The sequence below is a fragment of the Tiliqua scincoides genome, chromosome 1 (assembly GCF_035046505.1).
Source record: "Tiliqua scincoides isolate rTilSci1 chromosome 1, rTilSci1.hap2, whole genome shotgun sequence".
In the NCBI taxonomy this organism is placed as follows: domain Eukaryota; kingdom Metazoa; phylum Chordata; class Lepidosauria; order Squamata; family Scincidae; genus Tiliqua; species Tiliqua scincoides.
In genome coordinates, this window is record NC_089821.1 from 287,948,926 (window position 1) to 288,418,522 (window position 469,597).

The 469,597-nt window shown below is 43.9% G+C and overlaps 3 protein-coding genes and 2 pseudogenes across 6 annotated transcripts; 3 read left to right on the forward strand and 2 right to left on the reverse strand.

Moving 5' to 3' along the window:
* Positions 1–44,130: 44,130 nt before the first annotated feature.
* On the forward strand, positions 44,131–44,250 carry LOC136637854 (5S ribosomal RNA; annotated as a pseudogene).
* Positions 44,251–94,398: 50,148 nt separating this feature from the next.
* On the forward strand, positions 94,399–94,518 carry LOC136637032 (5S ribosomal RNA; annotated as a pseudogene).
* A 27,642-nt stretch (positions 94,519–122,160) lies between these two features.
* Positions 122,161–349,121, reverse strand: CEP128 (centrosomal protein 128). 4 transcript variants are annotated; one of them, XM_066612120.1, is made up of 24 exons: positions 349,001–349,121; positions 339,103–339,252; positions 336,480–336,566; positions 332,888–333,011; positions 330,633–330,751; positions 328,573–328,664; positions 326,691–326,763; positions 315,755–315,871; positions 303,894–303,980; positions 302,898–302,972; positions 301,477–301,609; positions 298,348–298,508; positions 274,360–274,710; positions 268,488–269,138; positions 266,177–266,341; positions 261,566–261,742; positions 259,341–259,400; positions 248,195–248,387; positions 180,891–180,940; positions 166,381–166,404; positions 148,884–148,961; positions 146,635–146,748; positions 140,740–140,842; positions 122,161–123,426 (listed from the first exon to the last, which is right to left on the reverse strand). In XM_066612120.1, exons 2-24 carry the CDS (start codon positions 339,244–339,246, stop codon positions 123,329–123,331), a joined length of 3,276 nt encoding a protein of 1,091 aa, XP_066468217.1. In that variant the 5' UTR covers positions 339,247–339,252; positions 349,001–349,121; the 3' UTR covers positions 122,161–123,328. The 4 variants fall into 4 exon arrangements, with proteins under 4 accessions (XP_066468217.1, XP_066468218.1, XP_066468219.1 ...); XM_066612121.1 differs by having other exon boundaries at positions 349,084–349,115; XM_066612122.1 differs by lacking the exon at positions 274,360–274,710.
* A 6,749-nt stretch (positions 349,122–355,870) lies between these two features.
* TSHR (thyroid stimulating hormone receptor) lies at positions 355,871–430,106 on the forward strand. The gene is made up of 10 exons (XM_066612125.1): positions 355,871–356,046; positions 383,449–383,520; positions 384,956–385,030; positions 390,966–391,040; positions 391,985–392,059; positions 392,787–392,864; positions 393,809–393,877; positions 403,018–403,095; positions 426,511–426,699; positions 428,672–430,106. Exons 1-10 carry the CDS (start codon positions 355,871–355,873, stop codon positions 430,104–430,106), a joined length of 2,322 nt encoding a protein of 773 aa, XP_066468222.1.
* Positions 430,107–435,304: 5,198 nt separating this feature from the next.
* Positions 435,305–456,757, reverse strand: GTF2A1 (general transcription factor IIA subunit 1). Its single transcript, XM_066627989.1, has 9 exons — positions 456,649–456,757; positions 453,833–453,934; positions 446,770–446,962; positions 445,497–445,561; positions 444,659–444,734; positions 442,093–442,226; positions 440,812–441,132; positions 440,338–440,427; positions 435,305–439,367 (listed from the first exon to the last, which is right to left on the reverse strand). Exons 1-9 carry the CDS (start codon positions 456,676–456,678, stop codon positions 439,260–439,262), a joined length of 1,119 nt encoding a protein of 372 aa, XP_066484086.1. The 5' UTR covers positions 456,679–456,757; the 3' UTR covers positions 435,305–439,259.
* Between the last annotated feature and the right edge of the window lie 12,840 nt (positions 456,758–469,597).

A 469,597-nucleotide genomic window follows, 5' to 3' on the forward strand; every position in this document is an offset into this window, starting at 1 on the left:
GCTAAATTGCTGGCGCAATCCAAGCAGCTCCATGTAAAGCTGCCAGGCCCAGGAAGGGGGTTGGGTTACAGTGGAAGCCTCCTCCACCAATGCTGCCCCCTCCCAGGCCCCTCCAACCTCCCCACCTCCATTCTGCCCTCCTGCCACCCTCCCCCCTTCCTTGAGCCACTCATTGGAATACTCACCTCCACCAGTGGCCTTTCCTTTGAATACTGCACTGGCGCGATGGCACAGGCCTTCCTGCTGGCACTGCTTGCTCTAGAGTAGTCACAAATATGCTTTACTGTGTGTTTATGACACCCTAGCCCAGTGCGGCAGCTGCTGTGCTGGTGGAAGAGGAGATTAGGATGGTGCTATGAGAATGAGAAAAAAACTACAGGTGGTGCCTATTTATGCACGTGAGTTCTGTTCCGTGACCCGCCGCGATTAAGAAAAAACGTGTTATGCTAAATTGCATAAAGTTACGCAAATACACTGCAATAGATTATTGACCCTTGGGGATGGAAGGAAACTAAGGCAGCTGTTCTCCTTCACCTCCCCCTCCTCCACTCTGTACTCAGCCCTCCCCCTTTGCCAGCTGTCCCTGCTTCTTTCACAGGTGGGATGCTGAGCTTTTAAGAGTCCAGTCCTATGCATTTCTACACAGAAGTAAGCCCCATTGTAGTCAATGGGGCTTACTCCCTGGAAAGTGTGGATCTGATTGTAGTCTAAATCACATGTTTTGGCTTGCTGGGAAGACTTGCTTGCTGGGCTGTTTTGTTTGTGTAGGCTGGAGCACGGAGAGCCTGCACTATCTCAGTCTGAAAGGGGGGGGGGAATTCAGCAAACTCTCCCTGGGTTTTTTTAAAGCAATCCCCTCTGTTACAACCGCACCTGCCCTGTGTGTGTGTGTGTGTGTGTGTGTGAGAGAGAGAGAGAGAGAGAGAGAGAGAGAGAGAGCTCCACCTTGCTGCACGTGCTCTGGCTACAGAGGTTTTCCACCCCCCTTTCCCCTCTTTAGCCTCTTTGCTGCCTCAGGGGCTCCAGGAGTCTTACTGTTCCTTCGAGAGGAGAACCTCTTCCATGGCTCCAAGGTTATTTTCCTGCCTGGGCGAGGCGGAGCCTTTTTGCAGTGTTTTGGGCTCACTTGAAACTGAGCCAGATGACAGCACAGAGCAAAAGAGGCAAAGGTGTGTTCGACTTTCAGTTCCCCCACTCCATTCGCTTTGAGACAAATCCGCAGATTTAAAAAATCCGTGGTTACATCTGTACAGCTGGTTCCGATGTCATTTTTTTCAGCTGGATTCATGCTTACTAGAGCTACTTTTTTGCACAACAAACAGAACATTTTGTAACTTGACAAACTCAATTACATCATCTTCTGGAAATGCTGAAAGGTGATGGCCTTGTGAGCTTCTAACACATCACACTGCTCACACAGTCAGATAATTTTTCCCCTTACTTCTCCCAAGCCTCTCAATTGCCCCAACCACGCCATAGCTTGCAGTGCAGACTGATTTGGCACGGCTGCATGCTACGGCAGGGAAAACCACAGGATCCGGCTGTTGGTATTATAAAAAGTTGGTTAAACAATTGGAATACGATCAATAATGTTAGATTGTATGACGTGACTTACCATTTCAACCAGTTTGTGAAATTTTCTGTGCAAACTGTGCAAAGAAGCCAAAGAAATAGTTGATGATATACTTACAGCCCAATCCTGAGCTGCCCAGGGTGTCCAGGCTTGGCGGCACTGAGAAGGGCTGTCGCTGGATCCTGCACCTCCCGGGCTACCACCCTGAGGCACCCTTTCGTCCCCTTCTCCCAGGTAAGGTAAGCAGCCCCGCAATGGGGCTACTCACTTTACCGCTGACCAAAAGGTAAAGTAAAGGCACTCATGTAGGGCACAGAGCCCTACATGAGCGCCTTGGATCCTGCGGAACAGAGTTCCGCAGACCCGCTTCCCTCCCCGGCACGCCTCCAGCCCACCTCCCTGCATGCCTCCCCTCACCCTCTCTCCGCCCCCTGCTGGCCTCCCCCATCCCAGAACACCTCCTCCCTGCCCCCGTTCCTGCCTACCATGCCGCGGCTTGGTGGTCCGGGAGACCGCCAAGCTACGGAAGCTGGGCAACCGCCCCATGCTAGCCCAGCACCAGCTGGCACTGGGCTAGCACGGGCGGGAGGCTTGCGGTGAGGCTTGCAAATGTGCTTTACGGCATGTTTGCAATAGTGCTCAGCAGCACAGAGCCGTGCCGCCAAGCACAGGATTGGGCTCTTAGTTCCTGCAAGAGCATTGCACAGACTGATTATAAATCTAGACATAATACTGAGGCTCAAATGATCCATCGAAATTTATGCAAGAATTACAACATTGATAATAATTAATGGTTATTAATCATTGTACTAATAGTTAATATTATTGTTAATAGCTAATAATTGATGAGAACATAAACTAGAAAAAGTGACAGAAAATGGGAAAGTCAAGATCTTTCTTGTGGGATTTTCAAATACAAACTGATAAAGTTTTGCGCATAATACACCAGATACTACAGTAATAGAAAAAAAGCAAAGGAACCATTATTGGCATAGCATTACTTGGCAGTAGTAGAAATGATGAAAAAGAGCATGAAAAAATTAGTGAATATCAGGATTTTTTCTTCTTTAGCATTTGTCCCATATAGCGACGGAGTCCGCTGTTTTGGATCTCTTGGTCACAGGCTTGGTCTGGGTGTAGGCGGGTGATTTTCATGTCACCGTGCAGCATGTCAAGCCAGCACTGCTTTGGTTGGCCCTTCGGATTTAAAAATTTAATTTTAAAAATTGAAATCCTAGGGTTATGGTGCAAATCAGCAGTGGTTATCCCAGTTGTGTTTGGTACACTGGGTGCAGTCCCAAAAATGCTTGAACTGCATTTAAAATATCTGAACATTGCCAAAATTACTATCGATCAAATTCAAAAAGCTACCCTTCTTGGTTCAGCACACATTATCCCGAAATGCATTACAATGTCCTAGGCCCCTGGGTGGGACTTGACTAGTAATTAACGCCAAGTCCAGCTAAAGAACAGGCAGCTGTGGTATGCAAGATACTAACAATAATTTATTAGATATTTGTTTTAATTCAAAGTGTGCTTGCAGTTAACAAAATAAAATAAGATAGAGACAGGTTATAATGCCAGAATGAAAACAAGAATCTTTCTCCTAAAATCTGTGTGAATGGTCAGGAGAAAGTAAGAATGTCACCCAATACTTGTGAACCCAGTCTAGACCTGATATAGCTCAGGATAAAAGAAAAGGTGAAAAAAGATTGAAATTTGGCATGACTGAAAGGGAAATATTTTTCTTGGGTCTAAGAGTTGCACACTGTGCACTGAGCTTCTCTTGTCACATAGCTCTGGGAAGTGATTGAGTTCATCATCTTTAACATCCTTGTTCTAACTGAAGGGGGAAGCTTGCATTTGAGCTGTACCAGCTCTGACTGCAGGTGTGGGCTCAGGTGCCTGCATCTTCCACCTTATGGAAACAAATTTCCTCTATGTAGAAAATTATGCACTGGGGAGAGTGCTAGGATAGAGCCTTGCTCCCTGATGTGCTCCTTCTCTACATGACATGATTTCTTTTTTTGTTAAAGGGATATATTATAGAGAGCAACATCCAAAGAAATCACTGAGCCTGTAGCAGCAGCCTGCTAATAGACCACTGCAGCAATGGTACCTTTGACACATCATTTCGGTAAAAGATCACATCATGATCTTACAAATTCTCATAACAGCTGATAGCCGTGATGGACAGGGAAGGCAAGATATGCAAGTGAGCTCCAATGTTACTGAGATACAATGCAGACAGGTGTAATGCATTGCCCCGTCGCCCAGGGCAGTGATGTAGTGACGTTATTGACATCATGTCACGTGACATCACTTTCCTTCTCCTCTGGAGGCTCCCCTTGAGGAGGCATCTGGTGGGCTGCTGTGAGATACAGGAAGTTGAACTAAATGGGACCTGGCCTGATCCAGCAGGGCTCTTCTTTTGTTCTTAGGAGAAGGAACAGGAGTATGAAGCTGACAGCGTCTTCTCCATAAGAGAAGGTGCGGTGGAGACTGGGAGGCTGTCATATGCATAGCGTCTTGGAGTAGCACCTGGGGCAGGTGCCCCTCAGACTCCTTCCTAGTTACACCTCTGAATACAGAACTCTTATTTTTCAGGTGAGGCCTTACTTTAAACTGATGCTTGGGCAGCAGGTGAATGGTACTCTTTTGACAGAACTAAACTGAGAAAGCCTGCAAGATGTTTTACAGTTGGAAAAGAAATCGGAAAGCACCAAACTCCTCCCCTTCTTTTTAAAAATGTTTTCCATTTCTGTAACTGGATAATCTCAGTGGCTTGAAAATGTTTGGTGAACTTTCCAGCTTTCCAAGTATTTTTTAATTTCCAGGCCGCCTCTCCACTTCTGGATTCCAGATGGGTCTGTAAGAAGAAGTGACAAAATACCAGGAAAAAAAATATGTCTTGTATTTTGGCAGGAAGTCTTGGAAACCTCACCAAATAGCTAGTTCTTACAGGTTTTCAAAACTCCCAAGAAGTTATACTGATAAAACAGAGCTATCTTAAAGGGGCTTTAGATAGTTACAAGCAGATATATGTAATTTCAAAGACACTTGGAAAGTTTCGGATAAGGGGATAAATGAGCCAGCTAAAAGTTGAAAGAAGAACTATTGGAATTCATTGTAATGAACCTCTATTACAAGAGGAAAAGTCTCCCTGGGAGAGGTTCCCTGCTGTCCTTAGGTTAAACTCAGGAAGTATAACATATCATTCTACACTCTTGTGGTTTGCTATAATCTCCCCAAGGAAGAGATGTCAGAGAAACAAGAACCTTCTATAGAAGTTATTCTCCCACATTCAGTGAACACAGGGAGAGGGAAACAGGATTTCAGCAAGCCACACACCCCACATAGACACTCTTGCTGGACACACAACCTGGGGGTCTCCATGTACACTGCTGCCTACAAATGGTAGTGGCAAGATTTCAAATTGCAGTGAGGAAGCTTCCCTGCATTCAGTGCTAACAAAATAGTGAACATGGGAGGCAGCTGGGGATGTAGTCAGTGAGCATGCTAGCATGGGAGTGGGGCTAGACAGCACACACTCACTTCCTTCACTGTGTTCAGTCAACGTTGGGAGAATAACTTCTAAAGAGAGCCAAAGAGGCCATGAAAACAGAGCAGCATGTTGGTTATGTACAGTTAACCAACACAATGAACGTTACCAAGTCAAGGCATACAGCAACTACCTTGTGATTCCATCCCAGATGCCAGCCAGACATGCACAAATACTGAGCTGCAGCATCCTCCAAGAGTTTGTATCTTGTTAAGGATTCACAGCCTACTTCTGTACACGTCCCATTGTGTTCAATGCATAAGCATGCATAGGACTGCAGCTTTAGAGTCCCATATTTGGTGATCCATGGACAGATATCCTTCACTAAGAAGACACAATAGAGAAAAACAAAGTGCTGGTGCAACGAAGATACAGTTGGAGGCAGTAGTAAGAGAGCACTTGTGGAAGTCCATTCACCTTAAGATGACAATCGTTGTGCCTGATCTGTCTAATGAAAAACAAAGGGAAATGAACTTCACCACAACTTTTTGATTCCATCTGACTCACATTCCAATTCTATTCCCCACCATTGTCCATGATGCAGCTACATCCAATGGTGGAAGACAACCAGAAATCTAAAAAAAAAAAAAATGTGTGTATGTTTATATACCTTTGGGTAGGCCATCTGGCCACCTATGGGTCTCCTTGGACTCACGCCAGCTAATAATAATAATAATATATAATACAGGTATTTATATACCGCCTTTCTTGGTCTTTATTCAAGACTTTATTCAAGGCGGTTTACATAGGCAGGCAGATTAAATCCCCGTAGGGATTTTTACAATTGAAAGAAGGTTCTATCTTTTAAGAACCACAACATTCAGATGTTTCTTTCTGATCTGGTTTCACATTCTGGCCTCCATCCTCCCACGCTCAGAGCAGATGGAATAACTCGGCTCAGCTTGTCAGCTGCTTCAAGGTCGCACGGTGTCGGTGTCCTCGAACTGGCGACCTTGTGGATGTTATCTTCAGGCAAATGGAGGCTCTACCCTCTAGACCAGACCTCCTGTCCTCCAGACCTCCTTGTGCCAACTATGTAACTGGCACAAGCCTGAGAAGAAAAAAGGGGGCGGAGCAGTCTGGGAAAGATAGGATACGATCCTGGTACATGTTGTTGCTCTTGGGATCCACTCCCTCCATCTCCCAAATGCTCTCCTCCAAATCCTTCGCACCCTCAAACTCCCCTGAACCTCCCCCTCCCCAACCATAACACGCCCCCACCACTGACTTACCACTGTCTGCACAGCCCAGGCACTGCAGTGGCAGGCAGATGGAGCTATCAATGCTTGGCATCTCTGAATGGCCCAGCAGCGGTGCGATGTTCGTGCCATTGCAAGGCCTTTCACAACAGTGGAACAGAAGTTCCACTATGCACAAGGCCCACAGTTCAGTTGCACTAGGTGAGCCAAGGATCTTTAAAGAATTCTAATGCATGGGTTTACCCAAGACCTCCCCTGTGTCAAAAAACCATTAAAGTAGTTCTTTGCCTTAATCAAATTAGGCATGTTAACAGAGAGTCTTCTCCCTGCCACCCATCAACCCTCATTAAAACCAGCATCACTGCACTCAGAACTTCCATCAGTGCCGAAAATAACCACTTTCCCATCTTATGACCACTTTTGCAATACGAGTGTCGTATTTGTCACTTTCCACCCCTAGAATGTTGGCATTCCATCAAAGAAATTCCCCCAAATATATACATATATATATATTTTTTTTAATCCAGGCCTTCATTTAACATTATATGGTTAATTAAAGGAGAGTTTGATCAACTCCAGATGCATATATGGTTTGGCTCAGTGTGATTATAAGCAATTTTATAAAACTCCTTGAAGTTTTAAAGGGGCTGATCAAAGAAGCAATCTGTCCCAGAAAGTAAGTGCCTCGACCTCAGGAGAGTACATAAATTGTGGTACAAGGACCACCAATTATCGACTTTTCCTTTTCAATGCTGCTCAGTTATTTTAAAAGTGGAGTTAATGACGTTAGGTCCAACCAGACATGGGGTTAAAATGCATTGTATTTCTGTGTGTGTGCATGTGTTTCAGCTAAGAGGATGGTGCAAATCTGGACCATAATACCAGGGGAAAGGGGTTAACTCTTTGCCACTATGCAGGGCCAGCTCAATCATGAAGCCAACTGAAATATATATATTATCTTTCACACTTGACAGGTTCCCCACACTTGACACTTCCCCAGTGGAACCTATCAAATAAGTAAATGACTTACAGCACAATTCTATATACCTTTACTCAAAAGTAAGCCCCATTGTGTTCAAAGGAGCTTACTCTGGTGCACACATGAATAGGATTAGCATAATCCACTTGTAAGATCTACGCTACACAATTCGGCAGGAGGCAATGAGAACAGCCCTTTGCACAGAGCCCTAACCCGGGTTTCATTTTGTGGCTATGCTAGGAATGTGTCACAGAAATGGAACATAGAAATTTGCTGGAAAAATATCGATGATGATGATGATGATGACAACCACCAAGTGTCTTTTCCCCCAGCAGAACACTTTCCATGGAACACAGTAGATATGGCAATATTTGCACAACTTACCCAAAGGGGCTTGTGTAAGCAGCATCACCTTCCTCTGTTGGAATAATAATAACCTGAATCTCACCACTTCGGACTTCACAACCTAAAGGACTATCAGCCCAGTCCTATGCATGTCTACTCAGAAGTAAGTCCCATTAGAGTCAATGAGGCTTACTCCCAAGAAAGTGTGGATAGGATTGGGCTGTGTGTCACTTTTTCCAATATAGCAGTAGTTCTCAAATGTTTTCAGAGGCTGCTGCCTGGTTTATAAAAGTCAAGGGGTGTGGCTATAATGGTGAGTGCACAGCAGTGCTCCCCATGCCCAGTAGCAGCTTGTTTAACCCTTGATGTACTTAGCCTATCTGCCCTGTTAATTTTGCGACCCAACAAAAAATTGGGTCATGACCCACTGGTGGATCCTGGTTCCGTAGTTTGAGAACCATTGCTATATAGGGTTATTCCAGATATTGGAATTTGACTCTTCTAATGAGGGCCGGCAGGCAACACAGTTTTCCATCCTGAAGCTTTGTCTCTATTCTAATTTGCTAAAGGATGAGACAAGATTTGTGAAAAAGCACATTGTGCACAAAAGGTACTATAAAATCATGGGTAAAATAAAGAGTGTATGTTTGTCTATTGACTCCATCTTTTGCCCATCAGTCCCCACTTCTGAGTCACCACAGACCAGCAATCTCTTCCTCCTGCGTTACCATGTACTACCTGTCAAAGACTCCACTCCCTGCTCTACCATACTCTATACGTTAGTGAGTCTAACAGGCACAACTGACACCCAGCCTCTGCTCTCATCTTAGGAACAGCATCTACACATGGCATCCTTGCTGGGGTCCAAGCCCACTAGTAGTGGCCTCCAGTGATGCCTGCCCTGCTCCCCAAATGGGAAAGATTTGGGCTGAACCAGCAAGGGATGAGACACTAGCTGGATGGGTCCCCTCCCATTATCCTGATGACAGGAGGGGTCTCAGCCTCTCCCTCTGTACTGTCTTTAACTACTAAAAAAAGTGGCCCTTTCTCCCAAGTCTGTTGTCTGGAGTGTTCACTGGAGGGTGCACAAACAAAAAGGGTTATCTGTGCCCAATCACACTTCCACAATGGTAAGCTCAGGTGGACCCAACAAAGTAGGAGAGAGTCCATTGGATAAAACCTTTCTGTGGCCCCCCTCCAATATGGAACCATCCCTGGTCCAAACCTCAGGAGAATTGGCAAACCTGTCTCTATAACTATGTTAAGTGACATGTACTCACAGCTTTTAGGAATGTAGTCAAGCCTTGTAACCACTGTCATGTTCCAAATCTGTTGTGCTGTGACTCCTTTTGTGCAACTCAGTTCTAGGAACAGTATATGTATTCAGAAGTAAATTCCGCCGTGTTCAGTGGGTCATACTCCTAAACACATGGGCATAGGATTACAGCCCTAACTGACTAGACAGACAGTTCTGACAGACAGTTCTGTTTGTTTTTATCATGTTTCCTCCACTGAAAAGTTTGAAAAAAGTAACCTTAGAAGGGGCTATTCAGTTCAAGGAATGATTCCCAGAGCATGAGAAAATGTGGTTTTCCTATATATTGTTATATTATTACACACCTGTATAGTGCATAGTAACTGAACTTTTGATCAAACGTTTCCAGCTTGGCTAACGACACATTAGAAGCAATACAAAGACATATCAAAGCCAGGTTTCTGGGGGCCCTGGGAAATAGTCCTGCCCTTGGCCACCCTTGGAACCCCCCACCTACTTCTGGTGACCCACTTGGTGCTACCACTGCCACCGGTACAGATGGTTCAAGGGTTAGCCTTGTCAGGGGGTGCTTTGAAGTGTGAAGGCCCTTGGCTCATGCTTTATCTGGCCATCTCCTAAATACTAATTAGCCACCACATTAATCATAGTAGCAGAGAGGAAGGTAATCAGGGCAAACCAAAGCCATGCCAAAGAGGGGCTGCCTTGGCCATGCATCTAAAAGTCAATGAAGAAAGAGCAACATAAACTTCCCTAGGGAAGAATGTGCCTTGCTCTGGTGTTATTGGAAAGAAGTCCCTGCCCCACATCATCGCCCGCCATATCATCACCCGGCCATAGCACGCCCCACATCATCACCCGGTGGTCAGCAAATGAAGCCAGACCCCTGTGGAAAGTCGTAACACACCAATGGTTTTGAATGGGAGTAGACGCTGAGAAAGAATGATTAGAAACTGAGAAGCACCTCAGGAATTGTATAACAAGCCTGCTTGTCTCCCTAGGGGGGAAAGCGGTCTCTTCTTCTTCTTCTTCTTCTTCTTCTACTACTACTACTACTACTACTACTACTACTACTACTACTACTACTAGGTGGCATTTATCCTGATTCTTTAGGAATCAGATACAAGGGTCAGAACTATTTGAGGAGCCTTATCACAGAAAAATAAGTCTTGTTTCTCCCCCAGGAACTCTAACCCTGGAGCTAGTTAGGGGAATTAGTGGGAAATGGATCCTGGTTGAATATGTGTAATGGATTATTTGCCTGTTTTCTTGCAGGTGCTGGGTTAGAGGTCTATGGTCTAATCCTAATTCCCCGCTGCACCAGTAGATCACACACTCCACCTGTGCAGGCTGTAACACTCATGCCTTAAAGCACATTGTGACAGAACAGAAGTTGGTGGCGCTAGCAGGAAGGCCTGCACCATGCTGCTGGCACCAGATCTGGAAGGAGCAGGTGCCAAAGCAGGTAAGGCTGCTCTGAGCAGTGTAGGAAGCAGAACAGTGGAGAGGGAGGGCATGGAGGGGGTGCAATGAGGCGGGGGAGGGTGGCAATGGGGTGGGGATGGGCAGATCAGACCTGCATAGAGCAGAATCAGTGGTGCTGGCACACACCATATTCTATCCCCCCTCCCAGGTCTGATTCGCTGACACAAAGCAATGTGGATTTTCACCAGCTATTTAGTAAGTGCAGATCAGAGTTTCCCCATTGCGCTGGCTGGGGCTTACCCCAGGGCAAGGGGACAAAGCATTGCTAAAGCCCCCAAAGGATGCAGCACGGGTCGTGCAGACCTCGCTGCATCAGTATGGAAGGAGGGTGGACAGGATTGGGCTGCTAGTGGTGATCCTGGATTGTACATGATAGCAGCCAAGATATAAGAGAGTTTATATGCCAATAAAGGTATTGTATTTATATATATATATATATATATATATATATATAGAGAGAGAGAGAGAGAGAGAGAGAGAGAGAGAGAGAGAGAGAGAGAGAGAGAGAGAGATTCCTTCCATCAATTAAGCAATGCCAAAGATTGAGCAATGCCAAAGATTGAGCAGTGGGATAAGGACTAGTGCCCAGATACACTTAACTGCAGACCTCCTCAAGACAGAACTGCTGCTCAATGAGCTATGTTGAGCAGGTGTCTACCCTTATGAAGCGTTCCAACTGCAATGCAGCAATGCTGGAGTCTACCTCTTTAGCCCTTTTAGATGGGCATGATGGTATATACCTATACAGTGGGGTCTCAATATCCAAGGATTCTGTATTTGCAGATCTGGCCCAGCGTGGATCCCCTGGACCTGTGCTGAGCCAAACTTGGCCCAACCTGAGCCCTCCTGAGCAAATCTCCAATCACCTTTGAATGGCTTTCTGAAGGCTTCCGGGAGGGCTTCCCCAGGCCTCAGAATGTCTTATATGGGCAAAAAAAGTCACTTCCGCTTTCCCTCCGGAAACCAGAAGTTGTGGTTTTTTGGCCGAAACAGCCATTTCAAAGCCCGCAGAGGCCACAGGCAGATGCACACAGCCTTTCTGAGCTTCTGAAGGCCCTCAGAAGCAACCAGAGCATGGCTCCTGTCACCTTTAGAGGGTTTAAAGGGGCAGAAACTGCGGGTTTCATTATCCATGGTTTTCAGAATAGGTGGGCGGGGGGTTCAATAATGGATCCCCGTGGATTCCGAGGCCCCACCTGTAATCTCAGTTTCTTGGTAAACTGAGGCAGGTGTATCTCTTGAACTCAGGAGTTTTATGCTATGGCAATCTGTGGTGAGTAAGCTCCATGCTAAGTTCAGTAGCAGTGTTGTGGCCTTTTAAATTGATGCAGATAGCCTAGAGGGAATCAGGCTAAAGCTTATTGGTAGGGGGATTAAAACTTTCAGAGTCAATTATACATTTTTGAATCTCCAACACCGGTTTTGCCTGTTCTTGTCAAAGGGGTCTTTTAGGGTGCAATCCTGAGGTGTTCTTGGGCTGGCACAAGTCCCTTGCACCGGCCCAGGAGGGTCATTAACGTGCCATAAGGCACGTTTGTGCCTCCTCGTGAGTTGGTTAGCCCAGCGCACAGAGGTGAGCCAGCCTGCAGAGGCTCAATTTAGCCTCTACACTGATGGAAGGATGAAGCCTTTCGTCGGCCGAATTCAGCCGACGCAAGGCTCTGGGGTGAGGGGGAGGAGGCAGGGAGGAGGCGAGAGGGAGGCATTCTGGGATGGGGAGAGGGTGGGCGGTGGGCAGCCCCAGGGGCAGGCGAGTGGGGAGCGGGAGGCAAGGCTGGGACCCGGCGGTTATGCCAGATCCCAACCCCGTTCCCCGAGCAGCACAGAGCGGCTTTGAGCCACTCTGCTCTCCTCGAACTTGTGCCAACTCAGGAGGTGGCGTAAGTCCAAGGAGACCCATAGGGGCTGCAATAGTTTCCTGGAGGTAAGGGGAAGAGTTTCCCCTTACCTTCGGCTGAGCCATTGTGGTGTCCTATCTCACTCTGGATACAGCATAAACCACCTGGCTTGCCTGTTCGAGCACAAGATAGGATTGCACCCTTAATTTATTTCAGTGATCACTGTCAGGGTCAGTGGCATCGCTAGGGGGTGCAGGTGGTGCGGGTCGCACCGGGTGACTTGCATGGGGAGGTGACGTGCACTGGGGGGTGACATGCTAAAATTGTGGTGGTTAGGAGTAATACAAACATGTAATATACTGTAGGATACAGAATTTCCAGAAGAATGCAATGCAAAAAACCAGAGTGAAATATCTCCTTTCTATCAAAAGTTATGGTCAAAAAGCGGGAGAACAAAAAATGCATGGAGCCCTATGGAAAGTGAAACTGAGCTGTATCACACACTTACTCATGAGTAGGTGACCTTACCTTAATCTGTTGGAAAGGGCAGGTTGAGAGGAATTCAACAACACCAGAATGGTCCTGATCCAATGAACACAGCCCCCAAAAACACCTGTGAAGGAAATCCCTCCCTCCAAGCAGATGAATGCATTGAGCCCTATGGAAAGCAAAACTAAGCCTCACAGTTGCATTTACTCGCGAGTAAGCAACCGTGCCTTGGCTGGTGGTCAGGCCAGGCAAAGGGGCATGTGAAGCCACCAGAATGGTCCTGATTTGATGGGACTGGAGCTCATCAAATGCTCCAGAAGGCAGCCTCTCCCCCCCCCCCCCCCGCAACTAAAAAGGATCAAAACAGAGGCTTCAGCTGATAAGGTGAACTTTTTTGAGACTTGCAAAGCCAGGTGGATCCTGACAGTGATCTGGCTAAATTGAACTGGGCACTGGGTAGGGCTGATTTTACTGATTTTGGAGGGAGGGGGTGTTATTACAGGCAGGCTACAGAGGAAATTCACTTGGTGGAACAGGGCTGGCTTCTGCTTATTTATTTGTTTTACTTTAATTATTTATACTTATCTATTTTAATTTGCCTGATGATGTCACTTCCACCATGACATCACTTCTGGTGGGTCTTGAACAGATTGTCATTCTAAAAAGTGGGTCCCAGTGCTAAGATAAGAACATAAGAACATCCCCACTGGATCAGGCCATAGGCCCATCTAGTCCAGCTTCCTGTATCTCACAGCGGCCCACCAAATGCCCCAGGGAGCACACCAGATAACAAGAGACCTCATCCTGGTGCCCTCCCTTGCATCTGGAATTCTGACATAACCCATTTCTAAAATCAGGAGGTTGCGCATACACATCATGGCTTGTACCCCATAATGGATTTTTCCTCCAGAAACTTGTCCAATCCCCTTTTAAAGGCATCTAGGCTAGACGCCAGCACCACATCCTGTGGCAAGGAGTTCCACAGACCAACCACACGCTGAGTAAAGAAATATTTTCTTTTGGCTGTCCCAACTCTTCCAACACTCAATTTTAGTGGATGTCCCCTGGTTCTGGTATTATGTGAGAGTGTAAAGAGCATCTCCCTATCCACTCTGTCCATCCCCTGCATAATTTTGTATGTCTCAAGATGATTAGTGACCTGATCCTAAATGCATTTCCTTGGGGAAAGCCTGGCTGATTTTAATACAACCTAGTCTCACCTGTGCGTGCTCACGATCATAGAGGAATATTTCACTGCTGACAATGTAGGCCAATTGCAGTGCCCCTTTTGGAACAAAGTGCAGCTTGAGGAGCAGTTTTGCTGGGGCTGTCATGAAGGAAAGGTTGAAAACCCACCCACCCCACACACTGTAGTCTCAATACTAACTGCTTCCTGCAGCTACTATTTATTTTAAAAGATCTCAAGGGCAAACTGTGCATTTTAATGCAAAACCTCTTCTACACACTCTTAATGGGAAACCCACAGGGCTGCCACTAGCCCATATGGTGCCTTTATGAACATTAGAAAAAGGCACTCCTTCTTCCCCGCAGGAAGTGATGTTTCACTGGGCATTCCTCCTCCTTCCTATGTGAATGATGCCCCCTTAGATATGGCGACTTTGTGCAGTGCACAACCTACACAATCTTACACAGCAGCCCTGAATAGCCATACTCTCCTGACTTGGGCATTCAGTTTTGCACCTGTGAATGGAGATCAGAATACAATTGCTGGGATTCTGAAAATATAACCTATTTGCTCTGAAAGGTAGAACACTCAACCTACATATTACGAAACTGGGAGGCAAGAGGTCTCATTTTTAAAGCTCAATGAGAGAGAAAGGCTTTTCTCCAGAGAAAGATCTCACTGGAGATCAAGAATTTCACATGACCTGAGGGCAAGGTCTATATCTGGATTTGTAATAATGCGACAATTGTCATGCTGGGTACGAACGATGGCCCATCTTTCTAACTTCAATAGTTATGTGTGAAAGGAATGTGGCTCCAAATCTGTTTCATGGTCCTAAGCAAAAGATTTTCTTACAAAAATCTGTTCCCAGCTTGAATTTCTACCGATTGTGTTCAGTAGAAAACTGGATTAATGTTCTGAACGTACGATTTCTCTCAGAGGTGCAATGTCCCACGCGATTTTTAGTCTTAAAGTCACATAAGCATCTTTGTACATATTATGGTTTGCAGTTGCACTGTATTATGGTTTCCTATAACCTACAGAATGCCTACAGAACATCTAGAAAGTATATCAGGTGTGAAGTACGGTAGTAATTTATTGTGATTGTAATGTACAAGCAGTACATTTCAGGCAATGTGTGATCCGGATTCTGAATTTTGAAAGAATGAATTTCATTCTTTGTTCCATTCTATCCTATTCCCCCAACACCCTTTTTTTCCTATGTGAAAAGAATCGAGTTGGTATTTTTTACACAGGGAAAATGATTTAGCCCTATCTGTTTCAAGTTGCAGGCAGCACAAACGCTCTAATGGCACAATCCTGCCACAGCAGCTTCCATTGCACTGGCCTCGGGTGTTACAAAAGTGCCGTAAAGTGCTCCATGACAGCCAGCATGTAAGCAGCACTGACAGGAAGGCCTGCCCCATCCTGCTAGCACTAGAACCAGCCTGCAAGACTGACAGAACAGGAAAGCATCCAATGGGCAGTGCAGTGACTGGGGGAGGAAGGAGAGGGTGGAGACAGGGCAGATTAGGCTCAAGAGGGGGGTGGGATTGGCGGCACTGGTACATGCTGAATCCTAATCCCTCTCCTAGGCTTGAAAGCTCCTTGAACTTGTGTTGGCCATTTGGCAGGTGCAGATCTGAGTAGCCCCCATTGAGCAGGCTGGGGCTTTACATGGGGTACCTCAAGGAGACCTCCAGTCTGCTGCTTGCCGGTGCTGGATACAGCATGGGCCATGTGGCCCGCTGCACTAGCGCTGGTTAGGATTGATTGGTCTGTTTCTTGAATGAGAAACTCAAGTTTAGCACTAAGAATTAGCACTGGGAGAATGTCCATGGCACAGACCAAGTAGGATCTCAGTCGTGAGATACAGCTGATGTACTAATAGAAAGTTCCAATAGCTTACAAGGGAGACAGAACATATAAGCTCTCACTTCAAGTCCAATTCAGCCACACACACACACACAAAAAGAGGCTTGGATGTCGTTTCAAGCAGAGAGGTGCAAAGCCAACTAAAAGTTTCAGTACCTGCTCAGAAATGCAAGATGTCTAGTTTTTACCATTACACTGAAAAGAGGGGCTGTTTAAAGGACCCTCATCTAGTTCTGCAGCAATCGACTCAGGCAGTGAGGAGTGTGGGGAGGAAGCAAATGTGGTTCCCTTTCACGCTCCACTAGCAAGTGTTCAGATTTGGAAGGGGAGCGCTATAGAGGGAGTGCTGAATCCAGCCACAAGGGTACTCCTTGCCTAAGAACTTCCGAGGTCTGCCTTGGAAAAATTCCCTCCCTCAAATCAGTCTCCTCGGATTTTTGTCTTGCGATGACATCACCTTCAGGCCACTAAGCAATCATGCATGCAACAATAATGTGCAAGGAAATCGGTCTTCATGCACTGAGATTCCAATGTTTATCAAAAGAATTAAGATGGATAGCAACCTTCCCCTGTTGAATGTACAAAGCTACCTAGACGCTGTGCCAGAACCACCATCCAGAGCACGATACCATAGACTTCCGAGACTGAAGGTTGCCAACACACACCTTAAACAACATAAACTTGTACCTTATACACACAGTATAAGGCTTATAGTGGATCAGACCATTGGTCCATCTAATTCCATAGTGTTCACATTGCTGTTGTTTATTGTTGACACTAACTACCAATGGCTCTCCGGGGTCTTTGTCAGGCTTCCCTTGAGAAGTCAAGGACCAAATCTGGGACAGTCTACATGCAAGCAAATGCTCTACCATTGAGTCATCACCTTTTGCCAAAGCCACCCAACTGACTTGGCCTTTATCCTAAAGATTGTGCCTTTCATAGAAAGCCTGTTGACTTCATGGAAACAGCATGGGTGGCACAGAACAGGACCAACAGAACTTTGAGGATTGTCCAGATTAAAGATTGTGATTTCATTTTATTTCTTGTCTCCTGTATTAAAATTATAGCTTAATTCACAGCTAGCCCAAGATCTCCTGATGCTTGAGGTGGCATGCCATATGCAGTTCCCTCCTACCCAATGATGTGCCAACCACAGGTCCTCTCACTCTCCAATGCTGCAGCTCAGTACTTTCCTCCACATTTCCTCTTCCCCTTTCTTCCTTTTCTAATCCAGGTAGTGGAAGGAGAAGGAGGCACAGTGGAGGCAAGTTGGCAGAAAAAGATGGAGGCATTTCCCAGGCTTCTGCTGCCTGAAGCAACTTAACAGATCCTTTTGTAGTACTTAATAATATGAAAACACAAAATATGGAGGAGGCAGAATCAGCCAGCAAGAAGGTACTGGGCTCACTTACCTGGGAACCTGGCCCACAGTCATCTGCCACATCCTTTACTTTGAACCTTCTATAGCAAAAGGTCAAGAAGATAAAGATGGCTTCTCTTCCCAACCCATTCAACCTGACCTAATTCTTGGAACCAGACATGACGTAGTCCAGTGGTTCCCAAACTGTGAGCCATGCCTTTCTGGGGAACTGTGGAAACCAGCCAAGTGAGCTGCATAATCCTTACAAAAAACCTGCTGCCCTATAAAATATATAGAATTGTAGCCCTACTGGGGAGCCATTGTCAATAGCCCAGTAGGTTAAGGGAGCCACCAGTCAACAAGCTTAGGGACCACTGATGTAGACTCTGATCTCAATCTGATAATAAAAATGAGTAGGAGGTAAAATTTTATTTTATTTTTTAGATAACTGAATTAATTTCTTCATCCTAGAGTATTCCTGTCTATGCGATGTATGGAAATTTCTCTATGTTAGGGCTAGATGAGCTCAGCCAAACTGTATTTAGCCGACTGAAGATTGGATGCTTTGTGATTTCTGTTGGGTGTGAAATCTGCAGCATGATTAAAATCTCCCACTGCTAGAGAAAAAGCACACAGATTCTGAGAAAAGCTTCCTCAAGCAGTTTTTGTAAATACAATATGGTCCCAGCCAATAGTTGGTGTACAGATGTTAATAAAAAAATACATCTAAGATTACCAAGACCACCACCGCTACATTAAGCAGTTTTTCTTTTGCAATCTCTTTAATAGCAAGACTCGGCATTTCTGGGCTTTTGGAGAGAAGAGAACTGCAACGCCAGCATTCTCAGGCACACTGAGACTTCGCAATCTCCCTTCGTTCCAGTTTCTTGACCACACGTGCTTACGCTACAGCTTGTCACATGCGTCTCCTAAAGAAACTCTGGCAAATATGAGAAATACAAAAGAAAGCAGCCACTTACTTTAGTGCCTGTTTGAAGCTCTCACCGGTTCTAAAGGTTCATTTGCATGGCTGCATTTTCAAACTTCCAAGTCAAACTCTTTGTACGCTCCCCCTGCAGCGAATATGAACATATGAAGCTACTTTATACTCATAAGAACATAAGAACAGTCCTACTGGATCAGGCCATAGGCCCATCTAGTTCAGCTTCCTGTATCTCACAGCAGCCCACCAAATGCCCCAGGGAGCACACCAGATAACAAGAGACCTCATCCTGGTGCCCTCCCTTGCATCTGGTCTTCTGACATAGCCCATTTCTAAAATCAGGAGGTTGTACATACACATCATGGCTTGTAACCCGTAATGGATTTTTCCTCCAGAAACGTGTCCAATCCCCTTTTAAAGGCATCTAGGCCAGATGCTGTCACCACATCCTGCGGCAAGAACATAAGAACAGCCCCACTGGATCAGGCCACAGGCCCATCTAGTCCAGCTTCCTGTATCTCACAGCGGCCCACCAAATGCCCCAGGGAGCACACCAGATAACAAGAGACCTCATCCTGGTGCCCTCCCCTGCATCTGGCATTCTGACATAACCCATTTCTCAAATCAGGAGGTTCCGCATACACATCATGGCTTGTAACCCATAATGGATTTTTCCTCCAGAAATTTGTCCATTCCCCTTTTAAAGGCGTCTAGGCTAGACGCCAGCACCACATCCTGTGGCAAGGAGTTCCACAGATTGACCACACGCTGAGTAAAGAAATATTTTCTTCTGTCTGTCCTAACCCGCCCAACACTCAATTTTAGTGGATGTCCCCTGGTTCTGGTATTATGTGAGAGTGTAAAGAGCATCTCCCTATCCACTCTGTCCATTCCCTGCATAATTTTGTATGTCTCAATCATGTCCCCCCTCAAGCGTCTCTTTTCTAGGCTGAAGAGGCCCAAACACCGTAGCCTTTCCTCATAAGGAAGGTGCCCCAGCCCCGTAATCATCTTAGTCACTCTCTTTTGCACCTTTTCCATTTCCACTATGTCTTTTTTGAGATGCGGCAACCAGAACTGGACACAATACTCCAGATGTGGCCTTACCATAGATTTGTACAACGGCATTATAATATTAGCCGTTTTGTTCTCAATACCCTTCCTAATGATCCCAAGCATAGAATTGGCCTTCTTCACTGCCGCCGCACATTGGGTCAACACTTTCATTGAGCTGTCCACCACCACCCCAAGATCTCTCTCCTGATCTGTCACAGACAGCTCAGAACCCATCAGCCTATATCTAAAGTTTTGATTTTTTGCCCCAATGTGCATGACTTTACACTTACTGACATTGAAGCGCATCTGCCATTTTGCTGCCCATTCTGCCAGTCTGGAGAGATCCTTCTGGAGCTCCTCACAATCACTTCTGGTCTTTACCACTCGGAAAAGTTTGGTGTCGTCTGCAAACTTAGCCACTTCACTGCTCAACCCTGTCTCCAGGTCATTTATGAAGAGGTTGAAAAGCACCGGTCCCAGGATAGATCCTTGGGGCACACCACTTTTCACCTCTCTCCATTGTGAAAATTGCCCATTGACACCCACTCTCTGCTTCCTGGCCTCCAACCAGGAAGTTCCACAGACCAACCACACACTGAGTAAAGAAGTCATGCTACTCAGTCATGCTACTAATCCATGTGGCCCAAGGCATTGGCCCTTCTAGCCAATGTCTTTTTCCCCAGCCTTGCTACTTGAAATTAGGAATGCCAATTAGGAATGACAGTGCCGAACTTCTCCCAAGCCAGGCTCAGAAGGGACAAATGTTGGTTGGTTAAACCTTGCTTCAAAGGAGAGGCAAACGTTCACCACCACCACCACCACCGCCTCCAATTCATCTCCGACTTGGATTAAAATCCAAGCTGGTGAAGACTTGCTAGCTTCCCTTGACCTTGTTTAATGTAATGGAACTCCATGGTTTCATTACATTCAATAGGGGCTGAATTCAGGTGCTGCAGGAGCAAAAGCCAAGGGAAGTCATGCTACAAAATGGCTGGCACCATGCAGACAGGAAACGGATGGCAGAGGACCCTTTTTGGAAAAGGAAGTAGACAGCAAGAACACTAGACTCTTTGCTTCCACTAGCGTTCCTCTAGCAGCAAGAACGCAAACAGGAAGCCGAGTTTATCCTCCTCACTGTCTGTCTGCTCCCTCTGCTGTCCACTTCCTGTTAGCATTACTTAGCAAACAAAAAAACACTTGCAAACAAAGAGAGGTGTGTCATGAGCATGACGGGGGGGGGATTGGAGAACTGCGGGTAACTGAAGCCGCAGAAACCAAGTCCATGGATGGGGGGGGGGTTTCTACTTTGCTAAAATGACCCCATAAAGATGTCCATATTTTTGTGATGAATGTATGGGATCCAGTGCAGCTGCCCCAGTTGCCCTACCCAAGGGTCCGCTCTGCAGATGACCCAAGTATTCAAGAGGTAAAGCTTGGGTAATGTGCAGAGATTAGAAAAAGCAGGGTCATGAAATCCCTTCTGTGCATTTGCCCAGGTCTCTCATCTGGACCAGTAGATGCATCAGCAAGGTTCACCCAAGGTTCACCCCAACTTGCTGATCCAGTATCCCCAACTAGAACTGAGTATATCTAGGGTAGGGAAGGGCCCAGAAGTATACATTAACCTTATGATTCCTAAAAGTGTCTTGAACTTGTCTTATTCATTTTAATGAAAACTTTTTCTTTTAAGCTGCCTGCTAGCAGTTCACTCAGAAGGAAGCTGGTTGCCCCATCTCCCATACCACCTATCTTGGCCACTGTCAGACTTTTAAGGGGTCTTCCTGAGATTCAGGAACTCTCTGTCATACTGGGAGGGCAACTTCACAAGGCAGCCTCCTTTGGTCTGACTCTTCCCTAATCTTGGGTGGTGGCAGTGACAACTACTGTCCCAAATTGGACCCAGGTTGAAAAGTAAAACAGGGGTTGCAGATTGGTGCTGACTGCTAGGTACTGAGCCCTGCTTTCCTTTACAGGAGAGACTGTAATGAAAGTGTGTGTGAATATATGCACGTGGATGCAAAATGCCACTGGATTGGGTTTTTTTCTTCCTTCCAGTCCTTTCTTCCAGTCCATAACTGTATATCTAGATGGATTCCGTTCTTCAGAAGCCATTTAAGCACTGCTTATTGCAGATTAAAAGACCAGCAATCAGCAAAAAAGCTAGGATCAATACTGGATAATGTGTGTGCATGTTTATTTCCTTTATCAGGGGCAACCTCAGAAGGCATCAGGATGAAATGGGACATGTGAAAGAACTGGGGAAATTGTTTCAGCTTTGCAACAGAAGTCTAGGTGAATCGTTGAGCCCACACAGTCTTACCAGGAATCTGATCAGTCCTAGGCCCAGATAGACTAGGGACTGGAGACAGCCCTACAATAAGCTGTGCTTGATTCTTCCACCCTTGCTACCAATCTAAGATTTGTCCAAGGGGCTGTTCCAGTGAGTTTTAAGCAACTGGGGCAGTAAGAGTGATGTGTGAATAGGGCTGTTGCCAGTATATAAGAGTGTCCCTAGTTTTTCTTTTGTGAAATGTTGGAGGGTGTGTGTGATTGCTTAGATAATTTAAACAGTCATCATATCCTGCATGGTATTCATTCATCCACAAGCACATGTTTACGGTCCACTTCATATTCATGGCTTCTTGGGGAGCTGAACTCTTTCATTAAGGCAGTTGATGTTGGCATAGATGAAGAGAGAAGAGAATAGAGGTATCTCTTCTATAAGCTTTGCCATTGCATTTGGTTTGCTAATTTTCCCTTACTATAGCTATATTCATGTGCAATGCAAACTTAATGTTTTCATAGACAGCATTTAGATTGCATCTAAACAGCCCTCCCCTGCTACATTCCTCACAGGCCTCCACTGACAGCCATGCTTTCACCATTCAAACTCATTGACTTTGGAGACCGTTTATAACTTCTCATATCTTAACAAAATTGACACAAACGGCATAATCTTCTCTGCAGACATTACTATATTAAGGGGGGGGCAGGGGAACTGGAATGAAGGAACTGGAGAGAAGGTTGATGTTTTCAAGTCCCCCGTGTAAAGAAAAAGAGAGACAGAATGTTTCAGACCCATAGTAGGGGAATGAGAAGGATGAGATGGGAGGAGCAAGATAAGGAGCAAAGATATGAAATAGAGTGAAAAAAACCATACTAGAATAAACTCCCACACAGCCAAAATAAATATGCTGGGAGGAGGCGTGTGAAGCTCCTCCCCAGGAGAAGCTAGGGCAGTGACTTCACAACATGGCATGACCTCTTGACGCTGCCCCAGGCGCTAGAACGAGGTGTTACGTCTCTGCTTCCACTGCTACAGCCCTGCTTGTGAGAGATGTCTGGAAGGAGCAGAGAACACTTTGGGACAATTATCCTTCTCTCACCTCCGAGGTCTCAGGATGCCATTCTGGACAAGGCGCCTGGATCCCTCATGCAGACACTCTTCACATATAGATCTGAATCTTTAGTCAAGTTACATCTGTTCACACAGCAGTAGTGCTTTGACCTTGATGCACCGATATGCACACATGCTCAGATAAGTATCCTGCCCTTGCAAGACTGCCAACTTTTTTGGCCCCTGGTCCTATGCCTTTCAAACCTACTTGATCTACAATACTTTTGACCTGCCAGGTGATGCCGAGTATGCATCGGAGGCAGCGCATGTGGAAAGCGCTCAGTTTCCTCTCCTGTTGTGAGCGAAGAGTCCATGACTCGCTGCAGTACAGAAGTGTACTCAGGACGCAAGCTCTGTAGACCTGGATCTTGGTATGTTCCGTCAGCTTCTTGTTGGACCAGACTCTCTTTGTGAGTCTGAAAAACGTGGTAGCTGCTTTACCGATGCGCTTGTTTAGCTCGGTATCGAGAGAAAGAGTGTCGGAGATCGTTGAGCCAAGGTACACAAAGTCATTGACAACCTCCAATTCATGCTCAGAGATTGTAATGCAGGGAGGTGAGTCCACATCCTGAACCATGACCTGTGTTTTCTTCAGGCTGATTGTCAGTCCAAAATCTTGGCAGGCCTTGCTAAAACGATCCATGAGCTGCTGGAGATCTTTGGCAGAGTGGGTAGTGATAGCTGCATCGTCAGCAAAGAGGAAGTCACGCAGACATTTCAGCTGGACTTTGGATTTTGCTCTCAGTCTGGAGAGGTTGAAGAGCTTTCCGTCTGATCTGGTCCGGAGATAGATGCCTTCTGTTGCAGTTCCAAAGGCTTGCTTCAGCAGGACAGCGAAGAAAATCCCAAACAAGGTTGGTGCAAGAACACAGCCCTGCTTCACTCCGCTTCGGATGTCAAAGGGGTCTGATGTGGAGCCATTGAAGACAACAGTGCCCTTCATGTCCTTGTGGAAAGATCTGAGGAGCCTGGGTGGACATCCAATCTTGGGGAGAATCTTGAAGAGGCCGTCTCTGCTGACCAGGTCGAAAGCCTTCGTGAGATCTATGAAGGCTATAAAGAGAAACTGCTGAAACAGAGACGCCTGCGTTGGCTTGGTCGTGTTGTGAGAATGGATGATGGCCGGATCCCAAAGGATCTCCTCTATGGTGAACTCGTGCAAGGAAAGTGCCCTACAGGTAGACCACAGCTGCGATACAAGGACATCTGCAAGAGGGATCTGAAGGCCTTAGGAGTGGACCTCAACAAGTGGGAAACCCTGGCCTCTGAGCGGCCCGCTTGGAGGCAGGCTGTGCAGCATGGCCTTTCCCAGTTTGAAGAGACACTTGGCCAACAGACTGAGGCAAAGAGGCAAAGAAGGAAGGCCCATAGCCAGGGAGACAGACCAGGGACAGACTGCACTTGCTCCCGGTGTGGAAGGGACTGTCACTCCCGAATCGGCCTTTTCAGCCACATTAGACGCTGTTCCAGAACCACCTTTCAGAGCGCGATACCATAGTCTTTCGAGACTGAAGGTTGCCAACATGAATGATCTACAATATTATTAATCAATAATAATTAGTAAATGGACCACCTTCAACTAAAGAGGACCTTCTTGGTGGTGGTGCCGCCAAGATTGTAGAATGCCCACTAGATGGAATCCACCTGGCCCCTCCTCTTCTTGCTTTTTTGTTTGTTTGTGTTCTCCAGTGTCTATGTAATACTTTTATTTGTTCTTAATTTTGTAAGCCACTTGTGTGTCCTTAAGCAGGAAAGCAGCGTGATGATAATTAACCTGATCTGATAGTATTCAATTATTATATTTTCAAATACTTTTGGAGTGCTGATGAAAAGTTATTGTTCCCATTTTCACCTTTGCAAAAGCGGCAGTGAAAATTGCGGGGGGGGGGGGAGAAGATTCTTACTAGCACTAATCAGCATCATAATCTTTATGTTGTGAAATGCTTCACTTGCTGATTTCTGCAGCTCAAACTGCTGCTAAAGAAACAGGAATAAGCCAAGGCATGCTTCTAAGGGTGCAATCCTAACCCCTTATGTCAGTGCTTTTTGGCACTGGCATAGCGGTGCCAATGGGACGTGTGCTGCATCCTGCAATTGGGTGTCACTCACAGAGGCCTCCTCAAAGTAAGGGAATGTTTGTTCCCTTTCCTCAGAGCTGCATTGCCCTTATGTCAGTGCTGGAAAGCACTGACATAAGGGGTTAGGATTGCGCCCTTAGTCACTTGGCAACTCTAGTCCTACCTCAGCTCTGTGTGGTTTGTATATTGAGCATCACTCTTGTGCAGCCTGTACCAGGTTAAAAAGCTGTAACCTGTTTCTTTTTCTTAACAACTTAAAGGAGTGGTGTTAAATAGCACCTGCATATTCCACGAGCTGAAGCTTATGTTCCAACAAAGTGCTGGCTGACATGGTACAGACTTTGTCCTAAACAGCAGCACTCACCTTAATCTGAACCAATACCTCCTTCAAAAAGAACATGGTATCCCCACAAAAATTCAGAATTTGTTTTGCCAGCACATTAAAGAGAGTTTATCTAAGTACATCAGTCAACAAAACGTACATTGCGTACGTACAAACACTGTGATCTCAGAAAATTTCCAGTTACCAGGAAACAGAATGAAATATGTTAAAATAACTTTCAGAGAGGAAAGTGAGGTTGAAACAGTAACTGCAGTAGGAATCTACTACTAAATGAAGAATGGCTAAAGATGTCATCAGATGCATTTTTTCCATGAGAGACAACAAGCACCAAAATGAAGACTGTACTTAAAAAGAAAATCCCAGTAGGTGTTCTTTCTTAGGACAATGGCTATTTATGGAGCAGGATTTCTTGTTACTCACAATGTAGTAAATCCCAAAGAAACATGACAACCCATTTACAGACGCTCGTCACTTAACAACCTTCTGCTTAACAATGGACCACATAAACAATGGTGGTCAAAGTACAACAAAGAGGCTCTTAATGCAAAGAAGAGGCAATCAGCATCCAGCAGCCTGCTCAGCCAGAGAGTGTCTGGTGCAAAGTGTCTTTTTATACAACAAAGACACTAGATTGGGCAGCATGTTCACTTAATGACCTAATCGCATAACAACAGGGAATCAGAGAACTTATCCCTGTCATTAAGTGGCGTACACCTGTATTATGTGCAGTTAGTGCCTTGCTTCAGGTTCAGAAGTGTCTGGAACCAAGAAATCTTGCTATGTTACAAAAGATTCATCTTCCTCCTTAAAAATTCATGTTGAATTGATTCATTTAACCATGTTTGGGGTAGACCATGGACAGGAGTGCAGCATGATATGAGGGGAGAGGCCTTGGAGGACTCTGAAGGTGCACTATGCACTTATTCAAAAAAAAGAATATCGTCTTTTCTGTGGTTCTTTTGAGCCCTGCCACTGAAAATAGAGCCAGGAGGCAAACTCTGGCTCAGAATAAGCTGTGTATAGCTCTCCCTGCTCACATAAAGGGCTGCACAGTATGAGAAAATTCATCTAGTAAACAAGAGTGAAAAATGCATGGAATGCAAATCATAATGGTGAAATTATAGCGTTGGAGGCCATACTACACATTTTACTATGGGCTAATAGTTAACCCCAAATAGGAGATGGAATGGAAATTGCAAGTAAATAGACTCAGTAGGAAAAGCCAAATGGAAAATGAGATGTTTGCTTCTTTTAAACTCTTACATTTTCCTTGCACACACCAAAACACACACACACACACACAAAACCACCATTTTCTTTCCACCTTTCCAAAGGGCTTTTGGTTTAGTTCAACAGTAAGAACAAATTAGCTGTAGTTACATAAATTCTGAGAACAACATGGATGATGTTTCAGTACTGGGGAAGGAAGGGAATTATTTAATAAGTGGGAAGGCACTGTAATTGCTTGGGTGGCAGGAGAGTTGCCTTTGGCATGCAGATGGCAGCAACTCAAGCTGCATGCTATGGTCAGCATAAACTGTGTGTGTTAAGAGTGTGCCTCATTTATCTCCCAACTGTTCATACCTGGGACAAGGCAAAGGGCCAGACTGGATGACACACCAATTGCATGACTGAGGGCCCAATCCAATTTTCCAGTGCTGGTGCAAGCATGCCAATGGGGCATGCATTTCATCCTGCAGTGGGCAGTCAGTCACAGAGGCTTCCTCAAGATATGGGAGCATTTGTTCCCTCACCTCAGGGTTGCATTGCAGTTGCACCAGTGCTGGAAAGTTGGCTAGGATTAGGCCCTAAAACATGGGTGCCTGATTTTTCTAAAGTAAATAGCATGCGCAGGAATGCTCAATCCAGATTGGGGACAATGGCTGGTGAGGAGTTTAACCCTCTACCCTGATCTACACTGGGTCCCCTCTGGCTGCTACTTGCCGGAGAAGCAAAAGTCCCTGTGAAGGTCATGCAGAGAGAGATCATACTCTGCAATCTTTCCAGCCTTTTATGCACAGTACCCACACAGTCCCTTGCCTGCGATTCCTCGAAGTATGGAGGCGGTTGTAATGTGTGAGTACCTTGGCAGCAAAGTCATGGTTTGCATTTATGTTGCAGCAGCACATCACGGCCAAACTTCACATTGCATGGCTGAAAGATGTAACCATCTCCTAGAAAGGTGTTTAAGAAAGAAATGAAATACAAAGTAGCAGGGGTGAGTTTGGGGTGGCAGCCTTTTTCGTCCCTGACTGATTTTCTCCTGAAAAATTCCCCTGCATCAGCTTTTCTATCCATGAAGAAAAAGATACAGTGTCAGGGGGCTTCGGTTTGGGTAAATGATGAGTAGAGGGGAAAGGATTAAGTAGGTCCACTTCTTTTACAGTTCCAATTGCAACCTCCCACATCTGCTTTTCGTTTGGACAGCTTCAAATGGGTTAAATTGAACCAGCAAGAGAATAAGGCCAAACCCAGTAACACTGGGCAAGCAGAAAATAAAGTACATACTAAGTCACACTAATTGCCTTTCTTATACTGGATACTGTTTCCTTTCATCCCTGCAGCGACACTTGCTGTTGTTGCGCATGTTGATTTGGTTCTGTAAAACAAAGCTCTCATTTAGGTAAGATTAGGGTTGCCTATAAACAGTTTAAAACAAGCTTGACTGATTTTGCCTTCCCCCCCCCACCACTTAAAACAGATTTTTTTTTTCCCCTCTAGCGCAGACAGCGTCTGGTTTTAGCAATGCATATATTTAAATGAATCAACATATACAAATGAGCAATGGCTGATGTTTCTCCTGTTTTGGAACAGTAGCAACATTTGGAAGGAATTGTGAATTGGCAGGACTTAAGTTGTTCCAGAACTCATCAGGACTCAACCAATGGCACCTAATCCTGACATATCAGAGTCTGGGGGGAAGAAATTCCAGATGAGAAGGTGGTTTTCCTGGACAGATCTGAGACCGGATGTCTTCCCCTCCCCCCTCCCATTATACTCACTCTCTAATGAGAAACATGCTGCAATACTGTCCATTAAAAACTAGAAGGCCAGTGCAATGAGGTGATCCAGAGACGATGATGGCCTGATTACCAACTCCCACGTCTTTTCTTTTTATTCTTAAGGCAACCACATCACAAACTACTTTATGATTTTGAACAGAAGCTTCCAATTCGGTTCAGCTGGTGGATCTGCACTATGTAGACTACACAAGAGCCTCGCTGCACAAAGGAGGGACACCTCATCACGATCGCTGTACTAGGCTACTCTCTGGGAGACCGTGATTCAACATAAGAGACAGTCTGCAAGATCAGATGGCTCAGATCCGTCTATCATAGTGGTTCTGGAAGTGATGACTAACCTGGAAGTGATGTCATGTCAGAAGTAACATCACCAATTTAGGCTTCAAACTTAAGCCACAATCAGCCAAAGGTCCAATTACACAGCACACTCATGCTGTTATTTTGCATAGCTCAGAATTCAAACATTTCAGCTTAGAAGTCAAAGCAGAAGGCAGACTTGGATCCTTCTCCAACCACACAGCCCTCCCCCCCTTTCCAGCATCCTATCTTCCCACCTATTGAGGGCAAAACACCATGCCTGTCTCCAGTTGGGAGCCTGCCCTGCCCAGCAGCTCAGTATCCAGTATTTTCAGCTCTGATTTTTCAATGGTGGTTGAGCTAGGTGCTACACGACCCCACCTGAAATTGGCTCACAACCCACCTAATGGGTCCCAACCCACTGTTTGAGAAATGTAACCTGTTTCCATAGTGGCCAACCAGGCACTTTTGGGAAGGCCACAAGACAGGCATGAAATTAACAATCATCACTTGTTGTTGTCTCCCCTGCTCAGAACTGTTATTCAATGGAACACTGCCTCTATATTTAGTGGCAGCTGCCATTCCCTCAAAAGGGAGATCACACATCTCTCTCATGTAGACACTTGGGAGTTCTCATTCCAGACAAGATGATGTGTAGCAGAAAGCAGAAGCATGGCTGGGTTGGTTTGGTCAATACTGTCTGCCAGCCCCACTCACCGTGCAAATAAAACTGAGGTTGCATTAAACTAATTGGAGAACCAACATCAAAATGGGCTGACCCACACTGTTTCCATTAACTGTAAGTTTTCTATGGATTAGAGATGAAAACTATTAAAAAAATAATAGTGCATCATACCTTTAAATGTACAGTGCATGTATTTTTGCACATTTCATATCTCTCTCTCTCTCTCTCTCTCCCCCCCCCCCCATAGCCACTTCTGATACTGACCCTGGACTGACATGGTATTAATGGTATCCAATATTCATTCTGAAATGCAAAGTAAAAAAATAATAATAATAACCTCTCCTTTTATTCCAGCCTTCACCATTGCATCACTTCCCAAACATTTTACAAAAATAATAATTTTTAAAACAAGGAACTGAAGGTGTGAACCCTTTTACTGGCCTAACCACACATTTGAAAATTGCAAGTTTTGGACAATCACCCTCTTCATCAGGCCATGGAAAATTGAGCAAGGTCAAGCCACAGATATCATGGCTGGATGTGCATTCAGACATCCTGGGAAAACATTCAGTGAGTGATTAAATGTTTGAAGCCTTTGGCAGCTTCCTTGCTCTGGATGGAGACATCAACCAGACCTTCATGTGGACAGGAAGAAGTCCATGGCTCCAACCTTCCCTAATCTTGTCCTCACTGAAATAGCTTTTCCACCTCCCCCCACCCGGTATATTTCATACCTCATTAGCACATTTCACTCAAGGGCCTTGATGTTCTTTGCAAAATATTAGGCCACACAAAACCCTGATGGTAAGCTTCATTATTTCACGCACCAAAAATGGAAACTGAACTATACAAAATAGTCAATAAGCAATGCCAGGTCAGTGGAGGAACTCAAAGCAGAGACACTGGCACCAAAATCTCAACTCAAAAAACACATATCCTCAGCGTACACACACAAACAGCTGGTTGAGTTCATAGACATTTATTTTTTTAGAGCAAGAGAGTCACAGTTCTGTGCTCCAAAGTGAAAGATGTTTTAGGTACTTGCTCTTCAAATTAATGAAGATCTGAATTCAGTACCATCTGCATTATTTCACTGGCGATCTTGGACCCTGTGCCGCCCAAGGCCAGGAACACAGGATGCTGCTTTCCTGATGAGTGCCACTCCTCCCCCGTTGTCCGGGGGCCTTCAGTTTTTGGCTTGCAATTTTTGGCTGAAAAAACTTGCAGTTTTGGGCCAAAAACCAGTAGCGAGTTTTTAAGGCCTTCCAAAGACCCCGAGACGGGGGGTGGGGGCAAGGGGCAGGGAAGGTGGCATTTTTCCCTTAAAAAATTCTCCGTTTTCTCCTTGGGAGGAAGTCTGAAATTTGCTTCCGCTTTTTCCTTTTACAAAATTTTGGTACTATTCAACCTCACATCCTTCGCTGTCTGTAAAATGTATTGACTTTTCCATCACTGACAGGTCACTGTGTTTGTCTGTGTAACTTCGAACTATACACAACAGATATAACAATCCTGATATTGTTTCCATGAGCACTTCTACAAGGAGAAGAGAGGTGAGCCAAGAGCCAGGGTTAATCTTGCCAGGGGTTGTAGACTTGTTGCAGCTCACTTCATCCTCTGATTTACCCCTGAAATATGTAAATAAATCAGGGGCTTCACTGAGTTTAGAGATAGAGTTATTTCATGGTAAGCACACTCACCAAAACCTTGCAGATAAAAATAGGACAACTTGGAATTTGTAACACTTTTTCTTACACCAAGTCCCACAAACAAGCGGAGTGTATTATGTATGTGCATGTGCTAGGGCATATGTACTCAAAGGTTCCCATCAAGCTGGCTCTACACCCCTGCTGAAGACTCTACTCTGCCTGTTTTACATTGTAGTAATTTACTCAGCCTGCTGTGAAATAATATACTTTAGAGGGCAATCCTAAGATTGCACTGGGCCAGCGTAAGTCCCTTACACCAGCCCAGGAGTGTTGCAAACATCCCATTGGGCACATTTGCATCTCTTTGGAAGTCAGCCAGGCCAGCCCACAGACGTGCGCCAGCCCACAGAGGCCCAATCTGGCCTCTGCGCCAACAGGCAGTTTGCACTGGCCATGTCAGGCTGGTGTGGGGGTCTGGTGGGGCCATGGAGAGGGTGGGAAGGAGGCCTTTCGGGGTGGGGGAGCGAGGGAAGGTGGCAGTCGGGCCCATGGGTGGGCCTTGGCCAAGTGGGGGTGGGGCCTAACCACAGTCCCAGGCAACCCAAAGCAGCTCTGGGCTGCTCAGATCTGTACCACCTCCTGAGATGGTGCATGTCTGAGTAGCCCCATTGGGGCTACTGTGACATTACCTGGAGTAAGGGGAATGCATTCTCCTTGTCCCAGGCTGAGATGCAACCAGTCTCAACTCCACATTGGATTCAGGGCAGGCCAACTGTTCTCCCAGCATGGGTTAGGATTGGGCTGTCTGTAAAATAACACCTACATTTTCCAGAGAATATTCTGTGGTTTAATATCACTCGTACTTATGAAACAGTTTGTTGTAGTATAACGATCTAGTTGTACTAATGGAATAGCTATGGTTCAAATGCATTCTGCAACATTTACTATCTGGATAGATCATTATGGAAGTAGTTAGAAGACAAGCACGATGCATTTTAAGTCCATGTGTGCGAAAGTACTGTATGTGTGTACATCCCCCCCCCCCCATATTTAACTTCTGGAGACTGGGAGTGGAAACCAGGAGAACTCTCATGCATATTTTGAAAAAGGCACCACTAACATCTCCCCCAGTGCAAACCAGGGAGAGCATTTAATCAGGTCTGGGTACCAGTAAATAGAGACTGTTTCTGTTGGAGTGCAGGCTAACAATCTCAGCAATTCCTCTTCTTCCCGAGGAATTATCAGTGTATGTTGCTGCAGCTCCTACACGAGTGAACCCCTTTGCCACTCTGACTCCATTTTAGCACCACCTAAGAACATAAGAACAGCCCCACTGGATCAGGCCATAGGCCCATCTAGACCAGCTTCCTGTATCTCACAGCAGCCCACCAAATGCCACAGGGAGCACACCAGATACCTCATCCAGGTGCCCTCCCTTGCATCTGGCATTCTGACGTAACCCATTTCTAAAATCAGGAGGTTGCGCATACACATCATGGCTTGTATCCCGTAACGGATTTTTCCTCCAGAAACTTGTCCAATCCCCTTTTAAAGGCGTCCAGGCCAGATGCTGTCACCACATCCTGTGGCAAGGAGTTCCACAGAGCAACCATACGCTGAGTAAAGAAATATTTTCTCTTGTCTGTTCTAACCCTCCCAACACTCAATTTTAGTGGATGTCCCCTGGTTCTGGTTTTATGTGAGAGTGTAAAGAGCATCTCCCTATCCACTCTGTCCATCCCCTGCATAATTTTGTATGTCTCAATCATGTCCCCCCTCAGGCGTCTCTTTTCTAGGCTGAAGAGGCCCAAAGGCCATAGCCTTTCCTCATAAGGAAGGTGCCCCAGCCCTGTAATCATCTTAGTCGCTCTCTTTTGCACCTAACTCACTGCATCGTCATAGCCAGTGACAGCAGGGTCCTGACCAATGCACAGATCTCCCTTTATGACGGACTGGTCTTGAGAGCTTGATGTGTCTCTCCCTGTATTCCTCCCCCACCTCCAACAGCATCTATGCCCGAGATGGTGTTGCTACAGCGTGCGAAGATTGCTCTCTGCAAATCCTAAATGCTGTGTGGATTTGCGGGCTTGCTCCACTGAACATGCAACAATGGCTTTACTGTAACTAGGTTAACTAGAATTTGGCAGGAGGCTGGTGGAGGGAGGCTGCTTACTTTCCAAGGTGACGCTGGCGTGATCATTTATTTGTAGAGCTGGAGCACCCGCTAGCCGCAATCCCAAAACCATGCTTTAAATAAATTAAATAAATTGTGTGTTTTTTCTAATAGGGCTAAAACCGCTGCTCAAACACATGGGTTTTCTTTACGCATTACTTTTAATTGTGAAATGTTTTCTAATGGGTGTTATAAAGGACCCTTCACAAAGTGAGCACCTACATATATATATATATATATATATATATATATGGCTTTGCATGGGATTTTGGAAATTCATTTTCTGTGGGACTTTGTCTCATTAGCTCTCACAGGGCAAAGGGCATGTATCAAATTACTGAAGAAGATTATTGTATTAAGTTTAGGTAATGCCAGTGAAACTTGGCAGATATGCACAGTTCCAGCCTGAGCCCCATTTCTTGTGGCACAAAGAGAGAATGAAATCCGCCAGAGCCCTCCAGAGGCAGGCAGGCAGGTAGCACCACCTGTTTTCAAACTGACCCTTTCTAAGTGCCAAAAGAAAGGAAACATAATAGACGTGGAATCTTGGTATCCTTGGAGGATCTGTTCCCAGACCCACCCACCTTGGTGGATACCGAAACCCGCACATAATGAAACTTGCGAGTTCTGCTCCACAGACCCCCATTCTGGTCATGTTCATAGCCTTTCTCAGGCCTGTAGAGGCTGCATGCAGTTTAAAGGGTACTTCTGGTTTTCTGCAAAAACTGGAAGTACCCTTTAAACAGCTCCAGGGAGGGTTTCTGAAGCCCATAAAGGCCACACGCAGCCTCTATAAGCCTCAGAAAGGCTCTTGGTGCCATTGAAGAGCATCTCCAGTGGCATCCAGGAGGTCAGGTCCAGCTGCCACTGCAGGTTATAAGAACATAAGAACAGCCCTGCTGGATCAGGCCAAAGGCCCATCTAGTCCAGCTTCCTGTATCTCACAGTGGCCCACCAAATGCTTCAGGGAGCACACAAGACAACAGGCACAACCTGCGTCCTGGTGCCCTCCCCTGCACCTGGCAATCAGAGGCAACCTGCCTCTAAAACCAAGAGCTTGCACTATGACTTGCAACCCATAATGAACTTTTCCTCCAGAAGGTTAGTTAAAACCTCAGATTCCAAATCTGCAGTTAGGGAGCTTAGACCTGTACAATACAGAGAAAGCAGACAGCATCAAGAGTGGCAAACATTAAGAGAGAGACAGCAGGGCCCACTATACCTATCCTGCTGAAAGTGCCCAGTCCTCCCTGCCCATCATCCACCATTCCACTTAGCTGCTCTATGGAATCATAGAAATCAGAGTTGGAAGCTATCTTCATTGAGTTTAACCCCCTGCCAATATAGGCTGCCAACTTCCTGATAGATGACTATCCAGACCTCCAACTATGGAAAGACTATGACCTTCCAAGGCAAACTGATTCACTGCCAGATCGGTGAATGATCTGACAGTATGAACAGATCATACTGTCAGGAAATTTAATCAGTATCTCCCTTAGTGTGCTATAAAACCCATTTGTCCTGGTCTCAGGGATCAGTCCATCGCAGTTTGACTCGAGTTAAGTCACGAATCTCCGACCCCTGCAACTTGACTTGAAAACAAGTCATAATGGTGCAGTTTCCCGGTCACCCAGAGCATTTTGGGGACTCTAAATGACTTGAGTCCCAAGTCTTTTCCTTTAAAAAGCCAGCTGCGGCTCTGCGAAAAAAAATGGAGCTGCTGCCAGGGTGTGCGTGTCAGAGTTCTCTTTAAACACTCCCCTGATGTTTCCATCCCGTCCTTAAACAAGGCAGAAAAGGATGGGACGAGCTACATGAGAGCAAGAAGCAGCAGGAGGGAGGAGGGTCACATGCAGCAGCTGCGAGGCTTACCACTATGACCCAATCCTTTGCAGCTCTACTCAGAAGTAGTCCCACTGTGGCAGGTCATTCAATGAGCCTACTGGAGCCATGACATTTCTCCTGGATGGCTAGGAACCCCCTCCCTCGCCTTCTCCCCTCACTCATAATAATAATAATAATACAGGTATTTATATACCGCCTTTCTTGGTTGTCAGATTTCTCCTCAGACTTTAATTCAAGGCAGTTTACATAGGAGGCAATACTAAATCCCAATAGGGATTTTTACAGTTGAAGAAGGTTCTGTCTTTCAAGAACCACAACATTTCAGATGGATCTTTAATGATCTGGTATCACATTCTGGCCTCCATTTTCCTCCCACACAGGCTGACAGCGGCCAAAGAGCAGGTGGAATAACTCATCATAACTCAGCTCAGCTTGTCAGCTGCTTCAAGGTCTCGCTGTTCACGGTGCCAGTGGCCTCGAACTGGTGACCTTCGGATGTTATCTTCAGGCAAACAGAGGCTCTACCCTCTAGACCAGACCTCCTGCCCACTCATACAGGGGGAAAAAACCTTTGTCCAATGATCATCAGTTCCTTCAGAGATGGACAGGACAGACCGCTCATGCCTTCCCTCTCCTGCTTGATGCAAAACCAAAACATTACCCCTTCCCTGCCTCCTGGCTGGAACTTCCCTGCTGCTCACCTGGTCTGAATGATGGCCCCATGATCTTTTACCAGCAAAAAAGGTAAGCAAGCACACCCAGACACAGAGAGACTCGAGTCTGCATATGTGGGGGCTCATTTCTGAGTCAGTGGCCTCGGACTCGAGTCAGTGCCAGAACCATTAACACACCTGACTCAAGTGTTAACTGTACAAACCAGCAAAAAACACTTGCTTTTGCAAGTGACTTGAGTCACCTGACCCAAGTTCCCATACCTGGAAATCTTACTAAACACAATGGGCTTACTTCTGAGCAAAATAAATAAGGCCATTTTCAAACACCTCCAGTTACAGGTTTTTGAGCACGGCCCAAGAAAACACTATGCTAATTAAAACACACATTTGCCACACATTGGGTTACTTTTTCCACAAGCCCCCAACTAACTCAAAATGCTTTGCTTAACTTCAGTAATAACCCATTGTGTTTTCTTGCAGTCACCTCATAGAACAAATACTATTATTTAATTAAATTGTGGATGGGACAGGTCATTGCAGGATACTTAAAAATATGTTTTTGAGTGCATGTCATGAAGAAAGTTTGAATATTGTGGTTCAATGAAGATAAATAGTGCTGTTCTAAGCTGTTTTGTCAGAGTGGGGCATAGTACCTTAATTTTTTTTTCTTATAAAAGCAAATTTTGTAATTTGTTAGGATTCATGAGGAGGTAATGCAGAAAGCTTTAAAAGGTATGGGGGAGGGGCAGGTAAACTTTTTTTTTTTTCTTTCTTTCTCTTTTAATTTCCAGATATTTTCTGACAGGAAAAAGACATTTTGGTTAAAATGTTGCTCCTACAGTTTGCCCACATAAACAAAACAAAAATACTCCATAGTGCCAAAACTATCACAGCTGCCATCAAGTGGGTCTTTGTATTTCATGGCTAACACGCAGGCTCAGGATAGAGTTTGCCTCCAGAATTTTCTCTGCACTATTTAGTGGCATTTTCAGAGAACTTGACTTTAAACTACCTCATGCGCACACAAACAAGCACGCATGACATTGTTTCCTTAAGACTCACATACTACATGCATCTGTCTCTGCTATAGACATCAGCAAAAGTAAAATGTGGCTATGCTAAAACAATTATCTAGGGTGTATCTACTTATCCATTTTAAACTGGTTTAATAAGCATTCTCTCTCCCCAGAGAACTGTGGGAACTGAGATTCAGCTGGGCGGGGGGGGGGGGGTTTAGGGCTTTCTGAAAGAGACCCTCCACATGCTCACCAAACTATTATTCCCAGAATTCTTTGACTATGAGAATGAAACTGTTATAAAAACAACAACAACAACAACTGATATAACATTTTATTGCCTCAAAAGTGCTGGAGTGGTTAAGAGACAGAGCTGCAAACTAGGAGGTCCCAAGTTTGAATCTCACCCTTGCTATGAACTCTATAACTGCTAAATATGATTAGCGTAGATAAGCCCTGCCAAGTGAGGACAAATCACCTAGCTACACTTTCCTGTGTAGGAAAAATGTGTACGAACTATAAGACCACCAATGACACGTTGCAGTTGGCATGTGTTGGCACTGCCTGTTGTATCTTGTTAGCCATCCTTCTTTGCCTTCCCTCACTCCTCTAGTTCAAAAGGTGAAATATGTGGCAGGTTCTTATTCATGCTTTAAATACAATGCCACAATCCTAAGAATTCAGAAGGCAGGAGGACATTGCATAGCAAAAGCAAAATGTGCTTCTCCTTAAGTACTTACAAGAGTACTAAAAAGTGTGGGGCTGAGGGGAGGGTGCCAGATCAAGGCAAAACACTTGTGTCTCCAAAATGAGTGCAGGATCTACCTCTAATGGTGGAGCCCTAGAAGAAGTAAGTATGATGACCAAGTATAAAAGTAGAAGAAAAAGTTTAAACTCAAACCATTCCAAATATAGTGAGGTACTGTAATTGACAGGTTTAGAAAGCTTGAAACTATTCCTATGAACATACTGTTGAAAATAACTCCTGAAAAATTCAAACCATGATATTTGTGTGGTGTATAGAGTTTGTAGGGCTGGTTTAGACTCAGAGGGATGGACGGAGCTCTCTAATTCCATTCCAACCAAACGTCACAGCTTCCTTTGATTTCTGTTCTGCTCTCTTCAGCTAAACTTTGCTGAATTTTGTTTCCATCACCCCTAAAAATCCATGTTGAATACATCCTTTTTCAAATATCTTTATGTGTTTCCTTTCCAAACAGCTGGTTCAATAAAAAGTTGCAAAGTCTGTATTTGCATATGTATGTTTACGTAAACACATTGAATGTATAAAACCCTCAGGCATGTCCATAAACCCTTCAGGCGTGTCTTATAAAATCCAATCCGCTCGGGAGCAGAAGCAGTCCAGAACCCTCCATTCCATTAGGAATTTTCCAAGAGAGGAGTTCAGTAACATCTGTAACTGGAAACAGCATTTGGCATGGTCAGAACACCGCAAAGGGAAGCAGAAAGTCTTAACGTACCAACCTGCTGGGCTTCTCTTAACAGCTTGCCAATTTCCTTTTAACCTCTGTAGTACTACTCCCAGGTGATGTTTTAGGCAAACCATCTCCACAGAGACATTGTCATCAAGGATGGTGATAGCAAATGTGCCCTTTCACAGTACAGATCATGTCGGAGGGGGGCAGGTGGGACACAAAACAGGGAGGGAAGAGGCTGACACAGATCCGAGAAGACCCATTGGTGAAGCAGAGGCTTAGCCCAAGGTAAGGGAACAAAAGCTCCCTTACCTCAAGTAGGCCTCCAGGAATGCCCCTCCTAGTGGATGCAACACACACTCTGCATCAACTGAGGAAGGAGTTTAGTTATGATTGGGCTGTAAGAATATGTTTTTTGAATTGAAAAAAAACCTCCGTATTTTAAAAACTGGAGGCAGCTGGTGCTTCTCAGGACAAATGGGTAGCCATATGGTGGATGAGTCCTAAGGTGGTAGAATCCACTGTCATTTCACACTGGGTGTGTACGGGGAGGGGTCATATTTGAATGATCCCAAATGCAACACTCTGCCCTGAAAAAATGAACATGGCAGAGAGTAGACTGGGAAAGAACTACTGATGTGATAGACTTTTTACTTTACTTTTACTTTACTTTACTTTTTACATCAGTCAATGTATGGGAGAGCAATCAAAAATGGCATCCTCTAACTGCTATCTGAAATGTCCATCCTTCCACCACATTCTGGGATCTTTGTTCAAAGGCCAGGATACTGAGTCTCTCTCTCTCTCTCTCTCTCTCTCTCTCTCTCTCTCTCTCTCTCTCTCTCTCTCAATTCTTTTCCTTGTGGACGCTGATGGATAATCTAGCAGTGCCTTAGTACTGGATATTATTTGGCTATTGTAGCTGATGAGGCAGAGGGAGGGACTATGCATTCCCAATTTCTGTTCAAGTCCTTAGAGCCAAACTTCTCACTTTCACCCTAACAAGGCTTATCTTGAGCAGCCCATTTGGGAAAGTTCTATAGACCAATCCCCTCCTGCTTTTTGAATAACATTCCATCTAATTAATGTAACTATAGTAGAGTGGAGGGCTTACTACAATTTCCTCTTTTACGAATCTCCCCATTGGAAAAGGCAGCCATGTTTCCTTGCCCTGGTTTTGCACTTGCTTTCAGCCTATTGCCAACTCATTAGAAGACCCGCCCTCCTATCCTGTGTCTGCTGGTTTTTTTTTTCTCACATACCTTTATTGCATCTTCAGTCTGTTGGCTTGTCTGTTCACATGCAGCCTGAAAGATTTTAATGGCACAGTCTTAGTGAGACTGTAAATTCCTTGGACAGGGACCACATCCCATTTGTTATGTGGTTACTCAGTGCCTAGGATAATGGCCAAGGTTCATGGCTCAGAATGCAAATCATTAATAATGATAACAAGTGAGGAAGGCTTGTGGGTTTCCTTCCAGGCTTCGTTTTTGGACAAGCATACAGACAGCTAAATGGCAAAGTGAGGTTCAGAAGCTAAAGTTGACCCTATTATCTCTTGGGATGGGCTTTGCTGGGCATAGGAGATGGAGGAATTGATCCGGGCCAGGAAACTGTCATCACCACCAGAGAAGCATCTTGTGGCCATCCCAGCTGGAACTCAGACTTTCCTTCCCAGGATGGCAGTATAAGGTTGTGAACTCCATCAGTCATTTGATGGCCATCTAGAGGACTTTTTAAGGTTTCTAGGTTGGCTTTCTTTTTTACTTTCTTATTTGTTGTCCCCCCTCCCCCCTATCTATCCTTTTGTATGTAACTGGAGGATAGAACAGCCCTAGAGGAGAGAAAGAAGTGTAAATGGAACTTCTAAAATTAAAAAAGCTGAGGGGACACAACACAGGGATGAGAGAACATGTATGGGGGGGCAGGGAGTATTGCCTGAATTAAAGGGAGGCTGGAGTAGACCCTGCTACTAGACAAAAGTAGACCTTTTGTGAAAACCCACTTGACTTATTTTTTCAAAGAAAGCCCTTGGTTAAAATTGGGAGAATCAGACCTAGGAGGTACTGGACTATGGTTGCCAGCTCTGACAGAAGCTATTCTTGAATATTTCCTTTTCCAACATAACATAATGTCATTAATGCCCCAATCCAATTGAACTACAGGAATCACCAATCCTATTGGGGCCTTGTGCTGCTGGAACTAGTATTCTGAACTTTTACAGTAGTGTGAAAGCCGGGCCACCATCACATGCTTCCAGGTTGCTGCTGCAAATGGCCAGTGGCATGGCATGTAAAGCAGCAGCTCCCAAGGCGTCCATTGGCACCAGTAAGTTGGTGGTGGAGGGATGGCATGGACGGGGTAGATCTTGTGTGCCAGAAACTACCCCCTTTCTCAAGCTACCCTGCCACTTTTCTCTCTTTGGATGTATGACAGCAAAATGTTCTAGCTAGTGTAGATCCAAGGAAACCCAAAGGTTTCCCACTCCACCAGGGTGGCTGCATCAGTGTAATGGTGTGAGACAGGATAGCAGTAAGCCAAGGAGGCTCTGTTAACATCCCAGAATCACTTCCAGTAGTCATTTGGGGATCACTGCTGTTTCCTGCAAGACCAGTCCTGCAGAACTGGTGATCCTATACCAGTGCAGGGTGGGGGTTGGGGTTAACGACGACAAGGAGGCAAACACCCTCAGTCAAATGGTTCACCTCTTAGTGCTGAATAAGAACATAAAAAGAGCCGTGCTGGATCAGGCCAAAGGCCCATCTAGTCCAGCTTCCTGTATCTCACAGTGGCCCACCAATTCCCCAGGGAGCACACAAGACAACAGACACAGTCTGCATCCCGGTGCCCTCCCCTGCATCTGGCAATCGGAGGCAGCCTGCCTCTAAAACCAAGAGCTTGCACATACCTACTATGACTTGTAACCCGTCACACAGGCCCAAAAAATTGAGGGTCAGAAAAGTTTTTCCCAAGCTGTATGGTGGTTTGATATGAATTTGGGGTGCCGATTCCAAAAATGGCATCCATTTTGCCCCATCACCTCTAGTTTTGGAGATATAGTATAGACTCATTAGTGAATGGTTCAAGCAGCTTCCTCATGAGGAAGCCATGGTGTCGGCTTCCTCATGAGGAAGCTGCTTGAACCATTCACTAAACAGGCTATGCCGTGTCTCCAAAACTAGACGTGATAGGGCAAAACGGATGCCATTTTTGGAATCGGCACCCCAAATATAGCCAGGAATTGGTATAATGTTTAAGGAAGCAAAATGTGTGTTGGCCTGTGTAATGAACTTTTCCTCCAGAAATCTGTCCAATCCCCTCTTAAAGGCATCCAGGCAAGATGCCATCTCTACTTCCTGTGGCAAAGAGTTCCACAAACTAATGACACGCTGGGTAAAGAAATATTTTCTTCTGTCTGTCCTAAATCTCCCAACACTCAACTTTCATGGATGTCCCCTGGTTCTGGTGTTATGTGAGAGGGAAAAGAGCGTCTCTCTATCTACTCTGTCCATCCCCTGCATGATTTTGTATGTCTCAGTCGTGTCCCTCCTCAGGCACCTCTTTTCTAGACTGAAGAGGCTCAAACACTGTAGCCTTTCCTCATAGGGAAGGTGCCCCAGCCCAGTAATAATTTTGGTTGCTCTCTTTTGCACCTTTTCCATCTCAACTATATCCATTTTGAGATGTGGCGACCAGAACTGGACACAATACTCCAGGTGTGGCCTTACCATTGAAGGCTTTCCATCTCTTTCAGAAATCAAGCATGTTTCCTTGCCCCTGCCCCAAGAGGTCCTTTTGCTCCTTTGTGCACCTCTCACCAGTATATTTCTCTATTGCTGCCAGCTACAGTCAGGAAGGAGGCCTTCAAGCACTAGAACATAGTTGTTTCATTAACAGAGGGGTTTACATCAGTTAGGATGATGAAAAAGCACTTTATTATGTACAGATATTTGCTTCATAAACTGGTTCTCCAGCCTTTTTCATTTCATGGCACACTGACGAGGCACTAAAACTGCCAAAGCACACTATCGGTTTTATGACAATTGACAAGGCGCACTGCACTGCCAGTGGGGAGTGCTCACATCCCCCAATGGCCCTACTAATAAATGACCCTTCCTCCCAAACTCCCACAGCACACCTGCAGGCCATTCACAGCACACTGGTTGAAAACTGCTGACATAAAAAATTAAGCCAGCATTGTTTCTGACCCACCGAGATGAAAACACATCCCTGGGTATGTATTATCAGGTTTTTATCAATATCTCCTCCCACCCCATTATTGCAACTCCTGTCAGGCAGAAAATGAATTGAACCCCTGGTGAACCAACATACATGGTTCAACCCCTGGTGAACCAACATACATACATGCAGCTGGAAGATAGTCTGTTGGGTCACAAGCCATGCAGGCTGTAGTATTCATTTATTAAAAATTGATCCTCCATTCTACTATAAACAGTCCTCAAGGCAGTCTAAAATGAAGATTAAAATCGTACTCATCAAAGTATAAAAAAAAAAACCTGTAATAACCTTAGTAAATGAGATTAAACAGCACTGCAATTTTACAGAACTGGAAAGTTAAATCCAATGACTCTATCAACGTTAATTAAAAGCTTGAGTGAGCTTGACAGACATAGCCTGACATCAAAATTATAATGATGATGATAGCAGGCAATCCTCTATAGCAAATACATTCTAACGTTTTGGTGACACCGCAAAGAAGGCTGTCTCCCTGTTAGACACATGCCTCATTCCTGAAGCCAGGAGAATCTGGAGAAGAATCTTTGGAGATTATCTTTAACTACCAGGCAGATTCATGCTAGAAGACAGACCTTCAGGTAGAGTATATGTTTTGTTGAGTTTAAGATCTCAGGTTCCATTAAAAGAGCCTCATATGCAGCAATTTGTTGTATACAAGGCTCTCCACATTCACACCACTTGTGAATTCACACCACTGACACCACACCGATATTTGACTCAATGCTGTCAGATTTGAGACTGATAGGAATTTAGATAACCAAAGCTGGTGGGGGAAGAACTCTGGATCCCCACCCCAGCTGGGAAACTGAAGCTTTTCTAAGTCCTCCAAGGAAAGCTACACAGACACAGACCCATTTCAGAAAAGTTGTGAAACACGTACATGCCAGGAGAGCAAGGTTGACCGATTAGAGGCTGCCGGATAAATATCCAGTACTATCCTGGGGAGACAACCAATATAAGAAGCTTCTATTTCAAAACCTGCTCCAAGTCCATCCTCAGCTCATAGCCAGCTCTTTCAGCCAAATGGTATTTCAATTGGCTCTCTGTGTAGTCAGAGTTGTCAAGAAATTCACTGCCAGAAGGGGAAGGCTATTGTGGAAATTTGTTCCCATGTCAAAACACTGCACCGCAAGCACAAAATGATCATCTTGTTACCCTTCACTTCAAGGCATTTGCATTGGAACATTTCCGGGGGGTGGGGGTCGGGGCAGAGCCCGCTACGTTAACCTTAGGATGCATTGTCTTTGTTTGCTGCCGTTCCATCCGTGTGACCCAGGCTTCGTGGATTCCGCTCGCACATTGTATTCACGCTGTGTTACTTCCAAAGGTATAATAGTGGTTTTTGAATTCTTTCTGCTGGAGTCCGAGCCAGACAGTTCAGAGGCAGAGCAGCTCAGAAGTAGATTTCATTCCAGTATTCAGCTGAGGGCTGGAGGACAACAAAGGGACAGAAGTGAAAGGACAGCCAAAATTCACCCACACAACCTTCCAATCTGCATAGGCATTGCACGATGACTTCTCTCCAAATTTAACAGCCCAACCCTGCATCGGCTGAAATGCTTATGTCAACTCAGGAGGCTTAAGGTGTCAGAAGAAGGGCAGTGAAACAGCTTGCCCTGTGCCACACTCTCTGTCACACCCCCCCCCCCCCAAAGAATATAAATCAATGCAAGTAAGTTGGTGGTGACAGGAGGGTAAATTAACCACTGGGTGGGGTGGGGACACCCAACTAAAAGGAACAGACCTCCTGTAGCTATTGAGGTTTCATATGTCAGTGCCTGGATAGTGTAGTGGGTTAGGAATTAGACCTGGAAGAGCCAGGTTCAAATCCCTGATAAACCATAAAGCTTCTAGGGTGACTTTGGGCCAATCACTATCTCTCAGCCTCACCTACCTGACAGGGTTGTTCTGAGGACAAAAGGAGGGAAGGAACCGTGTGCACTGCCCTGAGCTTAGAGGAAGGGCAGCATAAAAAAGTGAATAGATAGATAGATAGATAGATAGATAGATAGATAGATAGATAGATAGATAGATAGATAGATAGATAGATAGATAGATAGATAGATAGATATGAATAATCTTCTTCCTGTTATTGACAGCAACTGTTACCCTGCACATGCCCAATCTCATCTGATCTTGGAAGCTAAGCAGGGTCAGACCTGGTTAGTACTTGGATGGGAGACCACCTGGGAATACTGCGTGCTGTAGGCTTATACCATAGTCTTTCGAGACTGAAGGTTGCCAACCATCTTCCTGTTATCATTTTGTCAGTCTGCTTATGGTGGCTGTAACCAGGCCTCACCCATTGTGGTTCAAAATGAAGACTTCTGCATGTAAATGTCTTTTATCATTTGAAAGGTTGAAATGTTTCATTATTTGTCCTTTTCCTGTTTAATTGTGTTTTAATCTGTTTATAATTTTATTTTATTCCCGCATTATTTTCAGTTTCAAAGTTCTCCATGACATGAGGAAATGACACCAATAGCAGCTAAAAAAAAGTCTTAAAACCAAAACACGCATAGCTGGTACCTTACTATGATCCCAATTTGTTCCATGACCTCTCAACCAGAACGTACCTAAACTATATGATAAGCTACACCTTTCTTCCCAGTACAAATATTTATGGTTAGTTGTTACTGATGGAAGGTCCAGGCATCTAGCAATATGTGATTGTGATCATCTGAACCTTTAGCTTCCTCATGATTAATTGTTTCTTGGTAACATCCCCATCAAGCAAGCATGTTTGGCATGATCTGTTCCATGTTTGGCATGGAAGCATGGCTCTCGATGACTGGGAGAACATGTATACAGAAGCCAAAACTTCAGCATAAGCTAATGTTCTGAGGGCACAATCCTAACCCCTTACGTCAGTGCTTTCCAGCACTGACATAAGGGCAATGCAGCTCTGAGGTAAGAGAACAAACATTCCCTTACTTTGAAGAGGCCTCAGGGAGTGACACCCAACTGCAGGATGTAGCACACATCCCATTGGCACCGCTAAGCCAGTGATGGAAAGAACTGACATAAAGGGTTAGGATTGCGCCCTGAGCTACATAATGACTATCAAAATTATAATTCCTGTGTCCTATAACCGTTGCATCCACTCAAATAATCTAAAAATGACATCTTTCAAAACATGAAATTAAATTATCAGTCTTCTGGCTCATGGTATATCTCCAGCACAATCCGGAACCAGTTGCTTGCATCTGATGCCAAGTGTATTTTTGTGACCAAGGGGAATTATTTCATAAAGATTTCTCCAGGATGGCTAGTCCTGCCTCTTCCAAGCTGGACAATAGCAAAGGCAGACAGCGAGAACACACCCTTTTATAAGAGAGACTGGGAGAGACAGAGAGTTTCCAATCAAAAAGATTAGAGATTTATTGTGAAAGACAAGGCATCAAAAATAATGTGCACCAAAGATACCCTTTCACCAATGGTTCAGTAAAAATGCGGTAAGAAATATCAATCAATCCCAACAAATATATGCGTGTGCCTGGCTTGTGGTGGATGAATGTTTGCAATGTGTACTTTGTACACTGAGAGAGTAAGACAAAAAGGATAATGTTCTGGGAGGGAATCCAAGGGAGCCTTACTCTTTTTATCCCAGTTCCTAGTCTTAGGAGGAAAGGGGAGAGAAAAACGTGGGGGGGAGGGGTGTCGAAGGGGAAAAAGAAAGAGTTTAAAGTGCCATTCTAAGTACCTTCCTGAAGACAGCTTGCCAGGCCTCGGTGCTAGGTTCCGTGCAGCATTTTGGAGACCCATGAATGGTGCAAGGACACAGGTGGTCTCTGCCTCATGCCTGGATCACAAAATCACTTGGGCAGGCTCCCAATATTTATGGAAGTCTTCTGGGAATGTGCACCTGGTGGTTGAGGCATGGCAGGCAGAAGCACACAACCAAACTATCTATTGCAGTGGTTCCCAAACTGTGGGACACCAGTGGGTCACAGCCTGATTTTTTCACGGTTCGCCAAAAAATCCACTGCCCTCATTGCAATGATAACACTGAAAAGCTGATAGCTGACAAGGACAATGTATTGAGTATTATGGAAACTGAAACAGAGCAGCACGTGCACTTTTGTTTGTGAGTAGGCAAACATGCCTCACTGCACTTTGAAGAGCAGGCCGAGGGCAAAGCAACACCACTGAAATGGTCCCAATCTGATGAATACAGGCCCCAACAATCTCTCAAGAAGGAAGTCCCCTCCAGGCTGACAAGGAAAATGTATTGAGCCCTATGGAAAAGTGAAACTGAGCCACACGTGTGTGTTTGCCAAAGAGTAGGCAAACGTGCCTCAACTCTTATCAAAGGCTAGGCAAAGGGGAATGCAAGGCCTCCACAATAGTCCCAATCCAATGAACATGGAACTCAATAATTGCTCTAGAAGGCACTCCCCCCCCCCCACCATAGTAAAAAGAATAAAAACAGAGGCTTGAGCACCTGGTAAAGTGAAACTTTTTTAATCTTGTAAAACTAGGTGGGTCCCAATAGAGTGTCCATTTTTAAAAGTGCAAAAAGGTTTGGGAAACACTGATCTATCATGTTCCTGGAATTGTAGTAGATCGATTACAGGTAGACCACAGCTGCGATACAAGGATATCTGCAAGAGGGATCTGAAAGCCTTAGGATTGGACCTCAACAAGTGAGAAACCCTGACCTTTGAGCGGCCTGCTTGGAGGCAGGCTGTGCAGCATGGCCTTTCCCAGTTTGAAGAGGCACTTGCCCAACAGACTGAGGCAAAGAGGCAAAGAAGGAAGGCCCATAGCCAGGGAGACAGACCAGGGACAGACTGCACTTGCTCCCAGTGTGGAAGGGATTGTCACTCCCAAATTGGCCTTTTCAGCCACACTAGACGCTGTTCCAGAACCACCATTCAGCGCACGATACCATAGTCTTTCAAGACTGAAGGTTGCCAAAAGTAGTAGATCGGTCAGTTATTTGAAATGAGGTCCTTTGTGTGGAGGATCTTCCTTATCTGCTTACTTTTCCGGACCCTCAGACTGATCAATGTGGGTCCCATGTACCCAATGTGCATTATGTGTCCCCAGTAAAACTAGTCAGGTAAACAGGATGGCACCACATTAGTTAAAGCACAGATGTTCAACTGGAAGAGTAGTTTGAAGTTTGCAGTCTTAGCTCCTTCTTCAGAGTATAAGTTGGCATCACAGTAGCAGAGCTCAAGAATTTTGACCTCCTGACCCACATTTCAGAAAGGCCAATATCTACAGTTACATATAGAGACAAATAGCCTAATCCTATCCCTCACCATGTTATAACATGCAGCCTGTCAATGGAGTGCACATAGCATTCTACTGGTGCTGGTCAGACGGCCTATAGGAGGCAAGTAAAAATATTTAATTACCCTCTATCAGGTAGGCTGCCTAATTGTCTATGATCTTCTCAGACCCACAGCAGCCATCTAGCTCGCACAGGTCCAAGGACAGCCAGGGGACATGTCAGGTTGGAAAATGGGGAATAGGATTTGGTGAAAGTAGCTGCTGCTGGATGCCCCCAATTTCTACTGCTCCCTGCCCAGTTTGTTTATTTAAAAAATTTTCACCACCTTTCTACCACACTTTGGGGCACCCAAGGCGGCTTACAACAATAAGAACAATACAAAAGATTAAGGCCCCTGCAGTGGTGGGTCACTGCCCTCTCTGTCCACAAATCAGCCCCCATGCCAGCCTACCTGCCCTGGCACCATCCAGGGCCCACAGAGGCAGGGATCCACCACTGCAGCCAGCTTGCGGCAGTGGCCTCAAATGACCCAGCAGCTGCGCAATCTTTGTACCAATGCAGGGCTTTTTACATCAGCAGGATGCTAGAACTGCTGTTGTTAAATGCTACGTGATTGGGCGATTAGGAAACTAGCCCAGAAATGCTTATCCCACAAGCTACTTGAACATGAGAGCATAACAAAAATTAATGTAAAACACACCACTGCCAACACTTTGACCTCTTGTTAATCAGGCCCACAAAATTGGCATGTTGAAAGCTCTACCGCCATGGTATTTTTAGCTTTTCAGCCTTTTCACTTCAACAGTTATCTTACATGTATTAATGCCGGTTTCCCCTTTACTAGAAGATAAGGATCCGTCTTTCTGAATGCCATAAGGTTTGAATTAATTGGATCCCACTTCCCACTCCAAAATGATCTAAACCATATGCAGACCTAAGTCATGTGCAAATAACTTTTGTTTATGTTTAAACGAGTGTCCTCTTTCAGTGGAAGAGAATGAAACGACAAATAGAAAGGGTCGGTGCTATGCCTCTCTGGGAATGGATGCATTCGTGGGTGGCTGAATGAGCTAGAATTAAGTCTTGAGAAGGCAGTTTACAAGTACTTCTCATACAATTTAGGAAGAAGTAATGTGCGGTGCCAGGGATAGCAGGATCACCCCCACTAGCCCCACCCCCAGTGTTTCTCCTCATCCAAATCTGTAACAAGAGCCAGTGCCCAAGCTGAGATGAACACTCTCGAGACCAGTGTGCCACTGATCCCGATCACCAGCAGTAACCATCTGCCTCCACATGTTGATTCACCAGGGATTATAATCTGGAAAGGACTACATGCAAAGTGTCAGTTAGGGTGATCTAGCAAACAAGGCCATGGATAATGTGTATTTAACAGATGTGTAGAAGAAGAAGAAGAAGAAGAAGAAGAAGCAGCAGCAGCAGCAGCAGCAGCAAAATAGCCAGCACAGACTTGAGAAGCCCCATTAAGGGGTTTGGGGCTTTCCCTGGGAGAAAGCAACAGAGAGAAGGCTATCATCTTGTATTTACAATTGAGAGATAAAACACAAAGTAAATAGAAAGGGAGCCTTGAGAAAAGTCCTGGAGTCCATTAAATCTTAGGGTTTATCTTCAATTGAAGGATATAACAAACTGGGAGCCCTAGGAGATCATCAAAATGAAGTCACAGTCACTGTCACCCCACTCTTCCACTTATAGCTGTGAATTCAAATACAAAAGGCAGTCAGCCTCCTAGCAGCCACAGTGAGATAGGTCATTTGTCCTCATCATTGGTCACAGACAAAAAGTTTTACATTTGGGATCAAACAACCATTTATGGGAGCAGCAATTAAGAGAGAGAATGAAGGAAGCAACCTTATTTTGAGTCAGGCAACTGGTCCATCAAGTTCAGTGCTGAGTAGTGACTCTCCAAGATTTCAGACAGGGGGCTTTCCTAACCCTACTTGGAGATGTCAGGGATTGAAACTGGGGTCTTCTACATACAAAGTAGGTGCTTTTCCAATGAGCCACAGATCTGCCCTGATGTCATAGTTCCTTAAGAGAGATGTCTCCACCACCTACCTCTATGATCCAATTTAGATGTAATGCAATGGGAGGTGTGGGCTCACATGTGCTCTCCTTCTCCCTTGCACACAAGAAGAAGCAAGTGAATGCTTTTGCGTTCACTTTCAAACAGCAATTCTGCACTACTTATGAACTCAGGGAATTGGGATCCACTGATAGAACAAAGTAGGATATCAGAGAATGGTTTGGTTGTAGTTTGTTCTAGTCAACTGTAGTTTGTTCTAGTCAGCCTGATGGAAATGATCGCTCATTCTTGCTCAGCACAACACTGAAAATGTTTCTCAGAGTTTTTAGAAAAAGTCACTGCAGATGAAAGCTAGGCTCCCAAAGGGAATGCAAAAACCCTGAACTGATGCATCCCAGGCCCAAAGTGCACTGCACAGCAATGGTCTTATCAGAGGTGCTACTAGGATTTTTGTACCCGACGCGAGAGCTCATTGCCACCCCCATGATGGACCTCCTCCCATACTAAACCATACAGAATTAATTACAATATCAAACAAACAAATGCAGTGGCATCACTAAGGTTGATGTAACCCCTGTTATTTATTTATTTATTTATTTATTTATTTATTTATTTATTTATTTAAATATATAACAGTACAGGTCACTGAACAAATCAGAAACCAACAAAAAACCAGTGGCCAACTTGATGGTGCTCACACCACTGAGTAATAGTTCTAGTATTAGCTCTGATGCATGGAAATAAGAGCTGACTCATACCAACACCTTATGGGTTCCCTGCTATGTCATAATAACACCTCATTGACTCTCAGAACAATAATCTCATTGGTTAATTTTGAGTCAAAGAAATCCAGTTTTTGTTACATAAGGCAGTTGTGTTTTCCTTTTCTGGTTATTTGTTCATAACATTTGCTAGAATACAGATATTTCAACGCAGTTTGTTTCAATGCATTCTGCATGAAATTCTGCATGGAGTGATATATAACATGATGCTACTATTCGAAAAACCAAGCTTTCACAATTGTGGCTAGTAGTAGTGTCACGCACCCACACACACTTGAGTGTGTCACCTGGTGTAGTACACTCCCCTTGCATCCCCTAGCAACACCACCAGGTCTTATACACTGAATGCAGCCTTCATCTCACAAGGCATGAACCACTACACACAAGAACCTTACATACAATACAGTGAGCACTCTGAGTGCTTACAAATAACTAGCAGCAAAATACCAGAGGCCAGAATTCCTCCGGGTTACTGCTGTAAATGATACCATTGTGATGTGATTCGCCCACAAACATAAATGAAGAGAGGCAAGGATCTGTTCAGCTGCTGTCACTTGATCTGAATTTTTGAGATAATCATCTGAGCTGGCTCTCCTCTTCCAAAAGCACGGGACTGTGCACTGGGGGAAGGAAAGAGCATTCCTGTACTTCACATGACACAGTTCTAGTGCAATTCATTTCCTCACTGCCAAGAGACTACAGCAAGAGGGTTGCCCCTGCAGTAATAAATGCTGTTTTCAGATGCAATTTCCGTCATGCTTGGAGAGAGGTTACTGCTAAGTAAAGCACCTTGTGAAGGCTTCCAGGTCATAACTTTAATGCTGGAGGGTGGGATGATCTTTCCAAAGCCACATCTCTGAGTATCTAGGAAGCATGAAGGAAAAAGAAGGCAGGGCGGAGACTAATTCCAGCAAGATTTTTCCAAGGTCTGTTTAATAAATTTTCATCCAGCAGTCTAAAACGGCACATCATGGGAAGCGATTGGTACTGGGACTGGCTTGCATTACATTGAGCCCTGCTGAAAGCTGTCAGCCCACCAGCACCCCTCCAGGAACTGAGTCTTTCATTTGATCCACAGAACAGGTATATGAACAGGAAATTGCTGTGCAAATTTTCTTTGCCAAAACATTTCAACCCTGCCCTAAAATGAACATTTCAAGAGTTTAAACATAAGAAGAACCCCATACCCAGTGGAGAGAGAATGGAAATGCACAAGGGATATAAATAAATCCTGGAGATGAAAGGCATGACCTGACCACCAAACCACAGAAAACTTGGAAGAAACATCAGCAAGTTGCTTCCATACAGTCTATTTATATTGTGTTCTTCCAAAGTTTTCAAAGATAGGACATCCCCATGGACAAGTATATTGGTAGCAAGTCCAGCAAAACCTGTTTGAAAGTATTTCATTATAAGATCTTGTCTTGCTGGTATTTCACACCTAGTAAGCCGAGAAAGATTAATTGGGCTGGGAGTACATTTGTTGGATATGCAAACTCACAAACTCAGCTTTCATCCACATCTGATGCAATTTTCCACTCTACAACTATTAGGGTGGGGCAAGTTGGCCTCTGGTGCCTAAGGTTTAATTTTGGTGGGTGCAAAGGAGTCTCAAAAAAATATGCATTATCACTTATTATTGGCAGTGCTTTCTAAACACTTGTTCATGCACACACCAGGGAAAATCACTTTGCATGCAGGGATCCACTGTAGCAGGTAACACTATGACACCCTCCGGGTCATTGCATCACCTCCCCCCCCCCCCCGCAACTGCACAGTCACCCCCTTCACACATGCATGGCCCTGGAAATGGCTCCATTTGAAGCAGTTCAGGGGCAAGAGCTGGTAGGAAGGCCCGTTTCACAGCATTGGTTGTCCATCTATGTTGAGTGCTGCCATTCACACACCTGTTGAGATGGCAGAAAACTGCCATTCTGCCACAGCGGCAGGGGTAACGTACCCCCTTATCCCAGCTTAGCATAGGGAGATTAGGTGGATTTCCCAGAAAGATCTGTGGTTAAGGAGATGAGGGTGTAGGTACAAAAGGAAGGAGGACAAACCTGGGGAGATTGGTAGGGAAGAGAGAAGGGTTCCTGAGCTTGAGATCCCAAAAGGCCATGGTCGGAGAGTGGGTCGCTGTAGCCTGAACCGAGGGCTACAGGCAAGGAGTGAGCCTTCAGGCAGGCAGTGAAATCATCCACTTGCAGTGTAAGAGCTATGGTCCAATCCTATCATAAGAGGTCTGCTGCCAGTATGCTTGTTCTGCCAGTGTTAACACCCAACATGATTGGGCTGTGAGGCTGCAATCCTATACCTAACTAGGAGTAAGTCCCACTGAACTCAGCTTGACATATCTCTGCCAAGAGATGTCGAGGACAGTGCTGTAAAACAACTATTGAATATGTGGGAGCCATAGCTCACAGTAGACATCTGCCAATAAACTCAGTCGTGAATTGCTTACAACTTACTGCAAAGACTCTGGGCAGAAAAACAGACTAGAAAGAAAGCAAATACAGCTGAATTGAGAACTGATGTGGATAAATTAGTAATTTCTAATCTTTTTTTTCCTTTCCCTAGATCAGTGATTTTCAATTTTTTCCATCTCATGGCACACTGACAAGGCGCTAAAATTGACAATGCACACCATCAGTTTTTTGACCACTGACAAGGCATACTATGCTGCTGGTAGGGGGCTCAAATCCCTCAATTGCCCTACTAATAAATGACCCTCCCCAAAGTCCTGCGGCACACCTGAGGACCATCCACGGCACAGTGGTTGAAAATTGCTGCCCTAGATAGTGAGGCAGAACCACCAGAGAGAGAGAGAGAGAGAGAGAGAGAGAGAGAGAGAGAGAGAGAGCCCTGACTTCTGCCACTGGAACTGTCTGGTGTTGGCAAAACTAAACCACATAATGATAGCCTTTTTTATATCATGCCACTTTTCTCTTTGCCTTCTGTTCCACATCACAGACTCTCATGGGGCTTCTTTCAAATAATATAGCTTTGAAAGACTTTGGGGACTCTTTCCCATCTTTAAGGATTCTCAACCCCCGCCCCCCATGTCCAGCACCTAGCAGACAGTATACAATAACTATATAAAAGGCTGTTTCTTCATTTTGGATGGTTGAATGTCATTGTCACAGAGCAAGCACAGCCAGAGGTATAATTTCAGAGCTCTTGGCTCTCATTTTGTTGCTTTATCACACAATGCAGAATATAGTTGGGTTTTTTAAGTGGCTTCTCTCTTTTCATGCTGTCGGAAAACACTTTACAAAATGAATTACGAAGGACCAACAAGCTCTAAACAGTATCACACAAGGTCTTGGATAGTGAAAGGTGTTTTACAGAGACAAGGAAAAATATGAGCCAGGGGATATGAGTAGTTATCCTCTGTGCTTTTTTGGACAGTGCCCTGGGGGTCCATAAAGTCTACACTTTGCTCTGTACCAGAGATGTTTGCCTGTCATTCTGTCAAAGTCCTTTTGTTTGCCTGGTATCGGAATGCCAGATGAACCCATAATAGTGCCACTTGAGACTGGCATAATATTAGGAAGAGCCCCTCCCAGAGCAACTTGAGTCTCAGGACTGCCATCATTTATCAAGCACTAATGAATTCAGACTCTAAGCCTTATTGCGAGGCACGACCGTAGGAACAGGAAGGTGAATTAACAACCTGAAGGTCACCCTGCTTGCAGCATTAGGTGCACCAACTGAGTATCCTGTTTCCAAAAAAGTAGTTTTGTGACATTGTGACACCACAATGCCAATTTGGTAGTTTGGGAGGATTGATTTCCAAAGGCATATGCTTGAGATTACCACTTTCAGGGCCTCTGAGACAAATTTTATCAGGGGGTACAAAGTTTCTTTTGGGCCCCTTCTCAAAGAGGGAGGGGATGAAACAGAGTGGGGGGGCGATGGGGTGGGCAGAATGGGGGCAAAACAGGCAGGAGGAAAGTGGCAACAGCCAGAATAGTCTTTGGAGCCCAGGTCTACTAGTCTTCCCAACTCAGAGCTCAGTGTTGGCAGCTAGATACAGTAATACGGAAAACTAAACACACTCCCAAGTTTCTCTAATATCTTTCAAATATAGAAAATCAATGCAGGAGATTTGTATTATTGTACTCAGGCTCACACTAGAATGGAAAGTGTCCTGCGTACACCAAAACTGACTTCCGCAGCAGCTGCAGTCCTACAGCTGTGTCACTGAATTCCTATGGTTGGCAGATCCACAAGCCAAAGAGCTACTGCAGCAGGTCATTTTTCTCCCAGATGTGACTTTTTAATCAATATATGCATTCCTGGGCCTGGCTTATAGCAGTAATCACCACCACATGCCCATGGAAATACCCATGTGGACAGTGAGTCTGGGTGAAATTGTAAAATGTCAGATCCCAGGAAATTTGTGGGTCCCTTCCTTTGGCTCCTGGGCCCCCTTTCTGACCCTGGGCCCAGGCACAAATTAGCCCCTTTACCCCCCTCTCCTAGGCCCTTACCACTTTACTCTCCACCCTACTTTGTATTTTTTTTAAATAAAATAAAATCATCACCTTGAGGGACTTCAGAATCCAGACAGATAAAAAATTGGAACACAACAAGTCTGAAATAACTATAGTTGAAAAGAAACAAGTGATGCGTATTGATGTGGCCCAAGAGGCATCCACTGTGCCTTCCAATGAATCAATGCGCTCTAGTCGACAGGGAACCATTTGCACCTGAAGTCAGCACAGCCAATGAATTCACTGGGCAACCTTGGGAATTCATTTCCTCTTGCTCTCTTTTCCCCATGTGCAGTACTGGCCAGATGATGAAGTGAACCAAAACATGCTTGTAGAGCAGCCATTTTCAACCACTGTGCCGTGGCAGACTGGTGTGCCGCAAATGGTCTGCAGGTGTACCACCAGAGTTTTGGGGAGGGTCATGTGTTAATAGGGCCAATGGGGATGCAAGTGCCCCACCAACAGCATGGTGCGCCTTGTCAATTGTCAAAAAACTGATGGTGTGCCTTGACCATTTTTGTGCTTTGTCAGTGTGCCATGAGACGAAAAAGGTTGAAAATCACTGGTGTAGAGTGACAGATAGCAGGGTGGCAAAATCCACCACTGTGTGGCACTGCTGAGTCCTCATTGCTGTTCCTGGCCCTAGTCATGCCAGCAGGATCCAGCCCCTACTGCAGCTAGAACCTTTCATGTATATTGCCTCCGAACGCTGTACAACTCCCTCTTCCAAATATCTGATTCAAATCAGGTTTAGATAACCAAAATATAGGATATCGAGTTCAGCTTTGAACTTTTTCCTTATAACTGAGATCAATGGCTGGACTCTCCCACAGTTCAAGAGTCTTTAACCATGAAGCTTACTGGGTAACAGTAGGCTTGTCACAAACTCTAAAACAACCCATCTCAATAGTTTTGGAAGGATAAAAGTGGGACAGTATCCTGTACACTGCCCTGAACTAGAGAAATGGTGGAAGAGAAATGTCACACTAATAAAAGTTAAACACCTATAAGTCCTAGTGAGTTCAGTATTTATATACCACCTTTCTCTGTTGTTTAAACAGCATTCAAGGCAGTTTACATGGGCAGGTTATCTAAACCAGGGGTGCCCAAACCCTGGCCCAGGGACCACTTGCAGCCCTCAGGGGCTCCCAATCCGGCCTGCGGGGAGCCCCCAGTCTCCAATAAGCCTCTGGCCTTCCGGAGACTTGCTGGAGCCCATGCTGGCCCAACGCAACTGCTCTCAGCGTGAGGACGACCTCTCACATGACCTGTGGGACAAGGGCTCCCTCCACTACTTGCTGTTTCATGCCTGTGATGCAGCAGTGGTAGCAAAGGAAAGGCTGTCCTTGCTTTGTGCAAGGCCTTTTATAGGCCTTGAGCTACTGCAAGATCTTCATTCATTAATATAAGTTCCATCTCTAATATATTCATTTATGTAAATTTATTCAAATTTTAAATGTAAATTAATTCTTTTTTTTTTTTCAACCCCTGACACAGTGTCAGCGAGATGATGTGGCCCTCCTGCCAAAATGTTTGGACACCCCTGATCTAAACCACCATTTTTCAATGGGGTTTTTACAACTATATTCTGTGAATCACAGACTCCTTAGTCACCAGTTGTTGCCTTCAGTAGACAATCATAAATCAAGCCTGGTCAGGTCCTCAAGATCTTTCTCTGTTCTCTGCTGGCTGGCCTTCTCACACACACCCACGCCTCTCTCACTGTGTGTCTAATCAGCTCAACAGTGACTCCCTCCTGCCACAATGGGTACTGCAGATTGTCACAGCGTGGCATTCCGTCTCCCAACCAAAAACACAACCACAGATTCTCCTGCTTAGTTCTTCAGGCAGTACTGGCAGCTCAACCATCCATCCATACCTATCAAAATTACTAGCATGGAAATGTCTTAGCTTTGGCAGGTTTGTGACCATTTTTTGGTGTTGAATGGGTGCAAAAGTGCAAGAATACACAAGAGAATGCATAATGGTAAGGGTGAAATATAAAAGCCAAACATGCATTATGAGAAACTCATGATTTGGTTGGTTCTCGTTTTAGAAGTTTTATTTAAAATAGTGCACAGGGTGCAGCAAAGGGGGCTGTAGTATTTCCCCCATGTTGTGGTTTTAATCAGAATTCTGCCCCTCCCTTGTGTGCTATTTCTGAATGGGGAAAAAAATCTTCCATTGACTTCCATTGAAAGCATACCAGATTTCAAAAGGGCTGGCACTATATTTTTCAATCCAGTTTCCCCCCCCCCCCTTGTTTAGAAAGTCATTCTTGCCTCTTTTTCCTATCAAGAACACATAAGGTATTTAACGTAGAACATAGAAGGTCTGCTGTCAGTAGAGCAGGCCTGCCTCTCTCTGTCTTTCCCATCTCATGATCCAGCCATGATCTCTTCTGAACTGAAAAGAAATCAGCTGCAGAATGCTACTGGGATAAACCAAATAATTATGTGAGACACTGATTCCAGCTTTTGCTTTTAGAAGTCTGCACCATCTCTAGCCTTCCGGCTCCTGGCCTACTGTCTACTCTGCCATGGAATGCAGGCTCTGTAACCTTTGCCCAGAAGCCTAGCCAACTCACAGTCATTATATAGGGCAGAGGGAGCCTTATTTAGTGCTTGCCCTGGAGGGCATGTCCCCCTAGAACTCACCACACCGTTAATCTTATTTTAACTCTTGGACAGGAATCAGTTCTGAGGGCAAAGGCTTTTTTAAGCCTCTGGAATCAGCAAGCAGGTGATGTAACGCATTTTCTTGACAAACATCCATAGTCATGATTAAATATTAGCTCTTTTTCTGGGGGAAGCGCCTGCAGAAAATAAGTTTGCAAATTTCCCATTTCAACTCACAATGGTTTTGTCTGATATTTTACCAGAGATCCATTCTCAGGCTTAGCCTGCGCCAGGACTCACAGGACCTATCCAACCCTGGAACCTGTTTGGAATGCCACCAGCACTCGGCCTTTGAACATCTGCAGTACAGAATAATAGAGAAGACCATGCCCTGAGCACCTCCTTTGAGCATGTGCCCAGGTTCTTTCCATCACTGCTAGGTGACCAGAGAGCCCATCCTCTTCCTTTGGGACAGGCCTTCACTCAGGAATTAGTCGCATTTTAAAATTGAACAACTGCAGGCATTTTTCTCAGGAATGATATTTAGCAATTATACTTCACTATTCCCCCTGGGGGCTGGGGATAAGAATAGGCCCTCAGTTTGGCTGTACTTGTCGTAAGAGGCGACTAAACAGCCACCGGGTAGGTGGGACTCATTAGCCTGGGAAGGCAGCTAATCTGAGAGAAGGAAAACTCTGATCCCAAACCTCCACTGCCTTGTGGCTACATCCAGTTATGGAAAAGGCTTCAGGAGTCAACCTCGAGGCAAAATCCGGAGCCAGAGTCCCTGAGGCAGTTCATGGCTGAACACAGTCACGTTCTGGCAACTCCTGCGACGCCGCTGGAACCAACCGTATTGGCCTCTGCCTTTCCATTGGACCATTTCAGCGATGTGGAGAGGGGGGATTTGCTGCGTGACACCGTGGTCTTCCGAGACTGAAGGATGCCAACATTCACTATACTGAGTTTTCAAAGTATTTCACCTACATTACAGTCTCTCTACTCTTTACAACCCTAATATATTATGCCCATAATTAGACTGGGGGTAGACAAGGCACTCTTCTCACGCTTGCCTCACACGTGTTTTACTAAGTGTGGTGGGAAAGTCTGCCCGTGCTGCCCAATGTCCATGCATTGAGTGGAATGCTGACAGCTGCGTGCACGCATGAGAACTGTGAGAAAGGGATGAGAATGGGAAGCATTGTCCCTGTTTATGTTAGTATGGTCCCCAGAGTCTAACATGAAGGCTGTGACTACAGCTTAAGGCCTCTTCATCGGTTCATGACTGAGGTGAGATATGCACCAGTGATCTTCCAGCTCATACTCCTAGCCAATATGCTCTGCTACCTCTTGTAATTACGGTTACCAAATCCTGTCGGGATAGGTCTCTTGAGCCTAGAACAAATGGCACTTGTGAAACTTTTCCCTGACTAGAATAATGAGAGACAAAGCAGGATGAGAAGGCTCCTGTCACTAGTTACATAGATGAGAGGAATGCAGGAGGGGCAGCTAGTCTCATCCATATATGACAAGCTGCACCTGCTAAGTTTCTCTTTTCTACACAACATTGAACAGGAGTCTTGTTCTGCTTTGAACTTGTCAACTTAGCTCTGCATCAGAGTTTCTAAAGGAACAAAAGCCGTATCCAGGACAGGGCCCAGCAAGACTACCCATCCAGAGTTTGGGTTGTGGAGCATCTTCGTCATCTAGGTAACATCTAGAAGGTGACTAGTGCAAGGAATTGCTGACCTAAATCTGATGGGCTTTGTTGACAAAGCAGCTTCCACCAATGAGTGAAGACAATTCCTTTACCCCTGCTAATTGGGTAAGAGGCACTTTTTCAAGTGGGTGCTCCTCTTTTTAGCAGGGGGAGAGTAACTGGCCCACCTCACCCCAGCAGTGTCTTTTCTAGTGGCTGTCTGCTGGTGTTCTTTTTGCATTTTTTTAGATTGTGAGCCCTTTTGGGACAGGGAGCCATTAGTTATTTGATTTTTCTCTGTAAACCTCTTTGTGAACTTTTAGTTGAAAAGCGGTATATAAATACAGTTAATAATAATAATAATAATAATAATAATAATAATAATAATAATAATAATAATAATACTGTGAATTTCAACATGAAAAAATGTCATTGGAGCAGGTCTGAACTGTTGGCCCGGTGTTGCTGACATAGACTGCAATCTTATCAAACATCCTTTGAATTTAATCTTACTGAACACAAGGAAACGTAAGCCTGGCCTACACATGCAGCGGGATGATGCCATTTTGGAAAACTGCTTTGCATTTTTTTAAAAACCACTTCCTGCAAGTAGAAAGCTGTCACATCATGGATAAATGTAAATGGAGATGGGGAAGTGGTTCAGTTCACGCAAACAGCCCCAGGTTCAGCCTCCAGACTGGGCTGAGAAAGACTTCTGACTGGAAGCCTGGCAAACCACTGACAGTATTGAAAAAGCTGGACCAATGACCTGACTTATTACAAGGCATCTTTGATGGCATCTTGCCTAGATGCCTTTAAGAAGGGATTGGGCAAATTTCTGGTGGAAAAGTTCATCACAGGTTACGTCATGGTAGGTATGTGCAAGCTGCTGGTTTTAAAGATAGGCTACCTCAGATTTCCAGATGCAGGGAAGGGCAAGAGGACGTAGGTTGTGTCTTGTTGTCTTGTGTGTTCCCTGAAGCATTTGGTGGGCCACTGTGAGATACAGGAAGCTGGACTAGATGGGCCTTTGGCCTGATCCAGCAGGGCTTTTCTTATGTTCTTAAGGCAGAGCCTCTCATGGCTGGCTCAATCTTTGTTGTGTTTGCTTTTTTCCTTGTAAACAACAGAGTATTCTAACAGAGCTTTTTTTCAGAGGGAAGATTAAAAACAAACAGCACCCTCCAGCTTTCGCCTGAGGGGTGCAGTCTATACAACTCCAGGATTTGACACCTCATTGTGCTGGATGTGTAGAACAGACTTTTGTTACAAACAAACAGGAACCAGTGCAACTGGAGAAGGAGGGATCTTGGATGCAGTAGAAGAAAAAGTTTGTGGGACTTTCCCAGTTGGAAAGAAGAGGGAATTTTGGGAGGTGCACCTTGTAATCTCAGAGGGTTGGGAAGAAGTTGATAATGGTTCAGAATGTAACTTCATTTTGCTTTTTGCCTACTAATCTTTGAGTGCTTCTGTGAACACAGAACCCCTTTCTTCACATGAGAAACTCAAGATTCTGAGCAGCAGAGTCCATTAGGCTACTGCATGAAAAGGGAATGGAGAACAGAAAGGCACACCTGACCATAACACTGGTCACAGTTACCTCTTCCAGTGGCCACTCATTGTATAAGCAGAGGTGAAAGGGCTTCACGCAGAGGGAACTTATCTTATCTCTGCTGCTCTTCCAAACCTTTGCACTGGTTTCTAGGTAATAAAGATTTTTTTTCCCCTTTTTGGTTAACATTAACTGGATGTGATTCAGGGCAACAATTCAGCTTTAGGACATTCAAGAAATTGTTGAAGTTTTGCCATTTTATCTGATGAAAGGCCTGGCCCTCTGAAACTTCATTCACCTATCACTTCCACAAAGCATGACTAGGTACCAGGAGAGGGGGAGGGAAGTAGGAGGCACATTTCAGCTTCATGTCCTTTGAACTATAACAAAGAGCCAGAAGGCTCTGTTCACATACCATTAGTTCACAGAATGAGTGATAGTGCTGTACTGCTGTTTTCTGCGGCTTGCTTGGGGTGGAAGAAATTTCTTTAGGGAAAACAGTTCGCATATTTTTAAAGTAACAGGTTCATGTATTCGAGTCGGGGGGGGGCAGGTATAATATCCCCAATAGCAGAGCCAGAAAATTTTTCACCAAAAACAGGTGCCTCGGAATTCTCTTTAAAAAACCCACCGCCCTATGCAGTGTAAAGGATTTTAGCCCTAATGGGGTGCTGCGGCCAATAGCCCAGTAGGCCAAGGGAGCCACGAGTCAAAAAAGTTTGGGAACCACTGCCCTAGACTTTTATTACTATATGTTAAAGCAATTTATTTGCATTTTTCATGCATGAGGTCATCTTCTGTCTTACCCATGCCCCACCCAAATACTGGACGTTTGAAAAAACAATTGCATCACTACTCCACAGTTCTGGGGAGCAAAAGTGTGTTTATGAAGTCACAGGTGCCAGCTAGTTGGCGTACACCATAGCTGGCTTCTTCATGACGTTCTGGAAATTTCCACAACCATTTCTTTTTCCTGCCAAGGCTTACTCCAGAATGTTAAATGTGCTTGCTTGCTTGCTGGGCAACTTTCAAACCAGGCACAATTAAAAAGTTATAGGGCATAATGCTAACCCACTTTCCAGCACTGATGTAAGGGCAATGCAGCTCCGAGGTAAAGGAACAAACATTCCCGTACTTTGAGGAGGTCTCCATGAGTGCCACCCAACTGCAAGATGCAGCACACGTCCCATTGGCACTGCTATGCCAGTGCTGGAAAGTTGGTTAGGATTTGGGCCATAGATGTCTGCAGTCTCTGCCTCTTTGTTTTTCATTCTCTATTTTCAACTGATCTCAAGATTCCCCTTTTTCTCACCTGTTCAGTGTTGCTGTGCCCTTGTCAGTTTATTACACCATTTCATTAGACATGGCTACATTTCAGAGAAGAAATGCTGTCAGGGTGTGGCTGTATTTAGATGATACTCTTTTCTAAGAATGCTGTAGAGATGGCAGTTAAATTATAAATGTCAGTCATTATTACTTCTTAAACTGGTGTAGATAGCCCATGATCAGCTCTGAACTTTGACATTACCTGCTCATGAATGTTGAAAGCAAGAAAACCAATATAGATTTCTCCAGCACCAAGTCAGCTAGTCATTACCAAATCCCTTTCAAACCAATGGAAGAAGTTAGTTCTCAACTAACTGAAGTACCACTGTTTTTTGTGGGGTGTATCATGATGACTACACCTGGTCTTGGCTTGTGGTGAATTAATAATTCACATAGCTGCATTATCACAAGCTGTTTCTGTAGCAATTCACCTCAAGGTTATTTTGAGGAAATTTTTAAAATATGTAGCATTTAAAGGTATACCAGTCTACTGTCGTTGTCCACAGAAAAGTGCTGCAACAGCCCCATCCACTTACACCCAAGGAGGCCCTCCTTACACTTGCTTTCTTGGCTGTTAGCGGGTGCTTTCTCAGGTGTAAAGAGAGCCTCCTTGGGTAAGTGGGTAAGGCGGCTGTGGCACTTTACCATGAGGCAGTTCTGCCTCACCTGCTGCCCCCGCACCGCATGTTCCCAGTGATTCAGCATATCCAAAAGCCAAAGATTCTCTATCCTGATCACTGTTAGTTCAAACAGAAGACCAGGGCCTAGCATGATCAGTGCAGCCACCACCTCAGTACACTCACTGTTATGTAATATACTTACGTCACCTTTTCTTCCTTTTATCTTCACCCCACTTCCTGTTTAAAAAGTTGCCTGCTTAGAGAGCAGAGGTCCTGCTATCCCTTTAACAAACCTGTCACTGTGAAGGTAGTTGTGACTTCTCCCAACTTGCTCTTCTGCTGTTCCCATCACCTTTATTCAGATGGGTCCGATCACCCGACTACATGTTGGAGTGGGCAGAACTCTCATTTGACCCCAAAAATAGGCACAGAAAGGGGTTGGGTGATGAAACCAAGAAAGGAGCAGTGTAGAAGAGTGCACCTGTTTTTTTTCTAAATTTTATTTTATTGCTTGTTATATTGATGTTTTTCTAAAACTTTGGGGAAGGCTATAAATGTTTTCAAGTTTATAAAATTTATTCATTTATTTAGTAGATTTGTATTCCACCTTTCTCCCCAAAGGGCACCCAAGGCGGCTAACAATCACGTCAAAATACAAACAAACAAAGATAAAAATAAACATTAACAATACAAAACACTTAAAAACAATTAAAACAAGATAAAATATATAGCAGCAAATTAAAAGTACACAGTAAAAGACATAATTTATAAATTTATAAAAACAGCCCTTATAGCGCCTCAAAGGCTTTCCTGAATAAAAAAGTCTTCAGGCCCTGCCGGAACATTAATAATGAGGAAGCTGTCCTCAATTCAAAGGGGAGGGAATTCCATAGTGCAGGTGCCACCACCGAAAAGGCCCTGTTTCTGGCCGCCATTCCCTTCACCACTCTCAATGATGGCACAACCAAGGGACCAGACTATACGGAAGAAGGTCGTCTCTCAAATACGCTGGTCCTGTTTAGGGCTTTAAAGGTAATAACCAGCACCTTGAATTCATCCCAGAAACGAATGGGCAGCCAGTGCAGTCGCCGGAGTAGTGGCGTGACAGAGTCAAACAGCTGACCCCCCAGCAAGTACCCGAGCCACCACATTCTGCACTAGCTGTAGCTTCCGGACCGTCTTCAGGGGCAGCCCCACGTAGAGCACATTACAATAATCTAATCTTGATGTGGTGGTCTATGGCATGGACCACCATGGCCAGATCCACCTGAGACAGGTATGGCCGCAGCTGGCACACCAGCCGAAGCTGGGCAAAGGCACTCCTGGCCATAGCCAACACCTGGACATCCAAGGAGGAGCTGCGAGTCCAGGAGAACCCCCAAGCTGCGAACCTGCTCTTTCAGGGGGAGTGCAACCCCATTCAAAGCAGGGCGATAGTCCAGCACTCACATCGTGGATTTCTGCACCAGAAGAACCTCTGTCTTGTTCGGATTTAATTTCAGCTTGTTCGCCCTCATCCAGTTCCCAACTGCCTCCAGGCAACACTCCAGGACAGAGACAGCCACCCTGGAGTCAGGTGGAAAGGAGAGATAGAGCTGGGTGTCATCAGTATACTGATGGCACCCAACTCCAAATCCCCAGATGAACGCTTCCAGCGGTTTCATGTAGATGTTAAACAACATGGGGGACAATATAAAACCCTGCGGCACCCCACACCTCAAGGGCCAGGGTGCCGAACAGGAGTCCCCCAGTACAACCATCTGGGATCTGTCGGCCAAGAAGGATCGGAACCACTGCAAAACAGTGACCTCAATCCCCACCTTGGCCAACCGTCCCAGAAGGACACCATGGTCGATGGTGTCGAAAGCCACTGAGAGGTCCAAAAGGACTAGCAAGGATGCACTCCCTCCATCCAGCCCTCGGCGTAGGTCATCCACCAAGGCGACTAAGGCCATCTCCGCCCGGAAGCCAGGCCTGAAGCCAGATTGAAAAGGATCCAGATAATCCACTTCATCCAGGATCCTCTGGAGCTGAGACGCCACCACCCGCTCGATCACTTTGCCCAGAAACGGGAGGTTCGAGACTGGCGGATAATTATCCAAAATAGAGGGGTCCAGAGAGGGCTTTTTCAGGAGGGGGCGAACCACTGCTTGCTTTAATGCCAGAGGCATCACCCCCTCCCTCAAAGATGAATTTACTACTCTCTCTGTCCACTCAGCCAGTCCCTCCCGGGCAGATCTAACCAACCATGCTGGGCACAGATCCAGCAGGCAGGCGGATGGCCTCACACTCCAAAGGATCCTGTCCACATGCTCAAGTTCTACAAGCTGAAAAGAATCCCACAAAACAGGATTGACAGGTGCCACAGGGACATCACTAGACATTGTCAACATGGAGTCCAAGTCGTGGTGAATCCGAGTGATTTTATCCACAAAGTGCCTGGCGAACGTGTCACAGCAGACTTCTGTGTATTCCTCCTGATTAGTTGGTGGGGTCTGATGGAGAAGACCCTGTACAACACGGAACAATTCCACTGGCCGGCTCTGTGTGGATGCAATGGTGGCAGAGAAGAAGGAATGCTTCGCTGTCATCATCGCCACCGAATAGGCCCTATAATGGGCCCTAGCCTGTGTTCGGTCGGACTTGTCATGAGTCTTTCATGAGGCAAAATAAAGGAACAGAAGGGTCTGTTGCAATCATCTGGCAGCCTATCTATTTAGCACCACTGTTGTGAAGGAAAACCAGTGCATTTTACCAGTCATGTTGGGACCACTAGGAGCTTTTCCTGGGAGAATTTCACTCAGCACTCAGCAATTTCACTCATGAGAACAAGAGTACAGCTGGTTGCATAAGCATCTTTCTTTCCTTTTCTGTGGGCTGCTCAAATGGGTCAATGCCACCTTGTGGTCAGCAACACTGAAAGCATCTGAAAAAAGCTACAATATTCAACATTTCAGAAGACTGACCATGAAAGTCAGCAAAAGCAAGAAAGAGTGTCAAAGTGCCTTAAAAAATAAGGTCTGGATTCCACCAACAGCTGGTTGAAGCGGTCCAGACCACAGCATCCAGACTGCACCACTACAGCTGTTCCTTCAGAGGGGAAATATATCCGCATCTCTTTGTTTTAGGCATTTATATACCACCCCTTCAAAATTGCTACACTCAGGGTGGCTAATCATAAAACAATGTAAGCAATCAATAACTGAGGGCCCAATCCTGTCCAACTTTCCAGTTCTGGTGTAGCCATAATGCAGCTCCATGAGATGGGAACAAATGTTCCCATACCTTAAGAAGGCACCAGTGACTACCCTTCCACCACAGGATGCAGCGCACACCCCACTGGCACAACTGCACCAGCACTGGAAAATTGGATAGGATTGGGCCTTAAGGTTACAATCCTATCCACAGTTACCTGGAAGTCAGCCCTTTTAACTATAATGGGACTTTTGAGTAGACATGTATGGGATTGGGCTCTAAGAAGACAAAAGCAGCAGGACAGTAGAATGCAGAAAAGCCATAGGGACAGACTAAAATGCAGTTTAACAGGCATGGGAAACTAAAATAGAGATAAGAGCAGGCTCCAATCTTGTCTTCCTGAGCAGGGCATTTCAAAAGTGAGTTGCCACAGCTGAAATGGCCCTCTTACAATACCTAATTGTAAGGCAGGAATACCTGGACATGAGCCTAGTCTTAGTTCACAGGCAGGTTCATGGAGGAGGACATGCTTCTTCTCAAGCTGTATAGATGTTACAGAGAAAGGATACAAGCTATAGCCCAGCATAGCTTTCTATGTGTGTGGCTCTTGTCTCATGGATTCTTACCTGCAGTCAGAAAAGGAACAGTAGAGGCAGTGGTTTACCACCTCATCACAGGGCAGTTGACTGTGGGCACATGATCTATTGAAGCTAAGTTGGTTTGGAACTGATCAGTGGCTAGATGGCAAACTGTTTGGAAACACCACATATGCTGTCTTCAGCTCTACAAAGAAAGCGAGTTGGAATATAAACATAGAAAAATAATATCAGCTGTATCATTCAGGTCTAACCCTGCAATCAGACCTTCTCAAGGATGGGCTGTATTGTATTATTGTAGCATGAGTTTTTGCTGGCAAGATTTACTTCTTCAGGTGCATTATTCATCTTCATAAAACTCATGCTACAAAAGTTGTATGGACTTGAAGGTGTCACAAAGAAGGGTTTTGTTTTGCTATTATTGTTTTAACATGATGACACTTTGGAACGATGCTCACCATTGTAACCTCTGCAACAATCTTGGTCCAAAACCTGATGAGGTATTTCAAGTCCTGTTTAAGGCAAATCATTTCATTAGTTTTACATCAACTTCCTGATTAATTAAAGGACACTGAAAAGCTTCATTCTAAATGTTGCACTCTCTCCAACATGGTTTCTTGGAGTTTGAGTCTCCTGGAGGTTGTCTCCAAACTTGTTGGAGTTTCTATATGCCTTCTGAATATACCCTTTACTGCTCCAGTGATAAGTTCCAGAGATTGTGCTTTCTGCAATTTTCCTGTTTGAACTACTGAGCACATTCAGGGCCCAATCCTATGGCCAATCTCTCATGTACTGCCCAGGCAACAGCTGTAGCAAAAGAGACATAAGGCACTCCATGGTGGCTGGGAGATGAGGAGCACTGGCAGAAAGGGATCCACCGGCAGCAGTGGCGTAGCTAGGTCATTTGACACCCATGGCCCATAAATTTTTGTCACCCCGTATGACATAATTAATTAATTAATTCACATTTTTATACCACCCTTCCTCTAAGCAGCTCCAGGTGGTGTACATAGTTCCTCCCCTTATTTTGTCCTCACAACAACCCTGTGAGGTAGGTGAGACTGAGAGATAGTAATAGTTATGACATGAAATGACTAATACAGGTTGAGCCTCATTATTCATGTGGGTTCCGTTCCCAGAACTCATATGGATGGCAAAAAAAATGCACTAAAACAAATCATAAGAACATAAGAACATAAGAACAGCCCCACTGGATCAGGCCATAGGCCCATCTAGTCCAGCTTCCTGTATCTCACAGCGGCCCACCAAATGCCCCAGGGAGCACACCAGATAACAAGAGACCTCATCCTGGTGCTCTCCCCTACATCTGGCATTCTGACTTAACCCATTCCTAAAATCAGGAGGTTGCGCATACACATCATGGCTTGTACCCCATAATGGATTTTTCCTCCAGAAACTCGTCCAATCCCCTTTTAAAGGCGTCTAGGCTAGACGCCAGCACCACATCCTGTGGCAAGGAGTTCCACAGACCGACCACGCGCTGAGTAAAGAAATATTTTCTTTTGTCTGTCCTAATCCGCCCAACACTCAATTTTAGTGGATGTCCCCTGGTTCTGGTATTATGTGAGAGTGTAAAGAGCATCTCCCTATCCACTCTGTCCATCCCCTGCATAATTTTGTATGTCTCAATCATGTCCCCCCTCAAGCGTCTCTTTTCTAGGCTGAAGAGGCCCAAACGCCGTAGCCTTTCCTCATAAGGAAGGTGCCCCAGCCCCGTAATCATCTTAGTCGCTCTCTTTTGCACCTTTTCCATTTCCACTATGTCTTTTTTGAGATGCGGCGACCAGAACTGGACACAATACTCCAGGTGTGGCCTTACCATCGATTTGTACAACGGCATTATAATACTAACCGTTTTGTTCTCAATACCCTTCCTAATGATCCCAAGCATAGAATTGGCCTTCTTCACTGCCGCCGCACATTGTGTCGACACTTTCATCGACCTGTCCACCACCACCCCAAGATCTCTCTCCTGATCTGTCACAGACAGCTCAGAACCCATCAGCCTATATCTAAAGTTTTGATTTTTTGCCCCAATGTGCATGATTTTTGCCCCAATGTGCATGAATCCATTTACAAAAGAAAGTTCCCTTGCTCCGGTGATTTAAAAACAGCCTTGCTGACCTTTGTGATGTAAGATAAGACTCCTTAAGAAGACAATCCATCAATCGGTCCTCCTCCAAGTGCTTAGAAAGGCACTTCACTCAGCCCCTCCTTTCACCAATGCAAATATTCCATGTGCTCAGGGGGAAGGGAGGGGTCGCCTGGAGAGAATTGATGGTCAGCCAGTTGCCCCCCCCCTCTCTCTCTCATTAAGGAGGCTATTGTTAAAGGACTGTGCAGTTTTTTAAACAGATTTTAAAGGGATGCATTTTTCCCCTTCTCCAGGGATCAGCACATTTCTTCTCATTTGCAGTGGCCATTCATGTTGAGTCAAATCCATGTATAAAAAAATCCGTGTATAACAAGGCTGGACCTGTAATAATAACGGCCAGAAAATAAATGCAGTGAATATTTCCAAGCAATGGATGAAATTCTGCTTCACATGGTATATAACATGATGGTATTATTCCTAAAAGTCATGATTTCCAGAATTTTGGTCACTAGGGTGTCATTCCCCTCCCCCCCCCCCACCCAAGGATGTCTCATTGGCCTGTTTTGCATTAAGGCAATGGTTCTCAAACTTTTAGCACAGGGAACCACTTTTTAGAATGACAATCTGTCCAGGACCCACCAGAAGTGATGTAATGGCTAGAAGTGACATCATCAAGCAAAATAAAGTAAATAATTAAAGATAATTAAATTAAAGAAAAACAAATAATTAAATAAGGGGAAGCCAGCCCTATTTCACCAAGTGAATTTTCTCTGTAGTCTGCCTACAAGAACATCCCCCCCCCCCCACAAAACTATCAGTGAGATTTTCAGCCCTCCCCAGTGCCCAGTTCAGTGTAAATTCTTATATTTCAAGCATAGCACTATCAGGACCCACCTGGCTTTGCAAGTCTAAAAACAAATAAAAATTGTCCTCACCAGCTGAAGCCTCTGTTTTATTCTTTGGGGGGTGCTGCCTTCTGGAGCATTTGTTGAGCTCCACTTTCATCAGATTGGGACCATGCAGCTAGCCTTGCATTCCCCTTTGCCTGACTTGACCAGGACCCAAGGCACGTTTGTTTATTCATGAGTAAACGCAACAGTGTGGCTTACTTTCGCTTTCCATAGGGTTCAATACATTTGTAAACTTGGAGGGAGAGACTTTCTTCTTGGGTATTTTTGGGGGGCTGTGTTCATCAGATTGGGACCATTCTGGTGTCATTGGATTTCTCTCAGCCTGCCCTTTCTGATGGACTAAGGCAAGTTTACCTACTCACGAGTAAACACACAATATGACTGTTTCACTTTCCATAGGGCTCTGTACATTTTTTTTGTTTACGGTTTTTTGGCCTTAATTTTTGATGGAAAGGAGATATTTTATTCTGGGTTTTTGCATTGCATTCTGCTGTTAATTCCGCATCCAACAGTATATAGCATGATGGGGTTATTCGTAACTTCCGCAATTTTAGTGAAGTTGGGTCATTTGTGGTGTCACCCCCCCCCAAGGCTGGTACCTGGGATGGACCGCCCCTCCACCCCTACCTAGCTATGCCACTGACCAACAGTATGTTTCCTGCCTGGTGGCAAGGAGGTGTTCCGGGGTGGGGGAATGTGGGAAGGGGACAAATCTGGGTGGGGGCAAAACTGGGTGAGGAGGGCGGCCCAGGGCGGTTCAGGCCAGGGAGGGATGGGAACAATAGCAGAGGCTGCCACTGAATCCTATTCCCCCTCCCATGCCAGTAAGCCCTACATGGGTTAATCAAATCTGTGCCAGCTATGGAGCTGGTGTACATCCGAATAGCCCCATAGGGGGCTGCCTGGTTCCATAATGGGGTAAGGGAACTAATGTTCCCTTACCTGAAGGAGATCTCCAGCTCCTGCCCTGGCTCCACAGGATATAGAGGTGGTTGTTTCGGTGAACTGCACCATGGAACAGGCTGCCCAGATAGGATTGGGTGACCCATATGGTTCAAGGGAAGCTGAGTGCAATATAACATTTTGGGCACTCCACAGTCATTGCAGAACAGGATTCTGGTTGCTGGCTGTTTGTCAGAACACATGTTAACATGTGCATAAGGGACAACTCTATTTTTGTGTTCTGAGATCCTGTGCAGTGGCCAGTGGTACAGCTCAGTGGTTCAGCAGTGAAGGAAGAGGGAGGTGAGGCTAAAGGTGCAACAGCAAACTTTTATTGTGGGAATAACTTTAAATGTGCAGGGAAAGTGAATCCACTCACACAGTAGGAAAATGACAGAGGCACTGAGTCTGTCATCAAGTGCCAGGGTCTCAGTGCAAAACATTGCCCCAGGCCCTCATCAACCTGGCTCCAGCATTGATTGCTGGAGATGGCTGGATACTTGCACACATGGTCCAATGGAGAAAATGAGGCTTACAAGTGTGAATTGGGTGTTAGTAAGAACCTCTGCTAGAAATAACAGAAGAGCGGGTTGCCTGGCTATGGGTGAATCAGAATGAAATGGATGAAAAGAGGAATCAAATATGGATCCAGCTGCTGTGATTAATCCACCTCCTGGTAGGGTCAGTGGGTAAATTTATACTCTGTAGCACTTGGACCATAAGGAGCCTCCTTCGTATTCAAGTAAAATACGTTCTCGTGTGCATTTCACTTCACAATGGTTAGCAACAGGCCTTTTGGATGTATGCTAAAAATCCCAACCCGGGCTTGGATTCTCTTCCAAACCAGCAGAATTGATGAGGTTGCCAGGAGATTTGTCATCCTGCCTAATTCTGGAGAGGTCAGGAAAACCTTCCCTCTCGGAATCTTGGCATTTCCTGTTCCAGTACTGGCTGGACCAAAGAAGCATGGAGGCATATGAAAGTGAAACTTTATTATTGTAAAGAGATTATTTATTGCTAGCTAAATGTCTCTCAATTCACAAGTAGAGTGAGTCACATTAGGAGTGAGGAATGGCTCAGCTTGTATTCATTTTCCCATCCCACTTTGAGCTCAGCTCTGAGCGCAGGGAATGAAGAGCCTAGCTCATTCAGACAGTCATATGCAGAGTAGACAATTCGCCATAGGCTGGCTCTAACTCAGTCTTTCTTTTCTTTTTCACACCTTAGCTCTTTGGGCCCAGTGTTTAGGTTAGCACATCATCAGGCAAGGGCAGCAGCAATTGGCATGCTACCTCAGGCATCAGGAGGTCTTGGGCCAGCCCTGCTTAGGTTAATCTCTCTTTTTAAGCCAGCTGCCAGGATTGCTGTAAGAATAAATTGGGGGGTAACCTTCCATGTAAGCAACTTCATCTACAAAGCATGGGGGGGAAAAGAACTCAAAGAATGTGCCAAAAACCCCTAAGAAATTGTCTTGAACTTGTTTAGCTTCCCATTAAAATTCTCAGTTGTTGTTTTTTTCTTGAAAAGATCCCTGAACTTTGTTTCAAAATTCACTTTGTGTGAAATGTCTGTGCCAACTCAGGGATCATGTGCAGATTATTCCCCCCCCCCTTTTGAAAATGTTCCCTTGTTTTATAGAAGCTCATTTAGCTTCTTTTGAAAATTCATAGATAAGAACATAAGAACAGCCCCACTGGATCAGGCCATAGGCCCATCTAGTCCAGCTTCCTGTATCTCACAGCGGCCCACCAAATGCCCCAGGGAGCACCAGATAACAAGAGACCTCGTCCTGGTGCCCTCCCTTGCATCTAGCATTCTGACATAGCCCATTTCTAAAATTAGGAGGTTGCACATGCACATCTTTTTTTTTTGTTTGTTTCTCCTTGGAAAGAACCCAATTTGAGATTGAATTTCTATCTCTTTAAAGAAAAAAAAAGTTTTTGAGATTTCTGGGCTAGTTTCTGGAAGTGTTGATTTAAACCGGAGCAGCATCATTTTATCCAGTGCATGCACACTGGATAGTTGAACTCAACCCCAGCATACTATTTCTCAACTGCTGCATATGCATTTAAGACTGCAAGATGCTTACATGTGGTTCTGTCATAGCCACCTCCATAGGCTTGCTGAGACCCAAGAGGAGAAAGAGCGGATGTTGACCGGGCAACAGGAGAAACATTCTCATATTTGCTTCTCTATGTATTCACCACTTGATCTGCTCCAAGCCTGTAAACCAATTGACAAACATTGACTGTGGGGCCTCACATTCTCCCAGACTTGACCCCACTTGCCCCTCTAGGTCCAAATGCAACAGAAAAAAACAATAAAGGTACCACAAAGGAATTAATCTGGTTTATAGAATTCTTAACGATTAATGCTTAATTTGAAACACTGTCAGTGATATATGATGTTCCCAAAGCACAATTATTATCAGAACTTGGTCACCTGTTCCAGGTAAAGTATCTAGGCCTCCATATCTCTACAAAAATGAGCTCTGTGTAGACATGAATGTACCGCAGAACCAGGAGGTTGTACTTGTTTGGGAGTTAGTCCTGGAAGATCCAGGTTCAAATCCCTGCTCAGTCATGAAGCTTCCTGGTTGACCATGGGCTATCTCTCACCTACCTCACAGCATTGTTGTGAGGACAAAAGGAGGGGAGGAACTATATACACCACTGTCAGGCATGGGACACGGGGGAATCCCCCAGTTGCAGGAGGCAGTGGCGGGGCACCTTGGGGTCTGGCCTCAGCAATGTCACCTTGGCTCAAGTAGCCTCAATAGGGTTGTGGGGGGAGGGGGTTGCATCACCCAGGTCCTTCTCCCCACAGCCCCAAACTGCGTTGGCTCATGGGCTAACCAGCATCTGCTCCACCCAGTAGCCTAGCCAATTCTCCTTCATCCCTGGTCAGGCTTGGCTTTATCCTGGTGACCAGCCCCCTTAGGCTCCGCCCCATCCTCCCTGTGAGAGTTATAATGCTGGCCACCTGAACCTTCCCTCCCTCTTCTCATCTATGTCTCTCCCTCCTGCTCTCCCTGCCAGCCAGATTGCAGGGACTGCTGCCCGCCGCTGGCATGGACTGGGCTTGCAGGCTGTGTTGCCCCCACAAACTGGTGGGCAAGGAGGTAATGGTGATCCCTGGGGCTCTGTGCCATCAACCGGAAGCCTGCCCAGCCAGTCAGGGGCTGGCTTGGTTTCCCCATGGCTCCAGCACCGGGCTCAGGAACAGGCCAGGTGCACCACTGAGTGCCCAGTTATGGCTCGTTGTAGCTTGCTCCCAGGAGTCTGCAGGCCCGTCCCCTCTGGCCTCACTGCTGCCCCGTCGGTGGGTATGAGGGTCCGCTTGTGGCAGCCCCGTGGTTCCATTTCCCCTGCGAGCTGCGGGGGCTAAGGCAGGCTTCCTCCTGCTGCTGCTGCTGCTCAGCCTAGGGGCTGGCTCCTGGGCAGCTCTACTCTCAGGTAAGTCAGGGGAACCCTGACAACCATCCTCAGCTTCTTGGAGGAAGGGCAGTATAAAAATGTGAAAAATAAATATTTGATAATTGTAATAATGAAAACCATTCCTGGTGTGAAAGGAAATAACATCTAGAGAAGCTTACTCCAGAGATGGGTAATGCAATGGACCAAAAAGACACATGACTTTCCTAACGAACACATTTTCATGTTAAGTTGCAGCAGCCCCCACCTCAGATCATCCACCTCTACTACTGTTAGTAAGGATGCAGTTGTGATGTGGCATGTCACATGGCATGTTCAGCAAGGGCCCAAGGTCTGGTAGTGGTCATGTTTGTAGTGTGGGACTCTTTGCACTGGGATGCGATCAGTGGGGTAGAAAAGAATCTTGGCAGGAAATGTCAGTGAAGTAAGAGGACTCATTTATGAGGCTGCAAGGAAACATGTGAAGTTGCCTTTTACTTGTGCCATGGGCCATGAAACAAGCCAGTTCAGTGTGGCCTACACTGATGTATCAGAAGCTCTCTAGGTTTTCAGGCAGGGATCTTTCCTAGCCCTACCTGGAGATGTCAGGGATTGACTAGGCCTACTACAAACAAGCAAGGGGTATGAATGCCAGATGTAGGGGAGAGCACCAGGACGAGGTCTCTTGTTATCTGGTGTGCTCCCTGGGGCATTTGGTGGGCCGCTGTGAGATACAGGAAGCTGGACTAGATGGGCCTATGGCCTGATCCAGTGGGGCTGTTCTTATGTTCTTATGTTCTTATGTAAGGGCTCTACTAGCAAGGGCAGGAGGTCTGGTCTACTCTAGAGGGTAGAGCCTCCGTCTGCCTGAAGATAACATCCACAAGGTCGCCAGTTCGAGGCCACCGGCACCGTGCGACCTTGGAGCAGCTGATCAGCTGAAGCCGAGCAATTCCATCTGCTCTGAGCGTGGGAGGATGGAGGCCAAAATGTGAAGCCAGATCGGAATGAAACACCTTGAATGTAGTCGTTCTTGAAAGAAAGAACCTTCTTTGAAATTGTAAAAATCCCTATTTAATAAGGGATTTAATAAAGCCTGCCTATGTAAACCGCCTTGAATAAAGTCTTGAATAAAGACCAAGAAAGGCGGTATATAAATACCTGTTATTATTATTATTATATTATTACTACAGAGTTACCACCAGGCTCTCTCCTAAGGTAGGGGAGTTCAGGGGAGTTGCTCAACTGCTGGCAGCAACTGTTACCCTGTACATGCCCAATCTCTTCTGATCCCGGAAGCTAAGCAGGGTCAGGCCTGGTTAGTACTTGGATAGGAGACCGCCTGGGAATACTGGGTGCTGTAGGCTTATACCATAGTCTTTCCAGACTGAAGGTTGCCAACCATTGGCACCAGTCCTGTGGTTTTGCACGGGAGAGAACACATGTTGACATTCTCTGAACAATTCTTGTTGAGATACTCACTGACTTTTTCTTATATGTTTCCTGGCTTGACTACTTCCAGCTATGTTGTAGCACCCTTCTTCAGGTGCTCATGTGGATGGTTTGATCTGTTGTGACCTGACCACTTCTGCTTTTCTACTCCGCTCAACCCCGTACAGAATCTCAGAACTTGCTTCTGACTGAATGGCATTTTATTATTATTATTAAGCATATTTATATACTGCTTTTCAATAAGAATAGTTCACAAAGCGGTTTACATAGTAAAATATATCAAATGGTGCCCTGACCCCAAAGGGCTCTAAAAAAGAAAAATACAGAAGATACAACAGCAACAGCCACTGGAAAAGGTGTGTTGCTGGGGTAAAGAGGAACAGCTGCTCTCCTCCTACTAAACATAAGAGGGCACTACTTTAAAAGGTGCCTCTTTGCCCAGTTAGCAGGGGGCATTTTAATGACCATTTGCATCAAATACTTCCAACACTCTTGTACAATGCAAACTTATGGTGCCACTTTAGGGACTGATGGTTGGTTGAAGCCCACATTTTGCAGTCCTAGCTGTAGCACCTGCCAGATCCACTCTACTGTTCAGGCATTTGAGTGTGAATTGCACCCTCACAACTCGGCAAAAACCCTTCCACAAGGTCCACTCGGTCCACTAGCAAGATAGTATTGGTGATTCTACTGACCCTTCCCCTCCCTCAAGTCATCCTCATACAGAGAATCTGGCGGGTCTTTTCCTTCACTTTGCACCTGTTTTCGGAGAAGGAATGGACATGGATTCCTCCCACTGCTTCTCCAAAGACTAATAGGAGACCATGGAGCTCCATGGAGCTCCAATAGGAGACTAATAGGAGACCATGGATCCCTCCCACTGCTTCTCCAAAGACTAATAGGAGACCAACTCTTCTTCACATGCCAACATTCCAGAGAATTCTGGGAAGGGGAGGAATCTATATGCTGTATTTCATGGCACGGATAGTTTTCTAGGAGGAGGGGCAGTCACCACTGGCAACTGCAGTTTTGGATTTTCGCCTCACCTGCAATAAGGAGATAATATCCGAAGGTCACTTAGTGCACTCGGTGCCAGAGTTGAGAATGGGAATCCATTTTACTCTTTTAATTGCTTTTCAGAGTGCCGGCTTTAAATTGTACGGTTATTCTGTTCCAAGGACAGCTGCCTCGGTTTTGATCAATGCTCGAGGCTGCAGATATGGCTGAGTGAAAAGGAACATCAAGCTTGTCTTTCATAATAAATAGTTTGACTTGTGCAATATCTGAAACAAAAGGGAACAAGGTCTGTTTGACAAGGTGACAATGGCTCTGTTGGATTCCTGTTTCCTGTATTTTCAGCTGAATGTTTCAAACATATCAGGCTGTGCACCTCGAAATTAAGTACACTGTTCCAACTCTTTACCAGGTCAGTGGGCCTTTGGACTATGCATCCATTAGTGAGCAAAGGTGATAAAGCAAAGCTAGGTGCATAACTGTCTTTCATGGCTTTCATGGTTTAGGTTACTCTGTCCTTGAACGGCTGCATGAACTGGACATTGACATTTGATCTAGTCTAACTGATACATGTCCATGTGTTATACGCCATATGCTAAATAAATAAATGGCTTATAATTTTCACCTTTTTCCATCCACCCCTCTTCATCGAAAGTGGGATCACTAAGGCTAAGTTAGTAGTAGCAGCAGCAGTGGCAGTGGTAAAAACATGTCTGGACTGGATCACTTCTGACCATACATGGGGGTTCACATGACAGAATGCTCTCCCATGGATAACAAAGATTCCAACACATAGAAGGTGTATCTGGAGGTTGGGTAGGAGGTGTGGTCTGGAGGAGTGGCTGTCACCCTGCCTGAAAAAGCTAAGCAGGATCAGCTTTGGTCTCACCATGAATGGGTGCCAGAAATCCACTGATGGATCTTTGTGGAGGAGTATGGAATGTGGAGGAGTCAGCTGGCAAGAAATGGGTAACATCTTGAGAACCAGTCTGAGGTGTGATTTGCAGCGGCTTGTGGAAGCATAGACAGTGCGTGTGCTGTGCAGCCAGAATGACAACCTGCACTATGAAAGGGAAACACCTGAAGAAATGGAAGATTGTTTGAGCTCTCAAAGAATAATACTTGTAAAACCCCCATTTAAAATTGGGTTTATGGTTTATGGTTTATGGTCAGCCTGCCTATGTAAACCACCTTGAATATATAGATGGTATATAAATACTGTAAGAAATAAATAGAAAACTTGGATGTCGAGGAGGAGACTAGGCTAGAACCATGCATTACTTTCCCTTCTGGCAAGCAGAAGAAGTTACAAGGCATTGTGTTAAACCACTTTTTTTTTTTTTTTAGGAGGAGGGGTTTAGTGGTTGGAATCACAAGCCTGGTTTTACATGGAATCAAGATCACATCTGGAAGCAGCTTCAAAAACGAATTTCAACCATTTGGTGTTATTTTCTTCAGCTAAATAGATCTTACAGTTGCTTTTGCCAGCACATATGGCTATGGAAATTTTGATAAACAATTTTTTTTTTCTCTTTTACGTTTTAGAATGGCCTTTGGGAATGTTATTAAAACTGGTTACCTCCTAAGTTAGCAACGCTGTTCTGGGGCTGAGCAGGGTGATTATTTTTTTTTTTTAAAGTCCTAATTAGAATGTCAGCCTGTGTCACAGAATTAAATTTTAGAACCAATGTGTAATTTGATTATCTTGGCCTATTAGATAAATGGTGTTGGAAAGACAAATAATCTGGCCACTTAAAAGGGCCAGGAGAGGCAGGCTCCCTTCCAGAGCTACAAGCCACAGTGCAAGTAATGACCTTTCATAACTAACAATTTCCCCTGTAGTAACCATCCAAGTGTCACAGGCTGTTTCATAAGATGATGGACGGGCACAACTGCATTGTATAAGTACATGAAGCACCATCACTAAGTGAGTGCTGTGTTCTGGACATTTTGGTAGTTAAAAATTAGAGAAAATCCTGGTTCAAAACAGCATTGTCTAAATGTGAAGTGGTATCTTTTATCCATTGGAGAGATGGGGAGGAAGCGAGACTTCACTCGCCTCTTTGCTGTTGTATCTTGGCTACTGACTTTAGACCCCATACAGGTGTTAGTAATTTAGTAATTTTTAAGGTTATATGCAGCTTCCTGGCTGGGCTCCTAACTAAGGCCTGCAGCAGGGTTGTTTGGTTTTTTCTCTGATCTAAGAGATAAGAGGAAGGGGGGAGTCTGAAGGCTGGGTGGTACCTGAGGGAGCAATGAACAGTTCATTCATTCATTCATTCATTGTACCTGAATGCCACACACATACTGATGAATACTGTACATATGCATTTTCAGTGGGGCTTAATAACAAAGGGTAGGGCATAGTTTATTACGGTATTCTGGGAGCTGGTGGCAAGAAGCAGGGCCTGAGCCAAGAACCTTTTCAATCAGACGTCAATCATGGAGAAGTTCAGAGTGGATAATGAAAAAGAGTCAGTGGTTGAAAGCAAGCTGAAAAAAAAGGATCAAGTGATCAGCCCTAACTAGCCAGTACCCGTAATTAAAAGTTGACAGTCATGTTTTCCTCACATTGGATGCCCATTTCAAGTATTGGAGGTGGGTGGGTGGGAATTATGAATGGAGAAAAGGGTTGTTTTTTCTTGCAGCAGGTCTTGTTATTAACTTGACCAACTTTTTGAAAGGATCGGGCTTGTTTGTTCCTACCCTCTGTTTGTGGCATACAAATCATCTAAATTAGTACATGGAGAATAATTCTATTTATATTCTTATATTTCCTACTCTGCTCCAGATTCAAGGGGGTTTATAATATATCTGCCTCTCATTTGAGCCCCATAAGAACCCTGAGAGGGTAGGTTGAATAAACAGTATCTTCTTCAAAGCCTCTCTGGGAGTTCCATCTTCTTGGCCATGCAGACTCTTCTAAATTCAAATCTCATGGACAGGGACACTTGGTGGTAAGTTGTTTCTCCTTTTGACACCAGACAGACCTCTTTATTTACCCAGACTTTTAAAGTTCTCATCTGCCTGTAGTGGAAAATTACTGCTGATGACTCCTTTTTAGTCTGTCTGCCTTTTCTCACTCTTTAATTTTATACTGCAATTTGATCTCTTTTTTTCATTTTTGTGTCAATACATTTTATAATTCTGAGCCACACAGAGTGCTAATCAAATAGGGCTACTAAATTTTAACAGGATGTTCAGGACTATAAGTGAGGGCGCAATCCTATCTTGCTAGGAAGCTTGTGCTGTATCCAGTGCAGGATAGGTGCCCAAAGTGGCTCAGCCAGAGATAAGGGGAAACTCTGCAACCCCTGTGGGTCTCCTCAGACTTGCACCACCTCCTGAGGTAGCACAAGTCAGAAGAGAGCAGAGCAGCTTGAAGCAGCTCCACGCTGCTCGGGGACAGGGGTTGGGATCCGGCAAAACAGCCAGATTCCAGCCCCGCCTCCCACTCTGCCACCCACCCCCGAGACCACCCTCCCCCTGCCCCAGAACACCTCCCTCCCACCTCCTCCCCGCCCCCCCAAACCCCTGCATCGGCTGAGCTCAGCTGACACAACTTACCTGGGTGAAGCTGCTGTGGAGGCTAGATGCAGCCTCCATGCTCCAGTGCCCCTCTGAGTGCTGGTGCAGCTTCTTCCTGAGGAGGCGCAAATGTGCTTTATGACACATATGGGAGGGCACCAGGATGCAGGTCTCTTGTGGTCTTGTGTGCTCCTTGAGGCATCTGGTGGGCCACTGTGAGATACAGGAAGCTGGACTAGATGGGCTTTTGGCCTGATCCAGCAGGGCTGTTCTTAAGTTCTTATGACACACTTGGGACTTGGTACAAGGGACTTGAACCAGCCTAACGTGCAGTTAAGATTGTGCTGCATGTGTATGATGAATAAATGAAGGTAGACTATATCAGAGTTGGCCAACTGGTGGGCTCCAGGCTATATACAGGCATATTTTGTATGCCCCATGAAAGTCCCTGTTGTGGGGCAGCCGATCCCAATGAAGAAGCTTTTCATATCAAAAGTTTCCCTCTTTTCCCATAGATGGGCAATACGCTCTGGTTGGGAATTATCTGGAGAGGTTTCTGGATTCCCTCCATTGAAGCCCGCTACAGCGAACCGGTGCAAGATAACCTCTTCTTGATGATTCAGGGCCAAATCCTATCCAATTTGCCAGCGCAGGTGCAGCCATGCCAATGGAGCATGCGCTGCATTCTGCAGTAGGGGGATGGTCATGGAATCGGTCTCCAGGTAAGGGAACATTTCTTCCCTTACCTCTAAGGGTTGCATTGCGGTTGCACCGGCACTGGAAAGTTGGACAGGATTGGCCCCTCTCTCCTCAATTTTATTCAACTGCTTTGCTTTCCATCTCTTTTGGGTTCCTGCTTTGTTCCTTTGGTGTGGCCACTTCCTCCTTTTTCAGCAACAACCTGTTTTCTGAGCCCAAATGGGAGCTTATGGGATTCCTCCCACCTCCAAGTCCTAGGAACTTAATGGGAACAACCACAAGGCCTCTAGGGTGCTACAACAGTTCTCCAGAAACACATAAACATATGACCTGCATGTGTAATAGAATGAGAGATCCTTCTGTCTTGGGGGTTCCATGATACTTGTAAAGAGCTGTGTTCATCTTATCTGGACTGTTGGAGAAACTAAGAGATGTGTCTGACAATAATATACAGACTAGCACCAACCAGACTAGCTCATCATTTATTATTGTTACCATTAAAAAAAATTCTACCTTGCCTTCCTCCCTTTGGGAAACTCAAGGAAGCATACCAACAGAAAATATAGTCAATTGAAAAATACCATTAAAACAGGCAGTAGCAAACTAAATAAACTCATGAGAAGAGTCAAGAGAGCTTGTTTAAAGAACAACCTTTCTCTGAGCTCTGGCTAGGAGCAAAACTGTCACATACTAGAGCTATGGTTCCCAAAATTTTTTGACTGGCAGCTTCCTTGACCTACTGGGCCATTGGCCATGGCTCCCCTTTAGGGCTCCAATCCTATAGAGTTGTAGAGGGTGGTGGGTTTTTTACAAGTTTATGTGGCTCACCTGGCTGGTTTCTACATCTCCCTGGGTAGCCGTGGCTCACAGTTTGGGAACCACTGTACTAGAGAATAAGGAATTCCACATTTTGGGCTACTTTTGGTCTTGCCCAGATCGAATTTCAATTGGTTTGCCCACATCCAGCCCTTCATTGTCCGCTTGGTACATCCGCTTGGTACTTTCTCAGCTTCCCCAATTGGGGAAGGCAAAGAGATATATAACTAGATGTCATCAGCATACTGATGACTCTTCACACCCTGAATGATTTCTTCCAATGTTAACCATTTAGATGGTTAACATTGTGGGGGGCAGACAGGCCCCTGTCGGAACACCAGAATCCAGAAACCACAGCGCTGAGCAGGAGCTCCCCAGCAATACAGTCTGCAAGTTACCCATCAGGAAAGATTGCAACGCAGCCCCTTCCTTCACAAGAATACCATGGTCAATAATATCAAAAACTGCTGAAAAGTTCAGAAGAACTAACAGGGACTCGCTCCCCCATCATGTTTTTAGTATAAATCAACCACTAAGGGCACAATCCTAACCAACTTTCCAGCACTTGCATAGTTGTGCCAGTGGGGCATGTACTGCATCCTGCAGTTGAGGAGCAGTCACGGAGGCGTCCTCAAGGTAGGGTAATGTTTGTTCCCTTACCTCAGAGTTGCATTGCTCTTACCTCGGTGCTGGAAAGTGGGTGCCCTTACCTCGGTGCTCTCAGTGTCCTGTCTTACCATTGAGGCCAGGGAGCTGTCTAGCAGGTCAGAGATCAAGGCTCCCAGTAGCTCTCTAGCTACACCATAGCTACTTCAGCTAAAGGATCACTGGAAGCTGTGCATGGCAATATTTGCATCAGCTACTGATAGGCACCAACTAAAGAGCTCCATGCTGTCCTACCTCTTTCTGGAGCATCGGTGGAGAGCTAATCCAGGACTTGTTTCCTGGATTTCAGGACTTGTTTCCAGGTTTCTGAATTTCCCTACTTGGACAGAACTTCTGAATGGGAGGCCTTAAGCTGTCATCTTGACTTCTGGACTGCTGCTCGGATTTGCCCAGTAGAAGGATTTTTTTTTCCTATTTACAGCATCAATTTGACCTGTGAGAATTAATGCTGCAGGGCTGAAATGTCAGCAGCTATAAGAACATAAGAAGAGCCCCGCTGGCTCAGGCCAAAGGCCCATCTAGTCCAACTTCCTGTATCTCACACTGGTCCACCAAATGCATAAGGGAACACACTAGACAACAGTCACTACCTGTGTCCTGGTGCCTTCCCCTGCAACTGGCAATCAGAGGCAGCCTGCCTCTAAAACCAAGAGCTTGCACATACCTACCATAACTTGTAACCCATAATGAACGTTTCCTCCAGAAATTTGTCCAATCCCCTCTTAAAAGGGATCCAGGCAAGATGCCATCACTACATCCTGTGGCAAGGAGTTCCACAGACTAATTACAGGTTGGGTAAATAAATATTTTCTTTTGTCTGTCCTAACTTTCCCAATGCTCAGCTTTAGTGGATGTCCCCTGGTTCTGGCGTTATGTGAGAGGAAAAAGAGCGTCTCTCTATCTGCTCTGTCGAGCCCTCTATCTGCTCTATCCAGCTTTAGGTTCAAGGTATGCAACCCCTGATTACTATTGCCCTTGATGCACAGTAAGCTGAAAATGAGGAACAAATCACACACACAAAATGCAGGATGCCATACGTTTGTCCCTTTTGAGCATTGAGAGTGGGGCTTCTGATGGAGATGGGATATTAGGCTAAATGTTTACAGTCTTAATTAATGATCTCAGCCCAATTCTTTCATCCAAAGTTCTTTCTGATGTGCTGCAACCCCATTGCAGAGGAGTTTGCCAGCTGCGTCAAAAGATGTCGCTTGCCAATTTATTCATCCTGACTTACCGAGCAAATGACTCCTGGCCCGTTTGTGCATGGCTGGGCTTGCCTAAATGACCTAGATGTGAAGAGCTCCATGCCCACAGTACAGAGAAGGCCATTCAGCCCTCTCGGCAAAGACAAAGATATTATGAGTGGCAAGTGCTGCAGACTCTTTTGTTGTATTGTATATAAACCATAAGCCAGTGTCTGCCTACATTCAGCCCTATTCACGATATTTCTCTCCTCTTTCATTTGCCAGCTGAATGGTTGACGTCCTATTCAAACATTCTTCATGAAACTTGTGTGGGGTAACAGCTGCAGGAACACGATGGTGGGCAGGGAACATTATGCATTGTCTCAGTACAATAACTCAGAGGTTTCCTGTTCCATTGGCTTGGCATTCAGAGGATACAGGTGAACAACAACTTTCAAAACTACAGCCAGATTTTGGAAGTCATTTGTGTTTTCAGCATTTTATTTATTTATACTTTTTGTTTGCTTGGCTAAAAGAGGTCCACTTATTTGCCTGGCCTCACAGAAAAGAACACCCTCACAGTTAACACCTCTGTCATGCTGCCTATTGGTATAAAACATTCAATTATAACAAAAACAGTATTATAGATGGTTGGTCATGTAAAATAATATACAGCTTGTACATTCGTCCTTCTGGAGACAGAAAAGGGGATGAATTTGTCTCATATGTACAAGAAGGAGTCCAAGAGGTTGGATCAAATTTTGGATTTCTTCACCTGGTAGGACAGAGGTCCAGAAAGCCCTTTTCTTGGGTGTGCTCCTCAGCAATTGTGATCCTGGCCCCTGCACCATCTGGGGCCAGGACCACAAAATGCTGCTCCCTATACTGTCCCACTGCCACTGGGTGTGTCAGCAGATCTTCTGAGGGCTGGAGAGACCACCTGCCACCTTCCCAGCCCCCAGGCCTATAAAGGCCTGTTAAAAAAGAACAGGTGGCAGAGGGGAGAGGGACACGACAGCATCTCCCCTGGGAGGCACCCCAGGGCATTTGCCCCCCTAGCCCCTTCAGGTACTCCAGTGCTCCTGGGGGCTTTAGGGGGAAGGGCTCTTCAGGACCCTCAAAGGAATGAGCAAGACTGGGGAAGAGGCACCCTCCTTCAAGTGAGATTCAGTGCCTGATGGGTAGGGTGCCCCCACACTTTTAGGACATGTGAATAACATGCTCCCTTTTTGTGCTGTGTTTCCATAAATTACTGTGAATATGGGTCCTGAAGAAGAAGAAGAAGGTGATGGTGATGGTGATGATGAAGCATCATTGGAAAAGCATAAAAACAAGTGAAACATCAGAGAGTTTCTCAGTGTTTGCAACTAAAGTTTGAGGTGCTAAACCTCATTATGTGATGCTAGAACTTCTGAAACATTGTCATTGTCAATTTTAACTCTTTATTGATGCTGCATAATTTTGTTATTAAATGTTATTTATTCTATTCTACTGTTTCATGCAATTTTTCCTTGTGCATTTCTCCCCTGGGGGCTGGCGATTAGAATAGGCCCTCAGTTTGGCTGTACTTGTCGTAAGAGGCAACTAAACAGCCACCGGGTAGATGGGACTCGTCAGTCTGGGAAGGCAGCTCATCTGAGAGAAGGAAAACTCTGATCCCAAACCTCCACTGCCTTGTGGCTACATCCAGTTATGGAAAAGGCTTCAGGAGTCAACCTCGAGGCAAAATCAGGAGCCGGAGTCCCTGAGGCAGTTCGTGGCTGAACACAATCACATTCTGGCAACTCCTGCAATGCCGCTGGAACCAACCATATTGGCCTCTGCCTTTCCATTGGACCATTTCAATGACGTGGAGAGGGGGGATTTGCTGCATGGGTAACAGCCTATCCTCCATACCTACTTTACCCAGGCTTCACGCACTGGAGAGGACACTCTGTTCTAGAACCACCATTCAGAGCGTGACACCATAGTCTTCCGAGACTGAAGGATGCCAACAACATATTAGGCATTTAGGGTGAATTTGGGTAACTTGGAATGGTTTTGCAACACACCTGAATTTTTCCCATTGAAATTAATGCAATAATTATACCCAGATTTTCACTCTAAGGGCTGTTTTCAGGAATAGATTAGGCACGTATAAAGTGGGAGAGGTGTACTGAGAACATGAAACCAGTTTTAGCAGTGGTTCTAAACAGCAGTGGTTTTTGTTTTATTGTACCGATCAGCTACAAGTATATATGCCAGCTGGAGAAGGGTAACAGGCTGTGGACTCTGTGAAGGCAGCAGTCTGTGTTCAGTTTGCTACTGAACTAGCAGTTATCAGGGTTGGCCAATTAGGTTCTCTCATGAAATCTAGTCTTTCATATGGAATTTATTTGCAATTCTCAGAATCCAAGCTTTCATACGTAGTTAATGCTTCTACAGTGCAATCCTATGCCTATCTACTCAGAAGCAAGTCCCATTGTGGACAATGGGGCTTACTCCCAGGAAAATATGTATAGGTATGCAGCCCTAGGGCCCAATCCTATCCAGTTTTCCAGTGCCAGTGCAGCTATGCAGATGGGGTGTGTACTGTATCCTGTGGTGGAGAGGCATTCACAGAGGCCTCCTCAAGGTATGGGAACATTTGTTCCCTTATCTCGGGGCTGCATTGTGGTTGCACCAGTGGTGGAAAGTTGGATCGGATTGGGCCCCTAATCTCTTATGTTCTGCATAAAAAGTACTGGAAATAATGTAAACACAAAAGCCAAGATAGAGGTGGAATGCTGGGCAGGTGTTGGATGGTCAGGAGGATCAGAGCTTCAGTTCCAGAATAGTTATAATCCTTTCACCATACCTAATATACCTAGGTTTCAATTTTTCTAGTGCACCTATCCCCAGGTTGTTATTCGCCCTTCTGTTCACCCCAGCCTTGTCCAGACACTTTGAAAGAATATGGTAATCATTTATGCAAAATACCTACATGTTTCATATGAACTTTCAGCAGCAGAATTTGAATTACCATGAATCAGAACCTGGATTTTTCTCCGGGGGGGGGGGGGTGTCAGTGCACAGGCTGTTCTTTAAAATAAATCCTGTCCAGAACTTCTTGTCTTGACCATTATCCTTAATTAGGCACAAGATACCATCAGGCATGAGGCTTTTTCCTTCTCGACCTGAACCAATGCTGTGTGTTCTTGGACGTTACTCTACTTGGTTTCCTATGCATGGTTTGAAACAAAGGTGCCAAAGTGGCAGAGTTGAGAATGGTGGAAGAAATCTCTCCTGGACAAGACACTTCACAGCATTCTGTGACTGGATTTTGAAAGAAGAGCTACAGGTTGGCAACCTTCAGTCTCGAAAGACTATGGCATAAGCCTACAGCACCCGGTATTCCCAGGCGGTCTCCCATTCAAATACTAACCAGGCCTGACCCTGCTTAGCTTCTGAGATCAGACAAGATCTGATACAGCTATGTATAGCCAGCCCAGGGCTACTGAATGCTCCATTACTCCCAGGCCACTAAATTGTTCAGAGGAAAGAAGCCTACTGTGTGGTGAAAGAAGCCATGGAAGTCAGTTACATGCACATTTAAGACAATACCTATTTGTCCATCTTACCATGTATGGCATGTAGGGTTCTGGAAATAAAATATAGATGCTGCAACTGAGATTCTGGGCTTGTTGAAATACTTTGGAGTGGATGCTCGCATGTTTCTCTGTGCACTTTCCCTACAGAGGGATTGCATAGAGACAATCAGCAACTAACTCCCCATGGTGTGAACCAGATCTAATACATAGGAATTTTTTCCTCTGAGAAAATACTGGAGTGTAGAGCAGGGATTTTGGTGTGCCACAAAAGGTGTGCTATGGGAGTCTGGAGCACAGCAGCTGAAAAGCTCTTCCAGGTTCTATGGCTCAGTTTCTGGGGCAACTGTCTGTAGTAATTAATCTTCCTCTGCCAGCATAGGAAAAGGGACAGACAATTTGCTGCTACAGACAGTTACATAAGAACATAAGAAGAGCCCCGCTAGATCAGACCAGCTTCCAGTCCAGTCCAGCTTCCTGTATCTCACTGTGGCCCACCAAATGCCTCAGGGAGTACACAAGACAAGAGACCTACATCCCAGTGAGATGTGAGATGCCCTCCCTCACATCTGGCATTCAGAGACAGCCTACTTCTAAAATCAGGAGGTCACACATACACATCATTTCTTGAAACCTGTAATGGACTTTTCCTCCCATCCAGGCAAGATGCCATCACCACATCCTGTGGCAAGGAGTTCCACAGACTAACACGCTGGGTAAAGAAATATTTTATTTTGTCTGTCCTAACTCTCTTAACCCTTAATTTTAGTGCATGTCCCCTGGTTCTGGTGAGGTATGAGAGGGAAAAGAACATCCCCCTATCCACTTTATCCATCCCCTGCATAATGTTGTATGTCTTAATCATGTCCCCCCTCAGGCGCCTTCTGAAACAGTTGCTCTAGAAACAGAGCCGGAGAACTCAGAAGAGTCCCCCAGAAGCTGAAAGTGACATTACAAGAGGTAAAGACCATAGAGAAGACTATAGAGGTCAGTGCACCATGGAAATCACTGGATAAGACAGTGTTAAAACAGTGTTCTTTGCCCTCCTGGTACCTAAAAGTGGATGACCCTAACATACCACAAAAAAATTGCTAAAAAATATGCTCATATCTCCACTTTACACAGAAAAACTTCTGAAGACTTGGTAGGGATAGTCTGTTTTTTTTTAACTCCCTTCTCTTGCAAACATCGCTCAAACGCAATTGCAGTACAAAATGGGTACTAACTTACAACTGCAAGGTCACAGACCAACTAACTGAAACTCCAAGTAAGGGATTCACTATCTCATACAAACAGGTTCTGAATTTTTTGTTCTTCCTCTGTCTGAAAATAAAGAAGAGGGGCCTGGAGGGAGACCGTCCCTGTAGTTGGAAAAGAGCAAGAAGCTCACCCCAAAATCAGCTTGATTCACCCCAACCTGCCACTGTTTATACCTTGATATTACCTTGAGTTGTCAGTGGGGAAGATGCTTACCTACCTCCATTCCCTCCTTCCACCCTCTCTGCAAATTCTTGTCACATATACTTATTTTGTTCACATGTGCGCACCTGGCTTCAAGAGGTCAGGTGGACGCAACATGTCATCCAGGAATTTTCGCTTAACCCTTCTCATTGCTCCACCTGTGGAAAGAAGACAGCATAATTTTTTGCCCAGCTATTATGCTAATTAATTTCCAGCTGACACCTGAGGTGCTGCTCAGCAAGCCAACTTCTGATTCGCTAATCAGGTTTAAAGCAATAGGAAGAGTGAGTTATGGCTCTAAAGACAAATTATCCCAAAGCCTTGGAGGACTGCCTCTCACACGACAGTGTGGAAGGGAACTCCCTACCAGTCCAGCAGGCAAATTATGTGAGACATTAGATATGGGGCAGGCCCTGGCATGCTCCACTTCCCTGGTGTGTTATTTTATATAATTAACATGCAATTATTCAGATTTCTTTTCTTTCCTGATATTTCCTGACAGTTGTGACCAATCGCTGGACTTGTGGCTTTTGAAATATTTTTCCTTTTCCTCCTGGATTTGCACTCGTGCACGATGTGATTAACTGTGAACTACTGCCATATGTACATCCCAGCCTCCTCTTCGCTCCATCTTATATTATTTATTGAAAAGTTTTATATCCCACCTTTCCATCCCAAGGTCTGGAAGACAACTGGTAGTCTAGAATAAAATCAGCATTATCCAGGCATTCGTCTGAACGTGCATTGAAAGAATTGCAACCACTCATCATCACCTATGTGAATTCAGGACTATGTCTAAAAGATCCTATTTATGTATAGATTGTTTGCAGGTGGAGCCTATTCCACATGATCATGAAACCTTTGATAAGGAAGGTTCCTAGTTCCACATAATTTATACACATGTAGACTCTTGGAATGGAATTTGGAATTTGGCAACCTTCAGTCTCGAAAGACTATGGTATTGCGCTCTGAATGGTGGTTCTGGAACAGCGTCTAGTGTGGCTGAAAAGGCCAATTCGGGAGTGACAATCCCTTCCACACTGGGAGCGAGTGCAGTCTGTCCCTGGTCTGTCTCCCTGGCTGTGGGCCTTCCTTCTTTGCCTCAGTCTGTTGGGCAAGTGCCTCTTCAAACTGGGAGAGGCCATGCTGCACAGCCTGCCTCCAAGCGGGCCGCTCAGAGGCCAGGGTTTCCCACTTGTTGAGGTCCACTCCTAAGGCCTTCAGATCCCTCTTGCAGATGTCCTCGTATCGCAGCTGTGGTCTACCTGTAGGGCGCTTTCCTTGCACGAGTTCTCCATAGAGGAGATCCTTTGGGATCCGGCCATCATCCATTTAGACTCTTAATAAGAGCATATGAGTAGCCTTGCTGGATAAGGCCAAGGGCCTGTCTAGTCCAGCTTCCTGCATGTCACAATAGCCCACTAGATGCCTCTGGGAGCTCACAACAAGATACCTAAATCCTGCTGCTACTCCCTTGTATCAGGCATTCAAAGAGAGGTTACCTCTAAAACCTGGAGGTTGCATATACCCTTCATGGCTTGTAACCTCCTGTGATGAACTTTAGTTCCATAAAACTTGCAGTCCCCTTTTAAAGGCATCTAGGCCAGGTGCCATCACCACATCCCATGGTAAGGAGTTTCACAGATTAATTATACTCTGGGACAAGAAATATTTCCTTTTGTCTGTTCCAGCTCTCCTGCCAGTGAATTTTAGGGTCTGATCCTATCGAGCATACTGCTGGCACAGCAACTTCACAACTGGCTCTGAGCACTGTAAAAGTGTCATAAGGTGCTCCAGCACCAGCGGTGAGCCCACTGCACCAGGGGAGAGGCCACAGAGTCAGGAAGACACACTGTTGGAGTGGCTGGTGGTATGTGTTCCTGCCAGCTGGTGGTAAGGCTTTTTGGAGCAGGGGGAGGGCAAAGAGAAGGCAGGTGAGGGTGGAACTGGGTGGATGGAGGAAGAGAGGACGCGGCAGAGTCTGCTGCTGAATCTTATGCCCCCTCCCATGCCTGAAAGCCCAACATGGACCTCTTTGGTTCTGCGTCTGCTAAATAGCGGGCATGATCCAAGGAGCCGTTGCCGCCAGCAGAGCTCGACACAGGGTAAGGAAACATTTATTCTCTAATTCCAAGGATTCTCTGGCGGTTGCCCTCGCACTGTAGAAGACAGTGGCAATCATTTCAGCTCCACTGTTCTGCCTGGCCCTGGAGCAGTTTAGGATTGGGCTGCCCGCAGATGTCCCCTGGTTCTAGTGTTGTGCAAGAGGGGAAAATAAACCATCCATCTATCCATCCCATGCATAATTTTTTATATCTCAAGCATGTCCCGTCCCATCCCGTCCCCCCCAGCATAGATCTTGTCTCTGAGTAAGAGTCTTCAGGATTGGTTTTGGAACATAGTTGTGGGATTGGGTTTGCATAATCACCGTGCTCAATCCCACAACCATAAGAGGAAGATGTTGTTTAGGCATTCATTTGAACTCATATAGAGGGGAAAGTGGGAATTGTTGCCAACATTGCTCATTCTCGCAATTGTCAATTCCTACATGTGTCATGCAGACATACACAATAACTCAAATTGGGGGGAATTAGTAATACATGTAGCACAACAGGTCAAATTTAGCAGTGTCTCACAGGTTTAGGATTATTGGTGGCAGCTCACGCTCCCCCCCCCTTGAAAGATATCCCATATGGCAGTGTTTCTCAAACTGTGGGCCGGGACCCACTAGGTGAGTCACGGGCCAATTTCAAGTGGGTCCCCATTCATGTCAATATTTTATTTTTAATATGTTAGACTTGATGCTACCATGGTATGTGACTGCATTTGGGGACTGATCTGTACTTTTAACAGGCTACTATAAAAGAGACGAGCTGGAATCCCTAGCATGTATGCACTGCTGAAACAGAAACGCCTGCGTTGGCTCGATCATGTCGTGAGAATGGGCGATGGCCGGATCCCAAAGGATCTCCTCTATGGAGAACTCGTGCAAGGAAAGCGCCCTACAGGTAGACCACAGTTGCGATACAAGGACATCTGCAAGAGGGATCTGAAGGCCTTAGGAGTGGACCTCAATAGATGGGAAACCTTGGCTTCTGAGCATCCCGCTTGGAGGCAGGTTGTGCAGCATGGCCTCTCTCAGTTTGAAGAGACACTTGCCCAACAGACTGAGGCAAAGAGGCAAAGAAGGAAGGCCCGTAGCCAGGGAGACACACCAGGGACAGACTACATTTCCTTCCAGTGTGGAAGGGATTGTCACTCCCGAATTAGCCTCTTCAGCCACACCAAATGCTGCTCCAGAACCACTTTTCAGAGCACGATACCATAGTCTCCCAAGACTGAAGGATGCCAATAAAAGATCTATACTTTTAACAAGCTACTATATATATATATGCTTTTAACAATGATAGTCAATGGAACTTACTCCTGGGTAAGTGTGGATAGGATTACAGCCTAGGATTGTTAAAAAATTTTCCTGCTTGATGATGTCACTTCTAGTCATGACATCATTTCTGGTGGGTCCCAACAGATTCTCATTCTAAAAAGTGGGTCTTGGTGCTAAACGTGTGAGAACCACTGCCATATGGTATAGCGTACACCTTCCAGAATGCTTGAATTGACAGTCTGTAGGTTTGGAAAACACAAAAGTTGCATTCAAATTGGCAGCCAGTCGAATCATGGCATATCGGAGAACAGGTTGGAATCTAAGATTAACAGAGCACTGAATTGTGACTTATCTGTGATAATGATTAAAGCGACCACATTTTTAAAGAGCTTCTACAACTGCATGTTCCTAATAACTCGGATGATGCTTTTCAGTTACCTTGCATAACATATTCTCCTGGCTATTTTCCCTCTGCTCCTCAAAAATTACCTCTATCTCTCAGTGTTGTCATTAGATTTTCTAAAGCGTCTCTGAATTTAGAGTCAAATGAAGAGCATAGCAGAAGGTATGTGTTATTTTTCTCCCCTTCCAATTCAATTAAAAAAAATTACAGTGTTTACTGGAAATTGTAGTGGGAAATGAGAAAATATTTTAGTTGATGACACAGTTTTAAGAACGAGTTGAACATAAAGAGCATTTATGGGACAGTAAATATGCAGAGCCCTTAACTGCATATATACATCTCAGGCATCAGTAGAAGACTTTGACATTTTTTTTCCCGTCTCCTTAAAAATCTGGCAAAGGAAGATAATATCTTTGAGCTCAGACTTTTCACTGCTACACTGCAATTTTAAAATGCCAGCCAACATAAATTATATAAAACAAAAAAAAAATGGATTTGTACTTGAAATCTGACCTTCAGAGGCAGTGGGAAGATTTGGAAAATGATAGCCTGCTTAAATGTTTCATTTCTTTTTCCTTTTTCTTTCTTAGAAGAAAAAAAAATTCTTCAAAAACATGTTCCTGCTCACATCGAGTACTTACCTCAGGGAAAAATCGTTACAGCAGACCTATGATCATGGAAGGGTTCTTATCTTAGGGAAAACAAGTCACACAAATGAGTTCACTATGTACCGTTGCACGTAATTATCTGTTCACATCACACAAATAGGGCATAATGTGTGGACTTGCATTTAATATAATTATAATTTTCAAATCTTAAAGTATTTGGAGATTGAAGGTTGTGGGCAAATTTATGTACACCTTAATGGGAGCCCTACCCAACAACGATGCCTAACCTGCCCATCACTCACGAGACACCGTTCCCAGTTGTCATGATTGGAACCCCTAATTAATACAGTACAGTATATCGTTTTCTGCTTTCCTCTCCTTCCACATCCACTCCTGCTTTTTCTCCCTGACACAATTGCCACATCTTTTTTATCTTCTGAATTTGCTTACTTACATTTTTGTGCCCTAAATGTTTTCATGACTATATATTTATTTAATCTATTCGCAGTAGTGGAGGTGGAGTATGTACCGCAGGTGCCACAATGCACCGTGTAAGTGGCCTCTCCCACTCATTGTCAGAGCCATTCTGGGCAGTGACGGCAGCGCCGAACCATGCACCATCTCCTCTGTTTGTTTCTGCACTGTCCAATGAACACTCGAGACAACAGATATGGGAGAAAGGGCCACTTTATTTCACATTAGCAAGAGAAGAGGAGACTGAGACCTGCAGCATCCGAGGCAGCGAAAGCCCCTGAGGTGCGGGACGGGACCTCTGGGCGGTACCAGAAACCTCTACCCCCAGGCGGGCATGCACCTGACTCCAAGTCATGCCCCGCTGCTGGGCACCGCGTCTCATCCATGTCTGTCCCTTAAGGGGAAGGCAGCCGGACTGCAGACTGCGCCACCTCGAGCCGCTGAGCCTCTGAGGTGTGCCCCACGGTTCCGGCCAGGGCCCCGTCTACGTCCTCGTGCCGCCGAGCCCCTGAGGATTGAAATCCTCCGTTGCAGCCTGGAATGGCTCTGACAGTGAATGGGAGGGGCTGCTTACATGGCATGTTGCAGTGCCTCCAGCACTTACCATTTTGCACCCCCTCTAGCTATGCTACTGGTTGTTTGAGTACTGATTTTCAGGCAAACCTCACAAAGCCATGTACATAAAATCATTACAACAGTAACCATTGTTTAAACATTTCACAATGAAACACAAACGACAAGTGGCAGGAAAAACTTGGGGGTGTCAGAAATGTTCAAGTTGCGTGCATTCATAAAAATTAGACTCTCTCTCTCTCTCTCTGAAGTAGCAGCTGGGAGAGGAAGGGCAAACCCAGTTGGAATGAGAGAGACATTTGTTCATGTCTCTCCATTGATAAAATTGCCCCTGGCCCGCACTAAAGTCCTGAACAAATGCAATTATTCATTGTCAGTATTGCTTTGTATTTCTGGAGTACTGGTTTGTCTTGAGGCCTGTTCCGGCAACATAAAAGACCTGGGCCATGTTTGAAATAGTGCAGTTGGCTTCTCCTCTCTTCCCATGTTATGTTGTTCAGGGACTCACTGAACTGGCTGTTTGTAGACCATAAGCACCCATGAGAATGTCTGGAACAGCCTAGAGAGGAAGACAAGCAATTTTCCCATGCAGTGACTCATATGATTCAACTGCTCCTATTTATCTGGGATGGTTTTCTGGCACCTGCCTCTGCTGATTCACTTTCTCTGACTGGTCCCTCGTTGCCTTTTAGTAACATCTTATTAAAATGTTTAGAGTTGCCGTTCTTCAGGGTTGAGAGGCTCCAGAAGTTCATTCTGACAGTGGAGAGGAGGTTCATCTTGACCATGACTCACATACAAGTAAACACATATGTTTACTTGTATGTGCATCGTGGTCAAGATGAACCTCCTCTCCATTGTGAATAGATAGATAGATAGATAGATAGATAGATAGATAGATAGATAGATAGATAGATAGATAGATAGATAGATAGATAGATAGATAGATAGATAGATATGAACAATCTTCTTCCTGTTATTGACAGCAACTGTTACCCTGCACATGCCCAATCTCATCTGATCTTGGAAGCTAAGCAGGATCAGGCCTGGTTAGTACTTGGATGGGAGACTGCCTGGGAATACCAGGTGCTGTAGGCTTATACCATAGTCTTTTGAGACTGAAGGTTGCCAACCATGTGCTAAACATAAAATGAGTGTACAGAGTTCATTTTGTGGCATTGTTGAAGAATCAGAGAGCTGTAGATTTCTCCATTCATCACCAGCTTGGTTCCGGTCAAGAGCCAGGTGAGCAACTTTCTCAATCCTCACAGTTGACATGGCATTGCTGCTTAGCAAACACATAGCCCTCCTTCCTGATCGCATGGACAAAACCTAGGTCACAGTTGAATTTTTTAAAAAGGCACAATTGCAGCATATAGGCAATGCCTATTCTGAGAAATGAGCTGCGTCTTGGGAGATAACTGACTTGGGATGTTGGAACTGGGAAGCAGTGCCAGAAGAGAACAGAGAAATAAGCTTCAAAGAGTGTTTTTTTTTCCAGTTGTCTCTAATGATGAGGAGCTTTCCCCATCCCCTTTACCGTCATGCCTGACGTCTCCTTCCCAGATAAATTGGCTTCTCCTTCCCAGCGCAGAAGCTGCTTAACAATGTGGAGACACTCTGCTGGAGCTTGGGGCAGGAAATGGAGAGAAACCCTCTATCTGCGGGAATTGCTGAAAGGAGGCAGGATGTGTGCAATAATGTGAACTGGAGGATGGCCAGGACCTCCAGGCTAAACCCCACACTTTGCTAAAAGAGAGCCAGAAGATCTGATGACTACAAGTGGCCAGGACCACCCTTCATTATAGCTTGTCTCAAAGACGGTTCACACACCCAGTAAAAGATGAGTAAAATCTTGCATCTCCTGGAAGCTTTTGAAAGGGTTAGAAAAGAACTCATGTGGCTAGGGTCAGACTGGAAACAGATGATGACACTATACAGCAGGTTTTATTATCCCATCTTTTTATTGCATTGGCCTTTCTAGTATTTCAAAACATGTCAAAGAAACCTTGTCTCTCCCCCAACACAAACACAACACACATGCACACACACCCCTTCAGAACTATCATGTGAGCATAGCCCAAGAAGCCAAATACACTCCTTCACTCCTACAACTACTACCTTCCCATGTTGAATCTGTGACATCATCAGTTGTCAATTGCAACTGGTCGCAAAGAGACTTCAGTTACATATATGGAGAGGCCATACACAATGTATTACTTCCAGTAATTTCATGAGAACTGCCTGCCTTGATCCGACTGAAGCATTCTGTCTCTCACAGGCCCAAATCCTAACCAGCTTTCCAGCACTGGCATAGATGTGTCAGCGGGGCATGTGCTAAATCCTGCAGTTGGGCGGCACTCATGGAGGCCTCCTCAAAGTAAGGAAATGCTTGTTCCTGTACCTTGAAGCTGCATTGCCCTTATGTCGGTGCTGGAAAGTGGGTTTGGATTACGCCCACAGTGACCGGCCAGATGCTTTTGGAAAGCTCACAAGAAGGCAACAGACTTCAGTTCTTGTCTGTCACTGCCATCTTGTATCAGCAACACTGCCTCTGAGGGTAGAGGCTGCATTGAAATATTGTGTTCGTTTTGAGGGCAGAGAGCTAAATTTGCCATTCGTTTACACAGCCAGGATTTTTCTGCCTCCATATGTCAAGGATGTGAAACCTGAAGTGTTTTTGACAAAGTCAGCCAAAGGATCACCATGACATTAATGACCCACACAGCTAAATGAATATTTTGAACTGTTATTTATTCTAAACAAGCTTACAGACAACCATAAAAATACATTTATAAGATTATTTTGAGCAGTGAGCTTCTTTTCTTCAGAGAAACATGAAGCCTTATTACCCCCCAAACATAGTATTAAAGCTAGAATTTTAGCCGTTTGATTTAAACACACTCTAAGGCCAATTGTACCTAACTCCACTGGCACCGATGCAGTCATGCCAATGTGGCGCGCACTGCGTTTGACAAGGAAATTTAAGCCATGAAGGCCTCCTTGAGGTAAGGGAACATGTGTTCCCTTGCCCTGGTGTAAGCCTTTGCTCCCCAGCTGGGTCTTCTTGGACCTGCACCAGCTATTTTGTTCAGGCAAGTCCAACTGGGAAGGTTAATCAAGGCCCGGAAGGGGAACAGGATATTGGTGGCACTACTATCACCAATGCTGCACCTTTCCAGGCTCAATCCACCCTCCTTCCCACTCTGGTGTCTGCTGTGTTCTGCCAGTCCCCTCCTGGTGCCTTGCATGTAATGCATACTCCCTGCACTGACTTACTGATGCCAGAGCTCCTGCAGTGCCTGCCATCACATGGGAGCTGCTGTCCACCTCTTGCGGTGGCAATCAGGATGCACTCTATGGCACATCTCTGCTTGCACATAAAGCATGCTTCTGGAGATGCAGAGGTCCAGTAGTATTGGGCCATCTATTATATTGTTGGGGCTGCCAGGGAAGGGATGGCTGCCCCTGGGGTGACCAATATTAGAGGTGTTACAAGAGGTTGGCACTGGAGCTGGAGAAGAATGTGTCCAGGCTCCCTCCAGTCGCCCAGTCTGTTAAGGGAACAGTAGCTCAGAGGTAGGCATGGGGAGAGGGTTCCATCACCCACTAGTCCTCCTCACTGCCAGCAGCTTTGTTCTGGATCACTGACTGGCCAGCATTCTACCTGCTAGCCAGTGTTCTCCAGACTGCTCTCATCACCAGCTAGCTTGGGGTTTTATGGAGCATTTTCACCCCCTTTCTTCACCCCAGGCTTATACCCTCCCTCTGCTTCTCAGGAGCCTGCTGATGGCGGCTCTACTCTCCTTGCCCCAGACATCAGTTGCCTAACCAGGATTCTTCCTCAATCGCAGCAGGACCAGCCTGACTGCAATCGAGGAGGAAGGTTCAGGACTCCCACACCTCTTGCCTCCTTAGGGTTAGCACCACTGGCAATACGGGGAGGCCCCAAGTAGCTGCTACTGCCTCCATAGAAAAGCCCACTGGCCAGGAGCTCGGCCATATCAGGCAATTTGGGTGCGTGGGGTCATGGGCCGAATCCTGGATCTATATCATCTGTTATAATATTTTAAAACTTTTTTTAAGGCAACAGCAAACTGGAAGTAGAAGAAACATAAGTTAAAAAGCAGATTCAGCATCATTGTTTACCATGCTATGTAGCCTTCATGACCACCAGAAAGAAGGAAAGATCGATACAGGTACTTAGAGGGCAGAATAGGGCAAGTACTGTCATTCTGGGAAATGATCTGCAGAGAAACACCTACTTAGCACACTGTAGCTGCATGTGGGGATCAATTGCTGACACCTCTAGGTAGAAAGACCCCAGCCTGATGCCCTGCAGAGCTGCCACCACCAAATGTAGGTAATACTGAGCTAGATGACGGCTTGTAATCATACTTACCTTAATGCAGCTTGCAGTGTTCCCTCTGAAAAGTTTTGATAATCATGACACCATCATAGTGTTGCTGACTATGACCGTGTTGCTGACTATGACCACTGGCGTCGCTAAGGGGGTGCAGGGGGTGTGGGCTGCACCAGGTGACGCGCTGGGGGGGGATGACGCGCCCTGGGCGGAGGATGTGCTAACATCGCGGGGTTAGGAGCTACTGCATCATGCCATACACCATTGGATGCAGAATGGCCAGCAGTGTTCAGTGCACAAAACAGAATTGAAATCTCTCCTTTCCTTCAAAAGTCATGGCCAAAAAACCAGAAGGAAAAAATGCATGGAGCCCTATGGAAAATGAAAGTGAAAGTGAGCCATATCGCGCGTTTACTCGTGAGTAGGCATACTTGCCATAGGCCTTCGGAAAGGGCAGGCTGAGAGGAATCCAACGACACCTGAATGGTCCCGATCCAATGAATGCAGCCCCCCAAAAACACCCAAGAAGAAAGTCACTCCCTCCAAGTTTACAAATGTATTGAACCCCTCCCTACTAAAAAGGACAAAAAAGAGGCTTGAACTGGTAAGGGGCATGTTTTCTATTTTGCACTTGCAAATCCAGGAGGGCCTTTATCTTGATGTACCTGAAATAGAAGAACTTTAAACTGGGCACTGGGAGGGCTGAAGAGCTCACTGATTCTTTTTGGAGGGTTGTTATTGCAGGCAGACTACAGAGTAAGCCCCATTGACCACTATGGGACTTACTTCAGAGTAGACATGCATAGGCTTGGGCTCACAGGCTGCAATCCTACCCACACTTTCCTGAGAGTAAGCCCCATTGACCACTATGGAACTTACTTCAGAGTAGACATGCATAGGATTGGGCTCACAGGCTGCAATCCTACCCACACTTTCCTGAGAGTAAGCCCCATTGACCACTATGGGACTTACTTCAGAGTAGATTCACTTGGTGGAACAGGACTGGCTCCCCCTTATTTAAGTATTTTATTTTAATTTAATTATTTATAATATTTTATTTAAATTTGCGTGATGATGTCACTTCTGTCCATGACATCACTTCCAATGGGTCCTGGACAGATTGTCATTCTAAAAAGTGGGTCTCAGTGCTAAAAGTTTGAGAACTGCTGCAATAAGGTGTTAGTAAGTTGACACGGGGTGTGTGTGTGATACTCTACAAGTTTTCAAAATCACTAAAATCAGAGTTTGGAGGAATAAGGCCATCATGTTATATATCAATCAATGCGTAATTTCATGCAGAATGCAATGAAACAAACCATGTTGAAATATCTGTGTTCCAACAAAAGGTGTAGCCAAAAAACCAGTGGGGGTGGGGCGATGGTACATCACCATGCCCACCTGGAGTGTTGCCCCGCCCACTACATGGGGTGACGCACAGGCCTCCCACACCGGGTGATGCGAATCCTAGTGATGCCATTGCTATGACTAGTATACAAGCATGGGAGTGTTCTATAATGTTTTACCATTAAAAACCCTGAACATTCTATTGGTCATAAGACCCCTAATTCATCCATCTAACCTGCCTCAAATTCCAAGGAGTGATTAGGTCCCAGTTCTCATCAGCCATCCAAATTTGCTGCAAATCTGATGAGAAACAAAGAGCAGTCTGAAAATTTAAACAGAAGGGTGATCACAGAGCAATTGTGGATTTTAAAAGGCACCATGGTCCAGTTATTTCCATGTCCCTTCAAGGGCAGGTCCTCCCCTCCTTGAGAATTTGGGTTGTCAAATGTGCTGTGAGCCTGTATGCTCCAGTTGCTTCCCAGCATGTCGGGACTTTTGGCTTAATTAAGTTCAGAGGCAGCAGATCAAGTGCTGGAGACAATCAGAGCATAGCTATCACCTTTAGTGAGCTTGTGGGAGACTTCTGGCTGACCATAATGAGAAAGACAATGTATGCTGATCTAGATGAACCTTTGGTTGGATCCAGCAGGCAGAGCTGGTCCAGGCATGAGACAAAATGAGGGCAACTGCCTCAGGCACCAGGTGGGCACTGGCAACACCTTGTGCCCACCTCTATGGAAACCTCACCTAGCCCTCATACCTGCTGCTCCATATTTTGAAACCTGAGCAGAGTGGCAGGGTGGTAGAGCAGGGCTGAAACAAGAAAGCTGGGAGAATCCCCACCCCACTTCTGATTCTCTTGGCTTTCACAAGAACGTAAGGAAAGCCCTGCTGGATCAGGCCAAAGCTCCATCTAGCCCAGCACTCTGTTTCCCACAGTGGTTCACCAGCTGCCTCTGAGAAGGCAAATTCACAAACAGGAGAGAAAGGCATGCTTCTCTTCCACCATCGCTTCCCTTCCACTTGTATTCAAAGGCATATTGCTGCGGGATCGGGTAGTAGCACATAGCCATCATTACTAGTAGCCACTGATGAAACTGTCCTCCATGAATTTGTCCCAACCCCTTTAAAGCCATCCTAGCTAGTGGTCATCACCACACCTTATGGCTGTGGCTTTCAAAATCTCAGGGAGTTTGAAGACCGCAGTAAGTCCTTGCAGGGGACAGGAGAGAGGCAGCGGGGGCGGGAGGAAGGCAGACATGTGATCCCCAGGATTGCATCATTCAGAGGGGCTACAGGGACTGGGAGGTATTCACCAGTCCCTACAGCGGCTTGTCGGCGGTGCAGGGAGCCCTGCGCAACCCTCTGCAGGGCTCCCCAACCTTCTAAAAGTGAAAGTAGAGTGATTGTGCTCCACTTCCAGTTTTGCGGAAGTGGAGCGCAATCACTCCACTTTCACTTTTTCAGTTGCGGGGAGCCCTGCAGAGGGTCGCGCAGGACTCCCGCACCCCCAACAGGCTACTGCAGGGACTGGTGAGTGCATCCCAGTCCCTGCAGCCCCCTTAGTGACGTGTTCCTGGGGATCGTGTCGCTGCCTTCCTCAGAAGTCTTTGGTGAGGAACTTCGTCAAAAACTTTTTGAAAATCCAAGTATATAGTGTCAACAAGATCACTTCTGTCCACATGCCTATTGAAACCCAGAAATACGTATAAGGTTAGTGAGGCAAAACGTAATGCTATAGAAACCATACTGATTCTCTTTCAGCATGGCTCATTCTTCTAGCTCAGGTGTGTCAAAGTTGTTTCATTACAGCGGGCCAAATAGCATTCATGGTGGCTGCTGAGGGCCAGAAGTCATATCATTAAGCAGGAATGGCATCATTAAGCTGATGAAGGACAGAAATCAGCACTTTGTTCTCATGTAGGAACTCATAAGCTGCAAATGACAGAAGAGAAAACGTGCAAATCTTGATCATGTTTTCCAGTTATGGAAGAGTACAATTATCACACGGGTCACCCTTTCAGTAGTATGGGTTCAGCCGAAGTATCACTTCAAGGCTTGGCAGCTGAGAGATTGTTTGCGAAGTAACGCCTTGGCAGAAATGGCGTGGCTGAAAGTCTAGCCCAGGTGATATTTGGGCTCTCCCAGCATCTTCCTCTCTCATCCCTCTTGGTTCACCCCTTCTCGCAGAGTTCCCTGCCTTCAGAAGCCTCCTTTCATTGCTGGAAAGTATAATTAAAGATGAAATTATGAAGCATCTAGAACAGGGGTGTCAAACTTAAAAGAAGCTCTTTATCCAGCACATATGGTAATTGGGCTCTCCCAGAGCTGCCCTCTCAGCAGTGCTGCTTTGGTCAAGTCTCTGGAAGGCAGAAGATTGCTGCTGAAGATTGCAGTGGCACTGGGACAGAGGAGTGGTAGTGGTGATGGTGACCCTGTGTCCTGATTCAGAAGATGTTCATTGCTACCATCTCCTCTGCTGTTTCCTCAGTACTAAAGCAGAGGAGGCACATAGGTGGAGGCGGGGTAGTAGAAAGCACCAGTGGGTGGAGTGGCAAGGCATATGTGTGTGCGTTGCACACGCGTGTGGCAGTGGATGCAGCAATGAAGTGGGACAGCCAAATTTTGTCAGCGCTTCACACACCATTTACCTTTGGGCCAGGCCCTAAGGAGTGCCCCACTGAACTCCGTGAAACTTCTGATTAAGCATCCATTGGATCATGCCCTATTACTTTTCCATGGGAGATATAAGCATCTGTTTAACTCTCTTCCATTTAACTCAGTGGGATTTAAACATGCTTAAAATGAGCCGAGTCTTACCCAACCCTTGTCAAGTTTACAACATCCATTACATTTTATTTCTCAACTGTCGGAAACATTAGCAAGGGGAAGGTTAATCTGTCTGGAGCAGCAATTTAATTAACAAGTTTTCATATTTGCATCACAGCCCAGAAGAATTTTATCTTAAGGCAGTATCTAGTGGGAAAATATCCCAAGACAGACCTACCTTGTTCCAGAAAAGACCATTGATTGACAAACAAGACAAGATTTGCCTCACAGAGGCTAGATGGTATTTCATGAGAGAATCTCATTACAAAGTGGTTTTAATTAGCAAATACCCCCTTCAAAAAGTTATCCCATCAAGTAACGTGTGTTATGGTTTGGATCTGAAGTGTAATTAGAATCTCTGAATACAACAATAGGCTTTTTGTTTTTGTGGTGGTGGTTACATGCCAAGGACCCAATCCTATCCAATTTTCCAGTGCTGGTGCCGCTGTGCCAATGGGGTATGCACTGCTTCCTGTGTTGGGGAGGCAGTCACAGAGGCCTCCTCCAGGTCAGGGAACACTTGTTCCCTTACCTTGGGGCTGCATTGCTGCTGCACCGGTGCTGGAAAGTTGGATAGGATTGGGCCCTAACACAGGCTGAATCTGAAGAACACTCACTTTTAAAGACTGCAACTTCATGCCTATGTGCAGGCAACTGTTTGTCAGAGCAATGCCAGGAAACACAGGATGGAGCGGGTTAACATTGTCCTGTTAACCCATAGAAGAGAGAGGTGTGACATCCCCTGTAAATAATACCAGGTTGCTTCACAATTCCTTAACGGAACCTCCAAAGATAGATTATTTCAGGAACACATAATAGCGGCATGACTTAAGGCAGAATTTCCCAACCTTGCCTGACTTTTGTTTGCTTTTTGTTTAAATATACAGTGCGCTTTATTTGAAGCTACTATTTTTAAGCTCATGAAAATGTAGATGGAGGGAACAAGATGCCCCAAAGCAAAAAAAAAAAAAGGAAAGACTTAAAAAAAAGGATTGTAGACACATCTAGCGCCAGTCTACAGGCAGTGTACCAACAGTAGATACAATAGATTGCACCACCAGATTGAGACAGAGGATTACATTTTTGAATGTTCCTATACACCAGCAGTTTTCAAACTCTTAGGGAGTTTGAAAACCACTGTAAGTCCTTGTGGGGGCGGGGGGAAGGTAGCAGTGCAATCCCTAGGATTGCGCCACTCAGGGGGTGTACTTACCAGATTCTCCTGCACCCTCCCGGAGGTGTGGGGAGACCTGCACGGCTGTCTGCAGGGCTCCCCGAAAGTGAAAGTGGAGCAACCGCGCTCCACTTCTGGTTTAGCAGAAGCGGAGTGCGATCGCTCCACTTTCACTTCTAAAGCATCACATCTTTAGCATCTAAAGCTCCCCGTACCCCCAGGAGGCTGCAGGAGGCTCTGGTAAGTGCACCCATTCCCCTGCAGACCCCCGAGTGGCGTGATCCTGGGGATCGCACCACTGCCTCCTCCCTGCCTCCGCCCCTTAAGGGGACAGAGGCCAGGATCCATAGGCTGGGGTGTCGTGATACCCCGGTTTGAAAAGCCCGGCTATATACCAAAAAATTCCTGGTAATTAGAAAACCAGCACAGCAAGCAAAAGGGTTGGGCGATAACCTTTATCCCTAATGTGCTTGTTTTCTATCTGGATGGAGCTTTTTTGTTTGTTTTTAAACATAAGGGAGAATTCAAAATGGTTTGCTCCATCTGCGGTTTGAAGTGGCATAGTCCAGTCTACCACATCATATATAAAAATTGTTTACATTCCTCCCACCATCCTTGTAGGATGGACCTGGCAGTGGCAAATGTAGCATTCTCAGGCAGTCTGCCCCCTAGACCCCTGACTTTAAACCTGCTTCATGGCAGCAAGGTGGCTGCAATGTGTGTTTGCACATCTGCTGTATAGATCCACCCATGGCAGCTCTGGTTCATAGCAGCTATTCTCTTTACATGGAAACTCTAAATAACTACATATTGATCTTTGATGTTTGGCATACATAATTGCTACAATAATCTGTCGTTTTAATAATTTTCAGATAATTCAGATCTTATGAAAAAAAACGGTTGTTATTTAAAGCTAGGAAAAGATCTCTGTAAAATCTAATGACTGTCTCTTTAGAATAAAAAACTTTATGGCCACTTTCTAGGTTACTTCAAGAATTGAAGTTTTTAACATAGGCTCATGGTGGGGAGGGGGGAGAACACACAAATTCATCCAGGAGGCTTAGAGTGGTCATTTCGGACTCACAAATACATACTTAAATTCTAACTATAGAATGATGTGCCCCAACTTTTTAGCTAATGAACCCAGATGAGTCGGCCCCGAAAGCAAATAGGAGTGGATAGGATAAGCTGGGTAACATAAAAAGCAAAGGCATTAAGGTGATTAGGCTCTAACCAATTAAAATCACAGGCCTGAAGTTAGATGCTATTCGGTTTCATTCGTGGAAAGGCAATGTTTGTTACAGTAGCATGGGAAGTGTTAGTGTTGCTAAGACACAAATTGACCCATAAGGGCACCTATTCAAGTTAGAGATTAACTTCTCATTTGTCTGTTACATGTTTTAAGCGACTACTTACTTAAACCCACCTTCCTACCCCCGCTTTTTTCATGTGAAACTCACTTGCATAGGCCTGTCTAGGTAGATGTGTGCTGGTATTTTCTGAAACTGGTAGAAACAACTAGGCCTGTAGCCAAGGCTGGCCCATCCTTGAAGATGGGAGCAAATTGGTAGGGGCCACCCATCTCTGTCTAGTTCCTTGCCTACACTGCACCTCTTTCTCCTTCCATTCCCTGGATGGGAAAAGAAAGAGGGGCAGAGAGGAAGACAACATGTAAAGGGAAAGAGACTGCTGAGCTATTGGATCGTGGGAGTAGCAGAGGTTGACGCATTATCAAGTAAGGGGGCCAGAATTTGGCTTACTGCCTAAGGCAGGGCTTTTCAGACTGGGGCTTTTCAGATTCACTCCAATTTCACTTTTGAAGCTGCAGGGAGCCCTGCAGAAGGTCACACAGGGCTCCCCGCACCCTAGGAGGCTGTAGGAGGCTCAGGTAAGTGCACCCAAGTCCCTGCAGCCCCCTGAGCAGCGCAATCCTGGGGCTCACGCCTCTGCCTTTCCCCTGCCCCCACTACCTCCCCCCACCCCCGCAAGAACTTAGAGTGGTTTTCAAACTCCCGGAGAGTTTGAAAACCACTTGCCTAAGGTGGATAAATTGCTTCTAGAAGAGGGGACGTATTCGGCCCACAGGTCTTTTATTTGACACCCCATCTAGGGAGTATTTGAGGAACCTGTCTTTATGGGTGTTATATTGCTACTGAATAATGTTACTGGCAGTCGTTTTTAAAACATATGTAGCAGGCACACGTAGAGGAAAAACAATTGTGTGCAGAGATTCTTTGTAGTGGCCAGAGACACCGCTGTATAGCAGAGGTGATGGTGCAAGATGCAGTAGAAGGACTCTCTTTAATAACAGTGCAATTCTTCTATTCTTCAGTAGCTCCAGCATGGCAGTTGCCACACTAGTGCTAGCTGTTGCAAAGCTGCCATAAAATGCTCTATGACAGCATAGCGCAGTGGTTCTCAAACTTTTTAGAGGCCCTAGAGGCTGCAGACTGATTTATAAATGCCAAAGGGTGTGGCTAGAATGGTAACTGGGTAGCAGCGATCCCCCCACAAGTAGCAGCTTATTTAACCCGGAGAGTCCCCCACAAGTAGCAGCTTATTTAACCCGGAGAGTCCCCCACAAGTAGCAGCTTATTTAACCCGGAGAGTCCCCCACAAGTAGAAGCTTATTTAACCCGGAGAGTCCCCCACAAGTAGCAGCTTATTTAACCCGGAGAGTCCCCCACAAGTAGCAGCTTGTTTAACCATTGATGCATATAGCCTAATTTATTTATTTATCACATTTTTATACTGCCATTCCTCCAAAGTGCTCAGGGCAGTGTACATGGCTGCTCCCCTCCTTTTTCCCTCACAACAACCTTGTGAGGTAGGTGAGACTGAGAGAAAGTGACTGGCCCAAGGTCACCCAGGACGCTACGTGGCTGAGGGGGGGATTTGAACCTGCATCTTCCAGGTCTGAGTCCACCTCCCAAACCACTACACCACCCTGGCTCTAATCTGGCCTGTCAGTTTCGCAAACCACCAAAAAGTGGGTCATGACCCACTGGTAGGTCCCAGACCCATAGTTTGAGACCCAACAGTGTAGTATTTAGAAGTGCCAGTGGGAAGGTCTGTGCTGTCTTGGCAAAGCCATATCCCCAAGGAATGCCCAACATAGCAGGTAAGCCCCACTAGGTAGTACAGAGGCAGGGAGAGGGTGGGGACGGGGTGTAACACAGTGGAAGGAGGAGATGGGGGTAGATCGGGTCCAGGATGGGTGCGGGGTTGCTGGTGCTGGCATATGCCAAAATCCTATTTCCCTTCCTAGGCCTGACAGCCTGACATGGGGCATCTCAGACTTACACCCCACTATTTAGCAGGTGCAGATCCGAGTTGTCCCATTGAGCAGACTGGAGCTTTACATGGGGTAATGGGACTAATAATGATGAGACCTCTAGCCTGCTTCTTGCCAGTACTGGATACAGTGTGGGCTGCCCAGTCCCACTGCACTAGTGCTGGTTAGGACTGGACTGTGAGTTCAACAAAAAGAAAAAGATTCAAAATTGGGGCCTAACTGAACTTACTCACATTTTAATCTTGACAGGGGAATGCTAGGGCTACTATTCATTCCATATGGAGCCCTGCATAGAAGCTGTCAGAAGGAGGGGAGGCAACAAGAGGAGAGAGGAACTTCTTAGAAGGGGAAGGGGAGATGAGAGGGGAGGGGGGATTTAGAGAGATTAGATGGGTTTCCCAAATGAAGGAAGGAAATGAAGGTTTTGGGGTGTAGCCAAGGAAGAACGGGAGGGCAAAGTTGGGGAGATTAATAGGGAAGGAGAAGGATCCTGCACTTTGCTAAAGTAGAGTGCTGTAAGGGGCTTTAATCCATTTATCCTGGGTAAGGAAACAAGAGTCATTTGATAACTAGTTAAAAATAAGGAGTTTGGGCCAACCGGCCTACAACCAAGCAATTCACCTAATGGCAAGTCAGCTAATTGCTTTCAGACCAGCTTAAAACCCTCCTCAAGACAAGGCATGTGACATATTCATCTTGCAGCTGGCAAGTACAAATGCCATCTCATGGTACAGCATCCACTTGTCCTCATATGAATCCTGAAGCCACAGCCAGTCTGATCACTTTCATGAAGGTTTTTCCACTTGAAAAAGCATTTGATTTGTTTGCTAGGCTGCACCATCAGTCTGCGCACTAATGGGGCTGGCTTGGCTTGGAAGCACTGATGGGTGCAGTGCATACAATATATGAGAAGGCCAATGCCAAACTATGAACCAGCTGCCGGGTGTTTCTCTATTACCAATTGTTTAAAAATCAAGAGAATTCTGCAAATCCAGATGGGAAAAGCAGGCAGATCCTGGCTGCAAATAATGGCCAGGATCCAAACCGTCATCTAACACACCCAAGGGAACTTGGTGCTTTCCGAAAACAGTCACCTGTGCCACATGGCAAAGTACTTTTGAAGCTCAGGGGAGTTTCATATGCAGTTGGAGCAAGGTCAAAGAAAGGCGGCCAAAAAGTCCACCTGCTGCACACAAGTCCTTGGGTGTGCCTAGAGTGGATCCTGGCTGTTTTTGCCATTTATAATGTAAAACAGGTTTTCAATCTATCCTGCAATATGGGAAGGGCCATAGCTCATTGGCAGAGTGCATGCTTTGCATTCCATGTCCAGCCTTTATTTGAACCAGATCAGCGGGCTATCCAGCTGAGTACTGTCTACACCAGTGGTTCCCAGACTTTTAGCACTGGGACCCACTTTGGAAAAGGACACTCGGGACTCACTGAGCTTTACAAGACTTTAAAAAAAATCTAGAAAGAAATCATGTTTATTTATGCATAATAATACCCTGAAAAAAGATGCTGCAACATATATCTCCCTATATTTACAAATGCTTGTGAGGAGCTGTTCGCAGAATAGTTAACAGCTATCTGATTTTTGAAAAGCCCCTGGACTTGAGGCAATTAGTTATGTGATCCTTCCATCACCTGTGTTTTCATTGGAGGCTTTGCTTGGCTGCTATGGAACCCACCAAAAATCATGTCACAACCCAGTAGGTCCTGACCCAAATTGGGAACCACTGGTCTACACTGATTGCCAGTGACTAGAGGTGTTTGAAAATGGTGTTATTTATTTTACTCAGAAGGAAGCTCATTGTGTTCAGTAAGACTTAGACTGTAATTCTATCTGACTCACCAGAAACAAACCTACCAGTGACTCCAGGTTTCCAAACAGGGGTCTTTCCCAGCTCTACCTGGTGATGCCAGGGATTGGACCTTCTGTATATGAGGCTCTACCACTGAGCTACAGATTCAATTCAAGTCAGATAGCATGTGTTGGGAAAGGCCTCAGTATTGGGCTAGAAGATGGACAAATGGTCCAACTTAGGACAAGGCAGCTTCGTACGTTCTCACAACAAGCCCATCATTCCCATTCATCAGTCATGGAACTAAGGCTGAGAGTCAGTGACTTCAGACAAGGCCTATTTACTCCATGGCTGAAATCTCTGACTTCTCAGTTCAGCACTCTGTGATTCTTATGAGATAATCATGCAGCATATGACATGACCACAGTATGGTTCTGTCAAATCATGCTGAAGTTCCTACTCCAGGAACGGCTCACCACTGTTTATAACAGCATATCTTGTAATTTCCCCTCCCTGAGGGGGGAACATGATTGAGATGCACAATATCATGCAGGGGATGGACAGAGTGGATAGAGAGACGCTCTTTTCCCTCTCACATAATACCAGAATCAGGGGACATCCACGAAAGTTGAGTGTTGGGAGAGTTAGGACAGACAGAAGAAAATATTTCTTTACCCAGCGTGTAATTAGTCTGTGGAACTCCTTGCCACAGGATGTAGTGATGGCATCTTGCCTGGATCCCTTTTAAGAGGGGATTGGACAAATTTCTGGAGGAAACGTTCATTATGGGTTACAAGTTATGGTAGGTATGTGCAAGCTCTTGGTTTTAGAGGCAGGCTGCCTCTGATTGCCAGTTGCAGGGGAAGGCACCAGGACACAGGTAGTGACTGTTGTCTAGTGTGTTCCCAGAAGCATCTGGTGGGCCACTGTGAGATACCAGAAGCTGGACTAGATGGGCCTTTGGCCTGATCAAGCGGGGCTCTTCTTATGTTCTTAAGCAAATGAACACTGTATTCAAGTACAGGTAGATTACCCCTTACCCAGACATCCAAAATCCAGACTACTCCAAAATCTGGACATTTTGGGGGCCAAGACTGGGGTAATGCTGGAAACAGTATTAACCCACAGACGAAGCCTGCAGGGTGTTTCTTTTGTTTACAGGCTTTGGTCGCTCAGTGACACATGGACAAAGCCTGCAGAACATTTCTTACCCTGTTCGTCCTGGTCATACGCTCAGTAATCAGCCCTGCACTGGAAAAGCCTTTTCATTGTGCCCTGCCATTGCACAAAGCAATATGGGGCACAGGTCTTCTTGGCTTGTAAAACTTGAATTTTGAGTGCGCTCAGCGCTAAGCATGTTTTTTTTCCCTATTCTCCCTCTGGTTGATCACTAAAGTGATGATGGTGATAGCAGCAGCCTTCCGCCTCTCCCTTAGTGCAGAGCAGGCTGGAGGAGGAGCGGAAGCCCAAGCAGCATCTGTCTCTCCAGGATTTTGCTGGAGGAGTCTAAGCGGCTGCCTCACAGGCATGGTGCTGTTTTAGCACACAGCCCTACCACTCCATTGCACTGAGCCAACAGTGGAATCCTTTGGAATCCTTTGGAATCCTTGTTTATGCAAATATTCTAAAATCCAGAAAAATCCAATAGCTGGATTTCCAAATCCAAAATTCCAGTCCCAAGTGGTCCGGATAAGGCAGTGGTTCTCAAATTTTTAGAACCAGGACCCACTTTTTAGACTGAGAATGTCGGGACCCACCAGAAGTGACATCATCAAGCAGGAAAATTTTTGAACAATCCTAGGCTGCAATCCTACCCATATATACCCCAGAATAAGTCCCATTGACTATTATTGTTAAAAGTATATACATAGTAGCCATCCACCTGGTGGATCCTGACCCACATAAGAACATAAGAACAGCCCCACTGGATCAGGCCATAGGCCCATCTAGTCCAGCTTCCTGTATCTCACAGCGGCCCACCAAATGCCCCAGGGAGCACACCAGATAACAAGAGACCTGCATCCTGGTGCCCTCTCTTGCATCTGACATAGCCCATTTCTAAAATCGGGAGGTTGCACATACACATCATGGCTTGTAACCCATAATGGATTTTTCCTCCAGAAAGTTGTCCAATCCCTTTTAAAGGTGTCCAGGCCAGACGCCATCACCACATCCACTGGCAAGGAGTTCCACAGACCAACCACACTCTAATATTTTCTTTTGTCTGTTCTAACTCTCACAACACTCAATTTTAGTGGATGTCCCTGGTTCTGGTGTTATGTGAGCGTGTAAAGAGCATCTCTCTATCCACTCTGTCCAGCCCCTGCATAATTTTGTATGTCTAATCATGTCCCCCCTCAGGCGCCTCTTTTCTAGGCTGAAGAGACCCAAACGCCGTAGCCTTTCCTCATAAGGAAGGTGCCCCAGCCCAGTAATCGTCTTAGTCGCTCTCTTTTGCACCTTTTCCATTTGAGAAACACTCAACAGTTTGAGAAACACTAGGATAAGGGATATCCAACCTGTACATACATTCATTTGGGGTGTCACTGAAATGGTGTGGTGGAAGGGTGTGAACTGGGTCTCCTATGTGAATGGCCAGTCACAAAGCCTTAGTTTGCCAGATCTTCTCCCTAAAAAAAGTGCAGGAAGTTCATGTCTCAGGCCTATTTCACACTAGAGGCTCTCTGTAAAGTAGGAGGAATGGGCTCATGCAGCTCTTCCACCGCACAATTGCCCTGGGCAACTTCTCTGGCTTTTGCCTTTTAATAAAATGAAGTTTTCTATATTGTATTATGGATTCCACAAGTCTCCCTTAGAGAGCAGTGCTGGAACCAAAAGACAATATATGTTTTGATGGTTTCACAGATCTTTGCCCAAAACTAACATAGCTCAAATCATCACCAATATCTGAGCAGCCAGACTAAGGGAGGGATCGATCTCTTTGTGGGAGGAGGTCATGCCGTGTTCCTGAAAATGCATCCTGAGAGGAAGGAGAGGAAGGAGGGGGAAACAAAGACTTCAAAAATGCTTTGATTTCACATCCTGAGAATAGCCGTGTTTGAGAAATACTGGGCCAAAGCTGTTCTCACTGCAGAACCTTGACAAATGACATCAGCTCATGAATCAAGATGCACTTTGGTTTTGAATTTTGTGACAGGAACCTACAATATTTTAAATAAAATATTGGTCAGATTTAATGCAGCCATTTTCAAATATGGTGCTTAATCTGGAGGACATGTGAAATATGTCTGTATGACACATGGCACACTTATCATTTCTTCCACAAATGTTTCATTTCCAAACAAGCTATGCCCCTTTCAGACGCATAACTGGCATTACTACCCTTGTATATAGCAGCCTTAAACTGAAGAATGCTTTATGGCTTTGACTGCACTCACTCTCTCAACAGGCCTATGAGGTAGTTCGCTAAACTCATTTTACCGGTGACAAACAGAAGCTTCAGAAACATAATGTGGTACAGCCTTTCCTGGAGTATACAATTTCAGAGAAGTTGATTTCCTCATATAGGAAACTAGGATGTCAGGGATCACTGCTAGCCTGTCCATATACAAGGAACCCTTGGTGTAGGAAAATATGGCTGTATCCACATAGTATTTCGAGTTTGACTCTTTGAGACGACAGAGGCCACTCAGGGCATAAATGGCAGAGAGAGTTCTTTAAAGCAATCAGGTCTCTCTGATGCACATCCCTTCCATTAGACCAGGGGTGGGGAATCTGCACCCTCAAGGCCACATGCGGCCTTTGGGGTACCAGTTGTGGCCTCTTACATATTTGTCTGCAAATACAAAATCTGTCTTTTATTTCATGATATAATGCCAAACTCAGAGTATTTTTTCAGTAACTTTTAGTTATTTTTTCCTGGCAGTAGCAACTTGGTAATTGGCAAACTGGCAGTCATCCAGTGACTCACATCATTGGCCTAAGAGCTTCTTATGGAAAAGTAAAATAAATAAATAAATAAATAAATAAATAAATAAATAAAATGTGGCCTTTTAATGTCAAAAGGTTCCCCATTCCTGCATAAGACTATAGTGTAAAGCTCAAACTGTGTTCTTTGATCTTTAAAAGAAGCTGAATGTGATTCAATATTTTTTTAAAAAATCAGGTTAACTTGGTTTTGTCAATTATGATGGTGGCTAGAGCCTCTTTCCTTCAATTACTACAAGATTCTTTTTCAGTGTGCAGTACTCTAAAAGCTGCCCCCATTCCCCTTCACTCTATTCTGCTTAGGGCTAAGGAACACTCAGCAGATCAGAACAAACAACATACTTACTTCCATCCGTGGGATGGTCTTTGAAAATCAAACAACGTGATCCAATGCTGCTCTTTTGACAAAGTAGCTTTTTATTTTAGCCTGCAGCATGAGTTTCAAAATCCACTTCCAAAGGAATTATTAGAGACAAAGCTGTGTTTTTTTTAAATGTTACCCAGCCAGGAAAACTGATCTCATTGCTTAAATGCCCAACAATGGAAGGGTTATAATTCTTTTGGATTTTCACAAGTATAGTAGAAATGATCAGAAGGTCTGAAACCAGAATTTTGATGAGAAAGCAAGAGTGCAGTGAAAACATACTAAAGAACTACAGTGAGCTGGGAGAAAGGTAATAGTTTAGGGCATTATTACAAGGAAGATGCATTTGTGATGGCTAGCACTATGTAGCAAACACCTCCAAGGATTGTGCAAATACTACCGCAAATGAGAGGAAAAAATTGGACATGATTGTTTTGGGGTATATACAGCAGTATATACACACAGTATATACAGCAATACAGTGTGTATATGGGTCACCCAGAAAGTAATGCACCACATTTTTTTTCTCAGCCTACAGTAATGGTACGAATGCGAAACTTTAGACATACATTATTTGAATTTTCAGGAGTGCGCACACAAATTTTTGGTTTCTTCAGACAGATAGCGTAGCTGCAGCAGTGTTTCGAAATGGCGTCTGTAAGTGATGTACGTTACAAGCAGCGTGTCATCATTGAATTTCTCACTGCGGAGAAAGAAACTGTTGGGAACATTCACAAACGTTTGTGTACAGTTTATGGAGAATCTGCAGTCGACAGAAGTACGGTTAGTCGCTGGGCACAGAGGGTGAGGCCATTAGAAGGCGGTTCGGCAGAGCTCCAAGATTTGCAGCGTTCGGGGTGGCCATCCACGGCTGTCACACCTGACAAGACGCAGCTTGCTGATGTGCTCATTCACGATGACCGACGCATAACGACTAGGCAGTTGGCGCTGAAGCTGTCAATCAGCAAAGGAAGTGTGGATGCAAACATCCTTGCTCTTGATTACTCAAAAGTGTGTGCACGATGGGTTCCGTGCTGTCTTACGGTGGACCACAAATCTCTCAGAAAAAACATTTCTTCTGAGTTGCTGAAACGTTTTGAAGATGAGGGGGAAGCGTTCTTATCCAGGATTGTGACAGGTGATGAAACCTGGGTTCACCATTTTGAGCCCGAAACAAAACGACAGTCGATGGAATGGCGTCATCCTCAATCTCCACAGAAGAAAAAATTCAAAGCAACTGCTTATGCCGGTAAGGTCATGATCACTGTGTTTTGGGACTGTGAGGGCATCATACTCATTGATGTGATGCCAAGAGGCAGCACCATTAATTCTGAAGCTTATGTGAAGACATTAACCAAACTCAAGAAGTGCTTCCAGCGACTTCGGCGCCATAACAACCCAGGTGAATGTTTGATTCAACATGATAACGCTCGGCCTCACACAAGTTTGAGGACTTTGGAACACATCACTAAACAGGGTTGGACTGTGTTACCCCATCCACCCTACAGCCCTGACCTAGCTCCCTCAGACTTCCACTTGTTTGGGCCATTAGAGGATGCCATTCGTGGAAGATTTTGAGGATGATGAAGAGGTGATTCGCACAATGCAGAAATGGCTTCATGACCAGAACAAGGAGTGGTACCAACAGGGCATACATGCCCTTGTGTCTTGCTGGAGGAAGGCCATAGAACTGGACGGAGATTACGTGGAAAAATATGGAGTGTAGAAGAAACATCATTCTTTCTTGTGTGTAAGTTTCATTGTGTTCAATAAATAATTGTTGAAGAAAAAAAATGTGGTGCATTACTTTCTGGGCGACCCTCGTGTGTGTGTGTGTGTGTGTGTGTGTGTGTGTGTGTGTGTGTGTGTGTGTGTGTGTATGAGAGAGAGAGAGAGAGAGAGAGAGAGAGAGAGAGAGAGAGAGAGAGAGAGTCTGGTCCAACAAGAAGCTGACAGAACATACCAAGATCCAGGTCTACAGAGCTTGCGTCCTGAGTACACTTCTGTACTGCAGCGAGTCATGGACTCTTCGCTCACAACAGAAGAGGAAACTGATCCCATTCCACATGCGCTGCCTCCGACGCATCCTCGGCATCACCTGGCAGGACAAAGTTCCAAACAACACAGTCCTGGAACGAGCTGGAATCCCTAGCATGTATGCACTGCTGAAACAGAGACGCCTGCGTTGGCTCGGTCATGTTGTGAGAATGGATGATGGCCAGATCCCAAAGGATCTCCTCTATGGAGAACTCATGCAAGGAAAGCGCCCTACAGGTAGACCACAGCTGCGATACAAGGACATCTGCAAGAGGGATCTGAAGGCCTTAGGAGTGGACTTCAACAAGTGGGAAACCCTGGCCTCTGAGTGGCCCGCTTGGAGGCAGGCTGTGCAACATGGCCTTTCCCAGTTTGAAGAGACACTTGGCCAACAGTCTGAGGCAAAGAGGCAAAGAAGGAAGGCCCACAGCCAGGGAGACAGATCAGGGACAGACTGCACTTGCTCCCAGTGTGGAAGGGATTGTCACTCCCGAATTGGCCTTTTCAGCCACACTAGACGCTGTTCCAGAACCACCTTTCAGAGCGCGATACCATAGTCTTCCGAGACTGAAGGTTGCCAACAATCCATATATATATGCACACATAAATGTACACACACATACAAAAGTTGTTGGCAACCTTCATATTATTCAGAAAACAGCCAATTACACTTTGCCAGGATATGATCTACTCAATGGTTACTTGGGACCAATAGCTTGGCTTGGTTCAAGTTACTCAGGTTTAGAAACTGTGCAACTGAAAGGGTTATATGCTCGCCGTCACCCCCCAGAAGGTATTGAATTATAGCATTCTCTGAAAGCCCTGTTTTAGCACTGAGCAAGGGAGAGAGAAATTGATGTCTTAGCGCTTGATATTTAGGACAGTGCAGCATAATGTGTAGAGATGATTCTACTTTGCCTAAGAAGCAGTTACACAAACGTTCTCCCCTGGAGGCATTTCTAAATCTGCCGAATAGGTTATTAGAGGGAGTCACATTGCAACGTGCCAGGGTGAAAGCCCTCCTCTCCGGGGGGCGTATTAGGAGGGACAGATATTTTGGTTGTTGACCAAATGTAATTTTAAGTTGGAAATTCAGCAGGGAACATTTTTTTTGTGTTGCGCCTAAAATCTCTTGCCTCTCTATGTCATGTAGTCTGGTTGTCATAAGCCTGATAATAACCTCAGGAGAGGGAGCCCCTTGTATATCAACCTCAAGTCCCATCTGTTGGGTTTTTTTATAGAATAGGGGTAGGCAAGGAGTTATCATTGGATCGGCCAACAGCCCCTTTAGCAGCAAATCACGATCAGCCCTGAAAAAGACTTTGGCACAGTATTTTGAAAAACTGGACCATGCATGTAGCTCCAATCTATGTTGACCTGACTCCAGGCAGAGTGCTGCATATGGAACACAATGCAGTAAGCCAAAAATTTTGTAAAGGAATTTAGACTGGACCCTTTCAATTGTATCATTTAATGCCGGCATCCATACAGGGATGCCATATAAAATTTGAGGTATGACTTTGGCATTAAAAGTTTGCAAAGCAGCTGGTGTAAATGAGTTGCCCCAAGAAAAGAAAAAACAAGTTATGACTTGGATAGCTGGTTTGGATGAATTAATTGCAATTGAATGATGGGAGGACCAGGAATGCTTATAATGAAACCAAAGGCCAAGGTACTGGAATTCCTTGACCTGCTGTATTAGTTTTCCATTGAAAAGTCAAGACTGTGGTTTCCATGAGTTCCCAAAAACCACTATTTTGGACTTTTCATAATTTATCTGCAGAGAGTTAGTTGCGAGATATTCAATTCAGGCTTTAACCAGTCTTTGCAGGCCTATTTTTGTATGGGAGATTAAAGCCGTGTCGTCAGCATATAAAAGTAAAGGAACGTCCACCAATCCCAATTTGGGACAATGCGTGTCAAACTTTGTTAGGGAGGGGGCCAAGTTGTTGATGAAAATAATAAACAAAATGGGTGCCAGCACACAACCCTGCTTGACCCCCTTGTTGATTGGGGTTGGAGCTGAAAGGTGACCCTGCAGAGATAATTTCACTTGGCAAGAGGTATTTAGGTGGAGGACACGAATTAATTCTAATAATCTTTTATCGAGTCCCATCTTCTCAAGTTTTTTCCCAGAGTTTGTCTCTATCAATAGAATCGAAAGCTGACTTTAGGTCCAGAAATGCCACATAAAGTCGAGATTTATTTTGAGTCACCTGTTTGAAAATTAAGTGGGACAATATTACACAGTGGTCGATTGTGGACTTGTTTGGCCTGAAGCCTGCTTGTTCTGGGCCTATGATATTGTGATCAGATATCCAGGAAGAGAGTTTCCTCAGTAAATGGGATGCGTACATTTTTTCTGCAACATCCAGAAGGCTTATCGGCCTCTAACTGGAAGGAAAGTTCTTATTTCCTTTTTTGAAAATAGGGACCAAAATTGATCTAGTCCAGGATTCTGGAATTACTCCAAATTTATCAATTCTTGTACATAATTTTGCAATGATTGGGGCCCACCAATCCAGTGCTGCTTTATAGATATCTGATGGAATTGTGTCTGGGTCAGCTGCTTTACTCTGTTTCAGCTGGTTAATAATTGAAATAACCTCATCCACCGAGACTGTGGGCCAGTCTGGGAGGTCTGGCAGGATATGTACCTTAACAACAGAGATAGATTTAGATTCATTAAAAAAAATTGATTTAAAATGTATTTCCCACAGATTAGCAGAAATTGTGGTAATACCGATTGGCTCTTTATGAAAACAGCCTGATATTATTTGCCAAAAATTCTTGACATTTTTAGATCTAACAGTGTTAATTAAGAGTGACCATCTTGCTTCTGCAATGCGATGGATTGAAACTCTAACAGCATCCTTCAGGCAGGCAGTCAGCTTCAAATATTGGTGTAAAAGTGGTTTACTTATTAGTATCTCTGAATTTTTTATAAGTACTGCGAATGGCAGTTTTCAGAGATAAGCAGATCTGATCAATCTTGGTAGAATCATCTCTCCAACCCTCAGCTCTGGTGAAGGGATCTGACCTAATATATTCAAGAGATTTATTTATTTATTACTAAATTCCTACCCCACTTTATCTCTCCAAAGGGCATTCAAAGCAGCTTACAATATAAAATCACAGTAAAAACTACAGGTGGCATCTTGGTATCCATGAGGAATCCGTTCTTGGACCCCTTCCAGATACTGAAAACCACAGATACAGAAATCCTTTTAACTGTCTGTGCATCGGTTGCCTCTGGAGGGCTTTCTGAAGCCCACAAAGGCTACATGTATCCCCGAGAAAGGTGGCTTCCAGTGTTCCTTGGGAAACTGGAAGTGATGTTTTAATGCCTTTTAAGGAGTTCTGAGGCCCAGTTGCAGCTCTGGTTGCCTTTGGAAGGTTTAGGTTGGGCCAAGTCCAGGTGACCCGCGTTAAGCCAGATCTATAGATGAAAAATCCATGAATAGGCTCAACCTGTATCAACAATAAATCTACTCAACAAGGCACCATTAAAAGTAGCACATTAGACCAAAGACAAAACTCATAAGCTAGCAGCAACAGTAAACAAAGGGGAAGACACATAACATCATCTACCCCACATAAAAATCCCACAATGTCCAAAATTTAAAAAGACCTGGACTCAGAAGGTTAATCAAAATTACCATATCTTTAGGGCCCGCTGGAAAGACTCTAAGGAGGGAGCAGTCTGTAAGCTAAGTAGGCTGTATCTCAGATACCCTGGCCCCAAACCATTTAGGGCTTTAAAGGTCAAGATCAGCACCTTGAATTAGGCCCAGAAATGAATGGGCAGCCAGTGCCGCCACCAGAGTAGCGGCCCAAAAGAATCAGTCTATCTCCATCAAGCACACAGGCCACTGCATTCTGCACTAATAGCAGTTTCCGAACTGTTTTCAAGGGCAAATAGTCTAAACTTGGTGTCACTTTAGCATGGATCACCGTGGCCAGGGCTGCACATTCCAAGTGAGGCCACAGCTGGTGCACCAGCAGAAGCTGGGCAAATGCCCCTCTGGCCACAGCCACCAGCTGCGAATCCAGGAGCAGCTGTGACTCCAGACCTCCAAGCTGCGGACCTGGTCCTTAAGAGGGAGTGTGAACCTGTTCAGCACCTGCATCATGGATTTCTGAACCAGGAGAACCTCTGTCTTGTAGGTATTTAATTTCAACTTGTTGGCCCTCATCCAGGTCCCAACTGCCTCCAGGCAGTGTTCCAGGGCCTCAATAGCCACCTTGGAATCTGATGGAAAGAAGAGATAGATCTGGGTGTCATCAGCATACTGATGGCAGCCCACTACAAATCCCTGGATGACCTCTCCCACTTGTTTCATGTATAGGTGGTACCTCTGTATCTGCATTCGTTCCCTGTGGATACTGAAAACTGCAGATTTCAAAATCTGCAGTTTTCGGAGCCCACCTGAGCTCTGAACTCAACCAGAGCCTTCCTGAAGCCTGCTCTGGTTGCATCTGGAGCCGTTCTGAAGCCTGTAGAGGCCACACGCATCCACCCAGGGCCTCTACAGACTTCAGAATGCCTCCTAGAGGCAAAAAAAAGTTACTTCTGCTTTTGACAAAAAACTGCAAGCGACTTTTTTTCCTCTAGGAGGCATTCTGAAGCCTGCAGAGGCTGCGGACGGACATGCATGGCCTGTATGGGCTTCAGAAAGCCTTTGGGTTGGGCCAAGTCTTGCTCCACATGGGTCCAGGGAGCCCACATTGAGCTACAACTGTGAATGGAAAATCCGTGGATAAATAGGCTAAACATGTAGATGATAAATATATACATTTTCTCTAATCCTTTACACTTTTTCAATAAGTTGTTTTTAAATACGGTAGGCTCTCATAAATTATGTTGCTATTTTTCCCCCCATAAAAATGCTGAGTACAGTCTATGCACTGGAGAAAAAGCCAGATGTATCAGAAACTGGCCAATAACGTAGATAGTCACTCCACTGTGCTTATGGGTGTGCTCCTATTAAGGCTAATAAGGTAGTTTTGGTGCATGATTTGCTTCCGCACCAGGCTTTTGAGGTTTTCTTACTTGTTGCTTACAAGTGACTCAGAGTAAACTTAACTACATGTGTTCAGCATTCAAAGCACTTCCGCCATCTGCCCTCTTGACAAAGGTTGAAATCATCATCCAAATTTCAGAAGGCTTCTGGGACTGAGGTTTGGCAGGCAAGTAGTGAACTTATCTTGCAATGTCGTGGGTGGTTTCATCCTAATACGGCAAACTCTTTCCGCCGTCTGCAAGCAGCGCAAGACGGAGCTGTTAACATTCAGTAGGTTCTATGGCAAGAAGACGCTCCATAATACCAGGAGCTTGACAACACACTGAAAATGGGCAATCTGTTTTGCCCCTTAGGAATCAGTTTCATTTGCCAGTATGGAAAAATTTCCTTTAAAAAAAAAAAAATTCACAGAGAACATTATCAAACCATGTCACCAATTGGATTGTGAGGGAAAATCATTTCTCTTGTTGCATTGCACTCAGGCTTTGCAGCTGACATGCTTTGTTTTGCTGCTCTGTTTAAATCCCATCCTTTCCCCTGAAGGAATTCAGAATGAAATTTAGCCACATAACAACCCTATAAGGCAGGGAAGATTGAAAGATGGAACATAAGCAAATAAACCAGACTCCAGTTTCCAGAATTGCAGCATTTCATATTGCAGGTGGGAGACGGCATTTTTGGATGCTCCTTCACACACTCGTACAAAAACAAAATAATTTCTTGTTTGTAGAAAAGAAGCATGTCAAGGAAAGGGCAAGGCTACAAGCCCCTCCATGGTTGGCTATGGGCGTGCCAAGTCCCATGGACATGGCAATTTCAATGTTGGCAGATACGCTGAAACAGAATCTTCCTATTTTACTATACCTGGTATAGTTCATTACTTGTCCCCACAGTGTGCATGACAGGGAGTGGGGCCCAGTGGCCTCAACAATGTGAGCACATTTTTTCCTCCACTTCCCCTCACACAATGAATATTTCACCCTGTTCTCATGCTCACCTATCACCACAAAAGGGCTTTATGGGTGCGAAAGGCTTCATGAGTGCCCCCCCCATAGTGCTCTATTCAGAAGCACTCTTGTGGCCTTAATGCAACTTAAATTAAGTAAATGTAGTGAATTGGTTGGATCTATACGAAACTGAAGACAGTTTTAATTTATTGGCCGAATTTTAGAAATCAGTAAATGCTTGTTTTCTTATATCATACTTGCAAGTCAGGGACAGACTGCAGCTATGAGCCAAAAGTAATCATCATCCATCTTCGAGATGCGGTTTCTAGAGAACCAGAGGTTTTCATTTGTATTATTTATTTATTTTTGCGCCAAAACTGAGGTTTCAGGCTAGCCCACTTATGAAAACATTGAGCAAAGATGTGGCCACAAGGTTAATCAAAAGACTGAGATAAATAGGTATACAGTAGCTGGAGCTGGAACTACATAGGTGTCCCCCCCTTTTTTTTAAAGGTTTTGGTATGTGTTCAATAAGGCAATACTTTTACTTTTTCAGTAAAAAAAAGGTTCTTCAACCATTTCTTTCAGTCGTTATTTCTCTGTACCATAAATAACAGAAGATGCTGACATCTCATCCAATACTTGTTTTTCCAACATTAGGTCAAGCAGGTATTTTAACAATCTAATTCTCAACTTCTGTTGCATATAATTGAAAAAAACAAAAAAAGGAAACGTTTACTGTACTGAATGAGTTATTTCGAGGTGGTTTAAATGAGATGAATCTCAGAACTAATTTCCCGCTCACTTTCATGATTTCCCACCACAAAAAGAGGTATTCATAAACCGTGTTTCGGTGATGCTGAGAGGCGGGGCACGTGTATGCACATGAACGGATATATGTACGTGCACAGTGCAATTTGTCCTGCTGTTTACATCTAACTGGAAACACTTGAGGGATTAGGGGCTTAGGGGTATGGCACATTCACTAGTAAGGTACATAACTAGAAGACCCAATTGTCATAGGGCAATAGGCTAGGCACATTGTTTATGAGAAATATGGTCCTCCAAAAGAATCTCCTATACTGGTAAGTCATTATACATGAGCGTAAAGGTAGTGCTCAACCACACTCTCTCTTCTTGCATTCCTCTGCTCTCCTATGCAAGAGATATGGGTAAGCGCAAGACCTTTTTCCCAGGGCATATTACTCTACCTAAGAACTCAGGAAAAGCCTTGCTGAATCACATCATAGGCCCACCTAGTCCAGTAACCTGCTTTACATGATGGCCAACAAGATGTCTATGGGAAGCTGACAAGCAGGAGAGATAAGGGCATAGGCCTCTCTCACAGTTGCTCACCTACAACGTGGATTCAGTAATCCTCAGGTTAGAAGTAATACTTATTTCTTGTTTGGCACACAACCACCTGGAAATTCCTGCTAATTAAAATGCCATCATGATTGACAACATTGACATAGGTAAGCCATTGTAATGCAGTTCATATCACTGACACAATCTCCTGTTTGGCCTACTGGTTTGGTTCACAAGACACTTTAATGAGGGCTTTGAACATTAAAGCAAAGTGCAGTTCTCAGACCACAGCTAAGGTAGGCGTGATAAACTAACCATAATTAAGACAGGTAAAAGTGACAAAGAGGCTTTATAGAAGGGTTTATTAGAAACTTCAAGAAAGGAAGGATCTGATTTCATCAGTACAAATCACAATATATGGCTAAAATATCATACATTGCCATTAACACTTCAACAGACTTAATAAAGCAAGGGTAGGAAAGTCCTGCTCATTAGAAATTGCTTTTTAAAGAGTTCGGTGCTCCTATAAACCAACTTCTCTCACCAAAGGGTCTCGACCTGTTAATTAAATTGCAGGTGTCTGTAAGTTTGTAGCAGGAAATTTTTATATTTTGATTCCAGTTCCTTTCTATCACACATGTAGTAAAATATTTCATTACATTATTAGAATACTTTAAAGTTAAAAGTAAAATTATTCTAGTGCTATCAAACAGAAGTGGTTTATTACTGAATTCCTTCTAGTTTGGGGGAAAATCTGGATTAGGCTGTATTCTTCACTGAGCTTGGATCAACAAACAGAGAAGTCACAAACACAGTGAAGTACGAGATGTAATCAGAACATTCCCCAAAGTAGAGGAAATTCAGGTCATTGTTTTAGATATAAACCATTTCTATTAATAAGCACAAGAATGTAATCATTGCATCATGCATCGTTTGAGCCACTTCTGTTGTAAAAAATGCTCGTTGTATATCCATCACTGTAACGTGTTGCAAAACCTTTTACTTACACACAAAGCAATTTCTATTAGCCATTCCCTGATTATTAAAAAGTGCACTGACTTATAGTTCATCTGTATTGTTCAACCAACATTTTATCAAGTTTTTGAAATTAAAGCACATGAAGGTATGCATTGAATGGTTTGTTTTTCTTGTTTTAGATTCAATAAAATAAATTCCTCAGCAGTATGAGGGTTTGATCGGGGATTGATGGAAGCAGACCAAAAGGGTCAATGTTTCATACCAAGAGATGCTTTGGCATCTTAGAGTCTGCGGTGCATCTTCAGGTTTAACTCGCCTCATTTTAGATACACAATCGTGATGCTGTTTCCAGACAGTATTTGGCATCTGTCAAACCAAAGAATCTGCATAGCTTTTGTAAATACAGCTGTACTTAACTGTAGCCAGAACCAAACAGTGGTGCAAAGCTGGATTTTCTACAGTGAAATTGCACATTCCTTAGCTGATTTACTACTTCTATTTTTCTGTTCGATGCTTCATCCCATTGACAGTCACACTGATGGCATCTTTTTTAGCTGCATTTAAATCCAAAGGAAGTGTACTTTTGGTAAACGCTGCAGAGGAAAGAAAGAGAAAAGCAATCATCCATTTGCTGACAACTCAAAATGAGGAGTTCAGAGCATAGATTGGAGCCATATAAATGCACTTGTATTCTGTTGTAAAGAACATAAGAACAGCCCCACTGGATCAGGCCATAGGCCCATCTAGTCCAGCTTCCTGTATCTCACAGCGGCCCATCAAATGCCCCAGGGAGCACACCAGATAACAAGAGACCTCATCCTGGTGCCCTCCCTTGCATCTGGCATTCTGACATAGCCCATTTCAAAAATCAGGAGGTTGCGCATACACATCATGGCTTGTACCTCATAATGGATTTTTGAATTTTTGAAGAAAAATGAGAAAAAATAAGAAATTAACATTCAGAGGCAAATTGTTTTTACAGTTATGTTTTCTAACTATGTTTTCCATCTACCGGGTAGATGGGACTCAGCCTGGGAAGGCAGCTCATCTGAGAGAAGGAAAACTCTGTTCCCAAACCTCCACTGCCTTGTGGCTACATCCAGTTATGGAAAATGCTTCAAGAGTCAACCTGGAGGCAAAATCCGGAGCCGGAGTCCCTGAGGCAGTTCATGGCTGAACACAGTCACGTTCTGGCAACTCCTGCAACACCGCTGGAACCAACTGTACTGGCTTCTGCCTTTCCATTGGACCATTTCAGCGATGTGGAGAGGGGGGATTTGCTGCATAGGTAACAGTCTATCCTCCATATCTACCTTACCCAGGCTTTGCGCACTGGAGAGGACACTGTTCCAGATCACTATTCAGAGTGCGATACCATAGTCTTCCAAGACTGAAGGATGCCAAACTAAATGTTTTCTATTGAGTTTACAGGGTTGGATGGGGTTAGGAAATCTGGGTTTGGAAGCAGTGTCTTTGTAAAAGGTTCTATAGCATAACATGTTGTAACATATGACATGGTGTAATATTAAACTACCGATGCAGCTGAGATGTGTGCACATTTATTAGTCATTTATATGCTTCGGATAACATGAACTGATCTAAACCATGGTTTAGGTTTGTTAGGAACCGCCAACCAAGTGAGGATGTTCTGATGATCCCAGTGCCCTCCGGGATGGGGAGCAGGGAAAAATGGTGGAAGCAGCTGACCACTACCAAGAATCCTGAGCCATGCAAGATTTCCTATGTAAACTTGGAACTAGGGTAATGGGGACACCAGATCCAGGTGTTTCCCAGGGAATGGGAAATAGTTACAGGGCCTGTGAAGCTTGCTGAGCTGGATTTAAAATCTTCAGAAAGCACACTGATGAGGAGAGGATGTGCAGCTGAGGGCCCTTCTGATCAACAGAGACACAAAGGAAGTTGCAAGCAGACAAGGAGGAAGATGATAAGGGTGTATATTCCAACCATTCCCTCTTCCACCAACATATCTGAGGTGCTGGGGAGGAGAAGACCTGAGGCTAGGTTGGTGGAACCTCTGGGAGGAAAGGCATTCCTCTGGGAGGAAAGGCAACAAGCATGGGGAGAGAATTCAGGATTATTGTAAACATGACACAGAAAGTATTGGCGGTTCAGCTTTCCTTCCTCTCTTCTCTTTCACACATGAGGGGAGTAGAGTGAAAGCTTCTGATTTCATTTCTTACTAAATCAGAGTTTCCTGGTAGGCCAATTTACAACTCTCAGAAAATGATGTGTGAGACTCACTTATGTGTGACTTGGGCCTTTCAAGTGGATGAGTGCTCTGAAATTTAAGGGCAGTTGTTGCCTGGTTTGTTGGTGTTTTGCATTAGCTAATAACATCAGGATTTCTCAAATAACTTATGTTGCTGTATCTGAGGATAACACAACTGCCTTGTGGTTCTCCAGGTCAGACCACCTTCACTGTTCGTAGGGGTTGCTGGGAATCTGTTTGAGAGTCATGCCAAGGGAACCTTTGGTAAAGTGGCCTTACAGAGTATTAGGCTGCATTTTGTGGGGCTCATCCTCAGTTTTGCAGGCCCTAGTAGTTTAGGAGGTGGACTTAGACCTGGAAGATCCAGGTTCAAATCCCCCCTTAGCCACAAAGCTTCCTGGGTGACCTTGGGCCAGTCACTTTCTCTCAGCCTCACCTACCTCACAGGGTTGTTGTGAGGACAAAAGGAGGGGAGCTGTGTACACCGCCCTGAGCTCTTTGGAGAAAGGGCGGTATAAAAAAGTGATAAATAAATAAATAAATAAATAAATAAATAAATAAATAATAGGGTCTGGTGTTCCTCAAAGGTTTTCATCCTGCTTCCACAGATACATGGAATTATTCATAGACATTTCACAGAGCACCAGACAAGCTGACAGTTTACCAGTGATTTTCAACCGGTGTGCCACGGCACAGTGGATGCTGTGAAAGGTCCGTAGATGTGCTGCTGAAGTTTGGAGCACAGTTTGAAAATAACTGAAAAACTCCTCCAGGTTTTGTAAATCTGTTTCTAGAGCAGCTGTCTATAGCAGTGAGCACCAAATCCCAGCCTGTGGGTTAGATCTGGCACCTACTGCAATTCTTCCCCAGTGTGAACGGAGTTCACTGTTCCACAAGGGAACCTCTTCTCTGCGCTTCCAATAGCCCCCAAACATTGCGCTGGCCAGCAGCTTTTGAGTTCCATCGCCCAGAAGGCTTTGCACCTGGATTTTCAGGCAGACGCAGCTGGCCGGCATGAAAGTTGGGGGCAATCAGTGGTGCAAAGTGCCTTCCCGGCAAAATGGTAAGCTCAATTTGTGGCAGGGAAGGATTTTCTGGGAAAAGTCTCAGAAAAAAAAAAAGTCTCCACTTTGGAGACTGCTGGTGTAGTTACAAATTGTCCCACTTCCTTTGCAGGACTCAGAAAGTCTTCCGGAAGCGACGCTGCAAGAGCTGAAGACCATATAGTTAGGTCAATGTGCTGAGAAAAGAAAACTGTTCATGCTTGACTGGAGTGGGTCAAAACCAGCAATTCTCAACATTTAAGGGTGTGGGCACTGCTACCTCCATGGAATTTAGGTAAGCCAGCATGTAGAATGGTTTAATTTGGGCCATATTAATGATGTGTAAATTGATACAGATGGAAGGATAATTAACCATGAAGAACTAGAATCCCACTTCAGATGTGGCTGGGTATTAACCTCCTGCATCTTGCTTCAAAGAAGAAACTGCTATAGAAATGTAATGTCCCACAGCAAAATAGGAGAATGGGGGCCGATTCACTTTTTATGGTGGAAACAATAAATGACATGTCTCCCAGAGACCTCTCACAATGCTCAAAGGGGTGGTATTTATCCGTAAAGATACTGCAGACAGGACTGAGGGAGAGCCTGCCAATCCCAGCCTCTCAGGGCTTAAAGCCTCCCATTCTTAAAGATGCATGCAGCCTCAGCCATGCCACAAGGGCTGTCTCAAATGTTTAGGATGCTCCCTCCTAAGCGCCCTTTCAAAATCCAGTTTGAAAAAGTAGAAAAATACTATGCCAGGTTCCTAGTAAAACTTCCACCAATTCCCATGATATCATTTGCTGTGGCTACTAAAGAAACATTAACACGCATGCCTGGGAACATTGACTATGCAATTAAATAAGATGTAGCGCACTGGGGTTGTCTGCTTCATAATAGCTTGGGCAAGCTGTAATAAGGATGGGAGCAATAAGACACGGATTGAAAAAGCTCACAGGCTTGGTCATGAGCTTATATAATGCTATCATTTTTTCCAAGAAACAATGAAGAATATAAAAGCCCAGATGACCTTGCAACCACTTTTGCCTCCGATGAACAGTTGGTTACCTTTTTGAGTCTTGTGTCTAAGTACAAAAGAAGGAATCTTGGGAGGAACAAGGTTTATACTGAAGAAAACAATCTCCTATAAAACAGACTGGTGTGCATGCATGCGTGAGAGTGTCCCATCTTATAATGTATTCTTATTGTTTAGATTAGCTTGTACAATACTGAAAGACAATCTCCCTTGTACTGCAGAAATGCAGAAACAACCCCTCTTGCCAAATGAAAAAACAAAAACAAGCACAAAGGGATCAAAGACGTTTTGTCCTAAGTCTTACTCTTTCGAACCAAACACATTCAGAAGTGACAAGAGGGTATGACTTGTAAGTAAAGCTGTTGAAAGGACTCCAGAAAATTTTCCTATCAGCCTTAGGACTGAAGCGCTGTTAATGTAGGAATTGGGCAAGAAATGGTTAACTGCTTTTGGAAGGGGAGTGGAAGCCTGCTCTGTACTTCTTACTCAGTTGTGCAGAAATATCAGGGTGAAATATCTGAATAAGCTAGTGATTGGCTTACAAAGCCCCCTTTCTTCTCCTGCTGAATGGCAAGAGCATAGCTGACAAGGGAATGCTTTGCCAGCAACAGGGAAGAAATGAGGTGCTTGGGATTGCTTGGGGTTTCAGCCGGAACTTTACAGGAAAAGAAGCAGCATGGGCAGAGTCAAAAACAAGCTGGAATTTGGTGCTGTTCTGTGGTGTCAATCATGGCTTATTAAATAAACCAACGTAACAATAAAATATGGCTCTGAACAAACACTTGATGTCCAAAGATGCAAGTTAACTAGGTATGGGAAAGCAGGCTGTGTTTGTCACTGCTTATTTGTCCAATTCATTCTAAAAGCTGTTTATGTTACTATGCATGTCACTAACATGCATAGTGGCAATGACTCTGGTGGCCATGAATTCCAAAGGTTAATCCTGAATTATGCGAAATACTTTCATTGTGACATAAATTTCTATGAATTTGAGCCTACTTAATCAGACATACAAATTGTTAACCAGTTTGATCCTGGTTTTCAATCCTGATTTGCACTGGAAGCACAACCTATGGTCCAATGCTATCCATGATTGGGTGGGCACATGGAGGAGTTCACAGGCCCAATGCTATCCAGGACTGGACCAGTACACAGAGGTTTAAAGTCCCAAAATGGTTTTTGGTGGCCATCACAGTGTGCCAGTGACAGCCATTTTGCATTTTTGACTGGGGGATAAGTACAAGGTAAGGGAGATAAGGTAAGTCCAATGGTGCTTTTCACAGTTATGGTTCCAAACCCACAGTGCACTATCCAAGCTTGTCCTCCCCTGCTCATCACCCAATGCACCGAGCAAGACAGGGATGTACTTTCCTATCCACAGGTAAGCTACCACCACTCTGGTTACCTATCAAGACCTCAGCTCCAAAGCAAGCTAAACCCTGCCTTCCCGATTATGTTCTAACTCTGGAGCTCCTCTTTTACTTCAAGGATCGAAGTCTCAGAATATTATATCTGAATAACCAGGTTGGATTTAAGTGAACACCCAGTTCCTCCACAGTTTACAATCCAACTAAGATCTATGAATATAAGTAGGTTCATTAAAAGACTAAGCCAAGACTAAATATCACTAAAAAAGTTATTAGGCATTTATCAGAGAATATGCTAGGGACATAATTTTTTTTTTTTAATGTAAGAAAAAAGGACTTATAATTCTAAGCTTACTCACTTAGGACCCAATCCTATCCAACTTTCCAGTGCCAGTGCAGCTGCAATGTAGCCCTGAGGAAATGGAACAAATGATCCCTTACCTGGAGCAGGCCTCCATGACTATTTGCCTACTGCAGGATGCAGTGCATGCCTCATTGGCACAGTTGTACCAGGAGTGGAAAATTGGATAGAATTGGGCCCTCATTCAAATACCTATAAGGAAGTGAAAAGAAGGAACTACTCCTTCCAACTCCAGAACTCCTCTATACCTCACAAGGGACTAACAAACACTTCCCAAAACCAGATCAGCTGAACCTTCTCTTCTTTCCAGCTGAGTCACAAAACCACAAGAGTAGAGTCAAACTAAACCCCAAATCTATCAGTACTTCACACAGTGCTAGAGGCTGAACGGGGTAGAGAGGGGGTGGAATGGGGGAGTTCTCAGGCAGGATGGAGGTTAGGCAGACCAGGAGCAGGATTGCCACACCCACATGCACAGATACCCTAGCCCAGGGGTGTCAAACATAAGGCCCGGGGACCAGATGCGGCCCGCGGAAGCTTTTTATACAGCCCTCAAGTTTTCAGTTGCTAAGTAGTGCTGAGGTGTTACTGCTGAAAGGGCAGCCCACATGAAAATTGGGCTCTCCTATATCTTGAAATATGATCAAGATTAAAATATTTTCTCTTTTGTTATTTGCAGCTAATGAGTTTCTAAGTGAGAAAAAAGTGTTTATTTTTGGTTATGACCTGTTTAATGACATCACTTCTTGCCCAATGACATCACTTCAGGATGTCAGCAGGCATCATGAATGCTATGTGGCCCTCCATATGAAATGAGTTTGACACCCCTGCCCTAGCCCCTTCTGCCTCCCTTTCTGCAGCCATTACATATCTCACTCCTGTGCCTGAAAAATAGCAGGCATAGATCCAAGGAGTCCTATGATGGCAACAGAGGCTGTAGAGGAGACATTTCCAATTGCCAGCCCCTGCAGATGTAGCACAGTCAGGGGGCGGGGCTAAGGTAGGATCGAGGTGTCAGTGTTTCAGACAAAATTCCCCTATTAGTTGTCCTTTGTTCCCTTTTGTCACTGTGGTCTCTCAGTTAAAATAATTGGAGATTTAACTATTATCAGAGGGGAAAGTTGCGATTCAAAAGCACTCTGAAAAAAAGTTGCCAACATTAAGAACAGCTTTCATTACCGGTAGACAGCAAATAGGATGGAGAACTATAAACAATAAAGCGAATGCCCAGATGGAATAGCAAATCCTGTTTACTTTTCAGTAATACAAGAACCAGAAGGTGCGTGATAAAAATCAAAAAGCAATACACTTAAAACATGCTAAAGGAAATCCTTTTAATGCAGAGCAATATTAGCCTTTGGAATCTGTTGCGTTAATCATATAGGATGGTGTGTTAAATAACCCACTAAAATTTAAGGAAATGATTGAATACCTGTGACTGTGTTGGGCTGTATGCAGAGTGTTGAATTATAATTAAAGACCTGGGTTCAAATTCCTGCTCAGCTATGAAGCTCTCTGGTTGATCTTAAGGTTAAATTGTAAGTTTTTTAGCTGTGGGGTGGAGAACATACCAAGAAGCTTCCCCATGGTAAAAATGTGAACTCAACTGCCACCTGTTATGACTGGGCTGGTTTAGCATTGTGCATCTTTCTTTTTCCATCATTGCCCATTTCCACAATATAAAGAGTCAATGTGCATACCTGGGAGAACATGATTTCCAGCTGTTACAATGGAATACATGCTGCTTTATATAGTGGGTAGAAGTTTTTTTTCTTTTTCTTTCTTTTCTTTTTTTAAGGACATTCAAGGAATGTGGGAGACCATTTCCCCTGGCATTTGTCTCTAGGGATGGTATAATAAAAGCAATATACTTACAATGTCAGGGGAACAGTGTTTTTGGAATAGGGCCACTTGCTGTGTATTTCAGCAGCTGTTAAAGCAGGAGACTTGACAGACTGAAACATTCAACAAGTTCTATGGCACAACCTCTTGTCCTCCACCATACCACCACATGCTGCTCCACCATACCACGATATTGTCCTCCAAACAGCCACCGTATGCTGCTGCTAGAGATGCAGAACACAACAGTGAGGGGACCACATTTACAGAGCTGGAACAATCCTGTGCACCAACTGGACTCTTAAGGAGTTACAAATATATTCAGAGAAATAATGAGAAAACTGAGAAGATCTACCACTCTTATTGTTTTCAACCTCTTCATAAACGACCTGGAGAAAGGGGTGAGCAGTGAGGTGGCTAAGTTTGCAGACGACACCAAACTTTTCTGAGTGGTGAAGACCAGAGACGATTGTGAGGAGCTCCAGAAGGATCTCTCCAAACTGGCAGAATGGGCAGCAAAATGGCAGATGAGTTTCAATATAAGTAAGTGTAACGTCATGCACATTGGGGCAAAAAATCAAAACTTCACATATAGGCTAATGGGTTCTGAGCTGTCTGTGACAGATCAGGAGAGAGATCTTGGGGTGATGGTGAACAGGTCGATGAAAGTGTCGGCTCAATGTGCGGCGGCAGTAAAGAAGGCCAATTCTATGCTTGGGATCATTAGAAAAGGTATTGAGAACAAAACGGCTAATATTATAATGCCGTTGTACAAATCGATGGTAAGGCCACAACTGGAGTATTGTGTCCAGTTCTGGTCGCCACATCTCAAAAACGATATAGTGGAAATGGAAAAGGTGCAAAAGAGAGTGACTAAGACGATTACTGGGCTGGGGCACCTTCCTTATGAGGAAAGGCTAAAGCGTTTGGGCCTCTTCAGCCTAGAAAAGAGACGCCTGAGGGGGGACATGATTGAGACATACAAAATAATGCAGGGGAAGGATAAAGTGGATAGAGAGATGCTCTTTACACTCTCACATAACACCAGAACCAGACAATATCCACTAAAATTGTTGAGAGAGTTAGGATAGACAAAAGAAAATATTTCTTTACTCAGAGTGTGGTCAGTCTGGGGAACTCCTTCCTGCAGCATCTGGCCTGGATGCCTTTAAAAGGGGATTGGACAAGTTTCTGGAGGAAAAATTCATTATGGGTTACAAGCTATGATGTGTATGTTCAATCTCCTGATTTTAGAAATGGGCTATGTCAGAATGCCAATGCAAGGGAGGACACCAGGATGCAGGTCTCTTGTTATCTGGTGTGCTCCCTGGGGCATTTGGTGGGCCTCTGTGAGATACAGGAAGCTGGACTAGGTGGGCCTATGGCCTGATCCAGTCGGGCTGTTCTTATGTTCTTAATGACAAAGCACAAGTTTGTAAAAACATACTGGATTTTAAAAATCTAATTATTCTCCATTGCGCAGTTGCTCCACAAGAGAGGCTTTCAAACTAAGTTTTGGGAGACTTTCACCAAAAGTCCCAAGGCAGCTGTTGTTATGAGCTGAACATTGGCAGCGCCAAGGTTAACTGACGGCTGTGAACCTAGTAACATGACATTGAGAAGCCTAGCTGCTCTTAGCCTTCTTTCAAGTGTTACAGATTCAGAAGGTCTTAGATTAAGACTCCCCACAGTTTAACAAGCCTTATAAATAAAATGGTTTCTAGGAAAAGATTTGTCAGTACAGTGAAAGGATAAAAACTGTACAAGCAGGTAAAGGATAAATTTGCAACAGCGAAGCAGAGCATCTGCCGTTGCTAATCAGTTTGTAATCTAAAACTAGAGAAAAGCACAGCAGCCATTAACAATAGTTTCTTGGGATCAATGTCTAGATAACAGCCTGTGGCTGATGAGACTCTGTTGAGCAGCAGCTGAAAATAATGCTGGTTATGTGAACTATGTCTCTAATGAGCGCCTTCTTGACAAAATTATGCTGTCAGATAAACCTCTTCCTTTCTACAAAACAGTTTAGTCAGACTAGCTCCCACAATATCATTTTAAATAGACAGTTGTGAAAATAAAAAGATATACTACAGTAACTATAGAGATTAAAATCTGGCATACAAAGGCAGACAAAGAAGCCCTTACAAAAACCAAGGGATCTAATTGGTTTCCATTTCTTTGCCAGTGGCAACTTCATGTCAAACAGAACTATGAATTGTAGGAAAGATTCTCCACTTTAAACTTCTTCGCACTTCTTTCCCTTCTGTCGTTTCAAGAAACACTGATTCTTCAAGCTGATCTTACATGTCTGCAAAACTATTTCCCACCAGGGCGTGTCTTGTGGGGCTGCCTGTCAGCATTACTTTGATAGAAAGCCTGACTTTTTAAAGGCTTTTACAAAAATGTACTGGAAATCTTCACACAGCATGGAGAGTAAAGATGATGAAGGTTTCGCTGAGCCACAGAATGGATAGTTTTCTGACTCTGAGTAAACTGGGAGGTAAAACCACCATCAGCTACAGGTGACTTAAGCAAGAAATGCAGAAAATAAAACTGTTTGGGAAATGTTGCAGGGAAAGTTTTCAGAACATATTTCAGAATAAAAGCCTCAAGTAGATGTGTGAAGGAATGCCTTTGCTTAAAATAGTAGAAGGGGGGGGAATACACTGAACTGGCTTATGCATTTTTAAAATCAAAAAGCCAACAAAGGAAAGAGAAACCAAGTGGGGAAAAAGAACAAAACTGAAGAAAGGGTGAGCTAAAAACCATTTCTGGAGAAGTGGACAGAATTAGGCTGCAATCCTATTCTCACTTACCTAGGAGTAAGTCCCACTGATTGCAATGGACTTACTTCTGAGTAGACATGCATAGGATTGGGCTCTCAGCTAACCAGCAGATTGGTTCACAGCTGGGAGGGAAGCTCAACTTCCCGTGATATAAACTGTAGCTGGGACAGGGAATTACTGTGCATACTAAGGGCGCAATCCTAACCACTTATATCAGTGCTTTCCAGTGCTTAACTGGAAACATTCCCTTACTTTGAGGAGGCCTCTGTGAGTGACACCCAACTGCAGGCTGCAGCACATGTCCCATTGGCACCGCTATGCCAGTGCTGGAAAGCACTAAGGGGTTAGGATTGTGCCCTAAGAGGATCTTGAAAGCTGGAGAATGGGAAAAAAACTGATATTGCTTGGTGAGATATCTGGCCTCAAAGCTGAATGCACATTGCTTTTATTTGAATCATGTCTAGTCTGGAAACAACTCTAGTTAGGGCCAGCTAGGAGGAAAGTCAGGTTCAGGAGGACTCCCAAACTGCCAACCTGCTCCTTCAAGTCAACTCAGCACGCCCTGATAGTAGTTAGTAGAGGGTAAAAATCTTTTTTTTTTTGTTTTTTTTTAAGTTCTGGATAAAAGGCTTGGAGCAATATTCTGGACCCAGAGATTCAAAACAGGTTTTTATAGCTGAAACTAATGATAACGCTGAATCAATGAAAAGCTGATATGTGTAACTGTATCTCCTTTTATTCTGTATTTGGAGAAGGGAATCATAATTAATCAAAAGAGGTAAAATCGTGTGCCAACACAGCCTGCTCCATCCTGTCTCTCCTGTCATCCCTAGAGCAATATTTCCCCCCTTGGATCAGAAAACAATTATCCACTTGTGCAAGACAACTGACACTTGGCTTCTTGCAACTGGCACAATCCTTTATCTCTGACAGAGGGTGCAACCCAAACCCCTTATATCAGTGCTTTCCAGCACTGGCATAGCAGTTGGGCGTCACTCATGGAGGCCTCCTCAAAGTAAGGGAATGTTTGTTCCCTTACCTCAGAGCTACATTGCCCTTATGTCAGTGCTGGAAAGCACTGACATAAGGGGTTAGGATTGTGCCCAGAGTTGATAAGAGTTGATACAGTTTGAAAACCTGAAGCCAGAATTGATCTGCAGCCTCTGTACACATTGAGACTGTGATTTTTCTAAAATAATGATTCAGCTACAGAACTTAATGAGTCACTATAGAAGCTCTTGTCATGAGTAATGCCCTTAGCTAATTGGAAATTATTGCATTCTTGGTCTTAGGTGTCCTGCTGACTTGCTATGTTGAAATCTATATATAAAGAAAACATTTATCAAGAAAATGTTTGATGATGACAGGATAGCAGATGTCATGGTCTTACTGTCCTCTTCAATTACATTCTAGTCAGAAGGTGGGCAGCCCAGTCCTAAGCTGACTTGGCGCAGGCTGGCCAGAGGGGCCTGCCCCACATCCAGAGCAGGGTTCGGGCAGAAGCGGCTCAGCCCAGGACAAGGGTAATTACTTCCCCTCCCTGGGTAAAGCTGCAGCAGTCCCAATGGGGCTGACCCGGAGCCACCCCAGGCTGCCCAGGACAGGGAATAGGACCTGGCATAAGTGCCGGATCCTGGCCTAACTCCCCACTCACCTGCTGCCCAACAACGGGCCCGCCCGAAAACACCTCCCTCTGGCCTTACTCACACCCTGACCCCCATGCCAACCTAGCTTGGCCGACACGGGCTTACCATTGTTCCAGCCCAGGGCTAATATTATAATGCCATTGTACAAATCGATGGTAAGGCCACACCTGGAGTATTGTGTCCAGTTCTGGTCGCCACATCTCCAAAAGGACATAGTGGAAATGGAAAAGGTGCAAAAGAGAGCGACTAAGACGATTACTGGGCTGGGGCACCTTCCTTATGAGGAAAGGCTACGGCGTTTGGGCCTCTTCAGCCTAGAAAAAAGGTGCCTGAGGGGAGTCATGATTGAGACATGCAAAATTATGCATGGGAAGGATAAAGTGGATAGAGAGATGCTCTTTACAATCTCACATAACACCAGAACCAGGGGACACCCACTAAAATTGAGTGTTGGGAGAGTTAGAACAGACAAAAGAAAATATTTCTTTACTCGGCGTGTGGTTGGTCTGTGGAACTCCTTGCCACAGGATGTGGTGATGGCATCTGGCCTAGATGCCTTTAAAAGGGGATTGGCCTAGATGCCTTTAAAATTTCTGGAGGAAAAAGCATCACGGTTTACAAGTCATGATGTGTATGTGCAACCTCCTGATTTTCGAAATGGGTTATGTCAGAATGCCAGATGCAAGGGAGGACACCAGGATGCAGGTCTCTTGTTATCTGGTGTGCTCCCTGGGGCATTTGGTGGGCTGCTGTGAGATACAGGAAGCTGGACTAGATGGGCCTATGGGCTGATCCAGTGGGGCTGTTCTTATGCTTTCTGGATTGCACCCTTAGAACAGCTATTTAAAGCTCCAATAGATAAAAGAGACATTGGCCACCTCAGTCTGATTCCAGGTGGTATAATTTTATCCGCCCACCTCCTCATTCTTCTGTTTGCATACAGACATTATACAGACACGCTATATCGGTATAGACTTGGAAACAGGATGCTAAAGTGGTTGAATTGCCTCAGAACAAAGGAAATACTTTGGTTGAATTGGAACCTGTCAGCCATGTCCAGTCCATCCCCCAGCAAGTTCTACAAAAACTGTTCACAAGACAAAAACTTGTATCATCAGTTTTTCCCCCCATTGGATCCCATGTTATAATTTCAAATTATGCAACCCTTGCAACTCTTTACCTAAGATAAGGGAAGGAAGGGAGATAAGAAAAATGTTGCTGTTGCTTGGCAAAGAGCTGAGCAAATGCCCTGTTCCTGCTAGCCAGTGAGGGCCAGTGAGGGCCAGTAGAGGGGAGCCCCTCCCCTTGGGACTAACTCTGTATGTGACTCTCCCTTGAACCCACAGCACAAGGCATCCCTTCTAAATGTGCTAGACTAGCCATCTTTCCTACTGCAAACTGATGCAAGGGAGGGCACCAGGATGCAGGTCTCTTGCTTTGTGTGCTGCCGGAGGCATTTGGTGGGCCACTGTGAGATACAGGAAGCTGAACTGGATGGGCCTATAACCTGATCCAGTGGGGCTGTTCTTATGCTCTTAAACTGGAAACCAGCGCGTAACCCTCTCCATTCTGCTTCATGCATGAACACCCCCCCCCCCCCGAAAAAGCTTCTATACACACCCCTCTCCTTACACTGCCTCACTTAAAAAACTGCTCATAAGGCAAGGCAAAGCAATCCCACAAAGCAAAGTGATCAGTGATCCCTGTAGGGTTCTCACCCTGGAAAACTCCTAGCCTTCCAATATGTCAAAGGTATTTATGACCCTCTCCAGCTACTGTCCCATAAAGCCCAGGAAGGCCTACCCTTAGACAAACAAGTCAAGTTACATTGCTGAAGTTCAGGCAAAGACATTTAGAGTAAACAGAAACATGGGGTAGCTGAGCTGCTTGATCAGAAGGCTGTCTGAACAGCAAATGGAAGAAATCAGTTTGTAAAAGAAAAGCCATTAAAGTTGTTATTGCAATGTTAGTCTTACTGAACAAGGCTCTGGGAGGGACCAGAAGTTTGGAGGCAAAACCTTTGGTCACCATCAAACAGCTGCAGAGAGGCAGAGTGAGGGCAGATACACATCAAGACACAAGCCTTTGCCATGTCACAAGAAAACTGCCTTAGGACTGTGGTCTCAGGGGAAAAGCACATACTTGAACACCAAGCCCTCTGGGAATCAGTCTTTTTGAGGGGTCTCCAACGTCTCACTATAAGCAAATAAAACTGCCGAAATTCTTGACTATGGAGAACCTAGCAGAACATGTGGTTGGTTGGAATGGCTTGGTGACAAAGCTTCCTAGAGTGTGATTAATCTAGCTCTAAGGTGGCAACATCTTTCTTCCACAGCCTTGGGAGCATCACTAGACTTGCAAACTGAAGCCTTAAAAACCTCCCCTTGGTGGAGATTTCCTTAGCTTTGTTTGAGGTGAAATTAGTGTTTAGGCGTTGAACAAAAAGCAGATGATATGTGAAGCCAATTTAATATAGCATAGTGAGCTTCATGATTCAATTTAGAACTTCTGAGGAAGAAGAAAAAGCATATGCATTTTTCCCCCTGAGAATTCTCTAAAATAACATATAATTAGAAATCCATTTCTAGACCAAGCTGAGAGGAAAGTTGAGAGGAAAGTTGACCAATTTGAGCATCACTATTGGTAATCTTTTCAGAGACTCACTGGTCAAAGAATTCAAAAGTTGGATGCCTGAGAATGCAGAGGCTTAGAACATTTTTCTTTTAATATTAAGAATTTTTTTAAAAAAAAATTTTTTCCTGTGTTTTGAACCAGAAGGTTCATTGTGATTAGGTGAAACTATTACCAGATTATTAATCCAACCCATGAAAAATGACAACTATGTAATGTGTTTCAACAAATGATAAATGGATGAAGGCATGTTTATCAAGCACATAAATGTATTTCATAACTTACCTGAAAAGGAAGTGAACAGTATGAGTCAAGAAACTAATTAAATGATTCATCAGCATATTTTGGAACATAAAAACCTTAGGCAGGTATGTTGACATACAATGTAGATAGGCAATTTTATATATGAATTATAGTTCTATAGGGATTAGTATAAAATACAGGGCATGAATGGATGCCTTTTATCAGTCTCTTCAAGTAGGAAGAATTTTGAATGCAGAAAAAAGAGTATTATGATATTCTTACAGTGCAAGCCTATACACGTCTACTCAGCCTTATAGATTTTAATGGAACTTATTCTCACATATGTATGTGCACTTGCATGAGTACAGGATTGTACTGTACAATATAACTTCTGAGTAGACATGCATAGGTTTATGCTATCAGTCATTCTACTATGCAAACTGGAAAAAATGTCAGTTGGTTAGAATAAAAAATGGGAACCTTAAACTCAAGCCTATATTTTTAGTGCCTCTTGTCAACTCACATGCCACTTAAGCATGACCATAAATGACTTTTACATACTGCATCATTATGTTGTGAGTCTATACTGATTTATGCATAGTACAAAGACACACAAGAATGGAGGTAAGGAGGTCTTTGAGGTCTCATTAGTCATGTTTTTGAATGGCTGATAATTATCTTAGGACAAAGTGATCTAAAATATTAAAGGCTACTATCAGACAATGCAGCCGCTGATTTATGTAAGAGATTAATTTCTGTATTTTGAAATTTATTGTGAAAATTATCCCCAACTGAAACTAGGTTTTAGCTTAACTGATACAATGGATTCATTAGATGTGCAAGCTCTTGGTTTTATGTGCAAACTCTTGGTTTTAGAGGCAGGCTGCCTCTGATTGCCAGATGCAGGGGAGGGCACCAGGTCACAGGTTATGTCTGTTGTCTTGTGCTCCCTGGGGCATTTGGTGGACCACTGTGAAATACAGGAAGCTGGACTAGATGGACCTTTGGCCTGATCCAGCAGGGCTCTTCTTATGTTCTTAGATATTTGGGACTTTACAAAATGGGAGGTGGGTTTAGCTCATTGAATGGCATGCTGGGGACTAGTGGCACAAATGAATGATGAATTCATCACTGAAAACAATGATGAATCCAGAATGCTAAGCGATTCCCCCTTGAATCCTTGCACTGTATAGACATGGCAGCTGAGATGGGATGCAAAGAAATTCATACATTGTCTCATGAAATTAAAAAAAAAGCTATGCTTTGTGCAATATAATCTATATGGTTTATGATTCTGCAAAAGACAAAATCATTGTGCTCAGTGCTATTATTTACCCGAAGTAGATCATAGTTTTGGAAGACCCTTTAATCCGTCAGTTCAATGTTCTTCCCACAAAATTTGGCATGTCCTGGATTCTTGCTAGATTTTTGTTGCTGGCAGTCTCAAAGGTCTTGGTCAAGTCAGGCAAGCTACTGCCATTGTCTTGAATTAGATTGTGTACATATAGTGGCTAATTTGTTTACATGAAAATAAGTGCAAAGTGGTGGACAGCCAGATGGCTCATTTCCTGGATGGAAGCCTCAAAGAGTACACCCCTAGGGAAGAAACTGATTGTACTAAGATGACCAGCAAAAAGAAAACATTTGGCTCATCTGCCCCTTCCTTTCTCATTGTCAGGCATCATCCTACTTGGCAACCTTCACAGTGAAATCTGGGCAACCTTTTGGGACTTTTATGATATTTCAGTACCAAATACAGATCAATCAAAAGTAATAAATCCAGTATGCATTTAAAAAAACACACAGCAGGAATGCTCTGATTAGTCTAATAACAAAAATGGAAAAAAATGCCTCATATTTTCATTCACTAATCGAGGTTCACCAGAATGACCTTATGGAAATCCCCTATTGACAGAAATGGGTTTTATTTTTTTAAGGATTTTGGTGTTTTCCAAAGTTAGAAGTTTTATATGTTTTTATTCCAAAGGTGCATTTTTATAAATTATAATCGCTTTAAAAATATACTAGGTAGGTGATACAGGTGGTATGGTGTCAGCAGATGAAGGGCCCAATCTTAAACTTTGCACACTGGCTCACTGCCAGTGTGCACTTTCGCAAACATGCCACAAGGCATGTTTGTGGGCCCTAATGCTGGTGAAGCACCAGAGCTCTGCCTTTCGGCGGTTGCGCGAATTGATGAGTAGCAGAGAGGTAGGTGGGGGCTTGGGGAGGCGGGGAAGAGGTACTCAGGTGGAGAGAGGTGGAGGGAAGGCAGGGAGGAGGCTTTCCAGGGGGAAGGAACAGGGCGGGAGGAAGGCAGGACCGGTGGAGCTTTGCTGGCCGCCTGACACAGAGGTTCTTGATTCTACGGCGACCTTCAGATCTATATAGAATCGAGTGGCCCCATTGCGGGGTTACGTGCTTTACCCAGGGGAAAGGGAAGAAAGGCCCCTTCTCCCGAGGAGGAGGTGGCGGCTGCCTGGAGTATGTTGGATGCGGCAGCGGCCATTTTTGGCACTGCTGTAGCCCTGTATGCCAGGCAGCTCAAGAGTGGCCTGGAAGTCACATGCATGTAAAGAATGGTTTCACTTTTTTTGCATATTTCAGAGATTTTGGTTTTTGTTTTCAACTTACAAAATGAGAAATGCAGAAAGCGGTGTTATGTGTTTTTATTTCGTCATCACCAGAAAAACCCACCTCTACCTATTGAAGATTAATACTTACATCCTGAATTGGATAGCAAAGAGCTGGACATAAAACTAGGATTGCTTCTCCAGTTGGAAGATGCACTGCATATGGGAGAAATATTGGCACCGGTTTTCTTATCCTGTGAAAGGGAATGAAAATGCATCGTAAGAAAGAGCTATTTTGATATATGTTTTTACTTTTAGAGATTAAAAGCAGCCGAAAGCCAGGGTTTTATAATGTGGCAGAAGTCTTTTGAACTGATACAATTTGGTTTCAGTGTTTAGAATGTAAATCTCAGTTAGCCTTAAATTAGACTTCCTTCCAGATTCTGTGTCCTTTTCAACACTTAGGATTCTGGGAGAGGGTACGTTCAGTACTTGCTACTGCAAATTTTGCAACTACTTGCTTCAGTATGTGGAAGAAATGGAAATCTCTCTTTTATTTGTTTTGTGTTCACAGATAGATTCTTAAATGTGAGAGACAGCATTTGGTGAATGATGTTTATTTGATTTGCTGCAGCATGAAATTGATTTGATACATTCATCTGAGACTAAATAATCCCAGAGCATTTAAAAGTTTAAAAGCTGAGACCCAAACCTGGTGAAATGCCTCCCTGGCCACTTCACTGCTTTTGGATCCCCTCAGAAAGGAGAAGAAAACACTGATTCTGCCACTTAATTCTGGGAACCAATGGCACTGTCCAGTCTCCCATAAAATCCTTCAGTCTCACCAGAGCCTATGTTTCAGGAGCTCCTTCAGAACCAACCCTCAAACAAGTGGCAGACCTGGGGGGGGAAGGGGATGCAAATATCCCGGGAGCCCAGAATTTAGGCACCTGGGAGGCGGCACTGCCACCCGCCCGCCCCCCCCCCCCGCCACCACTGCTGCCATCAGTTTTTGCAGTGGTCTGAGAATCTTGCAGACTGTGGCTGGAGGAGCGCGGCCAATGTCGGCACAGTTCTGTGCCGATATGTGGGCCACCCCCTCTCCTCCCCTTTCTTTAAAGGGGAGGAGAGTCCCCCCTCCTCCCCTTTCTTTAAAGGGCAGGAGAGGGGGCGGCCCTCCGATCAGCAAAGAACTGCACCTAGAGTGGCTGAGTTCCAGGCACAGTTCCTGATCGTATCTGAGGGCTGCCCCCTCCTCCCCTTTAAAGAAAGGGGAGGAGAGGGGGGGCAGCCCTCAGAACAGCTGAGGAGCCACTCAGGAGAAAGCAGTATGCGTCCCCTCTGAGTTCATAGGAGGCACGCACTGCTTCAAGTCCTGCCACTTCTAGCAGTGTAGATGGCTCCTTCAGAGTTTTTTAGCACCACTGGAAGGCGCCCAGGAGGTGAGCAGCACTTGCCTTCTGGGTACCTTGCAGCCACGCGAATTAAAGCTCTGCTGGAGCCTTCAGCACCACTAAAAGCTGCGCAGGAGACTCCATTGCAGCCTGGGCTGCTTCCTGCCTCCCTCCTTTCTTTCAAAGGGGGAATGGAGGAGGAAGCATGCTGGAGGTAACTGCAGATGACGTCACCACAGTTACTTCTGGATCGGGGGCAGTGGGCGGGATAGTGGCCCCTGGTGCGAAAACTGCCAGGATCACCACTGCCTCAAACCTCAGTACTTGTTTTTGTGCGATCTCAGTTTTCTGCTTTCTATTCCTACATCTCACCCTAGTACAGGGGTATCCAAACCCCGGCCCTGGGGCCATTTGCGGCCCTTGAGGACTCCCAATGTGGCCCTCAGGGAGACCCCAGTCTCCAATGAGCCTCTGGCCCTCTGGAGACTTGCTGGAGACCACGCTGGCCAGACGCAACTGCTCTCAGCGTGACAGCCAACTGTTGTTGTTGTTGTTAACAGTATTTATATACTGCTTTTCAACAAAAAGTTCACAAAGCGGTTTACAGAGAAAAATCAAATAACTAATGGCTCCCTGTCCCAATAGGGCTCACAATCTAAAAAGATGCAAAAGTACACCAGCAGGTAGCCACTAGAAAAGACACTGCTGGGGTGAGGAGGGCCAGTTAACTCTTCCCCTGCTAAAAAAAGAGGAGCACCCACTTGAAAAAGTGCCTCTTACTCAGTTAGCAGAGGTTTTTCGACTGTTCGACTGCTCATGTGAGCTGTGGGATGAGGGCTCCCTCCACTGCTTGCTGTTTCACATCTGTGATGCAGCAGTAGCAGCAGTAGCAAAGGAAAGGCCAGCCTTGCTTTGTTCAAGGCCTTTTATAGGCCTTGAGCTATTGCAAGACTTTCATTCACTCATATAAGTTCCACCTCTGGTATATTAATTTATGTAAATTTATTAAAATTTTAAATGTAAATTAATTCTTTTTTCCCAGGCACCCCGACACAGTGTCAGTGAGATGATGTGGCCCTCCTGCCAAAAACTTTGGACACCCCTGCCCTAGTATATGGCACCTGGTCTGATCTGCCTTTCTGTTTTGTTACTCTTGCAGCCACCTCTGCCCTAGCACACTAGCCAGTGCTCAGAGGTTGACACCTGGCCACACAACAAGTGCATGCCTACTGACCAATCAGTTTGGCCGAGGGAGGAGCAGGTCAGATCTCCTCCCTTTCAGATCCATAACTCAGCCACAGATGATCTCAGCAGAGATGCTGGCAAGTTTTCTTTCTGCCATGTCTGTAAGCAGTGCAGTAAAATAATCTGAAAGGACACAGTGCCACATGACTAGTTAAACATAAAAACACTACAGATAGTAAGAGTCCCTGGTGCTGCGATTTTTCACCTTATCTCATGGCACACTAACAAGACATTACATTTGTTAAGGCACACCATCAATTTTTTTGACAATTGACAAGGCTCACTGCACTGACAGCAGGGGCTCGCATTCCCCAGTGACCCTACTAACAAATGATCCCCCCCAAACTCCTGTGGCACACCTGCAGACTATCCGTGGCACACCGGTGTGCCACAGCACAGTGGTTGAAAATGGTTGCCCTAATGGCAATGGAGGCACTCAGGGATTCATTGTGTCACCAGGAATTTAAGGACAGATCTTATGCCACTCCTAGGTTTCTTTTCTGCTCATTTCCCTCCAACCCACCATGAAATGCAAGCTGAGTGAGTGAATAACTGTATTGGATCACCTCAGAACTGAGGTGGGTTTTCTGAACTGACCCACTCCCCCAATTCTGAAATTTTCTGCTTGGGTTAATTAAAAACAATCAATAGCTGCCTTGAACACTTCACTACTGAGAGGGTAAAGGCAAGATAAATATATCTAACTAAATAAGTATGTATCCTAGGTGCTGAGTAATGGAACCAACTGAAGTTTCTGAACAATCTTCAACAGTAGCACCCCTTTCCAATACACAGCAGTAATTTAACCTGGATTTACCAAAGTCACAGTTATCAATACTCTAGTAACATCATATGCCACAATGTATGTGAGACTGTCTTTGAAGACTGTCTGGAAACTTCTGTTGGTTTAGAACAGGGGTGTCCAAACTTTTTGGCAGGAGGGCCATGTCATCTCTCTGATAGTGTCCAGGGCCGGGGGGGGGGGAAAGAATTAATTTACATTTCAAATTTGAATAAATTTACATAAATGAATATATTGGAGATGGAACTTGAATGAATGAATGACGGTCTTGCAATAGCTTAAGGCCTATAAAAGGCCTTGCACAAAGCAAACCCAGCCTTTCCTTTGCTGCAGCTGTTGCATCACAGATGTGAAACAGCAAGCAGTGGAGGGAGCCCTCGTCCCACAGCTCATGTGCGAGATTGAACAGTTGGTTGAGAAATGGAAAAGGTGCAAAAGAGAGCGACTAAGATGATTACGGGGCTGGGGCACCTTCCTTATGAGGAAAGGCTACGGCGTTTGGGCCTCTTCAGCCTAGAAAAGAGACGCTTGAGGGGGGACATGATTGAGACATACAAAATTATGCAGGGGATGGACAGAGTGGATAGGGAGATGCTCTTTACACTCTCACATAATACCAGAACCAGGGGACATCCACTAAAATTGAGTGTTGGGCGGGTTAGGACAGACAAAAGAAAATATTTCTTTACTCAGCGCGTGGTCGGTCTGTGGAACTCCTTGCCACAGGATGTGGTGCTGGCGTCTAGCCTAGACGCCTTTAAAAGGGGATTGGACGAGTTTCTGGAGGAAAAATCCATTATGGGGTACAAGCCATGATGTGTATGCGCAACCTCTTGATTTTAGGAATGGGTTAAGTCAGAATGCCAGATGTAGGGGAGAGCACCAGGATGAGGTCTCTTGTTATCTGGTGTGCTCCCTGGGGCATTTGGTGGGCCGCTGTGAGATACAGGAAGCTGGACTAGATGGGCCTATGGCCTGATCCAGTGGGGCTGTTCTTATGTTCTTATGAGAGCTGAGAGCAGTTGCATCAGGCCAGCGCGGACTCAAGCAAGTCTCCGGAGGGCCAGAGGCTCATTGGAGACTGGGGGTTCCCTGAGGGCCGGATTGGGAGTCCTCGAGGGCCGCAAGTGGCCCCAGGGCCAGGATTTGGGCACCCCTAGTTTAGAAGACAACAGAGAGACTAGTAACTAGAGACTGGGAACTCTGAACTTCCCAGACATAATTATTTTGCCAAAACAGTATTAAAAGATTTCCAGTGTCTTCCAATTAACTCACAGGGCAGTGAGTTCATTATTAGTATACATGATACCAAAGATGAAGAACTTGTTGACAATCCTAAAAGAGAAAGTGAAACTGGACTGTTTCTGTTCTAGCCTCAGGCAGCTATGAGTTCCTGCAGTTCAAGAAAGGTTGGCAATAAAAAGGGATTTTCTGAGCTATTTCAGGAAGATCAATGAAATGAACTCAGCACTCTTCTCTGCAGAAGTCTGGATCATCTTATTCTATTTGTAAATAGCCAAGATAGCAAAGGAGTCTATATGGGTCAAAGGGAAGCTCCTGTTACACTCCTTATTGCCTAAAACAAAAATGGAATACTGCGGTGGAATCAGTTTTGTATTGGATTCTTAATAGCACGTTCAGATCAAGCCACCAGAGTGAACCCAGACACAGAAAAGGTATCAAATTTGATGGAAGTCAATATTTGAAAGAATTGACCATCTGGCTGTACAGATCACAGCAGTAGCATATTTAGCCCTGAGCTGGAGGCAATGGTTTGCATAAATGTTGGCTCTGCAGAGGCATAGTCCAGCAATAGTCCAGCATGCTCCCGAGAACATGGGCCATTGCCAAGAGTGTGGGGATAATCAAGGGCTGGCTCTTTTTAATTTGATTGTTAGCCGCCTTGGGTACCCTTCGAGGAGAAAGACGGAATACAAATCCAATAAATAAATAAATAAATAAATAAATAAATAAATAAATAAATATGTTAGCAGACAGGGATCCCTTCTTCCCACCCTAGTTGTTACTTACCTCAAGGTTGGATTCTGCAGGGGGAGGGACCCTTCTGCTCTCAGGGTCTGCAGCAACCTCATTTCATGACTCCTTGGCTCAGGGGAACTCCTCTGTGATCATAAGCTTCCTATTCTCTGCTGCCATTATGTACGACAGACAGTGGCAGGAGGACAGAAAAGTCAGCATACCGACAGCCACACCGAGAGGTGCCAGCGATGAAATAAAGAGCATGGGGCATTTGTGGATGCAGCTATCTAGGTGAACCACTGCAGTAGGTGCCCTGTATCACATGGAGCTTCTATACTGAAAGAAGGATATGGCTGAGTCATGGATACTGGGGACAAGCAATAGGGGGTGGCTATTGTCATTATGCCTATTTATAAGCATTAGGACCCTCTATAAAGTCCTTATTGGAGGAAGTGCTGAACTAACACCTCTGACCTGACCTAACAGCAACTTGCCTTCAACGAGCAGAACTGGTACTCGGCTCTATCCGATCATGAACATTCCAATTTGCATTTTAGCCAGTTACAGTTCCTTTCTCCAGATGTTTCACATGCAAAGGAATTAGAGTAAGCAGTGGTAAACCTACCCTGAAGTCTTCCAGTCTGCGCTTTGATTCTTCCAGATCCTGGTGTAAAGAGCCCATTATTTCCTTGTATTTGCTGTATCTCTCTTCAAGAATATCCATCTGGCTGCGAAAATTCTGAAATGACCAAAAAATGTTCAGTCTGGACAAAATAAAAGATAAACGGATGCTGTTGGTCAGTGAAATGGACTATTAAATGCTTGATATAGGTCAGGGGTGGCCAAAGCACAACACATGAGCCACATGCAGCTCTTCCGACGTCTAGAGTGCAGCTTTTGGAAATATGTTCGATGAGCTCCTTTTCACATCACAGTTAATATAAAAGGTAAATAAGAAATTTTAAGGCTTTATTGTTATTATTTAAAGGGTATAAATTGAGAGTCAACTGGATTAAAATCTAAGTTTACTGTTCCTGATGAGTTAGGGCTGGCTTTGAGGTAACTGGGGAAATTTCACCCAACTGGACCTTGTGCACAGTGGAAACCTCGCGCTACCCTTCCACCCACTGCTGCTTCCAATTGGCCTGAAATTGGGTCGCTTTCAAAGCAGGTCCTGCCCACCACTCTTCCAACTGACCAGTAATTGGGTCACTTTGGAAGTAAGTCCCGCCCACCGCTGCTTTCAATTGGTCCAAAATTGGTGCCATGCAGGCAGTAGCATGCGCATCTTGCTCTTTCCCTGCCCTCACAGCTCCCTGTGCCATCTTCTCCCCTGTGTTGCTTCCCCAACTTGGATCCTCTAATAGTAGAAGTAGAAGGTAGTAACTCTCCCCATTCCTTGCTTGTTTTGTCAAATTTTGAACATAGTGATAGACAACACAGAAGATTTCCAAGTCTACTTTTTATGGGGATGGAGGAAATTGCATTGAATTTCAGTGGACTGCTTAGTAATTTATATTTAATATAAATAATAATAATTTTTAGTAATTTAATTTAAAGCCCAACCCCAACTTTCCAGAGCTGATGCAGACAAGCCAACGGGGCATGCGCTGAATTTTGTGGTGTAGGGGGGAGCCATAAAGACTTCCTCAAACATTCCCTTATCTCTTAGATGCACTGCGGCTGTAATGGCACAGGAAAGATGGTTAGGATTGGCCTGTTATTAAGCACCTGTCTAAAATGGCCTTTTTTAAGGAAACATGCAAACTACTTACTGAACCAATTTACCCTGGTGGGACTTCAAACTGCTTTGAACTGTACTTGGATTGTGTAGAGTTTTGAGCCCCATGTCACATGTGAGAAACAGTGCTCATTAACAAAAAAAATATGGAAGAGCACTAGACACAGCTTTTGCATGCTAAACATTTGCCATGTCTTTTGTCCCCAGTACCAGGTGACATATTGTCCCAACATAATGAATAATCTTGATAGTCAAATAGTTATCCTATTGAATTTGTAGTCTTCACAAGCTTATCAGTGAGTAACCTCAGCCATGAGACCACAAGCATGATGTCTACCCTCACTCTGAAAGCAGTGTTTGGGGACTGAATGGTGTCGTGACTCAATAAACCAAACAGAACTTACCTCTATTCAAATATTAACACAACTGAGAGCTTCTGCCACACTAAGAAAAACCAGCTTATCAAAATATTCTAAACCGAAAAACTCTGGCGAAGAGATACTCAGCTATTTTATTAAGTTTTACATTAATGGTGATCAGGTGACATTACGAGCTGATATTTGCGCCACCGTGTTTGACTAGGGAGAGGGAGAGATCTCTTTGATTGGAACAAAAAGATGGGAATAGAAAGATAATTGATTATACAGTGAGTACATTCAGGGTCACTAATACATCTTTATAATGTATACAGTCAAGCTGCATCATATGGGCATTTGCACAAATTCAAGTATAGGTGCTCAGTAACACACACAGACAAATCTATAAACCACATCAATTTACATGCTGCTGGCAATTCCATTCAATGCACTGGAGTGAGCATTAGACCAGACAGTGAATCTGTTGTTCCTTCAGTTGGTCTCAGTTCCCACATGCATCTAGTGGCTTCTAAAGAGATAGATTTTTTTTCAAAGGAATTTTCAAGGTAATTTTTATTGTATTCATGATTTTCACTTTATGTACGGACTGCAGAACCTAACCCCTGTGTAAGAGACGATCTGACTATAATGAAATCCAAATAAAAGAAATGGTAAACCTGTGAGAGTTTGGGCTTTATGACCCCAGCACAGATTTCCCATTGTCCAGGAGGATGCTAAATACTTTCTAATGAAGTAGAAAAGGCAAAGTATTCTCACTCCCAAATCTCTGAAATCTTCTAAAAGGTTCAGTTTCTCAGGAACAGACTCCAGATGATTCAAGGCCACTTGAGTACTCTGTAAGACAAAAGAAAAAAAATAATTTAAAAAGTTATACCTGGTATCAGTTATTCTCTGCATTCAGAATTACAGTATTAAAAAGCTCTTCATTTGTGAAGAGACTATGCATGTGTACATATTAGCATTAGAATTCACAGTGCAGTGAAAGGGTAAGTAGTGCTGTAAGTAACAGGGTAGAGTTCAACAAAGGAAACACATAAATAGGATAGAGCCAAGTTGAAAGTGGGTAACCTGGTTAGCAAGAATCTTCCTCAGTGATGAAAGGATTCCTGCACTATTGCTGATTTGGGGGGGGGGGGAATCACTGTGGACACTTTCCATTGTCTTATATATTTTACATGTTAAATGTTTGGCATGTATTTTGTCTCCAACATAGAAAATACAATAGTCAGATATTACATGATCACTCAGGTAGTAAAAATCACTGTTACCTACTTGGGGGAGGATCGCTCACATGATTAATATCACTTCAGATTGGTTTTACCTGCCTTTCGTGAAATCAGACTATAGCCAAATCTGACTGCTCACCTTGTGAAATATATGCATTGCTTTTATTCTGTCTATGGCCATTTTGTTTCACAAGCTGCTGTGTCTTTGTAGCACCTCCTTCCTCTTCACTCTCACTGTTTTGTTTAATGCAATTGCCTACTTGCATACTAACCTTTTTGAGACCCATGCTCTCCACAGTCAATTCTGCTGTCTCACAGCCCAATCCTGAGCCACCTGGAGCATGGGGCTGCCGTGGCACCAAAAATAGCTGCCGCAGCATCCTGAGCACAACTGGGCAGCCACCAGCAGCCTCCTCAGGGAAAGGGAACGTCTGTCCCCTTCCCCTGAGTAGAGAAACTAGCCCTGCAATGGGGTTTACTCAATTCTGATACAGTTCAAGAGCTGCCGCAAAATCAAAGAGTTCTGTATCAGGCCATTTGGAGCTCAGAATTCAGTGGAGCTGAGCTCCACCAGTCCCGCCCTCCTCTCACCCCACTCCTTCCCCCAGCATGCCTCCTCTTTGCCCTCTACCTGCCCTTCCCCTGCCTTCCCCCACCCTGGAATGCCTCATCCCCACCTTCCCCCAAGCCCCCAACACTTCTCCACTGTCCAGCAGTTTGCGCAACCTCCGAGCAGTGGAGCACCGGCTTTCCACTGGCGCTAAGCCCTGCAAACATGCCTTACGGCACATTTGCAACAGTGCGCATCGGCAGTAAGCTGGCATGCAGAGCTCAGGATTGGGCTCTCCGTCAGTAACTTAGCCGCTCTGTTCTGAACCCAGTGCGATTTCCAAACATTCCTCATAGGCAGCCTCATTTACAACAAGTTGTAATAATTTAACCTAGTCATGGGGTTACTCATTATAGTCAGGGCATGAGTAACTGTGAAAAGGTCATTATTTCCAAGAATGGCAACAGCCAGTGCACCAATGCGGGTGAAGGTGTTTTGAGACACATCTGAGACTGGGAAATCCACTTGCAAGGTGGGATCTAACTGCACTCCAAGTTGTGTACCTGGTCCTTTATGCCTTCCCATCTAGAACTGACTGAAAAACAACTTTTTGGTAAGCTACATTGCCACCCAACAGTAGTGCCAACTTGTCTGGACTGAGTTTCAGTTTATTGACCCCCCCCCCACTCAGTTCATTAGTTCAAGTACCTTTTCAGAATGTCCACAGTTCTGCTCAAATCCACCTCTTATCCATTCTGAACTCTTTTAGTAAAGCAAGCTAGAAAGAAACCCATCAGTAAACGAAACATTCTGAAATTCTGCTAACTCAGAATCACAAAGTACCCCATGACTATGGATCTTAAATGGTAAAATCATTTTCAGAAAGTATCTATATTCTGCTGAGTGCTACGAGTGCTCGGGAGGGGAACCGTGTTTCACAATTGCTTGAAAGCGGAGCCAGATGAGATCACTAAAATCTCTGCAGCAACACAATCACAGAAATAGTAAAGTATTTCAATTAAATTACACATCGGATTTGTTGAAATTGATCCACAAATATGCAAAATTTAAAAAATGCTGTAAGAAAAAGAACATCTTGTTCCTTGTGACTTGCATGTCCACATTACAGAATTAAGCTACAGGATGGAACATGCACAGTTGATGATGGATAACAACATGTTTCAGCAGGAAGAAATAAAATAAAACAAAAAAGCATTAGCTGCAAAAATGAATCAGATCATCGAAATATAATTATGAAGACAACTGACAAATTCCTTTGGATCCAACATTATTTAAAAAAAATCACCCATTGTCTACTGTTCTGCATGATCAACAGAATCCAAGCAAAAAGCAAAGTTCAAGAAGGGCACATTCATAGAAACCTTTGTGCTAGTATAGGTTGTACACATAATTGTCTTTTCTAGCAAAATATAAACATATTCAGGTTCCACACTTGTATCTTTGTAATAAACAATCGGGGTACATAATTAGAACAAAAAAGCAGCACAGAATTTGATTTTTAATTACACTTTCATTTTGAAAATATTAAATGTGTCATTAAGGAGCTTATCACAAATTACAATATAAAATCTGTTTTATAGGTTAAATTGTTAAACTAAGAGCTCGCTTGGCAGGTCCTTCCATACCTTTTCTTCTACATATAAAAAAAATGCTCAAAGGTGTCTCTCTATCCCTCATTAAATTGCACACCACTGTGCCTCTCCCACAAAGAAGCTGCACTCATTCATATTGCATGCTTCATTTCTAGTGGCCTTATGTTCATCAAAGCCTTGATTTTCCACTCCATTAATTTATGATGAGTTGCATTGTTTGTTACTTCTTCCCAGAGTCATTTGTGGCCCTGGTCTTCATAAGGGCTTGAAAGGTTGAGGGATATCTGAACAAGACAGCAGATTCTCAGCAGGCCACTCTCGGCAGCTTTCAGCGATGAAAAAGTTAACTGTGTGAGACAGAATGACTGACCCAAATGCTCAGCAGTCACCTTAGAGGATCTATACGTTTCAGGGACATTCTGCCACATGAAAAGAACTTGAGAGCTGCTGACTTTGAATATGACCACTTCCTCTTTAATTAAATTGTATTTCTACTTCTTTCATTACAGGCATTATTAATGGCCCAATCCTATGAGCTGTTTGAGAGTGTGGGAAGGCATACTACCCTGGGCCAGTCTGTCAGGTGGCTGCAGACTCCAGGCTGTGTCAGCCTCAGTAAATCAGCAGTGACATGTGTGTTATGGGTAGGGAGGAGGAAAACAGAAAGAGTTTCAGGAAAGGCAGGTAGCATTTTGGGGGAGGCAGGGGGTGGATCCTCGTGGTAGCGTCTTGTAGCATCAGGGTCCTATCCCTGAAACCCTGCCTTGGAATGCCCACTGGCTCTCCTTGGACAAGTCAGCAAAATGGCTGGCATAAGTCCAAAGAGACCCATAAGCAGCCTGTAGGCATGTGCGGAGGTATGTAAAATATTTTTTATTTACCTGAGGTTTGCCTTCAGATCACCCCCCTCTCCCACCATAGCATGCAACATCAGCATTGGATCCAGGGCCTGTGGTATCTGAGGCAGCAATGTTGTGATGTCATGACATCACATGATCTCTCTTCCAGGTTCCTGTCCAGTTGGGAAGCGATTCGAACACATGGGCCCTCTCGGGGTGACTGGGGCGAAATAGCCCAAGTCACCATGAGAGTGCACCTGAAATCCAAACACTTCCTGGGTCAGAAGTGACTGGAGCGCACACTCTGGCGGAGCTCCCTCCAAGTGGCACACAGGGCACTTGCCCTGTCATGCCGCATGCTAGATATACGCCTGTGCAACATGCACCTTTTTGTTGCAGCTGCATGTTATAGTATAGCGAGAAATAAAATTGGGATATAAAAGTTTAATGGACAGGCTTAGTCGCCATTGAAAGGAGAGGTTGGAGATATTCCTCTACTCAAGGTGGCACAATACCACTCTGTCTTTGAGGTAACCACTAGTGTCCTAGTTACAGCAAATGGGTAAATTCAGCCTTGATACTTGGTCTGCACAGTTCATAGTTTTCAGCTTTTCAGAAAGTTATTATACTCATTTGGAGGTCTCCGTTGTGTTGCTTAAAAGTGACAGTAGAGGTCTGCTACCATACAATTGCAGCAGCTGAGATCTACACCAGAGCCTGGCTTAAACACTAGCATTCTCCGCTCCACGGTGAACAACAGGTGCGGGAACACCACCTTCGGTTTAGAAGGGAGCCAAAAGATCTTATGTTTATTTTGGAACAGAGGTGAGGGAGGAGATTTCTATCACATTTTGAGAGCCAAGAACACATGCTTGTTCTGGAAAAAAAATGTACAAAGGGTTGTATCCCCAGAAATGAACATGAAAATAAGGTGGTATTTTGTGCTGTTCTGTAAGCAGTTGCACAAAAGCACGCAGAAGAAATTGAGCAACTGCGACATACTTACAATCTTGCATGCAACGTCTTGTGCAAGCACAAAGCCCAGCCAGGATTCCATTTAGATTTCTGCATAGAACAACCTGGCGCCATCACTTCGGCACGTGCAACCTCCCATACTTGAGCAGGAGGATAACATTGGATATATCCCAAGGAGCTTGGTTTGCAGTGAAGATGAAAAGAAAAATCACTGCACAAAAGTGCAACTCCAAGGAAGGAAAAACTTCGTGTTGTTAGCTAACCCACACAAAGTGGTGCAACAATAATTTAGTGACACATGCAACAACCTCCTTAATATGGATCGAGTGCATATTTGTATCATTAATGACTGCACTCTTCTCTATTAAAAGAGATAGGTTTAGCCATGCAGAACAAAATGCTTAAAAGGATGGTGGGAACACCTGACACAGAGGGCAATTAAGTCCTGCTAATTATTTCCCAGAAACTGCAAACGAGGTGCCATAATGCAGACAACTAATCCTGAAGAGAGCAATCATGTCTGTCTGCTCATTATTTAACAGGGAACAAAGGGCACTGATACAGTGCACTGATGAAGCTGATAAATAGCAAAGAACACCAGTTGTACCAATAGAAGTAGCATTGGGGTAATTTACTTAAAAGCACCCTCTTCCATCACGGAGCGACGCTATTAATCTTTCCTCGTTTTCTTAGCATAAAAAGATTATTTACTTTCTAAGAGGTGTTCTATGTTCTCCGACTGAATGATAAAACAAATTACTCATTTTCCATGACTTCATATAAACACTTTGATGTTTAAAGAGCCTGCGAACAGTTAATCCTCCTTATATTGATGCATTTGGAGTGATAGGCAGTTCTGGGCTGTCCCAAGGGACAGATCTAAATCAAAGTCAGATGCTGCCTTTATTTTTAGTCTTGAAAACTCAGTGATAAACACAAAAGCATAACAAGTTAAACTCGGCTATGTTATTCTTAAGGTTTGGTTTTATATTTAAGACATCAGAATTGCATACACAAGCGGAAAAAAAAATACCAGTATTACAAACAAAGATCTTTTCACCCTTTCCTGCAAGGTAACACCAAGTGGCCATCTGTCAACTGTGGGCGTTCTTAAAAATTAGAGAAGGCTTAGGGACCAGCTAAGAAATCCCCAGAGTATAATCCATAAGAAGATGAAATGTACCCATAATTTAAAGTGACAGTAATGCATTGAGCAGGCAGTTACTTACAACTTGACTAAGATACGTAATGTTAAAGGTGACCCAAGAAGGATATTCTTCCAATGAACTCACTGTTAGGTTATACATCAAACATAAGACTGTGTGACACTTAATATACTAAGGCCCAAATGAATTCTCAACAAGTTCCACATTCTATTTAGCCAGAATCTGCTAAACAAAGAAGAGTGAGAAGAAATAGGGGCATTCTTCAGAAAACTGTTATCACAACCAAATGCTAACAAGTTGGGCGGAGTTCATCAAAGAGTATCACAGGTTTAGGATCCAATCCTATCCCCACCTGCTGTCCTGCGGTCCAGCAGTGCTGAAATGACTGCTACTGTATCCTGCGGGGTTGGGGAAGCAGCCAGAGGCCTCCTCAGGGTAAGAGAATCAGTTCCCTTACCTTGTGTAGAGTCCCAAAAGTCCCAATGAGTCTACTTGGAGCTGCGCTAGTTATTTAGCTGGAGCAGAATCAAAAAGACCCATGTTGGGCCTGAGGCCCAGGAGGGGGGACAGGATTCAGCGGTAGGGTAGCCTCTGCTGCTGTCCCTGCCCCCTCCAGAGCCTGAACCACCTCTGGGACTGCCCTCCCCCACCCAGTTTCGCCCCCTCCCTGCCTCCCCCCCTGCCGTGCCAGGAAGGGGAATGTGCCAACCAGTGGGGAAAGTACCACGGGTGGTTTCTGCTGGATGTCCTGCCTTTCTGAGGTCCAGCACCCAATGCTGCTGGCCACTCTACAGTGCAGTTTGTCTCAAGGTAGCCACAAACTGCCTTTGCCAATGGCCATTGGCAGGACAGCACGTGAGCTGCCGGCGCTGCCCTGGCATAGGATCAGGCTGTAATTCATTAATTTTGTATGATTATTTTATTTGTTACTTTTATACCCCATTTTTCTTCCATGATGGAAATCAAGGTGGTCCAGAGAGGGTTCTCAGGCAATTTCTTGTCCAGGCACTGACCAGGCTGAAGACTTCGTGAGTTTCAATAGGGTGGCTTTATTATATGCTCTCAACATTATGCCCTTGGAAAGCCCAGAAAGTTTCTTAGCTCCATCCTACTACTAGCCTACTTCCTGCACAAGAATACAAAAGCCCTGTATTGGTCCATCTAACCCTGAATCTTGTCTGGTGGTGGCCAACAAAATGCTTTTGAGACGAGCACAAGTAGAACAGGAAGGCAACAGTCCTCCCTCACTTTAGATTGTGGCCCCTGGTAAAGATATAATGTCCTGGTTCACCATGAGATTTGAGCCCTTGACCATAGTAACACATTACCAGAGTGGAGAAACTCTAGTGGGGTGCTCAAATGAACACTACTTCCCACTGCTAGTGGAGACGTTAACAAAATACCATATTCTGAAGGAAATGCATTCTACTATATTCATTATATTATGTTTTCATTTCACTGCAAATTTACAAGGAATTAGGATTTGAACAATCCTTGTAACAACTGGTAAGAAACAGCTGGCATTTTGGGGAGGGGTTATGGTTTATTTCACAATGATCATGGAGTGGAATTCAGTCTGAAACTGAATTAGAAAACTCAGAATGAACTCTGGTTCAGGAATAATTAAGAACTGACCAAAAAGAAAAGAAAAGAAAAAAGAAAGATAAATTTTATGAAGGTGGATGAACTATGCCTGGGGATTACAGTGTTCAGACATAGTACAGTATCTAGAAGAGGCCATATTAACAGGGATAAGATATTGCTAAATTTTCAGAAAATGAATGCAAGATGGAACTTGGTAGATAAACAAGTTGACACTCCAAGTATTATAACTTTCATACTTATTTAAATATAACCTTAATTTAGTTGTTTCACCTTGCAGTTCCTACAAGAACTTAGGGATGCATACATGGCTCTTTCATGCCTTCCCATTTTTTCCTCCCAACCTTCTTGTAAGGTAGACTAGGCTGAGAGACAATGGCTGGCCCAAAATCACCCAGTGAGTTTCTTGACTGAGCGGGGATCTCAACAAGGATCTCCACAGACCTAGTCCAACATCCACTACATCGCACTGGATCCCTTTGTATTTCCAGGGACCCTCCAGGAGGAGTAGCAACTCCACCTGAATGAACTAGAATAACTAGAAAGGCCAGGTACCATTGGGGAAGGGCTAATTAAAAGGTGAAGCAGTCTTTGTGTTTTGTCTCCAGGATGGGACTCTGGTTATATTAAAGAGGTACAGACTGCACCCCAAGTCAGCTGCCTGTATCAGGGAAAAACATCCTTCCCACAACTTGAGGAAGAGTACTTGCCCCCCCCCCCCCGGATAAGGGGGTGAACATACCACAAGGTTATTAGTGACAGGAAGAAAACTGAATCTGACCAATTTGCTTCAAGCAGAGAAGTTGTTAACTCTTCTGTGGCAAAATATATTGAGAAAGTGTCCACACTGCTTGCAAATCAACTAGCTAATAAGCAAAAGTATGCTTATTAGTATATGCTAATATATATGCTAAAAATAATATGCTTCCATTGCAAACAACAGAATATTAAAATTGCAACTAAAAATAGAAACAGCTTTGCATTTTTTAAAATCTTAAATAACTCAAAATCCAACTGTGATCAAATGTCACGGGTTTTTAGCCAACCTTTCTATTCCTACATTGAATCAGCAAGGTAAAGATGAATTGAATATTCCTACATGAATGCAGGAGATATTGAAAAATGGATTCTTCTAGACCCATATCCTTTCTAAACACTCATCACTAAATATTAATGAAGATTTTACCTTGGTGACTCAATGAGACATACCCCATCAGACCAAGATGGATTTCTAAAATACAGGAATTATGTGCACTTCTAACTTTATCACATTAGCATCTGCAAGTTGTAAATTCAAAAAGTAGTTATAATAACTTCTCCTTTGTGGGAATAACATGAGCTGATCACATAATATAAACATTTGATGGTAATTAACTCATTATTTTTGCTCAAATAAGAAAGAAAACTGAAGTCTTTTTCAAAATGTTCATGTGATGAGAATTCTTAAGTACTTGCAAAAAAAATTAATGGAGATGGAAAGAAGAATCCAGGATTTGCTTTTGATGCTCTCAGCTATTTAGATGGCTCTTCATCAGATAAGTATGTGTGTCTATAGGATAAAGATCAAGGTCACAATCTCGTCTGAAAGACAGGTAACTTGTACCAAGTGGAGGCTGGATAATAACAATAACATGTGCTTCATAGCTCCATCTCTTAGCCACTACATCATCACACCAGCTCTATGATAGGGCTATGGAAAGTATGCACAGATGTCTATTCCCCCTAACAGACCAAGTAGATAGAAATTGGGGGGTGGGGGGTGGAGAGAACAGTGATGTTTTGAGCCTGTGAGAATAATTTGTACACAGGTGCTGCAACCACAGTAAATTGGATCATGCCCATAAAGTTTGAAATTACTGAAGAAATAGGTGTCTGTGTACCTTTGAATGTCACTGTGTTTAAAAGTGAAAGTAGCTCAACAGAAGGCAGTGTACACAAGGATTTTGACACTTGCAAAACCTAATTAGATTAGATTTTTGATAGCATATTAACTCTTGCTTCACAGAAAATGTTGGTATATATAACAGATAATCCATTTAGGCTGCCATTCTGAACACATGTACTGGTAAGTAAGCCCTACTGTACACAGTGGGACTTATTTGCGAATAAATACACATATAATTGATTTGCAGTCTAAAATAGCTTGGGATCAAATACTGTAAGACAAACATGGTGCCAGCTCTCTGTGAGTGACTGGGAAAAATGGTTAATATGGCAGATATGAGAAAAAATAGACTGAATTAATATGCAGATGCACTAGAGAGTATGTGCCACAGGAGTTTAGGAGAAAAAAGGAATGTGTTTGTTCACTGTGGAAAATGCCTATCGTAAGCAATAGCTTCTGGAAAGACATATGTTTATGATTTAATATCTGTTATACATGTATTTATAACTTCTGGAATTGATTATCAACATAGTCACTGAAAAGATGTATTTTTATAACTTAACCTCTGTCATATAAAATTGTACTTTATATGCTTTCCTTTTCCTTGAAAATAACAATTGTTACAACAAAAAGGAAACGAAGAATCCCACTCATTGAAATGTAGGCCAGTTTCCAGGAGAACTTGAAATGCCCATGATTTTTACCACCATCATTTTGGCCAGTGGTATTGGCTGGCCAGAGCTATTCAATCTTCTTCTACGCCAGGGATGTCCAAAGATTTTGGCAGGAGGGCCACATCAGCTCTCTGACACTGTGTCGGGGCCGGGGGGGGGGGAAGAATTAATTTACATTTAAAATTTGAATAAATTTACATAAGTTTACATAAATGAATATATTAAAGATGAACTTATATGAATGAATGAATGGTCTTGCAATAGCTCAAGGCCTATAAAAGGCCTGGCACAAAGCAAGGCTGGCCTTTCCTTTGCTTCCGCTGCTGCATCACAGACGTGAAACAGCAAGCAGTGGAGGAAGCCCTCATCCCACAGCTCACGTGAGAGGTCAAACAGTCGCCCTCATGCTGAGAGCAGTTGCATCAGGCCAGTGTGGGCGCCAACAAATCTCTGGAGGGCCAGAGGCTCATTGGAGAATGGGGGGCTCCCTGAGGGCTGCATTGAGAGGCCTTGAGGGCCGCAAGTGGCCCCCGGGCCGGTGTTTGGGCACCCCTGTTCTACGCTAATGGACAATTAATGCTTAACCCCCAGCCAATGGAAGACTCATGACAGTTTTTCTTTTTTTCAAAGATCTTTGTATGGCTCCAGCTGTTGGACTGTAGAGGGAAACCAACCATATCAGGTTGAAACAGGGTAGCAATACTGTATACAGCCAGTTGCAGCCAGTCATAGCAGCTGTAGTAAGTGTGCTGCAACAGAATCTAGAAGGGGAGTTCTGTCCATTAATATTAGGGGAGAAGTTTGGCTGGAGAAAGGCCAGAAGGGGAAATTTCTTTCGAAAGCAGATTTCAACATAAAAATGGAAAGACAACTGCAATAAGGATGAAAAACAAACGTTATGGCAAGGTACACTAACAGGTAAGACAGTCAGGCAAATGAGAGCAAGGCCAGAAAGAACTTACAATGATAAAAGGACCTGTGAACCCCAAAATATCAGCGGATCCAAGAACTAAGATAGGTAGCTGTATGTGGGGGGGGGGGGGGATTATAGGGACTGATTTAGCCTTCAGAAGGTTGTTTGCATTGGTCTTCAGCATGTCAAGTAAAAAATAAATAAACAGCACCTTTAGGAAAAAGCCTTTTTATTGAAGATTAAGCCACTAGGAATTTTGAAACAAACACTTGTTGGCATTGGAATCCAAGAAAGAAATTACATGACAAAAAATGCTGAACTTTTAGTCTAGACTCCAGATGTCTTTAGATGGGATAAAAAAACACATAATATTACTAAAAATATAAGCCTCCTTCTACATGTGTGGATGTATAGTTTACCTCACTTCACCCTCGCAATCACAGTTTCCTGGGGAAAGTATCATAATTGCTTGGGTGGCAAACCCAGGTTCTCTAATAAAAATGGAGGGGTGGAAGCAAAGTTAACATGATAGGCTGTAAGCCCACTGTGGTTTATCAACAGACCTTCAGTAAACAATTAGTCGTACTTCACAGACTGCAGATTGGAACATCTGTTTTAACAAATCTTACTGTTCTTTAGTCCAGCGCATTATCTGCCGCAGTCAATGGAAGCATGGCTGGATAACCATCTTTGATTCTGTAAGTGATGTCTCACCAGAACTACGGGCCTTTCTGTCACTCTGGCAAGGCTTTAGAGAAGTTATTGTACTAATATTCCAAAGAAGGATTATTTATGTAATAAGCATAAGAAGTATGAAAGTTCCTTGATGATATATAGGACATAGAATGAGGACTGATAAGGATTTCTGAGTATTCCAGAACAATTTTTTCATGAATTTCCTCAAGAATTACAAAACTTCTGTGTTGAATCCCTGTATTCTTGCGTTTTCCCTGGGTTTTGGCACACTTTTGCCCATTTTTTTAGTATTTTGGGCAGTTTTAGCTCACCAACAGTAGTCTGTGCCATGCAGCTGCTGGGATAAGCTTATAGACCAGTGTTTCTCAAACTGTGGGTCAGGACCCACTTGGTGAGTCACAAGCCAATTTCAGGTGGGTTCCCATTCATTTCAATATTTTATTTTTTAATATATTAGACTTTATGCTACCATTGTATGTGTCTGCAATTGGGGAAATGTTACAGACCTGTACTTTTAACAAGCTACTATGTATATTCTTTTAACAATGATAGTCAATGGGACTTACTCCTGGGTGTGTGGGTAGGATTGCAGCCTAGGATTGTTCAAAATGGCCCTGACTGATGATGTTACTTCTGGTTATGACATCACTTCTGGTGGGTCCTGCCAGATTCTCATTCTAAAAAGTGGGTCCCGGTGCTAAATGTGTGAGAACCACTGTTATAGACAGCTTCTGGCCCTTTGTTGCAGATACCATTAGCCATGAGGGGAAATTCAGCTTTTTTTCAGTCCGCATAGTAAGTTCAAAAACTGGAATGTGCCTGCTACTAACAGGCGCATTTTGTTCTACATCTCCATTCAGGGTGTGCCATGACATCATTCCAGTGACTGTATAATTACCAGCACACAGGAAGTTGTGGTAGTTCCCTTCCTGAGGCTTGAGAACCCACTTTGTGGAGCTCAGAGAGGACAGCCCACTTGCTGAACAGCAAGTGAAAAGGGCTGGAGAGTCATTCAGGCAAGGTGACCTATCTAAGGAAAATGCCTAGCTAGAATACCCCAGGTTTTCTGCTTCATTTCAGTCCATTTTGCATAGTCTTCCCAGCTCCCTCTGTCTGATCTTATGGCCTGCACTGGAGGCAGAGAGTACATTCTTCCAAGGCATTTCCCCATTTGGCTGCTTGTCCAATACGAAAAGTGGGGAGCATGCTAAATACTAGGCACTATTTCCTTGGGTCATCTTGCATTCTCTTGAGAATCCCATCTTGTCTTATACACATGAAAGCATAAAGAAAGAAGTAGTACATTTGTCCAAAGGTCGAGTTATGTTGCATTTATTTTTAAAATACTTATCACAGCAGGATATAAAAATGTCATAGAAAATAAAACACAAATTCATCCAATTTGATATATTTTGAAAAGGTATCATAAAATAGGTATCAAGGTCCCAAAAGGGGATAACAATAAATCAAGGGGTACAGAAAAATTTAACTTGAAGGACCACTAAAAAAAAGACAGTCTTCAGTAATCTGCAGAAAGCCGAAAGAGAGTGGGTCAGACGTGTTTCTCATGGGAGGAAGTTCCAAAGTCTGGGCACTGCACCTGAAGAAGACATATCCCACATAACTACCCTTTAAATGAAAGACAAACATGGAGCAGAGCTCCCTGCTGCCTGCAGAGCTTAATTGGTCAGATTTGTATTTCTTATTTCCTCTCTCTTGGAGAGAGCCATGATGGTTCTGGAGTTGAACTTAGATCTAGAAGATCCAGGTTCAGATCCATGCTCAGGCATTAGGTTTCCTGGGTGACCTTGGGCCACTCACTGCCTCTACCTTACAAGGTTGCTGTGAAGAAAGACTGTGGGAGGGAACTGTGTACACCACCCTGAGCTCCTTGGAGGAAGGGCAGTATGTGAAAAATAAACAAACTGGGAACTTTTGTGCACATAAATAGCCCAATACACCATGCTGTATCGTGCAGGGGAGTTTTGGTATGTTGAGGCCTCCTCAGGATAAGGGAACAGTTGTTCCTTTGACTTGAAGAAAGCCCTTGTGGGGCTGGCGGGTCAACTCGGACCTGGATATGGGGACATGCCTGTATTCACAAAAACATCCGTCTGTGTTTCTCCAGCAGTGATCTTAAGTGCTACACTGAATATCCAAACTTAACCTTAACAGAAGAACATAAGAAGAGCCCCGCTGGATCAGGCCAAGGGCCATCTAGTCCAGCTTCCTGTATCTCAGTGGCCCACCAAATGCCTGAGGGAGCACACAAGACAACAGACACAACCTGCGTCCCGGTGTCCTCCCCTTTATCTGGCAATCAGAGGCAGCTTGCCTCTAAAACCAAGAGTTTACACATACCTACTATGACTTGTAACCCATAATGAACTTTTCCTCCAGAAATTTGTCCAATTTCCTCTTAAAGGCATCCAGGAAAGATGCCATCACTACATCCTGTGGCAAGGAGTTCCACAAACTAATTACATGCTGGGTAAAGAAATATTTTCTTCTGTCTGTCCTAACTCTCCCAACACTCAACTTTTGTGGATGTCCCCTGGTTCTGGTGGTATGTGAGTCTCTCTCTATCCGCTCTGTGGATAGATAGCAGTCTGGTTCCATTCTAGTTCAAGTGAAGTCCATCCCTCTTGTACAGGCCCCGCTTGTGCCAAAACGTTCCCCAGTGCCTAATGAATCTAAACCCTTCCGCCCTACACCACTGTCTCATCCACACATTGAGACCCCTGATCTCCGCCTCCCTACCTGCTCCTGCGCGTGGAACAGGTAGCATTTCAGAGAATGCTACCTTTGAGGTCCTGGCTTTCAACTTCCTATGGAGTTTCGTCATGGGGTCCTCACATCCGTCGCAAATCCCTCTCTCTATGTTTCTGATAATCAAATCCCCCACTACAAGAAGCCCCCGACCCCCCTCCTGCCCAGAAGTATCCTGAGTGCATACGGGCCCATCCCCTGAAGAAGGGGTCCCCCCTAGGGGACTGTTTCCCTCCTCTCCAGGATGACATCCTCCAGCCCTGAGACTTCCCACCCGGGCAACTGAGGAGCTGCATGCCTGAGGGTGGGACGAAGCCTGATCGTCCCCGGAAGACTTCCCATGGTCCTTCTCTGCCTGCCTCTGCTTCTCCAGGTCAGCCACCAAGACTTCAAGGGAGCGGACATTTTACCTGAGTCCCTGGAGCTCCTTGCACTGAGGACACACCCATGACTTATGCCCCAGAGGCATACAGTCATACATGTTGCTCTCAATGCAAGACATTAGATAGCCCCCACCCTGCTGCTGGCTGTCTCACTGCATAGTTTTGTTTGTTTGTTTGTTTAGGGGTGCTTAAAAACCTTGCACTGGTTTGCTGCCCTCTTCTCAAGGAAAGAGAAGGGTGGTAACTGGGGCCCTGGCTTCCTTGCCCTGCTGCTGAACTCGTACAGATGCTAAACTCGCTGTGCCTTACCTGGCACTTTGTTACCGAGGCACTGGGTTCCCACACACGCTTCTGCAGAGAGGCTCATGCAGTGGCAGGTGCTAGCTTTATACTCCTAGCTAGCTCCTCCTCCCTCCCTCCTTGTTGATGGAAAAGGGGCTGGTCTTCCCAGGTGAGATTTCCAAAGATCAGGAAAACAACAGGCTGCAGAGTCTGCTGATGGGCTTAATCTACTCTGCAGGCTCCTGAATGGGGTGCTTGGATTTGCCTAATGGGGCTCTGATCAACTCCTAAAGGTCAATGACTATGATCTAAAGGACAATGACTATGTTAAAGTGCCTTGGCTGGTTGGGAACTGGCCCTTCCTAGGTTCTTACCCTCCTAATTCAGTTCTCTTACGCTGGACTGTTTTTTAACCTCAAGTTGGTTTTTATCTGAGTTTAAACTGCACTGGTTTAAGAGTTTTTTGGGCTTGGCAGAACTTACACACTAAGGTTTAAATCCTGTTTTAGGATTTAAAAAAATCCTGTTTTATAAAAAAATAGAGACACTAAGTGTGCTTTCTCCCTCTATTACCCTCTTCTTTGTTTAGTTTGGGCTCCTGCTCACAGGTAAACTCTGGTCAACTCAGAGTGGACCTTTTAGACTTGTTCTCTAGCTCCCTGTCTAAATTAGGCCTCCTGCTATTATTAAGTGTGCACCTTTAATTTATTTATTTATTGCTCTCACCTAGATCCTGCGTCCCAATTTACTGAACCTTTAGATTATGTTCTAACTTAGATTAAGTTTAACTTAATTTTAAGTTAAGTTTAACTTAATTTATGTATACAACCACAACTTCAAATGTACTTGTAGGCCTGTAAATATATAGACTGACATTTATTCATGCATCTCTGGTGTTTGGGTAACATAATAAAACTAAACTTCAAAACTAAAAATCAGTTATGGCTGTATTTTTCATATAGTTTCACTATATTAACCTTAAATTACTATTTAGAAGCTCCACTGCTTCAGCTGCACAGGAAATTGCAAGCTCTCATTTATACTAATGTAGAATTTCTTATCGCCCAATCCACTGCAACTCCCCACGTGGTGATTCAATGGTGCCAGTGCAGCACCTGCTGAATCCCAAGGGGAAGTTTTGACCTCCAGAGACCTCCTTGGGGTAAAGGAACATTTGTACTCTTGCCCCAGGGTAAGCCTCTGTGGGCTCAGTGGGTCACTCAGACCCGTGCCAGTGATATAGCTAGTGTGAGTCTGTGAGGGCAGATCAGGCCTGGGAAGGGGGACAGAATTTGGGTGGACACCATTGCTGCTGAACCTGCCCCCTTCCTGGGCCCAATCTGCCCTTTGTGGCTTTACTGGAGGTGTCTGGAGTCCACTGCTACGCTCTCTGGTGGAGTCATGTTTGTGACAGCTGAAAAGCACGCTATGCCGTTGAAATGCACATTCCATCGGCTTAGCATGCCCTTAGGTTTGGGCCCATAGGGTCAGCAGTGAAATGTTATAAAAAGCAAAGTTTGAAGCAAATTTCAGGGTTCTCTCAACAAACTCCATTCAAGAATTTTCAAGGGAAGCCAAACAAGTTTCTAGAATGCGGATGAAATTTCTCTCAGGTTTCTGCACATTTCTGTTAACCTCAATACATGAAAGAGCATTTTGCTGTGAAATAGATAAACAGAGGCCCTATCACACTATTTGTCTTGGTTCTGGTCTTCAATGTAAGATTCTCTGGCAATTCATTTTGTTGAAACTAAGGAAACAAGTGATCATAGCCCTGCACCTGGCACTGAGTGTGCAATTAATTGCATGGAAAATATTCATTTTGTAGAGAAAGAAACCTGGTTAAAAGGGTAACGGAGAAACTTACAGGATTCATAGTTGTGAGAATTAGATTCAGATTCAAAGCATATTCCCCAAGATTACTGTGAGGTGTGGTGAATATTCATTTTTTCTACATGCAGTAATATGTGAAAATGCCAAAGTAGATGTGAAGTTGAGCAACACAAAGACCAACCTGCTGACATATTTATGTCCAATTGTAATGCAACATCATAGGCACATATACAAACATGTACACACTCCCATTCATCACCCCATTCACTTTGCAATCCATAAAGTCCTACAGGATTATTAGAGCAATAAGCCCAAATACATCTCCTGGATAGAACTCCACAGCAAGGAATAGCACATTTGTTGATGCACTCAGATAGTCTTGAAAAGCAAAAAGCACGTTATGGGGTAAAACCCTGAAGTCCAAATTTTATTTATTTTGATTTGCAGCCTTTCCCTACAACTGTAATTAGCTCAATGACTTCAGCTTCCCTATGGCTATGTGATTTAATTTCTGGTAAAATGAGAATGAAGGCACACTTGTCATTTTAAAAGCACAAACGAATTTGAAGGATTGCCTAATTCATACTTCCAGCTGACCTTTAAAATATAGTCGCCTTTACCAATACATTTCCATATTAAGTGACCTCATATGGCTGTACTGTGCTTTTTACATATTATTTGGTTTATTACAGCCAACTGGCAACAAAAATCTCTTAGAATTTGGTTTATAGTTTGGAAATGCTTTTAAATATACGAGACCTCTTTTCTCTATTTTTTGTTTTTGGAGACTGTGTAAAAACTTTGCTAAAGAATTGTGATAGATTTGAAATAAAAAGACAAGACTTACCATTTCCAATGCCGTTAATCGCTCCTGCAAATAACAACAAAAATTATGAGACAGCATGAAGAGATAGTATCCATAAATATGGTATATACATACTTGTGGTATACACATATCTTACTGCAAAAGTTGACCATATAGGATTGTCCTTTGTGCAGCATACACATTAGTAATTGTTGCTATTATGATTACAGTTGATGAAAATATTCCATTCTCTCTCATTCAGCTTCACTCTTCACCTCAGCTATAGTTCTGTGGCCACTGAACTATTATTTTATTATGCACTGTCTCAAACACCATTTAGAAGAGCTATCCCCCCATGTTTCAGACCATTATTATTATTATTAACAGTATTTATATACCGTTTTTCAACTCAAAGTTCACAAAGCGGTTTACAGAGAAAAATCAAATAACTAAATGGCTCCCTGTCCCAAAAGGACTCACAATCTAAAAAGATGCAAATGAATACCAGCAGACAGCCACTAGAACAGACGGTGCTGGGTTGAGGTGGGCCAGTTACTCTCCGCCTGCTAAAAAAAGGAGCACCCACTTGAAAAAGTGCCTCTTACCCAATTAGCAGGGGTTAACCTGTGTGTGACCATGTGTGATGATGTTATCAGCAGCACCTCACTGGTTCTACTTACTGGCCAAGTGGAGATACAATGCTTAATCAAGATTAGTGCTAACCATGGTTTGTTGCTGTAATACCAGTTGAGACCTCAAGAGTACAGGGAATCCATGACCACACTCACTCATACCCCTGGAGGATGGTTATCACTAATGGCTGATGTTTATCACCATGTCAGCAGAGAGACTAGCTAATTGGGGGTGCAATCCTAACTTGTGCTGAAAACAGACAGGACAGCGGGACTGCGCTGCAACCAGTGCAAGTTTGGGGCTGACTGCAGGCCAGTCTGGGACAAGGGGAAACGTTTCCCCTTATCCCATGTCACACTGCAGCAGCCTCAATGGGTCTACTGTGATCTGTGCCACCTGACAAGGTGGTATAAATCCAAGCAGCCAGGGACTGCCCTGGACTGCCAGGAAATGGGGTCAGTATCCGGCATAACTGCCAGTTCCTGGCCTTGCCTCCTGCTCCCCCACCTGCCCATGGTCCCGCCTGCCACCCTCCCTCCTCCTGCCCATTTTAGGCCCTTATAAGACCTTCTGAAGTCTGGGGAGGATTCCTAGAAAGGAACCCTCGTAGATAATCTGCATTATCTGTAATAAATGTATCCTTGTAATAAATCTCCTTGTAAAAATTTTTTAAAGAACGTGAAGTGCAGGACTTCCAGGTTCATTTACAGGGATGTTGAAAACCCTGTAAATAAAACTGGCAATGCACAAAGAGCATGCTAAGGGTTTGGGATTTTTTCCATAGTGCAGAGGCAGCAGACCGAAGATGGCATCAGGTGATGTTCCAGGCCACGCTGCCTCTTTTTGAAGATGTTTCATGTTACTAAGCAGACAGGTGGTACATTTACACTCTTTTCTTTGGTCATGGATGCCCTTCCTACAGACAAGGCAACTATGGAATGTGCCAAGTGGGTGGTACCTGTTTATATGCAACTCAATATAGTAATTCAGCCACTGAGGTGCAGATCTTTAAAAGAATGTTTTTGGTTCTTTGCATTCAAGACAGGGGGATGAAGTTAAATAGGTTAGTTTCCTCATCATGCACAAACATATATTTGAGCTGGTTTAAATTTACATAGGTTAACCAAGCATTTCCTTTGTGGGACGAAAGGTTTGTATAAGGGGAAGTAAAATTATCAATGGAACTATTCTCAATGTTTCTCAATGGAGGAGTAAATTCATGGGCTAGTCTTTGTAGAAGATTAGTTAAACCTTCCAGGTCCAAAGTAAAAGCAACTGAGTCTTGAGGCACCATAAAATGTAACTAAAAAAGTAATGCAAAACTCTGTTACTTTTGTTGCAACAGACTACCATGGTACTTTCCAAAATTTATTATTATTTCATATATATTTGAGATGTACAGATGTAGACCTGCCTCATTCATTTAACGAAATTTTGGACCCACTTGTGTTTATACAGGTGGGGCCTCAGTATCCGCAGGGATCTGTTCTCGGACCCCTGCAGATACCGAAAATTGTGAATAAGCAAATCTGCTATTTTTGGCCTCTTAAGCCCTCTGAAGGCAACTGGAGCTCTGCTCCAGTCCCCTCTGGAGGTCTTTTTGAAGCCCATAGAGGCTGTGAGCATCCACCTGCGGCCTCTGCAGGTTTCAGAATGGCTGGCAGGGTCAAAAAATGCCTTTTATGACATTCTGAGGCCTGGGGAAGCCCTCCAGGGAACCAGTCTAAGAGACCCGCTTTGAGCCAGATCTGCGAATGTAAAATCCGTGGATAAACAAGCTCCACCTATATATATATATATATATATATATATATATATATATATATATATATATATATATATATATTTTCCTTTACACTCATGTATTAATTTTTGGGCTGGTTCACACAATCACTATTTCACTGCTAGCCCATTTCGCAATGAGATGCAAGTGTGAAGAGATACGAACCTCCAGCGTTCTGTTCAGTGTTCTGCAATGGGGGTGAGAGATCATGCACTTTCTTGCCATATCATCACAATCAGTCAGTGTTAATCAAATTCATATAGCATCTTTCACCAAAAGGGATTTTAAGGTGCTTTAAACAATAATTAAAAACTAGCCAGATAAAAGGAAGACAGGGTAATGACAACAGATTTTATCTCTTTCTGTTCTTCCTTTGTGCCAAGGTTTCCCCATATCTTTGTCCTGTAATGTTCAATATCTGGCTTTCCCTGGGTTTTCTCTGCCTCCATTCCTGTCTCTTTCTCCTCCTCATATCTCTGTCTCTTTCTCCTCCTCCTGTTTCCACGATCACTCCCCCCACCTGCTGCTGCAGGGAGCCTTTAAGGGGCTGGAACCCACCCCAGCTGTTCTGAGCCAGGTGTAGGTTGCCAGTCCTCCTGTCTAGCAGCTGAGAGCAAGTGATGACCGATGACATCATCAGCTATTAGCCACTCAGCTGACCAGCAGGTCCTTGCACTGGCCTGCAAAGCCTTTTTGGGGCTTACACCATCCCACTATATTTCCCCCAATGAGCTACATGGAAAAAACTGCAGTGGCAGATATTTGTAGCATGTTTACCATATTTCATTTTATGTACTTTAAAAGTGATCATTCAGTCTGCATGTAGCTTTATGTGGTTTTTTTAAAAATCCGATTTTAATTAAATTCAAGGTTTCACACTAAGGTTTGATCTGGTTTGACTTTTGTGATCTAATTATTGTGCACTGCAGCAGCCAATCGGTTGTGCAATAACCATAAACTTGATACAGCCCATATGACATGGAGGGATGAGGGCTCTTTCATAGGAGAATTGGAGAACAAGCACTGGTAAAGCAGTTTAGAACACTTTTAAAAAGGAAGTTTGGAAACTTTATGCTTCCATCTGTGAAAGCACAATAGTATTGTTTGGTGATGATCTGGAGGCCAGACTGGGACCCTCTCTGAATTCAAATTAAAGCCCAATTGCCTGTTATAAGGATAATGAACTCAGAAAGAATCATGTCGAGCATGTTCTCTTTTTAATTGGTGCAGCCCGGGTGTAATGAACAAATTTGGCTGAATCTTCCCCCTTTGTGGATAAGAGAGAGAGTTTTCTGGTGTTATACCTGCATTGATCAGTTTGTTTCACCAAGTGAGATGGAAAACTCAGGAGGTTGTCCTTGCAGGAAAGCAAAGACAGCAAATATTCACTACTTGCTCCATGACTGAAGAAGACGAAAACAGCTAGGTAAGGCAAAGGCAGGGATGGTTATACACCTGCCTATGTCTCTGAGTAGTACGAAGTCCGAAGGCATCCAACAGTGTGTCCCTTGGATGAGATTATGCACTGGAGGTTTATGAACTGCTAGTACAAGCACATCATAATACCTGCTCAGGCAAGCAGAGTATATGGGAAGCAAGCAGAGTCATAAAGAAAGCAGTACGACTGTTAATCAGCAATCTTTAAGATTGTGAGCCTTCTGGACAAGGACCTAGTTTTCTCACTCTGTGTAAAACACCCCACACAGTACTGAATAAATCCAGCATCAAATCGTCCCAAAACAGCTGCATTCCAAGGGAAGTGCAACTCCAGCTTACTATTAAAAATCACAGTTCCCTGTCTACCACACACAGGCGGCCCCAGACTCAACGTCCCAGGTAGATGTCACATTCAGAAAAATCTCCTCATTGTTAGTTCCCACTGAAACATTAGCCCTTGTCCCTTAGCAAGCAATTAGCATAACAAAGTATGGTAACCCTTACTTGACATGCCAGCATAGCATTCTTGTTACAATATCATCACAACCCTCACTGTTGGTAACTGAAGGGCTATATCACCATTCTATGAGGCAAGAAACTTGGCACATGACAAAATTCCTATGCAAAAATAACTTTTGCGTAGCAGTCCAAATGAACCCCAGACATATATCATCATGTGAGATGACTCCCCATGTCTGCAGTTCTTTTCGTACAAATGTTGTGAAAACTGTCACCTCCTGGCATGTGCACATGCAGTGCAATGTCTGATCACCAGTGCCTATATGGAAATCACCTGCAGGTAGTATAAGCCTGCACAAATTGTGGCCCACCAAGCAGAATGAAATCCATTAGTCAAGTGTCTTAGCCTGCTACTGACCTGACTACCCCCCTGATTCTGCAGTCCCAACCGGGTAGAAGAAATGGGAGGCTGATTGACTCTCTGATGGGCCACCATATAAGACTTATATACTGCATTCAGTTGGATGGGCTGCAAGTTGTGCAGGTCGGATTCAGTGGAAGTGAAATTGAAGCCAAATTGCAAAGGCTTATGGACAAATTGTGTCTCAGTTGTGCCTCATATTTGAGGAAGTGCTGCCCAGATTCTTTGTACAGGAAGAAAGATAAAGACAGTAAGAATAAGGCTTTCTAATAAGGTATCTTTTCATGCAAGAATGCCACTGAATTGAAGGCAGAGTTCTCAAATTCCCAATTACTGAATAACAAAACCTAATAAGAATGATTGTTTTTATCAACCGAAAAATAGAACCAATTAGTAGATTAGGACGGCTAGAATGTCCATGGCCACCAGTGCTCTGTGATATTTGTTAACATGAATTCATTTAATCTCCAATGGGCTCATAGTACAATGTCAAACAAAGTACTTAAAACCTATTCAAGTCTTAAATTTGACATGAAATGCAATCCCAGAAATGCAGTTGAGAAGGAAATTGAGTTGACTTATATCCATCGTAGTGTAGATCGTTTGCAAACTTACTATAAGACTATACTTTCAAAACAGGTTGTCTTCAAACTATTTCACATGTTCTTCTTCAATAGGAAAGGAAAAAGAGTAAGAAAAGGTTGCAGAAAGAGGTTTGTCTCAAACAGGGACTGGCTACGTAAATACCTTGTTTTTAAACTGAACAAATAGAATTGCTTTAGGAAAACTGTATGGGCTGGGTGTGAATAGGCCCATACTACAAGCTAGTGAACAAACTGGAGACAGATTAGAAATTGTCTATATACAGTTGGAGCCTCTTTATCCGTAGATTATATATCTGCGGATCTGGTTCAGTGCGGTCCCCTGGACCTGCATTGAGCCAAACTCACCTCCACCTGAGCCCTCTGAAGGGGATGGGAGCTGTGATCCAATTCCCTCCGGAGGGCTTTCTGAAGCCCAGAGAGGTAGCATGCATCTGCCTGCTGCCTCTCTGGGCTTCAGAATAGTGACTTTTTCACCTTTTAAGGCATTCTAAGGCCTGGGGAAGCCTCTGAGGTCCATTTTTTTTGCCTCTCTGGGCTATTCTGAAGCCTGGAGAGGCAGCTGGTGGATGTGTGCTGCCTCTCTGGATTTCAGAAAGCCCTCAGGAGCTGTGCTCCACACCCCTTTGAAGGGGTTAATGGGGTGAAGATTGTGAATTTGAGTATCCGTGAAATTTGGCATCAGCGGAGGGAGGATCTGAGAACAGATCCCCCATGGATATTGAAGCCCCACCTGTACACATACTTGTAGCAACAACAGCCCATTTCTTAGCAAAACAGGGGCTCATAAATCTGATGACCCACATAAATCTTCCAATATTTTATTCACAAGTGCAATTTCATGGGACCAATCCAGTCAAGCACAGAAACAGCATCTATACATGGAATATTACACGTGCATCATCTTGGTGGCTCCATTTTGAAAGTTTACATACAAATGAATGGGCAAAGAAAGTCTCCATTTTGCTCGGAGTCCCTGTAGCTGAAGGCAGGAAACTGCAGTAGAACAGAGTGACCTGGCCAAAGACCCATCCAAATGGACTAAAGACGTCTTAAGATGAAGGAGTGCCCAAGAAACAAAGAAGCCTCCTGCCCGGTGTGTTAGCAAACAGGTTATCGGCTGAGATCATTGAATTTACAGAGTTTTTGTGAAGCCTCTGTGCAACTATTTCCACCACAGATGTTCCACAGTTTTGTCAATAGGATAGGTTAATGAGCCCATTTCTTGTATCATTTACTTTGTTCACAGGAAAACAGGTTTGTATATATTATCTCCTTTAAAAAAAAACCCATAAGAATTACACCTTGCCACGCACTAGAACGTGAAACCAAAAATGCGCCTTTAAAATAACTACTTGGTCAAACCAAGTATAAAAAGCACTGTCGTTTTACAGGAAAGGTAAGCAGAGTAAGCAAGGAGGGAGCTGACACTCCCTCTGCTGGACTTCTTCAGTTCCTGCTTCAGAAACCTTCAACAGAGACTATTTAAGAGGGAACACACTGCTCTTCTAAAAGCCTTTTTTTAAAAAAAAAAAATGAGCACAAAAGGAATACATCCAGATTTCTTTGCTTCGATAAACACCAACAGCTTCATTATACAACATGTTCGCATGCCACATTTCAATATAAACATTCTAGACTAGACATAACACAACCATTCTTCCTTTTCCAAAGCTGGCATCGAATGGAACTTTCTGGAGCAAAATGTTATTATCACTAATATCCCGCCAATATTTTTTTGCGTTGTTTGTAGACCTGAATGCTTCATACGTAGTATTTCCGAGAACAGCACAAAGACGTTCTTTTTAGACACAGTCGAAAGCTGTATACACACACTTTACAGCGTGGTAATCGCTTGAGAACACAAGTGCCAGTGGCTCCGCATGGCAAGCAAAAGCAGCTTTCCCATATGGCTGCAGCCATTTCAATCCCTCCATCACAGGCCCCTGAAACAGAGAAAGTGAAGGTGCTGGCATAGTTAAAGCCACTGCAACTGCATGGAGAGGTGCTGCATGTAAAGTATGCCATGCAAGTAGGCCTCCAAGTGGTTGTTTTCAGGGGCTATTGCGCTGCAAGATGAATTTGGGAATTATACCCTAAAGTCTGCCAAATTATACCTAATTTAGGATATTCTATCCCAAATTAGAATAAAGTAGGCATCTTGGGTGAAAGATTTCCTACTCTCCTACTAAAAAAGATAACCATTTTGCTGGTTAGTTCAGATCTGATACCCCAACCACAGCTCAAATTAGACTTCCCAAACAAACCTAAAATACTGGGATGTCATATGAAGTGAACCACTTATCTCTAAACTTCAGGCATTGGGGTGGACAGACCCACTGGTAAACAGAAAATACCTAGTGGGTTTCTCAGGCCATCTGGCATATATGAGAAGATCAATGTGTCACTGCCTTGATCAGGAGAAGATCAGGAGAGGGATCTTAGGGTGGTGGTGGACAGCTTGATGAGTTGACCCAATGAGCAGCAGCAGTGAAGAAGGCCAATTCTATGCTTGAGATCATTAGAAAAGGTATTGTGAATAAAAAAAGCTAATATTTTAATGCCGTTGTACAAATTGATGGTAAGGCCACACCTGGAGTATTGCATCCAGTTCTGGTCACCACATATCGAAAAGGATATAGTGGAAATGGAATACGTGCAGAAGAGACAGACCAAAATGATTTCTAGGCTGGGGCACCTCCATTACAAGGAAAGGTTAGAGTTTGGGGCTCTTCAGTCTAGAAAAAGGTGCCTGAGACATACAAAATTATGCTAGGGATGGATAGAGATGCTCTTTTCCTTCTCACACAATACCAGAACTAGGGGACATCCACAAAAATTGAGTGTTGAGTTAGGTCAGATAAAAGAAACTATTTCTTTACCTAGCATGTAGTTAGTCTGTGGAAATTCTTGCCACAGGATGTGGTGATGACATCTGGCCTAGATGCCTTTAAAAGGGGATTGGACAATTTCTGGATGAAAAATCTGTCATGGGTTACAAGCTATGATGGGTATGTGCAACCTCCTAATTTTAGAAGCAGACTACCTCAGAATGGGAGGCCAACAGGATGCAGGTCTCTTGTTGTCTTATGTGCTCCCTGAGGCATCTGGTGGGCTACTGTGAGATACAGAAAGCTGGACGAGATAGGCCTATGGCCTGAACCAGTGGGGCTCTTCTTATGTTTTTATACCTCAAAAAAATCACAATAATTATGCAATACAGGGTTTGGGGGGGGGGGTCTCTCTCTTTGCTCTACTAGTACCACCAGTCACTAGTGCAAGGTCTAGGGTCAGCCTGTTTCTTGAGCTTTACTATCAATGTGTGAATCCTTCATATGTTTTGGGGTATAAGCAGTCAGCTTCCAAGAATGGGTATGATCCATTCAAATTACCTCCATAGAATAAACTGTAACAATAAGTACCAGAATAAAGATTTGTCCTCCTTATGAGGCAGAAGATAATTGGAGAAACTGCAGATGGGGAAGGAGGCATGACTTATAATGGCCTGTCTCCAGGAAACTGAGGCTGCAATCCTAACCACACTGTCCTGAGAGTAAGTACCATTGAACAAAACAGGACTTACTTCTGAGCAGACCTGGTTAGGATTGTATCCTTAGTTGCTTATCTGCCTCCTAACTTGACCTGGGGAGTATTATCCAATTGTTTTGAAGAAGCATTAGAGACAACCAGAAGAACCTCAGCTTAAATTCATTTATATGAAAGAATATCCCACTTTTCTTTATGGAAACCTTGCACCTCTTTATTATCTTGATGAATAAAGGATACACCAACAAGATTTGCTTTTGTTTTATGTAGTGAGCACAAATCTAGTTAGTTGCCAAAGTTTGGTTTTTTTACAGGCTGATAAATTACTCTTGGAACACCCTATTTGCAGCTTTTATTTTGCTATAAATTTGAGTTTAAAATTAAGTTACACATTTCAGGTAAAACAAAGTGATAAAACTTAATGATCACTGAAACTTAAGTGAAACTGTGTTTTACTAGGTCTGGTACTCTGTTCTCCTGAGATCCGACAGTGCAGTAAATTGAGAAGTGTTAGCCTAATTGGCCGAAGACCTAGCTTACCCTTTGGCAGCATGGCAAGCCCTAAAGATTACAGTACAAAGCTAATTTTATCCTGACTACAATCAGTGAAAGCAGAGATTAAAGACCCATTAGGGTATTCAGTCAACCTTCTAGACAACACAAGATTGTTCTTTTATGGGGAAAGTATTTTCTTAACTTCTGTCCAGCTCTGGTTTCAAGTGATAAGTAATGAACATTTATCTTTCAGGACAGACCTAAATGTGTTTTCTCCTTGGCACGTAATTCAAATTTACTTTTTCTTGGATCCACATACCCCATGGAAGCTAAGGCAGTGGGGCAAAATGTGGGGGACACAGTTGCTGAGTACCAAGAGAGAAAAGGTTGGAAGGCTCAGAATGCCAGATGCAGGGGAGGGCACCAGGATGCAGGTTGTATCTTGTCTTGTGTGTTCCCTGAAGTATTTGGTGGGAATGTAAAAAAAAAAAAAAAATTTAAATTTAAAATTTGAACAAAGTTACATAAATTTACATAATATATTAGAGGTGAAACTTATATGAATGAATGAAGGTCTTGTAATAGCTCAAGGCTGATAAAAGACCATGCGCAAAGCAAGACCGACTTTTCCTTTGCTGCCGCTGCTGCTTCACGTATGTGAAGCAGCAAGCAGTGGAGAGAGCCATCGGCCCGCAGCTTGCGCAAGAGGTCAAACAGTCAGCCCTTGTACTGAGAATAGTTGCATCAGGCCAGCACAGGCTCCAGCAAGTCTTCCAGAGGGCCAGAGGCTCATTGGAGACTGGGGCTCCCTGCAGGCTGGATTGGGGGTCCCCAAAGGTCACAAATGGCGCCTGAGCCGGGGTTTAGGCACCCCTGAGTTAAGGAAATTGTGCCCATCCATCTTTGTCTTCGCTTACTATTAGTAATCAATACTATGTTCCACCATATCGCAATGGATGCCACTGTATTCAATCAGCCAAGTAAAGTTGATACAACTGACAAACAGCAAAGAAAGTGGTTCCAAAACTTGTATTTATTATACACAGAGGGGGGGGGGGTTTGGATGCAATTCTAGGCATGCTTTCCTGGGAGTAAGCCCCACTGAACACAATGGGACTTACTTCTGAGTAGACATGCATAGGATTGCGCATTCTCACATAAACTTATATTGTGTGGGAGAAGCATGCATGTACATATGAAATGTCCCACAGTATCTGGTAAGTTTCAACTAAATGGAGATTGAAAAAAGTATTTTCCCCCTTCAAAACCAATATCCTAGCCTCTGTCCTACACTGGTGAGTGATCCTGTTTCTCATTGTATCCATTGGCTGACTAAGAAACATGATGTAAATATGTTGTTTCTGAGCATATATGTAACAATGCACCTGTGGTAATGGGTGAATGCACGTGACACACTCTGATGATCACAGGAAACGAGCCAGTTTACATGACAAATGTATTCGTATTACACATGTGTGAACATACATGCAGAATGCAAAGAAAGGAGAAGTCACCAAATACACCACCAGTTTAGATGTGTATGAGACAGTAAGATAGGATAGTAGGATAGGATAGTAGAGTCAAAAGCCAAGATTACCAACCCATATCAGTCAGATATGGCAGATCCTTTGGACCGCTGAAGTCCTGTTGCTGCGAGCAGCTAAGCTAGAGGGCCCAACAAGTTTGCAGAGATGCATGTGAAAGCACAAACAGGGTGCAAAGGTGGGTGGATTTCTAAGTGGGAAAGCGTGTTTAGCAAGCAACAGTAGTGAAATCTGAAACAATGCTGTGGTGCTTGAGTCTTGGCGTAGCCAGGTGTAGGTTGTCTGGGCTGTAAGAGAGAAGGCAACAAGGAGAGAATGCATGTAGAGACAATACCTAGTGGGCACTGGACTAGAGCCCAATCTCTCTTCTTTGTGTGCCCGCCCCTTGACTGAAGCAAGGAGAGAAACAGTGAGAGAAGATCCTTATTGGTGGCCCCCCAAATTTAGAACCCTCCTGTGCAGATTACAATCAGCCCCCTCCCTGGACACTTTCTGATGAGGCTTGAATATTTTTTATCCTAGAAATTGCCCCCAAAATAAACAAAATGCTAGTCTAGGAATTCCTAGAACCATCTACTCTAAGGGTCCACATGCATTTTTACAAACTACACTATAGACTCATTATTTCATTTGTAAAGGGTGCCATAGTCTAGATCAAGGCATCACAACCCGTTTCATACAGCAGGCCAAATATTGCGGTATCATCAAGTAGGGCTGGGAAAATCTCCTCTTTGAAAATCTGGAAAGCGACTGCTGGCGAGTATAGACAAAACTCGATGGACCAATGACGTGGCTCAAGATAAGGAAGTATCATATGTTTACCCAGTGCCTGGATACACTTTGCAAGATTTGTCATTGTGAGGGCCATATCATCCACTTATAAAATCAGATTTATGGTTATGAGCTGCTCTGGGAACCGTTATAACTGAGAAGCAGTACACAATTATTTTAAAATACATCCATAAATAATGTTTCTGAAGCCCAGTAACTTTAAATCCAATATTTCTGACCCATACTACATTAAGAACCTGCATATTAACTGCATAGACCCAGCTAACTGAATTGCTACTTTGTTTCGGTCTTTAGGAAGAAGAAAACTGTGTTCAGATATTTAGTAACAAAAATATGGAAAAGGATTGTCAGAATCTATCAAATAAGAAGAAGACACTGTACGAATGTACATCAGCAAGCGCTGATTAATTCAGTCCCAAAACACTGAAGGCATTGCCTTGACAAGTCTCATGAATGCTTGTTCTCCTGTTTGGGGACTCTTGGAAAATTGATGCAATCTCAAGAGATTGACAGAAATGCAAATACTGGAACTTTAAAAATAGGAAACAAGACAGACCTTTGGAAGGTACAGATCTAGAGAACAACTGGATAATTAGAAGTAAACATGGTTTTACAAAGACAAATTCTGCCAGATCTAGACTGGTTTAGTACACGATAAGACTAAATATAGCCAGATTTCAGCAAGAATTTCTGAAAATGACATAGTAAAATTACTATTTTAAGAAACTTGAGTTTGCATTTTAGCCCCAACACATGCAGAAGGAAGTTTCCATAAGGGATTTTTCCCACATCATAGCAGTAACCCCAAAATTCATACCTCAGGGCTGGGGGACCCTCAGGACCAAGATGGGATGTGGCACAGAAGGCTGCCAAGGAAAGAAATCAGCAAAAATTTTTCTCCTTGCATGACCAAAAGTGCCTCCTGTGTCCACAAAAGCAGGATAGAATATATCCCCAAGACTAGAAGCAACTGTCAATTGATGGTACATTATTGGTTAAGACATTGCATTCAGAGACTATTAAATGCATGGAACAGAGGTCAGATTAGAAAGAGTAATGTTCTGCAGGGTTATCTGATGTTGCCCGAAATCTTTTTGAATGATTTACATGGAGGGAGGGGGGGAGTAAACTTATATTTGTAGATGATACAAAAATGAAGAAACTGCTAGCACCTTAGAGAAGTGACTCATGGTTCAGAACTATGATGAACAATATTCATTGTTTTGCTGAGCAAAAGGTACCCACCCGATTAAATAGATTGAAGATGAATATATCCCCTATGCTGGCCTGACTCCAGAAGGCAGGCCTACGTGTGCACTTGCTGATGTTCCATGGTTTCCATAAGCCTCTGTCTGCCCCGACCCTGCACCCTCAATGGCTGCTGCCAGAGCACCGACAGGCTGAAAATTAACTTAGGAAAATATAGAGTTGTGTGTGTGTGTGTTTTTTTTAAATATTGTTAGCCCTTTAGCCTTTTTTCCCCCTTTTCCTCCTGGAGAAGAGTGTTACTCTATTTAGTTCTTAGTACCTTCCACATATGAATCAGTATCAACACAAAGAAACCAATATGAAAATATCAACTTCCAAAATAGGCCCACTAAGTACAGCTTTGGTTGTATGGAGGAAGACCTCTTTTTGCTGATGGGTTGGATCTGCTATCCACAAGCCATGGGAAGAAATGGCTTGAGTTTTGACTGTGGCTACAGAACGTGTAGATCAGACAAATAGCAAAGTCTAAAAACACATGGGAAATGCTACAATGCTGGTTAGCTTGGCAACATTATCTAATTATTGGCTGGCAATCAGCAACCAACACCCACCAATCTAACTGCTGAGCCATCATTGTCAAACCACATTTGGTTCATGGAATGAACTTAGACAAATCTGGATAGACAGAGGAAGCGGAGGAAAAAAAAAACACATGCATTTAATGTATAAAGTTAAAAGGTAGAATATGGGGATCCTGACACCTTACAATGAAATTATCTAATCCAGCAGTTCTCAAATTCCTATTTGGACTTTGAGACAGCAGTAATTGTGGGGGAAGGCCTCAGTGGTGCCGCAGTAACTGCAGCACCACCATGACCAAGGGGCTTTTACACGTACCTGGGGGGTTTCAGTAGCCTCTGGGAGGGTCTGGGAGGCTTGCAGCCTTCTCTGCAGGCCTCCCTACTGCTGAAAATAGCTCTGATTGCAAATCAGAGTCCACTTCTGGTTTTCAATCAAAAACCGGAAATGAGCTCCAACCACCAATTGAAAGCTATTTGCAGTGGCAGGGAGATCCGAACACTGTGAGTCTCCCAGATCCTCTTGGAGCCCAGCATGACCCTCCCGGTATATGTAAAAGCCCCTCGGTTCTAGTGGCGCCACAATCGCTACAGTGCTGTCACTCATTTCTGGGCCACTCCCCTTAAGGGGGAATGACCTTTTTTCAGTTCACTGTTCAGTTCTCTCTGTCCTGAAAGGCATCAGTTGCCCAGAATCTCATGCAGGGAGGGTCTTTCCTCCCTGCTCTTCAAGACTCTTTCTGGAGATAGCAGGGTTTGAACCTGGTACCTTCTACATGTATGGTGTATGAAAACTATTGAGCTACGCCTCTTTCCGCCTTATTATTATATTACAATCTTATCACTGCTCCGACTAATACTTTGTCTTGCCATTTTCTTTCAAGGACCTTAGGGCAGAACACATGGTTTTTATTCTCCTACTTCATCTGCACAACAGCCCTGTGAGGCCCTACTGGTCCAAGATCACCACTGAGTTCCATGTATGATTGTGGATTAGCACTTTGGTTTTTTTTTCTCAGTCATAGCTGGACATTCAAATGACTACACACATACCTGCAGAGAAACTATTTCTTCCTCCTTCCTGAGGGTCTTCTGCATTAAATCTGTATAAAGAAAATACATGATATTTCAGGACAAGACAAATGACATTAGCACTGGGTCCTGGTACAGAAATTCTATGATAAGGCTGCTGCGTTTTTCATATGAAAGAGTAGAAAAATTTGCCTTATGAACTGATGAAAATGGTCAGTGACAAAAAAATCAGGATTACCCCAAAATATAAAAGAGATTGAAAAATCAGCCTCATGGTCTCACAAGAAAGCAGTTAATGGGCCGCTGTGAGATACAGGAAGCTGGACTAGATGGGCCTATGGCCTGATCCAGTGGGGCTGTTTCACTCAGACAACAGACAGAGTCCAGTAAAACGCTAACATCTATTCAATTTTGGTTTAACACTTTTAATCCAGACAACATTTATTATTGTATTCATTACGTTTTCATCCTGCACTGCTCTCAAAGTGTCATACATGATTCTATCCCATTCATTTTATTCTCACAACTATGTGTTAGGTGAGGCTGAATTCAAGTGATTGGCCCAGTGAGTTGCAGCCAAGTAGGGATTTGAACCCAGCCTGACCCTCGAACCACTACACCACACTGGCTGACCAAAATAGCTACATTTATATATAAGCCAGATGTACGATTGGGCACTTTGGACCACTTCAAAAGTACCACTTTTTGCCATTCTGGGGATGTTGCTCAGCAACAAATTGCACCTGCCCCTTACTTGCTCCCAGCACAATATCCCAGGGAGCCGAGACAGGCTAGGACCATATTTCTAGGTGGGGGTGTATGTCTCCATTTATGTCAGCTATGCCAACACTTGGATGGCGCATTCCAGTTGGAGATTGCAGAATGTAGCTCTATGGCTACTCTGAGCACTCTTTTCCCTGACCTTAAATGTTCTAGGAAGGTCAGCCCAGCAAATATTTCAAAGCAAGAACCTCTTGTTGCTCTCTTCTGCAGAGATAATGGCAGAACCAGGGTATCCTGGTTGCTGGGTTATTGTGGTGGAGGCAGCAAGAGTGGGTGCTGTTGAAACACTGAGCAGCAATAGAAGGGAGGAAGAGGGAGCAGGTAAGCGAACAAAGAGGGAGGGTCACAGACACTTCAAAAATATTTGCACAGCTGATGTGAATAACTCATTCTGGGATAAAAACAAGAATCACAAGAGAGTTATAATTTTCTTCAAAATTACGTGAATTATAGGTAGAAGCCTAAATACGGGCTGCTGAAACTATCTCCCCCTAACCAGGAGGGAGAAAAGCATATTTTTCATTTATTTGTTTAGATTATTTTAATCCACAAGTCCCAGAGGCAATGTATAAGCACACATTTAATAACATAAAATATTCAAATTTAAGTTACAAAACCTCTACTAAATATGAAAATCCATGCCATTTGCCAAGTGAGAAGAGGAAATGAAAAGAGATTACGTTTGAGCACACTTTAGTGGCTGGATACGAAATGCTCATCTTTGAGATTTGTAGCTGGAGATTTCATCAGATCATTGCCCATCTCCTCAGATGGGCTGAGCTGCCCCAGAGGAAACCAAGTTAGCAGGATGCATGCTCCAGGTTGCAGAAGCATTAAACCCACGAAAATAGTATCATACCCAAACAGAATATAGTGGTTTTGTTTTACTGTAACAAAGCATGTTAACTATAATTTGTTTTGGTTTTGTAGAAAATCCTCTGCAAACCTTGGTTGCACACATCTGTTGTGTGAAGGATACACATGGATCCCAAGTTGTTCACTTGGTTTTGCAGTGAGTTGGTGCTATGCCTACATTGGTATAATGTGACGACTCTATGTTTTGTGGTTCAATCTCACTGAGCCAGTGTGCTGGTGGAACATGTGTTCCACTTGAGCATGCAGTTGCAAAAGTGTTGTAAAGCGCTTTGCAACAGTGCTTCTAGCCAGTGCACCAGTGGGAAGGTCAGAGCCTCCCCATGTGAGCTGGTACTTGCAGGGGTACCTGCTGGACCAGGTAAGTGTGGTGCAGGCAGTGGCATCACTAGGGGGTGCAGGCGGTGCGGGCTGCACCGGGTGACAAACAAGGAGGGGGTGACATGCACTGGGGGTGACGCGCTAAAATCACAGTGGTTAGGAGTAACCCCATCATGTTATAAACTGTTGGATGTGGAATTTCCAGCAGAATGCAAAGCAAAAAACCAGAGTGAAATATATCCTTCCTATCAAAAGTTATTGGAAAATCCGGAAAACAAAAAATGCATGGAGCCCAATGGAAAGTGAAACTGAGCCATATTGCGTGTTTACTCATGAGTAGGCAAACTTGCCTTAGTCCTTTGGAAAGAGCAGGCAGAGAGGAATCCAACAACACCAGAATGGTCCTGATCCAATGAATGCAGCCCCAAAAAAACACCCAAGAAGGAGGTCCCACTCCAAACTGGCGAATGTATTGAGCCCTATGGAAAAGAAAACTAAGCCACATGGTCGCGTTTACTCATGAGTAAGCAGACATGCCTTGGCTCTTGGGCAGGTCAGACAAAGGGAAATGTGAGGCCACCAGAATGGTCCTGATTTGATGCAACTGGAGCTCAACAACTGCTCTAGAAGGCAGCCCCCACCCCTAAAAAGAATGAAACAGAGGCTTGGCAGGATAAGGTGAATTTTTTTCTGTTTTAGGCTGCAATCCTAGCCACACTTTCCTGGGAGTAAGCCCCACTACTATAACAGGACTTACTTCTGAGTAGACAGGCATAGGATTGGGCTCTCAGACTTGTAAAGCCAGGTGGGTCCTGATAGTGATACGCTTGAAATATAAAAACTTAAATTGAACTGGGTACTGGGTAGGGGTGAAAATCTTACTCTTTTTTTTTTAGGGGGTGTTATTGCAGGCAGTTATTGCCTGCAATAGATGGGACTCATTAGCCCGGGAAGGCAGCTTATCTGAGAGAAGGAAAACTCTGATCCCAAACCTCCACTGCCTTGTGGCTACATCCAGTTATGGAAAAGGCTTCAGGAGTCAACCTCGAGGCAAAATTCGGAGCCGGAGTCCCTAAAGTAGTTCATGGCTGAACGCAGTCACGTTCTGGCAACTCCTGCGATGCCGCTGGAACCAACCGTACTGGCTTCTGCCTTTCCATTGGACCATTTCAGCGATGTGGAGGGGGGGATTTGCTGCATGGGTAACAGTCTATCCTCCATATCTACCTTACCCAGGCTTTGCACACTGGAGAGGATACTGTTCCGGAACCACTATTTAGAGCGCGATACCATAATCTTCCGAGACTGAAGGATGCCAACTGTTCTATTGCAGGCAGGCTACAGAGGAAATTCACTTCGTGGAACAGGGCTGGCTTCCCCTTATTTAACTACTTGTTTTACTTTAATTATAAATAATTATTTATTTTAATTTGCTTTATGATGGGTCCTGGACAGTTTGTCATTCTAAAAAGTGGGTCGCAGTGCTAAAGGTTTGAGAACTGCTCCAATAAGGTGTTAGTAAATTGATACCCTGGGGGGAGGTGACACCACTAGTGACCAAAATCACCAAAATCACAGTTTGTAAAAATACCATCATGTTATATATCAATCAATGTGTAATTTCATGCAGAATGCAATGAAACAAACTGTTGAAATATCTTTATTCTATCAAAAGGCACGGCCAAAAAACCAGTGGGGGCGGGGCAATAGATCACCACGCCCACCACCTGGAGTGTTGTCCCGCCCACTGCATGGGGGTGACGCGCTGGCCTTCCGCACTGGGTGACGCGAACCCTAGTGACGCCACTGGGTGCAGGGGTGGGGGAGGGCTGGGAGGGGCTGGAACAGTGCTGGGGAGAGCAGTGACAGGGCAGGCAGAGCCTTGGAGCACGTGGGATTGGCAGTGCTGGCACACAGCCATATCCTATCCCCTCTTTCGGAGCCTGATCCACTGGCATGGATCAACCTGGAATTGCACCAGCGATATCACTGGCACAGGTCTGAGTTGACCCATTGTGGCTGCTGGGCTTACCCCAAGGAGGCCTCCTGCAGTCAAAATTCCCCCACAGGATGCAGTGAAGCCCATGCTGCATCGCCACATAGGAATTTAGCTAGGATTGGGCTGCTGGTCTCTTAAATAACCGTAATGATACCAGCAAGCACAATTTAGAATTTTCTGAACATGGTTCTGTGGCAGAATCAATAAATGCAGGTCACATGTGCAAACTGGCTCCATACAGTGTTTTTACTCTACTCCACAATTTCACCCACAGTAACATGCAATTTGGCAGCATGCACAAATGAGCCACACTGGTTGCTACAGCTAAGGAAGGGTATAGAAAAGCGGAACAGTCACATGGAACCTGGGAACTATGTGGTCCCCCAACTTTTTCAGGTCACCACTTCCTTGGTTCTATAAACTCATCACTAGTGGCCCTTACCCTATAGAAAGTATTATTCAGAGAAGCGGTTTGCACCACGCCCTAAGGAAGAGAATAACATTCAAAATACAGGTATAACCTAATCACAGATTTTTCACCTGTGGTTTCATCTCAACAGGATGAGAAGGGTCCTTTAAATTAAGGGGGGAAGTCATTAAATAGCCTCGTTTATGCGAGAGAGGGCAGCTGGCAGACAATCCAACAATCATCCTCTCTCCAGGCACTTAGAACAGCTTCAGTCTGAGGCAAGTGACCCCTCCCTTTCCCCTGAGCATGTGCAAGAATGCAAAGGGAAGTGATTATCATCTCCTCTGTATTCCTGTTAAAGGGAGGGTTCGCTGCCTCAGAGTGAAGTCTTTCTAAGCATCTGGAGAGAGAATTATTGCCTGATGCCTCTGTCCTGCATTACAAAGGTCAGCAAGGCTGTTTTTAAATCTCTGAGCAAAGGAACACTGTTTTTTAAATGGGTTTCCTTTAACATGATTTTTGGCATCCACATGGGTTCTAGGAACAGAACCCTCGTGGATATCAAGACAAACTGCAGTAATAATTGCACATCTATTCAAAATCCAGTTAAAATTTTTTAGTTTAATTTAGGCCACAATATTGATTAACCTGATCTAGCAAAACCAGTTATTCAAAGTCCAATAGTCACTTAGCAAAAAGATATCACATTCAGTAAGGACTTAACTGATGGGCTTGACGAAGTGATACCAGTTCACAACATCTAGTTTCAAGCTACTTAGCAGGAGTCTTAGATCACCACGTTGTAATTGGGAGAACCTGTAGATTTGTTTGCTTGGAGGAAAGTTAGAGGACCACACTAAAACCATGTTCCACCAAATATGATGCTGGAAATACAAGGAACTTTTTAAACACTGTCCATAGTGCAGGGCAGCAATCTCAGGAAAGAGGAGCCCAAAAGGGAAAGCCACAAAAAGCCATATTGGTGCACAGCTAGGTTAAAACATGAGTCTGGGGTTTTCCCCAAACAACAATTCCAGCCCCCATCACTGTAGAATAACTTTGCATAGTACATTATAATTATGAGACACCAGCCATAAGAGGTAAAATATAAAAGGGAGATATCTAAAATGCAGGGGAAATATTTAAGAGCAAGTCCCAAGAGGAACAGCCTCTAAGCAACAAAACCTGATCACCACAGCTAACATGGACAGCATGACAGCTGTTAAATAGAGCTCTCAATACAATGAGAAAAAACCCAGGTGGTACAGGAAAATGATGGAGGGCACACAGGACAGGATTAAACCCTTCCCTCAAAATGGAACTGAAGCCCAATCGCCTGGATTATTGGGTCCACCAATATTGACCCACAGTTTAACAAGAACTGGTGTAAGAAAAGAAAACGCCTACTTAGCTCAAATGCTAATAAGCAAGCTACTGCTGTGATAAGGATAACACTAACTCTGACCCAAAGCTGCTGCTGCTGGCTGGTTGCTGGCTGAAGTGAAGTAATGTAGCAAGGGTCACCTTGCAGCATTGATGCCTGAGCTCTGAATAGTGAGCTTGAAGATGGGGAGCTACCCAAAAACGCTGAGGTCAGTTGCCAAAACACACCACACCAATCAGGTATTGTTTCATTGCTCGCTTGTGTGAAGGACTTGCTTGTGTGAGGGAGGAGCTAAGCAAAGGAGACTGCCCCCTCAATGCCTGTGTGGCCACACAGCTATGCAACGTTCCCACTTGGATAAAAATCTTATGCCTTTTTCATGTGAATTATATGTTTGACACCCTGATATAAGTAGATAGAGGCATCACTTCTAAAAGTGATCTGCACAGCATGTATGGCTTCCAATCATCACTTTTATCAGCTATCACACAAGCTTGGCTTCCCCATGTGCTGTGACTGAGCAGGCTCCAAAGCATTGTTCTAGTCCAGTGTTTCTCGACCAGTGGTCTGGGTATCACCAGTGGTACTTGAGGTGGTGTCTGGTGGTACTTGTGGGACTCCTGGACACCTGCCGCCCGGCTGCAAGACCAAGAATGCGACACAACAAACAACGGTAGGAGGTTCAGCAGGCAGAGCTCCAAAGCATGCTTTTCAGAGCTTGAAAAAGCCCTCCCATCCACCCTGAGCCTCTTACTGGTGTTTGTCACATCACATCTGGCCTCTCAACCCAGAAGTAACAGATGATGATGTCATCACCCATTAACTTCCAGTGGTACTTCAAATAGGTGAACCACGTGAAGTGGTATGGTAGAGGACAAACGTTGAGAAACACTGCTCTAGCTTACAAGGCCATCGTTCCACCATCTGCAGCACCCCCAGCTACCCCCTTGCCTCTTAGTGCTTCCCAGGCCACTTACGAGCACCTCCCAGGCAATCCCACTGCCCTCTGGGAGCGGTACTACCCACTTTGGAACCACGGGTCTACGTTCTGTGCAAGCTCCTTAGGATCTACCCATTCCAGCTTTCCCCTTATGTGGAGACACTATCATGGCTCCTGACAAAGACTAACAAGATGCTCTGCAAAGAAGAGGAAATACTGGGTTACAGGAGGCAGCTTTCTCTGCTTTAAACTGTTGCTTTTAACTCCTTAACATAAGGATCCGGAATATCACAGCTTCCAGAGCACAAGATGAACAGACTGGCACTTCCTTCTGGGGCATTAAATAATCTCTAAGTTAAAGCTTTTTCTGTATTCTTATGAACATCAATTCATCTTACAATTAGCTATTATTGGCAGTATTTCTGTGCATCCACTGCTGATAGAGGCAAACCAGTTTAAGATTTAGAAAGGCACAACAAAATTGGTAGGAGTTGAAAAGAGCAGCCATTGAATGGAATCTTAAAACATCTGTCAGCACATTCTCCTATTTTATTATACCAATAAAAGCAAGTGCTATTATAACAACTCCTGCTTGAGCTGAAGCGATTCAGACCAATCACAGCTGTTCTTTAAAAAAAAAACTTTAACGTGATGCAAAACCAACAGCAAATATGGAAGTGTATGTGGAAAATACAGGATCATATTTTAAATAGTCTTGCAACACACACAGAATGGACCACTGTCTGCCAGGCTGCTTTCAAGCAGCTCCTCTGAATAATTAAGACACCTAAGTTTTTTTGTCCTGGTCTGCTACCACCCACCGGTGCATAACAGGATAACTTAGATCTTAGCCCACAGTAGCTTCAATCTCCTCTTGATCAGAAATTACTGCAAGAAAAGTGGGGTAGAATTAAAACTAACATTCCAAAACAACAGATACTTTTTATGGTTTGTTTTAGACACAGAAACAACATGATAGTCTGCAGACACATTCCCAAATCCTAAATCAATGAGGCTGTCTTGATTATGAGGCCAGCTACTGTACAGGTCACTGTGAGCCTCAATTTTTCCCCCCAAGTTTTGGTTTTCTATGCATTTACTATTCATGAACCCAGTCCGATTAACAAACTTAGAGAATGGATTCCTTTATCCTTTATGTGCCAGGCATGGGAGACACAGATAGAAGCAGCCTGTGCTTTCAGAAAATGGGTGGTTCATTAATATGCTATAACTTTGATCTGAACTGATGAAGAAGCAATTCAATTTGGTATCCATAAACTTCTCTGCTGAGGCTGCTAAAAGGGTGCCAATTGCGAACAGCAGATTTTGTGATGCAGAACAGCTGCTCGCTGGGACCTGAATGGAAAATACCTATTCATTTCAGGAGGGACGCTGAGCAAGCATTCGTTTGGTAACAGACCTGGAATGTATTTGAAACTCTCAAATTCGGCAGATAAGTTCCTCTGTTCCTTCAGCAGTTCATTGAGTGCCTGAATTTTGAACAGACTTCTTTGTACTCCATGAATCAGACATTCTTTTCATTATGCTCCACAACCAAGTTCTACTTGTGCTGCCAATATGGAAAATTAGCCATTGGATGCTACTTTTAAAGACTGTATATCATGTCCCTATCAATCAAGATGCAGAAGTCTTTTAGAAATTAAATTCCTTTATTAAAAACCACCCAGTTCTGTCCATATAACGTTTCCAACATTACGACCAGCATGCGGCATCTCACCAGCAGCTTTTGAAATTCCATGAACATCAAAAAGTGTGACTGGGCACGAGACCGGGTGAATATTTTAGACAGCTCCAAACAAAAATCAGTGTTGCCCAGCTGAGAGCCATAGGACCCCCTCTGCACCTTGAGAACAGCAGTGATGGGAACCTTCTATGAGATATGGATTCTTCAGGCTCTACAGGGTTGTGATGGGAAAAGCTAACTAGGTGAAATTTTCTTTCTGTGCTACTCTTAGGGCCCAATCCTACGGTACCCAGTGATGGGTGTCACAAAAGTGCTGTAACCCAGTGCTGGCAGAGAGGTTCAAGCTAGTTGGTGCTAGGTCTCTGCACCAGGAGGAAGCCAATGAGGAGTGCTGGCCACTGAGTTACTCTGCCGGGTGGTAGGAAAGCCTTTCAAGGCAGGGAGAAGGCAAAACTGGATGGGGGGAGGGCCCAAGGGCAATTTGGCTCCCCGCCACTTGTAAACAGTGAAAAACATTATCGCGACCCACTTCTGGGTTGCGAACACACACACTTCAATACCTTTATTGGCATATTTAAAATTGGAGAGAATAAATAACATAATAAATAGAACAGCTTTAAAGATGTTAACTTCGAACTTTGGCCTTAGAGACTACCGCTAAAAATTCCGCCACCAAGTTGGTAATAGGAGGGGAATAATCACTAAGAAGAATTGGGAAAGGATCAACAAGGAAAACAGGAAGAGAAGAAAGAAAAGAATCAAGTAAGTGAACCCTGAGATTGTGATGAGCAGTGCACCAAAGAAGGATATGATCCAGAGTGTCTGGTTCAACTGAGCAAAATAAACATAATCTGTTTGAACGAGGAGTTTTAGAAAATCTCCCTCGGTGTAAAGCCGATGGAAAAATGTTCAGTCTCGCCAACATAAAAGCCGTCTTTTATTAGGGTTAGTAAGTTGGGTAAAATAGTTGGGTTGCGAACACAAAACCAGAATTGGGTCACAATTGTGTTTTTTCACTATTTCCAAGCTGGGGGAGCCCTACAGAGCCCCCTGCAGGGATCCCTGGACCCTGGCAGCAGGTAAGGCTTGCTAGGGAAAGCCCCCTGCACCTGCAGCAGTGCAATCCTGGGGATCACGTCTCTGCCTTCCCCCCACCCCCACCAAGACTTACAGTGGCTCAAACTCTCCCTGACAGTTTGAGAACCGCTGTCATAGTCCAAACTTTCAATCTTAATTGAATATACGAATATGGATAAAAACTGGTTATTATTCAAATTTACACAAAAGTATGGAGAAGATCAATAAAACTGATCACATTAAGAGGGAATTTGGTACACTGCTAGAACAATAGGCACTTGGTAGTTTATCGCATTGACAAGACAACATACAAAATCAAGACGTAATACTCAGATACTTCAACACCATTTGGAGATAACTGTATATTGTGGACAGTGCATTCTCTCTTCATGTTGTAAATTTTTATTGGTAGTGTTTATAAACATTCTCCTGTTAACTGATAGTAACCTCAACATCTACATGCATCTGTGACTCTAAAAATCCTAACGACAGGAGGATTTCTGAAAATAAGAGAGCAAGATTTAGAGTCCATAACAAAAAGAGACACATCAGACTGTGTTACACCCAAGAAAAGAAGCCAAATGTTTTAGATGTTTTAGATGCTTATTGTTTTTACATAAACAATAATCTGTAATCTGTACTGCTACTACTACTACTACTACTACTACTAATAATAATAATAATATAAATAAAAATATAAATAATAATCTAATATTATTTACATTACAGATCATTATTAATAATATTATAATCTGTAATTATAATCTGTAATAATAATAATAATAATAATAATAATAATAATAATAATAATAATAATAATCTGTAATCTGTAATCTGTAATAATAAACAATATTAAACAAATATAAAATATTATAGATTAAGTATCCTGTATCTAAAATGCTTGAGACAGGAAGCATTCTAGATTTCAGATTTTTCTGGATTTCGGAATACCATATCAAATGCAAAGACTGAATTTACCATTGGCACAGTTTATGCTGTATGGTGTGAGTAAGACCCTTGGTTCACCCCATCCTGCCACCTTATCACCCCCTGCAAGGTCCCCTGAGACGCCCACTCAGCTCAGGGGTGCCACCATGTGCCTTGCTGGTGCACAAAACAATTTTTTTGTGCAGGTGCACAAAACAATTTTTTACAATGGCCACATGCCACAGCATGCATTGTGCTATGCCAGACAGCTCCCACCGGCACACAAAAATGTCAAAAGTTAAAAACATGTTGGCACTTGGAAAAAAAAAATGTGGTTTTCAGAATATTTTGCATTTCAAAATTCTGGATGAGGGGTGCCCAACCTGTAATGTTTATTCTTGTTTTTATGTACGATGTGTTGGCATCCACATTAGTGGAAGAAAGGAGGGATAAAAATATATTAAATAAAAGTTAGCTTTCAGCAAATATAACAAGAACACATGTATACTGTACCACTTTTCAATTAAAAAAAAGTCCACAAAGCGATTGAAGAGAAAATCAAAACAGTTCCCTATTCTGGAAGGGCTCACAACCTAAAAATATGCAGAAGAAACACCAGCAAACAGCCACTAGAAAAGATACTGCACTGGGGTGTATAAGGCCAGTTACTCTCCCTTTGCTAAATATCAGAGAAGAACTACTTAACAAAGTGTCTGTTTGCCTAGTTAGTAAGAGTCCTTTGGCAGTGCAGTCCTTTGGCAAACAACAAATGCCTTGTACAAGGTGTCACAATGGACACTAGGGCTGGGGCATGCCTCCCTGGCGCGCTAGCAGTGATTGCCAGGCTTTCCCCGCCTGTCAGCCGGCAGCAGGGCTTTGCTGCCAGCTGATTGGCTGGCTGGCCAAAGGGGGCAGGACAGATGAGCTTTTCCAGCGCACGTGCGCTGGGGTTAGCTCAGTCCATTCCTGGGGGCGGTAGAAGTGCAGGGTGGGTAGGCAGAAGACCTTCTCGGTGTCCAATCTAAGTCAGCAAGGACAGAGTGAACCAGAACCGCTCTCAAGATGCTTGACCGGCTCAGGGAGGCAGGCTGGCTAGCCCCTTGTCTGAACCTGGGGGCCTTGCAGGGGTGACCTGAAGGCATAGCAGTTCGGCTGACTTACCCTCTTTGGGCGACGGTGAAAGACAGGCTTAATAACAATTGAGCTACGCCTGGAGTCGGGTGGACGCCCTATGAGATTGGGGGACGTAGACGGCTAGGGCTGTTTTCCCCACTTAGAACCCCGCACTTGGGATGGGTATTGTTTACCCTGTTGTTGCCTTGTTGCTATCTTGTTGTAATTCAATAAAGTGGCCCATTTTAATTCCATACCTGTTGTCAGCTGTATTTATTTGTGGAGTGCATGGTAATGGAAACTATGCAACAGTAAAATAGTGTAGTACCTATATTACATCTCTTTCAGCAGCTTGTAGGTGTTCCAATGTAATTACTCCTATTCAAAATGGACTTTGGTTTATATTTTATAATTAGTTTATTCTTGGAGGCATTTGACACTTTTGGCAGAAGATATGTCTTGAACGTAATCCATTTCAACATATTCATAGTCTGTAACCTATAAATTATTTGAAAGGCAATTATTGAGCATTTGTAGATGCACAGTTCTATCTGTCAAATAAAAAGGGGAATTCATTCCCAGCAGTGGAATTTCTGTGCAGTTGAAAAAATTAGTCTCTCGGTTTTCATTCTGCATTTGGGGCTTCTGTCTACCCAAATGTTCTTCTGCAAGGCTATTGGGCAATATAGTCCAAGCTAGTGCATTCTAAGAAGTTCTGAAAAGCTCTTGTCCACTGAAGGACAGAAATACATGCCTGGCCTGCACAATTTGTGTTATGTCATCTACAATGCAACCAAACTGGTTCTGAATGAAACAGTGCTTGGGTTTGCTTCAAGCCCGAACAGTACTTGGCCTACACATTTAAACCATTTAGAAAATGTGTGGTCAAAGAATTTTAAAAAGAATTCTGGAATAACAAATGATCCTGTATGCTTCCATGGTATACAACAGATCATAGACTTCCAAGAGGAAGGAAGCAGATTTAGAATGTCCAAAATATTTTACTAGTCATACGTTAGGGTACAAAACTATAGGGCGGTTTTAAAATGCTTAAATTGAAACAAACGTAGTAGTTTTTTTTTTTTTACCTTTTGCTATTTTGGGCCCTTGGGATGAACATGAGTGTATTCTCAAGCTTTTCTATGAAAGAATGAATCAGTAATGTTGCTGGGGGGGGGGCAAAATGGTAAGTACTGCAGGCTCCGCAACACACCATGTAAGCATCCCCTTTCGGGCTCCTTGCAGGCAGCGACTGCAACAAGCAGGAGACACCACTTGGTTCAATGAGCATCTGGGTGCTGCCATCACTGCCTGGAATGGTGAGCAGGAGAGGCCGTTTACAAAGCATATTGCAGTGCTTGCGGTACTTTCCATTTTGCCTCCCCCCCAACTATAAAACTGGTGTGAATGTTTGAATTAATTAACCCACACTACTTAATTCAGTAATCAGACATCTTTCATTCACAGATAGAACCGTGACAATGTTCCAGAGACAACATTCTTCTGGATAGCAAAGCAGAGCATTCAAACATGCTGAAGAAACCAAACATCAATATATATGCTTACAGGTGGTGCTCTCTTTTTGGACAGGTTTTGTAACCAATGATGTCAAACTGGCCCAGAGAAGAAGAGTGAGATGGAATGCTGCTCTACAGGAGGTGTGCTGATACAAGATGAACACAGACAAGCATCATTTTGAACAAAAGCTGAGGTGATAAACTAGTCAGAGGACCCAAGGGAAAAGTGACTGAAAAAAACAAATGTAGGGAGGCAATCAAATAATAATCCAAACGACCAACCACACTACTGAGCTTTCTATTGTCATGATATTAACAAATGGCTTCCTGAAGCATCACTTCAGAAAGAACGTGTTTGGGGAAATGTTTCATTTCACACTTACTGAAGAAAGTAATATCAAAGAGCATGGGATGAAAACAGGAAGCAGGAATAAATTGAACTTCCTTTTCCCATGCTTCTTCTGTAAGGTTCAGACTGATAAATCATGCCTCTTTTGCATGATCAGTGTGCTGTCTCAACATTGGACATACATGTTTCCCTGATGGAAAAGATGCACAAGTTTCCTTTCTGGACAAATACTTATAGCTCCAGTACTTTCTAGAATGTTTGGAGGAATATTCAACCCATCAACCACAAGGTAGCCAATTCATATACCAAACAATTGGGTGGGGTTAGTTTCTAAACTCCCTACCAGACAAGTGACTTAAAAATAGCTGTCAGAATGTTATAAAGCTTCTGAATAAATGGAAGGATTATTATTTCTTTGGTGTTAATCCTTTGTTATTAATGAGAATTAAAAATTCACTTTTCATTTCAACATTAAGATTTAGAACCAAGCAACTATAACTGGGGGGGGGGGGAATACGTAACTAATAAAGCGAAATAATTTTCAGTATGTGACTGGAAGATACAGCTGGGAGAAACCTCCAAAGTTAATGTTTTCTTTGGAGTTATATTCAGATGGCTAATGGTTTTCATGGCCAATCTCACAGGTCGTTGCTCTCTTTAATTAGTAGGTTTTGCTAGACATAAAAAGCCTCAAGTAATTTTTAATACTGATTGCAGCTGCCTGCTCCATTAACAAATTGTTGTATTAACACTGCCCACCTTGTACAGTCTATCTTTAAAGGTTTCTTTGGCTCTTTCATAGATTTTAATTAACTTCTCCCACCCTCCCCCGCTCATCACTGTAAGCACTGACAGTGCTGAGGAATGAAACAGTTCATTTTTATTATCTCCTGTACCAGTCACACTCCCACCAAAGCACAGAAATATCAAGTACATTCACAGACAGCTGGGGCTGTATCTACAAAGGCAGAGTTCCCTCTTCTACCACTACCTGAAAATCCCCAAAGTTCCCTAGCCTAAAAAATTAAATCAGTGTATTACATTTCTGCCCTGTGCATTGGGTTTGCACATTCAAGTCTCAGACAGAAGTACCGTAGCTTGTTTGGATACCATCACTATCTCTAGTTGTCATGGTACTGCAGGCAGAGTTTTTCAACTGAACTTCTCAAACATTTGTTCCTGTGCTTGCATTAGCCTGAAGAAGCAGCACATACAATCATTACAAGCCGGGGGGGGGGGGGGAGAGAAACAAAACCTGAATTCAGACTTGCAAGCTTTCAATAAAAGGAATTGCATTCACTGTTTGATTCCCTAAAGGAACAACTTATCTACGCTCTGGGAACAGAACATACTGTATTTTGCTCTTTAATCTCCAGGTCTAGCAAGGTTTGAAAGTTTATATCATGTACCAGAAAGTTCCTACTACAAATGTAGGTCTCTCTTTTTTTTAAAAAGGTCTGTGTATTTCTAAGATAGTATAGAGATACATATGCGGACTTTTAAAAATGTAATACACATCCAATACACAATCTTTGGCAGTCTTTCTGAGGTCTAAAATGTCAGCAGGCTTTCTGAGGCTCAGGGTTGTCCTGGAGGTTATGTGAGGCCTTCCAGCACGGTTTAGCACCTGCATTGGGTCAAATCCACAGGAGGGTCCACTATGCTTTCATTTATGACGTTTTTGTCCTCTTTTCACAGACAGCACAGATATCCCTGGGGGCTGGGGGATAAGAATAGGCCCTCAGTTTGGCTGTACTTGTCGTTAAGAGGCGACTAAACAGCCACCAGGTGGATGGGACTCATTAGCCTGGGAAGGCAGCTCATCTAAGAGAAGGAAACTCTGATTCCAAACCTCCACTGCATTGTGGCTACATCCAGTTATGGAAAAGGCTTCAGGAGTCAACCTCGAGGCAAAATCCGGAGCCGGAGTCCCTTAGGCAGTTCATGGCTGAACACAGTCACGTTGTGGCAACTCCTGCGACGCCGCTGGAACCAACCGTATTGGCTTCTGCCTTTCCAATGGACCATTTCAGTGACGTGGAGAGGGGGGATTTGCTGCATGGGTAAGAGCCTATCCTCCATAACTACTTTACCCAGGCTTCGTGCACTGGAGAGGACACTCTGTTCCAGAACCTCCATTCAGAGCGCGATACCATAGTCTTCCGAGACTGAAGGATGCCAACAACCAACAACACAGATAGCCCAAGGTAGCACTTCCAATTTAAAAAAAATAATTTGTGCTATCTTTCGTCTTCATCAGTACATTTCTTTCAGGAACAAACCCTTAGGCCTTGATGGATTAAGTGAGCGTTACCTGTTTTTGTTTATACAAGGGTAGAGATGAGACTTGTGGGATCAGCAGGTTTCAAGACCTACAGAGTAATCCTAATGTGTTCAAAGGCACCAATTCCCATGTAAGCGTGCAAAGGCAGAACTATTCTGACAGAGATGTCAGCAAAATCGCCAGTAATGGAAGAGATTTAACAAAATGAAATACACTACGAGCCGTTCCTCTGATCATGGGCATAATAAAATGGCATGATATGAATGTTGCAAGGCCAGAAGTCAACTCTACAAGCTTAAAGGACAGCAGAAGCAGGACTACCCAGAATGGGCCGGGCAGCCAAATCCGAGCATATGGGACTTTTTTTGCTTCTGTATATTGAATGGAAGATGAGGGAACAATAGGTTCTAAGAAGACAACTTCTACTCAGACCATTTGTCCATCTAGCTCATTATTCCAAACAGCATCCTATCAGGGTTTCAGGCAGAGATGTCTCCAAGTCCAGCCTGCAGATGCCAAGGACTGAACCTTGGATTTTCTGCATGCAAAATGTGGGCTGTTCCCACATTTTGAGCTCCTGTCCCACCCCCATATATGAAGTCATACAGAAGGACTTTCAAGCTCACTGCACACAGACAAAGTCTGGAATAATAAAATATATACAGCACTGAATAGTACAAGGCTGGCAACATACAAGGATTTGCACAAAGGGGTGACTGAAGAGGAGTGCAGTGCATGTAGAAGAACTGTCGCCAAGACATGAATAAGCATATGATTTAGAAGCAGAATTGGATGGGATCTATAAGGTCAGCTAGTCAACCCCCCCGCCTATAACAGGGAACCGCCTATCTCCAGCAGGTGCCTGTCAAGCCACCGCTTGAAGAGGGAGGAGAATTCACAACCTCTCTTGGCAATCTATTCCACTGCCGCATCACCCTTACTATCAAGAATTTCTTCCTGATGTCCAGCCGGAATCTCCTCTCTTGCAGTTTGTAACCATTTGATCTAGTTGCATATGACAGCCCTTCAGGAATTTGAAGAGCACTACCATATTCTCTCTCAGCCTTCTCTTTTTCAGGCTCAGCATACCAAGTTCCTTCAACCTTTTCTCATACGTCATTTTCCAGTCCTCTGATGATCCTTGTTCCTCTTCTTGGAACCCCATTCAGTTTAGCTGCATGTTTACTAAAGTGAGATGCCCAGAACTGGACACAGTACTCCATGTAAGGTCTGACCAACACCATGCAAAGCAGAACTACTTCTGGCGATTTGGAAGCTATAGTTCTAATGCAGATTAAAATTGAATTAGCCTTCTTTGCAGCTGCATTGCTGCTGACTCACATTCATCTTGTGATCCATTGCAACTCCAAGATCCCCCTGTCATGCTGTGCTGCCGAGCCAGGTGTCTCCTATTCTATACCCGCATCTGATTATATTTGCCTAAGTGCAGAACCTTGCATTTGGTCTCCCAGCTTGGTGTCATCTGCAAGTTGATGGGGCCTTCTTGTATCCCTCCATTCAAGTCATTGATGAAGACATTAAAGAGAACAGGGCTCAAGACAGAATTCTGGGGCACTCAACTCAAAACTGTCCTCCAGTTGATGCAAAGCAATTGATGAGCACCCTTTGTTGCAAATCCACCTAATGAGGGTGGCAGACTCATGCACAGTAACCCCAGGTAGTCTTAAGATATTCAAAGCAGAGAGCAGTTTCCAGAAAGCACTCTTAAACCAATTGCTCTGAAGTTTTTCAGGCTGATCATATGCCTCTTTACTCAATAACTAGTAAGTCAAGCCCACTAAGTGTATGAAGTTTATTCAAATGTGACTATGTACAGTATGGCAGTTCAGGGTTCCAAAGTAGGTTCAGAAAGTTGCTTAAAGAGGTGTACAATTGGCCTCAGTCAACAGGCTTGCAAGTTTGTACCCCAGGGTCTGAAACTGTGTTCGCATGGCAGAGAAGAGCCCTCCTTGACTGCTGTAGAAAACAGTAGCTACAGCTCCCTTCAACGTAAATGTGCACAGCACAACCCAAACACGAAAGGAGTGATGGCAGCATGGGAAACTTCACACTAACATACAGATTCCCTTTTAGGAATTGCCTTCATCACTTCCAGTTTATAGTGATGAAGCATCAAATGGAGAAATGACGAACGTTTCAGGGCAAATGATTCTTTAGAACAGGTTTCTTAACCAGGGTATGGGAACCAAAAGATGAGCGTATGGGACTTGATCTCTGAACAATTTAAAAGAAATTGTTGTTATATAAACTCAATGCGCATTGAGGTGTTCTGTTCCTAGCCATCCATATGTAAAGTAAAACCAAGTTATTGACATCTTTGAAGTCATATTTGTACCTAATAGGACTTACAATGATGATTTCGACAGATTGCCAAAGGGGGTACAGATATTGGGCAATCCATTGCAGGTCTGTAATCATAAAAAGGTTAAGAAACCCTGTTTTAGAAAGTCAAAACCACTTACCTATTGTTGGACGTACGTTGCTGATTTTTTTTAAAATACATGCTCCATTAACATTTATGAAAAATCATTATGTGGTTGCATGGGAACAAATGAACGGACAGAACAAAGTTTGCGTGTGGAGTTTTGCTTAATTAGAGGTTTTGGGCAATACTTCTCCCGTCACTCTTCTACTTCTGTTCATTCTGCACCACTGGGCTTTCTCATAGCAGAAAAGGTCCTCATGCAACGAAGGACTGCAGACTAAACAAGAGTAATGTGGGCAACCAGCCAAAAGGCAAAGACTGCGTCCAATTTGAATAAACCAGATTGTATTTGTATGAAGCACCGTGACTCAGTAAATCAGCAAAGTAGGTCAATAGGAACACCTCTAAGGAATGCTTTCAAGACAGGCCCCAAAGTAGCCTGTGTTCTAAACAGAATGTCATCATTGCTGGAATCTGTCTGCTGTGCAAGTTTTGAACGAGTTCCCTCTCAAAATGGAGCAACAATACCATTTCAGAAAATGATTTAAATCTTCCACCAGCAAAACCAGAGAGAAATAAAAAGTTAATTTGTTTTAATTCACCTAGTACAAGATTTAAAGGTAATTTGTCATCTCTGGTTTCAGAAAATGAAACTGATACTGCTTTCGGGCATGGATGCTATATAAGACTAATGGTATGGTTGATACAAAATGACATGACAGGAAATTGAATGTCACATTCTTTAGCAAGTTTTGTGTCTTAACATCCTAGTTTTGTTTTGTCTGCATGTTTTATTGCCTATCTATATTTATGCATGTCAGAAACTTTCCTCTCGGCTACATCAGTGATTCAGTTTCTCTTTCTCTCCCTCCCCCCCAAAAAAATAACGTACAGGAGTTGATCATTTTCTCAGGAGCAAGAGTTGTTTTCAGAGCGACTAGCGATTGGCTAGAAAGGCTTGAAAGGTGTTGCCAAGTTAGAAACCAGTGACCAGAAACATTTTAATGACAAATACAACCTAAGAAAGATGCTTGGGCAGGCAGGTAAACTGGAGGAAACAGGGATGGAAGAAGAAATAAGAAACATTTAAGTTCTTTTTTTTTTTTTAAGGTTTCTTACTGGAATTAGTACCCAGGAGAGGTCTCGGTAGTATAACTTCCCAATTGCTGAGTGCTCCAAATAAGAGAGTTTACACCTTTCCAAACCAAGATAATTAGTTCTTGGAAAATCTAACTTAAAGGTCTTCTTTCTTTTACAAAAATGTAACCTTTAGCTTTGACACATACTCTAAAAATGGGAAGGGTCTGGGCAGCTCAAGGAATGAATCGAGAAATAGGTAGAGATGTCTCCTGAGAGCAAGTGAGAACAGCATGTTACCGCCATTACATTAGCTCTGCTGCCACCCATGTTCTGCTTGTTCTGTATAGTTCTTTAAGGTCAAGAAAGACTATTTAAATTTCAGGGTTGGGAACCTGGCACCTTTTGACAAAATTAAATATAGTTCAAAGGAAAACGGGTCAGTCATTAACAATGAACATCACAACACTCAGAAATTGTTCAGGCTGATCAGACTGATACTAGCAAAACATCTATCTTCACTCATCACCCTCATCAGTTCCCAAAACTACTGTTCTGCCAGTATGCACGTGGTTATTCATTTATTATGAGTAAGTACAAGCCGGGGTACAAGCCATGAGGTGTATGCGCAACCTCCTGATTTTAGAAATGGGCTATGTCAGAAGGCCGGATGCAAGGGAGGGCACCAGGATGAGATCTCTTGTTATCTGGTGTGCTCCCTGGAGCATTTGGTGGGCCGCTGTGAGATACAGGAAGCTGGACTACATGGGCCTATGGCCTGATCCAGTGGGGCTGTTCTTATGTTCTTAAGTTTAATATCATTTTACCACAACTGTCAATCCTATTTTGTTAGGAATAATACAGTATTTGGTTCAGCTGGCTCCTGATATTAGCAAAAAAAAGGCCAATAGATATTTAGAAATTAAATTTAAAAAGTTAATTATTACAGGTGCCATATCTCTCTTTATTCATCATTGTAAACATATGAGGTTACAGAGATATTTCTGTTTTGCTATGAAGCACTTGTAGACAGGCACATGTTGGTTGTTCAAATCCTCCATAGCCCTTGACTCTACTTTTTGAGTATCATTTTGAGAACCAACAAAATATGGCACACAATGGCTATGTTATCAAGAACTTTGCTTTATCATGAGACTGTCAGATATAGCTGTATTCAACCAATGTACAACATATCAGGATACATTTTTGCACCAGGCTAAGGTGTTCTGTCCTGCCTTATTACGTATATATTTGCTGAGAGTGCTTAGATTTGATAAGCTAAGCAAAAATATTGGGGAAGTTTCGGAAGTAATTGAATGCTTGTTATATTTTCAGGTATAGTTTTCCCAAGTCTACCAGACAAAAAGGAAGTCAGTGCAGTATAGTGGTGAAGTGGGCACTATCAGGTCACCGAATTTGAAATGCAATCATTTTACCACTGGAGAGTCTTTTTTTCCACTTTGTTCTGACATAGTTTCTCAGCAATAAGATTTGCTAAATTTTGCAGCAATAAATAGAAAAATATGGTGTGCATAAGATTATACTTCTGATAAATGTACTTTTAATTTGTGAATCATTTCCTTGTACTTTGTAATACAGGTGCAGCCTATTTATCCACGGATTTTTTTATCTGTGGATTTCTCTCAACACAAATGGGGTGGGGGAACCGAAAGTCACACACACCTTCGCCTCCTTTGCCCTCGCTCCATTTCCAGGCAGCCCAGAACACTGCAAAAAGGCTCTGCCTCACCCAGGCAGGGAAATAGCCCTGGAGCTCTGGCAGAGGTTCCCCTTGCAAAGGAACAGTAACACTCCTGGAGTCCCTGAGCCAGCAAAGAGGCTGAAGAGGGGAAGGGGGGGGCGAAAATCTCTGTAGCCAGAACATGTGCAGCAAGGTGGAGCTCTCTCTCTCTCTCTCACTCACTCACACAGGGGCAGGTGTGGTAGCAACAGAGGGCATTGCTTTAAAAAACCCAAGGAGTATTTGCCAAATTTCCCCCCCCCTTGAGATGGTGCAGGCAAACACCAACACAAGCAACCCCGCCCCCATGGTGCAGGCAATCACCGACACAAGCAAGCCTTCCCACCAAGCAAAGCAGGAGATTTAGCCTACACTCCTCTCTACACTTTCCTGGGAGTAAGCCCCATTGACTATAATGGGGTTTACTTCTGAGTAGAAACACATAGGGCTGGACTCTTAAAAGATCAGCATCCCATGTGAAAGAAGCCGGGCAGCTGGCAACAGCGAGGGCTGAGTACGGAGGGGAGGGGGTTGATAACAGCTGCCTTAGTTTCCTTCCATCCAGAAGTGTCAGGCTGCCATGTATTTGTGTAACTCTATGGAATTTAGCAGGTTTTTTGTTAATCGCGCCGAGTCATGGAACAGAACTAACGCGGATAAATAGGCTCCACCTGTACTGATCAAAAATGAAACATTAATCAATTTCACGGGCTACCAATAAGTACATCCCTTTTTCATGACTGGACAGAAAGATTGTATGGCATCAGACTCTAGCTGCCTGCGATACAGCTAGACTTCAGTAATGTTCAAATGGACATTCAGCTAGAGCTGAATTCCTTCAGCTTCACACCTGGGCTAAGTTCCAGGGGTCCTTGAAGGCTTCAGTCCATGAAACATGGTTGAGTGGCTTGAGAGACAAACTGTTCCCCATGACTTTAATTAGAATGAAAACAATACAGCAGGCAGGATTATGGGAAAGACACCTTTTATTACACATACTCCAACGCTGGTGCTAAACAAGGGACCATTTAGTGTCAGCAACCTAGAACCTTAACTCCACTTTCCTCTTCAAGCCAAGATTGGTGTCATGTAGTTCTAGACAACAAACTGAAGCGAAGGCACCTGAAATTGTGAATTAGACATTTATTTTTAATAGCAATATTTTCTACTTTGAAAATGGGGGGGGGGGGATTTTGTATCAATTTTGTATTTAGCACGGCAAGTTTTCAGGCATTTACCAAATGGGTTTAGCATTGTGGTATCTCATATATATATATATATATATATATATATATATATATATATATATATATATATATATATATATATATATATATATATATATATAAATACTTATTTATATAAAATTTTCTTCTGTATTAATGCTTTCTCTAGCAAGTGCTACAACCATGAAGGCTAATATGGAATTTCAAATTTCACTTTTCTCGTACACCTCCCAGAGGGCATTCATATTGTTTTACATTTTGGGAAATACCAGAGTGGCACAACTCCAGAGATGGCTTCAGAGAATCGCCAGCTAAGACTATAAAACATGTTGCAAAACCCTGCCCCCAAAGTCTGCGTCAGCAAATAAAAAAGTATATTGTACAATGCTTAATATAATATAAAAAGTATATTTCATAATGCTTAGTGAAAGTGTGAAGGGGAGTGTCAAGGGAAGAGCTGGCTCTAAAGTCACCATCCTTTAACAGAATAAGCTGTTATCCCCTCTGGGGCTTGTTTACCGAGTGTTTGATATGCAAGTGCAATGCAGGTCCACAACTCTAAGATATGGTAGCCTCAGAAGCCCTCTGCACTAATGTCTTGACCTGAAAGGAAATAAACATAACCTAAGACTTATGGATTGGTGCCAGCCCAGAACTATAGGGCCCTAAGAACATTCAGCCTGTGCCATCTCTTTTTCTGTGGATGCATAGGCTTCAAACAAAAGTCAGGAGGATGAAAGAAATATTTTGACTAAAGACTGAATTAACCTTAGGCAACAAGGCAGGGTCTGGGCAAAGCATGATTTTGTCCTCGTGAAAAACGGACAATTGAAGATTACTGCATCTGACAGGTTTTCCCAGTTCAAAAGTCAAATGAGCTGAATAGCTGCCAGGAACTTTCAGAGCGAGTAGTTTGAGGGACAAGGTAGCCATTGATCTGAAAGGTGGTCCAATAAGTGCCAGAAGCACTGGATTTAAACTCCAGGTCAGAAAACTATGGAACAGAGGAAGATGAAGGAGAGAACCATCCTCTTTGCAAATCTACAGATGTCTGGATGATCAGAAACAGATGCATTTCCCACACATCCAAAAACACCGTTTAAAAGGAAACTTGCTTTCTTGAAGGCACTAATACTCAAACACTTAGCAAGACCTATAATGGTGGGCCTCAACTTTATCAAATCTTTTCACAATGATCGACCAGTCAGGTCTGATTCCCAAAAGTTGGACTCAAGCAATTGTTGTACCAATATATAAAAAGGGAGATCATAGGACACCTGGAAATTTTCAGCCTATAAACCTTGTGTATGTGATAGGGAAACTGTAAGCAAAACACCTATTAATAAAACTTCATCAATGGATAACAGATAAGGATCTATTAGGTGTGGAACAAATAGGCTTTAGAGCAGGTCAAACAACTCTAGATCACTGTCTGGTTTTGTCCCACTTAATCCATAAGTATACATCGAAGTTAGGAACCAAATTATATGTAGCTTTCCTAGACCTGAGGGATGCTTTTGATGAGGTGGACAGATCAAGGCTTTGGGACAAACTGCTTGATCAAGGCATAGAGAAGAGACTACTGTTTCTTATTAGGAAGCTTTATTCTAATGCATTTTGCCGAGTTGGAGGTGATCTAACTGAGGAAATTTTGACTAACAAAGGTGTGAAACAAGGCTGCCTCTTAGCACCTATGTTGTTCAATTTGTTTTTAAATAATTTATCTACCAATTTAGAAGGAGTACAGGGTCATCCGCCTAAACTTGGAGCTCGGCATGTTCCATTGCTACTGTATGCCAACAACGCTACCATTCTTTCATGGCCACGTATTGGTCTAACAGGCTGATGAGCAAATGTGTGAGCTATCTGACAGACAATAAATTTCATCTAAATTATGAAAAATCAAAAATTTTGGTATTTGCTAAAACTTGGAAACCTTTTAAGTGGAAATTCAATGGCCATATTGAACAAGTCAAACATTTTAAATATCTGGGTTTACACTTCTCATACAACCTTTCTTGGGTCAGCCATCGAAATATGATTTTAAGCACTGCAAAAATAACACTTCAGGTCATTAACCGCTTTTTTAATAATAAAGGCAATTCTTATATACCTGCAGCACTCTGAGTGTTCAAAGCTAAAATCATTTCCCAAGTTCTATATGGAGTTCCCATATGGATAAGTGTCTGGTATCACCCACTTGAACAGCTGCAAGCAACGTTCTTGAGAAACATTTTAGGCCTCCCAAGGTGTGTACCATATGCTGCTCTGTGCCTTGAGACACGCCAACTCCAGATTGAGACCTGGGCATGGCTGAGAACCTTTAAGTTCTGGCTTAGAGTCTACTATAATGGGGAACAGAATAGTTTACTTCACTGTCTCTTGGAAGACAGGTCTCTTATAGTAGGCTCTTCTAACCTTGAAAAAAAAAAATCAGAATGATGGGTATTGAACTTGATTCCCTGGGATCCTTACCCCAGATGGAAGCCTACTGGGTTATCAAGAGAAGGCTCTTAGATATTCAATGGCAGAGTATGCTAAGTGCAGCGAACAAGACTTGTTCGCCATTGAATAGCCAGATCTCATTTATGACCAGTCAGCCTGCAAGATACTTATATCTTCTTGAATCTCCATAGAAATGAAGGGCTTTCTCTTTGGCAAGATGCAATGTTATGCCTTCGGCTGTAATGACTGAAAGATATAAGGGAATCCCTTACAATGACAGGCATTGTGTGTGTGAGCTGAGAGAAGTCGAATCGCTAGCTCACATAATTTTGTTCTGCCCACTGTACTCTGAAGCGCGTTTGAAATTTTTAGACCCGTTGTTGCATTTAAAGAAAAAGTATGGTGGCCATGAGGACAAGATCCTAAAGTATATCTTGTCAGTTAATGCTCCAGACTCAGTAGCTACTGAAGCTAATGCTCCAGAAAAGGTAGCTACTTTCTTAGAGTCAGTGCTGAAGAACAGCAGGTTCAGACCTGGAACACAGGGGTTAGCCAATTACTATCATTATGATTTGCATTTGTACTTGGGGCTGATACTGTAATTGTTGTTTGTTCTTTTTATTTGTTCTTTGTTCTGTTTATTTTTAATATGTATATATGCCAATAAAGGTTTCTAAGTCTAAAAAAATAGAAGCTCTTCATCTATCTGTCTCTAGATCAGCAATTTTCAACCAGTGTGCCACAGCACACTGGTGTGCTGTGGGTGGTCCACAGGTGTGCCATGGGAGTTTGATGAATTTATTTATTTATTTATTAAACAAATATCATTTATTAATAGGGCCACTGAGAGATGTGAACCCCCCACTAGCATCCTGGTGTGCCTTGTCAAAAGACTGGTGGTGTGCCGACAATTTTAGTGCCTTGTCAGTGCGCCATGAGATGAGAAAAGTTGAACATTGCTGCTCTAGATGCCGGCTCACTTGCAAGAAGCCATCTCAACTATTACTATTTATAAAACAGTAGTTATATATATATATTGCATAAGTTATATGGCAACAGCATACGTCCTTCAAGCAAGCTACTCATTGTGAGATAGTCCATCTAACTGAGATAAATCCTTTAGAAATAGAAGATGATGATTAAACCTAACTGGCTCTGATTTATTGTGGAACATTACACCCATTTCCAATATACAAAACAAAAACAGAAGAGGAGGATGAAATACCATGTTACTTACTGCTTGATGCTTGTAAGGTATTAAATATTAGCCTATTCCAGTTATTCTAGTAATTCATCAAAAGCTCCGAGCACAACAGAAACATATTTTTAATTTGACAACAATAATAAAAAACATCACAATTTTTAGTTAAAAAAAGCACATTATAAGCCACAACAAGATTATAAGCCACAACAAGATGGGCTGTAGTTGTGCTTGATTTATTGTGGGAGCATATCCTATGGAGTCATTCTGACTAATGATATCTATTCCCAAAGCTGGTGTGTAACTATGCAACAGTCATCTTTCCATCCTGCAGCACACACTTCATCCTCGCTCCTGCACAATTTAATCACAATGCACTCTGATTACCATTTTGTACTTGGTTGAGTCAGTAGTTGCACACACACAAAAAACCCACTATACTCAGCTTTCCAGGAACAGAATTACATTTAACTATAATGTTCCCAACACTAGGCTATATTTACTAGGCAAATCTGTGTAATCACAGATATAGTCACGTGGCAGACACTAGTAAACAGCTGGATTAATGTTCACTAGCTACAAGAGATATAAAAAACATTACTCAAATCTCTAATCCTCAGCTTCTTTGTTGCTCCCTTATCTCTGTTCAAATTTGCTATCTTTGCACAGTCAAGAGTTCACAGTGTAAGTTAAGAACACACAAATGTTTCTTAGAAATGTATCAACTCTCTGCACACTGCAGCATACACAGTCAAAAGTTTAGTACAGAAGTCAAATGTACAGAAGTCTATATTTGATATAAATGACCTAGCTATCAATACAAACAAGCAATCCGGCTACACTGTGTTCAGTACTGCTACTATCTGAGAGATTACAGAAGAATCAGTAATTTCAACATCAGAAGAATGTTGCAACTCCACTACCACAGTACCCCACAAAGTGAGGGGAGTACTGCATTTCAGATACAGTTTTTAGCATGACAACGATATAAATATGCAGTTCAACCAGCTAAAGACACAAAAGTTTAATAATGTAGGCAATATGAACTGGGCCCCATGTAAAATGTTTCATCCAATATGGAATGCAAAGTGGCTCCTACAACATGGTGCCAAACACCTTTCTTTATTTGCCTCAGATTCCTCTATCAAATGAATTACAACTATTTACATCTGAAAATACATGCACAATCAAGGATCACACACGAAGGAGTTGAGATGCTTCTTTCAATTCACAGAAACATTCCACTGGTAGAAGTCCATAAAGCTCAAATGAATATTTTAGACCGTTCAGAATTCAAAGTTAAGGATCATTCAAAGATGAATTAGAGAAATAAACTTAAGCCATAATACAGCGGCGTAGCTAATGATCGTGTAGCCTGGTGCCAAGCTCAAAATGTTGCCCAGGAAGTGATGTCACAACCGGAAGTGACATCACAGCCGGGCTTTTTAAAAAGAGAAAATTGGGAGGAACCAACCTGCTTCCCCCAGCAGCTTACCACCCAGCTCTGCTCTGGTGCCTCCCCCCAGTCAGTGGCATAGCTGAAGCATCTATCTGCTACCTGGAGTCAAAGAAGATTTGTAGCCCGCCACATGATAAAATCAAATTTAATTAAGTAAATAAATAAAAAGTTATTGGTTCCATGCTGAATCATAATAACATCTCATTGGCACTCAGAACAATCAGTCTTATAGGTCAGTTTGGAGTTAAGCAAATCCACTTTCTGTTCCATAAGACAGTTGCGTTTTCATTTTCTGGTTAATTGGCCATAACTTTTGATAGAATACAGATATTCCAGTGCAGTTTGTTTCATTGCACTCTGCATTAAATTACCTTTCCAATGATATATAATATGATGGTATTATTCATACATACCAAGATTTTCACAATTTTAGTCAATATTGTTAAGTTCAGCTTGTTGCCCCCTAAAGCTTGATGCCCGGTGCAGCTGCTACCCCCTGCACCCCCTTAGCTATGCCACTGCTATAATAATACTTTCAAGATGAACGCTTGTAGCCTGCTCCTATGAGTGTTTTACTCAGAAGTAAAGTCCATGGAGTTGAAAAGGGCTCACTCTCAAGTAAGAGGCAAACCAGACATGAAAAATGAGGAGATAAGGTGGGGAAGAAGGCAGAAAATAGATTGGGCCCAGGTGGGGGGGGGGGTTTAGCAGCAGCTGCACCTGCCAAATCTGCCTTCCCAGCCTGATCCGCCATCATGGGTCAACAAATGTTACCTTACCCTGAGGAGATCTCAACATGCCAAAACACCCCAATGGGATATGGTGGTTGCTACATTGGTGCTGCTGCATTTCTGTGTAGGGCGTTAGGTAGGACTGGACTGTTAGTTTCAGCCTGGTTCATCACTGTCCTATTTATTTTAACAAAACAAAACCCAGGTTTGTAGCGTTAAGGTACTAACTGCATGTTTAGGATCATACCTAGTTTAACCTTAAGCATGCAAAAGAATACAGCCTTACCAGTGTGTAGTAATGTTATCCTGCTGAAAAGTTCAATGCAATGATCAACTTTAACTAATATTCAAATGCATTGCTACACCTTCATTACATGAATGCTTATTTTCTGAACTTTTTTTTTTTTGCTAAAAATACAGGATTATTTTCCTTCTGCATAATAATGCTGAATGTTGCGTATTGTTTCCAAGCCTAGATACTGACTTCTTTAGTTTGATGTTTCTGCTTACAATGTATTTTTCCCAACATTCTCAACATTTATAATTATTTGATTATAACTAAACCAGTTATACGTTCATAAACAGCCAAAATAGTATAGCTTTTTGTGCCCATTTACTCATGAAACAGATGATACACAAAGACATAATCTTCTTAAAATAGTAAAATGAGTTTAGTTTAGATAAGGAAATATTGTAAATACAGTTATGTTATCTGGCATTTGTTAACGGAAATCTCCATCCACCACCTCAGCCAGGCAGAGGATGCCAGTCAAACATGTGAGCTGCTCAATGAAGATGAAGAAAGCCTCTCAGTCCACCCCTTCACTTATCAGACAGGGCTCCTTCTGCCGTTCCACTCCGCACTCCTTCCCTTCTGTATAAGCATACTTGAGGGATGGAAATACTCCACCATCCTACCACATAAGGTCTCTTGAGCAAGGAAGTGGAATGCCTCCATTCCTAGAAGGCTCTCATGAAGGAAGGAGGAAGTTTGGAGCAACATTGCCATCAGGTAAGTGAGGAAGCCATAGGAGATCCAATGGCAAGTTGTAAATCTTATGAAAGCTTTGTTAATCAGCATAGGACGCAATCTTAACTCCTTATGTCAGTACTTTCCAGCACTGGCATAGCGGTGCCAATAGGACATGTGTGGCGTCCTGCAGTTGGGCGTCACTCATGGAGGCCTCCTCAAAGTAAGGGAATGTTTGTTCCCTTACCTCAGAGCTGCATTGCCCTTATGTCAGTTCTGGAAAGCACTGACATAAGGGGTTAGGATTGCGGTAACCAGCAACACCTGTTCTCCACGCATTCTGGATAGTAACACTTTTACTGCAATTCTAGTTTTTTTCCTCAGTTGCTTCGTTTTTCCAGAAGAAAAATACTCTGGGTATTTTTCATGGTTTCAGCATATCCAGACACTTTACATTTCTACGTAGTCCCTAACACAATAGGTCCCAATCCCAGCCCTTCGTGGCCACAGTTTCAGTTCCCAGGAGTGTCAAGAAGCAATTTCCATCTAAGTAAAGGCTCTAACAAACAGGTTCTAACAAACAGAGTACTGGCATGAGTGCTGACCACAATGCAGCATTTTAGCACTAATTATATAAAAGATAGCTGAGGGACTGACACACTATTTCAACAGTAGGGAGTTATAGGCAGTGAACTGCTGCCTCAGCCAATTTTAGAACCACTTTTTCCTCTCTCAAACCATTGTAATTGGGATTTTCTTTCAAACCCCGTAATGGAAACTTACAGGACAGGTATACAGGCAACCTGAGAAATGAGGTCTTAACACTTCAGTCTGTCTTTCAGCAAACAAGGAAATAAACTACAATAAAAGCTGATGATTTTGCTTTGTGCAATTGCTTAGTGGTTGTTCCCCAAGAGAAAGTATTACTTGTGTGGCCCCCTAAAATGATTCTGGTATGTCTGTTTGTTCTAGCTACGTATAATTGCAGCATTCAGATTTTTGTTGGCTACACTTGTCTGGGATATAATCTTACTACTAAAAAATCCACATGCATGTTCATCTAGTACACATTAGTTCTTTATTACACAGAGAGACTGGAATAATCAGTTCCTGAGAAAAGTTACATTCTTAGAAACCTGACAAATTCCTTTAGAATGTCAACACTTTTTTTGGGTTGTATTGGCATCACCTACACTATAGTTAATCCTTGAAGTTATGTGTATGATGAAACTAGTGAGGCACTGAGGTTTCAGACAATGTTTTTTGTAAGCAGTGGTGTCGGTCTCAACAATACACTAAAGAAGACAGTTAATTCAAACAAAAGAGACTTAGAAGGTCAATACTTACTGATGATTTATGAATCTGAAAGCCTGAATATCTTTTAGGATGAAGTTTCTTTAACTGGCCCCACTACATGAGGCTTATCCAGGCCAAGGGATTCATGCTGCCCACATGAGTTTGAATGCTGCCGTTCCTCACAGATGGTATGGTACCTATTTAATCTGTTTCAGCTTCTTAGACCCAGGAATCGACTTCATGGTTCCTGCCTGAATCAGGATACTACAGTCCCTGACAAGATTGAGCCAGATTATGCCACTTCAATTCAGAAGACTTATTTATGCCCAGGCCTTGACTATTCATATTCCAGATTCTTGGATAAAGTACAGTGAAATAAAATCAGATGTGCCTCTTTACCTCATTGGAATCTTGGTCATCAGCTTTCAGGAAGCAATGATGTTGATGGTGGAGAAACAGACAAAATCCTCACTGAGGATTACTCACTGAGTACAGTAAAGAACCTCACTGTGTGCGGAAGAGGTGAGTATTGACTCCAACTGTGAGAGTTCCAAGTAAAGTTTAATGGTTTTTTTTTCTGAGCCATCACAAGAACCAATTGTGATACGCACTGAAGTCTATGACATGCATTCTGGCAAGGAGTCATATCCATTTGCGGACATGACAGGCAGGAGTGGGCAGGAGTCATGTCCAACTGTGTGTGTGACAAGGGGATAACTCTGCAGCAAAGGGTGGAGGGGATTGTAGGCTATATCTCATGCTTTGCTTGGTGGGAAGGCTTGCTTGTGATTACCTGCACCATCTCAATGGGGGAGGGATTTGGCAAACACTCCTTGGGTTTTTTAAAGCAATCCCCTCTGTTTTTACCACACCTGCCCCGTGTGTGTGTGTGTGTGTGTGTGTGTGTGTGTGTGTGTGTGTGTGTGTGTGTGTGTGTGTGAGAGAGAGAGAGAGAGAGAGAGAGAGAGAGTTAGCTCCACCTTGCTGCATGTGTTCTGGCTACGGAGATTTTCAACCCCCCCCCCCTTCCCCTCTTCGCTGGCTCAGGGGCTCCAGGATTCTTACTGTTCCTTGGCAAGGGGAACCTCTTCCATGGCTCCTGGGTTATTTACCTGCATGGGCGAGGCAGAGCCTCTTTGCAGTGTTTTGGGCTGCCTGGAAATGGATTGAGATGCCAGTACAGGGCAAAGGAGGCAAAGGCGTGTGTGACTTTTGGTTTCCCCACCCCATTCTCATTGAGACAAATCCGCAGATAAAAAAATCCATGGATAAATAGGCTGCACCTGTACAGACTACATTCTCTGCCCCAAGTGACATCCAAAATGTCATGCAGTCCTCAATAAAAATCAATCTACAGGTACAATATATAAAGAAAAGAAAATATCACCAAATACAAACAAAAGACAGAAAGGAAAAATCTATAGCAAAAAATAAGAGCAGCCAGTTAGAAATGCCCTTTAAAAAGCCAGGATTTGACATGATAGTGAAAAGCAAGCTGTGGTTCAATAGTCACAGAGTTCCAGAGCATGTGCATATGCCCCATCATAGAGATGGCACAGTTTAATGCTCTCAAAGTGCTGACGCTAGAAAATGACGAGAGATGGAGCAAAGCCTTGCCCTCAGATTTCAGTGAATGGGAAGATACATATGGAAGGAAACTACAGTACAGGCACTAGGCTGAAATTATGGGCAAATATGCTAGGATTTAACTATCTAGAGCAGGGGTCGGCAACCTTAAACATTCAAAGAGCCATTTGGACCTGTTTTCCAGAAAAAAGAAAACCTCTGGAGCCACAAAACCCTTTTGACATCTAAAATGAAGATCACTGCATATATAGTTTGCGCTCCCCTCTTATAGATCCCAGTTATATAATACACTCCCCTCTTGTAGGTCACAGTTATATAATACACTCCCCTCTTGGGGTCACAGTTATATAATACACTTCCCTCTTATAGGTCCCACTAAAAATCAGGTCCAGACCCACAGTTGGGGAACAACTGTTTTAGATTGTGCACAGGTGAACTGCTTGTGAAGGATACTGTCATTCTTTACTGTCATTTACTTCTGTACTTCTGTAAATGCCTTTCCACACAATACTACCTCTGAACAAGACCACTTAGTACTACTTAACACTGTTCACAAAGGTGCTTCTGAACAAACAAGCTAAGAGTTCAAAACTGCATAAAATAAAAGGCATACTAACAGTGATTACTTCCCAACCATGAAATATGCTTTGGTGCTACATATACAGTATGTTACACATACAGTATACAAACATATACAGAATACCATCTGGTGCAGGAGTCTCCAAACCCCTTTCAAGTTTCCAAGTGAAGGAAATGGGGCAGTGAGAGGGTGAGTGAGCGATGGGGGGGGAATGCTGAGTGGGGAGCTTGAAGGCTGTAATCCTGTGCACACTTTCCTGGGAGTAAAAGATCTTCTTTAAAAGAAGAGGCACAAAAAAAAAATACTCCATTTTATTCTGTTGAGAATTTGGTTATTGCAACATACTTCCAACAGGGAAAGGGATGTACCACAAATGGCTGCAGCTCTAGAACTGATTTCATGTCAAGTACTGTTGAACTTCAAGCATTAACTTCTACTTCATTTGCACACAGTTGGCAAAAATATTTTCACTAGTAGACGCTCAGGAAAGATAAAGTTGTTTCAGGACCCAGCACACAGAAACTAACCTTCTCCTTCAGAAATGCAAACATTCTCCAGCTTCCCATGCTCCAGCACATTGTTCTGTATCTTGTGAATTACACCAAGACAGAAAAGGATAGCACCAACATACTAAGGGACTATGACAAAAGGCACAATCCTACCCTGCGATGGAACAGGCAAGCCAAGAGGCTTGTGCTGTATCCAGTTTAGGATAGGGGCCCAAAGTGGCTCAGCCAGAGGTAAGGGAAAACTTTTCCCATTACCTCCAGTTAAGCCACCCTGGCCCCTATGGGTCTCCATCGACTTGCACCACCTCCGGAGGTGGCACAAGTCCGAGGAGAGCAGAGCAGCTTGAAGTCACTCCAAACTGCCCGGGAATGAGGATTGGGATCCAGCATGACTGCCAGGTTCCAGTCCTGCCTCTCGCTCTCCACCCACCCTCTGCCCACCCGCCCCAGAACGCCTCCCTACCGCCTCCTCCCCGCCCACCCCAGAGCTTTGCATTGGCCCAGCTGGGCCAAACATCATGGTGTTTCTTGCTCGCCACCTAATCAATGCATGGCGGATGCCAATCAATTCCATACAATGGAACACACCCTTGACATCACCCCACTAAGTACACACACTGCCAGACAGCTAAGGCAAGAACATAGCATGTCCCCTTGTACTACTAAGCCAAGGTAACTAGAAAGAGACAGTTACAAGAGATTTCTATAATTCCAGAACTCCCTGCAGCCAGAATTTCAAATCCTACTAGCAGCTTACTAACAGCAGTAACACCATCCTTCACCAAGTGAACATCTAGGGCTACACAGTGAAAGAAAGACTCGACATTCCAATCATAATCTTCATTCAATCCCTTAGCACAAGGGGAAAGGAACCCTGTGTGGAGAACCAATAGGCAGCCCTAGAAAATGAGCTTAAGTTTCACTGTGGGAACATTGCTCCCACAGAAAACAATTATCAAAACATTCCATATAACACATATATATTACTCTGTGTGGGGGCTGGTGGTGGTGTAACACCAATCTTGTTAGAAAGAAGACCATATGCACAAGGAAGAATTGAAGCCACAAAAACCTGCCAGAAAGCAGAACCAGGAGCAGTCTTGTAGCTCAGTAGGAAAGCGTAGCACAATGGAAAGTAAGGAGACAGAGGTCTTCGAATAATACACTGGGAAGAAGTTGAAATGATCTCCCCAAGCCTCAACTTTTGAGTGGTCTACCAACAATGAATTTGCAACACAAAAAGGGGTGAGTGAGAACGTGAGAGGAAAGCAACATTGTTGGATCCTGGTGTATAGTTGGCCTTGGCACAGCTGTATTAGAGGAGTTAGTGCCAAGAGCTGTTGATTAATCAGGCAGGTGCAGCAAATGCTAAGAGAAACATTCTTGACCCAGATGAGTGTTGGGGCCCTTATCAGATCAGGACTATGACCTCGGAGGCTAGTGGGAACAGGAGGAGACTGGGCAAGAGAAGAACCCCCGGAACCTTCTTCTATTATGAAGTATAACAAGAACTATTTACAAAGATTAGTATTCATACTTTGTTCAGGGAAGGAAGTTAGCCGGATGGAAACACTGAGGTAGCTGAAAACAAACTACAGCTACCACAAAGTCTAAAACTTCACAAGTCTAAAGCTGAAAATAAGAGCCACTGCATGCTGCTGTCCATGAAAGCATGCAAGACGTGCTAAACATAGTGTTCAAAAGAACAGGGGAACCAAATTGCTGTTCTGTCACTTCAAGAATGGGAGTAACAAAAAAAGATCTAGGAAGGAGAAACTGGGGGCTTTCTTATTCCTGGGGGGAAAAGAAATTGCAATTGAATATCTGCACTGATTTTACTAGAAATATCTCCTGCTGCATGCAAGCCACAACTGGATCTTTAAGTAAGAGAGAGAGAGAGAGAGCCATATATCAAACCTGACAGGTGCTTGGGATTTTAAAAGGAGCTTTCACAATGACCATTTGACCAAATTAAAAGCAAGCAGGCATTTAATCCAAAAAGTGATACACACACATCTGACCTTGAAGTTCAGCAGCTTCCCAATTATGAGCAGGAGACTTATACAGCTTTATTTAAACTTTGAATACGTTAATTAAGGCTATATGCAATTTGCCAGATCTAAAGCAATGCATGTGTAGTAATGGAAAGAAAACATGCCAAATTAATTGAAGCTGCTTGTGTTAAAAATAATCTTTATAAAGAAAAACAAATGCTCTCTCAACCTCTTTTCTAAGAATTTGCCTTATGTTCCCCAAACAATAATTAAAACATTCAGGACAGGCTTTGTTGGGATTGATACTGGCAGCAAAGTAGAAAAAAAAAATATTGGTACCAGACAAAGCATTAGAACTTAGAGTTCCTATATTGAAAGGCATAATGTTGCATACGAAAATCAAGGCTTTGCTTTACAAAACACAAGGAGGCAAACACGAAAACAACAATTCATGAAGTATTCAAACATGAAGTTATGACCACAAGATGACCAAAATTAATTGTCCCCCTTGCAGGCTGTCTTCGTAACAAAATTAGATTCAGTAGCACCCAATACATGGAATGTACAATGAGTGCCTCTTCTAGCTTTACTTTTCTTTCTGTGCTGGGAGATGCTCTCAAGTTCATTTTGTCTGTTTTAGAGACCCCCTTTTAGTGGTACTTCCTTTAAGTTCTACTAGTATGCCCCAGTCCACCATCAGAGATCTGAAACCCACGAAGGCATTGGACTATACTGAAACTCCCACAAAACATAGCATTTTATTAAAGACAGGCTATTTCCCTTCAAGAAAGCTTAGCCAAAGATGATTTGTATATTCAACATTTCTTTCTTGCATACATAAAAAGAACATTGCAAAGGGAACTAGCTGTTGTTCTCCTAATGTAATATGCTAGTGTTAGTTCCATATTTCTTAAAAATGAAAAAAAATACCCACTGGTATTTATATAGGCCTTTTAAGATACAGTATTAAGTTACCTGGAGCAAGTGGATTAGCATATCCCTAAATACCTATACTAAACTTCAGCATGGACATATGATGCTCACAGTATAAAACTGCTAATTAGAAAACATACATTTGAGGGATAACCAATATATCAATTCCTTGTTATTCAACTCTCTGTTTGTTTGGACCAAGTTTTTTTAAAGGTTAACAGCACAGTACGGATTATATTCATGGATGTAGCTAAATCCAAGCAAAACTATGCCACCCTCCCTCTTTCGTTTACCTTCAATATTCATATGTCATGTGCTTAAGACAAGCATTAAAAATAAGGGTGAGGATAATAATAATATTAATAATTTGGACTCACAACCTACCTTTATTTTTTTTTCCCTCAAGAGCATTCACTCTGGTATTTGCCTTTAAAGGTTTGAAAATACTAAGCCTTCCAAAAATATGAAACAGTTAAGCCAAACAAGTCCAGAAACTGACATCTCCTTTTCTTCGCTGCAAAAAGACACTACATGAAGGTCTGCAATAGTTTGGTTGATTCCCACACTAGTACTTTGTGGACGCAGGTTTAATTTGGCAAAGTTTAGACACACACAGCAACCAAAAAGCCCAAACAAATCACCATCCACCCCTTAAAGAGCAAGCCCACTAAGAAATATAGGGCTCTGAAAGACCATTGCATTTACCTTTCATATCACTGCTGGTAACATTACTTGTAGATATCCTATTCCAAGTCCCATTTTTAAAATTATTATTATTATATTTATGCAATACAAGGTATAAAATGTTGTGTGCATTGAATGTTTCCCACTTCAATCCAATAATATGTGACCTCAGTACACCTTGTCCATGTGACATCCTTTTTGTTGCCATGGAAAGCATTTTGATGCCACTGACAAGGTACTGAGAGGTCACAGAGATGAAGGTCTACAGACAAAAAAGTAAAAAACAAATTTAAAGGGATATTAGCAAGTAAACTATTAGTATCTAGCTACCTGAACTAATATTATACTACAACAGAAGAACCTAGCTATTCTAATGTTCTAGTTCAGTGTTTCTCAAACTGTGGGTCAATTTCAGGTCGGTCCCCAGTCATTTCAATATTTTATTTTTAATGGATTAGACTTGATGATACCATGGCATGTGACTGCATTTGAGGAAATGTTAAATATCTGTACTTTTAATAGGCTACTATGTATATGCTCAACAATGATAATCAATGGGACTTACTCCTGGGAAAGTGTGGGTACGACTGCAGCTTAGGATTGTAAAAAATTTTCCTGCTTGATGATGTCACTTCTGGTCATTACATCATTTCCACTGAGTCCCGACAGATTCTCATTCTAAAAAGTGGGTTCCAGCGCTAAACTTTTGAGAACCACTGTCCTCGTTTGTTGCTTTATCTGTTAAATATGGTATTTTGAATTTGCATAGGAGAGAGAAGAAAGGAAGCCTGCAAGTCCATAAGGTGCTCCCAGTCATGAATGGATCATGCTCTCTTAATCATAGTCACATCTGCAATAAGCAACAGAAACATTTTTTGATCTTAAACTAGCCTTGATCACACCAGTTAAGCTTTATTTTTATTTTTTGCATTTCTGGTATATGTTAATGGGAATGTAAAACCAACATGCTAGAATGTGCATTCAAATTAAGATTTCTCTTCTGCTTTCTATTCTGCATTTAAAATGTTCACACATGTGACAAATAATGCCAGAGAGGCTCAAAGGAAGTTTCACTGACATGCAAAAAGCTTTTGGGTCCAAGTCAAGAAACTTCAAATAGATTTCTAAGAAATAGCACTTTAATGGAAACTTCGTGGAAAAATTTCCTCCATAGGAGTGTTTTTGAAAGGTCTCCCATAGAAATACATACACAAAAACGCTAGATTCGAACTGACTGGCTTTCTAGAACAGGGGTGTTCAAACCCCGGCCCTGGGGCCACTTGCGGCCCTCGAGGCATCTCAATGTGGCCCTCAGGGAGCCCCCAGTCTCTAATGAGCCTCTGGTCCTCCGGAGGTTTGTTGGAGCCCACACTGGCCACAACTGATCTCCGCATGAGGACCACTGTTTGACCTCTCGTGTGAGTTGTGGGATGAGGGCTCCCTCCACTGCTTGCTGTTGCATGTCTGTGATGCAGTAGCGGCAGCAAAGGAAAGGCCAGCCTTGCTTTGCGCAAGGCCTTTTATAGGCCTTGAGTTATTGCAAGACCTTCATTCATTCATATAAGTTCATCTTTAATATATTCATTTATGCAAACTTATGTAAATTTATTCACATTTTAAATGTAAATTAATTCTTTTTTCCCACTGCCCCCCCCCCGACACAGTGTCAGAGAGATGATGTGGCCCTCCTGCCAAAAACTTTGGACACCCCTGTTCTAGAATGAGCAGAAAATTGGTATGAGTCTAGCATCCTATTCACAGACCATTCATGGAAAAAATATATGAACACATCAGGTTGACCTATACCAAGTCAGGTCATTCACTCACTATACCCAATACTGCCTTCTCCAACTATCGGTGGGAACCATTTAACACAATGGCTTCATGCATAGGGGTACATGCATAATTAGACTTTTCTGAAGTGCCCTACCCATTACTTATCCATTAATTCATGTGCTTTCAGGTTGCTTTCAAGTAAAATCTCACAAAGTGAGATTATATATACTTTAAAGCAAGCACCAATAACAACACACTAGGTTCAAAAGGAAAGCCAGAGTTAAAAAATAATAATAATCAGGTGTACATTAAATTTGAGTGAATGAAATGGTGTTCATCTATACTAAAAAAAGGCAGTGTCAGCACCAAAGGAGCTATATAAATCCCCACACTCCACTTCAACCAGAACCACAGCGCACACAAGACAGTGTCAAGTGGACTAGGCTCTGTTACCATTTGGTGACTGCTGTCTGGGTGGGCCATATTCCCTTTTCTTGGTGGCAAATGCAGATTTCTTTCATTCCTAATAGGCCAGCAGTAACAATCAGTAGTGTCCTGGCTGGAGGCTACTACCTACTATTTTGCCTTATGGAACATCATGTTGTTGCTATTGGTGGATGGCCTGGAATGAAAGAAACCCACATTTGCCACCACTGTAAGGGACAAGGCCAACCCAAGTACTGTACGTGGGCACCTACTAGAGATCACCTTGCCGGGGACCTCCTCAAGTCTGGACCGATCCTGAATCAGAGAAACAGCAATGTTCCAAGTGGTAATTCCCCCTGTGTGAATGCACTTTGAGTCAGAAGTGTTTAATGCAGGGGTGTCAAACATAAGGCCCATGGGCCAGATGTGGCCCTTGGGACCTTTCTCCAGCCCTTGGGCTCTCCTAGCATAATCAACAGTTGCTGAGCTGTGCTGAGGAGTCACTGCTGAAAGGGAAGCCTGCACGATAATTGGGCTCTCCCACATCTTGAAAACATGATCAAGATTTGCATATTTTCTCTTTTGTCATTTACAGATAATGAGTTCCTAAGTGAGAAAAAGAAATGTGCTTTCTTCTGGCGACGACCTGCTTAATGACATCACTTCCTGCTTAATGTCATCACTTCCGGTCCTCAGCAGGCTTCATGAATGCTATTTGGCCTACTGTATGAAGAGTGTCACATCCTTGGTTTAATTGTAACAGCTCATTGGAAGTAGATAAACGGGGTACTCCTAGTAGTTGCAACCATGGATTTGTAAACATAATATTCAAAGTCCAAATAGTTATTTAATTTGTCATTAGTTGCTCTGTAATTACTTCAATCCTATTTATTTTCTAACAGCCCATAAATAACTGTTTGGACATTTCAGAAGCGCTGAGTAATTCTTTCAAGATGTTGTCTCACCTCATTTTTCAGAAGCTATCTGCACCAACTTTCATTTTTCGGGGTACTGTATTAGCTGCCTCAAGTGCAAAGTTTGTAGTTCATATTTGCATAAGGCAAGCACATGACCAATTCCTAACAAATGTTTACAGAAAAGGATCAGAGGAGTACAGAGAGTTATATAAGGTCATGGCCTGAACTCTGGTCAAACAGCTGTTTTTATAAGTTTACTAGAATTCCTTTGTAAAGAAAACAAATGATAAGGTAAAGACTCCCAGTGCTACTAGAGCTACAGTTAACATTGAGTGCTGACTAAGCACTGCTAAGCTTTATAATGGAAGGCAAGGATTTAAATGTACACTGCAGACAATTTCGGAATAACTCTCAAAAGTCACTTTGTGAAAATAGCATAGTATTAGACTACTAACTATAGAATTTGAGACACAGAAGATTTTACGGCAACACTAGAATTGTTGTATTCCCAACTACGTGTAGTGATGGATGCCAGGATGGTACAGCCAAAAACTGATAGCATTCTGCTATTGTCTCTAGTTAAACCAGATGCTGTTAAACTCTTGTATGAAGGCAATGGGTTATACGTTACATGAGAAAAGCCCTGCTGGATAAGGCCAAGGGCCCAACTAGTCCAAGCTTCCTGTATCTCACATTGGCCTACCAGGAGTTGCTGCTGAAGTATGATGTGCAGCTATGTGGGCACAGAACTATGGTGCGCAACTATGTGGAAACTTCAGATGTTACTTTTCCAACCAAAGACACAAATATGGAAGCTAGAAAATACAGTTGTATGTGTCAGACACACATCATTTTCTTTCTTGCGTACAAAATAATGTGCATGGGAAAGAGTAACCTAAGGAATGTGGTATTCTACAAAGAACAAACAGACCAGAATATAAATCTGCAACAAAGTTTAAGAATAGTGGAGCCAGAGCAACAAAGCTCATATGCAAATTCAGCCCATAATTGCACATTTAGAATTTGAAAACATTAGCTCAATCCCCACAACTGTCATTGACAGTAGAAGCCCAAGAGGTTTGCAGAACAGCAGAATGGCCCCACATCAAGAAGGGGAAGGGGATGGAGCAATGCTTTGCATGCAAGCACTGGTGGGGGACAGAGGAGGAAGAGAAAGCAGTCAGAGGGTAGGCATGAGTGGAGGGGGCCCATGGCCACCTCTTCTACCATATGACAGTCAATCACTTGAGACAACTGCCTTAGATTGTCTCATGAGTAGACCAGACCTAGTGGATAGGAAAGGGGTAAACACAGTCATTGCAAGCATTCTGAAATAGCTTGACTCACAGGAAATGACTACAATAAAGGCAGTTAGACTTCCCAACTTCAAAGGAAGATTAAAAGGAATGCAATTCTGTGCATATGATGTGGGCGGACAGCAGCAGATAACTGAAATAAAGGAACAACTTAAATGGCAGGCAGTACTCTGTCATTTACAGCATGACGCTGGGGGCAGTGAGTATAATAAAAAGAATGTGAGGTTTCTTGGTGTCTGAAATTCTTTCGGGAGGCCACAAACAGATGCAAGCCTTTTTTGCCATTATGTTGACTGAACATAAAAAACACATGTTTGGAATGTTCTATTTGTTTCTGTTTCTTGCTGTTTTTAAAAAAATTGGATACCTCTTGCGCAAAATAAGATGTAACAATAATAAATCTTAGTACGCACATCCATGATGCAGCTGTACGTATCAAGTTCAGATACGTATCAAATTCAGATACTAGTTCAATCCACCCACATGTTTGAGGGAATCAGGAAAGATGCAACACTCATTCTTTGCAATAATGGAAAAAAATATTCGACTTGTATAAAAAAAAAAACTGAAGTAGAAGGTTAGAATAAAAGGAACAACAGACTCAAAGCACAATCCCAGGCATATCTACCAGAAGTTCCATTGTGTTCAGTGGGCCAGGAAAGTGTATGGGATTGCAGCCTCAGTTTTACAAAATCCAACTGTACACCACTCAAATCACTCTTTTCCATTTTTAATAACTCAAGAGGATCTTATGACATTAAGGCTAAGAAAACAATTTTTACAACTGGAACTTTTTTTTTTATTCCGTTGCTTGTTAACTCACCCTTCCTCTCCAGGCCCCACTGAAAGTTTTATCTGTGCCACCGTAGATCTCTCTTCAACCCCAGCTCAGTTAAACCCAGTCTTTTACTCATTCCTATTCCTCTTTAACTCATCTCTCATTTTCCCATTCATTATCTATTACTGCTACCATCTTTACTCATCCTTGCTACCTGGAAATAGTACGCAAGCTTTTCACTCTCTGAACACACAGTTACAGAATTTCCTATGCTGCTGGTTTATGTAGCATGACTGAACAGGCTGGAAAAATTGGTGCCGGCTCCATACAGCAATGCAGACATTGTCATTATCATTTGGCAGACCTTATGTTAAGCTGACAATAGAGAGCCACAGCAGAGTGGATCATTCTTATAGCACTATGGCAAAGCAAGAAACCACAACCAACATGGCAGAAGCCCATGTTGCAGCTCCTAATGACACTGGAAACTTGGGCAATGCTGACATTTTAGGAAAGGTAGCATGTGGCCCTCTCACCCAGCCTGAGGTTTCTCATGTCATCTCAGCACCATAGGAAGGTTCTATGCTGCAATAACCCACATGGAAAGAGGGTGGGAATTAATGTACCTTATGTTGCGCAAATCACAAAAAAATGGGAAAGGGCTCCAAACTGTAATGTTCAGAATTTTCTTGGGACAGGGGCCACAGTTAGATCACAAGCATTACATTGTTTAGCACTGCTTCCCAAACTCACCTGGTCAGTGATGCCCTTGTTGGGCTCCAGGCCTGGAAGTAATTGGAGATGACACAACAACACACTCACATCAGCACCAATCGCTTCCAGGCCCCACTGAAAAAAAAAACCTTCAAAAATCAGATAAAAAGGTGCAGGCAGGGCAGGTGGGCCAGCTCTGCAGAGAGTTCAGCCCACCACTCTAAACCTCCAAGTGATGATCCATTGCATTGTATCGTGCTCATGTTGCCAAGGGGCTCAGCTAGCCTGCATCCCGCGATGCCCCCAGAAATTCATCATGATGCCCCAGGGTGTCATGACACATACTTTAGGACCCTCTGTTGTCCAGGATAGCTTTTAAAGCTGGATCACATGAACTGCTTGATTTATCAGTCTGATTTTTTTTTAAACTAGTGTGATCTTTGATGCAAAGTTACATCAACCTTGTATCTAGCAGAGTCTAAAGGTTATATTAGCCTCCTACATATAACGTCCTACACTCTATCTCAAGTAAGGTTCTATATGCAGAAGAAGAGGAGGGCGTTCTACCATGCCTCACTTTGTCCACCCCCCTCCTTTTGCTTAACATCAAGCCTGGGGAAGAGTTCAGGAGAAATTGAAAAATACTTTGTGGTTCTAATAAAATGTATTACTCTAATTTGCTTCCCCCTCCTAACCAGTCAGCTTTATTGACATTATTTGACCTAGTTATGTAGGATTTTTGTGTGCTCTTAGCACAAACAGTTGAATTCCTGTGCTTCAGTTCAGTGTGCCAGCTCTATTGCTATTTTACACCTTTTAGAGGTTTTATGAAAGCCTCATTAGGCATTGAATGAAGGGAAAGCAAGTCTAAAAGAACTTTAAAAAACAGGCAGGCTTTAAATAAAAGGATTTGTTTGTCTTATTTGTACACAATGTTGGTTTTGAATCACTTGTAGTCAAGTCTACAGTGGTAATTTTTTCAAGGCATTAGAGAATATTTAAAATAAAGCAAGCACCAATAACTATTAAAAAGCTGCAAAATCATAAGCCATTCTTTAACAAAATATATAGGAAGTGAGACTGAAGCATTAACTGTCAAATCTGTATCACAGACACAATTAAAACATAGATCTTTCATCGACTAAACCCCATGGAAGCGGAAAATTTTTTTAACATCATTATCTTTTCCCCTGAAGCAGATTGTTTGCCTTTACTTTGTAGTATCAACTTTAACAAAACTTGGTACTGTTTTGTTCAAGATATTCTTGATATCAGAAAGGTTTGTAAATTTGCCATTGGAAATTTGCTGCAGAGTATATATACAGTAAAAATAACCCAAAAGAGATTACATTAGTTTTCAGATCTATAAAACAAAGGATGAAATTTGAAAATAAGAAGGGGCATGTGAAGGAGGCATGAAAAAAATGTTCTCCTTATGCCACTGAATACCATAATTGCAGATAAGGTTGAAATTTAGTGTTTTGAGCGGACTTATCTCAAATGAGGAGGCTGGTTACAAGGAGGTTGAAAGGGAAGGTAGAAAGAGTCCAATCTCTACAGAGTGCATGGAGGTTGCTCAAATCGACAGTAATAGAGGCCAAGCGGAAATGTATACTGCAAAGGAAGAAGGGCTCCACTAAGTCCAGGAGGGTACCCGCATGGCTAACCAGCCAAGTTAGAGAGGCCGTAAAGGGCAAGGAAGCTTCCTTCCGTAAACGGAAGTCTTGCCCTAATGAAGAGAATAAAAAGGAACATAAACAGAGGCAAAAGAAATGCAAGAAGGTGACAAGGGAGGCTAAGAGAGACTATGAGGAACAAATGGCCAGCAGCATTAAGGGGAATAATAAAAGCTTCTTCAAATATGTTAGAAGCAGGAAACCCGCCAGAGAAGCGGTTGGCCCTCTGGATGGTGAGGGAGGGAAAGGGGAGATAAAAGGAGACTTAGAGATGGCAGAGAAATTGAATGAGTTCTTTGCATCTGTCTTCACGGCAGAAGACCTCGGGCAGATACCACTGCCCGAACAGCCCCTCCTGACCAAGGAATTAAGTCAGATAGAGGTTGAAAGAGAAGATGTTTCAGACCTCATTGATAAATTAAAGATCAATAAGTCACTGGGCTCTGATGGCATCCACCCTAGAGTTATTAAGGAACTGAAGAATGAAGTTGCTGATCTCTTGACTTGTCCCTCAAAACGGCCACGGTGCCAGAGGATTGGAGGATAGCAAATGTCACATCGATCTTTAAAAAGGGAAAGAGGGGGGACCCGGAAAACTATAGGCCGGTCAGCCTAACATCTATACCGGGTAAGATGGTGGAATGCCTCAACCAAGATAGAATCTCAAAACACACAGACGAACAAGCCTTACTGAGGGAGAATCAGCATGGCTTCTGTAAGGGTAAGTCTTGCCTCACAAACCTTTTAGAATTCTTTGAAAAGTTCAACTGGCATGTGGATGCGGGAGAACCCATGGACATTATATATCTTGACTTTCAAAAGGCGTTCGACATGGTCACTCACCAAAGGCTACTGAAAAAACTCCACAGTCAGGGAATTAGAGGGCAGGTCCTCTCATGGACTGAGACCTGGTTGAAGACCTGGAAACAGAGAGTGTCAATGGGCAATTTTCACAACGGAGAGAGGTGAAAAGCGGTGTGCCCCAAGGATCTGTCCTAGGACTGGTGCTCTTCAACCTCTTCATAAATGACCTGGAGACAGGGGTGAGCAGTGAGGTGGCTAAGTTTGCAGATGACACCAAACATTTCTGAGTGGTGAAGACCAGAAGTGATTGTGAGGAGCTACAGAAGGATCTCTCCAGTCTGGCAGAATGGGCAGCAAAATGGCAGATGCATTTCAATGTAAGTAAGTATAAAGTCATGCACATTGGGGCAAAAAGTCAAAACTTCACATATAGGCTAATGGGTTCTGAGCTCTCTGTGACAGATCAGGAGAGAGATCTTGGGGTGGTGGTGGACAAGTCAATGAAAGTGTCAACCCAATGTGCAGTGGCAGTAAAGAAGGCCAATTCTATGCTTGGGATCATTAGAAAAGGTATTGAGAACAAAACAGCTAATATTATAATGCCGTTGTACAAACCGATGGTAAGGCTACACCTGGAGTATTGTGACCAGTTCTGGTCACCTCTCAAAAAGGATATAGTGGAAATGGAAAAGGTGCAAAAGAGGGCAACTAAGATGATTACTGGGCTGGGACACCTTCCTTATGAGGAAAGGCTACGGCGTTTGGGCCTCTTCAGCCTAGAAAAGAGACGCCTGAGGGGGGACACGATTGAGACATACAAAATTATGCAGGGGAAGGATAAAGTGGATAGAGAGATGCTCTTTACACTCTCACATAACACCAGAACCAGGGGACATCCACTAAAATTGAGTGTTGGGAGAGTTAGGACAATAGAAAATATTTCTTTACTCAGCGTGTGGTTGGTCTGTGGAACTCCTTACCATAGGATGTGGTGACGGCATCTGACCTGGATGCCTTTAAGAGGGGATTGGACAAGTTTCTGGAGGAAAAATCCATTACGAGTTACAAGCCATGATGTGTATGTGCAACCTCCTGATTTTAGAAATGGGTTACGTCAGAATGCCAGATGCAAGGGAAGGCACCAGGATGCAGGTCTCTTGTTATCAGGTGTGCTCCCAGGGGCATTTGGTGGGGCCGCTGTGAGATGCAGGAAGCTGGACTAGATGGGCCTATGGCCTGATCCAGTGAGGCTGTTCTTATGTTCTTATGAGGTATTTGTAACAAGCTCTTATTTAATTTTTGCTTCAAAACCAGGCCTGACTGAGGGCCCAATTCTAAAGAGTATGCACTGGCTCACCGCTGGTGTGCACTGTCACAAACGTGATGTAAGGCACAGTTTGGGCACTAGCAGCGGTGCTAGCCACTGGCTAGCACCAGTGAAGGACCACGGCTCTGCCACTCAACAATTGCGCAGACCGCCAGACAGAGGAGAGGTAGGTAGGTAGGGACATGGGGGAAGGTGGGGAGATGTTCCAAGGGGGGGGAAACTGAGGGAGAGCAGGGAGGAGGCGTGCTGTGGGGAGGGAGCGGGGAGGGAGGGAGACAGGACAGGTGAAGTTTTGCTTCACTGGATCCTGTGCCACCATGTCGGGCCGTCTGTCCAACACAGAGACTCTAATTACTACACTGACCCTTGAGTCATCATAGAATTGAGTAGCCCCATTGCGGGGCTACTTGTTTACCCGAGGGAAGGGGACAAAAGTACCCTTCTCCCAAGGAGGTGGCAGTGGCTTGATGGGTGTGCTGGGGTGCGCTTGATGCAGAGGCAGCCATTTTCAGCACCGCTGCAGCCCCGCGTGCCAGGCAGCTCAGGATTGGGTTGTGAGCCAGTTCAGATGCTGAACTTAAATTTTACCCTCTGCACCAATCTCCAATGCTTAATCAATTGCTCTGTAAATCAGAAGTAGAAACAAATGAACCAGGTGACTGACAAAATGTTTCATGGGCTAGCAGAAGCTTTATGCTGCTACTTGTTTAAATGCAAGGGCATGGAGTATCTACTATGATGGACTGATGGTCCAGATTATGAGCCTATCTGTTAAGGTCATCTAATTTATACTACAGAGATTGCTTGAAAAAAAATGCTGATCAACTTTACAGGCCTTTGCAGACATGCTGGTCAAATAGATGATAGTCTCCTGAAACCGTTCTGAAAGAGCCAGAACATTAACTTGGTTGCCTTCAATTCCAGCTAGTTAAAGTGTTCTCTGCTACAAATGAAAGTTAGCCTTCTACAGAACTCATTACTGAAAGTGAGCATAAAAAGTCAACATCAAGCAAAGGGTTCTGCTCTCGATATCCATATGCTGAATCTGGTTGAAACCAGATACCCAGGTATTTATCCAAAACATTCTCCATGATTCACTCTGCATATTTGCTTTCCAAGTCACAAGGTGGAAGGGAGGAGTAATCCCTGAAACAGCTACTTCCATGGCAGACAGTTATTTCTTGTCAGGAGAATACAAGTCTAGTGGTTGACTGCTTTAGCACTTACCACCTTCAATCCTGCTTGGTCATGGGAGAGGATGTAGGCACAGCTGATATCCTTCTCCAGTGCACCTGCCTGCTCTGCCTCTACAAAATGGACAAAAGACTGGCAGCAGCCACCATTACACTGATAATAATAGTGTTGAGGAGTTTTGCTTTGTTTTGTTTTTTAAAGTGGATAAACAATAGATGCCTCATGAAAACCCTTTGAGAGTTATACTTACAACACTTTCTGAAGAGATGGAAAGGCGATGAAATCAAGAGAAGTGAGTTAGCTCCTGTGTTCCACAAGAGCAATCACCAGCTGTGCCAAAACCCTGCTAATCAATCTGGGAGCTGGGAATAGTCCCCTTGATATATTTCTTCCTGATGGACTCTTGCCTGTCCACCAAGAGGAGGTACTTCCCAGAAGTAAAAGTTGCCCCAATCTGGACCCAGTGCAGAAACAAAAGAATGTTTACAATGGTAACATTAAACTAGGACTAAAGTGTGCTGTTTGTACAAGAGAACTATAAACCCTCAAACTCTGAGCTCTCACTGTTCCTTTTGCAGAAAATAATCTGGTTTGCCTTATGAACACATGTCACAGTCATCCATGAAAAGCCATCAAGTTGGTACACAGAGTCTCTGACAAATAATTTACTTGTGATTCAGAACAGTCCTCATTAACTATGATAAATATAGTATCATTAATGTGGCACTCAGGGAAAAGATAGCTTATGAATCTTTGACCCATGTTTGCAATGTGTTGATTTGAGATCTTTCACGTTACTAGCAGGGAGACCAAGGCTGCAATACTATACACCCTTTCTTGGGAACAAGCTCTACTGAATACTAATCGGAGTTACTTCTGAGTAGACATACAATTGATGGGGTGCAAGTTACATTACATGGAGTCTGAAAGCTTAGGTTGGAGGAGTAGGGACTTGGTAAACCAGGAACCTAACACTAACAGAAGTCTGATTAGACTGCAAGAGGTTCAGTCTCTGCCCCTAACACCACTGCCAAGCCAACTAGTCATTCCCAAAAAGATTAAGTTAAGGTAACCACTTATCTGGGTCTATAGCATGACCCCACATGCTGCCACTTCCTCTCAACAAGGGCAACATGTAAGTGGGGAGCATGCCTCAGGTGGTCAAAAAGAATCTCAAAACAGTTACAGCTGGACTCAAAGAACAAGTTGAACTTGTAAGAAGTACTTCTAGGAAGTTAAATTTCTTGTTCTGGCCTCTTCCTCATTACTCTGGCAACCAGAAAGCAGGAAGGAAAAGCAGGAAGGCAGAAAGGGCAGGGAACTGGGCATAGCTGGGGAGGGATACAAAATTTAAATCAGGGGTGCCAAACAAAAGGCCTGGGGGACAGATGCGGCCCCCGGAAGCTTTCTATCCGGCCCTCACACTCTCAGTTGATGAGGTGTTACAGCCAAAATGGCAGTCCACATGAAAATTGGGCTTTCCCAAATCTTGAAATATGATCAAGATATGCATACTTTCTTTCCTGTCATTTGCAGTTAATGAGTTTCTATATGAGAACAGGGTCTGATTTCTGGCCATTAGTTGCTTAATGATGTCACCTTCTGCTTAATGACATCACTTCCGGCCCTCAGTTGGAGCCCTAAATGCTAACTTCGGCCCTCTGTATGAAACGAGTTTGACACCCCTGATTTAAGTCATTAGCATGCCAATAAGGGGAGAGAGGAGGTGAGCAGAGGGCTTCAGTGTTTTCATTGGCTCAATGAAGTTGCCTCTCAGATAGGAGGAGGAGCCAGATGACTTAACTCCCTGTCTTCTGAGGGAGTCTGCCTGATGCACTGGTTGTGACCACAGGAGGCAGAATGCCTTTTCTATATTTCACTCTTCTAGTCTTGGCACTTATAGAGGAACTCTCCCTTTGGCCAAACAACAGAGACAAACTGTGAGAGCAGAACTATACCCTTGCGCCACACCACTCTCAACTGTCTCCCTTGCAATGGGAAAAGGCCCATATCTGCAAACACAAGGCAGGACCACTGGTCCCAGAAACAACAGCAAATGGTTGGTAGGTAGGTAGAAAGAAAGATTCATTCTTCTAAGAATGGCTGAAGATTAAAAGAAAGTGCACTGAAAACAGATTTGATTCAAGTGACCAGTTTATTATGTCACAGAATGGGAATTTGATAGACTGTTCCAGTCAAGTGAGTATATAGGTACATACCATCTACCATAGATACTTGCCTACAAGGCAAAAAATTTCTTCCCAGAAAAGCAGCCTGAATCATTGCCCCGCCTTATCTCCGGGTAGGCAAGCAGTGATGGTGGGGGGGGGGGGGAGGCGAGTGAGCCAGCCAATCACTATTGTGGGAGGGAGGGAGCAAGTGATCTTCTGCTGAGATGAGGCTGTGCAGGCTGGGGTTGCTGCTGAGCGTTTGCAGCTGCCTGCAGGTGTGCTCCTTCAGGCTGTTGCCCAGCTGCAGAAGCTCCAAGGGCAGGGCAATTGCCACCACATCCATCAGCAGCCCCCCTCGCTCAGCACCAGCGCCCACGGAGGCATCTCTGGAGCGGCACCCAAGACAGAGCAGGAGACAATGAGCTGTGTGTGGGAGGGGGCGTCTGAGCAAGGGAGAAGCAGTCATTTGAAACAGCTGAGTCCATCTCCTCTTTCCTTCTTGTTTCCCCCTTCCCCCCTTCCTACTGTATGTAAACTTCAAGCACTCCATTGGAAAGCCCAACTTGCTAACCCCCTTCCCATCTCCCCACAGATGAAGTTGGACAGGGTGGGGAAGGGGGGAGAATGATCTTTTTAAAGAGAGAGAGAGAGAGAGAGAGGCAGCTGCAGAAGGCTGTACCTTTGTTTCTCAAGCCATTGAAAGGGTTAAGTCCATCTCCTCTTTCCTTCTTGTTTTTGCCCCCTCCCCCTTATTGAATCCAAACTTTAAACTCTCTGTTGCGAAGCTGAGGCTTGCTAGCCCCTCTCCCCATAATCATTCACCACTGATGAAGTTGTACTGGGGAGGAGAGGAAGAGTTAACTTTTATAAAAGAAAAAGTGTGTGTGTGAGAGTGTGTGTGTGAGAGAGAGAGCACTTAAAACAGTTAAGGCTACAATCCTAGCCTCAATTTCATGGGAGTAAGCCCCACTGACTATTAAGGGACTTGCTTCTGAGTAGGCATGCCTAGGATTGGGCTCCCAGTCTATTCCCTCCTCTTGCTTTCCTCTCCACCTCTCACTGTATACATTCACACTTCAGTCTCTCCTTTGCAAAACTTTTTGCAAATGTCCTTGCTAACCTCATTTCCCCCTATCCTCACCAATGAAGTTGGACTGGAGGGGAAAAGTCCCTGCATTTGTGGGGGGGGGGGAAGCAATCTCCCTGTGTGTGTGTCCTTTTCACTGGAAGAGTCCCGGAGACCTTGCAAAGATGCAAAACACAGGAAAAGCAGAGAGTAGAATTTAAAGCAGAATTATTCTGCAGCAACAGGTATTTTAGCCAGAGAGCTTAGCTGCATGCTGGCAGGAGCTAGGAAGCACTTGCAACAGCTACTTATTTAGTAAGCTTTTAGGAGAGCATGCTTGCTTCTGCAGTATCCCCTTGCCAGGACCTCCACACAAGGCCCGGAGGCGCCACTGCCCTTCCTGCACAGAGGGTCTACTTCCAAGTAAATCAGGTGCAACTATGTGCAACTGCACTTGCTCAGTCACTCCTTGTTGCTCATCTCTCTACTGTGAACTGAATTTCACACTCCCAGTTGTGTGTTCTACAGAGAGCCTTTGGCTTAAGGCACGAGGCACTTTAAAGGAGGATTTCATTAATGGTTCTACTGGTATGCTGTTTCCAGTGTACTTAGAGCCCAATCCTAGGCTTGTCTACTCAGAAGTAAGTCCCATTAAAGTCAATGAGGCTTACTCCCAGGAAAGTGTGGATGGGATTGTGGCCTTACTCTGATAGTGTTTACAAATGGTTGTTGAGAGAACAATTTAAAAAATTAGTGAATAAAAATGTATTTTATGATCTATGAGATCATAGTTTTTAATAAATTAGAGACTATTTTTAATACTGTTTTTGCTATACTATGTATACATAGTATAGCAAAAACAGTATTAAAAATAGTATATGTATGTATACATACATGTATGCATACATGTATACATACTATGTATATACACTGTGTTTTTAATAAATTAATGACTGTACAGTTCTTAGGTAACAATTACTGGGAGGTTATTTTTCAAGATCTGGCCTCTGGTAAAATCAGACAAAATTATAGTCAGACACCTCCCTAAGTTAAACCCCATCTTATCCGAGGCTCATAGCAAATTCCATGATTTTGGGCTCAAAACCTGCCCTCATCTTATCTGCGAGATCGACTTATAGGTGAGTATCTGCGGTAATTACCCATGTATGTAACAATGTAGCACAGTCCCTTATGACTATAGGAATAAACTCAACTTTGAATCAAGGTGGGACACAAATGTGTCCTTGATTGATACAGCTACAGTAAAAGCTTTTAAGGTATTGTCCATATGACTACTTCAGAAACTAATAATTACAAAACTTATAGCACACATAAGGATTTAAAGGATTAAGGAACAACGTGGCACTAAAATAGCCTGCCTGAAATATTCTCAAGATACAAATGTACTGCATTCACAGCAACTTTTTCCCTTAGGCAACAGATAGGCTTAAGAGTACTCAACTGGAGCTGGCTATTTCAGACATTCCAAGTGCCCACCTGGAAATTCTAGTTGCTGCACTGGAAGCTACACTTACCTTCCACTATCCCTCATTTTGGGGACTACAGGCTCTGGGAGCAACTGAGTGTGCAATCACCACCCCAACTGTTCCTCCTGACTGACCAGTCTCACTGCTTTTTATAGAAAAGAGAAATACAGGTGGAGCCTATTTATCCTCATTAGTTCTGTTCGTGATGGCACAATTAACAAAAACACGTTGTGCTAAATTCCATAGAGTTACACAAACACGCTGCAGCCTGACACTTCCGGATGGAAGGAAACTAAGGTAGCTGTTATCAATACCCTCCCCTCTGCCATACTCAGCCCTCCCCTTGCCAGCTGTCCCACTTCTTTCACAGGTGGGATGCTGAGCTTTTAAGAGTCCAGTCCTATGCGTTTCTACTCAGAAGTAAGCCCCATTGTAGTCAATGGGGCTTACTCCCAGGAAAGTGTGGATTGTTTTGTTTGTGTCAGCTGGAGCAGAAAAGCCTGCACCACTGGGGGGGGGGGGATTTGGCAAACACTCCCTGGGTTTTTTAAAGCAATCCCATCTCCTCCCCCTCCGGTCTCAGCCCTCACCATTGCCAGCTGTCCCACTTCTTTCTGAGCTTTTAAGAGTCCATGGCTCCAGGGCTATTTCCCTGTCTGGGCGAGGTGGAGCCTTTTTGCAGTGTTTTGGGCTGCCTGGAAACAGCCAGGGCAAAGGAGGTAAAGGTGTGTGTGACTTTCAGTTTTCCCCACCCCATTCACACTGAGACAAATCTGCAGATAAAAAAATCCATGGATAAATAGGCTGCACATGTAGTAATCAATCTTGAAAAACTTCCTTCTTGGAAGGAAGACACACTCCTCTCCCAATCCTAAACCATTTTTGGGAAGGTAATTCATTACGGTTAAGTGACAGTTCAGTCTTCTGACAAGACTAGCTTAATGGGGCTTTTCTCACCATACAGACCCACTATGAGATCAAGGGTCAAACTTGATGGACTAGTACAGGAAAAGGGAGTCCTTAACCCTTTTCCCTGAACCAATCCAACTTACTCCCCCCTCCCAAAAAAGTGCCTATTTGGAAAATATATGCATTTTAACTTAGTTCCTGGAGTGTTGGTTCATATGCATCCCCTTTTTGGAGATTTATAAGCTATCTGTAGATACCCACTCACCTGACAGACAGAATGGGTAACCGGAAACCAGGAGTTGGGACATCTCTTGATGTTACAATAGAATTCAGGAAAGGCTTAAGCTTGGAATTCTCAGGGTAAACAAAGGTAAATGGATTTTGCTGAATACAGCCCTTGAACTCCAGACAAAAGTCAGGAGGTTCATGGAAAGTATTTTATTGTTTCTTTGAGAAAATCACTGCTGTCCAAGATCAAAGCAAGTAAAGCAAAAGCTTTACAGTTAAATGGACTCAGCTGCTCCTTAGTAGGTCAACATTATTCTTGTTGCAGACAGGAAAAGTTCTTCATTTAATTCCTGTTAGGACTCTCCCCCCATACTGCACACATGTAGGCTTGTTTTATTATCTAGCATATCCAACTGTGGAAGAAGCAGGCACTTGTAAGAACAGCTGATCTTGTTTGATATATCATCATCATCAGGTAAGTAAGTTGTGCTGTTATGAAAGAATCAGACAAACCCTTTGCAGAAATATTTATGTCCTTTGTTTTTATGGCTTTTCTTATCTCCATGATGGACTGCAGTTTGAATTGCCTGGTGCCTCTTTGTTCTGAGTTTTCAATCCCAGCAGACAGCCACTTTTGCAAGGCACATGCCCTGGGATTTACAACCACTGGTTATCAGTTTATCTACTGCTTTGCATTTTTGCAGTTCTTGTACATCTGTGCACAGATGACTTACACAGATGTGATGACTTGTCTTCCAGTTTAGTGGCAGGGGCAGTGACTTGACTCAAGTCAAGCCATGCTGGGTTTTCCCATCCCTAGTAATTGGTAATGCCTGGACCAGGAAGATAACATTTTTTTTTCCTTCTTGGCCTAAAACTTTCATCTATCCCCAAATCACTTTTGCTAGTTACTATTTTTTCACACTTGTCAACAGAAATTCACCTTGTCATCTGTACCAAGTACAATTCACCTGCAAGCAAACATGCAAGGAAGCTATTGTACACTGGAAAAAAGTTGGTTTCCCTTTCCTTTCAAGCTATCGTGGGTTCTTTAATGCCCAACATCAGATCGTGTGGGCACACAAGCCAGTAAAAAATTAGCATTGGTCAGCCATTGTGGATATATTTGCAAAATAACAATTTTTAAAAGTCCTTGCTTTAGGAAGTTCTCAGAAACAGGGTAAATGCATCTTGAAGTATTGCCTTCCTTTACATTTCTTTTTTTCCTTACAGATAATTTCTGCACTCATCAATGTCTTTTCTGACTAATTCAAATGCACAATTACTTACCTCAGCAGCACTGACACAAGTATAATTTCTGAGGAAGCCTAGAAAGCACAAGAGCTGCAGCCAGAATGATGACTGTACTATGAAGGGAAACATCTGGAGAAACTGAGGATTATATGAGTTTCTTTCATAGAAAGAAAGAAAGAAAGACACTTGTAAAAACCCCATTTGAAAACATGGGAAGCTGTATGATATAGGAGAACATGGGATTTATGGTCAGCCTGCTTATGTAAACCACCTTGAGTCTGAGACTCGAACCTATGAGTAATTGTGGTTATTAGGAAATTCGCAATAACCACATGCATAGTCTAACAGTTTGACAGTGCTAATATTCCATTTTCTGCTGAACACCTTAGTATAATGGTTCTCAAACGGTTAGCACTGGGACCCACTTTTTAGAATGAGAATCTGTCAGGACCCACCAGAAGTGATGTCATGGCTGGAAATGACATCATCAAGCTGGAAATTTTTTAACAATCCTAGGCTGTAGTCCCATTCACACTTATCTAGGAGTAAGCCCCATTTGCTATCTTTGTTGAAAGAATATACAGTGAAGTTATTCAAAAGTACAGATCTGTAACATTTCCTCAAATGCAGTCACACATCATGGTAGCATCAAGTCTAATATATTAAAATAAAATATTAAAATGAATGGGGACCCGCCTGAAAATGGATCGTGGTGGTGGGTCCCTACCCACAGTTTGAGAAACACTGCCTTAGTAGATGTGCTACTAGCTACAGGGCCCTTTTCAATAAACTGAAACTCAAAGCTCTCATACTCAATAGCAACAGAAGCTTCGAAGATTACACTTGTATTTACCTCATGTTTTCTTCTGTGCTAACATCTATCAGTGCGTGGGGGGAGTTAGAACACTATTTTCTTCAAATCTACATTCTTTACTTGACATGATAGCTCACTCATGTCTCTTAGAGCACAGTCCTACCTCTCTGCTGAGCTAGCGCAGGCCCCCTGCGCCAGCTCTTGAGTGTTGCAAATATCCCATAAAGCAAATATGCCATAAAGCATAAAGCTGACTCAGGAGTCAATTGGGCTAGTACGGAGGTCTGCTCTGGCTCCCAAAGGCCAGATCTAGCCCTGGGCAGGGTTAGTTTGTGCTGGCCCAGCCAGGCCAATGCAGGGGGTGAGACAGGGTTGTGAGGTGGTGCAACGGAGGTGGGGAGGGCATTTTGGGGTGGGGGAGGGCGGGATAAGAGGTGATCAGGCCCAGAAGGGAGATGGGAATCAGCTGCACTGGCACAGGCTGAATCCAAACCCCCTTCCAGGTCCTGCAGCTTTACACGGGCTTCTCAGACTTGCACCAGCAGAATTGCTGGCATATATCTGAGAAGCCCCATAAGGCAGACTGGAGGTTGAAAAATATCCCCTTACCCCATCTTGACCTACAGCCTGAACCTATTCTGTGATGGATACAGCGCAGGGCAGTTGGCCTGCCTGTTCCAGTGCAAGTTAAGATTGGGCTGCCCAAATGTAATTGTTCAAAGCAGCAGTCTCCAAACTGTAGACTGCTGTGCAACAAAAATACCCTCCCTGTCCCAAGCAACTCTTAGTGTTCCACTGCTCTGTTGCTTTGTTCTACAGCCATGAGGGCATAGGGTCACTGTGGGCGTCTATGTTGTGTCTATGGCCTGGACATCCTGGTGCAAAGGCTGCTGGGACAACCTATGCCCATATGGCTGAAGAACAGAGCAACGGAACAGTAATAGCGGCTCACAGAGAGGAGGGACTAGGCAAAAGCCAGATCTGGTCCATGGGCCAGGGTTTGGTGAGCCCTGGTTCAAAGGAAAAGATCTCTACACAAAGGAGATAACGAAAAGCAATTGGGTTGCATCAGTTTTCTTCAACCTGTTAAACTTCTTTGGTTGTAACCCTGTAGTACCCCTCTCTGGGGCCTCCCTTGACCTTAGCGGTCCTCAAGCTAAGGTTCATCGATCCCAAATTCAAATGGCCACCCAAAGGAAGTTTAAGACATTTTTGCCCATTGTTGCATATACCCAATAGGGTCCAAATGTGTACACCTGTGGGTCGAGCAAAAATGGGTTAAAGTTCTGTTAGCCTGACAGATGAACCCATTTGCCAGGTTCTCAGCAGTGAGTTCCCATGGTAGGGGCAAGGTAAGCCCTGACAAAAAAAGGGTCCCCTTGTTGCCCACCCAAGACCATGAGCTTGCAGTGTCTCTTCTCATTGCAGGCAGTGTTCTTTCAGAGCCACTTAAAGGTGAACTAGACCTCCTTCTCTCCAATCAGTATCAATCACTATTGCTTTTTTGTCCTTTTTTTCTAACTTGCCCTACCTTGGGGCAACCTGCTTCCCCATTCTCCTCCTTCCTGTGGGGGTCTACAACGGCCTTCCCATCCTACTCTTCTTCCAACTTCTTCCTCCCTTGATTTCACCCTACACTCAACACCTTCTTCCCCTTGCTCCTGCTGCTTATCCAGCCTTCATTTGTTTCTTGCACCTTCTCTGTGTTCCATTCCTTTGCTTCTTTTTCTCCACCCACCCCCCATCTTCCCCATCTGCCCTTAAAGGACAGTGCCAGCTCACAACTGTCAGCCAACCTGACAGACTTCATGATGACTAACCAGGGAGCCGGTACTCTGTCCCAGATTAGAGGTGTGCAGTGGTGACATCACTATTGAGCATCCACAAGGCAACCTGCAGCAAGCCCCATCAACATGAGGCCCACAAGGCACCACCATAAATGGCGACCAGCCGCACTATTATGGCAATGTTTTTCCTAAACCGCTTGTTAAATTTGGATGACTGAAATAGTGAAGTTGAAAATAACTGGGCTGAATACAGACTTCAAAACTCCCTGTTAAGTGGAGGAAAAATGGGATAGAAAAAGAGATTAAAATTAGAAAAACAGCAGTAACCAAGGTACTCAAGCAGGCTTATTTCACTGAAAAAGCAATAAAGGCATAGAATAAGATGCTAAGTCAGCTGGACATTTTTATGGAGGAATGGGGAATGAAGCGTCCAGTGACAGAGTCAAGATCAGTTTAATAAAGGGACACACATGTTGAGTCAAGCAGTATTTATGGCTTGTCTGGCATTAGCCTATGATAGTTTCTCAAAACTAACTGAAGGAGGAGGATTCTGATTTATCTCAAAATCCTCAACAAATATTTTTGAAAGCAAAAATACCACAGTGTTTAAGATGAGGGGGGGAAAAGACAATGCATATAAAAGCTTTGTAAAATGAGTTTGGTGTGCAGCTGCTTCAGCCCCAGGGTACAGTTTAGGTTTCCAATTCAGTTTATGTCAACACATCAAATGTAAGCACACACATATTTATGCAAAGTAATGGCAAATAATGTTTAAAAAGTGATTGCCGGAATATACATGATTGAACCATTCTAAAATCAAATACCAGAAAAAGATATGCTTCTATGAAGATCTTCAAAAAATACCCAGAGATACTTAATTCAGATTTCAGGGATCAAAAAGATAATCCCAGGAATTTTCTTCTGCTTTACGGAAATCTTCTGGATGCCCCGATTGCATTTGCAACAGTGCAAATGTGATTCTACATTATGATTAAAGCATGTCATGGAAAGGAGATGGACTCTGAATGAAAGGACGAGAAAGAGTGTGCAAGACCATGGCATGATCTGAGTTAACAGAACTAGAATATCTGCATGGGACCAGAGAGATACAGGGGTGAAAAATGCCTTCTCTTTAATACAGACAGAGTTTGCGTCCTGAATAGTTTCTGTGCAGAAAACTTCAGTGACATTGCTCCGATATACATATAGTACAGCAAAAGTGTCCTCAGTAGGAATATAAAAATCTGTTAATGGTTTCATTCTTTAATTCTTGAGAGCAAAAGAGCAAAATTATGCCTCAAAATTACAAAGAGTATAGAAGACTATCTACAATAATCCAATTAATGAATTAGTGCAAATCAAAGGGTGGGGGGTTTTACTGCCATTATCAAGCGAATATTTATTATTTTCATTTCATTTCATTGATGTTTTCTGTTCTAGAATTGCTTTCAAAAGCTGCTCAATTTAGGAGATCTTACTTTTTCCATTTTTAATTTAATACATAATTAATTGACAATTGTACTTCAAACATACTCAGTCCAGTGACTAAAGATTTAAAGATTAAAAGAGCACGCTCAGAAGAGCCTTACATTATATAAATATTTCTCCTCCCTTATATAATGTAGAGAAGCCAAAAACAAAAAAAAGTCAGGCAAAAAATAATTGACAGTGGTGCACATTAGATTCTGCTGTAAAGAAAAAAAATGTTACATCTAATGTTTTGTATACCTAATCATGAAATTTAAATGAGACAACTACATAAATTAAACAGAAGCTAGGCGCTACAATTACAACAACAACCACTTTTTTAATGGAAGGAAAACAACAGAATTCCCTAAGGAGAAAATTAGGCCTAAGTATTCAAAGTATTATTTTGTGACAGGCTGGATCTGTATGAACCTGGAAAACAAAATGAGTACTGACAAAATTAACAGGTCAAAAGGTACTTGTGCGTCAAGCTGAACGGTTGTGTAATTTTCACTGCTTTTGCTCTCTCTACTGCAAATCATTAATTCTGCACGGTTGACAAGTAATATCCCTCCCAGGTTTGATTCAGAATAGGCTCAGGGAAAATAATGGGTCCCCTCCCCCCCCCCCCAAAAAAAAGATTTTTTTGCCCACCAGTCTAAGCACATTCCAAAGTTCAGACTTCAGCATTGAGCATTCCTATCCCCCAATCTCATGATAGGTAACAGTTTCTAAAAATTTTTTAACACAAAAGGGTTGTCCGGGTGGCATTTAATGAAGCCGACAGTAGTCCAGGGAAGTTTATGTTGAAATGAATTCGTAAGACCTTAAGGTGCTAATTGAACTCTGCTATTTAAACTACAACATATTAACATGTCTACCTCTCTGGAAGTTGATTACATTTTTGCGCACGCGAAACGCAAGCACACAAACACACAGCTTCACAGATTGTGAAAACACTCTGTTTAGCATTCATTTAACACTTTTTACTGTTCCGATTAATCAATTAGTATTCATAAATACTTAAAGATATGTAACACCAATCAATTATTTAAATCAAGGTTTTTCTTGATTTAATATTAATGTACCCTGCTCTCAAGATGCTCTTTACATTTTTGGTAGAGAAAATATATTGTCCCGTATTAAACATTAATCAAAGAGAAATGTTGTTAGCGATGTTTGTAGCATGCCCAAGACTTCAAAGTAAGGCAGGATGAATTATAATATTTCAAAAGAGAGCTGCACTTCACTTCTAATTGTTTCTTCACCAAAACACAACATTAAACAGTGTTTGGAAGTTGCTTGATTATAGGAAAACACTGAAAGCACCGATTACAGAAAAGATAGAAAGTTATAATAACAGCAAATAAGCATATGTGCGATTTCTAAAGGAATTGTTCTTTAGAGCCATGTTAATGCTTGAACAAGAAATGTTGGACACTAAGAAAAATATAAGAATAAAAATTGCTAATAAGTATTTTTTTTCCACTGAGAGAGCTCAGACCCAGCATCAGTGGGTGGTACTCCAGCAGCATTCCAGCAACCAAAATCCTTGGCAGAGCCCATTACCTGACATGGCATTATTCTTGGGCAGTGGGGGAAGAGATGGTACCTGTCAAGAGAACCACTGAAAAGAAAAGATCCATTGCTGCTTACCAAGGTAAGCCTCTTCTAAACCTTAAAGTAGAGGCTCCCTAACTGGGATGTTGCAATGCCCCAGCCACAGAAGCCCTATCACTGCCTCCTTAAGGGGCGGGGCAATGGTGCTTCTGGTATCACGCCTTGGCTGGGGAAAAGGGGCTATTTTTCAACTTACTAAAGGCAGCGCCGGCCCTTTGGAGGTTGCAGGGAGCCCACTGCCCGCTCTGCAGGGCCCCCCACACCTCAGAAATGCTCAAAAAGGTGATCATGACCCACTTGGTTATGCAAACCAGAAGTGGGTCACAATCACTGTTTTGAGCATTTCTAAGCTGTGGGGAGCTTCACAGAGAGAGCCAAGGGCTCCCTGCATCATCCAAAGGGCCGTCATGCCCTTGGTAAGTTAAAAAAGAGCCCTTTTTCCACCACCACGGTGCGATCCCAGGAGCACCATTGCTTCCGTCTGAGTTGCTCCACAGTGGCTGCTGGGGCTTACTCTGGGACAAGGGGACAAATGCCCCCTTACCCTGAGTAGATCTCCAGCAGCCCAAAATCCCCACTATGGGATACCGCATAAGCCACACCGTTGCTGCTGCATCGTCTCAAAAGATTTAGTTAGGATTGGGATGTAGCTGCTACCTCTTGCCATAAACAAATAAAGTTCCTTATTTGATAACGTGGACTGGATCTGGACTCCTTCTAGTACTGGGAAAAGATCTTGCAGTGACGTGGGAAAGGGGTCTGCAGGGCATGATCAATACAGTCACACTTTGGGGCAGGTGAATTAGCATCCAATGCTAAGGCAGCCCTTTTGGACTCACCCCAATCCATCTTCTAACATACACTATGGAAGACAATACCTCTCTCAAACTATTTCATCTCTCAAAAAACTGATGTTTGTCTCCAGCCTAAGAAAAGCAGTGACACTTGGCTCTCAAAATGCCTTTAAAAGATTTACAAAGATATGTGTGAATGCTGCTACTTTGAAATTGGATTGCTATTTCTTTCTAGTAGCAAAATCTTTTTTCAGCAGCAGAAAAAAAAATTTATTACCACTGAGCATCTCAATGCCACTGTGAAAATGAGGCAGTTAAATAATACATTTAGGTGAAAGAAAAAGAGAGAGGCATAAAACCAAACATCTTAAAATCTGAGCACACAAATCTCCTCATTGTTTTGGCACCATCTTTTCCCCAACAGATTTTATTTCTCAAGTGTTGTTCTTTTTGTACTACATTGTTATGCATAGTTGCAAAATCAACTTCAATTGTTCAGAGAGTTTAAGTTGATAGCGGGTATAACTATTCCTTTTTCCAAAATCCTTTTCATATTCCTAAATTATATTCCCAATTGCTTTTCTGCTTAACTGAATAAGCATTCCTACTCATGCATCTTACACAGAGCAGATATGCATTGATACTTTTCCATTTTATATGGGATCAAAATCTCCTCTGATAACTTGGGAGCTACACTTTCAAAAACAAATTAGAAATATTATATATTAAATGAGCTAAAGTTCAATAAACAATCACCCCACACTATTTAGAATTAGTAGCTAGATCCTATTGCTGTTAACCCTTTTCACAAAGTACACCAAAATTCTAACTACCCAGGATCCAATGTCCAGAACCAACAGCATCAAAATTGTTTGGAAGTACTTCCGGCTTGGAAGCTGACTCTCTGCCTCACTGGCCCTACACAGGCATAAGAACATAAGAACAGCCCCACTGGATCAGACCATAGGCCCATCTAGTCCAGCTTCCTGTATCTCACAGCAGCCCACCAAATGCCCCAGGGAGCACACCAGATAACAAGAGACCTCATCCTGGTGCCCTCCCTTACATCTGGCATTCTGACATTGCCCATTTCTAAAATGGGCGCATACACATGGGCACATACACAGGAGGTTGCGCATACACATCATGGCTTGTACCCCATAATGGATTTTTCCTCCAGAAACTTGTCCAATCCCCTTTTAAAGGCATCCAGGCCAGTCGCCATCACCACATCCTGTGGCAAGGAGTTCCACAGACCAACCACACACTGAGTAAAGAAATATTTTCTTTTGTCTATTCTAACTCTCCCAACACTCAATTTTAGTGGATGTCCCCTGGTTCTGGTATTATGTGAGAGTGTAAAGAGCATCTCCCTATCCACTCTGTCCATCCCCTGCATAATTTTGTACGTCTCAATCATGTCCCCCCTCAGGCGTCTCTTTTCTAGGCTGAAGAGGCCCAAACGCTGTAGCCTTTCCTCATAAGGAAGGTGCCCCAGCCCAGTCATCATCTTAGTCGCTCTCTTTTGCACCTTTTCCATTTCCACTATATCCTTTTTGAGATGTGGTGACCAGAACTGGACACAATACTCCAGGTGTAGCCTTACCATCGATTTGTATAACTGCATTATAATATTAGCCGTTTTGTTCTCAATACCTTTCCTAATGATCCCAAGCATAGAATTGGCTTTCTTAACTGCCGCGGCACATTGGGTCAACACTTTCATCGACTTGTCCACCACCACCACAAGATCTCTCTCCTGATCTGTCACAGACAGCTCAGAACCCATCAGCCTATATCGAAAGTTTTGATTTTTTTGCCCCAATGTGCATGACTTTACACTTACTGACATTGAAGCGCATCTGCCATTTTGTTGCCCATTCTGCCAGTCTGGAGAGATCCTTCTGGAGCTCCTCACAATCACGTCTGGTCTTCACCACTCGGAAAAGTTTGGTGTCATCTGCAAACCTAACCACCTCACTGCTCAACCCTTTCTCCAGGTCATTTATGAAGAGGTTGAAAAACACCGGTCCCAGGATAGATCCTTGGAGCACACTGCTATTCACCTCTCTCCATTATGAAAATTGCCCATTGACACCCACTCTCTGTTTCCTGCTCTTCAACCAGTTCTCAATCCATGAGAGGACCTGTCCTCTAATTCCCTGACTGTGGAGATTCCCTGACTCTAATTCCCTGACTGTGACTATGTTCTTATTTCCTTTAAAGCCCTTTTCGGTTTGGGACCATCACCAGGTTATCAGAAGGATCACCTCATTCCATAAGTATCAGGTCATCCCCTGAAATCTTCTGTGGGGGTTCTCCTATGTATGCCATCTTTGAGGGAGGCTAGCTGGCCAGAACCCAGAGGAAGGGCCTTTTTTGCGGTGGCATCACAATTATGGAATTTCATCCTGAATGATTTAAGATCTATGTCCTCCCTAGATGTTTTCTGGCATTATTGGTTACTGATACCAAGTTGCAGAAGGGGAAAATAATAGATACTCCAAGTCACATTGGAACTGCATGTAAAGGGTTGGTTCAGATAAACCATCCCCTGAGCAATTAATTGTTGGCAAATCAGGTGGAAGATGTGCACAACCACATCTCTTCCCTGTGCAGTTAAAGAGGGGCTGACATCATATCAGCTGTGAACAATGTATTCATTTGTACATTTCGATGCATGACTGCAAAAAATGCATGTTCTCTCCCCCCCCCCACCTCTTTGCTATATAACTGAAATTTGCAACATGCTTCCTTTGGATTTCACATGTCAAAAATGTACAACCTTTTCAAAAATTCTTCACTCTCCTCCTAAACTGAGTATGGTGAAACATATGGCTATAGAAAATAAAACAGAAAGCAACTGAAATTAGCAGAAGTAGCAATGAAAGAGTTAGAAACAAGAAAAGTAACAAGATCCCATGGGTGCCTTTCTGGAGCATTTGTATGCAAATATAGAAAGCAGAATATTTTGGCTACAGAAAACTCTAGCTACATTTTTTAAAAATTTCCAGAAAAACAAGTAAAAAAAGTGTTGTTTAATACATTGTGGTATATAATCAGGCATTTAGGTAATGAGTCCCCTAGTTTTGTTTCAGTTCCAAAAAATTGTCTATCCTAAATGCCTGCTTTTCTAAACACAACACTGCAGCTTAAAAATAAGTTCTGGGGCTCTCTTTTTACCATGTGCATGGCTGATCACAATTCATTTTAATTGGCACAAATCTTGCTTTCATGAGAATTTTAACTTGCTTAGAAGAAGAGATACCATTGACATATAAATCTCATAATTAGACATGATTAGCTATCATAAAAAGTTTTAGGCCATCTTCTGATATTTACTGTCTGTGGATTTTTCTGTGTTCTGCACAATTTCTAGGCAATCAGTGAGATAAACAATTCTTTTTACATGACGGCAAAAGTAGTTACTGAACTAAGGATAATTCATTTTTTCTTCTGCCAATGCAACGCACATGTATATTGCTTCTATTCAATGCCAACCCAAGGGTAGACTGCTCCTGAGGCACAGAAAATTCACCAGTGCTGCCATCCCTCACTGCTGCCACACTTCCTGTTTTACTGAAAGGGACTGCACGAGGAAGGACCGAAGTAACGAGGTAGTGAACTGGATCAGTGCCTCACAATCCACTTCCTAGGGGTCAGAGCAGCTCCTGTGCAGGCTGGAGGGAGGTAACAGCAGAAGACTTAGGTTTGAAGACATCCTGTTCACCATACCTTGCAACCCTTTACTCAGTGCAAGCCATGTTGTTCATATCAACCATGGGCTGGTTCCTTCTTTTACACCTCCCTAATTTCTGCCTCATTCCTGGTTGCAGTGCATTTCAAGTGGAATACTTGTTGTTGGCAACCTTCAGTCTCGAGAGACTATGGTATCGCGCTCTGAAAGGTGGTTTTGGAACATCGTCTAGTGTGGCTGAAAAGGCCAATTCGGGAGTGACAATCCCTTCCACACTGGGAGCAAGTGCAGTCTGTCCCTGGTCTGTCTCCCTGGCTATGGGCCTTCCTTCTTTGCCTCTTTGCCTCAGACTGTTGGCCAAGTGTCTCTTCAAACTGGGAAAGGCCATGCTTCACAGCCTGCCTCCAAGCGGGCCGCTCAGAGGCCAGGGTTTCCCACCTGTTGAGGTCCACTCCTAAGGCCTTCAGATCCCTCTTGCAGATGTCCTTGTATCGCAGCTGTGGTCTACCTGTAGGGCGCTTTCCTTGCACGAGTTCTCCATAGAGGAGATCCTTTGGGATCCGGCCATCATCCATTCTCATGACATGACTGAGCCAACGCAGGCATCTCTGTTTCAGCAGTGCATACATGCTAGGGATTCCAGCACGTTCCAGGACTGTGTTGTTTGGAACTTTGTCCTGCCAGGTGATGCCGAGAATGCGTCGGAGGTAGCGCATGTGGAAAGCGTTCAGTTTCCTCTCCTGTTGTGAGCGAAGAGTCCATGACTCGCTGCAGTACAGAAGTGTACTCAGGATGCAAGCTCTGTAGACCTGGATCTTGGTATGTTCCATCAGCTTCTTGTTGGACCAGACTCTCTTTGTGAGTCTGGAAAACGTGGTAGCTGCTTTACTGATGCGCTTGTTTAGTTCGGTATCGAGAGAAAGAGTGTCAGAGATCGTTGAGCCAAGGTACACAAAGTCATGGACAACCTCCAGTTCATGCACAGAGATTGTAATGCAGGGAGGTGAGTCCACATCCTGAACCATGACCTGTGTTTTCTTCAGGCTGATCGTCAGTCCAAAATCTTGGCAGGCCTTGCTAAAACGATCCATGAGCTGCTGGAGATCTTTGGCAGAGTGGGTAGTGACAGCTGCATCGTCGGCAAAGAGGAAGTCACGCAGACATTTCAGCTGGACTTTGGACTTTGCTCTCAGTCTGGAGAGGTTGAAGAGCTTTCCATCTGATCTGGTCCGGAGATAGATGCTTTCTGTTGCGGTTCCAAAGGCATGCTTCAGCAGGACAGCGAAGAAAATCCCAAACAAGGTTGGTGCAAGAACACAGCCCTGCTTCACGCCGCTTCGGATGTCAAAGAGGTCTGATGTGGAGACATCGAAGACAACAGTGCCCTTCATGTCCTTGTGGAAGGATCGGATGATGCTGAGGAGCCTGGGTGGACATCCAATCTTGGGGAGAATCTTGAAGAGGCCATCCCTGCTGACCAGGTCGAAGGCCTTCGTGAGATCTATGAAGGCTATAAAGAGTGGCTGTCGCTGTTCCCTGCATTTCTCCTGCAGTTGTCTAAGGGACAATGTCTAAGTTGTCTAAGTGGAATACTAATTACTCAGAAAGGAGTGCAGTGCAACTCCTGGATCTCTTTTTCATTTTAAAGATGGACATGTCGCCCTTCAGTATAAATGCTTCCAGGATGGCCCACAAAGGCAACCTGTTCATTCCTTTGTATTCAGAAACACAGCAGGTAGCAAAGCCAAGGAGTTTTAGCTACTTGCTAAGAAAAATCATAACCAAACTGCATGTTAGCAGAATCACAGACCTGTTGCAGCTGAAAACACTGAGCAGCCTCTTGTCAAATTCCACCCTTTATCTCTACAATATAATCACCTTGTGTCCTCCTGATATCAGTTACACAGTCCATTTACTCAGCACCCCTGCTCCGTATCATGGGCTGTCAAAGGCAAAGTGGGGGGTGGAGAATGCTCCAAGTAAAGATATTGGGACATGAGGTTACAACAGTGTGGTTGGTAGGAATGCATGAAGGGGCTTTCTGAATTGTGACACCCATCCTGTGGACATCCCTACCGCTAGAGATTCACATGGTCTCCTCCCTGCTAAGTTTGCCAACTTGCAAAAACCTTTTCTTTTTAAGGCTGGCTTTCGGTCTGAACGTTGGATGACTCCGCTGGTTCTCTTTCTTGGTAGAACTTTGGGAATTGAACTTTTACCTGCCACTCATTTGATTGGCTTTCAACTCAGTGCCTTGTGGCTGTGGCTTAATTTCTGTTTGTTAGCAGCTTCAGGCGGTTCAGGTGCAGACTAAAAAGCTGGGACACAAATGCTCTTAACATGTATTTACTAAATAATAAGTAATAAGCTGAGCTACACATTACGTAGGAGGAAGAGAGGAAGCAGACTTGGCACAGTCACTTTCAGTGGCAGAGCCATTCTTCTGATAGCATGGGGCACTGCTCTGTAGTCTGCGGAACTGAACTCCCTCCTGCCTACTAGACAAAAGCAGGGTTGGTCTGTTGGCTTCATCATCAACTCACCTTTCTTCTCTTGGTAAACCTCATCCAAAAGTTGCTCCTGCTTTGCGATTTGACCTAGAAGAGTTTGGCACTGGGTCTCTTTGTTCAAGGTCAGGTGTTTCAGCTGCTCTCGGCTCTGCTGGAGTTGACGCCGTAGCTTCTTTTCCTTGGTTTCTCTCTCCCTCACTTCTTCACACAACCACTGAAGTTTGGTCTAGAAGAAAAAACATATGTGTATGTTTCAAAGGAGACCAGGGGGCAGAGGTGTCAACCTGATCTTTACTGGTAGGGTGCCACCAAACAGACACCGACTTTTTCAGGTCACTGTCAAAGAAATCTCTATTGGCAGTGGAACCCACAAAAGAGTGTCCCAGCTGATCTCAGGGGGTCTTATGACACCCACTGCTGGCGGTGGGGCTGAAGAGCTGGTGGTGCGGCGAATAGGATTGGGCTCATAGACTGGGTAAGTTAATGTTCAGGCATATACTGGCCCATGGTCTGACTTTTTCAATGAAGGAAACTCTGTCCTTGAATGGTTGGACAAACTGGACAGTGATATTTGATCTAGTTTAATTGTTATATAAATTCATGTATTATATGCCATACACTAAACAAATAAATAAAATGTTCAGGTCATAAAAAAGAAAGAAAAAATTTCTAGATATGATAAATGACATTGTCCTAGAAGAGTAAGCCTTGAAACTGAGCAGAAGGGCAGCAACCTTAATCATAATCCTAAGTGACATCCAGGCCCTTCCTAGTTCAAGATGTGAGTGCTACTGATGTGACAGGAAGTCACCAGTTGTTGACCAGTTTAAAATAGGGGTAATTAGAACGTTTCAAAGAACAGCTAACACAGACACATTTGACTTCAAAAATTAGGACCTCAGAAATGAGGGGACTAATAAAAAAGAAGCCGAAAGGGAAAGTCAAGACAGTTTCCAGAGTGCATGGAGCTTATTTAAAACCATAATAACAGAAGCTCAACTAGAATGTATACCACTAAGCAGGAAAGGCATCTGCCAGGTCCCGGAGGCTGCCAGCATAGTTTACAAGTAAAGTCAAGGAATAAATAAAAGGCAAGGAGGCTTCTTTCAGAAAATGGAAGTCTTTCCCAAATGAGAGCAAAAGGGAACACAAACTCCAGCAAAATAAATGTACGCAGATAATAAGGGATATATAAAAAAAAAAGAATAGGAGTGTGTAGCTAAAAATATCAAGGGAGACAAAAAGCAGGAAACTGCACAGAGGCCACAAGATAAGCATGATGGCCATTAGCCTGGATGGCTTTAAAAAGGGATTGGACACATTCCTGGAGGACAGATCTATTAAAGGCTGCTAGTCATGATGGCTACGTGCTACCTCTAGGTACAGCAGCAGCAGGCCTCCAAACACCAGTTTCAGGAGAGCAATGGCAGGAGAGAAGTCTGCCTTCCCACTCCTGTTGAGGGGCTTGCCAGAGGCAGCTGGTGAACAGGGAAACTGGATACTGGACTGGATACTGGCCTGTTTCAGCAGGGCTTTTCTGATTTTTTTATAAGGCTCTAATCCAAGTAGTTTTAAATACATGGTTTTTAAATCTAAAGCTGCTTCCATGACCATTTTAATGTGCTCAAGTGATTTCAGCTGATCAAACCATATTTTACAATCATTGGCATAAGAAAAAAGGCCACTGTGCTGCACAACCTTGCTCAAGAATAAATCCCACACTTAAAACTGGGACTTCTTCTGAAAGTGTGACAAAAATTGGTGTACAGTTATGACCGAAAGACAGAGCTGCAAACCAGGACTTATCTGTATTGAATTTAGCTTCTGCCATGACTTCTCACTAGCCAAAAGAAGTCCCTCCCTCTCAGCCTCTGCTGCAATATGGGGAGAGTACTACTTACCTTACAGGATCATCACCAGAACAAGATCAAGATAACACTTGTGAAGTGCTTTGCACATTCAGAAAGCACAATATAAATTCTGATCTGTGGACACCCAGTTTCTATATTTGGAAACCTGACATTAGCTTCCTTCAACAAAAAGCAAAGGAAAAACAAGCAAACAAAAAAACCCCTAAAAACTAAGTTATCTTTAATCATTCTTTTCAAGTGGCATCTGTATGGGTTGAAGTGTTGTCTTCTGAAAGGGGAAACCCTTTCAAAGCAATATACTGTGCACTCATGGAGCTTATGGCCTGGAGTTTTTCAAACAGCCGTCCTCCTAACCACAACTGCGTCTGAAACTGAGAGGAGTTTCAAAACACAGCGTGAGATGGCATGAAGGGCTACTGTTCAAAAGGTAAAACATAAAGCATAAACATTCTTCGAAACAGGAAGATGCTAAGTGCTAGAAAAGAAAATTTGTTCAAGCCCAGGCACAAGCGAAAAGGTTTCTATATTCTTAACACAGAATCCAGCCACAAGTGTAAAGGGCTAATCTACACATTTTTAATAAATGGGACTGTATCGCTTCCAACTACAAGTGGAAAATGACATATCCTTCCTCACAAACAAAATCCTTGGCCCATGGAAAGTTACTATGTCAGGCAGAAGCATTTCAGTCTAGCTTTCTGACAACTCGAAAGGAACACACATCTTCATCTGAAACAATACATTTCCCTACATATAGCATATTACGAAACACACATGGATACAGCTCATCCCACAAAGACCTGTTTGGCCTCCCTGCGTGCTTTCCAATTTACCGCAAAGAGTGTACAATGTGTGATTAATTGTTCTGTGGGCAATATATCTATGAACCAACTGCAAGCAAATATTTTTTTTAAGACGGCCAGATGCAGATGGTACACATCATAGTTCCCCAGAAATAACAACGGACCCTTAATGTCTTCAGTCTGTTTGCAAGTATAAATTCCACAGTGAAGGCCAGCACTGCCATGTCATTCTACTTTCATCTTTTAGTCACATAAGAATTTCTGACAAGAAAATGCTGTAACTAAAGCTAATGCCCATGTAACAACTTTTAAGCCTGTGCAAATGCTTCCACACATACTCCAAGTTCTTTCACACACACACACCCATCTGTTTGTAGTTCTTCATGCTTAATTGGAGGCTGCTCCCAAATTCCCTTGAGGCCTCGTGTAACTTGTGGAGGATGCAGGGGGCTGCTTTTAGGAAAGGGCACTTCAGAAGCTTCACTGCACACGTACAGCTCACCACGCAGCACTCTGAAGTGCTGCCAATGTCTTTGGGCTCTTTAAAGCGTTCATCAGTAACTGCAGAGAACTCAGGCAGTGAGAGAAGTGGTGCAGACAGCCATATTTCTTTCAAACCAATTATTAAGACTGCTTGGTTTTTTTGGGTGCAAATGTGAAGAACTGTAGTATTTCTAAAGACCCCTTCATTTCAAGAGACTCACCTACTAATAACTAAAAGAACTCAATTGGCAGATTTATGAATCAATTACTATATGCCCTCTGAAAGGTCCTCTTGATACTTGCTGCCTGGGATTTTGGCATCAACAATCTGATGAGGGAGTCTGTTTCCTCTATACCCTTGTCCTCCAATTCAAACTCTTATCTCCACTATTTATAGTGATATTCACTCTTGATCCATGTGCATTACAAACTAGCCCATCAATAACTCCAGGCAATCTTGCTAGCAAACAAATGCAATTTCGCCAGACTCAGTTGGTCAGCTTTTCTTCCCCTCATTGTGACCCTAATATACTATAAGGATTAGCCCTGTCTCATGAAGTATAAAGAGCCTTTCAGATCCTGGGGAACTAAATACTGTTAAAAGATACAAGATAAAAAGTTGCTTATAAAGTTACCAAGGTAAAACACAATGGTTAGAATTTACCTGTCACCTGTTTGATCTTATTAAGCCAAGAAAAAGTAATCAAAGCTTATGGGCACAACATGCCCTATTCCCTACATCTCTTAAGATGCATATCCAAGGACAAAGAAGCTCAAGACTTTTGCGAACAGGAGATAAAGGGGAACTCTTAAAAAAGAAACTTTGTTAAATATTTGGCCCCATGCAGACATAATGCTGTCTGATCCTGATCTCCTGATAGTGGTTAGCAAAATGGAAGTGCCCTATGCACTCATCCCTCACATGTGACAACTCTTGGGACCTATCCCAGACTTGGGCTAAGTCTACACCAGTTTGACTCCAATGATGGTTCCAATCCTACGGAACAATAAGTCTACAAGAAGATTTAGGGCTGAAGGGCATCTGGAAAATAAGTCCCACTCCCAGAAGACTGCTCTAGTGAGTACAGTCTTTCTCTCCTCAGGTCAGGGGATAAGGACCAGAGTTCAGGAGAACTTCTGCTGCCACCCTTTTATCTTGCTGCAGCAGCCAAAAGATCTGAGGCCCCAGGACATCTGCTGAAGCAAGCCCCACTACCAGCAGATCACTACAGCAAGAGAACCTCTCTCTCCCTGGCCAGGGGACAAGGACCAAAGTTCAGCCTACAGGAGGAACTTCTGCTGATGAACTACAGCTTGCTGCAGCAGCCAGTGGCCCTGCTGACAGCATGTGCTATGGGAGAGCAGTAAAGGATGACAGCTTGTCTCCATCCTTGGAAAAGAGCTTGAGTTGAACTCTGGGCCAAGTGAATCCACTCCTTTACTTCCTTGACACATCTCTACCTGGCAACTTGTAATGGGGGTCGTTTCCCTATTCAGTTTATATGAGATGGGAGATGAACAATGTAAGTGGAACAACGCAAGTGGATGTGCATTTACTATCCCTTGAGAAATTAATGGTTTTGGTGAAAAACCTGGAAGAGTATTTGAGGACAGAGATATATACCTTGCTAGGAGTATAACACTTTTTGTATGGACTTTGTCACCAGTAATATGCTTGGGTTGTAATCCTTTATAAATTAAATGGCTAAGCACTAAGCACTTGAAAGGTTTTGGCAGCTGATTGCATTAGCTACTTTACTGAGAAAAGCACTTTAGCACTAGACACCTTACTTTCAAATGAATTTTTATAAGAAGTTAATTTGGAAGGATTTAAGTTAATTAATCAGCATATAATTAGCATACAAAATAAGGAGTGAATGAGTTGAATGCATGAATGAAAGCCACAGAGAGGCACAAACAGATAACATCTTATTTAATAAGTATGGGTACCAGAAAAGTGAAAACAAAAGAGAGTCAACAGAAAGAACAGGCACACATTAACATTACAGAGCCTGAAAGAAATGCTGGTGGCAGAATTTAAGAAATAAGAGCATATGGAAAAAAGTTAAATCAGAAAGAAACAAGGTAGCAAAGTGATTAAGAAGATCAAGAGCAAAAGGTGGTAAAAAAGTAGAAGAGCAAATTAAACCTTTTTTGCCCAGCCCACATTTGTTCCCTGTAGCGTATATGACACATTGGGCAGAAATGGCTTAAAGCTGAGACTAAGTAGCTGCTTAAAATATTGAAGAGAACGAACAGACATTAGAGACATTTAAAATAAAATAGGTGGAATCAGAAAATCATGTGCAACATGCAGAAGTTTTGAGGATAAGCGATAGAGGCAAAGAAGCTCAAATTTGATTTGGTTTGGTAAAGAAAAAAAAAACTGTGATTCTTGACACTGGAGATACTGAAGGACTTGCTGCCTAACAGCTTCCCATGAAGAGAACATAACTTTCTTACCAGTGTAAGAACTGCAGATAAGAATAAATCCTCTATACCTGGGGAATTTCATTTAATGTTTATATTACCATAAATCTGAATGGATAATTATCAAAGGGCGCAATCCTACCCTGCTCTGGAACAGGCAAGTCAGGAGGCTTGCGCTGAATCCGGAGCAGGATAGGGACCAAAAGCAGCTCAGAGGCAAGGGGAATCTTTTGCCCTTACCTCTGGGCAAGGCGCCTTTGCTCCTATGGGTCTCCCTGGACTCGCACCAAGTCCAAGGAGAGCAAAGCAGCTTCAAGCCACTCTGATCTCTCTGGGAGTTGGGATCCGACATAACTGCCGGATCCCAGCACCGCCTCCCACTCCCCTCCCACCCACCCCAGCGCCACCCATTACCTGCCCCCCAGGAACACCTCCCTCCTGCCTCCTCCCCACCCCCTCCCCGTCAACCTCAGAGCTTTGAATCAGCCCAGCCGGGCTGACGCAAGGCTTAGCGCCTCCATTGGTGCAGAGGCTTGTTCCAGCCTCTGCAGGTTGGCGTGTCACTGCAGGGACTGGGATGTACTCACCAGTCCCTGCAGTAGCTTGTCAGGGGTGTGGGGAGACCTGCGTGAGCATCTGTAGGGCTCCCCAGCCTTCTAAAATTGAAAGTGGAGTGATCACGATCCACTAACTGTTTTGGGGAGGCAGAGCACAATCGCTCCACTTTCACTTTTGGAATGTTGGGGAGCCCTGCAGACGCTTGCGCGGGGCTCCCTGCACCCCTGACAGGCTGCTGCAGGGACTGGTGAGTGAATCCCTGGGGAGTGAACCTGGGGATCGCATTGTTGCCTTCCCTTTGCCGCCCCCCCCCTAAAGGGGGCAAAGGCCAGGGTTATCAGGCTGGGGTATTGTGATGCCCCAGTTTGAATAGCTCTGTGTTGGAGCAAGGATCTATGCAAATCATGCTCCAACTGTAATACTGTGGAAACAAAACAATAAAAATGGGAAAGTGTAATGGAAATTAAATGCTTTCATATTCCAAAACCAAGAAATTTGTAATGAATTAGAAACAGAAATGCCAAATCCTTTTCGGTATAATGTAAATCAACGCTCACACTAGGCAATCTTGTGGGATGTCTTTAAAGCACACATAAGGAGAGTTTCTATAAATAAAACCTTGGAACAGGAAAAAAGAATAATGGGTGAGAAGTTATTGATTACACAGACAGAACAATTAGAAGCAGAACATAACAAGGGGGTAATTTTGGATAAATTGGCAACGATTCATCAACAACTGGAATGAAAAAAGAATTACAAAGTTGGAGAATTCATAGAATTGTACATGATAACATTACTTTGAAAATAGGATCAAATCGGAAAGTGTCATCTGGGATGATAATAGTATAGCATTCAAAAAGTTGATAGCAGTTAAATGTGAAGATAGAGAAATGGTTACTACATCTGAAATTAGGTATTAATTTGTGACATTTTATTAAAAATTATACAGCTCACAGGAACCATAAGTAGAGAATATACTAACTCTTCTTGTTAGGTTAAAATTCCTAAGATAATTTAGGCACATATAAACCTGTTAGAAACATTTGTAACAGAAGAAGACATTAAAAACATTATACAGGTTGAGTCTCATTACTCACATGGGTTCTGTTCCAAGAACTCAGTGGATGGCAAAAAATGCACTATAGCAAATCAATTTAAAAAACAAAGTCTCTTTGCTCTGGTGATTGAAAAACAGTCTTGTTGACCTTTTGAAATGCACACAGAGGCAATCAGTTTCTTTCCAGGGGCTTAGGTTTCACTAGGAGGTATGGATCCCTCCCTTCACCAGGAGCCCCAGGGAGAGGGAAAGAATGAAGGTGATAATCGCTGCCATTTGGCCTTCTTTCATGTGCTCAGGGGGAAGGGAGGAGTGAAGCTGGAGAGATAATGATTGATGGATTGTCAGCTGGCTGTCCTCTCCAGCTGGCATTATTAAAGGACTGTTTTCCTTTAATTTAAAGGGTACTTCTCATCATGTGAGGACAGAAAAATCTGTGGGTAATTACCACAAACACTCGCCTATAAGTCAACCCCACAGATAAGTTGAGGGCAGGTTTTCAGTCAACAATCACGGAATTTTCTATGACCCTTGGATAAGTCGGGGTTAAACTTAGGGGGGTGTCTGACTATATTTTGTCTGATTTTACCCAAGGCCAGATTCTGAAAAATAACCTACCGCTAATTGTTACCTAAGAACTATAGTCACTAATTTATTAAAAACATAGTAAAAGATCATAAGATACATTTTTATTCTTTTTAAATTCTGGTCTTCACCACCTTTTTGTAAACACTATCAGAGTAAGTGCGCTGTAAACTACAAACCAGTAGAACAGTGGTTCCCAACCTGGTATTCATGTACTCCCAGGGACACTCAACAGGACCTTTAGGGGTACTTGAAAAAGAATGGCATAATGCAGGTCATGCTCCAGAATGCCTTGCAAAGACCAGCAAGGCAGGAAGGGAGGTAGCTAGCTGGCTGTGAAAGCCCCACCAATAGCTAGTTTTTGGTCATCAATTCATCTATGAACCAGTGATTGAAAACCAGCACAGTAAAAAGGCTGAAACGTAATATGGAAAGTGATCAATCACCCAGAATTTCTCAGCACACTTCTGGTGCAAAACAGTGCAAAGGCAGAGTCTTCTGTTCTTCAAACAGATGAAAAGAGAAAAATATGTGATGAATACATGAAGTCTGGGTTTTCATATGGGGGAGATGAGGGCTTGTATTATTAATTACAAACATTTTGCTAATAGGAAGGGTACAATTTATAGAAATGGGCTGCCAAGAGATATGCCAGTGAAAGAGGTTGAACCATGAATCAAATCCCCCTTTAAGGTGTCTGGTGTGTTCAGCCAGAAGCTCTACATACAACATACAACCCATAACACATAACTGGGAGTGTGCAATTCAATTCACAGCAGAGAGATGCAGCAGCATATATTTGCAACCCTTTTTACTCAGAAGTAGACCCACTGCTTTCCATGGGAGTTATTCTTAAGTAATGGTGCATTGAATTGTAGCCTGGGACTTTGCTTCAAATGAGAAGGAGGAGCCCATCCTGGTGTGATGAATACATGAAGTCTGGGTTTTCATAGAGAGGAGATGGGGGCTTGTATTATTACAAACATTTTGCTAATATGAAGGGTACAATTTATGGAAATGGGCTGCAAAGGGATATGCAAGTGAAAAAGGTTGGGAACCACTGCAGGAGATCCAGGAATCAAATCCACCTTTAAGGTGGACATGAGGAGAACCATGAATCAAAGACACCTTTAAGGTGTCTGGTGTGTTAAGCCAGAAGCTCTACATACAACCCATAACACATAACTGAGAGTGTGCAATTCAATTCACAGCAGAGAGATGCAGCTGCATATATTTGCAGCCCTTTTTACTCAGAAGCAGACCCACTGCTTTCCATGGGTGTTATTCTTAAGTAAGGGTGCCTGGGAAGGAGGGTCCCATCCTGGTGTTTCAAAAAACAGACCTGCTTTGCAAGCATTTGCCAAGCAGAACCAGAACCAGGCTGCAGTAGAAGTCTGGTCTAGAGGGTAGAGCCTCCATTTGCCTGAAGATAACATCCACAAGGTCGCCAGTTTGAAGCCACCGGCATCATGCGACCTTGAAGCAGCTGACAAGCTGAAGCCGAGCGATTCCATCTGCTCTGAGCGTGGGAGGATGGAAGCCAGAATGTGAAACCAGATCAGAGTGAAACACCTGGACTGTTGTGGTTCTTGAAAGATTGAACCTTCTTTCAATTGTAAAAATCCCTACGGGGATTTAATCAGCCTGCCTATGTAAACCGCCTTGAATAAAGTCTTGAATAAAGACCAAGAAAGGCGGTATATAAATACCTGTATTATTATTATTATTATTATTATTATTATTATTATTATTATTATTATTATTAGAAGGAAGGAAATTAAAAGCTTAACTTTGGCTGGAATTTCCCAGTTGCCGTAGAAACTATCTCTGCCCTGCCTGCCTGCCGCTTAGGAAATGAAACTGTTCAGAGTGGAAAGGCTCTGCCTTCTGATTGACCCGGAGATCAGTCGAAGTGAGAACTGGAGCTTGATTACTTGGCAGAAATTTCACATACTATATGTGAGTATCTACGGTAGGTTATACCTGTAATCACTTGCATGACTGTCTCTCTGCAACAGTAAAAAGCAGTTTATTAAATTGTGATTTTAAAGGGGTGCATTTTTCCCCTTCTCCAGGGATCAGCACATTCCTTTTCATTTGCAGGAGCCATTCGTGTTGAGTCAAATCAGGCTGGATCTGTATTCAGTCTTGAGTAATAAATCTCTAGGTCTGAATGGCACCCCAGTGGAATTCTTAAAAAAAAAAAAATTCCACATAAAACTAATAGAACATTGTGTTAGGATATGAATGAATGCATGTTCCAGTAAAATATGCCATTATCTTGACAAGGCTCAAGAGTCACATTAATTTCCACACCCGATAAAGACCTGAAAATGCTAGTCATACAGGTCCAACCCCCAGTTAAATCAGGATCTAAACAATTAGTTCACAGTATTAGCCAGAGGACTGGGCAAGGTAATTTCTAATTCTATTCAAGATGATCAAATGGGATTTATGTCTGGACAGATATCATCTTTAGATGTTAAGCAATTAGAAGATTTCAGCTGCAATCCTACACACGCTTACCTGGGAGTAAATCTCATTTTGGGATTGAACAGATTTCTGGAGGAAAAGTCCATCGTAGGTTACAAGCCATGATGCAAGCTCCTGATTTTAGGCTACCCCAGAAAGCCAAATGCAAGGAATGGACATCTCTTATCTTATGTGCTCTCAGAGGCATCTGGTGGGCCATTGTGAGATACAGGAAGCTGGACTAAATGGGCGTTTGGCCCTCTGATCCAGTGAGCTCTTCTTATGTTCTTAACACAAGAGGATTAACTTTTGAGTTGACATGCATAGGGTTGTACTGATAACCTACAAAATGGAAATAGCTTAATAATCAATTTGGGGCTCTTTTTTTTTTTTTTTTAAGATACTGAGAAGGCCTTTGACAGGGTTGAGTAAGACTACTTGAGAACTACCTTTGAAGGCTTTGAATTTAAAAGACATTTAAGACCTAAGTAAAAATTATATACAGAAAGCCACGAGAAATCTTATGGTTAATGGAAGCACTTCAGAAGCATCTCAGAAATGCATTTCAGCATTTCAATTTATTACAATTTATTACAACCCTCTGGGTTGTCACCACCTCTATTTGCATTAATCACTGAGTCACTGCAATTGCTTTAAGAGAAGAGGAAATTAAGGGAGCACCACTGGGATGTTTTGAGTTGAAATTGTGTCTATATGCAGAAGATGTTGCTATTGTAGCTCAAGATTCAGAGCAAATACTCCAGATGTTGTTTAGGATTCTCAGTCAATGTAGTATGATCTTCCATTATAAATCACTTCTAGCAAATACCATTAAATGTCATAATAACAAAATTAGTATGAGAATTTCAGATTAAGAAATGCAACTAAGTCTTAGCATAACATTAAAAATCGGTATTCACCTTTGTTTCTGCCAGCCAGCGATGAGGGTCATTCTGTATTCCAGGAGTAACTGATATTGCCTAAATTACATTTAAAAATAATAAATAAATACAGACTCATACATAAAAAAAGAAAAAAGAAATATATTCAGGAGTCCCCTGGTATCCATGGGGGGATCAGTTCCTGCTGCTGCTGCAGATACCAAAAACTGCAGATAGCAGCAAACCCTACTTAATTCCCCCCTTCGCACTCATAACTCACCACTCTTCTTTGCAAATACTTTGCAAAAGGGAGATTTTTTAAGAAGCTAGACTGTAGCTGCTAGAGGAACACTACATGAGGTTATAGTGAGAAAGTTAATAGGAAATCCTCTAGCACAGCGGTTCTCAAACTCTCCAGGAGTTTGAGAACCATGATAAGTCTTTGTGGGTTTCGTGATCACAACCCAAAAGTGGGTCACAATTGCATTTTTTCAGTATTCTGAGGTGCAGGAAGTCCTACAGATGGGTTCACAGGGCTCCCTGCACACCCCAGAGACCAGCTCAAACAGAGGTATTAAAAGAAAAACCCCTCTGTCCCAGGCGATGGCACAATCTAGGAGATTACGTCACCACAATCCCCCTGCCCCACCCTTTAAGGGGGCAGAGACTGGGCTTTTCGGGCTGGTGGGTCACAACTCACCAGTTTAAGAACCATTGGTCTAGCAGCTATGAGTCTAGGTTCTCACTCTCTGCTTCCTGTTCCAAAGCAAAAGGAAGAAAAATCTCCCTTTTGCAAAGAAAAGTCATGAGCAAAACGGGGGGAGGGGGAATTTGAGAACCGCAGGTAAGTGAAACCATGGATATGGAACCTGAAAATACAGAAGGATGTCTGTATTAACTATATTAACTATATTAACTATAGTTAAAGGAAAAATTCAAAAGCAATTTTGTGAATTTTTGTTTCAGTTTCAGGACTATAAAATATGGTGTAACACCAGTGGTTCCCAAAGTGTGCATCACGACGCCCTGGGGCATTGCAAGGCAGTTGCCATGACATCAAGGGCTGCCCACTGCCCTGGCAGGGAGACCATGGCATGTACCTCCAAGCTGCAGCAGGAGGCTCAGCTCAGCTTGCAGAGCTGCAGCATGGGAAAACCATGCACTGTGAAAAGCCCTCTCGCCTGGCCTGACTCTCTTACCACTTGGCACGACGACCAATCCCAGAAGTGTGTGGCCAGTGATGTCATCGCATGATGCATTTCGCATCACTGCCACTCACTTCCGAGTTCTGAGGGTGTCACACCCCTGGTACGTTTACGCTGGCGTAATACACGTAATAGGAATAAGAACTATCTTTTTTATAATATATGTCGTGTTTTTCTCCTAAATAAAAATTAAATATGAAAAAGAAATTTCAAATCTTAATTTTTAAAGCAGCTGGCTGAGTCTAACTCAAAGTAAAAAGCTGCCATCTTTGTTAAAAACTTGTCACATGACATAAAAGGGGACCACATGCAACATAAAGGGGATTAGGGCTATAACCCCCAGTTTCTAAATATGAATATCATTCAGGGGAAACCAGTAAAAATGTAAATGCAGAACAGTAAACTATGTTTTTCTCCCCAGTCAAAATGATACAGTTTATGATCTGGGAGGTAAAGACATTCTGGCCAGGAAGAGGTTGTCATTAATTACAGAGACAGACTAGCAATTAATGCAACTGCTTCGGGTGATGGCATATATCCTAGTTCACATAAATAGCAGATGAGGTGCTAAAACTGTTCCTGGACAGTATCAATATATAGTACAGGCAGGCAGATCATAGGACTGAATACTCAACTACATAATAAAAATTTCCTGCACGTAGAAAACATGATGTTAGGAAAAGGTTTTCTAGCTTAGTCCACTCCTTGCTATGCTAGATTTTCTATGCAAATAACTTTTTTCCCCCATGGTCAGTATTTCAGTTTGCCACTGAAATCTCAATCTGAGAACAGTTTTACCCCTTTACCTGCTGTTTCTATGAATGCCTAAGATTATGCATTGGTTCTCCCATTACATGGTGGATAATCAACAGAAATGCAAAAAATGGAAAGTGTCATTTTTAAAAAGAAAATTATCAAGGACCACACCTAACCTTCTACTTCAAGAATTGTTTGTAACAAGGGTTCATCCAACATCCATGCACAAGATTATCCTATAGCAGGGTTATCACTGAATTAACAAGGGGGAAAAAATTAGGCCAACTAAAAACTCATTATTACTTTCAATTTCTCCACCAAATCTCTAGAGAAGACTTCGCAAGCTGCATCAATTTCATTTCCTATCATAGACAGGATGGATTCCTGTTCAGTTTGAAGGCGACAGAGTGCATCTTGAAGCTGTAATCTGTCTTCCTCTATCCTCTTTACGTGATCATCTTCACTGTTTATTCTTTTATTCTAAAGCAAGAATGAAAAAAGACAAAAGGTTTATGATCAAATAGTTATAGTGCCCTGTCTCTTCAGTGTTAACAAGCTGTACTTCTAAAACCAAAAGAAACCATAATGCACACACTTTTTATGTGTGCATTTTATTAATGCTTTTTAGGTAAAAAAAATTAAAAGGAGAAATAGACCTTGCTTCTTACTTGTCATAAGTTTTAAGTGAACATATAACAGCACAGAAAAAAAACATAATCACAATTGATGAGATGTGCCTCAAGGTTAGACTCACATCACTGTAACTTAACTGAAGGAGAAAAAAAATACTTTTTCAACTGCCACATCAACAAAACAAGGTAAAGGGGGAAGGTGGCAAACCTCTCTGTGCCATATTCGACAGGTTTGTTCTGCCTCACTTCAGAAAAACAAAGGCGGTGTCAGAGCTGAAAGTTCTTTCTGAAGGAACAATTCAGTTGCCAGAAGTCTTGATTCAGCTTTCACCACCTGAAAGTTCTCCGCAAACTGCAGACAGCAGAACTCTGCTTCTGGAATTAGCGATTCTGATTGATCATTTGTTCAGGCAGTTGAAGGCACACCACCAGGAATATATAAGCCTCACCAAATCCAAACCCCCTTCCTGGGCTTGATCTACCTGCACAGATTAACATGAACTTGCGCCAGTTATATCACTTACCCTGGGGCAAGGGGACAAATGTCCAGCACCATTCCATCACCATACAGGTTTTTAGGTAGTATTGGGCTTCTCATCCTGAACAGCTGCTGTGATTCAGTCCAAAGAACACAACAGCACAGAACCAACCACATTTCTTTTTCACGAAAGGTAATATTTTGATCTGGTAAAAATGGCATACGAGTTCTCATGTTCTCTCTTTAATAACGCCCCCAGAGCAAGACAATTCATCAGAATGACTGTCATCAGAAAGTGCAATGCCAAACACTGCTTGGTTATGATAGTGACTGCAAGGTACCAGCAGGACTTTACTTCCAAGCCAAAACTTTTAAGCAACATTTCATTGTTTAATGGGCTAGAGAACAACAGAAAAATCATACGCAATTTCCTATGGGATGCTATCTATGTACTCCTGCTAAATAGCAAAGAGGCACTTTTTCAAGTGGTGCTCATCTGATATTCAGCAGGCAGAGTTACTGTCCCTCTTCACCCTGCCACAGTGTCTTTTGTAGTGGCTATTTGCTGGTGTTTCTCCCATATCTTTTTAGATTGTAAATTCTTTTGTGACAGGGAACCATTTAGTTAATTTTTCTCTGTAAACAGCTTTGTTGAAAAGTGGTATATAAACATTCTTAATAAATCATCATCCCAAAATACTTCACTTCATAAAATGAACCTACATTTTAAGAAAATAGGGTAGAGTAGTGGTTCTCAAAGTGATGGGTCGCGACCCACCACTGGATCTGAAAAGGGTCACTTTCCCCTTAAAAGAAGTGATCCAGAAATGAGTGTCCCAACAGTGCCACAGCGATCGCAGCACTGCGGGCACCCAGCAGCATTTAAAGATCTGCAGTCAGAGCCCACTTCCAGTCTGCAGTCGGAGCTGTAGAGTGCAAAATTTCTGAAATTAGAAGTAGGCTCCGACTGCAGATTGGAGCCCACTGCAGCAGAGGGAAGACTCACAAAGGAGGCTAGGAGCCTCCAGGAGCCTCCAGGAGGCTGCACAGTCCCCCAAGGTATGTTTAAATGCTGCTGGGTGTCTGTGGCACTGCAATCGTTGGGGTGCTGTTGGGACCTCCCTCCCATCCCAGTCCCCACCTCCACAAGTACTTACCCCTGGTTCTCAAACTCTCAGGGAGTCCAAAGTTTTCATTGAAACATTTCATTGTCATGTCCTTGCAATATACTTAGAACATATTAAATCATACTGCCTAGTCCCACTACCTCCCACAGAATACTCAATGAAAATGCTCAGAAGTGTCAGATCTACTATTATGATGCAAAGTTATGAAGTTTGGTGTTGTAACCAGGGACAGTGCAAATTTGACAAAGCACAGCACTTGGAAAACAAGGAACAAAACAGTGTTCTTGGGCAAAAAAAACAGCTCAGAAAGGACAAGCTAAACCCTGAAGAATGTACAAATGAACAAGACAAAAAAGCGTCAAAAGCTTTTAGTGTACAACAAAAGATGGGAAACTTTTAGAGGGATCTTTTGATATGCACTGAGGAGTCAGAAAAAGGCAAACTATAAATGCTTTTCTTAAGCATGCACAAGATGAAGGTTTTCCAATAGTACTATAGACAACACAAATATACAGTACTTTTTTCTGTCCCGCTATTCCGCACAAAACTGTACAAAAGCGGTTATATTTTCTGAGGAAGCTTGGGAGGTTAAATTTGTCACAGCAGCTGCTTATGTCTTACTATCGTTGCACCATTGAGAGTGTCCTAACCTATATCTTGGTGTGGTACGGAAATTGCTCTGCAGGGGACATAAAAAGCTCTGCAGATAATTATTAAGATTGCGCTGCACATCATCAATCTTCATCTACCAGCTTTGGAGGACATCTATACATCTCGCTGTCTGCAGAAGTCACATAGTATTCTGAGAGACCCCTTCCATCCGGCTCATGAGTTCTTTGAACTGTTGCCTTCGGGTAGATGATACAGAACTATCAGAGCAGCACCACACAATTTCTGAACAGTTTTTATCTCACAGCCATAATTACGCTGAATAAGGCAATACAGTTGCTACCATGCTCCTGGGCATTATGGTCTGTTATACTGTTTTTATACTATGATGCATGTTGTATAGAATGTGTGGGTGAGTGTGTTTGTTGGAACTGTAGTATATATTTATGCTTATATCTCAAAGGTGCATAAATTTCGTTGTGCTATAGCACAATGACAATAAAGTTACTACTACTACTACTACTACTACTACTACTACTACTACTACTACTCAGTCCAATTTAATTTTTTGTAGTTTTTTTTACTTGATTCACATTTAATATTGGGAAACCCCAATACTCACCTCTAGTAGGAAAAATCCAATCCCACAGATGTGCATATATGGCTGTTATAGATGCCTCTTGGCTAACACCTAAAACACCAGTGGAAGTAAGGAACTCACTTGCCCATAGCAGTTTTGAAATGTTTTTAAAATGCTTTAGATTTTTCCCTCAGTAAGGTATGAATGCATGTGCATGCTCAAACACACACACAGAGGGTAAAGGAGAGGAAAGGATCTGTGATGAGTCACCTTGAAGGTCTCTTAGAAGCTGGAAAGGTGGGATACAAATATCAAGATAAACATAATGTTCTTAAAAATAAATATGTACAATTCACCACTAGGAATGGCCTTCTACTTAGTGATCAATTTTTTAATACTATTTTACACTGAACCCCTCTCTCCAACATTAGAGTTAACATTTTTTGCTTTTAAACATATTTTTCCAAAGTAGGAAATGCTGCAACTCAGTCATGCAGGAGCTCTGGTTGAGTGGTAGAGCTGCTGCCTTCACCTGAAGAACATCTGGGGATGCAGGTTTGAGACAACCAGAAGTATCCGAGAGCTGCTGACAATCTGAATCATCCCAGCCAGTGAGCGCCCTCAGCAACAGAGAGAGAGGAGTTGCATTCTAAGCCGGTGAGTGAAGATGACTACCCTTGGTGCTGTCCTCTGGGGCTTCCCCAGCCCTCCCAATGACTTAGAAGGATTAAAAACCTCTCAAACCAGATGTGAGGTTTTTTCAGCTCTAGGATTCCATCGGAGCCCGGCAGACATCAGTCCACAGCCTCTTACTGGGCTCAGAGAACCCTCTGGAGGCGAGGGGAGCAGAGCTCCATTTGGCTCCAGAGGGTGAGGGGGAGGCATTCACCCATATTTGCAGTTTCAACATAACCACAGCGGGGTTCTGGAACAGCGGGGTATAGAACCAGACATTAGGGAACATGTTAAATGGTTAAATTATGTAAATATTAAATTATAATGAAATGGGCAAATTACGTAAATAATTCTTTTACAGCATTCCCTGTCACCCATTTACTTGGTTAACAGGGCTTTTACAAAAATGTAGTAAAACAAGTCTATCTGCCAAGACTGCTTAAGAGGCATATTTGAGGTTTGAACACATTAGTAAAATTGTTGGATGGCTTTAAGCTTTTCTTTTTTTTTTAATCTACAGTGGACCATAACCCAAAAACGAGTGTGGGCCAGCTTATGGTAGGTTGCATGAGAAGGGCAACCACCATTTCATTTTCCCTTTTCTTTTATTACAATATTTCAAGATAGGGAAAACAGAATAATGGGCTGCTTGGAGAAGGATAAGGAAAAATTAGGAGTGGGAAAGAGAGAAAAAGAAGATAGACATATTGGAAAAAATGAAATGTCAGTTCCATATATCAGGCTGAGTCAAAAGCGAGCCCTGGTGTAAAAAGGATGACAACTACTGTGCTAGTTTATGAAAAGGAACTTTACCTTTTCATCCAGTTCCTGTTTCATCAATTGGTATTTTCGCCTAAGTATTGCATTTTCTTCTTCTTTATGGGTTAGCTGTTCTGTCAACTTATCACATTCGATTTTTATCTTTTCCACCTGTCGACGCTGGGCTTTTACCAAATTTCTGTCTTCTACAAGTTCTGCCTATTGGGAATGAACAAAACAAGGATTCAAATTTAAGTTTGTTCATTTCAATTCTTACTTAAGATGTTATGTATAATTTATCTACTTTAAGCAAGCCATTTCTGCCCAACTTTGCATATATGCAACAGGGATCAAATGTGTACACCTGTGGGTTGGACAGCAATGGGTTAACAGCTGAAGTTTATTAAACAATTCTATTAACTGAATGAAGTCTCTTGGTTGGCAACCTTCAGTCTCGAAAAACTATGGTATAAGCCTACAGCACCCTGTATTCCCAGGCGGTCTCCCATCCAAGTACTAACCAGGTCTGACCCTGCTTAGCTTCCGAGATCAAACAAGACCAGGCATGTGCAGGGTAAATCTCTTATTTCAAAATTATATCATATGTGAAATTACACCATAGTTGCTCAGGGATCCCAAATACAATAGCAGCTCTACCCTACCATTTTTTCCCCTTTTACAATGAACATAGGTAAGACGACCTCTATGGAGCCATTACAGAATACAATACTGTTAGACCTTCCACAAACTACTGGCACTAATTAGCAGAGGAGATCCCCAAAGGTTTCCCAAGTCCCACTGACATTAGAAGATAAGATTGCTAATTTAGGAACATTTAGATTCTCCTTCTCAATCAAATGAAAGCTCAAAGTGACTTACACAACCAAGTTTATAACAAGTAGCATATGAAAAATTGCCAACAAATTGATACCAAAAAATTTAAAGCAAAATAATAGAAAAAACAGATGCAGCCAAAAGTGAAGCTAATTTTCAAACCTGGTGGGGAAAAAAAATCAGTTACCACCCAGTGATAACTGTGACCAAGTTGAGTGGTAAGCAGAATGTACCACATTTGGAGGACGCCACAAAGCCAGCAGAGTACGAGGACATCTCCAGCTAATTTTAATAAGCACGCAGATCCATATGGGGGGGGGGCACGGGAAGGTGGTTCTTTATCTTGGCACCAAGCTGCTTAGGGCTTTAAAGGTAATAACCAGCATTTTGAATTGTAAAGCTGTAAAGCTGATAAAACAAAGGGTAGCAAGCTTTGGAAAAACAGACTTCACTCAAATGCCTTGAACAACACCTTGCACCAATTACCATTTCCATATGGACTACAAAAGGCAGTACATTGCAATAGTCCAACCAAGATGAAATTAAGACAGATGACCAATACTATTGGCCCAATCCTATTCTTCACTAGCACCAGCAGAGTGAGCACTCCACCGGTGCTAGCCATCACAAAAGTGCCATAAAGCATTTTGCAGTGGCTCGCCTGTTTCTAGCACTAGCAGGAAGGCGAGAGGCTTCCTCCTGCTGCTGTTGCACAGCACTGTGCCCATCGGAGAAGGAAAGTCTGGCGCTGTGCAGCAGAGGGGTGGGGAGACAGGGGGAGGGCAGGGAGGGGTTGAACAGGCCAGCGGTGGGCAGTGTGGGCCTGGGAGGGGGCGACATTGCTGGTGCCAGTGTGCGCCATATCCTATCCGCCTTCCCAGGCCTGATCCACAGACATGGATCAACTCAGACTTGCGTCAATGATATCTCTGGCACAGGTCCAAGCTGACCCATTGTGCAGACCGGGGCTTACCTGGGGCAAGGGGACAAATGTCCCCTTATCCTGAGGAGACTTTCCACCTGCTAAATTTCCCTGCGTGACCTTTGTCAGCACCGCTGTATTGGTGTGGGGAAATTTAGGTACGACTGGGCTGCAAGTCTTTTTCGAGGAACAAGTCTAACTTAAGCTGGGCAAAGCCACTCCTGACCATGATTGCCACCTAAACACCCAGAAGCAATGCCCTAATCACAAACCTGGTACTTCAGAGAGTATGCTAACCCATACAGAATAGGCTGATTCCACATTACTGAATCAGTCAGTCTCATAACCAGAAGGAGGATTTACATTCCATTTAAAATTTGTTTGAATATTAGGAGCTAAACAAATTCTGAATCAGGTAACTGTCAACTTTGGTGACATCCAGGAAAAAAAAAAAGAGGGTGGAGCAACAAATAGGAAAAAATCTAATCTAAGGCCACATGACCCATTTTAAACTGATCAACTTATCAGATCCCCCCTGAAAGTATATTATTCAAAGGTTTTTTTCTTTTTTTAAAAAACCCTAACACGTTGACCACCCTATAAGGGTACCTTCAACATTTCAATATGACCAACTGCTTCCTCCTTTTCCTGGCTACATAGTTTCCTCAACTCTTGGATGTGCTCGTTGTGTTTGGTTTTAAGCCGCTGCAACTCTGACTGCAGTTCAGCCAGTTCTTGCTGGTGGACATCTCTCTCTAGCTTCAGCTGATTGCTGGCTGCCTCCATCTCCTCCTGACTAGACTTCTGTTCTTTCTGGAGGTCTGTCAGGCTCTTGCACATCTCCTTCTTGGCTTTCTCCTCTTCTGCTACTCGGTGGGTGAGATCAGCCCGAACGGCACTCAGGTTTTTTATAACTGCTTGCATCTCTAAAAGTCTCGCCTGGTCCTTTTCATGGAGCACGTTAATGTTTGCAAGCTCTTCCTCTAAACACTGTTTATCAGTTCTTAGCTGGCTGTGCATTAAGCTCTGTTTTTGCAGTTCACTCTCCAGTTTATCTGCAGTTTCTCTGACATGCCTGATCTCCTGTTCAAGATCCATCTGTATTGATCTAGTTTCACAGAGCTTTGTTTCTTTACGACACAGCTCCTCTTCTTGTTTGGCCCTCTTCTCAAGAGCATCACTCAGTTCCTTCTGAAGGTTTTCCATCTGGTGTACAGCTGAAAGAAGTTGACCTTTCAAGTCATCCTTTTCTCTAAGGACCTGCCATTCAAAAAAGTTGAGGAAAAAATCAGAGTCATTTGTGAACCCTATTATTTTTCTCTCAAACACCCTGGACCCAAGCCATATAGGCTCCTTCATCCCCCACCTTCCTCACACCCCACATTACACGTGCTATTTAAACTTGGTTTAAATGCTATTTTACCCTGCCAGTAGCAGCCTGAGCTCTTGGTCTCTACACCAGGGATGTTAAACTGATTTCTTACAGAGGATTGAAGTTAGCATTCATGGTGCCTGCTAAGGGCTGGAAGTTGACATCATGAGGCAGATGATGGCCAGAAATAAGCACTTTGTTTACACATAGCAACTCATTCGCTGCAAGTGACATCTGTCTGAGCCCAATTATAACTGGGGGGGGGGGATAAATTGCTTTCAGAGGTCGCACTTGGCCCATGGGTCTTAAGTTTGCTCTACATCCTGCTCTACACAGATTTCACTAATATTTCTGCAGTTCAACTGACCTTTCCCCTCCCTTCACAACAGGTATGCTCACCATCAATACTCTAGAACGGTGATTCCCAACAAGGGGTATGTGTACCCTCAGGGGTACTTGCCAAGACCTTTAGGGGTACTTGAAAAAGAATTCAATAATGGGGGGAAAGGCAGGTCTGTATTAGACTGCCTTGTGGGGCTGGCATTAGAATGCCTTGCGGAGATAATATGAAGGGTACAATTTATAGAAATGGGCTGCCAAGGGGTACGCAAGTGAAAAAATGTTGGGAACCACTGCTCTAGAATGACCTGCTCCCTTCATGGGTTTGAGTACACCAGAGATGATTCCGGCTTTAGTTTTCTCCTGTACTTTCAATCTTATTTAGACAGTCAGCATTTAAAATTTCACTCAGTGGAATTAACTTTCGACAGAATCTAAAATAAGTGAATGATTATTGCCTCTGTGCTTTATAATTAAAGTCTACCTGCTTGTCAGACCTGGAATACATCACACTTGAGCCTTTCAGGGACATAAACACCCTTTCACTGTCAAAAACACATTTCCTATACTGCTTGATTATTTCAAAATTGCAATGGAATGCTTAATTATTACTTTAAAACCTTCAATCTACTGATGGGCATCTGCCAAAACTATTCTCCTTGTATGTTTTCCACCTTTAGGGTGGAAGCAATAATCTACTATTTTCACACTGCTCTTCCTCTCCCATACTTATTATTGCATCAAAAACGTGCTTCCTCTTTAAGTCTTCAGAGGTTACTTCTGGTTCTGGACATCACTCAGTGACATCTAATTGAAATGATAATTGCTATTTTAATGCTAATTTTTTCTGCTCATTATCAAAAGCAAACACATCACTGTATCATAGAACTCTAAGCCTTATCACCTTGGACAGCAACATCTCAAAATTCTGCACACAACATCTAAAGATCTCCAAAAGCTCTCAAACATTGCAATGGTGACACATTAGTGTTTGCTGTTCTAAGCAACAACAGCGACCAGAAATTTATATTGGGGAGACTGCGTTGCTACTTAAAGGTAAGATGGGAAACAAAGCTTTTCAGAATTATCAATGAGCTGCACAATCCTAACCAGTGCTGGTAAAGCAGGGCTGCAGGGCCTATGTTGAATCTAGCACCAGTTAGGAACAGGCTGGAGATCTCCTCAGGTAAAGTTCCATCCTGCCCAATTGGGCTAAATAGCTGGTGCAAGTCTGAGAAACCCTGTGTAAGGATGCCAAAACCAGAAAGGGGGTTAGGATACAGCAGAGACCTCCCCCACCGATCCTGCCCCCTCCCAGGCCTCTTCCAACCCCATACTGCCTTCCTCCTGCCCCATTACACCTCCTTCCACTTCTGTGCTGCTCAGTGGACTACTCCAGTGTTTCTCAAACTGTGGGTCACGAGCCCATTTCAGGTGGGATCCCATTCATTTCAATATTTTATTTTTAATATATTGATGCTCCCATGGGATGTGACTGCATTTGGAGAAATGTTACAGACCTGTACTTTTAACAAGGTACTATGTATATTCTTTTAATAATGATAGTAAATGGAACTTACTTCTGGGTAAGTGTGGGCAGGACTGCAGCCTAGGATTGTTGAAAATTTTCCTGCCTGATTCTCATTTTAAAAAGTGAGTCCCTGTGCTAAATGTGTGAGAACCACTGGAGTACTCACTGTCAGCCTTTCCTTTGGTTATTACACCAAGGCCTTCCTGCTGGTGCTGCTTGCTCTAGAGCAGAGGTGCCCAAACCCTGGCCCTGGGGCCACTTGCTGCCCTTGAGGATTCCCAATCTGGCCCTCAGGGAGCCCCCAGTCTCCAATGAGCCTCTGGCCCTCCTGAGACTTGCTTGAGTCCGCGCTGGCCTGATGCAACTGCTCTCAACCAGCTGTTCAATCTCTCGTGTGAGTTGTGGGATGAGGGCTCCCTCCACTGCTTGCTGTTTCACATCTGTGATGCAACAGCTGCAGCAAAGGAAAGGCTGGGTTTGCTTTGTGCAAGGCCTTTTGTAGGCCTTAAACTATTGCCGGACCGTCATTCATTCATTCGTTCAAGTTCCATCTCCAATATATTCATTTATGTAAATTTATTCAAATTTGAAATGTAAATTAATTCTTTTTTTCCCCTGATGCCTTTTTTTCCCCTGGCATCATCATCAGAGAGATGATGTGGCCCTCCTGCCAAAACGTTTGGACACCCCTGCTCTAGAGTAGTTACAAATGTGCTTTACTGCATGTCTGTGACACTTTAGGCTGGCAGAGCATTCCGTTAGGATTGCACTGTTAATCTTTATTCTCTATTACACTTAACCCTAAATTTAAGGCTTGGAAACAGCAGATACTTTCACCTTCATTAAGAAGTATATACATTTCGCACATGCACATCTCCGTTGACTAAAATGCATTCAAATTTAAACGGATACCCCTTCTCCCCCAAACTAGTCCGTTAAATAAATAAATAAATAAATAAATAAATAAATAAATAAATAAGAGTGTGTGTGTGTGTGTGTGTGTGTGTCAGGGCTTTTTTTCTAATGGAATGCGGGGGGACGGAGTTCCGGCACCTTTTTGCAGGGGCCCCTCCCCTTCGGAGGCATTTCGGGGGGGAGCAAATCAGAGGCATTCGCTGGGTGGGTGCTGGGGGGTGCAGGGTGGGCGGGTGCCTGGCCCCTGCCTGACCGCACAACGACCCCCTCCTGCCCCCATCTCCAAGCTCTCACCTGAGCCCAGCCCACCTCACCTCCCCCCGCGCAGCTTCCAAGACGTTGGAGGGCGTGGGGGACACTCGCCGATGCCGAGGAGGAGGACGGATAGCCAGCCAGCCAGCCAGGGAGATGGGCTGCGGCACCCACAGAACGCCCAGGTACTGGCTTGGTAGAGGAGGAGGGGAAGGAAGCTGGCTGGTGCAGCCCCCGTGTCAATCTGCAGCACGAGCTTAGGCATGTCTACTCAGAAGTAAGTCTCATTGTGCTCAATGGGGCTTGCTCCTGGGAAAGGGTGCACAGACTTGCAGCCTGAGAGCCCAAGCCTATGCATGTCTATTCAGAAGTTCCATTGTGTTCAATGGGGCTTACTCCCGGGAAAGTGTCATAGCATTACAGCCTGAGTAGACAGGCAGAGGAAGGGCTCTGAGGCTGCAGTCCTCTCCACAGCTTCCTTGGAGGAAGCCCCACTGCCTCTACTGGGACTGACTTCTGAGGAGACAGCCATAAGCTTTGGCTCTGAGGCTGCAGTCCTCTCCACACTTTCCTGGGAGGAAGCCCTATTGACTCTAATGGGACTGACTTCTGAGTAGACAGGCACAGGATTGGGCCCTGAGGCTGCCATCCTATCCACAGTAAGCCCCATTCACTAAAGTGGACTTCTGAGTAGACATGCATAGGATTGGGCTCTTAGGCTGCAATCCTAGGCACTTTCCTGGGAGTAAGCTCCATTCACTAGAACGGGACTTACTTCAGAGTAGACATACCTACGATTGGACTCTTAATCCTGGCAGAGTTATATATCTGCACCCATTTTCACATGCTAAGGGCAGGTGAAAAGGGATTCTACGTGTGTACAATGTGCTGTCCAGCCTTGTCAGAGATCCTCCTCATCCTTCCCCCACAAGCAGGCCCTCCGCCAGCCAGTGTTTGCAGCTCCTCTCCAGCAACGCACAGCAGCTGCTCAGGACTGCAGAGAACATACAATTGCATGCCAAGCGCCTTCCCAAAGACAGAGTATTCTGATACCTGAATTAAACCATATTTAATCACTTGTTTGCAAACGTAGCTGTTTCTATGTGCACCTAAGGACCCCTCTTGTGTAAGAATTCCTTTTTTGTTCTTACTCCCAAAGTTGCTTAGAGTAATTTTACTACATGGAACTCATGTAAGCCATTTTTTGGAATCCATTCACTGCTTCCTCTCCTCGAAGTAGTGTCACACTACATACTACACGCTACAAGTGCACCTGTACAGTATTTTTCCCCATGTGTAGAAAAAGTAGCTAGGGGGAAGGGGATGTGGAGATTGGCAGCCCAATCCTATGCATGTCTACTCAGAAGTAAGTTCATCTTTAGGGGGGAAGCACATAAAAAATATTTTATTTCTCCAATAAAAAATGGTTTAAAAATAAATAAATAAAAAGATTAACAAGTTGTGAGTTCCTGCACCTTTTCTTTTACAAAAAAGCACTATATATATAGTATATATATACTATACTTCAATATATATACACTTCAATATATATATATATTGAAGACACCATACTTTCTCCTTCATTAAGAAGTATATACATTTTGCACATCCACATACATATATACAGATTTTGCCATAAGAAAAGCCCTGCCAAATCCAATCGTGGATTCACTTAGTCCAGCAGCCTGTTTCCGATACTGGCCAGCCATGTGGCTATAGGAAGACTACAGGATGGCAGGAAGGCATACAGTCCACCCTGCTGTTTGTTCCCCAGTAACAGGTATTCGCAAGTATAATACTTCTGAAGATGAAAGTATAGCAGAGCTGCAATGGACATTAATAGCCTTTGACAAAAGCATCGTATATGAATTTGTGTAAGCCACCTTCAAGCATTAGAGAACACCATAATCATTTGGAGAAGTTATGTTAATTATGCCCACAGCATAAACACTGTCTCTCATATATAATTTTAAGAACCTTAAATGTCTTGAAATGTACCAGGACTTAAAATGCTCATATTTTATTAAGACTACTGGTTTGAATGGAAAGGAAAGAATTAAGAAATCCCATACCAGATTGTTCTTCTCCATCAACTGGTTGTGAAGTTCCATCTGCTTTTCCACTTCATGCTCCAGTTTCTTACACTTTAGCTTCCAATGTCTAATAGATTCCTGAGCTTTCAGTTTTAACTCTTCCTTTTTTTTCTCATTTTCTAGCCTGAGTACTTCAGATTGCCTGAATTCTGCTAGATACCTCTCTGCTTCTTTGGTCGACTCCTCAAGTTGCTGAGCCAGCTCAGTAACCTGGAGTTCTGCAGCTCTGCACTCATTTTCACAGATCTTGTAGTTGTTCTGTATCTCCTTCAGTTGGCTCAGCATCCTTTGCTGCTGAGTCTCCCTCTTTTCCAAGTCAGATGTTAAAACCTAGAAACCATCATAAGATACTTTAAAAAATTGTCCTTAAAGTACATAGAGATGCAAAAACATTTAAGGATGGGTGAGAATCAAAATCTTTATGTTCATGGAGACCGACAGCTGCAATTTTTACCTTCCCAGCAGCTATTACAATACACTTGTTTTTCCAATGAAATAATTGGAGGTGTCCCATTCCTCTCCAAAATGATGTCAGCAGTGACACAGCCAACTCTGTAAAACAGACATCACCACCATCTATTGGGAGCAAGCATGAAGGCCTACTTACACCTGGCATTAAAATGAAGCCAAGACAAATGATAAGCCCTCCCTCTACAAAACCATCAGTTACAGAGCATTCTGGGGAGTGCACTAGGAAGCACATATAGGCTATGTGGTACGCTGGCTGGGCCTCTTGGCCTCACATGAAGTGAAAGTGTGCCTAAGAGCACACCACAGGCCATACGAGTGGGAATGACTGATAAACTCTCACAATGTTAAAACAAGGGATCAAATGAAACTGATTGGTGGGAGATTTAGGGCAGACAAAAGGAAGTACAGGTGGACTCCCTGTGGTTATGGAAACCGCAGATATGGGGGATACCTATATTAATAATGCCCCCCATGCATTAATATCCTTTAAAAAACCTACCGGGGAAGTGTGTGTACCTTCCTTGAACAGGTCTCTGTAAGCAGTCAAAATTACAGTGTGATGAAATCAGACTCCCAGCAGCTTGAATACAGTACTTGATTAAACTAGCTCCAACACTAAACAGGAAGTAGCAGTTGACCCCTTCCTGTTTAGCTTTAGAGCTAGCTTAATCAAGTATTAAAGCTGCAGGGAGCCTGATTTCATCATGCTGTAAGCTGGGAAGGAAAAGTGGTTTCAGTGTGTTACCATCCTGAGTGATGGCTGGTAGCATAGTTCTCAAATGGAGGCTGGAATGGGAGTAACTTGCTGCAACACCAGAGGGTTAACAATTCACACTCAGCAAGGCAGGGTACAGATGTGGAAGGAAGGAGAAAGCCAAACAGTGGAATATAAAACACAGGGCTCTAAAACAAAATAGTTTTAAAAGCTGTTGCCGCATAGAATCCTATGAGAATCTTAAGTGCAGTAACTCAATCAGGAGGTCCTCTGTTGTTCATTAGAGACCCCTGATAAGTTCTGCCTTTGTCCTGCCAACCAACTGAGAATGCAGAAGCTGGTTGCATGGCCTTTGGATCATTTCCAAGATTGAGCTTGAGCATGAGGTTAGTGAAGACTTTTGGAGAGGTGAAATATTTCCGTGTCTTACAAAAAACTTATTCTTTTCCAAACTACTCAGCAACTCAGGGAAACCATTACAAACAATTAAAGCATGCTGTTCTAAAAGGATTCATGCTCAAAAGCCTCATCTCCATTTTGGAGGTACGAAAACTGCATTAATGTTCAAGCCGTAAACAAGTTCAATTCACATCTGGAGCACTGAATTCTAAATATCAATTATGGAGTCAGGGGATTATTACTCCCACAGTGGGGCTCAAGGCATGGCTGGTTATGCCGCCCAAAGGGGCTTGGGGGAGCTGGAAAGGTAGCCCTCACCTGATAGCTAGCGGCAAGGCTTAGTAGTCCTGGGTGCTGGGGGATGTCCATGAGTGCAGATCCCACGCACTTTTGAAGGCAGCTCGGCCAGCAACTTCACTAGGGGCAATTGCTTACGAGCACATGCCTGCTGGCTCTGCAGCATAAAGCAAGCAGTCTCCGCACACCTTAGGGTGGAGTTGGCCCTGGTCTGGACCCTGAGGGTGAGTACGGGATAGCTACAGAGGATGCACTGACCCTGGCAGCAGCCAGAAAGGGGAGCAGCACCAGTTAGATCCCCCCCGCCGTTTACTTCATTGGTTGAAGCCTTTGACCCGACCATCGATCACCATTAAATCAGTGTAGCAGCGTAGTTGCTAGTTTCTTGGCCTGGGACAAAGGTATTTTGTTAGTTTTGTAAGTTCCAAGTTGCAACCAGCATTGGGACTCTGCAAGCATCTGGGGAGAGCTTCACTTCTATAGGCATTTTGAAATGAACATGCAGACACTTTTGCCCAGCATGTCTCTTGAATAAATAAGGATAGAGCTGAGGTTCTTCCCCCCTTTTAGGAAGAGCATCCTGGCACACGGCTCAGGGGCACGCCTAGACTCTGAGCGCAGTCCTCTGAGACCTTGGCTCAACATGGACCAGTATGCCACCTGAGCATGGGTGGCATAACCTTTCAGATCCAGCTACCAGAGGAAGACATGCAGGTTCAGCAGATTTGGCAGGTCAGCTCCCTTCCCAGAGTCCTCCCCTCCTCCCCCTTTGTCTCTCATGCCTTCACTACTGGTGCTAGAGAAAAAGGCCTTTTAGTTAGGCTCAGGAGCAGATGGCAAGATTACGCTAGGGACTTGCAAAATAATAATAATAAAAATAATAATAATAATACAGGTATTTATATACCGCCTTTCTAGGTCCTCAGATTTCTCCTCAGACTTTATTCAAGGCGGTTTACATAGGCAGGCTAATTTAAATCCCCGTAGGGATTTTTACAATTGAAAGAAGGCTCTATCTTTCAAGAGCTACAACAATTCAGATGTTTCGTTCTGATCTGGTTTCACATTCTGGCCTCCTTCCTCCCACACTCTGAGCAGATGGAATAACTCAGCTCAGCTTATCAGTGCTTCAAGGTCGCACGGTGCCGGTGGCCTCGAACTGGCGACCTTCGGATGTTATCTTCAGGCAAACGGAGGCTCAACCCTCTAGACCAGACCTCCTGCCTATGGAAGATACTGGCGGGTTTTAGTAGAGCCGCCTTTATAGTTGCTGATGGGCACAAGCCAGCTACCTCCAGCATCACGTGCAAGGATTAACATGAAATTTGCTTACGTTGCCCTTTGCCTTGTGAGGCTTCACTGGGCAGCCTAGTATCTGGGTATCTTTAAGGGGGCGCATTTCCCCCTCCCCCCAACGAGCTGCTTGCCAAATCCAGGTTTGCGTCCCCCCTAACAAGCATTGTGGCATGATGATTGCAGGTTCAGTCTTAACACAACATACTGGCACCTGCAGATGGATGAGACTGACCAGAAGGGGCATGGACGATGGTGCAGTGGTGGTTCCCCTGTCACATCTGCCCAGCTTACACCAGTCCAACCACCCGCAACGATCTCCTCCCAGGCACCTGACCTCCTCCTTGTTAATACTTCATCAGTTTCAGATAATATTTAGAGGCACATGGGGAGCCCCTGGCCATCTCGGATTGCTTACAGCATGCACTCCATCTATGTGGGAGCTGCTTTGAAAGCTGCCTGGCCAGATTTCAGCACCCAAGGAATTGAGCAGAGTGGATGGGGACACGCTGGCACATTTAATACTATGTTTTCCCTGGGCATCAGCAGGGCATTTAGCAACTCACTTGGTGGGCATGTTGCCCCTGCTCCTTGAGAGAGGAGATATGTGCACCGCTCCCTATGCCTTTAAGGGAAGAGTGGCATTCCATTACCAACCTGCTTAACAGGCATGCTACCCCTTCTCCTTAGGGGAGGATGGTGATCTGTTACCAGCCTGCTTAATGGGTGTGCTTACCCGACTCCTGTGGGGGCGGTGGTGTTCTGTCAACAACACGCTTAATAGGAGTACAGCCCCATCTCCTTTCAGAGAAGGGGGTGTTCCGGTGCATACCCACTTAGTGGGCATAATGCCCCTAGGCCTTTGGAAGAGGGGAGGAGGTTTCTGTTAACAACCCGTGTAGCCGCTTCTCCTTATAGAGGGGTGATGTTTCTTTTCTAGCCCACTTAATGGGTGCACTGTCCCTGCTCCTAGGGGAGGGGCAATGTTTAGTTACAAACCCACTTATGGATTTGTGGCCCCTTCTTCTTCGAGAGGGGGGTGTTCTATTAGCAACCATTTAATGGGTGCTCTGCCCCTCCTCCTAGGAAAGGGGTGATGTCCAGTTACCAGCCCGCTTCACAGGATTGTGGCCCTACTCCTTGAGAGGGAGGATTTTTCTGTTAACAGCCCGCTTAACGGGTGCTCAGCCCCCACTGCTTTAAGGGCGATGTTATTACCAACCCACTTAATGGGTGTGCTACCCCTGCCCAGTGGGAGAGGAGTTACATTCTGTCAACACCCCACCAGCAGGTATGCTGCCCCAGTTCCTTGAGAGAGAGGTGAGGTTGCCAACCCGCTTACTGGGTGAGCGGCCCCTCCTCCAGTGGGGGAGGGGTGAGGTTATGTCAGTAATGTTGCTACCAACCTGCTTAACAGGCAGTGTTACCAACCGCTTTAATAGGCGTGCTGCCCCTGCTCCAGTGGGAGAGGTGGGATGTGCTGTCAACAACCTGCTAACAGGTATGCAGCCCTTATTCTGTTGTAGAGAGGGGCGATGTTCGGATGACAACCTGCTTAGCTACCCCTACTCATTAAAGAGAGGGGCGATGTTTTCCAACCTGCTTGACAGGCGGGTTGCCGCTGTGCCTGGTTGAGGCGTTGCAGGAGCATGTAGCACATTCAGCGGCGCAAGCAGGAGCCCTGTTCCAGCACGTGCATGGCTCCCCACTGACTTTATTCCAGTCTAGGGTGGTCTTTTTGCGTGCCCTCATAGCCCTGGAGTTGCAGCCAAAGGAGTATAGCCTTCATTCCCTGCATATCGAAGCGGCTTCTACAACCACGGCATTGTGCCTGTCCGGGGGTGACATTCAGCAGATAGGACGTTGGCGTTCTGCAGCTTATAGGCGCTACGTTCGGATCTTTTAGAGGCAGGCTCCTTCATTGGCACCCTCCCTTTAGGGGGAGGCACTGCGAAGGGCAGGTGTTGTGGCAATAACTTCTCTTTCTCCTTCTGCAGGATGCGGTGAGAAGCCAGTTTGTGAACTGTCTGCAGCCATTCCATGGTAGTTTGGGCCTGTAAGTGGGCAGCCGCGAGGCAATTTGGAATGCAGCTTGGGCTCATCCCCACCAAGCAAGTTGACTGGCTGGCCAAGTGGGGGATGCCATGGGGCCAGCTGCTGCCTGCAATGGTGGAATAACTGAAGGAGAACTTGTCACCTGACGTATTGGTGATCCACCTGCATGAAAATGATCTGTGTGGGATGTCTGGGCTGCCGCTCAGGCCCAGAGCAGGCAAAGAGCTCGCCACCCTTCAGGGTTGGCTGCCCGGCATCACGGTGGTCTGGTTGGACTTCCCACAGCGGAAGGTGTGGTGTGGTGCCAGCCGCTGTGCTAAGGTAGAGAGGATGAGGAGGAAGGTTGCGAAAGAGATTGGCCAGTTTGTGGCAGAGACCAGTGGACGGGTCATTGTGCATCCAGCCATTGCCTTCTCTCTACAGATGGGGGCACTTGTCTGAGCAGGGGGCGGACATCTTTCTGAGAGACCTGCAGAATGGCCTTAAGGCGCTTCTCCCCCTGTTTGGGAGTGGGGGGGGTCAAGCGCTAGGCTGACCCCTCCTTGTGGCAGGTGGTGCGGTCGAGGCATGCTTGGGGCTTTGGAGTGCACCTTCTGACAGCATAGGCAGGGCAGAACCCAATAGCAGTCCTCAGGGGCTCAGCGGCACGAGGACATTGACTGGGGCCCTGGCCGGGACTGCGGGGGTCCTTCTCAAAGGCTCATCGGCTCAAGGTGGCACAGCCCGTGGTCCGGCTGCCTTCGTCTTATGGGACAGACCTGGATGAGCTGCGTCACCCAAGAACGGGGTGCAGCTTGGAGTCAGGTGCACATCCAGCCTGGGGGACAGAGTTGGTTCTGGGGTCGCCCAGTGGTCCCGCCTCCGCACCACAAAGGAGTTTTCGCTGCCCCTGCAACTGCAGGTCTCAGCCTCCTTTCTGTATTAAAATGCTAATAAAGTGGCCCTTTCTCCCATGTGTGTTGTCTCTAGTGTTCATTGGATGGTGCCCAGACAATTACATGGTTCCAGTGTGAAATTGGATTTGTGGCCTCTTGCCATCAATCCTGTAAACACCACATTACTGGTCTAGCCCTCTGCTATCCAGGCAGGCACCCAGATAAATGTGTGTCTCTTGCATGCCTTGAATCAAGCAGAAATACTGAAATAAAATACTGACCGTGTAACATCCTGTAAGAGAAGAATATTACAAACACAAATAATTTGTGCTTTTTTCCAAAATTGAAAAAATTTCCACAAACACATTTTCAGTAGGAAATCTATTATTCCAAAAAACCAATAAATGCTGCAACTTAAAACACACAACCCAATTCTACCTAAGTTCACCTGTGCCAATGCAGTGATGCCGGTGTGGCTTCCACTGCATCAGGTGAAGGAATTTTGCAGGCTGGAGGTCTCCTCAAGGTAAACGGACATTTGTCCCCTTGCCCCAGGATAAGCCCCAGCCTGCGCAAGTCTGTCTTGACTCATGTTGGCAGACCAGGGCCAGGAAGGGGATGGGATATGGTGCACACTGGTGCTGTCGATCCCGGGCCCCACCCGGGCCCAATTCGCCAACCCCCCATTAGGTTGGCGGCCATTAGGCTATGTATGCCTTAGAACCATTTTAAATGAATACATTATTCAGTGTTAACATTGGTTTTACTTTACTGTACTTTAACCTCAGAAGGTCACGACACCTGAGAAATTTCCACCCACAATCGATGTTTCTCACAAATGTAACACACACACACACACACACACACACACACACACACACACACCCCTACTTAAAAACGGAGTTTGATGCAGCTCAGCCTATCAGCAAAACACTGGTGCTATGTTCTTTATAAAGTGAAGTTTAGACTTGCTTTTATCCAAAAACTTTCTAATTTGCATCAATGTGCTTTCTTCCTTTGTTACAGATGTACTTTTTTCCACCCATCAAGGACTCTAGAATTCTAGCTAACTACTGAAAAGTGCTGTTTTATACGCTTAGTTGAGCCCAATTCCAACAGAAGCTTTGTATTAATTAAACATAACCTCTAAGGGCTATGGATTCAGATTCTGAATCAGACAAATGTGAGGGGACACAGACAAAACCCATCAAAAATCATTATATTTACTGTTCTACACATTTTGCAAAAATGCCTCACCTTTGGACCCCTCTGCTAGATTATTGTCCTTACAACAGCTGTAATTGCTTCCCATCTGGTGATAATATTAAAAAATGTCAGTCCTAAAGAATTGCATCTTCAGCCTTTCTGGGTCACTAAAAATAATTATTTCTCCACAAACCCTATGAGAAAAGAGGTTGTACATACCACTATGGTTTCCGTGTACCAGATTAATGAAACACGATTCAAGGCTTAAGCAAAGTGGAGAAAATATCGCCAAATTAATTGAAGGCATTTATCTTATGTAAAAACACAGAACTGTATTTTATTAGCAATTAATATTTTCTACTCACACACCCAAACCAACGTTGGAGTGCTCCTATAGCTTTGTCTTTTTCTTTTTTTTTTGACTAAAATTTAAAAAAAAACCCTCACCCCATCCCATTTGTCATTACCCTTGGTGAGAGAGAGGAATCACTGGCCTGCTGTGGAAAGAGGGCAGAATGGAATGCGGAGAACATCAATCAAGAAGAGCAATAACAGCTTGAAATCCTGTCTGGCATGATTTGTTGCTGTCTGCTGGACTCAGTGGTACCAAAGCAACTACCGCTGCATCCTGGTGTCCCATGGCAGCTGCCGGAGGTCTCCTCAGGGAAGGGGGCTTTTGTCCCTTTTCCCTGGGGAAAGCCCTAAACCGCACAATAGAACTTCTCAAGCCTGTGCTGGCTATTTTGACAATGCAGAGTTGAGACACTCCATATTGGGCCTTCTGGTCCAATACAGAGTTCTCACCCCCATCCAGTTCCTCCCTCTGCCCTGCCCTCCCCCATTCTGCCCACTCCCTGCCTTCCCCCATCCCGATACTACTTACTGTCAGCTGGCACTGCTGGATCAGTGGCCACCCAAGCAGCGCTGAGGCTCAGTGCCGACTGACCCAGCACCAGTGGCCCAGCACCAATGGCCCCTCCCCTTTGGGTGCCACAAATGTGTCTTCTGGTACACTTGTACCACCAGCACTGAAGAGCTCACGATTCAGCTCAGAGAAGGATAACGTCCAGAGAATGAAGGGTTCTATATATGAATAGAACAGTATTATGAAGACCCTTATATACTCTGCCTATGTAAAATACATGGAGTAATATCTGATAAGAAAGGCAGGATATAAATACAGAAATAAATAAATAAAATATATGGGGCTTCCAGGTGGTGACCCATCCAGGCATTGCTCAGATCTGGAACTGCTTAACTGCAGCAAAGTGGTTGTACCCTGAGACCTCAAAACCATGCCCTGAAACCATTAGCTTGTATTCCTTTTGAAAGGCCTATTGTTAACGGTGATCACTATAAGTATAGCTATGGTTACTTTTGCAGTCTACATTCCTATCCTTGATTTATCTGAATATCATTTTTAGTGATGGATGGCATTCAAAAGGATGAACTACCCACAAATGCTAAGAAGGGAAAAAAATACTAGATTCATAGTTAGAATCTAAAATCTTCACTTGCAGAATTTAGAATACTTTGTTTTTCTTCTCTGGGATGTTTTCTTTTAAATGAATTTAGCCAGGTTCTGTGTATCTGGCAACAATTAATTGCCACAGTTATCCTACAACTTACAAACCACGCAGTTGGAATAGTCTACAATGTTGTTGGAAATATATCTGGTGCCTGCAGTTACCCCAAAAATAATACTGTCCACTAATTACTGTTTTTTGTATTCCAAGTCTAAAAGGTTTTAAAAAATTATTATAAAGTATTTTAAGGTTATGAAAATTCATATTCCATTCCAAAAGGGGAGAGGTTTTAAAGCTGAAAAATAGCATGCTAAATGACTATCCTTTTCTTAGTACAACCCTTAAAAAAAAAAAAGAGCTTACAAGGCAGGACACTGACACACATTAAGGTCAAAAGTTTGCATTAAAAAAAAAGAATTCTGCCAGTCTTACACTACCACACACATGCATGGCAATTTGCAGAGCCAAATCTGATGCCAATTTCATGTATTGTCCAGGAAGTTTTTATAGTCACAGTAGTCATTTTCTAAATAGCAAGTTTTAACAATTTAGTTTATTTTTATTCAAAATTATACCCCACTTTCTCTAATAGCTCAAAGCAGCTTGCATTCATTAAAATACTATCACTGTTTTTAAAACAAACCCATTGAGCTGACTACACTTCGGCATTTCCCTTTATGCTGGATCTGCTAATAAGGTAATACTTTAAACATTTCCTATGTAAAGCATCATTAGTTAAGCAGAACCATCATTATGGTTATATAATCTGTTATTGTTTAACATCCACTGGGTACAAGTCAAGTTGTAGGCTTTGGAAAGTTCCCCCACTTTCCAACATGGCAGCTGCCTGCTGGACAGGCAGAAAACAGTACTATAGTTCCATCTCTCTCTTCTCCAAACCCCAGTTCACAGTCTGCTCCAATCAGAAAGCCTTTGGTGAGTCCCATGTGGATTTAATGATATTGTGTGGGTCAGCAGCTCCAATCCTTTACACACATACCTGGAAGTAAGGCCCATTGAATTCACTGGCACTTACCTAGGATGTGACTAGGTACAGTACTGTTACTGGGTCACTTCCTGTTACATCTCATTCATCCCTTGCTCTACTTGTCTCTTCCTTTCTTGTGGTATGCCCCAACCCTGTCTAATTTTGTAATGTACATTTCTTAGGGCAGCGGTTGCATTTTAAGTCATTCACTAAAGCACCATGTGCTATAGCTAATTTTTCAATAATTGTGACTAATAAAACCCAGAAACAACTCAAAACATTGAGAACTCCACCACCTCCACACACACACAAACCACCTGTTAAATGAAAGCAATTTCAAGATGATAAAATAAGAAATAATGTTTGCACCAGGTTCCAGGACTGTGGGCCCAATCCTATGAGTACTATACTATTATAGCACAAAACCAATTCAATATACATATATAATATGACAATTTATTAAACAAAAAATTTGATGGAACCATGACTTTCCATAATTACAGGGTGTTGCCTAACATAGATACTTGTGCTAAATTTCAGTTGTTCATTGCAATCAAAGGAAAATTTACTGGAGTCAAAATGGATTTAAAGTAGTAAAATACTACAGCAAAGCATGGGTATCATGCTAGTCTATAATAAAGGAAAGTCCCAAGTGATCGAACAAGTAGTTGAATTATGCACTGATCTTATGAATGACTAATAGTAAGTAAGCTTCATATACATAACAGTCTAGTCTAATTTTGGCATATATTCATTCACACTTTTCCATCTATGCATATAAGCCATCAGATGGAAGAAAATGAGATCCACCAGATGCACAGGACAGAGCAGGCCTGGGAAGGGGGATAAGATATGGCAAGCACCAGTGCCAGTGATCCCACCCCTCTCTCCGGTTTCATCTGCCCATTCCCTCCCTCCATCCTCTCCCACCCTGTTCCACCCCCACCCCTGCACCGCACAGCACCAGTGGGCACAGATATGCGTAGCAATGCCAGCAGGAAAGCTCTGGCCTTCCTTCTGGAACTGCAAACAAGCACACTACCACAAAGTGCATTGTGGCATGTTTGTGGTGGCTTGAGCCGGCAGAGAGATGTTTTATTTCTTTAAATTTGTTATAATAATTTTGTTTTATTATGTTGTTTTTAATTTGATTGTAAACTATCTTCGTTTGCCCCAGTAGAGCAAGATGGGACAAAAATGTTTTAAAATAAATTATAATCATAGAGATTTCATAGAATAACTACTCAACCTATCTTAGACCACAAATTCTGGATTTAGGCTGTAATCTTACATCTGCTCAGAATTCCCAATGAGGTTAACAGGACTTGCTCCCAGGCAAATGTGTAGCCTCAGACTACAATTCTACACATCTTATACATGTGTAACAGACAGCGCATCCCACTGAACTAAATGAGGATTATTTACTTACTTAATTTCTATCCCACCTTTCTCCCTGAAGGGAGCCACTTCTGAGTATATATGCATATTACATGGGCTGTAACACATTTTAATACATTTTACTGTACTACACTTTGTCCTCATTTTCCTAATCAGATTTTAATTTTTACTGCAACGTTTGACAATCACTATAATCTGAAGTGTTACCCAAACTAGCAAAAAAAGACAGGTTGCCTACGCTTTTGTTGCCAAAATAAAAGTACTTCAATCACCGCTCTGCTTGCTGCATGTGGCTCTAGGTTGACTGTGTTTGTAGCTGAAATATTGATACAGAGTCTAAGAGACTATAAGAGATGAACATTTCATCTCCGTACATCTGGGTTAAATTACAGGCACACATCCTTAATCCATTAATTGTCTAGACTGCTGCCATTAGCACTGATCCTTATGTGCTTATTTGTTCATTTTTATTATTATTAAATTATTGTTACAAATATTTTATCCTACCCTTTCTCCAAGGTGACTAGAACTGTGCACATGCCTCACCCTGCACCCACTTTTGTCCTCACAACAACTCTGTGGATGTTTGCCAGGTAGATAAAGTGGTCACACAATGAGCTCTATGGCCAAGAAGGAATTTGAACCTGGTCTCCCTCCCTCTTTAGTTGCTATACCACACATGGTGCATGGTGCCAGTACATATGCACAGAGACACATTTTGGCGAAGCCTCTAGTACTTCCTTCCTTAACTCTATCCGTGTCACAGCTACTGAAGGAGGTATCATTGCCATCCCCTCTAATGAAATGCTTAGCTTCTGCAATATCAAAATTTTGGAACAGGACAGAGGAGCATATTGAGACAAGCAATTAGCATTATAATGATGGTACTACTATGGGCAGGGGGTTGGACTAGATGACCCTTTAGGCACCTTCGCACTCTGTGGTTCTACACCACCACTACCACACAACTCAGTGAAACTGTACTTTGCTCAGACCATATAGCCTAGCAACTACTGCCACTATCACTGCAGCTATTGTCCAGGCACAGAAAGCAGGGCTTCACTGGACTCTCAATGATTGGGATGCAGTGGAGGCTGTAGCAACCCAGTTGGAGAAGACGGGCAACTAGCATGCACTTTCCATGGAAAATCTTTCCATCTCGACCTCCTACTTAATTCCTTGAATAATGCTGAAAGAGGCCAGAACACGGTGCCCAGGAGATGAAGAAAGGTAGAATGTTAAACACAGCTGTGTTGACATGTCTGACATGTTAAAGGCAAGGCAAAAAAGCCATGAGTACAGAAGGGAAATGCCCTATGGTGCTGATGTGTACATGGAGAGTTGCAGTCCATAAATTGTAGCCTTATCTGACAATTTTTTTGTACCAGAGCAGGGGAAAAAAGCAGGAAGGATATTCTATTTTCTTATTTCTCTTTTAGATGGAGCTATGAATGTCTGAGACCACAATGCCCATCAATAAACCAGAAAAATATGTTTTGCTTCTACATCTCTTGTCCAAGTAGAATGCATTTCAATTTCCAGCTCATCTAAGGTCCCTGGAAGTAAAAAAGGAATGTTTTCCTTTCGTCTCTTGTTCTCATGCCAGGACAAAAGTGTGGATGGGACAGTGTACAGATGGCTCTACTGACCAGTTCTACTAGAGTAGAGTCAGCAGAAAATGAAAGACCAAAGATAAAAATCCAGAAATAGGAAAAACACTTGAAAGGTAAGTACGATAAGTCTTTTAGACGTCTCCAGCACTTTATTCAAGATTCTCCAAATGCTTCACAAACATTCTTGAGAAAAGCAAACACCTACACTGAGAATATAAAACACCTTCATTTCTCAACAACAGAAAACAGATCTCTAAATGTCATCCAAAGTGAAAGACAAAACTCCTCCATCCCATTTCCATACAAGTTAGATCAGTAATTTCAGCTAAGGAGATTTTGAACCGCAGAAGAATCCAGTAATTCCAAGAGAAAAATCATAAGCTGTTCCTATCTAACTGCCACTTACTTCTTCCCCTCCATTATTTCCATCAGAAATCATTCCATCCAGCTGACCCAGAGAGAGGTGAAAGTCAGCAAAGCCCCTCATTGGCTCAGATTTCATTTTGCTCCTCCCTTCCTGCAACAGGGGAAGTGACCACTTTCCCTGTTCGTTATGCAACAACATACAAGAGTCTATACCTAAATTTGCTAAATTTTCTTCTTCCCCAGTTCTTTTTCTGTTAGTTTCTCTTATTATTTATTTTATTATTATTATTTTATTAATTTATACCCCGCCTTTTTGCCCAAAGGGCACACAAGGCGGCTTACAAACAATTTAAAATACAACATTAAAAACAATCATTAAAACAATTTACAATATTAAAAAATCTAAAAAACAAACAAACCCCGTGGATTCTCATACAAAAAAAGCAAGAACGCCAGCCAGCCTGTCAACTACTAAAAGCTTTTGAAATAAAAAGATCTTTAGTCCACGCCGAAATGTTAGCAACGAGGGAGCAGTTCTCAATTCTAAGGGGAGGGTCTTCCACAGTTCGGGGGGTATAAACCACTATTTTAAACTCTTGTGAGAGCTTTGGCAGAAAGGTAGCATGTAAGATGTAAGGCATAAATACATATAATTGCATTTCCTGCCCTTAGCTCTTTTACATTAAAAATTAAATGCAAAATACATTGGATATGTGCTATTCATACACAGATTTAAAACAGCTTCTAAATCTTGGCCTATTCTCCAATTTAAAAGCTATGTACAGGTAGCAGTAATTATGGTTTCACAGGCACAAGACTGAACCATAGATAATGGTACCAAGGGAAGGGATGGGGGAACTGCACACATGGGGTAGAGGAGCTTGCAAACCTGGACAGCATCCCAAGTTCAGCCACAGTCTGGTTATCAGGTAACACTATATCTGAACTGGACCTCTTGCTATAGAACCTCAGCAATACAATCAGTCACTTTCTAGTGATACAACCCATCACTCAATTATAACCTTCCTTTAATTTGAAAACAACATACTTTGTTATTTCACTCCCAAAGTTTATTCAAATGACATAGAAGCCAACTATAGCCTTTTTCCCAATTCAGCTGACTCCAGACGATGGGGTGGAAGGGGGAACAGATTAGATCTGTGACAACCTGTAGTTGTCGGGATACTTGGAACTTTTATGAATACAAATAGACTATGAAGGTTAATGAGGTTCAACATGAGTTTAAAAGAACAGAACGAGTGTATTTAGTATGTACAGTACACCCTCCAATTTAAGGTCTAGGTATCTTCAGAAAGGCATATTAGTGCAAGCTAAATTGACTTTCTTATTGTCAATTGTAAAATATCTCTCTATTCCTCTAACTTGGTGTCACACAGTTGCTCTATATAGTTCAACAGAAGTTCACAAATAAAGTAAAGCAAAGTTAGAACCTCTCCAAATGTATCAATATTTGTTTCTGTAAGAAAGAATATGGATTGTAATTACAATGTACAAGTGCAGACCTGCTACACAGAGTAAAGGCATATTGGATCCAGCACCCCAAACTGAACCTATGATAAACTGTGCTAAATCCAGTCTGTGCAAGCAGCCCCCCAATTATATTGTAATAACAATTTGGAGTCCTTCCTTCAATGAGCTCAAGATGACACACATGCCCCCACCTTTTATACTCACAATCACCCTGCAAAGTAGGTTGGTTAAGCTGAGAAAGAGTGTGGCCAATCAAGTCACCCAGGGAGCTTCATGGCTGAATGGGGATTTGAACCTGGGTCTCCCTGCTACAAGTCTAATTCTCTACCCCAGGGTTTCTCAAACTGTGAGTCATGACCTGATTGTGGGTAGGCTGCAAAGCTGCAACAGACAAGCTGATAGCAGACAAGCAAAATGCCTTGAACCTTATGAAAAATGAGTGATAAAGCAATATTTTTGGTTTTTGCGGACAGGCTACTGAAAGAATTCGCTTGGTGGAACAAGGCTGGCGTCCCCATCTCATCTCATCGTTACTTATTTACTTGTTTTACTTAAATTTAATTATTTCTAATTAATCATTTTAATTTATCTAATTAATTATAGCCTGCCTATCTAGGGAAAATGGTACAATTACAGTGCTTGCTGAATTCTCAGGAAAGCACTTCCTGCTTGATGATGTCACTTCTGGCAATGGCATCACTTCCAGTGTATGACATCACTTTTGGTGGGTCCCGGAAAGACTGTCATTCTAAGAAGTGGGTCCTGATGCTAAAAGTTTGAGAACCACTGCTCTATCCACTACACCAGCTAACTCCAAACTGGAGACGGCTGTGCAACTGGAAAGGCACCCTGGCACAACCATCACTTACCATTCTGCCAGGAAGCCATCCTTCCCTGCCACCCATCTCCCACAAACTGAGCTCCACTCCACTGTGCCTGCCCAGAAATTCAGGCGCAGTAGCTACTGGGGCGATGGAACCCAGAAGTGGCAGGCCAAAGCACAGAGTGGGCGAGATCCGTGGTGGGAAAGGATGTTTCCCCCGTGGAATGGTAAGTGCCATTCACATGGGGGAGGGAAAAGGCAGCGTGTCAGATCCATCCCACAGGACATGGTCTGTTGAGCCCTGCATTACACCATGCTTGCTATGGTTATTTTCCAAAGAAATTGTCAGTGTGGTCAAAGACAATAGTGGCAACCAGTTGCTAAGTCAAGTTATACAGCCAAAATCTGGAGAACCTCAACAGCAATCACAGTCTGGATGGGGTATAAATCCAACTACATTACCGGGGTGGAGTGTCAACTTGTGGAAAAATTTCTACTTTGTGCCTCTACTGTACGTGTATTTTCCATTTTGAAAATAGGTGTTTTCCAACTTTCAGACATAAAGAATTAGGGAAATGAAGGCCAGCAACATCATGAAGGGGGGGGGGAGGAACCCAGACACTTGGCTTAGAATAAGGTATTTTCAGAAACTCTTAATCATTGTGGAAATACTTAAGGAATTATACTCAAAGCAATTCTGTCATGCTTCCTAAATGCACACACACAAAAACACACAGGCCATAGATGATGTAATGGAACATTGCAGACTCCTTCGTTCTAAGTTAGAATCTCACCCAATTGGGTGTTTTCATACTGAAAAAAAAAAACATTTTTCAGGCTCATTGTATATGTAGAGGTGTTTGTTTCCAGTGAGTAAGGTAGGTTTACTTACTCCAGTGAGTAAGGTAGGTTTACTTACTCCAGTGAGTAAGCTAGCCCAAGTCAGAGTTTCCCAGAGGTTTACGATGTCCAGGGCAAGGAAGCTGTGTCTCCACCTCCTTAAGGGGCAAGACGATAGCGAAGGCAGCGACATGATCGCCACAATCATGCCACTGCTGGGGACAAAAGGGGTCTTTTATCTTTTACTTACCTGTGGCAGTGCTGGCCCTTGGGAGGGTCTTAGGAGCCTGCAGGCCCCTAAGTGAAAAAGTAACTTCCTGTTTTTGCTGCGAAACGGGAAGTGTCCTTTTCTCACTATTTACAGCAGTTTTGAGATGCAGGGAGCCCTGCAGAGGGGTCAGTAGGTCCCTGGACCCTCTGGAGGGCCAGTGCTGCCACAGGTAAGTTAAAAAAAAAAAAAACCTTTTGTCCCTGGCAGCAGCACAATCATGGTGATCATGTCAATACCTTCACCCCTCCTCCAAAAGAATTTACAGCGGTTCTGGAACTCCCACAGAGAACCACTGGCCTAAGTCTTACTGAACACAATGGGCTTACTTTCAAGTAAAGTAAATAACACCATTTTCAAACACCTCTGCCTATATGGAAAAGGGGACCTTTCTACTATTCTTTCAACTACTAATTTAGAACAGCTAATAGAATCAGCTCTTTGACTGTGATGGTATTTTTATTAGGAAAAAGGGGACTATGAAGCTATACAATAGCAAACACTTTTGCTATTGGCAGAACATGAATTGAACTACAATTATCCTATGTTCATAAACATTTTAAAATATTAAATTTCTGTATTCTTTAAGCAATACAGAATCATGAATGTCCATACCGAGGATTACATAAATGGCACCTCAGTTTTAAAATCATTGTACAACTCTTGAAAACTGTTTCTATTTTGTTACCCACACAAAGCATTAAAAGAACAAACTCAAAGGCTCACAGTTTGCTGACTGTGAACATGTGAAGTCTTCCCGTTGACTGTGCACACTTACACACAAGCACCCACACCCAGAAACACAGGTGCGGGAAGGCTTTCTGTGACTGTCTCCAAGTGCAGTCCCAGGCACTGTACAGACCTCTATGCAAGGTAAATGCAGTGGATGAGCCCAGGCATCTTGTGAATGGGGTGAACCAACTGTGTGATCCAGTTCTCACAATCTCAGTTTTAATTCCCCAAATCTTGGATAGATAAACTGGAAGAAATAATCTCTTTTTGTACTTCAGGGACAGATAGATCCTATTCCTTCTCAACTATTATACGGCAACTTTGCTCTTGGGAAACGAGCTTGTCCAGCTCCATCTGGAAAACACACATAGCTATGTCAGATTTGCAGCTGGAAGTGGGACTATAAAGAACAGATCTGATGGGATGCTGTTTTACTACTGTATTTTTCAAGTTCACAGCCTTTTGCGGCTTAATGTCGCATCAAGAGGAAATAATCCATTTCCTTTTTGCCTCCTACAGCTGCTGCTGCCTCCCTAGGAGGGTAACAGCAGGAAGCAAAATGTGTATTATAAGATTTGTTCTTGTGAGAGAGACCTCTTAAGCCTGTGGATTTAAAACTTGCCAAAAAAAAGTAGGCTCTTCCAGCCATTTCTATCAATATCTTTTATTAAATGGAATAGTTATATTACTGGAAATTGCTCGGCTTCTAAGCAGCATCTAGAAAGTGATCTGCCACAAAAATTGATCTCTTCAAAAGAAAAAGTTGTTTTCCTTGCATATATTACTGCTTTTGGCACCCTTTTTCCATTCAGCAGCAACCGGGGAAGAAGGAGACATGCAATCATTAATTTCAACACTTCAGCAGGCAATCTTTCTTACAAGTTGTTAATTCTCAAAATCTTTGAAAAAAATGTATTAATAACATTCCATTTTATTTGATGGGAAGCAAGAAGACTACCAGTGTAATTTTAAATAACATTTCTCCCTGAGCTTTACTGCAACGAGCATTTTGTATCCCAAAATGGATTCCTGGTTATTCTACCATCTATGTCACAAAAAATCAGAATTAGGGTTGAAAAAGTTATTGCCAAAGCTCCAATTTGTTCTTAAGATTTCTGTGAGCAAGTTGGCAGCTTCCAACACAATTCTGATTGCATAATTATAAAGGAAATTAAACGTTACTTTCAGATACACTATTATGCCAAATAAAATAGTGCTGCTCTAATGACCGCCCACTCACCGCAGATACTCACCTATAAGTCGACCCTACAGATAAGTTGAGGGCAGGTTATGAGCCAACAGTCATGGAATTTTCTATGACCCTTGGATAAGTCGAGGGTTAAACTTAGGGGCGTGCCTGACTATAGTTTTGTCTGATTTTACCCAAGGCCAGATTCTGAAAAATAACTTACCACTAATTGTTACCTAAGAACTGTAGTCTCTAATTTATTAAAAACATAGTAAAAGATCATAAGATACATTTTTATTCTTTTTCAATTCTGGTCTTCACCACCTTTTTGTAAACACTATCAGAGTAAGTGCACTGTAAACTACATACCAGTAAAACAGTGGTTCCCAGTCTGGGATTCACGTACTCCCAGGGACACTCAACAGGACCTTTAGGGGTAATTGAAAAAGAATGAAATAATGGCAGAAAAAGGCAGGCTGTGCTCCAGAATGCCTTGCAAGGCAGGAAGGGAGGTAGCTAGTTGGCTGTGAAAGCCCCACAAATAGCTAGTTTTTGGTCATCAATTCATCTATGAACCAGTGATTGAAAACCAGCACAGTAAAAAAGCTGAAACATATTATGAAGTGATCAATCATGCAGAATTTCTCAGCACACTTCTGGTGCAAAACAGTGCAAAGGCAGAGTCTTCTGTTCTTCAAACAGATGAAAAGAGAGAATATGTGATCAATACATGAAGTCTGGGCTTTCATATGGAGGAGATGAAGGCTTGTATTATTAATTACAAACATTTTGCTAATATGAAGGGTACAATTTATGGAAATGGGCTGCAAAGGGATATGCAAGTGAAAAAGGTTGAGAACCACTGCAGGAGATCCATGAATCACATCCACCTTTAAGGTGGACATGAGAACCATGAATCAAAGACACCTTTAAGGTGTCTGGTGTGTTAAGCCAGAAGTGTGCAATTCAATTCACAGCAGAGAGATGAGATATTTGCAACCCTTTTTACTCAGAAGTAGACCCACTGCTTTCCATGGGTGTTATTCTTAAGTAAGGGTGCACTGAATTGTAGCCTGGGAAGGAGGGTCCCATCCTGGTGTTTCAAAAAACAGACCTGCTTTGCAAGCATTTGCCAAGCAGAACCAGGCTGCAGCGGAAGGAAGGAGAATAAAAGGTTAACTTTGGCTGGAATGTCCCTGGAAAGTGAAGATAGCAACTAAGGAGGTGCCTGCCTGAGCTGAGCAACAGCTCAGCTGAGAAAGGAAACTGTTCAGAGTGGAAAGGCTCTGCCCTCTGATTGACCCGGAGATCAGGCGAAGTGAGAATTGGAGCTTGATTACTTGGCAAAAATTTCATGTACTATACGTGAGTATCTACAGTATACTATTCAAACTTGATTAACTGAAGTTCTGATCATCAAAAAGTAACAGCTGTGCTCAAGGGTATTTTTAAAATCACAGTTTAAAAAATTATTAATTGGTTTTAGGAAAGGTTGATAACTTCAATATCTTAACAAGTTCATTGACTGATATATAATAGAGAAAGCAACACAATAAAAACACAGTATTAGTCAATGGATGGGGCCTTGATGTATACAGCTCTATGCAGAAAGAGTGACAAAATTGCCTCCCAAAGCTTTGAGATTTGTCAGCTTATAAAACAGACAGCCAAGTCACTGTTTTTGAACATGTGGACAGCAAAAGGTTAACTCTTTTAAGTACTATTACCAGAACATGTATTCAATTGACACAATGCTGGTTTACAACAAAACTCAAAAATATTCAGTTAGGGCACAAGTGATATCACCTCTCAGCTAGCAGCATCCTCCTCCATTCACAGCTTGTGGAATGCATACTTGGGGTTACATCCCAACTAGTGCTTCCATCATGGGAACTCCCTCTGTGAACAGAAGCACCCTCGAGCTATCAGTGGTGGCAGTGAAGTAGGCTAATTCCATGTTTGGGATAATTAAAAAAGGGATTGAGAATAAAGTGGCCAATATTATAACGCCATTGTACAAATCAACTGTAAGGCCACACCTGGAGTATTGTGTACACTTCTGATCCTCAATTCCCAAAAAAGGATACAGTGGAAATGGAAAAGCTGCACAAGAGAGCAACCAAAATGATTACTGGGCTGGGGCACCTCCATTATAAGGAAAGGCTACAGCATTTGAAACTCTTAGAAGAAAGGTGCCCAAGAGGGGACATGGTTAAGACATACAAAATTATGCAGGGGATGGATAGGGTGGCTAGAGGAATGTTTTTTTCCCTCTTACACCACACCAGAACCAAGATATTCACTAAAATTGAGTGTCAAGAGAGTTGAAACAGACAAAAGAAAATATTTCTTCACCCAGCGTGTAACTAGTCTGTGGAACTCCTTCTCTCAGGATGTGGTGATGGCAGCTGGCCTAGAAGCCTTTAAAGGGGAATTGGACAGATTTCTGGATGAAAATTCCATCACAGGCTACAAGCTGTGATGGATATATGCAAACTCCTGATTTTAGAAGAGGGTTACCTCAGAATGCCAGGTGCAAGGGAGTGGTACCAGGATACAAATGTCTTATGTGCTCCCGTCATCTGGTGAGCCACTGTGAGATACAGGAAGTTGGACTAGATGGGCCCTTGGCCTGATCCAGCAGGGCTCTTTTTATGTGCCATTGAAAGTACTAATTTATGATTTAAGTCAAAATCATATATCTATCAATATCTGGTTAGACCACCAGTGTACACAATTGGTTCCTGCATAACAAAAATTCATTGAGCATCAAGTCTTTTATACTGACTACACAATGGAGGAAAGATGTCTGATGACAAATGGTTTGGTAAATTTGGGCTGTCTCAAATCACACTCAGAGATGAGCTAAAGCTGCAGGCTACTGCGATATGTCTGGTCATTTCACAGACAGGATCACTCTTACTTGCCATTACTTGGAGATCACTTGTTTGTCTACAGAACAGGAAACTGCAGTACAAGACGTTCAGCCGTGACAAACTATATCACTGACTGATGTGCAGGAAGGGAAAGGGGAAACACTAGGTCAGAGATACAGTCAGTCACTCATTTTTGTTAGCAAAAACATACAACATATTTAGCTTATATCTCACAAGTGGCAGATGAAACAGTAAACCTGTGTAAGGGCTGTACCGTTTCAGACTATACGTGGCAACTTGATAACTGAATGCTCCTGGATACAAAAACAAATTTCTGCATGTAGAAAACTAGATATCACAGAGAATTTTCCAGGCCATGCTAGTTTTCTTTGTGAAATAACTTTTGGTTTTCCATGGGGAGTATTCCATCATGGCAGGCCTCACCTGCAGGGTCACCTGTGTCCAGTGGAACCACCTAGTCCAGTGGTTCTCACACATTTAGCACCGGGACCCACTTTTTAGAATGAGAATCTGGCAGGACCCACTGGAAGTGATGTCATGACTGGAAGTGACATCATCAGGCAGGAAAATTTTTAACAATCCTAGGCTGCAATCCTACCTACACTTACCCAGAAGTAAGTCCCATTTGCTATCATTGATAAAATATACATAGTAGGTTGTTAAAAGTACAGGTCTGTAACACTTCCCCAAATGCAGTCACATACCACGGTAGCATCAAGTCTAATATATTAAAAATAAAATATTGAAATGAATAAGGACCCACGGGAAATTGGCTTGCAACCCACAGTTTGAGAAACACTGGTCTAGTCCAAAGACAGGCTTACTATCTTTGTCTGCTGTTGATACGAACTAGGCTTCACATACATCAACCACAAAAAGTAACTCAGGAGTAGCATAATGTAACAAAGTCATTCTCAAAGATAATAATAATAATAATAATAAACTTTATTTATATCCCGCCCTTCTCCCTAACGGGACCCAGGGCGGCTAACAACGTAAAAAAAAACAGATTTTAAAAAACATTAAACACATAGCAGATAAAAACATTTAAAAACACATTACAGAGGTCATAAAAACAGTAGTCAGATAAAAGACAGAATAAAAGAGCAAATCACAGAGGAATCAAGCCTGTAAAACGCTAAAAGATGTATAAAAATGTTAAGAAGGCCAGACATCAGAAGGCTTGTATAAACAACAGTGTTTTCAGGCCTCGCCGAAAACTCTCAAGAGAGGGAGCCATTCTCAAATCAAGAGGAAGGGAGTTCCATAATGTTGGTGCCACTACCGAGAAGGCCCTGTTTCTTGCAGCCACCCCCCGGACCTCCTTGGGTGGCGGCACTTGTAAAAAGGCCTTCTCTGATGACCTGAGAGGGCGAGCCGGATTGTATGGGAGTAGGCGGTCTCTAAGATATCCTGGCCCAGAGCAGTATAGGGCTTTAAAGGTCAAAACCAGCACCTTGAATTCGGCCCGGAAACGAATGGGCAGCCAATGTAGCCCCCGGAGAAGCGGACTGACAAGAGTCAAACCGGCTGGCTCCGGTGACCACACGGGCCACCGCATTCTGCACTAATTGCAGTTTCCGAACCGTCTTCAGGGGCAGCCCCACATAGAGCGCGTTACAATAATCTAACCTCGATGTCACCGTGGCATGGATCGCCGTGGCCAGGTCTGCACGATCCAAGTACGGCCGCAGCTGGCGCACCAGCCGAAGCTGAGCGAAGGCCCCCCTAGCCACAGCCGCCACCTGGGAATCCAGGAGCAGCTGCGAGTCCAGAAGGACCCCCAAGCTGCAAACCTGCTCCTTCAGAGGGAGTGCAACCCCATTCAGAGCAAGCCGATAATCCAGCACCTGCATCGAGGATTTCCAAACCAGGAGACCCTCTGTCTTATCCGGATTTAATTTCAGCTTGTTAGCCCCCATCCAGATCCTCACTGCTTCCAGACAGCGCTCCAGGCCCTCAACCGCCATCCTGGAGTCTGGAGGAAAGGAGAGATAGAGCTGGGTGTCATCAGCATATTGATGGCACCTCACTCCAAACCCCCGGATGACCTCTCCCAGCAGTTTCATGTAGATATTAAACAGCATGGGGGACAGAATTGAACCCTGCAGCACCCCGCACCTCAAAGGCCAGGGTGTCCAACAGGCATCCCCCAGCACCACCATCTGGGACCCACCCTCTAAGTAGGAGCGGAACCACTGCAAAACAGTGCCTGCAACTCCCAACTCGGCCAGTCGGCCCAGAAGGATACCATGGTCGATGGTATCGAAAGCCGCCAAGAGGTCCAGCAGGACCAACACGGACGCCCCCCCCCCTGTCCAGTCCCCGGCGTAGGTCATCCACCAAGGCGACCAAGGCAGTTTCCATCCCAAAGCCCGGCCTGAAACCAGATTGAAAAGGATCCAGATAATCCGCTTCATCCAAGACCCTCTGGAGTTGGGCCGCCACCACCCGCTCAATTACCTTGCCCAGAAACAGGAAGTTGGAGACTGGCCAGGAGTTATTCAACACATAAAGAAAGTTACCTCTATCTGCATTCCAAGCTGTGTTCTCTCTTTGTCCTTGCGCTCTATGCATCGCTTTAACTCCTCTATCTCTGACATGACAGCACTGTGACTGAGCTTTGCTCTCAGCTCCCAGATCTCCTTCTCCATCTCTTGTTTCTCCTGATCAGACCTCTCACCCACTGAAACACAGATGACACAATTTGGAAGAAGAAATACAGCCACTAATTGAAAAGGGTGTGCATGCACATACGTGGGAGTTTTGCTGTGAAGCAGTACTCAAAATTAATGAACAACAAGCAAAACAACCAGTTTCCAGAGTTCTGCTTTGTTGAAACTCTGAAGCAATGTCATGCTCCAGCATGATAAAGAAACAAAGCTCAGAGAACCACTTGGAAGTGGCCCAGATTAGGACATTGCCTTCTTCCATAAACCATCTCTCACTACAAGAAAGGGGAAAGGAGACCATAGAGTTTGACTCTTCACATTCCCCCAGTCAAAGAACAGTGGAAGAGGTCAGGAAGGAGCCAACACATTGGTGACTGGAGAGAGAGCTGGGATGATACACTGCTGAATTAAGAAAGTGACTGAAGTAGGGTAGAAATGACAAAGGCCAGAAATTGAAGGGAAGTGCCAGGAAAATGACACAGCTGTGTGCATTTCTTGGCGTGGATACTGGAACAATCTCCAATTGAGGCTAAACTGTGAAATAACTAAGGACACATAATTAATAAACACCCACAAACCCACAACATCAGCAACCTAAGGCAGAAGATGAGATGAGATATATATGGATACAATTTTTTTTTATGTACAAAGTTAAACAGAAATAAAGTTGTGAAAATTCCTGGTTTTCTCCTATGTTCCTGTGCTTTTGACCTTTCTATTCAGGAAACTCCTGCACTGGGTCAGCACACTGAAGGGTTGCCGAGTCATTTTGAAGTAGCAGTCATTCCTCCTTTGTTGCTTCCCTTCTTCTCCAGGGTTTTTTTTAACTGAGATGATCTACAAAGAACGTGACTTTGAGCCAGGTCATAGGACCATGAGGCTCACCTGATTCCCAAGAGCAGAAAAGTCAAGAGGCTCAGTCAAGGAACCCAAGGAACCAATCCAACAGGAAAAACCTGTTGTACTCACCTGTTTACTCTGGTGAGGCCCAGAATTTGTTTTGTTTTTTTTTAAAAAGGGTAACAAAACTTCCATTGATGTTTTTACCTGGTATCTCATCCAGACAATCAGATTCATCAAGGAGGGTCAGTCACTCCCCAGTTTGAAGTGGATAAGAGCCTAGATTATGGACATGAGCTTTGGATATGGGAAGTACCCAGAGACAGATATTTTATGTTGCATCTCAGCTTGCATCTGGATCTTCCTGCCAACCTGTCAACCCCTTCCACCTGAACATCCAGCTGCGGTCACCTATCTCCCACAAGTGTCTTACTTTTTCTCACTTAATTCTTTCTTCCCACCTTTGGATGTATGTCCATCTTCTTAATAAATTTACTATTTTACCTGCCCAGTCTCATTTTACTTGGAAGGAAGTTGCTGCCTTATCTCCCAAACCTCCCACCTTCAGCTAAAGTTTGGTTTTAGGGAGACACCTGAGATTTGGATTTCTATTTATATATGTTTATATTCTTCACACACAACACACGACATAACATAAGAACAGCCCCACTGGATCAGGCCATAGGACCATCTAGTCCAGCTTCCTGTATCTCACAGCAGCCCACCAAACCCATCTGGCAAAGTTAAGAATGAATCAACATTGTGGTAGGAAGACAAACCCTAACAAATTTTCCCTTGAGAAAGGAGGAACCAGGAGCATATAAAAGCAATATTAAGGCTCAGCAAGAAAATTCTGCTCTCGGACCCTGACTTGAAGCAGCTCTAGTCATACAGCACTGTGTTTGTACAAAGCATATTGAGGCTTCAGGAGCAAATTGGTATTTATATCCATTTTCAGCATACTAACAGGGGACATTTAGAGATCAACCTGCATTGATTTGTTCAATTCCACATGAGACAAAGGCTGCAGTCTAACAAGCAGAGCTGATTTGCAACCTCCATTTGCTTTAACAACAGATTGCACAGAGCTCCCATACTAGGCCAGGTTGAAGGGAACAGCAAATGCACAACAGCAGGTCTTGCTGGAATGCTTCCAGAGTCTACCAATGCAATTACTGCTAGTGAAGGGTTGAGATCCCGTCCCTAAAATTCCTCACACCACGGCCACTCTGCCAAGTTCTAAAGTCATTATTTTAATAGCAGAGGCCTACAGTGACTAGGGCCTAGAAGTTGCAAGTCATAATCCTTCAGCATCCTGTAAAAAATCTAAACCTAGCTGGTTGACAGCCTGCCTGGCAAAATATCAGTTAGCAGTGCTTTGGGTGAGATGAACCCAGGAGCCTCATGGTACATGCTATATTTGCAGCAAAAGATCTGCATGAAAGATTTTCTTAAAATGCATCTCTTATATTAACACAGTTATATTTTAAAAAATAGCAGCAGATGGTTGAATCATTTTATAGATTTTAAACCGGAACCCAGGTTTAAAAAAAAAAACATAATATAGAGTCCAACCACCAGGAAGTTCATTTGCTAAACTTGGCGTTCTTTGATAGCTCAGGTTTGATTCACCACAACCATTTTGTTGTTGCTGTTTAACAATCCAACATCACATTTTAGCATAATGCCATGGAAAAACTCTCAAGGACTTCAGCCAGTGGTTTCCAAACTCTGAGCCATGGCACCCCAGGGAGCCGTGGAAACCAGCAAGGGGAGCCATGAAATCCTTTTGAAAAACTCACAGTCCCATACAGTGTATATGATTGCAGCACTAATGGAGAGCTGCAGCCAAGGGCCCAATAGGTCAAGGGAGCCACCAGTCGAAAAAGTTTGGGAACCACTGACTTAGGCCATGAGATGCGTTTGATGAATTCATGATCAACAGATATTTGACACACATGATTGACTGTCAAAAACTAATTTTTCCTAAGCTGTTTGGCTCTCTGTTATTGTCAGGTTTTAGAAAAATAAAATTTGCTATCCCAAACACTGAACCCCTCCCATGATACCATTTGACCTACATTGCCTTATTTTGCTGCCAGAATTAACTACAAGCAGGGGATGAGGTAGAGAGAGTCCTACCTCTCCGCTTCCTCTTGTCATCCTCCTGGTCATCTGGATGGTTCTGGTGATGTATGGCAACCTGAGAAATTTGGTGCTGCAGATTTAGACGCTCCTCTTCTGCTCTAAGGAGTTGGGAACGGAGATCCTCAATCTAACACACACACACACATATACACACAGACAAGTGCCAGTTTTTTAAACAGGCCAGAAAGTTGATTTAAATCAAATGGGGGAAACATCTTCACTAAGCATTATAAATTCTTACAAACAATTAAAAAAAAAAACTAAACCACAAGCAAACTGTGACTATAATTAATTATACACAGAATGTATCCAGCAATAAGGAAATTAGTAACGCAAGACAATTCATCTGCACAAAGAATTTGCTAATGTAACGCAATACAAGGTAAAGTAGCAACAACACAAGAAAAAAAAATGAGCTACTCCAATCACTCTTACTATGGAAATTTTTCCCTTCTGTGTTTCCTAATATACTGAAAATGCATACAATAAAAGACCAAATATTTGTATTATATCACCATATAAAATATTTTCACCCTGAAAAAATTACAGACAGACAGACAGACAGACAGACAGACAGATGCACGCTTTAATCTACTGCATTCTATTCATAGGTAGGTGGATATGTATTAGGAATGTATGCACAATATGTGAGATTTTAATCAAATAAAAAAGAATTTGAAGATAATCAATAAGAGTGGCAGCTTAACAAATATGCACACACAGCAACAGTGAAGTTAGCTGGAAGGGAGGGAGAAAGATGTTCTTATTTAGCATGACATAGCCCACTGTTGTGCAACTGCACACTTGTTTCAAGAGCATTAAGAGAACAGTCCTCTGCATAAGGGTGAAGCCATCCTGAAAAGGAGCTTCAAGGAGATTTGATCTGTGGCATTTTGCACTATCAGACAAATTCCTACAGATGCAAATGCAAGTATTTTAACATTCCCCCCTCCTTTTGAGGAGCTGCATCATTTAAAAGTTTCACCCTTTCTTTTCCTTTCAGATCTACTCCAGTTTTCTGAACAAGCAACAAAAAATGTGTCGGTATGGAAAATAACTGGGTAACCTGAGGTCTCCTAGCTTACCTCAGACTAAAGAGGGGAGGATATGAAATGTAAAACAATTGAACAAAACCGATCAATAAAAGGCCATTGGAATAAATCTGCAAGCAGTGAGTGTAACATCATTAGATTAAGACAACCAGCTTAATGTTTCCCAATGTTAGTTTTGGCACAAAGGCCTTCTATTAAATGTCATTCTGTAATCAAGCTCTGTACACACTATTTTGAATGCTTTCTTATCATACTGACTCTCTCCTGACAACGTCTATTGAAGTATTTGATAGTGAGGCTTAAAAGGGCCTTAGCATCACCTACTGTGAAAGGAAATAGAGTTTCACGCAGGAAAGTAGTTACCTGGTGGTGAAGAGCTTCTCGACTATTTTCCGAATGATCCAGCTTCCTCCGGGAGTGTTCCAACTCCTGCTCCAGCTTATATCCATTAGAAAAACATGATAAAATTCATGCCATTACTGGTAACACTATGAATTATTTACGCACAATACTCAATATACTCAGAAGTACTCCAAAAACTCGTTTCATATGCCATGCTATGCTACGCTCACCAAATGCTTATTATTCCACTGGTACTGGAAGTCAAATGATCAGTTTACAGTGACTAATTTCTTATTCCCTAAACTATGATACATAATTGAGCTTTAGGCACACTTCTTCCATATACTCTGCCTATACTCCCCTTTGAAGGTGGTATAACAGCACAGCATCAAGAGCTGCTTGTCTCTTCAGAGTCAAAAAGCCCATATTGGGTGGGGGGGAGGGGGAGAACATAGGAAAACTCATCAAATGTGATGAGTCAAGGTATATGGGAAAGCAAGCTTCAAGATTTCAAGTCCTACCTGAAAAACAAATCTGTGAATGAATGGAAAAAAGACACAACTCCTTCTAAAGTCTGTCAGGGAGGGGTCATAGCTCAACATCTGACCTGCATGCAGAAGATCCCAGGTTCAATCCCTGCTATTGCTAGGTGAAAAAGGGAGAGCCGCTCCAGTTAGAGGAGACAATACTGAGTTTATGAACCAATGATCTGTCTTGGTAGACGGCAGCTACATATGAGTTCTATACAACATCTCTCTTACCTCTGGTGTGAGGAGGGCCCAAATCTGCAGTGGCAGAGCATATTTGCATGCAGAAGTTCCAAACAATGATATTTCCAGGAAGGGCTAGGAAAAAAAACCCCTATCTGCAACTCTGACGAGCTGTTGTCAGGCCTTGCAGAGACTACTGACCTAGATGGACCTGTGGGTCTGACTCCATATAAGGAAGCTTGTTTGCTTGTATTGTTCTTGTAGTAGGCTTTACTGACAAAAAGAAACCCCCCAAACTTTTCCTTACTTTGTTTTTTTCACCTTCGGTTTTCAGGAGTTTATTTTTCAAGACGAGTTCCACTTCATTAGCTTTAGCATCTTGTTGCTGTAAAGCCTTGAAGGAAAGAAAGGCATCTTTTAAAAAAAAAACACACAAACAAACACCACTGAATCCTTAATTTTAAAATATGCTGAAATCTGACAGACAATCCATACATATATTAACCAGTGTCTTTTATCAGGTTTGGCTGGTTGCCAGCTGTGGCCACTCCTAGAGACAGATGTCTGACCTGACAGATGTCTGGCCAAAGTTATCCACGCTTTAAGACTACATTACTGTAATGCACTCTACATGGGGTTGCCCTTGAAAACCATCTGGAAATTGCAGCTGGTACAAAATGTAGCTGCCCAAATAGTGATAAGAACCATTTATCTGGGAACACATTGCTCCAATTTTCCTTAATTTGCACTGGTGGACTGTCGGTTTCCAGGCCAAGCTGCCATTGTATAACTTTAAACCTCTAACCTGGTTTCAACTCAAGTACCTGAAGAACACTTTTTAACTGTTATATATACCTCCCTGTGCACTTAGAAACCATATGAGCGTGTGCTTCAGATGACCAGCCGTCTGTAGGTACACCAGGCATCCATGAGGAGAACATCCTCTTTAGTGGTGGCACCAACTCATTCAGAATGCCTTCCCTGTAAAGGCTAGACAAACCCCAACACTTAACGACTTCTTGTGAAAAGATGGGGCTGTTTAGGAATGCTTAAGATACCAGTTAAGCTGATTATAAAATTGCTTGCTGAGATGTTATTGCATATGTTGGCTCATACACAAACCAACAAACTATGGTTTATTGGCATTATCTGAACTGGGTCATTGGCTCCAGACGATGTCTCTCATATCAGTGCAAAAGAACTATGGGTGGTAAGTAACCACAGAAGAGCTCTGCTCTACTGCAGAACAGGTATTAGGCATCTTTTCATGAAGATGCCTTTCACCATAGTCTTGGAAATCAATATGCCACCTCGGCTTATCAAAGCAGCACTGAAAGATATTTAGACCATTAAGCAGCAATAACATGAAATAAAAAAGCAATCTCTCACCCCACTGGTATTTCAAATATGCCACTCCATTTTATTTTGCAGGTACAGTAAAAATAAATAGCCCATAACTCTATTGGTTTTAAGAAAAGCAGGTGTAAGCACAAGAAAAGGAACGAACATTTCAGAGCCAGGAAGAGACTGAATCTTTCATACACCAGCTTTGCAAATAGGCGCACAAAACATTTGCCTAGAATGACTTTCCACAGTCTACTTACACTAGACATTTATGACCTAACAGAAATGGGGAAGGAAAAAAAAAACACCCAAAGTGCTACCTTTCATAACATTTCCTTATCTGGTTGCATAAGAGGCACCTTATTCAACACAGGTAATCAGGCAAGTGGCTATTTCCCAGCCTGTCATATACAATATGGAGTTCATTTTAATTGGTGAAAACAAATGTCAATTCTGGAAGAGTTTTTAGTGCAACAAGCCAGCTCTCACAGCAATGAGTGTGTGTGGGTGTTTTATTATACACAGATACATGTACATATATACACATTTCTGAAGCTGTTCAGAAATCTGAAGAAACACCTACGTGGTCAAGTCAAGGGAGCTTACATACACTCCAGATGACTGATTTTCCATGTGATTAATGTGGCCATGGACTGGGGAAGAGTTTCAAGTACTGACCACACCATCAGCAATCTTCCACTGAGAATGCTGTCTTCTCAATAAAACACTATCTCTTTCAGTAAAGGGGAAAGTGGTGTATATTTCCAACTACGTTTATATGGTAAAAACCCAATATTCTGAACAAGACTGTACAAAAACAGTCAAACACAACCAGCTCAAGTTCCTCATTCTGTACATCTCCATTTTAGGCTGCAGGTTGACCGAGACAGCGTGAGGAAACTAGAAATGGGTGAAAATCGCCATACACACACTGCCTGGTGGGCACAATTCAAGGGCTGCAGAAATATCAAAGGGGACATGCTTTCTGCCTCCTCCCACAAGAGCCAGGAACCACCCAACTCTAGAATGCCCAATAGCAGCTTTGAATTTCTGTTACTTAAGCCATTTCTGCCCAACGTTGCATATACGCAACAGGGATCACATGCGTACACCTGTGAGCTGAGCAGAAATGGATTAACCAGCTTCCAACATACACATCCAGGTCACACAGCAAACTGCTTTTAGAAGTCCGCTCACTTTTGATAAGGCAACAAAAATCTCAATAGGCCTACAGGAGCCCTTAAGGCACACCTTTTAAGATCCCAGTCAATATTTACAAGGGGGGGGGATCAGCCCATTGTTGAGGTTTTAAATCAATTTCTTTCAGAGTAATTTTTTAGACAGAGTGATGGAATCCTTTAACGATGAAGTGTCATAAAGGGCATTATATTTTATCTTCTTAAAAAAAAATCAAATATTAATGACAGCTACTTTCCCTAAAGAGCCTACTATCTAAACAAACTCTGCTATTGTAAGAAAAACCAATAACACTTTAGTCGAGAGTGACAAATCAAGTTCAGATAAGAGTTATAACAATTACAATGTCAGCTTAGTACAGCGTCAAGAGCACTGGTGTTTGCTGGTATGTTTTGCTAATTAAAAGTACAGGGGCAGCAAGAATAAACACAAAGGTGAGAGTAACTGTTAAATAGGATTGTTCTTAAATTGCATTCAACATGTTTTGCTTTTTTAAAATTCAGGAAATTACAGGCATGGTCAGCCTTACTTCTATCCCTGGTAAATTGCTGCTAGAGCTGTCAAATCTAGAAAAAGAATAAACATTCCTGAGGAAGACTCAGCACAGCTTCTGAAAAGGGGAGTCTTGCCTCACCAGTCTTTTAAAACCGTTTTCTGATCTCAACAACTAAAGGCATTGGGCAGGTTCAGAATATATCGTCCTATTAGCTTGCAATATCAACATGCAATATTTAAATTGCTCTTTGGGAAAGGTTTGCAAGTCCATGCCCTGACCAAACACTGTGTGGTTGGACAGCCTCCTCATGCACTTGGGTCAGTGGTCAGAGGACAATCCAGCATACACTATACATATGGACTTTCAAAATACTTTTGAAAAGCACATCCTTTTGCTAAGTCACAAATTGGTTAAGGAGAGTGTCAAAATAAGCAAACAGCTTTTGCAACTGTCAATTAAGCAGCAGCAGGATCTGCGTTGAGACCAACAATTTAAAATTGTTCATAAATAACTGAGAGTCCAGAGTGAACAGAGTCACATTTGAGATAACACCAAGCTATCCAGCACAGTGAATTCCCAAGCATTATGGTTTAGAAGGATCTCTTCAAACCAGGTAACTGGTAAACAAATTGGCAGGGGGAAATTAAAGTGCAAGTCTTAAAGCATATCGCTGACAACATCGACTTAAGACAGAACTATGCAGTCTGCTTTGAACTGTTCCTCTGCAAAGTGGTACTGGAAGGGAGCAATGGCAGCCAGTTCAATTTGTGGTCATTGCCAACCCTGTCCCCCCCCCCCCCAACTTGGGGAAAGATTGGAAGCAGAGAGATTTCTCTTTCACAAAGCCTCCAAAACCAAGAGGTAACCATCTGTAGCTTGGATTTCAGAAAAGATGAAACTAATTCCTTGGAAATAAATTAAGTTGTCGCTGGACCTTTTGTTGCTTTTGATGCTACAAAGATGCTACTCTTCCATAAGCTCAGTGGAAAAGCAAGCAACATTTTGTATTTTGACAGAACTCCTGCAATGCTCAGCATTGCAGCTTATATAAAAGAAACCATACTTTTAAAAACAATAGCCAGTGCCACAGTGGAGTCAAGAATGTACATACATCTATGACACTGTCACTAGAGAAAAGATGGTTAGCATGTTCAGACATGATCTGAAGGAGAAAAAAGTGGGCAATGAGACTTAGGGTGCAATCCTAACCCACTTTCCAGCACCAACATAAGGGGAATGCAGCTTCTAGGTAAGGGAACAAACATTCCCTTACTTTGAGGAGGCCTCCATGAATGCCACCCAACTGCAGGATGCAGCACACGTCCTATTGGACAGCTATGCGAGTGCTGGAAAAATGGTTAGGATTTGGGCCTAATAATAATAATAATAATAAAACTTTATTTTTATCCCGCCCTTCTCCCTAACGGGACCCAGGGCGGCTAACAACATATTAAAAACAATAGAATTTAAAAAAACATTAATACAAACAGATAAAAACATTTAAAAACACACTACAGGGCCATAAAAACAGTAGTCAGATTAAAAGAGTAAAAGAGCAGATCACCGAGGAATCAAGCCTGTAAAACTAAAAGATGTATAAAAAGTTAAGAAGGCCAGAAATCAGAAGGCTTGTTTAAACAACAGTGTTTTCAGGCCTCGCCGAAAGCTCTCAAGAGAGGGAGCCATTCTCAAGTCAAGGGGAAGGGAGTTCCATAATGTTGGTGCCACTACCGAGAAGGCCCTATTTCTTGCAGCCACCCCCCGGACCTCCTTGGGTGGCGGCACTTGCAAAAAGGCCTTCTCTGATGACCTGAGGTGGCGAGCCGGATTGTACGGGAGTAGGTGGTCTCTAAGATATCCTGGCCCAGAGCAGTATAGGGCTTTAAAGGTCAAAACCAGCACCTTGAATTGGGCCCGGAAACGAATGGGCAGCCAATGCAGCCCCCGGAGAAGCGGGCTGACAGAGTCAAACCGCCTGGCTCCGGTGACCACACGGGCCGCCGCATTCTGTACTAATTGTAGTTTCCGAACCGTCTTCAGGGGCAGCCCCACATAGAGCGCGTTACAGTAATCTAACCTCGATGTCACCGTGGCATGGATCACCGTGGCCAGGTCTGCACGATCCAAGTACGGTCGCAGCTGGCGCACCAGCCGAAGCTGAGCAAAGGCCCCCCTAGCCACAGCCGCCACCTGGGAATCCAGGAGCAGCTGCGAATCCAGGAGGACCCCCAAGCTGCGAACCTGCTCCTTCAGAGGGAGTGCAACCCCATTCAGAGCAAGTTGATAATCCAGCACCTGCATCGAGGATTTCCGAACCAGGAGAGCCTCTGTCTTATCCGGATTTAATTTCAGCTTGTTAGCCCCCATCCAGATCCTCACTGCTTCCAGACAGCGCTCCAGGCCCTCAACCGCCACCTTGGAGTCTGGAGGAAAGGAGAGATAGAGCTGGGTGTCATCAGCATATTGATGACACCTCACTCCAAACCCCCGGATGACCTCTCCCAGCGGTTTCATGTAGATATTAAATAGCATGGGGGACAGAATTGAACCCTGCGGCACCCCGCACCTCAAGGGCCAGGGTGTCGAACAGGCATCCCCCAGCACCACCATCTGGGACCGACCCTCCAAGTAGGAGCGGAACCACCGCAAAACAGTGCCTCCAACTCCCAACTCGGCCAATCGGCCCAGAAGGATACCATGGTCGATGGTATCGAAAGCCGCCGAGAGGTCCAGCAGGACCAACAGGGACGCACTCCCCCTGTCCAGTCCCCGGCGTAGGTCATCCACCAAGGCGACCAAGGCAGTTTCCGTCCCAAAGCCCGGTCTGAAACCAGATTGAAAAGGATCCAGATAATCCGCTTCATCCAAGACCCTCTGGAGTTGGGACGCCACTACCCGCTCAATTACCTTGCCCAGAAACGGGATGTTGGAGACTGGCCGATAGTTATTCAACACAGTGGAATCCAGGGAGGGCTTCTTCAGGAGGGGGCGAACCACTGCCTGCTTCAAGGCGAGCGGCAATGTCCCCTCCATCAAAGAAGAGTTGACCACCCTCCCCGTCCACTCAGCCAGTCCCCCCCGGGCCGCTCTAATCAGCCAAGCTGGGCAAGGGTCAAGCAGGCAGGCAGACGGCCTCACACTCCAAAGGAGTCTGTCCACATCCTCAGGCTGCACAAGCTGAAAAGAATCCCACAATACTGGACAAGCAGTTGCCAAGGGGACATCAACAGACATTGTCAATGTGGCATCCAAGTCGCGACGAATACGATCAATTTTATCTGCAAAGTGTTGGGCAAGCACGTCACAGCGGCTGACCGTGTATTCCTCCTGGTCCACTGGCGGGGCCTGATGGAGGAGGCCCCGCACCACACGGAACAGCTCTGCCGGACGGCTATCAGCAGACGCAATGGTAGCAGAGAAGAACGATCTCTTCGCTGCTACCACCGCCACGGAGTAGGCTCTATAATGAGCTCTACTCCGTGTCCGATCGGATTCATCATGAGTTTTCTGCCACCGTCGCTCTAGACGCCTGCCCTGCCGCTTCATCGTTCGCAGCTCCTCAGTGAACCAAGGAGCTGCTCCGAGTCTGCGGCGTGGCAGAGGTCGCTCCGGAGCAATCTCATCCACAGCCCTGGACATTTCCCCATTCCAGAGGTCGACCAGGGACACAGATGAGGCACCAGTCTTGGCAGTGGGAAAATCCCCCAGGGCCCTCAGGAAGCCTTCAGGATCCATTAGCCTCCGGGGGCGGACCATAGAAAACGGTCCCCCGCCTCTGCGGAGGTAGGAAGTCGCAACAAGCCTAAACCCTACCAGGAAATGATCTGTCCATGACAACGGAGTGATGTTGATCTCCTCTACCTCCAGATCATTGCCCCCATGCCCAGCTGTAAACACCAGGTCCAACACGTGTCCTGCTGTATGTGTCGGGGCCCAGATCTTCTGGGACAGGCCCATGGTTGTCATGGCAGCCATGAAATCCTGAGCTGCACCTGCCACAGGGGCCTCGGCATGAACATTGAAGTCCCCCAGCACTAACAGGCGGGGGGCCTTCAATGCCACCCCTGAGATCACTCCAGTCAGCTCAGGCAGGGAGACTGTTGGGCAGCAGGGCGGGCGGTACACCAACAGAATCCCAATCCTGTCCGGTCCTCTCAACACAACATGCAGGCACTCGAACCCGGCAAACTGCTGGACAGGGCACCTGGTAAGGGAGATGGACTCACGATAGACCATTGCAACTCCCCCTCCCCGTCCCTGCAATCTTGGCTGCTGCAACACCAGGAAACCTGGCGGACACAGTTCAGAGAGACTAACGCCTCCCTCCCCGTCCAACCAGGTCTCTGTAATGCATACCAGGTCGGCTTTCTCATCCAGGATCACATCCCGGATGATACAGGTCTTGTTATTCACCGACCTGGCATTCAAAAGCAGCAGCTTCAGATCCAGGGACTCACCGCCAGGACCACCAAGTACCCGAGAATTGAGGGAAGGACCAGAAGGGGAGATAATCTGCCTACGATGAACTCTCCTTCTCCTGTAACGGCCTGTCCGACCCCCACCACCATATCTCCCCTGGCCCGTCACACTCTTGATAGTGGCACCCTTCCCTTCCCCTGAGCTCCCTCCCAAGTGAACAGACATGTGGCGAGGCCCACCTTCTGAGACTGGCCTGCAGGCAGATCCTCGGCTATTAAAATAACTATTGCTCCACTCTCCCCAGCCTCAAACAAAAGGGGAGAATCTCCGACGACTGTTGATTGGACCCTGTTCAAGATGGCAGCAGATCTTCCGGGCACGAGCCCCAGGCTAAGAGCCACGGGCCAAGAGCCCTTTGGCTCTTGCCCTTCGGCTCGCGCCAAAGGCTCGCGCCTCTGGCGAGCCCAGCACTGATGTAAGTACCTGCCAGGGGAAGGGAGGAGGAAAGCAATCAGGCAAGCAGGTGGACAAGCTTGCAAACTCCACCCCTCAGCCAGCCAGCCAGCCAGACCCCCAGCTGGGCTTGATGGGCCCTTCCAATCTTGATGGGCCCTTCCAGTGAGGCCTAAGCCTCACTGCTGTTCATGAATGGCAAAAGAGTGACGTCTAGTGGCCCCACCAAGGAACAATTTTCTCAAAATGTCTTGGTGATTTTAATACTGATGACAGTGTAGACACTAAATTCTGAGAAGCAAATTTAATTCAGTATAAATTTAATTCATAAGGAGGTAAATGAAGTCTTGCTCAAATTACAGTGTGGATCCAGTCCCTATCTATACTACATAGCAGTATCATCCGATTTTGAAATTTTGAAAGAAATTGGACAATCAAATCCCTAAGAATAGTTCCTTAGAAAGAAAAGAGAGGAAAAAACTCCCTTATTCTTTTACTAGATTAGTAACTTATTTTAAATTTCCTGGTATTAACTTCTCCCCTTCATGTAGAAAGGTGGTCTGCTTTCCTAGCCACCAGCCATGGGTCTCATCCATCACTCTCTGTACTATGCTGGACACTATAATGACATATGAACACACAGGTGCCTGCAATCAAATCCTAACATAGTTAAACTGCTGCTTCCAGAGATGCAGAGGACCAGATTCATCTTCAGGGTCACAGTACCCTATTCCTGCAAGGCTGGTGTGATAATGAAAGCAGGTGCAGCCACTTCAGAGGATGAAAAAACCCTCTGCAAAAAACAAGATCCAAAAAAACCTACATTTCTAAAGAGAACACCTCATCAGTTCCTGAGTCATTACATGATTAGGGTTCAAAGACAGGAATGAGCACATCCTCCTCAGGAAAAGTCCAGTTCTTGGGTCCCTATTACCCTCCTTCCACACTGACATGCCAATCCTACCCAACTCCCCATGTGGTGATCAGTGGAGCCATCAGGTGTTTGCTTTGTTTGCATCCTGTGAGGAGTTTTGGCTTCCTAAGGGCTCCTTGGGGCAAGAGAACATTTGTTCCCTTGCCCCAGGGAAGGACCTTGCCGGCCCAGTGGGCGTACTTTGACCTGCACCAGCAATATTGCTGGTGCAAGTCCATATGAGCTTATGAAAGCGGACTAAGCCCAGAAAAGAGCTGAGGATTTAACACACTGCAGCCTCCGAAACCATCCTCTTCCCAGTCCTGATCTGCTCTCCTCCTTGCCATGTCTCCTCCCTACTCCACCCACCTCCTGCCCCGTTACATCCCCTCCCACCTCTCTCCTGCCCCCTGCATGGTCCTACCCTGGGCAGTGGGCATCTGGAGTCCGTTGCCACACAGAACTAGCCACTCACTGCTTCCAGGAGTGGCCATTTCGCATGCCCCAGCATGTCACCTTTCACAACAGCCAGAAAGCACATTACTCCACTGGAACATTCATTCCAGTAGCATAACACACCTTCAGCACTGGGTCAGCTCCTCTATGATATAACAGCAGCTCAGTCAACAGTAAGTGAGTTCACAAAGAGCTGAAAGCCAAGAAAACAATAGTCAAATTTTTGGTAACCACTTTTAACATAGAAGACTATCAAACTGTTATTTTATTGTTATTGATATACTTATGTCATAAAGATAATTCTTAAAAGAATAAGCTGGGAGGTTCCTGGTTCAAATTTCATTTCAGCTGTGAAGTGACTGATTAGCTTCAGGCAAATCACTGTTGCCTTCAGCCCCACATTTTAAGTAGATAATAGTACTGGCTTTTTTGAAGGCTTCCTATACGCATTATTAACGACCCTTTCTCATGTTATACTAGCCTTGTAAGAGCTGCTATAGTGTTGCTCCTTTCCACATATCATAGGAAGCTCTGGGACACATGGGAGGAGATCTCTGGAAACTGATGCAATACTACTCCATAGAGGAGCAGCAGATGGACACCACTCATGTGGCATAGGGCTTCTCTTCTTGTTCCAGTGGTGATAAGATGTTGCACAGAATATTTTGATCACAAAAAGCACTATTATTAGCTTCAGTCTGAAATATATTAAATTTCTGATAGATAACCCAGTTACATTTGTCACTGACAGCAAAAACACTTCACCCACAGCCAATAGAAGAGGCAGACACATTATATCGTATTCAGTAAATATCCTTACAGAACACTCACCATCAGCTTTGAGTTTATTTGAAAATTAAACTCTCAAAACATCAGATATTGTTTCTCGCAAACAGGTAAAAATATGGATCCAAAAGGTTAGTAAGTCACAGTATAATATTACATGGTAAAGTCATTAATAGCTCAAATCTATGCTTCCTCGACAATGCAGCCATATTAAAACGGCTCAAGCTGCATCCTGCTAGGGGCGGGCAGTCCTGGAGGTTCCCTCTGTGTATTCTTGTTCCCTTACCTTAGGGGGTAAGCCTCCGCTGTGCAGAGGGGTCTACTCGAACCTACAGCAGTGAGATAGCTGGCACAGGTCCACACAGACCTGGGTCTTGGGATTGGTTCCAGGAAGGGGGTTTAGATCTGGCAGCTACAATTGCCACTGAATCCACCCCTTTTCTTGGTCAAATTCGCATTCCTCCCAGGTCCCATTGCTGCCCTATTATGCCCTTTCCCTACCCCATCCCTCCTCCCTTGCCAATTTACCTGGATCAGTGGAGCCATCACCATGCACAAGGTCACTTCAGCCTCCCCACTGGAGCTCTGGTAGCATGCAGCTTCGCATACTATCAGAGGCACAACATTGGAGACTGCCATAACGCAGTCTCCACTGGCAGAACATTCATTCTGCCAGAATTAGTGCCCAGTAGGATGGGCCTGTAAACTACTGAATAGCTGTCACTGACTGAACTTTGTTTTCATGCAATTGTTTTAACAATGTAATGTTGCTATTGTGATTTTTATTGTTAGAACCCATGGCCACACAATAAAAATATAATACTACTACTAGATTTAAGTTCCTGGATCAGAACAGTGACAAATTTTAGAAGTTGCTAGACCAATTTGAGAGTTTATTCTGCAGAACTTGAATGCCATCATCTCCTCTCCACTCTTGATAGATCACAACCTCTTTACCCTTCCCAGGCAATTTAGAAACCATGCAAGAATACAAAACTCTTTAACCCAAGAGTGCATTAATTTGAAGAGCTAAGTATTACCTTTACCCAAATTAAAATGTGTGTTATCTGTTTTAAAATGTGACCTCTAAAAAGGAAGTCACTCTTTCAGAACAGTAAGCGTCAATCTAAATTAATCCTGTACCAGCTTATACTGCACTGAATAATCTGCAATTGCCTTTGACAAAAAAAGCACATAGGTCACCACTTGTATTAAAGTCACCAAATATGAAATTAAACTTTTCATATACTCTGTGAGACACTAGAGTAAAGCCAGAGATGGCAATCCAAATAATCGCCCAAGCACTTAAATCAAATCTAAAATTATAAGACTTGCATTTTGTCTCCCTGGCTTCTCAAGTATTGGGGTGGAGCAAATTCATTGCCTCTCTTGTGTGCATTTCAGGCGCTCTTTAAAAAGAGAGGGCAAAAAGGACCTCAATTTTCTTTTCTATTGTCAACAGCAGCACAGTTTGTCTCCCCAGCACCAGTTTTGTACCCTGCCAACTGCACTTTGCTTCAAGCACAACTGATTATACAGTACTAGGAGACTAGCTAACCATTACAGCATGTTTAGGCTTCAAGAGAACAGTATTCATAAAGTTAACATGGTCTTTAACAGTTTGAAGTGTAACAGAAATGGTTTTAAGGAGGCTCCTTTTCAAAAACTTGATCTTTCGGGATGAGTGATCAGAAGAGTTTCCTACTTCCCACCCAAAGGATGACAATCCCTTTCATGTAGAATTGGCTGACTGTTCATTTGATACCCAACAAAACCCGTTGCAAAAATGACAGTCATCCTTTAAACCAGCCATTTTCAACCACTGTACCATGTCGCGAGTGGTCTACAGGTGTGCCACAGGAATTTGGGGGAAGGTCATTTATTAATAGGGTCAATGGGAGATGTGAGCCCCCACAGGGAGCATGGTGTGCCTTGTCAATTGTCAAAAACCTGGTGTTGTGCCTTGACCTTTTAATGCTTTGTCAGTGTGCCATGAGATGAAAAAGATTGAAAATCACTGCTTTAAACAATTAGCTCAGACTAGGTAGCAAACAAGCAACAGATAATCTATTCCATTTATATTGTAAAGGACTTTTTTGCATACCTCTTGCAGATGCATGGACACATGTCCCAGTTGATCCTGCCGTCTTTCTACCAGCTGCCTTTCTGCGCGGATTTCTCGTTCTATCTCCTGAAGCCGCCTCTCTACACGTTCTGACACCTTCAAAACAAAACAAAAGGGGAATTCCAGAGAAGAGACTTTCGTTTAGAACTTTTTTCAACAGTTAAATCAGGGGTGTCCAAACTTTTTGGCAGGGGGGGCCACATCATCTCTTTGACACTGTGTCGGGGGCCGGGGGGAAAAAATTAATTTATATTTCAAATTTGACTATATTTACATAAATGAATAAAGATGGAACTTATATGAAAGAATGAATTCTACTGAGCTTATTTATAATACAAATATTTCTAAGCAGAGACACATCTTAGCAAGGCAGGGACACATGGGGAAAAATATTTCTAGGCAAAAACTCACCCCAGCAAGGTAGAAAAACATGAGAAAAAGTTTTTCCACCAAACCCCCCCCCCCAGCACTTTACAAAAATGCACAGAACCAAGTATCTCAGAACTAACAGAGTTCCACCATTTGTGGACTGCAGAAGTCACACACTTACCCAAATACAGCAGGACACATAAGTTAATTCAGAATAAGGATCCACAAGCAATGGAGGGAAAGGGGGAGCCACTCCCACTCTCACTTGCAGAAGCCACTCCCACCCACCCACCCACACACCAGGAGTAAATTAACCCAGAATAAGGACCTCACTAGTAATGGAGAGAAAGGTGGAGAGAAAGCAGCACATTCAAGCAGTCTGATTACTCACCCCCTCCCCACATACTGCCTCAGCCCTGGCCTCCCCAACACCCATTGTGTGTGCTGGATGGGCAGGGCTTCTGCAGAACTCCCCTGCAAGAGCAGGAGAGCTCTGGAGCGAGCAACTCTCCAGCAGGCTCCAGCAGGTGTCCAGTGGCCAAGTGTCCAGCAGGTGTCCAGTGGCCAAGATGGGGGGCTCCCTGGGGGGCTGGATTGGGGCCCTCTGTGGGTCACAAATGGCCCACGGGCTGGGGTTTGGGCAGCCCTGCATTAAATAAAACTCCAAGCCAATCTTATTTCTTTCATCTTATTCTCATTCTTCCCCCCCCCCCACCACCACCATCGCAGCCATGCCAAACTGGTGAAGGCTGCATCCATGGTGGGGGGGCCAGGAGGCTTCAGCAGGGAAAGGGGATTTTAAGTTCCCTTACCTCTGCAAAAGCCCCCTGACCCACAATGTGTCTCCTTGGACCTGCGCCAGTAAGTTTGCCAGTGCAAGTCTGAGAAAAGGGGCAGAAAGGCTTTGGCTAGAGGGGATAAGATCTGGTGCAGGTCATCCGTGAAGGAACCTTCCCCTCCTATGGCCTCTCCATGCCTTTACACCCTCCCACCTCTCCCATTAGCCAACCTGCTGTGGCAATTGGGGACTCTCTCGACTTGCACGCTGTCAGAATGCCTTTTGTGACAGGCACAGGTTCCACCATTTGTGGACTGCAGACGGCACACAGCGCTGTCAAAGGAGCCCTGACACCATCAGACGTTGAGGGAAAAATCAAGCTGTCGATCTCTTATCAAAGATACTATATTGTAATGACTTAACAGAACTACGAACTTCTCCATGTGTAAATAACAGAAATGCTACTTTCAGGATTCACATACTAAAGAGGATGGGCTACTTTTTTAAAAAATTAATATTTCCTTAAAAATTGGAGCCTGTCATTCCTAACTACTGAACATTAAATTAACAATCATTTATTCTTGCTATGTAACCGCTTTGTGAACTCATAAATATTTGTAGTAGTAATAATAATGCTACAATTTATTTGCACCTAGTCAACCATAAGTATCTTCAGAAGACAGCGACAGCTTGGCCTGCTGAAACCATGATATTCCCTCTCCATTAGTTCATATGGCTTGTATGCAAGGACAAGGCTCTAACACAATGGGCTGAAGAAGCAGCTGCCAGTAGAGGCAGCCAGGACTTGGGGCAGAGAGACAATTCTGAAACTGAAAAGCAAGTGTATAGTTTGACAGTTGGTACAGAGTATCTCAAACTTATTTATTAAAAAGAGAAAGAGAATAAAGTGTCAAGGCTGTGGAAATATACTAGGTCTTGGAGAAATATACTTGGGCCTGGGGTACCCCTTTGGGGAGAAAAGTGGGGTAAAAATTGAATGAATGAATTCAACAAAGCCAGAATGAGCAAGAATTCCAGTATCTGTGGGGCTACAGTTCCCTGCATAGCTCTCCATCATTCCCTATAACTAAAAGAAGGGACACAACTTATGCAAACCAAACAAGTGCAAGTATGTATCATTTATATAGGTCTCAAAATTCAGCATTCCTTCATATATTTCATCACATTTATATTCCACCTTTATTCTATGGAACTCAGGATGGTATCGAGTGTTTGCTCATCTGGGCATTGCCCAGACACAGGCGTGCTAAGCTTCAACAATGATGCTGCGTCATGCGCCTTCAGAGTATTTGCCAAGATATGGAAGGGGTTTGTGTGCCCTTTTAGCACAAAGCCTTGGTTATCATCATTCACCCTAATCCAGAAAAGGAAATCCATGTGTGAAGGGCAGGTTGCTTGGCTGTAAGCATATTTCTTCAACTGGCCAAGTGTGCAGACACACATAGTGACGTCCTCTGCAAGCAATGACCTTAAAGGATTTCGGTGCTACAATGAGTGTTCTGCTACTGCTCTTAAGCAAGGGAAGCTCCATCGTACTCCATGTGCCCGGGGGGGGGGGGAAGAGTGGCAGGAGGATGCCCTATCCCTCTACATCAAATTGTAGCACAAGAAGAGAGAAACAACTCCTCCCACTTTTGTGACACATGGAATGCATGCGTCAAGAGCAGGGGCAAGGATGCCCAACAAAATCCTGGAAGATTTCAAAGTTGGCTCTGCACCTGTGCAGAACTCTATTAAGCATGACTGCACAGAGACCAAAAAGAAACATGTTTCACACATTAAGCTGTGGCATATGCACACCTGAATCCACAATGCAACACTGATCTGAATCTCATTAGAATGGCCGAATGTGTCTTTTGATATGAGTGGGATACGCAATCCCATTTAGGTTCACTAGCTGGAACTGGATTGGGGGCAACATTTACCATAATGTGAAAATTAGATTTTTGTGAAGACCACAGAATTTGTTCATACCACTTGCAGTACACTTTTGCTTGTAAAGTTCTAGACAAGACCTGATTTGCTATCCAGTTCTGGTTGAAAACAGTACAACTGAATGAATCAAAGACTGCCCAAATGTGATCTTTATTCACTGTATTTGTTTTATGGGAAAAGAAAACAGGAAGACACCAGTGATATGGTGAGCTCCTTTCTTTCTTTTCTCTTTTTATCTGTTTGTAGACACTACCCTCTAGTGATCAGTACGAGTTAAACATGCAATGCAAACACATAATTATTTTAAGCTTCACGGTGGCTATTTTGCTTCATTGCATCAAATTAAAAATAAAGCAGATGAATGTAAAAATACACTGCAAAAATCACATGAATAGCAGCACAGTACATTTTGCAACAATATTGTTTCAAATGATCAACAAATCATGACAGCACAGGTTTGGCCCAGGTACTAGAATCAATACCAGCATGGCAATTATAAAAATAAGACATCTTATAGCTATTTTGTTTCTTCCTAAAGATTGCCAAATGCAAGGATCTCTCAATGCCTGAATTTACCATCAAGCAACTAGAATCCTTCATTCATAAGAATACAGCAATACCTTGACTTTCATCCACTTGACTTTCATCATGTTGCTCTCTCTGTAGTTTTCAATTATAACCACATTTCAAATTTCATCCACGTGCTTTCCTTTTTCGTTTGACTTCCACGATGTTCATCAATATCCTTATGTTAATTTTTCTTACGTTTCATTTGTTTAGATTTTGCACACACTTGCATGTGCTAAACTATGTAAGTTTTTCACCAGCCAAAATAAATTTGCAAGCTAAATAAGGCTACACCAGCGGTTTCCAAACTGTGAGCCGTGGCTCCCTGGGGAGCTACAGGAACAAGCCAGGGAGCTGCAGAATCCTCACAAAAATACCTGCCACCCTATAAACTGGGGTGCCCAAACCCCAGCCCGGGGGCCACTTGTGGACCTCGAGGACTCCCAATTCGGCTCGCAAGTAGCCCCCAGTTTCCGATGAACCTCTGGCCCTCCGGAGACTTACTGGAGCCCTCGCTGGCCCAACACAACTGTTCTCAGTGTAAGGGTGACAGTTTGACCTCTCACATGAACTGTGAATGAGGGATCCCGCCACTGCTTGCTGTTTCACGACTGTGATGCTGCAGCAGCAGTGAAGGAAAGGCCGGTCTTGCTTTGTGTAAGGACTTTTATAGGCCTTGAGCTATTGCAAGATCGTCATTCATTCATATAAGTTCCATCTCTAATATATTCATTTATGTAAATATATGTAAATTTATTCAATTTGAAATATAAATTAATTCTTTTTTATTCCTGGCCCTCGACACAGTGTCAGAGAGATGATGTGGCCCTCCTGCCAAAAAGTTTGGATACCCCTGCTATAAACATATAGGATTGTAGTCCTAATGGGGAGCCATGGCCCCCACACAAGTCGCCAGTCAAAACATCACCCATTATGCATCATCTCACAATTAAACACACACACACACACACCCCTCATGCACATGCTTGATCACTGCCAACACCTTGCTGCAAAGCAGTCAGGTGGGGGGAGAAGAGGCAGGGTGAAACTAGCCCAGCCCCCTTACCTCTAGCTCCAATTCTACATGAAAATAAACAGGAAGAGCAGTGCATGCTGGAAGCACTTACACTCTTCCCATTTATTTTAATCAGAAGCACATGGAGGAAGAAAGAAGAGGCACTGCCAGAACTCAATATAAGGAGAGTGGCTCCAGCTCCTCTCACCTACCTGGCTGGGGCGAGGTGGCAACAACAAAGAACACAATTTTTTTCCCCTCCTTTTCCTTCTTCCTTCAGCCGTGCTGAATAGGTTAGCTACCACTACCTTGATGCCCTTCCCACTGGCTCTTCAAGAATGGAAAGAAGATCAGGGCAACAGCTGCTTCAATGATACTTCACGTAGGTCCACAGCTCACTAATAAAGGGCAAGCTTTGCACACAGATGGTCCCTGGTTCAAACTCTGGTATCCCCAGCTGGACCTAAGAAAGTCTGCTGCCTGGAGAGCTGCTGCCAGCCAGTGTAGACAACACTGAGTGAGACAAATTAAGTCACTGACACAGCAGAAAGCAGCTTCATACATTCACACACACAGGTTCTGAAGTAAGAGGAAAATGGTGCTTAGTCAAAACTACCTTAAATCAAAATGCACATTCTGTCTCCTTAAGAACTAAAATCACACTACGAGAAACACATGTAAATATATTACTATACAGTACTTAGTAAGTGGAACACCATGAGGAATCACCAGCAATATTTGAACTGTTTCTCATTTGTTTGTCAAGCACATACACTTTAATTGGTGCAAGTACAGTGCATGTAAGATGACAGCCAACTGTATGTATTCATTCCTTACCAGGGATACTGATCTTTTAAAACTTGCATGAAGCAACAAATTCATCATTTAACAAAACAGACCGATGCAATCTCCCTGATTTTAACATACTTTGGTTGTTGTACATGCATCATTTACTTAGTGGGAGTAGAATGTTATCTATAAAAATACGATCTGAAGGGGCACTGGAAGTGTTCAGTAGCTGAACACTTGCCTTGCATGAGAAAGGTTCCAGGTTCAGTCCCGGGCCTCTTCAGCTCAAGAGGTTAAGGTAGCAAGTGATGGCAAAGACCTCTGTTCAACCCTGAAGAGCCATGAGCAGCCAGCACAGGGCCAGACGAACTAATGGTCCAGTATACAACAGCAGTATACTTCATACATTTTCTTTTTGGAAAAGACATTTTAAAAGTATCAAGGCATGGGTGATTAAACCATGATTACTGAAGGTTAATTCTTGATTTATTAGAGCCAAATTACTTTTCAAACAACATTAGATGGAAGGTTTTCAAGCAATGCTCCCCGAAGAAACCAATCGTTACAAGCACTTAAGAACCACCATTCTAGAGTCAAGGGCAGTTTAAAGTCTAAGCAGTTGTAACTGTGGAGCAGAGCTTGTGAGAATTTAAATTGCAAGTCATGGTTCATGATCAATGGTGATCTCATTCAAAGAAATAGAGCAGGCACAAGCCAACATGGAAGCATGAAATGACGAATGGAGGAAAAATGACTGCACTGTATTATATTAGTGTTTTTTAGACAGAGGCCCAATCCACAGGTCTTGGGATGCAGCCAGAGGTACATAAAACCAAACGCCAACTTCATCAGGAATAATTAATCACTACAAATCAACAAGTGCAAACAAACAAACCTGTGTGCCACAGAATGTCTGTTCTACTTTGGCAGCTACTGATTAGTTTTAATTACTCTGTTGACGGTATTTGCCAGCATGCTAACATCATACTGCATTGTACGGCAATTTGTACAAATAATGAAGGTTTCTAGTTGGCACCAGCATCCCTCAGCTCAGCACTTCCTACAATATCCTTTGGAAATGGGACAGATTCCTGCCCTCTAGTACCATTTGCTGTAGAAATTGAAGGTGAGCAACATGCCGGCTATTGGGAAAAGTTTATCTGAAGATACAATTATTTATTTCCTACATGTCCACTTTCTCTTAGTACTTGTTCAGAAAATGGAATGATCCCCTGATTCCTGTCCCATCTCCATCATTCTCCCACTGATATGCAATATTCTGTGACTGGAAAGCTTCCTCCTTGAAAGTCAACACTTACATGCATAAAACACCTGATCAGGGGAAGATTCAGAACTGCTTCATATATAAGGTTTTCCCCCTGACATGAGACATTTAACAGCCAAATCCTATCTTCTCCCGCCCTGCTGGTGCAGGCACAAAAAACAGACACACTATATCTATCCAGTGTGGAGAGGGGTGGATCAGGAGGCTTCAGAGGCGAAAGGGGATTTAAGTCCCCTTACCCCTGCATAAACCTCCTGTTCTGCGATAGGTCTCCTTGCTGTTGCAATCACTGCCAGATCCACCCCCACCAGCAGCCACATCACAAACACCCCCCCAGTTCCGCCCAATGTATTCGCCCGTTTTTAAAGTGGTAGTATGACAAGAGACATACTTTGATAGTAATCTGGCTCTAACGTTGTTGATCAACTGTGTATTGCAACACATATACCCCTGCTAATTGGGTAAGAGGCACTCTTTCAAGTGGGTGCTCCTTTTTTTAGCAGGGGGAGAGTAACTGGCCCACCTCACCCCAGCACTGTCTGTTCTAGTGGCTGCCTGCTGGTGTTCTTTTGCATCTTTTAGATTGTGAGCCCTTTTGGGACAGGGAGCCATTTAGTTATTTGATTTTCTCTGAAAACCGCTTTGTGAACTTTTAGTTGAAAAGCGGTATATAAATACTATAATAAAATAATAATAATAAAATAATAATAATAATAATAAGTTTTTAAAAAAAATACTGTGGATATATGGAATAACAGTCAAAACACCAACATTTCAGAAACAAACATTATTAAACATTTGCTTTGCTCCTTCGTTTTTCAAAAGTGACAAAAATCAAACAAGCCTCCAGAGTCCAGGGTGTTGTTGAAAGGGAACCCATGGAGAGGCCTTGAGGCTATATTCAATAGCATGACAAGGAGTTCTTAGGTTCCCACTCAGTAGCACAATCTGCAGATGAGAAGAGATCACAGAACACTTTACAGTATTCTAATGCCTTTGGATATTTCAAAAGGAGGGGATACTGTCATGTGCACAGGAAGACACCCGCAGCAAGATCCCTGCAACACTGCCATTGCCTGTGAGCTTTCCAAAGAGCACTGTGCATAAAGCAAAAGAGCTGTTCAAGTTAGTAGAGTGAACACAGATAGAGCAACAGTTCTTTCAGTAAGGCACTTTGAAATGATAGGACATTAAAATTTATTCAGTTGTTAACTGGCCCTCAGGATTCTACCCATGGTGAGAACAAAGGATGAGGTTTCGGACAACATTCCCCGTCCCATAGATTGAAATGAATGGTTCAACAGGGGACATCATTTGATTGTTTGAATACAAATCTACCTGGTTCAGGAGCTGACTTCTACCTGAACCAAGGAAAGTGAGAGGGTTTATTGCAGAGGTTCCCAAACTAGGGCATTGTGACGCCTCAGCCAGGGATGCCCAGTCGCTGCCCCCTTAAGGGGAAATGGGTCACAATCCACACCTCCCCAACAACTTACAGAGGTCCCAGCTCTCCTGGAGAGTTTGGGATCCTCTGGTTTATAGTATAAGCATGACAAATATAGGGGTGAGATATTACAAATATAAGCATTAGCAAGCACACACCCCACCTCTGCAGTCAAATATCCTGGACTAACAGCACTTTGCAGTAGAGAGCGGTCTGTCAGGACTTTGTTATATGTGGTTAGAATGTGACATATGGTGTGTCCCTCAGGAAGTAAATCCATTTCCTTGAAGTTACTCTGGATATGTTGAGAGAAGAGAGACTCCCAAGGACCATGTTGAGAGCTCCTGCTTCCATGCCGACAACTGTGAGACCCATTATGTAGGCAGTGTCATGGCCAAGACAGTTAAGAAATGTTGGGGGCCCTCCTGTAGGTACCGCCACTATACAAGGCTCAGCTGATGGCAACTAGGGGATGGGCCTTCTCTCTGGAAGTGTCGCTATTATGGAATTTTTGTTCCGCACTGCCTTCCTGTTCTTATGATTTCCGGTTTTCATATCTGTTGCTTTTTATTGTTTGTAACTTGTATTTAACAGATTGTAATTTATATTATTAGCAACCTTGGCCTTTGTACCATAAAACAGAAAGGCAGGATAAGCATGTTTCAAAATAAATAATCTACAGTTGGGAGAGAAGTGACCCCAGATAATGAAGGGACATCCACTCATGCTAAAGTACCTCTGCAAGGGTGGTGGACCTTCAAGTGGAAGAGCCTTCATTGCTTTTCCCTTTGCAAAAGTCTCCCCCAGATGCTTTAACTTCTCTGTCAGTTCTCCCATCCTCCCAAAGTCCTTGCTGCCACCATTTCTCTTTTCCCAAGGAACAACAAAAAGCTTTGTTGCATTCATAATGCCAGTCTTTAATCGTCAGGCGCCACGTATTGGAAAGCCCTACACTACTGCCTTTGCCATCCAAATACAGGGAAAGCATCTGTTGAGTCCTTATCTGTGCACTACAAGCGACTTGTCAATTTATTTTATTGTCTTTCCATTCACTTTCCCAAGCACACCAGGGTCTATGCTTACGTTTTGCGGAAAATGCATGGTCTTGGGTAAGTCTTGCCTCACAAACCTTTTAGAACTCTTTGAAAAGGTCAACAGGCATGTGGTTGCGGGAGAACCCATGGACATTATATATCTGGACATTCAGAAGACATTCAACACGGTCCCTCACCAAAGGCTACTGAAAAATCTCCACAGTCAGGGAATTAGAGGGCAGATCCTCTCATGGATTGAGACCTGGTTGAAGACCAGGAAACAGAGAGTGGGTGTTAATGGGCAATTTTCATAATGGAGAGAGGTGAATAGCAGTGTGCTCCAAGGATCTGTCCTGGGACCGGTGCTTTTCAACCTCTTCATAAATGACCTGGAGAAAGAGTTGAGCAGTGAGGTGGTTAAGTTTGCAGACGACACCAAACTTTTCCGAGTGGTGAAGACCAGACGTGATTGTGAGGAGCTACAGAAGGATCTCTCCAAACTGGCAGAATGGGCAGCAAAATGGCAGATGCGTTTCAATGTCAGTAAGTGTAAAGTCATGCACACTGGGGCAAAAAATTAAAACTTTACATATAGGCTAATGGGTTCTGAGCTGTCTGTGACAGATCAGGAGAGAGATCTTGGGGTGGTGGTGGACAAGTTGATGAAAGTGTCGACCCAAGTTGACACTTGTTTACTGTGCGGCGGCAGTAGAAAAGGTCAATTCTATCCTTGGGATCATTAGAAAAGGTATTGAGAACAAAACAGCTAATATTATAATGCTGTTGTACAAACCGATGATAAGGGCACACCTGGAGTATTGTGTCCAGTTCTGGTCGCTGCATCACAAAAAGGATATAGTGGAAATGGAAAAGGTGCAAAAGAGGGCAACTAAGATGATTACGGGGTTGGGGCACCTTCCTTATGAGGAAAGGCTGCGGCGTTTGGACCTCTTCAGCCTAGAAAAGGGATGCCTGAGGGGGGACATGATTGAGACACACAAAATTATGCATGGGAAGGATAATGTGGATAGAGAGATGCTCTTTACACTCCCACATAACACCAGAACCAGGGGACATCCACTAAAATTGAGTTTTGGGAGGGTTAGGACATACAAAAGAAAATATTTCTTTACTCAGCGTGTGGTCGGTCTATGGAACTCCTTGCCATAGGATGTGGTGACAGCATCTGGCCTGGATGCCTTTAAAGGGGGATTGGACAAGTTTCTGGAGAAAAAATCCATTATGGGTTACAAGCCATGACGTATATGTTCAAACTCCTGATTTTAGAAATGGGCTATGTCAGATGCAAGGGAGGGCACCAGGATGCAGGTCTCTTGTTATCTGGTGTGCTCCCTGGGGCATTTGGTAGGGCCACTGTGAGATACAGGAAGCTGGACTAGATGGGCCTATGGTCTGATCCAGTGGGGCTGTTCTTATGTAACCATTTGGAACAGTCCAAACCAATGGGCTCAAATGGTTTGCTTTTCATATACAGTTTTGGCAGTAGCCAAGGTAGCAAGCTAATGCTCCATAATCTTCTCGAGATGCTTTACCACGCTATCATTCACAACAAGGTTTGCAAACTGTATGTGGTCTACCAAGTGGCTGTGCAAGAAAGCCTGTTCATTTCTTTCTTACAACCCCACTAACAAAGGCTGATGCTTTTTCCTGGACTCACCATTTCCTGTTTTTGGGATTCAGAGAGTTTATCCGACAAGTCCTCCAACATCCTTTTCGTTTCTGCATCAATTCTTGAAGTAAAAAGGCAGCAGAAAAGGAAACAAAAGCATCTCAAAATATATTATGCGCTACATTAAGCGAATGATTCTTGAGCACTATTATGAAACTACAGCGACTACATATTAAAGCATTATTTCAGAACGCAGCTTTTTCTGCCTTCTCTGGCTAGAAGAAACTATCAAATCACAAATTCACATTACAGCAGCACATCTAATACACACACACACACACAAAAACCAGGACACTCCTTTGCTCAACACTGCTGCTCCAAGCTTCTTAATTGCTTTGCTATTTAATTTGTATATTCAGCATGACCAAGAAGTTAGGATACAACATTTTGTTTTAAAATAAATGCATTTAAAAAGTGGTATTTTCCTTCACACACCAAGCTGCAATTAAAAACTAGTCAACAAAACAATATCAGACTCGGTTTGTTAAGGAATGTTTTGCAGACCTACATAGCAATTACAATTTATGGGGACAATCTATGGGATCTGCCGACATGCATGAAATGTGCATGTTAATCAAACCATACAGGTAGAGTCAGAGTTGTAGCCAGGGTGGGGTTAAGTGGCAGTAATGCCCAATGTAGAGCACTGTTTTACCCCACCATGGATTTGGGGGGAGAAATTGACTTTTTAATTTGCAATATGACAGCAGTCATTTAAAGAATGAGAGTTTGTTCCAAGAATAGAAACAACTCTTCCTAAATTTTAAAAGGCCTATGGCAGCTGAAGCTCCCCACCAAGTGAAGTAGTGTTTGAAACTCAACCCACCTGACTTGCACAGCTCTGCTCACTTGAGAATTCCCTTGACTTAAAGTAGTTTTTGTGTGTTTTTTTTTACCCCTGGGGGCTGGGGGATAAGAATAGGCCCTCCGTTTGGCTGTACTTGTCGTATGAGGTGACTAAACAGCCACCGGGTAGATGGGACTCGATAGCCTGGGAAGGCAGCTCATCTAAGAGAAGGAAAACTCCCAAACCTCCCAAAGCCTTGTGGCTACATCCAGTTATGGAAAAGGCTTCAGGAGTCAACCTCGAGGCAAAATCCGGAGCCGGAGTCCCTGTGGCAGTTCATGGCTGAACACAGTCACGTTCTGGCAACTCCTGTGACGCCGCTGGAACCAACCGTATTGGCTTCTGCCTTTCCATTGGACCATTCCAGTGACGTGGAGAGGGGGGATTTGCTGCACGGGTAACAGTCTATTCTCCATATCTACTTTACCCAAGCTTCGCGCATTGGAGAGGACACTCTGTTCCAGAACCACTATTCAGAACACAATACCATAGTCTTCGAGACTAAAGGATGCCAACATGAAAGTGGTTTTTCACAAGCACAATCACCATTGGGCTTACTTAAGTGACTCAATCCAACACTCTACTTCAGCTCCACAATTCCTTCTGCTTCCCTCCCTCTGTTTTTGTGTGTGTGTGTGTGTGTGTTTTTTTGGCCATGACCCCAGGCTGGCTGTAGCTCCAGGCAGAAAAGTGCTACCCCACCTAGCAAGTTACCGTCTAACTTATTAAACAAACAGGAATTACTTTTGCCAGGCTTTAGGTGGAGGGAGTAAGATCTTCTAACAAGTCTGAATGTTGCAAATTAGTTGGCATGTTCATAAAGGGGCTTACATGATACTCATCCCCACAAAAGAAATATGTTACATGGGTAGCTACCCTAAAGATTAACCACTTACTGCCCGACGGACCGCAAAGTGGTGACAATCCAGTTGAACTACTCATAGGTTGTGCAAAGTGAGCCAGAATAGCCTCACATACTCCAAGCCATTAAAGCAAAAACAAAAAAACACTTTCTGTTCATACCTATTTCTTCTTGAAACTTCTCGGCTGAGGTCATCTTCCAAGCGCATTTGTCCACTGCCGAGATCTCTGAAAGTCTGGTGTAAAGAGTGGAGCTGTAAATGTGAGCACATGCAGATTAAAGCTAGACATTTTAATTGTGCACATTTTTCTTCAGCATCAAAACATACATATATAGACACAAAGCACAAACATCTTGGGTTTTTAGTGTGTTAAGACCAACATAACCCTTAACACTAAGAGGCTTCACAATTAGGGCAAGGACACATGCCGATATCAGACACCACGTCTGCACATGCGCACCCCCAGATCAATTGGGAATCTGATGCAGAACCCACCAGAGTCTGGGTCAATCCCAGAGGAGTCTGATTCAGTCTGACCTTAGCAGTATGTTTGAAAAGTATTTCTTTTACAATACATTTTCTCAGTTTCCAATTTCCTCCTCCTATTCATTCTTCACATTCATCAATTTGTTTTCTTCTTTGTAAACTATGCACCATTTTACATTGGGTGAATGTTTTGCAACTCCATCTTCTTTCCAATTCTGTCTTGCAAACCTTGCTGAGATCTGGGTTAATTAGTCCCTCTCCATTTCTCAAAAGTTTCTTAAGACTCATTTACCAGTGCTCAGTTATTTTGATAAGGTCACAGTCTCCTCCTCCAACCTCCTGTCCTTTTTATGTTGTTATTATTAGAGTGTAAACCTGTAGGCAAGGTCTTTATCCTTCTACAACGCCTATCTATTTTATGTGCTTTATAAATAAAAGGAAACTTAATTAGCACTTCCAGAGACTTTTTAAGAAACAGACTACTCTTGCTTCTTCTAAAATAAGATTTTTTAAATGACAAATGCTGCTTAGCTGTCACGATCTAAATTGGAAGAACTGATTTCAAAGCTACAAGGGGAGTCCTTAGCTTTAGAATTTGCTCTCTACACTAGTATCTAAATGTTTCAGTACTGCCAACACACTGAATAACCAAATTTTAAATGTCAGACAAACCTGAGACAAACTACATTTTAAAATCCCTACAACTATCTGAGAGCTATGACGGTTGGTTGTGTTTAGTGTTACACAAACTACAGTAGTGTCTCTCAAACTGTGGGTCAGGACCCACTAGGCAGGTCACAAGCCAGTTTCAGGTGGGTCGCATAGCTGAGCCACCATTGAAAATACAGGGTACAGAGCTGCTGAGCCAGGCAGGCTTATGGTGGGAGACAGGCATGGTACTTTGCCCTGAATAGGTGAGAAGATAGGACACTGGAAAGGGGAGAGGGTTGTATGGTTGGAGAAGGATCTAATGTGTGTTATGCTTTGACTTATGTGCTGTAATGTTAGAATTCTGAACTATGAAAAGTAACAGCATGAGCACACTGTGTAATGGAACCTTTGACTAATTTCAGCTTAGGTTTCAGGCCTAAATTGGTGATGTCACTTCCAGCCATGACATCGCTTCCAGGTTAATAGCATCACTTCCAGTGGGTCCCAACAGATTGTCATTCTAAAAAGTGGATCCTAGTGCTAAAATGTTTGAGAACCACTGAACTACAGTACTTACAGTACTGTACTTACCTTTACTGGTCCTATCTTGAGAGATATTTGTCCATTCTCACCCAAACAGTTGATGTAACAGCAGCTTATTCCAAACTATTCTACTGATTTCAATTAAGATCCTAATCATGGTTCTCTGGTCTACCCATGAACGCAAGGGCAGACGAATTCCACTTTGCTAAATTCACTGCTCCCCGCACACCAAGCCCTGGGAACACCCGCCACCCACCTTCCCTCTGCCCCCCGACCCCTGCGTCAGACAAGCTCAGCCAACACAACTCACCCTCTCCCCGGAGCCAGTGTTGGCGCAGGGCGGTCGGTGCAAGTCTGTACACCGGCCTATCCTCCCAACGAGTGCTGAAAAGTGCTTTACAGCACTTTTGTGACACTCCTGGGCGCGGATGGCCCAAATGGCTTCTAGGATTGCGCCTTCAGTTGAACTATGAACAAATGGGAACATCCCTATAATGGAGCCATTGATGGCAGAAGTACACATTCTGTTAAGATTAGTACCTGATCTAGATTATCTCCCCGGTCAGCAAATCGGACAGCAGATCTAGACCTTCGGCTTCTGGTACCCAGTGTCTCACCATAGTCCCTGAGAGGAGAGGTAGGCTTGAATTGTCGACTCTCTTCATAAGAGAAAAGACAGAAAGGCAAATCAGCATAACTTTTTCTTTAAGTCACACATAAACATATCAACTGTTATTTTTCTGGTTTTTATTATGTCTAAAGTCTTAATTGTGTGAGCTGCTTTGCTGTTCTAAAACAAAAAGTGGGAAATACACACTGGGTATATAAAGAGCATACATGCACGCAAACACACCAAGACTGAATCTGCAAGCATAAAGAAGTATGCACAAAATGATTTCCCTGTGCATGAGTACCCTGTGCAATGGGACCTTTTGCTGATTGTGGCTTAGGTTTGAAGCCTAGTTTGATGATGTCACTTCCAGCCATAACATCACTTCTCATTGGTTCTGACAGATTCTCATTCTAAAAAGTGGGTCCCTGTGCTAAAACATTTGAGAACCACTGCTGTTCAGAAGTTGATGACCTAGCAAATTGCTAGGGTCACAGGAAATTGAGGGGCAAGTTCCCTTTCAAAATATCAAAAAAATAACTTTGCCTTCTATTATAGAAAGAGATAGCAGATCTTCAGATTTACCGTATTTGCCGGCGTATAAGACGACTTTTTTGCCCTGAAAAACATGCCTCCAAATGGGGGGGGGGTCATCTTATACGCCGGGTGCACTTCAGTGGCGCTGGACCCACGCGACAGGAGGAGGGAATCTGCCGCGCAGAGGCAGGGTGAGCGCAGCGCTGCTGTCAGGCGCTGGAGGAGAGCCGCCGCTGGGTCTCCCCCGCCCGCTGCTCTGATGCCGGGGGCGTCCGAGCAGCCGGAGACCCAGGAGGAAGAGCCGCAGCCGCCGCCACAGGAGCAGCCGGCCAGGGAGGAGGAGTGGACTGAACCGCAGCCACCACCGAGAGAGGGGAGGAGTCTGGCGGCAGCCGAGTTCTCCGGGGGGGCCGCGAGCGGGGCCGGGCCGCAGCAGCTGCCGCGGTCGCCGCCTCCCGCCGGCGGAAGGCCGAGTACCCGCGCCGGCACCGCAACAGCCCCGGCGCCCGGCGGAGCCAGGAGCGCGAGGAGCCACCGCCGCCGCCGAGGCTGAACAGCCACCTGGCACCGCCTGCAAGAAGGGGACCCCGCGCGGCGCGTGAGTCTCTTCCTCTCTGCTCGCTCGGGGCGGGGCTCGTAAGACCTTCAGACCTTCCCCCGAAGTGGCACCGTCTCTATTCCCACGTTCGGCAGGCGGATGCTCGTGGCTCGTGAAGGCGGTGATGTGCCTGGTCCGCTGTTTGACTGGTGTTCAGGTGCAGCACTTTCTGGCCTCGATAGAGGTTTATCTGCTGCTGTGCTGCCCCTTGCCAGGCTTCGCCGCCTGTGTGGTTCTGACCAGCCTCTCCAGTGTTGTTTTCCTTCCACATGCATTTCCTTGGCCTGCACCACAGGCAGGCCCCATATCCGCAGGTTCTGTGTCTGCAGCCACCATCATCCACACTTAGAAGTCACTCCTAAAACTTGAGTGAGGCTGGCTTCTGAGTACAATCCATAGGATTGCCACTTGGATCCAGATGTTAGTTTGCTGCACAACCTGGCAGGGTTGTCACTTAAGCTACAAGGAGAGTGAAGGAGATGAACCATAAGGCTGTCTGCCTGTGTTCCTGAGAAGCATCTACCCGTCCATAGGGTCCACTTGGAGTGTTGCTTGCGCTGAGGAGGAGGGGAGTGTGTTGTCTTTAGTGAATTACGTTTAATAAACTTGCACTGTTTTATGTTTACTGTACATGTTTGATAACATACAGCCTTGTGACAGTTTTCCTGCATGTCATAAGCATTTGAATATAAATTAACATGTTGAAATCAAATCTGATGTTCTTTTACCTTTTATTTGGTGTGTGGAAGGTGTGCGGAAGAGGGGGCAGTCTTATACGGCGAGTATATAACAAACTCTATATTTTGAGTGGAAATGTTGGGGGGTCGTCTTATATGCCCAGTCGTCTTATACGCCGGCAAATACGGTACACTACTCACTGCAGATTTCCCAGATTTTGAAAGTTCCTATTCTTTTGAGCAACCTCACACATTGTTCTTCCCAACCATCATACATACGTGGTGCCAAGCAACCTACTACTAGTTCATTCAGTTGCTACAGAGCAAAAATGGTATCAAGTACTTTGATATATTAAGGTTCTTGAAAACATACCTGGGGCACCACCATCCAGGTCACTCGCATACAAGCTCGAAAGGGATGCGCTTCTTACTCCAGAATGTCTCGATAATCTTTGGCTTCTCAGTTGTCCTATGGACTGCTCCAGTGTTTCTTTAAGCTGCATTAAAAGGACTGCTCATTAGATGAAAGGCAGAAAGTGATGATGAAAGAAAAGAACTACACTGGAAGTGGCCAGCTGGACTGCAATGTAGTGCTCCTTATACAAGACACAGAGAAGATGGGAGTCAGAATCCAAACATGATCGTTTACAAAAAAACAACATCTCCACATATAATTGAAGCCTTACATGGCATGACCACATAGTACACCTTGGCTAAAATAATAGCCTCTGTTTCTTAATTCTTTCTTCCTTGTCCTTACAAAGCAAGCTTCATGGTCCCTGTGCACTGAATCACTCAACAGTACAGTTATTCAAAGTAACTGGGTGGAACCCATGAAATTGCCTTATAGCCCATCATGGATTGAGCCAGTGCATAGAAAGCTTAACAGCAGAGCACAGTTCTGTTGTAAAATGAATTTTGGCAGCACACACAGTGTGCTGCCGAAGGCCTTTTTTGATACACAGCTACACCTGGCCGCAGCACTGGTGGCCTGCTGCCATACCTAAAAAGATAGGTGTGACAGCAGTGGGGGTGGATGTGAAGAGGGGGTGGAACAGGGCAGATACTGAAGGCAGATTGGGGGATGTATTGGCAGTCTTTCTCCCTTACCACTGTTGTTACATGCCTCAGATTTGCATCTGCTAAATAGCCGGTGTAGATCCGAAGAATCCCATAGTGGCGATAGAGGACTTGCCCAGAGTAAGTGAGCAAACATTAACTCACCTTTCCAATCACACACTTGGAGACCTTTCCATTCAAACACTTGGAGACCTTTCCAATCACACACACACTGCAGATACAGAGTATGCTCCATTGGCACGGCTGTATCAGCAGGGGGAAGATTTGGGTAGGATTGGGCTGTTAGATGGAGTCAAACCATCTAATCTAATCACTAGTCCATTTAGGTCACTGGTTCCCAACCTGTGGTCCGTGAGACCATGAAAAGTGGTCCGTGAGATCTCAGGGGAAAAAAATCACCTATGATCACTTCCAGTGTCTCACTGAGCAAGCAATCTCTCATGAACTACTAATGAGAATGGAGAACATAACCACTGAAGTGTCAGCTGTAGCTATGGGCAGTCCATTCTCTCTGATAGTCCGTGGAGGAGCACTTAGGGGACAGACCACCAGAATGGGTGAAGACCATACCCTCCACAGCCACATGTGGTCCATGACTATTCCAATTTTTGCCCCAATGGTCTGCGGGTTCCTAAAGGTTAGGAACCACTGATTTAGGTCAATACAACACTGACCAGAAGCAGGTCTCCAGGAGCCTTTCCCCAACTCTGTCTAGAGACACCAGGCATTGAACCTGGAACCTTCAGCAGTGCTCTACTACTGAATTAAGGCTCACAGGGAAGGAAGACATACAGGCAGAAATAGATAAAACATGCACCAGTTGAGGCCTAGAGAGGTTAGTATATGGTCACAAAGTGCTGCAAGCAATTGGGATCTGAATCAACATGCCCAACGCCCACATAGCACACAGGACTGTGCCAGTAGTCCAAACAAGGTCTGCATGACCACTTTGGAACAAGCCCAGCTACAACAGGACTAGACATTCTGATATGAGCACCACGAGGTTCCCCCCCTCCCTCAACCCGTTCCTGTTTAGCGATACTAATTTGCAAACTTCATCAAAGAGTTGCTTTCAGGAGCTAATTGTTTTCTGGCTGCATCACTGCAGAGAAATCAGCCATCTGGAATCACCCCATATTTCCCTACAAATGAGCCATAGCTGGCAAACAGATAAAAAGAAGCAATTGACTAGAAAAAGTGCATTTTTCATCGTTATCTGTCGGAATTCATGTTAACAAAGTAAAACAGTTTTGTGTAATTGTATTTTTCCCTTGCCGGGGATGGTTTTCACAGTTACATTCAGATACCTTCCATCTGACACCTGCAGTACACAACAGTCACCGCCTCCTACACAGTCTCTATTGGGGGGGGGGGGAGGCACACCGTGTGCCTTTTCTAAAACACTTGAATCAAGAGCACAAAAATAGATGCATACGTTTGTTTACAAGTCAATTTCGCAGACTCTTAAATTCCAAGTGAAATCTGCAGAATAAAAAGCGGCCCCACCAGGACTGTTATCCGGCCCCCTCGTGTCAGAGAGTTGGAAATGTGGAGGGAGAGAACACTCAAGCATGCAATTGACATATGCACCCCAATAGTCTGAAGTACTTCAAGTTCTAAAAAAGCTGTACCGTGTGTGGGAGGAGGTGGTCTGAAAATTTGAATTGGTTCTCAGAGTCTATCCAGATGCTATGCTGCATGTATCATTAGAGCTTCTGGTTGTTGTTTAACTTCATTGAGGAGAGAAAGAGCCATGGGGCATGCCATTCAGGATCAGGAGCACAGGGGAAACATATTAATCCCCTTCATATCGCTATCCCTACAAAAATCCTGCCCCCGCAAGCTTATGACTGCCTCCTCCCAGAGGCTACAGTCACCTTCTAGTGGGGAAGGGTGGGGAGTATTTTCAGGACAAAGAAGTTAAATACCCCCTTCCAGCAGGCTGTAGTTCCAGTCATGATTGGGTGTCACTCCTCCCCACCACCACCACTGCAGTTTAGCTACAGGGAACATAACAGATGCTCTAATAGCAGGTTCAGCATCACTGTCTGGGGTTGCCAAACATGCTTAACGTGAGAGCCACATACGATAGACTTCAGATATTTGAGATACTGCAATATTTAAGAAGCATTTAAATTCTTAAATATATTTACTCACCACGAACATTAAACTTGCGTTTTAATCCAGTGGACGCTCAGTTCAAACCCAACAAATAATTATAAATACAACTGAAACTTTCTTATTTACCTTTTAAATGTAATGCAAAAAGGAGTTTAACCAACTTATTCCCACAAGCTGCACATTACATGTCAAAGAGCCGCATGTGGTTTGTGAGCTGAGGTTTTGGCCACCCCTCTTAGATTATTATTATTAGATCTAAAACAAGAGAGGGAGATTTAAGCAACTACACTTGATCGGCTCTAGATTTGTTGGACAAAGGTCACTGATAAAAGGAATGAACTTCTTTACATAGGAAGGAAAGTCTATTGATCTCTCAAGACACAGGCTGATACAGCAGCCTTTTTAAGGCAGAGAGATAGGCTACTGTGCAGTCTCCTGGAACTTATCTTATGTTCTGTCTGGAGCAGTGTCCCAGTTCTTATAGGACAGGAGGGGGGAGAAAAGACACATGCTGCCAGGAACACCACTAGGCACATCAGTCCTTTCTGCTCACCTTTTGAAGTAGAAGTTAGCAAGAAGAATACCAGACTATTGTGCAGCCTGACAGAGCACAAGCTTCCCCCACCTCATTCCCCACACGCCTGATGCCAAGGTCAGTTGACTACAATACCAGACCTCCTTCAAGGCATGTGGAGGGTTGGAACATGAACATGTCGACCCACTTCTATAGAGGTGACATTTAAGAAGGATCAAAAGGTGCTCACATTTGCAATTGCTTCTGCCTGCTCATTGTTGTACTCCCGATATTGGCCCAGCATCTGGTCCACATGCTTCAGGTTACGATTGGTGTCCTTAAGACAAATATAGGAAACATTAAACCCAAAACCCCAACCACAAACACTATCACCTTGCAACTGTTGCCAGTTCTAATCCTTTGCTGATGAATAAATCAGAACACTTTCTGGGTACTCAGCAGCACAGGCCCTCTTTGCACCAAGAGTGTTTCCTGGCTTTTAAGCAGTCACTAACCCATAACAAGACCTAATGAGACTTTGAGAAAAGACTATGACAAAAGCTTTTGAAAATGAAAAAGTCAAGTGTATAACGTCTACCGAATCAAGTTCCCGACATTCAGCTTTGCCATCAAATTGCCTCACTTCGTTATTTGTTGGCTGTGATCCTGAAGGTGTTAAAAACCACCTAGAGTACTATTTTAGCGGAAAAGCAGGGAAGAAATTTTAAACTAAAACTAAAAAAAATTCACATCATACATACCATGTTTCCCTGAAAATAAGACCTACCCCGAAAATAAGACCTATCAGGGCCAGGAGGGGGAGCGGGAGGGGTCCTTGGGCGAGGCGGGTGGACAATGTGACCACCTAGAAAGCTCCTGCTGTGCTGCCTTGGGCAGAGGATGCTGAGGAGGAGCTGAGGCGGGAAGCAGCAAGCAAGGCAACCCTGCCTACCAGGCTCTGAGGCTCTCCACAAGTTCCAGGGAGTAAGTCTCATTAACTATAAAGGGACTGACTTCTGAGTAGACAAGCAGGCAGGGATCCTCCTGGGTGATTAGGGAACACCCTCTCCACACATTTCAGGGAGTAAGTCCCACTGACTACAACTGCTGAGTAGACAGGTATAGGCTCGGGTTCACAGGTTGCAATCCTGGTCATGCTTTCCTGGGAGTAAGCCCCACTGACTATAACGGGGCTTACTGCTGAGTAGACAGCAGGCACTTCTCCACCCTCCTTCTCTCTGTCCTTTCCCTCCACCTGCCGGCAGGGCAGCTCCAGGTTGCAACCCTGGCCACGCTTTCCTGGGAGTAAGCCCTACTGAATATAATGGGGCTTACTGCTGAGTAGACAGCAGGCACTCAGCACTTCTCCTCCCTCCCCCTTTGTGTCCTTAACCATGAAGGTGCTGGCAGGGCAGCTCTCCTCAGCACACTGAGCAGCAGCTTCAGGCTGCAATCCTAGCCACACTTTCCTCTGAGTAAGCCCCACTGACTACAACAGGGCTTACTGCTGAGTAGACACACACAGGCTGCAGTCCTAGCCACACTTTCCTCTGAGTAAGCCCCAGGAAATAAGATCTACCCTGAAAATAAGACCTAGTGAGTTTTTTTGGTTCAAAAAAAATATAAGACAGAGTCTTATTTTCGGGAAAACATGGTAGGCTATTTATATACTCCTTAAGAAACTACAGGTGGAGCCTGTTTATCCACAGATTTTTCATCCATCGATCTGGCTCAACAAGGGTCCTCTGGACCCATGTTGAACCAGACCTGGGTTCCACCTGAACCCTCCAAAAGGGCAGGAGATCTGGTCTAGAGGGTTGAGCCTACATTTGCCTGAAGATAACATCCGAAGGTCGCCAGTTTGAGGCCACCGGCACCGTGCGACCTTGAAGCAGCTGACAAGCTGAGCTGAGTTATTCCATCTGCTCTGAGCATGGGAGGATGGAGGCCAGAATGTGCGACCAGATCAAGAAAGAAACATCTGATTGTTCTGGTTTCTTGAAAGATAGAACCTTTCAAATTGTAAAAATCCCTATTGGGATTTAAATTTGCCTGCCTATGTAAACCACCTTGATTAAGTCCGAGGAGAAATCTGAGGACCAAGAAAGGCAATATAGAAATACCTGTATTATGTATTATTATGTATTAAAAGGTCCCCTTCGGAGGGCTTAAGGAGCAGAAAATCGCAAATTACTTTATCCTAGATTTTCAGTACATGCTGGGGGTCCGAGAATGGTTCCCCTGCGGATACCGAGGTCCCACCTGCATATAAAGAAACTGAACTATGACCACAGATACCTGACATCCTAATCTTATGAATTTTTTCCCTCAAAATCTTTCCAACATCAGTTATAGCCAAACTACCCATTACAGTTAACATGCAATTTGACCCCTCAGTGCTTGTGAGCATCTTCTGAAATATCAGCAATGGGGAGTTCAGATCAGGATGAGAAGGAAATCCTATTCTTCCACTGTGATTCTGAACTGGAGCAGCTCTTGCCTCCAAATGATTTTTATCTCACACACACACTAAAAATTTAATAATAATAATAATAATAATAGCATGCAAGGCATGTAATAGCATGCACCTATAGCGCAACATGTAGTTTGGTTCCAGCTTGAAGGTAAACGTGCTTTAGGACTGGACAATTTTGTATCAACATCATTTTGCATTAGCACAGCTGCCAGAATAACTGTAGTGACCTGTGCTCCAAAATACACTTTACAGTTTTGGAAGCAACAAGTCATTATTTCTCATAGATACAACACTTTAAGACGGGTCAACCGTTTCACTAGGCAAAATTAGAGCCCTTCCTTTTATCTCCCACAAGATGCATAAAACATGCTTTGCTAAACAGATCCCTCTTCACAACCTGTAAAGTGCTTGCTAAAGTCTGGATCTTCTCTGTAACATCTTCAGTGCCACGATTCCGTATTCTGCTGCAAGTAGCTCTTAGAGGACCCCGTCTTCCCAGTCTATGACGGAAGTGGTCAGAATCACTAGAGGAATCTGCCATTGGTACCTTAAGAAACAAAAAAAATCATTTATATAACATGAAATGGCAGAACAAAGCCATTTTTCATGATTCCATTACAGTCTAGAACAGGGGTGCCCAAACCCCAGCCCGGGGGCCACTTGCGGCCCTCGGGGCCTTTCAATCAGGCCCTCAGGGAGCTCCCAGTCTCCAATGAGCCTCTGGCCCTCCAAAGACTTTCTGGAGCCCATGCTGGCCTCTCAGCAAGAGAAAGACTGTTCGACCTCTCACTTGAGCTGTGGGACAAGGGCTCCCTCCACTACTTGCTGTTTCACGTCCGTGATGCAGCAGTGGCAGCAAAGGAAAGGCTGGCCTTGCTTTGTGCAAGGACTTTTATAGGCCTTGAGCTACTGCAAGACCTTCATTCATTCACACAAGTTCCATCTCTAATATATTCATTTATGTAAATTTATTCAAATTTTAAATTGTAAATTAATTCTTTTTTTTTTCCGGCGCCTGACACAGTGTCAGAGAGATGATGTGGCCCTCCTGCCAAAATGTTTGGACACCCCTGGTCTAGAATCCCATTTGGGCAGATAGGGGTCAACCCGGTTTTCAGTAGTTAACATAAGAAGAGCCCTGCTACATCAGGCCCAGAGCCCATTTAGTCCAGCTTCCTGTATCTTGCAGCAGCCCACCAGCGGCAGTTCCCAATTGAATTCAAAGGAACGAAACAAACAGGATGCAACCAGAGACACAGTGAAGAAGCAAAACTTGAAACTCACTGCGACATGCGCACGCACGCACGCACGCACACACACACACACACACACACACACACACACACAAATGTTTTTATTATTTATTGAAATAATGTATCTGCCATTTTTCTATTTTCCCAGAATTTAAAATAGCCCATAGCAGAAGACAATAACGTTCAAACAATAAGCAGTCAGTATCAACACTGTTAAAAGTCTAATTCAGGGGTCTCCAAACATTTTGGCCAGAGAGCCACATCAAATAACTGGCACGGTGTTGAGGGCCAGAAAAAAATTTAAATATAAAATTTATATAAATAAATTAGAGACAGAACTTAGATGAGTGAATAAATGAATGAATGGGCTCATTCATTCAACCTCTCTGGCCCTTAGAACATCCTTCAGACACAAACAGAGCATAGTTACTGTCACACTCGTCCAAGTGGGCCAGAGGCTTTCAGGGGACAAGAGGCTTGCCAGAGGCCATATCTGGCCCCCGGGCCGGCGTTTGGAGACCACTGGTCTAATTGCATACAAAGTATTTTCACCTAAGAATGTAAGAACAGCCCCGCTGGATCAGGACATGGGACAATCTAGTTCAGCTTTATGTATCTCACAGCAGCCCACCAAATGCCCCAGGGAGCACACAAGACAACAAGAGACCTGCATCCTGATGCCCTCCCTTCCATCTGGCATTCTGATGTAGCCCATATCTAAAATCAGGAGGTTGCACATATGCCTGACACCTAAATGATGATAAGGAAAAACATCCACTTCTAAAAATGTATTATTTCATAAAACTAAATTAACAATAGTCATCTCAAGTAGCTCCAACATTTCTCCACGTAACTATCCCCTGGAGGTATTCATAACATCTCACAGGCATACACCACCTATTTGTAAATGGGCCAAAAATACGCAAAATGGCAATAAAACCAGAAACCCACATAATCCAAACATGCTAAAATAGGCGCAAACGTATATTACAAATATTTATATTTTATCCTGCACTTTTTGTTCAAACCTTCAAAATGACTACCAACAGTAGCACAATAAAGCTAGGCAGACTTATCTAAACATCATTGGGCAACATAATAAGATATACTAGAACCAAAGCATGGAGTTAAAAATAAATAAATAAATCACTCAGTACTTCAGGTCAAAATCCAGATGAAAAAGCACTATTTTTTCCCAAATGGCAAAGCACCATCTGGGTCTCTCAAGGCAAGGAGTTCCTCAGCCTGGATAGAACAACAGAGACAGTCTTGTCCAATTTACTCAGAAATTGCATTTCTGATGGTGGAAGGGTGCAGAATAGGGCTTTCCCTCCCACAATATGGGTGGATGAGTAAGACTGCGCAGAATGTGATCCTTTGAGTACCCTGATCCCAAACCCTATACATACTTCTAAGATGATAGCCAGCACTTTCAATTAGCCTTTGAAACAGTGCCAATGATGCTGATGCAGCAGTAAAATCACATGCTCAGAAAACTAGCTAGAAATAAGAGCCCTCATTGCTACATCTTGTAGTTTTGTAATACATTTCAAAAGGCAGACTCGCACAAAACACACTGCAGTAATCCAATCCAGTCTGGATGCAACAAGAGGCCCAGTCCTATCCAACTTACCAGCACTGATGTAGCTGTGTCAATAGGATGCGTGCTGCATCTTGTGGGGGAGGGGGGGAGAGCAGTCACAGGGACTTCTTCAAGGTGAGGGAATATTTATTCCCTTATCCAGGGGTAAGACTCCAAGGCCCGACCAGGCCTACTCAGATTTGTGCCAGCAAAATCACATGGCCCTGGGTCAGGGGATCAGGTACAGGAAAGAGGTTTAGAGTCAGTGGATGCTGCTGCCGATAAATCTGCCCCCTTCCCAGACCTGATCCACCCCATTCTACCCTTCCCCTGCCGCAGCTCCACCACCATCCTGCCAATAGCAGTTGTGGACAGGTGTGCGCTTTTGCCCAGCTTATGCTGGTGTTACAGCTGCACCCTTTCCTATAGAAGGTAGATCAGTCGTATAAGCTGTAAGACCCAATCCTGTCCAATTTTCCAGCACCAATACAGCCACAACACAGCCTCAAGGTAAGGGATGAAGTGTTCCCTTACCAGAGGAGACCTCTGCAACTGCCATCTCTCCGGCAAGATGCAGCTCAAGATGTAGCTTGCCGGCAAGATGTAACATGGCTGCATTCACAGGGGGTGGGGGGGTAGGATTTGACCATCAGATTCCCTGTCAGATCTCCTCCACAACCATGGAGCCTGATGAAGGGTAAATAAAGAATTGGGAGAGGGCATCAACCCTACCTACAACTAGAACTAGGAAAAATCACCACAGCACAGCCACCTCTAATCCCACCCTGGCCAGACAGCCCAAATGCATACCATGGCTGCTGGTCTCAGGAAGGCACTGAGAGGTCCAGCAAAACCAACAGGTGCTCACTTCCCTGTCTAACTCTCAGCACAGGTCATCCTAAACTTTCTCATTTCCCAAACCAGGCCAAAATTGAGTCTGAACAAGACTTCAATTATCCATTTGCCCTGAAATATTTGGAATTGAGCCACTATCACACACTTGAGAACCTTGCCCCAAACAAAAGACATTTTCAACAAAAGCCTCATCATGGCTTCTTTTAAAACAAACAGTATGCTACCTTCTGTTAAAGAGTCATTTGTGGTATCCATAACCAACTATAGTAAAACTCAAATAGTCCAACAACTTTGCGATCTAGACGATAACTGTCTTATCAGATCTGCCAAACTATCAGGAGCTACTATCCCGCTCTTGATGATCTCCAGATCTAGCAAAGAAATTGCTACTAACATTATTGCCAGACTGCTCAGATTGTCCCTGAGCAGTTTCCATAGCCTGTCTCTGGAATGACACCACCAAGCCAGGCATGATTGCATGTGTGCAGGGGTAGGTGATATTGGAAGTCCACAGCTGAGCCAGGAGCGCTCCCATACAATTTTGGTGCCAGGCTACTGACCCATCCTGTCCCATCCTCCCCCACCCCATTTTGCCCACACCCTGCCTGCCCCCCCCGCCAAAAATAAATACCGCCGGCCAGCCCTGAAGGGCTGGCTGGCCCTCCACATGACACTGAGGTTCAACGCTGACTCACACTGCCCAAGCACCAGCAGCCCCTCCTCTCTGGGTGTCACAGATGTGCCTTACAGTACATTTGCAACACCCAGCACCACTTGTACTAGGGTCAAATAGGATTGGACCCTAAATTATATGAGCACATGGGCAGAAAAAGAAGACAGGGGATTCACAGAATCATAGAGTTAAAAGGGGCCTAATAGGTCATCTAGTCCAAACCCCTGCCTTAGGCAGGAAATTCCCTCATGCCAGCACTAGAAGCCCTGGTTCAATCTCACCATGCTTCTTACGCACCATGAAGCAGATATTTGAGCTCTTGATTCAGTAGCTGCTTTTTTCCCTTCTTGAAAACTCCAGGTAGATACATCTTATATGCTATGTGTTTATGAGGAAGAGGAGAGACATACGCATTAACTAGTTGCACGAGATGCATTAACTAGTTGCACCTGGTCTGCTGCCAATCACTCACAGCTGTCAGGTTTTCATTCCTAAGAGCTGCTGTCCTTGTATTTTTATTCTATAACATTAACAATTGCCGGGACGGACAACCTCTCTGCATTACACGCAAATCATCACGTGCTTTGATATTATCAGCACACCCTGTCCTAGGGACTGTTCACTATGCCAGCAAACCTTGGAACTTGGTCAAGCTTCTTAAAACTGCTATTTTAGTGCAGCATCTCCAAAAAGAAGACCAAAAAAAAAAAAAGAGAGAGAGCCTAATTCTAAAGAAAAGTCATATTGTTGCTGAGTCAAAAGAAAACCTCATTCAAAATCATTGCCAATGGCAGCACTGAAAACAGGGTACTTAAATAGAATCAGGGGAAAAAATGTAGCTGGCTTAATAGGCTATATTCATCCAAAACTAGGACAGTATTTTACTGTTCATTCCACTCAGAGATAGTATTCTCTTATATATTAAAGAAGTTGCAATGGGGAATCACAAACTTTTCTATAAAAATAGACAATAAAACAGACTGACATCTTAATAGTGTCTCATGGATGCTTTCACTTAAGAGCATCAGTTAGATTATAATATGGGCACTTTAAAGACAACATCACCTTTATATTTGCCATAAACTGATGAAACTCAAAATACAAAAATAGAAATGCTTCCTTCAATAAGCCGTCCTAAAATTATATCCAATAGTAAAAAAGCAAAACTAAACAGTACGTTATCTACTATAAATGCTCCACCTCCATATCATGCAGGAAAAGCCTTTTTTAAAAACTAGTTCTCATCTTTTTCATTAAAAGTGCACACATGTGCACCAAATTCCTTCAAAGCAAAAGAATAATAAATACTCCGAATCAGTGGATATCAGATTTTCTACATTTAGAAAATGTTTTCCACATTGACTTGCCTGTTGGGGAAGTACCACAGAATCATCTATGAGAGAATCACTATGTGAGAATGCCAGATGCAAGGGAGGGCACCAGGATGCAGGTCTCTTGTTATCTGGTATGCTCCCTGGGGCATTTGGTGGGCCGCTGTGAGATACAGGAAGCTGGACTAGATGGGCCTATGACCTGATCCAGCGGGGCTGTTCTTATGTTCTTAATCTTTGCTGCACATAGAGGATTCTGGGGCATAAGCATAGACTCTGCATATGTAGTGGGCACTGGCAAGGTAAGTTGGGCTCATATGTACTGAAAACAGGGCACAGACCACACTATGGTTCCTGCATCTGTATATTATATACTATTGGGAAAACTTTCTCATTATGGAGGAACCTCTGGTAAACTTGCAAAGCACCCCAGGGTTTACCAGAATGCAGTCACTCTGAAAGTCACTGCTCAGAGTGGCTGCAAAGCAATGCTCATAAAATACTAAATGGAAAAAAACCACAACTTCTCCAGCCTGCAATGGACAGGAAAAGGAAGTTGAGTCAAACAGAGATCTCGTTCAGACATCTCTATTTGCAAAAACGACTCTGGATTGAGCCAGTATAGTGAGATAGAATGTAACTGTTGAAAAATTAGAATGAAGGGGAGACAAAGCTAGAAGCAGACTTTTGAGAAGGTTGCACCTTGATAAGTCAGTTGCAGCCCTGATCACACTTCATTGCTGCAACTCAACTGCAAATAAAAGACTATGAGCCCTGCCGGATCAGGCCAAAGGCTATCTAGTATGCCATTTTTCATAATGGTCATCAACCTTTGGGGGCTGGGGGATAAGAATAGGCCCTCAGTTTGGCTGTACTTGTTGTAAGAAGCAATTAAACAGCCACCGGGTAGATGGGACTCTTCAGCCTGGGAAGGCAGCTCATCTGAGAGAAGGAAAACTCTGATCCCAAACTTCTACTGCCTTGTGGCTACATCCAGTTATGGAAAAGGCTTCAGGAGTCAACCTCAAGGCAAAATCCGGAGCCGGAGTCCCTGAGGCAGTTCATGGCTGAACACAGTCACGTTCTGGCAACTCCTGCGACGCCGCTGGAACCAACCGTATTGGCTTCTGCCTTTCCGCTGGACCATTCCAGTGACGGGAAGAGGGGGGATTTGCTGCAAGGTTAACAGTCTATCCTCCATATCTACTTTACCCAGGCTTTGCGCACTGGAGAGGATACTCTGTTCCAGAACCACCATTCAGAGCGCGATACCATAGTCTTCCAAGACTGAAGGATGCCAGCAATGGGCATCACCAAGAACCTCACAAGCAAAGCTTAAAGGCAATGAGAGAAAGGGATTCTTGGAACTGTACCAGAAATGCTATATCTATTGTAGCAGCCTATTAGCCACAGTCCTGCCCCACACCCAACACACACAGTACCAATCTGCACAAGAACCCAGCTAGACAGCTAAAGAAAAGCTACCATGTTGTTTGATCACTTCCAAGACTCTCTGCAGTCTTTTCTTTTTCAGCCTCACAATACTCAATCGTCATCTCATTATTTCTGAATAAGAAATGACCTCTGAGCAATAGAGGAAGCGCTTGTACCTAATTATATCCCTTCTCAAAAACTCAAGGCTGAAAAACAAACATTCAACAAGTTGCTGTAAAACTTTACTTACTGCTCTAGAAATTCTAGAATCTTGAAGTGACCGATAACTTTCTGTGCAGCCATGGAGGGAGGAGAAACAGGATGTGGTGACCCAATCAGCGCATCATGCTTAGCCTTTCCCCAAAGCCAGAGAAGTAGCAGTCCCCTCACAGAACTCCTAAGGCTCCCAGGGTTCAGAAATTACTTTTAATCATGTGTAGAACTCTCCATATACAAACAGACAATTTTATATTGAAGTCCACTCTAAGTCATGGAACCTGATTCTTTGGAACCTGACTGAATGGGTGCACTTGCTCCCCTTTGGTTAGCAGGGCATTTAAAACTTCCATATGGAGAAAATTTGCTATCTACAGGTGGCAGAGAAGCACAGCAACAGCTGCAGATCACTACTATACCATCACATTCCTATATCCTATATCAGCCATTTTCAACCACTGTGCTGTGGCATACAGGTGTGCCACAAATGGTCCCCAGGTGTGCCGCGGGAATTTGGGAGAAGGTCATTTATTAGTAGAGCCATTGGGTGATGTGAGCCCCCCAGTGTGCCTTGTCAATGGTCAAAAAACTGATGGTGTGCCTTGACCATTTTATTGCCTTGCCAGTGTGTCATAAGATGAAAAAGATTGAAAATCATTGTCCTATATACGTTATAGAATACATTAAAAAGGCAAAACACTTTCAAGTCAGGCAAGGGAGATTTCAGTCTTACATATAAATTGCATTCTCCTTGCAACATTCGCAAACACACAAATCAGTTTAACTTGCCACAACACAACAATCTTGCCATGTACCAATCTCATTTGGTTTGAAATTGCTATTTCACCCACAGTTCTGCAGTCCCCTTAGAACACAAATCAGAGAAAAGCAGTGGCAACTGTCATCCCAAAAGGGGTTCATACACTTCTTACAAGATTAGGAAAGCATGAGGATATCATTGCAAAATTGGGTCTAAGTGCAGCTGTGCTCAATGGACTCCCAAGGAAGCACACTTAGGACTGCAGTCTTCCCCAGCAGTATGCCCACTGACGTTAACAGGATTTAACACAGCTCTCTTCCAAGGAGGGGGAATGGAATGGTAGTGATCTTTAGATCATGGAACCTTTCAGAACGCCCTCCACAGATGGGGGAGGGACATATCAGGGGAAGATACTTTGTTGGACCATGGCTTTCAAGCTTAGACATTTTTAATGGACATTCTGGCCATGAATGATTCAGTATGTATATAACAGGATTTACTCTGGAGGACATTCCTAGCTTAGAGGTTTGGGACCAGACCTCTTTCCAAGCTGTGGACAGGGGCAGTATTGGCAATACCCAAAAGTGAGGGAGGAAATTAATGTTATGACAAATAAAACTTTCTGAAAGTTTCACTTTCTGGAAAAAAAACAACTTTTGACATAACATTTTAAAAATTCAGCTTCCAAAAGAACTGTTTTCCATACAGGGAAGGAATCCCTTTTTCTTTCTTCAAGGGGATTCTCCTTGTGACAGGTCAAAGAAGAAAAGATTTACTGCGGCATGAACTTGGACCCATTGTGCTTTCAAGGTGCGTTTCCTATACAGACAAACACAAGGGTTGTGGCCAACCTTTCAACTTTAGGGCTACTGGACCTTTAACAATTGTGTAGAGCAGTGTTTCTCAACCAGTGATATGGGTCCTACCTGTGGTTCTTGTGGAACCGCTGGACACATGCCGACTGACACCGAAACCAGGAACACAACATAACAAGCAGAGGTAGGAGGTTCCAAAGCATGCTTTTCCACACTTGAGCCTCTTACTGGTGTTTTTTGCATCATATCTAGCCTCTCAACCAGAAGTAACTTGCAGTGATGTCATCACCAGTTACTTCCAGTGGAACTAAGAATAGGTGGACCATGTGAAGTGGACAATGGCAGACAAACGTTGAGAAACACTGGTGGGAACCTGTTTGAGAAACCTGTTAGATGACAAGCTGCACCTGCTGAAAATTTCCCTCTCTACACAATTGTTACAGGTCCAGGAGCCCTAAAGCCAAAAGGCTGGCCACCCCAGACTAACTATGCATGTCTACTTATAAATAAGTTTCATTGTGTCAACTGGGCTCACAGGAGAGTGTGTATATAGGATTGCAGCCTGACATGCAATCCTATGCGGGTTTACACAGGTGTAAGAACATAAGAAAAGTCCCACTGGATCAGGCCAAAGGCCCATCTAGTCCAACTTTCTGCATCTCACAGTGGCCCATGAGATGCTTCAGAGAGCACACAAGACAAGATACTTGTATCCTGGGGCCACTCCCTTGCATCTGGCATTCTGAGCTGGCTTACTTCTAAAATCAGGAGGTTGCACATACCCATTATGGCTTGTAACCTGTAATGGATTTTTCCTCCAGAAATCAGTCCAATCCCCTTTTAAAGGCATCCAGGTCTGATGCCATCACCACATCCTGTGAAAAGGAGTTCCACATGCACATCCCCATCACGGCTTGTAACCCATGATGGACTTTTGCTCCAGAAGTCTGTCCAGTCTCCCTTTAAAGGCATCCGGGTCAGCTGCAATCACCACATCCTGTGGCAAGGAGTTCCACAGGTGAGTTACATGCACATCCCCATCACGGCTTGTAGCCTGTGATGGGCTTTTCCTCCAGAAGTCTATCCAGTCCCCCTTTAAAGGCATCCAGGCCAGATGCCATCACCGCATCCTGTGGCAAGGAGTTCCACAGGCTAATGCCACCTTGAGTAAAGAAATAGTGTAGATCCATGGCTCCTGCTCCCTTGCAAGCCTGCAGCCTAAGAGTTGTCCCCTCTGGAGCTTTGCCCCCCCAGCCCCACACAGCGCTACCCCAAAGGGCAGCCACGAGGTCTGGGCGGTGGGTCTCCCCCAGCACCCCAAGACCCCTGGGACGGTCCCACCACACGGGTCCAGCCCGCCCCGCCCTTCCCCTCACCTGGGAGAGCCCTCAGAACCGCGCCATGTCTCCCCGACGCCTCCAGCGTCAACTGCCCGGCACAGAAACGCCTCCCAACCCACCTCCGCCGCTATGGCAACTTGAACTAGCCGCCCTGCCACAGAGTGAGCGCGGCCCCACAAGGCGGCAGAGGCCCCTCTCGCTGTGCATTGCGGGAATCGTAGTTTGCGCTTCCCAAAGCCTCCCTTAGTCAGGAGAGGCGAAAGAACTACACTTCCCGAAATGCCCCACGACATCCAATCTGGAACAACCTGACACATGATGGGAATTGTAGTTTAAACCTCCCAAAAGCCTCTTACCACTTTGCGGAGGAAGAACTACATTTCCCAAGATTCTCACGCCCCAGCCGGGTGAACAAGCATTAGCGAAGGGTGGCTGAATAGGCGAGGCCGCGCCCACTTCTTAAAGGGCCATAAGAACAGCCCCACTGGATCAGACCATAGGCCCATCTAGTCCAGCTTCCTGTATCTCACAGCGGCCCACCAAATGCCCCAGGGAGCACACCAGATAACAAGAGACCTGCATCCTGGTGCCCTCCCTTGCATTTGGCATTCTGTCAAAGCCCATTTCTAAAATCAGGAGGTTGCGCATACACATCATGACTTGTACCCCATAATGGATTTTTCCTCTAGAAACTTGTCCAATCCCCTTTTAAAGGCGTCTAGGCTAGACGCCAGCACCACATCCTGTGGCAAGGAGCTTCATTAGAGAAGAAACCCTTTGAAAGCACTACCAGCTGGGTGATAATTTGTGTTTGGGAAGGGAGTGATGTGGTTGGTTGGATCATCTTGCTTATGGCTTCAGCCATAAGAAAACAAGAGCAGTCTTGCTAGATCTGCACATGAAGTCATGCAACTGCTGCTTTAGGCTGCAATCCTGTCCTCACTTTCCTGGGAGTAAGATCCACTGACTGTACTGAACTTACTTCTGAGTAGACAGCCATAGGATTAGGAGGCTGCAATCCTATACATACTTTCCTGGGAGTCAGCCCAACTGAACTCAGTGCGACTTACTTCTGAGTAGGCAAGCATAGGATTGGGCTGTTAACCTGGATGCCCCATTGAACCATCATGTCATGAAACTGATAGATCTATGCATGCTGTTTCCCTTTTAAAGTCATGCAAGTGAGTAGCCAATGCCACCTCTTATGCTCCTGTGGTCAGTACAGGTAGTAACCCCCTTCTTAAGTAGGGTGCAGAAAAGCAGGAGAGAATAAGTAGGATGCTGCTGCTCCCCCTTCAGCAGCAGGGTTGAGTTTGCTGCTCCTTCGCACAGGTTAATTGACATGACAGCAGTTTTGCAACCAGTTTGGCAGACTTGTTGGAAGGGTGTAAAGCAGTGTTTCTCAACCAGTGGTCCGGGCACCACTAGTGGTCCTTGAGGTGGTGTCTGGTGGGCAGGGTGACCAGATACAATGAAGGACAGAGTGCCTACACCTTTAACCACTGTATAGAAGAGGGAATTTTGGCATGTGCAACTTTTTAAACCCTTCCAAGTTCAACTGCACCTGCCAAAATTCCCTCTTCTATACAAAGGTTAAAGGTATAGGCACTCTGTCCTCCATTGTATCCAGTCACCCTGTACCCACGGGACCCCTGGATACCTGCTACCCAGCAGTGAGACCGCAACACAACAAACAGCATAGGAGGCACCAAAACATACCTTTCTGCACTCAAAAAAGCCTTTCTGTCCATCCTGAGACTCTTTGGATGTGTTTGCTGCATCACATCTGGCCTCCCAACCATTGATGTCATTGCCAATTAGTTCTGGTGGTACTTTGAATAAGTGGATCAAGTGAAGTGGTACAGTGGGGAACAAACATTGAGAAACACTGACATAAAGCACTTCCTTGAAGAGAAATATTTGGATCCCCTGTGAGGCATTGCTAGGCCACAATGCCTTTTAAAAAAAATAATCTCACAAAGCACTTGATGGCTCAGGGAAGAAGAGGCGGGGGGGGGGGGGGGCTCACTTGGGGGACAGAAGTGGTACTTGTACCACTGGTTGAGAAACACTGTCCTAGTTCAGTGGTTCTCACACATTTAGCACCAGGACCCACCTTTTTAGAATGAGAATGTGTCGGGACTCACCAGAAGTGATGTCATGACTGCAAGTGACGCCATCAAGTAGGAAAATTTTTAACAATCCTAGGCTGCAATCCTACCCACACTTACCCAGGAGTGATTATCATTGTTAAAAGAATATACATAGTAGCTAGACGCTGTTCCAGAACCACCTTTCAGAGCGCGATACCATAGTCTTTCGAGACTGAAGGTTGCCAACATGCATACATAGTAGCCTGTTAAAAGTACAGGTCGGTAACACTTTCCAAAATGCAGTCACATACCCTGGTAGCATCAAGTCTATTGTATTCGAAATTAAATATTGAAATGAATGGGGACCCACCTGAAATTGGTTCGCGACCTATCTAGTGGGTCCCACAATTTGAGAAACACTGTCCTAGTGTGGATTTTAATGGGGAGGTTGGTGCTTCATGCAGTCTCAATAGCAGCCACTAGATGGCAACCGAAGGTCAATCTTGAAGCCTCCGCGGGTGGATAGGAATGAAGGTTGGTGTTGAGTAGCGGACTTCTTGCAAAGGTCCCAGCACCGTGGGACGGACTGCAAGTGGCTGGTGGCGCCCCAGTTGCCCCCTTGGGAGTTGGGGAAGGGTCTTCGCAGCCTCTCCACCCAGTAGATCAGAGGATGGAGGAGCTCCTTGTCCAGGCAGCGGCTCTCAGGAACTGTTGAGTCCCGGTGAGCAGGAGCGCGTCTCGTGTTGTCACTGCAACTGCAGCGCGGGGAAGGGATGTGCAGGCACTCGTGGGAACGCCTGGAGAGGCAGCCTAGATCCTCTTATGAGATGCACGGGAAACCTTCCATGGCGGGGCTTCTGCGCCCCTGGTAGCTGCAGAATGTCAGGCAGGGGAAGCTTCACCCATTCCTAGGCAGGTGAATCCAACAGGTGGAGATATTTCGTTACCTAGTCTGTGGAACTCCTTGCCACATGATGTGGTGATGGCATCTGACCTGGATACCTTTTAAAAGGTGATTGGACAAATTTCTGGAGGAAAAGTCCATCATGGGTTACAAGCCATGATGTGCAACCTCCTGATTTGAGAAATGGACTATGCCAAAATGTCAGATGCAAGGGAGGGCACCAGGATGCAGGTCTCTTGTTGTCTTGTGTGCTCCCTGAGGTATCTGGTGGGTCACTGTGAGATACAGGAAGCTGGACTAGATGGACCTATGGCCTGTTTCAGCACAGCTGTTCTTATGAGCTCCAAGGAGGAAGATTTCCTTGTTGCTACCACAGGTGAATTCATCATATGAAAATTAAGCAGATGTCCTCATATTGAGGATTATGAGGATTCAGCAGGGATGATTCTTCCTCCCACATTCCTCTATCTCAGTGGTTCCTAAACCTGTGGGTTGGGACCTACCCACTCATGGATTTCGATTTGATTTTTGGTGGGTCGCCAAAGGGTGATGGAAGGATTGGATAACATGATAATTGCCTCAAGCCCTGAGGTTTTTGAAAAATCAGAATGCTGTAGCTGCTAATTACACTGCAAAGAATTTGCAACCCCTGCAGCTTGCAAGCAAGTGTAGATATAGGGACATAAAGTTTAAGGGTCGTTTTCTGGTCATTATTACTTATGGATATATAAATAAAATATTATTTATTTCTAGATCTCCCTTTTTTAATGCCTGGTAAACATATGTGGGTCCTGATGGAGTGTTGTTTTAAAAAGTGGATCCTGATGCTAAAAAGTTTTTGAACCACTGCTCTATCTACATGAGAGGGAAAAACTTCACCTGTTAAATTTTTGCCTGGCATGCAGACATTAAAGGTGAGCCCTGCCACAACAGACAAACAAACATACAAGCAGGAGTTTTCTTGGGTTTTGTTTTTAATGGGGTGGTAAGCAAACCTCCAGTATTTGGATGGAGGGGACAACAGATGGAGAGATCAGAGAGGGCAGACAGAATAAAGTACAAGGCAGTGCTAGGGAACGATTACTTCTTGATTTGCTATCTGGGTAACAAACCCATTTGGAGAACCTTGTCAAACTTTTTGGTAATTTGAATGTTTTGTTTCATAAACCCAAAATTATTTATAATTATATAAAGTAAATATCTTAGCTGCAACAACCATATCAGCAATAATCAGTGGCATAGCTAATGATCATGTAGCCCGGTGCCAAGTTGAAAATGTTGCCCCAGAAGTGATGTCACAACTGGAAGTGAAGTCACGTCCGGGCTTTTTAAAAAGTGAAAATTGGAAGGAACCCATCTCCTCCCCCTAGCAGCTTGCCACATACTTGCTCTGCTGCCTCCCCCCAGTTAGTGGCATAGCTAAAGCATCTATCTGCTACCTGCCGTCAAACAAGATTTGTAGCTCTCCCCCCCCCCCCCCGCCGACAAAATCAAAGTAAATACATAAAAAGTGTTTCCTGCATCAGTTTGAGACACTGTGCTGGGGTGAAGAGGGATGGTTATTCTCCCCTTACTAAAGATAAGAGGGCACCACTTGAAAAAATGCCTTTTTACCCAGTTAGCAGGGGTAATTGTATTATGATACATGGAAATGAGAGCTGACTCATATTAACAGCTTATTAGTTTCATGCTGTATCATAATAACATGTCATTGCAACATGTCAATAACATAACAATACGTCATTGGCTCTCAGAACATTCAGTCTCATAGGTCAGTTTTGAGGTAAGAAAATTCACTTTTTGTTCTATAAGGCAGTTGTGTTTTCATTTTCTGGTTAGTTGGCCATAACTTTTGATAGAATACAGATATTCTAATGCAGTTTCTTTCATTGCATTCTGCATTAAATTACCTTTCCAATGATATATAACATGATGGTATTATTCATACATACCTTCACAATTTTGGTCACTAGTGCCAAGCTCAGTTTGTTGCCCCCCTAAAGCTTGATGCCTGGTGCAACTGCTACCCCCTCCTTAGCTATACCACTGGCAATAATTTCCTTACAATAAGACAATCTCATAATTTTGGTGTCAGCTGTTAAAACAGGAAAGGAGTTAAGCAAATTTCAACCCCATTGTTGTGCTGATCAGAATAATGCCAATCTCAATAATAGCTTTGCCACCAATACTGAAAGTACAGTACTTGCTGAAGATTCATATTTCCAGTAGATTAGGCTATAGATGCTGTTTGGTTTACTTAGCTTGCTAAGTAAGGAGATTATATACCTATGCACTATCATATTGCACCATTAATTTATAAAAATTTTCTCTTACATTTGCATGTAAAGAAAATCTTTCTAGAGATCACTCCATGTTTCAAAGAGTACTTAAATCCTGTATGCGTAATCATTCATGTTTAAAGCTGTTCTGGTTCACATTTTCACTTAAACTATAATTTACACATTTTGGAAAGTTAGATTTATTAACAGTCTTTTTTGAATTGTTTTATTACGACAATATCTTCCAACACATTTCCTGCTCTTAGCTTTAACTATGTTATAAGGTGATGTCTTAAACTTTCAAGCCACTTTACAGCTTCGTCAGACATCTTATTTTGAAGTGACAGGAGTTATTATTTACAATCAGATCCTCATAAATCCTACCTTTCCCCAGTATTTAAAATGACTCTTCTTTCCTTGCAAATTTAATTTTGAGTCACAAATTGAAACTGCTAGAGGCTTTGATGGATTTAAAATTGAACTATCCCACACTCTCAAAATACATGATAGTAAATGATGGCATTGGACATCATTTGGACAATCTGCTTTCTTTACCAACGGCATCGGATTAAATTGAAAGGTTATATATTCTTGATCAAAGGGGCTATCATTTTCAATTACTGCATCATCTGTCCATAATAAAACATGCTCTGGCATAATAGCTCAGGAAAGATATAACTGTGCCCCCTCTTTTCTTTTCATCAGACAACTTGAACGGAATTCTCGGATTCTTGGATTCTGGTCAGTTGTGTTTTGTTTTTCTTTTAAGGGTTTTACTTTTAAATAGGCCTGTGAGAAGGAGATGTTGATGGGGAGTTGAGAATTGCACAAGAAGGTAGCCACCAAGACTGGGTTGGGCTGTTGGAGGAAAGTGTAGTCTATGGGAGAGTCCTGAGTGTTGAGCAATTCACCATCTAAGGAATCAGTCTGCCAAAGAATTGTGTATGAGAAAGTAAAGGGCAGAATGTCTACTGGCAAGTATCTCAGTGTATGGAGCACCATGGATCTATCTGGGATAGAAAGTTGGAGCTGGTGCTACTGGGACTGGTATTAGTGAATAAGGGAATTCTTTGATGGGACCAGATCCATTTAGCTTGGAAGAAAGTGAAGGGAATTTGTATGTCTAGCATGTCTTTTTTAATTTGTGCTGGACTTTGTTTCTGTTACTGTTTAAATTTAGGGAATGGTTGAGTTACCTCTCCTCTCCTTTCTATGGAGAAAGATCATACAGGGGAATAAACTGTGTGTGTGTGTTGATTTTTTTTATAATGGTGTTTAAAAAAAGGAGGATTAACCACTTATTCGTGTTTTGGGAGAATCAAAAGAGGAGAGAGAGAAGCAGGCTGCCTGTGGTTCAGAGAAAGGTTGAGTTGCCTCTTCTCTCTTTTGTATGGAGAAAGATCATGCAGGGGAATTAAATATGTCTCTTTTTAGAATGGCCTTTTAAAATTTGTGCTGATTGCTTGTTTCTGTTCTTGTTTAAGAGAGAATCAAGTGGAGGTGGTTTTCTCAACTGCTGGTATCTGAGCGGCCCATCATTCAGAGAAAGGTTGAGTTCCCTCTTCTCTCCTTTCTATGGAGAAGGATCATACAGGGGAATGAAGTAGCTTGCAGCAACAGGCTCTGGAAGATGCTGTGGTCACAGAAGTTCCTTCAGCTGCTGCTCTTGCTGGAAATGGGACTGAGAAGTAGAGGCTCTGAAACATGCCCTTCCTCCCTGTGTGACTGCTCCGATTGGGACCGCTACAAAATCACCTGCACAGAGATACGTTTCATCCCCAACCTCCCACAGGGCACCCAGACTTTGTGAGTATATGCATATTACGGGGGTGGAGCAGTATGTTGATATGACTTGGAGTGATTGTGGTTGGATGGGACACACTTTCTTCCAGGATGGGTGAACTCAGATTAACAGCCGAATCCTATCAAAACCAGCATTATATTCCATTACATTTAGCCCATCTAGTGGCTGGATGCGGTATAGCGTCTATCTTGATGCATTCTGGGAGGAGAGAGGCACCTTCATGCAACCTAGAAGTGGGTCTTTTGAGCTATTTTTAACCCTGAGAGCCTTGTAAAATGCGTGGTTTTGCCATACCAAGATAGGAACGCCAGTTTTGCCGCTTTAAAAAAAAAAAAATTTAAGTACATTTATACTGGGACCCCGGTTCTGGAATGGCACCCCCACAGATACAGAGGTCCCACTGTATTGTATAGCGCAGCGGTTGGCAAACGTTTTGGCAGGAGGGCCACATTATTTCTCTGACACTGTGTCAGGGGCTGAGGGAAAAAAGAATTAATTTACATTTCAAGTATGAATAAATTTGCATAAATGAATACTTTAGAGAGGGAACTTGAATGAACGAATGAATTTTACTGAGCTTATTTATAATACACAAGAGAACTATAATACAGGCATGTAGAACCACATGAGAACTATGAACTGTTTGCCACACACCTCTTACACATTGAAAACATACAGACCAAGCCAGAAACACATGGAGACCTAAGAGGCAATGGGGGGAGGTTAAAATTATGCCCAGGTAAAGCAGAAAACACAAGGAGTCTGTAAAACGCCTTGCTCTAACTCGGCCTGCAGCTCGCATCTAGAGGTCATGACTAGCAGTTGTGGGCCAGAGCAGGCTTCAACAGTCTCCGATGGGCCAGAGGATCAATGGGCTGGATTGGGGGTCCCTGAAGGATGCAAATGATCCCTGAGCCAGGATTTGTCCACCCTGAGTTTAGATAATGGTCAGCTGTTCCCAAAGAGTTATTTTCTCTCGATTTCTGGGGACAGTGGCCTTCAGGTGGGCAGTGTGGCAACACTATGCACCACTGTACATAGTGCCATCCCAGGAGGGAATGGCAACTGAAAACAGCCATCTTTCTGCTACTGTTTCTACAGATGATGCACAACTTCTGTTTACCTGAAAACCTGGCAAGGGAAGATGTTATTGGTCCCCAGATCCAGTAGCAGGATAATGGTTCTAAGCACTTTATTTAGCAAGGTGTTCTTTGCCAGGGGCTTTGACTTAAATCATAGTGGACCTTTTCTGAAATGTCTCAGATCTGACCATTCAGACCTTACTTACTCTGTGTGTTCTGTATTTGGGGCCTGTAAAGCACTTTTGAGAGCCACGGTGAAGGACAGAGAAAGAGGTGCTTTACCTTTGAAAACTCCAGGGCTAATTGGCTTCTTTTTCCAGCTGCCTATAAGTGCTTCAGTAATGGCTAAAGAATTTGTTTACTGTGTTGGGCTTGCTTTGATCTTTCCAGATATTACAGCTGTTAATTGGGCTTTGTTTCCTCCAAAGTAGTTTTGAATGATGCATCATGGAAGTAATGAAAGATAACCTATGAGTGCCCTCATCTAGCAGTGGCTAGTACCCTATGTACTAAATTTAGATGGTATGTAAGTAGGAAATGAAAAGAAAATAGATATAGTGTTATCTATGAATAAAACCAGTTTACATTTAAAATGCCAGGTCCTACGGTTACCTCACACTAATGTGAATAAGGGCTCAATTCTATGGGCCTGCTGCACTGACAGAACTTGAGTTCCAGCAGTGCGGTGTGTTTATGGCGGTCACAAAAGGCGACCTGCCATTCTCCACAGCTGCCATTCTCCACAGCTGGGCCACTGCCACAAGTGGTGAGTAACCACCGCTGCATGCCAGCAGCCTCTGATAAGTTCTGGTGCTGATGATGCAGGGCATGAGCAGAGGGCAGAATAGGGTGGGAATGGGTGTGTCAAGGCCAAGAAGGGGGCTTTATTGAAGATTGCATTGCCATGAATATCCCCCTTGATCCGCCTTCCTGGATTCATTTGGACTTGCACCAGCAAAGTCGCTGCATCGATTGCCGCATCAGATGGTTGCAAACATTCCCTTACCCAGAGGAGACCTCTGGGACTGCCCCTCCCATAGGATACAGCATGTGTTCTGGTGATGTGGCTGTTTGGGTGGGGTTGGGAAAGATACCCTAGATAGTCACCTATAGTTAATAAAATTTTTGCTAAGTAATCCAGCTCCAATTATCACTTCACCTTATCTCCGGGTCAATCAGAGGGCAGAGCTTTTCAACTCTGAAAAGTTTGTTTCTTGCTCAAGCAGGTCATTAGAAGCAATGCAGAGATTAGTTTCTATAGTAACTTTGTAGGGAAATTACAGCCAAAGTTAACCTTTTGTTCTCCTCTGTTCCATTTTGCAAATGCTGTTGCAGCCTGCTTCTGTTTTGCATTTAGCAGAGATCTGTTTTTTTTCAACACCAGGATGGGCTCCTCCTTTCCATTTGAAGCAAAGTCCCAGGCTACAATTCAATGCACCATTACTTAAGAATAACACCCATGGAAAGCAGTGGGTCTACTTCTGAGTAAAAAGGGTTGCAAATATATGCAGTGAATTGAATTGCACATTCCCAATTATGTGTTATGGGTTGTATGTTGTACCTACGTAGAGCTTCTGGCTTAACACACCAGACACCTTAAAGGTGGATTTGATTCGTGGATCTCCTGCAGTGGTTCCCAACCTTTTTCACTTGCATATCCCTTGGCGGCCCATTTCCATAAATTGTACCCTTCATATTAGCAAAATGTTTGTAATTAATAATACAAGCCCTCATCTCCTCCATATGAAAGCCCAGACTTCATGTATTTATGACAGCGTTTTCTCTTTTTATCTGTTTGAAGAACAGACGACTCTGCCTTTGCACTGTTTTGCACCAGAAGTGTGCTGAGAAATTCTGGGTGATTGATCACTTTCCATATTATGTTTCAGCTTTTTTACTGTGCTGGTTTTCAATCACTGGTTCATAGATGATCAAAAACTAGCTATTGGTGGGGCTTTCACAGCCAACTAGCTACCTCCCTTCCTGCCTTGCTAGCTCTGCAAAGCATTCTGGAGCACGACCTGCTTTTTCTGCCATTATGCCATTCTTTTTCAGGTACCCCTAAAGGTCCTGTTGCGTGTCCCTGGGAGTACAAGAATCCCAGGTTGGGAACCACTGTTCTACTGGTGTGTTGTTTACAGTGCATGGATAGTGTTTACAAAAAGATGGTGAAGACCAGAATTTTAAAAGAATAAAAATGTCTCTTATGATCTTTTTCTGTTTTTAATAAATTAGAGACTGTACAGTTCTGAGGTAACAATTAGTGGTAAGTTATTTTTCAGGATCTGGCCTCGGGTAAAATCAGTCAAAACTTTAGTCAGACGCCCCCCCTAAGTTTAACCCCCAACTTATCCACGGGTCATAGAAAATTCTATGATTCTTGTTCAAAACCTGTCCTCGACTTATCTGTGAGATCAACTTGTGGGCGGGGGGCCTGCGGTAGATAAAATTGGGCTGTATGACCCAGAAACCAGCAGGCTTGTAAACTGGTTACCAGAGAGGGGACAGAAATGTTCTGGTTGGCTTCAGAGCAGCTTTAGGCAGAAAGCTTAAAAGGTCAGCAGAGGAAAGAGAAACCAAAAGTGTTGGTCAGAAAAAAAAAATTGAAAGACCAGAGGGAGGAGGCTTTGGAAAATAAGTTAAAAACATCTTTTTGGAAAAACAAAATTTAACATTGGCAATTCTGGATTGGGTAACATTGGGAGGAAGGGTCAGTGTTTTTGCATATAAGTTGGGCTGAATCAAAGCATGGGAGTTGCTTGGAAAAAGAAGGAACCAGAGAAAGCTGGTACTGTACTTGGAAAAGGGAGCTGGTGCAGGACAAAGAAGACAGCTGTAGACAGAAGGTAGATAAGAAACCAGTCTGAAAACTGAATCATATATGAGTATTGCTTTAGCTGCAAAACCAACAACAGTCGGGAATGAGCCTATTTAGGGTTAACTAGATGGGTGTGTTCTGGTTCAGTTTCTTACCCCATAGGCTCTTATGATGTATTGAACAAACACTCTTTTAAAACTGTTTTTCCTTCTATATATTTTTAAAAATCTCTTGGAAATGTTTGTACTTGTTATTCATCTGTCTTGGTTTCTGGGTTTACCTATCCCGCACCTAATGGCAATCCCACTATCCAGTTCTGGTGAGTTGTCTGGATCCAGAGATGGAAACTTGAGTCAGGTGACTCAGACTCGAGTTGTGAAAATGCATGTCTTTTGTGAACTTGTGAGTCATGTGCATGGAAAACTCGGAAAAACAGTCAAGTCAAGGGTCCCTTGACTCAGCACGCATCTCCATGCATGCAGACTCGAGTCTGCCTGTGTAAATCTCTGCTAACTGGGTAAGAGGCACTTTTTAAGTGGGTGCTTTTCTTTTCTTTAGCAGGGGGAGAATAACTGGCCCTCCTCACCCCAGCACTGTCTTTTCTAGTGGCTGTCTGCTGGTGTTCTTTTGCATCTTTTTAGATTGTAAGCCCTTTTGGGACAGGGAGCCATTAGTTGTCTGTTTGATTTTCTCTGTAAACCACTTTGTGAACTTTTTTGTTGAAAAGCGATATATTTATATTGTTAATAATAATAATAATAATAATAATAATAATAATAATAATAATAATGGTGTGCTTGTTTACACTTACCTTGTGGGGCCATCATTCAGACTAGACGAGCAGCAGGGAAGGTCCAGCCTGGTATCAGGGAAGGGTTAATATTTTTCTTTTGCATCCAAGGAGGGGGGAGGGGGGAGCAGGCTCTCTTGCCTTTCTCTGATAGGAAGGAAGGAAACAATGATCATTGAACAAAGCCTGGGCATTGGATATTTTCTTTAGCAGAAGGAGGAGCCAAGGGCGTTCTTCCCTTACCTGACTGCAGAAGCCCAGGGAGGGAAGTTTTTTTCCCTGGACAAATGAGGGGAGAAGGTGTGGGGGAGGCAGTATGTAGCCATCACAGAGAAATTCATGGCATGACTCCAGCAGGCTCATTGAATGACTGATTGCAGTGGGACTACTTCTGAGTAGAGCTGCCAAGGATTGGGTCATACTGGTGATCCTCCTCCCTCTTGCTGCTTCTGTCCTTGGTCTCACACAATTTGTCCCACCCCCTTCTGCCCTGTTTTCAGATGGGCCGGGACATCAGGAGAGTGTTTAAAGAGAACTCTGACACACACACTCTCTCTCTCTCTCCCTGGCAGCAGCCCCGTTTTTTCCACTACTGGGTTTTTAAAGGGGGTGTCTCGACTTTATTTCATTAGAGTTGCGTAAAGGTTGCTTGGTAACTCAGAAAGTGCCCCCATTATGACTCATTTTCAAGTCAAGTCGCAGGGGGCAGAGACTTCTGACTTGACTCGAGAAAGGCCATGCTGCATTTGCCCGTCCCTGACTGGATCACAAGCAAAACATTTCCCATGGCAGAGGGCTGGAGAAAGCCATGTAAATAATTTCCACTCGGGGGCAGAGATGAAACCTGCAGGAGGGCAGGGGCAACTAGGGGCTAAGCAAGCTGATTTTACTCACCTTCTCTCCCACTTGTGGCACAAGTAGCAGCTGAACCATGGCAGAGGGCAAGAATAATTGGATTAAGTGGAAAACATGTGTTTTACATCATGCTTATGAACATATCTTGTACTATGTGAGACCACAGATCTACTAAGCCAGTAGCTGCTTTGAATGCCCATCAGGGACACAAAGCATAATATGCATAAATAAATAAATATTGTTTGACTGTCAGTGGCTCTTCAAAGTCTCCAGCAGAGATCTTTCCCAACTCTAGTATCTGAAATCCTTTAGCTGGAAATGCCAGGATCCAAACCTGGAAGCTCATGCTTCAAAGCATATGCTCTGTTGATGAGCTGTGATAAAGATCCCATAGCACATGCTTTGTGTAGTGATGGTACTTTCTTAAATAGGTCACAGGTATGCCTTGTTGATATCTTTCTTCCTTGCCTTCTCTCTGCTCCAAAGATGTATTGGGATAGATGGTGGTACTAAGTGAAAGAAGTCCAAAATTTGGACAATATGTGGTTAATTTTAAGAAGTACAGTACAGTATATGAAAGAAAGAAAGAAAGAAAGAAAGAAAGAAAGAAAGAAAGAAAGAAAGAAAGAAAGAAAGAAAGAAAGAAAGATGAAATGGAATTGAAGAACTCATCAGAAGCCTAATTAAGTACACATTTATTTTGGTATTTCATTATTATGAGTTTTGTCGTATGTCTTTTAAACACTTTTTTCTTTAATGTCAGGACAAATTGTCTGCTCTTCTGCCAGAATTCTAATTTCAGAGCTGCACTTTCATGCACATGAATACCCATCATTTAATAGTGAGAGGTTAGTGAGTTCTGTGGCATAAATACCAGACCGGATTGACTGAAGTTATATGAAAGAATGCCTTCAAATGAAAGAGGGTCTTAGCTAGGTTGAAATGGTTTGTCATGCCAATTATTGCATCGTGCAATCATAAACACCAACAGAGCTTTTAAAAAAAATCATTTCACAGTCGTTAAATCCAAATTAAATTGTATCCAGATGACAAGTGCTTTTTTACAACTACAGGAGGTATGAGATATGATCCTGTACCCAGTGGAGCACAAGTTAGGTCCCCAGGTTGTGTATTTTAGTGCAGTTTCCTCATTGGACCTGCTTTGGGTCTGTACAGGGAGAAAAGTGGGATAAAATACTATAAATAGGAGAACCATGTCTTCAGCCTGTATGCTCATTAGTACCTGTTGCACAGCTATGGTAATGAGTCTCAGCTTGCTTTTCTAAGCTTGCTAAGAGCATCGATCACTATTATGTATTTTTCTGGAACTCTGTTATATATGACCTTTTATAATCTTTGTTGACATGTCTGAGTGGTTTCCAGAGCACTGTTTTACTCTACTGAGACGTAACTGGCACATTTGTTCATTCCGAGCCCTCTGCCAGTGACAAGGGTCATCTTGCAAAGTTGAAGCAATTTGAGCTTCTGTTCCAGCAAACAGGAAACCTGTTCTGGGGGTACAGCTCTGAGCGACTGAGATTGTTTGTTTGGATTGGTACTTATGAGTAATTATGAATACCTGCTTTGGTGGTGCTTCAGTAAAACTCTTATGCTGCCATTAAATGGGAGGATGAAGATGAATTTAAGTAGAAGACTACCTCAACAACTATAAACAGAGTTAATATTGTACGTTGCTTTATTTGAGCTGGGTCAAAAAGGGCTTCTGCGTTCTCTTCTTTTTCCTTTTTCTGTCTGCTGAAGTTGGATCTCTGTCAGGCATCCTCCATCTCTGCTTTCACAAGTGGTCCAAATGCTCTCCAATTTTCTGTCACCTTCTTTCCCCCTTCTCATAAGGCTATGTTCCAAAAGGAGGCTTTTATCTCCTGAATAATTTCCATTGCTCTGTGCTTTGATTGTGCATCCTGGGACCCTGCACATGCCTGATCTCATCTGATCTTGGAAGCTAAGCAGGGTCAGGCCTGATTAGTATTTGGATGGGAGACCACATGGGAATACCGGGTGCTGTAGGCTAGTCTTTCGAGACTGAACGTTGCCAACCATATAACTTGGGAAAGCATCTTCAAGTAGGTTGGCAAGACTCTGGAAGAGTGTTGTGAACTCCTCTGGGGGGCAATTCAGGGGTAGGAATAGGACATATTCATCAGTATGTATCAAGATGAGAGGTTCTCGGGCTCAAATCAAACCAAGCATGTACACAATGTGTGCCATACTGGTATTCTTCGAATCAGAACTGCTGTTTATTTATTGACATGGATCAGGGATGTCAAACCCATTTCATACAGAGGGCTAAAGTTAGCATTCATGGTGCCTGCTGAGGGCTGAAAGTGACAACATTTAGCATGGAAGTGACATTAAGCAGGTGATGGCCAGAAATAAGCACTTTGTTCTCACATAGAAAATCATTAGCTGCTAGTGACAGAAGAGAAAATTTGTATATCTTGTTTATATTTTCAAGATATGTGAGAGCCCAATTATAACAGGGTCTTGACAAATTGCTTCTGGGGAGCACATTTGGCTCTCAGGCCTTATGTTTGACACCCCTGACTTAGACACTCAAGGGTGGGAATGACACTTCAGTCAGGATTGGAATGCTTGGGGAGGTTTGCTTATCCCCCAACCAGTGATGTAGCTAAGAGGGTGCAGGGGGTAGCAGTTGCACCAGGCTTCAAGCTTTGGGGGGGGGGGCAACAAGCTAAGCTTGACACTAGTGACCAAATTTGTGAGTCTTGGTATGTATGAATAACACCATCATGTTATATATCATTGGAAAGGTAATTTAATGCAGAATGCAATGAAACAAACTGCATTAGAATATCTGTATTCTATCCAAAGGTATGGCCAATTAACCAGAAAATGAAAACACAACTGCCTTATGGAACAAAAAGTGGATTTTCTTAACTCAAAACTAATCTATGAGACTTTGGGCACAAGCCTAGCCAGATAGAAGTAAGTCCTATTTTGTTCAATGGGACTTACTCTCAGGAAAGTGTGGTTAGGATTGCAGCCTAATTGTTCTAAGAGCCAATGACATGTTATTATGTTATTGACATGTTGCAGTGATATGACCATGATACAGCATGAAACCAATAAGGTGTTAATATGAGTCAACTCTCATTTCCATGTATCATAATACAGTTACCCCTGCTAACTGGGTAAAAAGGCACTTTTTCAAGTGGTACCCCTCTTATATTTAGCAGGGGGAGGATAACCATCCCTCTTCACCCCAGTACAGTGTCTTGAACCAATCGGGGGCACACTTTTTCTTTATTTAATTAAATTTAATTTTTTTCTGAGGGGGGGAGGCTACAAAGCTTCTTTGACCCCAGGTAGCAGACAGTCGTCTTAGGGCCCAATCCTATCCAGTTTTCCAGTGCCAGTGCAGCTGTGCCAATGGGGTATGCATCCAGTGGTGGGGAGGCAATCATAGAGCCCTCCTCAATGTTTGGGAACATTTGTTTCCTTACCTCAGGGCTGCATTGCAGCTACACCAGTGCTGGAAAGTTGGATAGGATTGGGCCCTTAGCTATGCCACTGACTGGCTGGAGGCAGCAGAGCCAATGGGTGGCAAGCTGCTGGGGGGGGAGGTGGATTCCTCCCAATTTTCACTTTTTTAAAAGCCCGGGCGTGACATCACTTCCGGTTGTGACATAACTTCTGGGGCAACATTTTGAGCTTGGCACCAGGCTACACGATCATTAACTATGCCACGGCCCCCAACCACCATTTTTAAGCTGAAAATTGTCCCTCTCCCCCACAGTTGTTCCTGAAGCAATGAGTTGGGAAATTTCCACTTTGGGAGCAAATTGCTGCTCCAAGAAGGAAGGGATCATTTTCAGATGTAAAATAGTGCATGGGGGGGGGGAGAGGAGTGAACCTCCTTTTCCTCTTATGAATTCCAGTCCCAACCAAAAATTTGCGCGCACACACACACACACCCCAAGGCGATCTGGCTGTTTTAAGAAACAGACACTTCCAGCTGGAAGGATTTCTATATATTGTCAAGCAAAGTTCAGATGAGTTCAGCAGAGAATTGAGGATTTCAAAGTATCAATATGAAATTGTGACATTCCTGATCCTGGTTGGTTTCATAAGGGCCACCCAATCCATTGGTCCATTCCTATCCATGCGTTATGCCAGTGGACTGTGAGGATCAACAGCACTGCAGCCTCTCCGCTGGCCTGTGGAGCACTGTATCACTGCAATAGCCAGAAGGCCACGCCCACTAACACTGCAGTGTAGACCGGCTGCTGGCCCAGTTCTGCCAGTGGTGGGAGCAGATTGCAGTGGCACAGATGTATAGCATATTCCAAGCCCCCTTCCCAGGCCTGACACACCACCTGCATCATTTTAGATCTATGCCAGCAAAAGAGCTGGTGTAAATCCAAGGGGTCCCATAAGAGACTAGGCAGTGGCAGGAGAGTTAAGGTAGAATTGGGCTGTATGTTCTCTTTCCCATTTAGTACCTCAGTGTTCCAACATTCTTGGCTGCTGCTTCCTATCCTCTTGGCCATCTCCACTGTCATGTGTATGTCTTTTGTGTTTGTATTGAACTGCTCTGTTAAACACTGTTTGACAAGTCACAAATAAAATTTAGGCAACAAGTCCGCAACATGATACATACCGGTACCTTTTATCCCATTGCTCATGGAGGGGCCTGAACCCTCCCTCAAGTGGTCTTGCTGAAAAGTATTGAAATGCACTTTTGAAATGCACCTTTGTTTGAAACTAGGACTGCAGGCTTCTCTCTGATCGTTATACTTGAGAATGTGTAACTAAGCAACAGATGCAAAATAAACCTCTTATTCTTGTGTGCAGCATCATGGTATGTGCTTGGGAGATCAGTAGACTGTAAACTCTACAATATTTTCTCAGTGGTCATATACGTATCTGTTCCTGATGAATACACAATCAAAAGTGATGGCGAAGGGATTTGACGCAAGTCGGGGAGAGCCGAGTCTCTCAAAGTGATGCCTGTCACCTCTTTTCTATTGTCTTGGCATGCCACCTTTGATCAAAGGTACAGGACACTGTGCAACCAAATAAAGCTTCAAAACTGAAAGATAAAATTACAGAACACACCATAAAAAGAGTCCATTCTCAGCAGTAAAACAGCAAAGAAAAGGGGGGGCAGCATTTAAAAGACACTAAACTCCCATGGTCTCCAACCATTTGAAAGCAGTTAAAAAACATTAAGAGACCAAGGAGAACAGAGTAGATTTTAACCTGTGGTTAAAAGATAACAGTGAAGGCACCAGGCAGACCTCTATAAGGAGGGAGGTCCACAACTGGGACATGCCATTTTAAAAAGCGCTTTCCCTAGTACAGGGGTCGGCAACCTTAAACATTCAAAGAGCCATTTGGACCCATTTTCTGGAGAAAAGAAAACCTCAGGAGCCACAAAACCCTTTTGACATCTAAAATGAAGATAACACTGCATATATAGTTTTTTTTACCTTTATGCTATGTATAAAAAAACTATAGTATGTTGCATTTTTGAAATGAACTGCTACAGAGAAAACAATATGTAACATATTTTAATGTTACAAGATCACCATAACCTTAAATTTAGAATTACATATAAAAAACGAAAGAGCTAAAATAAAATACATTTAAATTAAATACTAATTTATTTTCCCAGGGCCTGCCCTAGCCAATTTGGTGCTATAGGCAAGACTTGGACTGGTGCCCTCCCTAGCAGAAAATCCTGACCAACGGTAAATAGTCATCTTTGTGTTTTTTCCACAGTAATGTAAAAGAGGAACAATGAAATACAAAATCTAATGACTAGTATTTTTCAATACAATAAAGAGATTTATAGTTATTACTCCCCCTTGTATGTCCCAATTTATAATGCACTCACCTCTTGTATATGCAACTTTTATAATGTGCTCCCCTCTTACAGGTCCCATTTTTATAATGTAGCCCCTTCTTGTAGCTCCCTTGTAGGTGCTGGGGCACCTTCCTTATGAGGAAAGGCTAAGACATTTGGGCCTCTTCAGCCTAGAAAAGAGGCGCCTGAGGGGGGATATGATTGAGACATACAAAATTATGCAGGGGATGGACAGAGTGGATAGAGAGATGCTCTTTACACTCTCACATAACACCAGAACCAGGGGACATCCTCTGCCTGTCTCCTCAGAAGTCAGCCCCAGTAGAGTCAACGGGGCTTCCTCCCAGGGAAGTGTGGACAGGCTCCTCTCCCTGTCTCCTCAGAAGTCAGTCCCAGTAGAGTCAATGGGGCTTCCTCCCAGGGAAGTGTGGACAGGCTCCTCTCCCTGTCTCCTCAGAAGTCAGCCCCAGTAGAGTAAACGGGCTTCCTCCCAGAGAAGTGTGGACAGGCTCCTCTGCCTGTCTCCTCAGAAGTCAGCCCCAGTAGAGTGAACGGGGCTTCCTCCCAGAGAAGTGTGGACAGGCTCCTCTGCCTGTCTCCTCAGAAGTCAGCCCCAGTAGAGTGAACGGGGCTTCCTCCCAGAGAAGTGTGGACAGGCTCCTCTGCCTGTCTCCTCAGAAGTCAGCCCCAGTAGAGTGAACAGGGCTTCCTCCCAGAGAAGTGTGGACAGGATCCTCACCCTGTTTACTCAGAAGTCAGCCCCAGTAGAGTGAACGGGCTTCCTCCCAGGGAAGTGTGGACAGGAATGCAGCTCACCTCGCTCCTTCCTGCCCATCGCCTCAGAGGCGCTGCGTCTCCCGGGCTTCTCCAACCAGCCTCGCCTCTTCCATTCAGCCACCTGCCTGCTGCAGAGCAAAGGAAGGAAGAGCGCAGGCTGCCCCTGCACCTGCTTGCAGTGGGGCACGGAGAGCAGGTCCAGGAGAGCGCCGCTGCCCCTGCCTGCCTGCCTGCCGAGGAAGGAGCTGCTGTGCGCCGGGGGGGGGGGCGCTTTGCAGGGAAGGAGCTGCAGCTTTGCAGGGAAGAGCGGCGCCCCGCACTCACCAGCAGCCAGTGCCCGCAGCACATCGCAGAGTGAGGCACCCTCCGGGCTGGGCTGGCTGGGCGGAGGCCAAGGGGAAGGCGCCCCACTTCCAGCCCCCACTGGGGAGCCGCATCAAAGGACTGAAAGAGCCGCATGCGGCTCTGAAAACACAGGTTGCCGACCCCAGCCCTAGTACCTCAGTTCTGAAGGTGTGTTCAAAGGACAGCGTTTGCAGATGCTTGTACTGTGTGGTCAGGTAGATTTGGGAGTAGGCATGCCTTTTCCTTGACTGGTCTTTAATAGCTGGATGATTTCAAAGTATTTTCCTGTTGCTGTATGGTTGTGTCAGGAAAATCTACACCTGTGAATTTCTGCTTGTCACAAAAGTTAGTTCTCACTTAAGCGATAGTACTTCAAACTGGAGATGGGGGGGTCACGTGAATGAATATTCCTCTATGCAACTTCCCTCCCCCCCCCAACTAGAGACCTGGTCAGTATGTGCAGATACTGATGGCATGGAGGAAGGCACATAATTGCCTGCTGTTTAAGGTTGTCAACTTGGACTGAAGTTTTTCCTGAAGGTTTTCTCCCTCTATAACATGGTATGAGGTCATTAACAGCCAATCCTATCCCCTGTCCACCCAGATCCTGCAGTGTTGCCAATGTAACCTGTGCTGGAAGCTATGGGCCAACTGGGGACCAGACAACCAGGAGTGTAAAGATCATTTTTACTTACCTCCCTATAGTCCACCTGATCCCCAATGGGTCTCCTCAGGCCTACACTAGCTATTTTGCAGGTATAAGTCTGCAGAGCCTCTGGTGGCAGGTCTGGGCTGGGAAGTGGGGATAAGATCTGGCATGCCTGGCTATTTCCAAAATTCATCCCCTCCTGCATAAACAACCCCCAGCCCAGTGATTTTCAACCTTTTTCATCTCATGGCACACTGACAAGGTACTAAAACTGTCAAGGCACACCATCAGTCTTTTGACAACTGACAAGGCACACCATGCAGTTGCTGGGGGGCTCACATCCCCATTGTAAAGAGATTGTAAAGAGCATCTCTCTATCCACTCTATCCTTCCTGTGCACAATTTTGTATGTCTCAATCATGTCCCCCCTCATGCGCCTCTTTTCTAGGCTGAAGAGCCCCAGACACTGTAAGCCTTTCCTCATAAGGAAGGTGCCCCAGCCCAGTAATCATTTTGGTTGCTCTCTTCTGCACCTTTTCCATTTCCACTATGTCCTTTTTGAGATGTGGTGACCAGAACCACAATCTCCAGTGGTTGACTGGTGGTGACCAGTCCACAATCTTTGGACACAATACTCCAGTTGTGGCCTTACCATCGATTTGTACAATGGCATTATAATAGCCATTTTGTTCTCAATACCTTTTCTAATGATCCCCAGCATAGAATTGGCCTTCTTCACTGCCGCCGCACATTGGGTCGATACTTTCATTGACCTGTCCACCACCACCCCAAGATCTCTCTCCTGATCTGTCACAGACAGCTCAGAACCCATCAGCCTATATCTAAAGTTTTGATTTTTTGCCCCAATGTGCATGACTTTACACTTACTGACATTGAAACGCATCTGCCATTTTGTTGCCCATTCTACCAGTTTGGAGAGATTCTTCTGGAGCTCCTCACAATCACTTCTGGTCTTCACCACTCGGAAAAGTTTGGTGTCGTCTGCAAACTTAGCCACCTCGCTGCTCAACCCTGTCTCCAGGTCATTTATGAAGAGGTTGAAAAGCACCGGTCCCAGGACAGATCCTTGGGGCACACCGCTTTTCACCTCTCTCCATTGTGAAAACTGTCCATTGACACCCACTCTCTATTTCCTGGTCTTCAACCAGTTCCCAATCCATGAGAGGACCTGCCCTCTGATTCCCTGACTATGGAGTTTTCTCGGTAGCCTTTGGTGAGGGACCGTGTTGAACGCCTTCTTAAAGTCCAGATATATAACATCCATGGGTTCTCCCGCATCCACATGCCTGTTGACCTTTTCAAAGAATTCTAAAAGTTTCATGAGTCAAGACTTACCCTTACAGAAGCCATGCTGTTTCTCCCTCAGCATGTCTTGTTCGTTTATGTGTTTTGAGAGTCTATCTTTGATGAGGCATTCCACCTTCGTACCCAGAATAGATGTTAGGCTGATTGGCCTATAGTTTCCCGAGTCCCCTCTGCTTCCCTTTTTAAAGATCGGTGTGACATTTGCTATCAGCCAATTCTCTGGCACCCTTGCCATTTTTAGGGACAAGTTGCTTATTTTAGTCAAGAGATCAGCAACTTCATTCTTCAGTTCCTTAATAACTCTTGGATGGATGCCATCGGGGCCCGGTGACTTATTGATCTTTAATTTGTCAATTAGGTCTGAAACATCTTCTCTTTCAACCTCTATATGACTTAATTCCTTGGTCAGGAGAGGCCGTTTGGGCAGCGGTATCTGCCCAAGGTCTTATGTCTTGAAGACAGATGCAAAGAACTCATTTAATTTCTCTGCCATCTCTAAGTCTCCTTTTATCTCCCCTTTCCCTTCCTCACCATCCAGAGGGCCAACTGCTTCTCTGGTGGGTTTCCTGCTTCTAACTTATTTGAAGAAACTTTTATTATTCCCCTTCATGTTGCTGGCCATGAGTTCCTCATAGTCTCGCTTGGCCTCCCATATCACCTTCTTACATTTCTTTTGCCACTGTTTATGTTCCTTTTTATTCTCCTCATTAGGGCAAGACTTCCATTTACGGAAGGAAGCTTCATTGCGCTTTACGGCCTCTCTAACTTGGCTGATTAGCCATGCGGGCACCCTCCTGGACTTAGTGGAGCCCTTCTTCCTATGCGGTATACACTTCTGCTGGATCTCTATTACTGTTGTTTTAAGCAGCCTCCATGCACTCTGGAGAGATTGGGCTCTTTTTACCTTCCCTTTCAACCTCCTTCTAACCAGCCTCCTCATCTGAGGGAAGTCTGTTTGTTGGAAGTCAAGGGTTTTTGTGAAAGATTTGCCTGGTACTCTTCCCCCAACATGCATGTCAAAACAGATCCCAGCATGCTCATTGTTCACCAATGGCTCAGTAACATTGACATCTCTAACCAGGTCCTGAGCACCGCACAATATTAACTCCAGAGTCACGTGTCCTCTGGTGGGCTCCATGACTAGCTGCTCTAGGGCACATTCATTTAGCATGTCAAGGAATCCAGTCTCTCTTTCGTGACCAGAACACAAACTGACCCAGTCTATATGAGGATAATTGAAGTCCCCCATGATTACAACCCTGTCCCTCCTTGTCACCTCCCTGATCTGTTTCCTCATTTCAAGGTCCCCTTCTGGTTTCTGGTCTGGAGGACGATAGTACGCCCCCAGTATTACATCGCTCCTCAGGCCTGGTAATTTAACCCACAGAGATTCTATGGTGGAGTCGGACCCACCTTCAATCTCTACTTTGCTGGATTCTATCCCTTCCTTAACATAAATGGCCATCCCACCTCCAACACACCCCTCCCTGTCCCTTCTGTATATAGCCTGGGATTGCGGTATCCCACTGATTTTCCGCATTCCACCAGGTTTCCGTTACGCCCACTATGTCAATGTTTTCCCTTGTCACCAGACATTCCAGTTCCCCCACCTTTGCTCGGAGACTTCGGGCATTTGCATAAAAGCATTTGTACATGGAATGCCCCAGGATGGGCTGCTTATTAGCTCCTTTGTCCCTGCAACCTCTCATTGTGCCAAACCGTCTATTGCATCCCATCATGGTACCATTCCCAATTTCTTCTCCTACTCTGTCTTTACCTTGTTGTTCTCTAACCTCCCCATCCTTGTCCCATAGGGATAAGGAGTCCTGAACTGGTTGCCCCTTGGCTCCTGTCGGCTTTCCCCCAGAGGTCAGTTTAAAAGCTGCTCTGCCAGCTTTTTAATGTTATGCGCCAGCAGTCTGGTTCCATTCTGGTTCAAAGTGAAGCCCGTCCCTCTTGTACAGGCCCCGCTTTCCCCAAAATGTTCCCCAGTGCCTAACGAATCTAAACCCCTCCTCCCTACACCACCGTCTCATCCACACATTGATCTCTGCCTGATCTCCGCCTGCCTAGCTGGCCCTGCGTGTGGAACAGGTAGCACTTCCAAGAACGCTACCTTTGTGGTCCTGGCTTTCAGCTTTCTACCCAATAGCCTAAATTTGGCCTCCAGGAGCTATCAGCTACACTTGCCCATGTCGTTGGTGCCAACATGCACCACAACCGCTACCCCCAGCACTATCTACCAGCCTGTCTAGATGAGAAGTGATGTCCAGCCTTCGCACCTGCCAGGCAAGTCACCATGTGGTCCTCACATCCGTTGCAAACCCCCCCTTTTATGTTTCTGATAATCGAATCACCCACTACAAGAAGTGCCGAAACCCCCTCCCGCCGAGGAGTATCCTGAGTATGTTTGGATACACGCCCATCCCCTGAAGAAGGGGTCCCCCCTTAGGGGATTGTTTCCCTCCTCTCCAGGATGAGGTCCTCCAGCCTCCATACTTCCCAGCTGGGCAGCTGAGGAGCTGCACGCCTGAGGTTGGGACGAAGCCTGATCATCCCCAGAAGTCTCCCCATGTTCCCATCTAGATGTCAAGACAGGATCAAGAGTTTTTATAGTTGGGCTTTTCCAATCAGTCAGCTGTTCTGATCCCTACCATATTTACTTCACTGCACCATTCCATCACCAAGTTATCTGTTTCCCCTTTCCTTAAAGGCACCTATTGTTTCAGCCTGCTCTTTGTTGAATCTCAGAGTGTTAGTTTTACTAAGGACCAGGCATTGCTGAAACTTAGCATTTCCTTTTTTCTGCTCATGTTGTTATGTTGCTTATAGATTTCAATGGCCTCTCTATAGATCTGTACTTGGTATTGTTGTTCCCTCACCAAGACCTGCATCTGGTCAAAGCTGATCTGGTGTCCAGTACTTAAATTATGATCAGCTACTGCTGACTCTTCAACCTGCTCCAGTCTCCAATATCTTTGGTGTTCTTCTCGTACTAACCAACCTTTTGGTAGTGCCAATGTAAACTTTACCACACTCACACAGGATCCTATAAACACCTGGTGTATCCCATGGTGGTCTGGGAACCTTCACAGAACACAAACCTACTAAAAACTTTTTTGTTGGTTTAAAGACTGATTCAATGTCCATCCCTCCCAGAATTTTACTGATATAGTCCATTACTCTTTGACTATACGGTAGAAAGACCCTCCTCCAGTAAACCCTTTGTTCTTGTATTGGGGGAACACCATCCTTTCTAGGAATCAGAGCCTTCTTGATCAGTCCTCAGGGCACCCATTTTGTTCGAATGCCATGATTGCGTTCAGTAGTCAGCTGGAGATGGATGCTGATTCTCAGAGACTCTAGACCAAGGGTGTCCAAAGTTTTTGGCAGGAGGGCCACATCAGCTCTCTGACACTGTGTCAGGGGCCTGGGAAAAAAAGAATTAATTTACATTTAAAATTTGAATAAATTTACATAAGTTTACATAAATGAATATATTAAAGACGAACTTATATGAATGAATGAAGGTCTTGCAATAGCTCAAGGCCTATAAAAGGCCTTGCACAAAGCAAAGCTGGCCTTTCCTTTGCTGCTGCTACAGCATCACAGACATGAAACAGCAAGAAGTGGAGGGAGCCCTCATCCCACAGCTCATGTGAGAGGTCAAACAGTCACCCTCACGCTGCGAGCAGTTGCGTTGGGCCAGTGCTGGCTCCAGCAAATCTCTGGAGGGCCAGAGGCTCATTGGAGACTGGGGGCTTCCTGAGGGCCGCATTGAGAGGCCTTGAGGGCCGCATGTGGCCCCAGGGCCAGGGTTTGGGCACCCCTGCTCTAGACCAATCTCGGCAACATTACTCCCTGGCCCTGCCCCCAATATTCCAGGGACAGCCCATCCATGTGGTGAACGAAAGCAGTCACCTCAGGCAGCAGATTAGTGTGTGTGGGTGGGTGGAGAGGGTGCTCATCATGGCCTGGCTACTTGCCTCCACTGGAAGAGGAAGAGGAAGTGTGGAGGAGAGGGGAGTGCCGAGCTGGAACATTGGAGAGTGGGAGGAGTTGTCTGATGTCAAGAGATTTTGGGCTGGCCCTCAACCTTCTCACCTTCAGCTGAAGGTGTGGAAGGAGCTTAATATGTGTAGTTGTGTAGAAGCATATTGCCACCCTTTGCTGAACATCTTGGGGCCAGCAAGTGGACCCACTACAGGTGGACAATCGTTATTTGCGAAGGTTCCGTTCCTGGAACCCACATGAATGTCAAATTTTGCATGAAACGAAGTCACAAGAAATTCGGGGTCCACCAAGCTCCGAACGTGACCGGAGCCTTCCATCGGTCATGTCTGGAGCTGTTCTGAGACCCATGGGGGCTGCACATGGCCTCTATTGTTACCAAAAGGACTGTTTTGTTTAGGGGAATTATTACACTGCCCTTATTGGAACATTAGGATCATAGGCTGGATAACAAGACGGCGTAATGCAGAGAAATTCCCTTTTACTTAAAGAGGAGACTGAGAGAAAGATAACTTTCAACAAAAGATTATAGTTTTATTACAAAAGCACAAAGGTAAACGTACTGCACACGGAGAAATGATAGGTGTATGTTTCTTGGTCCTAATGCCTGAATTCAATGTACGAATGTACGAAAGCTCGTACCTAGCTTTCATGGTGGTTGCGTGTGAACAGTATTTGATGCATCCGAGGAAATCAGAAACGGAAGGGGGGTTATAGGGAAGGATTTTAGGGGTCCCTGCTCTTCCAACCCCAGCTGCTAACTAAAGATGGGGAGAGAAGGGGAGAAAAAAGGGGGGAAGAAGGGAAAGAGTTCCAGGTACAAGATAGTTACCTGTCCTGTAGAGCAGTTGGGGGGGGGGAGTCCTGTGAAGAGGACCCTCTCCAACAACACAGATGTGTTGGTCTTGGAGAGAGAGAGCATGTGAGAGGAAGCCTCACTTAAAAGGGGTTCAGAGACAGTGCTGAGCTGGATGGTAGCTTGATTACTACCATACAGCAGGGTGCTTGGAGTATGTAAAACATTGAAAAAGGATCAGGATGTCGGTCATCAGCAAAATTCAATGGGGTCTATGGCTGGCTTCCTAGATAGGGGAACAATACAATGAATCAGCAACACAAGAAGGCACTTAAACAGTGATTGGGTTAAACAATACAATGAATACAGTAATGCAGGAGACACTTAAACAGTGATTTAAGACACCAGACTTCCTCCCATAGTGTGTGACTATAGTGGGTGGTGGTTGTGTAACCATGAGCTTGTGGCTTGACCAGAGTTCTGGAAATGTGGCCTGTGTGCTGGGAGAACAGTTTAGTCTGCATGATATTTTAGTCCGTAGTAACATAACCAGATATAAGGAGAAAATCACAACTAAAAGGCAAAAGGGGATTTTCACGTAACATCTATGGGCCACAGAAAGGCCCCCAAAAGCCTCAGAGGCTACTTCTCCAGAGGTGACTGGAGCTCTGCTAGAGAGGCACTTCTGGTTTTTGCCTCCAGATGGCTCAGGTGGGGTCAAGTCTGGCTCTATGCAGGTCCTGGGGACCCATGTTGAGCCAGATTCGCAGATAGAAATTCCGCAAATAAATAGACTCCGCCTGTATTACATAAGAACATAAGAACATAAGAACAGCCCCACTGGATCAGGCCATAGGCCCATCTAGTCCAGCTTCCTGTATCTCACAGCGGCCCACCAAATGCCCCAGGGAGCACACCAGATAACAAGAGACCTCATCCTGGTGCTCTCCCCTACATCTGGCATTCTGACTTAACCCATTCCTAAAATCAGGAGGTTGCGCATACACATCATGGCTTGTACCCCATAATGGATTTTTCCTCCAGAAACTCGTCCAATCCCCTTTTAAAGGCGTCTAGGCTAGACGCCAGCACCACATCCTGTGGCAAGGAGTTCCACAGACCGACCACGCGCTGAGTAAAGAAATATTTTCTTTTGTCTGTCCTAACCCGCCCAACACTCAATTTTAGTGGATGTCCCCTGGTTCTGGTATTATGTGAGAGTGTAAAGAGCATCTCCCTATCCACTCTGTCCATCCCCTGCATAATTTTGTATGTCTCAATCATGTCCCCCCTCAAGCGTCTCTTTTCTAGGCTGAAGAGGCCCAAACGCCGTAGCCTTTCCTCATAAGGAAGGTGCCCCAGCCCCGTAATCATCTTAGTCGCTCTCTTTTGCACCTTTTCCATTTCCACTATGTCTTTTTTGAGATGCGGCGACCAGAACTGGACACAATACTCCAGGTGTGGCCTTACCATAGATTTGTACAACGGCATTATAATACTAACCGTTTTGTTCTCAATACCCTTCCTAATGATCCCAAGCATAGAATTGGCCTTCTTCACTGCTGCCGCACATTGGGTCGACACTTTCATCGACCTGTCCACCACCACCCCAAGATCTCTCTCCTGATCTGTCACAGACAGCTCAGAACCCATCAGCCTATATCGAAAGTTTTGATTTTTTGCCCCAATGTGCATGACTTTACACTTACTGACATTGAAGCGCATCTGCCATTTTGCTGCCCATTCTGCCAGTCTGGAGAGATCCTTCTGGAGCTCCTCACAATCACTATTCTTTCACACCTGCAGGAAATGCACATACAGATTGTTTGAAAAGAGCTTACATGATCCTGTCTTCCACTTTCTCTGTGCATAGATTTTTTTATTTGTATGCATTTGCTTCTGCTCTACAGTACAAATCAATGTGAAATGGTTTGGTCCGCAAACCAGTTTGCCTGCTCTGTGAGAACTAAGCCAAATCTATTAGAGATGAAGGATCCCTGCTGGGGGAAAAAAGCATAAAACAGGTGCAATCCTAGTGCATACACAATTTCATTAGATATTTCAGTAACAGTTAATTTGAACTCAACAAGAAGCTGTGGAGATCTATTACAAGATCCGTAATTGCCAGTTGTCTAAGGAATCCAACTTTGGCTAACTCAGCTTGGAAGTAAAGAAAAAGCAATACTGATTTTTTAAAGAATAAAATAAAGGCCAAATATTCTCCCTTTACCCTCCCTTTACTCACCCTGTATGATTTTTTTTTTTTTTTTGAAAAAGATGACCTATTTTGATCACAATCAGAGACTGATTCTTTTCTTTGTTGTTCATTCAATACAACCTCCCTCCAGTTTTTGACCTTTGTAAAATGTTCAGTGGTTCATAATAACATATACAGGCAAAAACAAGCAGTTGAAATAAATAAAACTGAAACAGATGGAAGTGCAACAAAAAAAGTTGGAAGAGGGCAACCTGAAATGTTTGCCAAATTCATCTGATGATTGATGCCAAGTAGGACTGAGCATGTAAAGAAAGAGAATTTGATTTGCTTTGTTTGTCATAAGCTGCCAAAGAGGCCGTGACCAAAGGTACTGAAATTAGGAGTATGCGTAACAGTCCGTGAAGCAGTAGGCATGCCCCCCAGATTAAAGTACAGTATAACACAGTGCTTTGCCTGATGCATAGTATCTACCTGTGGAATTTATACTATGTGAGGTATTTCTTGTCTCTGCTTCGGCATGATTAAGGTGTCCATTTCAACATGCAGGCTGACCTTTGAGGAACAAAAAAATGGAAAATCTGAAGAAGGCCACTACAGTTTCACTCCATTGTATGCACTAGATTCTTGAATGTGCTCATTGCTTGATTAATTTCAATGGAGGGGCAGAGATGCAGGCACGTACGCATGGATTTCCCCTCTCTTGAAATAAATGGCCAACACTAGTGGACCGAGGAATTCCATGCGCGTACCTTAGTGTGTTTGCTGGAAAGAAATGATGGACTTCATTTATAGAAACTGATTTGCTGTGGGCTTAATGTTTCCTGCATCTGACCACTTCTGTTGTTTAAAATAATCATTTCTTCTCCCCGCCCCCAATAAAAATCTGCTGCAGAAATATTTTGCATTTTATTTTGTACTGTTCATTAGTTTCATACTGTGACTTGGCATTTATTAATGCTGGGCTGTATAGCTGAGAGCAAGCAACCAGTAATCCAGGCACAGTCATGATGCTTCTCTTAGAAGGTTCAGTGACCCCATTAAACTTGTTCCCTAGACATGTCAAGTTTTCTGGGTTTTTTTTGTTTTTGTTTGTTTTGATTGTTTTCCACAATAATTCCACAGGTCTGCTGCATTTCATACTTGGGATGAAAGGTGATTCCCTCTTTTTCCGTTTACTTTTTGGCTATAACAGGGAGTGTTGTTGTACAGTAGATTATAACTGTACAATTGGATATAACTGGGAGTGTTGTACAGTAGAATGTAGTTGTATTTAAGGCAGTCATGCCTATTGGACAGTACCTATAATGTCATGACATGATGAATGACATAATGCTTTCTCCACCATGTTGTACACCTTTCAAAAAGTTTGTTGAAGACAATGAACTCCCCTGTCCAGAGCTGAAGTGGTAAAAACAAATGAAGCAATCTCCCAGTGGCAAGAGTGTGTGTTATCATACAACCAGTGTTGGATCAGAACTAGGGGAAGCATAGGGATAAGGAACAAAATCAGTGTTTAAAATAACTTTAAAAGGAAGCATTGCATTCTTTGTAGCACTAATGGTGATAGGCAGTAGAGGGCAGTAGGCTGCTGAATCTGGATCCTATAAAAGCAACAATTTAGATAATGCATAACTCTGCATATTTCTCATAGTCTTCTATCACCACATTTCAAGTTGTTGTTTTCTTTAAGCTATACAGATTGGGACATATGCCTTTCAATTTTACCATTTACTATATATTTGCATGCATTTATTTGTCTGGTTTTTTCCCCACAAATTCCAGGAGGTTACCAAAAAAAAACAACCACCCCTCATTTTCCGACTTGAGACAGTGGGTTCCATGAAGTCGAGCATCATTCTGTATACGTAATATGTTCCATAGTGCAGACAAGTCAGCTTTGGATGGGGCTGTATATGTACTTGTGTCTGGTAACAATGTTAAAAATATCATTAAAAGAAGGGGGAGGGAGTCTGTGTAATCAACTGAAGGCGCAATCCTAACCCCTTTTGTCAGTGCTTTCCACATGCCACTGGGATGTGTGCTGCATCCCGCAGTTGGGTGTCACTCACAGAGGCCTCCTCAAAGTAAGGGAATGTTTGTTCCCTTACCCCAGAGCTGCATTGCCCTTATGTCAGCACTGGAAAGCACTGGAAAGCACTGACATAAGGGGTTAGGATTGCACCCAGAATCATATTAGAATACAGCTCTCCAGGGTAATCTTGTAATTTGTATATTTTAATGTCATACTTATTTGATGAAGAATGTGACTTTTTATACAGTATACAGCAGTTCTAACAACTTACTTGGCAATAAGTCTCATTCGGTTCAATAGGGTTTACTTTGTAATCATTGTTTAGGCTTGCAGCTGTGCAGCTGATCCTGTGCATGTTTACAGGGTTCAACTTATTTTCAAGCAAGTTGTTGGCAACCTTCAGTCTCGAAAGACTACGGTATTGCGCTCTGAATGGTGGTTCTGGCACAGCGTCTAGTGTGGCTGAAAAGGCCGATTCGGGAGTGACAGTCCCTTCCACACCGGGAGCAAGTGCAGTCTGTCCCTGGTCTGTCTCCCTGGCTATGGGCCTTCCTTCTTTAATTACTGCCCCAATCAGCTGATACTGGAGAGCAGCAGTCAAATGCTTTGGCAAGTTAGCTGAAATCAATACGCAAAATTTTATCCCCACCACCTCCTCTTTGGCCTCCCTGCCCTTTGGCTCCCAGGCCTACTGTTGCAGCTACCTGCAAAGTTCCATTTGGGCAACATTAGTCCCTATTCATTTCACAAGCTTCATATACAAACCAGCTCTAATTGGGGCAATCTGATCATGATGTTTGTGGAAGCAAGGAAGCGTTTCAGTTGGGCGGGAATATTTGCATGGATTCTTCATGAATGAAGATTTTTGTCCGTAAATTACGTTAGCACTGAAGTGTGTGGCTGTATCAAATGTTTCAAGTGAAGTCTTTCATGGAAAGATATGTTTCTGTACACACCCTTATGATAGGGTTATTCTCAATTCAGTCAATATTTATACTACATAATGCCAGCTTTTCTAGAGATCATTATGGAACTATGTGTTTGGTTTTATACCTAGAGCAGATTCATTCCTTAAAGTAGTCACTGATCCTTAATCATTTTTTCCGTACTGAGGATACATCTTGTAGGCACATTCCCTGATGCATAATGGGAAGACCTGCTGGGTATGGAATTTGGGGGAGGAATTTAACAAAGCATTCTGGACTTACAAAATACTTTTGGCAAGTCCACAAGAACAACCAAACCCTGCTGATGCCCTCAGCATCCTGTTCCAGGCTGACTTGGGACCCAATCCTATATGTAAGGCACTTTTGCAGGCCCTAGTGCCAGTGGAGTGCTGGTACTAGCTCAGCGCCGGTAGCTCACTGGTGCTCCACTACTCAGTGGTAGCGTAGACCACCGGATAGCAGAGAGGTAGATGGGGGTGGGGGGAGGCGGGAAGGGGGCATTCTGGGGCAGGGGGAGGTGGGCAAAGGGTGGGGTGAGGGCAGGGAGGAGGTGTGCCGGTGGAGGGAGTGGGGTGGGAGGAAGTTCAGCTTCACTCAGATCCTGAGCCTCTGTGTCAGGCCACCTGCCCGACACAGAGGCTCTTGATTCTACATAGACCATTGGGTCGCCATAGACTTGAGTAGCCCCATTGTGAGGTTATTTGCCTTACCCGGGGGAAAGAGGACAAAAGTCCTGTTTCTCCCAAGGAGCTGCCAGTGCTGCCTGGAGAGCACTCAGGATGCAGCGGTAGCCATTTTTGGCACCACTGCATCCCAGCATGCTGGGCAGCTCAGGATTGGGCTGTTGATCCCTAGACAAGAGCATCCCTTTTTAGGGCTAGGAGTATATATTACATAAATACAGTGACATTTTTGATGCAGGTCCTCCTCTAGTAGATAGATAATGGACTTGAGTTGTTGGTGGCTGTCAGTTTGGAAGCAAAGCAGAGCAAGCCAAAAATAAGGTACCAGTTTCTAGATACTTGGGAAGTAAATATGGAAAAAAAAATCTCACCCCAAAACTTAGTCTGACTGATGAAGATTGGGTATGTTCAGTGGCCTTCAGGAACTATGGAATGTTGAATGTGTCCATTGGGGAAATGATAGCACATGGGGGAAACAGAGAAGCAAACTGCTTCCATCCTTTTGAATCTTGACAGTTTATAAGAAGTAGGCGTTTAAGAGGATGCCACACTTATTCTTTAAGGATGAGTTCGTGCAAGAACCAATCACTTATTTGTGAAATAAAGATAAAATTCCTTTAGATTCACAAGATTCTTGAAAAAATTATGATGTGTGAATTTATGATGTATGGTATTCTGTCTAAAGAGTTTCCTCTTGATGCTTCATGCATAATTTGGCAAGATTTTGACAGAGGGGATTTTAGAAGTTTAACCAAAAATATTTTTTTTCTTTCTGTTCAAGTGAAAAATTAGCTGGCACAAGTCCAAGTAGACCCACCAGGCCATCAGGGACCTTCTCCAGGGTAGAATACTGAACACTCCCCCGCAGAATACAGCAGGTGCCACGTTGGTGTCACTTGCATCGCTGTACAGAGAATTAGTTGGGATTGGCCAGACATATACACTTTCCCCTTCCTGCTCTACTAATCTGAGTATTCTTTGTATAATTGATTCTGCAGACTTGAACAAGCCATGGAGATTTATATAACACAAAAATCCTTCCAGCAGCTGCAATTTGAGGCAATCCTAATAACATTTTTGAAAAATCAAGAATACAGGCTTCCCTGGCCCTCCTAATGCCTTTTAAAGACATATTAAAGACATATTTTACAAAAAACCGGAAAATGACTTTTTTTGGTCGAAATGGCTATTTGGAGGCCCGCAGAGGCAGCAGGAACATGTATCTCACTCAGAAGACCCTCTGGAGGTGAGGGGAGCACAGTTCCTCTTGCCCCCAGAGGGTGTAGAGGGCCCTCCCACATCTGTGGTTAAGTGATATGGGATACAGACCCCCAATACAGACCCCCCCAACACATGTTTAGTTGCTATTGCTTGTCTGTTGCTTGTTGCTTAGCGATTTAGCTATATAATTATACAAATGGACTGAGTTAGCTATATAGTTTTTCTTATTCAGTTACTTCTCTGGGTAGGCCTGTGTGTTTTTTATACAGGAGATATAAAAATTATTAATTCAAAAGAATGCTCAGTGCTAGAAACACAGGAAGAAGAAGAGAGGACCGTTTTATCGATGAAATCTAACTTGGGGGGATATGGTAAGACAAGTAAGTCCTGCAACAAAATGTTGCCGTGTATCCCCAGCCCCGTTCAGGTCCAAAGTTGTTATACAAGCAACTCCTGATATATGTGGAGGCTGCATACCCAAAAATCTGTGCATATATTAAAAACATCTTAATTAAGAAGATTTTTCCCTTAGGAACCCATGTAACTGGTATAGATTAGGGGAAAAATAATCAAATACTCTGACAACTGGTCACATGCTGACACTTTTGTTCTCTATTTTTTATCTTCTGGCTTTAGAGGAGACCCCTACCACAGAAAGCTGCCAGCATCTAATGGATTTGCTTATTCACAGCTAATTAGCATGTAATTGACTGTATTATTTCAAATTGGAAAATTAATTGGAATTCCGATATTAATTTGCAAATTGCACTGTTTTGAAAATGTGCACATTAAGAACCTGTCAATTGAGAGCTGCATGTACTTGTAATATCAAAATATAATCTTCCAGGAAGAACACAGGAACGTAAATTTCAACCTGTTGTGTGATCACTTCTTCCAAGGCTGCCCATTAGCTATGGTTTGGTTTGAAAAATAGTTTTTAAAGGAATTGTAATGTTGTAATTCTCTTGGAAGGATATTAACTGATGAGGTTTTGTTCTTACAGGAGATTTATGGAAACTCATCTGAGAATAATTCCTCATGAAGCATTCTCCAATCTTCCCAACATCTCTAGAATGTAAGAATCCCCCGCCCCATATTTGCTTTTTATAATAAACTGGGACCACCTACTAGATGGTTTAATGGTCTGTTTGGATGCTAAAGAAGGAGAACTCTTTAAAGAGTTGTAAGAACTGTATAGTGATGAAGAATTTCATTTGTATTGGTCAGTTTCTACCAGTTTCTACCAGATTCCAACGTTTTCTTGCTCAACAAGGCTTGTTCATATTTGCATTTTCTTTTAATGTTGTGCATGCCAGCAAAATAAGTAATATAGATTCAAGACTGATGGGGTTGCTGGACCATTTTAAGTGAATGAATAGAAGGGGAATTCTGCCAGTTGTGGCATCATTTGTCCCCACAACAAAACTGTGACCTAACAAACCCAGGGAGGCAACAAGAGCCAGGATGCAGTGAGGTTTGTGGGGGCCTGAATGTCACATACTGTTTTGCAATAAGCAGCTGGTTCTGCACCTGTAGGTCTTCTAGGAGGTTATATTAGGTGCTTATACATACAGAGATGACTGAAGAGAATCTAGGGTGGCTTGTACGTCTTTGTCCCAGTCCTGCTTTACTTCCTCTCCACTTCAGCCCCTCTGTGTAAAATTCCGTGCTGCATAATACCTTTATCCATGGCATCACAGCCTATTCACAGGCCTACAAAAACAAAAATAAACAAACAGGCTCTAGTTTGGGGGGTACTGCATAGACAACTTATATGCTGATTCATGCAGCTTCCTTATGAGGAAGCCTACGCCATGACTCAGCAGCATGCCCAGCAGTGCCCCCCCTTACCCAATGATGTACCAGCCTCTGCTCCTCCCACTTTGTTATGTCAGCACTCTCTTCCCCTTCACATTTCCTCTTCCTTTCTGTCCTCTTCTTCCTTTTCCAATTCAGGAAGGAGAAGGATAAACAGTGGATGCAAACCGGTGAGCAGAGATGGACACCCCCTACTAATCTGGTGCCTGAGGCAACTGTTTCAGTTGACCTCATGGATGGGCTGGTCTTGCAGCAAGGAATAGCAGTTTTCCTTTCCTTAGATGAATGGCTACTTTTAGGCAAAAACCACAAATAAGGAAGTATGGAGTTCCCATAACAACTTAACCTCAGGACTAGGTCTCCCAGTCAATCAATCAAGAAAAGTCACATCAAGAGCTTATACAGAGAACATCTTTCATTGGAACTGCTCAGAACTCAACTTTGCAGAAAAGGGTTTGTCCCAGAAAAAAGCAAGAGGTCAATTCCGCGTGCATACAAAGACTTACAAAGGCAAGGTAAACGCACAGCAACTCTCTATCAGGTTTCTCAGTGTTGCACCTGAAACAATAAAAAACCATAATGAAAGAGCAGAGGAAGGACCGCGGTGAGTCGACACAATGAACTCAGTCAAAGCTTTGCTGTCTGCCTTTGTGTGTATAACCATCCTTCCCTTTTCTTTTTCTTTTCTCTAGCTATATCACCATAGATGCAGTGCTGCACATGCTGGATGCTTATTCTTTCAATCATTTAAACAAACTCACTCACATGTAAGTAGATAAATCCTTAAAGCAGCCATTTTCAACCCTTGTGCCATGGCCCGTTGGTGTGCCACAAATGGTCCCCAGGTGTGCCATGGGTGTTTGGGGGAGGTCATTTATTAGTAGGGCCGTTGGGGGATGTGAGCCCTCCACTGGCAGCACGGTGTGCCTTGTCAATTTTCAAAAACCTGATGGTGTGCTTTGACAATATTAGTGCCTTGTCAGTGTGCTGTGAGATGAAAAAGGTTGAAAATCACTGCCTTAAAGAATGTGAAAAAATTGTGTATATGATTTCAGAAAGCTACAAGTTAGTACTCTTTCTTTGCTGGTATTCCACTTAACTGGTGCATATCTGAGTAGACCCAGTCACATGGTAGAAGTTTACCCTGGGCAAGGAAACAAATGATCCCTTACCTGGAGGAGACACCTGGAGGGGTCTGTCCACCCCCCACAGGATGCAGCACATTCTCTGGTGGTGAAGTTGCATTGTTAGGGAGGATTTAAATAGATTTGGGTTGCTATTGTAGCTTGTAATTCTGTAGCTTGTATTGTATTGTAGCTTGTAACTCTGACCTCAAACCTCCACTGCCTTGTGGCTATATCCAGTTGTGGAAAAGGCTTCAGGAGTCAACCTCGAGGCAAAATCAGGAGCCAGAGTCCCTCAGGCAGTTCGTGGATGTATATAGTCACACTCTGGCAACTCCTGCGACACTGCTGGAACCAACCATATTGGCTTCTGCCTTTCCATTGGACCATTCCAGCGACGTGGAGAGGGGGGATTTGCTGCATGGGTAACAGCCTATCCTCCATGCCTTCTTTACCCAGGCTTCGCGCACTGGAGAGGACACTCCAACTTTGCCATACGGCACCAGCACAACACGGGAAGCAGCAGTTTACTGGTTATAAGTCTTCACTCAATTGGCGTAGTAGAGTATGACGCCAGGGGCTGCTTCCAATGGTGGGAGAGATCATTGCATCTCATTGGGCAGCTATCGCCTGCCTTAAGCTGGGCAGTCCCCAACCAGTAAGGTCCTGCCTCGCCACAGTCCATTAACCTCACAAGGTGCATGGGGTTTAGGATGAAAACAGACAAGCGGATCAAAAACTCTGCACCAGGCAACAGAAAACAGAAAACTCCTGCCCTAAAGCTGAGCACCTGGGACGTTAAGACAATGACACCTGGCTTTTCTGACGACCTGCAAGAAATAGACGACGCATGTAAAACAGCAATCATTGACATGGAGTTGGGCAGACTGCAGATGGACATCGTCGCCCTCCAAGAGACGAGGCTGCCAGATTCAGGCACCGACTCTGCCATCTCCAGCAGAAGCCAAAGACAAATTCTATGATGACCTGGCCACCATTATCAAGAAGATCCCTGTAAAACAGCCATTGTTTATCCTTGGCAATTTCATTGCTAGAGTTGGTAGTGATCACAGTTTGTGGCCCACTTGCTTAGGTCAGTTCGGTACTGGGAAGATGAACGAAAATGGCCAATGCCTAGAGTTTTGCTAGAGTTTTGATAGAGTTTTGATAGAGTTTTGCTGCCATCACGGTCTCTGTGTCAGCAACACATTCTTCAGCATGAAGCCCCAACACAGAGTCTCTTGGAGACACCCACGAATCAAAGCACTGGCACCAGCTCGACCTGATTCTCACCAGATGCTCCAGCCTTCCCAGCATCAAGATCACACGCAGTTATCAGGGTGCTGCCTGTGACACTGACCACTCTCTGGCGTGCAGCAGAGTGGAACTGTGAACAAAGCAACTGTATCACACAAAAAAGGAAGGAAGACCTCACACTGACACAAGGAAGACCCAGAATCAGAGCAAAGTGGAGGAATTTGCATGAGCACTTGAGGAAATTTTTCCAGGCCTGGCTGATGCATATGCATCCAACAGATGAGAACATTTCAAGAATGCTGTTTACAATACCACCTTGTCTGTACTCGGCAAGAAGACCAACAAGACGCCAGACTGGTTTGAAGCCCGCTCTGAGGAGTTGACACCAGTCATTGAGGAAAAGAGGAGAGCAGCATACAAGGCCTGTCCCAGTGAGCACAGCCTGCAGGTCCTCCAAGCTGCTCGTAGCAAAGTCCAGCAGACTTCCAGGAGATGTGCTAACGACTACTGGCTCCAGCTCTGTTCCCAGATACAGAGAGCAGCTGACACAGGCAACATCAAGGGGATGTTTGATGGTATCAAGCAGGCCCTAGGTCCAACACAGACGAGAATTGCTCCTCTGAAGTCTGCCACAGGCGAGGTCATTCAGGATCGGACGCAGCAGATGGAACGCTGGGTGCAGCACTGCTCTGAGCTGTATTCTAGAGAAAACATAGTTACCGAAGAAGCGCTGAACAACACTGAGTGTCTACCTGTGTTGGAGGAGCCTGACAGTGAACCAACCCTAGAAGAACTTAACGTGGCGCTGGACTCCCTTGCCTCTGCCAAGGCACCTGGAAAAGACAGCATCCCTGCTGAGGTCCTAAAGTGCTGCAAAGAGATCATTGCCACTGAGCTGCATGAAATCCTGTCTCTGCTGGAAAGAAGGTGGAGTACCCCAGGACACGAGGGATGCAAACATCATCACGCTGTACAAGAACAAAGGCAACAGGGGTGACTGCAATAACTACCATGGCATCTCTCTCCTTAGCATTGTAGGAAAACTGTTTGCCTGAGTTGCACTAAAGAGGCTCCAGGTACTTGTAGAGAGCGTCTGTCCAGAATTGAAGTGTGGATTCCGAGCCAACAGGTCCACCACTGATATGGTATTCTCTCTTAGACAGCTGCAGGAGAAATGCAGGGAACAGCGACAGCCACTCTTTATAGCCTTCATAGATCTCACGAAGGCCTTCGACCTGGTCAGCAGGGATGGCCTCTTAAAGATTCTCCCCAAGATCGGATGTCCACCCAAGCTCCTCAGCATCATCCGATCCTTCCACAAGGACATGAAGGGCACTGTTGTCTTCGATGGCTCCACATCAGACCCCTTTGACATCCGAAGCGGAGTGAAGCAGGGCTGTGTTCTTGCACCAACCTTGTTTGGGATTTTCTTCGCTGTCCTGCTGAAGCATGCCTTTGGAACTGCAACAGAAGGCATCTATCTCCGGACCAGATCAGACGGAAAGCTCTTCAACCTCTCCAGACTGAGAGCAAAGTCCAAAGTCCAGCTGAAATGTCTGCGTGACTTCCTCTTTGCTGACGATGCAGCTGTCACTACCCACTCTGCCAAAGATCTCCAGCAGCTCATGAATTGTTTTAGCAAGGCCTTCCAAGACTTTGGACTGACAACCAGCCTTAAGAAAACACAGGTCATGGTTTAGGATGTGAACTCACCTCCCTACATTACAATCTCTGCACATGAACTGGAGGTTGTCCATGACTTTGTGAATCTTGGCTCAACGATCTCCGACACTCTTTCTCTTGATACTGAGCTAAACAAACGCATCGGTAAAGCAGCTACCATGTTTTCCAGACTCACAAAGAGAGTCTGGTCCAACAAGAAGCTGACGGAACATACCAAGATCCAGGTCTACAGAGCTTGCGTCCTGAGTACACTTCTGTACTGCAGCGAGTCATGGACTCTTCACTCACAACAGGAGAGGAAACTGAACGCTTTCTACATGTGCTGCCTCCGACACATCCTCGGCATCACCTGGCAGGACAAAGTTCCAAACAACACAGTCCTGGAATGAGCTGGAATCCCTAGCATGTATGCACTGCTGAAACAGAGTTGCCTGTGTTGGCTTGGTCATGTCGTGAGAATGTGCAATGGCCGGATTCCAGAGGATCTCCTCTATAGAGAACTCGTTCAGGGAAAGCACCCTACAGGTAGACCACAGCTGCGATACAAGGACATCTGCAAGAGGGATCTGAAGGCCTTAGGAGTGGACCTCAACAGGTGGGAAACACTGGCCTCTGAGCGCCCCGCTTGGAGGCAGACTTGGCAGCATGGCCTCTCCCAGTTTGAAGAGGCACTTGCCCAACAGACTGAGGCAAAGAGGCAAAGAAGGAAGGCCCATAGCCTGGGAGACACACCAGGGACAGACTACATTTGCTCCCAGTGTGGAAGGGATTGTCACTCCCGAATTGGTCTTTTCAGCCACACTAGACACTGTTCCAGAACCACTTTTCAGAGCGCAATACCATAGTCTCCTGAGACTGAAGGATGCCAATGATGATGATGTAGCTTGTTGTTGATTAATAACCAGGACATGAAAAGTTAGACTTAATTGGGAAAGGTTAAAGGGTCTGCTGCCAAATAGCAGGAGAAGTGGCAACTTTTTATAATTATTCTGTGTGGGGAAAGTTGTTTAGAAGTGTGATTCTTTTCATGAATTCCCTTTAGGATTCCTCACAGAATTCATGCTACATTTTGCTGGCTTCTGACGAATTATTCCCCAGAGTGCAGTCAGCTGGGGAACGTGCTTTTTGTGCTGCACATTTATATTACTTTATACTTTAGAAATGTCTTTTTCTAAAATAATATTTAGTAGCAGTCATTGTAGTATGTTTGAAAGTCGGTTTAAATGACCATAACCAGTCTGTGAGTGGGGGTGGGGGTGGAATGAAGCTGTCATACAACTGTTTTTATGTTTGACTTGTTTAAACTTTTAAAGTGTATTCTGTATCTGTGAGTAGGTTGTATATTCTTAAATATTTTTCTCTCTCTCTTTGAAAAACATTATGAGAGCTTATTGCTCCTAGAAGGGCTCAACCAATGGCTTCAGTCATTTTAAATAACTAATTTTAATCAGACAAGCTAACAGAGATAAGACCAAGAAAGCCAAAATTGTACTTATTTTTCTTCACATAAACATCTTACAGTGTAATCCTAACCTGCTGCAGTACAGCCAGGCACTGCACTGTATCCTACACAGGTTAAAAGCAGGCTGGAGGACACCTCGGGATATTTTTCCCCTTATCCTGAGTAACATCCCAGCTTGCCCTGTGTGGCTACTCAGATTTGTGCCAGCTATTTACCAACAAACTTGGTATAATGCCAGCCTGACCAGGAGGAGCGCTAGCATATGGCTGACACCTGCTCTGTCCAGCCGTCACCCAATCCTCCCACCTCCCATCCAAACTCCCTTCCCCCCCAAACCACCCTCCCGCTACCCTCTCCTATCCCCTGAAGAGTTCGGATCTGACATAACGACACATTTGCAGCACTTGTAGCCAGCACAGGGAGGTCTGCGCCGGCCTTTCTCAGGGCCCAAACCTATCCAACGTTCAGTGGCGTCACAGCCACAATGCACCCCCAAAGGCCCTTAACTTGAGGAGGGCCTCATTGAATTTCCCCCCACCACAGGATGCAGCACCCATCCCATCAGTACCACTGCATCAGCACTGAAAAGTTGAATAGGATTGGGCCCTCAGACACTTATAGCTAAGTTTGGTTTGTGTCTTTATTCTCCTGGGGTCTGGGGATAAGAATAGGCCCTCTGTTTGGCTGTACTTGTCGTAAGAGGCAACTAAACAGCCACCGGGTAGATGGGATTCATCAGCCTGGGAAGGCAGCTCATCTGAGAGAAGGAAAACTCTGATCCCAAACCTCCACTGCCTTGTGGCTACATCCAGTTATGGAAAAGTCTTCAGGAGTCAACCTCGAGGCAAAATCCGTAGCCGGAGTCCCTGAGGCAGTTCATGGCTGAACACAGTCACGTTCTGGCAACTCCTGCGACGCTGCTGGAACCAACCGTATTGGCTTCTGCCTTTCCATTGGACCATTTCAGCGACATGGAGAGGGGGGATTTGCTGCATGGGTAATGGTCTATCCTCCATATCTACTTTACCCAACCTTTGTGCACTGGAGAGGACACTGTTCCAGAACCATTATTCAGAGCGCGATACCATAGTCTTCCGAGACTGAAGGATGCCCCCCGACTTTATTTTGAGATGAATGACTACAAATATTAATGTGGGAATGTTTCTCTTTGAACAGAGAGATTCGCAATACTAGAAACCTCAGCTACATAGATCCTCAAGCCTTCATGAACCTTCCATTGTTGAAATACCTGTGAGTATTTTATTTTAAAACATCCCGCCTTCCACACCCATGCGAGCATGCCAGCAAGCCCTGTCCTTTGCCAATAGGCTCTTTGGCTACGCACTGCCTCACTTACCACAGTGACAACCCAATTCTACCTAACCCCCACTACCGATGCACCACCAGAGCGCCCACTGCATCCTGTGGGGAGGCAACCCCGAAAATCTATGTAACATTTTACTTCCTGGCCTGGGGGTAAACCTCTGGTGCTGCTATGGGTCTACTTGTACCTGTGCCAGTGATTTTGCTGGTGCAAGTCCAAGTGGACCAAGGAAAGCAGATTGAGCCTGGGAAGGGGGATGGGAGATCAGTGGGGCTGCTGCTGCTGATACTGCCTGCTTCCTGGCCTCAACATGCGCCTCTTCCTGCTCTAGTTTTTGCCCTTTTCTTCTCCCTGTCCCATTTCAACTCACCCATCACCTACCCCTACCCCAACTTTCTGGCACCAGGGCTTGTTTGCATGTGACTGTTGCGTGGCCACTTGCCTCTTAATGGCAGTGGTCCAGCTGTGTGGAATGGCAGGTCACATTTTGCAACTGCCATAAAGCACACTGTGCCACCAGAACATAGGTTCAGGTGGCACAGCAAGCCCATAGGAGTGAACCTTGAGCATTCTTAGTCAGTGGGAGGCTCTCTCCCCAACTACAGCATTTGCCTCTGATGACAAGTACTGTCTCTGTGGAGAACAGGGGAGGGTGTGGCTATAGGGTGCATCAGTGCAGGCAGGGAGCTTGGAGGGCAATGTGCTCTCAGGGGCACTGCACCTGTATACCCAGTCCACAGTTTGTTAACAACTGAGTAGAACTTTTAGGGGTATCTTTCTCATGTTGTTTTGTCGGCACATTGCAGTAAAACTGACAACTTTGTTCCCACAGATGCACAATTCAATTCTCTCTTTTTGCCCTTTATTGTAGAGTGATTTTGAACACTGGGCTCAAAGTTTTTCCTGACCTCACCAAAATCAATTCTGCAGATGTGAACTTTCTGCTGTAAGTACTGAACTGCCTGGAATATTTCAGAACAATACTATTGTCCATAGTCTCATCTTCTGAAACAGAAATTCCCTATCATTCAATGCCTCGTGGTGTAGAATCCCAGAAATTCTAAGGAAAATGTATTTTGGATTTAATTTCTGGTCCCATCAGAACAGATTTATTGGGCTTGTAAATTGCCAACTGGTGCTTTCATTAATTGCATTAATTAATGTCAAATGTCAAATATTTAATTTTTTTAATTAGATGGTTAACTTGTTCCATCCAAAAGGGTCCTGGTGGAAAAATTCATCTGTTTTTGTCTTAATTGGTTATATTAGATATGAGTACTGAGATCAAAGCAGATGAAATGCAGCAAATGTTAGTATGAACCCCTACTAGCAGGATAATGAGGTGCCTTTTAAAGTGGTTTCCTCTTATATTTAGCAGGGGAGAGAAGCTGTCTCTATTCGTCCCAGAGGCGTCACCAGGTGTGGTCTGCACTCCCATCATCTGACTACTGACACCACTGTATATTGCACAAGCTGAAATTTCCAAACATCCCTCAAAGTTAACGCCATGTAGAGTAAATTACAATTGTCTAAAATGCATAGAAATATGAAAAGTGGGTGTGTGTATATATGGGTGTCTGTGCACAAAATGTCTGAGTTATTTTCACATTTATTTGCATTTTTTTTTTTTTGGTGATGCTTATGATGATGAAGCTTTTCTCTCTTTCTCACAGTGAGATTGCTGATAATCCATTCATGAGTTTGGTGCCTGCAAATGCGTTCCGTGGGCTATGCAATGAATCCCTTATACTGTATGTTAGTCTACCATATTTCTTGAGTCTTTTTCCTTTGTGCCATTCTGTTTAATGGGCAACCCAATCTTAACTTGTGCTGGTGCAGGGCTGGCAAGCAGCAGGCTGGAGGTCTCCTCAGGGTCAGGGGATATTTGTCCCCTTACCCTGGGTAAAGCCCCAGTCTGTGAAACGGGGCTGCTCCCATCTGCTCCTGCCAAATGGCTGGCACAAGTACAAGAAGCCCCATGTCGGGCTTTCAGGCCCAGGAAGGGGGATAGGATTCAGTAATCCCTTCCCCCTCCCAGGCCTGATCCACCCCCTCTCTGTCCTCCCCCCACCCCATTACACCTTCCCTGTCCCATTCTGCTCTCCTCCAGCTCCTACACAGTCTGGTAGGAGCTTACCTGCTCTGTTGGGTGCTCCTTTTGGATTCAGCCCAGTGGGACGGCACAGGCTCTGATCTTCCCGCCCATCAGGCAGTGCTACTCAGCCACTGTTAGAGTGTGCTTTATGGCTGCTTGCCAGCAGCCAGTGCTGGTGGAATGTAAGTTCTGCCAGCAGGGCAGCCCAATTCTGCTGTATGTCTTTCTTTGTAATCCTATGCATGTCAATTTAGTAGTAAATTACACTGAGTTCAATGGGACTTATGTGTGCATAGGATTATAGCCACAGAATCTGAAATGGAAACTTCTCATAATGTACTGGCAATGGGTTAGTCTATATCCTAAATGTGGAAATCCTGTTTTCATGGAGTTAATGTGGAACTCTTCCATTTTTCCAAAAACAGAATTGGGCATTAAAGCATACCTGTCATTCATCTGTGCACAGTTATAAAAGATGCTGCTGGTTATCCATTGTGCTTTCATATTATAAAATTAAAATAAGTTGTGCTTGAAAGCATACCAACTAATCTAGCTGCGATTGCATCATACAAATCACTGTTATTTTTTGTTTCATTACAGAAAACTGTACAATAATGGTTTCACAAAGATACAAGCGCATGCATTCAATGATACGAAGTTAGATACGGTGTAAGTAAGCTGAATGAAACAGTTTTGCAATTTCATTGTGGGTGGAATAGCATCTCATAGCTTCACTCTAAAACATTTTGGAAGATACAAGACCTGTGAACAGAGTCTGTGACTTCCGTATTGGGGGGCTGCAAATTGAAACATTGCAGAGTTCACTCTTCTGGATGAGGATCTTACTTCCACCAAGATTCCAAAGGCAAAGTGCCTTGGTGAGCTCATATACTTGCAAAACTAGTGTCCATGAACACCGGTAATATAACTTCCTTTCAAAAGATATTAAGGAAATCACTGTAATGTGCTTTGGAGAAGGGAGGTATGATAGGAAGATGCACAAAACTCAAAATACAACCACCAGGCTTTCAACCCCATAAGCCCACTGCAAGACGGAACATCATAACATGCTTCAGATACATGAAGTTTTGCCATATATTGGAGATAATTCAGTTGTTCTTATCTATCATGGAGAAGACAAGAGAATGAACTTATCAATAATGTTAGCAATACTTAGACGACACATTCAAGACCTCTTAAAATCTGAGGGACACTGGAACAAATTCCTTAGAGGTGTGTGGGAAGCTGGAGGCTGACCAAGGATAACCTTTTATGAAGGACCAAGGATAGCCATTCATGAGGCCTTTATGCTTTTCCAACAACAACTCCTGCCCTAAACATACTGCATATATATTTTAACCTCCAGTGGAAAGAGCTCTTCAACACCAGAAACATATTTAATTGTTCCCTCCTCCACAATAAAATAGTCCTTGTTTTAAAACTTTCCTAAAAAAAAAAAAAAAATTCTTCAAAAATTAACTGTTTCCATTCTCAAGAAATTGTCATTTGGATGAGATATGCACACTTTGCAGGTGAGGACTACTGAAGATAATAGCCTCAATGGCAATCATTGCGTCATTAGATTGCCATTGTCCGGTATCATGTATATGAGGATGCCAAGAATACAATGGGCTTATTCACTGGGCTCAGTACCCACTGATTTCAGTATCCAAAGATGTCAAACCTGTGGCTGGAGGACCTCAGAGGACCTTCTGGATGAAACTGGAAGTTATTTCTCATTTGCACCAGTGACTTCTGATCACATCCATAAGGTGTTCTGAGCCCTCCAGCTGCATATTTAATTATCTGTGGAATTTAATATCCTCAGGACAGATCCTGGAACAGATCCCCCATGGATATTGAGGGCCCACTGTACTTTCTGTTAAAATAATTTCTGCTCAGACCCCATTCAGGGCCTTCAAACCCCTTCTGCAGTGCTGGGCTTAAACATCTAGGCACTTCAATTTACGACTGAAAATAAAACTACCACACCTCGGCTGAAAATCTGACTTTATGCTCACCGTGAGCTGGCTGTGTTTTCAGAAAGGAACTGATATTTTTACAGGCATTTTCTTTTGTGGCACCTGTGGAAACAAAGTATAATCTTGCTTAGAAATTCAATGTCGTTCAAGACCTGGCTACCATTGCGGCTTAAACCTGAACAAGTCACCTACTGCTTAGCTTTAGCTGACGTGTTAACCCAAATGCTCAGGGTAACTGTACCTTGGCTCTTGGCAAATCATACCTAAAGAAAAAAAAAAGCAGTGCGTTGTCGCACATTTTGCAGGTACGTCTCTTGGGAAAGAGGTAGTTACTCGTGTTTAAATTCTATTGGAATAAACGGGGCTTCTGTCAGGCATGCCTGCAAGTTAACTCGTGCAAGGAAAGCACCCTACAGGTAGACCACAGCTGCGATACAAAGACATCTGCAAGAGGGATCTGAAGGCCTTAGGAGGAGACCTCAACAGGTGGGAAACCCTGGCCTCTGAGCGGCCCGCTTGGAGGCAGGCTGTGCAGCATGGCCTTTCCCAGTTTGAAGAGACACTTGGCCAACAGTCTGAGGCAAAGAGGCAAAGAAGGAAGGCCCATAGCCAGGGAGACAGGCCAGGGACAGACTGCACTTGCTCCCAGTGTAGAAGGGATTGTCACTCCCGAATCGGCCTCTTCAGTCACACTAGACGCTGTTCCAGAACCACCTTTCAGAGCGCGATACCATAGTCTTTCGAGATTGAAGGTTGCCAATACAAATGGAATTATTCTTTATTCCTTTGCTAGCGCAAGGGGAGCAGGTTGTCCTCTCAACCAACACACTGCTGTAGGTTCCTCTGGGTTCCATGTGTCATTCATGACATGCTTCCACTTGGTGATTGTTGGCAATATTTCTTGCCTCCTCAATGGTCAATCGCTGGTTCCTGAGATCTTCCTCAAGTTTGAGCTTCCTAAGGACCAAGATCTTAAGCCCCCATCTGGAGCAGATGATATACCACAGTGGTTCTCAAACTTTTCAGAGGCCCTAGAGCAGTGGTTCTCAAACAAGCAAATTAAAATAATAAATAATTAAATCAAAGAAAAACAAATGATTAAATAATGGAAAACCAACCCTGTTCCACCAAGTGAGAGCCCAATCCCGCGCTTAGCAACACAGCTCCGTGCCGCCGAGCACTGTCGCAAACATGCTGTAAGGCGTGTTTGCCAGTCTCACTGCTGGGCTCCCGCTGGTGCTAGCCCAGTGCTGGCCGGTGCTGGGCTAGCATGCAGTGGTCACCCAGCTTCCGCCGCTCAGCGGTCTCCCGGACTGCCGAGCTGCGGAACGGTAGGCGGGCATGGGGGTGGGAAGGAGGCATTCCAGGGAAGGGGGAGGCCGGCAGGGGCTGAAGAGAGGACGGGGAGGTGTGACGCAGGGAGGGGGCGGGCTGGAGGCGTGCCTGGGGGAGGGATGGGAGGTGGGTCCACGGAGCTCCACTCCGCAGGATCCAAAGCACTCGCGTAGGGCTGCGTGCTGGTAAAGTGAGTAGCCCCATTGCGGGGCTGCATACCTTACTTGGGGCAAGGGTACGAAAGTCCTCTTCTCCCAAGGTGCTTCACGCGGTAGCCCGGGATGAGCAGGATCCAGCGGCAGCCCTTCTCAGTGCTGCCGAGCCTGGGCGCCCCAGGCAGCACAGGATTGGGCTGTGAATTGTCTCTGTATCCTGCCTGCAACAAAACCCATCCTCCCACAAATAAATCGGTGACATTTTGAGTCCTCCCCAGTGCCTACCTTACCAGCTCAAGCCTGTGTTTTATTCCCCCCCTTTTTTTTGAGGGGGGGGTGTTGCCTTCTGGAGTATTTGTTGAGCTCCACTTTCACCAGATTTGAACCATGCTGCTAGCCTTGCATTGCCCTGTGCCCAACTTGACCAGGAGCCAGTGCACGTGACCACAGTTGTAGAAATTGTGGCTTTTGGGAATAATACCATGTTATATACCAATTGATGCAGAATTTCATCCATTGCTTGCTGGAAAAAATTCACTGCATTTATTTTTGGGCCATTATTATTATTAATTCCATGTCATAACTGTTACTATCTCTCAAGTCTCACCTACCTCACAGGGTTGTTGTGAGGACAAAATAAGGGGAGGAACCATGCACATCACCCTGAGCTCCTTAGAGGAAAGGTGGTATAAAAATGTGTTTAATTAATTAATTAATTAAGTCATATGGGGTGACAAAAGTTTATGGGCCTCGGGTGTCAAATGACCTAGCTACACCACTGATCTGCCCTGTCAGTTTCACAAACCACCAAAAAGGGTCTCACAGTTTGAGAACTGCTGTGGCACATAAAAATATCTTTAAAACATTAACTAGCAATGAGCATTTAAAAACTGAGTTGTGCTAGAATCTTTATTTCTACTGCCATATTATAAACAACTCCTACATTAATAACCTAGTGTGTCATGCTTGGTTACCAGCTTGGAAAGGAGACATTTCACAGACAATTTTCTTGAAAAGGACCATGTGAGATTATACCCTATCTTTCCTTTCAGAAAAATAAACTGTGTTGTGCACTTGATGCTTCTCAGCTTCAGTCAAACATATGTATGATAGTCCTAACATTTTTTTTTTTTTAGAATTTTAGTTATTTTTGTGAGGTGAGACCAACTGTTGGTCCAAGCCAACAGCCACAGTGCATGCTTTTCAAGTTTCATTTGCTGTGTCTTGATTTGCTAGACGTGTTTAAAAACAAGGTCATACCAAGTAATTCCAGTGTGAATTTTGATTAGCTTCCTTGGCTTGGGCACCCTTCAACTAAAACAGTTTTAGAAACTTTCGTAATAAATAGAGGCTAAAATAATTAGGCTGTTCTCTGTCAGCAAAATTTATTTTTGAAAGTGTAATGTTAGCGGCTTGGTTTCTTTGGTTGCTGCTTAAACTGGGTGTTTTAGTATGAAGTAGAAAGAAAGGAGAACACTAAGAAATTAGTAGCTTGCTGTGTAAGTGAGGACATGGAACTTTTCCACTGACAAACCATTCCCAAAGCTTTCCCATTCATCCTTTCTGTCTTTAATCCTAACATTGCATTTTGTTTTAAGATGCCTTGTCAGCCCTCTTAGAAACTCAGCTCTTGAGTCATAATCCTTATGCCAGACTTGGCCGATATTGTTTGTTTCTTGTTGATGCCCAAATACAGTTGTAGTAAAAGCATTGCCACTGCTCCCCAAGCCCAACCCAAGTCCATGTATGAAGCAGACACAAATGCCACCACTGCGCACCCTCCCTCCAAATTCCAGCAACTTATCCCTTATCTCACCCCTTCCTCCTGTGGCCCCTTTAAACCAGTGGTTCCCAACTTTTAGGAGCCTGTGGACCACTGAGGCAAAAATTGGAATTGCCATGGACAACATGCAACCCAGCCTACCCCCAGCACACAAAAATATGCACTTAAATGTGTAATTAGAGAATATTAGAAATTTATTAGATTTATACTTTATAGAGAAGATGTGTAGGTTGCTGCTTTTGTTGCTAGCTGCAGGCGTCCATTCTCCATCCTCTGGTGATCCATGGGGAAGTGCCTCCCAAGCAAGCTCTCCCACACAGACTACCAGAGAAGGCAAAGAATGGACAGCCCACAGCTGCAGCTGACACTTCAGTGCCAGCTGTGGCTGTGAGTGGTCCATTCTACACCCTTACTGGTGGTCCGGGGGGAGCGCTCACTCAGTGAGACGCTGGAAGTGATCAAAGGTGATTTTTTTTCCTACCTCGTGGACCATTTCTCAGGGTCTCACAGACCTCCTGGTCTCATGGGCCACAGATTGGGAACCTGTGCTTTAAACAAGTATAAAACACACTGAGAACCCTGCTAGTACATTACACGCTTCCTGATTTGTTTAAAGGGACTGTGCGAGGAAAGGTCAAGGTGAGTGGTTATGCAGGGGATAGAGTGGATAGAGAGATGCTCTTTTCCCTCTCACATAACACCAGAACCAGGGGACATTCACTAAAACTGAGTGTTGGAAGAGTTAGGACAGACAAAAGAAAAAATTTCTTTACTCAACGTGGTTAGTCTGTGGAACTCCTTGCCACAGGATGTGGTGATGGCATCTGACCCAGATGTTTTTAAAAGGGGGATTGGACATATTTCTGGAGGAAAAGTTCATTATGGGTTACAAGCCATGATGTGTATGTGCTACCTCCTGATTTTAAAAGTGGATACCTCAGAATGCCAGATGCAAGGAATGGCACCAGGATGCAGTTCTCTTGTCTTGTGTGCTCCCTGAGGCATTTAGTGGGCCACTGTGAGATACAGGAAACTGGAATAGATGGGCCTATGGCCTGGTCCAGTGGGGCTGTTCTTATGTTCTTATCAGTGGGGGATCTGTTTTCAGACCCCCATGGATATTGAGATCCATGAAGGGACCCTCAGACGATTTCTGAACATGACCTGAAGTGCCTTCTGGTCATGTCCGGAGGTGTTCTGAGGTGTAGGGAAGTCACATGTGGCCTCCGTGTGCTTCAGAAGGCCTCTCAGAGATTTTCATCAAACTGGAAGTGCCTCTCAGAAGGGAGGTTCGATGAGGCCATCCAGACGTGGGTCAGGACCCGTGGTAAATCAAATCCGCAGGTCCTGACCCACAAATGAGGCCATCCTGTATTCTGAAAGGACCACTTCTAGGGTTGAAGGTTTGTATTTCAGGATGGTTCAGCCTTGCTGATAGTGCCACAGAGAGATGCTTTGTGTTTCATTTTTTATTTAGCTGTTCTTTGGATTTCTGTTCTTTCCTATGCCATTCCTTCAAAAAGACAATGAGCTGCTGTGGTTGGTAGTGTCCTACAGGTGGAAATGGGGAAAGTTTTGTCTGATTGCTAGTGGAAAAAAAACCCATTTATGCATTTACTGTCTTCATCAGTTGAATTGGATGCTTGTAATTAGATTAGATGTTGCAGTCAGTGATGGACCTCCCATTCAATTGATGGGGCAAATGCCCCAGGCTCGCAGAAGTCTCTCTGAGGCTCCTGACGGGGTTGGAAACTGTGCTTACAGTTTTCTGGAAGCACAGTTTAAAGCATCGGGGAAGCTTCAGGAGTTTCCCCCAATGTGTCCTGGTGTTGCACAAGGCACCATGCTCTCCAGGTAAGTGGGGGGGAGCAGATTTGCTCATGGGGGTGGTGCCATCCTGCAGGGGGCACTATCACAGACCTTTGCCCTGGGGCGCAGGGGCAGGGGAGGTCCGCCACTGGGTGCAGTTTATGTATATTTGCATATCTGGAAAGGTACTGTGAATAACTAGCTGCCATTGCTGGAAAGCCATTATGTTCTTTCAGCATAAGCTTATGCATGTCTACTCAGAAGTATGTTCCACTTTGTTCAATGGGGTTTACTCCTAGGAAAGTGTGTATAGAATTGCAGGCTTTGTAGACATTTGGCCACGCTGAGAATTGAAAGTGCCCCAGTGGAGCTTTCTCACTGATTAACAAACTTTCTATAATATTTGTATAGATCACTGGAGAAAAATGTTCTTAGAAAACAATCATTGGGCATTCTTGCAGGCACTGGGCCTATGAGACACTTATCAAAATATTAATGCTGAAGACTTTTTATTTTGTTACATTCTCTTGTGAACATCGAAGACAGCACACTAGCACATGTTGGGCAATCCGTCAAACTGCTGTAGAAGTGTGAGCAGTTGATATTCTTTTTCTTCAAATCCAAGGAGGTATGAACTCCTGACCTCAAAGGAAAGGGATTTTATTATAGAAGGCTGTTTTAAGCCATCCAATCCCCCTTAGAATAAAAACAATTACATTCTTCAGATCAAAGACAGAAAACAATACCAGAGTCTTTTCAGAGTATAACAAGTCTTATAAGATTATGCAGATAGAAAAGATAATATGAATTCATTTCACAGCTATTTTTCAATTTATTTGGGGGTTTATCAGGTGGAACTTGTATGATGTGCCACCTTGCGCTATATGTAACCATATAATAAATGTATAACCATACAATGTAAAACCATAAAAAAAATGTGAATGTGAATAAATAACCAACCAAAAGAGAATAAACGTATGTGTGTGCTGAGCACACACTTAGTGTAGATACAGAGTTCAACCCAGATCAGGCTTTCAGCAAAGTGCATAGTTACAAAATTATGTCCCGAAGTAGGGAAAGAAACATGAGTTTCAGTTGTAAAGATGAGATGAAGTTACATTTGAGGGTGACCCACTAACATCAGAGCTAAACCTTCATGTGGAATAGAATTCAGAAAGAAATAGCCAGCAAGTTGAAAGCCATTGTTTTATAGTCATAAAACAAAGAACAAAAAATTGGAATCTGATTCTCCAGAAATTTTAAAAAAAAATCTGGTAGATAAAGATCATTTGTAGGTGAAAGAGTGGAGCTCCAGGTTTGTCAGTTATGTCCTCTCTCACCTATGGAAGTCAATTTGAAGCCTGAGTGTATGATGCTGTTGGAACATTTGTACATCGTGATGTAAGAATATGTTCAAACCTGTAAGAGGTGCAAATATTATGGTAAAATGGTTGCGAAGATTTTAACATATCACTGTCAACCTAGCTCACCACCATTCTCTCCTGCCCCAAAGAGAGACTACTCTTTTGGTTTGAATGAGTGCTACATGAGTTAACGAGAAGAAATCTGTTCCTTTTACACAAAATGAGGTTGCCTATTAAAAGAAAAGGTTTAAACAACTGAAACTAATTAATACCAGGAAATCCTGCATTCTGATGAGCCTAGCTCATGTATGTTGAAGTTGGCAACCTCCATTGCAGCCCCTTCTCTCCCAGACCGTGTTATGAACATGCCATTGGTCTCCTGCTGGCATTCCAGGCTTAAAAGTTAGTGTTGTCTTATTGGCAGAACCAGACAATTACCTTTCAGCTTCATTATTCCAGTGATATACAGAAGGAAATATTGTTACATTGGACAGTTATTTATTTAATCACGTTTATCAAAGCTTAACAGTTTTCTCTTGATTTGTACACTGCTACAGTGAAAGATGCCTGTAGCATCTGTAGATGTCCTTAGCATCTGATTTTTTTTTAAAAGACTGTGCTCAGTCTAAAAGATGGACAATTAATGAGGCAAAAAAAGATGGTGAAGTAATAGCTTAGGAAATGTACAGCCCAAGCCTATGCATGTCTACTCAGAAGTAAGTCCCATTAGAGTCAATGGAGCTTACTCCCAGGAAAGTGTGGATAGGATTGGGCTATGAAGCTACTAGTGAGAAAATACAGGAGCTGTTTTGTTCATGTACCAGATGTAAAAGGAAAGCTTTGCCTGAGATGCAGAAGTTACCCTGCTAAATGGGCAAAGAAGCACTTTTCCAAGTGCTGCTTTATCTTAAGGCGAATGTCTCAGCTGGGCTGCTGCTGAGCTACATGCTACTCCTCAGCTATGGTTCTTTTGGAAAAAAAAGTTTCAAAGGCAGCACCTGAGCACTCTTGATTATGCCACTACTAGTGCTGTAGGAGAAGTCCTGGAGTGCTGCTCACCCGCTTCTCTGCTCCCCTACAGCCTGAGAGAACACTGTTACCCAACATCAGGAATTAAGGGAGTGTAAATGGCATAGATGGAAGGTGGGACTTGCAATGGTATGTTTCTCACCCTGATTGGTAGATGGATTGAAGTCTGTGTCTTTCCTTCAGGTCTTCAGTGGATGCTCAACCACTGGCCCCTCTGTTAAGAAAGCGGGTCTAATATTCATTAATCTAGCTAGCCTTCTAGTATGATCTTTAAGAATGTACATACGGTAAATTCTGTTGGCATCTTAAGTGTTGTTCTCAGTTCATATATTTGCACTATTTTGTCCTGCAGGTACCTACACAAGAACAAATATTTAAAAGTTATTGATGAAGAAGCGTTTTTGGGTGTGCAAAGTGGTCCAAGCCTATTGTGAGTAGAATTTTTTTCAAAAAGAGTTATTAAGTTATAGCATTGTTATTTGGGGACTTCTAATACACTTCTAGATGACTACTAATGCTAATAGTCCCAAACAGGAAGTGGATGAACAATTACCTCAATGCAAAGCCCAGGAGATGGGCAACATTGCTTTTATTCCATTCCACCATTGTTATGGCAGTGGCGCTTGTGCCAATTTCATTTGGAATCAGCCTAGGCCCACTGTGGAATGCATATATCAGGTGTGCTCAGTCTGGTGCATTGGCACTCAACATCTAAAGTTTAATGATATTTTCTGTCATTTCAAATGAAGTTTTTTTTCAAGGGAAGAAAATGCTATGTATCTTGGGGGATTTGTTCTCTGATATGGGAAGTTTGGAAATTGAAATAACGACCTGTATATTATGCAGGTAATTTAGCATTCGCTTCCGTCAGAGGCTATTTGTGAGGTGCTAGTACTTTATACTAGAAATAATCTAGCAGGGAGATTAGAGGATACTGGGGTGAGATTTCAGTCTTGTGTCTGTTCCGAGCAGTAATTTCTGAACTGTGTGCCATGGGAGAACTACTAGTCTGCCATGAGCAATAAATGGATTAACTGTGCATGTTTACTTGGAATGAAGTCCTGCTATTTCCAGTAGGGTTTACTGCCAGATAAGAGTGCATAAGATTGAAGTTTAATGGCCCAGTTCTATCCTCCATGGCCTCCAGAGGAAGTAGCATTGTGCCAGTGGAGGCTGCTTTACGGTAGTCAGACAGCAGCTTCTGCCGACACATACTGCAGGCCCAGTGGCAGGAAGGCCAGAGCAGCTTCCCATGCACCAGCAGAGGGCTGAAAATCCACTGGCCCAAATAAAATGGCACTGGGGGTTGGAAGGAGGCAAGGAGGGGGTTTAACAGAGTGGAGATAGGCAGAACGGGGCGGTGACAGGGTGGGGGAGAAGGAAGATTGGGCCCAGGAAGGGGGCAGGTTCAGTGGTGATGGCTCATGCCAAAGCCTGGCCCCCTTCCTGGGCCTGATCCCCCTTCCTGGGTCCAACGTAGACTTGTACCAATGTTTGAGCAGGTCTGAGTTGACCCATAGTGGCTGCTGGGGCTTATCCCAGGACAAGGAGACAAATGTCTCCTTACCTCAACGAGACGTTAAGCAGCCAAAAATCCCCCACAGGATGCAGCGGAAACTGAGCCAGTGTCACTTTATTGGTGTGTGGGGATATGGTTGACTTGGGCTCTTGGACCTGTCTCTGCTAAGGGCAGGTTAGCGTACTGTATCTTTGCTCTGGGAGCAATGGGATCATTAACAGGCCAATTCTACCTAAACGTTCTCACACTGATGCATAAGTCCCTGGCCTGGCAGGTTCATGTGGAGGCACTTTCAATTCACAGATTCTCTTTTGCTCCAATTACACTTATTTACAAACCACGACACCCAACAAAATAGCTATTTGTTTATTAATATATTGGATTGATATACAGAGTTTCTTTGTTTGTTTATTGCCTACCCAAAGATGATTTCTGTGTAGGGGGAAAAAAAACCGTATGTAAAGTGGAACCATATCGTCAACCTCCTTATTAGAGGTTGACCACCTAAAAAGCCCATGGTTGAAATTATAGGGTGCATTCTGTTGGGTTGTTCATCATTCTGTTAGTTTGGTTTGTTGTACAGTTTCGATTGTTTCTTTTTAAATTTTTAAAAAATACTTAGTTGTATGCTGTCCTCATAGTCCCTTTCGTCAGACTGCAGGTGACTCTAGAAATGTTTAAAATAAATAAACTTGCCTTCACCCCTGGGTACAGTTGTATCCAAGGGAGGGGGATGGCACAGAGCTCAGAGAAGTCCTCTTTCCCTCCTCCCCCTCCTCGGGTGATTGCACATCACAGTGCACTGAGTATTATTTGCAGTGGAAAGCTGGCATGTGGTGGTCCTCTCATCTTTAAGGCATAAAGATCCTGGCTTTAATCTCTGGCATCTCCAGTTACAAGGATCTTAGCAGAGTTGGGAACAAATTTCCACCTATCCTTAGACAGCTTCCAGAGAAGAGACAATATTGTCCTAGGTAGACATGTGGCATTACTCAGTATTATATTATTATTTAATTCAAAATACAGGTCGTGCCTCGTTATCCACTGGGGTTCTGTTCCGGAACCCCCAGTAGATTTAAAAAAATCAGTGGATAGCAAATCAGTGGGAAAATAACTTTAAAGACCCACTTCCAGCTATCTAGCTCTTCTATTGTCTCTCCAGAATGCATTAGTATATAGACACTGTACCGCATTCAGCCACTAGATGGAGTGAGTAATGGAATATAATGGGATGAAAGTATAATTATTTAACAGTGTGAAGGTAGGAAATTGGTTTTTGGTGCTTTTTTCCTTGTTACAAAGCATTTAAAGGTGGACCTCGATATCAGTGGTTAGTCAAATCAGTGGATACCAAGGTCCCACCTGTGTACTGCCTTTCAGTTGAACAGCTCCCAGGGCTGCTCTTAAAAATCCTGAGAGCTAAATCACAATAGAAACTAATTCACACAGCAAAAGCTAAATAAATGTGTATCTATATTATGGCATTTATGAAAAAATAAACCAGCAGAATCAGTGAAGCACACAGCAGTAATATTAAAACCTGCTTAGATGAAATGAAGGCATGGGCAAATCAAGTGGCACCATGAAGATATTGGGTTGAATGCCAAGTCATTTTCTCTGGGAGAGCCTTCCGTATTCAGGGTGCCAATATTGAGAAGGCTGTCTCTTCAATCACCACCTGCCTAACTTGCATAGGTGGGAGGATACAGATAATGGTCTCTGATTATCTTAGCATGTGGGAGATGGTAGCCCTTCAGGCGTAAGGCAGCTCTGCATGTTCTGGTTAAAAAAATCAGCCATAAGCTCTGATTTTGATCAATGGGCCGTGTAGCCAATCTTTAAAGTAGATGAACCTACTTTCCTATTTGTAAAATGCAGGCACTCCTACTTTGCCTCCTGCTGGGTTGTAAAAGTCTTTTTGTAGTCAGTCATATATTGGATGTGTTCATGGGTGACCACAGTAGTTGGCAACCTTCAGTCTCGAAAGACTATGGTATCGCGCTCTGAATGGTGGTTCTGGAACAGCATCTAGTGTGGCTGAAAAGGCCAATTTGGGAGTGACAATCCTTTCCACACTGGGAGCAAGTGCAGTCTGTCCCTGGTCTGTCTCCCTGGCTATGGGCCTTCCTTCTTTGCCTCTTTGCCTCAGACTGTTGGCCAAGTGTCTCTTCAAACTGGGAAAGGCCATGCTGCACAGCCTGCCTCCAAGCGGGCCGCTTAGAGGCCAGGGTTTCCCACCTGTTGAGGTCCACTCCTAAGGCCTTCAGATCCTTCTTGCAGATGTCCTTGTATCGCAGCTGTGGTCTGCCTGTAGGGCGCTTTCCTTGCACGAGTTCTCCATAGAGGAGATCCTTTGGGATCCGGCCATCATCCATAGTAAACAGAGGAAAAGAACAATTGTAGTGAAAATTAGAATAAACACTTCATACTTCTGAAAAACAGACACAGTACCTTACTGACATCACAAGTTAGTGTTTTTGGAGTGCCGAATAGCCCCCAAGAGAGCTTTGCAGTTTTGCTAACAATATTGCAGTATAAAATGGAAAGCACTGGCACCAGCTCGACCTGATTCTCACCAGACACTCCAGCCTTCCCAGCATCAAGATCACGCGCAGCTATCAGGGTGCTGCTTGTGACACCGACCATTCCCTGGTGTGCAGCAGAGTGAAACTGCAAACAAAGTGACTGTACCACACAAAAAGGAAGGAAGACCTCGCATTGATACCAGCAAGACCCGGGATCAGAGAAAAGTGGAGGAATTTGCACGAGCGCTTGAGGAATCTCTTCCAGGCCTGGTCGATGCAAACGCATCCAACAGATGGGAACATTTCAAGAATGCCGTTTACAACAACGCCTTGTCCATATTTGGCAAGAAGACCAACAAGATGGCAGACTGGTTTGAAGCCCACTCTGAGGAGTTGACACCAGTCACTGAGGAAAAGAGGAGAGCTCAAGCAGCATACAAGGCCTGTCCCAGTGAGCGCAACCTGCAGATCCTCCGAGCTGCTCGAAGCAAAGTCCAGCAGACTGCCAGGAGATGTGCTAACGACTACTGGCTCCAGCTCTGTTCCCAGATACAGATAGCAGCTGACACGGGCAACATCAAGGGGATGTATGATGGTATCAAGCAGGCCCTAAGTCCAACACAGAAGAAAATTGCCCCTCTGAAGTCTGCCACAGGCAAGGTCATCCAGGATTGGACGCAGCAGATGGAACGCTGGGTGCAGCACTACTCTGAGCTATATTCCAGAGAAAATGTAGTCACCAAAGAAGCGCTGAACAACATTGAGTGCCTGCCTGTGCTGGAGGAGCTTGACAGTGAACCAACCCTAGAAGAACTTCACGTGGCCCTGGACTCCCTTGCCTTTGGCAAGGCACGTGGAAAAGACAGCATCCTGCTGAAGTCCTAAAGTGCTGCAAAGAGATCATTGCCACTGAGCTGCATGAAATCCTCTGTCTCTGCTGGAGAGAAGGTGGAGTACCTCAAGACATGAGGGATGCAAACATCATCATGCTGTACAAGAACAAAGGTGACAGGGGTGACTGCAATAACTACCATGGCATCTCTCTCCTTAGCATTGTAGGAAAGTTGTTTGCCCGAGTTGCACTAAAGAGGCTCCAGGTACTTGCAGAGAGCGTTTATCCAGAATCACAGTGCGGATTCCGAGCCAACAGGTCCACCACTGATATGGTATTCTCCCTTAGACAACTGCAGGAGAAATGCAGGGAACAGCGACAGCCACTCTTTATAGCCTTCATAGATCTCACGAAGGCCTTCGACCTGTTCAGCAGGGATGTCCTCTTCAGGATTCTCCCCAAGATCGGATGTCCACCCAGGCTCCTCAGCATCATCCGATCCTTCCACAAGGACATGAAGGGCACTGTTGTCTTCGATGGCTCCACATCAGACCCCTTTGACATCCGAAGCGGATTGAAGCAGGGCTGTGTTCTTGCACCAACCTTGTTTGGGATTTTCTTCGCTGTCCTGCTGAAGCATGCCTTTGGAACCGCTACAGAAGGCATCTATCTCCGGACCAGATCAGACGGAAAGCTCTTCAACCTCTCCAGACTGAGAGCAAAGTCCAAAGTCCAGCTGAAATGTCTGCGTGACTTCCTCTTTGCCGACGATGCAGCTGTCACTACCCACTCTGCTAAAGATCTCCAGCAGCTCATGGATCGTTTTAGCAAGGCCTGCCAAGATTTTGGACTGACGATCAGCCTGAAGAAAACACAGGTCATGGTTCAGGATGTGGACTAACCTCCCTGCATTACAATCTCTGCGCACGAACTGGAGGTTGTCCATGACTTTGTGTACCTTGGCTCAACGATCTCTGATACTCTTTCTCTCAATACCGAACTAAACAAACTCATCGGTAAAGCAGTTACCACGTTTTCCAGACTCACAAAGAGAGTCTGGTCCAACAAGAAGCTGATGGAACATACCAAGATCCAGGTCTACAGAGCTTGCGTCCTGAGTACACTTCTGTACTGCAGCGAGTCATGGACTCTTCACTCACAACAGGAGAGGAAACTGAACGCTTTCCACATCGCTGTCTCCGACGCATTCTTGGCATCACCTGGCAGGAAAAGTTCCTAACAACACAGTCCTGGAACATGCTGGAATCCCTAGCATGTATGCACTGCTGAAACAGAGACACCTGCGTTGGCTCGGTCATGTCGTGAGAATGTGCAATGTCCGGATCCCAAAGGATCTCCTCTATAGAGAACTCGTGCAAGGAAAGCGCCCTACAGGCAGACCACAGCTGCGATACAAGGACATCTGCAAGAAGGATCTGAAGGCCTTAGGAGTGGACCTCAACAGGTGGGAAACCCTGGCCTCTGAGCAGCCCGCTTGGAGGCAGGCTGTGCAGCATGGCCTTTCCCAGTTTGAAGAGACACTTGGCCAACAGTCTGAGGTTAAGAGGCAAAGAAGCAAAGCCCATAGCCAGGGAGACAGACCAGGGACAGACTGCACTTGCTCCCATTGTGGAAGGGATTGTCACTCCCGAATTGGCCTTTTCAGCCACACTAGACGATGTTCCAAAACCACCTTTCAGAGCGCAATACCATAGTCTCGAGACTGAAGGTTGCCAACAACAAAATGGAAAGCTTCTGTTTCCTCTGAGAAAGGCGAAAATGATCATTTCTGTTCGCTGAGACTAAGAACAGTTCCTAGTAATACGGTGCAAGGACTGCACTAATTGGAACACAAGATCTTCTTCTGTTGCCGAGGTAAAGGCTGTTGATTACTTTCTCCCTCTTTGATAACTGCTTCAGTCTCAAACACAAGCAGCAAGTACTTGACAGAGGGGACCTAAATCAACAACTCTCAGCCTCAGAAGAGTGATTACGCACCCATCCCTCTTCACATAATGAGATCTTGGCTAGGACTCAGAGGCCCAATAGACATCATTTGGCAACTGGATCAGCCATCACAGCTGCCTAAGGTCCAAACAAAAGAGCGTGAGTTCTAGACAAGTCAAGCAAAAACAAAAGGGGTTCACAATTTTGTCTCCTACTACAGTCTTCCAAATTCAGCTGAGATATTAAGTCATCTGGCACAAGAGAGGCACTGAGCCTGCTGTTAAAAACACATTTGCAAAAGGGATTTAATAAGAAGTTAGTTCTTTGCAAACTCTGATCCAGACTTCCCTAAGGGCCCTTGACTTTCATCCTGGGGTTGGCTGCGAGCAGCTTGGAGAAATATGGAAAACGAAGTATAATTAGTATTGCAGATTTTTCTAAGCAAAAAAACCTATTCTACTAATCATATCATAAAACACCCAATAGGATTAAAAGGTTTTCAACATACTCAGTGAACAAACTCTGGACCTATAACCTACAATGACAGATTTGCTCTGTCTTTATTGTTTATCATCTATAAATTTTCCCCAGGCTCACCAAATTAATGTGCTCAGTTTACAGGCATATAAGCCTGGTCAGTTATAAAACTCTTATGAAGGTGATGGTGAATATTTATCCAAGTCATTATTTCCTTACACAGGTCCTTCTTCCTTTAACTTATACGTCTGTTTGTATTGTAATCTTGCAGACAAGGTCTTGCCACTAAATCTATGGTTATACAGTACCTTATTTTGCATGCAAGAAATTGCATGAAGAAATACAGGTGGAGCCTATTTATCCATGTTAGTTCCATTCCGTGACTCGGCGCGATTAACAAATAACGCATTGTGCTAAATTCCATAAAGTTACACAAATACACTGCAACCTGACACTTCCGGATGGAAGGAAACTAAGGCAGCTGTTATCAATCCTCTCCCCTCCACTCCGTACTCGGCCCTCCCCGTTGCCAGCTGCCTGGCTTCTTTCACAGTTGGGATGCTGATCTTTTGAGAGTCCAGCCCTATGTGTTTCTACTCAGAAGTAAGCCCCATTCCACTCAATGGGGCTTACTCCCAGGAAAGTGTAGAGAGGGTTGTAGGCTATATCTCATGTTTTGCTTGGTGGGAAGGCTTGCTTGTGTCAGTGATTGCCTGCACCATCTCAGTGGGGGGGGGGGAATTTGGCAAACACTCCCTGGGTTTTTTAAAGCAATCTCCTCTGTTGCTACCACACCTGCCCCTGTGTGAGTGAGTGATTGAGGGGGAGAGAGAGAGAGAGAGAGAGAGCTCCATCTTGCTGCATATGTTCTGGCTACAGAGATTTTCAGCCCCCCTTCCCCTCTTCAGCCTCTTTGCTGGCTCAGGGGCTGCAGGAGTGTTACTGTTCCTTTGCAAGGGGAATCTCTTCCAGGGCTCCAGGGCTATTTCCCTGCCTGGGCAAGGCAGAGCCTTTTTGCAGTGTTTTGGGCTGCCTAGAAATGGAGCGAGATGCTAGCACAGGGCAAAGGCGGCAAAGGAGTGTGTGACTTTCGGGTTCCCCCACCCCATTTGTGTTGAGACAAATTGGCAGATAAAAAAAATCCCTGGATAAATAGGCTGCACCTGTAGTGCATAATATTATTAAGAGATTGGATCTTACTCCAGCAATTCTCAAACTGTGGGTCCGGAACCCACCAGTGGGTTGTGACTAAGTGGTTCATGAAACTGACAGGGCAGATTAGGCGATGTACATCAAGGGTTAAACAAGCTGCTACTTTTGGGGGAGCACTGCTGCTCAATCACCATTACAGCCACACCCCTTGCCATTTATAAATTGGGCAGCAGTCTTTAGGGCAACAATTTTCAACCATTGTGCACACTGGTGCACCACAAATGGTCTGCAGATGTGCTGCAGGAGTTTAGGGGAAGGTCATATATTAGTAGGGCTGTTTGCCCTACTAATTAGTAGGGCCCTGATGTGAGCCCCACCCCCACACCAGCAGTGCAGTGTGCCTTGTCAGTTGTAAGAACGCATTGTGTTCCTTGACAACTTTAGCACCTTTTCAGTGTGCCATGAGATGAAAAAAGTTGAAAATAACTGCTCTGGGGGTCTTGAAATAGTTTGGGAATCACTGTTATAGGCTGTTCACTACACAGCAACTCTCCTTCCTCCCTCTCCCCAAAAGTGCTTGTTGATCTTGATCCATCTGCAACTGTTGACATTTTAATTTCCCATCAACTCGATTATTGGTAATGGCATTTGCTGCATCTATTTCCATAGCAAATAGAAGACAGACTGGGGTTCACTCTCCAGCTCCTCACCATGGCTTTTGCAGTGAGCAGATGTTCCAAGAGGTAATTCCTAGTTAAGAATTAGAAACGGGGGAAGGGTAGAGTAATTTGAAGGAGCAGAAAACTTTCGGATGTGTGGTGGTGGAGCTCAAGGAGCAAAAGGCACAGGCAAGAGAGTAACAGCAGAAGATCTGAGAGGTAGGGAGGGGTGAATCCATTGGTGGCTTTGGAGGCAAGGACAAGGAGCTTGTGCAGAAACAGACAGACAGGAAGCCACTGAAGAGATTGAATGTGGAAGGTGGCATGGACAGAGTGATGGGAGAAGTGAATGACTTTGACAACAATGGTGCTGTATGGAAGTGGGGAGACCCAGATAATCATGGAAAACTAGCAAGAAGGAGGTTGCAGTACTCAAGGCAAGAGATGACCAGGGCATGAACTAGTTGTCTTCATGCCCCATTTGTGGTCATGCCTGACAGCCCTCTTTATTTTTTTAATTTCATGCATACAGAGAAACATGTATGTATATGTGTGTACATGGCGCAGAATGCCTCCCAAGAGAGCATGATCCAGACCAATAATTTGACTGTAAAGCAGGACTGAAGGCAAGAGGTCACAAACCTAGAAGCCAAGAGGAAGGTCACACTTCTAATTGTCAGTACAGTGGCAGTGGGAGAGACTAGCTGGCTGCCCCACCACAAGTAAGTGGAGTGATTTCACAGCCCACCAAGGGGTTCATGCCTTGGTTTTGGCTACAGAGAACCATTATCCAGCCACAGCTTTTTGCACAGCCCAAACAAGAGGAACCCTCCAGCTTTCCTCCTTTCCCCCTTCTGATATCCCCTACCTCTAGGTTTCTAGCCATAGCTCCCGCAGATAAACCACCTAATTTCCCTGCATCTTTCTCTCCTCCTTTTCTTCGCCCTCCATGTTTCCCAGAGGTATTTGGTGGGCCACTGTGAGAGACAGGATGCTGGCTCTGACAGACATTTTGCTGTTATCCAGCAGGGTTCTCCTTATGGGTGGACTCTGTTAATATCAAGCTGTTTCAGAACCTTCACAAGAAAGTAGAATGTTTGAGAACCGCTGTGCCACTGCATTTCAGCTCTCAGTGCTATGAAATGCTGAATTTCATTATGTGTCAACTATCAAGCACACTTAGCTACCAAATACTGAAATCTAATTCCAGTGGGTGTTTAGCTACAGATATCAGCTGTTTGGAGAATATTCAGTATATATGTGAGCAATCAAAAATATCTGAAGAATACTCAGCGTTACACAAAGAAGTAGTTTGAGGAGGACTTTTGGAAGCCAATTTTTTTTCCAGTGCTTCGTCACTTCACGAATTACCAGAGAGGCATGAAAGAATCCAGCAGGCCTCACCACTGCGTCCCTGTGCTTTTATCATGATGTGAATCATTTCCTAGAACTGGGAGGCTGCAGGACTAGGAAAACACTAAACATTCTTCTTACATTCATATGCTACCCTCTTCATGGACACCGATTTACTTTCATTGCTGTTTTTGAGCTTATTTGTGTATTATGGTGTGTGTTTTCTCAGTTTACATCTTTCGCAGCAGTGGCTGCAGCTCCAAACCTCCCCTTCCTCTCCCACTATGCTGGCTGTTCTTCAACCATATCAGCTCAGCAACAATAAAATAACATAACTGGTTTTAGTTGCTGTTGACCTAAATAGGAGAGACTGCAATGAACTCATTTGTGGCATCTGGTATCATTCAGGTCCTAGATAGACATTAGTGAGGAAAAATCATAGTAGTGTGGTTTCTGGACAATCTGTTTCATATTATTAAGTTCTTGCATGATCAAATACATCAAGTCTTGCAAAGGAAATACAGACACCAAGCTTTTAAGTGCAAAAAATTGAAATATCTGTGTATGCATCTTATCTGAAATCCTTTGTTCCATGCTAAGCAACGAGAACTATTGTACTTCTATCTCCAGATCACGGCCGTGTTTATTATATTGTATGTTTAGTTTTATAAATGTTAGGGCTGCAACATTTAACTGATTAATTAGTTAGAATGGTTTATTTTAAAGTACCTCCAACTAAGTAGGACAGCACTTTGAACAAAATAAAAATGCATGTACTTACAAAAACTGTGGGCACACACAGGTGCTGGTGCCTCTTCTAAGCTCATGTCTGCCACCTGCTGGCTGTACATGATGATGAACATGTATGACATAGCAGGCAACATCTCAAGAAGAGCATGCTTTCTGTTGGCTTGCCCAATCAGTCATGGCTCTTGGTCCACATAGACACAGGTTACATGGAGCCAGGCACTGGCATTCTTCTTGCAATTGTCGTTGTTGTCGTCGTCACCATCACCACAAGAGCCCAGCTCCCACTTTTCCAAGCGTTATACAAGTAAAAGCAAAGAATCACCTAATCTGATTCTCTTCTATCATCACCCCTCTTGGATGAGTTCCCACATTCTCAAGAGTGCAGTAGAAAGACAGGGTGTGTGATGAATCAGTGAATCATGCTAGCCAGGAAGGGCAGCACTCATTTTCAATTGTTGGGAGCTTCTGAGAGAACAACGTGGTTACCTGTGGCCACTGAGAAGACCATGACCTTGTTTTGAGATAGCACTCATTGAGCATCAGTAGAAAGTCAGACATAAAATCAAACAAATAGATGTCTCAACCCATGGAAGCTCTGTAGGACATCAGTTGCTAAAACAACTAAGCAGATAATGCAATAACACAATCAAGGAGTTCTGCAATAGAGATCATTTCTGGCAAGGATTCTTTTGTCGCTGGCCAAGCTACAACATGTGTAAAATGTCCAGAGTCAGTGCAAGAAAATAACGATAATGCAAACCAGATTAATACTCTGCAGGATAAAGGGAATTAATTAAATTGTAATCTGTTTTATTAAACCAAAACCTCTATAAATTTGATTTTGAAGACCGTTGTTTGTTTCTACTTCATTACATAATCATAACTTGTGCTGTTTGGTGCTCTTGAAGATCATGCTGCCTTCTATTTACTGGGCTTCCAGCAATCCTGTTTGGGGGTTCTGAGGTTTGCTATAAAATGATCCACTTCAATGTATTTTAAACCTATACATATAAGTGTGCTTCTCTATTGTTGCATTTGTTAGTACTCTGTGATTCCAGTCACTTAACACAATTATTTATATTGACTAGGGGATTTAGTGGATTGTGGACATCTGTGGCTTAAATGAAAATGATTTAGTCTACTATGCCTCAGGCTATGGGATATTTTTATAATATCATCTCATTTAGAGTATCAAACTCATTTAGAGTTTTGTCCCCAGGACAAAAGTTAAGCAGAAAAACCCCGTGATTCTTAGGAGAACCTTCATTAGTAAACTTTCCTGTGCATTATGCAGACAAAGATCCCCTCCTGCCCCTTCACACACTTCCACCTGGTGGCATGGGAGCTGATTTTTCATGGGGTGATCCCATGCCACCAGGGTTGTGTGTGAATATTTCTACCCTGTGAATAGGACCAAGTATTTAAGGTCCTGTGTGGGTCTTCCCCATCTAGTCCACACACTCCCTTACGTTGTCAGATCTTGAATGTTCTTTTTCATTTATTTAGCAAAAAATTTAAATGAATATCTGTTAAATAATTGTATATTCTTAATATCAAATAATACTGTATATCACAGAATGCATAATTCTGTAACTGTGTGACATGCTGTTAAACTCCAAACATCCTTCATATTCTGATACTGCATCAGTGGCAGAGTTAGCATGGAGGGGACCCCACAGAGAACACTGTGGAAGGGAAAAACACCCCCAAACCTCACCTTTTGTCATTCCCATCTCCCTACTTTCCTATGCCCGCTTTCCTACATCAGAGCATAGGATACAGTCTATGCATTCACACAATCTACAGTGCAATCCCAGCACACCAACCCTAATACTTAAGCCCCTGCCAGGGAGACTATAGTTCAGATGATAGCATGTTCTGCCTCCCCATCCCCACCCTGAACCAACATCTCTTTTTTTATGTTCCCTTTTCCTCCATTCTGTGGAGATCTGCTTATCCTACTGCATACTGTGCAGGGTTGCTGTAACTTGGTGGTTCAGCAGTGGAACAGATTGCCAAGGAGGTGGTGGGTTCTCCTCTACTGGAGATCTTCAAGCAAAGGCTCAATAGGCACCTGCTGGAGATGCTTGGATCTTCTGTGACAGGCACGGGTTGGATTAGATGACCTTGTGGGTACCTTCCGATTCTATGATTCTGTGGTTCACATTCAAGGCAAATTCATTTATTTCCCGTGGTTGGCCCTGAACACATGGCAAATCCAAAGCCCAATGTACTTGCTTGGGTTGCAAAGCATTCTGATTAAGAGGCCGATCATATCCAACTTTCCAGCACCAATGCAGCCAAAATGCAGCCCAGAGGTATGTGAACAAATATTCCTGGAGGAGGCCTCCAAGACTGCCCCCTCCCACACAGGATGCAATGCATGCCCCATTGGCACAGCTGCATCAGAGCTGGAAAAGGATAGGATTTGGGCCTAAGACATTTTTGCTGTTTCTGACCAGCATCCAGTTCAAAAGATTGTCAACATTGTCCATTGTTCTCTGCTCATCCTCCTCCTTGGAACCTGTGTCTGGCTACCATTTGAAGTCTGAACACTGGAGATTGGAGTACTTGCATCATGAACGGATCCAGCTTGGCTAGATCAATTCTTAAGTTTATGTGGTTCTGGGAATCTCAAAGCAGGGCAGAGCTATGTGACAGTGAGAGTCATGTCTTGTTTGATTTCAGAGCTGTACTCTGGCCAAACTCCTGCTAGCTGGGCAAAGAGGCACCTATTAAAGTGGAGGCTGTTTTATCTTTAAGTACAACTACCCCTATTCATTCCATTGTATTATCCCTTCCAGTGAACTGTTGCTGATTTCTCCCCAGTGAGTCTTTTTAGGTTCTGAGCTCCCAGGTCTTAAAACTGGCTATTTCCCCATTGTGCTAATGTTTATTACCAGGCCCTGATTGACCTAGAATTTCTTTTGACTTTTTCCTTGCATGAAATAGCTTTGGGAAGACTTGTTTTTGATGATCCATCGTACACACAAAAATGATTTGTCAGAATCACGTAGCTTGTTTTAATAACTCCAAGAATCCAGGCTATGTCTTAAATATATTATAGGATTTGGGGATAGCCTGAAATGTTCTCCTAATATAAACAATTCAATTCACAGTCTAGATATTATAGTTCATCATAATTACCGTAGATGCTCGTCTACAGTATGTAAAATTTTTGTTAAGTAATTAAGCTCAAATTCTCACTTCGCCTGATCTCTGGGTCAATCAGAGGGCAGAGCCTTTCAACTCTGAAAAGTTTCTCAGCTCAGGCAGGCACCTCATTAGTTTCTATAGTAACTTTCCTGGGAAATTCCAGCCAATTAACCTTTTATTCTCCTCCAGAGAATTTTGCAAATGTTGCTGCAGGCTCCCTTTTGCAAAGCCTTTGCATATGGCAGAGTTCTGTTTTTTGAAACACCAGGATGGGCTCCTTCTTTCCATTTGAAGCAAAGTCCCAGGCTACAATTCAATGCACCATTACTTAAGAATAACACCCATGGAAAGCAGTGGGTCTACTTCTGAGTAAAAAAGGGTTGCAACTATATGCAGCTCATCTCTCTGCTGTGAACTGAATTGTACACTCTTGTTACCAAAATGGCTGTTTTGTTTAGGGGAATTATTACACTGCCCTTATTGGAACCTTAGGGTTGTAGGGCTGGATAACAAGATGGTGTAATGCAGAGAAATTCCCTTTTGCTTAAAGAGGTGACTGAGAGAAAGACAACTTTTAATAAAAGATTATAGTTTTATTACAAAGGCACAAAGGTAAACATAATGCACATGGAGAAATGATAAGAGAAATGATATGTTTCTTGGTCCTAATACTTGAATCCAATGTACCTAGCTTTCATGGTGGTTGCGTGTAAAGAGTATTTGATGCATCCGAGGAAATTATAAAAAGGAAAGGTTGTAGGGGAGGATTTTAGGGGTCCCCGATCTGCTAACCTCAGCTGCTAACTAAAGATGGGGAGAGAAGGGGAGAAAAAAGAGGGGAAGAAGGGAAAGAGTTCCAGGCACAAGATAGTTATCTGTCCTGTAGAGCAGTTGGAGGGGTGGGGGAGTGTAGCAGCGCAGGATGCTGCTCTGGGGAGCACCCAAGGCTTTTGGGGGCCTTGGTGCTTGGTGGGAGACACACAAGACTGTCTCTTGTGGCCTAATGGAAAGTTTGCTAAAGCAGAAGCACTCTGAGCGTTTGAAAGTTAGATCTTGAGGCAGCAAAGAGTTAGAGCAATTAATACAACAGACAAGTATAGTAGCTAGATGCAGAAGGAAGGCTTGATGCAGAAGAAGTTGTAGTAGTAGTAGTGGGATCCAGCCTTCTCTGCCTTTTATTGCTTCTCCAAACATTACACAACAGGCTGGGGTTTTCCATTCTCTCATCTTGTTTACAATACTAAGCCATGAGTCAATAGTCTGTGTAACAGGGACTTTTCCAAGAGGAAGCTGAGACTAACCACAATCACATTCCTAGATATGATTCTCTATAACATCTTCAAGGCTAGCTACAGAGCTTCAGACTCAATATGTCGCCAAGGCCGCGCCGAGTTTGCTCTGCGCATGTGCAAAGTGTGCTTTGCTTCATTGCCAACATACAAGGCTAAGGCTAGCGCCTGTGTAGATAACCACTACAGGGGAGAGTCCTGTGAAGAGGACCCTCTGACACAACACAGATGTGTTGGTCCTTGGAGAGAGAGCCAGCATGTGAGGAGGAAGCCCTCTCTTAAAAAGGGGTTCGGTGACAGTGCTGAGCTGGATGGTAGCTTGATTACTACCACACAGCAGGGTGCTTGGAGTGTGTAAAACATTGAAAGGATCAGGATGTCCCTTATCAGCAAAATTCAATGGGGCAATGGCTGTCTTCCTAGATGGGGGAACTTAAACAATACAATGAATCAGCAACCCAAGAAGGCAGTTCAAGTTTGCATACGGCACTTAAACAGTGATTGGGTTAGGAGACACTTAAACAATGATTTTTGCATACAGTTCTTAAACAGTGATTGGGTTAAAACAATACAATGAATACAGTAATGTAGGAGACACTTAAAAGATGCCAGACTTGCTCCCATAACGTGTGACCATGGGGGGGCGGGCGGGCGGTGGTTGTGTAACCATGAGCTTGTGACTTGACTTGATTGTGGCCTGTGTGCTGGGAGAACAGTTTAGCCTGCATGATATTTTAGTCCATAGTAACATAACCAGATATAGAGAGAAAATCACAACTAAAAGGAAAAAGGGGATTTTCACGTAACACTCTCACTCTCAGTTATGTGTTATAAGTTGTATGTTATATGAAGAGCTTTGGGCTTAAAGGTGGATTTGATTCCTGGTTCTTCTGCAGTGGTTCCCAACCTTTTTCACTTGCAGATCCCTTGGCAGCCCATTTCTATAAATTTGTACCCTTCATATTAGCAAAATGTTGTAATTAATAATACAAGCCCTCCATGTGAAAGCCCAGACTTCATGTATTTATCACAGTGTTTTCTCTTTTTATCTGTCTGAAGAACAGAAGACTCTGCCTTTGCACTCTTTTGCACCAGAAGTGTGCTGAGAAATTTTAGGTGATTGATCACTTTCCATATTATGTTTCAACTTTTTTACTGTGCTGGTTTTCAATCACTGGTGCATACATGAATTGATGACCAAAAACTAGCTTTTGGTGGGGTTTTCACAGCCAACTAGCTACCTCTCTTTCTGCCTTGCTGACCCTGCAAGCCATTCTGGAGCATGACCTGCATTATGCCATTCTTTTTCAGGTACCCCTAAAGGTCCTGTTGAGTGACCCTGGGGGTACATGAATCCCAGGTTGGGAACCACTGTTTTACTGGTATGTTGTGTACAGTACACTTACTCTGATAGTGCTTACAAAAAGAATTAAAAAAGAATAAAAATGTATCTTATGAACTTTTACTATGTTTTTAATAAATTAGAGACTGTACAGTTCTTAGGTAACAATTACCAGTAGGTTATTTTTCAGGATCTGGCCTGGGGTAAAATCAGACAAAACTATAGTCAGACACCCCCCTAAGTTTAACCCCCCCCCCAAAAAAAACCCCCGACTTATCCGAGGGTCATAGAAAATTTCATGATTTTTTTGCTCAAAACCTGCCCTCAGCTTGTCTCTGGAATCAACTTATAGGTGAGTGTCTGCGGTGACAAGCATGCTTTAACTAACTTAGGGCACAATCCTATGCATGTCTACTCAGAAGTAAGTTCTATTGTGCTCAATGGGACTTACTCCCAGGAAAATGTGTATACACTTTCCTGAGAGTAAGCCCCATGGAACAAAATAGAACTTACTTCTGAGTAGACTGGTTAGGCTTGTGCCCTAAAAGAAATAGAGCAAATTACCATTCTTGAATGTGTTCACACAACTGACTGATTGTATACTCTTATTATGGTTCATTGTCATACAGCATTTATTCTCTATGACAGGGGGTCTCCAAACTTTTTGGCCAGAGTGCCACATCAAATATCTGGCATGGTGTGGAGGGCCAGGAAAAAAATTTAAATATAATATTTAAATAAATAATTTAGAGACGGAACTTAGATGAGTTAATAAATGAATGAATGGGCTCATTCATTCAACCTCTCTGGCCCTCAGAACACCCTCCAGACACAATCAGAGCACAGGTCTGGTCATGTTCAGCTGAGTGGGCCAGAGGCTTTCAGGGGACAAGAGGTTGGCTGTGGGCCAGAAAGAGGCTTGCTGCGGGCTGCATCTGGCCCCTGGGCTGGGGTTTGGAGACCCCTGCTGGACCATGTTTCTCAAACTGTCGGCACTAGGTGGGTCATGAGCCAATTTCAGGTAGGTCCCCATTCATTTCAATGTGTATTTTATTTTTAATCTATTAGACTTGATGTTACCATGGTATGTAACTTCATTTGGGGAAATATTACAGATCTGTACTTTTAACAGGCCACTATGTATTTGGTTTTAACAATGATAGTCAGTGGGGCTTACTTCTGAGTAAGTGTGGATAGGATTGGAGCCTTTTGGATATATGGGGAATTTGTTTTAAACAGATCAGCAACTGGGATGATTAGAAGGGTTCATTATTGTAAATAAATTTTTACAACTTATACTTGTAACTTTTATTTAATTGATTTGATTTGATTTTGTCATACGGGGGGGGTGTTAAAAATTTTCCTGCTTGATGGTGTCACTTCTGGCAATGACATTACTTTTAGGTTAATGACATCATTTTTGGTGGGTCCCAACAGATTGATATTCTAAAAAGTGGGTTCCGATGCTAAATATTTTTGAGAACCACTGCATGTGGTTTACATGATTGGTTTTCACTGGGGAAAAATTGTGTAAGTAGGATTTTCAAAATTAGCTGTATCTGTTAGGACCATATGTTCCCAAAGACAGTATAAACATCTAGATGAGGAGTATCATTTTATTTTTAATAAAAGCTAAGCTTCTGGAAGGTATACTTTGTCTCATTCCACTGCCATGAAATCATGGAATTCAAAAGGAATTACTTTCGAAGTTCTGAATTCTGTTTGACACCTGGTAGCCTTTGTAAAAGATACTTGAGATCTGGATACATCCTTTTAATTTTACATCATCTGGTTTCCTCATCTAATCGCTAATCCTGGTAGGGTTAGTTTACTAACTCACACATGGAAGTATCTTAGAAAAGTGACTGGAGACATGACTGAACTGGGACATTAATTAAGCAACATTTTGCTGCCAAGCTTCCGGTGGTTACACTATACAGTACTTAATTTTGCAAGATGCAAGTTTCATATTACTCAGTGACTATTCATACGCTTCCAGAATAGCGTAGGAGTTGCTTCCACATGACTGGTTTCTGTGCTGCTCCAGAAACATCCATAAACTATGAAGGTCAGATGGGTGGATGCGCGGGTGGGGAGCAGGAGGTGAGGCCAATATCTGGCAGTTGTGCCAGATCCTATCCCTGTTCCTGGGCAGAGCTGGACAGTCCTGGACAGCTTGGATCTGAGCCACCTCTTTAGGTGGTGCAGATCCAAGTATCCCCATTAGAGCTGCTGTGGCTCTCCTCAGGGTGAGGGAGATTATCAGGGACGTGCAGTAGGTGGGAAGGCAGGTGAGGTAGAGCCTCCCTACCACAGTCCTTCGAAAAGCACTGCCACCATTGTTTGACGTGGCCAAACACTCACAATCCATGCGCAGAGCGCGTGGGTTGAGAGTGCTTGGGCCCCTCACATGGCGGCGGCACTGCTTTTCAACGGACTGCAGTAGGGAGGCTCTGCCTCACCTGCCTCCCCACCCACCACACATCCCTGGGAATTATTTCCCCTTGCCTTGGGCTGAGCCACAACCAATCCCAAACTTGCACTGGATACACCACAGGCCTACTAGCCTGCCTGTTCCAGTGCAAGTTAGGATTGTGCTACCCATGTGTGATTCCTTGCTGCTTCAGTATTTCCATCATTCACATGTTCCTCCAGAAATAAGTCCCTAAAGGGCAGTTCTGTTCGTCTGTTGCAGCAAAAGCTACCAAGAGCTTAAAGAGCTTGTCTGAGCTCAAAGAGCAAAATATTTCGTTTGTGGACTGCCACCTGCTTCACAGATGCATTAAGTGACATCTGGGGTGGTACAGCCCTTGGGCCAGCTGGACCCTTTGTTTCAGTCTGTGGGGAGACTGTGGGGGTACCTTGCCTCTGCACCCACCTGCTATCTCCCACAGACTGCTGATACCTAGTCTTTGTCTTGTGCACCCAGAGAATAATGTGAGAGGGCGAGCGGGAGGGCTTACTTCCTTCTGCTTGAGGTCTATTGTTTGGGTGGCAGAGGGAATTCTGAGAGTACAGCAGTTTCACTCACAGGATTCTCTCTGCCAAGTCACTTTATAAAAAGCAGTGGCAAGCAGGAGAAGAAGATGGTGAGGTGACATTGGGGCTGAGATGCACATGCACTACTAGTGCTTATGTACTTGCAAGGGGTAGGGGGCTGGTGGTGGCATTTGGAGGTGGACTTGGTTGGCAGGTGGAATTGGACTGTCCCTCCCATTATCCTCAGTATGAGTGTGTGTATGTTGTGAGAGAGAGGGAGAGACTCCTAAAATGAAATTTGACTTCTTGAATACTGCTGCACACTGGGTCAGTGTTTTCTTTTTTTGTTGTTTTTAATTATTTATTTATTTATTTTTAATTAACACACACACACAGACATACACACATATAACATACATTTAGGAGTGCTAAATACCACATACATTACTAATTAATCATACTATATCTCCTAATCTACTTACTCATCCATTTCTACCTCTTACTGATTTATCCATTTATTTATATAATATACAATAAATTCTCCCTAATGCCCTATACTATATTTTCTAAATATTCACTTTCTACCAAGCGTAAACTAACTTCAATTGCTCATTAATATTAAAACAAAATTAATTACCAAATTTATCACCTCGGCTATTTCAACTCCAATCTAATTCTCTAATCTAATTACACTTTTTTTTTTCTTTGACATAATAACCACATATAAAACAATTCTTCCACACGTTTACATTTCCAGCTATATTTTTTTAAATACTTTCTAATTCATATTTATCAATTTCATACGTATTCTTTTTTTTTTCTTCAAATAAATTTGGGCCATTGCTGTTAGCTGAATAAATCCTCCAATTTTCTTTAACCCTCAGATTACCCCTCAGGGTTCTTTTTCTTTCTTACTTTCCATTTTTTCTCCTGTAGTATCTTTAATATTTTATATCTATAACAGAATCTGATAAATCCACACTTTCTTATATAGGGTGTGTTCATTCTTCCAGTTAACTGGGATATATTTTCACCTTCTTGTTCCAACAAATTTTGTAAATTGTGCACTCCTGTTACTCTGTCCATCTTATCTTGCTTGATCTCCATCAGCGCCTCTTCTTCGTCCTGTTGATCATCCTGTTCATTTTCCTCCTTGTCTGCTTTTTCACTCCCTTGTTTATCTTCTGCTTGTTTCTTCACATCTTCCAATTGTTCCTTACAGACATCTATCTGTTGGGAAAGAGTCTCCAGACTGGCTTGAATCTGCGAGGACCAATTCAGCTGTTGTCGCTCCATAACAAGCAATCTCTCAAGATTTTAATTAATCAAGATTTTCTGTATCCACATTTCTGGAACAGAGTCCATTTTGCAATTTCTCTCTAGTCCACTAGATGTTCACAACATATAATTCTCCTCACTTCCACCACATCATTACTACTCTGCCATCTGCATTCCTTACATACCTCTTGCAGATAACAGTTCAGTGCGGTTAACGGAAAGAAAAACAAAATGAAAAAAAAACAGTCTCACCATCTCTGATGCAGAGAAAACAAAGCTCTTTCAAATCTAATGAGAATTATATTTATATCCAATTATGTCCAAGAATTCTGGATTTTAGTTCACATCCAAGTTATAGTTGTAATTATAATCCACCACCAATTTATTCCACGACAGAGAAAAATAGCACTTTCAACCTCCTTAAAAAGTCTCTTGTTAACACCTCCAATATATCCAGGGCTTTTAGCCAAATCAGTCAATCAGAGCCAGGGACAATATTAACACTTGCTTATCTTAAATTTCCAGCTTAAACTTTACACTTCATGCTTTTTTTTTTCTTCCATATATCATCTCAGCACGGAGCCAGCAGCTTGATTGCAGAACACTGCACCTCCCCCAATACTGTCACAAATGGTTAGATTCCTCTGAGAAGAAAGCCCCTCCTCCCAGGTCGGGCTTTCAGTTTCCCAGATACCTGCACTGATGAAGATCTTGTCTCTCCTAACAGAGATCTTCAGGACCTCTTCAGACCTGCAGTATTTGGGGGAAAACAAACTGTCTCCCAGGAGCTCCTGGGGACATGTCTGTTCATCCACTGTTGGCTCCTCCTCCTGGGTCAGTGTTTTCATTGGGCTATCCACTAAGATCTCATTCCTGGTTAATCACTACCCTCTCAAACAGCGTCAGTATGTATGTGAAGTGGGGATTATTCGCTCCAGTGTGCATCACTGTACACTTGATATACTGTACGTGCCATTTGGTTGGCCGTTGGCCAAGTTTGAAGGCTTCCTTTTGGAGCACTTTACATCTGCTTTGGCCTTTACCACACTGAATAGTTTGGTGTCATCTGCAAATGTGGTCACCCCGAACTCCATAATAGTTAATTAAATGACAGAAATGTAGCAGTCTATTAAAGCAAGTACATAAACCAGGAATTTAAGTGAGCAAAGGGTTAAAATCAAAGCTCTTCATGTTCAATGCAGGAGAGAGGAACAGGGGCAGTGAAATTTAATAAGAAATTAGTGAAAGTAAGTTTGCTTTGGCCAAAGACTCCATAAATGAGTCTTGACAAATAGTTCTTATTTATCCTCTTCCCCCTTCCATCCCCACCAAGTAGCATTTTCTCATTACTGTACCATCCAGAATTAGCATTTCAATTGCTGTATTTTGTTCTGAAAGAATGCATTGGTTTCAAGTCTCTTCATATAATTCAGCTGTTTGGCAATTAGAGGTGCTCTTGCAATTCAAGTGGTTAGTGAGAGTTCATCAGAAAACGGCATAGGGGACAATGAAGCCCTTCAATAATACGTCATTTCCAAATCAAAACAGAGGCATGGAACAAAGCAGCCAATCTTCCAAAGGTGCAGTGCAGTTATTTGTAATGGGTTACTTAGGATGTGGTTAATTTCTCTCCCTTGGAGTCAAAGGGTTTAAAAAGTACTCCAAAAGAACTCTTTTGAGTTTGCCTCTCCAAAGCAGATGTGAGAACTGCTGTATTAAAACATCTATGGAGACTGTATGTGGCTGGGCTAGCTTTGAGTAAGCAAACTGAATAAATGACAGCCCTAAACCTGTGCTGTTGTAAGAGGCAAAGCCTTATATCAAGTACTGAAACTGAAACTTCTACTGATTTCTGTTGTATGGGATATAGAATGCTGTGAATGCATTTGCTTGTTCACTGTGAATGAACCTTGACCAAAGAATCCTTGACTGAAAGGACATCATAGGCTGGTTCAAACAATATTCCAGGCCACCCTCTTAAACATGTGGAGAAGGAGCACAAGTGCGCATGACTCCCCCTACAAGTGTGCCTTCTCACCACCACCTTATGACATGGAGGAAGGGCAGCAGTTCACCCTTCATCTTTAAGTTCAAAGTAGTGGGGGGGGGGTGTCCTCATGATCCAAGGGTAATGGGGACTGAAAAATTGACTTGGATAGCAACCCACAGTTAGCTAGGACTTTTTCCCTTAAGAAATAATAGGATAGGCTCTGACTAGGACCTGGAAGATTTCGAACAGTACCCACCAGCACTTATTTTGAACACTTTAAAAATATGACTTGGAATTATTGTTACTGCAAAAACTATTTTGATTGTGAACCCTTTGAGAAATGTGTACACTATTGCACTATTGGGGTACATGTTCTTGGAGTACCCCAAAGTGCAACATCTAAATGCTAGGTTTTCTATATTTGATTTTAATGAGGACAGTTTAAGCCCATCCAAAAGGGGTGCAGAACAATTAGTAGCCTGGTGTCTTATTTTACCTGTGGAGTTGTGTGCCATTCCTGGAGTACTTTACAAAGATGTCAGATCTAATCACACACACGCACACACCCCACTCCTTTTTTCTATCCATGTCCAACAGGGATGTCTCCCAGACAGGAATCACGACCCTTCCAACAAGAGGACTAGAAAACCTCAAAGAACTGATGGCTCAAAATACATGGACTCTAAAGAAATTCCCCCCTATCAAGACCTTTCCTTATCTAATCCGAGCTGCTCTGTCATACCCAAGTCACTGCTGTGCTTTTAAAAACTGGAAGAAAGCCAAGGGGTAAGTCTTTAGCATTTAAATTAGGTCATAAACAGTCTGGGAATCCAAAGGACTGTCTTATCTCACATAAACCTTTCCAGCAATTAGCAGCCCAATCTTATGCAAGTTATGCCAGCAGAAGGGCTGTTCTGCTGGCATTATACACTTTTCGGCTGTCCAAACACAACAGGGCTGGAGCACACAGCCTGACTCTAGGGAGGCAGCGAGGAGCATGGGTGAAATGGGGAGGAGATGGGGTGGGGTGGGGTGGGGTGGAGGGTGGATTGAGTAAGGGAAGGGGCAGGTTCAGCAAAAGTGATGACTGCCAAGTCCTAACCCCATTCCCAGGCCTGATCTACCTTCACAGGTCAATGTGGTCTTCCACCAGTGATACCACTGGCACAGGTCTCAGTTGACCCATGAAGGCAGCTGGACCCTATCCATGGAGGACTCCTGATGCTGAAACGTCCCTGAGGGGTACAGCAGGTGCCACGCTGGCATCTCTGCATCACCTTGAATGGAATTGCATTGGATTGGGCTGTCCATATTGTTAAATTCAGGATGTTTTTAATGCTTTTTGTAAGTTGTTTTGAGGATGATATGTAGTAGAAAGGAGGTGAAGAATTTTTAAAAAAATAAATAAATAAATAATTTAGAGCCTGGATGGTGTAATGGTTTAGGACTTGGAAGATCCAGATTCAAATCCCTGCTCAGCCATGAAGCTTCCTGGGTGACCTTGGGCCAGTCACTATCCATCAGCTCACATACCTCACGGGTAGGTCCTTTTGGGAGCAATCCTAATCCACTTTCCAGACCTGACATAAGGGCAATGTATCTCCAAGGTAAAGGAACAAACATTCCCTTACTTTGAGGAGGCCTCCGTGGGTGGTTAGAATTTGCACCTTTGTCCTTATTGTGAGGCCAAAAGGAGGGAAGGAACTATGTACACCACTCTGAGCTCCTTGGAGGAAGAGTGGCATAAAAATGTGGAAAAAAAATAAAATTTGCATTCAATGCTTTTTATCAGCTTGAAGATAATTCAAAGAGGATAACAAGATAAAAAAGAGCATGTATGACATAAATATATCAACAATAAAAACAAATTAGGACGCAATCCTAACTGTGCCTTGGGCTGACACAAGGCCCTTGCGTCGGCCCAGGAGGGTTGCAAAGTGCTGTGAAACATATTTGCACCTCTTTACGAGGAAGCCATGTCGGCACAAGGAGATGCGTCAACACATGGAGGCTGAATCCAACCTCTGTGACAGCTTCCTCGCCGAGTCTTGTGTCAGCCCAGCTGGTCCGACGCAAGAGTAAAAGGTAGGCATGGGGGGGGGGCGGGAGAGAGGCATTCCTGGGGAGGGGGAGGGCGGGCAGTGCTGGGGGCGGGCAGGTGGGCGGGCAGGAGGTGGCGGGGCTGAGATCCAGCAGTTATGCTGGATCCCAACCCTCGTTCCCAGGGAGAACGGAGCAGCTTCAAGCCGCTCTGCTCTCCTCGGACTTGTGCCCCCTCAGGAGGTGGCGCAAGTCTGAGGAGACCCATAGAGGCCAGCAACCCTTACTCAGAGGTAAGGGGAAATGTTTCCCCTTGCCTCTGGCTACGCGGCTTCTGACTACAATCCTGCACTCGATACAGCGCAAGCCTCCTGGCTTACCTGTTCCAGCTCAGGATAGGATTGCACCCTTAGCCAGCAAAAAAAAGTTTATCATTTTCAAGGAAAACAGAATTCCAGCATCAAAGTTAAAAATAACGGTATTATAGCACATTTAATTGATATTTAATAGCTTTTTAAAATTGAAGAGTTATTCAAAATGTGTCATAATTTAGAAAAAGCCTTGGTCTGTAACTTAGGCCGAGCGCTAGACATCTACACATTTCAGATAATTGGATTTTTCTCCCTAGATCATCAGAAATGCTTTTCTGTTGTCTCTTTTGCTTTGTTCAAGATGAGGTCCATCTCCTACAGGTCATTTTCCTTCTGTTTTCTTTCAGAATTCTGGAATCCTTGCTGTGCAACCAAACTAACCATCACAGCAGCCGCAAGGGAAGATCTGTTGGTGCCTTCCAGGTGCCTTTTTATCAGGATTACGAAGATGATGTTTCTAGTCATGTTGATGATTCTAGTCTCACCATGTATGACAAGAATTCCAAATTTAGAGATTTTCATGGGAATTCACATTACTACGTCTTTTTTGAGGAGCAGCATGACCAAGAGGTTGGCTTTGGCCAAGAACTCAAAAACCCACAAGAAGAAAATTTCCCAGCATTTGACAGCCATTATGATTACTTTATCTGCGGAGGCAGTGACGATATTACATGCACCCCAGAACCTGACGAGTTCAACCCCTGTGAAGACATCATGGGCTACATGTTTCTTAGAATTGTGGTGTGGTTTGTGAATTTACTGGCCATTCTGGGCAACGCTTTTGTTCTCTTTATCCTTCTCACCAGTCATTACAAGCTGACCGTCCCACGATTCTTGATGTGCAACTTGGCCTTTGCTGACTTCTGCATGGGACTGTATCTTCTTCTGATCGCTTCAGTGGACCTTTACACAAGGTCAGAATACTACAACCATGCCATTGATTGGCAGATGGGGACAGGCTGTAGCACAGCTGGCTTCTTCACTGTCTTTGCTAGTGAGTTGTCTGTCTTCACCTTGACCGCGATCACCCTGGAACGCTGGTATGCCATCACATTTGCCATGCGATTGGACAAGAAAGTCCATCTCTGGCATGCTTCTGTAATCATGTTGGGTGGTTGGCTCATATGCTTCCTTCTTGCTCTTTTACCTTTGGTCGGAGTTAGCAGTTATGGAAAAGTCAGTATCTGTCTCCCTATGGATACTGAAACGCCTTTGGATCAAGCCTACATTGTGATTGTTTTGATGTTGAACATCATTGCATTCATCATCATTTGTGCCTGCTATATCAAAATCTATATTACTGTGCGGAACCCCCAGTACAAGTCAGGGGACAAAGACACCATCATTGCCAAAAGGATGGCTGTGCTGATTTTTACTGACTTCTTATGTATGGCACCAATATCATTCTATGCGCTGTCTGCTATTGTGAACAAACCATTGATAACAGTCAGTAATTCCAAAATCCTGTTGGTTCTGTTCTACCCACTCAATTCTTGTGCCAACCCATTTCTTTATGCCATCTTTACCAAAGCTTTCCGAAGGGATGTCTTCATCTTGCTCAGCAAATTTGGATTATGTGAGCACCAAGCTCAAATCTACAGGGGCCAGACTGTCTCCCCCAAGAATAGCAGTGGTTCTTACAACCAGAAGGGCAACCGAGGGTTGGGCCAGAATCTCACAAACCTGCAGGAGCATCCTCGTGGCTCACCTAGAGATCACCATCCAGAAATGATGCTGCACACTCAAGGGACCATTGAAGACAGTAAGCTGACTGTATTATAGCACCTGAAGATTATCGTCAGACCAATGCTGGTTTAGATGCCTAATCCATAAAATGTGATAAGGACATGGCTTCTGTCAGCTTCAGAGGTTTGTGAGATGTCATTTGATATCTCTTGAGCCAGTTGGTCTGAATTGCTAACCTTGCACTAGTAACAATGCCACTTATGATGATCATACTGGAAGCTTATTGAAAGCATGATGTAAAGAAACACACTAGTCTTGATTCATATACATTTGCCCTACAACACACATGTACTAGGGATTGCTTTATATGTGAGTGAATCTTTTGCATTCAGCAACTTGGGATTCACATTGATGCAGAGCTGCAAGCTGAGAATGTCTGTCCCAGTGTCTCATGCCTAGAACTTTCTGTTCAATCTCACTATGGGTAAGGGGACCCAGACCCATCTTCCCCCCTTGATCATTTCTTTTGCGAGTTTTCCAGGTGATACAAAAATGTAAATAGAAAATGGCAATTGCAAATATCTTTAAATACCATAGGAACTGAAAATGTTTTCCTGTATTTAAGTGTACCTTTCAAAATATGCATTCACAATGGCCAAAATACAAAATGGAAGCCACAACCTCAGAGGTTTTGTAGATTATTGAAAGACCTTCAGCTAGTTGAAGACAGTACAATAAGATGTGTAGTCAGTGCTTGCTGGTTTGTCTTAAATTATTGCTCAGTGATAGAAAAATGAACATCTGCAGTGCAATCCTTTGCATATGCTGACTCAGATGTGAGTCAAATGTATGTGTGAATAGGATTGTACCTGTACAGCAGAATCCTGTGCATGGCTTCTCAGAAGTAAGCCCCCTGAGTTTAATGGAACTCACTGCTGGATAAGTGCATATCAGATTGCATCCTTAACCAGTCATCATGGAAAGGTAATGAAAATGGTCACTGTTTACTTACCTGTTTTTACTTCTTGAGGGCTTACCATTGCCCTAATTAAAATTAAGCCCTTTGTACCAAGTATGGGAAACAATGGTTTGTCTCATTCAGATATAATAGGAGACTGTAACAAAGTTTGTTTACTGTTTGTTACAAACTCCAAACAGAAGCTTTAAACTTGCTTTCCTTGTGTGCGAAAGGAGCAGGGAACATAAGTGAAATTGCAGGTATCAGATCCAGGCATATGGGGACAGGGATGGATGCCTTTACTGTGGAGGGAAAGATACTGGGAAAAAACTTCAAGAATGAATATCCATGCATAGAAGCAGGCTTCCATTCACATCATTGATACATTATTGGGGGGGGGGCATCCAGTGGCTTAAAGCATCTTCTGATGCACATCCCAATCAAGGACCATTTGTTGTTGTACATGATCAAGGTAGATATCTAATTGTGAGGCACACTTTTGAATTGTATGAGATAGTCATTAAAACAGTTGCCTTAATGGGCACGTAAAGCTTGGTGTTACTGCTTTAAGATTTGTGTGTGTGTGTACACTAAAATGGATGTAATTCAGTATGAAATATTACCTGTTAATGTTCTCCCTCTGTTAACTGGTTGTAAACGAATGTGTTGCTATTTTTTAATTGTTACTGATGGTCCATATATTTTCTGGTCTAGTACTTTCTGGTTTTAACATTAGGCAGAAGTGATTATAATAATCTGTAATAGCTCTGCCATTGCTCATTTCATAGACCCTACAACCCAATCCTGTTCAGGGCATGAAGAAACATGCCAAGGTGGCTTTTGTGGTATTTTGGGGGGGGGGGGGCCTGCTATGATGCAATGGGAGCTAGAAGTAAGGCAAAGTCCTGCTTCCCCTACTCGATGTGCCATGGTCTTCTATGAGTCTCTTCAGACCTACACCAGCTGCTTAACTGGTGCAAGTCCATAGAGACAAAAGGGGGCATGTCAGCTGCTGTTGTAGGGGATAGCATCTGGGGCAAGTTGCGAAGAAGAGGGTACATCCACCTCCATCAAGGACACTGCAGTAGATTAGAATTATTTCCAGTCTGCAACTTCTGTTGCGGTTCTGGAGGCTACAATTTCCAGTGATGAACCTTGATGGACTTTAAAAAATGTTGCATTTATTATATTTATATCCCCTCTCTCTACCGTTATGGAACTCAGTGGCATATACAGGGTTCTCAGAAATCTATCCCGATCAGTTCCCCAAAATGCTATGTCATACTTTGTTACCAAAAAGGCTGTTTTGTTTAGGGGAATTATTTATATTAGCCTTCTGGAAACTTTTGGGACCATAGGCTGGATACAAGACAGCGTAGAGCAAAGAAATCCCTTGTTTAGCTTAATGAGGAAATTGGGAGGAAGCTAACTTTCAATCATAGGATTATATTTTTATTGCAAAAATACACAAAGGTAAAACATAATACACATGGAGAATCGATAAGTATAGATTTCTAGTACTGGTCTGGTGTACCTAACTAGTGGTGGATGCGTGTGCTGTGTATTTTGGGTGCATCCAAAAAAGAATCAGAAATGGACAGGAAGTAGGGAGGTATTATAGGGGTTCCTTAATCTGCTAAACCCAGTTGCTGACTAAAGATGGGGGAACAGGGAGGAATAGGTAGGGAAGAAGGGGGGGAGTTTAGACGCAACGATATATTTACCTGTCCGGGGGGGGGAGAGTTGGAGGAAGAGTCTGGCCACTCCGGCCGGTGGGCAGTCAGAGAGAGACCGCATGTGCTCTGAGTTCTCTCTTAAGAGTTGTCTTGGACCTGGAAGTTGATCTAAACTGACCGGAAGTATCCCAGAGCTGTGGGCATGCTCAGTAACACTTGGAGTATGTAAAGAAAAGGTGGAAGGGTCCAGAACTCTGTTATCAGCAAAGCTTGGCTCTGGGGGAGGGAGGCAATTTGCATAAGGTGCTTAAGAGTGTTAAAGCTACAACAAAAGAACAATAGACTTCCTCCTCCATAGGTGCATGCTTGTTTTGCATAATCAGGAGACACAGTGATTAGGTTATACATTGACCTGCAAGGAATTGGGGGTTTGTGTAATTCATGTGTTTGTAGCTTGGCCATGGCCCTTAGAAACATGTGCTGGGGGAGGAGTGGCCTGCTTGCTTGGTCTGTGTAGTCCAAAATACATAACTAGATATAAAAACACAACTTGGAAGGGAAAAAGGGGATTTTCACGTAACACCTTACCAGAGTCTTCGAGGTCTGTGTGGAATTCTCCTAATACAGAAAGTACTAGAATTTGAACCTTGCTTGTTCGGTACAGATTGTCCTTGACTTCCTTGCATTAGTTTGTCAGGAGATGAGGGGGACTGCAATTCTCATGTTCACCAGGTTTCCAAGGGAGGTTAGTAGCCAGCTGTTTTGGTGTAATTCAAATGGTTACCACTTAGCAGTTTACACCTCTCCATTATATGCCTGTAATGAAAACATCCAAGATCCCTCAAGAAGATAGGGTATTGTGTGGTGTCAACAGTGGTCCCTTGCTCTGACAGGTCTGGCATGCATGGGATTAAAAACTTGGCTTTTAGCAGTGGGGGTGTGGCACAGCTGCAGCCACTAGAGGCAACAAGGTCTTCAAGGATAAAAGCAGCACCTGCAGAATGGAGAGTGTGTGGATGCAAGTTGGAGAGACTGAGAAAGCAGATGGAAGGAGTCTGGATGAACAGAGACTGCTGGAGTGTGGCTGCCATGCCCAGGAGCTGCTGGGAGCAAAGATGCTGCTGCAATAGCTGGAGAAGCTGCTGGTGGGAGAGTAGAGGAAGGAGGACCTTGCTAGTTGAACAGGCAAGCTTCCCTAGTGGTGGGGCCCAGGGCTTTCTGCAGATTAGGACTCTTTTCAGTAAAGGGGGAACTAATTATCTCAAAGTGAGCATAAGTTCTCTAGGCCAAGTTTGGAAAAGGAATTTGACAAAACAATACCTCCTGGCAGCTCCTTCATAATTTTTCTTCAAGTGCACACTTAATTTGATGCAAGGTCTGTCCCAGAAGGAGCCTGAGAGCAATTCAGTCACTACCCTTGAAGGGTCTTTAACAGCATGCTGGAACAGCAAGCCCTGAAGTGGTTTTCAAACAGAGCAGCCTGGATAGGACTCTTAAACATACAAAGAACCTTGCTGGATCAGACTATGAGACTATCTAGAGCAGCATTCTGTCTCCAACAATGGCCAAGTATGCCCAGTAAGTTTACTAATAAGGAAAGGAGGCAGAAACTTGCCACCATTGGTTGCCCCTGACATCTGGCATTCAGCGGCAGCATGTTTATCCATGTGAGGATCTGTCAGAGCCATCCTATCTCACTGTCCATGACCAAACCTCACCCAAGTTTTAATCTGAAGTTTGTACAGCACAAAGTGAACAAATGTTTTACAAAACCATTTACATTTTCTGAAATGCTTGTTTTAGCCTTACATGTTTTAAAAATTTGTTTTTAACATTCTAAAATAAATGAGGGTGCCATTGACCCCAGGTCAGGCAGTTTTAAATCCTTTTGATTCATGGGGAGTTAAGACAGTGTAGGGGAAGATGCAGGAAGTTTTTTTTCTGCTGTAGTAGCCAACCTGCCACCTAGTGGGTGGTAGAATAAAATGCTACCAATAACAGATGTTCTTCAAGTTCTCATCTTTGTTTTCTTAGCCTGACCTCAATCATTTGTCTATATACTCATGCAAAGAAAAATAGGCAAAATCCAGCCAATTTTAGTAACTTCTATTTCAGTGGGAGACAGCTGAAATCAATAGGACTTTACACAATTTTGGTTAGTTTGTGCCAAAGCTACCCTTGGACATAGGAACTACTGTAGAAGAAGCTGCACAAGTTATACTGAAGTTTAATAAGCAACAGTCAGACCATGTGGAAGAGATTGATGAGATTAAGGGCGCAATCCTAACTTGCACTGGAACAGGCAAGCCAGGAGGCTTGCGATGTGTCCAACGCAGGATTGTGGCCAGCAGTGGCTTAGCCAGAGGCAAGGGGAAACTTTTCCCCTTACCCCTGGGTAAGGGCTGCTGGCGCCTACGGGTCTCTTTGGACTTGCGCCACCTCCTGAGGTGGCACAAGTCTGAGGATAGCAGAGCAGCTTGAAGCTGTTCTGTTCTCCCCGGGGAAGGGGGTTGGGATGCAGCATAACTGCTGGATCCCAGCCCCGCCTCCCGCTCCCTGCCCGCCCATCACCCTCCCTCATGGTCAGCTCTCTGTTCTTGATTGTGTGCTGAAAACATTTCAGACTCCTGTGGTTGTATATCATAATAAAGACAACTCCATTACACATAAAAGTATTTTAATACACAAAATAGTAAATAAAAGTGGCAAGCTTATTTTAAATAACATCTTTAATTAAAATTTTTGCAAAGGCAAAATATTAAACTTAAAATAGGTCTTAGTACATCAAAATACTAAGTTTTCTAATTGTATTCCAAGCATGGCCTTTGAAACACATCCTGTACATCCCAGGAAGAGCATCCTTGATCTTCAATTGTACAGATTGAATTTTACAAACATAATAAATATATTTACCCCCTTACACGTAACAGTATATGTACAACAGCAGTTGACAATAGTAGCTCAGAACAGCAACTAAGGATATTTCCAATTCCACTAAATTGTATTGGTACCCCAGGCACGCAGGACCAAACGCATGTTTTGTGCTCCCACATGCAGCTCACCTGCATTTGTTCTTCCACTCAAAAAAAGTTTATCTTTTGCTTTGTCAACATTGAAATTAAGGAGTGCTCAGCAAATAAAGCAAAAAATCCTCATCACAGATGAGGCAGAAGACCCCATTTTGCCATGCCTCTGCTCTACATTAGTGTAAAAAGTCAAAGCACTGAAGTTCAACTTCCCATTTTTGGAGAATTTGTAAGCCGGAGGTGATCAAGGCCCTTTCAATTTACAACTGCATTTAAGGCAGAACAACAAGAATGTTGCCCTGGTGCCCAGAGCCCAAAACACACTAATTAGTTTGTTGAACTATACCAAGAGAGAAACCTTTTTTCAAGCAGAAGAACAAGGATTTCATAGGGAATAAGTAACAATTCTATTTTTTTCATCCTGCATTGGAACTACAGATATTTACCCAGCAGTAATTTAGTGGGGACATTATTGCTGTATGATGTATAGATCAGAAATGAAAAATCCAGCAGTGCTACTACTATATATCTTTAAAAAAACAAACACACCACATTTCTACAAATCTGATTATATCACGTGTTGCATGTTCTTTGCTTTTTCTAGCAACTGTGCTTCAATCACAAGTTTCATCCCCTTGAGAAGACAGCGAGCGCAATATTTGCATTTGTGAAATCATGATCCAGGGAGTTGGCCAATGACAAAAAGCAAGTTCTGATACTGGAGAAAGGGAGATGCAAACTTGGTGTGCCACTAGACAGCTGGGGGAAAACATCGTACACATTTAAAGTTTAAATAGTCCAATATAAAGTTTTGTGACAGTATCTCTGAAACCCTCTTAAAGACAACTTTTAATGTAGATGTTTCAAATGATTGCACATACTAGAAAGCTAGTTAAGATTAGACTCAAGGCGTAAAGTCACAATTGAAGCCCTGTAGGAAATTGGCTCTCAAAGGAATCCAACAGGCCTAGATATAATTTCAGCACTAAGCAAGAATATCTGAAGGTCGCAAAGGCACAAGACTCTCACCTTTGTGTTACTCTAAATCTCCCATTAGTCTGATTAAAGCATGACAAGTTGTCTTTTCCATATTCCCCCATTTTAAAGGTAAAAGGTGCTCCTGCTATCTGTGCAAATCTAAACATAAGCCCTTCTTGCAAACCGTTAATTGCTTCAAAAGCAGAGATACCGAACTGTTTAAATGAAAACTAACTCTGTCTACGCAAAACAATCAAGTCTACATAAAGCTCAAGGGCCAATCATGGGAATCCCTTGCCCTCCCAAAAGGAATGATGATTTCAGTGGAAGTCTAACAAAATGGTCTGTTCAATTACAATGTTAAAACCATGATTAAAATTCAAGTACAATTATAAGTGTAAGCAAACTACATTCTTACAGCAAGATGCTACAATAAAATGAAATTAAAACATGCCTTTTTGATAAAAAAGAACACTTGATGAAGCAAGTTAAGAGCACAAGTTTGGTAAGTTTGACTGGCTTTCAGAAGAACTTCACAGGTCCTTTGTTAAACACCCTCATCAACCAAAGCATACCCATCATTCACTTGCAAGACATCATGCCTGCTTCCATATTGACCCACATGTAAGTCACTTTTAAAGCTGTCATATCCTTTAAAATAAATTAAAAAGGCTAGAAACAAGCAGCTATTCAGTGCCCGTGATGTACACAATGATAGACCATTTGTACAATATCTGGGTTCCAGTAATGAGTAGTAAACTGTAGCCTACTTGGGTTTCACAGTGCAGTATTTTAAGATTGGTTTTAAGCCTCTACTAAATCAAAACTGAAAATCTAGAATATAGTGTGAACAGGCCACAAGACACACAAAGATGCAAGGGAAAATGGCAATAGAGCTCAATGTAGTCACATAACCATGGCATGTTAAGTAGTGGTATGTTTTCTTTAAAACATTACTTTACACAGCAGGGAATAAACTACTTACACACCAATATTATCTTCAAGTCCAGAGCCAAAACTGCACCCACAAGGGATTGCAGTTTCAGCAGGCAATGAAGATGATCAAAAAGAGAAAAAACCCCAATGTTTACATGGCACAAAAATTCAGATGCGTTACTAGTGTCACTAATACAACGAATGAAACTTGGCTAGCTTTTGCAACGCCCTGGGTTTAGAAAAACCAAATTGCTCATTGCAATGTACTATGGATTTCCTGCAAGAAGAAACTGATGTATTTTTTTAAAAATGCAAAGAAAATAGTTTGGGAGGGAGAGGAATACAACTAGTGCATAGTGCTGATTAAATGCACTGGCAATTTCATTTAATAAAAATATTTACATTTCATTTTCAACAAGAACAAGGTATTAGAAATGGAACAAAGGGTTATTCTGCTACAATCACTCTTCCCACTTGTCAGCTCACTCTTCCCTGGAGTCTCTTCACGGCCTTCCAGGTCACCAGCATGCATATTACAGATTATACCTTGTAATTGTAAACCATATGGAAGGGCATGCCTTTCCTAATACAACTGCAGTTCAACAACCCCCCCCCCATGAAGAGGACCTGCATTCCTGAAAGCCTGATTTCCAAAGACTACTGCTACAATCACAGAAATATGCCTTCAACACAACTTTTTGCCACTTATTGCAATTATCACTAGTTGAATTACTAGTGTAATTTTGTTCACCATGTCATTAGAATTTCTTTTTTTAATTGCTCAAAGGAAACTGGAAGCTCTTTCAATGTGGTACATCCTTTTTTCCAAAGTGCATACTCACCTGGAACTTTGGATCTCATCACCAGCTGTGCACCTTCATATGGCAATGGGAATATACATTAACTAGGGAAATTTTCTTAAAGATTGATTTTTGACTAGTAATAATTCAGTACACAATACACTACTTATTTTGTTCAATCTTTCTTTAGAGCACCTTCTGCAAGAGAGCAGGGAGATAGATCAGATTAGCATAGCTTCCATCAGTAGGCCCAGCATCCTTTTGAATGGACAATTCAGAATTATTCAATTGCCTTTAAAATACAAAGGAGAAACTTCGGGACCAGGATAAAAAAATCTACAATTTTAAGCCTTTTATATAAAATTATGCATGACCCAGCACAAAGGATTTAAAAATAGTCATACAAGGTAATCAGAACTTGATGCCCTCAGTCCTTAACATTTGGTTAGAAATCTGCACACAGTTAAGCGAGATTCTCACCAACCCATTCCTCCCGGAGGGAATGGTTCAGCACAATTCATACACAAAGACACACTAAGCTTTTTCCATATTATTGTTACCAAAAAAAGAAGAGTTCCTTCAAATTGGTGGAAGGGGAGATTAAGCCTCACATGCTAGTTACCTTTATCTATAGGTAAAAGTGGTTAAAGATATTAATACAAAACCAGCTTTCAGGCACAGCTAGCCACACCAATGCCTCAGAACTTTCCCATGTGAAGTAGTGTCTACATTGTCATGCTCTCTTTGTTCTAGCCATCTCAATTCTACTATTCCGTTTTGATGTGCAGATATAGATTTCTGTTGGAAGTGTGATCTCCAAGTGTCAACCTTTCCTGCTTTCAAATTTGCTTTGAGTTTGTTTCTCGTAAGGAACTTCACCATTCTGCATCTCCAATGGCTTTGGAAAATACATAATCTCTTCCATTCAGATTCATGATGCCATCTTTGAGGTGAAACTTCCACTTGTTCTTACTTCTATGAATCTGTTGGGAAAAGGGAGCCAAAGTTGAAGAGAAATATTCCAGGCTTCACTTTGAAACTTGATATATCACAAAGAGCCCTCTACAGTCTGCAATACTGTGGCCTACTCTTTGGCATCCATGGGGAGGATTCATTTCTGGACACCACCACTCCCCGCAAATATAGAAATCTGTGGATAATGAAATTCAGGGTCAGACCTTTTGATAGGTACTTCTGGTTTAGCGAAAAATGGAATTGCCTTTCTAAGGCCTTTGGAAAGTATTCTAACATAATAGTCAAATATGATAAACTTCAGAGAAGTTTGAGAACAGCAATATTTCAGAAGCATTTAAATTCTTAAATATATTTACTCAGCATGAGCATGTGACTTACTTTTTAAACCAGTGAACTCTCAGTTTATACCCAATAAATTATAAAGCATGAAAAATTTTATTTACCTTTTATATTAATTGTGATGCAAAAAAGAGTTCAGTCACCATATTTCCAACAGCTACACGTACATGTCAAAGAGCTACATGTGGCTCACAAGCCACAGTCTGGCCACTCCTGATACACAGAATATCACAAAAGCAGGCACTTCCCCTTTTCTCACAGAAGGAATTGCTTCCAAGACAGCTTTGCCATCCCTAGTTTTTACTAGCCAAAAAAGACTTTTTGACTTTTGACTACGAGCACTTCAATTCCAAATAAGCATACTTTGAAAAGTGTATTGTCAAATTCAGGGAAATGTTTTAATAGTTGATTGAAAGATCAATCAATTAAAAACCTAACTGCTTAATTGACTAAATGCAACAGCCCTAATATTCAGGAAGGTGTGCTGCAAAGCAGAAGCCCTTTGCCAATATTTCCAAATAGAAGAAAAATGTGTATATCCTTTCTGTTTCATCCCAAACTTTTCTCTCTGACATTTGTGGTGTAAATGCTTCTAGAAGAAGAGGCAACAAAGGTTAAGTATCCTATAACTCAAATTACCTTGTCATACTGGCATACAACAACATTCTCAGTGTCAAATAGTTCCTGTCCTTCTTCATCACTCACGTCATCTTCACTGTTGAGAGGCTCCTAAAAGAGAGGAAAACATCATATGCAAGTTATGTGCCATGCATACACAGCTGTTTTACTAAAACACTTGAAAGTGAATGAGCAATGTGACTAAAAAAGATTGAGAATTCCCTGGGAACATAAATATTCAAATTTGGAAACACTGCTGTAAGTTATTTGTCCATGGGATAAAGCAAGGTAAAAATCTACCAACAAAGTTCAACTTCTACTGAGTTTGTCTTATTCACCATTTAACCCCTCAAATTCCTTCTGTTTCTCTAATAGGAGAAAACAAATAATTGAGATCTTATTTTTTCCTATACTATGACCAATTCAGCTAGAGCTCACCACACAAAGTATAGCAGAAGGTGCTTTGCAAGACAACACACATTCATCAAAATGTACCTCTTCAACCTGGCCATCTTCACCTCCATCCTTTTCTTTATCCTCTTCTTCATCATCGTCATAATCCTCTTCTTCTTCCTCTTCTTCCTCAGATGATGTGTCCCCTGCACCATCCACCTGCAGCACTAAAGGTGGCTGTGGTTGTGCTGGTTGCTGCTGAGTTTGCTGTTGACCTGCTGCAGGAATCTGTGCTTGTGCTGCTGTAGGAGCAGCCACTGTTGTTGGTATAACCTGTGTTTTGTTTCCTGTAAACAAGATTTGTTGGGGCTGAATAATAACCCCTGTCTGCTGTGAAATCCCTCCAGGAATGGGAGCCAAAACCTGGGAAAAACAAATCATTTATTTTAACACATTCCTTTGAAACCCAGCTTTTTACTTACTACAGTTTTTAACTATTAAAATTATTCAAATACTGCTTTTCAAACAAAAAGTTTCAAAAGCAGTTTACATAAGCAAAGGGAGAAGCCCTCCAGTGCTGCTCACCATCTGTTTGACGGTGGGGCATGCTGGGCAAGGGAGGTCTCACAAGGCCTAGCATGCTCTTCCCTGCTCCAGCAGATGACGAGCAAAGCTCCTTCACTCTTTATCTGTTGGAGCGAGCAGCAATGCAGCTGCTCGGGGGAGGGGCAATATGGGGCTACATGCCACTCGGGGGCCACATGTTGGACCACCATGCTTTGAAGCCTTATTTGAAATACACTGCCAAGTTTTATGTAGAAATCCAAATGAGAAACACAAATACAAATTTTTTGATGCTAGTCATTAACAGCTAAGCTGGCAGAACATATTTATTACAAAACAAACCCAAAAAGATACTGCCAGGTAGACAAAAAAATTTGGATAGACCTCTCTTAGGTCTGAACTTCACTCATGCTCAGAGGGTGCACACCAAGGAGGAGTAAGCGGGGGGTGGAGATAATATGAACATTATAGAAAGTATAGCATGCTGGATAAAATTGATCAGGGTTTCTCTCTTCTACATGAAGCCTGTCCTTCACGGTTGGTAAGAGATTGATCTAAAATCAGTGAAGTGTGACAGACTACCTTAACTCCTGACCATGTGTTTGGTTAAAAAAACTTAAGTCAAGCCTTTTATCTACACAGACCTCTCCTAACTTTTGCATATTTGGCTTCCACAGTTCTTAGTTTTGCTCACTGAACATCTTGTTTGGCTTATGAACCACAGCATATTTTAAAAGAGTGTGGACTGTGTTTTGCAAATATAAAAATCACCAATTATTTCTACACATGCAGAAGGATTACTAAACCAAATTAACTTACTTGCTGAATAACAGGCGACTGGACCCCACCGGGCTGCATCTGTGGTATAACTTGTTGCTGTAGAACTACTTGCTGCTGTGGCTGAATGATGTATTGAGCTCCATTAGCAGTTCGGACCACCTGTAGGATTTGGCCTGTAACAAAACAAAACTGCTTGAATATTTCCATATTAATGATGTATGACCTTTTCTTGTCTAAAAGCCAATCATGGGATAAGGTGGTTTATGTAGGAGCTGAAATGTTTTTAAGACATACCAAGGACCTTGTACCACAAGATACTTTACATACTTCATTTGACAGTCATTAATGCTAGAGTAGTTCACAGTCCAATCCGACGCTGCCCCAATGCCAGGTATCACGAATGTGCCATAAAGCATGTTTGCAGTACCCAAAGAATAAGCTGTGCCAGCAGGGAGGCCTGTGCCACACTGTCAACACCACTGAACCCTGGCTGCAGGCAGGGGGAAGGTAAGTGCCAACTGGTGCAGGAAGGGTGGTGGAAGGGCAGAATGGGGGTGGGACCAGTGGAGGCCTCCTTTGCCAAATCCTATCCCCCTCCTGGGCTAGAAAGCCTGACATTAATCAGGGTAAGGGAACAAATGCCTGCTTACTCCAAGGAGATCTCCAGCCTGTTCAAATCCAGCATAGGATGCAGTGGTGCCATTTGACACTGGTGCTCCTGTGCTAGATAGGATTGGGCCCTCAGACAGTTAAACTTTCTTCTGCCTTGTCACTTTCCCTGTCCTATCAACTACCTTGAAACTTCTTATCAGCTCCAGATGTGGTGCTGTCTGTGATAACTAATGAACTGGATAAGAGTGAATAAACATAAGTTAAAATCCATACAAGACAGAATTAACTTAGTGCAGAGCTTGTCAAACTGGGGCGTCGCAACGCTCCAGCAATGCAATCCCCAGGATCGCGTTGCTAAGCGGGGTGCAGGGAGCCCTGCATGACCAACTGCAGGGCTCACCATGTCTCAGAAACTGAAAGTGGAGCGATGCATGCTAGTCCTTGTACCCCCCTGGGTATCGTGTCACTGCCTTTTTCCCACCCCCGCACCCCCCTGCAAGAACTTACTGCGATCCTCAAACTCCTTGTGAGTTTGAGAACCGCTAACTTAGTGTATTTGCTGGTACCATTCCAGGCACTGTCACACACTCTCTAAAGTTTTTTATAGTCTGGGGATATTCCTAAATTTTCATGGTCCAGAATGTTTTCTACCAGCTCTAGCTAGTGTACCAGCTACACCCAGTACTTGAAGAGTTTGTTACCATTTTATACTTTGAGTTCTATGTTAGACTGTTGCAATGCCCTCTACATGCAACTACCCTTGGAACGTCTGGGATCTTGTGCTAGTATGTTACTGTCCAACTGTGATGGGTACAGACAGGCATAATCATATTACAACTTTTCTGGGCCAGTTACACTGGCTGCTAGTTTGTTTCCTGGTTCAATTCAAGCTTTTGAGTTTGATTTCTCTTTAATTACAGCACTCTAAGTTATCTAATACCCAATTATCTTAGAAATCTTTCCTTCACATTCCTCATATACACACAGTTTAAAATCTGCCAGTGGGGCCCTTTTAAAAAGACCGTCTACAAGACACAAGGTTTTTTTCCCTATAGCAGTGCTGAAACTGTGGAATGGCCTCCCTCATAAGGATTCTTTGGCTCCCTCTGTTGACCTTCTTGAGGTAGACACCTTTTTTCACTGTGTTTTCACAATGGAGATCTCAGAAACATTTGCTGCTATGCCATTTTATTTATATATTTACAATATTTACAATATTATGGGCAGGAGGTCTGGTCTAGAGGGTAGAGCCTCCATTTGCCTGAAGATTAACATCCACAAGGTCGCCAGTTCGAGGCCACCGGCACCGTGCGACCTTGAAGCAGCTGGCAAGCTGCAGCTGAGCTGTTCCATCTGCTCGGAGCGTGGGAGGATGGAGGCCAGAATGTTAAACCAGATCGGAGTGTAACAGCTTGAATGTGGTGGTTCTTGAAAGAGAGAACCTTCTTTCAATTTGTAAAAATCCCTGCGTGGATTTAATAAGCCTGCCTGTGTAAACCGCCTTGAATAAAGTCTTGAATAAAGACCAAGAAAGGCGGTATATAAATACTGTATATTATATTATATTACCATATATTTTTTATATTTAATTTTAATATGTTTGTGATTTTATTATATTTCAGCATTGTACATCACCTTGGAAAGCATAGTCAGCCCACACCTTGCATGACAGTTCCATTTCAGAGTCAGCATGTCAATGTAATATGCCCAAAATTGCTTTCAAAATCCCTGAATCTGAAAGTGTGTACTGCCTCTTTAAAATGATGAGGGGGAAGCAGGAAATGAGATTGAACAGCAGCCTCATTCTTTAATCTCAGGCTCCCTCCAGTGCATGTATTTAGTAAGACTGGCAGGCAGAATTGCCTGCACTTTTTAAACTGCCTGTGCTTTGGTTCACCAACTGCATGAAGTTGAATTTGTGCAAGTCTATCATGTACAAGATGCAGGCCAACTAAGTATTAAAATATTATCTGCAATATATTGAAAAGACTACCTGAATTTGTAAGTATCTGCTGAACAGGAGTAACACCAGCAGGCAAAGCCAAGGTAGCTGCAGTGGCAGCAGCACTCTGAAAGTTAAGAAACTGAGTTAGCAGCAAAAATTATACAAAGTACCAAATTTAAAATGAAACTTCAGGTTTGAAGTGAAACAGAACTTGATAGTTCATGGCATTTCTCTAATATTAGAATGCCAATGGCCCCTTTCTCCCACAAACTGGTCTTCCTGCCTTGAGCATATGTTATAGGAACTTGGCTTTTCAAAGCTAATTACAAAGCAGTATCTTTTCTTTTTAAATGACTTTTTCCCTTCCAATTCCTTCATTAAAAAATAAGAGGCAGGTTTAAACACATGCAAGATAGAGCACCAATTACAAAAAGGGTGTTCTTCTTCCTTGCCAGACAAGCAAATTATTTACACTGCCGTTCAAATAAACTTCTGTTTCTGTAAAGTGTAACATCCTGGACCAGATGAAGCTCTTTAGTCAAGAAAATCACCAGACACAGGGGTGTTGTAACAAGACAATCCAATCCAAAGCCAGTAACAATTTTACTTAGAAGAAAAAGTTCCTGGTTAGCACTTTAGTCTTGGTCTATACTGGCAATTTTCACATTCGTAAGTAAGTGAAATAAGTGACGGTTTCACCTCCATACTTCACACCATGATCTATAAGAACATCAGGGTTAATTGGAAAAGAGGCATACAAGTTTATATGATTCTCTCTTATCTGCACAGCAAAAGTTAACAGTTTTCCTGTATGTAGACATCTATGCCTATTCATTCATCATCTTCCCTAATCAGGACCGTGGACGCCTTCAAATTATTATCTTACCATGCCTGATGCATTCATGTGCTGTATCAGCTTAGAATCTGGCACAATAACTTGTTGCTGGGGTGCTAGAAAAAAACAAAATTAGTCAACACTGAGAACACCACAAAACAAATTGACCATCCAGAATGTCTCCTGTCCAAGCAAAGATTTTCACACTATAAGCTATGTTGTGAATACTACACCGAGTACATATGTAGTTAGCAGCTATTTCTAACAAAAAGATCAATTACTGTGCAATCTTTCAGGATGTCAATCACACTGATTGAGAAAGACCCTTTTTACTTTTATGGTGGCTAAAAATTATGGCTGTTTATGCAACCATCTGTCCGTTAGTGTTATGTGAACCAGAGAATCAATGCATTTGCTACAGTACTATAAATAATGTTTTGGCCCAAGGACCCAAAATTCTAACAAAGGAAGAAGGAACAGTAATAAGCAAGAAATGAGGAGCTTCATTGATACAATTTATTTAGTCATGATGGTTGGGTCAGTGTTGCAAAACTGGCTTCCTTTTTAAGATCTTCCATTTTTTTTCTAGATACCCTAGCTGCTGCATGGCTCTTGACTGAAGCCAGGTGGTAGTGATCATGTCACAATACTATTACATTATTTCTTTATTTCTTTACAACAACAACTATTATCACCACACTGGCTGTTGGTCCATTTCCAGGAAGCAATTCAAGGAGGTGGTCATTACTTTTAATGACCAAAACAACTTAGGACAAGAGTCTTGTATGAAAGTCTGTCCCTTGATACCTTCTGGAGGGGCCTTCCTCCACATTTAATCATCAGTGAAAGTTCAGCTGGCAGTGACAAGGGAAAGGAACTTTTCTAAGTTGGCATGTGAAGCTTGCCGCTCAACATTTCGATGGCACCTGTAAACCCACTTTTAGGGCTACATTTGAAGCTTAATTTGATTTGCTTTTTAAAACGTTTTTTTAGTTTTCCTTGTATAATGTCTATATATATTTAAGTTGACTGTAAACTGCCTTGGGCACCTCCTGATTAGAAAGGAAAGATGAGATAAAAATACTTTAATAATGATAAAATCCATTCTAAGTGTACATATGCTACTTCTCTTTTATTTAATCCTATCTGCCAGGCACACAGGTCACAAATGGCTCATCACATCCACTCTCTCAACAGGCCTAACTGGGGAAGTGATTGGTGCATCCTGTTTAGTCTGTCTGTGCTCCTATGAGATTTCCTTAGTAAGCAAAACTGCTGCAGTCATACAAATCCCAAGGGATCCCATAACAAACTTAGTCCTTACCTTGCTGTGTCGCAGGAATAAGGACTTGCTGTGTCTGGGACTGCTGCTGTACTGTCTGTTGTGGCTGTGGTTGTGGGTGATGGTGGTGATGGTGATGCTGCTGTTGCTGCTGCTGTTGCTGCTGCAGCAAAAGCTGTTCTTCTGAATGAAATCCATCTACGGCTTTGGACTGCAGCAGCTTGTTCTCCCAAAGCTGTGATAAATATAGAAAGTATCCCTAAGCAAACATTCTGCAGCAATTCAAATCCTAGGGAAAAGGGCCCCAGGTTCTTAAGCAAAATCAGACTATTTTTCTCTGTGGCTCTTATTTAGCATTGATCTAGCGCAGCTTTTCTCAACCAGTGGTACTCATACCACTCATACACCTCAGTGGTACTTGAGGTGGTGTCTAGTGGTACGCGTGGAACCCCCAGACCCTGCTGCCTGGCAGTGGTACCAGCAATGCAACATGAAGAGCAGCAGTAAGAGGTTTGGTTAGGTGGGCAGAGCTCCACCATGTGTTTTTCAAGCGCTCAAAAAATCCACCTGTCTACCCCGAGTCTCCTACCGATGTTTGCCGCGTTGCACCTGGCCTTTCAATCTGGAAGTACCTGGCAATGACATCATTACCAGTTACTTTGGGTGGTATTTCCAATACACGGACCACGCAAAGTGCTTCAGTGGGAGACAAATGCTGAGAAACTCTGATCTAGTCTGCACTCTCTCTGTATTCTATCTTTCCCAAACTTACCTGGACAGACACTGTCAGCTAGGCTGTGAGTTTATGAGAAGTGTGTTAGCATGGTTTCATGTAGACAATGCAAACAAAAGACCTGAAGAGGACAGCCTCCACCCTCCCATTTTAGATGCAGTTTCTTCTTAGAAAGTACTCTGCACAAACCACAATGAAGCTGATGCAATGCCTACTTTCTTCCTCAAAATGTCATTTATGATTCTGCTCCTTGAACAAGGAAGTTAGTACTTAACATATGTGTCTGGGATATTCTAAAAATATTTCAATATTTTAAATATCTCTGTTCAGTTGAGAGATTTTTGTTTTACTGAAATATATCTGGAAGATAAAGTGGTACTTGCTCTTCATACAAGGAAGGAAGACAATTTCAGTAGTGAGAAAAGTTACTCATAGAATTCTGAAGCATGATCTTTGCTTTATTAAATAAAAGATTACACTCACTTATCTTCACAAACCTAGTAATTACAGCAGTCATTTTACGGCCAATGTTTCTTGATTTTGTAATCATTCACAGTAAAGAAGGTATGGAGGATAGGCTGTTACCCATGCAGCATATCGCCCCACATCGCTGAAATGGCCCAATGGAAAGGCAGAAGCCAATATGGTTGGTTCCAGCGGTGTCGCAGGAGTTGCCAGAACGTGACTGTATACAGCTGTAAACTGCCTCAGGGACTCCGGCTCCTGATTTTGCCTCGAGGTTGACTCCTGAAGCCTTTTCCATAACTGGATATAGCCACAAGGCAGTAGAAGTTTAGGATCAGAGTTTTCCTTCTCTTGGATGAGCTGCCTTCCCAGGCTAACAAGTCCCACCTACCCGGTAGCTGTTTAGTCGCCTCTTATGACAAGTACAGTCAAACTGAGGGCCTATTCTTATTGCCCAGCCCCCAATGGACCTCTCTCCCCCACAACCAGGACCAGAGAGGAAAACAAACCAGGCAAAAACACACACAGCAGAGAATCCAGAGCTGCCTCCAAAACAGAGGGGAGCCAGAGGCAGACAATCCAGGGACACAGGGCCCTCCTCTCAACCCCCTTCCCCCACAACCAAGACCAGAGAGGGAAACAAACCAGGCAAAACCCACACAGCAGGGAATCCAGAGCTGCCTCCAAAACAGAGGGGAGCCAGAGGCAGCCAATCCAGAGACACAGGGCCCTCCCCTCAACCCCTTTCCCCCATAACCAGGACCAGAGAGGGAAACAAACAGCCTATCCTCCATACCTTCTTTACCCAGGCTTCGCGCACTGGAGAGGACATTCCAACTTCGCCATATGGCGTCAGCACAACATGGGAAGCAGCAGTTTACCGGTTAAAAGTCTTCGTTCGACTGGTGCAGAGCGTGACACCAGGGGCTGCTTCCAATGGGTGAGATCATTGCATCTCATTGGGCAGCTACCGCCTGCCTTAATATGGGCAGTCCCCAGCCAGTAAGGTGCTGCCTCGCCATGGTCCGTTAATCTCACGAGGTGCACGTGGTTTAGGGTGAAAACCGACAAGCGGATCGACAACTCTGCACCACGCAACAGAAAACTCCTGCCCTAAAGCTGGGCACCTGGAACGTAAGGACAATGACACCTGACCTACAAGAAACAGACGATGCACGCAAAACAGCTATCATCAACATGGAGCTGGGCAGACTGCAGATGGACATCGTCGCCCTCCAAGAGACGAGGGCTGCCAGATTCAGGATCTGTCCAGGAGAGAAATTTCTCATTTTTCTGGCAGGGAAAACCACCAAACGAGACCAGGGAACATGGCGTTGGCTTTGCGTTGGTATTTGCGGTCAGGAATACCCTGCTGGAATCCATCATCCCACCTACTGCGGGAAGTGAAAGAATTTTGTCCCTGCAGCTCAAGTCATGGCGATTTCAGTGCTAGACTTGGTGCTGATCACAGTTCGTGGCCCAATTGCTTAGGTCAGTTCGGCACTGGGAAGATGAACGAAAGTGGCTAACGCCTGTTGGAGTTTTGCTGTCATCACGGTCTCTGTGTCAGCAACACATTCTTCAACACGAAGCCCCAACACAGAGTCTCTTGGAGACATCCACAATCAAAGCACTGGCACCAGCTCAACCTAATTCTCACCAGACGCTCCAGCCTTCCCAGCATCAAGATCACACGCAGTTATCAGGGTGCTGCCTGTGACACTGACCGCTCTCTGGCGTGCAGCAGAGTGGAACTGTGAACAAAGCAACTGTATCACACAAAAAAGGAAGGAAGACCCCGCATTGACACCAAGAAGACCCAGGATCAGAGCAAAGTGGAGGAATTTGCACGAGTGCTTGAGGAAATTCTTCCAGGCCTGGCCGATGCAAATGCATCCAACAGAAGAGAACATTTCAAAAATGCTGTTTACAATACCACCTTGTCTGTATTCGACAAGAAGACCAACAAGACGCCAGACTGGTTTGAAGCCCGCTCTGAGGAGTTGACACCAGTCATTGAGGAAAAGAGGAGAGCTCTAGCAGCATACAAAGCCTGTTCCAGTGAGCGCAGCCTGCAGGTCCTCCAAGCTGCTCGTAGCAAAGTCCAGCAGACTTCCAGGAGATGTGCTAATGACTACTGGCTCCAACTCTGTTCCCAGATAGACAGCAGCTGACATGGGCAACATCAAGGGGATATATGATGGTATCAAGCAGGCCCTAGGTCCAACGCAGAAGAAAATTGCCCCTCTGAAGTCTGCCACAGGCAAGGTCATCCAGGACTGGGCGCAGCAGATGGAACTCTGGGTTCAGCACTGCTCTGAGCTGTATTCCAGAGAAAACGTAGTTACCGAAGAAGCGCTGAACAACATTGAGCGCCTGCCTGTGCTTGAGGAGCTTGACAGTGAACCAACCCTAGAAGAACTTCACATGGCCCTGGACTCCCTTGCCTCTGCCAAGGCACCTGGGAAACACAGCATCCCTGCTGAGGTCCTAAAGTGCTGCAAAGAGATCATTGCCACTGAGCTGCATGAAATCCTGTCTCTGCTGGAGAGAAGGTGGAGTACCACAGGACATGAGGGATGTAAACATCATCATGCTGTACAAGAACAAAGGTGACAGGGGTGACTGCAACAACTACCACGGCATCTCTCTCCTTAGCGTTGTAGGAAAGTTTTTTGCCAGAGTTGCACTAAAGAGGCTCCAGGTACTTGCAGAGAGCGTCTATCCAGAATTGCAGTGCAGATTCCGAGCCAACAGGTCTGCCACTGATATGGTATTCTCCCTTAGACAGCTGCAGGAGAAATGCAGGGAACAACGACAGCCACTCTTTATAGCCTTCATAGATCTCACAAAGGCTTTCGACCTGCTCAGCAGGGACGGCCTCTTAAAGATTCTCCCCAAGATCAGATGTCCACCCAGGCTCCTCAGCATCATCAGGTCTTTCCACGAGGACATGAAGGGCACTGTTGTCTTCGATGGCTCCACATGAGACCCCTTTGACATCCGAAGCGGAGTGAAGCAGGGCTGTGTTCTTGCTCCAACCTTGTTTGGGATTTTCTTCGCTGTCCTGCTGAAGCATGCCTTTGGAACTGCAACAGAAGGCATCTATCTCCGGACCAGATCAGACGGAAAGCTCTTCAACCTCTCCAGACCGAGATCAACGTCCGAAGTCCAGCTGAACTGTCTGCGTGACTTCCTCTTTGCCGACGATTCAGCTGCCACCGCCCACTCTGCCAAAGATCTTCAGCAGCTCATGGATTGTTTTAGCAAGGCCTGCCAAGACTTTGGGCTGACAATCAGCCTGAAGAAAACACAGGTCATGGATCAGGATGTGGACTCACTTCCCTGCATTACAATCTATGCGCATGAACTGGAGGTTGTCCATGATTTTCTGTACCTTGGCTCAACGATCTCCGAGACTCTTTCTCTTGACACCAAGCTAAACAGATGCATCAGTAAAGCAGCTACCACATTTTCCAGACTCACAAAGAGTATGGTCCAACAAGAAGCTGACGGAACATACCAAGATCCAGGTCTACAGAGCTTGTGTATTGAGTACACTTCTGTACTGCAGTGAATCATGGACTCTTCGCTCACAACAGGAGAGGAAACTGAACGCTTTCCACATGCGCTGCCTCTGACACATCCTCGGTATCACCTGGCAGGACAAAGTTCCAAACAACACAGTCTTGGAACAAGCTGGAATCCCTAGCATGTATGCACTGCTGAAACAGAGACGACTGTGAAAAATTCTTTGAAAAGGTCAACAGGCATGTGGATGTGGGAGAACCCGTGGACATTATATATCTGGACTTTCAGAAGGCATTTGACACGGTCCCTCACCAAAGGCTACTGAAAAAACTCCACAGTCAGGGAATTAGAGGACAGGTCCTCTCGTGGATTGAGAACTGGTTGGAGGCCAGGAGGCAGAGAGTGGGTGTCAATGGGCAATTTTCACAATGGAGAGAGGTGAAAAGCGGTGTGCCCCAAGGATCTGTCCTGGGACCGGTGCTTTTCAACCTCTTCATAAATGACCTGGAGACAGGGTTGAGCAGTGAAGTGGCTAAGTTTGCAGACGACACCAAACTTTTCCGAGTGGTAAAGACCAGAAGTGATTGTGAGGAGCTCCAGAAGGATCTCTCCAGACTGGCAGAATGGGCAGCAAAATGGCAGATGCGCTTCAATGTCAGTAAGTGTAAAGTCATGCACATTGGGGCAAAAAATCAAAACTTTAGATATAGGCTGATGGGTTCTGAGCTGTCTGTGACAGATCAGGAGAGAGATCTTGGGGTGGTGGTGGACAGGTCGATGAAAGTGTCGACCCAATGTGCGGCGGCAGTGAAGAAGGCCAATTCTATGCTTGGGATCATTAGGAAGGGTATTGAGAACAAAACGGCTAATATTATAATGCCGTTGTACAAATCGATGGTAAGGCCACACCTGGAGTATTGTGTCCAGTTCTGGTCGCCGCATCTCAAAAAAGACATAGTGGAAATGGAGAAGGTGCAAAAGAGAGCGACTAAGCTGATTACGGGGCTGGGGCACCTTCCTTATGAGGAAAGGCTACGGCGTTTGGGCCTCTTCAGCCTAGAAAAGAGACGCTTGAGGGGGGACATGATTGAGACATACAAAATTATGCAGGGGATGGACAGAGTGGATAGGGAGATGCTCTTTACACTCTCACATAATACCAGAACCAGGGGACATCCACTAAAATTGAGTGTTGGGCGGGTTAGGACAGACAAAAGAAAATATTTCTTTACTCAGCGCGTGGTCAGTCTGTGGAACTCCTTGCCACAGGATGTGGTGCTGGCGTCTAGCCTAGACGCCTTTAAAAGTGGATTGGACGAGTTTCTGGAAGAAAAATCCATTATGGGGTACAAGCCATGATGTGTATGCGCAACCTCCTGATTTTAGGAATGGGTTAAGTCAGAATGCCAGATGTAGGGGAGAGCACCAGGACGAGGTCTCTTGTTATCTGGTGTGCTCCCTGGGGCATTTGGTGGGCCGCTGTGAGATACAGGAAGCTGGACTAGATGGGCCTATGGCCTGATCCAGTGGGGCTGTTCTTATGTTCTTATGTTCTTATGACTGTGTTGGCTTGGTCATGTCATGAGAATGTGCAATGGCCGGATTCCAAAGGATCTCCTCTATGGAGAACTTGTACAGGGAAAGCGCCCTACAGGTAGACCACAGCAGTGATACAAGGACATCTGCAAGAGGGATCTGAAGACCTTAGAAATGGACCTCAACAGATGGGAAACCTTGGCCTCTGAGCATCCTGCTTGGAGACAGGCTGTGCAGCATGGCCTCTCCCAGTTTGAAGAGACACTTGTCCAACAGACTGAGGCAAAGAAGGAAGTCCCACAGCCAGGGAGACACACCAGGGACAGACTACATTTGCTCCCAGTGTGGAAAGGATTGTCACTCCCGAATTGGCCTCTTCAGTCACACTAGACACTGTTCCAGAACCACTTTTCAGAGCGCTTACCATAGTCTCCCAAGACTGAAGGATGCCAATTAATCATTCAAACGAACAAAGCATATCATTTGCAGAAAAACAACAGTATGAGAATTAAGACAATCGAAGATATATGTCTAGTTAAATATCAGAGCAGTAGCAAAAGTTTTGGGGAGGTGGGCTATCAGTGGTTAAAAGTACCTAGTTCAAATTTGACCTCTGCCTTGAATTGGGCAAACGATTTAGGCAAGCCACTATTCACTTCAGTATCCCACCTACAATATGGGAATAGTAGTTACTTTCCTTATGGGCCTGCTGCAAGTATTTGAGAATGTGTGTGAAATGCTCTGAAATAAGCCCCATTACTATTACCAATACACTCCTTATCCTATAAAACCACCACTTGGTTTACATGTTCCAAGTAATATGAAGTGAACACAACTTACTGTTTTCAGCTCCACAAGGACTTGCTCATCAACACCCTCATCCAGAAAGACTTCTCGGACATCATTTATGACATCTTCAATCACAGACCTATACAGCTTAGGCTTTTAAAGAAATCACAAACAATAACTGCTTGTTAAACAAGATCTGTGCTAGCAAAGTTGCAAAACATTCTGCAGGAGGTATTTTGCAAACTGTAGACATAGTAATTTACTGAGCTACAGGTCCATAAATACCATTATTGCCATCACTATATTACCAGCTTGCAAACAAAAAAGTTATTAGACAAGATTTTAGTTACATCATTACACTTTTATAATATTTGAAATGAACTTTACATTTTTAGAATGAAAACAATACACAAAGTTTACCCCTGCTAACTGAGTAAGAGATTCTTTTTTAAGTGGGTGCTCCTCTTTTATTTAGTGGGGGAGAGTAACTGGCCTCCTCACGCCAGCAGTGTCTTTTCTAGTGGCTGTCTGCTGGTGTTCTTTTGTATTTTTTAGATTATGAGCTCTTTTGGGACAGGGAGCCATTTAGTTATTTGATTTTCTCTGTAAACCGTTTTTTGAACTTTTTGTTGAAAAGCAGTATATAAATACTGTTAATAATAAAGTATGCAATCCTGGTTCAAACTTTAATAAATTAAGGTACTCTAGTCTAATGCAATCTGGTCTAATTGATGATGGGGCTGAAGGCTTAATTCAAAACCTAGATAAACTGAAAGAGTGAGATATAGATATGAACAAACCGCTGAATTCAATGGTGCTATACACACATCTACTTGCATTTAATTAAGCTACATATCATAGCAACATTTCTCAACTCCAAATCTTTCATCACAGAAAAGGCAAGTCAATAATCAGAACTGTTTTCCCCATTTCACCAGAGCAGGGATATTTAAGAGACTGTAAAGCATAATCAACTTTTCTTACATAGCGTGTGCACAGATGTGCATTCTATTAATACTATACCCATTAATATTAGTGCCTGAAAGGCTGCAATTCTATGCTCTTTTAATAAGAGCACAGAATTGCAGTCTTTCAGGCACTAAGTAAGTCCCACTAAATGTTACTTGTAGGAAACCACATTAAACTCCGCAGGACTTATTCTGAATAAATGCCTACAAGGGAAGGCACCTGGGAAACATTTTGAAAATGGGGAAGGAAACTAGCTTTCATTTTGTGCAACAGATAACAGTCCCTGTTACATGAAGAGAAACGCACAAAATGAGCAGAGTTGCCCTGTCATCTGCAGCAACTCATACTGGAGGGTAGTGCACAAACGCAGAGAGCAGCAGCTTGTGAGTGACAAAGAGAGCGCCTTTCAGTCTGTGCCGATGCAGCGCAGGCACCTCCCAGCCTGCTCTCTGCGGCTCTCTCCCTATTTAAAGGCTGATGTGGTGTTTAAATGAAGAGGCAGTGACGTGGGGCTGGAAAGCACCTTCCCATCCTGGCAGAGTCTATATTAGAGAGCGGCAATGGCTCTATATAAACAGGGCAGCCACAGGGAGGAGGAACACAAGGAGCAGAGAGAGAGAAAAAGCAGGGGGAAGCCATGATGGATCCAAGAACACAAAACAAGAGCGGCCAAATCTGTCGGGACTCCGGGTTTGTCAACAGCTCATCTGGAGGGTTGTTTTTTTTTTTGAAAGAGACTTTTTTTCTTTAATATAAAGTGGGGCAAAGTGATGAAATTTGATGGTGGGGAACACTTTGTTTTTTTTGTGTAACTGCTTATTGCAAACCGATGTGAAACCGAGACCCAGAGGCTGTTCTAATAGCAGCAGGCGGTGTGGGGAGCAAAGAAAAAGGAGGCGGGAGGGGGAATAGGGTGGCTAAAAAGGATTTGATTTAAAAAAAAACATTTTTGGGTGGTTTATTTTTTTGGGAGATAAAGCTTGGACTGATCAAGTGTGGCTTTTTCCTTCTTTTTTTTGGGGGGGGGGGAGAAAAGGAAGGGGGAAAGGTGAAGGTAACTTCTGCCGGGCTGAACCAAGAGTGCTTTTCAACCTTCCGTCACCGATACTGAGTGGCTGTCCTCAACCACCCATATAATAAATTAAATAAGGAGAGAGACTGAGAAAGAGGAGGGGGCACTCAGACACACACCCAGGACCTTCCCTCAGAGGGAGACACACACAGGAGCCACCCTGCTTCCTCCAAGCTGGAAAGAGGTGCTGGGGCACGAGGGGGGAGCAGAGTGGGCTCCTCCAGACCCCTGCGCTCTGAGGCTGCAAGCCTAGCCACACTTTGCTGGGAGTAAGCCCCACTGACTACAGTGTGACTTTCTCCCAAGCAGACAGGCTTCTGAGGCTGCAATCCTACCCACTTACCTGGGAGTAAGCCCCCTTGGCTACAAGGGGGCTTACTCTCCTGAGTAGCCAGGCACAGGATTGCGCTTCTGAGGGTGCCACCCGCCCACACTTGCAGGTTACAACGGGGCTTCCTCCCGAGTAGGCACCGGACTGGGCTCTGAGGCTGCCCCCCAGCCCACTTCCCTGAGAGTGCCGCCCACTGAGCACAACGGGGCTTCCTCCCGAGCAAGCGGGCGCGGGACTGGGCTTCTGAGGCGCCACCTGCCCACACCTGCCTGGGAGCGAGCCCCAGTGACGAGCTGGGCTTCCTTGTGAGCGGGCGGCACAGGAGGGCGCCGAGGCAGCGCGCCTGCCAGCCAGCCGCCGCCCCTCCGACCAGGCGGGCGGGGAGGGCTGCGGCCGGGCGCTCGCCGTGCCCCTTCGCCCCTCTCCCCCCGGCCGGCCGAGCGACCTCCCGCCCGCCGCCCCCGCGGAGCCCTGAGCGGCCCTCGCCGTCCTTACCACGGGGTTTGTGTTAGTGGAGCTCGCCATGGCCGCGCCACCCCCCGGCGGGACGCGCGCCCTCAGCGGCGGCGGCTGAGCGCTCCCGCTCCGGACCCCCCGCCCGCCCCCGAAGCCGCCTCGCCCTCCCCGCCCCTCCGCGGTCGGCCTCGCCTCGCACGGCGGCCCTCGGGCTGCAGCCGCCAGCCGCCACTCCACTCGCTTCGCCCTTTATATAGCGAGTGCCGAGCAGCTGCGCGAGCGGCCAGCGAAGGGAGGCTGAGCGAGGGAGGGGGCCCAGCCCCGCGAGAAGGCGCGAGACGCGCCGCGCCCCGCCCCCTTCCGCGCGCCAGGGCGGCCCCGCCCCTCGGCGGAAGGCGCAGCTTTGGACTGACGCGACCTTGGAGGACTCCCCTGAGGGGACTCTATGGTGTTCTTCGGCCTGGAACTCCCCCCGACGAGCCCATGCCTCGGCGCCAGCTGCTCTACACCTCTCTCCCTCCCCAGCCTTGTCTGCAGCCATAGACACAATGCCCTTTTTAAGTACTCCCGAACCGGAAGTGCCTATCCGCAGACAGAAAGGGGTGTTTCCGCTCTAAGCCTAGAGCAGTGGCTCAGCCATAGAGAGGCTCAGCCTAGAACGACGCGCGCGTGTAGAATCATGGGCATCGGGAGGCTCTCAATCTTCACCTACGTTGAGGTTGCAAGTGTTATCTCTGTCTCTATGACTATGCTGTAGCAATCAGTGGTTCCCAAACTGTGGGTCACGAGGATCTACTGGTGGGTCGCCATAGGGTAATGGAAAGGTTAGATACCTAACTGCCTCAAGCCCTGAGGCTGTTTAAAAATCAGACACTATGACTGTTAATTGCTTGGTAAAGAGCTCAGCTCCTACAGTTTGCAAGATGGCTCCCAACTGCCCTGCAAGCAGTGCAGCTCCTGCAGTTTGCAAGGTGGCTCCCAACTGCAAGCAGCCCAGCTCCCAGTTAGTAGCTGCTAACTGCCCTGCAAGGAGACAAGGTGCTGCAGTTTGCAAGCATGTTTCAATATAGGGAGATAAATGTTTCAGGGTCTCTTTTCTGGTTATTATTACTTATAAATAAATTAAATATTATTTCTTTCTCAATCTCCTTTTTAAAAAGTCTAGTAAACCTAGGTGGGTCCCGATAGTGTCATTTTGAAAAGGGAGAATATAATTTACACAAAACAATGCCACTGGTTTTTATTGGATCCCTCCCAGTACACCACTTTGGTTCTCTCTCATTCCAAGTCTGTGTTGCCCTTATGTTCAGCTGGGAATCAGAGGGACTGCTACAGTTCAGGTTGGTGGTGTCCCTGATTCTGCCTCCAAAACAGCTGAACTGAAATGAAGGAGCTGCTGCTGGACTGTGCAGTTCAAGAGGCTGCTTATACAGCTGCTCAGTGGTAGACCTATATTTGGGGGGGGGGGCCTGAAGCTTGAACTGTTATTGGGGCCCCTTTGCAACCAGGTTTAGGTAACCACTGTTATCTTCTTCAGTGGGGTTGTTCCATGACAGATCACCACAAATTACATTCGCCACAGCACCAGGTTCACATGTTATAAGCTGTGATGGGAATGTGCATCCTCCTGATTTTAGAACTTGGCTACCTCAAAATGCAAATACAGATGCAAGGTAGTGCACCAGGATGCAGTCTCTTGTGTGCTCCCTAAGGCATCTGGTGGGCCACTGAAAGATACAGGAAGCTGGAGTAGATGGGCCTTTGGCCTGATCCAGTGGGGCTGTTCTTATATTCACCACAACAAACTGACCGTGACACTCCACCTTTACAACTGTGCTGCTGTCTCTCAAGCTTTGGGGTTGTTGAAATATATACAACAAAAAATCAATTTGAATTGTGCAACTATTATGCTAATATCAGTGTTTCTCAACCAGTGGTAATTGTACCACCAGTGGTACTTGAAGTGGTGCCTGGTGGTACTTGTGGGATCCCCAGGCCCCCTCCCCCTGGCAGTGAGACCAGCAATGCAACACAACAAGCAACAGTGAGAGGCTTGGCAGGAGGAGCTCCAGCATGTGCTTTTGGCACTTACTGGTGTTTGTTGTATTGCATCTGGCCTCCCAATCCAGAAGTAACTGGTAATGACACTGGGCCCAATCCTATCTAATTTTCCAGTGCCGGTGCAGCAGTGCCAATGGGACGTGCGCTGCATCCTGTGGTGGGGAAGCAGTCAAAAAGGCCTCCTCAAGGCCAGGGAACATTTGTTCCCTTACCTTGGGGCTGCATTGCAGTTGCACCAGTGCTGGAAAGTTGGATGGGATTGGGCCCATCATTTCCAGTTATTTCTAGTGGCACTTTTTAATAGGTGCAGCATGTGAAGTAGCACAGCAGGGGACAAACATTGATAAACACTGCGCTATATCATTAATACAGTTTTTTAAAAAAAAAAACACTTCTCAAACAATAGATCCAAAATTTTTAAGCAAAGTCATTTCTGGGGGCCTTCCAGGATTAGGAGCCCAAACCCTTAAACTTCATTAGTTTCATAGTAGATCTGCCCCTGCAGCTGCTGGTGCTAAACCATGTTTCTGATTACTCCTGCCCTAAAGAAGAGTTCTGTATAATTCAAAAGCTTGTGCTCCCTTCACTTTCAACATTTATTTTTTTACTGGTACAACCTATGCTTCCAGATATACAGTATATCTATATTAGTGCTTCTCACTTTTCACCACTGAAAAGTAAGTAAACTCAAGATTACATTTGTCATTTCAATCAATATGACATTTTATGATTGATATTTCATAACTGATTTGAAAACATAAGTCTCTTTTTTCTTACTCATTCTCCTTGAACACATTCTTTACAATATTTCCTAGTTTTAAGGCCATTGATCTTGCAGCCTGATACAGTACATATTTACTCAGAAGTAAATCTCATCAGTTCAACAGGATTTATTTTCTTGTAGTTACATTTATGACTGCCACAAAGCCTGCAACATTATACCAACATTATACCCTGGACCCAATAGGATTTACTTCTGAGTGAACATAGAATTGCTCTGAAAGTAATTGCAACCCAAGGCTATAACTCTGCGGTTTTCAAACTCTCAGGGAGTTTGAAACCCGTAGTAAGCCTTTGAGGGGGCAGGGGGAGGCAGCAGCGTGATCCCCCAGGCCTCCTCCCTGCCTCCTGGCTGCCCCTGCCCCTTAAGGGCAAAGGGAGCAGGGCCCTAAGCCTGGGGCATCACGATGCCCCAGTTTGAAAACCACTGCTATAACTCAATAGGGCTTACTTCTGAGTAGATATGCATAGGATTGCACTGTTATCCTGCAATCTTATGCAGAATGAGGCATGCCAATTGATTCTAATGGACTTCACTAATAGCATAGAAATGAATTGCATATGCTCATTTCTATGGCTTGATTTTGAAGAAAAAGCATCAACTTTGGTCTTCATGTATGTTTTCAGCTGTCAGAAATTTAGCTGCTACTTTTCATTGTTCTGACATTCCAGTGGAAAGATAGAATTTGTAAAATGTGGAATTCACAACACGATATTAAACTTTTCAACCTTGCCATTCCTGTTCTATTTTGAGACTTCTGATATTGACTCTTGCAAAATTTAGAATGGAAAAATCTAATTTTGAGCCTTCACATTCTGAATTTAATTGTTCTTATTTATAATGTGATACAAATTGCAATGAGATTCTGACTGTACTGCTCCAGGTTAGAAAGCATATTCAAAACACTGACATATTTAATCAGTGAGTCAGATTCTAAAAGACCCCCACATAAGTCTTCTCATCCTGTGTCATTTTCTGGTGCTTAAATATGCACCTTTGTACATCTCTGGCATTGCTGGTTATTTTCAATTAGAAGCTTCCCCTCTTGACTAATACTATACTCTCATTATGATACTATATATAGTATGTTGTGAATACTGTATCATAACTCTAGCTTCCATTACTATAGGGCAAAATCAAGCTAGATATTACAGGCTTCGTTTCTTACCTCCCTGATAGGAGGTATCTTTCTCATTATGCTACTCTGGTCCTTATGATAATCCAATTTAGTACACCCTGGCAAAAAGCAGGAGTTTTTGAGAATACAGGTTGAGCGTCATTATTTGCATGGGTTCTGTTCCAAGCACTCACATGGATGGCAAAAAACACACTATAGCAAATCAACTTAAAAAACAGTTTATTTGCTCCTGTGATTTAAAACAGCCTCGCTGACCTTTGTGATGTAAGAGTCATTAAGAAGACAATCCATCACTGCTTCACTTAGTCCCTCCCTTCACCAATGCAAAATGCTCAGGGGGAAGGGAGGGGTCAGCTGGAGAGAGAAGGACTGATGGATAGTCAGCCAGCTGCCCCCCCCCCATTAAGGAGGCTATTATTAAAGGACTGTTCAGTTTTTTAAACTGATTTTAAAGGGATGCATTTTTCCCCTTCTCCAGGGATCAGCACATTCCTTCTCATTTGCAGTGGCCATTTGTGTTGAGTCAAATTTGTGTATAAAAAATCCGTGTATAACAAGGCTGAACCTGTATTGCAGTGTACTTGTGATACTGAACACTACTGCAAACAGTTTTCCCCAACACAAGCAGGTTTCTCAAAAGTTGCTAGCCTAAGCTTTCTTTTCCTTTCTTCTTTTTCAGTTGATCACTCTGAGCACCAATCCCATCCAGCTTTCCAGCACTGATGCAGCTGTCCCAACAGGACTTTCACTGCATCCTGTAGTGGGGCTAGAGTGCAGTCATGGAGGCCTCATTAAGGTAAGGGAACATTTGTTCCCTTACTTTGGGGCTGCGTTGTAGCTGCATCAGCACTGAAAAGTTGGATAGGGTTGAGCTCTGAGTCCACTTGCTTCTGGGGTGTTATTTCTGGAGTTTCACAAATATAATCAGTGAGCTTTGCTGATATTCCTGAACCACGGGTTTCATATCAGCTGAAGTGTATGGATATATGCCCAAGGCTGACTGTATGTATTTTACTGATGCATGTAGACACCCATAAACAGCGTACAGTATATACGTAGTTTCCCTGCAGCTTCTTGATCTTAGTACAACACCTTTAAAATAGTCATATGAAACTCTTGAGGCCATTACTGACCATAAACGGACACTAGGCTGGAGGGAGACATCAGATGCTGAGTCATTGCAATAGTCTTCACCTAGTGATTCATGTCATTGGGAAGCACAAGTCAAATCACATTTTTCAATTCTGGCATTAGGTTGTCTTTTGGGCAAAGTCAAAGCACTAGGTTGTATGGTGGGCTTTCCAGAAGCCTTGTTAAAGGTCTGGCCACGGATCCCCAGAATGCTTGCTTTTTTTCCAGCTAGTGTGGTGATCACTTCTCATAAGGAATTCCTAATATGGAAATGCCCATGCATGAAGTAGCACGTTTTGGGGTGGAGGGATGCGAAGGCTCTCTGGACTGTACCCTTAGTATTATTATTATCATCCTTATTTGTTATGAATGACATCCTGCATATTTATCTTGTTGCAGTAAGCTCTTTGGTGTTTGATGAGTCTCAAGCATTGACAACTTTTTTAGGTCTGCCATTGCCAAGGATCCAAGCAGCACATAAGCATACATGTGCCAATTAGGCCTGGCTTGGCTCCCTAATATGTTTATTTGGCAAGCAACCAGCAAGAAATAGCAGGCGGTTATCATCTTCCATGAGGAGAAGTCAAACGTGCAAGTCATGCTGACGAGAGCCTCTCTGGTTGGTTTCTGTGAACATTTTCACAGCTGTTGAGTTCATATTTGGGAGTACGGGGAAGGGTTCCTCTGTCTCTGGAGAGCGACCAAAACCATTTCCTTCTTTCTCATCTAATTGGAGAGGACTTCATGTCCTACTGGCCATAATGAGAAAGGAGAATCACTGAAGAACAAGACCTCTCCCTTACTACCTTTCTTCAGCATACGGTGGAAAACGGGATCTTGGTATATCCTGCTGCTTCCCCGTGACTTTTTCCCATACTGCCAGGGTAACATTTGAAAGTCAGAACTGTTAGTCTGATCCTGGAAAGACTCTGGATATGCCATTTAATGCCTTTGTGAGCTGGTTTCCTGAGCAGGTGGGAACCAAAGGCCAACTCAGGCTGTATGGTTTAGAGCGGGGTGGCCAAACCACAGCTCATGAGCCATGTGCAGTTCTTTGATGTATAATGTGTGACTCTCAGAAATATATTGACTGAGTTCCTTTTTGCATCACAAGTAATATAAAAGGTAAATAAAAGTTTTCAAGCTTTATAATTATTTACCAGGTACAAACTGGATTAATACCTAAGTTTAATGTTCATGATGAGAAAATATTGCGGCTCTCAAACATCTCTCTAGCGATGCTTAAAAATAGTTTATCATATGTGGCTCTTACGTTAAGCTAGTTAGCCACTCCTGGTTTAGAGCTTTGTCAGCTGAGAAAAGTGGGCACAAATGCAGTTGCCTGGGTCAACTGTTTGGAAACTATGGATAATGACTTCTGCTTTGACAAGAAGACCTCTAAGAAAGAGGCCTTCTGATATTCTCTTCCTGTAAGAATTAATTTTCTTTACAGGTTACCTTTTTTTGTGGGTTAATATTTTCTGAAGAATGTTTTTCCATCTCCACAAATTGGTCCCAAGAAATGTAAGCATATATGGTAGCTCCAAACTTGATTATTTTCCTTTAAGTCAATAGGGATGGATGGCTTACTGCAGCGTTTCTCAAACTCTCAGGGAGTTTGAGTCCCGCTATAAGTTCTTGCAGGGGAGAGGGGAAGGCAGCGACGTGATCGCCAGAATCACATTGCTTTTGAGGGTTGCAGGGGCTTGATTTGACTTACCAGAGCCTGCAGCAGGCTCTTGGGGGCCTCCTCAGGGCTCCCCAACATGTGGAGACACTCAAAATAATGATTGTGTCCCACTTCATTTCGCAATCACAAACTGGAAGAGGGTTGCAATCGTTACAAAACACAAAACACAAAAGGGACAACAAAACACAACCTGTGCCCTGGTGCCCTCCCCTGCATCTGGCATTCTGAGGTAGCCTACTTCTAAAATCAGGAGCTTGCACATACCTATCATGACTTGTCCTGATGGACTTTTCCTTCAGAAATTTGTCCAATCCCCTCTCAAAGGCATCTAGGCAAAATGCTCCTTTTCTATTTCCACTATATCCTTTTTAAGATTTCACCAAATGCCCTGTCATTCACTGCCAAAGTGATAGGAGAGCTCTTTGGAGCTGGTAAAATACAGAAGCTGGAACTGCACAGGTACTGTGCAGGTTCTTCCTGCCTTATTTTCATTGGTTGTTCTCTCTGTGTTTTAGGTCACTTTTTGGTTTTCTTTATGGTATGAATACATCCACAGGCCACAAGGTGGCGAAATGGTTCTTTATAGGGGACTGAATAACATGCAAACCAGGTTTGCATCTCTTCATTGGAATGAAAAAGGAAGCTCATGTAAGTGAAGTGGTTTAAAAAAACAAAACACCCCTTTTCAGTTACAATTTAAGTTTGTGAGTTCCTGGATTCTGGTTATATTGTTTCGAATGATGTGTGGTCCAGGGAGCTTCTGGAGTGCCAAATCATTTCCAAAAGGTTGTGCAACCCACAGTTCTTCACACGTGTGATCAGTTCCACAGCAAGGACTTGGAAGTGCTTACTAACCTCTCTCCTGCTGCTGGTGTGTATATACAGAAACAACAACAGAAACTCCTATTTTAAGCCCTTGAAGTGCACTTTTGTCAGTTTTTTTCTTTATCGATTGAATTCACAAGAAGGTGAATTTATGATTACATTGCAACCCGCCTGTAAGAATTGTGTCTCTGTGAACAGAAGTGTGTCATGCTAAGTGCATTTTTAGTTCCAGGTCCAGGGCCCCCTATGGATACAAAAATCAGATAATTAAATCTGTGTGGGGGGGGGGGTGACCACGTGGCGCTGCAATAGCATACCTAGGAATGCACCTGACCTTCCAGAGGTCACGCATGGCCTCCCAGCCTCCTCAGATGCCTCTTGGATGCAACCAGAAATAATTTCTGGCAACCTCTGAATGCAATCAAATGTTGCTGATGCAAACTGGAAATGACTTCTTGTGTCTGGAAGGTCCTCTGAAGCCCTCCAGACGCAGGCTCGGCATCCGCAGATACTCAGATCCACTGATACCAAAGCCACAGATAAGTAGGTGCACAGATAAGTAGGTGCACTGCATATCTTTTTATGTAGTAAAATCAAATAGGCACTTCATTTTCTTCCATTCTTGCAGTATATACAGTAGTTAGAAACCTATTCATTTGTTGTGTGTCCGTCTTCCTCCATGTCTCCGGTCACAGAACACTTTTAAGATTTTATTGTTATCTAAAATTCTGACATAGTACTGTAGGGTGGAAGTGGTCACTCTGAGGCACCTCCTTTTCCCCAGTGTCACCCTAGAATGCACTATGACCAGAAAGAGAATGCATCATGATGGGAGAATGCTTCACTACATGTGAAGTGTTTAGGAAGGCTGCCTGCAGTCCTTAAAATGCTGCAGTTTTGCTGCACTAAGGTAAACAGCTATTTTTAACATGCCCCTTCACTTTCCCTATCTTTTAAAAGGGCATCTCCAGTATCCATGGAACTCTGGTATCTGCACGGGCGGCAGGCCAGTCCAGAATGGAACCTTCACAGATACTGGGGCAGTTGATAGCAGTTGGTATTAGATCCCTTATATTGATATGCTAGAGCTGTGATATAAAGAAACAAGCCTATTATATGGGCAGATCAATCCTAGCTTGCCTCCGAGCCAGCCAGGTTCCTAGAGCTGGCTCCCAAGTGTCGCACATGTGCTGTAAGTAAGTTTGCATCTACTCAGGAGCAAGCTAGGCCAATGCATGGATGTGCACTGGCTTAGCAGCACTGGTGGACCTACACCCAGAGAAGGTAACTTTGTGCCAGCCCAGGCAGGCTGGCACAGGGGGCAGGAGAGAGTGGAACAGAGGTGGGGTGGGGGCGTTTGGGGCAGGGAGAGGGTGGCCTGGGAGGCAGCTCAGGCCTGGGAGGGGGAGGTGGGACTGACTGTGATAGGGCAAGGCTGGATCCTAACCCCTGGACCTGGCCCAACTAGCTTTACATGGGCTGCTCAGATTTGCGCCTGCAATTTCACATTCACAGAGCAAGTAACCCCCATAGGGCTAGCTGGCTGGCGTGTGACACAGAGTAAAGGGAATAAAATCCTCTTACTCCAAGTTGTGCCCCAGCCTGCACCCACCTTGCACTGGATTCAGTGCAGGCCAATCGGCAATTTAGAACTGAGCCCTAAACAGACCAAACATTTGCATCTAATCATTTGCTTTCGTGGAAAACTTACACAAGCCAAGAGTCAAGTAAATTAAAGCTGATGTTAAAAACTCTTCCATTTAGAAACTGAGCCTTGCATCCTGGGGTGGTGTGTACTCTGCATATACTCCAAAATGCTCTCTTTATTTCTTTACACATTGCTCGCAGGAACCCTGAGAACTAGTATCAGGTCTGAATTTGGGAACTGGTGTAACATAGTCACTATGGGCCCAATCCTATCCAACTTTCCAGCACCAGTGCAGCCGCAATGCAGCCCCAAAGTAAGGGAACAAATGTGCCCATACCTTGAGGAGGCCTCTGTGACTGCCCCCCAACTGCAAGATGCAGTGCTTGGCCCATTGACATGGCTGCACCAGCCCTGGAAAATTGGATAGGATTGGGCCCTATGTTGCTGGCTTTGAGTTCACTGGGGCTGCAATTCTATACACACATTCCTGGTAGAAAGCCCTATTGACCATAATGGGACTTACATCTGAATAGACGTGCATAGGATTGGGCTCTCTGCTCCACCGGATCCAGAGTGTTCATGTGGGGCTTGGCACCCTACATGAATGCTCTTCCCTCACCGCCGACTTTTGGTCGGTGGTGAATTGAGCAGCCCCATTGCAGGGGTACTTTCTGTACACAGGAGAAGGGGATGAAAGTCCCCTTCTCCCGAGGTGCCATCCACGGCTGCCATGGGTGCGCTGGATACGGTAGCAGCCGTTTTCGGTGCTGCCGCAGCCACGTGCCACAGGAGCTCAGAACTGGGCTGTAAGAGAGCTACTATCTCTCATCCTCAGCCCTCCATCTGCAATATGGATACAGTAAATGCTGACCTACCTTACATCACTGCTGTAAGGATTACGAAGATACTGCATTTGAAGTGTTTAACATTTTGAAATGTGCTCTGTAAATGCTAGATATTGTGATGGCTGCAAGGTTGAGCTTCAGTATAAAACAATTCAAGAGTATAAATTCCTTCTCTTCCTTTGGTCTGTATTCAGCATGTCAGTGCAAAGAAATTATAGTAAAGCAACAACAAAGGAATTACTTCAGTGAAGTTAGAATTTCATTTGCATTTATTCAACAATTCCTCCCACAATTAGACCCAAAATGACATTCACTGAGAAGTCACGGGGGGGGGGGGGTCACAACAAAGTGTCTAAAGAACAAGCCAGTGTGTCGACTTTTAACATCAAAAAGGTAGAAACCTGTTACAAAATATGTAAAAAACACCCAATCACAATAGTGCAAGAGGTTATGAACTATCTGTCTGGATGGAGGCAGCATAAAACAGGCAGAAAAGAACTCAAGTCCCTTTACCCTGCAAGGCTTTAAGGACTCCTCAGCTCACTTTAGGTGAAATAAAAAAGGGGTTAGTTCCACAATAAATCAACAGGAGATTCCATCAGTTCCTGCACAGGTGGTAATGCTATGGCATGGATTTGTCTATAAAGAATAATCACCAAATAGTATTTGACAATTTGCTGCTTCTTTGAAACAGAGGCAGAATCAATGTAATCAATATAATCGGTCAGCAGGGGCCATTCTCCTGTGACTGACCCATGCATCAGTGATGAAGCTCAACTTCTCCAGCTCATTCAAGACTACAGGATGCTTCTGGGTCTACTATTGCAGCTGGCACTTTCATTTGGCAGATCAGACCTGCTGATTACTGTAAATGTCCTTGAGACTTCAAGGTCAAACAACTGTAGTGTCTCCTCTTCAAGGATAACTCCTGAAGGGGATTAGCTACTTAACGTATATTAAACAGAAGCTCCAGGGTAGGGTGTCCAGATACAATGGAGGACAGAGTGCCTATAGCTTTAACCACTGTATATGAATTTTGGCAAGTGCAGCTCAACCTGGAAGGGTTTAAAAGGTTGCACCTGTCAAGATTCCTTCCTCTATACAATGGTTAAAGGTAAAGGCACTCTGTCCTCCATTGTATCTGGTCACCCTGCTCCAGGGTCTTGACTTTCATTAAGTTCTGATTTTTATCTTTAGAGCCAAAACAGTTTGGGTTCCACATACCTAAGAAACAGGCTTCTCCCAAATTGCATTTTCCACAATAAATTGAAAAGTGAGTTCCTGACTATATCATACATGCATCAAGTTGTTAAAATTTGGGGTGTGCAGAGATGCTGTTTCAGGGGCTGCTAAAAGAAAGCAAACTCTATGCTTGAGTTCTTCAGGAGATGCAGTGAAGAGCTTTCCCTTTAAGTCTGGGTTGCAGTTTAAGTGAGGCCACAGTCTGGTTCATATATGCACATACAAAATTGAGCCTGCAATCCTATACACGCATTTCCTGGGAGTAAGCCCCACTGAACACAATGCAACTTAACTTCTGGAGAGACACTCGTAGGATTGTGCTGTTAATTACTTTATATTTAATAATTGGCATTGTTGTGAGCAACTGGTCTCTAGTGAAAAGGTTTTAACTCAGTTAGGGACCACATGTACATGCATCCCAATCTAACTGAGGAAGTGTGCCCCCCCCCCATGGGTGATGCGGCTGTGATTTCTCTCCCAGTTGTACATTCAGAGCCATTCTCAAAAATACCTACTAATTATACTTATTAGCTGAGGATTGGGAGGGGGGGCTTCCCTGTTTTCAACTCCTCACCAAATAGGTCATCAGCACCCTATTACTGTTTCTGAAAGAGAGCTCTATGTGCACACAGTTGAATCTTGACTGTTGCATTTAGGGTGATGGGATGTGAATTGAATTTTCTAATAATAATAGCATTTGAATAGTGTTTTCTGAGCATACAAAGTGCTTCACATGTATTATCTCAATGCAATCCTTACAACCAAACTATAAGGCAAGTATTTTTATCCCCATCTTGCAGCTGGGGAAGATTGAGGCTGAAATGGAGCAGGTTCCTGGAGACCATCAAGAGGGTTCATGGCAAAGGCGGAATTGGAGAAGTATTGATTTACAGTTTGGTCTCTCAGTCACTATGTCATATCAGCTCTATTCCTTTATCTAGAAAGTTTTGTCTGGATATTGTAACTGTGAAGGCCCATTCACAAATGTAAATCAACACTTGATGATGTTGTCATCAAGTGGTAAATGTGCCTGTATGAACCAGGCAGAAGTCAATCCTGAAGGGCAGGATGGCAGCATTCCTTCATGTTTTTCTTTCTTTAGAATTTTTTGGGTTTTCATCAGACTACTTGGATGTTCTTTGAATTTATTATCATGCATGTGTGTAACTCCAAAGTCTGGAGAGGAGATCTGTTCTCCATAACCTGCTCCTTCCATAGCAGAACTTAGGCACCAGAATAATTTCCATATTATATTCCACCACTCTGGATGGTTTAATGTTTTAAATAAATCTTTGTCCTAAACCATGATTGGCATCACTCTGTTACGAACTGTATTTGGTAGAGTGTACCATCTCCACATTCCACCTCAGGAGAGACTTCTGAAACTCTTGGGTAAGGCAAAGTGTCCAAAAATAGCTTGCAAACAAAGGCAGGGGGAGAATGAGTGTGCCAAAACAGATATGGAAAGCACAAGCAAACCCTTCCCCACCCCCACCCCGGTTCAGTGACTTGGATCTATCAGTTTGAAAGTAAGGAACAAACTAAACATGGTGTTGTTCATCATGACCAGGATTGTGATACCCTATGTTGTGTTTTGAACTTAGTAACAGTCATTTGGTCCTTCAGA

Bases quoted from the DNA above. Each gene is read 5' to 3' on its own strand.
- CEP128 (XM_066612120.1), bottom strand. From the start codon at position 339,246: ATGGCAGATTCCTCTAGTGATTCTGACCACTTCCGTCATAGACTGGGA. The intron at 303,981-315,754 runs GTATGCAAAAAA...CTTTCCTTCAAG, and splicing joins TGTCCATGCATCTGCAAGAG to GCTTTACAGCAACAAGATGC. The intron at 266,342-268,487 runs GTACCCTTATAG...CATTCCCAATAG, and splicing joins GTCATATTGAAATGTTGAAG to GCAGAACTTGTAGAAGACAG.
- TSHR (XM_066612125.1), top strand. From the start codon at position 355,871: ATGCTGTGGTCACAGAAGTTCCTTCAGCTGCTGCTCTTGCTGGAAATG. The intron at 356,047-383,448 runs GTGAGTATATGC...TTGTTCTTACAG, and splicing joins CCACAGGGCACCCAGACTTT to GAGATTTATGGAAACTCATC. The intron at 385,031-390,965 runs GTAAGTAGATAA...CTCTTTGAACAG, and splicing joins TTAAACAAACTCACTCACAT to AGAGATTCGCAATACTAGAA.
- GTF2A1 (XM_066627989.1), bottom strand. From the start codon at position 456,678: ATGGCGAGCTCCACTAACACAAACCCCGTG. The intron at 442,227-444,658 runs GTAGTCTTTTCA...GTTTTGTTACAG, and splicing joins GCAGATACTTACAAATTCAG to GCCAAATCCTACAGGTGGTC. The intron at 441,133-442,092 runs GTAAGTTAATTT...TGTTTTTCCCAG, and splicing joins AGTCGCCTGTTATTCAGCAA to GTTTTGGCTCCCATTCCTGG.